This window comes from Alternaria viburni, assembly GCF_023758015.1.
Source record: "Alternaria viburni strain BMP 2772 chromosome Unknown scaffold_29, whole genome shotgun sequence".
NCBI lineage: Eukaryota > Fungi > Ascomycota > Dothideomycetes > Pleosporales > Pleosporaceae > Alternaria > Alternaria viburni.
Genome location: NW_026055798.1, coordinates 1 through 498,374, shown reverse-complemented (window position 1 = coordinate 498,374; position 498,374 = coordinate 1). Strand labels below are relative to the sequence as shown.

The 498,374-nt window shown below is 52.8% G+C and overlaps 164 protein-coding genes across 164 annotated transcripts; 85 read left to right on the top strand and 79 right to left on the bottom strand.

Annotated features, from left to right (window-relative positions):
* Positions 1-7,755: 7,755 nt before the first annotated feature.
* Positions 7,756-9,376, top strand: J4E79_010325 (uncharacterized protein; the record flags this gene model as incomplete). The annotated part of the gene is made up of 2 exons (XM_049359164.1): positions 7,756-8,039; positions 8,092-9,376. 2 exons carry the CDS (start codon positions 7,756-7,758, stop codon positions 9,374-9,376), a joined length of 1,569 nt encoding a protein of 522 aa, XP_049206542.1.
* Positions 9,377-10,013: 637 nt separating this feature from the next.
* On the bottom strand, positions 10,014-11,873 carry J4E79_010324 (uncharacterized protein; the record flags this gene model as incomplete). Its single annotated transcript, XM_049359163.1, has 2 exons — positions 10,014-10,059; positions 10,204-11,873. The coding sequence occupies 2 exons, from the start codon at positions 11,871-11,873 to the stop codon at positions 10,014-10,016; spliced, it is 1,716 nt and encodes a 571-aa protein (XP_049206541.1).
* A 1,147-nt stretch (positions 11,874-13,020) lies between these two features.
* Positions 13,021-15,426, bottom strand: J4E79_010323 (uncharacterized protein; the record flags this gene model as incomplete). Its single annotated transcript, XM_049359162.1, has 3 exons — positions 13,021-14,449; positions 14,496-14,586; positions 14,634-15,426. The coding sequence occupies 3 exons, from the start codon at positions 15,424-15,426 to the stop codon at positions 13,021-13,023; spliced, it is 2,313 nt and encodes a 770-aa protein (XP_049206540.1).
* Positions 15,427-15,649: 223 nt separating this feature from the next.
* Positions 15,650-16,462, top strand: J4E79_010322 (uncharacterized protein; the record flags this gene model as incomplete). Its single annotated transcript, XM_049359161.1, has 3 exons — positions 15,650-15,733; positions 15,786-16,022; positions 16,076-16,462. 3 exons carry the CDS (start codon positions 15,650-15,652, stop codon positions 16,460-16,462), a joined length of 708 nt encoding a protein of 235 aa, XP_049206539.1.
* A 156-nt stretch (positions 16,463-16,618) lies between these two features.
* On the top strand, positions 16,619-17,735 carry J4E79_010321 (uncharacterized protein; the record flags this gene model as incomplete). The annotated part of the gene is made up of 2 exons (XM_049359160.1): positions 16,619-16,634; positions 16,687-17,735. The coding sequence occupies 2 exons, from the start codon at positions 16,619-16,621 to the stop codon at positions 17,733-17,735; spliced, it is 1,065 nt and encodes a 354-aa protein (XP_049206538.1).
* Positions 17,736-18,174: 439 nt separating this feature from the next.
* Positions 18,175-19,427, top strand: J4E79_010320 (uncharacterized protein; the record flags this gene model as incomplete). Its single annotated transcript, XM_049359159.1, has 3 exons — positions 18,175-18,201; positions 18,309-19,109; positions 19,176-19,427. 3 exons carry the CDS (start codon positions 18,175-18,177, stop codon positions 19,425-19,427), a joined length of 1,080 nt encoding a protein of 359 aa, XP_049206537.1.
* Positions 19,428-20,461: 1,034 nt separating this feature from the next.
* On the bottom strand, positions 20,462-21,013 carry J4E79_010319 (uncharacterized protein; the record flags this gene model as incomplete). Its single annotated transcript, XM_049359158.1, has 3 exons — positions 20,462-20,527; positions 20,579-20,895; positions 20,956-21,013. 3 exons carry the CDS (start codon positions 21,011-21,013, stop codon positions 20,462-20,464), a joined length of 441 nt encoding a protein of 146 aa, XP_049206536.1.
* A 3,189-nt stretch (positions 21,014-24,202) lies between these two features.
* J4E79_010318 (uncharacterized protein) lies at positions 24,203-25,999 on the top strand (the record flags this gene model as incomplete). Its single annotated transcript, XM_049359157.1, has 4 exons — positions 24,203-24,306; positions 24,355-24,609; positions 24,658-25,067; positions 25,119-25,999. 4 exons carry the CDS (start codon positions 24,203-24,205, stop codon positions 25,997-25,999), a joined length of 1,650 nt encoding a protein of 549 aa, XP_049206535.1.
* Positions 26,000-27,967: 1,968 nt separating this feature from the next.
* Positions 27,968-29,307, top strand: J4E79_010317 (uncharacterized protein; the record flags this gene model as incomplete). Its single annotated transcript, XM_049359156.1, has 2 exons — positions 27,968-28,306; positions 28,396-29,307. 2 exons carry the CDS (start codon positions 27,968-27,970, stop codon positions 29,305-29,307), a joined length of 1,251 nt encoding a protein of 416 aa, XP_049206534.1.
* A 1,967-nt stretch (positions 29,308-31,274) lies between these two features.
* On the top strand, positions 31,275-32,546 carry J4E79_010316 (uncharacterized protein; the record flags this gene model as incomplete). The annotated part of the gene is made up of 1 exon (XM_049359155.1): positions 31,275-32,546. The coding sequence occupies one exon, from the start codon at positions 31,275-31,277 to the stop codon at positions 32,544-32,546; it is 1,272 nt and encodes a 423-aa protein (XP_049206533.1).
* Positions 32,547-32,885: 339 nt separating this feature from the next.
* SAT3 (Short-chain dehydrogenase/reductase sat3) lies at positions 32,886-33,895 on the top strand (the record flags this gene model as incomplete). Its single annotated transcript, XM_049359154.1, has 3 exons — positions 32,886-32,949; positions 33,013-33,624; positions 33,678-33,895. The coding sequence occupies 3 exons, from the start codon at positions 32,886-32,888 to the stop codon at positions 33,893-33,895; spliced, it is 894 nt and encodes a 297-aa protein (XP_049206532.1).
* A 6,266-nt stretch (positions 33,896-40,161) lies between these two features.
* Positions 40,162-41,702, top strand: CYP6 (Peptidyl-prolyl cis-trans isomerase cyp6; the record flags this gene model as incomplete). Its single annotated transcript, XM_049359153.1, has 2 exons — positions 40,162-40,241; positions 40,358-41,702. 2 exons carry the CDS (start codon positions 40,162-40,164, stop codon positions 41,700-41,702), a joined length of 1,425 nt encoding a protein of 474 aa, XP_049206531.1.
* A 596-nt stretch (positions 41,703-42,298) lies between these two features.
* Positions 42,299-44,530, bottom strand: J4E79_010313 (uncharacterized protein; the record flags this gene model as incomplete). Its single annotated transcript, XM_049359152.1, has 2 exons — positions 42,299-44,195; positions 44,403-44,530. 2 exons carry the CDS (start codon positions 44,528-44,530, stop codon positions 42,299-42,301), a joined length of 2,025 nt encoding a protein of 674 aa, XP_049206530.1.
* Positions 44,531-45,631: 1,101 nt separating this feature from the next.
* On the top strand, positions 45,632-46,492 carry J4E79_010312 (uncharacterized protein; the record flags this gene model as incomplete). Its single annotated transcript, XM_049359151.1, has 1 exon — positions 45,632-46,492. One exon carries the CDS (start codon positions 45,632-45,634, stop codon positions 46,490-46,492), a length of 861 nt encoding a protein of 286 aa, XP_049206529.1.
* Positions 46,493-48,007: 1,515 nt separating this feature from the next.
* On the bottom strand, positions 48,008-53,300 carry J4E79_010311 (DNA-directed RNA polymerase II subunit RPB1; the record flags this gene model as incomplete). The annotated part of the gene is made up of 2 exons (XM_049359150.1): positions 48,008-52,873; positions 52,944-53,300. 2 exons carry the CDS (start codon positions 53,298-53,300, stop codon positions 48,008-48,010), a joined length of 5,223 nt encoding a protein of 1,740 aa, XP_049206528.1.
* Positions 53,301-53,886: 586 nt separating this feature from the next.
* J4E79_010310 (uncharacterized protein) lies at positions 53,887-55,490 on the top strand (the record flags this gene model as incomplete). The annotated part of the gene is made up of 4 exons (XM_049359149.1): positions 53,887-53,956; positions 54,017-54,078; positions 54,129-54,358; positions 54,407-55,490. 4 exons carry the CDS (start codon positions 53,887-53,889, stop codon positions 55,488-55,490), a joined length of 1,446 nt encoding a protein of 481 aa, XP_049206527.1.
* Positions 55,491-57,446: 1,956 nt separating this feature from the next.
* On the top strand, positions 57,447-58,181 carry J4E79_010309 (uncharacterized protein; the record flags this gene model as incomplete). Its single annotated transcript, XM_049359148.1, has 1 exon — positions 57,447-58,181. The coding sequence occupies one exon, from the start codon at positions 57,447-57,449 to the stop codon at positions 58,179-58,181; it is 735 nt and encodes a 244-aa protein (XP_049206526.1).
* A 927-nt stretch (positions 58,182-59,108) lies between these two features.
* J4E79_010308 (uncharacterized protein) lies at positions 59,109-61,307 on the top strand (the record flags this gene model as incomplete). Its single annotated transcript, XM_049359147.1, has 5 exons — positions 59,109-59,800; positions 59,849-60,072; positions 60,118-60,492; positions 60,538-61,116; positions 61,177-61,307. The coding sequence occupies 5 exons, from the start codon at positions 59,109-59,111 to the stop codon at positions 61,305-61,307; spliced, it is 2,001 nt and encodes a 666-aa protein (XP_049206525.1).
* An 811-nt stretch (positions 61,308-62,118) lies between these two features.
* J4E79_010307 (uncharacterized protein) lies at positions 62,119-65,268 on the bottom strand (the record flags this gene model as incomplete). The annotated part of the gene is made up of 2 exons (XM_049359146.1): positions 62,119-63,803; positions 64,722-65,268. 2 exons carry the CDS (start codon positions 65,266-65,268, stop codon positions 62,119-62,121), a joined length of 2,232 nt encoding a protein of 743 aa, XP_049206524.1.
* Positions 65,269-68,603: 3,335 nt separating this feature from the next.
* J4E79_010306 (uncharacterized protein) lies at positions 68,604-70,452 on the top strand (the record flags this gene model as incomplete). The annotated part of the gene is made up of 5 exons (XM_049359145.1): positions 68,604-69,027; positions 69,076-69,446; positions 69,507-69,580; positions 69,872-70,092; positions 70,148-70,452. The coding sequence occupies 5 exons, from the start codon at positions 68,604-68,606 to the stop codon at positions 70,450-70,452; spliced, it is 1,395 nt and encodes a 464-aa protein (XP_049206523.1).
* Positions 70,453-71,248: 796 nt separating this feature from the next.
* On the top strand, positions 71,249-72,403 carry J4E79_010305 (uncharacterized protein; the record flags this gene model as incomplete). Its single annotated transcript, XM_049359144.1, has 1 exon — positions 71,249-72,403. The coding sequence occupies one exon, from the start codon at positions 71,249-71,251 to the stop codon at positions 72,401-72,403; it is 1,155 nt and encodes a 384-aa protein (XP_049206522.1).
* A 2,839-nt stretch (positions 72,404-75,242) lies between these two features.
* Positions 75,243-75,823, top strand: J4E79_010304 (uncharacterized protein; the record flags this gene model as incomplete). The annotated part of the gene is made up of 2 exons (XM_049359143.1): positions 75,243-75,245; positions 75,302-75,823. The coding sequence occupies 2 exons, from the start codon at positions 75,243-75,245 to the stop codon at positions 75,821-75,823; spliced, it is 525 nt and encodes a 174-aa protein (XP_049206521.1).
* A 499-nt stretch (positions 75,824-76,322) lies between these two features.
* Positions 76,323-77,369, top strand: J4E79_010303 (uncharacterized protein; the record flags this gene model as incomplete). Its single annotated transcript, XM_049359142.1, has 1 exon — positions 76,323-77,369. The coding sequence occupies one exon, from the start codon at positions 76,323-76,325 to the stop codon at positions 77,367-77,369; it is 1,047 nt and encodes a 348-aa protein (XP_049206520.1).
* Positions 77,370-77,411: 42 nt separating this feature from the next.
* J4E79_010302 (uncharacterized protein) lies at positions 77,412-79,086 on the bottom strand (the record flags this gene model as incomplete). Its single annotated transcript, XM_049359141.1, has 3 exons — positions 77,412-78,411; positions 78,468-78,681; positions 78,738-79,086. The coding sequence occupies 3 exons, from the start codon at positions 79,084-79,086 to the stop codon at positions 77,412-77,414; spliced, it is 1,563 nt and encodes a 520-aa protein (XP_049206519.1).
* Positions 79,087-80,940: 1,854 nt separating this feature from the next.
* On the top strand, positions 80,941-83,296 carry J4E79_010301 (uncharacterized protein; the record flags this gene model as incomplete). Its single annotated transcript, XM_049359140.1, has 2 exons — positions 80,941-81,322; positions 81,450-83,296. The coding sequence occupies 2 exons, from the start codon at positions 80,941-80,943 to the stop codon at positions 83,294-83,296; spliced, it is 2,229 nt and encodes a 742-aa protein (XP_049206518.1).
* Positions 83,297-83,614: 318 nt separating this feature from the next.
* Positions 83,615-85,316, bottom strand: J4E79_010300 (uncharacterized protein; the record flags this gene model as incomplete). The annotated part of the gene is made up of 2 exons (XM_049359139.1): positions 83,615-84,811; positions 84,870-85,316. 2 exons carry the CDS (start codon positions 85,314-85,316, stop codon positions 83,615-83,617), a joined length of 1,644 nt encoding a protein of 547 aa, XP_049206517.1.
* Positions 85,317-86,633: 1,317 nt separating this feature from the next.
* On the bottom strand, positions 86,634-88,064 carry J4E79_010299 (uncharacterized protein; the record flags this gene model as incomplete). Its single annotated transcript, XM_049359138.1, has 1 exon — positions 86,634-88,064. The coding sequence occupies one exon, from the start codon at positions 88,062-88,064 to the stop codon at positions 86,634-86,636; it is 1,431 nt and encodes a 476-aa protein (XP_049206516.1).
* Positions 88,065-88,547: 483 nt separating this feature from the next.
* J4E79_010298 (uncharacterized protein) lies at positions 88,548-92,537 on the top strand (the record flags this gene model as incomplete). The annotated part of the gene is made up of 1 exon (XM_049359137.1): positions 88,548-92,537. One exon carries the CDS (start codon positions 88,548-88,550, stop codon positions 92,535-92,537), a length of 3,990 nt encoding a protein of 1,329 aa, XP_049206515.1.
* Positions 92,538-94,159: 1,622 nt separating this feature from the next.
* DHG2 (L-rhamnose-1-dehydrogenase) lies at positions 94,160-95,080 on the bottom strand (the record flags this gene model as incomplete). Its single annotated transcript, XM_049359136.1, has 2 exons — positions 94,160-94,622; positions 94,683-95,080. 2 exons carry the CDS (start codon positions 95,078-95,080, stop codon positions 94,160-94,162), a joined length of 861 nt encoding a protein of 286 aa, XP_049206514.1.
* A 334-nt stretch (positions 95,081-95,414) lies between these two features.
* On the top strand, positions 95,415-97,657 carry J4E79_010296 (uncharacterized protein; the record flags this gene model as incomplete). The annotated part of the gene is made up of 3 exons (XM_049359135.1): positions 95,415-95,527; positions 95,646-95,673; positions 95,735-97,657. The coding sequence occupies 3 exons, from the start codon at positions 95,415-95,417 to the stop codon at positions 97,655-97,657; spliced, it is 2,064 nt and encodes a 687-aa protein (XP_049206513.1).
* A 411-nt stretch (positions 97,658-98,068) lies between these two features.
* On the bottom strand, positions 98,069-99,143 carry J4E79_010295 (uncharacterized protein; the record flags this gene model as incomplete). Its single annotated transcript, XM_049359134.1, is given in 3 exon segments — positions 98,069-98,090; positions 98,102-98,303; positions 98,414-99,143. 3 exon segments carry the CDS (start codon positions 99,141-99,143, stop codon positions 98,069-98,071), a joined length of 954 nt encoding a protein of 317 aa, XP_049206512.1.
* Positions 99,144-104,284: 5,141 nt separating this feature from the next.
* J4E79_010294 (uncharacterized protein) lies at positions 104,285-105,921 on the bottom strand (the record flags this gene model as incomplete). The annotated part of the gene is made up of 4 exons (XM_049359133.1): positions 104,285-104,437; positions 104,495-104,824; positions 104,942-105,788; positions 105,857-105,921. 4 exons carry the CDS (start codon positions 105,919-105,921, stop codon positions 104,285-104,287), a joined length of 1,395 nt encoding a protein of 464 aa, XP_049206511.1.
* Positions 105,922-113,214: 7,293 nt separating this feature from the next.
* J4E79_010293 (uncharacterized protein) lies at positions 113,215-115,527 on the bottom strand (the record flags this gene model as incomplete). Its single annotated transcript, XM_049359132.1, has 1 exon — positions 113,215-115,527. One exon carries the CDS (start codon positions 115,525-115,527, stop codon positions 113,215-113,217), a length of 2,313 nt encoding a protein of 770 aa, XP_049206510.1.
* A 431-nt stretch (positions 115,528-115,958) lies between these two features.
* J4E79_010292 (uncharacterized protein) lies at positions 115,959-116,870 on the bottom strand (the record flags this gene model as incomplete). Its single annotated transcript, XM_049359131.1, has 3 exons — positions 115,959-116,226; positions 116,291-116,375; positions 116,609-116,870. The coding sequence occupies 3 exons, from the start codon at positions 116,868-116,870 to the stop codon at positions 115,959-115,961; spliced, it is 615 nt and encodes a 204-aa protein (XP_049206509.1).
* A 302-nt stretch (positions 116,871-117,172) lies between these two features.
* J4E79_010291 (uncharacterized protein) lies at positions 117,173-119,785 on the bottom strand (the record flags this gene model as incomplete). Its single annotated transcript, XM_049359130.1, has 1 exon — positions 117,173-119,785. The coding sequence occupies one exon, from the start codon at positions 119,783-119,785 to the stop codon at positions 117,173-117,175; it is 2,613 nt and encodes an 870-aa protein (XP_049206508.1).
* Positions 119,786-121,312: 1,527 nt separating this feature from the next.
* J4E79_010290 (uncharacterized protein) lies at positions 121,313-124,582 on the bottom strand (the record flags this gene model as incomplete). Its single annotated transcript, XM_049359129.1, has 2 exons — positions 121,313-122,893; positions 122,948-124,582. The coding sequence occupies 2 exons, from the start codon at positions 124,580-124,582 to the stop codon at positions 121,313-121,315; spliced, it is 3,216 nt and encodes a 1,071-aa protein (XP_049206507.1).
* A 1,887-nt stretch (positions 124,583-126,469) lies between these two features.
* On the bottom strand, positions 126,470-130,820 carry J4E79_010289 (uncharacterized protein; the record flags this gene model as incomplete). The annotated part of the gene is made up of 7 exons (XM_049359128.1): positions 126,470-126,487; positions 126,598-126,912; positions 126,964-127,095; positions 127,147-129,761; positions 129,814-130,089; positions 130,138-130,248; positions 130,298-130,820. 7 exons carry the CDS (start codon positions 130,818-130,820, stop codon positions 126,470-126,472), a joined length of 3,990 nt encoding a protein of 1,329 aa, XP_049206506.1.
* A 2,771-nt stretch (positions 130,821-133,591) lies between these two features.
* J4E79_010288 (uncharacterized protein) lies at positions 133,592-135,250 on the bottom strand (the record flags this gene model as incomplete). The annotated part of the gene is made up of 4 exons (XM_049359127.1): positions 133,592-134,290; positions 134,375-134,592; positions 134,724-135,137; positions 135,184-135,250. The coding sequence occupies 4 exons, from the start codon at positions 135,248-135,250 to the stop codon at positions 133,592-133,594; spliced, it is 1,398 nt and encodes a 465-aa protein (XP_049206505.1).
* Positions 135,251-135,705: 455 nt separating this feature from the next.
* J4E79_010287 (uncharacterized protein) lies at positions 135,706-137,883 on the top strand (the record flags this gene model as incomplete). The annotated part of the gene is made up of 3 exons (XM_049359126.1): positions 135,706-136,147; positions 136,203-137,487; positions 137,541-137,883. The coding sequence occupies 3 exons, from the start codon at positions 135,706-135,708 to the stop codon at positions 137,881-137,883; spliced, it is 2,070 nt and encodes a 689-aa protein (XP_049206504.1).
* Positions 137,884-138,050: 167 nt separating this feature from the next.
* On the bottom strand, positions 138,051-139,728 carry J4E79_010286 (uncharacterized protein; the record flags this gene model as incomplete). Its single annotated transcript, XM_049359125.1, has 5 exons — positions 138,051-138,853; positions 138,918-138,974; positions 139,032-139,308; positions 139,366-139,441; positions 139,502-139,728. The coding sequence occupies 5 exons, from the start codon at positions 139,726-139,728 to the stop codon at positions 138,051-138,053; spliced, it is 1,440 nt and encodes a 479-aa protein (XP_049206503.1).
* A 664-nt stretch (positions 139,729-140,392) lies between these two features.
* J4E79_010285 (uncharacterized protein) lies at positions 140,393-142,328 on the top strand (the record flags this gene model as incomplete). The annotated part of the gene is made up of 7 exons (XM_049359124.1): positions 140,393-140,674; positions 140,726-141,001; positions 141,049-141,183; positions 141,228-141,840; positions 141,901-142,089; positions 142,157-142,196; positions 142,253-142,328. The coding sequence occupies 7 exons, from the start codon at positions 140,393-140,395 to the stop codon at positions 142,326-142,328; spliced, it is 1,611 nt and encodes a 536-aa protein (XP_049206502.1).
* Positions 142,329-142,634: 306 nt separating this feature from the next.
* On the bottom strand, positions 142,635-144,017 carry J4E79_010284 (uncharacterized protein; the record flags this gene model as incomplete). Its single annotated transcript, XM_049359123.1, has 3 exons — positions 142,635-143,663; positions 143,716-143,843; positions 143,897-144,017. 3 exons carry the CDS (start codon positions 144,015-144,017, stop codon positions 142,635-142,637), a joined length of 1,278 nt encoding a protein of 425 aa, XP_049206501.1.
* Positions 144,018-144,516: 499 nt separating this feature from the next.
* J4E79_010283 (uncharacterized protein) lies at positions 144,517-147,231 on the top strand (the record flags this gene model as incomplete). The annotated part of the gene is made up of 2 exons (XM_049359122.1): positions 144,517-145,447; positions 145,496-147,231. 2 exons carry the CDS (start codon positions 144,517-144,519, stop codon positions 147,229-147,231), a joined length of 2,667 nt encoding a protein of 888 aa, XP_049206500.1.
* Positions 147,232-147,550: 319 nt separating this feature from the next.
* J4E79_010282 (uncharacterized protein) lies at positions 147,551-151,793 on the bottom strand (the record flags this gene model as incomplete). Its single annotated transcript, XM_049359121.1, has 5 exons — positions 147,551-149,077; positions 149,126-149,831; positions 149,878-150,645; positions 150,693-150,929; positions 150,976-151,793. 5 exons carry the CDS (start codon positions 151,791-151,793, stop codon positions 147,551-147,553), a joined length of 4,056 nt encoding a protein of 1,351 aa, XP_049206499.1.
* Positions 151,794-154,189: 2,396 nt separating this feature from the next.
* J4E79_010281 (uncharacterized protein) lies at positions 154,190-155,073 on the top strand (the record flags this gene model as incomplete). Its single annotated transcript, XM_049359120.1, has 2 exons — positions 154,190-154,465; positions 154,681-155,073. 2 exons carry the CDS (start codon positions 154,190-154,192, stop codon positions 155,071-155,073), a joined length of 669 nt encoding a protein of 222 aa, XP_049206498.1.
* A 326-nt stretch (positions 155,074-155,399) lies between these two features.
* Positions 155,400-156,410, top strand: J4E79_010280 (uncharacterized protein; the record flags this gene model as incomplete). The annotated part of the gene is given in 3 exon segments (XM_049359119.1): positions 155,400-155,438; positions 155,578-156,375; positions 156,390-156,410. 3 exon segments carry the CDS (start codon positions 155,400-155,402, stop codon positions 156,408-156,410), a joined length of 858 nt encoding a protein of 285 aa, XP_049206497.1.
* A 466-nt stretch (positions 156,411-156,876) lies between these two features.
* Positions 156,877-157,640, bottom strand: J4E79_010279 (uncharacterized protein; the record flags this gene model as incomplete). The annotated part of the gene is made up of 2 exons (XM_049359118.1): positions 156,877-156,950; positions 157,019-157,640. 2 exons carry the CDS (start codon positions 157,638-157,640, stop codon positions 156,877-156,879), a joined length of 696 nt encoding a protein of 231 aa, XP_049206496.1.
* A 390-nt stretch (positions 157,641-158,030) lies between these two features.
* Positions 158,031-159,671, bottom strand: J4E79_010278 (uncharacterized protein; the record flags this gene model as incomplete). Its single annotated transcript, XM_049359117.1, has 1 exon — positions 158,031-159,671. One exon carries the CDS (start codon positions 159,669-159,671, stop codon positions 158,031-158,033), a length of 1,641 nt encoding a protein of 546 aa, XP_049206495.1.
* Positions 159,672-160,928: 1,257 nt separating this feature from the next.
* Positions 160,929-161,591, bottom strand: J4E79_010277 (uncharacterized protein; the record flags this gene model as incomplete). The annotated part of the gene is made up of 1 exon (XM_049359116.1): positions 160,929-161,591. One exon carries the CDS (start codon positions 161,589-161,591, stop codon positions 160,929-160,931), a length of 663 nt encoding a protein of 220 aa, XP_049206494.1.
* A 561-nt stretch (positions 161,592-162,152) lies between these two features.
* On the top strand, positions 162,153-164,405 carry J4E79_010276 (uncharacterized protein; the record flags this gene model as incomplete). Its single annotated transcript, XM_049359115.1, has 1 exon — positions 162,153-164,405. The coding sequence occupies one exon, from the start codon at positions 162,153-162,155 to the stop codon at positions 164,403-164,405; it is 2,253 nt and encodes a 750-aa protein (XP_049206493.1).
* A 203-nt stretch (positions 164,406-164,608) lies between these two features.
* On the top strand, positions 164,609-165,997 carry J4E79_010275 (uncharacterized protein; the record flags this gene model as incomplete). The annotated part of the gene is made up of 1 exon (XM_049359114.1): positions 164,609-165,997. The coding sequence occupies one exon, from the start codon at positions 164,609-164,611 to the stop codon at positions 165,995-165,997; it is 1,389 nt and encodes a 462-aa protein (XP_049206492.1).
* Positions 165,998-166,072: 75 nt separating this feature from the next.
* Positions 166,073-167,211, bottom strand: J4E79_010274 (uncharacterized protein; the record flags this gene model as incomplete). Its single annotated transcript, XM_049359113.1, has 3 exons — positions 166,073-166,659; positions 166,723-167,122; positions 167,179-167,211. 3 exons carry the CDS (start codon positions 167,209-167,211, stop codon positions 166,073-166,075), a joined length of 1,020 nt encoding a protein of 339 aa, XP_049206491.1.
* Positions 167,212-167,716: 505 nt separating this feature from the next.
* J4E79_010273 (uncharacterized protein) lies at positions 167,717-169,211 on the top strand (the record flags this gene model as incomplete). Its single annotated transcript, XM_049359112.1, has 3 exons — positions 167,717-168,163; positions 168,217-168,342; positions 168,390-169,211. The coding sequence occupies 3 exons, from the start codon at positions 167,717-167,719 to the stop codon at positions 169,209-169,211; spliced, it is 1,395 nt and encodes a 464-aa protein (XP_049206490.1).
* Positions 169,212-169,953: 742 nt separating this feature from the next.
* Positions 169,954-173,810, bottom strand: RPB2 (DNA-directed RNA polymerase II subunit RPB2; the record flags this gene model as incomplete). The annotated part of the gene is made up of 2 exons (XM_049359111.1): positions 169,954-170,119; positions 170,191-173,810. 2 exons carry the CDS (start codon positions 173,808-173,810, stop codon positions 169,954-169,956), a joined length of 3,786 nt encoding a protein of 1,261 aa, XP_049206489.1.
* Positions 173,811-174,550: 740 nt separating this feature from the next.
* J4E79_010271 (uncharacterized protein) lies at positions 174,551-175,714 on the top strand (the record flags this gene model as incomplete). Its single annotated transcript, XM_049359110.1, has 1 exon — positions 174,551-175,714. One exon carries the CDS (start codon positions 174,551-174,553, stop codon positions 175,712-175,714), a length of 1,164 nt encoding a protein of 387 aa, XP_049206488.1.
* Positions 175,715-176,916: 1,202 nt separating this feature from the next.
* On the bottom strand, positions 176,917-177,472 carry J4E79_010270 (uncharacterized protein; the record flags this gene model as incomplete). The annotated part of the gene is made up of 2 exons (XM_049359109.1): positions 176,917-177,173; positions 177,376-177,472. 2 exons carry the CDS (start codon positions 177,470-177,472, stop codon positions 176,917-176,919), a joined length of 354 nt encoding a protein of 117 aa, XP_049206487.1.
* Positions 177,473-177,692: 220 nt separating this feature from the next.
* Positions 177,693-179,672, bottom strand: J4E79_010269 (uncharacterized protein; the record flags this gene model as incomplete). Its single annotated transcript, XM_049359108.1, has 1 exon — positions 177,693-179,672. One exon carries the CDS (start codon positions 179,670-179,672, stop codon positions 177,693-177,695), a length of 1,980 nt encoding a protein of 659 aa, XP_049206486.1.
* Positions 179,673-183,218: 3,546 nt separating this feature from the next.
* J4E79_010268 (uncharacterized protein) lies at positions 183,219-184,544 on the top strand (the record flags this gene model as incomplete). Its single annotated transcript, XM_049359107.1, has 1 exon — positions 183,219-184,544. The coding sequence occupies one exon, from the start codon at positions 183,219-183,221 to the stop codon at positions 184,542-184,544; it is 1,326 nt and encodes a 441-aa protein (XP_049206485.1).
* A 2,719-nt stretch (positions 184,545-187,263) lies between these two features.
* J4E79_010267 (uncharacterized protein) lies at positions 187,264-188,605 on the top strand (the record flags this gene model as incomplete). The annotated part of the gene is made up of 3 exons (XM_049359106.1): positions 187,264-187,387; positions 187,477-187,656; positions 187,725-188,605. The coding sequence occupies 3 exons, from the start codon at positions 187,264-187,266 to the stop codon at positions 188,603-188,605; spliced, it is 1,185 nt and encodes a 394-aa protein (XP_049206484.1).
* A 4,505-nt stretch (positions 188,606-193,110) lies between these two features.
* On the top strand, positions 193,111-194,354 carry LAE1 (Secondary metabolism regulator lae1; the record flags this gene model as incomplete). The annotated part of the gene is made up of 7 exons (XM_049359105.1): positions 193,111-193,124; positions 193,177-193,425; positions 193,482-193,500; positions 193,557-193,594; positions 193,648-193,791; positions 193,844-194,269; positions 194,321-194,354. 7 exons carry the CDS (start codon positions 193,111-193,113, stop codon positions 194,352-194,354), a joined length of 924 nt encoding a protein of 307 aa, XP_049206483.1.
* Positions 194,355-198,725: 4,371 nt separating this feature from the next.
* Positions 198,726-200,378, bottom strand: J4E79_010265 (uncharacterized protein; the record flags this gene model as incomplete). Its single annotated transcript, XM_049359104.1, has 1 exon — positions 198,726-200,378. One exon carries the CDS (start codon positions 200,376-200,378, stop codon positions 198,726-198,728), a length of 1,653 nt encoding a protein of 550 aa, XP_049206482.1.
* A 740-nt stretch (positions 200,379-201,118) lies between these two features.
* On the bottom strand, positions 201,119-202,864 carry J4E79_010264 (uncharacterized protein; the record flags this gene model as incomplete). Its single annotated transcript, XM_049359103.1, has 1 exon — positions 201,119-202,864. The coding sequence occupies one exon, from the start codon at positions 202,862-202,864 to the stop codon at positions 201,119-201,121; it is 1,746 nt and encodes a 581-aa protein (XP_049206481.1).
* A 535-nt stretch (positions 202,865-203,399) lies between these two features.
* Positions 203,400-205,543, bottom strand: J4E79_010263 (uncharacterized protein; the record flags this gene model as incomplete). Its single annotated transcript, XM_049359102.1, has 6 exons — positions 203,400-203,470; positions 203,525-204,229; positions 204,279-204,557; positions 204,607-204,821; positions 204,866-205,370; positions 205,423-205,543. The coding sequence occupies 6 exons, from the start codon at positions 205,541-205,543 to the stop codon at positions 203,400-203,402; spliced, it is 1,896 nt and encodes a 631-aa protein (XP_049206480.1).
* A 1,219-nt stretch (positions 205,544-206,762) lies between these two features.
* Positions 206,763-208,067, top strand: J4E79_010262 (uncharacterized protein; the record flags this gene model as incomplete). The annotated part of the gene is made up of 2 exons (XM_049359101.1): positions 206,763-207,838; positions 207,869-208,067. 2 exons carry the CDS (start codon positions 206,763-206,765, stop codon positions 208,065-208,067), a joined length of 1,275 nt encoding a protein of 424 aa, XP_049206479.1.
* A 646-nt stretch (positions 208,068-208,713) lies between these two features.
* J4E79_010261 (uncharacterized protein) lies at positions 208,714-210,704 on the top strand (the record flags this gene model as incomplete). The annotated part of the gene is made up of 2 exons (XM_049359100.1): positions 208,714-209,128; positions 209,251-210,704. 2 exons carry the CDS (start codon positions 208,714-208,716, stop codon positions 210,702-210,704), a joined length of 1,869 nt encoding a protein of 622 aa, XP_049206478.1.
* Positions 210,705-210,786: 82 nt separating this feature from the next.
* J4E79_010260 (uncharacterized protein) lies at positions 210,787-212,607 on the bottom strand (the record flags this gene model as incomplete). The annotated part of the gene is made up of 4 exons (XM_049359099.1): positions 210,787-211,618; positions 211,706-212,098; positions 212,168-212,361; positions 212,422-212,607. 4 exons carry the CDS (start codon positions 212,605-212,607, stop codon positions 210,787-210,789), a joined length of 1,605 nt encoding a protein of 534 aa, XP_049206477.1.
* Positions 212,608-214,381: 1,774 nt separating this feature from the next.
* Positions 214,382-215,186, bottom strand: J4E79_010259 (uncharacterized protein; the record flags this gene model as incomplete). The annotated part of the gene is made up of 2 exons (XM_049359098.1): positions 214,382-214,983; positions 215,069-215,186. The coding sequence occupies 2 exons, from the start codon at positions 215,184-215,186 to the stop codon at positions 214,382-214,384; spliced, it is 720 nt and encodes a 239-aa protein (XP_049206476.1).
* A 465-nt stretch (positions 215,187-215,651) lies between these two features.
* J4E79_010258 (uncharacterized protein) lies at positions 215,652-217,393 on the bottom strand (the record flags this gene model as incomplete). The annotated part of the gene is made up of 4 exons (XM_049359097.1): positions 215,652-216,043; positions 216,118-216,646; positions 216,804-217,306; positions 217,357-217,393. 4 exons carry the CDS (start codon positions 217,391-217,393, stop codon positions 215,652-215,654), a joined length of 1,461 nt encoding a protein of 486 aa, XP_049206475.1.
* A 736-nt stretch (positions 217,394-218,129) lies between these two features.
* On the top strand, positions 218,130-220,478 carry J4E79_010257 (uncharacterized protein; the record flags this gene model as incomplete). Its single annotated transcript, XM_049359096.1, has 1 exon — positions 218,130-220,478. The coding sequence occupies one exon, from the start codon at positions 218,130-218,132 to the stop codon at positions 220,476-220,478; it is 2,349 nt and encodes a 782-aa protein (XP_049206474.1).
* A 398-nt stretch (positions 220,479-220,876) lies between these two features.
* On the bottom strand, positions 220,877-222,535 carry J4E79_010256 (uncharacterized protein; the record flags this gene model as incomplete). The annotated part of the gene is made up of 5 exons (XM_049359095.1): positions 220,877-221,267; positions 221,316-222,010; positions 222,062-222,139; positions 222,192-222,317; positions 222,371-222,535. The coding sequence occupies 5 exons, from the start codon at positions 222,533-222,535 to the stop codon at positions 220,877-220,879; spliced, it is 1,455 nt and encodes a 484-aa protein (XP_049206473.1).
* Positions 222,536-222,803: 268 nt separating this feature from the next.
* On the top strand, positions 222,804-223,435 carry J4E79_010255 (uncharacterized protein; the record flags this gene model as incomplete). Its single annotated transcript, XM_049359094.1, has 2 exons — positions 222,804-223,219; positions 223,270-223,435. The coding sequence occupies 2 exons, from the start codon at positions 222,804-222,806 to the stop codon at positions 223,433-223,435; spliced, it is 582 nt and encodes a 193-aa protein (XP_049206472.1).
* Positions 223,436-224,034: 599 nt separating this feature from the next.
* Positions 224,035-225,130, bottom strand: J4E79_010254 (uncharacterized protein; the record flags this gene model as incomplete). The annotated part of the gene is made up of 3 exons (XM_049359093.1): positions 224,035-224,790; positions 224,855-225,013; positions 225,104-225,130. The coding sequence occupies 3 exons, from the start codon at positions 225,128-225,130 to the stop codon at positions 224,035-224,037; spliced, it is 942 nt and encodes a 313-aa protein (XP_049206471.1).
* Positions 225,131-226,196: 1,066 nt separating this feature from the next.
* Positions 226,197-227,197, bottom strand: J4E79_010253 (uncharacterized protein; the record flags this gene model as incomplete). The annotated part of the gene is made up of 5 exons (XM_049359092.1): positions 226,197-226,310; positions 226,360-226,430; positions 226,481-226,722; positions 226,778-227,084; positions 227,137-227,197. 5 exons carry the CDS (start codon positions 227,195-227,197, stop codon positions 226,197-226,199), a joined length of 795 nt encoding a protein of 264 aa, XP_049206470.1.
* A 1,380-nt stretch (positions 227,198-228,577) lies between these two features.
* Positions 228,578-229,109, top strand: J4E79_010252 (uncharacterized protein; the record flags this gene model as incomplete). Its single annotated transcript, XM_049359091.1, has 4 exons — positions 228,578-228,708; positions 228,764-228,829; positions 228,946-229,011; positions 229,058-229,109. 4 exons carry the CDS (start codon positions 228,578-228,580, stop codon positions 229,107-229,109), a joined length of 315 nt encoding a protein of 104 aa, XP_049206469.1.
* Positions 229,110-230,817: 1,708 nt separating this feature from the next.
* J4E79_010251 (uncharacterized protein) lies at positions 230,818-232,625 on the top strand (the record flags this gene model as incomplete). Its single annotated transcript, XM_049359090.1, has 3 exons — positions 230,818-231,532; positions 231,583-232,065; positions 232,114-232,625. 3 exons carry the CDS (start codon positions 230,818-230,820, stop codon positions 232,623-232,625), a joined length of 1,710 nt encoding a protein of 569 aa, XP_049206468.1.
* A 2,194-nt stretch (positions 232,626-234,819) lies between these two features.
* Positions 234,820-237,199, bottom strand: J4E79_010250 (uncharacterized protein; the record flags this gene model as incomplete). Its single annotated transcript, XM_049359089.1, has 6 exons — positions 234,820-234,972; positions 235,026-235,253; positions 235,307-236,301; positions 236,359-236,516; positions 236,578-236,729; positions 236,780-237,199. The coding sequence occupies 6 exons, from the start codon at positions 237,197-237,199 to the stop codon at positions 234,820-234,822; spliced, it is 2,106 nt and encodes a 701-aa protein (XP_049206467.1).
* Positions 237,200-238,422: 1,223 nt separating this feature from the next.
* Positions 238,423-239,207, bottom strand: J4E79_010249 (uncharacterized protein; the record flags this gene model as incomplete). Its single annotated transcript, XM_049359088.1, has 4 exons — positions 238,423-238,542; positions 238,597-238,788; positions 238,842-239,061; positions 239,170-239,207. The coding sequence occupies 4 exons, from the start codon at positions 239,205-239,207 to the stop codon at positions 238,423-238,425; spliced, it is 570 nt and encodes a 189-aa protein (XP_049206466.1).
* Positions 239,208-239,471: 264 nt separating this feature from the next.
* On the top strand, positions 239,472-240,952 carry J4E79_010248 (uncharacterized protein; the record flags this gene model as incomplete). The annotated part of the gene is made up of 5 exons (XM_049359087.1): positions 239,472-239,612; positions 239,683-239,809; positions 239,856-240,115; positions 240,162-240,657; positions 240,900-240,952. The coding sequence occupies 5 exons, from the start codon at positions 239,472-239,474 to the stop codon at positions 240,950-240,952; spliced, it is 1,077 nt and encodes a 358-aa protein (XP_049206465.1).
* Positions 240,953-242,312: 1,360 nt separating this feature from the next.
* On the top strand, positions 242,313-243,700 carry J4E79_010247 (uncharacterized protein; the record flags this gene model as incomplete). The annotated part of the gene is given in 3 exon segments (XM_049359086.1): positions 242,313-242,985; positions 243,053-243,630; positions 243,650-243,700. 3 exon segments carry the CDS (start codon positions 242,313-242,315, stop codon positions 243,698-243,700), a joined length of 1,302 nt encoding a protein of 433 aa, XP_049206464.1.
* Positions 243,701-244,537: 837 nt separating this feature from the next.
* On the bottom strand, positions 244,538-246,430 carry J4E79_010246 (uncharacterized protein; the record flags this gene model as incomplete). Its single annotated transcript, XM_049359085.1, has 2 exons — positions 244,538-245,681; positions 245,748-246,430. 2 exons carry the CDS (start codon positions 246,428-246,430, stop codon positions 244,538-244,540), a joined length of 1,827 nt encoding a protein of 608 aa, XP_049206463.1.
* Positions 246,431-247,049: 619 nt separating this feature from the next.
* On the bottom strand, positions 247,050-248,623 carry J4E79_010245 (uncharacterized protein; the record flags this gene model as incomplete). Its single annotated transcript, XM_049359084.1, has 2 exons — positions 247,050-248,131; positions 248,182-248,623. The coding sequence occupies 2 exons, from the start codon at positions 248,621-248,623 to the stop codon at positions 247,050-247,052; spliced, it is 1,524 nt and encodes a 507-aa protein (XP_049206462.1).
* An 890-nt stretch (positions 248,624-249,513) lies between these two features.
* Positions 249,514-251,417, top strand: J4E79_010244 (uncharacterized protein; the record flags this gene model as incomplete). Its single annotated transcript, XM_049359083.1, has 4 exons — positions 249,514-249,566; positions 249,680-250,344; positions 250,471-251,056; positions 251,279-251,417. The coding sequence occupies 4 exons, from the start codon at positions 249,514-249,516 to the stop codon at positions 251,415-251,417; spliced, it is 1,443 nt and encodes a 480-aa protein (XP_049206461.1).
* Positions 251,418-255,964: 4,547 nt separating this feature from the next.
* J4E79_010243 (uncharacterized protein) lies at positions 255,965-257,377 on the top strand (the record flags this gene model as incomplete). Its single annotated transcript, XM_049359082.1, has 2 exons — positions 255,965-256,340; positions 256,647-257,377. The coding sequence occupies 2 exons, from the start codon at positions 255,965-255,967 to the stop codon at positions 257,375-257,377; spliced, it is 1,107 nt and encodes a 368-aa protein (XP_049206460.1).
* A 1,792-nt stretch (positions 257,378-259,169) lies between these two features.
* J4E79_010242 (uncharacterized protein) lies at positions 259,170-260,844 on the bottom strand (the record flags this gene model as incomplete). Its single annotated transcript, XM_049359081.1, has 2 exons — positions 259,170-260,039; positions 260,578-260,844. The coding sequence occupies 2 exons, from the start codon at positions 260,842-260,844 to the stop codon at positions 259,170-259,172; spliced, it is 1,137 nt and encodes a 378-aa protein (XP_049206459.1).
* A 3,930-nt stretch (positions 260,845-264,774) lies between these two features.
* On the bottom strand, positions 264,775-266,385 carry J4E79_010241 (uncharacterized protein; the record flags this gene model as incomplete). Its single annotated transcript, XM_049359080.1, has 2 exons — positions 264,775-265,703; positions 265,755-266,385. The coding sequence occupies 2 exons, from the start codon at positions 266,383-266,385 to the stop codon at positions 264,775-264,777; spliced, it is 1,560 nt and encodes a 519-aa protein (XP_049206458.1).
* A 1,840-nt stretch (positions 266,386-268,225) lies between these two features.
* J4E79_010240 (uncharacterized protein) lies at positions 268,226-269,686 on the top strand (the record flags this gene model as incomplete). The annotated part of the gene is made up of 1 exon (XM_049359079.1): positions 268,226-269,686. The coding sequence occupies one exon, from the start codon at positions 268,226-268,228 to the stop codon at positions 269,684-269,686; it is 1,461 nt and encodes a 486-aa protein (XP_049206457.1).
* A 605-nt stretch (positions 269,687-270,291) lies between these two features.
* On the top strand, positions 270,292-272,412 carry J4E79_010239 (uncharacterized protein; the record flags this gene model as incomplete). The annotated part of the gene is made up of 1 exon (XM_049359078.1): positions 270,292-272,412. One exon carries the CDS (start codon positions 270,292-270,294, stop codon positions 272,410-272,412), a length of 2,121 nt encoding a protein of 706 aa, XP_049206456.1.
* A 100-nt stretch (positions 272,413-272,512) lies between these two features.
* Positions 272,513-279,571, bottom strand: J4E79_010238 (uncharacterized protein; the record flags this gene model as incomplete). The annotated part of the gene is made up of 3 exons (XM_049359077.1): positions 272,513-274,186; positions 274,239-279,304; positions 279,475-279,571. The coding sequence occupies 3 exons, from the start codon at positions 279,569-279,571 to the stop codon at positions 272,513-272,515; spliced, it is 6,837 nt and encodes a 2,278-aa protein (XP_049206455.1).
* Positions 279,572-280,016: 445 nt separating this feature from the next.
* On the top strand, positions 280,017-282,253 carry J4E79_010237 (uncharacterized protein; the record flags this gene model as incomplete). The annotated part of the gene is made up of 4 exons (XM_049359076.1): positions 280,017-280,278; positions 280,378-281,523; positions 281,596-281,672; positions 281,774-282,253. 4 exons carry the CDS (start codon positions 280,017-280,019, stop codon positions 282,251-282,253), a joined length of 1,965 nt encoding a protein of 654 aa, XP_049206454.1.
* A 1,148-nt stretch (positions 282,254-283,401) lies between these two features.
* J4E79_010236 (uncharacterized protein) lies at positions 283,402-285,174 on the top strand (the record flags this gene model as incomplete). The annotated part of the gene is made up of 1 exon (XM_049359075.1): positions 283,402-285,174. The coding sequence occupies one exon, from the start codon at positions 283,402-283,404 to the stop codon at positions 285,172-285,174; it is 1,773 nt and encodes a 590-aa protein (XP_049206453.1).
* Positions 285,175-287,640: 2,466 nt separating this feature from the next.
* J4E79_010235 (uncharacterized protein) lies at positions 287,641-288,749 on the top strand (the record flags this gene model as incomplete). The annotated part of the gene is made up of 2 exons (XM_049359074.1): positions 287,641-288,181; positions 288,235-288,749. The coding sequence occupies 2 exons, from the start codon at positions 287,641-287,643 to the stop codon at positions 288,747-288,749; spliced, it is 1,056 nt and encodes a 351-aa protein (XP_049206452.1).
* An 825-nt stretch (positions 288,750-289,574) lies between these two features.
* On the top strand, positions 289,575-290,377 carry J4E79_010234 (uncharacterized protein; the record flags this gene model as incomplete). The annotated part of the gene is made up of 2 exons (XM_049359073.1): positions 289,575-289,817; positions 289,874-290,377. 2 exons carry the CDS (start codon positions 289,575-289,577, stop codon positions 290,375-290,377), a joined length of 747 nt encoding a protein of 248 aa, XP_049206451.1.
* Positions 290,378-290,702: 325 nt separating this feature from the next.
* J4E79_010233 (uncharacterized protein) lies at positions 290,703-292,232 on the bottom strand (the record flags this gene model as incomplete). Its single annotated transcript, XM_049359072.1, has 1 exon — positions 290,703-292,232. The coding sequence occupies one exon, from the start codon at positions 292,230-292,232 to the stop codon at positions 290,703-290,705; it is 1,530 nt and encodes a 509-aa protein (XP_049206450.1).
* A 925-nt stretch (positions 292,233-293,157) lies between these two features.
* Positions 293,158-294,822, bottom strand: J4E79_010232 (uncharacterized protein; the record flags this gene model as incomplete). Its single annotated transcript, XM_049359071.1, has 1 exon — positions 293,158-294,822. The coding sequence occupies one exon, from the start codon at positions 294,820-294,822 to the stop codon at positions 293,158-293,160; it is 1,665 nt and encodes a 554-aa protein (XP_049206449.1).
* A 3,049-nt stretch (positions 294,823-297,871) lies between these two features.
* On the bottom strand, positions 297,872-299,764 carry J4E79_010231 (uncharacterized protein; the record flags this gene model as incomplete). The annotated part of the gene is made up of 1 exon (XM_049359070.1): positions 297,872-299,764. The coding sequence occupies one exon, from the start codon at positions 299,762-299,764 to the stop codon at positions 297,872-297,874; it is 1,893 nt and encodes a 630-aa protein (XP_049206448.1).
* Positions 299,765-300,550: 786 nt separating this feature from the next.
* Positions 300,551-302,526, bottom strand: J4E79_010230 (uncharacterized protein; the record flags this gene model as incomplete). Its single annotated transcript, XM_049359069.1, has 2 exons — positions 300,551-300,641; positions 300,698-302,526. The coding sequence occupies 2 exons, from the start codon at positions 302,524-302,526 to the stop codon at positions 300,551-300,553; spliced, it is 1,920 nt and encodes a 639-aa protein (XP_049206447.1).
* An 840-nt stretch (positions 302,527-303,366) lies between these two features.
* J4E79_010229 (uncharacterized protein) lies at positions 303,367-304,593 on the bottom strand (the record flags this gene model as incomplete). The annotated part of the gene is made up of 1 exon (XM_049359068.1): positions 303,367-304,593. One exon carries the CDS (start codon positions 304,591-304,593, stop codon positions 303,367-303,369), a length of 1,227 nt encoding a protein of 408 aa, XP_049206446.1.
* A 3,461-nt stretch (positions 304,594-308,054) lies between these two features.
* Positions 308,055-309,517, bottom strand: J4E79_010228 (uncharacterized protein; the record flags this gene model as incomplete). The annotated part of the gene is made up of 3 exons (XM_049359067.1): positions 308,055-309,145; positions 309,192-309,398; positions 309,445-309,517. The coding sequence occupies 3 exons, from the start codon at positions 309,515-309,517 to the stop codon at positions 308,055-308,057; spliced, it is 1,371 nt and encodes a 456-aa protein (XP_049206445.1).
* Positions 309,518-312,360: 2,843 nt separating this feature from the next.
* On the bottom strand, positions 312,361-312,778 carry J4E79_010227 (uncharacterized protein; the record flags this gene model as incomplete). Its single annotated transcript, XM_049359066.1, has 2 exons — positions 312,361-312,417; positions 312,488-312,778. 2 exons carry the CDS (start codon positions 312,776-312,778, stop codon positions 312,361-312,363), a joined length of 348 nt encoding a protein of 115 aa, XP_049206444.1.
* Positions 312,779-313,689: 911 nt separating this feature from the next.
* Positions 313,690-316,974, bottom strand: J4E79_010226 (uncharacterized protein; the record flags this gene model as incomplete). Its single annotated transcript, XM_049359065.1, has 3 exons — positions 313,690-315,480; positions 315,527-315,883; positions 315,931-316,974. 3 exons carry the CDS (start codon positions 316,972-316,974, stop codon positions 313,690-313,692), a joined length of 3,192 nt encoding a protein of 1,063 aa, XP_049206443.1.
* Positions 316,975-317,617: 643 nt separating this feature from the next.
* Positions 317,618-318,473, top strand: J4E79_010225 (uncharacterized protein; the record flags this gene model as incomplete). The annotated part of the gene is made up of 4 exons (XM_049359064.1): positions 317,618-317,773; positions 317,825-317,897; positions 317,947-318,275; positions 318,342-318,473. The coding sequence occupies 4 exons, from the start codon at positions 317,618-317,620 to the stop codon at positions 318,471-318,473; spliced, it is 690 nt and encodes a 229-aa protein (XP_049206442.1).
* A 523-nt stretch (positions 318,474-318,996) lies between these two features.
* On the top strand, positions 318,997-319,871 carry GSP1 (GTP-binding nuclear protein gsp1/Ran; the record flags this gene model as incomplete). The annotated part of the gene is made up of 4 exons (XM_049359063.1): positions 318,997-319,068; positions 319,187-319,279; positions 319,333-319,486; positions 319,534-319,871. 4 exons carry the CDS (start codon positions 318,997-318,999, stop codon positions 319,869-319,871), a joined length of 657 nt encoding a protein of 218 aa, XP_049206441.1.
* Positions 319,872-320,496: 625 nt separating this feature from the next.
* J4E79_010223 (uncharacterized protein) lies at positions 320,497-322,854 on the bottom strand (the record flags this gene model as incomplete). Its single annotated transcript, XM_049359062.1, has 5 exons — positions 320,497-320,512; positions 320,579-321,375; positions 321,630-322,345; positions 322,398-322,495; positions 322,559-322,854. The coding sequence occupies 5 exons, from the start codon at positions 322,852-322,854 to the stop codon at positions 320,497-320,499; spliced, it is 1,923 nt and encodes a 640-aa protein (XP_049206440.1).
* A 1,264-nt stretch (positions 322,855-324,118) lies between these two features.
* On the bottom strand, positions 324,119-325,615 carry J4E79_010222 (uncharacterized protein; the record flags this gene model as incomplete). The annotated part of the gene is made up of 3 exons (XM_049359061.1): positions 324,119-324,345; positions 324,408-324,660; positions 324,713-325,615. 3 exons carry the CDS (start codon positions 325,613-325,615, stop codon positions 324,119-324,121), a joined length of 1,383 nt encoding a protein of 460 aa, XP_049206439.1.
* A 493-nt stretch (positions 325,616-326,108) lies between these two features.
* J4E79_010221 (uncharacterized protein) lies at positions 326,109-327,249 on the top strand (the record flags this gene model as incomplete). The annotated part of the gene is made up of 3 exons (XM_049359060.1): positions 326,109-326,130; positions 326,410-326,730; positions 326,921-327,249. 3 exons carry the CDS (start codon positions 326,109-326,111, stop codon positions 327,247-327,249), a joined length of 672 nt encoding a protein of 223 aa, XP_049206438.1.
* A 2,764-nt stretch (positions 327,250-330,013) lies between these two features.
* J4E79_010220 (uncharacterized protein) lies at positions 330,014-331,101 on the bottom strand (the record flags this gene model as incomplete). The annotated part of the gene is made up of 2 exons (XM_049359059.1): positions 330,014-330,445; positions 330,517-331,101. The coding sequence occupies 2 exons, from the start codon at positions 331,099-331,101 to the stop codon at positions 330,014-330,016; spliced, it is 1,017 nt and encodes a 338-aa protein (XP_049206437.1).
* Positions 331,102-331,895: 794 nt separating this feature from the next.
* On the bottom strand, positions 331,896-334,160 carry J4E79_010219 (uncharacterized protein; the record flags this gene model as incomplete). Its single annotated transcript, XM_049359058.1, has 5 exons — positions 331,896-332,208; positions 332,257-332,382; positions 332,433-332,888; positions 332,936-333,610; positions 333,661-334,160. 5 exons carry the CDS (start codon positions 334,158-334,160, stop codon positions 331,896-331,898), a joined length of 2,070 nt encoding a protein of 689 aa, XP_049206436.1.
* Positions 334,161-335,678: 1,518 nt separating this feature from the next.
* Positions 335,679-345,115, top strand: J4E79_010218 (uncharacterized protein; the record flags this gene model as incomplete). The annotated part of the gene is made up of 6 exons (XM_049359057.1): positions 335,679-335,840; positions 335,889-336,797; positions 336,848-339,089; positions 339,141-343,286; positions 343,333-343,611; positions 343,665-345,115. 6 exons carry the CDS (start codon positions 335,679-335,681, stop codon positions 345,113-345,115), a joined length of 9,189 nt encoding a protein of 3,062 aa, XP_049206435.1.
* Positions 345,116-346,522: 1,407 nt separating this feature from the next.
* On the top strand, positions 346,523-346,993 carry J4E79_010217 (uncharacterized protein; the record flags this gene model as incomplete). The annotated part of the gene is made up of 2 exons (XM_049359056.1): positions 346,523-346,892; positions 346,956-346,993. 2 exons carry the CDS (start codon positions 346,523-346,525, stop codon positions 346,991-346,993), a joined length of 408 nt encoding a protein of 135 aa, XP_049206434.1.
* A 1,799-nt stretch (positions 346,994-348,792) lies between these two features.
* J4E79_010216 (uncharacterized protein) lies at positions 348,793-350,352 on the bottom strand (the record flags this gene model as incomplete). The annotated part of the gene is made up of 1 exon (XM_049359055.1): positions 348,793-350,352. The coding sequence occupies one exon, from the start codon at positions 350,350-350,352 to the stop codon at positions 348,793-348,795; it is 1,560 nt and encodes a 519-aa protein (XP_049206433.1).
* Positions 350,353-351,669: 1,317 nt separating this feature from the next.
* On the top strand, positions 351,670-352,881 carry J4E79_010215 (uncharacterized protein; the record flags this gene model as incomplete). The annotated part of the gene is made up of 2 exons (XM_049359054.1): positions 351,670-352,751; positions 352,794-352,881. The coding sequence occupies 2 exons, from the start codon at positions 351,670-351,672 to the stop codon at positions 352,879-352,881; spliced, it is 1,170 nt and encodes a 389-aa protein (XP_049206432.1).
* Positions 352,882-353,595: 714 nt separating this feature from the next.
* On the top strand, positions 353,596-354,711 carry J4E79_010214 (uncharacterized protein; the record flags this gene model as incomplete). Its single annotated transcript, XM_049359053.1, has 1 exon — positions 353,596-354,711. The coding sequence occupies one exon, from the start codon at positions 353,596-353,598 to the stop codon at positions 354,709-354,711; it is 1,116 nt and encodes a 371-aa protein (XP_049206431.1).
* Positions 354,712-356,033: 1,322 nt separating this feature from the next.
* Positions 356,034-358,340, bottom strand: J4E79_010213 (uncharacterized protein; the record flags this gene model as incomplete). The annotated part of the gene is made up of 1 exon (XM_049359052.1): positions 356,034-358,340. The coding sequence occupies one exon, from the start codon at positions 358,338-358,340 to the stop codon at positions 356,034-356,036; it is 2,307 nt and encodes a 768-aa protein (XP_049206430.1).
* An 849-nt stretch (positions 358,341-359,189) lies between these two features.
* J4E79_010212 (uncharacterized protein) lies at positions 359,190-362,726 on the top strand (the record flags this gene model as incomplete). Its single annotated transcript, XM_049359051.1, has 2 exons — positions 359,190-359,314; positions 359,369-362,726. 2 exons carry the CDS (start codon positions 359,190-359,192, stop codon positions 362,724-362,726), a joined length of 3,483 nt encoding a protein of 1,160 aa, XP_049206429.1.
* Positions 362,727-362,982: 256 nt separating this feature from the next.
* Positions 362,983-363,837, top strand: J4E79_010211 (uncharacterized protein; the record flags this gene model as incomplete). Its single annotated transcript, XM_049359050.1, has 1 exon — positions 362,983-363,837. One exon carries the CDS (start codon positions 362,983-362,985, stop codon positions 363,835-363,837), a length of 855 nt encoding a protein of 284 aa, XP_049206428.1.
* Positions 363,838-364,280: 443 nt separating this feature from the next.
* J4E79_010210 (uncharacterized protein) lies at positions 364,281-364,661 on the bottom strand (the record flags this gene model as incomplete). The annotated part of the gene is made up of 3 exons (XM_049359049.1): positions 364,281-364,290; positions 364,362-364,398; positions 364,442-364,661. 3 exons carry the CDS (start codon positions 364,659-364,661, stop codon positions 364,281-364,283), a joined length of 267 nt encoding a protein of 88 aa, XP_049206427.1.
* Positions 364,662-365,154: 493 nt separating this feature from the next.
* On the top strand, positions 365,155-365,943 carry J4E79_010209 (uncharacterized protein; the record flags this gene model as incomplete). The annotated part of the gene is made up of 1 exon (XM_049359048.1): positions 365,155-365,943. One exon carries the CDS (start codon positions 365,155-365,157, stop codon positions 365,941-365,943), a length of 789 nt encoding a protein of 262 aa, XP_049206426.1.
* A 35-nt stretch (positions 365,944-365,978) lies between these two features.
* Positions 365,979-366,812, bottom strand: J4E79_010208 (uncharacterized protein; the record flags this gene model as incomplete). The annotated part of the gene is made up of 1 exon (XM_049359047.1): positions 365,979-366,812. The coding sequence occupies one exon, from the start codon at positions 366,810-366,812 to the stop codon at positions 365,979-365,981; it is 834 nt and encodes a 277-aa protein (XP_049206425.1).
* Positions 366,813-368,427: 1,615 nt separating this feature from the next.
* Positions 368,428-369,313, top strand: J4E79_010207 (uncharacterized protein; the record flags this gene model as incomplete). The annotated part of the gene is made up of 3 exons (XM_049359046.1): positions 368,428-368,704; positions 368,766-368,895; positions 368,983-369,313. 3 exons carry the CDS (start codon positions 368,428-368,430, stop codon positions 369,311-369,313), a joined length of 738 nt encoding a protein of 245 aa, XP_049206424.1.
* Positions 369,314-370,624: 1,311 nt separating this feature from the next.
* J4E79_010206 (uncharacterized protein) lies at positions 370,625-372,184 on the top strand (the record flags this gene model as incomplete). The annotated part of the gene is made up of 3 exons (XM_049359045.1): positions 370,625-370,975; positions 371,024-371,378; positions 371,430-372,184. 3 exons carry the CDS (start codon positions 370,625-370,627, stop codon positions 372,182-372,184), a joined length of 1,461 nt encoding a protein of 486 aa, XP_049206423.1.
* Positions 372,185-372,683: 499 nt separating this feature from the next.
* On the top strand, positions 372,684-374,075 carry J4E79_010205 (uncharacterized protein; the record flags this gene model as incomplete). Its single annotated transcript, XM_049359044.1, has 1 exon — positions 372,684-374,075. One exon carries the CDS (start codon positions 372,684-372,686, stop codon positions 374,073-374,075), a length of 1,392 nt encoding a protein of 463 aa, XP_049206422.1.
* A 951-nt stretch (positions 374,076-375,026) lies between these two features.
* Positions 375,027-376,372, top strand: J4E79_010204 (uncharacterized protein; the record flags this gene model as incomplete). The annotated part of the gene is made up of 2 exons (XM_049359043.1): positions 375,027-375,212; positions 375,278-376,372. 2 exons carry the CDS (start codon positions 375,027-375,029, stop codon positions 376,370-376,372), a joined length of 1,281 nt encoding a protein of 426 aa, XP_049206421.1.
* Positions 376,373-377,093: 721 nt separating this feature from the next.
* J4E79_010203 (uncharacterized protein) lies at positions 377,094-378,989 on the top strand (the record flags this gene model as incomplete). The annotated part of the gene is made up of 1 exon (XM_049359042.1): positions 377,094-378,989. One exon carries the CDS (start codon positions 377,094-377,096, stop codon positions 378,987-378,989), a length of 1,896 nt encoding a protein of 631 aa, XP_049206420.1.
* Positions 378,990-381,309: 2,320 nt separating this feature from the next.
* Positions 381,310-382,457, bottom strand: J4E79_010202 (uncharacterized protein; the record flags this gene model as incomplete). The annotated part of the gene is made up of 2 exons (XM_049359041.1): positions 381,310-382,275; positions 382,329-382,457. 2 exons carry the CDS (start codon positions 382,455-382,457, stop codon positions 381,310-381,312), a joined length of 1,095 nt encoding a protein of 364 aa, XP_049206419.1.
* Positions 382,458-383,235: 778 nt separating this feature from the next.
* J4E79_010201 (uncharacterized protein) lies at positions 383,236-384,105 on the top strand (the record flags this gene model as incomplete). The annotated part of the gene is made up of 1 exon (XM_049359040.1): positions 383,236-384,105. The coding sequence occupies one exon, from the start codon at positions 383,236-383,238 to the stop codon at positions 384,103-384,105; it is 870 nt and encodes a 289-aa protein (XP_049206418.1).
* A 238-nt stretch (positions 384,106-384,343) lies between these two features.
* Positions 384,344-385,264, bottom strand: J4E79_010200 (uncharacterized protein; the record flags this gene model as incomplete). The annotated part of the gene is made up of 3 exons (XM_049359039.1): positions 384,344-384,975; positions 385,026-385,065; positions 385,127-385,264. The coding sequence occupies 3 exons, from the start codon at positions 385,262-385,264 to the stop codon at positions 384,344-384,346; spliced, it is 810 nt and encodes a 269-aa protein (XP_049206417.1).
* Positions 385,265-385,892: 628 nt separating this feature from the next.
* J4E79_010199 (uncharacterized protein) lies at positions 385,893-387,839 on the top strand (the record flags this gene model as incomplete). Its single annotated transcript, XM_049359038.1, has 1 exon — positions 385,893-387,839. The coding sequence occupies one exon, from the start codon at positions 385,893-385,895 to the stop codon at positions 387,837-387,839; it is 1,947 nt and encodes a 648-aa protein (XP_049206416.1).
* A 266-nt stretch (positions 387,840-388,105) lies between these two features.
* J4E79_010198 (uncharacterized protein) lies at positions 388,106-388,858 on the top strand (the record flags this gene model as incomplete). Its single annotated transcript, XM_049359037.1, has 2 exons — positions 388,106-388,139; positions 388,188-388,858. The coding sequence occupies 2 exons, from the start codon at positions 388,106-388,108 to the stop codon at positions 388,856-388,858; spliced, it is 705 nt and encodes a 234-aa protein (XP_049206415.1).
* Positions 388,859-389,790: 932 nt separating this feature from the next.
* On the top strand, positions 389,791-391,518 carry J4E79_010197 (uncharacterized protein; the record flags this gene model as incomplete). Its single annotated transcript, XM_049359036.1, has 2 exons — positions 389,791-389,890; positions 389,936-391,518. The coding sequence occupies 2 exons, from the start codon at positions 389,791-389,793 to the stop codon at positions 391,516-391,518; spliced, it is 1,683 nt and encodes a 560-aa protein (XP_049206414.1).
* A 231-nt stretch (positions 391,519-391,749) lies between these two features.
* On the bottom strand, positions 391,750-392,538 carry J4E79_010196 (uncharacterized protein; the record flags this gene model as incomplete). Its single annotated transcript, XM_049359035.1, has 1 exon — positions 391,750-392,538. The coding sequence occupies one exon, from the start codon at positions 392,536-392,538 to the stop codon at positions 391,750-391,752; it is 789 nt and encodes a 262-aa protein (XP_049206413.1).
* Positions 392,539-392,927: 389 nt separating this feature from the next.
* J4E79_010195 (uncharacterized protein) lies at positions 392,928-394,374 on the bottom strand (the record flags this gene model as incomplete). Its single annotated transcript, XM_049359034.1, has 3 exons — positions 392,928-393,522; positions 393,580-394,103; positions 394,183-394,374. 3 exons carry the CDS (start codon positions 394,372-394,374, stop codon positions 392,928-392,930), a joined length of 1,311 nt encoding a protein of 436 aa, XP_049206412.1.
* Positions 394,375-398,439: 4,065 nt separating this feature from the next.
* J4E79_010194 (uncharacterized protein) lies at positions 398,440-399,791 on the top strand (the record flags this gene model as incomplete). The annotated part of the gene is made up of 3 exons (XM_049359033.1): positions 398,440-398,942; positions 398,995-399,590; positions 399,643-399,791. 3 exons carry the CDS (start codon positions 398,440-398,442, stop codon positions 399,789-399,791), a joined length of 1,248 nt encoding a protein of 415 aa, XP_049206411.1.
* Positions 399,792-400,353: 562 nt separating this feature from the next.
* Positions 400,354-400,874, top strand: J4E79_010193 (uncharacterized protein; the record flags this gene model as incomplete). The annotated part of the gene is made up of 2 exons (XM_049359032.1): positions 400,354-400,673; positions 400,784-400,874. 2 exons carry the CDS (start codon positions 400,354-400,356, stop codon positions 400,872-400,874), a joined length of 411 nt encoding a protein of 136 aa, XP_049206410.1.
* Positions 400,875-401,172: 298 nt separating this feature from the next.
* On the top strand, positions 401,173-402,742 carry J4E79_010192 (uncharacterized protein; the record flags this gene model as incomplete). Its single annotated transcript, XM_049359031.1, has 3 exons — positions 401,173-401,640; positions 401,705-401,789; positions 401,844-402,742. The coding sequence occupies 3 exons, from the start codon at positions 401,173-401,175 to the stop codon at positions 402,740-402,742; spliced, it is 1,452 nt and encodes a 483-aa protein (XP_049206409.1).
* A 5,943-nt stretch (positions 402,743-408,685) lies between these two features.
* Positions 408,686-411,499, top strand: J4E79_010191 (uncharacterized protein; the record flags this gene model as incomplete). The annotated part of the gene is made up of 3 exons (XM_049359030.1): positions 408,686-408,728; positions 409,355-410,033; positions 410,086-411,499. The coding sequence occupies 3 exons, from the start codon at positions 408,686-408,688 to the stop codon at positions 411,497-411,499; spliced, it is 2,136 nt and encodes a 711-aa protein (XP_049206408.1).
* A 3,013-nt stretch (positions 411,500-414,512) lies between these two features.
* On the top strand, positions 414,513-415,645 carry J4E79_010190 (uncharacterized protein; the record flags this gene model as incomplete). The annotated part of the gene is made up of 2 exons (XM_049359029.1): positions 414,513-414,660; positions 414,942-415,645. 2 exons carry the CDS (start codon positions 414,513-414,515, stop codon positions 415,643-415,645), a joined length of 852 nt encoding a protein of 283 aa, XP_049206407.1.
* Positions 415,646-416,235: 590 nt separating this feature from the next.
* Positions 416,236-419,044, top strand: J4E79_010189 (uncharacterized protein; the record flags this gene model as incomplete). The annotated part of the gene is made up of 2 exons (XM_049359028.1): positions 416,236-417,067; positions 417,498-419,044. The coding sequence occupies 2 exons, from the start codon at positions 416,236-416,238 to the stop codon at positions 419,042-419,044; spliced, it is 2,379 nt and encodes a 792-aa protein (XP_049206406.1).
* A 1,370-nt stretch (positions 419,045-420,414) lies between these two features.
* J4E79_010188 (uncharacterized protein) lies at positions 420,415-424,008 on the top strand (the record flags this gene model as incomplete). Its single annotated transcript, XM_049359027.1, has 1 exon — positions 420,415-424,008. One exon carries the CDS (start codon positions 420,415-420,417, stop codon positions 424,006-424,008), a length of 3,594 nt encoding a protein of 1,197 aa, XP_049206405.1.
* A 339-nt stretch (positions 424,009-424,347) lies between these two features.
* On the bottom strand, positions 424,348-426,215 carry J4E79_010187 (uncharacterized protein; the record flags this gene model as incomplete). The annotated part of the gene is made up of 2 exons (XM_049359026.1): positions 424,348-425,811; positions 426,018-426,215. 2 exons carry the CDS (start codon positions 426,213-426,215, stop codon positions 424,348-424,350), a joined length of 1,662 nt encoding a protein of 553 aa, XP_049206404.1.
* A 402-nt stretch (positions 426,216-426,617) lies between these two features.
* Positions 426,618-427,925, bottom strand: J4E79_010186 (uncharacterized protein; the record flags this gene model as incomplete). Its single annotated transcript, XM_049359025.1, has 1 exon — positions 426,618-427,925. One exon carries the CDS (start codon positions 427,923-427,925, stop codon positions 426,618-426,620), a length of 1,308 nt encoding a protein of 435 aa, XP_049206403.1.
* Positions 427,926-428,279: 354 nt separating this feature from the next.
* J4E79_010185 (uncharacterized protein) lies at positions 428,280-429,060 on the bottom strand (the record flags this gene model as incomplete). Its single annotated transcript, XM_049359024.1, has 2 exons — positions 428,280-428,784; positions 428,831-429,060. The coding sequence occupies 2 exons, from the start codon at positions 429,058-429,060 to the stop codon at positions 428,280-428,282; spliced, it is 735 nt and encodes a 244-aa protein (XP_049206402.1).
* Positions 429,061-430,747: 1,687 nt separating this feature from the next.
* On the bottom strand, positions 430,748-432,166 carry J4E79_010184 (uncharacterized protein; the record flags this gene model as incomplete). The annotated part of the gene is made up of 1 exon (XM_049359023.1): positions 430,748-432,166. The coding sequence occupies one exon, from the start codon at positions 432,164-432,166 to the stop codon at positions 430,748-430,750; it is 1,419 nt and encodes a 472-aa protein (XP_049206401.1).
* Positions 432,167-432,403: 237 nt separating this feature from the next.
* On the bottom strand, positions 432,404-433,550 carry J4E79_010183 (uncharacterized protein; the record flags this gene model as incomplete). Its single annotated transcript, XM_049359022.1, has 3 exons — positions 432,404-432,456; positions 432,506-432,707; positions 432,762-433,550. The coding sequence occupies 3 exons, from the start codon at positions 433,548-433,550 to the stop codon at positions 432,404-432,406; spliced, it is 1,044 nt and encodes a 347-aa protein (XP_049206400.1).
* A 689-nt stretch (positions 433,551-434,239) lies between these two features.
* Positions 434,240-435,039, top strand: J4E79_010182 (uncharacterized protein; the record flags this gene model as incomplete). The annotated part of the gene is made up of 3 exons (XM_049359021.1): positions 434,240-434,374; positions 434,474-434,718; positions 434,841-435,039. The coding sequence occupies 3 exons, from the start codon at positions 434,240-434,242 to the stop codon at positions 435,037-435,039; spliced, it is 579 nt and encodes a 192-aa protein (XP_049206399.1).
* A 1,172-nt stretch (positions 435,040-436,211) lies between these two features.
* On the top strand, positions 436,212-437,491 carry J4E79_010181 (uncharacterized protein; the record flags this gene model as incomplete). The annotated part of the gene is made up of 2 exons (XM_049359020.1): positions 436,212-436,299; positions 436,482-437,491. The coding sequence occupies 2 exons, from the start codon at positions 436,212-436,214 to the stop codon at positions 437,489-437,491; spliced, it is 1,098 nt and encodes a 365-aa protein (XP_049206398.1).
* A 5,208-nt stretch (positions 437,492-442,699) lies between these two features.
* On the bottom strand, positions 442,700-445,222 carry J4E79_010180 (uncharacterized protein; the record flags this gene model as incomplete). Its single annotated transcript, XM_049359019.1, has 2 exons — positions 442,700-442,874; positions 443,358-445,222. The coding sequence occupies 2 exons, from the start codon at positions 445,220-445,222 to the stop codon at positions 442,700-442,702; spliced, it is 2,040 nt and encodes a 679-aa protein (XP_049206397.1).
* A 653-nt stretch (positions 445,223-445,875) lies between these two features.
* J4E79_010179 (uncharacterized protein) lies at positions 445,876-446,208 on the top strand (the record flags this gene model as incomplete). The annotated part of the gene is made up of 2 exons (XM_049359018.1): positions 445,876-445,955; positions 446,007-446,208. 2 exons carry the CDS (start codon positions 445,876-445,878, stop codon positions 446,206-446,208), a joined length of 282 nt encoding a protein of 93 aa, XP_049206396.1.
* A 36-nt stretch (positions 446,209-446,244) lies between these two features.
* J4E79_010178 (uncharacterized protein) lies at positions 446,245-447,873 on the bottom strand (the record flags this gene model as incomplete). Its single annotated transcript, XM_049359017.1, has 1 exon — positions 446,245-447,873. One exon carries the CDS (start codon positions 447,871-447,873, stop codon positions 446,245-446,247), a length of 1,629 nt encoding a protein of 542 aa, XP_049206395.1.
* A 299-nt stretch (positions 447,874-448,172) lies between these two features.
* J4E79_010177 (uncharacterized protein) lies at positions 448,173-449,090 on the top strand (the record flags this gene model as incomplete). The annotated part of the gene is made up of 4 exons (XM_049359016.1): positions 448,173-448,184; positions 448,356-448,551; positions 448,601-448,932; positions 448,983-449,090. The coding sequence occupies 4 exons, from the start codon at positions 448,173-448,175 to the stop codon at positions 449,088-449,090; spliced, it is 648 nt and encodes a 215-aa protein (XP_049206394.1).
* A 341-nt stretch (positions 449,091-449,431) lies between these two features.
* Positions 449,432-451,391, top strand: J4E79_010176 (uncharacterized protein; the record flags this gene model as incomplete). The annotated part of the gene is made up of 3 exons (XM_049359015.1): positions 449,432-450,554; positions 450,610-450,809; positions 450,855-451,391. 3 exons carry the CDS (start codon positions 449,432-449,434, stop codon positions 451,389-451,391), a joined length of 1,860 nt encoding a protein of 619 aa, XP_049206393.1.
* Positions 451,392-453,953: 2,562 nt separating this feature from the next.
* J4E79_010175 (uncharacterized protein) lies at positions 453,954-454,900 on the bottom strand (the record flags this gene model as incomplete). Its single annotated transcript, XM_049359014.1, has 2 exons — positions 453,954-454,318; positions 454,375-454,900. The coding sequence occupies 2 exons, from the start codon at positions 454,898-454,900 to the stop codon at positions 453,954-453,956; spliced, it is 891 nt and encodes a 296-aa protein (XP_049206392.1).
* Positions 454,901-455,947: 1,047 nt separating this feature from the next.
* On the top strand, positions 455,948-458,574 carry J4E79_010174 (uncharacterized protein; the record flags this gene model as incomplete). The annotated part of the gene is made up of 12 exons (XM_049359013.1): positions 455,948-456,005; positions 456,058-456,152; positions 456,201-456,406; positions 456,457-456,721; positions 456,777-456,821; positions 456,873-456,945; positions 456,993-457,140; positions 457,191-457,322; positions 457,377-457,479; positions 457,531-457,881; positions 457,933-458,089; positions 458,138-458,574. The coding sequence occupies 12 exons, from the start codon at positions 455,948-455,950 to the stop codon at positions 458,572-458,574; spliced, it is 2,070 nt and encodes a 689-aa protein (XP_049206391.1).
* A 1,230-nt stretch (positions 458,575-459,804) lies between these two features.
* Positions 459,805-460,442, bottom strand: J4E79_010173 (uncharacterized protein; the record flags this gene model as incomplete). Its single annotated transcript, XM_049359012.1, has 3 exons — positions 459,805-459,822; positions 459,965-460,290; positions 460,340-460,442. 3 exons carry the CDS (start codon positions 460,440-460,442, stop codon positions 459,805-459,807), a joined length of 447 nt encoding a protein of 148 aa, XP_049206390.1.
* Positions 460,443-461,582: 1,140 nt separating this feature from the next.
* J4E79_010172 (uncharacterized protein) lies at positions 461,583-462,487 on the bottom strand (the record flags this gene model as incomplete). The annotated part of the gene is made up of 2 exons (XM_049359011.1): positions 461,583-461,890; positions 461,938-462,487. 2 exons carry the CDS (start codon positions 462,485-462,487, stop codon positions 461,583-461,585), a joined length of 858 nt encoding a protein of 285 aa, XP_049206389.1.
* A 1,086-nt stretch (positions 462,488-463,573) lies between these two features.
* Positions 463,574-464,771, top strand: J4E79_010171 (uncharacterized protein; the record flags this gene model as incomplete). Its single annotated transcript, XM_049359010.1, has 3 exons — positions 463,574-463,740; positions 463,790-464,483; positions 464,535-464,771. The coding sequence occupies 3 exons, from the start codon at positions 463,574-463,576 to the stop codon at positions 464,769-464,771; spliced, it is 1,098 nt and encodes a 365-aa protein (XP_049206388.1).
* A 643-nt stretch (positions 464,772-465,414) lies between these two features.
* On the top strand, positions 465,415-467,205 carry J4E79_010170 (uncharacterized protein; the record flags this gene model as incomplete). The annotated part of the gene is made up of 2 exons (XM_049359009.1): positions 465,415-466,723; positions 466,775-467,205. The coding sequence occupies 2 exons, from the start codon at positions 465,415-465,417 to the stop codon at positions 467,203-467,205; spliced, it is 1,740 nt and encodes a 579-aa protein (XP_049206387.1).
* A 574-nt stretch (positions 467,206-467,779) lies between these two features.
* J4E79_010169 (uncharacterized protein) lies at positions 467,780-468,713 on the top strand (the record flags this gene model as incomplete). Its single annotated transcript, XM_049359008.1, has 3 exons — positions 467,780-468,062; positions 468,114-468,181; positions 468,285-468,713. 3 exons carry the CDS (start codon positions 467,780-467,782, stop codon positions 468,711-468,713), a joined length of 780 nt encoding a protein of 259 aa, XP_049206386.1.
* A 142-nt stretch (positions 468,714-468,855) lies between these two features.
* On the bottom strand, positions 468,856-469,521 carry J4E79_010168 (uncharacterized protein; the record flags this gene model as incomplete). Its single annotated transcript, XM_049359007.1, has 2 exons — positions 468,856-469,205; positions 469,509-469,521. 2 exons carry the CDS (start codon positions 469,519-469,521, stop codon positions 468,856-468,858), a joined length of 363 nt encoding a protein of 120 aa, XP_049206385.1.
* A 1,038-nt stretch (positions 469,522-470,559) lies between these two features.
* Positions 470,560-472,867, bottom strand: J4E79_010167 (uncharacterized protein; the record flags this gene model as incomplete). The annotated part of the gene is made up of 3 exons (XM_049359006.1): positions 470,560-472,210; positions 472,344-472,576; positions 472,676-472,867. 3 exons carry the CDS (start codon positions 472,865-472,867, stop codon positions 470,560-470,562), a joined length of 2,076 nt encoding a protein of 691 aa, XP_049206384.1.
* A 3,669-nt stretch (positions 472,868-476,536) lies between these two features.
* Positions 476,537-477,118, bottom strand: UBC11 (Ubiquitin-conjugating enzyme E2 11; the record flags this gene model as incomplete). Its single annotated transcript, XM_049359005.1, has 3 exons — positions 476,537-476,645; positions 476,704-477,033; positions 477,087-477,118. 3 exons carry the CDS (start codon positions 477,116-477,118, stop codon positions 476,537-476,539), a joined length of 471 nt encoding a protein of 156 aa, XP_049206383.1.
* A 687-nt stretch (positions 477,119-477,805) lies between these two features.
* Positions 477,806-478,618, bottom strand: J4E79_010165 (uncharacterized protein; the record flags this gene model as incomplete). Its single annotated transcript, XM_049359004.1, has 2 exons — positions 477,806-478,372; positions 478,424-478,618. The coding sequence occupies 2 exons, from the start codon at positions 478,616-478,618 to the stop codon at positions 477,806-477,808; spliced, it is 762 nt and encodes a 253-aa protein (XP_049206382.1).
* A 3,237-nt stretch (positions 478,619-481,855) lies between these two features.
* On the top strand, positions 481,856-483,670 carry J4E79_010164 (uncharacterized protein; the record flags this gene model as incomplete). Its single annotated transcript, XM_049359003.1, has 7 exons — positions 481,856-482,091; positions 482,143-482,432; positions 482,485-482,616; positions 482,677-482,909; positions 482,957-483,378; positions 483,432-483,582; positions 483,635-483,670. 7 exons carry the CDS (start codon positions 481,856-481,858, stop codon positions 483,668-483,670), a joined length of 1,500 nt encoding a protein of 499 aa, XP_049206381.1.
* A 2,902-nt stretch (positions 483,671-486,572) lies between these two features.
* J4E79_010163 (uncharacterized protein) lies at positions 486,573-493,284 on the bottom strand (the record flags this gene model as incomplete). Its single annotated transcript, XM_049359002.1, has 4 exons — positions 486,573-486,590; positions 486,642-487,592; positions 487,645-493,068; positions 493,123-493,284. 4 exons carry the CDS (start codon positions 493,282-493,284, stop codon positions 486,573-486,575), a joined length of 6,555 nt encoding a protein of 2,184 aa, XP_049206380.1.
* A 787-nt stretch (positions 493,285-494,071) lies between these two features.
* On the top strand, positions 494,072-495,945 carry J4E79_010162 (uncharacterized protein; the record flags this gene model as incomplete). The annotated part of the gene is made up of 3 exons (XM_049359001.1): positions 494,072-494,207; positions 494,267-495,139; positions 495,224-495,945. 3 exons carry the CDS (start codon positions 494,072-494,074, stop codon positions 495,943-495,945), a joined length of 1,731 nt encoding a protein of 576 aa, XP_049206379.1.
* Positions 495,946-498,374: the final 2,429 nt, after the last annotated feature.

Below are 498,374 nucleotides of genomic sequence, written 5' to 3'. Positions count from 1 at the left end.
GTATTATAGTTTAAATATATTATTATATAGTTCTAGGTCTAGATTATAAATAGATAGGTAAAGTTATTAACGCTAAATAGCTTATTTCTTCTAGTCTTTCTATCTAAACTCTATTAGCTTATCTACTTAAGAAATATTAATAAGTTAAACCTTCTTATCTATAGTCTTATATAAGGTAGTAACCTTTAGTTACTAATAAGTTCTATACGCGTAATTAAGTATCTTTTTATAGTTAATTTTATATATAATAGTGTACTTAGTAAGCTTCTATTTATACTAAATAATTAGCTTAGTATTCTTATTAAACTAAGGTACCTCTACGCTATTATAGTAGAATGTTAATACAGAGTAGAGTAATAAAACGCAGTCTAGTAACTCTATATAGTAATCTTAATATAGGTATATTTTCTAAACACCTTATATTTGCTGTAATATAGTAGTAAGTATTAATAAAACTCTCTTTATAACGTTTACTATAAATATAGTACTTTAATAATAATAGTAACATGCTTATAAAAAGTAATAGTAATAGAGGCTTCTCTAAGAGACTTAGAGAACTTAAAGATAGTAATAGGTAAGCTATAAGGCTATAGAAATATTAAAATTCTAGAAATATACGTCTAGATAAGCTTTTAGAGCTAGGTAGAGGCTAATAGTAATAATAAGTAGCTCTTATTAGTAGAAGAGCTAGAATTTAGAAGGCAGTATAATATTAACTAGAAGCCTCTCTATTAGCTATAGAAGTAAGTAGATAACTATAGTTAGAATAAAGGTAAATATCTTTATAGAGGTTAATACTATAGTTTAGAGAATAGCTACCTTACACAAATTCTTATACAAAAAGCTATACACTTAAATACTTCTTTTTACTATAAATATTCTTTTCTAACTTCTTAATACTTCTATCTCTATTCTCTAACATGCTCTACTTCTTTCTTAATAGATAACACTTAGTTTAGATTAACTTCTCTTCTATACTTATAGTAGAAATCTATATTATTAAGAATACCTAAACATCTAGAGTAATAGAAGCTTCTCTACTATAAGTACTTACTACTTATAAAAGTAGCTTAATTAATCTTATAGTCTCTACTAGCTACTCTATAATAGCTACTCTAAAGACTTTAGCTACTAATATATAGCTTATATACTACTAAAGTAAGAATTTTAACTATAACAACGTTAACGTTATAGCTTAGATTAATACTCTAAGACGCGTAGTAAGTGTATACTTTCTAAGTATATTTATTCTTACCTATATAAAAAGCCTTACTTCTACTATTTACATAATTACTATTAAATAGTTTAACTAGCTTTAGGCACTAGATAATAAACTAGCTATAGGCCTAAGTAGAGCGCTAGTAACGCCTAATAAGTAGATATTTATTAATTATATAGTAGGCAATAAATTTGTAGCTTAGAAGTAGAAGATACTTTAGGTAATTTAGAAGGCGCTAAACGTATAGAAAGCGTAGTATTAGGCTGTAGAGGTTATGTAATATAGTAGCTAATATAGCTAGGCTTAGAGATAATTATATATAGAATATAAGTTACTAGTAATTATATAGATATCTTAGATTATCTTAGAGGCTTTGTGCTAGCGTTAGACTTACTAGGTTACTTTTTAGTATTAGTAGTTACGCAAGGCACGCTTTAATACTACTAGTTAATAATCTAGATAGCTATTAGTATTATATTATAAATATAAAGTAGTTAGTGTATTGTAATTACACGCGTAGTAATTATTATATTAGTAGTGTAGGTATAAGTGTTATAAGGTTATAAGTTATAAATCTAGGCTTACGTTAGAGATTTTTTAAGTTTAAATTTAGAGTCTAACGTAGTAACGCGTTATTACGTAATTACGTAATTATGTAATCTTAGAAATAGTACACTATAGACTCTATCTCTTAGGCCTAGAGAGAAATACCTCTACGCTATTATTAAAGAGAGAGTGTATCTATCTTCTTTATATTTATTAGATACTTACTAAAAATAGTATATTATATTATCTAAAACTATATATTAGATTATACTATGCTTTTTAGTGTAGATACTAAACTATAGAAGAATCTTAAGATAGCTTTAAAGTAGAGTTAGTTATAGTACTAACTTATATATATTTTATAGTATTATTATTCTTATTCTTTTACTTATAATCTATAGTAGAGAATAGATATATAGGCTTAGAGTCTAAGGTAATAAAGAAAACTAACTTAGTTCTATCTTTAGACTAAATATAATATTATACTCTACTAAATATATTATATTATATTCTAATATATAATACTATATACTATAGTTCTCTAAGTATAGCTAAGCGTATAAGATTTATAATAATATAAAAAGTAGTGTAAATAACTATAGTACTAATACGTATAGAGACGTTAAATATAGTACTAATAAATAGCTTATAGCTACTATTAGTAGAGATAACTTCTTATAGTAGATTACTAAGCTTTTATATCTAGTATTTATATAGTATCTTTAGCGCGTACGCTGCGCTAAAGTAAAAAATATTTATCTACGCGTTTATATTAATAAGGTATTTAATAGAATTACTATAAATATAAACCTAGATCTCTAGTAGATTTATCTAGATAAACGCGCGTCTAGCGCGTTACTATACTCTACGTACTACCTTAGTAAGTATATAGTTAAGAGTATTACTCTATAAGTTACTATAACTAGTAACTTTATATTAAGTTTATATATTTAAGTAGTATATATTAATAGTATTATAAAAGGTATTAGCGTTATATTAATATAACTATATAGTTAGTAAAGGTTATAATAGATATTTATAAAAGTTATAATAGTAGAGTATAAATATATAGAAGAGTGTATAGATTTTAAGTAAAAATAGAGTCTACTTAAAATCTATAGCGTAGCTAGCCTTAAAGCTATTTACTATTCTAATACTATCTATACTAATACTATTCTTTTTTAAAAGATTATATAATTAATTAGTAATATTATTTTAACTAATTAGATTAGAAACTATTACGTCTTATACTTTCTAACTTAGAAGCGCTATTATAATATAATTAGGTTATTCTTTAATAAGCTTCTTAAGTTCTAGATTAGAAAGAGTATCTAAGAACTTAACTACCTTCTTCTTATAGTCTTATAATAAATATCTAGAATTAGCTAATATACTATTATTAATATAGATATTAGCTAGTAGATAAATAACTATAAATAGTGTATTAGAAGCTTATAGAAGAAATAGCTATTCTAACTAACTATTCTCTAGTATTATAGTAGTGTTTAACGCCTATAAGTTAAAAATCTATCTAATTATATTCTTCTTAAGTAATAGCTAAAAGCTTTATAATTACTTAGAGAGTCTACTTCTTTTCTTAATATAGCTATTATAAACTTAATTAGAGTTATTAAAAATACTTTTATTTAGGTATCTAATAGTATTACCTTTAGCGCTATAGAGAAAAGTAGTATTCTTACTACTAATAATAATACTATTAGAATTAATATTATTAAGTAGCTAGGCCTTTTTAGAGTACTTAATATCTTTTTAAAACTAGATAAACTACTATTAAGTATTCTTATAACTAACGTAATAGCCTAAATAAGTAATTATATTAGCTAAGTTTAATTACTTAAGAATATACTTAGAGTAAAAGTTTCTCTTAAACTTCTTAGAAAGAATACTAGACATAGGCTATTCTATTATATTATTAGTAATATTAAAATACTTCTTAATCTTAGACTTAAGCTATTTAAGCTTATAAGTTAATAGAGAAGTACTAGAGATTTAGTTAAGGTAATTATAGAGTAGGCTAAAATAGTATATTCTTTACTTATACTTACTATTCTAATAGTAACTAATCTAACCTAGATTATAAAAGTTATTATAAAGTTTATAATTAGTAATCTTATAACTTTTTTTATTATATATATAGTAAGTATTAGTATACTTAGTCTTTCTATACTAAATAGTTCTTCTCTTAAAAGCTATATTTCTAGACACTTTAGTAATAAAAAAACTATTATTTCTTTTAATAGAGGGCTTTTTCTTAGTTATATAGTTTATAAAGTATAAAGTATTATAAAAGTTCTTAAAAATTAGAGTAACTAATAAGTAGGCTATAAAGAAATAAACTATATCTATATTAAGCTTTAGTCTATTTAGTAATATTATAAGTTATTTTACTTTAAAATTTATATTAGAAGAAAGTAAAAATTCTTACTTCTTCTATTACTTCTTAAGATTAGAAATAATACTCTTTACCTTCTCTAGGTTAAAGATAGCGCGCTTATTAGTAAGTATAATATATTTTATCTTAGTATCTATACTACTATGTTTCTAGGTATATATATTATTAATAGTATTATTCTTTCTATAGTATTTCTTAAGAAAGGTATAAATCTTATCTATATAGTACTTAGCCTAATTATTACCTTTAAAAGTATTAAGTATTATAAAAGTAACTATCTACTTATTATACTTTAGAAGTTTATAGTAGAAAAGAAAGCTAAGTTTCTTTTATAGAACTTACTTATTAGTAATATAGGCTTTTACTATTATATAGAAGTAAGTATAATACTTAGTAAGACTAGATAAATTATTAATATACTTATAGATAAAAGCTTATAAGTATAAGCGCTTACCTATTTTAATAGTAGTATTCTTATTTACCTAGTATTTTTTTATATTTATCTTAAGCTTAGCTTAGTTCTTCTTCTTATAACTAGTAAAGAGCTTAATAATATAAGTAATAAAGTAATTCTTATTACTAATATAATCTAAAAGAATAGAAACTTTTATTTTATTAGAGAGGCCTCTATTATTAGCTTATTAGTTATAGTCTTTAAGAAACTTAGTAATATTATTACTAGTAAAGACTAAAGTAGCGTATCTAGAGTAAACTATAGAAACTATACTATTAGTTACTATTATAAATAATAATATACTTTCTACTTTAGAGATAGTTTTAGAAGTTAGTATCTTTAGTATTAAAGTAGTTAAAGAAGTAGTAGATAAATACTTAGAAGAGAAAATTACTAGATCTCTTAATACTTTATACTTCTTCTATTTCTTTAGTAGTTATTATAGTTTTAAATAACTTATAAAGAAGCTAATACTTCTTTACTTAATAGCTTAAATACTAAATAAATATTATACTATAGAAATTATATAATTAAAAGATAAGTTCTAAATACTTAATAATGTTTAATACTCTCTATCTAATAGTAGAGAATACTTTCTAAATACTTTTATAGTTAGTATAGCTTAGTGTTTTACTTACTATAATACTTTATTAGGTTATTAGTTCTATTAAACTATAGTTCTATACTAGTGTATATTTTAAATATACTATTATAGTATTATATTAACCTAGCTAGCTTAGTATTTTATTATACTTCTAATACTACTATTCTAGGTATTAGTTAAATTACTATTTTCTAGTATTTTTAAGTAGTTACCTTATCTACATAATTATCTTATCTAATATTACTTAGTAGTAAGAACGTAGTTAGCCTAAATATAACTACTATTATAGTTCTAGCTAATCTAAAGAAAAGAGCTAAGTCTATACTTATTATATTTATAGTAGTTATTATTACTATATACGTTATATTAATATATACTAACTACTTCTTATACTATATAGTAAAATATATCTTTATAGACTTTACTATTTATATAAATATTAGAGAGTATAAAGATATATTACTATAAGAACGCAAGGTAGTTAGTATAGGTAAGAAAGTATATAAATATTAGTTTAGTAAAAAAGAGTTCTATTATAAAAAGATTCTATTATCTAAAGTATTATATAAAAGTCTAATACTAAAAAGTATAAGTAAAAGATAAAATAGTAGATAATAAAATAATTCTAAAGAGCTCTTATTAAAAGACGTTCTTTCTCTAGATAATTCTTAGGTTATTAGAGATCTAATTTATATAAGAACACTTTGTACACTAGTATAATACTTAACTAAATTATTTTATTATTAATCTACTTTAATTACTTTTCTCTAAATTATATTACTATTATAAAGCTACTATAAGCTACTCTATATCTACTAAAAGAGAAACTATTAGAGAGGCTATTTTAAAAGCTATTCTAGTAGCTATAGAATAAGATATTATCTATAATATAATACCTAACGTTTTAAGTACTATAAAAAGCGTTCTAAAATATATAAAGAGCTACTTTACTAACACTTTTATTAAAGCTTCTAAAGCTTTTATTACTACTATCTTATAGACGTATTTACCTAGCGTAAGACTATTAATTCTTCTTTCTACTAGTCTTGCTATTAAAGAACTTACTACTAATATATATAAGTTCTTCTACTACTTTAAGCTTATTATTAATATTAATTAGAGCTATTCTATTACCTTAGATACGCTAGAAGCCTACGCTATCTATATCTATATATTTATATATAGACTAGTGTTAACTATAGAACTAAGCTTTTTTAGATTTATTTCTAATACTATAAAGTTATAAATTAGAGCCTTAAATAGAATTATTAGCTATCTTAATAGTGTATTAAATAATAATAAAAAGAAGTTTATAGATAGTCTCTTAAGTATTACTATACTTAAGTAGATAGCTACTATAATAGCTATAAAGCTTTGTAGTTAAAAATAGTAGTTATTATTATTAGGTACTAGAAAGTTAATACAGCGTTATATTATAGTTAATAAAGAATAAATATAGCTAGTTCTATTAGCGTTATACCTATTACTATATATTATCTTAGTTATTTCTAGTTATTTCTAGTTATAGTATAAGAAAAGTTATATAGGTAAGTATAGAATAAGTCTATAAGCTAAAATAACTATATTACTATAGTAATATATACTAAATTAATATTAAAATTATTTAGTAGTTCTAAAGAGAACTAGCTTAAAGTCTTTTAACATTTTTTAATATCTTTTAATATTATTTTACTATAAAAATAACTAAATTAGGCTTAAGGCACTAATTACTATAATAGTAAGCTATAGTTATTTATTATAAGTTTTATAGTTATATATAAAGTATTATTATTACTTAATTACTATAAAAAAAGCTACTTTACTAAGTAATTCTTAGGTACTAAGCTATAAAGCTTAGCCTAAGCTTTCTCTACTAAGAATATATTATATACTTTTATATTATAACTTTTTTAAAACTAGTAAAAAGCTATACTAGACTTAGATACTTTTTTAATAATACCTACTAGCTTATATATTTATCTTAATATAGAATCCTGCACTCAGAAGACTTCCCACAGTATGTCCCATATCTTGCATGCTGACGCGTTGGGGAAACTTCTGGATCCGCCGTCACGCGTCCGAAACCTCGGCATCTCGAATTTACGTCGTACTTTGCCACAGTCATGGATGGCACCGGCGGACGGGCTAAGCACTCGGGGGTCGCGTGCCCTTCCGAGGATGGATGCCCAGTTTCCGGTTGGTGCCCTGGCAGTAGCGTAAGCGGCGAGCATGGGCTTTTGTGCGTCACTGGCATGTTTCTTCAGATTTCCATGATATAGGCGTGTGGGTGCGGCTCCGTTTTCTGATCTAGATCTTTCCTCTCCACAACTTACTTTCGTACACCCCCATTCTTACGGCCTGTTTGATTCTTTTATAGATTTACGATTGAAGATCCAAGATTGTCTAGATTACGGTTTTTGACAATCATACTGTCGTTCTCACGCGCTTTTAGATCTCTTACCCGCGCTCTCCCCTCACGACTTCCGGTCGGGACAGCGAACCCGCTTGCGATTGCCGATATGTCGTGGCTCCATCGATTGAATCCCACGCCGGGCTTCCCGCCGCATACGGGACCGTACAAAGTCGGTTCTGTGGATGTAGAGATACCCACGAGCGACCTGGACAGCCCGAGCGCGGATGCGCCTCCTGCGGATCTGCCAACTGTCGCTTTCCGCATCTTCTACCCGTGTAATCAAGACAGCAACGAGAAGGCTGTGAGATGGATACCGAGTCCGCAGAGGGAATACATTAGTGCTTATGCGAGGTTTCTGGGGGCGAATAGCGCGTTTGCGAGTGTTTTCTCGTAAGTACCTTGGGATGCGAATGGGATGAGCATGATGCTGATAGTTGTCTAGATTGATGCCACAACTACTGTATTACATTTCCATGCCTGTACACCAAAACGCCGAACTCCTCGCTCCCCCGCCGAAGTCCGATCGATGGCCCGTTATGATGTTTTCCCACGGACTGGGAGGCACACGGAACGCATACTCGCACATCTGCGGCTCACTCGCAAGTCACGGAATCGTAGTGGTAGCAGCAGACCATCGCGATGGCAGCTCGCCTCTCGCCATACACCACACGCCCGAGGAGAAGCAGAAGACGAAGCGCGTCGACTACCGATCCATTGCGCACAAGGCGAGCACAGAAGTATATGAGGCACGAGACGAGCAACTGAAGATACGGCTATGGGAGTTGGGCATGGTACACGATGCAGTCTTGAAAATCGACGAAGGACGTAAACTCAAGAACGTAGCGCAAGACCAACCCAAGGGAAAGAACCTACTCAGCATGTTCTCCAACATCCTCAACATCCACGAGCCCGGCTCCATCAGCTACGCCGGCCACTCCTTCGGCGCATGCACAATGGTGCAATTCGTAAAATCCGTCTACCACCGCCCCCAAACGTCCACCCCGTCTTACAAACCCCTCTACACCCCCTCCTCAGACTCCAGCCTAGTCCAACAAATCACACCCCGCAACTCCGTCACCCTCCTCGACCTCTGGACCCTCCCCATCCAAAGCCCCGCCACAAGCTGGCTCCGCTCCAAACCCATGCCCTGCTATGATTCCCCGTCTGGCGGCAAGAACCTGCTAGCCATCGCCTCCGAAGGCTTCTACAACTGGTCCTCCAACTTCCGCGAGACGAAATCCATCTTATCTCCTCCTTCTCCCCAATCTTCGAAACACACAAACCAACCAGGCCCCCACATCTTCTACCCCATCGCCTCAGCGCACCTCTCCCAATCCGATTTCGGCGTCCTGTTCCCCTGGGTCACAACCAAAGTCTTCGGCGCGAAGGAACCTGAACGCGTACTCAGGCTCAACACACGCGCGATATTGCAGATGCTGAGGGAGAATGGGGCGAGGGTTGCGAATACGAGTGCGGCGGATTTGGAATTGGAGGATGAGGCTGGGCCGCCGGCGAAGAGCTGGAATTTGGTTAATGATACTACGATTTTGAGTAGGACGAAGGATAGTGTGAGGGGTTGGGTTAATGTTAGTGTGGATGGGGAGGAGAGGAGGGGGGAGGAGAAGGTTATGAGCCCGTTGGAGAAGGTGGGGAGTGCTGGGAAGGGGCCTGGGGATGCGGTGGTTGAGGGGGAGGCGCTGGGGCAGGTTGTTGAGGGGAAGGCTTGAGGGGGTTATGGATGTGATGTGTTCATGATTGGGATTGTGAATGAAGGGATGGCGTTTGGCATAGCGTTTTGTTTCTGCTTGTTTTGGAGTAGACATACCCGGGTATATGGAGATGAGTTTGTGAATGATGATATGTTTTTTTCAGAAAAAGAGGTTGTTCGTACGGGAAAGAGGCATATCCTACAGCCCGAGACAGTCTTGATCTCTCGATTTTGATCGTTGCGTAGCGTAGCTACATATGCGCGATTACAGACTAGACTTTGTTACAAAACCACTTCCTATTTTTATATACACCCCAAGGAAACTACATATGCTGTTGTTGTGCAAACAGACGTCTCTGTCGTCAACTGACCAGTTTGCTCTCCTGCACTTTTGATGAGCGAACAACGGGTATCCTGAGAAACGCCTGGAGTGAAGACAGAGGAAAGAAAGGGAACGGTATATCCGCCATCACCACCACCGTCGCCATACCTGCCATCAACCCGAACAAGTTTTGCATCTGCCACAAGTACGGGAGCACCGTGAAACACACTCCAGAACAACCCATCTCCCGCCATGAAGCTGTGACAACACGACACGCCATGGCGCCACAACCTCCCATTCCCCTTCCCATCTCCAACCCCACCTCCGTCTCCGCCTACCAACCAACACCAACACCCTTATCCTTCAACCGCCTAAACTCCCTACACTCATACTCCGTGGGCCTCTTCGCCTTCCCCTGCCAGCGAATCCCCTCCTGCCCCTCACACCTCTCGAGCCGAAACCGATACATCGCCTTCTCCCTATCCGTGCACGTATACCCCCTAACCACATAAAGCCCGTCGTACCTCAGCCCCAGTTCCGGGCGGTACGGGTTCTTTTTATTAAGCTGCGCAGACCGGATGACGCGGATGGGGTTGAGTAACTCGGCCGATTTGATCAGATGAGCGGTATTCTCCGTAGGCGTGCCGTTGCGTCCTTCGGTGCCGGAGTATTCAATGGTATCCCCGTTGTCGACGTCGTGGTATGGGTTTCCGCCGGAGAGCACGATGGAGTAGGCGCCTTTATCGCGCTCACCGTAGATACCGCCTTGGGCTGATCCATGGGCTCCGTCGCGCACTGTGCAAAGCTGCGTAGGCCACCATTGCCCCAGCACCAACTCGCCCTCGCCATAGTACTTCGCGGTCGTAGGAAACAGAGCACGGTACGTCTCATCCAGGCGATCACTCGTCCTGTTATCCCCTTTGTGCGGCGCAATACCGCGCAGTATATCTTGATTCAAATCGCCCTTGTACCAGCGCTTGTAAAGTTGATACGCATCCGCCTTGAGATCCCACGGGAACTTCGTGCCTGGTTTGAAGATGCGGGGTAGACCGTAGTCGGGGCTTAGGGTCATGGCTTTGCGGAGGAGAACGGTGTTGACCTGAAGGTCGATTTCGGCTTTGTGAATGAAATCGCGGATCTTGTCGTAGAGGGCTTCGAGTTCGATCTGGGATTTTCCTGGCTTCTCACAATCTGTCAAGGCCGCTTTGAGGGCTTGGAGGGTTACGAGGGCGAGGGGCCGCTTTTTGGTCATGGCTTCCATGCGCGGGTCTTTGATGGTGATGGAGGTGTACCATGCTGGGAGGGATTTTGCAATGGGATACTTGTCGTCTGGATCGTCTGAGACGAAGAGGTCGTTTGATGGCACGATCTCTGATTCTGATGCGTTTGTTGGCGTTGCCGGTGTTGCTGGCGTTGCGGCCCTTGAAGATGTAGCAGCTGACCGCTCCCGTGAAGCGCCTGCAGTCGATGATTCTGCAAACGTCGCACTCTTTGGCGAGTCCTTAAGAGGCTCCCTCTGCTTCCTCATCTTCCACAAGCTCTGAACATCGATCTGCTCGTTCGTCTCCTTCTCCTGTGGCTTCTTCTGGGTCGGAGTTGGGGTCGAAGACTTAGTCGGCGCCTTGCCCAGCTCCTTCGTATTTACTTTTAGCTTTTTGTGCGTGTCGGCGTTCGGCTGCGGCTTCTTTTGAATCTGAACTTGGACCTTCGACTTGCTCGGCTCTGTAGCATTCTCTTTTGCTTTGTTAGAGGTGTCGTCTTTTGGCTTCTGGGAGACGGCCTCCTTCGCCTTGGACTTGTCTTGAACTCGAGGCTGGAGATTCTCTTGGACCTTCGCTTTCTTAGCCGGCGGATCGACAGGCTTCGCACCGGGAGATGTTGGAAGCTTACGCTTTAAACCCTGCTGCGCTGGCTTGATGACCTTGGGCGTGACGGCGATGGTGTCCGCCGCGACAGGTTGCTCCGCATTCTTGAACGGGTTCATTTGATGCTTTGCTCCCAGCTCCGTCATCTTCTTGCTCAGAAGGCTCATCCTCTTCTGATGCTCCTCGTTGTTCGCTTGCTTCTGCTCGTTCGTCTTTTGTAGGATCCTCGCGACGGCTTCTGGTCCAGTACCAGACGCCTTCGCAGCATTCTGAGCTTTCTCCAGCAGCCATGCTGAGGATTTGGGGACTTCGTTCTTGGTCGCTGCCATGGTGTTGCAGTTGATATTCTGCGAGGTGGGGTGGTCGTGTGTTTGTTTACAATGTCAGGCGCCAGCTGGCGTTTGCCATATACGTGCCGCGCTACCTCTAGGCTGCAACAACAGAGGTGCGGGGTAAAAGAGAGGAGCAGTGAATATGGATACTAAGGTATTGTGGATGACGTGGAGTGTAATGGACCTCCGGTGCTAATCCGCTGCGGCCTTGGGGAAGCACGCGTGCAGGTAATTCTGAGTCTTCTACTAGACCCTACTAGAAGCTGCGAGATGTCTGTGAGACAGCTGCAACCGTGATAATCAAAACTATGTAATTGGCATCGAAAGTTGAATTGATGCTGAAGATGAATGGGAGGAAATGGGTGAGGTTTATATACTATTCGATGGTTGACCGCAAGTGCTCGATGTCGCGGATGCCGCGCTAGTCTCTCATTATCGACGCGTCTTGATTGGCTCACGCGTTTTCTCGTTCGACATGGGTGTAGGTATTCCTCTGAATTTACATTTAACAAAAGTCACAAGAAAATGCGTGTTGGAGTCACCAATGCCTATAGCATGCATATACGAGGGATGAAAGCGATAATCTTACCCCGAACAATTATATCTTATAGAAGAACGGTCATTTTTGCATGCAACTAATGCATGTTAGAGCCAGAGTATTTCGTGTCCAGAGGCTATGCAATGCACATATGAGCTGATATAAGGGGTGAGTCACAGTAGTCTAGATAAACTTGCATATTGGCCTCTACATGGGGTAAGTTTCAAGTGGAACAGGACAAAGTATTTAACGCACGCCTGAACATGGCAGTTAACCCGACACATTGTAATGCTGAATTGTGCTCTGGTTATACAACTGTCTGAACTATACACCGCATACTAAGGCAATGTAGATACAAAACTTCATATATCGTATACCTTCAGCATACTGTATCAGCTCACCGAGGAACGAATTCATCCATGTATTGAACTCGCCATCACTCGCATGAACAAAACAAGGAAGATCATCCAGGGAAACATGCCGCATTACATTGCACAGCCATATCCCATCACATACGTTGCGTCCATCTCTACTACAGACATGCACACATACATATCCGTGTAACCCAACACCAAAACATCCGATACAGTACAAAACCCAACCACTCTACTCATCATCACTCTCCTCCTCATCATCATCCATCTCCAAATCCTCATCACTCAACCCCTCGAGGTCAACCTCCTCTTCCTCATCCTCCTCATCCGCCGCAAACTCCTCTCCACCCTTCTTATCATACTTCTCCCCCTCCCTCCTCTTCCTATCCTCCGTCTTCCTTGCCTCCTCGAGCAACTTCGCCTTCTGCTCCCTGCTCTTACGCTGACCCGCCACATACGCGCCGAGCGGGCTCTTATCCCACTCTACATCCTTCAAGAACCCTTCGACACCCGCACGGTTATTCGGCGCAAACTCAACCTTATTCCTCTTCTCCTCGACCCAACGGGAATTAGCCTCTAGTTTCTGGACGAGCAGCGCGATGAGCGAGGAGACTTTAGTGTTTTTGTTTCCGGAGCTCTTCTTCGTCATGGCTTTGACCCAGCGCTTTAGCATGACGATGACGGGGAGGGCGAGTTCAGGGAAGGCGATGTTTTTTGTCCAGAGGATGAAGAATTCGGAGAGGAGTTCGGCGACTTGCTCGCCGATGCCGTCTTGGTAGATGCGTGTGCGCAGGAAGGCTTTTGTTGCGCGGATGCTGATGCTGAAGTCGAGGGCTTTGAGGGTGCTGGGCTTGGGGGGCTTCTTCATCTCGGCCGAGTTGAGGACTTCGACGAGGGCGGGCGCGAGCGGGATGTAGGTGGAGGTTGCTTGGGCGATGCGGAGCAGCGAGCGGATGAGTTGGAAGCGTAGGGGGAAGTATTGCGATGTGGGGATTAGACGCATGGCTCCGAGGGTGACTTGGACGACGGGGTAGATGAGGGGGCGGAGGGGTGAGGGTTTGCCGGACTCTGCTTCGCGGAGGGTCTCGCAGTGCATGGAGATGACTCTTGACCAGAAGTCGAGCGAGTGGACGTACTGCCAGTTGTAGACGGTCTTGTAGGAGTCTTTTGTCTTATTGGTGATGCTTGTGCGTAGATGTATCGCGAGCTGGCGGATGAAGCCGAAGCCTGTGGTGTAGCCAACAGTGGGATCGATGCCCCAGAGCTCGGCTGCGGTGTTCTTCATCAGGTTGATACCCTGGATGGTGTGGATTGTGGTATTCCTCGCGCTCTTGACCAGGCCCTGGTATACCTGCTTCAAGACAGCCTCGCGGATGCTTGGGTCGGCAATGACTACTAGTCGTCGCAGAACCAAGAAAGCCGACACTCTTGTTCCGTCGTTGTTGGCACTATCCGACCAGACTGATGCGACAGAGCGCACAACCTCGCGCACGACCTTCTTGAAGGACAGAATGTATGGGAGCATGTGGGAGAGCGAGTCTAGCGTCATCTGGAGGGTCTTCGCATCGGACAGGTTCTCAAGGAGGTGATGTATCGAGACGGTATGCGACTTGAGGAGGGGAGTAAGTGTGCGGAACTTCTTCGAGTCGGTAGCAACGCGACTGAGATTGTTAGTGAATATCCTGAAGAAGTAGGGTGATTACTTACATCCTGCCTCCAGCGCTCTCCTTGACGGGCAAGTGATGTTGGAGAACCTTGGGTACTAGGTGAAGAGTGGTTACTTGAACTTGATGATACACTACATACTGTTAGTCTGGATCTTATGGCGGGAGTTTATGGACGTACCGTCTGGATCGGTTATAGAGTACTTGTATGATTTAGTAGCCTCCGAGTCGTTCATGTGTGATGCAGCGCGGAAGGCCAGAACGACCTCCTTCATGGCGCGCAGGGAATGTTTCGACTCCATGGCAGCCTTCCATTTTTGGATTGTCTTCAAACCAAGCTCATTGCCCGAGTCTTCCTCGTCGTCGAATGCGCTTTCTTGCGCTTTCTGGGCTTTCTGCTTCTTTCTTGGTGTGGCCTCGTCTTCACTGGCAGACAGAGCGTCAATTTCTGCAAGGTCGGCGTCTTCGGCAAAGTCTAATAGCTCCGCGTCGTTCTCCTTGAGGTACTTGTAGAACTCGGGGTCCTTCTCCGCCAGTCCTTCGAGCTGCGCCTTGTGTGTGTCTGCGTCGTCGCCAGAGTCGCTTTCGGAGCCGGACTCGTCGGTGCCGTCGGGCGCATCTTCCATGTCCTCATCAGAGCCTTCCGACGCATCCTCCTCGACGGGTGTACGTTTGCGCTTGCCGGTCTTGGGCTTGGTCTTCTTCTTGCTCATCTCAGGAATCTGGAAACCGCCTTGGAAGAACTGATCCATGGACATTTCGCCCAGGTTGTCGTCCTTTGCGCCGTTCGTCTTGGGCTTCTTGGCGGCTTCCTCCTCTAGGTCGTCGGCTTTGGCATTGTCGCGGGCCTTGCGCTCCTTCTTCTTGGTGTCCATCTGCTTCCTCTGCTTGACTTTGGCGACATCCTTGCGGCGCTTGATGACGTCGCCGAGCTTGTCCTTCTGGAACTTCTTGGTCGCCTTGGAGACGGGCATGACGGCGGTATTTGGCGGTTCCTCGTAGGCGCGAGGGTGTTGTTGGCCGGGCGTGCAGCTGGCGGTTGAAAAACTTGGGCCTCGAAAAAGTTCCAGCGCTAAGGACCCTGCACTGGATCCCTAGCGCCTTCCCCACGCGATGAGCTGCGGCGCATCGATAACACAACTGTGCACCACTCAACTAAGCCCGCGACCCTATACGACAGATTAATTCATCGCTACAATGTCCTACGGCAGGCAGCTGGCCTACGCGCCGACGCCGTACATTCCGCGCTCTAATCTTTCCGCGACCATCAACCTTGATGAGGTACGACGCGCATCAGTCCCACTCCGCATGCGCATACTCACCTTCTACCCAGGAAGTCAAGCTCTCAACGACCAATGCCGAGCGCGACCTGAACGACTCGCTGGCCGAGATCTACAGCATCATCATCACGCTCGACGCCATAGAAAAGGCCTACCTCAAAGACTCCATCGCCGAAGCCGACTACACCGAGACATGCAACCGCTTGATGAAGCAGTACAAGTCCAATCTGGCCAATGAGACTGTCGCGCGGGCATTCGGTGACCTGGATCAGTTTGCAAAGGAATGGCACGTATGTCATAGCAAGTCTCGAGCTTCTCCAGTACTAGGCTGACACGACTCCAGATGGAATGTCCACGAGCTATCGAACGACTGCGCGTCGGCATACCCGCTACCATCGAACAGGGCCCATCACGGCCAGCTCAGTCAGGCGACTTTGCTGACGCCACGCTGGTCGTCAACGCGACCGAGACCTTCATCACCCTGCTCGACGCTATCAAGATCGGGCTGGTGGAGAAAGACACCCTACACCCTCTCCTTGTCGAGATCATCCAGGCTGTCAACAAGGTCACAGATGTCGAATTCGAGAATAAGGGCAAGATTGTGCAGTGGCTGATTACTCTGAACCAAATGCGGGCCGCCGAGAAACTGAGCGACGAGCAGTCGCGCGAGTTCCAATTCGACATGGACCAAGCATACTACGGCTTTAAGACGACCCTAAAGAAGGCTTGAGACGGGCGAATAGGCAGCGTTGGACTATCAGAATATCTGCTTGTGGTACCTGCATCTTAGCCCCGCGGTGGCTAGCTTGGGCCCGCGCTGGACCTGGTGAGTACTGCACCCCACCGACCAACAATTTTCCCGCGCATTCGCCATAGTCGCTTCAAAATGTCCATGTTAGATGGTATACATCTGCGCCTTGCATCTGCATGTCTTGGTGCTAAATCCATGTCTAGTCCTTGACCTACCGCAACTCTACACCAAGCCCTCCGCTGAGGCCCTCCTCGAAACCCTCGCGCTCCTCACCACCGCTCCGCCTTCGTGGGAATATACAACTACAAGGCACACAGACCGCGATGGGAAGGCAGTGATAGAGGCGCGCGAGCCTGCAGTTCAGGTCAATCCAGAGGGCGTCACACGATACCTCACGACCATTATCAGTAGCGGGCTGCAATGGATAGAAGACGATGAAGTCAAGGAGCGCATATGGGATCAAGCCAGCGCGCGCCTCAGTGAGCGATCCGGTCGATCTGCCATGAGCACCATGTCGCGCACTTTCCAGATTCCCACCTCGTCCGACGCATTCGAGCTTAAGATCCACGAGCCTGCCATGACAGGCGACGATCTGGGCCTGAAGACCTGGGCTGCTTCCTATATGCTTGCGAAGCGCCTCAGAACCTTCCATCTCGTCTCCTCGGACACACAAAATCGGCTACAAGTCCTTGAGCTTGGATCGGGTACGGGCTTGGTTGGACTGGCAATGGCAGGCTTGGGCGCAGACGTTGTTTTGACAGATCTGCCCAGCATCTGTCCAAACCTGGCCTACAATGCGCAACAGAATCGGGAGGCCGTCAGTCTCAATGGTGGGACAGTCCGCACAGCTATGCTTGACTGGACAAATCCAACCTCCTGTGAGCCACTGCCAGACGATAACAGTACTGGCGATGACGCGCCCATTCCTGCCAAATTCCCCTTGATTCTTGCTGCAGATTCGCTCTACTCCCCAGACCATCCGCGCATGTTGGTCGATACTATCGGCGTTTGGCTGGCCCGGGACGACAACGCTACAGTGATCATCGAGTTCCCATACAGGGACGCTTACTTGCCTGAAATCAAGGACTTTCGCCGCCGGATGTTAGAGCTTGGGCTACAGGTAGTGGAAGAAGGAGAAGAGAAAGGACGCGATGACTGGGGCCCGTCCGAGGCGAGCGAAGATCAAGACGATGATGCACTCGTGACCTGCTGGTGGTCATGTTGGAAAAGGCAAAATTCAAAGGCCAGCTGAGATATTCCAACCAAGATTGCCGCACATTACCCTCTCAAAAGACCCGGCGAGCTTACACTAAGGCGAAGTGGCAAGGTGTCCCACGAACCGGAACATGCGCAATTTGGTTTCGTCAGTCGCATAGCCGCGGCGCTGCATAGCGACCTCGGAACAACGCCGAGATACCCACTCCAGCTTTCCAAGAACAGTGATGCAAGCGCCGGATAATTAATACGGATAATTTGGACAGCTTCCAGACTCCCGCCTGCAATGGAGGGGCATTTGCTAACCCAGGCGGGATAGCTTGCCGCGAGGGCTACTAGGATCCACCGTTTGTATCGTCATTAGCATTTCACCTGCGCGTGAGTTTGGAGTGGACGTGTTCTTACTTATTTCTTTTCCCAAACAATTGATTCTTTAACGATTGCGACAGAACTTGAAAATCTCACAATATATCACGATGGCGACACAAACAGCAACCCAGAAGGTATAGCTTGACTGCCCCACCATGCCCCTCCAAACATGCGATACCTTTCCAACACCATGGATCTTCGCGCTTCAGCCATGTTTACAGCCAACTAACACACCCCCCAGAACCCCTCCTTCATCCTCAAAGCCAAAAACGAAGTCATATACGAAGACCGGCCCATCCCCTCTCTCCCCTCCCCCTACGACGTCCTCGTCCGCCCGCGATGGACCGGCATCTGCGGTTCAGACGTGCACTACTGGGTCGAAGGCCGAATCGGGCATTTCGTCGTCGAGAAGCCAATGGTGCTCGGCCATGAATCCGCGGGCATCGTGCACGCCGTCGGCGACAAAGTCAAGAGCCTCAAAGTGGGCGATGAAGTCGCCATGGAACCCGGTGTGCCCTGCCGCCGCTGCGTCCGCTGCAAAGACGGGAAATACAATTTGTGTCCTGACATGGCGTTTGCGGCGACGCCGCCGTATGATGGTACGCTCGCGAGGTATTATACGCTGCCGGAGGATTACTGCTATAAGTTACCGGGCAATATGAGTATGGAGGAGGGTGCGCTTATTGAACCTACGGCTGTTGCTGTGCACATTACGCGACAAGCGGCTATTAAGCCCGGCGACTCCGTTGTTGTATTCGGTGCCGGGCCTGTTGGTCTGCTGTGCTGCGCTGTTGCGAAGGCGTACGGCGCGAAGAAGATTGTGACCGTCGATATCAACGACGAGCGGCTCAACTTTGCGCTCAAGTACGCGGCGAACGCGAGTTTCAAGTCTGCGCGAGTGAGCGCGCAGGAGAATGCTGAGAATCTGGTTAAGGAGTGTGGGCTGGGTATGGGCGCGGATGTTATTATTGATGCGAGTGGCGCGGAGCCGTGTATTCAGACTGCTATTCATGCGTTGAGGATGGGGGGGACTTATGTTCAGGTATGTTGTCACACACCCTCACTTACCTCCTCCCCATTGTCTTCACTATACTAATACTTGGAACAGGGCGGCATGGGCAAACCCGACATCAACTTCCCCATCATGGCCATGTGCACCAAGGAACTCAACGTCAAGGGTTCCTTCCGCTACGGCTCCGGCGACTACCAAACCGCCATCGATCTCGTTGCGGGCGGCAGGATCAGCGTCAAAGAGCTTATTACGGGCAAGGTCAAGTTTGATGAGGCGGAGAAGGCGTTTGCGGATGTCAAGGAAGGGAAGGGGATTAAGATTTTGATTGAGGGGCCGGAGGGGGAGTAGATTAGCATGATTTAGGGGATGACATCTGGAGTGTGGTAGTAGTTGGCTTTTCGTTTTTAGTCTGAGCTCGGTTGGGTTGTCTCGGGGTTTGTAGTGTAGAAGGCGGCGGCTACGGCTGTTTTGTGGTGTTCATGTAGAGGGGTGGCGCGTTGATGAAGCTACGACAATATCATGTCATGATCTTACCTCTTTGTCTATCTCTCGTTGAAAAACTAATGCTAACGTCTGTTTTCCTGAGGTCACAATCACACTTCTTCTGCTATATTCTACTCCGTGTTAAGCTAGCGTACATCGAAATTCGTCAAACCCTCTGATTAGTATGCGCACGCCACGCATGTCATTCCCTTTCACTCAAATCAAGACACCGCCTCCTCAGCCAATTTCCTTGACTGAGGCACAAGCTGTAAGAAGCTCGTTAGGCCAAGGCATACACTGCATACAACGGGAAAGCAAAACGGGAAGGGAATTGTGGGGTGTGGATGGGGCTGAAACGAGGAGTTGCCTCAGGTTTTGTCATGTCAGAGATGTCACAGCAGTCAGAGCAAAAGGCAAGAAGGTAAATCCTTGCAGAATGGCAACGTTGGATGAGAGTGATGTATGGAAGGACTGAGAAGTGCAGTGAGCAAATGCACAATGATGTGTTTTTGGGTTATTGATTCATTTTTGTTCGTTTGTTAAGTTGTTAAGTAGTGCAAACACCTAGCGCCCGTATATTCGCTGCATGACGCCGTGGAATAGTGAATAAGATCGTTCGGTGCGTTCTGGTAGGGATAGGATGCTCGACTGCTCGTTTGTTGGGGTTTTTGGTATCGTGAGATGAATGCTGCTGCTCGTCTTAGATGCTGAGTATGAACGCCTCCGCTCGTGGGGCGGTTCCGGAAAATCGCTAAATCATTGGTGGGTGGTCTGCCAGAGAGTTGGGAGTGGTACGTCGTCTACGTGGACATTGTACATGGAAAGGCGTGTGTGCGGGTATAATTTGTTGAGAAGCGAAGTTGAGGTGCATTGTTGTTGCTGTCTATGGAAGGGCCAGACTATGCGGTCATCTTGCGGGCTGTGGAACCACGCTTGGGGAGAGTCCATGGCTCGGGGCAGACAACCTTGGATAACGTTAGTACGTCGATGTCTAATAGAGATAGAATGGCACATACCTCGCCCTCGCTAAACGCCCAGAAGTACGCTCCCATGCCGATGATGTAGTAGAGTCCCGAGTTGGTGCCTTGGTAGATCAAGAGCGCACACAGCGCACTGAGCGGGTAGATGATCAGGCGCGCTTCAATCGAGCGGTGCAGTCCTGTGCCGGCGAGCAGTGGCAATGGCCATTCCCATGCTAGACCAATGAAGCCGAGAATCATGTTGATGACTTGGAGTACGGGGATGGGCTTTACGGCGCCATCGAGGTTCTTGGTAGCAAAGTCCCAGAAGATCTTGGGCCAGAAGAAGCATTCGAGTGCAGCTCCTATTTGATCTGGAGTTGTGATTAGTATGGTGTTGGTGGTGGTGTCGATGGTTGTGGGGTAAGACTTACACGCAGCAGCCGTGAGGATGACGAGGCGCGCCCAGTGGTTCTTGATTAACTTGCCCATTGTCGAAATACGGGTATTATAAAGAAAGGATACGAGCAATAAACCGAGCCCGCGGTCGTATAGGTGAGAAAATAAAGGCAAATAGAAAAAATGAAGAAAAGAAAGTGGAAATGTCCCTTCGACTACCAGTAGTCCCTCAGCGACAGATGAGCATCGATGGGCTTGGGTGTGGCAGGGCGAGGTTTTGTGTTATAGACACTGGCTTGGTCGCGGATGGGCGGTTCGTAGGCGTGGCGAAAGCGGTAAGGCTTCTGGGGAGATCAGGCACGGAGCAACTCGAGTGGAGTGTATAGTGGGTAGGTGTTATGGTGGGCTGAGGCGTAGGCGAGTATCAGGCGTGTTAGGTGTTCAGGCAGCGTGGTGTTGCCGTTGAGCTTCGCGACGGCAGGCGTGTCAGTATATCGGGAGCGACAGCGGGTGTCGACCGCAATTGTAGAGACAGTTTATGCGCCAGGGCCTTGCATCGCGCACCCTGGTCGCACTCTTCTTCTGGCTCGGCGCGCGCTGGGGGGAGAGATGGTCGCTCGTAGCCGCTTGACCCGCTTCGTGGACGATTGGGCGTGTGGGCGGCGCGATTGGCTGGGCTGCTGTGATGCTGCATGCGACACCAGCCTCTCTGCAGCCACGGTGCCAGTATCCTGGATCGCGCCGCCAATTTAGTCTATCCTATCAATCCTATGAACGGCTGATGCTCGCTAGCTTGGCAAAGGTAGTGTAGCGAGGGCGGAGCTAGGCGTGAATCTTCGCGTTCACGTGGTTTGTAGCATCTGCCTAAGACTTGGTGACTGTTTCTCGGCGGAGACATTATTCAGATCATTATCCAAATTCTATACCGCTACTTCCTTGATGGTGGCGGACGAAGAGTTTGCAAAACGCCTTTACGCAAGCCGATTCGCGTTACCGCTGGCTCTGACGTACACGATAGCCATGAAACCAGCGCAGTGCGAACAATCGGCCACTCTGATCGAATAGGTAATTCTCCGCAGATATCGCCATCGCACGTGCGGCACGGCAGCACTCAGATAATCCGTCCCGACGGATGCCTGAGTCCCGGTTTCTGTTCTGTGCCTCAGGTTCTCCAACCGCAAACCTGGTGCATGATGATCAGTCATCTGCATGGAAGATCATATCGAAGCTCGCTCCTGGTTCCTCAGGCTTGCTCATCAAACAACATCATACGACAAAGTTTACTTCAGATGCCCTCGTGGCTGTCAATGCCGTCACAGTGGGGGCTGGCAGCCATGGCAGACGTTGACGCAAAACAAAGTGGTACGATACTCGTTCGGTATCAGTTCGCACTCATGGTGAAGCTTTTGGCAGGGCTCCTGTCGGAGAATTGAACGTGGTTCACAAGCTGTCGATCAGAGGGCATGTGTGGTTGTGTGCAGAACAATGGCCTGATGTTGTTTTCTGCGGGTGTGCTTTGGTCAACGGCGAGCAAAAGGAAGGCGCGACCGTGGCATCTGTTTACGCTGCTTCCCAATTGGGAAATCTATGATAGTGTAATCCAGATGTCGGAGTTGAAGACAGCCCAGAATCTAGCCCTCCACCATCACTCAGCATCCATCACATCGCCTAGAACCACTTCTCTCGGCTTTCTTCGCACTGCACACCGCTTCCCGCATCACGGTCTAAGGCGGGACTAACAAGACTTTCTTCATATCGTCGGCCATCCACGAGGCCGGCAATTCGCATGCTGCCGTCCGTCGAGCCGTGTACGATGGAGACGGTCCCAAAATAGAGGCGAGATCTTGTACACATGCAGCCAGCACAGCGCAGTAGCGGGCTCAAACTTTGTGGGGGTTCCTCGAGCGCTTCGAGACAGCCCCTGATTGGCCGTGTGCGCCACGCCAATGCTCGCCCGTTAGATTTGGTGCTACCAACCACGAGCACAGAGAGCCTTCAACAGCGATGAATTCAAGCCTCGGCGGTTCTAACGCAAAAGCCACAACAGGCTCCTACCATGTGTCTTTCGCGTCTTCGATGCAGTCTTCTGCGCAAGGGGCGGTAGTTTAGAACCAGATCCGCCACCCCAATGCGTGCCTTCCGTACTCCGGAGTACCTGCCAACGCTATCCCCTCCGCGACTGCAGTCATCAATCCCAAAGCTCCAGCCTCTGCATCTAACCTAACGACATAACGTAGCGAATACCACTTTCAGCGATTCATTCAGATACCCGTCCTGATTTTCCTATCCCTTTACGACCCGCCTTCCAACGTGCATCGTTTCAGCGCGCCTCGCCTATCCGTCGTGAACCCCATCAAAAGAATCGGAGCCCATCTGCCAACGGTCAATCGCACCCTTCAGGAAATACCGTCCGAAACCCTACCACGCGGCTCAGGCCCATCTGTCAGATCGTGCTCACGTCTGAAGTTTGACAGTTGTAGATCGTGAAGATTCGCAAGCCTCGCAGCCTCACCAACACCAGCCCCAACAAATCCACTAGCGAAACGGCAATCGCCTCGCCACTCGCCGGCATACACTGCACTCCTACTGCGCATTATCCAAGAGCAACTGAAGATCTTGAGCTCCGAACATACGACCGCATTTGCAAGGAAAACATGGTTCTGTGCCTGGCGCTTCAAGTCTGAGACGCTCTTCACACACTAGCCGCTCGCGCATAGCAGCAAACCCCTCCCCCAACTTCGATACCTCAAAATCCGACCTTGCGCCCATTCAGGTTTGGCGCCACCGGATTTCCTCTGCATCACGTCCCTCCCTGGTCATAACCTCTGTCATCCATCTTAACGGCTCCTGGTATACGGCACCTTCGTGGGGCATCGGTTTGAGCCACATCCGTACCGAACAGGCCCTGTCGGTTTCAGCACAGCGTGCCGCTCTACCCAGGTTTTACGGCTTTGCCTATCTGCACCTGATCTGCGCACGTTGACTCGGCTTGTTCCCAAGGCTTGACACTCTAATACCCTTGGTTCCCGGCAGCCTTGGATCCTCCTCCCCATCCGCGCGCTCTCTCTCTACATCACTCCGCTCGTCCCGGGACACCCACATTCTTTTCTTCACTTCGTATCTGGCTGGCCGGGTCGAACTTCGACTGGATCGTTTATTTCCTGGTTGGGTTCGCTTATACCACGCGTATACTCTTTAATCTTTTCTATAATCACCGTTGAACGGCACGCCTGAGGTGGACTTGTTGACGACACAACCGATTACCGCGGAAGAACATTCATCATGGGCGGCGGCGGCACATCGTTTTCCAGGCTCTTTACGCCACAAAAACTCTTCTTTCACATCTTCTTCTGGGGTTTCCATTGGGCCCTGTTCGGTATAGGATGGTAGGAAGCCCTTACTCATATCATCGATCAACCACTAATTTTAGTCAGGTGGAAACAAGCTGGTGATGCACGTTTAGCACCGCTTAACGCTCTGCAGTACTCAGTATGGGTATCTCGTGGTGCAGGTCTTGTCCTGTCAGTCGACACCATGGTCATCGTCATGCCAATGTGCAGAAACATCCTCCGATGGCTCCGTCCCAAGGTGCGCGTACTGCCGCTTGATGAGTCTCAATGGTTCCATCGACAAGTCGCCTACGCCATGTTGTTCTTCACTATCCTCCACGTAGCGGCGCATTACGTCAAGTGAGTTGATATACCTCCTACCAAGCTTGACTTCACTAACAAAGATAGCTTCTTCAACGTCGAACGTGTGCAGGTCCGACCCCAGATCGCGCTGCAAATCCATTACGCCGAGGCTGGTGGAATCACAGGCCACATCATGTTGCTGTGCATGCTTCTAATCTACACCACGGCGCACCACAGGATTCGCCAACAATCATTCGAGACGTTTTGGTACACACATCACCTGTTTATCCCGTTCCTGCTCGGCATGTACACACACGCAACCAGCTGCTTCGTCCGTGATACCGCTCCAGCTTTCTCTCCATTCGACCACGACAACTTTTGGACCCACTGCATTGGTTACGAAGGATGGCGATGGGAGCTTGTGGGAGGTGGTCTTTACCTCTTCGATCGCCTCTACCGTGAGATTCGTTGCAGACGCCAGACCCAGATCGTCAAGGTTGTTCGCCACCCATACGGTAAGCAGATCATCAACGTTGTTTTTGAAGGACTGCACTAATGCCGAATAGATGCCGTTGAGATTCAGTTCACCAAGCCCAGCATGAAGTACAAGCCCGGACAATGGCTTTTCCTGAACTGCCCGGATGTCAGCTACCACCAGTGGCATCCATTTACCATCACTTCCTGCCCCAACGACCCCTACATCTCGGTTCACGTGCGCCAGGTTGGTGACTTCACTCGCGCACTTGCTGATGCTCTCGGTGCTGGTCAATCGCAATCCAAGCTCTACGACGAGCTCGACCCCATGGGCATGTACGAAATAGCACTTCAGCATGGCCAAAAGATGCCCGCTCTCCGCATCGACGGACCCTACGGAGCCCCCGCAGAGGATGTTTTCGAGAACGAAGTCGCAGTCCTCATCGGAACCGGTATTGGTGTCACACCCTGGGCCTCAATTCTCAAGTCCATCTACCACCTCCGTCTCAGCCCCAACCCACCCAAGCGTCTCCGCCGTGTCGAATTCATCTGGGTCTGCAAAGACACCTCATCCTTCGAATGGTTCCAGACCCTCCTCTCATCGCTTGAAGCGCAGTCGCTCGGCGGCGCAGATGGCGACCAATTCTTGCGCATCCACACTTACCTCACCCAGAAGATGGACGTCAACACTGCGCAAAACATTGTTCTCAACTCTGTAGGCACCGACAAGGATCCCCTCACAGAACTCAAGTCGCGCACCAACTTCGGTCGTCCCGACTTCCAGCGCCTGTTCTGCGGCATGCGCGATGGTATCCTGGACCGGACTTATATGAATGGTCTGGAAAGCACGCTACGCACAGAGGTCGGTGTCTACTTCTGCGGTCCTAACGTTGCGGCGCGCGACATCAAGAAGGCGTGTAAGCAGGCGGCATGCCAGGAGGTCAACTTCAAGTTCTGGAAGGAGCATTTCTAGACGCTGTTGTTCAAGAATGTGTATTTTGTATGCGAGGTTAAATGTCAAAGGCGTATATTAGGTTGATATGTATTTGTTACGATTAGCCTTCAGAGTAGTAACCCAAGGGTACACTCCATTTTCATGTGTTCTTACTACAATATGCGGATTATGGAAAGGAAAGAAATAAAGAAAGAAACTAGACTTTTTGGAAACCTCTATCATGCCTCGAGTTCTTTTTACGCATGCGTTCGATATCTGATGTGTTGGTGATACTTACTCGTACCTCCTAGAGAGACTCGACCACACGAACCAACACACCAAGCAAGACAAGCCTTCACCAAGCACGTCCAACCTCCAACACAACCCACCATCGAACCACCCTCACTCCACCCAAGTACCCATCTCAATCTCACCTCTAACAATCATGCACCACGCCTCTATTCGCCTCATCTCTGTCCCTTGCAGCCTCGCTTCGGTACAACGAGCTTCCGAACCATGCGCATGATGAAACAAGACCTCTTAGCACCACCATAGTAATCCCACCGTTCCACTCTGAATACCTTGGCAGCTATAACAAAGGATCAAAGCTGTGATGTTAGAGAATGAAGGTGGTGCGATGATGGGTCGATACATTCGCCGATGGGATTGGGAAGGAGAGTGTAGGTGTGTGGGTGTAAGGCCACCTGCCTGTCTTACCCCGAATCCCTACGCGCGCGCGATAACTCTTCCGTCTTCCTTCAAGAACGGTTCCATACCACTGCTTCTCTTTCTTTATGCATGTATTATCGTTGTGCGTGTACTTGGATATACATAGCAACTGCCAGCGCGATGCGCGTCGTCAAGCCGCCAGTCCAGTCGCCACATATTGCGGCGCAGTCGTGCAGCAAAGACGGACCGGAGACCGCGGGGATGGAAATAGACGGGAAGTCTGATGTGCATGCGGCGTGGGCGGTTCTATAGGCTGATATGGTTCTGTGGATTGCGATGGTGTACGTCTTCGGGATTGAAGAAGACGAGGGTGCTTGCAGGTGGTGTTCGCGACTTCCATGCGATGACGAGGTACGCGCCCCGGTTTCCTCAACATGTGTTTTCCTTCCATAAATGACATGACACCTAGCAAAGCGAATGAACAGCAATAGTCTAACTACCATTGTCTGTCTGCGCCAACGTGACATATCAATCCTTCCGTCGTACACCGTACCTGCGTGACAACCCAACCGCCGCATCTAGAACCCATCAATCGGTGAATGCGCCGAGCCAACACACCAACAAACACTTCCATCCCCATCCCGAATCGGTCACGAGCCGAGGCTACACAAACGCTATTCATGGTTTACGCATGTTTTTTCTCCACTCAACACCACGTCTCCAACTATCGTGAAATCCGACTTCTCTCTACTAGTCTCGGAGGTTCGGTGTAGGTTACACTACCAGAAGCAGTATAGCTGCAGCCACCTACCTCCAACCCCACCACGTAGCTTCGCGGCGGAAACGTACAAGGGGTCCAACTGCATCGCGGAACTGCCAGACTGGGAAGCCGATACTTGCGCGTACCTGCCCCTTCTTGCGGACTTGTCTGCCCTCCCATTCGTGGAAAGACTGGTGATGCGCGACTATGTGGGGTTCTTCCTCCAACTTGCCATGGCGGGGCGGCGTGACGTTCTCATGAATGGAAGTATTATTCACGGGCGCGGTTTGCGTGGTTGCCCCGCACCAATTGCGAAGGAGCGGAAGGGTAAAGTCTGGGTTATAGTAATGGATTAGGTACATGCTGGCAAGCACCAAGCGGTAAAGGCGTACGCTTGCAGACAGGCAGAAAAGAAGGGCCGCGGGAGTAGTAAAAGGTGGCCAGGTGATCTTTATTGACGCGGTTGTCCCCCCCAGTTTTTTGTTTACCTACCCTTTCTACTATCGGACCTTTCCTGCATCATCCCCATCCTTGCGATTGCATACCTTTAAACGTTCCTTTTTCGTGCGTTTGGTTCCATGGCTTCTCTTCCCCTCTTCACTAGCTGGGCGTCGGAGATTAAGCAACAACTCAGCATCAAGGAAGAGACGACCAAGATGAACGGCACACACACTGAGGCTGCTGCTGCGCCGGCGACGAACGGTGTTAGCAAGGCTAATGGCAACGGCACGGATGTTCAGTTCTCGTCAAAGGCTAATATCGGTGTTTACACCAACCCCGCGCATGATCTCTGGGTCGCGGAGGCGGAACCCAGTCTGGAGGTTGTGCAAAGAGGAGGAGATTTGAAGCCAGGCGAGGTTCTTATCAATGTCAAGAGCACGGGAATTTGCGGGAGTGATATTCACTTCTGGCACGCTGTACGTTTTCCATGCCCCTGGGGTTTTGACGGCAGCAGAAAGCTTCCAAAGCTACACAGAGGACGAACAAGTGCTAACTCCAATTCTAGGGCTGCATCGGACCCATGATCGTAGAAGATACCCACGTCCTCGGCCACGAATCCGCCGGCACAGTAATGGCCTGCCACGAATCCGTCACGCACCTCAAGCCCGGCGACCGCGTAGCCATCGAACCCAACATCATCTGCGGCGAATGCGAGCCCTGCCTCACAGGCCGCTACAACGGCTGCGAGCGCGTCCAATTCCTGTCCACACCACCCGTCACCGGCCTGCTCCGCCGCTACCTCAAGCACCCAGCCATGTGGTGCCACAAGCTGCCCGACAGCATGACCTTCGAAGACGGCGCCATGTTGGAGCCTCTTTCCGTTGCTCTTGCTGGCATGGACCGCGCGAACATCCGCCTGGGTGACCCCACCATCGTCTGCGGCGCCGGCCCCATCGGCCTCGTCACACTTCTCTGCTGTCAAGCGGCTGGCGCGACCCCCCTCGTAATCACCGACATCGACCAAGGCCGTCTCGACTTCGCCAAAACCCTCGTCCCCGGCGTCCTAACCCACAAAGTCGAATTCAGCCACTCAGCCACGGATTTCCAATCCGCCATCCTCAAACTGACCGACGGCGTCGAGCCCAGCCACGCCATGGAATGCACCGGCGTCGAATCCTCCATCTGCGCCGCCATCCAAACCGTCAAATTCGGCGGCAAAGTCTTCGTCATCGGCGTCGGCAAGAACGAGATGAAGATTCCTTTCATGAGACTGAGTACCCGCGAGGTGGATCTGCAGTTCCAGTACCGCTACTGCAATACTTGGCCCAAGGCTATCCGGTTATACAAGTCTGGTGTGATTGATTTGAGCAAGCTGGTTACGCATAGGTATAAGCTTGAGGATGCGGTTGAGGCGTTTAAGACGGCGGCGGATCCCAAGACGGGGTGTATTAAGGTGCAGATTCAGAGTTTGGATTAGGCGTGGGTAGGGGAGTTGAGTGGCGAGAGGTTTCTTTATGATGTATATGACGATGACGATGATGAGCATGAAGTGCGGTGGCTGGTGTGAGGGTGCATTCAGCATTTACATCTTGGCGTTTTTCGGGGAGAGTTCGTCTGGTTGACGATATCTAGCAGAAATGAGATTATGACTCTATGCATCTCCTGTGCCTATATGTGCTGCTTAGCTCAGCTCCCATGCGGTCTGATTGTACGTCCACATACTGCTTTCACCATACGCATCGCTCCATCCAAGAAAACTCGCAACGACCCCTCACTCGGGCCCCTCTTCACCTGACAGCAGCTGCTTATCCGGCTCGACCACTTTAGATTGATATGGGCCGATCGATATGTCCGCGGATAGTTCTACATTCGTTACAAGAGACGGTTATGCCGGCATACTCCATGGGTGTTTTGGGAACCACAGAGTTGCATTCATCATTCGGCACCGAAGCAACAGAGGAGCATAGAGCCGTAGACATGGATCTATAGACAGAGAAGTCAGTATTGTGATGACCCAGAAGGAGAGATATGAGGCAAGAGAGTGCTTACATGCTGCTACCATGGAAAGCCGTATTCCTCCGCTAGGGAGACTACATTCGGCGCGTGTACCTTGTCCCAATGTCTATAAAGTTGCTCGCGCTTTACATTACGGATGCGCCGTGGTCATGACTGCATCAAGAGAACGAAGTCGCTGAAGCGACAGTTCGACGTGTGTTCCGACGAGGCTGGCGCGTCATCATGGGCAGATTGGTACGTTGAGTTGAGGGTTGGGGATGATGACGACGGGACCTCGACGCGTTGTCGCACAGACCAATATCGTCCAACCTACGCGTTCCTCCAACCCCCCAATCGCTTCTTGCATCTCCTCCTCGCATCCATAACACATGTATGAGTTTCCGCGCACGAATTTCTTCCCGTTCAGTCTACAATCTGCAAGGCCCTGCAAGGCCCTGCAAGTCAGATACAAGCTTTATCGTATTAGCAGTGGCCAATGAACCACAGCAAGCCATTTACCCTACTCGTTCCAGCTTCTCCTGCGTAGAAAGGCCCTGCAGGTCGCGCGCAGGTCTCTCGTGGCTCTGCATATGCTTACTGTCAGCACCCTATGCTCATGTTGCTCTATGATAAGTTTCCTTCGCCTGTCGCGCTTCTTCGAAATGATCCTTCCACCTTTCCTTCTCGACCCTCAACATGCTGCTCCAAAGCGTTTTCTTGCTATGCTTCGCTATACTTACAGAGGCTCGTACGCATCTCGGACGTACTGCGCAAGTGATTGAAGCAAGACAGCTCAGCAATGAGACGGCATACGATTTCATTGTTGCTGGTGGTGGCATTGCGGGGCTTACTGTTGCAGATCGATTAACGGAGAACCCAAATGGTACATCACTCGCGTGCTCGAAAGGCTTCAAATTAATCGTACGCGATAGTCACAGTACTAGTAGTCGAATACGGCCCTTTCGACCAGAGAGAAGATGGTATCATGATCCCTGGGGCCTATTTTCCGGTGCCTTACCTCTGGCTGCCCTTGATGAGTACGCCACAAACCGCGCTTGGTGGTACATCGTATGGTGTGCCATGTGGCAGGGTGGTGGGCGGCGGGTCTGTTGTGAACGCCATGTTCTTCCATCGATCAGACGCAGAGCTCTATAACGCTTGGGAAGAACTGGGTGCGACTGGCTGGGGTTGGGCTGACCTGTTTCCGTATTTCAAGAAGGTATGGTTTACTCTCGCTTTGTGAACAGTATGCTGATGATGAGAAGAGTGAGAAGTTTACAGCACCGGACGCGATTTATGCAGCTCGTCACAACATTACTTGGGATGTTTCCGTACATGGCTTTGATGGTCCAGTGCAGGCTAGCCATGCTCCTTATGACTACCCGGGTAGCGGTGAGTCTCTAGCGACCCGGCTGAAGTATCTATAAGCTCACGATCAGGGTAGCCAACATGTACAACGGAGCCCTAAAGCTAGGTATCCAGCCAGCCCTGGATCCCAACAATGGCCGCGCTCAAGGAATCTTTCGCCTCCTTCGCTCCGTTGACCCCAAAACCCAGACGCGTTCTTCAGCTCGAATCAATCGCTATCATAGGAATGATGCGAGGCCAAACTATCATATCCTCTCGGATACGGCGGTATCGCGCATTCTGTTCGAGACTGTCACCGCTGTAGGCGTGGAGTATATTGACACGTCTGGTGGCGAGAAGCACATTGTCCGAGCGAGCAAAGAAGTCATCATAGCTGCTGGAAGCGTTCATACCCCGCAGATCCTGCAACTTTCTGGGATTGGCGACACTGCTCATCTGGAGAGCTTGGGTATTGAGACTGTTTCAGGTCTCCCTGGTGTCGGTCGAAATCTGCAGGATCATCTGGTTCTGAAAGTGAATTACAACTGTACGCGACTGAATTCCATACTGTCATTTATGGATTGGCTGATTGATACAGATACATCTAATCACTTTCCAAACGGCGGTTCATTGCAGTCCAACGCCACGTACGCCACAGAACAACGCGCTCTCTACGACGCTGGAAAAGCAAGCGCATTCGACCTCACTGGTACAACTGGTAATCTCATGATTCAGCTGCCGCTTTTAAACTGGACGAACGACTCCGCATCCATCATATCTCGAGCGTCCTCTCTCTCACCGAGCGATGTACTTGGTAGCGATGTCGACCCATCAGTTCTCGCCGGGTATGAAAGACAGCGTGCCATCATCCTCAAGGACATCAACGTAGAGGCCGTGGGCGGTCTATCATGGAACACCGGCCCAGAAACAAGCATCTACATGACCCGCCCTCTCAGCCGTGGTTCAATCACCATAAACTCAACTAGCATCCTTGACGCTCCACTCATCGATTACGGCGCGCTGACAGACCCAAACGACCTCGACATGTTATACGCGATCTACATGAAGAACCGCGAACTAATGGCAACATCTGATACCGCCATTCTCGGTCCCATAGAGACAGCACCCGCACCGGGCATCAGCAATGAGCAAGATATCAAGGAGAAGATCAAAGCGGCATTGCAGCCAAGTAACGCGCATCAGTGCTGCACTGCTGCTATGATGCCAAGAGAATATGGCGGGGTCGTCGACCCGCAGAATAGAGTCTATGGCACGTTCGGACTGAGTGTGGTGGATGCGAGTACGTGGCCGCTTGTTGCTGGTGGTGGGCCGCAGGCTAGTGTTTATGCTGGAGCTGAGAAGGTGAGGTTATGATCGAGAAAAGCTGGTGATCATATATACTAATGATGCGTAGGCCGCGGATATGATCAAGAAGCGTCACGGATTGCTTTGAGATCCGTCTCGTGATGTGCTTGGCGTTCGTAAGCCGCGGCGTGGACATGGAGAAGTTGTCGGGGTTTGCGGAGTTATCGCTCTTGACTCTCTGTCGGGCGTTGATCTCATCTCACGTGTAGTCTACATCCAATGCATAGTACTCTGAGGCAGCACCGAGGTGTTTGAGCGTGGTTACTAAATGGACTCTCGCATCAAGAGCTATATATACTTGAGCCTACGAGGAGCAGTCCTTCACTTCATCAACTAGTCGCACTCGAGATGGATACTTCACAGCTTTTCAGTGTCGAAGGCATGATTGCTGTGGTTACAGGCGGAGGCACAGGTACCTTCTCTTCTTACCATCATCTCATATCGATACCTCCTTCACTCCTAACACCACTGCCAGGGATCGGCCTCATGATAGCCCGCGCCCTCGCCTGCGCCGGCGCATCCAAAATATACATCCTCGGGCGCCGCGAAGACAAACTTTCCACCGCAGCCTCTCAACACGAAAATATCATCCCACTCCAATGCGACATCACATCCAAAGCATCCCTGCAAGCCGCCGTGGACTTCATCACCCAAGATATGGGCTACATCAACCTCCTTGTCGCAAACTCCGGTATCTACGGTCCACCGTCAAGTTTCATGCCCTGCTCAAGCGTCAAAGAACTGAGGGAGCATATGTTCGAGAAAACATCTATGGAAGACTTCACGCAGACCTTTCATGTCAACACTACCGCGACGTATTTTACCATGCTGGCTTTTCTCGAACTACTGGATGCAGGAAACAAGAATGCCATAGCCGGTGGATTTGGTAAGCCACTGAAAGAAGGTAGCAAAATACCGAGTATACAGTCACAAGTCATCATTACATCCAGCGTAGGCGCCTTCCTGCGTGAATGGCAATGCGCGCCAGCATACGCGGGGAGTAAAGCAGCGATCATGCATTTGGTCAAACACACCAGTACAGGGCTTGCGCCGCATGGTATCAGAGTCAATGCTCTGGCGCCTGGATGTTCGTCTCCCCCTCCCCACAAACCTACCGCTCCGTGGCTAACAGCATGTCAGTCTTCCCATCTGAGATGGCCAACGCAGTTATCGAAGGCAGGAACCCCAGTACAGAGAGCGTCGACGATCCAAACTTCATTCCTGCACGAAGATTTGGCGGAGAGGAGGAGATGGGTGGAACGGTGTTGTATCTTGCGAGTCGGGCGGGGAGCTTTTGCAATGGGTTGGTGCTTGTGAATGAAGGGGGGAGGTTGGGTGTTACGACGAGCAGTTATTAAAGATGGTAAGGGTACGGGCCATGTATGAGCAGCTGCCATGTCAATATGAAGGCAAGCTGTATATTCTCTTATTTCCAGCCCTGGACGAGAGTAATCGCGACGCCGTTGCATGCGCGCTGTGACTATGACATCACAGACGCTAAAACATCCACCGCCTGATGCACGTCGTTTGCGATACTTCCGCTGATCATGCCGAGCAGCGTAAGCTGCTTTTCCCGACCAAAAAGATGTTTAATGTCCGACCGGCTAGCAGCAGCTGTAGGACGAGGGAAGACAAGGCTGAGCGAGAGAGCCTTCACCCCAGCGTTCCTCAGCGGCAAGCGCTATGACAGGTGGACCACGACCCACCATCTACTGCCCACCGCCATCCCTAACCCCCAAACCAGCCTTTCACAAAATCCTTCGATACCACAAACCCTCCTTCTAGCTCCCAACCCATCACCTCTGTGTCCCCCCACCCCCTCCCGGCACCACTTCCCCCATCCACACGGCATCACACCGCCCCTCGGCCCCTTTTCCCATCCACCACGCACCCTCCTACAACACACATGCAACGCTCTTGGGATGATCCCCGTATACGCGCTGTACAGAAGTGGAGCCTCATACTACGCATCCAGTCCTTGCATGGTCTGCTGTGCGACACCTGCTGACCGGCTTTGTGCGTGTGTGACGGGCTGTCGTGTGTAACGCGAGCAGGGAGGATATGCCTGCACCTGCCCTGCGGCAGGGTCCAGATGCAGCCCGGACCCGTGTTCTGAAACGAGCGTTTGTTTACTGCGTTTGGTTGTGTGGGTTCGGGGCGGTGTGTAGCCTGCGATGTATGTATGTGGGGAGACGGATGGTGGAAAGCGGTATGTGGAAGAGAGATTGCTGGTTGGGGTGTGTCGTTACGAGGTGGTGTGGGTCTGTTTTCGGGGTTTTGCAGCGAGTGTTTTGGGGGGAAGTGACATGCGATCAGGCGTGAGCTGAGGTATCTGCAAGTCAGGCAGGGGTATACTGTTGGAGTGTGGTTGCGCAGCTCAAGGTAAACTCTTTGGAGAAGCGAGAACGTGCATGTCATTTTGGGAACAACGTGAGAGTGGTGAGCAACGCGCGTCAGGTGGTGATAGTACCTTGCTTTACTCTGCAGGTGGAACCGTGGGGTTGAAGCTCGTTACGATTATCATTATTCGCTCATGACACCTTTTATGCTAATCAGTACAAAGTATCCGGTACATGACCTCCTATATTTCCGTGGTATCGCATGCGCAGCAACCTTATACACACTAAGCTTGCGACATGTGCTTTTCCCAATTTGAGCGAGTGTGAACGTGATAAGAATGCGGGGTGTGTTTAAGGAGCGGCCCTGGCGTTTTGTCTTGATGAGAAGACATGGTAGTGATACTGATGTACAGGAATAGACATTAGCCGCCCAAGCAGAAAACAATCGTAACGTTTCGTAGCGTAGCAATGATGCTGAAAGCAATGCAGTGTAGAACATCGAGACGAATACATAGCGTTACAACACAGTGTTGAATAAGCAGAAAGGAAACATGGTTTGATGAACGCCAACCGGGAATGGCTCACCGGTTGCTGAGGACAATGCGAAAGCGTAACGTGAACCGGGCCGAGAGCCATGCTCATAATGATGACGGAGTGCTCGACGAGTCGATTGCCCGGACTAAGATGCAGAGAGGGAACAGCGTGCTGGCTGGAGCTCCCTATCCAAGGATGCAGCGATGTGAGATGTTGTACATTGGCATAAATTCAGACCATTAAGTACCCCATGGTGGTGAAAAAAGGATTGGGCTACGCAATAGTGACGAAGTAAGAAGAGTGATGCAGGCAGGCTGATTCGCTGTGATGCTGAAGAGGGTATCTCAGTAAGTGCTGTTGAGGTTTCCCATTGAGGTGCGGTGGAGCTGCACAGGCTGCATGTTCCGATTCTGGCACGACTCGCGATGCAAGCTGCGATTTCCTGGGGAGCTCCGTGTCTGGCTGTGGCTGAGAGGTGTGTAGCGATGACCACTGACGAGTGTGCAATCGCTCGATGACTCGCCACTTAGCGAGCTCCGCTTTGACGAGTCAGGGCTGTAGCTGTATAGATTCGTCTGTGAGGCTGGGCGTGTCATTGGGCGTGTCTCACGGACATAGGAGTAGTTTGTCGCTGGAGCTGGCGCACTCATGCCTTCGAGAAGACCAGATGTACTGAAGTTCAGCTCTAGCTGAGATGCAGTGGTGGTGGCAGTCGCATCGTCCGCGGTCGACGTTGTATTTGGCATGTAGCCCATCCTGCTCTCCGCGTTGTCTGGCATGACCGGGGATATTAGTTGGGTAAAGGCATCTGCAGATGACGCCCCGGATGCGTTGGCGTGACTCTCGCTGTCGGTAGTCCACGGTAGTAACGATTTCGCGAAAGAGCCTCTACCGTCCATACCCGAAGTGCCAATAGCCTGGGCCGAGCGGAGACGAGCATCTTGCATCTGGTCTACAACATGGCTGCTCTGAGCTGGGCTCGGTTGTGGCATTGGCAGTTGTCTCCTAGGCACACTGGAATCCAGAGGGAGAGGTTGTCGTGGATGGGGCCTCTCAGGGATAGTCAATTGCAGAGAAGACATTCCGGTATTGAGAGGGGATACGTCCGAAGGTGTGGCTAGTCGACCATTTGTATGAGCGAATTGCAAGTCGTGATCAAAGTATGTGCTTCCTTGCTGTAAAGACTTCGCAGTTGGCTGAGTCCAGCGATAAGCGGGCGTGTACATGTTTGTGTTTGCGATTGCTGTAGACTGTGGTAGATATGCGGGTGGCTGGTCGAGAGGGTAGGCGTCAACCGGCGATGTGTCTTCTGAATAGGGAAGAGTCCATGCTGAAGAATAGGCCGGCTTCGAATCGAGTTGTGAATATTGCTGATTTGGCATGGGGCGTGCATAAAGACCGCTATTGCCTCCCGTAGAGTACATGGACATCATGTTGTTATGCGCGGTAGCCATACCACTGAGGCTGTAAGCCATGCTTCTGTCGTCTAGCACTTTGTGGACGGAATCGGATCCCACCTGACTGAATGAGTGAATGTACAAAACGCAAGCAACTAACGTACTCTGTGGAATTGACAGCCTGCCGGTTCTACTCCAGCCGTTCGACAGTTGACGCACCCAATACCATTTCCAGGATCGCCGCTGCATCGAATCTTCCTCTTACGGCAACGCGCGCACTGGAGACAATGTTAGTAAAAGTAGGAACAGCATTTATAGAGAATGTAGTTAGGAGGGCAGCGAGAAATTGTGTTCTTTGTGAATGGTTCCGAAATTGTTGAACCACATGTTGACATACCGCTACTGCAATGCGACGTCTCGCTGGCCCATTTCCCATCATGGGTTCTTCCATGCTGGCTCGGTTATGCATACCGCCCACTGGGCCGCCCATGGGATAACCTCGTGGATTTTCTCGCGCATTGTGGGCTAAGGACAGCGGAGCATTGCGATCGCTGTACATGTAGTTCGGATAGGACAGGTTGTGAGGCAAACAGCGTCGCGGACTGCCGTACTCCATGACTGACATACTGGCGAATCAACTGAACGTCAGCTATTTCAGTCTCCATGACCTGAAGTTGACTTACATCTCACAAGGATACCGACAAGATCGACTGTTGGCGAATTACCCACAGGTATGATTCGGATAGCGTTCGCGGGATGCAACGCCCGAGTCAAGAGAGGGCAGTAGTTGATGACTGGACCGTGGGCGCTCCTCCAGGGAGAAAGTGTAATGAACCGGTGAGCAGGTCATACGATGATCGGCTGGCAGGATTATGTTTATAACCCAAACGAGTTCCTTGCGTCGGCAAAGACTGTTATACTGGATAAGAGAATGATGCAGGGCGAACGTGGCTCCAAAGAATGGCTTCGAGAGTGAGTGTTGATCAGGAATTTGTTTGTGACCTCTGTCCCCCATGAGAGCTATCTCGTTAGTGCCTCCGGACACCTGCATGCATGGACGCGGTACGGTGACTGTACAAGAACCTGGGCCTGCGCTTCCAAGAGAGCACTGGCCAAGCCCCGCGGAGAGAAAGACAGGTGAAACATTGTACGGCCTAGGTCCTGTGAATACTTCTTCATGACAAGCGCCAGAGCCGAATCAAGACCCATGAAGTATGTGATGTGGCCCCCACCCCTTCCTCGATGGGGCTATCTTGTAGTCGTGAGGCTTTAGCAGATACCCGATCGGACAAACACTGATGACTTTTCCCGTTACAAAGAAGCCACGTTATCAGCTAGGCTTGATCTTTCGCAAACAGTCGATGGATGTTTGTAACTGACATAGTGTTACCGCGGATCCGGGATGCGAGGCACGGATTTGACAGTTTCAATCGACTTGCCCTAATCCAGGACGAGTGCGCCAGGCTCGCAGGGGTGTCAAAAGAGTTAGTGCGCTACACTTGCGAGGAACGGGCTTTCTATGAGGAATAACACGCTGTCGACCAGCGAAACAACCTACTAAGGACTCTCAAGTCTCGTAGTACTGCTTGTAGCATATATTGGCACATTTGATCCTAGGAAGGGTCTGTTGTCAGATCAACTAATCGCTTCGAGCATACATGGCTTGCGCTGAAACGTACCTGCAGATGATAGCCAGCCTCCTTGAAGACCCTCTGATTGGCTAATTGACGAGCCAATACCGCTGGTAGTACCTCCGATCACGTCATTTGCTAACAATCTGTTCAACCTTACAAGTTTGGCCGCTGAGGATGGTCCAGAGAATTGGCAGAGGATTGTACGATTGGCGATCCAACAGCCCTGCACTGAACATGTATGCTACCGCTGGCATCTATCCCACAGCCCCACGGCAAACGGATATACGGGGGGAAAGCTGGGGTAAGGTTCCGGTGGGTCCTATGCCTATTATGGATCGCGGTGAACGAAAAGAACTGGATCCGATGATGGGCCGGCTTCCAGATGGTACCACGTAGAGCCGATACGAAGATGATGCTACGTAGCGTATCTCAAAGTAATGCTCCGTGTTCACTATGAGTGACTTATCCCAGCGCGCTCGAAGCTTGAGTATGCCAGGGGGTGAAACAAACCTGCTCTGCACCTCGAGGGCCCTAGGAGTAGTAGCGCTATGACATATGGTGAGGACCGGAATTGCTCGATCTGTCGATGTAACAAGCCAATGTGCGCAGCACAGGCCAGCGCCAAGCTGCAAGCAAACTTCGATGCGCATCCCATGTAAATGACCCATCATCGTAAGGCGATCTTTCTGGGCTCAAAGCTTCATACCCCGGTTCAATGCATCGATGTGCATTAGCTTGTGCATCAAGTCGCACAGTCATGTTGGGTCAGGCTATACCCGCATCCGGTCTGAAGCCCGTGGGGTTGGGATGACAGGCAGATTACAAGGCTCGTGGATCCATCGTTGCTGTGCGTCTCTGGGAAGTTAGGTTGCGAGTACGCATGAGCGAATTGCTGAAGCTCCGTCTTCGCAGTGACAGTGTCACCACACCTGTAATTGTCAGGCATGCTGTGTCGCCGCCCTGGAGCAGAAGAGCTCCTGCAATCTCGAAGACAGCAGTGATAACAGAGATTCCTCCACTTCCAGCGAGGTAATCCCGCAGTCCTCGAAAAAAGATGAATTGATGGCTCTGGCCTGGGCTGGCTATCAGGCTTCGGCTGGTGGCAAGTCGAAGCGAGAAGCAGAGGCCCGCTCCAGGATTTTGACAGCCGGTGGTGGGGATATATGCCCAATATACAAAACGATGCCCTTTGGTCCAGTGCTCCTGACAGACGGGGCCGGGGATTTCGGATCGATATGCAGCAGGCAATGCAGTGGCTGCCCGAATCTGTGTGCAGGGATTGCCGTCAGACGCCGGGTAGCACTCAACGGTCCGCCTCTCAAAATTGCTCAGAGCTCTTTCTTGGTACTCGCACTATTTCCGGACAATGGCTTGACAAGCGTGGAAGCCTGCATCTCTCAGGTGCATCATAAGTTCGATCTGTCAACGCCGGTAGTGTATGCACCAGGACGCTGCTCTTGCATGTGGACAAGCGATACCAAACGACGATTTGAAGCGCGGGCTGATGTGAAGGCTGCTGGGGCACGTTGCCCAGGGAGTATTGGCTCAGCAGCTTGCGAGACGTGAAGGTGGAGAAACGCGACATGTACCTGGAGCTAGACCAGATTGGGCGTTACGTCATGATGACTAAGCGTCAGGGCTACGCGATCTCGGATACTGTCGCGCGCGCTGGCGAACCTTTGCGACAAACACTCGTTCTCGGCACAACATAGCCCAAACCATGTCTGTGCTGCTGGAAACGTCACTCGGAGATATCACCATCGACCTGTTGGTCGACGATGCGCCCAGATGCTGTGAAAAGTAAGTCATCCAATCCCCATCGCGCGCCTTGGGTTTTCGCACCTGCATGCTGCATGCTCCATCCCGCTGTCGCCCCAAGCTGAGCATAAACAGACACTGACAATTTGTCGCCTTAGCTTTCTCAAGCTGTGCAAAGTCAAGTACTACAACTTCGCCCCCGTTCATAGCGTCCAACCAAACTTCTCCTTCCAAACTGGCGACCCCATCGGCCCTGGTTCCAAAGACAGCGACGGCGGCCGCTCAATATGGGGCTTGCTCGACCCCGCACAGCCCGCGAAGAAGACGTTCGTACCCGAGTTCAAGCCTAAGCTTAAGCATGCCGAGATGGGAACCGTCAGCATGGCGACCGCGCCGAACCCCGAAGATCCAGACGAGCGGTTCGCCGGCAGCCAGTTCATCATAACGCTGGGACAGAACATCGACTACCTGGACGGCAAGGCGGCCATATTCGGAACAGTGGTAGAGGGTTTTGACACGCTGGAGAAGATAAACACGGCATATATCGATGACCAGGGCCAGCCACTCAAAGACATCCGCATACTACACACAGTCGTCCTCGACGACCCATACGACGACCCCGCCGGCCTCGTGGAGCCACCCGAGAGCCCTGTACCCTCCGCCGCGCAGCTCGCCACCGTCCGCGTCGCGTACGATGAGAACCTCGAGGAGGACAACGACCCGGAAGCCTTGGAAAAGGTCCGCAGAGAACGTGAGGCGCGCGCACAAGCCCTCACGCTCGAGATGGTAGGTGATCTGCCATTCGCCGAAGTCGCACCGCCTGAGAACGTGCTGTTCGTGTGCAAGCTCAACCCAGTGACGCAAGACGAGGATCTGGAGCTCATCTTTTCGCGATTCGGCAAGATTCTCAGCTGCGAGGTCATCAGGGACAAGCGCACAGGTGACAGCCTGCAGTACGCCTTTATCGAGTACACCAATCAGAAGGACTGCGAGCAGGCTTATTTCAAGATGGATGGTGTTCTGATCGACGATCACCGCATACACGTCGACTTCTCCCAGTCCGTCTCCAAGATTGCCGACGATTGGCGGGACGTTACCAACAAGAAGCGGAGACGGGCTGCCGGTGGTTTCGGTGGTATCGACAACCTCGAGAAGAAGAAGCAGTATCGTGACGGCTCCGGACGCCAGATCATGTCGGATTCTGTTGTCAACAACCTGGTGGTCGATCGCGACGTTTCAAAAGATACCGCGCCACGGCCGAGGGATTCCGGTAGAGATGAACGACGAGACGACACGCGGAGGCGTGAACGGAGGACGGAATACCACGACGACCGCTTCAAGCGAAATCGTAGTCGGAGCCCCAAGCGCGAACGTCGCGATGGTGATGATGGAAGGTACAATCAGAGGAGAGAGCGCAGTCGTAGCCCAAATCGCCATCGTGACAGCCGTCGGGAGAGGAGTCGGGATCGCTATCGCCGGGATGATCGGGACCGCCGGCGATGAGGCCACCATTCTGTAGATCGAGGCAACTTTGGTGTTTGGGATTAGGGCCAAGATTGTACCGTCAGTAATGCGTCGTCTGGCTGGTCCTTCTAAGTAGTTAATGCATATCCTCATAAATTGCCAACGCGAAACACGAATCTGGTCACATCTTATCGCGCGGTCCGGTATCATGCATTGTTTATTTGCTTTTCGATATGTTCTATACGTATCTTCATGACTTTAGGAAATGACTGACTTTAATGTATATTTATTAATGACCAATAACAGAATCGAAAATGAACTTTACGCGTTAACTACCGTGAACTTTCCAAGCGTGTGTAACATCATAGTTGAGCATGCAACTATTGAGAGTCTGTTACGTTACGCCGGTGGTTCACTTCAAGGTGCTGCCCGTGGAGAAACAGCACGTGTGAGTGAGCCAGGCGTTGTATCATACGGCGACGCGATGGTAGGACAGCCTTCTTTCCTGAACATTTGCGATATGCACAAGCCGATGAGGTCTCAAGTAGTTGGATGCTCAATCGAAAAAGTTGGCTATCGTCGGTTTCCGGTAGTGGGGCGCGGTATGTTGTTTGAGGTTTGGACTCTCTGTCCCTTCAACCTGAGACGGCAGCGGTATCATGCTCTGCTTCCTCAGCACTATCCTCCTCCTCATCCTCATCCACCCCCTTCTCAGCCTCATAAAAGTCGATCAGCTCATCACAGCACGACCACCAAGTAGTCTGCATCTCCAGCTCCTGATCCAGTGCCTCAAGAAGACCCTCAGGCGGCATCACGGGCTCGAAGATGCGCGCAAAATGCGTTTTGAGCAAGTTCTCCGCAGATACCCAGCCACCCCGACCCAGCGCCCTAATGAACGTCCAATAATTCAAACGACAATGAGGTATCTCGCGGAGTAACTTGTCTATGAGGCCCTCTGCGTACCCACCTTGGGTTACTGCAGCCACAGCGGCTTGGTAGAGACCCGACTTGAGCGTGAACTCTGCGTTTTCGGCATCGCTGGCTTCTGCTATGGCGGCAGCGTAGATCTCGCGGTAGTGTTCGTGGTTCCATGCCATGTACGGCGATTTATCGAGGCCAAACGTGTATTCTGGGAACCAATCGCTTCGGAGAAACATGGGGACGGCTGTGGCGCCGATGCAGCGTGGTGCTGCCATCGCGTTGTCCCAGTCGATGATACCTGTTACGTTGCCCTCGTCGTCGCAAAGAATGTTTTGCAGATCTAGATCATCGTGATGGAGGGTGAAAGTCTCGCCAGGCTGCCCGCGGAACACCGACTGGTGATAGAAAATAAAGTAGAGGATGTCTCGGACGCCACGTTCTTCACGCCCATCGTCTTCTTCCCATGTTTCGTTGCATAGGCGTTCGATGTTGTCAGCACTCATCTGTCTTATCTTGGCTCCAAAGCGGGCTCGAATGTACTCCTCAGTTGTAGCAGCCGGTGGACGCTTGAAAACCTCATCGCCATCTTCGTATGTACAGTGGCACGTGGGTCCAATACCGGTGAGTTTGCCGTCGTCGTCGAAGTTAGGTGCTCCAATGGCCTCGAATTTAAGGGTCTGAATCTCAATCATTACCCGTGCCAAAGAGCGTAGGAATTTGAGACGCTTCTTTTCGATATGGGGAGGCGGGACATCCGCATGTTGGAAAAGATCATTATCGACGGAGGGATAATCTTCTGGAAACCAGATGTTGTTAGCAGGCGTGCCGGGTAACATTGTCATCAAGATGTACGGAAAACCAAGCGCGTTGTCGTGCCCAGTAGAGTAGTCAATGACCTGTGCAACAGGTGCGTTTGTATTCTTTCGAATGTACTCAATTAGCTGAGCCTCGTTCTTCAACACGTAGGAGTCTTCCTCCTGCCAGTGTGCGCGCGTACCGTGGCCAGGCACGCGGACAACGTACTTGCGAGTCTGCTCGCCTTCACAAACAGTGACGAAAGTCGCTGCATTGAAAGTGCCTTTCGCACGGCGCACTACGTCAACAGTAGTGGTGGGCGAAGACGAAAGATCGCAGGCCTTGATCAGTTCGCGGTACTTTGCATCGGGAATTGCCTCAATCGTCTTGAAGTCGCAACGCGGGCCGTCACCTTCATCTGAAACGTCTTTATTGGTGTTCGCGCTTTGACAATGCTTGTCCTTGTTAGCATCAGGATATGTACCCGAGTCAATAGCGGCGTCATTGTGTTTTGGCTTGTTTGAATCGGAGTTGGAGGGTCGGGAGGCCCTATGTTGTGTGAAAGCGATCTTCTTCCAGAAAGCCTTCAGACAGCCGGGCAAACGAAGTGTCTTTTCTTTCTTCACGGGAAGCTGCTTTGGCTTCGCAGAGATCTGGCCTTCGGTTTGGATCACGGTATTTATTGGGACCTCGCGGGCGATAAGTACCGGCGAGTGCACAGACAGGCTGTCTTGCTTCTGGATTGGTGATCGCTCTGGATCCGAACGTAGTTCGGGAGAAAGAGAGATGCCTGGCACGAAGAAGTTCTCGCCGCAGCTAAGACGTGGGAGAGAATGTTCGGTTGCAGCCGTTGACTTTGAAGACGATGGCGAGTTTGGATCAGTATTACAGGCTTCTGAAGTGTGAGAAGAACCCGTCGTGGCTGTCGGCGTGTCGCTTGGTAGACGAATCGGAGAGTTCGACTCTTTCGTCAAGGACGGCTCTTCAGAAGTTTTGCGACCCAGGGTAGTAGATAATGAGTACTTTATGGCTTTGCCGATTTTAAACACCCGTTCTAGTGGGCTACGCAGAGTAGCATCATACGTGTTGGTGGTGGAAGGCAAGGTCGTAGTCGCCGCGCGCCCACCCTTCTTGTTCTTAAAATCGAACATTGTTGTAAAGGTATACTGATTCCGTTCGAGATGCTCTGCGCGCACAGAAAGGAGTTCGTTGGTCAAGTATTGGTATCTCAAGGAGTGAGTGTCGCTGTTTTGGAGGTTGAGTCGCCAACTCTAGACAAAGGGCCAGTAGCGACAAAGGCGCGAAGGGGAGAATGTATATTGAGAAAGGGTCGCAACTACAGTGAATGTACGTTAGTACGGCTGGGCCTTTTGTGGGACCAGTGCGTGAATCACGCTGGAAATGACAGACGCTCGTGCACAGGAAGCATCGGCGTACTGAACCAAGACCACTACCTGAGCCTTGGTGTTTGTCAGCAAACTTCTACCATGTGAGTGAAATGAACAGTAAGCGCTTCTTCGATCACTGAAGCGGTCAACTCTAGGTTCTGGACCATGTAAGACATCTCGCGGTTCTGTGTCGGCCACATACCACATACCGTGTAGTTTCACAATGAAGGAAACAAGGTACGGGACCAAGACCTAGCTGTATTACATTGCAGATGATGTCTTTGATCTTCTAAAATGCCGATAACGTAGAAGGGGATGTCTTCGTGTCTGATGTTGACCCGAAGCTGTCCGAATCTGTGGATGTAATAGTCTCTCAGCTGTATGATGTGTGAAAGTCAACCGTGAACTCTAGAATCGGTACGAGGTCTTCTATGTTTCATTAGCTTGGTGAAAGGTGTACCACCAGAGCGTAGGCAAGCGTGACAAGGCTGACTGTGGCAACCCAGTTGCAACTGTTGCGTTCACCCTTGGTGCCTCGCAGTATATCAAAAGGTCCTTTCTCTGCTATTAGTATACGCGCACAGTTTACTCCACAACCAGCTCTCCTTCGCAGCACTTTCAACCTTTCGACCAAAAGCTGTAGCCCCTCTGACAAGAACATACGCACACACAGAGCACCTAAACCTGTGATACATACCCACTCTTACCGAATCTTTCCGTCCCTTATTCTTTGAGCACCCAGTCTTGAGGACCGCCATCCCATCCGTATCCTCGGCCTCAACACACAGCCGTTTTAAAGCCCTTGTACTTTCCAGTCCTTTGAATAACAAATATTGCCGGTCTAAAACTAGGAGGTAATTCAAAATGCCCACATTCAAGGGTTGGAACAGTAAGCACAGCGCTTCGGAGTCGAAAAATGAAACGAAGGTCAAGCCACTCCCTCCTCGACTCACTTTCACGGAGCAGACACAACCGGATGACTTCATCATCAAAAGTCTTGACGACCTCTATTCTAAGACGGTCAGAGTTTGGAGAGGTAGAGATTGGAACAATGATGTGAAGAACGGTGCCACAGGCGCATGCTTCGACTCATCCCACCACGTGCCCGGCGAGGGCACTAAGAACCGTGCGGCTTTCAAGGCTGGCAAGTTTGGCTTTTGCCTAGAATGGATCGAATTTCCGTACGAGGGTGAAGTCTATCGTGTCAGGTGCATGAATGCGTTCTGCGTAAGATCGCCGCAATGTACAGACCACCCCAAAGCAGTATACAAGGACGGCCCAAACCGTATCTATGATCTCATGAATTGGGGTGAGAACGTCACATATGGTATGATCAAAGATACCGGAGCTCCAGCAACCCCTTTGACGGATTCCCAGCGGAAGGAGCAGGTCCTGGAGGAAATTGCGGAGGTCAAGGCTAAGTTTGTCGAGGCGTACGAAAGAGGCGAGCTTGCGACTGCCAAAGAATTGGAACGTCGAGTCTCCAACCTTGAGAGAGCGCTGAAAAACAAAAGTTACTTGCGCGAGGACAGATCAAACGCCGCGCCCCAACCCTCTGCGTCTGCCACTATTCTCAACGCCAGGAAGGCCGTGAGCAATTCAGCCCCAGGTAATCCAGACCTTGACGCCAAGGCCAAGCGTAATCCAAACAATCTCAAGACGAATAAGGGCAAGACGGACTATACAAAAGTCCTAAGTTCGATCAAGGAGCGTCCGGGTTCTTGAAGTCATGTTCGCTCATGTTTCCAAAACACCCAAAGACTCGTTTGTAGGGACGCTTTGTACACGCGGTTGGTGTTGTCTTTGATTCTCACGAACCCGGTGCCCAGCATAATATAGCGAGCCTGATGGTTGTGTTTTCGTGTAGCGCAAATGCAAAGTATAATCAGATTCATCCCAAAACCATCTCTTTCTAGTCGGTGACGTATAACAGCTTTCCAAGTGGATTGAGAGAAGACGTGCGTAGACTGCTGCCTGCGACGTTGGTGAAACGCAGCGAGGCATGCTGAAAGAAATGCACCTGTAGTTGTAAATAGGCGGTCGATGGTCCTATGCCACGGCTCGATCGTCCAAGCGTGGGCAATGACGCGCATCGTATCATGGCGAGTGAAGTTGTTGTGAGGCACCTGCTAACATGGCAACCTGGAGGTAAGTACATTCGCCGCGCGCTCGCGAACGGCAACCACGGGCAGCTGTCCAGCAAGCGCGGCGCCTTTACCTTTGCGTCATTCCGCGAACGAGCTCGATTCGCGACGCTCGTAGGAACAAGGCGCCAGGATGTATAGCAATTTGCAACCGGAAGGGCGAGAATGGAGTAAGGTGGAAGCGTGAGGAAGCGACCCCCAACGGGAAAGCAGGGCCAGCCCACTACCAAGACACGTGATCGCGCGGCTGCCGAGACCAAAACCACAACACGCAACAAAAACCAATTGACAATAACATCGTCATATTTCTTCTTAATTATCTACTCAGCACCCAGACTCAGCCAACGCGCAGCAACGCAACAACGTTACTCTATATTCCCATCTCATGCGTCTCATTTTCCCTCCAGCAAGTAAAAAAAAGCCCCATCGAAACGCAATTTGTATCGGGCTAGCAAGTCCGTCTGATCTTTCTAAACATGCAAACATGTAAAAGCCCCCGATTATGTTGTGAGGGCGCGCAAAGCAGTAGGTAACTCGATTAAACAACGCTCCGCTTCCCAGACGCCCGTGCGCAATTTTCTTCCGAAAAGGTAAAAAGCAAGCAATGATTGAACGCCAATTTCAAACGACCCTTGACGTAAGATGGAAGGACGAAGGGTGTTTGATATGCAATCTTGAGCCGCGTGACAAGTAGCAAAAGAAACGCGTAAAACAAGCAGGTTTTTGGTGCCACAACCGTGCAGCTTCGGATAATAGTGGTACAAAAGCATGAAAAGCCTCATCACTCGTTGCGCGGATGTCATGTTCATGTTGTATGGTAGTAGTAGTAAGGAGGAATGCCGTGAGCCTAGTTAAAGGAACAGCGTACCACCCACACATGCACAAACATGTCATCAATCCACGGCAAAGAGAGAGAGAGAGAGGAGGAAAAGAACATTTTCATACACAAAAACTAGAAGAAGAGATCGAGAGAGAAAAAAGAAGGCTCCGATACCTACATCGCCATCAAGCCAACTATTGCTTTGGAGATCTGGAATAACCGTTAGCACGTGCAAGATAAACGGAGGGTTGTCTACAACTATGACCAAAGGGGTACTTACGTAGGAGAGTACGCTCCGCCCGGAGAGGTAGGGCTATAGCGCGGGGAGGTAGGTGAGAAGGAGCCTGCTGGACTCGTGGGCGAGTAGCGAGGAGACGTCGGGCTGTATTGCGGCGACGTGGGTGAAGTCGGAGACTGCCTGTTGCTGCTCGCTTGGTACTGAGGGCTTGTGGGACTGTACTGCGGCGATGTGGGGCTGTATTGTGGCGAAGTCGGGCTGTACGCGGGGGACGTGGCGCCACCCATGAACGTTGGGGACGTGGGGCTGTAGTTGGGCGATGTGGGAGAGTATTGAGGCGACGTCGGGGAGTAGCCAGCAGGAGATGTGGGCGAGTACGACGGTGATGTGGGTGAGCCGTATCGAGGCGATGTAGGCGAGTAGTGCGGGGATGTCGGCGAAGCCATGTATCCTGGTGATGTTGCGGCGAAACGAGGGCTGGCAGTACCAGGCGAGGTAGGCGAGTAACCAGGCGAGGTTGGTGAGAAGCCTGGAGACACTGGGCTGGTAAAGCCAGGGGACATGCCAGTGAAGCCTGAACCACCCGGGCTTCTGCCTCCGTCGTACCCGCCGGGGCTGAAACCACCACCTCCGTACATACGACCATAGTCAGTGAGACCACCGGAATCATCACCTCCACCAGCGGCAGCCATAGGAGAGAACGAAACCTGATCGTAAGAACCGACACCCATGCCACCCTCGTACGTAGGAGAGCCCAAGTCATAGGGTGTGTTGGCTCCGTCACTCAGGTAGTTGCCAGCGCCAGCAGCGCCACCCATCATCTTGGAGTTGTCCTCCACCATGGTGAGAAGCATGGCGTTGTCCATGACGACGTCAAACTCTCCAGTACCCATAGGCGCCAACTGACCGAGCATGATGTTCTCAGATACACCACGGCAGTCGTCCAGCTCACCAAACCCGGCAGCTTCCAGGAGAATCTCGACTGTTTCTTCGAAAGAACAACGCATAAGAGCACCAGTGTCGTTACGGTTGATACCGTGACGGGTGATGGCCATGAGAAGACCACGCTGGCACATGATGTCGACGAGCAAGGCCATGTGACGATGGTTGACGTAAGAACCGTCGAAGGACAAGACCATACCAAGCTCTTTGAGAAGACCCGCACGAGCCGCTTCGATTCCAAGAACAGCGAGGATCTCGATGAAAGAGTTGGAGTAGGTCTTGGTGGCATCAACGCCCTCAATGGCAAGCACCTCGGCCAGTGCAGTACCCGTGGTATCGAGCACCCACTCCTTACACTCGTCCTTGTTCTTTGAGTGTACAAGAGACTTGTCTGCCAACTCAACGGTAGTGATGTGGTCTCGGATGAAAGCACGCTCGATACCACGAACACCACGTAGCGTAACGTCATCGAGAAGATGCTTCTCAAGCTTGCGCATCCATCGCTCGTCACGCTCGTCCTCATCCTCGTCATCCTTTTGAAGGTTCTGGTCCCAGATGAAACGAACACGCATGACCTGCTCGTCGGCGTTCTCGTCACTGAAGATGACTGCCAGATTAGGCTTGAACTCTTCCTTGATCTTGCCGGCAACTTCGCCAATGGTGATACTCTTGTCCAACAACTTCTTGCGGTCGAGGATGATTCGAAGCAACCACTTGGACTGGGACTCAATGACTTCGTCCTCTTCGGGAAGAATGAAGTAGGACTCAACCATGTCCTGGTCCTCCTCAACTAACGTGGACTGGATGTCGGGGTCGTAGTAAAGTTCAACAGCTTGTGTCAATGAGCGGAGGGTTGTGAGCTCGATGGTGCTTCGCAGGCGCTTGGCATCCTGTTGGCTGGCCTTGGAGTCTGTTTGGCGGACCAACATAGACGGAGTCTTGATGTTGGCAGCGACGTTCAGAATTTCCTTGAGACGGGGCACACCGAGAGTGACGTTTTTAGAAGACACACCGGCAAAATGGAAAGTGTTAAGCGTCATTTGTGTAGCGGGTTCACCGATGGACTGCGCGGCCAGAACACCTACCATCTCACCAGGAGCGACAGCGGCCTTGAGGAAGCGGTCTTCGAGTTCACCAAGAACGTAGTTCAGGGCCTCCTTGTTTAGGCGATGCTGAACGACAAGCTTCTTGTATGCGAGACGAGCGCGAAGATGAGCCTTGAACAGATACGTTGCACTGCTCTGGGCCTCTCTTGACAGTTCGTCGGTGCCACGAATGACAACCAATCGCTCCAGAGTCTCCTGCACCTGTCTGATAGTCTCGATGGGGTGTAGGTTGCTGACGGCCTTCTCGGGGTTGATATTGAACCGCGCCTGAGCGGACCGGATCATACGCTGAATGTTGAGCGGCAACTGGAAGGACTCTAGGTTCTCGTCGGTCACATTCTTGCGGAGAGTCTGACGATCAAGTTTGATCATCTCGAACTCTTCGTCCAGGGCTCGTTGAACGTCGACGTCACCCTGGAACATAGTAGCACCCTCCAGCTTCGACACTGGAATTTCCGGGTAGTCCGTCGTGAGAACGTCAAGCTTGTATCCATCCTCAAAGTCGGCCTCGGAAGCCATGAGGATATCCATGGACTGGTTCTCAATGTGTGCGCCATCCAAACCATCTTCACCGTAGATGAACTCAACGATATCTCCCATAGAGTTACGCACAGTTCCATCGTACTTGACCATGACATCTTCGAGCGCCTTGACGAGACGACGTTGAATGTAACCAGTCTCAGCTGTCTTGACTGCTGTATCGATCAAACCCTCACGACCAGCCATGGCGTGGAAGAAGAACTCCGATGGCGTAAGACCGCGCAGATACGAGTTTTCGACGAATCCACGAGACTCTGGCGAGTAGTCATCCTTGGAGAAATGCGGCAGTGTCCGGTACTTGAAACCATAGGGAATACGCTGTCCTTCCACAGCTTGTTGACCGACGAGGGCAACCATCTGAGAGATGTTGACAGTGGAACCCTTGGAACCGGAGACGACAGTTTGGACAACGTTGTTGAAGTCCTTCAAACTGGTCTGAGCCGCGGTACCTCCACCCTCACGACCTTCGTTGAGGAACTTCTGGACCTTGGATTCGAATGTACCACGAATCGTCATACCAGGCATGGGCTCAAGCGCGTCCTTAGTAGCCGTCGCAATGATCTCTTCAACCTTGGCCTTGGACTTGCCAATTTCGGAGGCAATCTTGTCGGAGGTGGCAGGGTCTGGGATGGTGTCACCCACACCGAAACTGAAACCGTACGTAAGAAGCCACCAGTTACAGATGCGCTGGCAGGCATTGAAGAACTTGACTGCTGCATCCGGTCCGAGCTCGTTGAAGATGATGTGAATAACACCACCTGCAGAGGCTCCGACAATCTTCTTTGTGACCTGACCGTAAAGCAGCTGACCACCCTTGATAGCAAACGACTTGTCGACGATGTCGTTGTATGCATTTGGCTTGGAGTCCGCCTCCTTCTTCTCAATGTTGACCTCGCGTGGGAAAGCCATGCTGATAATCTGCTTACCAGTCCAGAGAGGCCGGGGCTTCAGAATGGCCGGCTCTGGAACAATACCATCCCAATCAGGCACCCACATGAGGATGGGCATGACCTGCTCGATGGGGATGAAGTTGTCACGACGACTCATCTTGTAAACACCGAGAAGCGTGTCCTGCACGATACCCATCAAGGGCTGGTTCTTCTGTGGTGATACAATCTGCTTGGGAACCATGCACAGGTTCTGCACCTCAGCGCGGGTCTCGTCGCTCTGGGGGACGTGGAGATTCATCTCGTCACCGTCGAAATCGGCGTTGTAGGGTGATGTGACGGACAAGTTGAGACGGAATGTTGAGTAGGGCATGACCTTGACGCGATGTCCCATCATGGATTCCTTGTGCAGCGAGGGCTGACGGTTGAAGATGATGACATCGTCGTCGTCAATGTGGCGCTCGACCTTCCAACCGTACTGTAACCGCAGGTCGTCGAGGTTCTTGTTGTGCTTGAGGTCGAGACGGACACCGTCGGCCTTGATGACGTAGTTGGCACCAGGGTGTTGGTTAGGACCGTTGCGCACCAGGTTCGTCAACTTGCTGATGTTGAACTTGGTGACAACCTCGGGATATGTCAGAGTACGTGCGATAGATCGGGGCACACCGACTTGGTCCAGTGACAGGTTAGGGTCACCGGTGATGACAGTACGTGCGGAAAAGTCGACACGCTTTCCCATCAAGTTACCACGAAGACGACCCTCCTTGCCCTTCAAGCGACCACGAATAGTCTTGAGCGGTCTGCCAGACTTCTGCATAGCCTGTGGAACACCGTTGGCGTCGTTGTCCATATAAGTGGCGACGTGGTACTGGACAAGAGCCTCAAACTCGGCAGTTACGTGAGCAGGCGAACCCTCCTGCTGACACTCTGCGACACGACCGTTGGCGCGGATGATGTCTCCAAGCTTGTAGGTCAAATCGTCCTCTCCACGCATACCCTGGCCGGTACCGTCGACGGAGATACTGGGGCGAACCGGAGGTGGAGGTACTGGCAGGACATCGAGAATCATCCACTCGGGGCGAGCGTAGTCGGCGTTCAGACCGAGCAGTTGGAGTGTGTTGTCAGACATGAGCTTGAAGATAGTCTGCGCCTGCTTCGGTGTGATGACTTCCTTGCGGTCGCCTTGGCCGTCGTCGTCGTCCTTCTTGCTCTGTTTCCAGGTGCCGGTCAGCTTGAGACCCTCCTTGCGGATAGAGTCTGGCTGTTTGCTGCCGCAGCCGCCGTGGGCGATCTTGGGGAGCTTGTTCTTGTCGCTGCCGTCGTCCACATCCTGCATGCACACGGTCTTGCCCTTGGACATGCGCCAGATCTTGTCGAAACGCTTCTTCGCATCCTTGGTCTTGGCGGCGGCGGCCCAGTCAGGATGGTTCTGATATTGCAGTTAGCATGAGCACGAAAATCTAGGATCTGGAGTCTCTGTCTTCCGCGGGAAGCCTTACGAAGTCAGCCTTGATCAGACCACACGTGTGGCAGACAGTCTCGAGCAGCTTCTTGATCTTCACGACGAAACCGACGTGAAAGACGGGGGTGTGCAGTTCGATGTGACCAAAGTGACCGGGGCAGGTCTGGATGTCCTCCTTGCAGGTCGCGCACGAGTACATGCGGTCAATGGTGCCGAGCTTGGGGTCGTTGAGACCCTGCTCGCGCGGCTTCTGCTTCTGCTCGTCCATGGTCTCCGGGTAGATGATGTGGACCACGCTCATGGCTTTGATCTCCTCGGGAGAGAGCAGCCCGAACTGGATCTCCTTGATCGTCCGGAGCGGACATTTCGACACCTGTGGGGCGCCGGGAGGCATCTTGGCGGCGGTTGAAGTAGAAAGGGACTGCGGGTGAGAGAACTATCGGTCGGCGGTCGCGGTGGCCACGCCGGGCGGTTCCTCCGCGTATTAAGTAGTAGGTGCGACTGCCGTTGTAGCTGCGTCGAGAGCTGTGGCGCCTGGTGAAAGACTGAGTGCGCGCCGCGCGCGGAAAGAGATGCGGTCGGAGAGTCGTACCCGTGAAAAGGGCGGACGGGGGTCGGGGGCTCGCCGGGTCGCGCCTCGGGGTCGGAGGCGTGCGCGCGTATTAAAAGCGCTCGGGGGAGCACTGTCGGGGTCGGCGAGGTGGAAGACGCGCTCTAAGTAGGTAAGAGCGGCCGTTGGTGATGGCGGGTGGGGTGGTGGTGAGGGCGTCGTGCTGTTAGAGACGGAAGGCGACAAAGAGTTGCGGCCGCGCTTTGACGCACTAGCCGAGTCTCACGTGCAGTGACCACCGCGGACGGGACCACGCCGATTCCATGCTGCTCACTTTGCGCCTATGGACTTCATTCACCAGTCGCGTCTGTAAAGATGCTGCCAATTGAGTTCCTTGCCCTGCACTCCCCGCCCTCTGCAGTGCACCACCATGAATCTCTCGCTGGTTGATCCCTTTGTCCTCGCGCAGGACTGCCCCGATGTCATCACCGGCCGCCTACGTGAGTTCGACATTGTTCCCAGGTTACTTTTCCCACCAGGCAGCAGCTGACAACGCGCAGGCAGCGGCCACTCGACGTCAATTCGCTTCAGCCACCGGGGCGACCTGCTTGCATCCGGACGGGTACGCGAATGTTACGCCGTGCCATGTGATTTCTGCTGATTGGATTCCAGCACGATGGCATCGTCGTCATCTTCGACATTGAGACAAACGGCGTTGCGCGCAAGCTGCGCGGCCACACGCGCCAGGTCCAGTCTCTCAGCTGGTCGACGAATGATCGCTATCTTCTCAGCGCCGGACAGGATTGGAAGTGCGTGCTCTGGGACTTGAAGGATGGCTCGCGGGTGCGCACCGTCCGCTTTGAAGCGGCCATCTTCATAGCGGAGCTGCACCCAAAGAACCAGTGAGCATACGAGTCACGTTTGCAATGCTCTGACTAATTGCTTTCCAGCATGCTCTTCGTAGCCGCCCTCTTCGAAGACCAGCCCGTCATCGTCGACATGTCCGAGGAAGTCCCCGTCAAACACTCCCTCTCGTCCGCGCCCCATCGAACCGACATAGAACGCGAGAATGCCTCCGAGAAGCAGACGGCACAAGACGCCAAGCAGACGACCACCATGACGCTCTTTACACCGACGGGCCAGCACATCATAGCAGGCACCAACAAGGGGTGGCTGAACATCATAGACACCGAGACACACGCCGTCCGCTACTCGTTCCGCGTCACCAACAACATCATCGTATACATCCGCATGACGCCATCAGGGAGGGACGTCGTGCTCAATTCGAGCGATCGTATCGTCAGGACACTCCACCTACCCGACCTGAGTGACCCAAAGTTGGACTTTGACACACTGCAGCTGGAAGTCGAGCACAAGTTCCAGGATCTTGTGCAGAGGCTCTCTTGGAATCACGTCTCATTCAGTCCCACAGGCGAATACGTCACAGCATCTACATGGATGAACCACCACATCTACGTCTGGGAGCGTGGCCAGGGCAGTTTAGTCAAGATCCTAGAAGGCACCAAGGAAGAGCTCTCCGTAGTCGAGTGGCACCCATTCCGACCCTTCGTCGCCGCCGTCGGAGTAGACTCAGGCCGCGTCTGGCTCTGGTCCATCCTGCAGCCCCAACGCTGGTCTGCCCTCGCCCCCGACTTCGTCGAAGTAGAAGAAAACGTGGAATACATCGAGCGCGAAGACGAGTTCGACATACAGCCTCTCGAAGAACTGCACAAGCGGCGTCTAAACGCCGAAGACGAAGAAGTCGACGTCCTCACCGTAGACCCTGTTAAGACCTCGGCCACGGAATTCGGACCGGCGATTGGCGACGCAGAGTTCAGGATGCCCGTTATTTTGGATATCGAGGCGAGCGATAGTGAGGATGAAGTGGTGGCTGTGGGTGCTGGTCAGTTCAGACGGCGCAGTCCTGGCGCTAATAAGGAGTGGATGAACGACGATGAGGTGGCGGTTAGTGGTGATGAGGCAAGGAGAGCTAACGGTACTGCAGTGAACGGGACGAAGAGACGGCGAGGCTGATGAACGAAGTATAGACGGCTGCTAATCTCGTTACTACCAGCTATATGGGAGGAAGTGCTGAGACGCATCGCGTGACAACAGCGCGCTGATATGACAACACTGTATGGAGTGTGCTTGAACTCAAGACATCGTCAATTGCATAAGCGGTTGATTGACGCCACAGTAAAGAGGACTGAGGATAACGTCTTATCAATACATTACTACCACCTGATACAAGAAAAAACGTGGACAGGTCTGCAGACTACGTCAAACCAAAAACTTGCAAAGTATGTGATCCAACGTTAACGTATACTCCAGGGTGTTCAGTGTTTTCCTAGGTTGGCGTGCTACCTTCTTCATCACCGCGACTCGAATGCTATATTAGCGAATGAGCTTCCATATTCCTCTAACATGCCGTGCTTTTCCTACTCAAATACTTCGCTCCCACGATTGGAGTAAATGTTCGTCTAAATCACGGGTGACTGTAAACTCCATGATGTTTGATGATGCGTTACGGAGTGGGCTCAAAGAGTTCACAATCATGTTTCTCATTTCGCAGACGAGTGTCTCAATGGCGTTGTCCCGATCATGACCACTACATTCACAACATATTGCGCATCCATTATATCGCTCAAATTCCCTACATGTTGATTTCCTTGCCATTGCTAGGTGACCACTCTTCTCTTTTATGAAAAATGACCTCCTGCTGCCAACTAGCAAGATGGATCCAATTGAGCTCCAGAAATGTCTTGTTGTTGCGACTACCTATTTTCACATACTACACATGTCGTACCCACCTCGCATTGTGTTGAGAAAAATGTAGCACCGTGTTCCTCCATATGGTAGGCGGTAGCACATGTCTGAGTCCACAATTATTGGCACGGATTGACTTCGGATGGCGTGGCGCGGCGTCGCTTCATCACACAAACGACGATGAAACCTGTTCTGGCGTTGATCTGAAAGTGATGACCTTGAACATGTGCTGGGCAAGGCTAAGGCAACACCAATGCTGCAGCTTGTCTAGATTTAATCGTGGATGACTGGGGCTACGATGGATGCGGCGGCAGGTCTAGCAAACGTCACTCGGCCTCGGTTGGTAGGCGTTGTCCCTGGTTGTGGATTGTGATCAGGCCCAGGGGCGATGCATGAGAGTCAGCGGTACTGTGCAAGCTGATGCGCCTCGATAGAACCATGGATGAGGATGCAAGGCGCGTCGCAGTGCGGTGAGCCCCGGAGAAGTAAGGGTATTCCAAGTATAGAACCATGTCCGATGGACTGCAGACTTTGAGCGTCTCGGATGAAGAAAAGGTTGGGTTGGTGTCAGACTCCGGGTGGGCGATGCGCGATGCTTCTACCGCACCGCCCGCCGCTCCATGGAACGCGCAATTTAGCTCGATGCCACACGGACCTCGCCAGTCGAACGCCAACATCCTGCCGAGCACACCATGGCAGGCAGAACAGACAGGAGAATGCAATGGAAATCGCGATGCACCTGCGATAATTGCCTGCCAGCAGCGACAGCGAGATATCCAGAGCACAAATGCGGCTAGCGTGACTGGGGGCCGTGCGCCCTCCTCCTCTTGGGAGTGTCGGAATACAATGAGAAAACGTTAGCGACGATTCCCGCCCAATATGATCTGGGAAACCGACCACCCCAGCTGGGCCGGCGAAGCCCTTTCTTTGCCCTCGCGGCAACCTTCGTCACCACCCACTCTCCCTGCCACTCCCCCTCTGCATCTCTCCACGCTCTGCTTGCATCGACGCGCTTCATCAGCTCGACGATACCTCGACTTCCTGTGAAGCACGGCTCACCCAGCTTGCTGCTCACCCTAGCCACCGACACGCCAACGCGCTGACCGGCAGAGCCACTGTCTTCTCTCCTCACCGCTGCAGGCCAAACCATCACCACCCCCATCTCTGCTGCCCTCCACATCAGCCATCTCCGTCCATCATCGCCGCGTTCCTCTGCACGCGAACATGACCACGAAATCACCAAAGACCCTCGTCGTCGCACTCAAGCTGTCACCGGATTCTCTGCGAGACTTTCCACACGAGCCTGCAACGCCGCCCAAGGAAGAGGCCAAGCCCTCTCCACCAACACCCGCGCCGCAGATTAACGAGCCCTCACCTGCTGCCACGCCCGCCGACTCAACCCCCAACATGAACGGAAGCACACCGTCGTCGCTGGCCCCTCCCTCGTCGAAGAGGAAGGGCCCCAAGCCCGGCAGCAAGCGGAGTGCTGCGCAGATGGAAGCTGGCGCGAATGGCGCTGGCGCAACCCCCAAACCATCCAAGGCCAAGCCAGGGCCAAAGAGGAAGAAGATGGGCGACATGATCAACGACCCCAACTCCAAGGGGCCCTTCCCAGCACCCGCCGCCATCAACAAGGCAGGCCCCAAGGCAAACCTGGGAGCCATCAACGAGCGTCTGCGCGCCCTCGACAGGTCAGGGGCCAAGTGCCGTCGCTGGGAGAAGAAGGGATTTCAGGTCCGCAGCTTCACCGGCGTCATGTGGCAAGTGCCTACATACCAGCCAGGTCGCAAGGGCGCCTTCGCCGACGACGTCAAGAGCGACAGCACCGGCACCAGCGAGTCCAAACTGAAGGACGAGAGCAGCGCGATCAGCGACAAGAGCGGACTGAACGGCGACAGCACACCCGTACCAACGCCCATGAACGGCATAGCAAGCTCTCCTGCTCCTATTCCCGCTTGAGGCATGAACGCTCTTGGCCTCATTTCCCTTGATGTACTCCTGCTACAGCCTGCATCTCTTGTGGCTCGGCCTTACTTTATTTCTTGCTACCTGTTTACTATATCGACTTGCTTCCTTTGTCTTGTTTGGCGTTGAGGGAGCGCATTGCATTACTACGTAAAAGGCGCCAACTGGGGCGTCACTGGCTTGCCACGGGCAGCATGGTGTACGGCGCACAAGTATGTTGTGAATGGACATTCCAAATACTGGGTACGGATATGGAATCCGGATAGAGTCGGAAAGGGGCTTTGCATAGCATTATGGAGAGAATTGAATATCCATGTCAAACTACAAGTACTTGTCCATGCATGCATCTTGAGAACCTCGGTAGCGGGTATTGCCAATATGCCGTGCCGAAGCATATCAACGTGACAGTGTATATCTTCTCGCGCCTTGAGATTGTAGAGTGCCCACTTTTGAAGCTGCATAGTATGATGAATGTCAAGGATGAGCGTGACCTGGATGGCGTTATCGTACCCGTGGATCGCGGGGATCTCCACCGATAGCTCGGCGCATCCAAACCTCCGCCCATGGACCTCATTGACGTACAACCTACCCAGCACACCTTCGCTAGCTTTCCTGCAGCAAATCCTCCGCTGATGATACCATGAATGCATTTGTGACGATCGCTTCACAGGAGCCCGGGTGCCGTTGATTCTTGCCTTCGCCGTTGGCACCTTCCAGCACAGAGTACCGCATTCACTCGGCGCCAGAGACAGCTAGCCCACGCGTCACTGCGCTGTTGGACGTCTCCAAACACCGTCAGCGACTACGACCGCCCGCTCGACCATTACTACTCGCGTAGTCTGCGTGTCCGCCCTTTGCGATCGCTTCCAAACGTCCGCCCGAACACGCTGGTAGTTGGCCGCAGCGCCACTATCGATCACTATGAATCCTCGGAGGGACAGCTACGCCAGAGTAGCTGCTGCGTCGGCAGGCAGCAATAGCTCATTCCAACAACCCACCCGATCCGGCGCCTTTGCACATCTCGCCAACAGCGGCTCAACATCGCACCCGAACCGCCTCTCTCGCTCCATCGACGCCGACGGCCACATGTCTACGAGTTTCGGAAGGGCCGGTGGGCCACTGCCCTCATACTCCAGCCAGTCTGGCTACTGGCATGGCTTGGGAGGGTCGACACAGGATATACCGCCGTTCTTCGTGCCTTCCTACCTGCGCGGGTCCAAGCACGCCGAGAAGTTACAAGAGGCGCACAAGGCGAAGCTGGCAGCCCAGCGGGAATACAAGTCAACGCACTCGTCTAATGCAGGCTCGCTGTCTACTAGTTCTAGCAGCGTCAACCTGCATAAGATGGCGCCGTCACATCGCGGTCTCACGCATGAGATAGTAGAGCGTGCGCCGGTCTTTGTGGACGAGCCGGTAGCGCCATGGCCGACACGGTGGAATGACGCAGACAGGTTTCCTCAGCTTGAGCTGGAGGATGGTCAGAGGCTGGCCAAGTTCTCGGGCTCACAGAAGACACACGATGAAGCTGCGTCGGTTCGCGCGGACTTTCCCATGCCGCGGCAGTGTGGGATCTACTACTACGAGGTTACTGTTGTTTCTAAGGGGAAAGACGGGTATGTTTGTTTGACACCTTTTAATGCACACGCTAATTCACTGGGCAGTAGAATGATCGGAGTAGGCTTCTCAGGACCCAAAGTCGCTCTCAGCAGGATACCGGGTTGGGAGCCCGACTCGTATGCGTACCATGGCGACGATGGCCAGGTCTTTAGTAATACCACTTCCGGAAAGTCATACGGGCCTAAGTTTGGCACACTGGATGTTATCGGCTGTGGCATCAACTTCCGGACAAATACTGCTTTCTTCACAAAGAATGGTCATATGCAAGGTGAGTATGCGAAGTGAGGGATATAGATAGTACTAACAGGTTCAGGGACGGCTTTCCGAGATCTGAAACCCAACATGCCATACTATCCTACTGTAGGCATGAAGAAGCCCGGCGAGATGGTCCGCGTCAACTTCGGCCAAGAACCCTTCGCTTTCGATATCGACAAGATGGTACAAGACGAGAAGGCCGCCATACAAGCTGAGATTGCCCGGACCAAAACAGAGGCGGGTGCGTTGGGAGGCGAGGATGCGTTGATACATCAGCTGGTGGGACAATATCTGGCGCACGACGGCTACGTAGAGACTACACGAGCTTTCTCGGATGAGATTGTCGAGGAAGCAAGAGCGCTTGCGAATAACGACGAGACAGACGTTTCATACCGATCAGCAGTAGAAGATCTGGATGCGCTGAACCGACAAAGTAAGTTCGTCCCTCAGGGTACAAACGCAGGCTAACAGGAAGCAGAAATACGGACAGCTATCCTCGAGGGCGACATTGACAAGGCGCTTAAGCACACCACCGCATACTACCCCTCAGTGCTTCGCGACAACGAAAACATCTACTTCAAACTCCGCTGCCGAAAGTTCATCGAGATGATCCGACGATGCGGAGAGTTGAATGCACAATGCCAATCCGCACCAGCACCATCATCCAAACGATCCACCGCTCCGAATCCCAACAAGCGCAACTCAACCGCAACAGAAGAATACGATTTCGAAATGGAGCTCGACGAGCAACTAGGCGTACACAACCCACCACCCAGCTGGGACAACAAAGACCAAGACGACTACTTGGAAGTCGGAGACGAGGACGACATGGAAGATAAAGTAGCAAAGAGCGAACGAGCGACAAGCGAAACTATAACATATGGCATGGAGCTGAAATCCGAGTTCGCCAACGACCCAAGACGGGAGGTCAAGCGCGCTCTTGAGGATACGTTTGCGCTTATAGCATATGCGGATGCGCGGGAGAGTGCGCTGGCGCCTTTACTGGAGATTTCGGGGAGGGCGCCTGTTGCTGAGGAACTCAATAGCGCTATATTAGGTACGTACAAGATGGAAGATGCAGAAGAAAGAGCTCAAACTAACAACAACACCCACACAGTCTCCCTCGGTAAATCCTCCTCCGCAGCCCTCGAACGCCTAATCCAACAAACCGAAGCCCTCGTCACCGAACTCGCCGACGACGGCGGGCCCGGCGCGTTCATCAACGTTCAACGCGATTTCCTACAGTAGTATTCCTAGGAGGTGGGCCAGCCATGTATTCTTGCTCTCAACATGGCTCGGGAAGATATTCGTCTGTGTAGGGAGAGGTATGGCGTTGTTTATGCGAGTGGGCAGTGGGCGCGCAGATGTATGTATTGGGGTATGGGCAGGGGGGCTTGGAAAGGGTTGGGGTTATGCTTCAAGCGGGGGTGGGTAGGTGGTATGAGTGGCAGGAAGAGGCCTAGGAGTAGGGATGGGACAGATGAGGAGATGAGGAAAGTCAGACGGAGGGCGGGACTGTTGCGTTTTTCGGATGGGGGGTTGTGATATCATCATCTCTTTTTGGTTGAGAGGATCAGTAGCATTTGCATGGCTTGGTTTGAGGCGTTGTTTTGGCTGGCTTGGACTGGATGATATCAACATCACTACTCTCTTGCTTTGTTTTTCTGTAGTCTACCAATAGGCATCTCAGGTCTGAAATGGAATTAGGAAGCCATCCATATCTCATCATATGAACCCTTGTCGTTCGAGCGGCCGCATCCTTCCTCACAACGGCCACCACCACCTCTTCTTCTTTTCTCCCTCCACCGGCTTCTGACCACCTTTTTTAGCCACAGCACTATTCTCCCCCAATTTATCAAAAAACACAACCATAATAGTAGTATCATCCACCGCATTCCTACTCAATAGCTCCGGCCCCGCCAACACAGGGTGGGTGGGGGAGGCGGAGGGGAGGCGGAGGGGTGGTGGTGGATTCTTGTCATTCATGAGTACATCGATCTTGTTAATGTCTGAATTTCCTTCTTTTCTCTCCTCTCCTACATAGCCATCTCATCTCACCTCACAGCGGCCACCACCACCTCTTCTTCTTCTCACCCTCCACTAGCTTCTGACCACCGTTCTTTGCCCCAGCACCACCCTCCTCCAATTTATCAAAAAACACAACCATAATAGTAGTATCATCCACCGCATTCCTACTCAACGGCTCCGGCCCCGCCAAAACCCCAAGGAACAACCCCCTCCTACTCCCACCCATCGCATTCCGCGCCAAACAAACCGCCGCATTTTCATCTTCAATCGCAAAATACTGCGGCTCCGCTTTCCAGTCTACATCCTCCCCTTTCTCGGGGTCGCACGTCACACCTGGGTCCAAGCTAGAGAAGTTTTGAGGGAAAACGGGAGGATTGCGCAGGAGTTCCGGGTCTTGCTTCACAGAGCCTCCGCCACGGGCGCGCGCGGAGAGATAGCGGGACACGCACTCGACGGCATGCTCAGAAGAAATCCGATCCCAAAGGCCGTCGGAAGCGAGGATGAGGAAATCGCTTTTCCCTCCTTCTGCTTTCCCATCATCACCACATAGCATCCCATCCCGCGGTTCCCTCCTCACAACTGCCGTTTCCGTTATCTCGGGCTCCGCCGTCATATACGGGGGACTCAGATTCCCCGGTCTGGGCGCCGTACCCCAGAATTTGTGCTGGCACGCCTTGACCGTTTCGTTATCCCATTTCCAGCGGTGGTCGCCGAAGCCGCGGGTTACGGCTATGCCTAGCATGCGGCCTGTTTTGGGGTCTATGACGGAGGGTTCGTCGGGGTGTTGCTTGCTTAGTCTTTCGACTTCTTTGGCGTTGAAGCCGGTTTGGTCTTCCGAGAGGGGGATGGCGGTGTAGGTGTTTGTGGAGGGGTCCCAGCGGCCTAGGACGGCGCGCGAGTCTCCTGTGCATGCGACGCGGAGTTTGTTGGACTGGGGATCGAATGCAGCGAGTAGCGCGCAGGAACCGGAGAAAGCGGGTGTGAGCGCGGCGATGGCGGCGGCGTTGGCGGCGGGGAACCAGGCTGCGGCTGTTTTGGCGCGGGACATGATACTTTTGTCCGTGGCGAGGAAGGCGGTTTTTATACTGCTCTCAATCTGATGACTACTTGCGTGGGGAGTGAGGGTGCTGAGTGCGGAGGATACCATGGGGATTAGTGTCCATTGGAGGTAGAATGCCGTGTGTCGTCCTGCATGGCCATCTAGCACAGTCCAGTAATTCCACAGGGTTTGCCCGGGGCCAGGCGACGTCCCCAGGGCGAAGAAATCCTCACACGGCTCGTTGCTGCGGAACCGACATCCGTGTGTTATGGGCATTTGCACGTCCGGCATGCCTTCGACACCCTTCTTCGAATCATCGGGCGTCATCATCCACCCGTAACATAGCTTGTCGAATTGCTCTGAGAAGAACTTCGCTACGGCGGGGTCTTTCATCGGGGCGCTGGGGTCTGGGATGTGGAAGTCGAGGATGTGCTGCACTTCTTCTTTTGAGGAGTAGAAGTGGAGGGGTTGGGCGAGTTGGGAGGCATCGTCGCCGGTTTCAAAGGCGCCGTAGACGCTGTCTGTCCAGTCGGTTTCTACTATGTCGACGAAGTAGTATGCTAGGCCGCCTAGGGTGAGGAGTACAAGGACGGTTTTGGTTGGGAAGCGTGATTGTAGGAGTGTGGTTGTGGGGTCCTTGGCTGGTTGGTTCCATCGCGTGTTGAAGAGGGTATTGCCTCTTCCATTGGTTCTTGAACTCTCGGGATGGGTTTGTAGGAGCCTTGTCTGTGAGAAGGCACGTGATAACGGACTTGATAGAACGCGTCCTGTGTGTGGCCGTAAAGCACGGGTAGTCACCGCGAGTGGCCTCTGTAATCGCGTTTGAGGCTGTGCTTTACCGGCGCATTTGAGCCGTACGGCGCTTCCCAACCTTCTTGGAATCATTTTACCTACAGTGTTCCCTGTATCGCAAGATGGGTGAGATGTGTTCTGCTTCTTTCGCGTTGTGGAGCTTAGATTCGATGGTCTGTGCACGCGCTAGTTTGATCGCCCTTTCACGTGGAGCAATCGGGCAGGTGCTTGGCACGAAAACGATGAGTTCTGAAAGAAACGCGCTGGCTTATAGTTGCAAGGCCTTTGTGTGATACAAGCTGTTTGATGGTCTCGATCATTACATGAGATTCTAGTTAGAACTCATCGCTGCAAGGTCATCGGCAGTGGTGTTTACGAGTTTAGTGATGAAAAGATAGTTGCTAATAATAGGCTATGGTAAGGATTGGGTATCGTCGTTACTTGCTTGTGCAACTCATGAAAGCCATAAGGATCCAAAACGCCTCCCAAAACCAAAGGGAAACATCAAGTACGCCACGTATACGCCGACAAGAGTGATGTTGGTGGCCAGCAGCTCATTAATCTGACCGGACGAGTATAAGCAACAGTCTTGATGTGTAGTTCTGATACAGTTCCATCTTCCTTCGGACACCGATGCCTTGTATTAATTCCCGGATGCTTTCGTACGATACACCGACCAGGAATCGCAGCGTCCCGCCTCCTCCCCATCTCCATGTGTAGCAAAAGACGTCGGACTTTGAGATGTTCGAAACATTTGGTGTGAGGTGGAAGTCACATCTCTGTCCAGTGTACATCCTCTATACGGTCGACCTCTTCGTACTCTCGCTTCTTCTTCTCCTTTTTCTTTGCGTTCGTGTTCTTACGCCGGAGCATCAACTTCATCTTGTTTGCCAGTTTCCCGAAGGCGGCCGCCGTGGGTGTGCTGGCTGTCGGCTGAGGTGATGTAACATCACCCTGTGGAATGTCTTCGCTCTTCGGGGGGAAATCTTGTTGTGATAGGCTTGCTAGCTTGATCGCGTGCGGGCGATTGACGTAGCTCGCCTGCTTAGTAGGGTGCGATGAAAGCGATGTCTGTGATGAAATCTCCTTGGCAGAGGAGACCGGTTCTTTGGACTGAGCTCTGACGGTGCTGGCTTTGGGCTTTGGTGGGGCCTTCACAGGCAGTGGTTGTAGCATGCGCCATACTGGCTCAGTAGGGCTGGAAGGTTCAGAAGACGAGGACATGGGACGGACTAGGACCACCGATGAGTCGTCCCACTGGTGGTCCATCCTTGGTGAGTAGGCTGGCGTCGACGGCTCCGAGTCGATGAAGGTGCCGAAAGACTTTGCTGACATAGGTGGGGGAGACATTGGTCCCAGGGAATGTGGTGTCATAGGAGTGTGTACAAGAGCTGGAGGAGGATAGCTCTTTGTGGACTTTGCGGAGAAACGATGTGGTCGTTCGGGTGACATTGTACGCGGCTGCTTTGGCAGGCCGTGAGTGGAGAGCGGTCTGTGGATGCTGGCACCCAATGAACCCGAGCCCAGGCTAGGCGACGGCACCGACAGTGTAGCCATGTCTATGGGTGTGACAGTGCCAAGTTAGGGACAAGCTTTTCAATGAAGGTAGTAATCTTAAATCGCGGAGGCGTTGTGTGATAGTGCGAACGAGACGCACGATACGAAAAGAAGCGCGGGAAAGGCGGCGGCGAAGGATGTAAAAGAAGGCGGCACCCGTAGACACGTAAGTACCGAAAGGAGAGTATTGCGGCGTAGCAACGAGACCGGTCAACTGGGTAAATCAGACGGCAGAGGAGACCAAAGCTGCGCCCCCAAACGAAACAGAACGATAACAGAGGGCTGAAAGCGGTACAACCTATGATCTGCAGGCTACACTTTTGTTATATGAATGCACCACACACGCGTCATCCGCGCCGCGACGGTGCGTACCACACCGTTTACAGCTGACAGATCTATCTGCGCATTCCTGCTACTGAGGTGGCAATGTGGGACTACGCCCGTTGGTCTTAACGCGTGTCAAGACTCGAGAGCCGCCTGTCCTGACCCCGCCGTCGCGACATGGCACGGAAAGCTCCTAAAGGATGAAGGACGTTGGATATGCGGCTAAGTAGGGAATGATTGGCGACCCAACTCGCGGGGGCGCTAAAGTTAGCGCTTCATTGGCTGACGGCGGACAACTTGCATCAACCACGCCGCAATTCATATAGAGCAGCGCCTGCAGGATAGGAAGTGCCAACAACGGGGACCCGGGGGGTGGACCAACATCGGGTGCTGTCCTGAACGGCTGGGATCTGCTGTCGTGGTTCGGTCTCGACGCAAGGCGGCTCACAGCCCCCATTCGCTCAACTTTGTTGCATGGTCTAGCGAATCAGCGCGACGAAGCACCTTTTCAGCCTGCGAGCCCCTTCCCCTAAGCATGACCGCTGCCCGTTTCGAGGTGTAGGTAAGTTCCTCGGACCTGATGTCAGACCACAAGAAGAAGGCGTTCTTGTGTATGGTTCGCTGCCCTGAAGCTCCTCCAGTTCTCGTTCCCGAGGCGCTCAGCCTAGAGCTAGGATCATGAGTTCGCTGATCAGAGTTGGCCCCCAAGGCCTGAGTGGTCAAAGGTCACGCCAAACCTGTCCTTCATGACGACCTAGCTCTTAGGGCAGTGTCCGGCGCGTCTGGTGAAGGACGACTGCGCCGCAATATCGAGGATGTTGAAAAGTGGGTATAGCCCATCTTGCTCGCGGCAGAAACCGTTGTGCAGTGTTGTGTAACACCCATAAGCGCCGTGCGAGGTTGATCCATGCAGGCTACTGGTGGGAGTGTACGAATGCCATACCAGTTGTAGACACAGTCGTGCGTCAAAGAGCCTTTTTAGATTAACCCGATGCGCGTCCGTGAGGGGTCATGGTAAGCGATAAGATTGTTGCAGATTGCTCTTGAGCCGTTCGGGTAGTTGATAGGAAATGTTGCGTGTCGCAGTCATTGCAGCCGCGGGACAGAAGCTCGGGCCGTCCGCAGGGTCAGGATCGCCGAGACGAGGTCCAAGAAGAAACCGCATGCAGGTGAAGCTTGACTGTCAACGGCTATTGACCGAGATAAGTCGATCCTACGTGTTGTTGCATCGGCCCTTTGAGCGGGGAGCAGGAACTTGGAAGACGCCCGCGGGCGGGTCGCCAAGGAACTTTCTGCGTCGGGACCACCCTCAACAGCCGCCATCAGACCCTCCCTCCCTTCCAGCTTGCACATATGTCTCCATTGACCTTCACCTGACCATGCAACACTACTTGTTTGTCTGCGCATGACTTGCCCTTTGGATGCAGCCAACATCCGGTGTGGGACGTCCACAGTGTTGGATTTGCACCTGATCACCCTACATACTGCCGTGAATTGGACCGTCTATCGCCGTTGATTCTCTCACTAGTGAGAATCACATGGAGACTCGGAGCTTGCATCAGATGAGATGCGCTTGTTCTTCGTTTTCTGGGCTGAGACTGCGTGGACAGAGGTAAGATGAGCAAGAGGAAGTCTAAGAGTCTCATGAGCGAGGTTCCGTTTCGCACGCCGCCTCCTTCCATCGTTGTGTCAACTATACTTCTTCACAAGTTGAGTGACTTTTCAGTCGAATTTACCCTAGTCTTGTTGTCTCATGGGTGCCACCCCCCCCCCATGCCAGCACCAATCCATTGACAATCATCATTCCCTGAAGCCGATGTGAAAACCAATCTCACGCTCCGTGACAAGTCATACAACTGGGCTACAACACAGTCGGTTGCCTTTCACACGATGGTGGTGTCACGTCCTGAGATCCAACACTAGGTATCTTGGAATTACTGGTGTTTGGTATTGTATGAGCTCATTGCGAGTTCGGATCACTGACAGCGAGTCCGCCTCCGAAATCGCAGGTCCTTACACGCCCACTGAGCATGCTTTACGTCTGTACTTGGTGTCCATTCAGCAAGTCGCCAGATTCCACGCTTTCCGTTATGTACGGAGATGAAAGCATCCCGCTCGAAGCAGTAAGTCCCTCCAGGAGATTGCAGAGTTTGTCGAAAGATGCTCAGCTGACATTGAATGTACAGGCCGGCAAGAAGCCTCTCGAACAGCATTCTACATGACGAAAATGCTGCAGCACGCTCCGGTCAGACGGTTCAAACAGACTTTACAAGATATACAATATCGCAGCTGGTCTCGTTGGAAGAGATGGATACGAAATCACGGAAGAAGAGTTGAAGGCATCCTTAGAAGCCTACACTCCACCGGCGTCTCGATCACTGAGGTGGTGCTACAAACCCAGAAGAGGACAGGACCAACACTTCCACCTTATCGTGGAATATTCATCTTGCATCCACTCACGTTCATCTCAAGTAAATCTTGTACTCCTTGAGCCTTCGGGAAGTTGAACGCGTGGTAGACCCGAATATCTTCTCCCCCTCTTTCAAACTCCCTCCACTGTCCGCTAATGGCCGCGCAATCGCTCAATTGGGACGTCACCCAGCAATATCGACTCCTCTTCACGCTCACATTCACCTTCACTTTTGACGTCAGTGCGCAAGCTACCTTTTGGTCACTATCGCAGTTTGACAAACGCCGTCACGTCGTCTACGTACCAACACGTCTATATCCGCATCTCTTTCTCAGCGTCATCTCCATTCCCTTCCCCTTGAACGCACACGTATCCGCTGCGCCGAACTCAAAACATGGATTTCCCGCACGCGCAGATGCAAGCGACGCTGGCAGCGACCAACTTCTCACCAAAATCAGTACCGTCACTCTACCCTCAACTCGCCAAGTCACAGAAGAATTTGCATCGCAAAGACAGCTTCGTTCCGAAACCTCCCAAAGTGCAGGAGAACACTAGCGATAATGGGTGCGACGACCAAGGACAGCGCCAGGCTCATCGCAAGAGTAGTATCAAGAACTTTGGCAGTCTCTTCGCGCGCAACCGCAGCAGTATCGCTAGTACTAGCCCATTGACGCAGGTCATGAGCTCCGAGTCCGAGGGCAGAGACACAAGCGTTGAGACCGAGCGCGCAAGTCAGCAGACCACACTCGTCAGCTCGGACATTCCTTCTCCTAGTAATCTCATGACTGTTGCCGAGAGAGAGAAAATCCGCGAGCGTCGTACGTACCCTCGCCTTCCACTCCAACCCCAAACTAACAAGTCCATAGACCGAAAGTTTGTCCAGCTCCAAGGCCTCGGACACGACCACCCTACCGTCTTCACCGCCGACCCAGGTGACTACTCGCAATATGACTACGACGATAGCGTCGATAATCGGCGCTTCAGAGACGAATGTGGAGAATGCGAAGGCACACACGTCGCCCACGACCTTGCGAGTCCTACACCGAGCAGCCGTCACCGCCGCAACGAGTCCCTGCACGTCAACCTCAGTGCAGAAGAAGTGAAGAAGTACGCCAACGAAGTCCGCAACATGACAATCGCAGACGTCCACCTCTCTCTCTTCGGCTACTGGATCAAAGAGAGCGACGAGCACTTTCAAGAGGCTAAGAAATATCTGAGAGAGTTGGGTCTTGATCGCGTGAGACCCAAACACCTATCATGCATCTGAATATGAGGAGCTAATGTGATTACTGAATAGGGCTACAACCTCTCCCGCCTCAACAACTTCTGCCTCGAAGAACTCTGCCGCGACGTCCACGACATCCGCCCCTCGTACGCTAAGCCCACTTCACAAATCCTCCTCCATAGATGCGCACGCATTGGGAACTTGCGCTGTCCGGGCACTGCTTGGTGTCACGCAATGTTCTAGATGCCTCTGCCATGTCTCTCCCTCCCTCGTCTCACTACCACCTACCTTCTCGCCCATGTCTACTACTACTACTACTACTACTACTACTACTAGCAGCGTTTCATAACCATCCAGAATACCACCCATATTCTAGATACACATGTCATAGCTGCATTCACACATTACACAAACTAACATCTGCTTCTTACGTCTAGTGAATCCCGTACCACGATCCTCAAGCGACAAGCTGCCGCCGACTCCCCCTCGCATGGGGGCATTACGACGCCTACACGTTCTTTCTCGTCGCCCGTCAGTCCGCGGATCGACAAGTTGCCGCCTTCACTTCACCTTCAGCGAGAAAAAGTGATAGAATCACAAGCGTTGAGGTCGACATCCCTTGGTTCACCTGGGGGACGAGGCGATTACCCACCTAACAGTACGCTACATCCCCGTCAAACCCCCGTAAACTTCATATTGACTAACAACGTCAGCGCCCGATCGCCCTATGCCACTCGCGTTCCGCTCCCCAAGTTCACCCGTAGGCTTCTTGCCGTCGCCCTCGCACTCGTCTGTCTTCTCCTCGCCTGGTCCGCCGCCTGGAGGGGTTTCAGATGAGTTGTCCCTGCGACCGTCCTCGATGGCTTCGTATGATTCGTTCTACGATGAGACGACGGACTGGAATATCAGCGTTGCGGGCATCTATCAGCAGGTGGTTGAATTGGAGGATGTTGGCCAGATCGATAGGATTATTTCTGATCTGCAGAACATGAAGGCTTTGTACTCTGAGGAGACCTGAAAGCGGGTATGGGGTCAAGGCATGAGGGAGTGTATCGTATTTCGGTGCTGTATTGTCAGGATAGGTTTGGATTGTGGAAATGATCTAAATACCACCTGTCTACTACATTATCAGGAAAGCAGTCGCTTCAACAGTTTCCCGTACAACTCATTCTCGTGAGTATAAGGGAATTTTCCAAGCTCTACAGACTTCCGATGTGTATGTTGGTAGTAGTATGTATATGCAACGAAACGGTAGGTAGGGGTAAAAAAGCGAACACCTGCATGTCTGCCGACGCACCGACCACGCTCATCACCCATTATCGAGCGCATACAACAACGCAGTCAGACGTCTACTCCGGACTACCAGCAATGACGAAAAAACCTCAATAAGCATATCAGCGTACAAAATTTCCCTATTTGTACACACGCAGGGTAGCTAGAGGCGCAAAAATTCACAACCTCATATGTAATGAGACACCAGAAACAGCGAAGCAACGTCAAAGAAAGCTTCCACGTTTACGACTTCCGGAGCGGGATAGATGCCGAGGGTACCGAGTAGTTCGGTACCTACATGGGCAGTACAATACACTGCACTTTCTCAGTGGCTTGAAATGCCTGCTGTCAATCGTCCAACAAGGTACTTGGCATGCAGACGATAAAATGCCCGACGTCAGAGCCGCAACTACACTGAGAACTTGAGGACATCAATTGCAGTTCCGAATTAGAACAGCTAGACACAACGTTGTCCGAGTCTCTGAAGTCCATAATACCTCTCATTCCTTCCAACCCACCTCCCCTCTCTCTCCCCGCCCATCATGGCGACACAAGCATTCGACCCCTCGCACGTCGACCTCACGACAGTCGATAAAGCCGAAGTAATCTGCTACTTCGCCGTGGGCGAAAACGAATACAACGGCATGCTCGGCGCGCGTATCTCGTCCATCTTCGTCATCGGCTTCGTCTCCACACTCGTAACCTACTTCCCTGTCATAGCGCGCAAGAAACCATCTTGGAAGATTCCGCTCGGGCTCTACACCTTTGCGCGCTTCTTCGGTTCGGGTGTCATAGTCGCAACAGCGTTTATCCACCTGCTAGATCCGGCGTACGAAGCAATAGGCCCGGGGAGTTGTGTGGGAGAAAGCGGAGCATGGGCGGAGTATCCATGGTGTGCAGCCATAGTGCTGACGTCCATCATGGCAGTTTTCTGCGTAGATCTAGGAGCAGAAGTATATGTCGAACGGCATTTTGGAGTGAAGAAAGAAGAGAGCGAGGTTTCCAACAACGCGTTTCTTCGCTCTGACAACGGGACCACCACCATCGGAGTCGCACCAGTAGCCATGGTGGACCCAGAATCCGGTAATAACCCAATTCAAGACCGCCAAAACGGGGATCAAGACCACCACCGGAAACACACAGCAAGCCTTCGCAGCTACCACTCCGAAGCCTCGCTCTGCACCACCTCAACAGCAGCCCGCCTCTCCTTCGCCCAACAAATCGGCGCGTTCCTCGTCCTCGAATTCGGAATCATATTCCACTCCGTCATCATCGGCCTGAACCTCGGCGTCGTCGGCGACGAGTTCAAAACTCTCTACCCGGTTCTAGTGTTCCATCAGTCCTTCGAAGGGTTGGGCATCGGGGCCCGCTTATCTAGTATCTCATTTCCGCGCGGCAAGACCTGGATGCCGTGGGCGCTTTGCGCTTTATATGGGCTCACGACGCCGCTGGCTATTGCCGTGGGGCTGGGGGTTAGGACGACGTATCTGCCGGAGAGCAAGGTCAGTTTGATGGTGCAGGGCGTGTTGAATGCGGTTAGTGCGGGGTTTCTGATATACAGTGGGTTGGTGGAGTTGTTGGCTAAGGACTTTTTGTTTGATAGAGAGAGGACGAAGGATTTGGGCAGGCTGGGGTCGATGGTTGGGTATGTGTTTTTTGGGGCGGCGATTATGGCGCTGATTGGGTGGTGGGCTTGATGGAGGGGTGGTGGTGTAAAATGTAGATTCATGGAACGGATGCATGAAGGTACATCGGCTAATGCATTATTCATCGTAGCTACTTGTCGCAACCGCCCAGCAGAATACATTATAACTGTTTTGGACGAACAGAGATACATGTGCTCTATCGGATCAATAAGCCCCTTGAATTCAGGTCCATTCCCTTCTCTCTCTCTTGACAAACCGTAAGTTTCGTCACCACTGGTGCCTGCTGTGTAGTAGGACTTCGAGTGAACATACTTAGATCCGGTCTTTGCTCCTCACTTGGTGGAGGTGGCCGAGGAGGTCTCCTAGCAGACCGCGCGGGTATCGGTGTATCTGGCAGTAGTATATCTTCATTCAGCGAGTGCCTGGAACCTGCCGGCGAATTTGGTGTTGACATGCTCGCTTGTATAGCCAGCAAGGGTTCTCGTATGATCGGTTGTGGAAACGACTTGTATGATTCGTAGGGCGTGCCACCAATGGTGATGCTACCAGACCAATTTTTCGAGTGTCTTGATTTGGGTTTGGGGGCCGGCGATTGGGATGCTTGGAAGTGAGAGTACGGCTTGAGGCAGAGACTGCAAACGATGAGGACGGCTAGTGTCGTCTGGCCTTGTGTGACCACGGCGTACGGTAAAGAGTCGAAAGCTGGGTCTCCATCGCGATCGTATGCTTGTCGAAGATAAACCAGACGGATGATAGATGCTGCAACTAAGCTACACGGGACGTCAGCAAGGTCTCAGCTGAGTGTCAGGTCCTTTGCTTACATGAAGCGCATGGACAACAGTAGTGTCGCCAAGGCCTTTTGGCGGTAGGATTCCCGCAGTGTCCATATGTGATGTACCGAGAGAGTGATCACTGCTGTTTCTAGAACAGTGTCCGTGATGGTGGCGATCATCCAGAAAGGTATCTGTACTATACTTAGAACGAGTTCAGTTACGATATGACAACCGGACTTACCAAGGGGATACACTTCCCCGTCCACACCAGCCACGGCGTCGGTAGCTCACACTGAAAGACCATGCCTGCCAAGACTGCAATGGTCCATATCAATACCAGTGTACTAACTAGTAGAACGCTTGCCCTGCGTAGTGTGCTATCTGCTAGATGATAGAGGAACAGTAGGACCGAGCTTTTGGCGATGCTTATTGTCAAAACGAAGAGTATCGTGGTAACATAAAGCTTGAGTTGGATTTGCTCCAAGTCATCATCGCTGAGGAGACAGTCCCTCTTCCCCAGGCCCGATTCAACAGCCGTGGATATTATCACGGTGCTTCCAAGGGCAAAGACCGATGCAGTAACGATAATGACGTCATCTGTCGACGAGAGATGGCGAAGGTGTTCAGATCTGTATCGAGCAACGACTCTTGCTACAGTGCATATAGCCTAAGACAATGATCAGTATTGAAAAGGATACCCAGATGGAATTCATACCAATAGGCAAGCAAGAAACCAAGCTACCATTACCAGAATAGTACCATGATTCTGAGCTGAAATGAGCGCATTCTCATGCTGGGCTTGTTCGCACATCGTGTCTTGCGCGGTTCGGAGATTGCATTGAAATGAGCCTTGATGAATCTTTATCGAAATAGCATGTTGGCGGCTACAAGGAGATGAATAGGGCCAGATGTTCTCGAACTTCGGACAAGCTGCATACGCTGTTCGTAATGCTCCCTTAAAGTCCGAGTCACCAGGACTACGCGTCTTGCATTTCATGCGAATGATTGCCTTTTGTCGCGGCAGAGACGACGAGGGGTTCGTATAGTTTCGTCTAGAGAACCACAAATAGAAGCGGAAGGGATATGAGTCGCGATCCGCAGCGAATCGTAGAACAACATGACGGCAGTGGGCGGGATTCGATGCTGATCGGTCGCACGCGTGCCTGCATCTAGGCTAGACGGCCGTCGTGGAGCTGAGCCCAGGTCCGTAGTGTTGGGATGAAGGATGGCGCCACAGTGATACGGGGATGTTGTACATACCGGAGCGCTGCCAACCCGCAGATGGTGGCAGCTGAGGTTAGATGATAGCGTTTCAGGACAGGTTTGGGATTGTGAAAAAGCAATACTCTATTGTATACCTTGACATGCCTGTGGCAATCGCTTCTATGACATGTTCTACTGGTGCGAACCCTGCAAGAAACAAAACGAGAGGAAATTATGCCATCGTAGTGCATCATAGGTGATCACAACGAGGATCGTCATGCGACAGACAGCCAATAGTCGGTAGTCGGGAACGGGCCGCACCTAGCCAAGTCCGATGTGCTGCAGTCTTATCGGAGTGTTCAGTAAAGCAGTCCTGCCCCAGGTTGAAGCATGACCAGATGACTCGGCTGCGAGAAGAAGTGCTGTTTGCTGTTTGGTGCGGAGTCCGACTCGCCGTTGGTGGCGTCGAGTGAGGCAGCTCTTTCGGACTTCATCCTGGCGGGAATGAACGCGTTTCCTCAAGCACCACGAGCGTGTACATGATGACAGGAAGTCTGTGAAGAGTGAAACACATGACTTAGTCCAGTAGATGCGACAAGGATGAGCAAAGGGGCACGATGAGGAGGCAGAGGAGCCGTGGTAGCTCACTGAGGCGATGTGCCCGTTGAACCACGTCGGAGAAGGTCATACAGTTGCAGCTGCGTATGAAGTCGTGAATCTCGTGTAGCCGCGAAGTTACATCCGGATGGAGGGTCGTGAGACGGAAGCCGAGTTGTACGTCTAGTGTCTGTGAAGGTCGCACGGGCCGGGTGGTTGACGTCGGCACTTGTCGTTATCGATAAGAACTTTTGCGCAACAGCGATCGAGCCCTATGCGACAGGAACTATCCAACTTTGCCTACACACAACACAGCCATGGTATGTTTCTCTGCTGACTTCTATACAATACAGTAAATACTTACTTAAGCGAACAGGCACCCATAAAGAAGCGCACAACAGCGCGCGCAAAGTCCGCTCGCGCCGCCCGTCCCACCACCACCACTGCAACTCTCCCAAAGCCCGACGGCATCCCCTCGTACCCATCCTCCAAGCGCGACAAGCTGAAGGTCAAACACTCTTCCTTCGTATCCAAAATCGAAAAGTCCTCTGCCAAGACCCAAAAACGGCGACGCCCCAATAACAAGCTCATCGCAAACCTTGAGTCGCTCGCCGACGCACTGCCAGAGTCTGGAGAAGATGGGCTCGAAACAAGTCAAGCGCGGATAGTGCAACCTCAGAAAATGCCCGATAGCATGAAGAAAACAAAGGGTGCGAAGAAGCGGAAGGAGAAGCTGGAGAAGTTGGAGATGGAGAGGTTTAATGCGAATCTGGCGCAGCTTGTGGGCGGGAGTGGGAAAGGGGCACAAGGCGCTGATGCAGTACAAGATCGCTGGGCGGCGCTCAAGAGCCATGTGCAGAGTAATATGCAGACGAAGCCTGAGTTCGCACGGCAGTGAAGGCCAGGCGTCTGGGACACAAGAATAGAGACCTCACCAATGGCTGAGTGGAGCGAATTGGCAGGCGAAAAACAGTGAAGAGATACCCGCAGGACCATGGACACGTTGGTAGGAAGTAGGCCAGGCATTCTGACCTTGAACGAGTTTCCCATCCGTGTCTGCATCGTCCAGATTAGGCGCCCTACTGTCCCGCATTTCAAAGCCTAATAGCACCGACGGTGCGAGCCGATGTCAGCATGATAATAATTAACCCTGTCAATCGATGCAACATGGGCAATATTGTGGCGAAAAACACGGCACCCAGCATCGCGCTGTGTAATGCGTAGCGGAATTTTTCCGTAGCATCATGATCGATTAATCATCGACTCCTCTGCACAGCAGCCACCTCCCTTGAGCTCTACACAACATGTAGTAGTAAACAGCGATGCAAATGTACAATAAACCATCAAATCCGTCCTCTGGCACAAATCATACTGCATTCTCTTAACAGTCACCCATAATGAACGAAGCCGCAATCCTCACATCCCCAAACTCCCCTCTCACAACACAGGCCCTTCCCATCCCCAAGCCTTCCGCCTACGAACTCCTAATCAAAGTCTCCCTCATCGGCATCAACGCCATTGAAGCCAAGATAGCCAAACGCGGCGCCCCACCACCGCCTTCCTACCCCTTCATCCCAGGCTCTTCTTACACGGGTACGATCGCTGCCGTCGGTCCCTCAGTCACGGAATACCAAGTAGGAAAACGCGTTCTCGTTAGCAAGAGATTTGGTACACAGGAAAACGCACATGGCGCGTATCAACGCTACGTCCTCGTTACTGCGGAGGAGAAGATGGTAGTCAGACTACCGCAACGCATAAACAAAGATGACGAAGCAGCGTTGGTAGCGTTGATAATGAACGCAAGTTGTGTAGCCGGTCTCTTCTCCGGGCGGCTGGGACTGCGCAAGCCAGGTGACTCGGTCCAGGAAGGCGAAGAAAGAGAAAAGATCTTCATATACGGCGGAAGTTCCAGTTTTGGTCGTTTAGCAGTGCAGTACCTTCAGTGTTCCGGATACGATGTTATCACAACGTCTTCACCACAGCACATGGCCACCGTGCGTACGCTCAGCGGGAGTAGAAGTCACGTCGTCGACCATACACTTCCGTCCGACCAAATTATCGCAGAACTCAGAGTGCGTGGACCATACGATGTCGTCGTGGACATGATATCCACTCCCCAAACCATCCCTCTCGCAAGCCGCATTCTAGCCTCCCAAGGCGGAGGCAGACTCTTCGCCACACAACCTGCGTTCAGTCCTGAGAGCTTATCAGAGGGTGTAGAGAGAGTGTTTGAACCGTGGTCAGACTCGTTGTACGAGGAGGGGAATGAAGGACTGATGGAGTGGGTTGTGGGGACGTATTTACCGTCTGGCATGGAGAAGGGGTGGATGAGTGCGCAGGAGATTGAGATGGTGAAGGGCTTAGAGAGCGTTGATGGGGTTTTGGGGAGGATGGTAGAGGGATACGGGGGTGGTAAGAGGTTTGTTGTTGAAATTGGTGGGTAAGCTACCATGCCTTACCTACATTACGTGTTTGGAAGCACAACCTCAGTAATCCGGAAACTCAGTATCGACAGTACTTCTCCACGCCTGCAGACCCCCTTTGATATCACCAATGTACCTCTTCCCACCCGCATCGAGTCCAAGCTCTTTCATCTTCTTAACCGTAACCTGTGAGTCATTACCCAATCTACACACAACGAAGATGGGTTTCTCGGATTGCCGCAGCATCTTGGTCCAGTCCTCTTCTTCGACGGCAGAGGCAGGTCCGCGGGTAGCTGAGACCGTAGAGAACGGCACGTTGATGCTACCGTCGATGTTACACAACTCAAACTGTACCTTCTCACGGACGTCAACTAGCAAGTGGCTTTCTTTCCTCGATACTGTGCCCGTGAAAGGATTGACACCGGACCGTAATTGAGCGTAGTTCTTCGCTGATATACGTTCTTCAGGGGCCAGTGGATTGTTATCTGGAAGTAAACTGCCGCAGAACTGAACGTAGTCCAAACTCCCCGACTCCAGCGCCTCTGCACTAATCGTTGCGTGCGTCGAACAAGCAGCGCACTTCGCTTTCCGACTCCTGAGCCGTATAGACCGGAACATGGGATTCGAGTAAGCCGAGAAGAGAAGAAGACTCGGCGGATCCGCGGGTGTGGTGGTGGGTTTGTGGGTGAGGACTTTGATGGCTTCGAGTGCTTGCAAGACGCCCATTACGCCAACGACCGGTCCTAGGATGCCGCCGTCGCCACATGAGACGACGGATTCGGGGGGTGGTGGTTTGGGGAAGACGCAGCGGTAACAGGGGCCTCCGTTGGGATCGCCGGCTGGTAAGGGTGGGTTGTTCAGGACCATCATTTGGCCGTCTATGCGGAGGGCTGATGCCGAGACGAGCGTCTTGCCTAGCAGGACACATGTATCGGATATTAGGTAGCGCGACGCGGGAGTGTCTGTGCAATCTAGAACCAAGTCGTACTGTTTGAATGTCGAAATCGCAGTCTCTGGGCTGAGTCGGGATGTGTGAGGGACAAGTGTAACATTAGGGTTGAGCCTAGTCTAGTAGGTTAGCTGGGGTTTCCCGTAGCACAGACTGATGGGTAGACGCACGACTTCAAAGACACCATCGCGCTCTCGACTTTGGTCATTCCAACTCTGGCTGTGGAATGTAAGATTTGTCGGTGTAGATTCGACTCTTCTACCACGTCGCCATCGACTAGTCCAACGGTACCAACTCCTGCTCCGACGAGGTATGCAGCAGCTGGGCAACCGAGACCGCCCACACCTACGATGAGTACACGGGCATCTCTCAAGCGAAGCTGACCTAAGGAATCCGAGCTCAGCACCATTCCAAATACTCTTATTAAATACCAAACTCACCTTTCAGACCAATCTCAGGCATAATCAGCTGCCTTCCATATCTCTTGTACTCGTTCTTCTCCAATGGCCATTTTGGCGCTTCTTCAGCTACAGTGCCCGCGGCTTCCGGCGCCGTTTGCTCTTGCTGGAGTATAGAAAATATCTCGTCTCGGAACTGATCAGGGACTCCAAAATTCATGTCATGATCCATGGGGTTTACAGGATCAGTTGCTAGTCGCCTTTTTTGCGGCACAATCTTGCCCTGCTCGCGTTGATTGTGCTCCGCTTCCGCCAGCTGTTGGCGCAGATCTTTGAGTGTGGCTTCGCATGTTGCAATTTGCTTGCGCAATGCGCTGATAACCGAAGTCATGTTGGTGTAGCCAGGCGAATTGCCTACATCGTGACTCTGGCACGTCTGGGATGCTTGTGGCAGCCCGATGTGGGGCCGGGTCGTCGCTACCACATGCAGTCCCGCAACGCTAGTCTCGAATTTGATGGTAAAGGCACGTGCGCTGTGCCCTTCACCCAGACACGACGCGTAGTCTCGTAGTAATGTTGAGTAAGACGGGACTTACGAAAGTCACGTTTAGTGAACAAGATTATGAATATCGAGTTCCACCGATCGATGAACGCCGTATGTCCTGGAACAGAACTTTATGAGCCTACGTGACGATGATACGCGTAATGGAGTATGTAGTCGGCACGCTATAGGCCACTACAAGATCGCACTGCGCGAACGGTGCGCAACTTCATCATTCAAGCCTCCACGACTTTAGGCAGCATCTTCTCGTGATGTTGGCTTCGCCTTTAGCATGCTTGGGCGTACAGCCTCTAGCAACCATTTGAACACAGGGAGCTCTTAAGGCAGCGGTTGACGCCCATTTCATATCGTTGGCCCGGGCTATCAGACCGCAGACCGAATGGCGAAGCAGAGTCGTGAAGGCTTGCATACAAGGCGGTTGAAGTGGCTCATGGATGTAGATGGACTCGATTTGGCGGGCCCTAGCCTGACCACCCTTTCGAAGCTCAAGTGATGACACGCAGCGGAAGATTGCAGGTCGACCTCTTCATTGGACTTTACATCGTTGATGCATGAAGCCTTGCGCGAATGCGACTCTGCCTCCAGTCTTTTGAGCAGCTGCAAGGTCGCCATCCTTTCGTGACCGATCGGTGGTCGACGCAGCCGAAAGGCGATTGACGAATCTGACATGCTGATGGTCGACCGGTGGATAGATTGTACATGGAAGAATGACGCGCCGGATTTGGAAGTAGGATGCAAGTCAGAAAAGTTCCGTAGGAACGATTGGCTGTTTGAGACGGCTTTCGAGGCGGAAAGCAGGGCGTTTTCCATGGCTACCATCACCCTGCGCTGGTGTCTGAAAGCAGGCTGAACAACGTCGGTGTGGCAATACGGCTCTGCTGATGCCGGATGGCTTGGATATGAAGACATTCTCATGGCTGCTGTCAGGTGAGGATCTAGATGTCACTTCTGTTGAATGCAGCACTTGGCCGAACAATGGCTCAGCTCGTGTTTCATCATCAATTCTCTTGGTAGGCTAGCAGCTCGAAAAAAAGCATTGCGTTGACGAATGATTGAACAAACGGGCTGAAGCACGTTGACCCGGATCTGCGGGCGCGAGGGTCGTGTTCACGGGAGAAGCACCGAATGAGCGGCACCTAGGCATTCGTCGCGATCCATTCGTTACCAAGGTTCGGCGGGCGCAGGATAGATGTCAGCATGCACCAGCTTGGATGATATCGCCATGCGCAGTGCCCGATGATCTGTGCTGCAGGTCTTCGAACGAGGGGCGAGACAAGGCAGCGATAGGTCGCCGAATACTTATCTTTCTGCAAATGATAATCGTAGTGCGACGAGAGATCCTTGTGCTTTAGAAGCTGGGCGTCCCCACAAGAGCGGGAGAGGTTCACTGCCCGTAGGATTAGTAGTGGCGCCTCCACTTTTTGGTTTGGTTCAGAGCTGACCTTCCACCTTAGGCCGTCGAATGGTCTGGAAGCCGCATGCAAATGTCAGCTGCTGCTACTGGCTTCGTGGTCCAGCATTTTCACTAGTAGCGACTGCTTAAGGGGTTTCAATTGACGTATACCTGGTCAGTGTGCCATCTCCCTAACACTGTCCTGCCGCCCCGCGGAACAACGGGAACGAACCTCAGCACCCCGCACCGTCGTCATATCCATCACCCATTTTCAACCACTCCACGACGCCATGGTATCTGTTTGCGCGACATGTAAAGGTCTCCAGAAGCACCTCCATGGATCGGACAGCGTGCAAGAGAATGGGCCGGATTCGCTCGTTTGGGTCGACACGACGCTGCCAAATCTGAGGTCGAGATCAAGTTCCTGCCGCGCGTGCGCGCTCCTCCTCAATGGCATCCTTCTACACCACGACCGGTTCCCAAACATCAACGAAGACAATGTGAGAGTGAAGGCAGAAACATTCAGGCCAAAGAATGGAAAAGTTCCCCAAGAACATCTTGCCGTCGAGCTCCGATGGAAAGACAACGACGACCATGACGATTGCCACGAGGATGAACATGAACATGCGGCAGGCCATGCAGATCTGAAACTCGAGTTCTTCACCGATGGAGGTATGCCAAATTTCCTTCCGACGTGCTTCAGTTGATGTAATGATGGTCGCGGTCGTGGAACGGTCACCTCCAGGGCTACTGCTAGCTCATTCGCTCTGCAGGAACGCGTGGACTGACAACACCGCAGACGGCCAGTCTCCTTTCTCCGCCATTGGGCGCGGAAAACATGTGACAGAAAATCCACTACAGAGTACTGGCTTAGCAACAGCGCGAGGCTTGATTAAGAATTGCCTAGAGAACCATGTTACATGCAGTCGCCGAGGCAAACCGACCACACTACCGAAGCGCGTTCTAGATTTACTGTCGCGCGACGACTCCAAGAGCATGCGCTTGCACGAAAGTGAATACATCCAAGACGAGCGGAGATACGAACATGGCGAATACATCGCCCTGAGCCACGTCTGGGGACTGGCCAAAGGGATCCCGAAGACGACTTTGGCAAATCTGCAATCACACAAGAAGAGCATTCCATGGTCAACATTGCCAAGAGCATACCAAGAGGCCGTCTTCCTCACCCGAGCGCTTGGCTTCCGCTGGCTGTTTATCGATAGTCTGTGCCTGATACAAGATGACGTCCAGGAGAAGCTTGAAGACTCGCTCAAGATGGATGAGATCTTCGGCAACGCCTTCTTGACAATTGCGGCGACCTCCGCATCCGACAGCAGTACACAACCCCTCTTTCCTCCCAAAACACAGCCATTCAAGATCCAAGCAACGGACAACAAAGGCTCGCTACATAAGATCAACGTGCGGGAGCAGCCGACTCATTACAGTTTCAAGGCGCCTTTTGACGGAAATGCTCACATGAACGAGTGGGAGCTACCCTTCAACATGACCGAAGAAGCAAATCTACACACGCCCCTCTTGATTCGCGCATGGCCGTACGCCGAACGCCTACTTTCGCCGAGAGTGCTGCACTTCACCAAGAGCGAGATGATTCTAGAATGCCGAGAAGGCTACCAATGCGAATGCGGGCGTATCGACGACAATACATATGACACGCGGCCATGCGACCAGGTCAAGCAAGAGTTTGGCAGAGTCCTCTACGAAACAGCAAACAGACCACAACAAGCCAACACCAACGGAAATATGGGCCACACTCGGATGGACAGCATGACAAACCAACTGGCCTCTACGAACCTCACGAACGGCGCCCAACAAGAGCTGTTACGCAGACGCGAAGAGACACTCCAACTCTGGTCCTACATCATAACCGAATACACCGCACGCCACCTCACCTACGACAGCGACCGCCTAATAGCAATAGCAAGCATCGCCAAAGCCCTCTCTCCAACCCTCCAATCAGGCTACATAGCCGGCCAATGGACCTTCAGCACCCTCGGCCTCCTCTGGTATCCCAACGACAGCTCACGCTGCCGGCGCCCCAAACTAGCCCAAGGACAAAACGTGCCAAGTTGGTCGTGGGCCTCCGTCGAAGGCTCCCCCATCTTCTTCGACAACACAAGCGCCATGGATCTCGCTTGCCGCGCTTCCTTCGGTCCAAAAGGCAAGCGTGCGAGTGCCTGGTCACCCATCATGGGCGAGCCCCTCGAACTCTCAGGTGCCATGGCCGCAGAAGTCGTGTTTCATTCGTCTCCGCCTTCTTCGTCTGCGTCGCCAGACGCCCCTCCTTCATATACCCTAGCTAAAAACGGCATGACCGTAGACTTCACTCCCGACGTCGTCCCTCCCCGCGGCGAAGACGCGCTGCAAGACGGCGAAACCCTCGTTTGCGTCCTCGTCAGCATGACATTCCGTTCTTCCATAGTAGGTATTGTGCTCAAGTCTTCGTCTTCAGCGGGGAATAACACGTATCATCGTGTCGGCAGACTGGAATGCTATGAGTGTACGCCTGAGGGGACGGAACAGGAGATGAGTGAGGATGCGGAGGCGCTGTTTGAACACTGGTTCCCTGAGATTCAGGATATGACGCAGTTGGATAATTATCCGCAGAGGACTTTTACTGTTGTTTGAAGTACCTCGGTGTTGTTGGGCGAGGATGGAACTGGGCTTGTTGAGTGAGCGGAGGTGGCTGGGCTTTCGTTCGTGCTTTGTATATTCGATACCCCCTTTGCTACTAGCATCTTGCGGTAGTACTTTCGTTGTTGGTGTTTAGTCGTGGTCGGGACGCGGGAGAAGACTGGTAGCTAGTGTTTCTACAGTTGCATATATTAGGTATCGAAGAAACACATTTCAATTCATTTCGAATGAACATGAATGTGTACAGACATCTCGAATCATATCGAAACCTCAGTTCACGGGCTACAATCCAAAACTCTGTAGCCAAGCACCTCAATCCACCTTCACCAAATTCACCCTCCAACCAAGCAACTCCACACTCCCAACCTTCCCACTCTCGCCATCCACATGAAACACAAACGTATCAAGCGGATCCCCCACATACCTCGCCCAATCCCCATTATTCCAACTCATGCACTCCAGCCCCGCCCACAGCTTCTTCGCCGGGCTGATTTGATCAGGCAGCATCCTCCAATTCTCGTTCTGCGAACCCAGAGAATCTGGATCAGTGGGGTACAGCCTCGCGCTAAAGTTGTCCAGCGGGACGTTCTGCTTCATAGCCAACGCAGCGATAACATCAACGCCATTGACGCTCAGCGCCTCGATAGCCAAACCCGGACCCGCCGTCGAAGACAAAACGAGCGTGTCGTTCGAAGACGCCGTCTCAAGCACATACATTCCTGCGTACTTCGCCTTCGCCTGCTGACGTGCTAGTTTATCCGCCCACGGGACCAAAGCCGTAACAACTGTATCCAGCAGCTCCACACTCGAATAACTCGTCTCGCCCCCTGCCGCATTAATCGTGATACTGATATCGTATTCCGGGATCAACACAAGATAGCTTCCATACCCCGGTACACCACCCGATTTTGTATACACATCGATCGCGCGCGGAAACTCGAGCGGAAGGTCGTCGATACGGAAGATTTCCCATGCTACACCGACGTATTGGTGGAGAGACCGGAGGAAGGTGGTGGGCTGCATCCACTTCCTCAATGCTACTTTGCTGAGCAGCTCCCCGTTCTTGAGCGCGTGAAGCAGGGTGAGCAGGTCGTTGGGTGTGGACCACAAACCGCCTGTTGGGTTCAGGTTGCCGAAGGGGGCTACGAACCATGAGGCATCTTCAGGGCGGCGGGGTAGGATGGCGGTTCCGTCGTCTGAGGGAACGGAGAAGGAGGAGTTTGTCATGCCGACGGGGTCGAGGAGGAGCTTTTGGATCACGTCTTCGTAGGTGGTGTTGTGGGCTGCTGAGAGGGCTTTGCCGAGGAGGATGTACCCGATGTTGCTGTACATTGCGCGGGAGGAGGGGGAATGTGGGGCGTAGAATGGGTTGTTGAACTCGTCGAGGAGTTCTTGGGGCGTGCACGTTCGGCCGCCGGGGATGGGGTCGCAGCCTGGGAGGGTGTTGTTGAGTAGTGGGAGGCCGAGTGCGGTTGCGTTTTGGCCGAATGCTATATCTGTTGTGTAGCCCTGGGGTAGTGTGTCAGTTCAGTGTGTGGGTGGGGAACTGGAGTAGTGGAGGACGTACGAAGCGACCGAGACCGGAAGTGTGATCGGTTAGGGACTTGATCGTTACATCTCCGTAGTATTCTTCGTTCAGACCAGGAATGAACTTTGTAATCGGGTCATCCAAGCTGATCTTGTCTTTACTCAACTCCAGAGCAAGTGCCGTGATCAGCTTGGTTGCGCTAGCTATGCGGAACTTGGTGTCGAAGAGCGACTGATTGACTTCACGGACAGGGGCTGTATGCTCATATTGGAAGACCGTCGCGTTGCCGATAGAAGCCTGGATCGCGAACGAAGTGTTTTGTATGAAACTGAAGTTTTGGAAAACAGCATCCGGTATGCTGAAGTTGGAGACATGGGGGGCGAGTGATGGTGGTGGGAGAATTGCACCTGGTGGTGGGCATAGGGAGAGCGCGGTGGGGGCTAGCAGGGAGAATACTGCGGCTACCGGAAGTAGCATCTTTGACATGGCCGGTATATGATAGAATTAGTGAAGAGATGATAGTCTTGTTGTAAAGGAGAACTCTTCGTGAGTATAGAGGTGGAGTGGTGCATCTTGGAAGGTTGGTACTGCCCTTTCTTATACGGAATGATGAGGCCTCCCAAAAAGACGGTAGCACTAGTACATGCACCGCCTACTTCATAGCTTTGATGCTTCTTTTATCTGGACTGACGACTCCAGCATGGATCTGCGCAACATTCGCCGAGTCGTTACGCCCTGCGGAGATTGTGTTGTTCCTACGGGTCGCCTCATGGGAGTTGCTACCCATTAGACAGCCTAGCTGAATGACGTTGAAGTGATCTCGATCATAGTCATAGACATTTAACCCGTGCCAGCACCGCAAGACAGATGTTGTACACAGCAGCTCGCCTATCTTGAAAGACGTACCTGGATGTCGAAAGATGGGGTAGGGCTGTTCACGGGGCTGCGCCTCACACCAACTTTGCTGCTTCTAGCGCCCCCGCTTTGTGGTGTGATTGGCTGACTCGTACATTCTGAGGCATGTATAAACGAACAGTCTGTACGAACGAATCAGAGAAATGACGACCGCTGAGCCGCAGCACATCGTAGTAGATCCTTCGGAAAGTTCCATCGGTCCTGAATGCCTGACATATGGGTAACTTAGTGCGGAAGTAGATGATCCACAGTCCTCGTAGAATATGCTGGTCGCCCATCTTCTGTGGTGTAACTTTCAGATCATCGTATTTGAATCTGACGTTAGCGGTGAATTTTCAGAGGCTTTCTCTTCAGGGCTCTTCGTGGAAATTGATGAGTCGACTGTCGAGAAGGCAACATCGCTCGTTGTACCCGCCAAATTGATCGACAAGTTGGTGGCGCAAACGGTGATCCCAGATGTTACACGACAACTCTGTCATGTGTGGATCGTGCATGATGAGTGCGGTTAAGGCGAAAAGCCTTGAAAATGGGAGCTTTGTGCTGAAGATGATGAGGAGCATGTGCTCGGGAAATTCTGGTACCATTATCAATCCAGCCTCGTGATGCAAATCGATCGTGGAGCGATCAGATATGCATCTCTGGTAGTTGCAATTTGCAATCCCCGCTACAGAGAAGTGGTATCGTTGCTCAGCCCGAATCTATCTATGGCCCTGGGAATCATATGCCGATCGTAAGGAAAACCAACCAAAGGCCCATGATCAGCCACAAATGCAACGCCGTTGATATGCCTGACACCTTGAAACCCAGAAAGAATAGAGAAGAGAGACTTATAAGAAACGCCGTGTAAAAGTCGCAAGGATGGCAACCGACAACAGCAACATGCTGGTTTTAGCTAGAGCCCGTACTGCTGTGCATTGGCATGGATGGTGTATGCATCATGCCACTTCCACTTGGCATACTGGTAGGACCTTGTTGTTTTTTCTTTTCTTTCTTTGCCCAGCGCACTGTCGCAGTTAGCATGTTATACCTCCTTGCTTCTGGAGCTGACGACTTACATCCGCATGCATTGCACAGCGTCTTCGGCCCATTTGGACCCTTCCGCCATTCGGGCGAATCCAATGTGCCGCAGTCTGTGCAAACGTATTCGTCGGCGATTTTGAGCTTCTTCTTCTTGTCAGAAGAATTTCGGCCATCGCGGTCTAGCGATATTTGTATGCCTGCATCGCCACGGATGAGGTTCGGGCTGGCGTCACCGGTACTTATACCCTGTGAGCGCTCGCCGTCCCTGTACCGGAGGCCGGTCAACATCTCGATTGTTTCTAGATGATTTGCGCCCTCATACCGCATCATCTTGTCGTTGATACTATCGGGCTTGCTTGCGGCGAGGGCCTCGTCGAGGTTCTGGCGGGTGAGGGCGGTGTTGGAGATGACTGGCTTGGCTGGCGGCGGCATTTGCGCATAGGACGCGGCATCGGCCTGGCTCATGTTCTGCGTGACATGCGATTCGGAAGGAGTCACCGAGGTGGTGGCGCCTTCCGTCTTCTTTGCCCAGTCGTCCTGCTCGTCCTGCTCCTCCCGCTTGAGCTCGGCTATGCGCTTCATGAGGCGCTCGTTCTCTATCTTGTGTTCGAGGAAGGAGTCGAGGAGGGCGGCGTTCTTGGTCGGGTAGGGGCGCGCCATCATGAAGAAGCCGCGGCAGTTGATGGTGTTCGGCGGCGCAAACGAGTTCTGGTCGCTGCTGAGATGCGGATGGCCGTGCGACTCGAAGATGATCCATGTGTCGTCGGTTTTGCGGAAGCGGTAGAAGAAGCGGAGCGGGTTGCCGGACGCGATCGACTCATTGAACTCTTTCACGAAGATGCCAATGTCGTCGGGGTGGATGAACTCGTTGATGAAGCGGCCCATGACATGCGTAGGGTCCCAGCCCGTGAGCGCCTTGCATGAGGGGGAGACATAGAGGACCCTGCCGTCGGGAGTCAGTATGTGCAGCAGGTCGCGCAGCTCTTCCAGCACGCGCTGCGACCAGTTCCGCCGCTTGGTGAACTCGGTCAGGGTGCTGCCAGAGGGGTTCATGTTGGGGGCGCCGAAGCCCGTCGGTAGAGGCCCAGCGCCTGCGCCTGTCATCTGCATGTCGCCCATGGTGCTGCTGGCTGGTAGACTCGCGGCCTGCATCTGTGGATCCGCAAAGGAGAATCCGCCGTTCTGGCCGCCCTCGGCTCCGTCCAGCGACCCCATATCCAGATCCATCGACTGCATGCCATCGTCCATGGGCAGCCCGTTAAACTCCTGCGTCTGGGGGTGCATAGGCATTCCGGCCATCATCTACAATCATGAGACAGGTGTTCAGATTTACTAAGGATGCAGGGCCAGTCAGCGTACCTCAGCACCGCCATTTTGATATTGCGCCATGGCGTCTCAAATGCACGATGCTGCATATGATGTCGTGCAATAAAGCCGCGGGTGATAGGCGCGGGCAGCTTCCCCGAGGACGTGATGGGATTTCTATGTTTTGTGCATGCCCATCCGCACTTTAGCATGACGACAACAGTGTTGCGCTTGTGAGCCCAACCCGCACGGCCCTCTTCTGCACGTGATACCGCGCCGCTAGTCAACGCGTCCAGGCTACCGCGCCTGTTTGACAGGCAGCAAACAACACGCTACTATATCAACCCAGCTGCGGGGTGCAATTCCAACATCCGCCTGCTCAATTGTGCGACAACGAATAGCTGATCCCCCATCACCAGAAGCGCAGCCTCACAGACACCAGGAAAAGAGGCAGCGCCGGCAGCGCGAACCGCCATCATGTCGAAAGTCGATCGCCTAATGATCCAGGGCGTTCGCTCTTTCGGTCCAGAAAAAGGAGAGGTCATTCAGTTCACTGCACCCCTCACACTCATCGTTGGCTGGAACGGCTCTGGAAAGACAACCATTATCGAATCTCTCAAGTATGCGACTACCGGCGAGCTTCCGTCAAGCAGCAAGACTGGAGGCGCTTTCATCCACGACCCATCGCTCCGAAATGAGAAGGATGGTGTGGCGCAGGTCAAGCTGTCTTTCCGCTCTACTTCTGGTGTCCGCATGGTCGCCACCCGTAGCATGCAAATCACCGTCAAGAAGACTACGAGGAGCCAGAAGACCCTAGAAGGCTCATTGCTCATGATCAAAGACGGCGAAAAGCATTCCATCTCAACCCGTGTCGCCGAGCTTGATCAGATCATCCCTCAGTATCTCGGTGTATCCAAAGCCATCCTGGAAAACGTCATCTTCTGCCATCAAGAGGACAGTCTGTGGCCCTTGAGCGATGCGACTACCCTCAAGAAGAAGTTTGATGAGATTTTCGAAGCTTTGAAATACACCAAAGCCATCGACAACATCAAGAAGATCCGGAAGGACCGAAACGTCGAACTGGGCCAGCTCAAGATCATCGAGGCCAACGCCAAAGAGGACAAGACGCGCGCAGCGGACAGCGAGAGGCGGCAAGCTAAACTGTTTGACGAGATCGAGACGCTGCGAGAGGACTACAACGACGTCGATAAGAAATGGACTGAGGCGAAGCAGGAGTATGAAGACGCCTACAACCACCAGGCGCGCTTCGTACAGATCGTGGAACAGCTGAAGTCCAAGCGCCAGACGCTAGACATCAACAGGGAAAATGTTGCAGAGCTTCAAGACAGCATCAAGGAGCTGGCTGAATCGGACGAGGAACTCCAAGACATGCTAGATCAGTACGAAGAGCGCGTCGCGACATACTCAACTCAGGCCAAAGAATTCCGGAATCAATATCTTGAGCTCAAGAACAACCTCGAAGACAACAGAGACGCTCTTGGAATGAAGCAAAGCGAGATCGGCAAGTACGAGGCGCAAAAGGAGCAGTATGAGCGTCAGGTCCAACATCGCGAGAACTCTATCAAGGAAGCCGCTAAGCGACATGCTGTGCGTGGGTTTGATTACGACATCACCGAGAAGCAGGTGGAGGAGTTCCAGCAGATCCTAAACAAGATGTCTCGCGATCAGAACAAGGTTCTGGGTCGAACTCGGGAGGAGACACAACGCGACCTACGTGAAGCCCAGGATAATCTCAATCAGCTAAAAACACGCAAATCGGGACTTAGTCAGAGCAAGGACTCCGCCCGGAGTCAGATCACGAACAACGACAAACGCATCTCCGATCTCCAGAGGACCATGAACAACATCAAGGCAGATGAGGGCAGCGAAGCCATACTTCAAGACAAGAAGCGAGATGTCGAAAAGCAGCTCCAAAACGCAATCACCGCGGTGAACTCGGAACGCTACGACGAACGCATATCCGAAGCGTCCAACAACGTACGAACACTCGAAGACCAGAAGGAGCGCTTGACGAATGAGTTTGGTGATGCTTCAAAGCAGGCTCGGGAGTCTGCAGCTATCGACGTCAAGCGAGAGGAGCTACAAACCCAGCAGCACAGCTTAGCGACCATGAAGAAGGTTCACAATGAGCGCCTTTCACAGCTGGTGGACTCTGACTGGGACCCCGCCACTTTAGAGACGACTTTCCAGCAGGTGCTGGCAGAGAGGGCAGGCAAGGTCAAGGAGGCTGGGTCTCGCCGCGAGATTGCGCTGACCAAGTTGGGCAAAGTCAACTACGAGATGTCAAGCTTGGAGTCGCAATTGAAGCAGAATCGTGCCGACCTCCAAAAGTACGAAAAGACTGTGAAAGAATCCATACAGAAGGACGACATCTCCGATTTTGACGAGACTCTGCAAGACCTGGAGTATGATTACGAGCTAAAATCTACAGACAAAGCCAAGTTCGAAGCACAGATGGAGTACATGAGCAAATGCCTGCAATACGCCGAAAAACACAATATGTGCCGTCTATGCAAGAGGACTCTTCACGATGACCACGATGAGGACTTTACAACTGCGGGCTTTGTCAGCGGACTCAAGAAAATTATTGCAAAGGCGAAGGAGGATGTGGAGGAAGACAATGTTGATGAAATCATGGCCAAGCTTGAGACTGCTCGCAAGGCCAAACATAGCTATGAACTAGCGACCCGCCTGCGCGACACCGAACTTCCCGCACTCCAGGCCAACCTCACCAAGCTGACTGCTGAGCGCGACACTCTCAACAAACAGCTCGAAGACCAGGATGCTGTCATCTACGATCTGGAGGCTGCGAAGCAAGAAGTTGAGTCGTTGTCAAAGGAGGTACAGACCATTGTTGCCTACTACAGCAGAGCGCAGGAGCTTGAGGCAGAAATTAAAGATTTAGCACGGAAACAAAAGTCTGCAGGGCTCTCTCGGGGCATCGACGCAATTCAGACCGATCTGCAACGTGTGTCTGATGATAGCCGCAACGCTAGGACAATGCTCGAGCAGCTTACGGCTGCCAGGGACAAGTCACGTAACCAGATCACGACCCTTGAGCTGAGCGTACGTGACATCAACGCGGACCTGAGCAGCGCACAGTCAAAGCTGAAGGAGAAGCGGGATCTCGCCGATCGAGTAGAAGACCTCAAGCAGGAGAATAACAAGCAACGTGAAGCCCTACGCAGCTTCGACCAGGACATCAGTAACATCGACCCCGAAATCGAGCAAGCGCAGTACAAGTACGACGACATCAACCGCCGTGGCAACGATCGCGTTCAACGCGCTCACGATGAAGCTGCTAGGCTATCCGACACTGTGCGCCAGCTCAACCAGGCGAACGAGGAAATCGATGCTTATATTAGTCGTGGTGGACCACAGCAGCTCGCACGCACCCATCGAGAGATTGAGAATCTCCAAGGCGAGGTCGCACGTATCGAAACTGACATGTCCGATTTGACTCGTAAGATCAAAAAGCTTGAAGACACGGTGCGCGACACGGAAACGAACAAGCGCTCCATCAGTGAAAACTTGCGCTATCGGAAAGCCAAGCGCTCCCTCGACAGCCTAGAAGTCGAGATCCGAAAGCTAGAAGAGCTCGGCGCTGAGCGCGACAAGGCACACTACGAGCAGCAAGCTGAACACTGGGATCTTCGAGTACGAGATCTCAATCTCAGGAAGGCAACTCTGGAGCGCGACATGAAGAACAAGGATGACCAGCTTACGGATCTCATGACGGAGTATGAGAAAATCTACAAAAAGGCCGCGGAGCAATACCGGGAGGCGCATATCAAGGTTGAAACTACCAAAGCCGCCATCGACGACCTGGGGCGCTATGCTGGCGCTCTTGATAAAGCAATTATGAAGTATCACACGCTCAAGATGGAGGAGATCAACACCATTCTCGCTGAGCTGTGGCGCAACGCGTACCAAGGTACGGACGTGGACGCGATCCGCATCGTATCCGACGGCGATGGCAAAGGTAATCGGACATACAACTACCGCGTCGTGATGGTAAAGCAAGACACCGAGATGGACATGCGAGGCCGCTGTTCCGCAGGACAAAAAGTCCTCGCTTCAATCGTCATCCGTCTCGCGCTCGCAGAATGTTTCGGCACAAATTGCGGTCTCATCGCGCTCGACGAACCCACCACCAATCTGGATCAGCAGAACATCAAGGGTCTCGCCGAGTCCTTGTCTCAGATCATCCAGAGCCGCAGGAAGCAAGCCAACTTCCAGCTGCTGGTCATCACCCACGACGAGCAGTTCCTCCGCGAGATGAACTGCGCTGACTACACGGACTCTTACTGGCGCGTCGGTAGAGATGTGAAGCAGGAGAGCTATATCGAGCGCCAGAACATTGCTGAGGTAACTGCACTCCAACCCCCCTTGATGCTCGCGCAGAGCAGGCACTCCCTCTTGAATAGGATTCGTTTTGAAGAATGAACCGGACAGGTTCTAACATTTGACAGGTTTCTTGATCGAGGTATCCGTTCTTGATGCGATCTTTGATGGCGTTTGAGGATACGGTATATATTCGCATACTAGGGTGTTCACGGTTTTCGTACATTCGCATCTATGGCTTGTAGGTGTGGGATGGGTATCATAGCGATGGAGTTGGCGTGATGAGTGTTGTTTTAGGAGGAAAACAGGTGGACTTATCAGGTATCACGTATCGGGGGCCATCATACGTATGGTGGCCTTAATGTATTCACCTTAACTGATCTGCATCATAACAAGATGATACCTCTCAAGGATACTAACTCGGTCACAGTGCAATTTCAAAGGCCCAGGAGTTCGTACCCAACATTGAATATCACTTCACAGCGTAACATACACATTGTCGCCACAGCTTCATCTACCCAACTTCTCCTTCCCCTCCAGATCCCGCGAACCCAATCGACCAAAACTTCACACCCTCCTTCTAATGGCCGATTTCGTAGTCCCTCCTCCAACCCCAATCCCAAAGCCCAGACCCCTTAACATCGAAAAGATGTCCTCCGTCGAAACCATCCTCTTCGACCTTCGCCACCACAAATCGTTCATCACGCCCCTAACCCCGCTCTCAGACCCATACATCCACTCCATGCAGACATTCCAAACATTCACTATCTCCCTCATCCAGTCCTTAGACGCCAAAACCTCCGCAGTTGTTGAGCTGGCACAGAACAACACACTGCAAGAACTATACTCAAACTTTCCTTCTTTCTACGAGCAAGAGACGTTCAGAGAATGGGTGAAAGACGGGACGCTAAAACATCCTCAGCGCCAGACAGAGGCACAGTGTCGGTATTTACGCATTGTGCAACTCCAGGCACGGGAGGAACCAGCCATGAGCGTCGTCGACATCGTAGCGAACGCTGTTGCTGCGGGAGAGGAATGGCGCGAAACCGCATACACGCCAGCGAATCTGCTGCAAGACCCAGACGCCTTACACTTCTTCACATGCGCCTCTCACGATCTCGAAACAGTCTCTATTCCCTCCTCCCCCACCTCCTCCTCCTGTCCAATCTGCACATCCCCTTTCGACCCTACCACACACATCCCCAAGCGCTTACTTTGCGGCCACATCTTCTGCACCCTCTGCCTCACCTCGTGGCTCCAAAAATGCCACCAGACATACACCTGTCCCCTCTGCCGGGCCTGCCTCCCCTGCGGGCGCAATCCCTGCACCTACCACCCTATCCCCCAGGAATCCGGCTTGGCGATGCCGTTACCGGAGATCATGGATGTTGTGTTAGTTGACACGATAGGTGGGATGGATGTACGGGGCGCGGCGTTACATGGGATGGCGCCGGAGAGGTATTGGGTGTTGAGGGAGGAGACGAGGAGGGATAGGGTGGGGTTGAAGGCGGCGAGGGATGTGCTTGGCTCGGGTGTGTTAGTGGGGGAAGGGAATGAGGGGGTTAGGCGGTTTATGGAGGGGGTGGAGAGGGAGGCTGCGGAGAGGGTCAGGGGGGATGTACTACATACGGTGGCGGGGGTGAGGCGGATAGAGGTTCAGTTGACAAGTTGAAAGTCGGATAATATGATGTCCTTTGTTTACATTTGGATTGCAAGAGACTGGTTTATTGGAGGTTCACGAATAAGCCCCCGTCAACTAGCAACTGCGCGCCATTCACATAGCTACTCAAATCACTGCCGAGGAAGATGGCTGGACCAGCAAGGTCACTCGGCACACCCGTTCTTCCCAGCGGTATCCTGCCTTCCATGTACTTCCTCTTCTCCTCGTCTTCGAGATCCTTCTCGTTGAGCTGCGTCTTGATTGTACCTGGTAACAGCGCATTGCACCGTATACCATGTGTTCCGAGTGCGCACGCGGAGGACTGGATGAGCGACAGTACACCGGCTTTGGTGGGCGTGTAGTGGCCCTGGTACGCGCCGCCGACGAGGGCGCTGATGGAGGATATGCCGATTATGGAGCCGCCTGGAGGGGACTGGGTGGACATTTGCTTTGCGCCGGCTTGGATGGTGTGGAATGCGCCGGTGAGGTTGGTGGTGAGGGTGTTATTCCAGAGGTCGGGTGTTATTCTTGCAGACGGGTGTTAGTTTTGCACTGTTCGAGTGTTGTTGCTGAGGAGAAGGACGTACTCTAGAAACTCCTTGAACTCGCAGATACCAGCGTTGCTTATCACAACGTCCAATCGTCCCCATCGTTGTACTACGGCATCTACCAACTTCTTGCCTGTCTCGGGGTTTCCTACGTCGCCGGGTACTTCTACTAGTCTCTTTTCTGTTTCTTCTTTGCTGGTTTGTAGGTTCGAGGCTGCTTCCTCGACGAGAGTTTGGTACTGGGAGGTGGACTTGTCGTCGCCGAAGTGGTTCACGGCGACGTTTGCGCCGTGTTGGAGATATCCTAGGACGATGGCGCGGCCGATGCCAGTGACGCCGCCGGTGATCATCATGGACTTGCCAGACAGCAGCTGAGGGGTTTGCGCCGCTGTCGGCGTGGTGGGCGTCCACAGACTGTTCTTGCGTGCGTGAGACATCGTGTTCGTAAGTATAGAGTGTGGGGTATGATAGATGGGCTATCGCGGTATACGAGGGGCTCAGGGTGGTCTGTCTGGAGGTATTGAGTCTCTTGGAAGACGGTGAGGAATAATTTGTCCGATAGCACCGTCTACCCAGGAAGCCATAATATACATGCCGCTATGCGCAATCTGGTTCGGTAGGTGCGATGTATGAGTGAGCCGTGTTCGGTCCACGTGTTCGGGGCATCATCAGCCGAGGCCGAAAGTCTTGGCGATTGTGTCGCGTTCGCCAGTCAAACCAGTTGCGCAGTTCTCGCAAGCCTCCACCAGATACTGCGATACGAGATCAAGGATGGTGTATTCTTGGGACGACAAAGAGGCGCTATGCTATCAACTCTATGTCGAGGAGCGGAGGAGTCTGGAAGAGGTCATGTCGTACTTTGAGATACGAGGGTTCACCCCAAGGTATGCAAGCGCTGCGCGGGAGAGTACATATGGGTCGCCGTACTCGCTCACCGTCATTTCGCAATCTAGTGTTTGGCGAAGATATCCAGAACACTCAACGCTGACCCTGTTACTCCAGCAAGCGTGCCTTCCAGACGCAATTCAAGGTGCGTCGCTATCGCACAACTTCCAGCCTCCACTCCGAGTCCTTGACTGATCACGTCATAGCGATGGGAGTTCCCCTCGAAGCAGAATCCAGCGCACAAGAACACGGCCCTCGTCGCGCGACTCCAGCAACTATGGGAACAGAACTATACGCAGAAGGACATGGTGGACACGCTACAGGCTGAGGGCTTCCAGATCAACGACCGCGAACTGCTGCGTTTGCGCCTGAGGCTCAAGCTCTTGCTTCGAGAAAGCGTTTCCAGGTCGAAGAAGACAAAGGCTGATGGAGGGAGGATACAAAAGAAGCCGAAAAAGAAGCCTACCAAAGTTGTGCCTGGGAGAGGTTTGATCAACCAGCTTGGTAACGCCATATTAGCAGAGGAATCCACAAGCGACGATGGAAGCGAAGAAGAGCCCGCGACTGCTCAGGAAGAAGGAGACGAGGGTGGGGCATCTGTGGAAGAGGCGCGACCTATACTCCCCGAACCCGACATCACAGGCTTGAGCGAGGAGGATGTGCTACGCAAGCAACTGCGCCAACAGCAGCTTCAGACCGAGAGCGACGAGAAATGGCGGACACGAAAGCGAAGACGTCGAACACGCGGCTGGGCCGGATTGCCAGCAGACGCACCCGGCGAACCGCCACGATTCCCTTCAGAAACCACCATCGACGAAGCCAAAGCATACCTCGGGTTGGATAACGATATGTACCGGCAGGTTCGAGAGAGCTTTCTCCAGATCTGCAAGGCGCAGGAAGTTACAAAGAAGACTATTGCCGGTCCGGAGAAGTGGGCGCAGATTGTACAACAACTCATTCGAGACGATGTACACTTGGCCCAAGTCTTCCAACAAGAGCCAGAGGTGCTACAGAATGTCGACGCGCTCTTCCGTCCGAAAGGTCAGAGAGCGCTGTCACTTGATGTCATCTGTCTGGACGTTACAAAGCGCTTACGAACGATGGATTCACGCATGACCCTCGCCGACGCAAAGAACCTCCTTGGTCTCAACCCCGAACAGACGCGACACGTCCGTAGCGCCTTTGCCGACAAGCTAAAAGCAGCTCATTTTTCGAACAAGCATGAAGCTGGTGAGGAACGCTGGACAGGTCTGAAGCAAGCGTGGGTCAACGAGTCCGAGTTCCTGGTGAAGGCGCTCGCACAAGGGGAAGACGATCCACAATACGCAAGGAAGTTACGGGCTCTCGAAGTGTTGGCCCGAGATGTGATGAAGAGGCAACAGCAGGAAAAGACCTCCAAAGACCCCAGCAAGAAAAAACAAGTTCATCAAGGACCGGGCCCGGGACCTGCACCGCCTGTCGTCGCTGCACACCCGACGAGTATGGGAAACAAGGGGAGACAACACAGTAGTGGTGGCCGGAAGACAACGACACAGACTACATATACGGCCGCACCATCTCTATCCACAGCTTCAGATCTCCAAATCGACCCATCTCTCCTCCTAGCCGCCAGCGATGCCGCAGTCCTACCCATCCCCTCCTATTCCCCTCAACACCACTACCAGTCCTCCCACTACCAACCAGCATCCCAGCACAACCACAACCACAACCACAACCACCCCAACCCACACCCCCCCTACCAACAACCCTACTACCCCGCCACCCCTCCCATCCCCATCCCCACGCCCCTCCCCGTCTACTTCCGCCTCCACGCCCACTCCTCAACCCCGTACCCCACGCGCTCCGTCTGGCTCTCCATCATGCAAACCCCCTCCGTCAACGCACTCCGCGACTTGGCGATGCGCGAACACCCTGGTACTGTTGTGCATAAACTGCAGGGGTTGGTTGTACATAGAGGGGGGAGGGCGGAGAGTGAGGTGGTGGTTGAGGTTACGGATGATGAGGAGTTGAGTGCGTATTTGGGGCTTGTTAGGAGGGCGGGGCGGGAGGATGGGGGGCAGGGGCAGGGGAAGGCGACGTTTGTTGTGTTGTTGGGGATGGGTGGGGAGGGGGGAGGGGGGTTTGTGTAGGTTGGTGGGTATGATGGATAGACGCGATGGGTTATGCTGGTTATTACAATCTCGTCATGCCATCTCTAGATCGACACAGACAAGCTGAGCCCTCATCTCGAACCATTCATGAAGCATACTAGCCTTAATAGTCCCAAATCTACATATTGTCATTCAATGTCAAGTATAAATCCAACTGGAATGCCCGTCAAGTGACAAAGACAAACAAAACACTCCCCTCACATACACCATCACATCAGCTCCCCCATCTACAACACCACCCCATAAGCCTCCTCCCCCGCCCCCCTCCAAACCCTCTCCTTCTCCCCCTCCCCCAGCCCCTTCCCCTCTATCCAACTTTCCACAACTTCCCTCCAAAGTTTCCAGCTCCCTTCCTCCCCCGCAGGCCCACCCACATTACACACCGGCCAGTCACTCCCGAACATGACTCTGCCTGGAAAACACTTGAACACGTGGTCCAGGAAAGGGGATAAGACAGTTAGGATACTGGCGATGTCGGCGGGAGTGGGCTCGACGGTGAATTCGTTGAAGGCGCCTGAGAACTTCATGTAGACGTTTGTGTCAGATGAGAGGGATGACATGGCTTGCAGCCAGATGGGGGATGGGCTGGGGGATATGGGTGAGAGGGGGGGTTTGGCGAGGTGGTCTGGGAGTTTTGTTAGTTTGGTGTTATCTTGTCATGTTTGTGAAAGAAGTCACAGCGCATTGCGGTTTTATGGCTTGGGTGTGTAGGAAAAGGGGGAGACATATACGTACTCAGGACGAACTTCACCTTCTTTCCATCTCCATCTCCCTCCTTCTCCTCCCTCGTCCTAACAGCCTTGATCAACCCCCCAACTGCCTCCATAGGCCCCGTCCCATCCCTATGATTATCAACACCTACATCAAAACACCACGCCTGGCATCCATCTCCCAACCCCTTCAACCCAACTAGATTACTAACCCAGCTCTCCTCGTCTTCCTTTAGCATCTTAGCAACAACACCCTCCCCCTTCCTTTGCAACAGATACCTCCATCCTTTGATACATTTCCAGAGCTGCGGCCCAGCCACCTCCCTCACAATCTCTAGATAAACATCAAACACCCTAGGCTTCAGATGAAAAGGCGCATACACAACAGCCCCCTTCATCTTCCCACTTTCCTCCCCCGTAAACCCATCACCCCCCTCCGGCGTCCCCTCCACAATCCTCCTCAGAAACCTAACCTCCTCCAATGGCTCCTTCGCCCACTCCCTCAACTTGCCCTTAACATCCTCATCGCTATCAGAGCCTGAGATACTTGGCTCCGCGGAGGAAAGATACCGATCAGTTTCTACGTAGATGAATCCCGCGGGCTGGGGTGATGTGATGGAAAGATAGTCTGAGATGCCGTGCCGTTTGGAGAGGTGGTGGCCGGGGGTCATCCAGCCGTGGTTTGAAGAGGATGTCGCGGTTGAGGGCCAGAGGTGGATGTGTGTGTCTAGGATGGGTGTGTCTTGAGATGGCATTGTTGGATTGGTCGGGTTGGTCGGGCCGTGGGGCGTAGTGTTGGAGGATGTGAGGCTGATGTCGCCTGCGTAGGATTTTGGACGGGTGAGTCTGAAAGGGTCTTTTTTCTTCTTTTGGTGGTAGTTCTAGACTGGTTGTTGGGCGTTCCTGTTGGTTGATATGCTATACTGAATACTGTGGTGTTGTGATGCGGGGAGATGCTTTCGGTTGGCGGGGTAAGTGGCTCCGAGGAATGTCCATCGATAGATTGTTGTACACGAATTCTACTTCTTCACGTAGATCACGGTTGATTCTGATTCATGTTGTTCTGATTTGGACGTTCTCGTCTCTTCCAGGGTTTGCTTTTCCAATCGGGGAACTTAGCGTCTATGACAATCCAATAGCAATACTAGTGATGAACTTGCAGTATTGATGTGCAACATACTTCTGAACTACACCAACTAAGATTTATCGAAGACAACATGAACTCGGAGTTTGATAAACATAGAGCAAAGTCAAATGGACAGGAAAGACCGTCCGGCTTGGCCGCCCTCCATCACGATATGGCCGGTGATAATCAAGGCAACGCACAACGTATCGACGATTCCCAGCCTCTGGCCTCGGCAACTTGATCCCGAAACACATGCTTCGTATCCTGCAGACGCGATATACCGGAGTGCACGACCGTTGGTTCTAGACACATGCAAGGTGTGTATCTTGGCATCACAACCAGCGCAGTACATACCACATACAAAGCAGAACCCACATACTTCGTACATCTCACCAAACGCGCTCCACGGAGGAAACGTACAGCCATTAGGCGTCCCCTGCACGCACGATGCCGACTTTGACGTGGTCTCAAAAGGCAGCTCGTCTCGATCGTGCAGTGATAGGCGCTTAGTCGTCCCGCGCTTCCCAGCCACAAGGACAAGTGTCAAACTCAATGCCTATGAAGCCGACGGCAATTGTGGGGTAGCCATAGGCAAGAGGGTAAGAATATACTTTCGCTTGGAAAGCGAGAGCGGGTGCCCATCGATCCTGGTGCTATTGCCCTTGATTGCCTCTCACGGTGCAGTAATTCCCGTGGGAGTGTTCGGAAGCGAGGGAGGGGTAAGCGGAGCAAAGAGGGCCGGAGAAGCACCGACGCTGCCAGGCGCGCAGCTCAACAAACAATTTTCAGAAGTCGTGCATACGTGAGGCTCTGCGAAGGTCCCTTTGTTTCCGTGGAGCGTGACATGTGACTGGGGATCCTGCTTACTGCATCTGCCGAAATTCTTGTATCGGCAGCGCGCAGCATGCGCGAATTAGATGTATGGCCGAAGCTGTCAAAATCTGTGGTGGCTGAGCGTCTCCGATCCTATTGATCTCAGCGTTTAGTCAACTCCACCACTGTCAGCAGGACCCTCTCTGTATTGCAAAACAGAGGGTCCGCAAATGGACCTTCGCCTGTTGGTCTCCAGTATCACCTCAGCGCTTACCAATATAGTGCACTATGGCACACTTTGCTGAGCACTAGTTGTTATTGTACCCACACCCGTTTGCCCATCATCCGCCAGAATCTATCAGCGAGTGGACCTAAGACCGAAGTAGCTCTTTGCAGATACTATGGGAATGTCTGGCGGCCTCATCCCGCGATGTATGACGTGAGGTGTTGAAAGCTGACTCGTGCGGCGCCGAACGCCTAAATCACAATCAAGGATCGAGAGGCCGTCCGGCTGTTCTGATGGTGAAAGCAAGAAGAGGGTGGGGTGAAAAGTCTGGATGCAGCGAAAGTAGCCGTGATTGTGGAGAAGACAGGCAAGACCCTTGATGTCTTTTGACGCCGAGTCAGCCACGGCTCAGTCAGGATGCACGTCATTTTAGCGCGTTTACAGCCGTGGAGTAGAGGTATGGGTTGCGGCTCGCTCGGTTCAAGAGACCGATGGTTAGTGAGCGGACTATAGATCGTGTGTTCTTGTGGCTGATGATATGGGAATGCGGCTGTGAGACGATGCTAATCTTGGTTGCGCGATGTTTGACGTGCAGCTGCAGGGTCTTGCTTCGTAGATGGAGTACCAAGGTTGCTATGCGGAATGACAGTTCAGTCATGTGAGTATGTCGTGCGACGTCGTCATCTAAGATCGACGAACCATGGAAAAAGAAAAGCGCCGGGCCCCGTAGCGGACAACGGACGAGGCTTGATCGGATTCACTATACCAAAGTCGCACCGAGCCTAAGAATGGCTAGTAAGGGTTCCCAAAAGGCCACCTATATCTGCGGTATTAAACGACGCGCAAGCTGGTGGAGTTGGAAGCAGTAGGTTGAGACGATGACGATGTCATATATGGTATCTTCCCCACATTACGACGTTGCAGCGTTCCTGGATATAAGCCGTTTCGGGGCAGACTGGCCAGATCGACCTTGAGCACGTGACCTGTACTCCGAAGATGAAAGCTTTTCCACCATACATATCCGAAGATATGCCGCGACGAGCAGAATCCGGCGATAACTGTACCGCAAACGTTAGAGGTACCTGACTCGAAATGATTTGCAGCTCGTGCTTGCTTGCCGCTGGATCTCGGTTCACGACCGGCACGGCGCGACGCTACCTCGGGCGCGCCAGTTCAAGGCCCATACAGACGGAGAGAAGAAGTTTCCAAAGTTTCGCAACTGGAGTTTCCGAACAAGCACGGCTATGCTTCGGTATTGTTGGAGATTGCTGATGATGTAAAGATTATGTACTGGTTTGGTTGAACAGGTTCGCGTACCCGTGTCGAACTTGGAATATTGCTGCCGGTATGGAGCCGTGATCGATTCAAACGCACGCTCGGAGGAGGCTCCAGCATTGTGTCAGACAATCATGACACGATCATGACCAGATCCAAAACTTGCATGATAAGTAGCCTCAAACAACTTATGGAGTAGATCTGGGCCTTTTGGAACTTAGGCTAGACGTCTGATGTCGTCAGAGGGCCAGCATCTATAGAAGCTAACGATGCCGACAAGGACTCCGCAAATACACAGTCTTTGCTGTCGCGGTAATAGCCAGCATGGCCTTAGCGCAGCGTATCCTGGTGAGGATGAAGTGGGTATTTGTACGCATTGCATGACAGCCCTTGGCCCCTTGCTTCAAGATGTACGAGTAATTTGGACCTTCGCGCATAAGTTCCCTCAAGTGAGATAACTGGACGGAAGAGAGGTGATGTAAAGATTTTTGTGTGATAACGTGCGTCCCGACAGCGTGTCTCGCGCGTGAAGCGAGATGTGCAGAGTTTTCGCCTTCGACCCAGCTGTTTGGACAACGTTTCGGCTGCTGACAAGCAGGATCAAGCGAATGTCAATTGTCCGGAAGTGCAGACTGATTGCGCTGCCATCATCAGGCATCCCGGCCCATGTCGTGTTACGTGGGTAGCAGATAGGTTGTGCCATCTTGCAAGCGTGTATATTGAGCAGTCATTGTCATCTCGATTGGAGATGTTCATTGCCATTTTGGCTAGTGCGTGGCGCTCGCCCAGTCTGCACCTGTGCAGTTGTAGTACTTTTGACAAGCCAGGCACCAATGACAATGTTCCGTCCGGTATTGGTAAATGCTCTGGGACACGGCACGCGAGGGTCGAACTGCAAGTCCGTGCCTAAAGCTGTCTGCAGCGTGTTGCATCGGGGATGCGGCACAGATGCTTGCGACAGCTTGGCTACAGAGTATCAATGTACATGTGTGCTGTTCGATGCCTGGTGGCCCATCTGCTGCGAATGCTACGTACGCAGTGACAGGCAGCTATGACGAGAGGTGGAGAAATGGGTCAGGCGTCGCGCCGCAGACAGCGCCAGTCTAGCGCGTGGGAGCTTGGCTCTGGACACACAGGCCTGCGGGAGCGGGATGACCAGCATAAGGTTTGGACAAAGGGTCTCTTCCGTGCGATTTGCTGGCTCGCTAGAAGACCAGGGCTCATGCATCTGTCATCCGTCATCGTCCCTGTTGACAAGACGCAGAATTTGTGTCGTGGGTAGGGAAGAAAATTGCCGCAACGCACGATGATGTTTGATGAGGGCCAGCGATGCAAGTGTGCATGAGAAGTTCGGCGCCGGCATGGCTTCCTTGAAGCTTCAGCTAGGACGTGCAGCATGCAGGCCCGCTTGAGTGGGCAGCTTCGTTGGTGGGAAGACCTGTGGACGCCATCGACTTTTCAGCGCCATCGGATCGCGATAGGGGAGTCGAAAGTGCCAGAAAAACGCTGACCCCCAGGGCCTGCTGCAGCCGATGCTGGACGGAATACTCTGCAGCAGTGGACGAAGGGCGGATTTGGCGTGGGAGAAGGGCAGCTGCGAGAGTGACATTGCGCAAAGCCACAGATTAAACGATGCTGCGGGCCATGGCCGAAAGCGGAGATACGAGGTAGTTCCGAGACTTGGGGAGTGGGTTCTTCAATTCCCTTATCCCGTAAACCGAGGGGTACCTAGGTACCTGCCCTTCGCACCTGCCGCCTTTGAGTGGTTCGTTCGGAAGTATTGCCTACCTATCCTCTGCGTAGTGCGCCCGTCTCAGATAACGTGCCGCTATTTGTCTCGAGGCGGCCCAGACTCCCACATCTTTGCCGTAAACGATGAAGCAGGCGATGTCCTCGATGCGGGTGATGGTTCGCGCTACTTGTAGGCCGTGCAGCGCGGGTAGGACGCCTAAGACGGCTGACCAGGGGGTCGTGTGTTGCTCGGGAAACAGCTGTGATGTTGGGATAGAGTTTTTGTGCCGCGGTTGCACAATTGTGAGACGTGGAGCCAGAGCAGTCGCGGCTGACTACGCGCCTCGGGGGACGGCAGGAGCGAGCTGCGACGTTGGAAGTGGAGGAAGGCACCAAACAGAGCGACTGTAATAACGGTCATCATCATTGTCATTTGTTGTGACTTTTGCGTAGACTACATGGTTGGGTATTCACCAACACGGCGCGTGGAAAGACGCTGCAAATTCGACCATGGCCGTAAACTCCTTGAACACCTTGCATCCAACCGGGCCCATTTTGGTATCCGAGAGCTGCCACGCTCAATAGTAGGAAACAACACAGCGCGGCTCTACCATGCGTGTACTGGTAGATGCTATGCTTCAAACTGACATGCGTCTAACATTAATGCATCCAAAAAACGCGCGGCCGGGGCCTGGAATGCCGGCCAGAAAGGGAAAAATCGTCGTCTAATTCATCATCGGAAAACCGGCGCCTCGCTCGCGAAGCACGCGTCCGCCTGGTGGAGGCGTTAGGGGAGGGGTAATTGTCGCCATCGGCGGGATAGGCAACATCCTGATGTTGTCGTCGGCATCTGCACCCTCGCGAGTACCCCATGTGGTCTGATAGCAAGCCGTCAGCAAGGTTGAAACGAGCGCGATGAATGATTCATGACATACCTCTGTCACGGTGATGCAGCCGTAGAGCTTGATCAGGTTGTGGAAATAGCCGAAAAGAATCGAGACCGGGACGAAGCGGACGTCGCCCGGGTTTCTTAACAAATGGGGAATTAGCTTGATCGTCTTCGCGAAGACCCAATGCGCGAGGAACAGCGCCCAGAAAAGGTTGCGCTGCCAGTCTTGCTCATGGGCTTGCTTGTCGTCCTCTGCTGCGTAGTATCCTGCCTCCGCCAGCGCGAGGTAGACCGAGACGAAGAGGGCGCAATCGAGGAGGAAGGCCCATTGCGTAAGCGTGGTTTGGAAGACGGCGTAGAGGGACCATGGGTAGTTCTATTGCGCAAGGATTAGCAAAGGTAGCGCGAATCGGCGAAGTCAAAAGAGGGGCTGGCTTGGCGGGCGTCCAACAACGCGAAATCTGTGCAAATATTGGAAACTAGCGGCACTCACCATCCACATGTAACCCTCCGTCAGGCTAGTCAGATTGCTCCTCCAGTTGGAGCGGACCCATCGCAGACATTGACGAAGGTATTTCGAATCGTCCTCAAGAGTCGTCTCGACTTCGCATTCGCGGTGGTTTTGCATTTGGATCTTCCAGTTGTGTGAGAACAACCATCGCGTGATGAAGTTATCGTCGTCGGCGTTGAGGAAGTGATCGCTGCCCCATGTCTCGTGCGTGAAGCCGTAGGTAAAATTGGGGTCTTGTAGGATCTCGGATCGATAGGCAACGGCGCGTCCAGATAAGCATGGTAGGCCACCGTCGATCCAGTTGCAGGCAGTGCAGTCAAAGTTCCTCCTCACCAGATAGATGGCACCCAGGAACTCCCAGATGCTGGAGCGGTTGAAGCGGCGGATTTGCTGGTTAGTTCCAACACCTCCGACAGATGGGTCTTCGAAAGGAGCAAGAATCCATTTGGTAAACTTCTCCGGTAACCATACATCGTCGTCAAGTAGAAGCGTGATCTTGGTCTCAACCTCGGGAATGGCTCGGCATAGCTGTCGACGCTTGTTGGCCTGGCTGACGGATAGAACTTGAATGATCTTGGGGCTACCCAGCTCTTCTACCATCTGGTACACGCGCTTTACTCGCGAGTCGGGTGTGACGAGGAGGAGGCTTAATGGCTCGAGACGGTATGCGCTTTGAACCGTCTCTTTTAGTTGTTGCAGGTTTTCAGCAACTGTTGGGATGATGACAGTCATGTCCTTTGATGTGATGGTAGGGTCGTCGACAGGCTTCATGGGTGTGTACGTCCAGTTGCTCGCCAGGTTCACCCATAATCTGACATATCGAAACAAACTGTGGTACCGAGTCAGTGTCGTCCAAAGTGCGGGGAAGGCTGGCAGTGGCAGCTATGGTAGACTTACAAGAGAGCCAAAAAGATACAAAACCAACTCCAATTGGGGAACAAGGCTAATGGGAAAGAGAACATGGTGACGGCCAACGAGTGTGGTAGTGCGGAACGTGAACTACGACGGTGGACGGTAAACGAAGATCACATCGAATGGTGGGAGTGAAAAGCCGCTTGCATCGGGGAAGCAGCGGAAGTGACAGGTATTTAAACAGATGCTTGCGAGCGGGCTAGGGCGGCGAGGACATGTTTCGCTCCCGGCGCTGTTTAAGCTGCATGAGATTCCCTTAGCAGACTTTGGGGTAGTGTGAACATGGCTGGAGCATGAGGTAGTTGCGAAATTCCAGTAGTGACCAGGGTGTGTACGAGTCGGGAATAGCGAATGCGCCCACTGAGCTCGAGCGTCATGCTTGGATCCCGCCAGCCGTTGAATCGCTCGCATATTCCTAGCCACCCTAGCTGCAGCGCTTTCAGGGATCGACTGCATCGTGGTGCATTGCTGACAAGGGCCCTCATTGTAACCGCCCCGCGGTCGCTCCGGTGCTGGTGCCGTTGGGGCACGAGACAACACGCCTCCCCACTACTCTCACCTCATCGCGCCATCCACTACGGCGAATCTTGACATGCCTTTGCCATCGCCCACTGGTCCTCCTGACGCCGCCAGCTCGTTGATACGGAGCCGACGCGCGGGCTATGAACGATGCGGCTGATGATCGATGGGTCCTGGTCAATATGTGACCCCGCTTGGCGCCAGACCATCTGAGATCAATGGCTCTAGGCCTGAATTGCCCACTCTCTCGTCTTAGAGTCCCATGCACTAGCCGCTGCAAGCGGACCTTACCAAGCGTGGCGCAATAGCGACGATAGGCGCTTCGTTACCCTTTGGCGGCAGGGCTGGCGTCTCCATCTTCCGTTCGTACATGCTTCCGGCACGGCTAATTACTTATTACCACTCATCCACACTCATGCTACGACAGCCCTCGTTGTTGTGTCGCTGCCGCTGACCAACGGGAAAAATTCCGGGGCTGTTCACTTAATTTACTCGATTGCCCATTCTCTGTAGCCGAGCACCTGCAACAGCGACGGGTCGCCACGGTCTTTCGCTACTAGAGCAACAATGCCATGTGCCTCGCCGGTCCATATTGTTGGCGTGCTCCGTCCCTCTAGACACTAGTAGCCTGTATTGGTCGTACGTCGACCGATGGCTTTTTCGTCGGAGACATTGCCGTATACAGTAGCGAATTGCCTGGACTTCCTGCTACCTTGCTTCAGGTTGACTGTAATTATTGTCTTTGTCCCGCTGGACCAGAATGTTGGAAAGGTACCTGCACCGGATGAAGACGTACAAGGTCCGGGTACGCATGCCTCCAAACTCAAACGTCGTGTAGAACGCTGCAGAGACGGGGTTTATACCATGCTTATGCAGATCCAGTCGTCGGGCCGCGGGAAGCCATACGCGCATCCAATTACCTGACTGTCAACCATGTAAACGGCTTGCTGCTGCATACTGCATGTAATTTACGAAGGTGGGTGGGCGTCCAGCATGCGAGCGATCGAACGAAAGATGGGTCATGGCTGCTGGCGCTTCCCTGCATGAAGCCCTCCCTTTCGGTCCCGTTAACGTCTACATCCGGCTTTCAGATGAGCAGATGTAGACTGCGTATCTTATATCCTTGACCTTGTATGTGAGTTTAGCATGATGATGCCCAATGTCAGTAATGGTTGTACTACAGGCGGAAAAGAGCATTGATCTTGGTGGATCATCATGCCACATCGCAAGACGAAAATCACACCCCACGGATGCCAGGTGACAGCTGTCAGAATGGTCTCGGTTATTGCGTCATTAACCAGAGACACGGGCAGAGAGGATCCTCCACATATTGCGGATCGCTTGCCGGTTCCTCGCGAAAGCCAGAGCCATACACAAATGTACCTCATGTTAAGCGCTCCTGCGCCACAGACGAAACAGGGTCCAGCGCCATTGAGCCTCAACTACTATCAAGACCTACCAGGTGGACTTTCGCTGTCGAGATCTCATGCATCCGAGAAACACATTCCAGTGTTACTGGAGCGATGACAGATCCGTAATGTTCGACGAGGGGCGCTATCAGCACGACGTACAAGGCGTCATGGTAGCTCCATGTTAGACAAACCTGTCATGGGTCTAATCAGTGAAAGTCGTGGTAAGGTGCTCGACTGCCTGATGGAGCGGCCAAAATCCGAAATACATTCCGCTAGTGTTCAGGCGAAGACCTGTGAAAGCTGACTAGCACCCTATAGCCGTCGCACAGCTTTTCTCTAGTCAACTTGAAGGTAGTACAAAGGTGTCAATCGAAGGGTCGACGTTCAGTGTTGATAACGTAAGGTGAATTGAGGAACTCTTTGGCAAAAGTAGACATGAGATCGTGATTTGAGCGTGGGCTTACACCAGCCTCAAGGCAAAGCTATCCTCAGTTATGGTTGACCCATTTGACCCAAGATTGGGTGTGTTTCTTACGTGGTACACTGTCGAGGGTTCATCAAGTGCTGGACAAGGCTGGTGATGGCCCTGATGCGCTCCACTCACCCGGAGCTTGGGTCCGGGGACAAAGCGTAGGATGTCTTCGCCAGAAGATGTCGCAGCTGACTACACAAGTAAAGTTTGAAGTTCTGAATCGCCTGAGGCTTTTCTTGCTGGGGTTGCACCCTCTCAACAAAAGACGTCCAGATGACGTTCCTAAAGACCGGGTTTGCTCTTGCCTAGCTCACGATGTGCACCGTAAACGAGGGTGACCCGAAGTGAGATCTTGGTGTTTCCTTGGATAATGTAATCATTGTTTCAACTCGGCCATCGGTTTTCACGGGCACCGTCGTTGTCTCGGTGTCTCTTGAACGGTATGTTCAGCCAAGCCGTTCCTATGGTCTTAGTGTACAATTCTCATCGGCGATACCTGCCGCACTCAGCTGAATGATGATAGCGTTGTGGAATTGCCATGCAAGGAGTGTTTTGGGGAACCGCCATTGCCTCTGGGTCGGAGAGGGGCGCAACCGACCCAGGAAACCGACCTGAAAAGGCACACGCAAGTGCGAGCGTCTTGCGTGCTTTGGGACTCACTCCATTGAAAGACGTAAGCGTGCTACCAAAGCAGTATGGTAAGACAGCAAAGGCGAAAGAAGTGGGCTGGTAACGGATCGCGGCGGGTCAAGTGGTGGTGGTGGTTGCTTGCCTGAAGCTACAACAGCTTGAGATCGACCGAGAGACTAGCGCCGATCAGTCACCTGTGCACATGAATGCCCTATCGTACTCGCCAACACATGATCCACAGCCCTCCTGCACTCAACGACGCGTTCAGTCAAGCGTACGGGTGTATGCTAAACTTAACAGTGTATCAAGTGTGGCTACAGTCTCGTACGATGCTTGACCTTCCGCGCGGGGGCCAGGGTCATGCGAGTCCCTGGAGGACGCTAAGGACGCGCTAATCAATCGTGCTGATCGCCAGTCCCGAAGCGCTCTCGACCAGGTGTTCCCCACACACTCACACCACCTCTAGCCGAGCCACCTCTGCAGACCCTCACACGTCACTACGTATCTCGTACTTTGAACAGTAATACTGCTCGGACGGCGACACAGTCAAAGGGGTCGTGCGACACAGTTGTGCGGCGCAAAAATCCGCCCATGGGTATGTCGCTGAACATTCTTCGCAGGCTTCCAGCTGCGGCATTGTTGGACGCGTCATATTACGTGGAACATATCCCGCACTGCCGGAGATTGGAGGCCACTATAATCCGACTAGGATTGGGGGCTATAACGATGTCCTTATCCATATTCTGCACTGTATGCGGCTGCAGACACCTGGTCCCAAACCCGCCCAGATAGCTTATGTCCTTGTGCATAGCCATGGCCCTTCGCGAACGGTGTGAAAATTATTTAGCTGCATAAGCTGATCCTCCGGAAGGAAGGTAGAACAAAGACATCGAGTTCCTAGTCTTTGGCATCTACCGTCATCTTTGCTGACATTCCAACAAGGCATACCCCTCCAAGCGCATGTGTTGACAACCAAGCCACTCGCTGCCACGGGACGAGTACCAATAACTTCCACGAACATTTCCATCACGTCAAAATATACAAGACTGCCAAGTGAAGCGAGCGGTCGTCTAACAGGACCTCGGTCGATCTCTGATGTCGTGCATAAGCCACGGTACACCAGAGTGGACGCTCACCACAGCACGTGCAAGGAACGTCTGTCGGATTACACCCTCTCTCATTCGCGTCAACTGATCCACCGCAAATTTCACGCAGACAGAAAAGTCGACCGCAGGGCTGTGTAGGCGTTACCCGCTCGTGGCGCCGACTATCTTGTGACGATAAGCATACCTGATAGGACAATCCTGCTTTCGGCCATGAGACAAGGACTGGCAAACATGTATGCTATCCCAGCATTAAAATCGCACTGATCAAGATTAGGCATCTCGATACTGTCTTGCGGATCATCAATCAGAGTGCAACATCTCATATCTACACTAAACAGCCATGCAATAGACTTCGTTCTATCTCTGGGGAGGGTGCGGCACAATTGCGTAAAGTCCTTGACGATAGGTCTGCACGCGTAACATCCTACAAACCCTAGGGGTATCGCTTGACTGTATCTCCGATACTGCATTGTCCTGCAACACCATGTAACGCGATATGGACTGTCCGAAAATAACCAATTTCGAGATCTGCCGATCGTATGAACACGGAATCCTTCTATCGGAATGCACCAGGAAACACTTGCGCAGTCCATGGTTCCAGGTACATCCGCGCATCGCACACGTACGGGGATGTTCGAGCCATCCATATATCCATATGGCCCACACAATTCTGTTGAGATGTGTAGCATGCACGAACTTCAGATGCTGTGCGTACCCTAGACCTGCGCCTTGCCGCATGCACGCCATTATAATCCCTTGCTTGACCTGCATTGCAGGCCGAGGACTGCGTTTCGGCTACCCTGGTTCGCATACAGAATTTTGCCTGCTGAAATACCTAAACGGCAAGTCGATACAACGCAAGAGAAAGATTGGTAAGTACGTCGGTGTCGAGCTAAATAGGAATGTGGCACGAGACACAATTTTATCATGTCAGCCCTGGGATGCCGTTCAGATTGGCGTATTATTGCGCTCTATCGAAAGAACCGCACTGAATAGGACGACCAGTCAAAATAATCGAATTGAGTCCGCGTAATCACAGACGGGTGTGGTCCACTGCGACATGGTTACACGACTTCACCGGCAATAGCCCACGTTTCTTGGCTTCCTGGTGTGGACACGACAGCGGCAGCCAAACGATCCTGCTGCTACCCGTATCCGTACGCCTCAAAACGCCTCGAACCGCCCTACCCAGCTGACAGGATAGACGCGGTAGGCGATCTTACCAGTCATCGGTCTGGAACAATTCTACGGACAGACACCGAGGCTTTCGAACTCGAGACTTTTACTCATCAGACCACAGAGGGACACATGCACGGAAATTTGCAACATGCGGAAATTCACGCCTGTAATCGCCTTTGAACAGCTGAGTGATTAGGCTATGAGATGCGGGGTGGTGCAAGCGCCACCCACCAGGCCCATGTTATCTGTGAGGCAGTGTGAGCCGAGTAAGATGCGATTGGATCTCCCCCACGGTTCGAAGCTGATTGCACCGTCAAGAGCGTCTTGATCTATGAACCAGCCCGCAGATGGATAAGTCAACACAGCGTTTGCCCGCTTCAACCATGGTCCTCAGCACCCATCTTTTCTCGTTCCACCGCGGCGTTCCACCACAGCAGTACTCTGCCTATTTCCTCCGACGCATGAGCTCGCTGGCCACTCAGCCAGGGAATCGTCGCAACCTGCGTCAGCTCGTGGTCACATTGCTTGTTAATGAGATCTTTAGGGATTGGAGTCCGGAGCAAGAGGCCGACCAGGAATGAGATTCATAGCGCGGTTCCGCACAACGACACCGATCGGGACGAGGGATTTGACGGACATAAGTGGACATGGAGTTCAGGACCGCCGTCGCACAAGGCTCGCATGCCTTCACACCCTCAAAACAACAGCGTGAGTGCGATGAAAGGACTAAGACCGGGCCGCATCAACAACAGTCGGCCGTGTTCGACGTCCCTAGACCAGCTATCGGGATGTACGAACCGGTGACTTGCATCAAAAGACCAGATCGTCTCTCGATCGACCTGGGCAGCCAAGCGGACTGGGCCGAGGCTGGCTCTCGAGCAGATCTCAGGGTGCCGGCTAAGCGAAGGATGGATACCAGCAGTCGAGAATGGAACGGACAAAGGAATTTCTTGTGCGTCTGCAAGCCACAAGAGACAGCGCCGGAAATGCTTTTTCCCGTCAGCTGCACTGCTGCACGGGATTATGTTTGCTTTTTCGGAGCTATCCGAGGGCGAGGAATCCCATGGACCCTGGCAAGTGAGGACGACAGGACTCCAACGACATCAGCTCTGGGTACCATACCCGTGCTGATATCGCGGTCAACTTCTCCGTGCCACTCGTCGTCGTCGTCGTCGATATGTCTAGTTTGATGAGTGGAGCAAAGACGAGCATGGGCTTACTAGCAACCGACGACCGAAAAAGCAAGTTACGATGCAGCTTTGGAAAGAGCATCAAGTTGTATGGCCCCATTCGTTGCATAATCTGCCAAACAAGTAGGAGAAGATTGAAAGCTGCATTAGAAGCACTAACTACACAATCATCTAGAAGCAAGCCTCTACCCTGCGGAGGATACCAAAGCCAACGCCCTGCTTTTCTCAGTCCCCAACGCCCCACCTCAGCTTTGCATGTACAATCGTGAAGGTCCCGTATCTAGGCCCAAGAGGGGGCAACGCGCTTCACCGACGGTGATTGGATGGACAAGATAAAGACGAGATGTCTGGTAAGGAGATCGTGGAGTCAATAGGCAGATTAGTCCTGTAACGCAGTGATGGTATAGTATCGCATTGTGATGGAGTGTACAGATGTCAACTCCTTAGACTACAACTTCGACTTGGTAAAAACGATCAGAAGAGTAGAGAATATAGATAACGCGTCGTGTCTCAATCTGTGCTGTTACGGAATAACACTTTCTATTATGGTGTATGAAGGTGTAATTGTAGGTTATGCAGCGGGCATCGACAGTTTATACGCAGATATTCAGCCACAGGAACAGGACATGTAAACATTGAAACTCGGGTCAAGGTAGAACTTAAACACACATCCATGAAAGCTCCTGTATGGATTACTTCTAAATTGAGTAGAAAGCTCACACAATGCCGTTGTCCACTTATATGGACATGTAATGTTTTCATTGTTTTAAAGCTGAAAGCCTCGCATGCTGTTGTCTCATACATTCAACCAACTACTCTTAATCGTCCATAGCATCTAATCAAACCCCTCAAACCCACTCTCATCCGCACTCCCTCCATCCCCCTTCTCCTCCCCAATCACCCTCCTCTTCGCCGCCTCCCTAGCCCCCTTCCTCTTATTCTCAATCTTGCGATCATACCCACTCTTACTACTAATCCTGTCCGCCTTCACCCCCTTCCCATCCCTCTCATCCTTACCCCCAGCCTTCACACTCCTCCTCGCCTCAACACCCCTCCTCTTAAGCACCTGCCTCTCCCTCTTACTAGGCGTCGGCAACGCATCCAACAACCACTGTTTGACACTCCCCTCGCCCTCACCAACCCCCCTCATCTTCTCGCTCGCTCGGATAACATTCGCAATAAGCTTCACAAACGGAATATCGTCTTGAGTGTAGAACGTCACAGCAACGCCCCCTTCGCGGCCAGCCCGCCCGGTACGTCCTACGCGGTGCACGTAGCCGGCTGCGGAGGAAGGGACGTCGTAGTTCACCACGCCGTTTAGACCGCGGAAATCTACACCGCGGGATAATAAGTCCGTTGTAATGAGGACCCAGATCTCGCCCTTTCGAAATCTCGTCATTATGCCATCTCTAGCCGACGAACTCAGATCAGCGTGGAGTACTGCGATCCGCGAACTACCGCCTGCTTCAGGCGGGATGTCGTAGAGGAGTTCGGAGTGGAGGGCGATGGCGCGGGGGATGGTTTGTGTGAAGACGAGGAAAGGGGGTCGCAGGATAGGGGTCGAAGTCGATGTGAAAACAGAGGTTGGATGCAGGAGTTGGCGCAGACCGAGGAGCTTGCCTTGTTCGGTTGCGGCGTAGGTGAGTTGGTGGGATATGTTTGGTATGGCGGAGTCTTTGAGGCCGACGACGAGGCGGATGAGGGGAGGTCGTGCGGGGAGGGTGGTGGTGGGTTGTTTGGGGGTTTGGGAGGTCGGTGAACTGGAGAGGGCGGTCCAGCGGTCGTTCAAGGTCGACGTTGTCAAACTGTCGATATTCGATCCCATTGTTGCGGACCAGAGACCGATTTTTAGCTTCGGATTCGTGCAGGCGTTCCATATCGCGAGGGTTTGTTCGCGGAAGAGAGGGTCGAGGAGGACGTCTGCTTCGTCGAGGACGAGTTGGGATACACTGGGGATACCCGCGACGGTACCATCCTTGCGCTTCAAGGCGTTCAGCAGAGCAAGTGGTGTAGCGACCAAGATGGCAGCTTTCACAAGCTCTGCCCGTCGACCAGCTTGCTTCTTCTTTGGCGCTGTCGCCTCCTCGTCTTCCGACTCAGACTCGTCGTCGTCGTTGTCCGATACCTCAGCTTTCTCTGCGTCGTCCTGGGTCTCTTCTTCTGGCTCGTCTACGACTCGCATACCCTTCCTCATAAGCGTAGCCTTGACCGCCGTCCCCTTCGCCAATTTCCTCGCCTCATTGACAATCTGCGCAGCGAGTTCTCTCGTAGGAGCAAGAATAACGGCGCGAGGACCCTCTTTCGTGTCCTGGATTTTGCCCTCAGCAAGCAACGAATCGATAATCGGTATCAAGAACGCTATCGTCTTTCCACTCCCCGTCGGCGCCACGGTCAAAAGATCGATATCCCCATTATACTGAGCCCCAGACAAGCCCTCGGCGTCTTGCGAGGCACCACTCGACCCCTCACGCCCCTTCTTGCTCAGCAGCAACGGCAAAGCTCCCAGTTGCACCTCGGTAGGTAGCTTGTACCCCTGCTCCGCTATATTCTCCGCCAGTCGTCTCGAGATACCGTATCGCGTCCGTAACTGCGCAAACGAGGTGAGGGGTTGTGGGTAGAGCGACTTCTTCGCATCCTTCTTCTTCTCCTTGACCTCCTTCTCCTTCTTCCGCTTCTTCGACTTCTTTTCTTTGACTGGCTCTTCTACTTGCGGCGCGAAGTCTTCCAGGACCGAGACCTTGAGTTTGTGCGAGCGCAGTATCCGCTTGCACTCGTCCACATCGTATGGGTCCTCTTCTACTTCCTCTGTATCGTTTTGAAGTCTGGCCTCTTCCTCCTTCTTCTCTTGCTGCCTCTGCTTCTTCCTCTGCTTCTTGGACAGCGTGCTTCCGTTTACGCCTGGTTCTTTGCTTGCACCGCCGCCGAAGAAGTCGAGATCGGCGGGCAGGTCGTTTGCGCTAGGAGATGCATCCCGGCCATTCTGCCCTCTCTTCCTCTTGCGACTGGTATTCGACGTGTCGGACGGTTGTGCTGGGTCGTCGTGGCCAAACAGCTGCGGGTTTGCGACAGCGCCGGAGGAGGGAAGCTTTTGCGCGGACGAGCTTGGCGCCGCTTTGGAGGATCGCGAGAGGAGTTTGAACACGTTCATAATGGCGGGGGATCAGGGCAGAGTCAAAAAGAGCGAGTTAAATTCTGTCCGGCATGGCGACTTGGGTTTTGTTCACAATGCAAAAGTTGGATGGATGCGCTCAGAAAAATAACTGGGCCGCGGCGATTCGGCGCAACTAGCGCCGATCATTCGAGCATTCACGCAGCTATCATTATCGTTGCTTGGACTGAAGTAGATGCATTGCCAATAATTGCACATGTGTAGAAAATGGAATCTAAATCAGAGGTATGTGCAGTATACAGTATCGGATCCCTTGCATCCCGAGTGCACCGCAAACACACTTGCTCAGCTTCCCTGCCCGCCAAATCGTACAGTGTTTCCTCGCCGCCCCCTCGTCGTCTTGCTCGCTACCGTTGGAACCTTTGTGCATGCTGTAATAGTCGTGTCGTAGCTTCCTCAGCTCATCGCACTCAGTGGTGCTCGTCCTTCTTGGTCCTGTAGCCAACAAGCTTGAAACGGCCGATGATCTCGCCAACCGAGAAGAAGCCAATCACCTCGGCGACAACTACACCCATCGAGTACCATTGTTCGCGGGGGATGTTCCGGACTTGTGCAAGGACGTTGGCGGGTTGCTGCGAGGCGCTGTTGGCTTCGCTGGCTACGCGGTTGAAGAGCGAGGTTGGGTTGCGGAGAGCGTTCAATGCGGGCTGGATGTAGTTCTGCATCGTCTGGACGGATCTGGGTGCCGTTAGTAATTATTCCGGTACTCCAGTGTGTCGAGTGGTGCTGCTGGGAGGCTTACGGTGGTTGCATGCTTCGTTGGTGGGCAATAAGCTTGCCGAGCTCGAGTCCGACCCTTCCATAGTAGGTAGCCTTGGGAACCAGTCCTGTAGTACTGTCAGTCGATAGTTCAGTTTGGAGTTTTCAGCTGTTCTGCGACTCGCGGCCACCCGTCTATCACAGGTGAGCCATGCAAATATGGCTGCGCCTGATAAGCCATGTAGAGCTGTTCGGACAAGCCAATGCACTCCACAATTTGCTCTCTCAGCTCAGACTGCTGCACGCAATTCGCACATGGCCAATTGATACCCTCCCCCGCCGCAGAGATGGTGTGACTGACCGTTGACGAAGTTGACCATCCTTCCTACCCGTCCAGTGGCCTGCTGTGTCGCATTGTTGGCGGCTTGGCCGGCACTCTGTGCGGCTGAGCTCGCCGAGCTTGTGACCTTGGTGAGACCCTCTGAGGCCTTTGACTGTGCCTTTGACGCGGTTTCCTTTACAGTGTTGGTGGCTTCGGCGGTCGTCGAGGCATTGCGGATGCCAGCGCGGCGGACGGCGAACGTCGATTGCCGTATGGCGGCACGTGATGCAGCGAGAGACATGTTGATGCGAATTGACTGAGGGGAGATGGGGTGTCGCCGGTCGTCTGCTCGTCTCGTGAGGGTGGATGGAGCTCGGCAGTGACGCTTGGTTTTTCAGCGGAGTCCGTGCGTCGTCGCCGCTTGCCGGCTCAGGGGATCAACCATGTTGCCATTACAACCTCAACAATCCCATGCTAGTCACAATGAGGTCACTTTCACGAGAGATTTGTAGTTGTATCATGAAAAATACGTGATTTACTGTCATACTCATCTCCAGGTTATTCAACACTTCTCCAGTAGTAAACAATGTCCTCACAACACCATCACCAACTACCATCGAAACTACTCTTCTTCTCTTTGGGCTGTCCCAACATCTCACCTTTGATCAGAAAGTTTAACTTCCTAATCTCAGTCCAGCGACTCAATGCGCCCAGCTCAAGCACACTCATCCTTCTCATCTTACCACTGGGGTTTCCAATCACAACAGCTTTCCAGTCACTGCCCCGGCCGACCTTTTCTAGGTCCTTGAACTCCTGCCAGGCTGCCGTGTCGCGACGGGTTCCGAAGGTATGGTTGGGTATAACTTGTACGGACTTGAAGCGACAGAGGACCAGGATCAGAAGGACAGTGATGCCAAAGAGAATGCCCGCCGTAGCACCCGTGGACTTTTGTGCGCCAAGACTTCGCGTCATGTTGCCGCCCACCATGGTTGCGACAGCGGCGAGGACGAAAGCAATGATCTGGCTAGCAAAGATACCAGCAGTCACACGGGGAAAGGAGGTGTAGTTCGTCCTTCGTCTGCGATCTTGGACAGCCATGCTTTGCAAGCGATGTCGCGTGTTGACTCCAGGTTGCAAGTCACATGTATCGAACGTCTCCATCATCAGGCCATGGCATTCGGCTATGGCGAGGATACTGAGGAATCCTACAGCGCCAGCGAAGATTATCGGTACAAGCCATGGCTGAGGGCACCTAGCCGACGAGACAGTGTACGCCATGCCCATCAGCGGAAGCGTGAGCGTGAAGATGGCGCGGCGGACAAGATGGCTCGACCAGGTAACTTGCTTCTGGAAAGTCATTGAGTCGGTGCGGAACGCACTTTTCCGCTCACGAGAGAAGATGCCGGCTTTCGTCAGAGGGATGGCGAGGAAAGCGCCAATAGCTATCGATATAACGCCTGCGCCCACCTTTGTTGGTTTCCATCGGTAGTCTCGCGACAAGAGAGCACCGAGAAGGACGATCACAAGTACTACTTGGGCGTAGATCCATCCGAGGTAGAGTGCCAGGACGAGGAAGCCAGGTTGGCAGAGCATCATTGTCATGAGCTTGATACCCGCCCACACTTCTTCAAACCAATACTTCGGTCCTTCAGTCTCGATATGTAACTTTACCTCACCCCGACTCACGCGCCTCGTAATATAGTTCTCGTCTCTGTCGTACACCTCAGTTACAGACTTCCGAAAAGGTGCGCGTCGCGTTTCCGAAGTCGTGATGTTGAGGACCAAGGCGAAAGCCAGAATCACGACGATGATGTAGAATCCCCATTGCGGCGATAGACGGTCGATGATCGCAGCGCCAATCTGAAAGCCGACGGCGATGGAAGCAATCCAGCACCATGACCAGATACCCAGCCACATGCCCATACCTCCACCATGGCGGCGAACATCATTCGCGACAACGAACTCTTGGTGAGGATTCTTGGACTGTAGCGAAGCCCCAAAGAGGTCAAGTAGTACAGTGATGTAATTGACGTTCGCGAAACCGAGGACGAGGCCCGATACTCCACGCGATAGCAAGAGCCCAACACGGTACTTTGCCTCCTTGTTGTGGTAGCCGCTTACAACAATAGCTTGAGGGAACTGAAGTGGCAAGGCGATTGCTAGTGAAGCAAGAATGTAGGGCTTTCGTCCGTGTAAGAGAGGTAGTGTCCAAGCAAAGAAGGTTGAGATAGCAAGTCCAGCGTAGAGTACTGCATTGCCTATGATCACGATATGGCGTTCGTCCGCGAGAGAATACTGGATGCGAGGTACCTCGCCGGCGTAGATACCGACGATGATTCCAAGCAGAGCTGTGTTGATACACGCAATACTGGCGGTCAGACGCTTCTTTCCCGTAGACCAGTTTCGCGCAATTGGCTGTCTACGGTGGTGTCGATGAAGACTAAACGTATGATGGTGTGCCTGTTCCCGCACAGTGAGTTCGCCGCCATATGGTTTCGATGGTACATCATCCTCGTCGGATGAACACTCGGTTTCACCGAAGCCTGAATCTCTTGGTTCGGGCCGGGGCTTAGGTCGACACACAAGCTCTGGGCTGTGATGACGTCGATGTCGATGCCTTGTAGAATCGCCGTGGTGGCGTCGGCGAGAGCGACCACGAGACTCATCTCTACCCACAGGACGGAGGACAAAATCCACATGTTCTCTCGGAGCTGGCTGAACGAGCTTGGGTAGAAGCAGATCGGCATGGAGGTGGTCTCGTTCGCTTTTGCGGTCACTGGACGAACATGACGACGCAGAAGAACTGCTTTCTTTTCGCGCATTCTGATTCGAGTAGGCCCAGTCGTAAGACACCGAAGCTCTTGGCAGGTCAGCGTGCAGACGGACGTCGGGGGCGATATCATCCAGATTAGTCCGATCAACGACAACCGGGAGTATGTTGTGAGTGCGAGAAGGCAAGCTTGAAGACTCAGACACCTTCAGAGGAAGAGCAGTTGTCATGAGATATTCGGGCTCGGCGGTAGCGTCGTGTACGGCGTCTCTCGCCCCCTCGATAATCGTGTACAGTTCTTCCATTTGGCCCCGATCATCGGAAACCTCTGCAACCGCGGCAGCTTCCTGTACCATGTCTTCCAAGTCTTCTACTGCGTTGCTAATCTTTCGTTTTGCCGCCCGCTCGAAGGTAACGCGGGCTGGTGCCGGTTGCGTGGGAGACATTGTGACTCTAGAGATGACTGCCGGGGGTGTGCTGGTGCAATCTGACGTGCTGGACTGTTGAAGATGATTCGGGACCGGCGCGAGGCTGTCAGCGCGAGGGCGAGCATCGTGCACATGGTTGACCCCTGACTCGTCGACGTCTTGTTTGATATTTACGACAGAAAGCCTCTTTTGTGGTTCATGTGACTGCGATATGGATGTTCGATGCGCCGACCTTAACGGCGTTACTGTATTAGTCGCCAATGAGAAACGACGCGTTTGGGCTTGTCGATGTCTCGTCACTGGGGATGGGCTACTGGTAGCTGTTGATGGAACCCGACGTTCACCTGCGGGTACTGATGACTTCCTTCGTGGCATCGGTCTGGTCGTGATAATGGGCTGAATCCCAGTCGCGACAGTCACCTTGCCGCTAGGTCGCGTGCTTGGTGATGGAGACGGCTTAGGGCTTTCGTGACCATCTACAGGCGAGCTACATGGGCTTTCCACAGTCGTGCTGTTCTGACCATCCGTGAACGTTGCAGCCACGGCCTGTGAAGTTTTGTTGCTGAGCCAGGGAAGTCTGTCCGATGTCGTTCGTGTTCCAAGCTTCTTGCGTTCCGGCGCCTTTGTCGTCTTTGAGGGAGCGCTCGACGCCTTCGAGGCATTGTTCTCAGACTCAGTCATGTTGTTAAAAGAACGATTGATTGGATTGGTCTGTCTGAGACGGCGAATACGTGTGAACACCTAAGAGGGCAGTTTACGCGCTCATGTGAAGTTTGCCGACCGAGTTGCTAGAGGGCTGAAGTGAGAAGTCGGCCTAGAAGGTGAGATGCAAAATGAATATGAGACGACCAGCTTCGACTGCTTGCAGGTAAGCGCAAGCAGGGCGGCGGAGGCGGAGGACGTAGAGGGTGTAGAAGAAGCTGGTCGTTGTAGCGATGAGACAAAGGATGGACGGCTGGAAGGTGTGGAAGCGGTGTCGTGTGAGTGCGACAACATGGAGGTTGAGCTAGCTCTGTTTACTTGCCTGACGCATCTGACCTTGGACTCGCTCTTCCCGTCGCTGTATACAAAAGGCGCCGGTGACTTTGAGAGCAAGTACGACACTCACCCACGTTATCTGAGATCGAACCAACGGCAGTCACGACATTGCAATGCTTCTTGCATCTTACTTGAACTCATTGCTGAAAACACTGTATTACGATATATCTTGCTATCTCCCCTTCCTTCCGCTCGCGACGGAGAAGAACATTTCATATACGCCATGAAATACATACATGGGTGAAATCAAACGCCAGATACCCCATATCGTACGCCGATGTACATTTCCCCGAGAAGAGAAGGTAAAGCCTTGATCATTCGAGATCGGGTATCAAAAAATGCGAAAACACGTGTTTGCGCGTCTAAATATGCGGGTAGGAAACAGATGTTGTTAGAAAAGAACATGTGTGATGAAAAGACGATAGATCGAACACAGAAAGAGCGAAAGGAAACCGTAGCGCGAACGCTGTGTAAACATAGAGGAGACCCGCAGCTTTCTCGCGCACACTAGCCACCACCCATACCAAACAAGAACTTCAGCTCTGATACGCTGAGCTTGGTAAGGCTCTTCGACGCATTCTCATCCAGCGCCGCATCAATCTGCTCACGCTTCCTATCCTGGATAGCAATGATACGATCTTCCACGGTCTCCGGTACAATGATGCGGTGCACATATACTTCACGCTCCTGGGGCATACGATGGGCGCGGTCGATGGCCTGTTCTTCGATGAAGGGGTTCCAGAAAGGGTCGAGGATAATGACCTGAGATGCTTTCCAGAGGTTGAGACCCGCGTTACCGGCTTTGAGAGAGACGAGCATAATGTTTTCGTTTGGGTCGTCCATGAAGGCGTTTACGGCGTCGGCGCGCTCGTCCATCTTCATGCTGCCGTCGTAGCGCTGGTAGGCCAGTCTTTCTCGGTGTAGAGGTACTTCGACGAGATCGAGCAAGGAAGTGAACTGGGAGAAAACGAGCGTCTTCTCAGTCGGGTCATTCTCCTTGATCTCTTTGAGCAGTTCAACAGTCCTGCTGATCTTCGCAGACGGAATGAAGGTCTTGTCCAGGCGACGCAGGTAGCGCTTCTTGGCGCTCTTGTTGCGGAGAGACTCTTTCTTGAGCTGAGCAAGAGTAAGCTTGGGTTTGGCGCGTTCCTTACCCTTGCCCTTGTTGCCCTTGCCAGACTTCTTTGCCTTTGTCTTTGACTTTGACTTCTTCTTAGACTTGGACACAGATGCGGAGCCTAGGTCGTCGTCGTCATCTTCCGCCTCATCGGCGACGTATTCGTCTTCCTCATCATCGTCAACGACGAAGCCAGCAAGGTTGCCCTTCCTGTCGACATCCACTGCATCCTCCTCGTCTTCGGAGATGTCAGAATCAGAGTCATCTTCTTCAGCATCGCCCTCCTCTTGTTCTGACAAGTCAGCTGACCCAAGCCGCTCTGGGCAGTGGACCTTGCAGAAGTGCTTGTAATCTGTGATCAGTTTGGCGCTGATATCACCACGGCAGTGTGGGCACAAGGCCGGGGCAGCTTCATCATTGCCATCTTGAGCGGTTCGCATGGCCGGATCCATGATCTTCTGGACACATTCACCGCACACCGTATGTCCACACGGGATGAGGATCGTCGGATTCGGATCGAGATCAAGGCAAATCGGGCAATCGAAAGACTCATTAGCCTTCAGTCGCGCGACGACCTCATCACTCAGTTCCCTGGCGCGGCTCAAGAGATCGTGTTCATCGATAGCCTCGGTTGCTGGTTGACTGAGGTCTTTGATAAGATGCGGATGACAGCATGCTTGGCGGAGGCGAAGCAGGAGAACCAAGACGTTGGCGTAGTTGCTTGTGACAGTACCCTTATCAAGGAACTTATTCATCTGAAGCTGCGACTTGGTTTCTAGAGCCTTGTAGAGCTCATGTTCTTCGTCTTCGAACTCAACACTATCGATGGCAGAGTGCTTGGGAGGGATCTTGGAAACAGGCTGCCCATCAACGACAGCGTCTTTCCGACGCCGGAGCATGATACCCTTGATTACGATGTGAAGACGGTTCTGTGCACCGGTCCGCGCGCGTGGCTGAGTGCTCTTGTAACCCTAGATTTCGTTAGTAAAAGATCGTACCCAATGGTCAGAGCAATCTGCACTTACCTTTGCAATGTCCATGCTATACTTGGTCCATGTAGTATACGGCGACATCTTCAAGAATCGGAGAAGAGGGAAAAGCTCGTCAACGCTGTTCATCATGGGCGTACCAGTCATACACAAGCGGTGTTTAGCCATGAGATCAGCGCACGCCTTGGACGCCTTGGAGTTCCGGTTCTTGATATTGTGGGCCTCGTCGATAATAATACGATACCACATGCACTCTTGTCCTAACAGTGCGAGCCTATCCTTGGCCTTGCGGCGCATGCTAGGGTTGCGGAGCTCTGCGTCGTTGGCCATCGCCTCTTTGGAAGACTCCTTTTGCTTGTATTCTGAAGTCAGGGAACCAAAGGTGGTGAGGACGACGTCACACTGGCGAAGACGAGCGAAATCAACGTTCTTACCACTGCCATGATAGAGATGAACCTTGAGCTTGTGGCGAGGATGGATATGACGCTCGATCTCCTTCTCCCATTGTCGCATAAGGGCGACAGGCGCGATAATGAGCGTTGTCTTGCATGCCGGATCCGTCGGCGGATTCGCGCAAATGAGAGCGAGAGCCTGGATGGTCTTGCCCAGACCCATATCGTCTGCAAGAATACTGCCCTTGGTCGCGCCGCGCTCCTTGTCGAGCAGCCACGTGAGACCTATACGCTGATATTCTTTCAAAGTACAAGTCATGGTCTTGGGAGTGGGCGCTCGCTTTTCTTTGTCCTCTTCGTCAACACCAGCACTGATGCTCTGCAAGAGCTTCTCAATGTCTTCCGCCTCATTGACATTGAGCGGGAAACGGCCATACTCTTCTCCGTCGCTGCTCCATCCTCGCATGTGATCAGGATAATCTGCTTCAGCACGAGGCTGATAAGGGAAAGTCTGCGGCACAGCAAAATGACTACCTGGTGCACTGGGTGCGATCAGAAACTCAGCAAGCTCTTCCGGAGCCATGAACTCTTGGTTGAACGCATCTGCTGGTAGTATGGTGCCATTGTCACTTCCTCCCTGATAGTTGTTGAGCTCCGGGAATGGGTCCATATAGTGTGGGGCGGGATCTGGTTGCGCATGTACATGAATAGGAAGCTCGTAATTGCCAGGCGAAGGTGGATTCGATTCAGTCAGGTCGACAAAGTCCATAGGGTCAGAGTGACGAACCCGAGCGGCCTCGCGACTAGGAAGCGATTGTGACCATGGACCAACGGGCGAAGTTGGAGTTACCGGACTAGGCTGCCCGCTGACACGCTTGGCTTCGGGGTAGTCGGTTATCCCAAGGCTGCGCTTGCGGCTATGTTGTGGTTCAGGCAGAGGCGGCGAGGGCGGTACTTGCATACCATACGACGACCCGTTGGTGTATGACGGGCCGCTATGGTAGCTTGTGTGGTTGTTTCCGTTGGCATGTGTCCAGTCACCATTCTCGTTTGAAAAGACCTGGCGGTATGCGGTCATGGCGTTGTTGGGCTGGAAGCCATTTTCTGTGATGGCAGTGGCCAGGGCATCGGTCTCGCTTTGGTGCTGCTCAGCCGATTGCTGCTGGTATAGCGTCTGGAGCATGTTCTCGTACACCGGCCGATCAGCGGGATCAATGGCTGGAAGGACCTCTTCGAGCATCTGAATATTGTCTTGAAGGCTCATCGCGTCCGACGCCATCTTGGGCTAGGCGATACCGTGTTTAGGTATGCGAAGGAAGCGGGTCGGCGGTTGTACCAGGGGACGTGGTGGTGGGGTGGGAAGCGCCAGCAGTGCGGCGCAGGGCGAGTTAAGTAGGAAAGGCGCTGTCGGTGCTGCGGCGAGGACGCGGTGAATATGAAAGTGAATGGGAAGACGGTGCTGGTGAAATCAGGCAGCCGTGCTTGCCTCAGCTGGGAGGGAAGGCGCCGTCGAGGCAGTTGCGATGTGCGGGCGCGACGCGTCTGGTTGCGCGGGCCTTGTGGGCGTACGACGAAGCAGGAAGCGACGAAGAAGGTTGTGAAATGCAAACAACGAGGTTGCGACAAAGAAGCGAACACGAGTTGAAGAAGAAGCAGACTAGGAAAGCGAGCAAGGCGCTCCCGTCTACCGTATTGGGGCCATGATAGCCTTGTCGCAGTGGGGTGTGGGTTGAGCGACGACTTGACGACAGGGAAAGATGATGCGAAAGGCACTGCGCGCAGTCCGACATGTCGCGTCCCCCTCCGCCGTTGCCGAGAAAGGGCAGCCTTTGCTAAGCCGAAGCGTGATGTCATCCGATACCAATCAAATCAATGAAAGCACATCTCCAGGCGAAAATGCAGCAAACCAACGCTACACAGGGCGTGTGAAAAAAGCCCAGTCCTACCCAGCTGCTGAGTTGGCCACGAGGCTGAAAGCTGAAGGACTTTGTTTTCTGCCCTGTTCTGATGCTCCGGTCAGCAAACACGCCTGTAGTGAGCTTGGCGTGCATCCATGTACAACGACGTCAAGCGAGGCGCGCGAGAGACGCGAAATTAGATAGTGAACTAGCTGCATGTAGTGGCTTTGACGTCCATCATAAATAGATGCCATGGGCGAGCATATCCGTCGCAATTAGCAATTGCCCATTCCGGGCCCCCAAACTCGCGTGGGTGACAGAGCCCTCGAGTCTGCGGGTCTCGCACCCCGCGTCTGGCAAAAAGCAAGTATGCGAATTATCTAGTTCGCTGCAGTAGGTGGGATTTAGACATATCACTTGAGGCATATACCCCGTACAACCCGGACTCACTGGTCACTCCATAGTTACAAAGTCACAAAGGCACAGAAGCAGGCAGCAAGTCCCGAAAATACAAGACGCTGTATGGCTAAACCCCGCTTGGCCCGCTGCCGCCCTCACCGATGAGCAAAACTAGCAGTTTTCCGAACCGAGTGACATACTCAAATGTTGGTCAGAACATGCTAGAATAGACTCAGTAGTAGTAGTAGACATGTTCATGAGATTGTGGCAAGAGCGACTCTCAGCCCCACTACAACCCTCACCACGAGTAAAAACAGTGTTCCTCAACCAAAATGACACATGCATGCAGCAGTAGCAAGAGCAACTCTCAAGCCCACCAGAACACAAGTGCAATCCTTTGAATAAAGCGAAGGTATCCTATACACAACCACGACAACAACAACAGCGACGAGAGCAACAGCAGCACGCCAATCAAGCCACCGAGGCAAACCCATATGAACTAAACGCCCAAATATGCAAAAAAGTGGTTCGCACAAGAAGAAGATTCGTGGGTAGCAGCAACCAACAAAACAAGGGACAAGGACAGGTTCAAAAAAAAAACGCCAATACTCAGTAACCCAATTCAAAAACCGAATCCAAACCAACCCAACCCCCCATCCACAATCCCTATCCATGTTACCTTTAACCTTCGCCGCTCCCTCCCACCAGCCTAGAAATGTTGTGTTGTATGTGCGGGGTATCCGATGATTTCGATAATACGTCTGTCCGCGAAGGAGACAATCGTCCGATAGCGGTAGTAGTCGTCGAAGCATTTTCCGAGTGTAGTTTGGTGTTTGTGTAGGCCAAGGGGGGCTTTCAAGTGAGCTTAATCAAGCCTTCTCCTCTTCCTTTAAACGTCACAAAAAAATTCTCAGCTACTGTGACTCCGCAGCAAAAGCTACAACACACACACATATTAGGGTCAATTTACTCACAAACTAGCGGACAAGGAACGTACTCTCTCGACACTGCCATTATCCGTCTGATCCACCGCCAGCAGATTTGGGCTTTGCGCTCCGCCTCCGCGTTCTGTGAAGCCGCGGGTTTCGAGCTGTGGGCGCTTCTTGCCGGGGCTGGGGAGGCCGCCTTGTGATGAGGAGGCGCCGCCGCTGTTGTCCCGGCCGGGGACGCTGATGCTGGGGAGGTGCGAGGATGCTGTGTAGCGAGACTCGCTTGTGTGGTCGTACATTGTGCTGCTACTGCTGCCGACGGTGGCGCAGCGCAGGATTGTTTGGATGAGTTGGTTCTGGCGGAGGGGTTTGGATAGGTAGTCCTGAGATAGGCGTTAGTAGCAGGAAATGGTCTTGATATTATGGTAACGTACATCCATCTGCGCTGCGAGACACTTCTCGCGATCGCCAACCATGGCGTGCGCTGTGAGGGCGATGACGGGTGTTGACGGGATACCGTTCTCACGCTCCCATTCACGGATCTTTGCTGTGGCTTCGAAACCGCCCTGAGATGATGTTAGTGGTGTACTTGCATTTAAAAGTGTGGCTCAACTCACCATGACGGGCATTTGGACGTCCATAAGCACGCAGTCGTAGCGCTTCTTCTGGATGTGCTCAAAGGCTTCAAGACCGTTGTTAGCCACAGTGACTCTGTGGTGGTACTTCTCCAGAATCCTGACGGCAAGCTTCTGGTTGACAGCGTTGTCTTCGGCCAACAGGATCTGGAAGGACTTGGAGTGATCCGAGACGAGTGGCGCGGCGCGACCATCAAGTGCGGGGATGAGCGCGTTACCCAAATCGATCGGCAGACAGGGTGTTGTCATGTAGCTCGAAATACCATTCTCAAGCGCGGACCTGAGGCTGATGCATACATGTGGCGTAAGCATGACGAGAGGAATGTACTTGAAGCGTTCTGCAATCCTAAGCTCCCGCGCTGTGTTGTCGTTGTCAACAATAACGCAGTCATAGGGCATGTCGGTCCTCTTCGTCGTCTCAGGAACCTCCTCAATCGACTTGACCACCATGGGTACGAGGTCAAGTGTCTTGAGGTGCTCAATGATCTGGTCCGAGAAGCCAGTGTTGCCTTGGTCGACAAAGAGGACGGCGTGCTGCTTGTACGCCACGAGCTGAGGCCGGATGGCGGTAACTTCCGGCGTGCCGAGACGTACTCTGCATGTGAAGTAGAATACACTGCCCTTGCCAAAGTCTGACTCGACCCACATACGACCGCCCATGAGGGTGACGAGACGTTTGGAGATGGAAAGACCCAAGCCGGTACCACCGAACTTCCTGGTAGTGGAACCGTCCGCTTGCTGGAAGGTGTCGAAGATGAGGTTGAGCTTGTCGCCACGGATGCCTATTCCAGTGTCGGAAACAGCAAACTGGAACACGTAATGATCTGGGCCGCATTCTTGCTCTTGCGCCATGGATATGGCCACCTTGACTTCTCCTAGCTCCGTGAACTTGATAGCGTTACCGACCAAGTTGAGAATAATCTGCCTCAACCTGAAGGAATCACCCACAACGTAGTCGGGCACCTTGTAGGATACGTCGTAGGCGAGGTTCAGCTTCCGCTCGTTGGCTCTTGATGCTAGAGATTTGAGGGCGTTGAAGATTGTGCCTCGCATTGAGAACGGAATCTCTTCCATAACCATGCGGTTGGCCTCAATCTTGGAAATATCGAGAATGTCGTCGATGATGGTCAATAATTGACCAGCCAGGTTATGAACAATAGTCAACATCTCTCGTTGTGCGTGCGTAAGGTCGGTGTCGAGCGTAAGCTGGGTCATTCCAATGATACCGTTCATGGGTGTTCGGATCTCGTGCGACATGTTGGCGAGGAACTCGGACTTGGTCTTGTTGGCCAGCTCGGCGGCTTCCCTGGCTGCTGTGTTCCTTTGGATACTCTCTCGCAAACTGGACACCATCTGGTTGATCTTGCGCTTCAGCTCGTCCATCTCGCCGGAAGCCTCGACGGTGATTTGGGTGAACTTGCCCTCCATGGCAGCGTTAGTGATGTCGCCGAAAGCGCGCACTTGGGACGTAAGATTCTGGGCCATGGTGTTGACGTCTGTGGTGATCTCTTTCCATCTGCCGTCGATGTCTCTTACATCTGCTTGGCCGCCCATCTTTCCGTCTACGCCCACATCGCGAGCTACGCGCTTCACAGCAAGAGACCATTCGTCTAGTCTCATAACCATGTCGTTGATAGTGTCTTTGAGTAGTCGAATCTCTCCTTCGGCGTCCACGTGCACTCTGCGGCTCATATCTCCCTTGGCGATGGCCTGTGTGACCTCGGAGATACTTCGCACTTGCAGCGTCAAGTTCTGGGCCATGGTGTTGACATTGTTGGTGAGGTCCTTCCACTTGCCTTCCACGTTGTCGACCTGCGCTTGGCCGCCGAGGATACCGTCTGTGCCGACCTCACGGGCCACCTTGCTGACCTCTTGTGCGAATGTGTTGAGACGGTCCACCATGGTGTTGATGGTAATCTTGAGAGACAGAATTTCACCCTGGACTTCTGCCTTGACCTTCCTGCTCAAATCTCCTCTTGCGACGGCTGTGGTGACTTCGGCGATCTCTCGCACTTGCGTTGTGAGGTTCATGGCCATACCGTTCACATTCTCAGTGAGATCTTTCCAGGTTCCCTCAACACCATGCACTGTAGCTTGGCCACCAAGGCGACCCTCGGATCCGACCTCTCTCGCAATCTTGGTGACTTCATGGGCGAATTGCTGCAGCTGGTCCACCATGCGATTGATCGTGTTCTTGAGTTCCAAAATCTCACCCTTGCATTCGGCTTCGACTTTCCGGGTGAGGTTACCCTGCGCGACAGCCGTTGTCACTTGGGCAATGTCTCGCACTTGTGTAGTAAGATTTTGAGCCATGGCGTTCACGTTCACTGTGAGTTCGTTCCACATGCCCTTGACACCAGCGATTTCAGCCTGACCACCGAGCTTTCCTTCGGTACCGACATCTCTGGCCACCTTGGATACTTCAGTCGCAAACGACTGCAGTTGGTCCACCATGCTGTTGATCGTCTGTTGCAGCTGCAGAATTTCTCCGCGGGCCGGGCGTTCAATCTTGCGACTGAGGTCACCCATGGCGACTGCGGTGGTGACTACGGCGATCTCTCGCACCTGGTCGGTAAGATTCTTGGCCATCCCATTAACTGCAGGACACGTTAGCATCGGGCCGATAGTGGAACCCTAATCACAACGTACCACTGTCAGTCAGCTCAGCCCAAATACCAGCAACTCCTGGTAGGTTGGCTTGACCGCCCAATCTGCCTTCGGTGCCGACCTCTCGGGCGAGGAATGTAACCTGACTAGCAAACTCCTGGAGTTGATCAACCATGGTGTTGATCGTGCGCTTAAACAGAGTGATTTCAGGGTCCATCTCCTTAGCATGGATCAAGACCTTCTTGCTCAAGTCACCCATGGCCACGGCCGTGACGATGGCGCCGATTTCCCGCAGTGCCTTTTGGAAAGCCAAGTTGGCTAAACATGTCAGCCGTGTCAACGCCTATGTGAGGCTGCAGAGCCTACCCTGTTGATGTTTGCCGAGTTCTCTCTTGAGTGCGCCGATGTCTTCAATGCCGTGTTCGAATACCATGCTCTGTGTCGTCAACTGCTTGTTCACTTCCTGGCTCAGGTTGTCTGTATCATGTCAGAATAAGCGCATGCGACTCCATTTGCACGCCCTTACCAATGTGCTCGCGCTGGTTCCTTATCTGGTCGGCTTGCTGGTTCAGGTGTACGCGCAGATAGTTGAGCTGCTCCTCAGTGAGGGCTGCGGCGGGCTGCTCGGGGTCGCCATTCGACTCTTTGGCTGCGAGCCAGTTGGACACCCAGATGGCGCGCTCCTTGTTGGATCCCCGCCGGCCCTGGACGGGTGGACCGTTGTTGCCGCGCACGACGCCGGCCTGTGTATATAATACGCCCTCCTCCGGTGGCTCTTGTGCGGGTGTCAGAGGGAACTGGCCTTGCTTGGTCGCGGCGTGGCTGCTCTTGTGCTCGAGGAAATCTATTCTTGAGCAGAGCGCCGACAGCTCCTGCTCGAGTTGTGTCTTCTCTTCGCTCTCCGGGCCCGGCAGAGCGATGGCGTTGGCGGCCGTCTTGGCTCCATTGGCCGAAACCTGTGCGCTGAAGCTGGGGTCTCGCGTGGGGTCATGTTGGCGGGCGAGGTTGCGGATGATGGCTGAGACGCTCGAGTACGTCTCTGCGGCCATTGTGGCGGCGGGTGGAAGGGTGCGAGGCTCAAAAGGCTGCTATGTGCGCATCTGGAACGGGGGAGAGGACGGAAGTGCGGCTGGTCAAGTTTCGTTGCGAGGGCAGGCGGAAACGGACAAAGGAGGGACTGAAGAGTCTGCCGGTGCAGACGGCTGCGAGGATGCTGATGGATCGCGAGATGAACTCGAGAGGTATCGAGGAAGCGCAAGCAGGGGCCCCGCTGGAATGGATATCCAGTATGGCTCAAACAGGGCTAGCGCAGAAGAATAGCCGCACGCCACACGATGGAGGAGCAGAGGGGAGCGCGGCGGAAGAGAGACGGAACACGCCAGCCCAACGCAGCGTCACGGGCGTGCTACACTATGCTGCCTCACTGCCAAAAGGATTGCCCGACATGCTGCCGGGTTGGGAAAGCAGACTGGACGCGAAGATGACAGTTGAGCGCTACGTCGTGCACGGGTGGGTCCACACGTGCACGGCCGAGCTCAGAAACGGACAGGGCGGACTATGGCTGCCAACGGCCACTTGGTGAACAAACCACCGCAAATTCAGCCCTCCAGCACAACACCACTGCACACCGCCGACGTCATGGCCCGCGAAATGAAGTGTGACCATGCATTTCCCGTCCGCGTGCCAGCTCTTAGCACGTACGAGTTTACGAACAGAGCGACGAATGGCAGTGCGACCGAAGCCACCTGCACCCACCAGTGTGGCAAATTACCCCTATTCGCTGCTAACGGCGCGCGGAACAGGCATCGCCTAGCATCGCACCACACCGCGGACACCAAGGACTTCAACGCCCACGGCCAACTGTGAAGGCGCCTCTAAATTAGCCACGGCAGCTCTGCGCTGCTCTCCTGTTTGATCTGCATGCCACTGCACCTGCCGTACTCGTGCCGTGGTTTCAGCGCCATCGATCGCAATACTCTCATATCTTATCGTGCGCTGACTGACAGCTGACAGAGGGGCTCTGTGATGGTGCGTACGGTGGGGTACGCTTGTTCACAAAGCACGTCGCTTCGCTCAGGGTCTCTCCCGGCCGTCCGGCCGACTGCAGTAAGCGTGTCTGAGCGGATGCCGGCACATGCTGGCTAACATGCGAGGACGTGTTCTTGCGCTGTCCAAAATCGACTCGCCGTTGCACCAAAGCAAGGAAACATTGGGGAACCCGGTCGGCGCATCCGAACACTCCCCGGGTCCTCGCCCCGGGAGCAAGTCCCACGCAGCGGACAACCCTACAGAAATTAGATTTGCTTTTGCAACATCAAGGTATTTCACGACAACTCAACACGATATACATGTCCAAGATCAGTCATGTGGATCGTGACGAATTAGTACGGTTTGCCTACTATGTATCCACCTAGGGACCCCTCCACTATACACAAGGAAGCCATCTAAATTTGGAAATCTTTTACTCCATAACGCGTTTGCAGAATACATACACCCAACAAGTTGTGCTGAATCCTCTCTTGCGACTACGTAGTCTCTACGCTTACTTTCCAGGAGCAAGCCTATCGACCGACATTTCTCGATTTCATGACGTGTTTGCAGAATACAGATCCCTCACTCATGGTGCTAGATCCTCTGTTGCCACAACGTAGTCTCTTGGAGGATCTCAACTTCAAAACATGTCCGCAGAATACACTCACATCAAAACCAATCAAACATCACCCATTCCAACAATGTAGCCTCTCGGAATCTCTCGACTTCAAAACACATTTGCAGAATACATGACACCTCAAAAGTCATACACCCTCCATCCCATCAATAATCCAGCGGCGTCTCCCCCTGCTCCCTCCCCTCCCTCCCCTCCTCAGAAGCCGCCATTCTCCACGTCGCCAAAGCATCCAGCGCATCCGGCCCATCCCTTTCCTCCCTCCCCACCATCATCGACAACTCCGTATCCGTTCTTGCATGCGGTAGCGCAGGAACGCCCCCAACCCCACCCCTCCTCTCAAACAAATTCCTCCTCGGATTCGTACGTTCGCTTGTAGTATCAATCCGGAGGTCCCGCATTGAAGGCAATGGGTGATAGGACCAATATGGTGACAGTGCGGGAGCGAAGAGTTTTGCTCGGCACATGGGACATGTTGATGATGACTCCAACCATGTCATTAAACAGGATCTGTGGAAGATGTGGCGGCATATGTTAATCTTTGTACCGGGGTCGATGTCTGTATACGCTTCGAGGCAGATTGAACAACTGTCTTCGTGTGCGGTGGGGCATGCTGTGCGGATTTGTTTCAGGCCAAAGTTTGTGAATGAGGCGCGTGATGGATAGGGTGCTGTGCGCGCTCGGGCAGAGTCGTTGTTTATCTCGATGTACGGCATGGTTGCGGTTGTGGTTGTGGTGGTGTTCGTGGTTGCGGGGCTTGTATGACTTGTGAAAACAGTGATGTTTGTAGCAGCCGCGGTGTTTGTGTAGACAGTTCTAGTGGTTCTGGTATAGGTGGTGGTAAAGGTAGTGGTAGTGGTTGTGGTAGTAGTATATGACATGGTAATCTCTCTTGCGGCAGTTGGAAATTTTCAGAAGACAGGTCCTGCAGTGTATTCCTACAAAAGATAAATCAAGAGAAGAAAGAAACCTCCACCCTTTTATTACACCTATTTTGGCACTAGAATGTGCGAGCTCTGTTACAACTGTGGTTCGCTTGACCCAAGGAATGAATATGCTGGCGAATCACAAGGGGTCAGATACAAACGACATCTCCAAAACATGGCTGCCTCAATGGGAATTTGATTAAACTGTATTTCAGAAACATGAGACTGGCTACCTGAGCTTCTTCGCATGCGCAACCAGACTCTCGATGACTTGCTCAAAGGCATCCTTGTCGCCTAGTGCGCTTTCTAACCTCTTCTGCCAGTACTCAAACACCTCCTTTGCTCTTTCTTGCAGGCCCTTTAGGTGGTCGATGTGCATCTTCAACTCCTCGTCAGTCAAGCCTTGCAGTGCTGCATCTGTTGTCGCGCAAAGCTGCATGGTACTGCTGATGTCCAGTTCGGGTGGTGGTGGCGGTCCTTTGCGTTTTCGCTCTGGTTTTGAACTTGATGAGTCAACTGAAGTGGATGATTCGTTCTCGCGCTTGATGCGTCCCAAGGGACCACCGTTATTTCGACCGTCTGAAGAGGGGCGCGGCGAGCCGCCGGGTATGTGTATTGAAGGAAGGATGAGCTTCTTTTGTTTGGACGCGGGGAGTATCTCGTCAAGGTCGACGGGTACACCTAGGGATACCAAGAACAGCCGCCGTATGCGCGAGCGGACCCAGTCGGGAGGTTGTAGTGGCGGGGGTGCGACTAATTGCGTCCATAATGAATGGCTCCGTTCCGAGAGGAAGATGGACCGTGTTTCCTCGGGATTGGTGGATATTGTGGGTATGCCGTCCTGTGCAGGGTACATGTCATCAAGGTATGGCTGTGTTGCTGAGACGATATCTTCAAGTGATGTGAGTTGGTCAAAGTCTAAGACGGGCTGTAGAAGGAGAGGTTAGTCAGATGTCACCAAGGCAAGCGGACAAGGCAGTAATGTATGTGGACTAGAATTGCTGCGACTTACAGGACCTGGCGAGGGGACAGGTACAGGAGGCTGTTCTGGGGGCTTATCAAATGATGTCTCTGCATCGTCCTGGCCTTGCTGAAACCCATCGTCAAAGTCCCCAAAATCATCGTCACCCTCTTCGCCTTCTTCAAAGTCGTCGAAATCGCCAAAACCATCGTCGTCACCGTCGGCGTTGCCAAAGTCGTCGTCTTGCTCGATCGAGGCGTCGGCGTCGGCTTCGGCAAGTGTTTCAGGTGCGGCGTCAGTTGCGCCGTCACTCGGGCTTATTGGGGACCTGTCATGCGAGGTTGGTGACCCTTCTTCCGTCAATGGTACGCAGGAGGCACCAAGGAAATGCCCTACGTACCTGGATTGCTGCTCTGGGAAGGCTCCTCCGGTGCTCTGACAACCACGTCAGGCGTAGCATCGGCCAGACGTTGCTGGTGGGCAAGTGTACCGGGGACATCGCCGTAGCTGGGCTGATCGGGGTCGATCTTCTCGACAATTGTCTTTGGCACTGGCGTTCCTCCTGGTGTCAGAGGCCTGTCGCTGACGCTGACGCGCGAGGCACTGCGACTTCGTGCGCCTTCTGGGACAATTTCAACCTCGTCGGGGACAGCGTCTTGGGTGCGCATGTTGTATGCGTCTGTTCCGGGAACCTCGCCGTGGGCTGGCTCGTCGTCGACTCGCTCGACTCGTGTGATGGGAATGGGCGAGGTCATGTCCGACCGCGCAGGCTGGCCTTCGGTAGCATCGGAGAAGTGCTCGTCGCTTGAGTCGGCTATGTGATGTTAGAACTGATACACGATATGAGCAAGACGACATACCCAGCTCTTTCGCGCCGGGGTCTTCCAGCTCTACGCTCTTGCGGGGTGGTGCTAGCTCGTCCGGCATGTCAGGCAATTGATGTTACTATACTTGACGGGGTGTGTATTGTGGGAGAAGTCGTGGAGACTCGGTTCACGGTTATAGAGGCGAACGAGGAGTGATTTGCGAAGGCGACAGGAGACTGCGCCTCGTTGCTTGAGCGTGTCGTCGTTCAGGCACGCTCGATTAGCGGGGACGAGCGGTCTGGACGCTCCAGCAGCGGGAAGGTGGGAACAACAATTCACCGGAGCTAAGCCCTGACCCTTGCATCTGTTTGTCTAACTTTTGGGCGCGACGTCGATGCGCGTGAGGAGAATACACGACTACGCGCAATTCTTTGACCTCGTCCATTAGCGGCCCGACCATTGCATCCCCGGGCGCGACACGACTAGACTTTCGCGCGTTCTCGATATCTCGCCGACCACAACAGCTCCATCGCCCATCAACAACAAACACCAGAGCTACCCTCCACACCCGCCATCATGAGCGGCTTCACATTCGGCGGCGCTGCCAACAACAGCGGCGGCAGCAACACTCCTCAGAAGTCGCTGTTTGGCGCTGCACCCTCCACTGGCAGCGCGACGCCATCTCTCTTCGGCACCGCAAACAACACCTCGAGCACACCAGCTAGCAGCGGCGGCGGCGGCCTCTTTGGCGGTGGCGCAGCTAATCCAGGCGGCTCAGGCGGTCTTTTCGGCGGCGCATCCAACACACCTGCATCCAAGCCTGGTGGTGGTCTGTTTGGCGGAGGCTCAGCTACACCGGCCCCATCCTCAACACCAGGTTTCGGCGGCGGTTTTGGCTTCGGACAGAAGAAGGAGGGAGATGCGCCAAAACCAGTTGGTGGACTCTTCGGCGGAGCTTCAACTGGCGCGGCGCCAGCATCTTCCGGCTCTCCATTTGGTGGATTCGGCGGAGCAGGTAGTGAGTAGCTGGGCATATCTGTGACATCCAACGCGACTGCTGACATGTCGTCTAGGCTCGACACCAACAGCTACGCCAGCAGCAAACAAGACGTCTTTCCTCCCCTCCACCACTCCAGCCGGCGCACCTCCAGGTGGAAGTCTATTCGGCCAGAACAACCAGTCTAGCGGAGGCACATCCTCGCTGTTCGGCCAAAAGCCAGCAGCAACCTCTGCGTCTTCCACACCTGGTCTATTCGGCGCTGCATCCGGACAATCTGCCGCAAAGCCTTCAGGCGGCTTCAGCCTAGGAGGAAACACAGGCGCCTCGGGCGATGCGAACAAGCCCGCTGCACCTGCGTCTACTCCCTCGGGCGGCCTATTCGGAGGTGGTCCGTCAGCGCCTGCTTCACAAGACGCGCAGGCTTCCAAACCTGCAGGTGGGCTATTCGGTGGGCTGGGCAGCAGTACCCCATCTTCGACTCCCGCGAAGCCATTGGGAGGATTCAGCCTGGGCACAACATCCGCTGCTCCAGCTTCTACGCAGCCCACTGCAACCTCGGGCCTCAGTCTCGGTGGAAACAACGCTGCGTCATCTGGCTCTGCAGCACCGAGCCTATTCTCGCCTGCGGGAGCTTCCACACCAGCATCTACGGGCGGTGGCTTCAGCTTTCCCAAGCCTGCTGCTCCTGCTAGCACCGCCGCAACAACCGGAGCTACAACCACTGCAACAAGCGGTGCGCCTACGACAACCGCATCGTCAAACACATCCTTGTTCCCCAGCCTTGGAAGTGGTTTGGGAGGCGGCAACACCACATCCGCTGCTTCTGGAGCTGCTACCACCACCACATCTGGAGCCACACCCAGCCTGTTCAGCAAGCCCGCAGGAAGCGAAGCACCAGCAGCATCGTCCAACACTACTTCACAGCCAACTCCGGCCCCTGGAGCGACAAGCGGAAACAATGCAGGCCAAAGTGGACTTGCTGCATCAACCGCCGGCCCCGCACCATCAGCGCAATCACGCCTGAAGAACAAGTCCATGGACGAGATCATCACCCGCTGGGCCGCCGACCTATCCAAGTACCAGAAGGAATTCCAATCGCAAGCCGAGACAGTCGCATCATGGGACAGGGCGCTCGTCGAGAACTCCGACAAAGTCCGCCAACTATACTCCAAGACCTTCCAAGCCGAGCGTGACGCCGCCGAAGTCGAGAGGCAGCTAACGATGATGGAGGAGAACCAGCAAGAGCTCGACTCTTACCTCGATCGCTACGAGAAGGAGATTGACAACCTCATGAAGATGCACGGTGTCAGCGGCAAGAACGAGGCGCTACGCGGCCCAGACCAAGAGCGCGAGAGGACGTAAGTTATATCTACACCCCTAAAATCCTGCACAATGACTAACAACCACCTAGCTACAAGCTCGCCGAAAAACTGCAAGACCGCCTCAACGAACTCAACAAAGACCTCACGGAGATGATTGAAGAAATCAACAACACATCGCAGACGCTCAGCAAGACCGGCAAGCCAGACGATCCCCTCACAAAAGTCGTCCGCGTCCTCAACACACAGCTCGCTCAACTCCAGCTCATTGATTCGGGGGCCTCGCAGCTCCAGGAGAAGATTAACAAGGCGCAGAGGGAGGGCCAGCGTGTTGGTGCTAATGGCTGGAATGGACTGGGCAGTGATCCCTCGGCTGATTTCATGAATAGTATGCGTGGCGGGAGGGCGAGCCAGAGGTTCGGTGGTGTGTCATAGGGGTTGATATAAGGGATGTAGGATAGGATGAGGAGGCTAGGTCTTGTGCTCTTGATGGATGGATGGTAGTATGATTGCATAACAATTCGGCGTTTTCAAGGCGTTTGTATTAGCTCCTCGAGCCGCGAAGTAGAAGTACAACAACAACGTCATATCTCCAAGCCCCCCTATACCTTCTCTGCCTCGCCTCCAACCCCCGCAAACCTCCCCCCCTCCTCCCCCTTCCCCCTAACCTCAGCATGCACAACACTCCCCTCCCTCCTCCCCTCACTCCTCTTCTGCCACCAAACCCCGCCCGCACACCACACCCCCATACCAATACTAACCGCAATCATAGCCCACATGCCCCTCGTAAAATACGGCGCCATATCCGCCCCGTAGAACAAAATACTCCACCAAGCATTAATCGCATTACTCCCCATATTCATACTCGCTATCACCACCGCGCGCAAACTATCTTCTTCGTACCGCAGGACATCGTTCGCCCACGCAAAGAACGTGGCTTGGCAGGCGTACACGCTGCCCGCCCAGTAGTACATGCCGAAGTGGATGGGTGTGGAGTGTGGAAAGGCGAGTATGAGCGCGGAGGTAATTATGCCGGTGGCTGCGATCCAGTAACCCACTAGATACCTTTTCCCGCCCATGTAATCTGTGAGGGTCGCCCAGAAGAGGGTGGATGCGATACCGACGGCTGGGACGCCGGTTGGGTAGTTGTTGTTCTGGGCTACGGTGTATGTTTCCGTTGGATGAGACCGCATGTAGAGCTGGAGCAAGGCGTTTGTGCTGAAGGACTCGGTTTCTCCGGCGAGGATCCACAGGATGACGAAGAAATACCAGTACCATGTGCTGAAGCAGTGTTTTAGGAAGGAGAAGGAGATGGGGGTTCGTTCGCTGACTTCGGGGACGCGGGATATGGCGAGGGCCTTTTCGGTGGCGGAGAGGTAGGGGGCGCGGGTGTTGCGGGGGGTGTCTGCAGAGGTAGAGGTACGAAGTCAGTACATGTCTCACATGCATTTCGTACAGCCAGGACTTACCGGGGAAGAGGAGGAAACCGTAGAGGGCTACGGGGAGGGTGATGATGCCGTCGATTACTGAGAATGATGTTAATACATGTGTATGTAGATGTGTGCATATAATTGAAAACTTACTGAACAGCCACCTCCACCCACTCATCCCCCTCAACCCATCCATACTACTATGAATCCCCGTCTGGATAAACCCGCCTATCATCGTGCCAGCCAGACCCGAAGCAGTGAAGATGCCGGATCTTTTCCCTAGCTCTTTTTCTGTGTACCAGGACCCGAGGATGTAGTGGGTTCCTACAAAGGTGGAGGATTCGAAGAGCGCTTGGAAGAAGCGGATGGCCATTATGTCTTGCGGCTTTTGCGCGGCGGCTGTTACCATTGTTAGGCCCGCCCATGCTACCTGGTGGGGTTGTTAGAATATGAAGGGTGGTTGGGGGAGGGATGGGGGGAGATGTACCATGCATGCTGGGAAGAAGTAGCGGGGTTTGATGTAGTAGAGGGCTATGTTGCATGGGACTTGGCCTATGGTGTATCTAAGGATTGTGACATTAGTAGAAGTTTCTCGTGTCTTTTTCCTTTCATGCTCAACTCACCCAACAGTGAAAACGGTGTTGATTTGATTGAGCTGGTTCCCCTTGAAACTCAACTCTTCCCTCATGCCAGAAACATACGCATTGTTAAGGTTTGTGCGATCGAGATAGTTCAGGAAGTACATGAGACAGCAGAAAGTAAGGATGAAGAAATCGAGCTTCTGCACCAGCTTGCGCTCGCCTGGCGCATTCTGGTCGCCTCGAAGATAGGCGATGAAGCTGTTGGCCATTTTGGAGATTGTTATCTCGAAGTTGAGATGTTGAAGTGTTGACCTCAGCTGAGCAGAGGCAATGCGCCTCGTCGCTAGAAATGTGAGGTTGCGCGACAAAAGACGATTCTATCGCGTCTCCAAACAATCGCCGTTATCAGTTCTGTATGTAGTTGAATCTCTTCGGGTGACATTGTCCGTCCATGCATGAAAGGACCGATAGACGCTGGGAACGAGATATGGGATGATAGTACGCCACTTATGCCTGACTCGGAGCGTTCACAATCAGTAACCCTCACCGACAATCATGACGCCCGTGGTTGGATAGCTGATTGCCGGTATCGGGTGCTTGGGTAGGCGTATCTGAATCTCAACACGGCAGGTATATCCTCTTGAGCAACGGCAGTCTATCTCGGCCGACTGAGCGGCATGTCTGCTAGGAGTTAGTCTGGCTTGGGCGCGTGTAAATGCGGGGAATGGTACTGTCAACGCCTTCGATGGCTTCGGTTCAGGGCCGCCATCACGTATGGACCGCGGCGCAGATGCACCCGAGAGTGGGGAGGATAGGAATACGGAATGGCGAAGGATACTCACGGAGATGTTCACGAATCCCTCTTCTAATTTAATAGACTTGGATGTTACAGTCCCCCATACGGTAACTTGGCGGTGCAAAAGGTCCTGAAGTATGACATCTGAAGCGAACTGGGAGAAAGTTGCCGCGGGGAAGCGCGCCGCTCTCGCGGAATCCATTCCGACTCAATACCGCATACCCCAGGACAAGTTTCCACCGGAATCACAACTCGATGTCACGACGTGGCCTAGGGAATCTGGATGGCTTACGGAGTCAGAACTCGCGATCACTGAGAGCACCGCGTCAAATATCCTCGAGAAGATTGCGTCGAAAGCATGGAGCGCCGAAGACGTTACGCTCGCATTCTGCAAATGCGCCGCAGCGGCGCATCAACTGGTATGGCAGAGTTTTGTAGAGTAGAGTTGAGGCGATCTAATGGGTGTATAGACGAATTGTCTCAGCGACGCCTTCTTCGATGAAGCGGTACAGCAAGCCAAAGCCCTCGATGAGCATCTCGAACGAACCGGCAAGACCGTAGGACCGCTCCATGGCCTGCCTATATCGCTCAAAGACAACTTCAACGTAAAAGGGAAAGATAGTACCGTAGGCTTCACCTCCTTAGTGAACCAACCCGCCGAATACGATGCGACGCTGGTGGAAATACTGCGTCGACTGGGCGCTGTCCAATATTGCAAGACAAATGTGCCAACAGCCATGATGATCGTACGTACACACGCATATCCAACAAGCTGGAAACTGACAAGACACAGGCAGAGTCCGTGAACAACACATTCGGCCGCACCGTCAACCCACTCAATCGCAAAGTCACGTCCGGCGGCTCCTCAGGCGGAGAATCAGCCCTCATCGCATTTGGAGGAAGCCCTCTGGGCGTCGGAACAGACATCGTAAGCACCAATTCCCACTAGATCTTCAGATCTAACAATATCAGGGCGGCAGCTTGCGTATCCCAGCAGCATGTACCGGTATCTTCACTCTGCGCCCCTCCTTCGGTCGCTTCACCACACAACGATGCAGATCCGGTCTCGCTGGCCAGGAAGCAGTGCAATCCGTAAACGGACCCATGGGCAAAACACTCCGCGACATCACCCTCTACTCCAAAGCCATCGTCGACGCAGAGTGCTGGAAACTAGACCCAAAGATGCTGCCAATCCCATGGCGGCACGTCGATCCCCCACAGAAGCTCAAGATCGCGGTGCTGTACAACGACGGTATCTGCCTACCCACGCCGCCTGTGACGCGAGCGCTGCAGGAAACGGCGGTCAAGCTGAAGAAAGCGGGGCATGAGGTTTTGGTCTGGAATCCGAAGTTGCATGCTAAAGCGATTGAACTTCTAGGCCGCATGTTCGTTGCAGACGGAGGAAAGAGCGTGGAGGCTTTACTCGGTGTAACGGGCGAGCCGTACCGACCTGAAATGATACAGTACAAACACGCGAAGGAACTGGGTGTTTATGATATGTGGAAACTGCATACGGAGCGATCGGAGCTGCAGCGACAGTATCTGGAACAGTGGATGGGGGTTGAGGGACTTGATGGTATTTTAGGTAAGGCAGCTGAGAACCGTTGTTTTGTTGAATCATTCTTTGTCTAACAATTGTGAATAGCACCGACAACACCCTACGCAAGCGTAGCGCACGGCGACTTCAAATACGTCGGATACACCGGCGTGTACAACGTAGTCGACTACTCTGCCACGTCCTTCCCCTGTGGCGTCTCGGTCGATAAAGCCGTGGATCAGTATGCGAGCGATTACAAGGCGCAGAGCGAGTCCTGTCAGGCTGCTTGTGATAGCTGTAAGTGCCACTTACCTTGGCCCAATTCCCATGTTTTCAACACTAGTGCATGACTAATTAGTATCAGATCACCCTGAGCTACTTCACGGCCTACCAGTTAGTCTACAGTGAGTTTTACTATGTGGAGTTTTACTAGGGTGGTTGATGCTAATTTCTGTGACAGACTTGTTGCGCAACGGTTGGAGGAGGAGAAGGTACTTGCTATGACTGAGACGGTGCTTCAGGCGATACGGTCGTGAGTGGGTTGGGGCATGTAGTATGGAATTACTTTTCAAGATGTGTTGAAGTTATTTGTTCATTTGTAGCGGGAAAAAGACCCGCCTATGCTAGAGATACCGTGATGCTATGAAGCAGTCGACCATGAAGATGTACACGATACTGTAACGCCCGAACGCTAAAACACCACATACCACTCCTCCGCCACCAAGTCATCCCCGTCGTTTGTCGGAATGGATACTTTTCCAAACATCATCGCCCATCCCATACGGTTCCAAATCCTGCAACCCAAGTTTATACCCGTGAACGCTCTCAATCCAGGCCACGTCCTATAGTATAACCTGAATCGCATCCTTGGGAAGACTCTCACTCGGACAATACGGACACTTGAACTTATGCCCACCCCTACTCAGCGTATCCAAACTCACCTGCGCGATAACATGGCCACACGGCATCATCATCGGCGGATTCTTATCGGTACTCTGCTCTTTGGACACGGGACACACGAAAATGCTGTGGAAATGGTACTGACTCGGCAGTGGAATCTCGACGGGCAATTCATCCTGCGTCGTCCACTCCGTCCGCTTCTCCTTCATGATGGACTGCATTTTGAGCAGGTAGGGCAGGGCGATTGCGCCGGCTGTGGCGGCGATGAACAAGGGAGAGTCGGCAGAGAGGCCGAGGAGGCTGCAGAACTCGCGATTGAAAGACTGGGCGACTTCGTCCCAGGCGGTGGTGTTGTAGAAGAGGCGGTGGTAAGGGGACGTGGGTATGTTCTGGTAGAAGGCCATGGCGCCGAGGAGCTGTTGGATTTCGCGGGCGTAGCGCTTTTGGAAGGGCGGGAATTCGCGGCGCGCGTAGGCCCAGGCGGAGAGGGGGCCGGTGGGGGGTGCTTCGTCGGAGGAGTCGGACATGAAGGAGTCGTCGTTGGGGGCGGGGGATACACTGTCGAAGAGGCACACGAATTGCAGCCGGCAGAGCTCGAATTCTAGGTTGCTGCCGCGTTCTTCGAGGAGGGCGCTGCGTTCGCGCGCCCATTGGATGGCGGGGGCGAGGTTCTGCTCGTGCCGGAGTTGGTGCAGGATGTGGTACATGTCGGCGAATTGCTGTTGCAGTTGCTCCGAGTTGAAGGTTCCTTCTGCTAGATCTTTCTCCCAGGCTTCGCGTATGTATGGATTCGGCGTGTTGGGCGTGGGTTCGGGGTGGGGTGGCTGTCGGCGCGCTTCTTCGATGAAGGTGGATGCTACTTCGAATTGGCCTTCGCGGAGGAGGTGCATGGCGATGGCACGGTTGATGAGCGAGGGGTGCGAGGAGAGGGCATCGTTGTCGGCGGAGGGGAGGGGCTTGTCTTTGAATTTCTGGAGATAACTGTTAGGTTGGTGGTGTTGATGCATGTAGAGGGAAGCGCACCTTGTCCAGCGTCTTGCCATACTTGTTCAGGCCGGCGTAGATCGGCTTGAGGTCTTTGTTTACCGCGTCCAGAGTCTTCTTGAACGGGTCCTGGAGTTTGGCGAGGGTCACGGGCGCCGTCTTCGCATCTGGTCGCGCAAGTTAGCAGGGTCTACGGCGAGATTGTTGACAGAGTCCGCACCAGCTGCGATCTTAGCGCGAGCTGCCGTCAGCATTTCTATGGCCTTTTGCACATCGTCGATGCTGGTGGACAGGTTGGCGCTGCTCTCCAGCAGCTCCACCTGCTCGCGGAGGTCGTCCATGGTGTTGATAGCGATGGATGCCCTGGGGCAGTGGCTATGATGGTTTGGGGAGATTGGGGGTGGCAGAGCGAGGGTCAGCTGGCAGTGAATAGCTGTTGTCTGGCCAGCAGAGCTCTCTTCCGCTGTCCATGGCCGTCGTGTTGGCGGACTGGAGTTGGCGTCGAGCTCGCGATCGCCGCATGGTCGCTGCAGCCGCGGGCATGACGTGTGGGGGACCAGGCCGACGACGTCCGCGCGCATGATGCATCAGCTCCACCGCATGCACAACCTCCCCTATACCGACGCCCTCTCGCCATCCAGATGCAGCGCCGAGCTCGAGACTGCTGGAACCATGCATAAAGGGCCATTCCACTCGCTCCCCGTCACACTGCCGCCCTCGAACCGGTGGCTCGCGCTCGGGCATCGGCGAGACTCTGCGCCTACCTCTCTACGATGAAGAGCACGCCTTTGCAGCGCCCTGTAGTGTATCCGAAACATACCTCACCGCCTCTAGCCTAACATGGCGCACCCGCTGCCCATGTCGCCGCCGCGGACGCACACGGAGAAGGAGCTGCGGGACCAGATGCCGCCCCTGCAGACGACGTCAACCACGCGCAAGACTACAGCCCAGTCCCGCCCACAGCCGCTCTCCAAAGCTCCTACCACCGAAATGATACCCGAAGAGGCCAGGATCAAGTCTCCCACGTCGCCTGCCGGCCACCAGCGCTTCGTCTTGACCGACGTAGTAGCCGCGCGATACATCGAAGAAGACCCGACCACCTCATGCCACGTCCTCGCCCGTCGCCAGAAGATCGAGGGCTACGAGATCTACCTCGTCGAGCAATGGGCCTGTTCGCGCACCCATCCTACCTTCCTCATCACAACCTATACCGGCAATCCCGAGGACACTGTGCTGGCCACAATCATAAGCGTACCCAAGAATGAGGATGAATGGTCGCCGCAGATGCGTCTGTACTTCAGGTCGCTGACTGAGTACCATGCGCGGAGGAAGGACACCCCCTATGGCGCCTTGATGGTTACAAACCTCAGTGGCTTTCCCTCGTCCCTGACTGTCATCCCCATCCCCGGAGGCGATCTGAAGAAATATCGCGAGGCCTTCTTCGTCAACGAGAACCTGAAGAGACTGGGATGTTCAGGTCGGCTGGGCATAAAGCTCACACCGCCAAGCAGTGCCACGCAAGCCAAGTTCCAGCAACTGTACCGTACCAGCGAAAAGATCCCGTTCAACGCATCCGTCATTGAGCTTGTGAAGCTCTGTCAAGTGGCACTTGTCTTGTTTGGGAAGCTGGAACCAGAGTATGCAGACGGGCTGCTGTGCGATGTCACGGAGAAAGCTATCAACGACTGGTGGATAGACTTTGGATCTGAGTACTACACAGTGGAACCTCACGATGGCATTCTTGGTCCTACCACAGTCGCTGCTCTATTGGGTATGCTGATGGGTGCCCGAAACCGACTAAGTGCTTGTAGCGCTGCAGTTGCCAAGGATGTCTTCGACATTGAGGCCACTAAACGTGGTATCGGACATTTCCAGAAGTCGCAACATCTTCCCAGAACTCGACGCCTCGATCGACACACGCTTGATAAGCTACGAAGAGCCTCAGCAAAGGCAGCGAGTAAAGAAGGCTGGGCCGTTCCCCGGGCTTTCAAATCCACCGTGGCCGAGTTAGGAGGCAAGGGCGGAGAGATGGTCATGGGCATTGTTGGGGCTGGACAGAAGGACGGTATCGCTGAAGTCGAGACTGTCGACATTGACCAGTTTGTGGAGCTTGTGAGAGGTGAACACGCCAAGTGGTTGTGGCACGGAAAGCCCAGGAAGACCGTATCCGGAGACAGCATGTTCGATCGACTTCCTGGCGGGGAAGCACGCTCAGCCTCCCCAGACAAACATGACCCTGCGCCGAAGCTGGTTCGCCGAGAATCAACGCTTGATCAACAAGGCATTGCGAAGCGCGATACAGGGTCTTCGGAGATGAAGAAGGCAGAAACCTTTTCGCCAGATGGCCAGGAGAAAGACAGCAAAGATCCGTACTCAAAGCGGGCCACCATCAAAGCCAAACTAGAGTCTGGCAGCGGCTTCCATCATATCAAAAACGCCGTGGGTCTGCGCACCCATGCAAGCAAAGTATCGCGAGAAGAACATGGACGACATGTGTTGCATCGAACCAAGAGTGGCACACCACAGTACGCAGACTCAAGAACGTCGATGGACTACTACGAAAGCCAGTCGGACGATCCCTATTCTCTCATGTCGCCTCAGAGTACAATGGGCGAGGAGCCAGCCTACACCAAACAGCTTACTGAGACCCCAGGCGACTCAGTAGTGTCATTAAACGACAACAAGCTAGTCGGTGGCCGCCACGCGTCCAACCTACGCAGTTCCATCATCGAAAGCGACGTCTCAGATCAGCCCGATCAACCACCCACCATATCCAGCTCCGTCGCCGGATCCATCTACCACGGCGTAGACCTCGACCAAAACCTCCCCGTCGACCAAACCGCCCAAGTCCCACCCCTCCTCCGCCGCACCCAATCCGGCACCCAATTCCTCCCTTCCCAACCCGCCCGCAACGAAAACTGGTGGCCCCGCCACCTCTCCTTCAGCACAGCCGAAGAAAGCGTCCTCCGCTGGCCCACAATCAACGCTTCGGATCCCATCATCGACGAAGAAGCAGTTGCCGACGCCGACGCCGACGACAACAACCTCACTAAAACCACCACAACCACAACCACAACCGCCGCCCTAACCACCCGCGCCACAACCCAAAACCTACACTCCACGCAACTAAAGCGTCTCCACACCCACCTCCACACCCTCTCCACCAAAGACGCCCTCTGGGTCTCCACCGCCCTCTCCTCCATAACATCCCTCTCCGCCTCCGCAGACACCGACATCCAAACCTTAGAATCGATATACTACCCCCGTCTCGACACGTACCACTCCCTCCGCGAAGACACGCACGCTACCGTGACCAATAACCGCGGGCAGCTGACGGCTAGTCTAAGGGAATTGGGCAATGTGGGCGATAAGCTTGAGTATGAGATTAGTGCGCTACGGGGCAAGGTCGAGGATATCGAGGATGTGGTCGGTGAGTTTGAAAGGCAGGTTGAGTTTGTGGAGGGGAGGGTGGGGGAGCTGGAGAGGGTGCTTGGGGAGAGGGAGGGGTGGTGGGGGTGGGGGGTTAGGGTTTTGACGGGGGCGGCGCCGGGGTGAGGACGTGGAGAGTAGGAGTTTCTTTTTATCTCTTTATTTTGTTCGCAGGTGTTGTGGAAGACTGGGCGTTGGGGGTATACCCGCTTGTTGTAATCTTTTGAGTATCTTTTAGGGATGGTGAGATGGATGTATATAGGAGATTAATTGTTTATCATGTAGATCTAGAATATCCAATCACATTTTCTATCGCAACACTTGCTTCATACGTCGTAATTCATGTACTGTCACTCGTCAGGGTATCAAATACTGCTATCTTTCCCACATCCACAAAACCATCACTCACCTCCCTCCCACTGTCCACCACCTCCAGCAATCATCCTTACTTCCCCCCAGCAGCCCTCTGCCTATGTTCCTCCTCAAGCAAACTCTGTTTCCGCACATACTCCATAACAATATCCTCCTCCGTCCTCTGCTTCTCCAAATTGCTAATCCGTTCACTCTCCGCTTTCTCGCTTTCTGCCAACACTTTCTTTAGTTCTGCATCTTCATCGTCGTTATCGTTGTCTTGCATCGTAATGCGATGAGGCAGCGGAGGAGGAGCGGCCCGCGCGTCCATGTCGTGATCACGCGTCTGGTCTTCTCCCAGGGCGGTAGAAGCACGGGCGGAAGAATGAGCGTAAGGTGGCGGAGAAGCATCAGGCGGACCCGAAGCAGCACCACCAATAGCCTGACTCATCGCATCCATAACACCACTCTCCTGCTGCGCACCTTGCGTCGTCGTCGCATATTCATCCGGATGCTCAGCATGAATCATCGCAAGCTGTTTACTTTCAGCGATAATCCTTTTATAATCCTCATCATCCTCGGTATCGTTATCAGAACCCCATTCCCGGTGATCGCTGTCCCGTCTCGTCCGCTTACTCGTTTCAGACAAGCTCTTTCTGAGCGTCTCTTCAAGCGCCTTCTTCTCCTCTTCCGTCATGTCGGTTTTGCCGGCTTCAGACATGCTGGCTGTCATGGCGCGGTGGAGCGCTGCTTCCTCGTCTTGCTGTGTTGGCGCGCCACTGCTGGAAGGCGGTGCGTTTTCGAGTTCGGCGATGGAAGCGCGGATTGCGGAGGCGATGAGGCGGTCTTCTTCGGGGTCGCCGCGCGAGGACTCGGCGACGGAGGCGGCGATGGCGCGTTCGAGTTCGCGTTGGTCTTCTTCTTCTTCGGCGAGGAGTTGGGCTTCGAGATCGGCTTGGGATTGTTGGGATGGGGCGATTGACGATGCGGTTGATGGGGAGCCTGATGTGGGGGTTTCTTGTCGTCTTAATGCGCGTGTTCGTTCGGCTTCTTGTTGCCGCCAGCTGGGAATCGTTGACCGGATTTCAGGCTCGACACCGCGTCTACGTGGGGGGTCAGGGTATTGGCCTGCTGCGCTGCCCTGAGAAACGGAGTTCGTGTGGGCTGACGGCTGGGCTACTGCACCGACATGCGAGTCGAGTATAGCAGAACGCTTATCTTTCCTATCCTTCTTCTGTTGCACAAGTGAATGGAGCGAGTCCATTTGCTCGGCTCCGACGTTGCGCTTCTTTTTGATGCCCCATTTCATGTGGCTCCATTTCTTGACGATCTCGTCGCGTTCTTCCTGCGTTACCTCGGATGCTTCATCGTAGCCCTGCGCGATACGTGCGGCGATGATGTAGTTTTGCACGCTCTTTCCCTTGCTCTTGACCATTTCTTGGTAGAGTCCTTTCATGGCATAGCCAGGAACCGACCAAGCACCACCCATGACGCGGAATGGTACGCTCATGATACCGCGTCCAACTCCCTTGACGAAGCCGATACCACCTTCTTTCTTTGCGCCTTTGTAAGGATCCGTCACAATACCAGTGATGCCATCATAAAGACCAAAGCCGAATTGCTGTATTGGCATCAGTAAACATCCTTTGTAGTGTTATAGTCAACATACCTTGGCAGCGGTTCGCATGCCACTCTGGAAGTCGGTAACCTTATCGACCTGTCGCACTTCTGCTCCGTAGAGCTTCGGTACGTTGTGAAATCCCTTAGCCACATTGAGTGAGAAGTCCATGGGTGACTTGAAGCCAGCGCCAACTATCCTAGCTAGACCCTTGCCAGTGTCTACTGCAGATTCACAATTCTCGGCCATGCTTGGCTTTGGCCCAGTGTTGGATGGCGCTGCAGATCCAGCCACCGATCTGGAGCGACTGCGAGACCGCGATCGCGAGCCTTGGGTAGATTCAGCAAATGCTTGAGACATGAATGATGACCTGTGTGAAGGCGTACCAGGAGAGCCAGGGCTCTTGACTGCTGGGTTGTCCGCCTGTATCCGGGCCAGATCAGCAGCAGCATCAGCTGCTGTTGGTGTTGCGGCCCTACTTCTACCTGAGCGATCGGTAGCATCAGTCGCCGTCCTCGATGTTGTCGGACGTCCACTACTACTTCCTTCTCCGGTCGACGAAGCTTCGGTACCTGTGGCCTTTTCTTTGCCTTTCTTAGATCTGGCATCAGGATGTATGTTGAGTAGTTTGAGAGTCTGAATCGGCATATCAGCAACACCCATCATCACTGAGGTTGCTGTTCCCATAATAGCGCCAGCTGCGCCAGAAACTGGATCCCAAGGGCCTTCATCAGGAACATATTCGCGAGGGCGGTATCTACAAGTTTTAGCGCATTTCATAAATCGAGCATACGATTGCTTACAGTTTCATGTCAGAGAAGTTCACTTCGCCTTGCTGGGCCAGTACAGTAGCCGCCTTAGCACTCAACTTCACGTCAGTGCGCTTCAGTCTCCACACAGCCGGTTTGTCTGGCATGAGAGCACATCGCAGGTCGTCGTAATTAAGCATCTGATGGAATGATTGAGCTCCCTTCTGTGTGCCGTTTTCCTGTTTGATCTTGTCGCAGAGCTCCTGCGCCCGATCGAGTGTTTCCGGTTTGAGGGCTTCGTTGATAGCTCCGGCGAGTTTCTCTGCGGTGAGTTCCTTGTATGGGATAGGATCAGGCCCAGCGCCGGCTCTTGAGACCATGGCTCCCCAGAAGGCTTGATCTCCAAAGAATGGCACAACAACGGTCGGCTTTCCAGTTGCGATACCAGCTGCCGTAGTTCCTGCACCACCATGATGCACGACGGCAGACACACGTTTGAACAGCCAGTCGTGAGGACAATTACCAAGCATGAAGACGCCATCTGGCTTTCCAAGATCATCGGCTCCTAGCCCGCCCCAGCCTTTGGACACCAACGCACGTTTTCCGGTGATCTTCACGGCGTCGAAGATCATCTTAGTCATGGCATTTGGATCGTCTACCACAATGGAACCAAAGCCGATGTATACTGGTGGCTCACCTCCATCGAGAAAGGCTGCGAGATCCGGGGCTGGTGTGTAGTTCGAGGCGAGGTTCAGGAAGTAGAAACCCGCGACGGAGATGTGGTGGTTCCAATCCCTGGGTTTAGGGATAAGTGCAGGAGACCTGTGAGATGTGAGTCAAATTGTGCGCAGCATTCTGAGTATGCTCACCAGCAATATGTGAAAGGCACTTTCAGACGCGCGAGCATGGCTGGCGCCCAGACAGCGCTGATGGGATCCAGCCGTAGGCTATCCTTGCGGAACCTGTTGATGACGTCGCCCAGACCCTGCCACGTCAGTACATCGACCATGATATATGACAAGTAGTTGGTGATGGTGGGGTCTGCATTGCTAGACTGGATGTTGGCGAGTGGATGCGGGAACTGCTGTGTAGGCGACCACGGCATACTATCCGAATTAGCAGGTATACGTATCTGAAGGAGATCAAACATACGTGAACATCATGTGTAAAGGTATGCCCAACTTTTCAGCGCAATGTATATGTCCGAAAGCGGGAGGATTTGCGATTATGGCATCGGCGACGAATGGTTTGCGCAGTTGCTCTGGTAGCTGGTCCTCGATACCCATCCACTCTTCGACTGTCTGCTGGAGCGGATCTACACCAAGACCATTACCCGTCTCTATGCAAGATCTCCATGTACCGCTCAGAATCTCGGCGATGCCCTTCCTCCTCTTGCCAATGTCACCACTGCGCAATGTATCGAAGCCAGGCATCAGCCCCGGATTCTTCACCATGAAAGCCATGAGTTCAGCTGGGTCGCCTCCGATACTGAAGAATTCCAGTCCATTCTCGATAACGAAGTCCTTGAACGTCGGGTGTGTCGCTAACCGCACTCTATGGCCGTATGTATCCTTGAGCACCTTGCCCAATGCGACGAATGGCTGGACATCACCGCGAGAGCCCACCACTTGTATGACGACGTTTAACGGAGGTGGAGGTTGCTGACCGGGCGCACCACCGAGGAACTCTGGGACGTATGGTGGAGGCGGCTCAGGATCTTCTTGCGCGTTTGTGAGCTGACGCTGTATTTGTGGGAGGATGAGTTGTGATAGCGCGCGGCTCTTTTGGTCGATTCGGATATTAACACGTCCATCGTCGGCGACTATTGCGTTTGTGCCCAGTTCCTCGTTCTCGACCTGGCCTGGCAACTCGGTGTATGCGGGTGGTAGGTCCCCAAGGGTCGGTGCTTCGTAGGCGGGACCATCGTTGGCGCTAGGGGTGTGATGTGAACTAGAGGGCGCGCTACGCATGAAATCAGTATAGAACTGTCGTCAACCACCAGGTAAGACCAACGCGGGTTGTGTTTGTGTGTATGGCTGTGTTGGCGGGGCATTGTCGCGGGGCGCGTCATTGCCCTGCGCGGGGTTACTTGAACTCGCCATGGTGGTTACAAAAGAAGGTTCAGAAAGAGGGCATTGTAGGTAATGAAGAAGCTGCAAGAGAGAGCGTCAGAAAGAGCCGCTACAACTACGAACGAGGCGTAGGAGCTGCAAGCCTGTATTCCACGCGCGGGAGAGCGTATGCGCTATGATGCGGACCTCTTCGGACTTCTTGGCGTGTGATTGGCCATGAATAGATCAAAGCCACAGGCGGGGCTTCGTCATCGCTCAGCCCCCGATGCCTTGTTACCTACTCCTGGGGTCTAGTTTGCATGTCACAAATTGCATCTGAAACGATCGACACTGGAATTGCTAATCTCGGTGCTGCTTGACAGTGTTAGGCGTCCACCGACCTTCCGCTAATTCAGTTGGCTTGGGTTGTTAGGAACCGAATTCACCGAATACACACCAGTAGTCTGGAGGCCTAGTCGAGATATGACTGAATATATCGTAACGCTACCTGATACCGATGACCCAAAGCCACCTGAAGTCTGCCTCGCCCACTTGCCGAGTATATCGCAGTCCTACTGGTGCAGTCTCAAGCGTATCGAAGCGTATACATGCGTATTCTCGTGTTGTTGTAGCAGCCCACATGGGGTACTCGGTCCACATAGCAACTCAGAAGGCCCGGAGCAACTGACAATGATACGTAACCATGAGCTTCCATGCGCCGGGCTCGATACCTACAGTCCTGAAGACTACGCACTGACAGAGAAGCGCCCATTATCGAAAAGAGGTGCTTGAACCGGAAATCTACCTATTTGCACACATAAGTCAGCCTCTTTATCGGGTCATGACGATACACATACCTACCACATATGCGGCCATGCGGAAACGCCCTCCCAAGAACGTTTGCCGTCCGCCTCAGATGCGGCTGACTTCTGCTCATTTTCTTGCTTCTCTGGGGGTTTCTGGCATACCGAAGCCTTGCTGCTATCAGTATCGCGTTTAGGTGCTGCCGATGTGTCGAGAGCATGTTTCGCAAGCCAGATCAGCTGCTCTGTACGCGTCGTTGCTCTATCGTTGGCGAGGCGCGTGCATATCTTGTTGACAATGCGACCGGTAGTCGTGATGCCCTGCGCAGCCTGGAGCTCGTTGACGGCTCGGTCAACGCACCCAGCGCGGTCGGACGCTGAGCTGGAGCTTGGTCGTAGCTGGCGCTTGAAAGAGACTGTTGCAGATCTGGAGACACCACGAGCGGCTTGGAGAGGTAATTTGAACATTGTGACGACGGTGCCGGGTAACGGGGAATGTTTGTCGATAATGAGATCTGCGAAGGGGAGTTGAGACGCGTCTAGGTACGTGACAACTGCCGGCTAGATAGAAAGAACAAAGAGAGCAGACAAGGTGAAGAGGTGGTGAAAAGGATACTAGCTGTGAGCTGGCGAAGAGGAAGGTGAAGGCCGTTTCCATCTCGCCTCAATACGGGAAGGAGCTCTCGGTTATCGAGGCGCAAACTTCACCTATGTGAAATGGGAGGAAGCTGCAACTGTGCCTGGTTTCACAAGTTGACCAATGCTCCTCTTCAACCATCTACGATGCATTCTCAGTCTTTCTCTTCCTCGACTGTCTTCCGTTCCATGCGTTCTCGTCATATTAGCCGCGCGACTGGTGAAGAAAATCGCGTCAGGTTTGTACCCAAGTTATCTAAGGATCTGGAACTTATGCCATCTCCAAGACCGCAGATGTGACAGACGCAGGTGGAAGCGCAGGTGAAAGCGCAGTGATGGCAATTCACATCTGGGCACGTGTGGGGAAGGCGCGATGCGCGTTGCCGTTTCGGCTCTAGTGCGCTTGCCCTGCAGCAAGCTCCCCGGCCACCCCACGTGGACGGCGCGTCACCATGGTGCATCACGCGTCCCGAGGTCAACAACACCTGGGCAGAGACGACAGACACTGATCATCTCGTCTCTACCTTCTCGAGATACTGCTGCTCGTTCGAAATCTCTCTTTTATCTATTTCGACCTTTCCATATAGCAGGAATGGGATTCTAAGCGACCAGCCATATCTTTCAGCTCGCATCCACCCAGCCACGAGCTTTAGAGTGTATATAAGCGCCGCGCACTTTCACCTCTAGACACAGACATATCTTGTTCTTTGTTCGAACTAACAGCTCTACTGATCCCCGGTGTCATGCTGCATAGAAGCATCCTCATAGGAGCTACACTTGTAGCTTCGGCGACAGCATGGAACACAGACGGTACGTCCTTTCACTTTCGCGAGTAGCTAGCGCTAAGTCCACACAGTCCATAATCAAGTCGGCTTCATGGCAGAAACCTTCTTCACACCCGAAACCACGTCCGTCCTTGCAGAGATCCTCGAACCCCAATATAACGGCTCAGTCGGGCGCTCCGCAGCATGGGCAGACGCGTATGCGCACACCAGCGAAGGCCACTTCTCGTACCAGTGGCACTGGATAGACACACACGATCGCCAACCTGAGAACTGCAGTCTAGACTATGCGCGGGACTGCGCAAAGGGCGGATGCGTTGTTAGTGCTATTGCGAACCAGACGAGGATATTGCGGGAGTGCATAGACCAGGTGTATGCTGGTGATTTGACAGGAGGTGCAAACCTGACTTGTTCTTATGCGTTGAAGTGGGTTGCTCATTTCCTGGGCGACATTCATCAGCCTCTACATGCAAGTGGCCGACAAGTAGGAGGCAATACGTACAAAGTGGTATTTGGTGGCGCTCACACGCAGTTACATTCTGTGAGTATCTTACACGGACAGCAAAAGATGTGCTAACAAACAAGGTCTGGGACGGCTACATACCCTACTTTGCGGCAAACGTCGACCATCCCTTCTCACACGAGTCGATCGATCCATTCTTCTCTGGGCTCGTCACTCGTATTCGCAAAGACCAGTTCTACTCCGCGCCATACATGTGGCTATCCTGTACCGATCCTTCCACACCTGAGGAGTGCGCAACAAGTTGGGCGAAAGAGAGCAACAAATGGGATTGCGACTACGTGTGGAGTCGCGTAACGAACGACACAGATCTTGGGACTAATGGGTATGCTGCAGGCGCTGTGCCCATAGTAGAGCTTCAGATAAGCAAGGCTGCGCTCAGACTGGGTACATGGTTGAATAATTTGGTCGAAGGGGCCAAACCTACCGTGGAAGAAGAGGAAACGATGGAGCTTTGAAGTAACAATCGAACAAACAGCGTCATTCGCGGACTGCGGCTGGTTGTACATGTGCCACGCTGATCTCACATCATCTTGACTCTCCACATACGGGCTTAGCCAGTACCTGCTGCATATGCAAACCAGTGGCGTTGGTGCAGGGTGTCTTGCCTTCAGCCCTACAAAGATGCCGGGACCCCACATCGGCATAGGTGCCATCTCCTTCCCCACATCCGGTTATATACTCTCCCGTCGCTGGCTGCATTGGCAACCAAACATCAAATTACTTTGCTTGCTTTCTATACAGCGATTCTATTTGGCGAAAGAAACTTGGGAATTCTTTCAACATGGCTTTCGACGAGTTTAATGACAAAATCACACCTGCCGTATGTACCTCCAACGGCCCCACATCTACATTCTCGATACTCTTTGGCATCTTCGAACAGATGAAGCCGCCTTTGGAGCTCATTCTTTCTTGATGAACGAAAACCCTTATCTTCAAAGCCTTGCTGACCACACTCCCAGAACCCAAGCCGGGAAACATCACCAAACCGCGGCTCCTCCGTCCATCAATCTATCGCCATACCCAAGCCCTGCAAACCACTCCGACAATGGCAGCAAGAACAAAACATCGACCGCGATGCCCAAATCAAACTCACAAAACTGGTGCACATGCGGTACCAACACCCTAATTTAGACGAAATCACCACATTCCTCCGTGACTTCGGCATGAGTGTAGCTCAAAAAGCCCCAGGCAAGAAGTGGTTCAAAGGCTACGGCTCAGACCAATACGTCTACTATGCACAAGAAGGAGAGAAAAAGTTCCTCGGCGGCTGTTTCGAAGTAGAAAGCTACGCCGAGCTAGAAAAAGCGTCGAAAGTCGCGGGTGCTGGTCCTATCGAGGAGTTGACCGACGCACCAGGCGGCGGCCACATGATCACATTGCACGACCCAGAAGGCTTCCCCATAAACCTAATCCACGGCCAGACCAAGAAAGAGCCAGGTCCTTTCCCCGAGGTTCTAACCACGAACTACGAAAACGAAAAGCCTCGCATCGCGCGCTTCCAACGCTTCAAACCCGGTCCCGCCGCCGTCCACAAACTAGGCCATTACGGCCTCTGCGTCCAAAACTTCCAAGACGAAATGCAATGGTACACCCGCACATTCAACATCGTCCCCACAGATTTCCTCTACATCAACCCCAACCCCTCCGACCCCTCCCTCCCCCAACAAAAAGACGTAGCCATCTTCGCGCACCTCGACCTCGGTCCATCCTACACAGACCACCACACCGTCTTCCTCTCCAGCAACCCCACTTCCCATGTCCATCATTGCAGTTTCGAAGTCCACGACTTTGATACACAGAATTTGGGGCATGAGTGGTTGGCGAGTAAGGGGTATAAGAGTGTTTGGGGCGTTGGACGGCATATATTGGGGAGTCAGCTTTTTGATTATTGGTGGGATACGACGGGCAATATGATTGAGCATTATGCGGATGGGGATTGCGTTAATGAGGAGACGCCCGTGGGGTGGGGGGAGGCGGGGGATGAGAGTTTGGCGGTTTGGGGACCGGAGGTGCCGAGTTGGTTTTTGGATTGATTGAGGTGGGCTTTTGGGAAGCGTGGGGATGGGGTTCTGTGTACTCGGTCCTTTCGCTCCAAGATACAAAGAACTAATTTCTGTACTCCCATACCATCTACAATAACCTTGATCTACCACTCCCTCGCCCTCCCCCATCCCCGGTCTGTAACTCCGTCGTTGCCATAGTATCTACCACTTATCGGCTCAGTTTCCTGTGTTAAACTGCCGTCTCCATCCCCTCCCTTACCAAGCTGCCCAACCCCCAACCTCACCGGTATCCTCGCCCCCTCCTCCAACGTCTTCGGCGGCCTCCCAATCTGATTCCCCATATCACTATCCACCCAACCGGGACAACAGCAATTCACCAACACGCCCTCGTTCTCACGTGCCAGAACGACCGTCAAAGCGTTCATCAGCGCTTTGCTGACTTGATACGATTTCGGCGGCGCGCCGAACCCGGCGGCTTCTTGGGATGAGGATTTCACGGAGTTGATGTATTCCTGGGCGAGGGTGTCTACGTCGGCGATGGACGTTGCGGAGCGGAAACGGGATGCAGTTGTACTGGGGTAGTTTGACAAGGAAGAGGCGGTGCTGGATACGTTTACTATGCGCGCGTTTGGTGTGGATGACATTTTTCCTTGGGCGAGGAAGAGTTGGCACATTTGTTTTGTGCCGTGGTAGTTCACGTTGATGACTTGTTCGGCGGCATCGGGGGTTTCGTTGTTGTTGTTGTTTATGCCGGCGTTGTTGATCAAGACGTCGATTTTGCCGCTGTCGTTGAGCGCGGTCTTGAGGAAAGATGTGATTGAGGATTTGTCTGAGACGTCAAGTTTTGCGTAGCGGATCTCGTTGGGTGGTTTGGCTTGGATGTTGAGGTCTACGCCGCCGCGGGATGTGGCGTAGATGTGGAGGGGTTGTGGGTGTTGAGTGGTGGCTAGGAGGTTGATGATGCCTTGGCCGATTCCGCGGTTGGCGCCGGTGACGACTATTGTTAATGGGGATGCCATATTTTCTGAGAATTGTTCAGATTGATGGTTTTGAGTTGTATATCCTTCAGAAACTACTGCAGGTATGTTTATGTACCCAGATGTGTACTTGTGAGAGTGGTGATGTCAGGCGATCCATGACGTATCGATCTTCACTTGACCACATGTAGCGAGAGAAGAAAGGAACACATCAAAGGCACTTTAGTCAATGAGCAACGGTGTAATATAAACAGAACTTCTATCTTGATATGGCCATACAGCGCACGATATTCGAAAAAAACTCTGGCGACAGGACCTGATACCAGCTGACCTGTCCATCTACTAAGCTTTCCTTGATTAGTCTCCGTACTCATGATGCTGTCCGTGATGAACGCACGTATTCAGCACATCTCACTCCCTCCATAGGCCCCTTCAACGTGATAAGGGCTTGCTGTCCAGAAGCTCTCCAATCTTCCCCGCCAACCACTCTTCAGCCTCGGGCCAGTCGTCTCGCCCCAGGAGCATGTTGAACTCATTGAGGTCTGTGCGACGCAGTTCTGGTATCTCAAGCATAATCTTCTTGATAAGCTCGGGGGCAGACATTGAACTGGTCAGTACTTCTACGATCGCGTGGTACATGCCTGACTTAGCGGTGAAGCGTGCTTCGGCACATCCGGTCTCCTCCATAGCCTTGGTATAGATTTGACGATAGTGGTCCAGTTGATATCCCATGCATGGGTAGTCGTGCAGAGTGAAGCAAGTGTGCCAATCACGGCGGAGAAAGATGGGAAGTGAGGCGTAACCCACGAAACGTGGACTTGCGAAGACACTCCAGTCTAGAATGCCTGTAACATTGCCATCATCGTCGACGAGAATATTATGGAGGTAGAGATCATTCCCCAGGACAAAGGTCTCTTCCTCGCTAGCCTCGGCGTTAGACGCTTTGGAGTTCCTGATGACGGGCTGCGAAAAGATGATCTCGAGCACTTTCCGGTAGCCTAGCGCTCTAAGGCGGTCGCAGGTGCCTGGATACAAGGTATCCAGTACCTCCGAATCTAGAGGCGGCCAAATCGTCCTGAAATTAGGAGTCAAGTACTCGATACTTGACGCGAATGGTCCGTACTGGTAGACCTGAGTGTCAGACTCTAGGTCTTCATGCGTGAGGTCGGATTCATCCTTCCACTGAGATAAATAGGAAACGCGGGGCGTCTCACTGCTCCCCCCATCGGTAAACGCAGGAATGCCAATGCCCTTGAACTCAACCTTTTGTAGCCCTGCCATAGCATTGGCAAGTGAACGCAATAGGTTCACACGTTTTACCTCAGTTTCCTTTGAGATACGGACTGCGGTAATGTGGCTCATGTCCGAGGCATCTTCGAACCAAATCTCATGCGCACGACGGCCAGGTAAACGCTTCATGAGTATGTAAGGCGCACCTAGATTGGACCCCTCTACAGACTCTGCTGATGCGATGACCTCTGGGGCCGGAACATCCGTGTGCTGAAAGAGGTACTTCATAAGACCAACTTCATTTCTCAGATTGTGGGCGTCTCCCGCTCGCCAGCGAGGTTGCGTGCCCACGGATGGCACCGATACGACGTAGTCTTGATCACCCTGGTCTTTGTGGCGGACTTGAAGCGTCACAACGAGGTTCATTTCGCCCTCGTAGCGCGAGAGAATTTCGACATCTGCACGCTCAAGCTGGCCGCTGGGATCCACGGATAGCAGGACAATATCCTTGAACTTGTCGTCTGGAATTTGTCGAAGAGGCTCCCAGTCGTGGCGTTTTAGGTTAAGAGCAAGGTGAACGCTTTCATCGTCATCAACAATGTAGCGCTCGTGGTCGTCATCATCATCAGACACTGGTTCGTCCAGGCCAATGCCAGAATTCATGCCGCCATCCTCAGTCTCTTCGTTCCCCTTAGGTCTGGAGGGCTGGTTTCGATAAGTCTTGTTTTGGTTGGCATGTTCGTCGGCTGGAATACTGTTCCGGTCAACTGTCGACTCCTGCGCGGTCATGCAAATGTCTAGATTGACCAACGAGGATGTTATCTTGTCCTCTTCCGATGACATGATGGTCTGAAGCAATGGTTTAGAGCTTCGAATGTGAGTAGTATGTTGAAGAGAGTAAGTGGCGAAGTTTTGGTTGACCTGTAAAGGATGTGTAGGGTTTCGGAAGGTGAGTAATGATGTGGGGAGAATAGGGGACGAACTTATACTCAAGAGAGCTGGTAGCTCATGGGGTGAAATGAAGCGGCAGACTCATCTCAGAACGATGGCGAATACTGGCTTGCCAAAGGTTCAGAGTGAATGCGGTCGCGTTGTTCGACAGTCGGAAGGCCCAGACTTGTCACGCCAAATCGTACTGACACTTGACAACATTGTGAATTCTGCCACACATTCCTCGAACATCCATGTAGGCTATTCTAGTTCTTTCTGCAAGATTGAGTGCGGGCCAGGAGTGACAGGCACCTTGTTGTGCCGTTGCCTTCACCCTATAGCCATGGCAACTAATGGTTCCGGTTTCGCAGTTTTCATTTCGCTTTTGTGTCCACGAAGTTACAGTTCCCACAGATACGCGGAAGGCTATATTGGGTTCTTCAAATATGCTCGTAGCATAAAGCTCGCGCATGCTCAGGCTGGACTTCAGGGCCAGGTTTTGTTTCGCCATCGGTGGCAAAGGTGAACGGTAGGTATGAAGCTTGACACGATGATGGCCAGCCCGGCATCAAGTGGTCGTGTTGATAGACACAAGAGATGAGCAAGCGCACCGACAGTCGAAAATGACAGAAGTCAGCAAAACGCGGAGGGTAAGACGCATCTCCAATGCGGATGCGCGTAACAATGAGCTCGGCGATCGGTAATTAGTCAGCGCCACGCTTTGGTGGTCAATGCTCCATAGTTCCTTCCCACGCTTCCAACTCGAACCTCATCCTCATCTCATCACCGAACACCATGCCTCATCAAAAGCACCGAGACATATGAGGGGTCATTTCATTCACCACAAACTGATTCTGTACGCTTAAGGCGTTCTGAAAAGAGTAGATTTTCATGCCTCGCGCATATCTCATGAACGCCAGGTTCTCTCGCCAAGCTTATGCTGATCCTACAGTGCATCGCAGCGCAGCCAGTGGTTACCACTATGTCTGCTCATCCTGCAATATTCATATCGCATCTCAGCGCCTGCGATTTCTTATCAACGCAAAACGATGTTCGGGTGCTGACTGATTACGGAACTACATTCGTCAGCGATAGCAAAGGATTGCGCCGATTCTACGCGGAAACAAATCGATATCTAATCGAAGTACTTACAGAACCGGGATACGCTGATCAGTCTTTCTTCTTCCGCTTTGCTGCAGCTATTTTCTCTTTCATACTCTCCGGCTTCTGCAACTTGGCCCTGGACTTGGAAGAAGCGGCTTTTGCTGCTTTCTCAGCTGCTCTGGCTTTCTGGGAGTCTTTTAATCCCCGTTCTCGCTCTCGATTGGCCTCTCTGATAGCATGGTTATAGGTCATATAAGAGGCGGCATCATTATATGCTTCTTCGTTTGTCTCTTCCTCCTCGATTATACTAAGGAGAACTGCTGGCTTTCGAGGAATTGCATTTGCCTCTGCAGAGTCGTCCGAGGAACGGTCGTTGCTGGTCTCGGGTTTGGTGAGCTGCAAATCCCTATCTGCTACCTTAACGATCTCACAGATCTCAGCAGGCGAACCGTCTGGCGAGACCTTTAGAACTCGAACAAAGCTCGGTTGACCACTGATCAGACCCATGCACATAGTGAACGGAAAGCGGATATCTCCGAGCTTGGGTATGTCCATCTGCCATCCGATCTGCTCGTGGGGGAACTTGCTCGGGAGCTCATAGTCCAAATTCTTCTTCGCCATCTGGAAAAAGCGGTTATCTTCATACTCGCCGTAATGGTGTAATGAGCAACCATGAGGAGATTCTACTCCGAATCGGTTGCCGCAGAACCGCCACTGGCCATTAGCCATCTGAATGGGTACGCAACAGTATGCAAGATGTAGCCGCTCGAAGCAACTGCGCTTGATTGTGCCGCATCCAGGCTCTATACAGTGGTGCCCTTCCATGTCGCACGTCATTCGCCAAATGTTGCAACAACGGCCACTCCAGGAGACAGCCCAACCGGGCCCATAGAGTCGTACGAAGGGCAAACTGAATACTGCCATGGTAGATATTCTCAAAGGTAACGGACCAGAACTTTGAGCTTCGAGATCTTGTAATTGGGTCGTTAAGGGGGCAAGGAATGTCTTTGGCTGGGTATTTGATCAACAGTGGAGTTGAATGTGCGCGTACTGATATTGGACAGTAAAGCCAGGGCATTCTGCGAACTTTTGGACCAGCAAGAACTGGGCCGTGTGAAAGGCATAAGTGCAATCTATCGCTTCCTGATCGCATTTACCGGCAGCAGTGAATCACAAAGAATACGGTCAAAGCTTTCGACTCTTGCAATACATAAACACATTCTCACTTGGACCTTTCAACCACCTGCTACCCTCTCACGATCACGAGTGGCCAACTCAACTCTACTAGCTATGGGTATTCTAAACAAGATCACAAGCCTATGGCCGAATCGTCAAGCAAAGGTGACGACACTCAATGCATCTTCCGTCATCCCGCCTGCACTCAACGCCATGGAAGCTCCCAAATCAGGAAGAGCATCGCGCATGCTGGCTTCTTTGCGGAGACTGTTCCACTATAAACACGGTCGAACCGTCTCGCCCAAGACCCACGAAGAACGCACATCCGAGACCAGCGACGACGTGTACCAGCTCGAACCGCTCACACTCAGCCTCGAGCAGGAGTCCAGTGGTGGGTGGGAAGTTGATGACATCTTTCGAGGGTCCGATATCGCTGAGCCCGGTGTTCAGCAGATCACGAATGAAGGCTTTGCGCAGTCGTCCGATGACCATGTCGACATTGCGAAAAACAATCACGTTCTTAGCAAAGTAGACAAAGGATCAACCGCTTGCGAGAGCACCGCAACTGACGACAAACGTACAATTCGTGAAGCTGGGAGCCGATCCACCGTCACCTCGACTCTGACTTATAAGCTTGCTGGGTCCATCTTCGATAACGTACATCACCACGATAGCTGCACGACTACGAACGGCTCGACTACGATTATTCGTTCTCTGAAAGAGGTTACGGGCGACGCGTCGACGGCAGTAAACCTTCACAACGACATGTTGGAGAGCTTTGACGTGCCTTCGGATCCTTCAAGCCGTAGCCAGCAAAGGGATAGCGCATCCTTGCGAAACATACAAGCATGTCAAGAAGATGATAGTCTTCTGATTCCGAGTAACACGACGCAGTCGCAAGACGGCAATACATGCACAACTGCAAAGAGTGAAGCGGATACTGGCACTGGGGACGATCGCGACACCACCGTCAGGACAGATGCATCTGAAGCCGGGATGTCTCGCTTTGATTGGGAAAAGATTCACGCAATTCCTGATTCGGCATTCAGACAGCTGCTGCATTCGGTCATCGAGAGCTACAGCTCCGTCGATATTGCTTTAGAGGAGTGCCATGTTACGCAACGCAGGGATGGTGGATTTCATCACGTTGTGTTCATGGCAGCGGTAAAAGACGAGCCTCCCAACCGTCTTGTCGAACGATATGTTTTCAGAGTCCCTGCTATTGGAACTGCAGCCCGGTGGCAGCCAGGCGATCAGCACAACCTACGCTGCGAAGTGACCTTGATGCAGTGGCTGCGAAACAAAACTTCCATCCCGATACCAGAAGTCGTTGACTTCGCTCTAGATATCGAGACCTCTTTCATCGGCGCACCATACATCTTGATGAAGCGCATGCCTGGAAAAGCCGCCCAAAACGTCTGGTATGACAAGCCTAGTGATCGCAATCATGTCACCACCAACTGCGTTTCTCCACAAACGGAGAAGAAGCGTCGTAATATTCTGCGCTCACTTGCGCAGTGTATGTCGCAGCTAAGAGACGTGAGCTTCAATGAGGTTGGTCTTGTAGATTGCAAGGACGCACTTTCTTTGGGCGCGACGCCAACAACTACAGTCTCATATCGCTGGAAGCCGCCGTACGAACTCACTGCGGAGGATCTAGGAGGACCAACCCAAGTGTACCCATATGGACCATTCAAAAAGAATCTGGACTACTGGAAGCTGGACTTGGAGGAGAGCTGGCCTGCGATCCCTGAATACGATCCCGATGTTGATCAAGATATACTGAACATGGTATCTGGAATGCGCAAGATCATCGACATGCTTCACGACCACCCCACGATCGCCGTCTCGAAAAAGAATCCCGCAGACGCCGACGAGGACGAGACGTTCGTCATCCGTCACCCTGATCTCGATCTACAGAACATCCTCGTAGATGACGACGGAAACGTCACCGGCATCATCGACTGGGACAACTGTCTCGCCGTCCCTCGCTGTATTGGCTATGCTTCACTACCCGACTTCCTCCGTCGCGATTGGAATAGGGACTTTTCTCTTGCTGACTCACCCCACATGCCCACATGGGAGATTCAGAAGTACGCGGATATCTATGCCGATGCCATGGCAGAGACTGGTTGCTCCGACGCGAAATACACGCGTAAGTCTGGCATGTATCGTGCCATTGCTGGTGCAATTACGCAGGGCAGTGTTACGGATGTGATTGAGAAGCTGTTCGCTCATATTCCGGGATTGAGGATGAGTAATGCTGAGGAGCTTCAGCGACTAATAGGGGGAGGATGGGTTGAAGGCGAGGAGTATATTAGGAAGGCGATTGGGGAGTTGTTAGAGCCCAGTAGCCGCTTTGTTTGATTCGCTCGTGTTCAAGTGGCGGATACCCGCCCCAACTGGGATGCCTAAACTGCAAGGACGGAATCGGCCTACATGTAGGCAACCATACACACCTACATTTGAGTCATTCTCTTCAATACAAGAAGTTCCCCCTGCTCCCATCGTTTTTGTGCAACTCTCCTCAGTCCCGTTTATCAATCTGCAAAGATATTCAAACTACCACAATGGCTGACAATCGATGCGGGAATTGCTACGAATGCATACGCTACCAAGATCAACTAGACGCCACCCAAGAAGCCGCACACGAACCAACACCCACCGACACAGAGTCCACTGGTAGTCCCCCAGCCAAAAAGGTCGATCTACAATGCGCTCGCACGAAAATAACCCGTGAACCACAAGCATGGTCTCTAGATCCATCAAACGTCCAACCCCAAAACAACTGCCGCCTCTTCACATCACTTCCTCTGGAAGTCAGAGAGATAATCTATACCTACACTCTCAAAGACACAGCCTCCTATCCCATCGACTACCTTCTTCCCAAAGACCAAATACCAGTCGTCCAGGTCAAATACCTTGGTCATGGTCCAAATGCCAGAAGTTTGGCTGGCGGGAGACCCTTGCATCCTTGCGATATAACGGTATCACTCCTCCATACTTGTAAGGCGGTGTATCTGGAGACGTGGAACATGCCATTGAAGGTAAATGCATACCGCATGGGTGCATCTCGAAATCTTCAAAGCGCCAGAATGTCAGCATGGCAACTAGCACAGATACGCGGACTGGACATCACAATCAAGCAGCGTGAGCTGGAAAACGAGAAGCTGGGGGATGTGTTGAAAGCGATGGGAGGTAACGCTAGACACCAGGGCGCATATGTGGTGCCTATGCGCTGTTTCCGTGATGGAGAATGGGCGAAGGTAGAGGGGTGCTCACGCACTCTCGACGAGAATGTTCTTGTACCGGCCACAGTCGACTTACCGAATACACAACCTCAACGACTAGACGATATTCTAAACCGTCTTCCCACTCCCGCGGAATCCATGCTACCATCATGTCGCAGCCTCCGCGTCACCCTCGCTCAACCCCTAACTCATCTCACTCTGCGTCTTACACGCACAGACTGGTCAACATGGAACGTAGCCGTAAACCTCCATCTCGACCCGTCGTTCGGGCGCTACGACCTCAACGAGGGCCGCCCCTCGGGCAAAGCCATGCGTCTGCGCGCTGAGCAGCGCAAGGCTGGTCGGCATCCGCGGCTCAACCCGCAATCTTGGGGCGCACATGTCGTTTCTGCGTTGCCTGATCTGAAGACGCTGGAGTTGGTGCTGGAGACGTTCGAGGCGAGGAAGGAGGAGTTGGAACGCGTTGTACAGTATGCGAAGATGTGGAGGTTTGGGTTTGGTGGTGATGGGGAAGAAGAGGGGAAGGGGAAAGAGTGGGCATTAGTTTGGGATGGGGATGTAGTGGAAAGGCGGTGGAAGAGGGATTTGGGAGAGACTGTGGTATCGAGGCGTGATCGTAGGCTTTTGCGGCCTGGACCTTCGTGCAATGATTGTAATGATTTTGAGGTGAGGACGCTGCGGTATGTTAGGACGAGAGTGGAGGTCTAGTTTACGCTGTAATTCAGGCTTCTCGTTTTATGCTGGACTTTGCGCATAGTTTAACAAATGATGTTGCCAGACACTCTACATCTTGCTGCCACCCTCTTGCGGTACCTTGACAACAACCTTACCCCAGCTATTGCGACCACCCAATGCTTTCAGCGCCGCGGGTACACTGTCAAGTCCGACGTACTCGACATCGGTAAACGCGGTGCCCTTGTATTTCCCCTCCTTGACAAGCTGGAAAATGCCGTCCCAGACCTTATCCTGCATCTCCGGCTCGTTTATTGCGTACGCACCCCAATGCAACCCAACAACACTAACATTCTTGAGCAAAATGCGGTTCGTAGCCATCTTCTCGATATCGCCTGCCGCAAATCCGATGACCAGAAGTCTGCCGTTCCAGGCCGTGCATTTCATGGACTGAGCGATTAATCCGACAGGGTCGTATACGATATCCACGCCACGACCCTTGGGAGTGAGCTTCTTCACTTGCTCGGGCCAATCTTTGTCGCGGTAGGAGACGGCGTAGTCTGCGCCGAAGGCACGCGCGACGTCGAGTTTGTGTGATGTGCCAGCTGTGGCTACGACGGTCGCGCCGAAGGCTTTGGCGATTTGCACGGCGGCTAGACCGACGCCGCCGGCTGCTGCGTGGACGAGTACCCAGTCGCCTACATAGCATTGTTAGTCTCTACAAGGGAAGATAAATAGGGTTCGGAGTTCCGATGGCTTACCCTTCTTGATGCCTGCTCTAGTTACCAGACCGGCATAGCTCGTCGGCGCTGTAACAAATACACCAGCGGCATCTTCGAAACTCCATCCCTCGGGCACGGGCTTGAGTCTCTCTTCTGTGCAGACGATGTGTGTTGCGTAACCGCCCTGGGAAGCACCAAAGACCTTGTCGCCCTCCTTGAACTTTGGTGTCTTGCCTCCTGCGAGCGAGGTCGGTGCTTTGAGGACAACGCCGGAGAACTCTGAGCCGGCTATCCAGGGGAAGGCAGGTTGATGTTGGTATTTGCCGCGGATCTGGAGGAGATCGAAGAAGTTGGTTGCTGAGGCGTGGATGGCGATTAGGTACTCGTTCGATTTTGGGGTCGGGGTTGGGAGGTCGAGGACCTTGAGATCCTCTGGGCCCTGATAGAATTAGTGGTGAAGCTTGAGGCTGGTACATTGCTAGGTAGGATGCTTACCGAGACATATTCCTTGATCTGTATGCCTTTCATGTTGAGGTTTGACTGAGGTTACGCGAAGTATGTATGATAGCAAACAGCTTCAATTGTTGAATGAGAGAAAGGTTCAGTCGGGAGCTCGAAGATGACTTCGGGTAGATAGAACAGACGCGGACGCCATTGTAGCTTGCATGACGGCCGACAGCTACTCAACGCTCCAAGATACCTCGGCTGGCTTCCCCGGCCAACCTCCGCTCCTGCCCCCACCCGAAGGCTTGGCGCGCGTGTCTTAGTCAGCGCAAGCCGCGCGATATGCACGGGCACGCGCTAAGGAACGGCAGGGTACCAGGTGCGGGTCCAGTGACGTTCTACTGCCTTCCAATCCTATCCAAAGCTAAGGACGGCCTCTCGCACAGTCAAACATCTCTGCTGCTATACACCACTCACACTCGCCAAGGACACGCATCAGTTCGCAGTCAACAGTCATACCCAGACTGCTCTATTCCTCCAGTGCCTGTAGAGCTTCCTATCACTACCCCACGCTCGTAAATCAGCGACCATGGCCGACGACGCCGCCACAACCACCGAGGACACGCAGATCACCTTCAATGTCAAGGCTGCAAACGACCAGAAGCACGTTCTCACACTAGTCCAAACCACCACAGTTGCCGACCTCAAGGCCAAGCTCTCGACGTCGGAGTACGCAGATGTTCCCGCCGAACGCCAACGCCTGATATACTCCGGTCGCGTGCTGAAGGACCACGACACACTCGCTAGCGTCAAGATCAAGGATGGCCACACAGTCCATCTCGTCAAGGGTGCCGCCAGCAACGTACGAAACCAAGGCACGGCAGGCTCAGCAAGCGGGGTCAACACCCAGACACCACAGGTGCCGACCAACATTGCTGCAGGAACAGGCAACAACCCTCTCGCTGGGCTCACAGGCGCGCGCTATGCCGGCTTTCACGGTCTACCAGGAATGGACACTTTCGGACCAGATGGTGGCGTAAGTCTAGATCAACCCGAGATTCAACATGGACATTTACTGACACAAAATAGATGGGCGGTCCTCCTACAAACCCAGAAGCGTTACTAGAGCAGATGGAGAACCCCATGTTTCTGTCGCAGATGAACGAGGCTATGAACAACCCAGCAGTAGTAGAAATGATGCTGCAGAGCCCCATGGTAAGCTTGTTCCTTCTTTATACTATGCATTGTCTAATCTAAGATAGATCCGCGACAACCCGATGCTTCAGCAAGTCCTCCGAAATCCCGAAATGCGCCGTATGATGTTCAGCCCAGAGATGATGCGCATGCAACTGCAGATGCAGCGGAATATGGGCCCCACAGGCCCGAGTTTCCCAGCCCCAGGAGCTACCGACAACACCACACAGCCAGGTCCGACTGCCACAGGAGAAGGCACAACCGCGACACCGAACCAGCCTAATACGACCGGACCGACAGATCCATTCTCCGCGTTCGGTACAGCCGGTGGTGCCGCAGGCGCTGGAGCAAACCCGTTCGCCAATCTGTTTGCTGGAGGCCAGAATCCTTTGGCTCCTCAGCAACAGGGTGGTGCGGCACAAAACACACAAGACGCCTCGGGCACCTTCCCCAACTTGTTTGGTGGAGCTGGCGCACAAGGCGGACAAGCGAACCCGTTCGCGGCGGCCGCCCAGAGGATGATGCAGGACCCAGAAGCCATGCGCAACATGATGCAGATGATGGGCGGTGCAGGAGGCGCAGGAGCAAACCCATTCGCAGCCTTTGGTGGACAAGACGCAGCAGGAGCTCCAGGAGGTGAAGCAGGCCAACAAGCCGGCGGCAACCCCTTCGCCGCACTCTTCGGCCCCGGCGGATTCGGCGGCGCAGGCGGCTTCGGAGCACCACCAGCCCCAGCAGACAACCGGCCACCTGAGGAAATCTACGAGGTACAACTCAGGCAGCTCAACGAAATGGGCTTCTACGAGTTCGACCGCAACGTCGCCGCCCTACGGCGCAGCGGCGGCAACGTCCAAGGCGCAATCGAGCACCTTCTCGGCGGCGGAGCGTAGCGAGCTTTCCCCCGCATCTTCTTGCTCCCCGTGCCCCCAGAACGACCGTTCTTGTCGCAGGACGAATTATAGGAAATCGAACGTTATGAAGAAAGAGAAAGAGAGCGGCAATTAGCTGCCGACGACGCTGGTGACGATATCGAGGGTGTCGAGGAGGCTTATGACAGTGACGAGGATTGGTCTTTTGCGTTTGAAGATGATGAAACGCTCGTTGCGTTTGATGGACTCAAGAAGTGAGTGATATTGATGATGACGAGGGCGGTGGTAATCATTTGGTAAGGCGTACACAGGAGCGTGTGGATAGATAGTACAGATACCAAGCAGTAGGCAACACAATAATGCCGATTCGTACAACATATCTTGCATGATGGCTTTGTGGTGAGAACTATGTTGAGGGCAGCATCCTTGATTTCAGTCTAAGTCGGTGTACAAAACAAATTAATGCTACTTCGTCTGTAATCACATGCAGTTTTTGTCTTATTCGATTCGCCTCTGATTAAACCCCCCGCATAGATGAGAAAAAGCGCTCGCAACTTAAAAACGCCAGGCTAAAACCTTCCAACGGCAGCCTTATATTTCCTCTCAATCATTCTGTCCAAACGCACACAAACATCAAGAAACGCCATGACCATGCAGGAAAAAAAAAGACTCAAGACTACGAGAAAACCCGAAAGTATGAATACCCCCGGCCAGATTTCCGCTCAGAAGACAAGCTAAGCCTATCCATAGCGTCCGACAACGACTAGTCACGGACGCTCAATCCAGAGCGATCGGTAAACATGCGCGTGGCAATGTTCATGGCGAGGAGTTCCTGGAAGAGCAGCTTGGCGGCGTAGGGGATGTGGATTTGGGAGATGCGGGTTTTATTGTGGCAGGGGCGGCACTCGTAGAGGCCCTTTTTGAGTTGGCTGGATTGAAGAGTTAGCAAGAGTGTTTGGGTGAGAGAGATGGGGAGATGTGGGAGAGGGGAGGAACTTACGCAATAGGGCTCATCAGACCGCAGATGTCGCAAACGTGTACGGTGTACGCGTCTGAGACGGTAAAGAGACGTTCTTTCAAGAAGGCGGCGGCGCCGTGCGCAATCATGCAATCACGTTCCATCTCTCCGAAACGAAGGCCACCGTCCCTAGCACGACCCTCGACAGGCTGGCGAGTAAGAATCTGAAGGGGACCGCGCGCACGAGCGTGGATCTTGTCGTCGACCATATGTCTGAGACGCTGGTAGTATGTTGGACCCAAGAAGATCTGTGTGCGCATCTTCTTGCCGGTGTGGCCGTTGTACATGATTTCGAAACCACGCTTTTGGTAGCCGGCGTCCTCGAGCAGGCCGGAGACTTGGTCGACGGTGATGTCGGTGAAGGGTGTGGCGTCTCCTTCTTGTCCGGTGATGGCGCCGACTTTGGAGAGTAGACACTCGATCAAATGGGCAATTGTCATACGGGAGGGAATGGCGTGGGGGTTGATGATCAGGTCGGGAGTAAGACCTTCCTTGGAGAAGGGCATGTCTTCTTGGCGGTAGGTGATACCAATGGTTCCCTTTTGTCCGTGACGAGAAGCGAACTTGTCACCGATTTGCGGTACCTTGGTCGTTCGTGTACGGACCTTGACGAAGCGGAGTCCCTCAGTATTGGTGGTGAAGAGTACTTGGTCGACGATACCGTTCTCGGTGCTACGCAATGGTGTTGAGACATCGCGCTTGGTGTGGAGAGTAGTCTTCTGACCAAGCTCTTGTGCGTCGGTTGCGATAGGAGCTGTCTTTCCGATGATGATATCGTCACCAGAAACACGCACACCAGGCGCAACGACACCGTCATCGTCGAGCTTGTCGTATGTTCCACCCTTCAGACGGAGTGTATCGGCACGCGTAGGCTTCTCGAACTGCTCCAGAACGTTGACACCAATACGCTTCTCCTGCTCAGTGTATGCACGGTAGAACAAACTCCTGAAAAGTCCACGATCGATACTGCTCTGGTTCATAATGACGGAATCTTCCTGATTGTAACCACCGTATGTGGCAATGGCGACAATGGCGTTTTGACCAGCGGGAAGCTCACGGAACTTGAGGTACTCCATTGATCGAGTAGTAGCCAATGGCTTCTGGGGATAGTATAGGACGTTCATCATGGTTTCCATGCGCAGCGCGAAGTTGGTGAGGGCGACACCCATGGCTTGCTTACCCATGGCAGATTGGTAGGTGTTACGGGGCGACTGGTTGTGATCGGGGAAAGGAATGATACTGGCACAGATACCCAGAATCATGGCCGGGTGGATCTCGCAATGGGTGTAGGCGTGGATGCGTGGGTCTGGTAGTGGCTTGAGACGGCGAAGACGGTGCTCGCCTTCGGTAGATCGCTCAGCCGCAGGCAAGCCCATCTTCATCTCTCGCCACTCTTCCAGATCCTCAGGAGAAAACGTTATCATGGCAGTCTCCTCCTCCTCGGCGTCGAGGTATTCCACAACACCATCCTGGATAAGACCTCTCCAGCCGTAAGTGGCTTGCTCAACCTCATCCTGACTCCACCCCTGTCGCGTGCTTGTCTCCATCTGTTCCTGCTTCAGCTTATTACTGATTTCTTTGGTAAAGATGAGGTGGTTGCGGTTCGGTTTCCGGATATCGTTCTCAACAACAAACAGCGGTCTCATGACACGGCCAGCATCTGTAAAGATCTTGAACTCTCGGTCACGAATGTCACGAATCAAACTCATCTCGTAGGATAGAGTTCCGTTTCGTCGCAGCTCCTGCACGACTGTGACAAGCTGTTGGGCGTTGGAGTGGACACCAACCCAGACACCGTTGACGAAGACCTTGGTCGCATCTGGGTTCTGGTTTTGGTCGTACTCTTCCAAAAGCTGCATGTTTCGCTGTGTCATGAAGTCGATGATAGGCGACGCGTCGCTACCGACACTGACGTAGCACATCAAAGACAAGTTCTTGACCAGACCACAAGCTTGTCCTTCAGGAGTCTCGGCAGGGCAAACAAGACCCCAATGGGAGTTGTGAAGTTGTCGCGGCTTGGCTAGCTTGCCGTCGCGACCGACTGGGGTGTTCGTTCGACGCAAATGCGACAATGTGGAGGCGTATGTGTATCGGTTCAACACCTGGGAAACACCGGCCTTTGCGGAAGCGGCCTTCTTCTGGTCACCCCAGTTACCTGTTGCCAAGGAGTACTTCAAACCGTTTGTGATGATGCTGGCCTTGACAGCCATTTGAACGTTGAAGTCCTGGTTGTTCTCAACGCATCGCTGAAGGTACTTGTACACGTCCTTGGTGAGCTTCAGGAAGAGAATACGGAACAAGTTGGCAACCAGAGGTCCAGCGAGATCCAGACGCTTTTTACCGAAGTGGTCACGATCGTCCTCGTCGCGGCGACCCAGCACACACTGCAAAAGGCGGTGGATCATGTAACCAAAGAAGTAGGCCTTGCGCGTGTCCTGACCCTCCTTTTGGGAAATGTGCGGCAAGAATTCTCGCTGCATAATGTCCCTCGCGAACTTGAGACGCCTGTCCTTCGTGCCTGAATTGGCGCCACGCTTGGCAATGAAGTCCAGAGCAGTCTCTCGGTCCTGAACAACGGATCCCTCCTCGATACTGGGCTTCAACAGCTCCAGCATTTGTGTGTCGGTGCGGTCGTAAACGATGTGACTGAGAATCTCCTCGTCGGAGACAATACCGAGGGCGCGGAAGACGATGGCCATGGGCACATCCGCCTTGATGTATGGGAGGGTAGCGTATGCGAAGGGGCCGGGGATACGCTTTCCGGGACCTGCGAGTGAGTTCTCCGCCCATTTGATGTTGAATGATGAGATCAACCGGGTGCCCTTTTCGACTGCACTTCGGATCTCAGCAATCCATGGAATAGGACCCTGCTTCTTTCGGAAGACCTGTACGATGTTCGCGGCACTGCGCTCCTGAGCGATGAGCACTTTTTCACTTCCGTTGATAACGAAGTATCCACCCTGATCGTATGGGCACTCATTCAGAGCGAACAGGTCCGCGTCAGACTGCGCTCGCAAATGGCAGAGCTCTGACCGCAACATGACAGGAAGCTTTCCGATGAAGACTCGCGCCGCAGCGCCATCGTCCATTGGCATGTCTTCACGCTCCCACCGGATCTGCGATGGCCCGCCTGTGTAACCGCCCTCCATCTCCTCGTCATCTCCTTCCTCGGGTTCGCGTCCCTCGCGGGCAACCATGATTCGGTTCTCGATATCAGCCAACATGGCACCAGAGTAGGTAAGGTTCCGTAAACGCGCTTCGTGAGGGTAAAGTTGCACCGTGGTGCCGTCGCCTTCTGTGTGTGTTGGCCGCGCCAGGTAGACGCGCCCGAATTTAATTTCATAGCGGCGCTTGATGATGGGGTTCTCCTCCTCATCGGGGTTGTAGGGCGTATTTTGCTCGAGAATGACGCTGCCGTTTTCTTTTACGATATCCTGAATTGTGTTGCGCGTGAATTCGTCGTAGGAGTCGAGCTGCTGCGAGACCAGACCCTTGGTGTCGAAGAAGGAGCTGATGACCGCCCAGCAGTCCTCGGGCAAGACGCGGTTCTCCTCATCCTCGTACTCGTCCTCCATACCGTCGTAGTCGTACGGCTCGGCCATGATCGCGACTGGGTTGATTAGGCGCGGGGAGGTGAAGGGGGGTGGGTGAGTGCGGACGTGTAGTGTCCTGTCTGTTCGGTATGCGACGGCGGCGACCGCCTCTCAAAGGACGTTCGGTGCTAACTTAACCCGTCTTAGCGCCACCACGCATCACGTGACTCCACTAGCGTTCCAGACTCCATACAGTCCACCCGTGTCTTCCAGTTCTTGCATCCTTCCTATTTCGCGGCAGCTTGCATTTTACTTTCAGATCCCGCATTTCGGGCCCAGACTTCCACTCAGCCCAGTCTCCACATTTGCACTATACTGAACTCTCGATGTTGGAGGCCTTAAACACCAGCACTAGATCCTCGTGTCTCCAATCACTGGTGACCGGACGCTTTCCAATGTCGAGAACTGGTAAATAGGTCTACATACCGCCGACAAGCCACACTTGCGATCTAGCCCTGTAGTCGCGACAGCATTCATTCTTCAAACCTATTCGGGATGCATTATTTTATGCACTAACGCGAAATGTGCTCCATATGTCGATCAGTACATTCTGGGCAGTGCGTGATGGCTCAAGAAGGCTGAAATGGCTGGCTGAACAAAGTATGGGTGTCGCTTTGTCCGGTCGCCAGGTCAAGTTGGGGAAGAACCTAGGGCGACGAGCCTGAAAAACGAAGACAAATATAAAAGCTGTTAATGTGACGATAGGAGCATCAGACACTTTGGAAAGTTCATATCTACACGGTGGTAATATGCATTTGTCACCTACTTTCTTCGCCGGCGCTCTCTTGCTTGTATTTGAAGCTAGTGCAACTGCTACGACAAAGTCCTACGTTACTTGTATCACCAAGCAAGGTCCCAAGCCGGTTGCTACCGTCAAGACAACGTCTCGCATCTTGACGGTACCTTTCTATGGCTTCAAGTTCATAACGAAGACGCCTACATATGTCGTCACGCCTCCACCGGTTACCGCCACGGTCACTGTCACAGCAACGAGCGTAATGACTGAGACTCAGACTCAAGAGACCGACACTTTCTCTGAAACTGTCACGCAAACCGACACAGTCCTAAGAACATCCACGGACATCACCCGAGTAACAGACACCGCCACGCTCACTGTCACGCTTACTGCTGCAACAACGACTGTAGTACCCCCTGCAAATTTCCAGCCCATCCAGTCAACCTTCCCCAACAGGAAGCGAAGATCCGCCAGCCTCCCTGAAGTAGCATCGAACGAATCTGCACTAGAAGAGCGAGGCCAAGCGCAACGTATCATCTTCAACAAAGGCCGGAAACCGACATGCTCACCTCCCGTCTACCCACAAGGAGTGGCTTGTGTCGGCATAGCAAAGGTGATCAGTACGTCGACCATCACCCGGACCGCGAAGAGGACCACGACTGTTACGACATCGGCACCTACCTCTTCGGTCACCACCACAATAACCGAGGTCAGCACGACCACCCTCACTCCCGTTCGCGCATCAACAACAGTCACTGATGCCTACTACACGGCCATCACACAAACCATTGTCGAGCCCTCTACCATCACAACTGTCACTACCCAAACAATTGAAGTAGCCGTACCGGCTTCCACCTTCTACGCCGCCTGCGGTGCCGATAACTTCATCCCCGGTATCAATGGCCAAGTTTTCAGCCAAATCGTGATCGACGACCTGTCGGATCAGAGTGTCGTTGCCGGGTCGGCCTATGAATGCTGCCTGGCCTGTATCTCCACACCTGCCTGTGTCGGAAGCGTATTTCAGGTAGTTAACAACCAGAAATACTGTGATTTCTTCACACGAAATAGTGGTGTTTGCGATGCTGGTTCTCAGGGGGGCCAGATTATCTTGACGGACGGAACACCGGACGGGTCTGTGTTGCTTAGTAATGGGATTTGTGGGAAATACTATGTTTAAGGAGGTTGGTGTTGGTGTTGATGTTGATGTTGCAAGTAGCTACTATGGACACTGTTAGGCGGTCAAATACTGATTGATGAACATCTTGTCATGCTATCACCGCCATCGCTGCGTTCCACTGTGAGCAGTCGAGTCTTTGAGCAACACAACTGAGTAACATAACTTTGCCACACTCCACGCCATCCCTCATACCCCCATAAGTACCCAAGGCGCATATATCCAGCCCCAGTATCAACCATCTTCATGCATCCCATGATACACAGCCACCCTATCCAACACCGTAATCTCCAGGTCCACCCCTGCCTTGCCGAAAGTCTCGCTCACTACCTCCGGCATTATGAACTTGCAACTCGGCCAGCTGGCACGCTCCTGCTTACAACCTCCTCCGTCATGAGCGCAAAGGCTCTCGGTCATGCGAACTCGGCGCAAGCTGCGCAGTTGAAGCAAAGCTAGTATCCATCCAAACCACTTCAGCCTCTCCGGTTCAGACAGCTCCTGGAATTGCCGCATCTTCGTCCCACCCGTGGCGAAGATACCAGATGGGTATCTGAACCAGATTTCTAGTTCGCGTACATTCGGTGGTAAAAGAGTCGTGAAATCGCTCCTGAGCTCAAAGCCCGCGCGGTTGGGATTTGCTGTCAGGCTACCGCATGACATTTCCTCGAAAAACGCGAAAGCCGGCACATGCAGAATCTGCAAGGCGGTAAAATTGGTGAATCTAGTTGGGCTCCAAGGTCTCTGCGGTACTTCGTAGCATATGCCAGGCAAAATAGTTAGTTCTCGTAGCGTCTGTTGAGTCGCCCATAAATTAGCGATGCTGACATCTAGGCCGAGTGAGGGCGCGCCGTCGAGGTACCATGTGAAGCGCAATTTCTCCAGTTGACTAGCAGTGCCAGCTTTCTTCACAGCAGCACGTCCATTGTGTATTGATGGATATGTACACCATTTGTAGTCGATGGAGGTGAGATTTCTGAAGTTGACTGTGTCAAACCATTGGATCGAGGGCGCGGTCCAATTCCCGAGCGCCGCGTGCGTGATATTCTCTCGTACGATTAGTGTTTTGGCGGTGGGCAGACCGAAGAGCCAAGTTGACATGGCTAAGTGATGCTCGGGACAATCAATGCTAATAGGTGTGGTAGTGTAATCTCTCAGCCTGTATTTGACGTTAGCTCCTTGTGGACAATCACATTTGGTCAGTAATCTTACATTTGAGCAATCTCGGATGATGCGTCCATTTGCTCAAACGTTGATCGCGGGTTGTCCAGGATAAAGATAGTCAAGTTTTGTAGATTCGCAAGTTTGGCGAGAATCTCGCGAACCGCGTCTCGTTCGAGGGATAGTTTTCCATATGGGTACGCGCCTTCGAGCTGGCAATCGATTCGTAGCGTTTGTACTGAGCCGGCGAGGTGCGGGGCGGCTGTGAGCGCGGTCGAGAGCATCGAGCAGCGTCCATTATGAACTGGAGTATGTTGCGCAGGTATTTGGATGTCGCGGTAGAGAAGTTGCTGGGCTGATGATTTGAAGCTGCGGTGTGTCTATTAAGCTGTTAGCACAAATAATAACATGTCTTAGTACCACGTTAGCAAAGCATAGCAAGGGGGCTACATACTAGTAATAAGTTAGCAAGATGTCTTAAGAGCTATTCGTGGCGGCTACTTTACCTTTGATCAGAGCAAGCCAGGCATCCTTATCGGCGAGATAGGCGAAGATCTTGTCCAATGTCTCGTTGGCGAAAGTTGTAATCTTCGATTGAGACATGATGTGTTGCAGGCTGTCCTAAAGTCTTCGAACTCTACTAGAGTTACGAGTGTTGAGAAAGTGACTTGAGTAGGTGTGTAAACAGGTGGGGACTTGAGTGCATGTCGGTCGAGTTAAGGCTGGTACCTATAGCGTGGATGCGGTAGCGAAATACGATGTGAAGATGACCATGTTGCAGACCGTGCGCAAATTCCAAGAGTGGCGTGAAAGACCTTGCCGTTCAAGCAATCCACATATCTTGACAGTTTCCCTTCCTCTCCTCCCAGATCTCTCCCTTCATGATCCCATGAACATAAGCATCACCGATAAACTCCCACGTGCCTTCACCCTCCCGCAGTATAAGCGGTGTCATAACGCCCCCAACTAGCACAGCATGATCTCCAAGCCGACATATACTGGGTACCAGAGCATGATAAGTGATCTCGGAGTCTGCAAGATCAACCATTCGTGCGCCCTTGCGATTCAACATATGCCCTACCATAGATCTAAACTGCGCTTCAGGATTCACCCAGCCAAAGCGGCGAAGCATACGCTCAATCAAGACGACCGCGATGTAGCAAGTCAAACAGCCGTGGATATTGAATGTGTAAATAAGCCGCAAGAATCGCTGGCGCTTCTCAAAAGCAGCATAAGCGCTTCTTTTGGCTTCTGGGGTGTTTTGTAGTTCGCCAGCCATGAAGGTCTCGTACATAGCTTCAGTCGCAGACTCGCCTGTCGCAGGGTACACTTGCTTGTCGTGCTGGGGTCGAAAGAGAACCTCCCACTCATGAACTTGATGCATGTTGAATTGTAGTATACTTGCTTGTTCAAGTAACGATTGGCGAAGTGGGGCTTTGTGCGCTAGCCAACGGCGTGGTGTGAGTTGCGTGACCTTTGCGACTGTAACTCCAGACAGCCTCAGCATCTTGGGCAAGTCCATTGGGTAGGTACCAGGGTCTGGAGGTATGTTATACGCCTCAAGACCAAAGCCGGGTTCAAATAAAGAGTTGTCCGAAGCATGGTAGTCGCGCACTGTGTAAGCATCATCGGCGAGCATTTCGGCTCTAACCAGCGACATAGGAGTTGCTTCTGTCCACCGCCAGTCCGGAACCCACGATGGGAGTGCCAGTTTGTATTTCGGATCGCTTTCTTCGAGGGGGGTAGTAACGAGACGAGGCACGTGGAGGATTGCCACTTGCCCCTTCTGAAGCGTGCGCGCAGCCAATCGAGTGTACAGTATCTCCGGCGTAAGTTCCTTGTCGTAGTCTGGCTCGATTCCCACATCTTCCAATGCCTTTTTACACCTCATACCGTAGAAAGCGTAAATCTTGTCCCTAGAATCACCGGCAAAACAAACTCGATGTCTCAGCAGCGTCCCAGGCCAATCGAGATCGACGCCATTGGCGAATTCCATCTCACTAAGCTTCATGAGGATGACGTTGCTTAGCCTAGCTCCTTCATAAAATTCCCACAGCCACAGTTGACTCGTCAACAGATACAGGTATGCAGCCAGCAGCGAATTCCAGGGTATCTTGGCGCTTCCACACATGAACCACACTGAGCTGGAAACCACGACTTCTTGCATGATCCAGGATCGCTCGAAGTAAGGCCGATCCAGCAACTTCAGCAAAGTCTCGAGTGCCGGGTCGCCTACCTTGACCTTGACGCGAATATCTTTCTCTTTCTCTTCCTCCGGTGTCAAAACTATTTGTTTCTGTTCAGCCATTTCTCGTCGGTAGGTTGTGTGCAGTCCAGAAGCGTATTTGAACGCTTCTTCTACCCCCTTCTCTTCCGGACCCAGCCAGCTCACAGTGACAGTAGCCTTCATATAGATCTGTCGCATCTTTGGTACTTGCGCGGTCTTCTCTTCATCATCTTTCTGGTTCAAGCACACGCTGTCGACCCACAGAGTGCGTGCTTTCTGCCAACGCCACCCTCGAATCTCATATAGCAACGGTATCAACGTGCGGGGTATTTCGAGAATATTGTCATTCTCCATATCACGAGGTGGGGCCGCATTGGTAATATGGATGGTAGCGTTGTATGGCTCACGACCCCAGTTGTAGGAGATGGCATAGAACTTTGGAGCTTCTGACAACAATGTTGAGTATAGTCGACCGGTGATGGGGCCACTTGGAGGGCCCCTGTGAACTTCCAGCAATCGTATGTATATATCTTCTGGGTTGTGGAGAGTTGGAAGTGGTTGGTATTGATATGGCATGTTCGTGTGCCAAAAGAGACGAATGGTTCGGACAGGTTGTCGAACACGTCTAGTATGGAAGGTACGTTCGTTCAGATATACCTAATGAGCGCGTCGAAAATCAGGCGCGATACATCCATTGCACTCCCTTGAGGACGCCATCTTCAAAATAAGACCAGCCCAGACCTGCCGAAAAACGCCATATCTTCAGCTTGCTCATTTGTGTACAGAAGAAGTGACGCGAGGCCAGATGAAGATGCACATTTGCGGCTGAAGTTTGCAAGGCCGAACGGAGGCCAATTCATTCGCTTGTTCGGATCCTCGACCCGACAATTGGGGCATGCCAGTCCCCTTTGTGTTCAGCTGGTGTGGTGTTGTGGATAGTCTGGCACCATAGGATATTCTTCAGGAGAAGGGGCGTGTTCCTCGCTTTCGAATGCAGGGCCTTTGTGTGGCTAGCTGTGCGGCTTTGCGCGGCGCGTCGGCGAAACGGTACGTAGCGGATGAGGTTTGCGTGTTGCTTGCGTGCTTGCTTACGAAGGAGCTCGTCTATCCGTTGCCACGCCCTAGGCCATATTCGGCGTAGCGCTCGTGTTCAGGAAATCTTCCCGAGGTCGTCCAAAAGGAAACTCGCGCACTCGAATGATCACGACGCCAATACCAAGAAGTTCGTAACAATATGCTTATCGCGAACAGAACTCCAGTTTACAAGATCTGCTACCCCACAAGTGATGGGCGTGGTGTGGGCCCTAGCGCCCACCCTCCGTCTCCACCTGGAGCACCGATCCTTCACACCCTCACATGGCCCGACTGCTAGCGCCATCGTCCCACCCAAGAGTTCTTGTTCTCCCGTGGATCGAGGTTTATAAGGTTACGCAGCATGTTACAACGCGGGCGCCTTGCCCTCCATAAAGTTTGTCGGCCCTTTCAGCTCTCGACCCCGCGTCACAAGAGCACACCGATGAAACCTGGTTGGCCAACTTTAACAGCTCTGCCCTTGGCTCAGGAATGGAGCACGCTGAGAGGAGCGACGCGTCAAGGGTAGATAGGCCAAGCCCGCATTGGGTGTATCGAGCTGCAGAGCCAGTCTTGGGCTTCATCTGACGATGATGTAGCTACTTTTAAGGTTGGGTCTTCTTCTGTCTCTGCGAATCCGCCCTCCTCCGAGCTGCACGCTCGAACGTGAACACTGCTTTCCTATCTACCCATCCCGTGGTCCTCAAGCCATACGTTCCGTTACTCTGGGGTCACCACATGCGCGCAGTCGGTGATTGCGACACCCTTGGTATGCACGCAGCTTAAATCGGTCGACAAAGGAACTCCAATCCGCCGTATATACGCAACACCTCGAAGTGCGCTCAAGCTTTGGCTCTCTCTCTTCTCTCTGTGTGGATATACCCTACCAGTCTTATTATTATGGCAAACAACACTGAAGAAGAGACGTCGCCGGCGAGTGTAAAGAGTGGTACGATCGTCATCGCGATCATTGTGCCCTCGGTCTTGATCATTTTACTTCTTACGCTGGTCATCATGTCAGTCTCCGCACTGGTGTCAGAGGACCTCATGCATGTCTAAGCTGACGATAGGAACCGCCGCAGGGGCTTTATTCTCCCACGATGCGTCCGCGATGAGTCTAATCACAAAGAGAAGCGCTGGAAGACGCGACAAGACGAGCTGGAGACGCACATCAAATCTCAAAACTTTTATGATTGGCTCGAAAGCCAAAAGGAGAAGACATCTGATTCAACGCAAGCATCCGATCCCCTGTGGTGAGTATGCCAAATAAGCCATGTTCGATGAGCGGACTGGACTGACTGTGTGACAGCGCCATCTGCCTTGACGATTTCGCCGAAGATGCGCAAGTTCGGGGACTTCACTGCTCTCACGCTTTCCACTCACATTGTCTCGACGAGTGGTTCACAAGGTACAATGAGTACTGTCCCTTGTGTCATCGACCGATAATACCCGGGTCTCGGGCAGCGAGAAGAAAAGTTCGCGAAGGGATGGATCCAACCATTCCGGTAGTCTTAATGGTATAACTGCTGCAATGTTCAATGAGAGACACAGTTCAAGCCTCGTGAGGCTCTTGAATCTTCGGAAGATGATGCACATCTCTACCAGATCTTGGCATAGGCTGCTTTGGGCAACCGAGAGCGACCACATCTGCGAACAGGCGGACCAGACCTTAGATCGAAGAGCCCGGAGCGATGCACAGGCAGGGCTTAGACGCAGCGGAGACGGGTTTAACAACGGGTTTTTAGGTGCTTCGCCTATGCGGGAGCATCCGCGCCACAGCCGCGTACGGCTAACGGACGGTTCTCCAGTACCTGCCTTTCCAAATTTGAGAATGCCAGGGTCGGTGGAGTGGTCGGACGGAGACTATGAAGAAGTGGGTCAATATACTCAACCCAAGACACTATGCGTCTTAGGAAGAGCAATGGCCTTCCACTCAAGCGTAATGCTAGCACCACACCGACGAGAGGAAATAATTCGATGGCAATAGTCTAGGGACATGGATAACTGAAGTCCCGGGATATAGGGGAGTAGAGCTCTGTCTACTAGATGCCCGGCATTTCCTTGTCTTGGCGAATTAATTCTCGCTACATCGATTCGAATAGATACAACAAACGAGTTTTGAACCTCTCGCGAAGACTATTTGCGTTTTTTCACTTTCCCTGCAAACAGAGAGGGCATACAGACTTGTTCTTGATTGCATAGGCGCATGTTGAGATGCGGCTGCTATTAGTGGGGCAGCTGAAGCCGCTAACGGGAGTGTCGTTGGCTCCCGCTCTAACATGGTATCGTCTTCAACACACCCGCACTCTTTTCATCCCATGTCACCCTGTTATGATCTTCAGGCACAAGAGCGACGGCATTCCGAAAATAATGCGAAAAAGATATTGCTGTGGCTAGGACCTCGTAATGAGGCGCACGGCGTGCCATCGCTAGGATGGTTCCGGGCATGGAGCGGGGCGCAGGGAAATGTCACGCCACCTTCTGGTGGTCTGATCAACCTCTACCTTGGTAATCTAGAACAGCGCAGAACAGGGCACAGGACAACATCCGCACAATTGCTGTACCGAAAGTCCCGTTGGAGCGACTGACATTTTCTAGGCTTTTGACTGCCTTCTGCACCTGCCACTCTCGATACTGCATCTTCATACCCCCTGACCAGTCGGTAGATCAAACCCGGTACGAGGAGTACCACGAAACGGTGTGGACTTCGCCTGTATTGACCTGCAACTACTGCCAAGCTGTTCCTTGGGTCTTACTCACCCGCCTTAAGCCATCCATCGCCTATTCCCGTGTAAAAACTAGAGAAACTTTTCTCAAACGCGTGGATACATCTTCACCATCGACCCATGTTGAGTACCTGCGAGCATCTCTTCGATTTGACAAAGACAAAGGAAGTGCCCGCGCTTATAACCTCGACCCCAGCTCGACCCTGATCCTGCACCTCGCCCGCTAGTCTCACGTGTGGCTTGGCCAGGGTACCTTAGCGATTGTATCTCCTGATCAACGCGTGAGCTCTTCCGTGCAACAACCCACCCGCGGACTATTATCATCATGGCTCTCAATTGGGATGCATTCCTCAATACTGAGGGTTTCAACCTACCGAACGACCAATGGTCCGATCTTTTACCACCAACGTCTGCCCCTCCCACTTCCCAGATGCCTAAGTCGACCACCACCGACACGTCAGGCTCTTCACCTGAAGACGTCACCAATTTCGATTCCCTTCTCGGAGGAACATCAGGCGACCCTTACTTTGACGACTCGTTATTCCTGCCTAACGACTACTTCCTGGGCGATCTCGACGTCCTCAAGCCCTTTGGCAACAACATCGGTGGAGGGAGATCAACCAATGAGTCGTCACCCGAGCCTGTACATGGGACTGGTGACAACTCTACATCTCAGACACCATCAGACGTAAACGGCCTAGACCAGTCAGCCAACATGCCGCCAGCTCAGAGGCAGGCACTCCAACGTGCCAACACCTTCCCCAACCCTGCCTATGAATCTTTGTTTCCCAACAACCTAGATTCTGGTTTCGTCGAAGACCTCACCTTCCCCGACGGCCCGAAAGGATCCTCAACCACCACCAAGCCAGGGCTTGAGAGGACTCAAACGTCAACAACAACAAACACTACGTCGAAACGTACCAAGAACAAGCCAGACATACTCTCTGCCTGCTGGACATCCCCACTTTGCCCCAATCACGATGTAAATGGTTCACCGCCTAATCCATCGACGTGCGGCGGAGGATGTGCTCCCTTCTTGTTCGCAGACCAGGACGCTCTCCCAAGTATCAGCAACCTACTTAATGACCCACAAGAAGTCACTGCCGAAGACGGTATAGTAGAGATCCAACCACGCCCCAAGAAGCGATCTGAGAGCGACGCATCAGCAAACGGCTTCTCAACCCAACAGAGAGAAAGCAAAGACACAACCACATCCCCATCGGACGACCGGCAACGAATGAAGAGCGAGACGACAGAAGATGCCTCCGCCAAAGAATCACCTCAAGCCAACGATGATGATAAGCAGAAACCACGCCGACGACTACCGCACAACCAAGTCGAACGAAAGTACCGAGAATCACTCAACACACAACTAGATTCCCTCAAGCGTGTCGTTCCATCCCTCCAAAACCAACGAGCGTGCGACGGCGCCGATATCGAGGACCTACCCACACCCTCGAAGCCCAGCAAAGCAGTCATTTTAGCGTCGGCTACTGCCTATATCAAGCAAATGGAAAAGGACAAGAAGAGCCTGGCAGATGAGAACCAATTGCTTCGGACGAGAGTCAAGGCTCTTCAGTCGCTTGTCAAGTGTGACGACTGCAGCTTGATGCAGTATGTCATGGATTTGAAGATCAAGCAGGCTAGTTGAGGACGTTCTGGTTCCTTTTTTCCCTTTTGCTCTTTGTTCACGCGATGCTGGCATCAATACAGCATCCACTCGGCGTTGGTAGGGTTTGGGCTGAAAGCATAAAGCGTTCTACGTCAGCGGTCACAACTTCACAGGAAGAGTGTCGTGCAATCGCACACTGATGACTCGTTCTCATTACGGCCGAACTTGTACTGAATACGCGTCGCGTATCGAACTCTTGTAATGACAGGCGTTTTGGGTATGGGAGTAAACCGGTATGCGCTGGGTAAAGGCGCTTGTATGAGCTTGGGCGATGCCATGAGATAGTCTTCACTATAGTTGAATACACGGCATCTAGACTTGACTCTTCCATCCAGCACTCTTCAGCGTGACATCTGTGTACGGCGAGCTCCCAGACTGCGTTGCGATATGTATACACATTATGTTATTGCGGTCAAGCAACGGAAGTCAAATCGATAGATTAAATACATATTCAAACAAAGCCAGCCTCTGTAACAAGTTCGCCTTCCAAGACCCGCAACACCCAAGAAATCAGCATTCCAAGTTCTTCAGCTTGCCTTCACTCCGCAGAAATCTCCGTCACATTGATTTCCACGCCTTTCCCCTTCACCTCGATTTTGCTCGGCGCAATGTATCCATCTTCTTCTGTGCGCACATAATCAGCCTTCTACGTCTCTTTTCAACACGAGCAAGTGAGAGGAAGATGACTTACGCATCCGACACTGCACATAGCCGATTGGATAGATCGGTCCGTCCCATCGATCCCAACCATCTTCGTACGATGTAATGGCAGCTTTTTCGCGCTCAAAAGCGAGGTCTGCGGCGGTTGTTGTGGGGACAGGAATGGGGAGGATGGTGATAGTGGTCATGATGGGTAAAGATTCGGCGATGATTGTAGTATTCTTCTTCGGTGATGATATTGCTGTTAAGCTTGTATGTGGAGTATCTTCACTGGACAATCACAGTTTAAGTACGTCCTGTCAAATACTCCAACTCATAACCTTAACATCGCCCAGCTCGCAGTGGTGAGACTGTCCACGACCAAATCCGGGGTTGACACGCGCGTACATAACGCGCGACTTCGTATTCCATGTCCGTAAACATCAACTCACAGACATCACCCTATCCTCTCAGCTATACGGTCATCCGAACTGGGAGGAATACATGGGGAAGGTTGAGATGCAGGGATCGGGTAGTTGCGGTGATGCTTGCCGTGTGGTGGCGAGACCGGCTGCTTCCGCGAACCGTCACGCCACCTCCACAAAGTGTCTCTCCACCAGGACCCTGCATCCCGCTCGAATGAGATTTGCGCATACTGATTACTGATATTACAATTGTAACCTGCTTTTCGGTTTCATATCTGCCTATCGAAATTGGACTTGCTTGGGAGTTAGGTGCGGGATTGCCTGGTTGTCACACCATGGTGTTCTGTCGGATTGGGTCATGGGGTTTGGCAGTGACTGCTGATGTCTGCTGGTACGCTGAGATGGCATGGTATGAGGTGAATGTATGAGATATATACTGTCATCACTGGACTACACTTGCACCATCAATAACTTATATGCTCTCAAGAGAACACAAGCTATCGTAACTACACCAATACGTCGATCGTCCAACATCCAACTTACCAGCACGAGCACAACCAAAACACCACCACATGTCACTCTACCCGAACATTCTCGACGTCTCAGCCTACAACACCATGCTCGCGCAGCACTACCAAAGCCAAACACTTTATTCACCACGCTCGTCAACCAAACCCACGCACTCACCACATCCACACCACCACATGACTTGCGATCACCTCTCCGACGCAATCCAAGACTTCTTCTCACACATGTTCGCGCCCGCATCACACCTCGCATGTACATGCTCGACATCCTGCTGGGCCCCATCACCGCCTAGCCCCGACAACCACAATGCGCATGATGGGAAAATCGCGATCGTTGTCGATAGCAACATCGTAGTGTCAGAGGACGAGCGGGAAGAAGACGGAGGACCATTGTGTAGAGAAGCCACGATCGCTTCCTGGAAGATGAACGAGAAGAAACGAGAAGAAAAAAACAGAAGGAGGAGCTTGCAGTGGCTGGCAGATGTTATACGAAGAGAACATGTATAGGAGATTGACTTGTACAAGAGAAAGTATGAAGGTAGAGGGTAGGCGTTTGTTTATAAAGGAATGGAATAGCAATTCTTTCGACTTCAGCAGATACTGCCTATCAGGGACCTTTTCCAATTCCTTTGCGCGCCAACTCGTGGTTAGCATGAACAGATACTCACCAAAGAAGCAACCAGCAGCCAACAATGTAAGGCGCAGTCAACGCCCATGCACTTAAGCCTCTCGTGACCCGAAGCCCTATTTGGAAGACAAAAGACTCTGCCATCATCGCTACAATACGATAGGCTCAATTGTTACCACCCATTACCAACGCGCTCCATGCGATTCTGTTTCATTCAACATCCGCGAAGATCGCCAACACCATCACGTTCGTCATTTCCAAACTTCGCCTCACCGCCCGCCCTTAGCGGCTTGGCGGCAAGAAAACGTCACTGCTGAGCCCTGATTGGTCGCACTCGCCTACTTTGCCATCATCACTTTACCTACTTTAGACGCGTGCCATTGCGCATCCGCAAACGCGTGGTATCGTGAAATCCACGCGCTGCTAAAAGAGAAGAAAAAGAGGAACAGAGAAAGGAAAGGAAAGGAAAGCGAAAGAAGATGGATACTGTTGAGCGAGGAGCGATACGCGACGAGAAAGATGCACGGTTAAGAGATGGGCAGGCAGGCGATGTTGAGAAGGGTGGTGTTAACGGTGGTGCTGGTGATGGAGAGGATATGATGGGTACGTCTTCTCCTCTTCAATTCTTTTGACACTGCGTATAGCAATTCAGTCTATCATATCGCCCATTGAGACTAATGCTACACCCGCAGGTAACAACCCATCCACACAAAAAGAACTTCCTCCCCTGAAAGGCCTCTCGTTCCTCGACCGCTTCCTAGTTGTATGGATCATCCTCGCCATGGGCATCGGTATCGCGCTGGGGAATACAGTTGATTCCGTGGGTCCAGCATTACAAAGAGGAGAGTTCGTGGGCGTCAGTATACCAATTGGTACGTCTCACTCCTATCATCATCCCCACCCTACGATCTATCATGCCAGATGCTAACACGATATATAGCAATTGGCCTCTTAGTAATGATGTACCCCATTCTCTGCAAAGTCCGCTTCGAAACGCTCCACCTCCTCCTCAAGAAACGCGACCTCTGGATCCAAATCGCTGTCTCCTTCGTTCTCAACTGGATCATTGCCCCCCTCTTCATGGTGGGACTAGCATGGGCCTTCCTACCCGACCGCCAGGACCTACGTGAAGGACTCATCTTCGTGGGCATTGCGCGCTGCATTGCCATGGTACTCATCTGGACGGATCTTGCGGGCGGCGACGGCGACTACTGCGCTGTTCTCGTGGCGTTTAACTCGATACTGCAGATTGTGCTGTTTGCGCCCTTTGCGGTGTTTTATATTCAAGTGGTCAGTCATGGCGACAAGACGGATATCTCGTATGAGAAGGTTGCGCAGAGTGTGGGCGTCTTCTTGGGGATACCACTTGGTGCTGCTGTGATTACGAGGTTGGCACTGAGGTCGATGCTGGGAGAGGACCGCTATCAACGCAGGTTCATACGCTATATCGCGCCGTTTTCGCTCATCGGCCTGATATACACGATCATCGTTCTCTTTGCTAGTCAGGGCGCGCATGTTGTTAGGCAGATTACGGATGTGCTAAGGGTTTGCGCGCCGCTCCTGGTCTACTTCATCGTCATCTTTACGAGTACGGTTTGGTTCTGCTGGAAAATGGGGTTCAGCTACAAGGTTAGCTGCACGCAGAGCTTTACTGCTGCAAGCAACAACTTTGAGCTTGCTATCGCGGTTGTCGTCGCGGTCTACGGCGCGGGTAGCGGGCAGGCTCTGGCAAGTACGGTGGGCCCCTTGATCGAGGTTCCTGTACTTGTGCTGTTGGTGTATGTCCTGAAGTGGATACGAAAGAGATGGCAATGGGTCTAGATGTCGCGGGAGTGTACAATATGGGATGGGCATCGATCATGATGCGAGCTAGCCGTTGGACCGGCACCACGCCCCGGGCGTGAGGAAGATATTTGGAATGTTCCTTGCTCAACGGACGCTTGTGCTGGTGTATAACAGCAGAACGGTTTAGCTGCACAGGAGTAGTAATAGGACGGGTTGTGTATAAGACGAATACCAAGGTCATCCCGTCGGTAATAATTAATCTCTAGCACCAGTCATGTGTCGAAAATACACCATGAGACGAGACGCCAACATAGCGGGACCAGTATGACGGGTACAGTAGACGGTGATTCCCGAGTTGGAAGGCTTGGGTTTCATGGGTTTTGACGGGTCTCTCGCGGGTGTAGGGTTCCAGAACGTGCAAAGCTTAATTCCTCGCACATCGTAATCTCATTGGAAAACAAGTGACTGCGTTGCCGTGATTTGATTTGCGATGACACGCAGAACCCTGCTTTTTAGCGCGAACGGAGGAGATACCGAAGACTTTTACGCTAGTCATACGCCAGGACAGTTGGTCCGCCAGCGTAGCCAGACCAACGTGGGTCAGGGTATACATGCGAACCCCACAGATGGAGATGCTGTTCACACGCAAGGCGTTCGGCTTCGAATACCGGTTCCAGTTCTGGACAAGATTGAAGTTTTTCGAGCGGGCGGTGAGCACGTCAATCTCATTTTCAGTCGGATAGATATCAGCCGGTGGTACGTACAGCGTAATAACGCCCGATTGTGCATGATAGTACCCACATTCTGAATCAGAGGGACACAATTCTGCAACCAAATCGTAGTTGACGCGCGGGCTGTAGGCAACAAGGCGATGTCTAGCAAGGGGTTACCGCTGGTGTCCGAAACGGCTCTGACATCGGATCTTGGGAGCGGACATGCGCGCCATGTCCGTCGGGTATCGAGATCGAAATCGATATCGTGTGTTGAACTTGCTAGTTTCGCAGTAGGAGGGTGATAGATCGTGCTGGGAGTACCGAGTATCCGGTGTTACTTGGCTCACGGTGACGCTCTGCATTTTCTCGTGCTCTGTGTAGACTCCGCAACGTGAAAATCAGGTGAGGAGGTTAGACGATGAATCATGGCCCCTGTATGAGGAGACTGCGTTGGCTTGCCTCGTGGGAGACCCTGTTGCTGGCCTAAGTCGATGTCAAGGTAGTTACCTGCAGGTGTTCTGCGTGACGTCCCATGTGATCATCAGTGCACTTTGTGCTCGTGCGTTCAAACCTTACAAATTCCAAGTTACACAAATATAGTTGGCTTGTCGTGCACGTACAGCCTGATGGTTCGGTCCGTTGTAAGGGACTGTTTCTGCTAATTCGGCACTTGGTGGTTGCAGCGGCGGCTGCCGTGTGGTTACGGTTGCAAGCAGCCGTCGGGCTGGGTGGTGCGTCTCCAACGGTCTTTGTGAGTTGTACCACCGCACCGCACATGCTGGGATGTGCCGTGACACGGTGACGGCGTGAGATGATGCAGAGGCCCGCGAGTCGAGCATTTGCGGCATACGCAATGTGTGAACACAGCCAGCGCGGCTGGGTCGACACAATCGTCGCGTATGACAATCTACGGCTGCAATCGAAGGCGTCCGCACGGCACGTATGCTGACTCGTTGCCAGCGCCCAAGATTGGACCCCGCGGCGAAGGAAAAGTGTAGCCAGAAAGATCTCACTGCCCGTGGAGGCTGTTTCTGGAAAAGAGATAGCGGCGGTGCTATGTCGAAGGAAGATATGTTGTGCATGAATAACGGGCGCCAAAAGCTCGGTGGGTATCAGGCCGTGTTGTAGACTACACCATGATAAATTTCGCTAACCGCCGCGTCCCCAGTCATCGCAATCTGGCTGCCTCGGATAACCTACACATGCCTGAGCTGGAGATGGTGATATCAGGCCCGCGCCGAAAGTCATTCCGTAGGCGGGCAAGACGGACAATGACGTAAAGAAGGACCGTAAGTCGGCGCGCCTGGGGTGGGTGGAAGCGCCTGGTCGCTGACTCTGCGTTGGCAAAGGTTTCCGATTAGAGATGTGCTGCAGAAGACGGGCCATGATGCTTGGTTGCGATGTTTCGATGATGTCTACTGTGCAGGTGCACTATAGCTGGAACCGCTTCACCAGGCCTGAAACGCCGTCTCTGGTGCGCTGAGGTGTCGGCAGGGCCCAGGCGCTCATGCTCAGTCGTCTCAGGCTGGACATGTCAGCCCCACGCGCGCTTCATTCTGCAGCCGCGGGCGAATGCCGTCGCGCGATGTGCTGTATCCCAGGCGCGACCCATGTGGGTGCCGGCAGTGACGACCAGCATCGACCTTGTCGTTGGCTGTCAAAAGAGGGGAGACGCTCGCTAGAAGCAGTTCGGCGTCACGGCGCCGTGTTTGTCGCGCGGTGGGTGGGTGATGGTGGAGGCAGCTCTGGTGTTCATGCGGCATCGACCGACCGGCGGCTCGCCAGTCGCACTTTCCTTCCCAGCCCTATGGAGAGACCCAGCACGCCGGTTCAGCCATGTCAGCGACGACCGTGTTTCACTCTGCCTTGCTCACGGCTGTCTGTCTAGGCCTCCCCGCACTCTTGTCGCCCTCGCGGCCATCAGTCAGCCTGTTTCTTCCTCTCCAACCCTGCAGCCGTCCCTCGCGAGGTTGCATCGTTTCCGATTTATGCTGGTGTTGTGCTGAGAGCTGAAACGGTCCCTCTGTGCCTGCAGGGGGGCCTCGCTACCAGGACTCCGCCGTCTGCATCGTGGAGCTGACATGCTGACATGGGCGCGGTCGGCATGTCCCTCGCGGAACTGTCAACTGCAGCCACGTCGCGTCTCAGTCCCTGGAGCAGCTTGTAACAATTACGTCGGCGTCTTTGTTCAAGTTTTTGCAAAGGCCGGCCCCGCTAGATGCAAGCGATGCAGGATGATCGCCTTCTAGCTATACGCAGAAAGCAGTTCGCGAGCTATAGCTTCCCGTGCGGCGCAGTTCTCTAGACGGCAACTAGGAGCGAATGAGGTGTGTGATCCTAGGCGGTGAACCATGCTTCTGGGAACGCTTTCGACAGGACGCATCACGTATCGACAAAGTTACCTGCCGTGTCGGCGACTGCATGGCCATGGCTTGATCGGCCCAATCGATCTACCTGCTACGTACTTGGCGAACGCTACTGTCACAAAGGGCTCACAAAAGATATCGATGCATTTATTGCTGTTATCGTCGTCGCAAGCAAAGCCTGCTACCGACAGACAGGCGGGGTTGGCCCCTTGCGCAACCCTTCCTGTACCGAACGACCAGTCGGCAGCGGAACGGCGCGCGGCGCTGCAACAAGACTTGTGTCGACAATGCAGTCGAAACGGTGGTCTGCCATAACCTGGTTGCAAGTATTGGGGCGGTGGGATCGGTCCCAGAGTGCTTTTGTGCTATGCTCGCAACGTGCTCTAAACGCTACAGGCGGGCAAACGCGCATGCAGCCTGACGGTCCGCTGGGATAAGCAATTCTTCGGTACTCGTCTCGCGTAAGCACCATGGTGATTGAGCTGCTGCTGGGGATCGCGGAGATTATCCAGCCTGAATGGTATCACCTGAGTAGTCATTTCGGTCTTGGACGCGAAAGCGTCGCCTGGGCCGACAAGCGTCGCTGAGGGCTGATGGTGTCCTAGAGCGGCAGACGACGAGCACAGAACCGGCAGGGTGTGTGTGAATGACGGGAATCCTATTCGCTCGAGTGGAGCATGGTACGGGATTCCGCGCAGGTCGGTTACCACTCTATTGGGCGTCGCGGCCAAGAGGAAGGGCTGTCAGCGTTGACGGCGGCCCTGGGGATGCATTACAATGTATGATGGTGCATGCAATCATGGTGCGGATGCTGAGGGTGAGGCGCATGACGGTGTTCCAAGGTTGGGGAGCGGTGTGTGCTGCTACCAGACGACGTGCCTGGGGCACTGGATAGGGAGAGGCTACTAGGAGATTGGTAGGCACTGGCAGGCAGTCGAGTGCACGGATGCGCTTCCGAGAGACGACTGCACCCGCCATTGTGGTAGCCGGAAGAGACTTGACTTGGTTGGGTCCAGCTCCGAGCGCGAGTGGCATGGACAGGGCCACCTAATTAATAGTAGCTCAGCTATGGCCTGCGTGCCGATGGGTCCCAGAGAGGTGCAAAAGATGAGTGGAGCACGCCTCGGACTGCCTCTTGCATTGATGCCGGCCTGCTTGTGGTCGACCCAGCGTCAGCACTCGTAGTCGCGCTTGACGGAAGCACTGCAGGGGTCGTCCGCTTTTAAATACCTCCCGCATCGCTCTGCCCTGATGACTGAGATCGCCTTGCTGGACTGTAGCAGTATACCCACGCCTGACCGCACTCGACGCCGTACACGTCCCAAACGACAGCGCGCCCTGCTTCCGCGTCCCCGTCATCGTCCCATGATCAGCGCATACGACGACTTGGCCCCTAGCACCGCCCTCGCTCGCCGTTAGCCGTCTGCCCTCGCTGTCGATACTTCTCGCTCCAATGGTCACGATGGCTTCGAATGGGTGTGTGCCCCCGCTCTCCGTACCACGCCCGCAGACTGACCCTCGCCCGCAGATTGCCCGTGCCCGCTCAGAACAGCAACTACATGGAAAATGGCCGCTGGTATCATGGCTTCCGGAGAGGCCTCTACATGTACCCGTGCGACGAGCCCGAGAAGGACCGCATGGACATCTACCACCAATTCTTCGCCGTCGCACGGAGAGGGCAGCTGCACCAGGCGCCGGTGCCGACGCAGCCAAACGTGCAGCCCCGCATCCTCGACGTAGGCTGTGGGACGGGCATCTGGGCAATTGACATGGCCGAGTAAGTTGGCCAAAGCAGCCAGAGCTACCGACTCAAGGCTAACCGCGCCCGTGCAGCAAATACCTAAACGCCGAGGTGCGCCCACTCAAGCATGACGCATTGCTGCCAGACGGCTGACATGATGTGCGCAGGTCCTAGGTTTAGATCTCGTCAATATTCAGCCTGAGAAGTATGCCGCCCGCCCGTCGCTTGTCCGGCCTGACACTGATGCAGCCCCCGCAGAATCCCCCCGAACCTGCGCTTCCGAGTACCACGCGACTACGAGAGCCCATGGACGTTGGGCGAGGACTCCTGGGACCTGATCCACCTGCGCATGGCGTGCGGCAGCGTGACGAGCTGGCCCGAACTCTACCAGAAGATTTACTCGTGCGCGCCCTCGCTAGACCCTCGCTTTTGGCGCCCCTGCTAACTGCCGCAGACATCTCAAGCCCGGCACCGGCTGGATAGAGCACATTGAAATCGACATGGAGCCGCGCTGCGACGACTACACGCTGCCCCCGGACAGCATGCTCACCAAGTGGTACGGCTGGCTGGCCGACGCCACGCAACGAGTTTCGCGCCCAATCGCCTACGAACACCGCACCCGCCAGCTGCTGCAGGCCGCCGGCTTCATCGATATCCAGGAGACGGTTATTCGCGTCCCCTACAACACATGGCCCAATGACCCGCACCAGAAGGATATTGGGAGGTGGTACAACCTGGGCCTGACCGAGGGTCTGGAGGCGCTAACCTTTGCACCTCTCACAAGGGTCTATCAGTGGGACCTCAACGCGCATGTCAGGCCAGTGCTCGAGAGTGTTCGCAGGGAAATCTGCAACCGCAAAATCCATGCGTACAACAACATGTAAGTCACGCACCAATCCGCGCCTGCCCACGCCCACTGACCGGCCCAAAGCCACATCTGGACTGCCCGCCGTCCCCAGCAGTAGCATCTCGCACCACCCTTGTACCACTCTGTTCATGGATAGTTTGCCTGCCCGCTACACAGGTAGCCCCTGCCAGGCACCCACCTAGCCCGGACTGGCTTTCCCCCGACGCTCTATCGAGCGCATCAACGCGACGGCCTCGTTACACCTGGACTCTAGAGATGCTTCCAGGATGTTGTGCATTCCGCGACACCATTTTTAGCCTCACTTTCGCCGATCCCATGGCTCACGCACCAGCGCGAACCACCTCGGAACAGGGGATTTTGCCTCTTCTGCCTTTCCTCGCGTCGACTTGCTCTTCACCTAATGGCGCATCTTGCGGTAGGGAAAATCGGGTCTTCTTTGGGCGACTACCCCAGTCTGGCGTTATGGCATGTTAAGAATATGATACCTTGATACCTCGGTTTCCTTGCGACAAAACGATTTGTTTGCCTCTATCTTCACGAGAGCATGGCGGTCTCAGCGCGTCAGCTTCGTTGTGCATGTCACGTCCTTTTGCGTCGGTGCAGCGCACACGACGCGAATCATGGTGGATTGCATGCGGCCTTTTGGCTCTTTTCTGACGAGCATGTTGTTGTTTTTTTAGCGGAGCGCTCAGGACCCTTGGTGTGTCCCCTTTCCTCGATAGCACGAGCAGTATATAATAGCTGGAATATACCCCCACTTCCTCTCATAGAGTTTATCGCAACGCCTCTCCTGAGAAAGTCTGTCGGAAGTATCGACCCTCTGGGAAGGAGCCATGACGTCGCACAGGTGGCAATGCACTTTATCACTTGTCCGTGGTTTATACGCTGCTGCCACGCGTCGCCGTTCCGACGTTGTGGGCACTCTTGGCTCTGGTCCAGGATGTCCTCTCGAAGATCTGTAACGGTGGAGACCCAGCGGCGCTTCTACACAAGACGGCGGGACGCATAAGATGGGCGCGTATTGTTTCAGTGTTGCATCGCTGCCTCTCGAGGCCCAGGGTGCCGGACCGATCCATTCTGGAGCAATAATAGCAAGCGAGCTGCAGCATGCCATGGCCAACATGGGTGTCTATCGCCCATGCAGTTGCATGCACGATATACTAGACGGCTGCAACTACGATGTCCGACGGCGCGCGCCCAGTCTAGCAGCTGGACAGTCCAGTGCATGACTCGTATGACGTTTGCAGCAGAGGCAGCAAGTTTGTCGAGGTGGTGGTATGCGGGGTGGGAATGGGGGCGAGGGCGAGGGAAAAGGCGTGCGTTCCGATGCTTTGGGCCGGCCGAGGCTTCTGAGGCTTCTCCCGTATCCCGCGTATGGTGCCTTCCGCGGACCCTCCAGGGAAGAAGGGAAGGAACGGCCGGCCGCCCACTCGTAGGAGGAAAGGGCGCATCACTGCATCTACCGTCTGGACTCGGACCTACTCACTCTCCGGTCTTCGCGTACTCCAGCGCACGCTGCATGCCACTGCAAATGCGAATGCACCCACGGAAAGCAAACCCATGTTTTCCGCGCTCCCCTTTGCCCACACCCCCATCCACGACGCATCGCAATCTTGCGCCGCGTGCAACCAAACAACGCGTCACGTTCGCGCGACCTGCTAACGACATGGAGAGGCGCCATGTCACCATGTTTGATAACCACGGTCCTTTCTCGGTGCATCCCTCAGCCTGTAATGCGCACACCATTGTCAGTGATCGCCGCACAATGTTCTGACATGTCCGGCACCGCCGTGACAGCTCGCCGGTCGACATCGGCATGAGCAGGCGTTGCCGACGCGCTCTGCCTGCATCGTGACCGCCAATTCGTCACAATCGCGTATTGCATCTGCCATCGCCTTTCGCCAGACCACCGGACTCTGCGCTTCCTCCGAGAACCACGCCTCCCCATCCCCGCAACCGAGCCGCACGTGTAGGGGACCGCTTTTCACCTCCGCCGATTCCGTCCTGCCCTGCGTCTATCTTCTCTTCCTTTCGAGCGGACGCGACAGCCATGTGCGCACCATCAAGGCATCCACCTCGTCTACCAAACTCCTCCTCTGCTCCAACCTATACACCGCCAATGTGACTGGCGAGCGCTGCAAACTCTATTCCGCCCTAGGACCCAGTCCATGATGCGATTCCCACCCTCCGCTGCCCTCGTTACCGATGGCGAGGTCCTGCCGCGCAGCATCTCACATAGTACACCGACGTGCTGCGCCGGCCCTGCGCCACTATTTCCGCCTGTCACCACGCCGCCTGTATCTTACCACTCTCCCGGATAATCTTCGCCCGCTGCGAACCGCAGTCGCCGACCTAATCGCTGTGCGATATACACACTTGTCCGGTGCTAGCAGAGAATGGTGGAAATGAAACTTTGGCCTCGCTGATCTCTCCGCGCTCCGTTCCCAGTCGCATCAGCTGTCAGGTCGAAAAAAATCTTTGCTGCAGAATACATATGCACGACGTTATGGGATTACACTAGCCCATCTGCCGGTGAGCGGCAACCGTTTGCCTGGTCCTTCGACGTGTTGGTGGCGTGGTTACAACCAACCGTTCGGATCCTCTCCCAGCTCCCAGCTCCCAGCAACAACAACGATGGATTGCTATATTCGGCCCATCTTGTTCGCTCTCGGAGGCAGCGACATTTTACATTATGCAAGGGCGCGCCTTTCGATCCTGCTCGATCCTGCTTGATCCTGCTCCACGGATCCAATGAGCTTTATCCCTCTTACACGATCAGCCAGCCAGCCAGTCAGCCTGCAGAGTGACTGGCCCCACGGACCGGATCCCTCGCAGGTCCCGAAGATGGTCCGCATTAGTTCCCACTGACTTGGTCTTCCCTCGAAGTCCGTCCGTTCGACTCAGTCAGCTCACATTCCCATCGCTTACACTGAGGAAACATTCCGCACCATGCCACCCTAGGCGACCACTTTCCTGTAAGTTTCCGACTCCAGTTTATCCTTTCGTTCATTCGGACCCCCACTATGATGACAAACGCTGGGGCCATAAGAGTTCCTCTCCGCTTCCTCATCTCGCATGGGGAAGTGGATTGCAGGAACAGTGCTTTCAAACACCAGCAATATTCTACCAAGAATCTTCTCAACTTTTCTGATATTCCAACAAACCACGCACTTCAGATAGCGCTTACGGCAACGTATCCAAAGCTAATCATTGGTCAGGGTCGAACACTCCGGTGCTAAAGCTAGTGCTCTTGTAGCAACTTTAGCACACCTACTAGCGGAAAGCTTGGTACATTTAGTTTCGACTCGGTTAAGAGGAGATCTTGAATCGAGGGTCTGGTATCGGAGAATAGGCAAGAACTGGGAAGGTGCCAGAGGTATGTGACACCGCTCGCGTCGCATCTTTGACTCTACACGGCGGTACCGCGTCTGCGGGATCTGCATAGCCGTCGATCCAGGCCGTTCACCTCCGATGACGCGATTCATGAGCCCACAGCGTGGGCATGGGATTGTTCGCGTTGCCGATGATCGTCGGGGAGGTAGGTCGTTGAGCTAGGTGTCGCATTCGTATAGCAACTCATTTAGGTAGGAGAGGTACGTACCTACGTATACACGGCCGTGAACGGGTGAGTCGTCAAGCCGCCTACGCATCTCCAACTCCAAGCGTACGAGTAAGCGCGTGGAGAAAATCAGGAAAAGTCCGTGGAGAAACTCGAGTAAGTCCGTGGGGAAATTGCACTGACACCGTGTAGCAAAACCTCAGTCATGCCACCGCCATCGACTCATGAAACCCCTATTCCGCTACCTTCACCACGGACAGCTGAATATCACCGTATCCGAAACACCAGCTCTACATCCACACGACTGACCTTTGGGTACGCAAAGCGCGTCACCTGCCTCACGTATATGTCTTGTTCCTCTCGCTACACTAACATCGCCCTACTCCAACTACTCCAACATTTGAAGCTACTAGAACCACGCCTTCTCTTAGTCCCCGTCCTTGCGGTCAGGCCAGCTCTCAGGCGTTATTTGACATTGAGCTGGTCGTGATATTTTCCGCTTTGGTACTCTAGTATCCGCGGTCGATCTTGGCTCCCGCTAGCTTGTAGAACTAGTTACTGCACTCCGTGGTTTAGCTGCTGTTAGGTTGCATTATTGCGGTTCGCTTAGGGAGGGTAGTATCTATGGCTGTGGCTTGTGGGGATGGGAGATGAGAGTCTGGTCGAGGGCTTGAACTTCTTTTGGGGGCTTCCACGTGGAATGGGTTTAGAGTAGCAGGTAGTTTAGTGTATGATATGCCCAGGCAGATATGTGCCAATCACTACTAGTCTACTACTGCGTCTGTGCCAGCTGAAAACGACCTTGGCATCTGAGTATGAGAGCTATCCTTCTTCCCTGGTTGGGTACTTTGGTGTTGAGTGCCAACTACAATATACAACCGTGTCGTGCTCTTTCTGTCCACCTTATGGTCAGGAACAAAGGTTCTTGAGACACTTGATAAGGCTGTATCGCGTCTCGCCACTCCAGCCTTCTGGCATGCCATAGCTCACGAACCCATTCATGTCCCTTTCCGGTCTCCACGTCCTCGCCCTCACCATCTCTTGTAGCCAAGCAATATCCACTGTTTCCGCCGTCTTGTCGTTATTCCGAATATCACTGAGGAACCCTCGATTTCCCCAGGAGGTGACCCGCGCGGGGAGACAGTCGTGGTTGAGCTCAACCTCTACCATAGGATCGCGAACCGCCAGTGTGACCCTCAGCGAGTGCTCCATCAGAACCAAGACATGCTTCCGGATCTCGCCCAATTTTGTAGTATGGTCCTGGGTCTCACCAAGGCCGCATACGCGAACGATGATCGTAGTATAGGCTGGGAAGACGCAGGTAGCCCGCAGCAGATCCCTTGCGTTGATACGAACTTTAGCCAGGTGTAGCGGCTTGTCTGTCTGGAATCGTAGAACGATAGTTGGCGCAATTTTATATACCTGAGATGCTGAGATTGGTGTACAGCGCTGCAGTCTGCCCATGTATGGGGGGGCGTAATAGTCTGCAGTGCGGCGCTCAAGTTTCTCAAACATGGCCTCGGAAGATGAGAGAGTGGCTGAGCCTAGGATGATAACAAAACGGCGTTGTTGATGAAAGTGATGAAAGTCCATAAGCATCATCTTACGGAGGTGGGAGTTGATGTCGAGCATACTGAAACCGAGCCCATGCGAGATACCCGTGCTGAAGTCGTATGTGACCTCATGGTTACTGTACACAGACCTAGCAATGCGTTCCAAGATTTTGGAAGGCAGATCGAGAAGTTTAGGATGGCTCGGCTTGAGTACGTATCTCTGGGTGTTCTTCGAGAACTGGAATCCCCGTCTGACACCGGCCTTACCATTACTCGATCGAAAGTCGATGAAACCTTGCTTGCCGTGCGGAGCCACTTCGATGTCGCTTATTAAACGGCGTGCTTTCATCAACCTCAGCTTGTCCATATTTCCCAGCTCATATATGACTTTGGTGAGAAGCTTGAGGTTAAACCGGGATGGGTAGGAGGAGGAAAAGGCATGATTGCGATTCCTAATACTCTCGAAACGAACGGACAGATCGCATGCAACTCCACCCCAGAAGACGTCGAGCAATGGCGTGATCTTGATGTTGTTCAGAGAGCACCGGTAAAAGTGATCCCAGAAATCAAGATCGTCATAAACATCTGGTATATCTGGCATGTCCATACGGATGGTGACAGTACGCAGGTTTGAGAGACTCGATCCGATATCTCGCGTCCATTTCCGATATGCGTCTATCGGAGTGAGGATCTTCCCGTGTTGAAGATGCAGTATCTTGTAGTCAAATTGGAACACATTTTGACCATAGAGAACGCCGATTGCTTCATGGTAAATTTGACGGCAAGTCTGAAGGATGGCTGAGTTACCCGCGAAGCTGCTGGTTTTGATTGATGAGTCGTCTGCGTTGTCCACAATCACAATAGGCCTATCGTCGACCAGTACGTATTCGTAAATCTGGTTGCGGAGTTCGGCCGGGATGGTGAGGAGTGAGGTTGCAGCCGGATTGCTGATTTGGGAATACACTTGTGCGATCTGCCCGTGGATGGGCTTCGGCAGTGGAAAGTGCATGATGGAGTGAGAGACGGCCCTTCAGCTTTCAAGTAGTCGAGCGGCGACGGCAACTGTCATTCGTTAGTAAATGCATATCCAAAATAACGCAGGTAGAGTGCTTACCAGATGGCTGTGAGCGTGTTTGTATGCGATTGCAAGACGCGCGGGTGCGGTGTATCGTGTGGCCCTACAATGCGAGGGAAGCGACGATGGGTATGTGAGTGTCGGTGTTCAGGAATTCGCAGTGAGGTTGTTGTGCTTGAGCTTGGACCTTAATTTTCCTAAGAGGGAAGAGCACCTACCTAGGTAGGCAGCGACTGTTTGCACTAGCGCGCCAGGAAGGTGTTTCGTTTACCCTACACTACGTCATCTTCTCATATCTGTACCCAGGTGATGAACAGTCCACTGGCAATAAGCCTGGACACTGACGGCGACGCACGACCGCAATTACTGGATGATGCGAGTCAATTAATCTAAGGTACATCGGTCACAACGGCTAGGTGGTGCAGATGAAAGACACGTAGTGTGCAATATCCATGTAGATGTTTCGGAAGTCATGATGGATTCTACGCTCCTATGTGCGGTGAGGTTTAGTTACAGGGTATGCCCAGGCACATGTGTGCTAAGCAATGCCAGATCAACGCAAGAAGGAAAGTGAATCCACACTGATAGAACCTGTGTTCTCACGGCCTTTGCGCTCGAGCTTAGAATCTCTTCGCGAGCAGCTTCGGTCGTGTACACTTGTGTGTATGGTAATATTACACTTCAGTGACGAGCCGATAAAGACGCCAAAGAATAGTATACATCGTCTGGTCCTTCCACTCCTCCTGATCATATGTTTCTCCAGGCCAGTTCCTTGCGCACCTCAGACGCGAGTGACCGTCCTTTGGAGGATTTAATTGCGTGCACCACCTATGATCGCGCTTATTGGACAACCAGGTGAACTCCTCTGAGTCCAAATTCTTCAAGATAACCGCTTCGGAAGACTGTGGACCTTCGTCGGTCTTCCGGATGGTCGCTTGTATGGGGACACACTGGCTGTTCAGCTCAACCTGAACGCCTAGCTTGCGGGCTTCTGCCGCCGTTTCGGGCTCTAGATGCTTCAAAAGTAGGTAGGCGCTCTTTCGGATATCGCCCAATCTTGTAGTGTGATCTCGGGTTTCGCTATGGCTACCGCATACACGAACGATGATCGTAGTGGTCGCCATAAAGACCGAAGTGACACGTAGAAGATCCCATGCATTGATGTGAACGGCAGCTAGATGCGGCGACTCCTTTGTATGAAACTGCAAGATGATCGTCGGTGCGTTTTCGTGAAGCACACTTGCTGAGACGGGATGACAGCCTAGCAGTGACTGACAGAACTGTAAACGACGCTGCTGATAAATCTCTGCGATGCGACGGTCAAGTCTCTCAAACATCGCTTTGGAAGACGAGGTCGATTCAGAAGCCAGGATTAGGGTATAGCAGATCTTGCGTAGGAACCACGGTCCAGCAAGCCTGCGAAGCTGAGTATTGACGCTAAGCATGCCGGGCTGGTGTCCATGGGTGATACCGGTGTGGAAATTGTACGTGCACTCTTGATCACCGAGTGCAAGACGAATGATAGCATCGGTGATATTCCAAGACAGGTCGAACAGAGTCAGAGGATTTTGCAAAGGAACGATCTCGTAACGCTGGGTCCCCATCGATAGCCTGAATTGGCGTTGTATGGCGCCTTCATAATGTGTCGAATGATAGACAATGTTGCCTTGGCTACCGACTGCATCCACATGAACACTTTCCAGAAAGCGGCGTGTTTTCTGCAAATCCAGTGAATCTTTACCCCCTAGCTCAGACAGAACGTTCGTTATGGACGCCACATCAAGCTCTGGCTCTTCGAACTCTGAGTCAGAATCGTCTGGTGCATCGTTCACAAAGTTCTCCAGGATCTCAAAGATGACTGATGTGCTGCGTGAGTCGCTGTTCCAGAATACGTCGAGTAATGACAGAATGTTTATGTTCTCGCGGGAAAACTCGCGAACCTTCTGTTCCAAGTCGTAGTACCCATACTCTTCAGACCATCTGGGCACGTTCATGTTGATGGTGATATTGCGCAACTTGGGAAGACATGAGCCGACATCGTCTATCCATTCTGTGCACACCATGACGGGACTAGTGATTTCAACGACGACCTCGTCGTCAAAGTGTAGGTTGTATTGAAAGTGGAAGGCGTTGCGGCTATAAAGAATACCGATTGCTTCATGGTAGACCTGACGGCAAGTACGAAGGATAGCAGAGCTTCCGCTGAAGTCACTAGTCTTCTTGGTTCTGGTCTTCTTGTTCAGCCTGTCCTCTGCGTTCTCGATTGTTATAGGGCAGAAATCCACGAGAAGATACTCATAGATCTGGTTTCGCAGTTCCGGCGCGATAGTGAGTAGTGGTGAGGATGCGCCAGGATCTCCCGATACGGAGGGCGCTTGCGCAATCCGGGTACGCTTGGGTTCAGGAACCGGAAAGTGCATGGCTACAGTTCAAGACGGGATGGCGCCGACGTCCGGGTGTTGTTTTTGGAGTAGGTGCGACTGGTGGATATTAGTAAGTGTACAAAATACAATAGCCGGGATGAGCAACGACTTACCGAATAGCCTGCAGAGCTGTTGCATGCGACGGCGGCACGAGTGAGTGTAACGTGTTGCTGGGTTTCTGTACAAGACGACAGAAACGGTACCGAGGTAGAGGTTGGGTGAGTCGCAGCGACTTTGTAGCGCATGAGCTTGGACCTCGCTTGTTGTGGAAGGAAAGAGCGACGACGGTTTGCCTCGGGGGGCAAAGGCGTCTCTCACTTACCTGGATTACGTCATGTTGAAACGATACATTCGGAAAACATGATGACAGTGAGCGACTGACAAATCTGATGCCAAAAGAGAAGCGACAATAGCTATCGCATGAGAGGACGAGATACCCTGCGGACGGTTCCACTTCCAATGCGCGCAGATACTAGCAACATGAGTTGCATCTTCATAACAACAATACAATCGCATTCGGATCAAACGACATCTAAATACGGCCCCTCTCTAAGAACTTCTTCGGCAAATCCACAGTCTTCGCCCGCATATACTCCATAGCATCTATCGACTGGTTAGCAAATGGCACTCACCCAAAGCCCCACTCAATGTACTTACTCTTCCCCAAAGTATCATACGAAGAACACGTATTATACCCACCATCCCTAAGATGATCATGCAGCAAAAAATGCACCGACCGAATCCCCGCAATCTCAAACCGGTCAATTGGCTTGCCCTGGTACTCGTCCTTACCCAAAAGCTGCTTAACGCGCTCGATCGTCATGAACGAGCGAAGCCAATCCCACTCATCGTCGTGGCGCACGAAGAAGCCGCAGTTGCAGTCTGATGCTTTGTCTCCGGAGCGGCCGGCTACGATGTAGCCTAGTGGTGCGCGCACTGTCTCGCCGAAGGAAGATAGATCGACTGGGGAGCCGGTTTCGTAGGAGGCTTGTTGGCGGGGGTATTCTTTTGTGATGGCGGGTGGGCTGAGGTTGGTGGACGTTTTGTTGCCGTACATGGTGTGAACGCGTAGGGGGAGTTGGTCTTGGGGGAGGAGCGAGACCCAGTAGTCGTAATAGGGCTTTGGTGCGATCTGGCGCAAGTCGTTCGATAGCGACAGACCGGGGGCAGATTGGAGGAATACTTCGAGACACCAGCGGTTGAAGCCGTTGGGGATGTCGGGTCGTACTAGCTCGGGGTCGGAAGTCTGGGCGAAGATGCGGAAGTCGACTGTTGCTACGTCTTGATTGCTGGCATCAATTGGCGAAGAGCCGTTTTGGTGGAATCTTAGTGTCTTGAAGCGGTTTACGTTGTCGCCCATAGCTGCTCATATTAGTCTCGCGTTGCATGTATGGAAACAACGCGTGCTTACCGTAGCGGATTTGGTCTTCAGTAATCTTGCACTTCTCCTCGATATCAAGACCGCATACAAACATATGCCACTCGCATTGCCACCCAGCTGGAGCAGTAATACCTACCTTGGTCGTCGGTGGCGGGGGAAGACCCTTGACTCCCGTGACACGCACGAGATCTTCACCCACTTGCTCCATCTTGACATCGGTGATATCAGCCGTGACGTCACAATTGTAGTATAGCGGTCCCTGAATCTCGTACAATAGTTGTGAAGTGCATGTTCCGACGGTCACGCAACCTGTTTACGTTAGCTGCGTATCATTTTGGCTCAAGGTGCCGCCACCTACCTCCGGTATCTTTCTCTTTCGCAATGTTGAAGCTACCATCATATTCGACTTCCGCGATGGGAAAGCCCATGTTGATGTGCTTGCCAGTCTTCATGAGATCTTTGAACATGGAGTAGTATCCTCCCGTAACGTAGGCTGAACACTCTACAAGATGGCCTGCTATGAGCGCTCCGGCAAGTTCGTCAAATTGATCGTTCTTCCAGTCGTGCCACCAGCTGAACAAGTTAGCAGAGGCCGAAATAGTATCGTAACGACTTACGCCGCGGCACCAATGACCGGCGCAGCATCTGCGAGCCTTCCACCAAGCACGATATCAGCGCCCTGTCGAAAAGCCTCTGCTATGCAAAGTCCTCCCAAATACGCCTGTGCGCAGATTGGCTGCATTCCCCATTCCTCTAGCTTCTTGCCATGCATTAAGCTTTCGAACTTCTCTCCCTTTTTGATAAGACTGTTGACCTGCCCAGTCACATCGTCTCCTTCTATCCATGCCACTTTGAGGTGACCAGCACCCGCTTTCTCCAACATATCGACTACAACTTCAGCGAGAAGTTCAGTATCTGAAGCACCAGCATTCACCGCGAGCTTCGTCTTGTTCTTGACTAGATTCGGTATCGCTGGCTCGAGGCATTGGATGAAGGTATCGGCGTACATGGCGTTCTTCTTTCGGTCTTCAAGGCTCGTCGTGCCATTGGTGCTCTTCATAGGCTTCTGCTTTACTTTGCCGCTACCATGTACGGTCATGGTCATTTCGGATAGCCAATCGCCTGTTCGTGTCAGCTCGAAATCCTCCATAGCCGGCTTTCAGGGGAGTCTTACCCATCACAACATCGACCTCCGGATCACCCGCCATCCTCATAATAGCAGTCGAACGATCCGTAAACCCTCCCGAGCATCCTGCGATGCGCACAGCGCGCTTGCGGTCAGTAGAAGGAGACATTTTCACTCGTTTGGGGTTCGGCGCCATGTATGTCTCGTAAGAAATCTAATAAGGGATCAATTGCTCCTAACGGAGGGTCTCAAAGCTATATACCAGGCCGTCCAGGACCGGCTTTCCGGGGTACGGCAAGCCATCGAAGCTGTAGCAGGGCCGTTCCTTTGGTATCGTCCAATGGCGGCTATGCATAAAGGTAGCGCGACACTCATGTCATGCCCTGGGAGCTACTCGCGGATAATCTTGAACGATGGAAGACGATTTCCTGAGAGCTTATGGCGGGGTTGCGGGGAAGGAGACGGACGCGAGCGCGCGGTGCTGCTGAAGGCCCAGAACTGACTTCATTATGATACCACCAACGGTGTAATTCGAATGCGATGTCTTCATAGTTGAGTCGTCGATTTGCGCATAAAGCCGACGCGTGTTTGGCTTTCGCGAGTTGGTGAAAGGAAGAGGACTGTGACGCGCGATGTTCGCGATCCGGCTAACGACTCATTTTAGTCAGCGATGAGGTTTTGCATGACTCGGCGACTTTGTCCAACTCCAGGAAGGAGTGCTCCGCATCATCTTGGGTCTGGCAGCGTCACGTCCTGGACATCACCACGAAGCACAGAACTGCCCAGGCCTATCTTCCCGTTGCAGTCGGAATCATCGCGCGATCTGCATCGATCAAACGCCTATGCAGCGCGCTTTGTCCGATACAAGCCGCTAATCCTCCTGCCCATACATCCATCACAAACTCCAATGAGTAGCGCAATAGCCTTGAAAGGGGTTCAAGACAACGGCGCTGATACTCCCTCATTTACTAATGGCTTCTACTGGCAGTACATCCTTACTCGAGAGTCAAAACCTTCGATCTTGCTTGCGATTCTTGCATTCTTCGGGACATTGTGCAAATAGGCGGATACCTTGCGAAAGCAGTCTTGGTCGCATCGAACTCGACCATCAGCCAGACAATCACTTTCACACCATGAAAACATACAAAGTACAAGCGTTTTACGAAACAGGCAGAGCCTTTGTCTAGTCTCCCAATTGTGTAGTGTACGATGTCACTTAGGCATCAATTCACACCTCCAACAGCAACGTAAGAGAACCCCTTACCGACCAGCAATCATGTAGCCCAACGCAGCGGTGAATAAGCAGAGAAACTAGGTGGTCTTCTACATAAGCGGTTCGAGCTTCGCCTTTCTTCATCTCTCCAGTTACTTACAACCCTACTTCAACCATGGACAAAACTCAAACTCAGCTGGTCGTCTTATTGGCAGCTATCACTGCCGGTTCAGTTGTGACTTTCGAGTACCTACGGTGGTCTGATTCACGGCTGAAGACTCAACCAGTGTCCTTAGTTGCGCAGACTACACCCGAGACTCCTCAAGTTACGATTCATCCTGGAAAGAAAGAGGAGAGTGCTCGGCAGTCTCAGGTCGATACCTCCACCAATCAGTCCGCTGTGAAAACCACAGTGGAGACTTACCCCGAAAAACCTGAAGAGGGTGGTCAGGAGTCACAAAACGATGTTTCCCCGAACCCGCCTGTCGCCGAGACCACAACACAGCGTCCTGGGGTCCCATGCCATTGCGATCCGTGCAAGGAGCACAGCCAACGGTCTCAGATGGATACCTCCGCAAATCGGCCTGCCATGATTTCTAGAGATAAGGAGAACCGAACCACACTCGATGTCCATCTCATTCAGTCGAGATTTAACTTCCAGTGCTCCTGTGACTTGCACGCAAAGCAGCTTTACTTCAACTGGCCTTGGACATGCAATTCAAAGCACAACGAGGACGACATCATCCTTCAACCCAATTCACGACCTACCCTAATCCAAGATCACGAAGATGGTATTTACGAACCCCTGTTACTGGCACACCGCACCATCGAGTACTTCTCTCGCCCCGAATCTGCCATGGACTCCAGCCAAACCGCGGCCCTTGCCCAATGGCGCAAAAGCCACGAGCGCACCCGCGTCCTCGACATGCTAGCCCAGCACGACATCCGCAACAAAGACACGCAGTTCTTAACAGATTGGGTCGTCTCGCAGCTCAACGAAATCTTCTTCTTCGGCGCAATCAAGAGCCTCGAAACAGTCTGGAACACCAATGAGCTGGACAGCGAACACGGCATACTAGGAGACGCAATTACAAAACTCAAAGACGGAAACAACCACTCGTTCATTCGCCTCCACCCAACACGTCGCTGCTACACACAATCAGAGTACAAGCGTACAGGCAAGACCCTCGCGGAAGAACGCATGGGATGCATTCTACACGAGATGCTACATATCTTCCTGGATCAACATATGTGTGAACTATGTGGTACGCCCGAAAATAGGTCTTCTCATGGAAGGGCGTGGCAGCGGATTGCAAGGAAGATTGAGGAGCAGAGCTTGCGTCTGTTGGGTATCGAGGCGGATGTAAATCGACTGTCTAGCTTTATGAATGATTGGCAGGACTACGATACTAGGGAGAATGTTAGTATTTGCGATTTGCAGGATTGGGGCTTTTGGGAGAGGCCTGAATATGACGTGTAGGGGCTGAGCGTAGACGATGGATACTGGGTAGTGTTTTTGTCTAATTGTTCGATGCTGAGCGGAGACCATACACCCTGGTCGAGGATGAGTCTAGATACTCAGATGTACTTTGATAGAAATATGGTTATATGTCTGAAATCACTTTGTTGCGATTGAATACAGTGCCAGCCGCTTCATGTTGAGTTGCTGGGATGTTCAGCCTTGCCCCGCCTCAGGGTTGGACGCACCTTCCCCTGCCGACAGATCCGCCATCCAGGAATCTAGGGCAGTCAGGGTTCTGACAAGGTTCTAGACTTCGTTAGAACACCAACATACCATCGCAACATTCTAGGCGGTAACCAATTTTGCGTTCGCCAGCTCGCGCACTCTGTTCAAGCCACGGGTTTATTTCCCTGGTTGCGGCTGGCGCTATGACGTCGCCGCCCTGTGCTCCGCGGTGCTTGTTCGATGAGCAAACGTAACCAGCCGTGCCAGCGTACTCGGAGAAGGGCACAATGGCAGCCTCTACAGACTCACCTGTTGTCACTGAACCTGAGAAACTGACTCAAATGCGCACTTACGATTGATACAACATTGTTACATCGTCACATACCTGCTAATGTAGCCTACGCACGCCGCGCTTGACTAACCGAGGCATAGCGCAACCATGGACATCGACAAAGAGTTCCGCCAGGTTGATGAGCTCGATATTGGACTGGATCGGTCACATATCACGTATCAAGGTCAGATCGAAGTAACCGGAAGTCGCTCCGAAAGTAGCAATGACGACACACCTCACTCACACGATCCGTCGCCTGTATCATCCACTAGTAGGATAGTCAACAAGGTTCGCCAAAAGAAACACATCGCCGGTGTCAAGATCAGAAAGACTTTGCATATTGCAAAGGCTGAAGATGAAATCGATGAGCCTGATCCTGATTCGCTGGTGCTGGTCGATACGACGGAAGGAAAGCAGTCGAAGTCACGTCTTGACCACAAGTCCACGGCCTCAGAGAAACATACTTTCAAGGACCTCCTACATAATCCGATTGATACTGTGAAATCTAAGGGATGGTGTCAAGGTAAGCGACCTTTGTTTCCGATGTAAATGCGAAAGCCAGGAGGAATACGCATGTTCCCACCGCGCCAGATCGAGCAGAATCCAACCTATCATAATACACGGTTTGCTGACTGAGACTTCCAGGAAACCAAGAAGTCGCAGCAAACATAGCTGTGAGCGAAGTTCCTCATGGCCAGGAAGTGGACTTGGTTAATGCCGCGGCTGCCATAGAACAAGCTACGACGACGGATGAGAAGGCGCAAGCCCAGCAAACTTTCGCTGAGATGCTCAACCAACGACAGAGCATCTATGTTCGATGGTCGCTAGATCGGCATGTGACAAAGATTAGGATCCTTCCTCGAGACACCGCAGTGCTCAAGCCCAGATCTGATTTCGAGAAGCAGGATGCGACAGGCCCCAGCGTCACTGACTGGAGATCATATGGTTCGCACTTATTGGACTACTACGCTCACCGATACGGAGGTCAATATATAGGCTACGGATCCGACCCGCCAACCCCTAGCAAAGAGACAATCATGCCGAATATCGAGCGCCTTATCGTTGCGACATCGCCTTTCCAGGAGTTCATCATGACCACGCGCCGCGTATACCGCTGGGAGAAGCCTCTCGAGACAACAAAGTACTTGGTGATCTACCTCGTCCTTTGGTATTTCAACCAACTACTACCAGGCATGATGTCAGCGCTACTGTACCTGGTTGTCGAGCGACGCTGGCACGGACAGTCCATCCAAGACCTCCGCGAAGACATTGAACACAGAGAAGACGTGGAGAGAACGGCATTATCACTTACCGAGTTTATCGAGAAACAGGGCGACGAGAACTGGGCACACGACCTGCTTCAAGACCTTGGTCCTTGGCTTATGGTTCAGCTAGCCGACCTGGCCAACTTCTTCGAAAGTGTCCGCAACTTCTACGAGTGGAGGAAGCCAATGCGCACGCTGGCTGTTATCGTCGTTATGACTGTCGCCATTCTCATCACGGTCTTCACGCCTCTTTGGCTGATCATCAAGATGTCTACATTCTCTGCTGGTTTTACCTTCTTCTGCCTCTTCCCGGTCTCGGTCAACTTTCCGAGTTACCGCCTGCTTGTCTCGCCATCTAAGCGGTTGCTCTGGAACATACCAACACACGCAGAGTGGGCAATTCAGTACATACAAGCCGAAGGCCTTCGTGTAATCACCGAGAAGCAGAACACCAACGCCAAAGCAACGAATCCAAAGTACACAAATGACCTCAACGGTTCTGTTCCACCAATAAGCCAAGACTTCGCCTCCTATCCCTCACAATTCGAAAAAACGCCAGGCCATCTCATCATCAATGCAACAGGAGTGCGCTTCGTCGCAAAGCGTCCGCCACATGAAGTCCGCTTCTCGCTGCCATATGTACAGATCAACCAATTGGAGAAGCAAGACCGATATGTGGAGAAGATGATCAAGGTCCTCAAGGAATGCGATAGAGATCTGCGTTTTCTGGATAGGAATGGCCATGAGTGGATCTTGCATGAAGTCGAGAAGAGAGACGAGGCGTTCAGTCAGATAGTCGGATTCAGTCGGACGACATGGCAGGTTTTGTGGTAGTACAGTCCATCTCTGGACATGAAAACAAGTCTCTCCTGAGAAATCTTTCTAAAATACAAACATCACCCCATCACCATCACAGTCAAACCTTCTCCACCCCACTGCCCCCCTCCACACCCACAATCGTAGCCTCGCCATTCCCCAACGTCTCCACCAACCGCCTCGGCCCAACATACCCCCTCTTCCTTATCCACACATACCAGCCCCCAAGTAAAATCGTAACCCCGCCCACCAACGCACTCGTATAATTCATCGTCGTAGTATCAAACGGCACCGCGAACGGGAAGCAGTAAATCGGTATCCACACAACCATGTACCCAGACGCTATACTCGCCACGGTGTAGAAAACGGGCGTGGGCATCGTGAACGGGCCCGAGATAACGTGGCGGCGCCGAGTCAGGATGTTGGGTAAGATGAACGCGAGGTACGACATCGACGACAGGACGATGAAGGACCCTACGAAGGCGGAGAAGGCTGTGGAGCTACCGATGTATATGCAACCGAGAACCGTGTTGATACCCCCACAAGCCAGCGTCGCATTAAACGGATTCTCCCACTTCCTATCCACCCTGCCCACCCACTTGCTAAACGGCGTCGCGTCATCCCTCCCCAGCGTCCACAGCATGCGGCCGGAAGTAATATAGCACCCGATATTCGTGCAGAACGTGGGCACGAAGATGACGAGTAAGAGGCCGAGGGACCCCCCATGCGTGTTTGTGGCCTGCCGGTAGAGTTCGGCGAGCGGGAAGGGCCAGGGGTTTGAGAAGAGCGTGTCGAGGTCGTTTACGGCGTAGAAGATTGTGATGAGGTAGAGGAGGGCGGTTAGAAAACCGACGGTGTATTGCGCGAGGATGGCTTTGGGTATGTTGGTGCGGGGGGAGGGGAGTTCTTCGGCGAGGTGCGATACGCAGTCGCTGTGGGTAATGGTTAGGAACTTGACTTCGACAGTAGTGGTGGGTTTGAGATCGATGGTGTATGGGATGGTATGGGATAAAACTCACGGCGTCCCCACAGCAAAAGCCCCATTCAACATGCCCGCGCAAAACACAAATCCATCGCTCTTCCACCCCGCCTGGTTCTGCCAATCTTTCCACACAAACTCGTTGCTCGCGTACCCTTTTCCGGTTCTACTAGGCATGATGGCGCAGACCATGATGGTAACAAACACACCCATGAGGATGAAGAAGAGACCGATGTTCGTTAGTTTAGGCAGCGCGCGATTGGCGAACATGACGACGAAGCAGGCGAGCCAGGTGATGATGAGGTAGGCGATGAAGACGTGCCAGCGCTCAAAGGCGTAGCCGGGGTGGAAGAGACCGTACATGGAGATGATTTGGTTGGCGAGGATGGAGGAGATGGATGCTGTGCCGAAGATCCAGCCTAGGGCGTTCCACCTGTGGTGTATTAGCCGTGCTCTTTTCTTGTATCATATCATTTGTTGGAGTGAGTTGGGTGATACATACCAGCCAGCGTAGAACCCGATTACCTTCCCGAACCTAGCTCCGCCTGTGACGGAAGCCCAGTGGTATACACCCGCTGATGAGGGAATCGCAGATGCCATCTCTGCGATACACGCCGCGATCATAAAGTAGCAACATGCCACGGCGATGAATTCGTAGATGACACCTGCTGGGCCGCCATTGTAGAGCGCAATGACCTAGGTAAGGTTAGTATTCTGTATCCCATGAAATCGTACCAGAGAAGAAGGTAGACGTACGATAGACCCTCCCAACGCCGCCCAAACATTCCCCGTCGTAATTCCAATCGCACAGATACTCAGTAAACTGAAATTCCTCTCAAGTTCTTGTTTGTGGCCCGACGCGTTCAGGACTTCGCCAACGCCTGTCGCTTCATCGACATCCTCCGGTCTCGACTTCTCAGCAGACTTCTTTTCCAGATCCATCTTCGGAAGTGGTAGTACAGCGTGAACGATACGCCAGTAACCGTGAAAGTTTTGCTATTGCGACGTGATGCAATGCGTAAGCAGGAGGTCGTTAATGACTGGGATACACGCAAAAGCGATAGGTACCGTCGCAACGTCAACAACCCTCCTCTCTGTCTAGCCACGGCCAACCGGAGATTAATACCACCAATCGATCAAGTCTAGACGAGTGAGCAATCGAGTGGACTCGCCGTGTCGATCGCAGATCAAACGGTCCTACGCGGGAATCGTACAACTAGCAAACGTCCCGCCCAAGAGATAAGGAAGCAAAGAACGATGGCGAAAGAAAGGACGGATGAATCTGGCTGAGAAGAGTGTAACGACACAGAGAAAGAAGGAAAGGAAATGTGCAGTTCACATCTTACTCTTATGACAGCCCGCGACTTCGCACGCCTCTATCTCTGTCGTTACGTTGAGTTGTGTCAAACACAACAGTGACATCTACACGTAAGTACGTATGCTAAGCGACGCGACAACATTTCCAAGACGGGCAGATAAAGCAGCCCTACCAGCAACCATGCAATCTCGAGTTAGTAGCTGTGTACTCAGTGCTAGATGCCGTCTCTACGCCCCGGTCACGGCCGTCACGCCAAAGTCAGACCCAACAAACCATTCCAACCCAGAAAAAGACCAGGCTACATGAGTGTAGCGAAGTGCAACGTTCGCATCCGACCATCTCCGCACTCCCGCAGCTGGAATGGATACCGTGGAGACGGGTGACGGATATCAGACATCAGGGAACACTAATCACGTTGTGTCGCATGTCGAACTGATAAGAGACCTTCAGGCGAGCGAGGTGGCCAGGGGTGTAAGATAAGTAAAGATCCCGGGGTTATGGATCCAGGAACGACCCAACCAATGAGGAGTGCAGAGTGAGGTTTGGTGGAGAGGCATCCCGGGAGATACGCGCATTTGGATGCGGAGATATCTTGGGTAACGAGGTGGCGTAAGGCGAGATAAGTGATTGAATGATTACTCCGAATTGGAGTTTGGAGGTGGATCGGGAGATGTTGGTGGAATGTTTTTTCCGGGCTTGAAGAGTCATTAGGAAATTTACAACGGTTGATGCTGTTCTCTGCTCTCCCCACATGAAGTCTGGAATGTGGGTTTGATGCGTGTTGTGACAGAACGGAAGACGGGCGTCCATCGAGCCGCTTACGCCCGCGCTATCCCCCACGCGTGCTAAGCGGCTCTGGTAGCCCTGGAGTCCTTCATTGGTCGTGCGACTTGATACCGTGCGATGCAGTGACATTGGGGCGTAAACTGAGATCTATGAAGAAACAAAGGCGTGATACGCTGACAATGGCTGTGCAATCGGGAAGTACAAATGTATTCAGCGAAAAAGAAAGTAGATTGGTCCACCCACGTCCAGTGCATTGTCACCACAGCTTTTTAGGTGACATGCGCCGGATAGGAAGACTGTAGTGACATGCGCTATATGCTATATTTCTTGTTTTGTGTTTACCGCGTAATAGGGTCAACTACAAAACAACAAACATAGCATATAACGCATGTCACTACAGCCTTCCTATGTATGGCTATATTTCTTAGATACTGTACACAAAATAAACAAACGCACCTTCAACTCCGTGTTCCCATGTCATGTCGCTCTGCCAGAGGTCCAGTGATTACATACGTTTCATCCTCATTTACGCGTGAGCGATATCCGTTTCTAGTGACATATTCAATCCATCTTCAATCCAACTCATTCTGTGTGTGAAAGAAAGTAGCAGGCTCACGCGCTGCGCATCTCGGTATCCTCGGCATCGTCCACGTCGCCAATCTTCCGCTTGCTAGGCGTTGCGCTGCCCTCGTCGCCGTTGTCGTCGCCCTCAGTCCACTCGGTGACTTCCCACTCGACGTGCACGCCGCTCTCGGAGTGTCCGCCGCGCTGCTGCTTGAAGCGGCCTAGGCGGGTGTTGCGCACAATCTCTTCGAACCAGGGCGCGCCTCGCGATTGAGGTTCTGAGCGGACGACTGTGCGCGAGCGATTTGTCCGTGAGGGTCCGGCGGCGGATGTCTCGTTCTCGTCGTCGCTGCTCTCGCTGCTGCTGGGCAGGAAGCCGAGTTCGCCGAGCATGTCTTGGTCTTCGTCGAGCAGGCTGCCGACGGTCAGGGAGATGTGCTCGGCCTCGTCTCTTGTCCGCTCATTCCACGATGAGAGCTGTGTGCCGCAGTATCCGCAGAACTGACGACGGGTGTTCGAGGTATACGGGTTGACGAAGCTGCGCTTGATGCTCAGGCGCGTCTCGTCGGGGTATTGGGCAAACGTCGCCGAGGTGTACCATGGCAGAGGGACGCGGAGCCAGAGTGTGAGGGGATTCGCTGAGTGGTGTCCTAAGTGTTGTTAGCACCGTGTTGGAGAGTAGCGCGCGGCAACCCAAAGCAGACTTGGGCTGCACAACACTCGGCGTGTACTTACGCGACGCAGAGGTATTGTCGTATCGCAGCTCGGCCTGGCGGATCTGCTGTGTCGGCATCTCAATGACATAGCGGTTGCGTCCGCACGCGCAGGAGCCGTGCAGCGTCTGTGTCGCCATTCCGGGCTCGTAGAGGTTTGGATGGAAGCGATTCGCGTGGTGTGTTCGGGTGCAGACGATGCCTCTGCCCATATAACTCGCGATTGACGTGTTTCAGTGTGTGCGGCGTGGCGTGTGGAAAGAAATCGAAATTGGCTGCTGCCCGTCGCGCCTTCCCCAGCTGTTGTGCAACGGCCCGTGCTGCGATTGGTTGACCGTCAGCCTTGTGGTATGCCGACCAAGGTTTACCCTTTCACGTCACCTGGACAACTGTAATGGCCGTGTAAGAATGAGATGGTCTTTATTTCGAGTCGGCAGCTATAGAGGATGTTCGTGATATTCGTCGCGAGGCATATGTACTGCGCCATGCAAAAAGTGACAGCCATGGACCCTCGTGATACAGCCTGTCGTCATGTGTGGGGAAGCTCGTGAGAGAACATTCGAGCACGCCCTGGCCCCTTCGCGAACCAGAACCTCGAGCTGTCGTCAACCACTCTTCTTCGTTTCTTCTTCCCTCATCCTAGCAACACTCTCGTTTACTCTCTCAATCGCCTCCCTCGCCCCATCCCAGCACTTCCTCTTGCCTGTGCTGAACACGCGATGTATGTGCGGACTCCATATCCCGCCCATCAGCAGGTTACAGAACTTCCTGTTCTGAAGCCAAAACAGCCAGCCTTTCCACCCGTATCCCAGATACTCGTTGACACCCGTACCGGCAAGATCGTCCATGGCCGCAACCCAATCACCTGTCTCACATTGCCCTGGCGACAAGTTGTAAACACGCTTTGCCGTCTCTGCTAACCACACGTGGTGTTTATCCACAGCGAGCTTCATATCCGGAAGCGAGGGTAAAGATGATTTGCCCGCCCAGACCTGGGCTATAGCCATGGTTGTCAAGTCTAACCGTCGTCAGCACATGTCTCGCCTAACCATCATACCTAGAGTCGCTCACCGAAAATCTTAAACCCACTAATCGTTATGTGTACAGCAGCCATGAACGCCAGACTATCCGGCTTCTCGAGTGAAAACACGTTCTTGTAGAGACGGAAGAGCGACTTCCCATTCGAGCCCGGCGCGTCAAGCCACGCTTGAGGCCGACATTCAGGATTGAAACGCGGCTCGATCATGCTGAAGTCGGACTTGTAGCCCGTACACCAGATTATTGCGTCCACGTCAACTTTTGTCCCGTCTTGCAACTCTACCTCAGTAGCATTCACAATGCGCTTGATGCCTGCGACTGATGTGATGCTGCCGTCCTCGAGGCAGGGGACTAACGTATCAGATACCACTGGTACCTTACTTGCGGGCTCGAAGCGCCATTCAGGGCGGATGTTGAAACTCTGATCTTGCAGTTTTTTGAGGAATTTATCGAAGAGGAACTCGCCGAGGCGAGGGACGTATGTTATGACGACGCTTTGGAAGGTGGCGAGACGTAGGTTGTGCGTGTGGTCTATCGGGACACCCTTTATGCGCCGAGGGAACTACAAGAACCGTTGTCAGTCTCAAGACCTTCGAAGATCAACAAGGTACGCTTCAACTTACAACCCGAGCTCCATGCCGATGTGCCAAATACACTTTATCTGCTATTCCCACCAGCTGAGTAGATGTATCCGCCGCACTGTTGCTGAACCCTACAACCATGACTCTTTTCCCCTTGTAGTCTGCCGGCCGTTTGAAAGCTTGCGAATGTACACTAGGTCCAGCAAACCTTTCCACGCCTTCTATGACTGGCAGACTGGCCTTACCAACCATACCCCCAATCGCTACAACAACTTTATCAAAGTACTCCTTCCCGCCACCTTTCACATCTACAACCCATTTCTCCCGCTCGTCATCGAACGTGATTTGCTCGATGGCAGTATTAAGCCGCATATAAGGTTCCAATCCGAAATGCTTCGAATAGTTTGTCAGGTATTGCTGAACCTGCGTGGCTGCTGGATGCGACGGTACGTCGTCCGGGTAAGGGAAATCAGTGTAACAAGATCGCTCTTTTGAGACGTTTACGGTTGTGGTTTGCATAACCGATGTTTGCTCTTTCTCCGAGTACTGCCATAATCCGCCGACGTGGTCGTTGCGGTCGAAACCTATGGCGTGGAAGCCTTCTTCTCGCAGGTTCTTTAATGCTACGAGCCCAGCCGGTCCTGAGAGGTTCAGTTAGTTGCTTCGTCATGTCAAGGAAGAGGTGTTCTACCTAGTCCTATGACTGCTACAGTGGGAGCGTCTTCCATAATGCTAGTCGTGATGATGCGTCCTTCGCACTCTTCGCGTACGCTTTTTGCCACCTGCTTTTCAGACCAACACAGCGATCGCACTCGACTCCGCAACAATCGTGTTATTTAGTAGATCTGGTAACCGTAACGTGATCACTCTCACGCCGAAAGCGAGTTGACCCTAGAGATCGCGTGTGGACCTTACGACCGTGTTGTTAGGCCGAGCAAGTCCGCCGCAAGTGGAAGGGACGACTAAAGCTATATTTGATGTCGCGCATTCCGCCAACACGTCTAGCTCTTACATGCTTTACCATAACACACATGATGCGCTCTCTTAGCTCTGACATCTTGGTGTGCCGAAACAGGAGAGGCTTGGGTTTTGTAATTGGCTCTTTGGCTACAAAGACGCCCGAGGCTTACGCCACGGCCAGCCCCACTCTCTCACACGCCGTTTCCCATCTCAAGTTGCTGCGCTGCTGCGGCCCTCTTGCCCACGCGTCATATCTGACAAGTTGAATCGTCTTACTGGACGTCGAATAGTGGGTTTGAGTTGGAAGTTGCGATTGGGCATCTCCCCGCATCTGAAGGCAGCAGCTTTCTGTGAGGCTGTGCAAGGCAGTGGAGTAGGTACGAATAAACAAGCTTCTAGTTCGTCCTTTACGCCTCAACTTTAAGTACGCTTTCGACAAGTTCCTCGTCTTACTCTACATCTTCAAATCGAATCAATACTGGCCTTTTGTGATTTACTTCAACTATGGCCGGCCCACCATCATACCCCGCCAATACCAACCTCACATCCAACCCACCACCCCCATCGACATCATCGCCGTCCAACGTCGCATTCACACCAAGCGCAACCTCCATCGCCGACTCCTCAGACAATGAGTTCGAGCCAACACCCGTCCACAGCCCAGGCGGTCCGCAATATGAAGATTTGCCACCATCCTACGACGAGGCCCGCGACCAAGCCGTCCACGACACCCGTCATGGCATTGCCCCAGTAGACCCCAGCCAAATCGAAGCCCACCGCATCACCACCAACGAAGGACCAAACGAGCCAGAAGTATGGGAGTACCGCGTAAGAGGCGAAGAACCAGATCCTGCAAGTGAACAGGAACAAGCACCAGACTATGCGAATCACACAAACGACAAGACCACCAGTGTTCCAGTCCAGCATGTCAGTACGAGTGAGAACATCGCTGTGGGACGAGTGCATGGCGGATCTGCTTCCTCGAGCAGCAAAGAGAAACAGCATGATCTAGCTTCTGACCTGCTCACCCAAGCCTTGGAGTTCAGCCGTGGAGAACCAGATGCAAAGGCGCAGTATGCACCGCATCTAAACCGCATCATCGCGATACCCGACCATGCAGGACCAGCAAGACGTGTAGACGAACATGTATACTTCTTAGTTGCGTACGCTGAAGTGTTGGACCGGCATTCCATCAAGCCAGCCGAATTTGCAGAGTTCTTGTACGGTCTACAAGTCCTGACTACAGCGGCGCACACAACGGCTGAAGACTTGCTTCAAAAACCGTCACATCAAGGACTCTCTTCCAGCATCGTACACGACTACATCCGAGGAGCAAATGAAGCCTTCTTCGCGCCAAGAGGCCTGATTGTGTCGTTCCGCAGCGAGACTGCGCTTCTAGACATGCTACCCATACCAGCGGGCCACAAACCCAGCGTCCTCGCCAACTTGGCCGATAAGACTGCAACGGCTGAATGGCGCGCAAGGCAATTGTATCCTTGGATCGAAGCTCTCGACGCTGACGCAGTGCCGATGCCGAGTGAGAGAGTGCTCAAGCTGCATGAGATGAGTGAACGTTTCGCAGGTCCGACGACGGCTACTGGCTCGCCTGATTATGCCGGAAACAGCGGTCTTGGATCTGCTGGTGCATATGAAGAACCACCTCACTCCATCCCCGGACCTCCAGAGGAATCCTCCCACGCACACGGTCGACACGGACGAGGCGCCCATCATCCCCGCGGCAGACGAGGCGGTCACTGGTCGCCGTTTGGTATGCCAGGCCATGGCCCCTTTGGTGCACCCGGTAACGGACCTTTCGGCCAACCCGGCAATGGCCCTTTCGGGCGCGGCGGTCGAGGACCTTTCGGACCCCGCGGCAACGCCTTCTTCGGTAGAGGAGGTTGCTCCGCTCGCGGCGGACGAGGACGCGGACGCGGGCGCGGACCACCGTCGTCCGCAAACGAATGGGCGGAAGTAGGCAAAGAATTAGGCAAGATTGGGGAGCAATTCGGTAGACATATGGGGGATCTAGGTGTGGAGATTGGGAAGCGGGCGAGTGCTTTTGGGGTGGAGGTGGGGAGGATGGCTGGGGGGAATGCTGGTGGAAGTGGAGGTGGAAATGCTGGTGGAAGTGGAAGTGGGAATGCAGGTGGAAGTGGAAGCATGAGCATAAGTGGAAACAGAGGGCCTACTACCTCAGGTCCAACTTCTCACCAACAAGCCCACGACGACCTTCCACCTGCTTATGCTGCACCGCCAGGACAGGAGACGGGCGTGCTATATGGCGACCGTAAAGTCGATACTGGATACTCGGCCGACACGAAAGAAAAGGGTAAAGCTGCGGTCAAGGACGTGGATGAAGACGACGATACCTCCTCATTGTCATCAGATAGTTCAGACTCGGATTCCGACTCCTCGGATGACGACTACGACTCCGACTCCTCCATCACCCCCGCCACAACCCCCAAAGCGCAATCCCTCAGACTCGCCCGCCGTAACATCAAGCAGCGAAACCGCGAGCTCAAGAAACAACACCGCCTCAGGAAACGCGAGTTGAAAGCCAAACACGCTGATACCAACACCAAGGGCAAAGGCAAAGCGGCGAAGAAAGCGAAGAAGGATCCAGAGTACAAAGCAGCGAAGAAAGAGTATAAAGCGCAGAGGAAGGAACTGAAGAAGGAAAGACTGGCTGTGAAGAGGGAGTGGCGGGATGCGAGGGAGGAGATGAAGAGGGAGAAGAGGGGGGTGAAGGGTATGGCTGCTGGGGGGATGTCGAGAGGAGGAGGAGAAAGGGAGGGAGGAGGAAGAGGAGGGAAGGAGGGCGTTTGGTTGGTGATTGAGAATTTGGCGCCTTGAACGGTAGCGAGACTGGAATAAGTGTGTGGGATGGTGGTCTGTGAGAATGCTGTCTATTACAGCTATATAACACGAAGTCATAACGGGATAGCAGGAAAGTAAAGAGTGTGAAATGTACTGAGTCTGTGGGGTGTTGGGGTGTAAGGATGATGATAAATATATATATGTAGACTGCGTTGGGATTGCCAGACCACAATCACACTCCTCCACATCAAAAACACAGAATCAATTACATACACCAGTGTACACACCACGAGCATTTTGAAAAAGATCTTGTCAAAATACAATCCGGTCAAGTACTTCATACAAAAAACTACAATAGTAACCTATGCCGTCTAAAAACGCTTTCACAGCAATCATCTTACTATGCACATACTTCCATCCCCGTCAGGCCCTGCTTATGAAAGCATCCTGCTCATATCATTCCTAATCCTGTTGTAATCGAGCAGACCCTCAATCTGTCCCACAGCCGAGACAGCGACGTCCTTGTCCCACAGCCTGTTGCGGGCGAACTGCATAACGTCCTTCTCTGTGATGCGGCCGACGACGCGCTCCACCTCCTCGGGTGATAACCGGCGGCCGGTGGTGACGATTTGGCGGCCAATGTCCTCGGCGACGGCGGTCGTGCCGTCGAGGGCGAGGAGGATGGAGGCCTTGAGTTGGGCCTTGGCGCGCTCGACTTCGGCGGACGTGACGTTCATGGAGAGGCGGGACCACTCGCGGAGGGTGAAGTGGACGAGGTCGTCGAGCTGAGTCAGGTTGGAGCTGGTGAGGTAGATTCCCCAGAGACTAGGTTTGTTAGCGAATATTTATACTATTCATTTCGGTATGACGTACCCAGTGTCTGAGTAGCTGGTGGAGAAGCTCATGAAGCTGTTGGCGAGGGCGTTTTGCGAGACAAAGTTGCTGAGCTTGCTGCCAAGGTAGTCGGAGGTACCCATGGCACGGTCCCAGTTACCGACGATAGCCTGTGTGACGAGCGCGGTGAAGTAGTCGGGGTCGCTCCAGCTGACACCCTCAACGGCAATGGCGATGTTGGCGGTGCCCATGGTGTCGTCACGGAGGCGGACCTCGGAGCCGATGAAGTCGGGCTTTGCCTTTTGCTCAGCAGCGGCGGACTTGGCGGAGTAGTCCTGGGGCTCCGAGGGGAGGTTGGCGAAGTACTTCTCGGCGAGGTCGACCAATTGCTCGTGGGGGATGCCGCCAGCGCCAACGAGGACCATGCGGTCAGCGGTGTAGTTGGTCTTGATGTAGTTCTCGAGATCGGCGCGCTGGATGCTCTGGATGTTCTCCTTGGGTCCGAGGATGGTGCGGCCGAGGGGCTGGCCCTGGAAAGCGGTGGCGTGCAGGTGGTCGAAGACAACCTCCTCGAGCTGCTTGTCCACCTCTTCCTGTTCGCGGAGGATGACATCACGCTCGCGCTCGATGGCCTGGGCCTCGAGCTTGGAGTTCTGGAGGATATCGGAGAGAATGTCGACGGCGGCGGGGACATCGTTGTTGAAGGCCTTGGCGTAGTAGACGGTGTTCTCGCGCTGTCTTGGTCAGTATCCGGCCCTGGGAATTCTTCGTTCCGTATGACGTACCGAGGTGTAGGCGTTGAGGTGGCCGCCCATGTTTTCTATCTCGAGCTCCAACTGCTGCTGTGTGCGCTTCTGGGTTCCCTGTGCCATGCATCAGCGTGCTGTCCCGGCCATTGCCATTGAGTGTCCGTACCTTGAAGGCAAGGTGCTCGAGGAAGTGGGCAGTGCCGTTGGTCCTGTCCGTCTCGGCGCGGCTGCCAGCGTCAATCCAGACACCGACTGTCGAAGTCTGGGCCCACGGGGAGTGCTCGGTAGCGATCTGCGCAGTCGGGTCAATTGCAGTCCTGCATCCTCGTACAGTGGCGGGCATACCGTGAAGCCGTTTCCGAGGGTGGTCGACTCGGTCTTCGCGCCGTAGGCCACGGGCGTGGCCAGGCCGCGGGTCAGAGGCGAGGCCCGCGATGATTTGACGGCGTTGATGGCGGAGCGCGAGCGCAGGCTGCGCTGCAGGTTGAGGGCGAGCTGGCGGGAAGCCATTGCGTCTGCTCGCGGTGCAGGGGATGGGAGATGGGGCGGTGATGGGTTGGGGTGGATGTCGATACGTCCAGCTGCAGCGCGGCCTAGGTGAGGTGGATGAGTTTCGTCAAATCTGCGATCACGGGACTTTCCGGCTCAAACCGCTGGCCAATGAGGGCGGCAGGGACGTCAGCAATCGACATCCGAGGCATTGTCGTCAACTACGACTGCGATCCCGATATTGCTTCTTGCGACCTCCACGACCCCAAGCAGACAATCAGACTGCACAATGGCCTCCGTCATGCGTCCCGGCCTCCTCAGGCAAGCTTGCCCGCCCGCCCAGCCCTCGCAGCGCATGCTGTCCACCGCGACCTCGACCCTCAACCGCCCGCTCGCCCAGTCGCTGCGACCAGCATTCCAGCGCTCAGCCATCCCCCAGTCGACCCGCATCGCCGCCTTCCACGCCACACAGCGCAACCAGATCCTGCCGCCGCTGCCCCAGAAGATCATCGGAACCACCAACGACCCCGTCCCCGTGCCAGACCCCGACTACGCCCACGGCAGCTACCACTGGAGCTTTGAGAGGATCGTCTCGGCCGGTCTGATTCCCTTGACCATTGCGCCCTTTGCTGCTGGATCGCTGAACCCGCTGTCCGACTCCATTCTCTGCGCTCTTCTCGTAGTCCACTCGCATATTGGCTTTGAGTATGTAGATCGAAATTGTATCTTGAGTTACAGTGGCTAACATATCACAGGTCCTGCATCATCGACTACTTCCCCACCAAGCGTGTTCCCCTCGTTCGAAAGTCCGCCATGTGGGCTCTCCGCGCCGGAACTGTCGCATTGGGTCTTGCCCTCTACTCTTTCGAGACAAATGACGTTGGCATCACCGAGGCCGTCGCGAGGTTGTGGCACGCATAGATACATCTTGGGATTTGTAATACAAATGCAGAGGCAGGGCTTTTTTCTGATTGAATTGTCGTATTGTTTGGAGTGTTGTGATGGCTCTGCTTGTCGTTGTGCTTAACCTCACCAGCCTTCATCATTCTAACCCCGCCCTTCTACAGACTTATCGAGACGGGGTCTTTGCGACCTAGGAGATACAGACTCGTCTTTCTTGCATGTCCACTGAGAAGACATGATGAGCATAGAGATCGGCTTATTTAAGTGTGTACTGCTATTCGCCACTAAGGTTTTGGTCCGACTGATGATCAATTCATTGACTATGGCTTAGACAAGTCCAGCTTACATTGCGCCGTACTGTGATAGACAGGACTCTCCTCCAGACCCCACCGGACGCCCCATCTGGTGTTCATGCTAACATCATACCAGCCACGCGATTGTTAACTGTTGTTGATACTCTCAGCGTGATCATCTCCTCCCACCTTATACAATGGAAAAACTAAACACTATGGAGCCTACGTTGACCTTAGGCTACCTACTTTGTATGTTTTTACCTTGATGTAGGCTCCAGGGTGTTCGGTTTTTTCCTAGGCTGACGTGCTCCGTGCTACCGCTGCTTACTTAGTCTCAACCTTCCATTGCTCCCAGTGCGTCTTGTCTGGGTTGAAAACAATTCCAAACAGCTCTTCAATCCCCTCCATATCCACTTCGAGCTTTCCTTCGTAATCCTCGTGCAGTGCACCATAATTGCCGTGGACGGTGTCGTATACCTCAACCATGATGATGTCCGCTTCTTGCTCGTTCCGCACCCCCAGAAAACCTGTCTTCCTCGGTCCAAGAAACATCATCGGCGCCCAATTTTGCTCCGCCATACGACAGCATCCTGTCGGACAGAACGCATTCGTCAAATCAAACTCTAGGTAGTTCATACGCTTAAACTCTGGGCCCCCACCGTATTTGAAGAAACGATAAAGGTCCTCGATGTAACCATCCAAATCACCGTTCAGATAACTCAGAGCTCTCTCATGCGCAATTTGAAGACGAGCCGCGGGAGCTAGGCTGTCGAAATCGGCCTCCTTTTTCCAAGTGGAACGATCGAGAACGGGAAAGCCTTTGATAGAGCGCCAACTGAAGCCCATGCTGATACTCTTGATCAGACGGGGAGCTGAAGCTGAGAAGAGCCACCGATCTGGGAAGGGTACATGCGTGCGGGTGATATCCACGCTCTTAGTGTTGTGGCAAAGACCTGATCCTGCAAATGGTTGTCTTTTCGTGCTTTCATCCGGTAGTACAAATAAGTTGTTGGCTAGGTAGACTTCCTCAGCCTCGCCATGAACCTGCTTGCAAGTGCGGAGGATAGCCAAAGACGGAGCCTGAAGATGAGTGTACGAAGTCAGTATTTGTTTCACATACAGTTCGTACATGGGTATTACTAACTCGATAAGACTCCCAGTCCTCGAAGCGCTCCTCGTTTTCGACAGCGTACGTGTCGGGTGTATAGAAGACCTTGCCAACAATCACTAGCTCGTCATACACCATGACTCGAAGTTCAACAGGCAAATCGAGGAACCGGAATGGCGTGAAGACAGTCGTATTCTGAGACGTGGTCGTGGTCGTTGTGGTAATTGTGGTTATGGTTGTCGTTGTCTTTGTAGTTGTGAATCCGGCGTGATCGGTGGCCTGGACTGACTGCAGTGAGGTCACTAAGTCCATGGTCGTTGCTTGTACTGCTGTTGACTTGGGTAGGGGAATACGTTCCTGCTGCAATGTCCAGGCAAAGTCGATTCCGAACAGTGTGGTTGTCCGGGTAAGAAGTAGAGGAAAGAAAGGCCAGTCTTATGACAGGCGTAGTAGCCTAGCATTACTTAATGAAAGGCGATACAGATACCCAGAGTGGTCCGTGTGCGGAAGAATCAGGCAGACGATTAGGAAGGAGTTCGTCTTACTTCTTGCCCTGATTAGCTTTCCTTGTTCTGCTACAGACCCAGTATTTACCTAGGTAGCACATCCGCCTGGGCCAGGGACTTCCGTCATTCGTAGGGTTCAAGGTCGTCGTATTGAGATCAGTCCTAATTCTTCTAAAGGATTGACTTGCTCTATTCCGATAGGTGTACTCAACACCTCTGCTGTGCATTAGTGCTCGATACCTCGGAAAGACGCATGTCCCACTGCGCGATGCAGTCAGAGCGGGAGCCTTTATCCTCGCGTTGCCAGTGCCACGCGAGCCTTGAGTACAGTCGCGAGCTAATGTGTGGGCGCACGAGAGTGAAAGAGTGAGAAAGAGAGGAAGCTGCGACCACAGCCCATCCTAACCGCGTGCGTGACGTGACGTTAGCGGTACAATGAGGAAAGAGCGCCCAGTCAACAAACAACATTAACTTCACGCCTTGCACAACACCCCAGGTAGAAGCGGATATCTTTGATTATAAGTCTTGAAGAGAATGTAGGAACAGCAAAAGAGCCAGAACTTCGATAGCCACCATCCAGCCACACTCTAATCGCAAAATACGGCATACTGAACCAACGAGACTAGGCAGGAAGAACGGTATAGTGGTATAGTGGTATAAAGGCGAAGACACCAAGGTAAAGGATGTAGACAGGATTGAGAATTTGGAGTCTAAACAAAGCGCACCCGGGGCCTGAAAGTCACACCTAGGATATACCCTCTCATGCCACTACTGTAGAAAATGATGAGTCTAGCCATCATTGACCGTTTACCAAGATGCACCAATAACCACTAACCCCTGCCATTTTTGCGTCTGTTATCGGTTTTTCGGATTTATGCCTTGGCGTCGGCGGGAGCCTCGCTGCTCTCAGCCTTGGGCGCGTCGGTGGCGGGCTCGCCGGCGGGGGCGTCACCGGAGGGCTCGGCCTCGGACGATGTCCAGAGGGTCTAGATGGGTCAGTATGCTTGAGTGAAGAAAGACTTGGGGTGAGCTTACAAGGTTGTCACGGAGAAGCTGCATGATAAGGGTAGAGTCCTTGTAGCTCTCCTCAGACAGGGTGTCGAGCTCTGCAGATTCATTAGCCTTGTTCAGAACGACTACTTCGTCCTTCACATACCAGCAATAGCGTCATCGAAAGCCTGCTTGGCGAGTTGGCAAGCCTGGTCGGGCGAGTTGAGGATCTCGTAGTAGAAAACGGAGAAGTTCAATGCGAGACCGAGACGGATGGGGTGGGTAGGAGCAAGGTTGGAGGCAGCAACGTCGGTAGCAGCCTTGTAAGCCTCGAGCGACTTGTCGGCAGAGGTCTTGCGCTTGTCACCAACGGCGAACTCGGCAAGGTAACGGTGGTAGTCGCCCTTCCTGAAAAGACACGGCGATTAGCAAACTGGCTAGTCAAATGCACGTGGCGCCTTACATCTTGTGGTAGAAGACCTTGGACTCTCCGCTCTCAGCAGAGGGGATCAGGTGGCTGTCAAGGCACTCGAGGATGTCCTCGCAGATCTTGGCCAGCTCGGCCTCGATCTTCTGGCGGTACTCCTTGATCAGAGTGACCTGGGTCTCGTTGCCCTTGGACTCCTCCTTCTGCTCGATCGAGGTGACGATTCTCCAGGAGGCGCGGCGGGCACCGATGACGTTCTTATAGGCAACGGAAAGGAGATTTCGCTCCTCGACGGAGAGCTCCTGGTCTGCGGAGGCAACGGCCTTCATGTTCTCGACCATCTCTGTCACATGTCGTTAGGACACGATGCGGTGCGTTGTTTGTAGTGCGCTTACCCTCGTAACGCTCGGCCTGCTCGGCCAGCTTGGCCAGGTACACGGAGTCTTCGTAACCCATTGTGATGTGTGGTCTGTGCAAATCGCTGTTAGCTGATGTAAATCGAGTTGAAGCGCGCGACAAGTGCAACCAGTGGCTATCGCAGTTGCTCAACAGCGAGCAAGCCCCTCAATGTGCGCTATGGCCGTAATCGGAGAAAATGTCGTTTCGCTGCCGTTGTCGACTGTTCGCTGGCTGTCCTGTTTGTGTTGAGGACTCGGAGTATGCGGCAAGTGGAGATGTGCCAATTGCTTGCGTGGACTCTACACCTCACAACAGAGGCGCAAAGAGGGGCGGCTCGAGCTACCACGGGTCTCCGAAAAGAGCGCCGATACACGACACCCACGACAACAGCGGCCGAGCGACTTGAGACGAGCGATTTCGACAGCCGGCCATGCTGATGGGAAGAGCGGGCCTTGTTTACTGCGGCTGGGGGCGCAAATTGCAGCTGTCCGCGGATTCGGGGGGAGTGACGAAATGCAGTGGAGCAGCACTTACGTAGAGAAAAGTTGGTATGGAGAGGGAATGTAGGCTGCTAGAGGCGGCGATGTGGTGTTGGCAAGAAAGTGAAGTGCAGATGTTTTGGTCAAGGGCGGCTTGTGGTTGAGTTATCAGAGGAGGGGACTTGAGAGGGAGAGAACCCGACCAGTTGACTCGTCTTGGCGTCGATCACGCCTGCCTATCCTTGGTTTCACACGGCCCAGAACTGGCGCGACCTTCTATTCTGACAGGCGAACACCATCCGCCACCGCCTCAGCGGCCCCTTCCTGGCCTGAGTAGTACCTGCTGTTGTTTACAGGCTTGCAGAGTCGCCTTGGAGACGCTGTCGTCGAGTCCCTGAACAACATGCCCCGCAGTACACCCTTTCCATGACAGCTACAAGGACCGGGCTTCACTACGAGCATTGGGCATCACGTTTGGCCTTGAGCAGCGCACATTGGCTCTGCCTCGACAATGGATGCGATGACTGTGAACACGCCGAACATACGTTGAACGAAAAACATGCCATGCTGTTCGGAGAGCCTTGGGGTCAAGACCATGTTGTTGCAATCGTTGTAGTGATACAGACCCCGAAGTCTTCTTGTCACATGGTGCTTGTTGTGCTTTTTATGCTGAAGCAACTTTCACAATTCAACAACACATCGACAGACGTGTCTCCAACGTTACCCCTCCGGTCTTCCCAGATATACAGGCGTATTATGCTAAGAGGTCATGCGCGTACCAAACTGTCGAGTGGGCCAGGCAACGATGTTGAGACCCTTCGAAATCACGTGGCGATGACGCACATGTACGTCCAAGCTCCCATGTCTTCCAGATGTCGAGCCATCACTCCACCTCAGCATACCAATTGCATATAACCACCCAACACCCAGCATCTCATCTCTCTACCGATCCGCCAAAATGCTTCGCACATCCATCATCAAGAGCGCGCGCTCAATTGCCGCTCCTCGCTACTTCTCCGCCTCCGCCCTCCGCATGGCTGAGGGATCCACCGGCTCTGGAGCTTCAAGGGCTACTGGTGCCGCTGGCGGGTGAGTCTATGCTCATGAACTGTAAATCCTATATCCAGACTAACCGGTATTGTAGTGACGCCTTCACCAAGCGCGAGGCTGCCAGCGAAGAGCTCTACATCCGCCAAGAAGAGAAGGCCAAGTACGTACTCCAGCTCTCTATATCCCGATATCCCGATGATTACTTCGCACCGTTTCAGACCGAGCAACGATCCGGTACAACGTTCTGTCATAGTACAACGTTCTGACAACAAACAGGCTCCTCGCAATCAAGGACAAGCTCAAGCAGCAAAGGCAGCATATGGAGGATCTGGACAAGCACATGTCAGTAATCATAGCTTGGCGAAATACACGACTAACAACAACACAGTGACGACGTCATTGCTGAGTCTGAGCGCTCCGGCCAGGGCGAGCAAAAGTGAGCGCGTAGCGGGTGCTCCGGACGAATATCGCGGGCCGACCCATACGTCGTGTTATACTTGCTATGATAAACAATAAAGATATCGAAAGAACATAAACTTGGCAATTGGGCTGTTGGACTTCACGGCAGATGCTTGCGTTATCTCGTACTTGCTTCTTCATCTCGTCCTTGTTCGTGTCAGAGAGAGCATGGGTCTGAATACTTCAAGGTCTCCTTCCCGGCACATATGTGGGCCTGCCATCTCAACACTCGCACCTGCCACTTTGAGGCTTGATGGGTTCTTCACCGCAGGATGCTCCAAAGTTGCCCTTTTCGTTCAGTGTGCATCTGTACATCTGTACATCACGTTTCAGTATACATCAAGCGAAGTACTACCGAACGACCACGGAAACTTTCGGTATCACGCGGAAGTGCGTCATTCGCTCTGATTCGTTCGAGTAGGTCGTTTCTCGGATTATTACAACGTCAGCTCATCGAAGATCTGGAGACCGCGGGATCCACTACATGGATACAGCCCGGGATACTCCAGCCACCACCCCGCTCGAGGCTGGATCACAACTCGATATTTCCCGTTTTGTTTTTCTGCCGCGAAGGATCTGACGACAACACATCCTCGTATTCAGGCCCGCTGCTCCAGCCTCCGATATCTGGAGCAAGTGCTTACGCAGCCTCGCGCAAAGTCTGTCATCGCACAATCGGCCGGAGAGCGGAGAACGTGACTCCCTTGCGCCGACCTAGAACATAGTTCACTGCCGTGTGATACCGCTGCATCGGTATGGTCGATCGTGAAATTCGGTCATCTCTCCAGCCGCATTCGCAGTGTCGAATATAGACTTTACTCCTTTTTTGCGAACATGCCGACTGTATGAACGCCTGACTGCCTAGGCCTCCAGACCGCCGTCATTGTTAGCCCATTTCAAACGCCTTCCGTGTTCACGCAGCTAGGCGTTTTACTTTTTCTAGCGAAACAGGTACTTGGGCTCGTACTCGTGCGTGCCGCAGGGATCCCACTAGCACGTGTGGCAGATAGCCGACATCTTACCACGAACATCCCGGCTGCGATCACAACTACAAGCGACTACCCTGTGAACGTTCGAGTAACTTTCAAGATCATGCTGCGTTCTCATTTGGCCGCCGCCGTCGTCCGTTCGAATTAACCGTTGGCCCAGCCCTCTGACAACCTCCTCTTCACCCCCACCAGGTGAACCATGCTTCTTCCACAGGATGCCCCATGCCACCACCAAGTACATCCCACCCATTTCTGTATCAAGGGACAGCGAGACGACGTCATGGTAAGCATCGCTTTGACTTCGATATGGAAAACCCTGGATCTGGAATCCACCCGTTGCTCCCATCAACGAATGAAGCAAAGCTCGGAGAGTTATCGCGCCGAGAAGACTACGAAGAGACGACACTGAACCAAATTAGGTATGACGAGAGCGGGTGAGGGATCTATTCAGGGTCTTCGCTATAGCCTTGGCCACCGAGCATATATGGTCTCCTTTGTCGCTCAGCATCACCAGTTCATACATCTAGCCACTGATCTGCACTGATCTCAAACACCCAAACTTCACCGTTACTCAACTAGCTGCATAAGCTTTATTGCTCCCCAGACGCTCTAATATAACCGTCCCTCGCCAATACGAAAGTCTTCTCTCCATCAACCACCTCACCGCCAAGTCTAGCAGTTACTCACACGAACCGCCTACATGGCGCAGTCAAGTTTGAACTCAAACAACTCACTGCCTCAATACTACGGTCAGACGCTGCAAGATGGGACGATAATGGAGTCTCCCGTCATGCCAACACACCCGCGTGGATCCAGCGACTCGAGGCAGGAGCTTCTACGACTGCCTGCACAGCCTCACCAAGCACATATGGACTACAACGTCGATCCTGAGTCACATAATGCGCCCGTACAACAGGCCAACAACACCTTTGGTCTAACGCCAATGCCTTCGAACCGAAAACTGGGAGGACAAGCCGACATCCGTGACTGGGATGCAACACCTCGTCCACGACGACCATCTCAACCTGTGCCTTACAGCCCAACCACACACCGTGGTCCTTACGTAGAAGACTACTCTGAAGAGGAAGACATCGATCCCCGCGATCCTCGCGCGTACCGTCGCCCAAGCAGGAGAACGCAAGGCCCTCCCAGTGCGTACCGCAACTACCATGAGCAGAACTCCAGGTATGGGCCCATACCTAGGAACAGTGTCGACCACAACATGCAGCCTTATTACAGCGACACACCAGGCAAGCCTAACTACGAAATGTACTACCCCGATGGAGGTAACTACGGTGGACGCCGCCCTCCTATACCCTACGCAGGAGGAAGTCGAGGACCACCTAACTACCCACCTCAGGAGAGTGTGATGAGGTTGCCATGGATGATCTGGATGGGAAGTAACGCAAAAAACCGTAAGTCACCCTCCTGTCTCACTATCCCACATCGCTAACACATCTCGCAGACTTTGTCGCTTTCGTCGGCGAGTTTGTAGGAACAACCATGTTTCTCTTCTTCGCCTTCTCCGGCACCCAAGTCGCCAACATCGATTCATCCGCCACCCCCGACTCCAACACTACGACCAACGAATCCGCTGGTTTCTCTCCCATCGTCTTGCTCTACATCGCTCTCGTCTTCGCTTTCTCACTCATGGTAAACGTATGGGTCTTCTTCCGTATCAGCGGTGGTTTGTTCAATCCCGCCGTGACGTTCGCCATGCTGCTCTGCCGCGCTCTGTCTCCCATCCGCGCCTTCCTGCTGGTAGCAGCGCAGATCAGCGGAAGTATCTTTGCCAGTTTCCTCGTCAGCGTCTTGTTCCCCACGTCCTTCAATGTGCGGACGACGTTGGGTGAGGGCACGAGTTTAGCCCAGGGTGTCTTCATCGAAGCTATCCTCACCGCCGAACTGGTCTTTACCATCTTCATGTTGGCAAAGGAGAAGCATAAAGGTATTTCATCTCGTCATCCTCCCCTTAACACCAACTAACACCTTCCAGCTACATTCATCGCCCCCGTCGGCATTGGCCTCGCCCTCTTCATCGCAGAACTCGTCGGCGTCTACTACACCGGCGGCTCGCTCAACCCCGCCCGCTCCTTCGGCCCCTGCGTCGTAACCGGCGTCTTCGACAACGAACACTGGATCTACTGGGTGGGCCCCGCAGCCGGCGCCATCATCGCCGTCGTCTTCTACCAATTCATCAAGATACTCGAATACGAAGTCGCCAACCCCGGTCAAGACGACGACGATAAAGACCAAGAAGTCAAGGAAGTCATTGAAAAGGAGAGGGAGGGCAGCCAAGAACCTGATCTCGAAAGGGGGGATGCGGGTGGTATGACGGGTGGCATGGGTGGCGGACCCCCGGGTAACGGTCATGTTCCTCTGCCTACCGTGAGTAGTCAGCAGCGTTTGCGGGCTGTGCATAGTGTACAGGGTCTTGTTCATCAAGCGCGCAAGAAAAGGGCGCAGGAGGGGCAGGGGTTTGGGGGGAGGGGCGAGCATACGTACTAAGATCCACAGGCTGAGTGCGATTATGGAAAGAGACTCCGTGTCGGAGCCTTGAAGAAGAGATGTGTTAATGAGGTATGAGGATCAAGGGATGAACCGATGGGTCCATGGGTCACGGTAATGTGTTTATGTGGTTGGTTTACGACTCTCCTTAGGTTTGATCTTATGAGAGTACATGAGAGAGTGATTTGGTTATGGGATATGCATGGGCTTGGGTTTGGGTTATGGGATGGGTTACGAAATTAGAATGTACAAATAGCTACGTATATAGAGCTGGGTTTGGGTATGAATGCGACGATGATCGCAGCCTGGCTGGCATAGCAAAAAGAATGATTGCATGTCTTTACTACCAACTCTGCACAACTTCTACTATCTTCAAGTGTTGCTATTGGAGGATTTTGTAGCATATTCTGCATACTAGGGACTTGTATCGCAACCCAAGTTGGGGAGTAACCCAGAACCTGGTTCTTCGATCATTAGGAGTTCCGTACCTCATCTCTCAGAACTCAATGATACAACAGCAGTGTATAACAATCTCCGTGTCTTACATCCCACTCCTCAACGCGATCCTGCCCCCATCCTACCTACTCCCTTCCAATCCCTTCCCAACCTCCTGCGAAGTCAACGAAAGACACATCATCAAAACCCTATCCCATCCACCCCGGTACGTCACCTCACCATCGTCCATATGCAATTCTACATCCGCATCCCCGAACCTTACCCTACATCCTCCTTCTCCACAAACCCCACGCGATCCGTCACCCCATCACAGCATCGAAACCCCACGCATTCGCGATTCCGATACCGATAATACCGAACCCATCCGCATGACATCAGAACGACGTCCAGTGACGCAGAAAGAGGAGGTTGAAGTTCGCCTCGTTTCGCCAAACTCAAAACCAACCCCAAACCTTGCTGATGCCGTGTGACGGACTAGTGCGAACCCAACGCTCGGGACGTTTAGGGTCTGGTATGCGAAAGGGCTATTTTTTGCGCATTAGCAAGAACGGGAGGTAGGGGTGTGGTTCTTTCACCCGTTTGCCTTAATTTCCTTAACGGGGTATTGGGGGCGTGGCCGGGGGTTATTGGATGACGAGTTGTGACGACGGGTCTACTGTGGAGGGAAGAGGAAAGTACGATAGTGGGATCTTTTCTTTATGTTTAGAGCGAAGAAGTGTGTTTAGTAATGGTCTAAGAAGAGCAGAAATCTAATGCATCTTACCGGCGTGTATACGAAGGGTTGCTTCATCCTCATCGTATGCCTTGCCTCGCCTTTTGCAGTACGACGTACCTCGCAGAAGCAGCCCAACAGACACAATTCAGGTTCACAGTCACAGTCAAACAGTGCCGTTCCTACGACAGCTTACACTTCAGACATGCATGCATGCACCTCCGGTTCAGCTCTTGAAAAAAAAGGAACTTATTCAGGCATTAAGTCATCTCAAATGATAAGAATGTGTCGCACTGTCTTTAGCATCTTCCACTCCATCTTCTTCGGCCTCCCCTCTCTCCACTTCTGCCTTGCAGCTCGCAATTGAACAACAACAGTATGAAAGAAAAAATGGTATAGCAAAGACGGGGTCTCAAACCCAATCCACCTTCAACCCCAACTTCCACGTCTCTCTTTTCTCTCGCTCCCTCTTCCGTGTTCCCTTGCGCTCCGCTCCTCGAATCGTCGTAATCAAGCAAAGATAACAAAGTAAGCCTCCTACACACAAAGTGCAGATGAAGCGAATGCAAGAAGAATATGTATGTGTGAGAGTGTGTTTGTGTGTGAACAGACAAGGAGAATATTTGTAGGTAGGTAGGTAGGTAACGATAAGTATGGAAAGACAAAGACCAACGACATGATCAGAGTAAATAGCGTGGTTGCGTAATCAAGAAACATAGCAAGCAGCAAGCGCCCAGTAAAGCACAAACGCCCAAGATAACAACAACAGAAGCAGAGAAAGGGTTTGTAAGGACCAATCGCCGCCCTGTCTCCTAGCCCAAAGCCCAAAGGAAGCCCCGTTATGCTCCGATATGAGAGAAGAGATGATGGCCCAAAAAAGCGATCGATGTAGATAAGGGTATATGAAAACAAGAGGGGGTTTTGTTTTTTGTTGTTCCACCAAAACAGCCAGCCAACCAACTTACTAATCGACGACGGCGGCAGCAGCGGCGGCAACCGCGACCACGACGGCGACAACGAGTAATACTATACTTCCGTGGGATTGGGGAAATCAAAGTCGCTGACTAGATTGCCAAAAGCGTCATTGTCGTTGCCCGTCTGTAGAAACGAGTCAAAGTCGAAAGTTTCGAGGGCGCCAGCGTCGTCGCCAAAGTTGAGGCCGAGATCGAAGCCGTTGGGCTATTCGTCATGTTAGCAGATGCGATTTGAATCAGAGAAGGATGAAGACTTACGTCACCATCAATGTTACCAAACGGCGGACCCCCGTTGTCCATGTTCTGGTCGGAAGGCGGTTGGGGTTGCACGGGTTGCGGCTGACCGTTTTGTCCCTGGTTGAAGGATTGCTTGTGTACTGGCGTGATGGGTGCGACGGGAGTGGAGGATGTGGGTGTCGGTGGTTCTTCGCCGTTTGTCGTGGCGGGAGTAGAACCTGCGGCCCCCTTTTTGTTGTTTGCGGGCTTCTAAAATCAATATCAACGATGCTCAAGGGTATAAGAGAAGCGCGAGACGTTACCTTATTGTCTTTGGTCACCTTCTTCTTGGGGTTGGCCTTGTTTCCTTGGTTCGGTGTCGGTGGTGCCTGGTTAGACACGGATGGAGAGGGTTCTGGTCGGGGTGGTTCGTTTGTGGGCGCTGGAGGTGGTGGCATCTGTTGCCGCTGCTGAGGGTTTTGGCCCATAGGTCCTCCCATCTGCTGACCACCTGGACCCATCATACCTGGTTGGGGCCCTCGCCAACCGTTCTGTTGCATCTGGCCATTCCGCATGGCTTCCATTTGCGCAGGCGTTAATTGCTGACCATTGAAGTTGGGCGGCTGCGGATGTGAGCTTGGAGGGCGCATCATGGGGTTGCCGTTCGGGCCGGACATATTCTGGGGATAGAATTGTGGAGGCATTCCTGGGGGTGCCAGACTGGGGTCGAAGTTCATATTGGGTGCGGGAGATGCGCGTTGCTGCCCCATCATTCCCTCGGGCATAGGCGAGCCAGGTAGATTCTGCTGGCCGAGCTTTGGTGTGCCTCGCTTCATCTGGTCGGCGGGGTTGGGTGATGGGCCGCCGGCTCTGCTACCTTGAGGCGACATGGCTGCGCCAAAACCTGGGGCGCCAATAACGCCCTGCTGAGGATGTCCAGATTGATTGTCTTGCTCTTGGCGGGCCATGAGTAACCGTTTCTTGTTCTGCTGCTCGAGCAGCATGAGCTGCATCTGGTAGTCCTGCAGCGCGTGGTTGCCCTGCTGGGGAGCGCCTGGAGGGTTGTTGGGCATGTTGCCGGGCCGTGGACCGTTGCCAGCGAAGGTTAGGTCTTGCCCGTCGAGGCCGGACTGGGCCATGGGGGAGCCTTGGACGCCAGAGTTCATACCCTGGGGGGAGGAAGTGTTACTCATTGCCACTCTGTGTTGATGGGCCAGACTTTGGGCATATACCTCGATGTTCTTCTGCTGCGCACCTGGGCCTTGCGGCATGAACTCATTGAACTGGTTGCTGGGCATGTTACCGGCGTTCATACCACCTGTGGGCGGGTCTTGATTAGCTTGTACTCTCCACATGGGTGTGACAGATGACGTACCGTCGACGCGGGGGCGCTTGTTTGGGGAAGGGGCATTTTCGTTAGACCCTGGCGAGTTGGGGCGGTTGCCGTTCATGTCCATGTTGGAGCCGTCTCGTTGCATCTGAATCATGTTGGGGTTCTTCATGGGCTGCATGCCCGCCATGGGGTTGCCGGCGCTGGGGAGAGTTAGTCGGGGTTCGAGTATCGCGAGATCGCAGAGAAAGTGCGAGGGCTTACGGTCGGTTGTTCATAGCGGCTGCCCGCTTGAGGTCGGTCTGGTTGCCGTTGGTCATGGCACCGTTCCGCATCATGTACTGGGCGCCGTTCATGGGGTTGGTGGCCATCATGAGGCGCTGGTCCCGCTGCTGGTTCTGGATGTGGCCCAGATTCTGCGTCTCAGTCAGTACGCTTCCGTGTCTACAACTGCGCGGCTACCTACCCGGTTGTGGCCGAGATACTGGGCCGCATTCTTGGGCCCGCCGCCGCCGCCTCTTGCAGCGGCGAAGATGTCCCAGAACTGGACCCACCAGTCGAGCAGGAACGAGTTGTCGGCGGCCTGGCCCGGGGGCATGAGCGGCAGGGGCAGGTCGTCGGGCATGTCGATGTCGCTGGCGCCATTGGGCTTGTTGTTGGGGCTGGCCTTCTCCGTGTTGAGCTTGAGGTCGCAGTCGAGCATGGCGCGCGCGAGGGTGTGGTGGCGGTTGCGTAGGAAGTAGTCGTAGATGTACGTGTTGAGCTTTTCCTTGGGGTCCTGGTCGCCCATGCGTTTGGGATGCGCCATGTTGCCCATGATGGGGGTGCCGTTGAGCGAGCCGTTCGCATTCATCTGCGCCATCTGCGCCATTTGCTGGTTCTGCATCGCGAGGGAAGGAGTCGGGCGGCGCGGCAGGCGCGGTGGACGGGTGGGGGGTTAGCGATAGGTGCGCGGTGGTAGCAATAGACGCGCTGTGTTGTGCACCTCGGTGCTGGACGGGCCTCTACAACAGCATGGGAGGGCGTCGCCACGGTGCGTGTCGGAGCGGAGCGTCGTGCCAAGGACGGGTCGAGGACGACGATGGCGTGGAGGTCGCGCGAGATGGCAGCTCTGGGGTGCCGGGTGTGGGTAGCGACGCTGGTGTCGTCGCGATGAAAAGGCGGCGGCTGATGCACGGTACTATGGGTCGGGGGGTTAGCGTGAAGGAAGGTCTTGAACAGCGCCCTGGAGGGACCTCACGGCGCGCTACACGGGTCTGCCAAGAGATGCGATCACGACAACAACACCTGCGAAATCTTTTGCCTGCACGAGAGGGCGCGATTGAAGCAACTGCACAAAGGGACTGCAGCGGGATCGTGCAAACTCTGAGCTGCTCAGCGCGAGGGGAAGAGCGGCCGCTCGTGAGCTGCGCCAAGTGGTCCACGTGATCTCGGTATTATTAGATCCCCTATGCTCCAGCCTCCCATTGCGCAGCATCGCGCTCTCATCAGAACTGCCTCGATATTTGCTTTTCTACTCGCATAAAGCAATTCAAGACGTCAGACATGGCGGAATTCAAGTGTCGTGACCGCATCGCAGTATCGTATGCACCAGGGCCGATATCTAGGGAGGTTGGTGGGGCACATGTAACGCGAACCCGACCGTCATGCCCCGACCAGTGCTGGTAGCAGATCATTCATACACCCTGATGGGTTCACCGACTTGGTCGTAGTTGCGCGAAATCCAAGTCAACAAGTCCTACACAGTAAGATTAAGGGGCTGCAAAGACTAAATGCACAATGTAGCATGCGAGGCCGCCTTCAGCGATCAATGGTGCGTCGATGGTGTGGTATTGCAATTGCGCGATTGCAATTACCCTCTAATTGGCTTCCATGGCCGTCGTCAATAGTGCACCCTATCTAGTCGTGCATCGAGTCTGAGCACAAATCGCCTGCCCGACTCCATAACAGCACGACAGTATGCAATTCCTTCGAGACCGTGTCTTCAGAGAATGCCTACCTTGCTGTCGCATATCTCTCCGTCACGCTTCCACACTATACATGGATCGGCGAATGCCTGCTTGCTAAACCTAAATAGCAAGTGTAATTTCTCCTCAACCCTACCTCATTCTACTCGTCATCGGGAGGCATCTCGTCGTCAATGTAGCGGATCAGCGTTATCCGCATCTCCGTTGTGTCGTTGCCGCGAAGGACGTCACTGACAAAGTGCGCTTCAACCTGCATGTGTACCTGGTGGGTGTTAGTCCATTACCCACGCCCCATCTTGATGCGGTATATGCGTACCATCTCTAGTGAACCCCGCAGCACGCCCACCAGTATGTTGGAGAACCACAGCTCATCCTGCGCGCGGCCGTCGTCAGGCAGCTCTACGAAGTCGGCCAGCGGGTTCTCCTCGAAGATGAGGGAGAACTGCTTGTTGTCGCTTGACCAGTTGGTGATTGTCGGTGTGATATTCAGGAAGATCTTGAAGCCGACCTACAACCATATGTCAGCTTGCGGTCTATATCCCATTGATTCGGTGGCGCTACCTTTGAGATCATCTCCGAGACCTCGCGGAAGTTGGTGCAGGCAGGCGCGCTCGACTTGGCCAGGAAGTCTTCAATCAGCCGTATGCCGATGTTGTATCCCATGCGCTCCAGTTGCTTGTTGACGTCGGCGTAGTTGTATTCGTAGTCCTTGCATAGTTGCGCGACAATGGTGCCGTATGTGAGGGTGACGAGTTCGGCGCTGACCTTGTCTACTCGAGTCCTGGCACCGTCAGAAGCGGTCGCTTAGAGTGGCCATATGCGAGACTTACTTCCACACTCTGACATCTATTAGCACATGTGCAGCAACTACTAGACGTCTGGAGCTCACTCCTCGCCCATGCGGGCTGCTTTGGTCGATGACGCCATGATTGCGGGGGTTTAGTCGGACGATGTGTGTGGTGTCGAAGTGTGAGAGTAGACTGTTGCGTGTGTTTGGTATATTAAGTCGCTGATATCAAGTCGTGTTGTTGCGTCGGGGAGCATGCGGACTGCGGAGGAGCGTACCTGGGACGCCCGGGCCCTAGCGTAGATCTGCCTTGAGGAAAGTTTACCAGCTACAACTGACCACAACCACCGCGCACCAATCCACAGACCCCGCCCGTATACCGAATCAAGCACCCCTCCATCGCCATGTCGAGAGAAAAGCGACCCGCCAACGAGGCTTTTGGCACGAGCCAGCTGGTCAAGCGCACCAAGTCAGACGCGAATCTGGGAAGCTCTGCAGTAGCCGTCGTGAACGGCTCGGGCGCAAATGGCGCGCTGATACAAGCGGTATGTTATGCCCACGGACTTTTGATAGAGTACCAAGCTGAAGATTGCGACGTGCTGACAGGTGCTGTAGGGCTCGCGTACCAGCGCGCTGCAGTCGCCGGTTATGGAGTTGACGGGCCATTCTGGGGAGATCTTCGCCGCGCGCTTCGATCCGACAGGACAGTACATAGCTTCGGGCTCCATGGACCGCTCTATATGTCAGTCATCTGTGAACACGTGAGAGATATGCGCTAACATGAACAGTACTCTGGCGCAGCTCTGGATCATGCGAAAACTACGGCATTCTCACTGGACATAAGCAGGCAGTCCTGGATCTGCACTGGTCGCGCGACTCCAAGGTTCTCTTCTCCGCCTCGGCAGACATGCACCTAGCAAGTTGGGATGTGGAGACAGGCGAGAGGATACGAAGACACCCAGGGCACGAGGAGGTTATCAACTGCATGGACGTCAGCAAGCGCGGTGAAGAGGTGCTTGTGAGCGGGTCCGACGACGGCTACATCGGGGTGAGTGCATCAGTATATCGTTCTGGGACATTTCTAACTCTCACAGATCTGGGACACGAGAACGAAAGACGCCGTAACATTCATCCCCACCGACTTTCCCATAACCGCCATATGCCTGGCCGAAGCCGGCAACGAGCTCTTCACCGGCGGCATCGACAACGACATCAAAGTCTGGGATCTGCGGAAACAAGCCGTCACATACACACTCCTCGGGCACACCGACACCGTCACTTCGCTCCAAATGTCCCCAGACAACCAAACCCTCCTCTCCAACGCACACGACTCGACCGTCAGAACATGGGACGTGAGACCCTTTGCGCCTGCAGACAGGCGCATCCAAACATACGACGGAGCTCCCACGGGTCAAGAGCGCAACCTGCTAAAGGCCAGCTGGGATTCCAAGGGCGAGAAGATCGCAGCCGGTAGCGGAGACCAGAGCGTAGCCGTTTGGGAAACGCGAACAGGAAAGCTACTGCACAAGCTCCCCGGCCATCGAGGTGCCGTCAACGACGTGCGGTTCCACCCGCTCGGTGAACCAATTTGTAAGTACCCTAAATCTCCTTTTGCATTCGTCCCTCTACCTGTTCTCCGCTCTGGACCCCGCGCTACGCTTCAGCTTTCCGACCGGATGATGATCATGGCGGATCGGGTTTGGAGAACGAGCGAACAATTTCGATTGTTAGCGCTTGAGGCGGATAGGAGAGTAGTCCTTTGCATTGACACTCCTCACCGCTGAACACAACGCTATGATCTTTCGAACACGAAGCTAACTTGGCAATCTTAGTGGTATCCGCATCTTCAGACCGCAAGCTCATGGTAGGCGAGCTAGGCAAGTGAACGTGGAGATGAAGCAACTTGGTGCGTAGGAAGCAACTTGGCTACGCAAACATGCTTCGAGATGGATCATCAATCCCCGGGGGAAAAACGTGGAGAGAAAGGACCGAGGAACATCCGGCCCCACGGTACGTCAGAAGACGTTGTTTACATATAGAACTGGATACGCCGGTGCGACATTTGACAGGGTACGGAGTCGCATGTACTGTCTTCCACAACACAGCGAAAAGGAAGGGGGTCAAAAGACGCGTCGAGGAAACGACCCGAATAGTTACTTTTGGACAGTTATGACGCGCAACACCATCGACAATGTAAAGAGTAAACAAAATACAACCAAAGTCAATCAAGATGAATACCCGCGTCTTATGCACCGTTATGAATGCCGTTGCACGTAAATAGCACACTTGCGAAGCTACTGGTGCTCAGTCGTTCCTCATTGGGGTAGACGTTTCATGTTGTTTTTGTGCGAGCCAACCAGCGTGCTGCGGGCCTGACGCTTTTGCTACCAGCGACTTTTCCGGTCAATCACCACAGGCCCGCCAGACTCGAGAACATCTAGATCTGATGCACCGATACAGGCGAACCGCGGTCCGTGACACGTCCTGGATCGCTGCTGCTGCCGGGCTGATGGCGGAGACGCGTTTCACCTTTCCAGCGATCAAAGTCTGATACGCCACTCGTCGCGGAAACGCATGGCGCTCAATGCTTTCTCGACTTCTGACCGTCCCTCGTTACTGGGACGCTGTGACCCATGTCATCTTTTGGTGCGGAGCTCGCGACCACCACCTCCTCTCTTACTCTTTCATCTCCTTCGTGTTTGTCTTGCATCTATTTTCCTTCCAGTCATTGGTAATAGAGGTAGCGGTTGCTGTGCTCCTGCTTGTTTCGCTTCTTTTCATTCTTTTGCGCTCGTTTGGCCGAGGTGCGCTGCTGGATAGCCCTGTCTGGTCCTTTTTTCCACTCTTTTCCCTTTTACTATTCACTTTCAGAGTCTGGGAACATCTTTGTTTCGACGGCTTTTCTCCAAAGTTGAGAGGTTGTTAGCCAAACGGTTCGCTCCAACTGGATTACTTTGCATATGCTGGGTACGGTCTTGGGCAAGGGCGAGATCCATTCATTGTTCTTTCACTCCACACTTTCTGTTCCTGGAAACGGTTCGGGTACACGGCGTTCCTGCATTGGTTCTGGAGTATCCTTTCTCTTATTCGCCCTTGTCTTGTCTTGAGTGAAATCAACACAGAGACCTTCGGCTAGTACGACGCGTCTGCTATAAGGGATTCACGTACGCCCAAGATAGAACTTGGGGGCTCGTAACCGTATATTTCTGGACTTGAGGGAATCACCGCGCTATATACGGATCACCATGTTTCGGTCACCACTCTTCGCTTGGTCGCCGCGGCCAGACCAGAACCAGGACTTCGACGCAACGCCGGCAACGCAGTCGACATCTCGGTTCAGCGCGTTCCGCAGTAATGTGCGGGGCATGGTCAACGGGTCGTCGATATATTCGCAGTCGCCGGCTATGAATAACAACAACAATATCAACACACCCAAAACGCCCTTCCTGGGCTTCTGGAACCGCCAACAACCGGCCAACCAGGACGGGCTGCCCACCCATCAGCACGCGCATCGCGAATCACATGATTCGAGGGCTCCATTTCATGCGCACCACACAGCGGGCTCCTACATCGGCGCCATCAACCCGCCTCAAGATCCGCAGGAACCCACCACACTCTACGCTCGTCACCCAGCCGATGTACCACTACCCAACCAGCAGGAGGGATTCGTAGACCCCGAGATCCAGCAACTACAAGATGAAATCAACGGCCGACGACACAAGCGACGGAAGCACCGAAGAAGAAAGCACCACCGCACCGAACGATCCGCATCCAACGCATCCAGCGGTTCCAACGGATGGGTACGCAGACGCGAACAGCGCGGCACCACCGCAGTATACATCCGCGGATCAGCTGCACGCGGGAAGATGATCGCATGTGTGATATCCGGCACCTTTCTCATCACCATCCTCGCAATCTGTATGTTCCCTTCCCTCAACGCAATATCAAAACATAGATCACACACTAACAACCCCTCCCCCCACAGACCTAGCCATCGCCCTAACCAACCGGTCCCTCGGCCAAGAAATCCACATCCTCTTCATCATGGTCCTCCTCACCATAACAATCTTCTTCTGCCACTCCCTCATCCGCCTCTGCATGCTCATGCTGAACCCGCCGCGCCACGAACACCGCGCCGCCATGCCCGACATGACGGGCGGCGGCGACGGTTTCCAGCCCATCGTCCCCATTCGCGTGCACCTGCGGCGCGACGAGGAAAGCGCAGACGCGGATATGGATGACGTGTTGGAGAACGACATGGTGGGTGCGGGTGGGGATGAGGAGGGCAAGAATATGCCGCCGCCTCCGCCGCCGGCGTATGGGCTTTGGAGGAGTAGTGTGAGGGTTGATCCGAATTTGCTTCATTGGCAGAGGGTTGAGGATGCTGCAAGGGGTAGCGCTATCTCCGCTGCTATTGTCAACTCTTCCCGTGCCTCGCTCTCTGGTCCTGCGGCTCTCGCAGCAGCATCTCTCCGCGGCAGCGCAGCCTCCACATCGTCACATCAGCCTCCACAGCACCAGCAAGAAGGTCCCCGCCCCCCGTCTTACGCCTCAGAAGACGGCGTAAGTTACATCGTTGAAGCGGAACCGAGACACACGACGAATGTACGGGATAGCACTCGAGGCGCGTTGAACGACATTCATCCTGCGTGGCGCCCTGGGTATGCGATGAGTGAGATTAGGGGTGGGGAATTGCCGGCGAGTGCTATGAACGGTAGTCGCTCTTAAGAACTTGTATGGCTGTTGTGGCTATCGCATCGTGGCATAGCGCGTCGCCCAGTTTGTTTGGTTCTACTTTGTAGCGTTCTAGCATTTGCGTATGTGTGTTTTGAGTACTTGAGGAGTGTGTACAATGGCATCGTTCTACCACTTTCAAATCCTGCATTTCTTGTCCTCTATTCTCTATCCTGCATTCTCAAGCTCACTTGATGGACGCGCTCTTCATCTCACACGTTTCTCACACTCTTACCCGCGCTCACCTCTCTCGCTCTTGCTTCTTCCATTATTCGGCTCTTGTCACGCAGATGAGGTCACGCCGTTGGTTATGAAACGCGCAGAAGAACGAGGTGTACGTCACGCATGTTGTGGATATAGTAAACAGTTTCAGCCACTCTGTTTGAGGGTTTGTTCTTGTCTTTTCGTCATCGGCACTGCGTGCGTTATTGGAAGTCGCATCTCTTCGTCTTTTGGTTCTGTGGCTAGTTCGTTGTCGTGTTTCCCAGGTAAACTCGTTCTAGCGCCTATGCGTCAAGTCAAGGCAGTGTGTCCACGGTATTGCTCTGTGTTTCGTTCTATGAAGACGATATTTCTCAAGTTGTCATATTGATTGACATCAAACGCTTTGGGGGCGTCCATTGGAAGAGCATCATCTCCATTCCTTCCTTCGCTTTTCTCGTCGTTCTATTCCCCATATCCCACAAGTTCCGGCCATTCAATGCCTTCTCGCCCGTGAAGCATCGCTAGGTAGTCCTCAGATACCCCGTCTCAAACTTCCCCCTTGACCCAGCCTTCTCTCTTCATATTCATCCAAGTCGAAACCAGATTGTTCCCTAATGGCTTCATCTCTTTCCCTGACATATATGTCCAATCTATCCTCCTCCACCCTCCTCTTCCGTGCCCAATCCTGCCAATCACGCCAATACTCTTCTCGGAGCGCGGACCACATAGCGCGTCGACCCCCTTCCACGTCCCTTTTGTTATTAGACAGGTCCGTAGCAAATTGGTACCCTCTTTGCTGCACCTCGACCGATTTGAGCTTCGCATGCCGATTCTCAACGCGGCTAGCTAGTACAGTGGCAGAAGCAGAGTATGTCGCGCTGATGAGCTTTCCGTGCCCGTCCATCCAGATATCCGGTAGCTTGTCCTCCGCAACGTCCCAGCCAGCTATGACATCAGACAGGAGCAAGAAGACTCTTCGCTCCAGATCTGGCAGGGGAATCTTGCCACTCTGCAATGCTTCGCACGCATCTTCCCCCGGGCTCTTGAGCGAGATGGAGATGCTCACCTGTTCTTTTGCGGCATCTTTCAACGCCTTTATGAGGCCTACGACGTTGATACGCAGCGTGCTTAGTGATGTTGCGGTGGCGGTTTCGAAAACAAGAGCGATGTTGAATGACGCGATGGATCTATCCCATCTGGGTATGAAGAAGCAGCAAGGACGTGTACGGCAGTGTACTCGCAAAAAGTGGAAGTCCTTGAAACTGGTCCTACTCTTGGTACTCGTTTTGACCATGGTAACGTTTGTGTTGTGAGTCAACATGTTCCTGATTCTGAAATCAGAACGTGACTCCCTGCTGAGCTGCCAGATGTTCAGCTGTAGCCCGTGTATGGTATGATTATCCATGTCTAGTATTGGACCTCCAGGCGATAGTGCCGCTAGGTTGATGATCTTTGACAGGACACTTCGAGGAAGGTCCAGGAGGTGGCGTGGCTTTGAGCCTAGTTGTCTGATGACGACGTCTCCATTCTGGTCCACTGCGAACTCCCTCCAGTGACTATGTTCCTTGTCAAATGTGACTCGCATGTATGGTTCCACAAAATGTATGCTGACAGAGTGAATAAGCCGGTCGAAATTGGCGAATCTTTGTAAACTAAATTGTCCGTTTCCGATCAAACTGGACAAGATCGCATTGAAGTCGTTGACTAAGTCTCTCGGATACTGCCTTTTCCGTACCTCATACCGCTTCTTCTGTTCCTCATTCCGTGCGAAGGAATTCCCGCACTCAGGGTCCAGTCTCCTACCAGTGCAAGCGAATGTGATTGGTGACCTTTTTGCACCGTTCTTCCAAAGCAATCGTAACAAGGGCAGTGCATCGAAATCATCCAGTGCATGCTTGCAAGAGTGGTAGCACATGGCATCGACATCGATATGTACCTTTTTTAGCATCCCAAACTGACTGCCGATGTTGGATAGCCATACGGAAGCATATGCGAACTGATGATAAGCTTTCCCATCGAAATTGTCATAGCGCGGATTATTTCTTCCATCATGACGATCGAGAACTCGCGAGAAAACAAAGTTATTGTCGCTATAGAACACACTGGCTGCCTCATGGTATATCTGTCGACAGACCAGCAGCAGCGGTAATCCCAAGTAGAAGTCATGGGTGAACTCATCAGCAGCGCCGATTCTGGACTCGAGTTCCGTCTCAAACCTGGCTGTCAGGTCGTGGAATCCCTCATCTGTGTCGTAATTTCTTCGTTTGGGTTCGACGGCATTGTAAGCATGGGTGTTGTGAAGGAGGATTGGTTCGGCGCGCTTGAACAACTGTTCGTAAATCAAGTTGCGGATCTCGCCTGGCCGGTCAAGGAATGAGGGCTCGCTTGGATCGGCTGGGTGTGAGTCTTGCTTTGGAATTTGCATCCTGGCGATGGTGCTGTACTCAGTTGGATGGAATTATGCTATGGACGATACGCGACGGGAGAGCGACGAGTTGTGTGCTACCGCGAGGAGCGCCAACGAGAACAGAAGCGACTGTGTATACAGATCTGAGGTGCTTGCCTGCAACGCCGTCGCGACAGTGGAACTCGTAACAAAAGATCGGAAAGCGAACGCTGATATTGTTGCGCGCAAAACGAGCAACTCTCTGCCGTATCGTCGCCCAGAGAGACACGAGAGCAGTCGCGAGAAGCTCAAGCTTGCCGGCGGGAGCTTACGGAGCCAACGAGCGAAGAGGTGAAATGAAGCTTCAAAGATGCGTCGTGACGATCGTAAACAAGGCGAGGTTTGCCTCAGGCGCCCATCACACCTTCCCATCCTCGACGAACGCAAAGACACACGTGATAGAATCAGGTCGCATACAGCCACACATGCGAGAAGAGCGAATAATAAAGAGTAACCATACCGATAACTTTGAATCAAAAGGCGTAGAGAACGACTTCATTGCCATCTGCGTATGCTTCAATTCGAATCATCGATCACGGATACACTCTTCCTTCATCTCAGTCCGCTCAAAGAAACCAAGATCCATCGCCATCCCACCCTAATCATAAAACCCCAAAATCTTATTCGCCCGATCCAAAATAACCCTCTCACCAGGCCCCAACCCTTGCGCATCACTATCCCACTCCTGTAACCCCATAGCCCTCCTCCCCTCCTCGCCCACCAACTCTTCCATATCCCCAGCTGTAATACGCCCAACATGCTCACTCTCACCAACGCCCCCACCAAAATCCGGGCTCGGAGTTCCCGCGAGAAAGTTTTCACGTTGACGAACAAGGTAATTGGCGTTATCCTCCGTCATGGGACAAGCAGGGATATAAAGGACGCTGGAGTCAGAGGATCCGGCGTGGGTTTTGTCGACACTGTGGATGGTGTCGCAGTGCCAGGCTACGTAGTCACCCGGCCTGACCTTCGGCATATGAATCATAGACTTCTGCAAGTTAAGATGCGGGTGTAGCAAATGTGACAGTTCCTGGCCGCGACCGGGTGTTGCGCCGTGGACCCAGGCGTTTTGCGTCTTATCCATTTCCCAGTTGTCTGAGGCGAGGAAATCGGCGGAGTTTGTGGTGGAGGAGGAGGAGGGTGTTTGCGCGCCTGGCTCGACGCCGCGTTTGGGGGAGAAGAAGGGGCGGAGGAGGTAGTATGCTGTTGCTTTTGCCAACAGCGGGTTGACTAGGAGTGTACCTTCGAAGGGACCGGTGTTGGAGAGCGAGAGCCAGCCTTGGAACATGCGGAATGCGCTGCATGCTCCTACGCCTTGGTGAAGGTCTGAAATGACGGGGAGACGACAACTGGCTTCCCAGGGGTCAAATTCTTCCCATCGCCCTTTCCATACAGAGTCGTAGACTTTGCCTAGCCCGTAGCCTTCTTCGTCCCAGCGCTCTACGCTGCCGCCGTCGACGTGTGGGCCTAGGGCGAACTTGGCGTCGCCGGGGAGGCGCATGCGCAGGCGGTCGGCGTAGCTTATGGGGTGTTTTGTGGAGAGCGGGATGTGTGGGTTGAGGCTGTGCCAGTAGGACATGAGGAAGGATTGCGTCTTGAGGAGATTCGGGTTACCGCGGGCGAGGAGCTGGGTGCGCGACCAGTATAGTTCGAAGACTTGGGGGTTGTCGGCGGGGAAGGCTGCAGAATGGTTAGTTATGCGTATGTTTCCAGGATGCGCGCAGACGTACCCTTTGTCTGAGGATTCTGGCGAATGTACTCTCTCAAATCTTCCTTCCATTGCAGCGCTTCCTGCTCTGGTACCACATTCCGGATGACAGCGACACCCCTCTTCCGCAGCTCACTGCTGAAAGACTCGGGCGCATTGTCGATATCTTTGAAATCAATCTCTGGGATAACCTGACTGCCACGCTCAACAATCAGCGGAATCTCCTCGCGCAGATCTCGAAGGAGGCGTTCCCAAGATTCTCGCACTTCGGCTTCGTGCCCACGGATCAGACGGCTCTTGAGCTCGGCATATTCGGGCGTCAGAGGCGTAAACTCCTGTCCCGAGAGCGATGCGAAAGCGTCGGATATGTCGCCAGCGCGCTTCTGGGCTTGTGTCGCGGCGGTGCGCAATTGTGTGACGGCGCGTCTCGTCGGAGATCGGATGGTTCGGAGCGCGGAGAGCATCGCGGAGGTTCGTATGGAGATTATTCGACTGTTCGATACTGTATCATGGCTTTCTCATCCCCAGAAGCCACCCATTATATACTGCTGCTTGCGCCGAGGTTGCACCAGCCTTCAGTGTAGTTCCGACAGTGTAGTGAAGCTCAAGCTGTCGAGAGAAGATACTGTACATTCGGAAGCTCTGCTCGACTGGGTATAGCGCCTTCTTTGAGCTCTGCCAGTCCACCATCCCCGTAACTACCACTACATGTAGAGCATCGTTCCCGACGACTCCATCTTAGACCGTCATCAGCTCTTAGATTCGCGAATGAGGCGATGAGGAACATGTTCTTCGGCGCGACTTGGTAGACGGCAGCCCTGGAGTGGTCGCGCGGGAAACGGCCGCCAGACCCAATACCCCGCCATCCCACTCCTCCAAGCATCACCTTGCGCCCAAGATGACTTCCGCGCTGCCGCCTAGCAGGTTAATAGGCAGGCTGAATCAACGGGCCGCAGTCCCACTGACCGCCTTCATCATCGAGGACCCTCATGGGCAGAATCGACGTAAAAGTGTAGCTTCGTCATGTGGGATGAAGCTATAACACTCAAGTGATCGTGACTATGAGCGGGGTCGCTGGACCAGGGAGCCATTGAGAAGGCGGAGAATGCGACCTCCAGCCCGCTTGAGCTCGACGGAGCCGTACCAAGTTCCTCATATGTCTTACTGCGCGTCGATTAAGGTCTTGTCGACGCGTGAGGACGGTTACGGCGGGACGTTCTCCGCAGCCTTTTTGCTGTGTCCACGTATATAGAAGTATACCTGTCCCGTTGCTGCGGGTTGCTTTCTGCTTCTCTAGATTGTCAGCGTAAGCACCTCTGACAATAAGGCTGCTTGAACCGTAATCAAAGCCATCATGTCGCAGTCGTATCTGCCGAAGGATTTCCTGTGGGGATTCGCAACAGCCAGGTTCGTCTGATTCTCAGGACCGATTTCTCCACTCCCCAATTGTACCCCGCCAACGAGATATACGGTTTGGAGGCGCCACATTGTTGTCACATACTGAGTTTCTGAACCCGCAGTTACCAAATCGAAGGCGCACCGCATGAAGATGGCCGCGCCGATTCCATTTGGGACACGTTCTGCCGCATCCCGGGCAAGATTGCTGGCGGAGAATCCGGAGATGTTGCATGCGATTCCTACCACCGCACTGACGAGGACATTGCCCTCTTGAAGGATATCGGCGCAAAATCATACCGCTTTTCGCTCTCGTGGTCCCGCATCATACCGCTCGGCGGACGCAACGACCCCGTAAACGAAAAAGGTCTGCAGTACTACATCAACTTGGTCGACGATCTCCGTGCCGCAGGCATCGAGCCGATGATAACGCTGTTTCATTGGGATCTCCCAGACAACCTGCACAAGCGATATGGGGGCATGCTGAACAAGGACGAGTTCGTGAAGGATTACGAGAACTACGCCAGGGTGTGTTTCAAGGCTTTCGGTTCGAAGGTAAAATATTGGATCACCTTCAACGAGCCTTGGTGCAGCTCTATTCTCGGCTATGGCACCGGCCTTTTTGCTCCCGGTCGTTGCAGTGACCGGACCAAGAGCGCTGAAGGTGACAGCTCGCGGGAGCCGTGGATCGTCGGCCACTCGCTCCTCATTGCCCATGGTGCGGCGGTCAAGGCCTACCGTGATGACTTCAAGGCCAAGGATGGAGGCCAGATTGGGATTACGCTCAATGGTAAGTGACCAGCACGTGGCTCGCGTAGAAGGTGTGGGTACCACGCATATCGAAGGCCGTGCCAGGGTAGTAAAAATCGGCCTCACGTCTGAGCATGAATATGACAAGCTGATATGCCGTTTCTAGGCGACTGGACAGAACCATGGGATCCAGAAGACCCGAAGGATCGTGAAGCCTGCGACCGTAAGATCGAATTTGCCATTTGCTGGTTCGGCGACCCAGTGTACTTTGGCAAGTACCCAGACTCGATGCGCAAGCAACTGGGCGATCGCCTTCCCGACTTCACACCGGAAGAAGCGGCTCTCGTCAAGGGAAGCAATGACTTCTATGGCATGAACCACTACTGCGCCAATTACATTAGACACAAGGACACTGAGCCGGAGCCTGAAGATCATGTTGGCAATATGGACATTCTTTACCAGAACAAGAAGGGCGAATGGATTGGCCCAGAGACTCAATCCGTCTGGCTAAGGCCAATGCCTTTGGGTTTCAGAAAGCTAATCAAGTGGCTCAGTGATAGGTACGGCGGCCCGACCTTCTATGTGACGGAGAACGGAACCAGTCTCAAGGGGGAGAACGATCTCCCTCTTGAGAAGTTGCTCGACGACGAGTTCCGTTGCGAGTACTTCAGGGGATACATTGGAGCCTTGGCCGATGCTCATACCTTGGACGGTGTCGATGTCAGGGGCTACTCAGCTTGGAGTCTCATGGAGTGAGTAATCCCGTTTCTTGACGTCTACCCTGACCCCCACTTGTCATCAAGAAGTTTCTTTTTCTTTCCCAGTGAGTGGTGGAGTCTTTATTTGTCCGCATGGCGGTTGCGCGTTCGCTCCCGGGTAGATCATTCTTTGTCTCCTAGCCTCAAACACTGCGGGCTTGGGGTCCCGCGGACGCCGTGTAAAGCGTCATGGACACTGACTTGGTGTACCTGCAGCAACTTTGAGTGGGCCGAAGGCTACACGACACGTTTCGGCGTTACCTACGTCGACTACAAGGGTGGTCAGAAGCGCTACCCTAAGAAGAGTGCGCGAGAAATCTCGAAAATCTTTGACAAGTACATCAAAAAGGAGTAAGAAACCGAGAATCCTGGCGACCCGCGGATGTGGCGTACGACGGTGTAGGACGGATACGCATCCACCGAATCACTGTCGGGATGGGCCTGGATTGATAGGCAGTGCCCTTCTAGGATTTTTCTAGCGCCATGTATGTGGATGGGAGACGGTGAATGTGGGACGATGTGGCACAATGTGGCATGCCATGATGGGCTGTCCTTGCAAATTACCGTGTGCGGAAAGCTGTGCGACCCTCTCTTTTCTTAGATGGATCTCGGAGTCTTTGCATCTGTAGATACTATCTTAGATCCGGAGCATTGCGCCATCTTAGGCCCCGCGTGGTAACAACCACTGGGATGATGGTTGTGTATCTCCCGTGTTAGCCTCGCGATATTGATTCCGACGTTTGAACGAACTCCTCATCTGTCTGCTAAGATCGTGGTGCCGTGGTGCCCGAGGCGTAGTGTACCAAAGTTGATAAAGTTTGGTTGAGTGCCCACCATGCTGTCATGGTTGAGGGTGAAGGGTGCCTGTAGAGCTGAAGAGATCCCTGACGGCCAAATCGGCACGCGTCCCATCTCGCCTGTTTCCTACACGCATTCGTCCACCAACGTCAGCGTACCGCCACTTTCAGCCTCGAATCATACCCCACAATTGCGTCTTTTATGCAGGTAAACGCCAAAAAGAAAGGAACATGGCGCGCCCAACGACTATACAATCGCATTCGGGTTTGCCAAAACGATAGCGACAGAAAACTGTAATTGGAGGCCCCACCAATCACTCGATAGCAAGAGGTTGCGCCATCGCTATGTTGCACTTCTAGTCTAAGAGCTAGAAGCTTCGGAGACCTTTGATGGCGCAACAGGCTCGCTTGGCGCGAATCGTGAAGCGTGATCGGTGAGGGAGGGCGCGAAATTGTAGCGTTAGCGAGGCTAGGAGAGATCCAAATGGTGTGGTTAGAGCAAGTGGGGCATCCTTGTTGGGGTAGACCCGTAAACTCTAATTTTCCACAAGCATGTTTCAGGCTAGGGGTCGTCTTCACCAAAAGTTCGTGGCCGCTAGTGGGTGGCATGGTCTTGTGGAGTTGGACAATTGAGTTCGAGATTAGCAGCGGACACTCAGGATGCAGGTTCATGGAAGAATGCCGGCTGATTATCTAGTAGGCACGGAAAGATAGATCCTAAGTTTGGTAGCGAAGTCATGGAGTCATGACGAACCGTCCGTCTGTGACAGTTTGGCGGCTGGCCTTACTTTGGGACCGGCACTTGAGATTATGATAATGCTGATGTTTCGGACGCCATCTGATCCGGCCGACGCAGGTTTGCTTGCGCAATCGTTCACGGGCCCGCAAAGTGGACATGGTGTCCTGGAGTTGGGCTTGTCTGTAGGGCCCTTGGAGATGGTTGAACTAAGCTTGCGTGCAGCCGCCAGGCGCCATTACGAGTAAGACAGGTCTAGCGAGCGAACCGGCTCGCTCTGCATCCCAAGAATTCCAGTGTTTGGGTGTCGGTGGTGACACTGCAGCTGCGATCTGACAGGTAGAGATGGTTACACCGCAGCACCGATCTGCCGCTCCGGGCCACGACGCACGGGTACCACTGCCTGCATTGCACGGAAGGGGTTGACGACGATGGGGCTCCACGGAGACGGATGTTCGGATTTCGCATTCGGTTGAGCACTGGATGGAGCGCTGAGATTGGAGCACACGGAATTCACCGCTCTATCGACACTGCAGAGACGAGATGGTCATACTGGACGCGAGGTGCATTTGATACGGCGCGCCGCCCTTGGATACGGCGAAGATCAACGTTCGGGCAGCTACGTGTGGGGAACGTCGATATTAGGCTCGCCATTCGTGGTGGTAGCAGCAACGGCTGGTTTCAGCATCTCGCGACTGTCATGACGATGTTGGTTAGTAGTGTCGCTGAAGCTGCCCCAGTCGCGATTACAAACAGCAGAGTGGCCTCATGTCAGCCACTCCTGGAGGTCCCTAACTGCGTAGAGACGTGACGGCGGCGCGCTAGAAGTTTGCATGGACGGTGAGAGTATTGGGGCTAGAGTGCGCAAGGGAGAAGCGAGCGCGGGCGGTGGGCATTGACGTAGGGAAGGAGCTAACCTCGTGACTTCCCGTACGCGTACCATGGCCCTCGACTCTTCACCGAAACCTGAGGCCGGCGATGGAGTTGGCTGGAAATGAAGCACGCTTTCGGGCACAGTCGAGCTGTCGCTGTCTCAGGTATACGCACGACGTCAAATAACGTCGCTGCTAGCCGCAATCAGGCGCGCGTTGCAGGTGGTGCGGCGCAATTGATCCTTCGGGCTCCCCACCTGTGCCCCTCCAAACCACCACGACTCTGCCCGTGAACCTGCATCTCGCGACCGTGAATGAAAATTCTGCCCAGTCTCCATCGCCAGCACGCACTGGGCAGGATCGCGCGCTCCGGTCCATTCTCTCATCGCGGCACGCGGCTGGCGGCACCTTAGCCTAGTGCTGCCGACGTGCATCACTGTCATCTTCGAAACAGTTGCCGAAATTCGCTATCGTCCAATATCGGCGCCAAGTGAGGCCTGGCAGCGCTGCCGTCTACGGCCTAGTCGCTGAAGCCTCGCCGTGTGCGCCTGCGTCTATGGAGCGGTGAGGTTGCTCGGAGGATTCTTGCTTTATCGATTATTGGGGGATGTGATGCATAGCGCAGCAGATCCGCGACCCCCATGGCAAGACTGCCTGGTCCTGCACTGGCTCTGCCCATCAGCATCTCCAACTCGTCACGAGATGTGATGCATCAAGGTTTGTACGTAGTCTTCCTATACCACTGGATACGGTACGGCGCACGAGCTCTAGCCACAACCTTCTGACCTCTCCCCCATGCGGCGTGCAGGAGCGCATCACGGACTCTCTCTGGCCAATGCTCCTCAGCTCATTTCTGCAAGTCCGACTGTCGGCAATGCAGTCCCTGCGAATGACGGAGCCCTCACCATATCTTCCCACGTGCCGACCATGCGCTTAGTCTGCAGGGCGCCGAATATAGACGTACCATGTATGCATAGCCAGCACACGGCATGAAACGCATCGATAGCCATGAGGCCACGATAGAGTTTACTTACTCCGCCGAACATGTCCTCCTCGCAGCGTCGGCAAGACTGCTCAAACTCGATATGTCACCTGTGGTGTAAACATGGTCCGTGGAGTTACTTCGGAACTATCCCTCCAAAGCCCTGAGCCCTCGCTGCTCGTTCATGGCGGACCATGCCATGGCCCTGCGTCCCGACATGATCGACGTGCCTGTCAGGCTATCCCCCCTGGGACTCAATACTCGCAGAGATCCACAGCGGACCCTCGAGCGTCTCGCAATTGCCCGCCGCCTCGACGCTCAGTGCGACCCTCCGACTGAAGCAGCCATGGACAGGCCCATCGTGGCCCTTGGCACTTCGGGCTAATTTTCACCATGCAGGGCTTCCACGTGCTGACCCTTTTAGCGCTGCCGGGGCCTGCTCGTCTGCGCGCTCCTTTGCATCGCCCGTGTCATCCCTGGATCCTGGCATCGCTTCACGTACTCGCTGCATGAGCCCACGCCATACGCTCCTCAAACGTCACATTTTGTCCGTGTCTGGCTTGCCTGTCATCCAAACTTCGCTACGGTCCGCAAACACGACCAGCTTCCTGACTGGCAAGCGGCCATGGCGACATCAGCACCATGTCTGCCCATTATTATGCGCTTCCGTAGACCCTTCGCGGTGGGCCCACGGGCGCTTTTCTGCGCGCACTCTCGACGTCAGGTGGGCCGAAGCGTGTTGCGCAGGAACTCGGCCATGCCAACGCGGGTGGGGTGCAATTAACAAGCTAGAGCCTGTGGTAGTGCCTTTCCAGAACAGTCACGCCTCGCACCCAGACGCAGGGCGACGTGCTCCTAGCCCGGCCTTCCTGCCACCACCGTTGAGAGTTTATATGGCGTGAAGGGTCTTTACCACCCTAAGCTGATACGAGCCTGTGGGCTACCTACACTATGCGGCGTCCAAGCCTCGTACTAACGTACAAGCTAAAGTGAAACGATTTCCCCAGAACCCACGTTGTGTGGCTACCCACCAGGGGCCCAGGATCAGGATGCCAACACTAGCCTAGGGCCGAGCATGGGTCCCGACAGACGCTATCCATGAGACCTGATAGCAGGTTATAGGCTCATGCCAGCCATGTCTTGCTACCATCAGTCCTGTCTCTCTACCATTTTGCTTCGCTCCTTTGGTCGTGCCGTCCCTGACTTTGTTTCTAATATCTGTCTCTGACTGACATCATCCTTCCTTCGCATCTGCAACACGGCACAGAGCACCCCTCATCCCTCGTCATTATTCTCCCCCCAAAGCACGGGAGCACCCTTCGCCTGTACAGACATAACTGATATTGCCAAACGCTTGGACCGCATTCGTTTGGGCCACGCTGACATAGCAACGTCGACATCGCATATACTCTCACCGCCTCTCGCGGATCCTCGATGACTTCAATTCTCCACTACCGAGACCCTATCGCCTACAGGAGTGACTTCATGAGTACCTCCAGCTACCACTCGCCTCACATGGACCAGCAGAAGAGGTCGCCGCCTTACGAAGGCCATTCTTCTGGCTCCGAAGCCAGACAGCTCACTCCCGGTGCGAAGAAGCGACCTTCGAGAGCCGGCACCCGCAGCGTCACCACCCTCACCGCCGCTCAACTCGAGCGAAAGAGAGCGAATGACCGAGAAGCACAGCGAGCTATCCGTCAAAGAACAAAAGACCACATCGACACTCTTGAACGCCAGGTTCGCGACCTCACTGCGCAACTGGAGAACAACTCCTCCACCAAGATGATGGACCTCATCCGGAGGAACGAGGAGCTCGAGCAAGAGAACGCAGTCCTCCGCGCCCGCCTGTCACACGCCGTATCGGCACTGGGAGTCCCAGAATCAGGAGCAGGTACGTACTATTGATTTCATTCCTGCAAAAGCACTGTCCAATTGTTCGACTCACAAGCTCGTTGGGTTGTCATGGTTGCTTTTTGGTGTCTCGGGCCGCAACCGTTTTGGTGCAGCCGAACCTCTTTTCGCAACATGTCACATCTTTCTTTTGCTTCATTTCCCGCATTCCGGTCTGGCGGCTCGATTGAGCGACGTGCAGTATCTGTAACGTCGGATTCCTATTCCCGCCGAGGCGAGGCGCGAAGCGCGAGCCTCGTTCTCCACCCAATGTGATATCGATGCATGGAGGCTGACATCACTCCAGCAGGCGCACCTTCACCGAGTGATCGGGTTCAGATGCTCAGCCAACCCCGGAGAATGTCTACTGGAACGGCGAGGAGCGCACATTCAGTCCCCGAAATAGCGACGCCCGTGTCTCAACCTGGACACTGGCAGTCGCAGCACACGTACGCACACCACGTCTCCTCACCGCACGTTGATACGCCACCTGCCATGGGTGAAGTCCAAGCGCCACAGCACGAGGGAGTTCGCTGGAGTCCTCACCCCAACCACCCTCAGCAGCAGCACCACCAAGTTTCCATGCCAGTGCAGGATGCGTCGGTCCATGCGGTTGAGCAACCCAACATGTCATACCCAAGCCCATATGTCATGGAGAGCAACGCGCGAGCCATGTCTTACCCTCTTGAGAACGCCTCCATGGTCACTTCTCAGCCGATGCCAATGTCCGGTTACGGTACACCGACCTCGCATCCTTCGCCTCACGCCTCGGAGTACCAACGACACATGAGTGTTCCTATGCATCATCAGCCCGTCCAAGGCCAGGGCCCACCTCAGCACCAGCACCAGCAACATCACACATCTGCTCCCTACGGCTCCTACCCTGTTGGTCCCCAGCAAGGCTACCCTCCCCAGGTTAGCCACGGCAGCGAGATGCCCATGATGCACGCACAGCACGGTCAGCCGCAGATGATGAACGAGCAAGGACAGCACATCATCTACCAGCCGTACCAGTCCAACATGAAGGTTGAGCATTGAGTATGACCACGACTCGTCTGAACATGTTCGCAAATCCTACGTGGCTGCAGACCGTTGGCAAGGGTACCAGGGAGACGATCCTTCGATCACACAACACCCATATCGAGCAATCTACTAGACGCAACCACGCGCCATGGAACAAATTGCTCCTTCATCGCAATCTTCTCGACGCGGGACAAAATGTCCTTGACACGCGGCACCACGCGGCACAGTCACGATAGGCTGTATTCCTCGGCGATATATCATAATTGTTCCGCAAGGGCCCTTCCGAAAGCAGTAGCACGCGCCGCCGCTCGATGCTGTCGATGACGGCAAGACGCGATCCATCTCGCGGGAATTTGGCAGGGACGACCACGCCGCCTCGATCCTTTGGGTTTTCACACGCTAGAACCAGGCACACGTTCACGGTTCACCGCTATACGACGCGGCACCCGTTTCCAAGCGCGCCCCCAGCGTCGGACAATTTCGCATCACCTCAAGTTTTTTTTGGACGTCGTCGTCGCTGCCCCCCACGATCGCATGAAGCGCAATGAAACAGCAACACGGAAGGCCCCACATGCGGATTGTGGGATCGCATCAAGATTGCAGTCGCCCGTGGTGCAAAGAGGTCCCGCTTGGGACGCTACAGCCTAGTGCGTTCCTGGAGACTAGCTTAGGGCACGATGGACGGTGAAGAGGTGGATACGATGATGATGGGATGGTGGAAGCGGAAGAAGAAGGGAAATGAGCAAATGGAACATTCCGTGGATCCTCCATTTTCTGCGCGCGCGCCTGACCGGGGGCCTCGTTGCGAGATTTGTGAGCCGTCGGCCGCGTTTTGGGCTTCCAAGCTGGCTTCCTTTCGCTTCCACCTCGCCCACGCCCCTTAGTCTGGTTCGCTGGGGGCTTTCGATGGTGCGATTGCGCAGACCAGCGCGTTCCTGAAGGAGCAATGCAACCGAGATTTCCCGACATCCGAGCATCCGTTCGAACTGGCCCATGCCCTGGATCCATCCATCCCCCATCCATCACACCCACACGACATCGGCCACCCGTCATGGTATTTGTCTTTTGTAAACTTACGAAAGGGAAACATGCATGGAAGCTAGCCCCACATGCGCCAGAAAGTCTGCTAAAATTTCCTCGTGCGGATAGGGCCCACCGACGCTGAAACATGGTATGCCAAATACACTTTACGAGCCAGCTACGAGCTACACTACGCTACACACCGGACGCTGGTTACGCATGCAGCATCGGGTGGTTTGCCAGGGCAGAAAAGGTCTACAACAGCGGTTCCGCCGGCCCTTTTTGCCTCGTCCCTTTATCGGACGTTTTCTTCCGATGGACATAGTAGCGCCGTAACGCCGAAACACGGTGGCCAGCAGAATTTCTCGGGCGTGGCTTTTTCTTCGCTGGGTGCTGCAGAGCCTTTGTTGCCAAGGCCAGGGTGTGGAGGCTTTGCGTGGCGTCCCGCGGATCCGCTCACATGGGATACATGCGTTCGGGCGCGCTTCCGCCCAATCGCATTGCGCCGTTGGGTGCAGTAGCTCGCCTGCGCTCGCTTGTGTCCTGCATAGGGAAGCGTTGCCGATACACAACCATGTGAAGTGGACATGAGCTCACCGTATTGTCCCTTGATCCTGGATCACGATGGCGGCAGTGCTCTCGTGTGATTGTTTGTCACACCGCATGAACGCTGACGGAACGCTGACGGAACGGAAGCTTCACGTGAATCCGAGGCCACTGGTGCTGCGTGTGTCGGGCATGGTCTGCTACACTACGACTACAGGCTCTCTCCTGGTTGCCATCGCCTTCATGACGACGCCTGCGCTGCTGCCTGCTGCACGCGGATGTGCTTCAGCTCGTTGGGGTACCACCGCTCGCCAACGTCGGGATGGCTCTTGATCCTGTTCATCAGCGTTGCCTCGCCGAGGTGTCCCCATCTGCCCTTCACAAACGTGAACTCCACATCGTCCTTGCGCTTTTTCCTCGCCTGGTCCCTCAGCTGTAGTACATCGTCCGGCACGTCCATGGCTTCAAACTGCGCGTCGTAGCTCACGCCTTGGAAGAACGGCACCGAGTACCGCGCGCCTTCCCCCTTGCGCGGACTCAGAACGCGATGTGTAGTTGACGCGCAAACCCCATCTGTCAGCGCCTCCATGCCCTGCCCGATCGCCACAACAAGCGTATCGGGTATGGGCTTGCAGTCTATCCACTCGCCCTTTGCGTTCTGCGCCTGCAGGCCGAGCTGATCGGAAGCCTGCAGCAGGTAGCTGGTGAGCATACTATCTTTATGCGGACCCACGCCCTGGCGCTTGATCTCCCACTTCTTCCGCTCCATCTCGCTCGCCCCAGCCGGCAGGTCACCTACATCAACCTCCGGATACTTGACAATCTTGAGCTTGTGCTGCTGGTCCCGATCAAAGAACTTCTCAAACGCCTCCGCAGGCAAGCCAATCGCCTCTGCGATGAGCGACGTGAAGAGCGTGGAGATGTGCGCCATGCGCCGTATGTAGTCCTCATAGACTGGTCTGAATGACGGGAGATGGTCAGCCGACGGCCATTGGTTCGGTGCGAGCAAGTTGTGGTACAGCGGTGCGTCGGGTCCGGGTAGTGCGTGTGGAGTCGAGAGGTCGAGTTGTTCCCTGTGGTCTGGATTGAATGCCGTGGTTTCGTTGTCGAGCTACGATAAAGGAGATTCTTGTCAGCATGCATTTTACGACGAGTCGTTTGACGACCAAAAGAAAGAAAGCAAAAGTTTTGAGTTATACGAGGAAGAGATGGGATGGAGTAATGGCAGGAGAGAGAGTGTGTGTGTGCAAGTTAACGGCCGTCGAGTACATATTGTTGGCGTCGTCTATTTGGGATATACCCGGGTGATTCTGTTATCTGTCTTCTTTTTTCTGTTTTGCAGCTGGCGTTGGTATGAGAAGAGAAGGGGCATTGGAGGTTTATTGTGATACACGCGTTATGGGTTTACGGCCGGTTTCTCTCTTTCTTTCTTCGTTCTTCGGTTCTCTGTATCATAGTTTCCTTGATATATTTTTTCTCTCTCTTTCCGTACACACCATGCATAGCGTAGCATAGCGATAGCTTGTAATAGACCATCGTCTTATCTGCATAATCATTGTCTGTCTGCTCACCTTCTCTTCTCTCTTCTACTTCCTCATCCAAACGACAAAGACATGAAGTACAAACACATAAGGAAATCACACACTCACCCTACTCCACCCCAAAAAACTCTTCTCATTCTTCATCTCAATCTTCTCCTTCTGCCCCCTTGGCAACTCCTCGAAAAACCGTCCACACTCCTTGATCACATCCTGCACCAACCCCTCCGGCAACCCCGTTTCGCTCAGATACAAGAACCCCACGTTCAACAAGGCATCGCGTAGGTCGCGCAGGAACTGCGGTTTTGTAGCCGGGTCAAGCGCGGCGCTGAGTGGCAGGATGGGCAGGGACGTGAAGGTCTGTGGGGGGTCTACCATGGTGCGGTGTTCTGATGTGCGCTGTGGATGTCGTGATGTGTGAAGTGGTATCGTTGGTGTTGATGTTGATGTCGTAGCGGCTCCGTTCCGTTATCGCTCCCAAGTGCTGTGATGGTTCCCGGTGAACTACCCCGCGCCTGCCTCACACCATTCAGCGGGGCAATCGCACCACCACCCCGCTGTTCTGACTGGCTGCGACACTTCCCTTCCGTCGCCTCACTCCTTCCTGTCAATGTTGGACATTGTTAGACAGGAAGTGATGAGACAATTCTAGTACCTAGCCATCCACTTGAACGCCAGGCCCACAGCCGTGAGTTTCAAACCGCCGATGACGAGGACGCTGAGGGCTTCGAAGAGCATGATTGGCGTGTGTAGCTTGGCTTCCCGAGTAGTTCTGGAGTAGGAAGGTGTGTAGTCGTAAAGAGAAGTAGGTGAGTGTGATTGGTAGATAGGTAGTAACTTTGTTTTCTCTCTCGAACGGTATACTCGAGATGAAAACGAAAAAGAAACCACGATAGAGAGATATTTGCTTCTCTTATACGCCTCAATCTGCCTAACTACGTTGATGCTTCCCGTCCCGGACAACGGTCCCTCGTGCCTCTTTTTCTCGCCTCACATACGGTCTGGAATAAGAAACTTGAACCCGGCCGACCACCTGCACCGTTTGTTTTCGAAGCCGTCGCAGTCCGTTGGGCTGCTGCGCGCCGGGAATGACTTGCTTGCCTTGGTTGTCTGGTTTACAACCCTGCTCCACTTCCCCAGCCCGTTCGATAATCGATTCGATCTGGCCATCGCATCGCCAGCCCGTCGTGGAGATACGCGTCTCCACAGATAGTAGACTTCGGCGCAACGGCGGCGGTGTTTTATCATGGTTGTTCAGCCACGTGCTGGGCTTTTCATCGTCATTTCCAACCTCGCTGTCACGCGAGACACACTCCGCGGCAGCAAAATATGGAAAGCATCGCGTAATGCGCTTGTGGTGCTTCATTAATTCCTTTACTGCGATGCATGCTCAACCTCCCGATCGCAAAATGCAGTCGTTAGTAAGGATACCTATGCACCAGTGACGTATGTCACATGCACGATGCGGCGATGAGGACGATCAGCGGTGGAAAAAATGAGGCTGGTATGCAGGTGTAGCGAAGCGGTTAGTGGTCATGTGCTACGTAGGACGACGACGACAACGACAACGATTACGACTGCGACTACGGGTGAAGTCGCGTGAGCGGGTGCTTGTTGAGACGGCGGGCTGGGAGGGTGTAGATACTGATGCAGGTATGTGTTGTTCTTTTTTGATAGCTGTGTGTCTCGTGCATGCGTGTGTGGTGATTGTATCGTAGGCTCCGCGGCTGCAAGTCATCGGTCTGCGAGGGACGGGACGGCAGACACGATGAACGATGTGGTTACAGTAGGGTTTGGGGCGTTATGTCGAACATGAAAAGGAAGTAGAGAATGAGAAAGGAATTTTACATTTATCGGTAGGCTTGTCGTTGTGTGTTTCCTTCTTTCTGTAGTGTAGTAACTCGTCCCACAGACTACCTCGGCCTGTAGGCCGAAAAACAACACTCGGTTGGTATCCTAGTTCCTGTCCACACCTCTACGTATCCTCTTTGCAGCCACATATATGCGATATACGCAACCTTCATCACACATAAGAGAAGCAAACAAAATAAAAACAGCAAAAAAATACTCCCACCGTAACAACGACGTCAATACCACCACCCACCACAACCCTGAAATCCCACCGCCGCCAAGCCCATACACGCGCGCTCTCAACAGCCCACCCCAAACACGCCTCTTCGCGCAACCGCAGATCAGCCAACGGCATTGCATCGGAGAATTCTCATCTCATCCCTTCCATGCTCCCCCAAGCGTATACGTCAATTCAGTAAAGCAGGTAAGAGCCAAGCGCGCGCATCATCTCAGGGTAAGCGAGCGCGCCGCAAGACAGGGGGCGTATAAAGCATGAAACATATACCAATCGCGTACCAAGCCATGCTAAGCGCCCTTTAACGGTTCCAAACGGTGCCGAGCCGACGTAAGTGACGATGTCGTGATATGGGGGGAGGGGAAGTATAGTGGGAGGGTGGTATAATCTACAGGGGAAGGGGGTTGTCTGACTTGCAGACTGCAGACTGCACATCACACTGCCCGAGTCGTGAGGCGACAAAACCTCAATCAAGTATCACATGCGGAGACGGAGGCGGCGCGGAGGTGATGTGACGGATCACGGTGAATGGCGTGTGTATAGTCGTCGTGGTAAGGGTATACGCGTAGATCCCGATATACCTACCGGTCCATCAACCGAAGATATACCATACTGGTAGCTTAGCTTAACACACGCCCGTAGTAACCTACCTACCTTACCCAGGTATATCACAACAGAACGTTGTCAATAACTCCACGGCGCACCCGCGGCGATCGATCGAACGATACGCAGGATGCGTATCCTCGTTGGTTCGGAACGCCATTATGAGGTGGTGAAGGGGTATACTATAGCACAGCAAGGGGAAGCGAGTTAAGATGAGCCCGTTTTCATAGCAAAAACTGTGTTATAGAGGGACGAGTCGTGGCAGATGTGATGGGGGCATGGAGATGGAACGTTCGAATGACTCTAGAAGTAAGCGCCGTGCCGAATAAGTGACTTGAGTCGTCATGATCTACAGTACCGAGGTGTCGTGACGGTGACTGACAGGCGACGGTCGGTACCCGGAACGTTGTAATAACCGAAGGAGTAGTAATAATATAGGTGACGAGTCGTGATGGAACGTTGGACTCAGCCGCAGGTTCTGAAGCGGGAAGTCGTCCCAGTTCTTAACACGGAAGTCTGAGTCGAAGTAAGGGATGTTTAAGGTATGGACTTACTCCACTGATCCACATTGCAGTTACATAGTTACATCGGTATCTTCCGAGCCCATCATACTCGTACGAGACACCGTCACGCACTTTCCACTTTCCTCGCCATTCAATGCAACAACGGAGTAGGCGACTCGACTCGAGCTGAACTGCGCCGTAGAGACGCCATACGGGATACGCGGAAACCGAGACAGGACTGCGCCGTACGGGGAGGTCGGTACAACGGGGGACCTTGACTCCGACCGACTCCGACCTCGCCGTTACGAAGCACGCAAGTACCAAGGTACCGAGCCGCCGTAAGGAGTAGCAAGAGTCAGTCGCCGGAGGATTGAGGTGGCTCTGTAACGAACCATCACCGCCTTTTACGCGAACCATCCGCTTGGGAACGCAACGCATGAAAGGACCCCTGGGGGGTTAACACCGCTCTTTCTGCTCCTACGTGGCCACATCATAGTAGAGTCTTTGCGGTCGATATGTGCAGTACTCGCCCTGGCCCCCTTCTCCACCGTCATACTCTCCTCTCCTCCCCATCCCTCCTATCCTCCCTATAGCTATCCGCGGCGTTGTTATATACCCACAGTAACCCACTCTTTTGCGGTTCGAGGAGATCGCGATTTTGCGCCATATTATATCACAGGCTTGCTGGCAATATGAGTGTACTCGCCCCGGCCCCCTTCATGCTCCCCTTTCTACGGTAATTGCTGCGTTCTCAAGTATCCCTTCCTTCTGCACTCCGAGGAGCAGAGAGAGGTGTCGGAGCAGTTACGTTCCGCGGAGGGTTTCGAAAGGAGCATTGACTTTGTCGAGTTTGGTAGGTTGGACAGAGACGCTCGGTTTGAGATGCGGGAACAAGACGACCGGAGTGTTAGCAAGTTAGACAGAACTAGATGTTAAAAGACTTGGAATGTTTTGAACTTTTGAACTTTTGAAAACACATCTCTCATTGAAAGTGTATATCGCTAGAACAGCAGACAGCGCACAAACGAACTAGGAAAAGAAAGCTACCTCAACTCTTTACATGCGATGCCAGTCGCTCCATGTCATAACCTCATACCTCGTATCTCATAACCCGCTCTACCTCTTCTCCTGAGGATAGTACGCAGGCTGACCCTCAAGCGACTCACCAACACCCTGACGGTAACTAGGCGGCGGCCCACCAAACGAAACCTGACCACCAGGCGTAGGAGTGCTAGACTGGTTGGGAGGGGCATTATTGTTAGACACACCGACGTTTGGGTTCAAGTCGCTGGGCGTGATGGTGCCGCCATCGCCACCGCCTACCATGACGGTCTGCTCGTTGCCCTTCTTGTCCTTGACCTTGCCGACGACCATGCCCTTGGCTACGGACTTGATGATTGCTTTTCTGCTGACGCCCGTGACGTCGATGTAGACGAGGCCGACGTTCTTGACGCCGCCGGCGAGGTTGGTGGTGATTTGTCCTGCTTCGGCGCCGTACTTGTGGCCGACGGCGGCGCTGGCTGCGGCTCCGCTGCTGGTTAGGAGTTGCTTGCCCGAGTGCGAGATGCCGTCAGCGACGGTGGAGAAGGCGATCAAGCTCTTGTTCAACAGTCCTGGCTTGTAGTTGGTGTTGGGCGTGCCATCTGGGTTTACGCTCTTGGCGTGTGTCTTCTTGTGGCCTGCCATTCCTGCTGCAGCATTCTGGGCGTACTTGGTAAGCTGGCCTACAGTCTTGGCTGAGTAGCCAGCGACGCCGGTTGTGAGGGTGTTGATCTTGCGGACGCGCTCGTGGGTGGCAGGCTTGAACACCATGGGCTTCTCGTTCGGCCTCGTCTTGTTGATGAAGTTCTCGGCACCGGATACCATCATGTTACTAAGGTAGCTGGAGCCGGTAACGACAAGGCGAGATGCGGCGGCGGCGTTCTGCACGAGGCCAGAGTCTTTGTATGCGGGATGGCGGGCCATTTCGAGGTAGTCTTCTTCAAGCGGTCGGATGTCGATGCGCTTGCCGTCTGGCGAGACAACAATTTCGACGGGATCTTGACCTGTGTTAGCATGAGTGACCTGCGCGCGCGGAAAAGGTTCAGATGACATACTTTTGGATCCCTGCTGCAATGCTGGGTCGGCGTGGATCATGGCACCCTCAGCCAGCTCACCGACGACGCTGCCATTCTCCTCGTCGACCAAGACGACCTCGCCATTGTTCACAGCGCCTGCGTAGCCCTGGCCTGGCTGGTAGTCCTGGGGGTTGTATGCCTTGATGTCGCCCTTGCCCTTCTCGTGTGAGGGGGCTTGCGCACGCTCGAGGAAGGCTGTGCACTGTGCCAAGATGGTCTCAAAGGTATCCACATCTTCCTGCGTGACCGATGTCGAGCCTTTGCCAATTGGCGGGAACTCAATGCGTGTGAAGGCACCGCTCTCTGGGCCCAAGTCCCATCGCGGTATCAGGTAGCTGCGCGGTGGCTGGTGGTAGATCTGTGTCGTCGCGGGGAGGGGGAGATCTAGCTCCGGGGGGAGGTTAAGGTGTAGGTAGAAGTCTTCTTCGGGCGCTTCGTTCTGGCCGCGCGTGTTGCTGAGGTCTGCAAAGGGCGAGTTGGTAGGGACCATCAGCAGCGAGAGGGTCTGCGGCCCTGAGGGTGTGAGAGGGCTCTCCTCGCCCTGCTGGATGTGGTAGGCTTTAATGCCGCCGACTGTGTAGAGCAATCGAGGATCTCCATGGCCGCTCATGCTTGCGAGACGTGTTTCGCGGGGTATCGAGGTAGGTTCGTAGGTGAAGGAGAGATAAAGGAGCGATCAGGTGTCTTTCGCGGGATATGGGCAGGAGGGGTATCTTCTATTTCGGTGTACGAGTGCAGGAGCAACAACCTTTTTATGGAATGCAAGCGACAGGGAGTCGACTGCCCATGTGCAACCTGCTCGAGACGCCGCGCTTGCGACAGGCATTCTGACGTAACCATGCTCAGCCACGGGGAGCTTTGGACTCGGCCAATCAACGCTGTGGCTGTGCACTGCGCCACATGGAGGCAAATTCCATCTTCTGCGCGTGAAGATATGTACGGTCGTATTTCCGCCTTCACAAGATTCGCGAAGCGTCTTTGCCCCTTCACATGCGAGATGCGCCCGTCTTGTGTTGATGATCTGCTGTGCATGCGCCTCGGAACGCGTCATGCACGGACGACTCACGTCTTCACGCAGGGTAGTCGCTAACAACCCCGCGACTGCATCGTGTACTGCTTGGTGAAGCATCGTCTTTCCAACAAGAACAACGTCAGCAGCTCTCGTCATCCTACCGTTTCGGTTAGGCTCGCCTAGCTCCTGCTCTGCATCCATTTCCTCATTCGTCTCGTGGGACTTCGACTCCTGCCATCATCTCGACTGCGGCGCTTTCCTGCTTTTTCGCTTCCCTGGCATAACGCACCCTGTTGAATACAATGTGCACAGAGGCTATGCGTTGGTAAGGTGGTGAGGCGTATGCACCATGGTCGGCAGCGGCCTGCACCTTCCATAGGAAATACAACTTTGTACTTCGCGGTTTCCGAATATGGTCACTTCCATTACCAGGTCACCTGCTCCTTCTGTCTACAGCTCATTGGCGATGGCTTCTCTCGCCTTCTGTCCCCCACTCGTAAACAATGCATCGATACCAGCAGACCGACCCATCGGCCACCTCCCAGCGCCCACCCTCATCGTTAACACGGCCATCGACCGACCGACCTGCGCATCGTGAAGATCCATGAGACCTACTATGAAGGGGCTAGAGCACTTTACCGCTGGAATTTCTCAGGACGACCGTCATAAGATGTCGATACCATGTGCCCAGTCAACTACGCCCATATACTTTCGCTCGGGTTGAATAGTATCTGAGATAATCTACCCTCCTGCCAAGTCTGTTGCAACCCCTGATTACGGTCTCTTCCCAATGGTGTCACAAATATCCTCAGTCCGTGCGCTCTTTCCGTAGTCGGAGTGGTAGCCTAATTCTTCCCCAACGCGCCTGCCTATATGACTCGCGTACTATTAAGCACCACTCTACCTTACCGGTTACACTGGCAATACCACGACCAATTGATCGATATACACATTGCTTGTCAAGTACACATTGTTCTTGACCTGCCGACCGTCAACCAGCGAACCAATTTACCGACTACACTGGTAGCACTCCGACTAATCGATCGATATTCAAGTCATGCAGACTATTGCAGCTCGCACCTCGTCACCGACCGACCCATCTGCGGTGTCCTTCCTTACGAAGCTACCCCCCGAGATTCGAAATTACGTGTACGGAATACTATTCAAGCGCGGAGATCGAGTCCTACTTCATAACGCGGATGCATTCCACGAGCCATATCACCAGCCTCTGAGTTCAAATAAGTACTTAGAGGACTACTATCACTGGTACGAAGATGAGGTCGGGAGAGACACGGAGTTCCGACATGACCTTCACGAGGGGCTTGCTTTGTTATCGTCCTGCCGCCAGGTACATGATGAAGCTTCTGGGATTCTATACAGCGGCAACACCTTCGTAATCTCTAGAGTCCAAGATCGTGACGATGGGGGTGACGAACATATGGCTGGCGACGAAGAATACTTCCAGGTCAACTATGCCTGTAAATGGCTGGAGCAAATCGGATCACAATTCTCCCGCCTGAAGAAAGTCATTATCGATACAAATACGATGTGCACGCACCCCAATTGCTCGTGTGGCGAAAGGATCGAACTTTTGCCTCTATTACGCCTGATATGGAAGAACCCAGATCTCCTCAAGATCATTTCGTTCGGAGATGCTAGCAAAATACCGGATACCCCAGATGTTGTAAACGAAGCGGTTGACAGGGGTAGAGGGTGGAACGATAAAGCGCATATGCTCAACAACATGCTTACTGCTCTCGCGGTAGAAGACGTCCTCGACATACGCAAATACTCGTTCTCCAATCGCCTCATGAGTGCGGTCTCGATAATCACACGTCCGGAAGAGCAAGAGGAAGAGAACAGCTACGTGAGTATGTGGAACGGGAGCGAGGAAGATCGTGAGGAGTTCCTCACGTCAGACGAAGGCAAACCTCTTCAATGGAAGCCGTGGGAGCCGTATGAAGGGCGCTACCATTTTGGACACTTACCAACGGACATACGAGAACGAATAGCAGGGCTCTTACTACGCCAACCAGATGGAGTCACAATTGACTTGGAATCACACACGATACATGGTCTCGACTTCGATATTGCTCGGACAGGTCTAGTCCACGTGCGCAACGCAGGAATAGTTGCATCACGTGTGAACCGGATCAGTGTAAATATGACCAGCAACAAGACCATTACAGATTTCGACGGATTCCAGAAGCTTATGAGCCTCTATCACAACAGGCGCCATCATCCCGAGGTCTTAGATGAGATGTTAGGTCACTGGGAAGAGCCCACTCCACAGACCATCGTACTGGAAATCGCGCCCGCCAAGATAGACATCCTCGGCGCTATTCGTATCAACATCAAAGTCTTGATACTCGTACTCCTCAGTCGAAAACTCCATCCTGCCTCCACCATCCGCATAACACTTACCCTACCTCCTGACACAGGAGCATCGCAACAAACCACTACCATCTTAACGGAAAAGCTACAACAACAAGTATTTATCCTCCTATCCGAATTCATGGTTGAGAAATTGCAAGGCTTGCCTGAACTTCCCGATCCCACTACCGAGAAAGCTCTTCTCGAACTCAACACCCCTGATCTCTGGATCGACGGCCACGGCAACCTTCTCACCATCTCGACTCTCGATATGGGTGCTCCGATAGAAGTTAGAGTCGGAAAGCTCGGCAGGAAAGAGCTGCGCGTTTTGGGGTACAGCAGAGCTACTACTATGGACTGGATGGCTAAGCCGCTGAGCGAGGCACTCCAGGCGCATGACTACACTTCTACATGGAGAGGGGCTGAGTTGGTCTGTCTGTGGAATAATCTGAGGAAGAAACTATATGACGATTGGAACTTTAGGCAGCCGCCGCCGGGGTTAATAGAGTCGACGCGACTGCAGTAAGTGGCTGGTGGGCGACCACGTTGGCTGGAGAAGATGGCGGCGCAGTAGCGTGTGAGTCCGCGGAGGAATACGCTGGATCATTTTGAGCTGGAATTTCTGACTATCATGTACCTAAGAGTATACAACATCAGGTAGTTCGTCGGTCTAGCGACCAGAATCTCATCGAACACCTCCCGGAAACTTTATAACGTTATGTGTGCGTTCATAGTTCTACTTGTATACTGCGAAGCCAAACCACTACAAATCTCTATAAGTGCGACGTCTTTTTAATTGAGAGTATCTCGTTGTATAAGATGGTGGAAATGACGAGTTGACTCGCTGTCCGCAAGAACGGACGCATGCAGGGCCATGGCGTGAGTTCTTTGTCACGTTTCATCAGATCACACTTAGCAGAGCGACAGATGTATTAGCCGAGTCCTTACGGCCGCCTCTCCAGGCCGTGGCAGACAAAGAAAAGCAGGTACGAGTGCGTGTTCTGGCTGCTCGAAGGGTCGCGTGAATCTCCTTGCAGAAAGACGAACCTTTAACTTCAAAGTTGCGCCTTCCGTTAGCACCACACGTGTTTGCGTCTTCGCACGTATCCAATCTTTTCCGCACACCAAAAGATGGAGTCTTGCTACATATTCCGTACCTGGGCCGGAGAAACCCTCACGATAGCCTGCGCAATCGGCTTAGTAGCCTCAATCGCAGGCATCCTAGCAGTATACGACGGCAAACCCGTACCGGACTGGGGCAGCGACCTCAACCTCAACGCTCTCGTCGCGCTTTTATCAACAGTCCTTCGGGCTCTACTAGTCGTCACGGTCGCGCAGATCATATCGCAGAGGAAATGGGACTGGTTCAATGTTACGAGTGCCCGGCCATTATCAGATATCCAGCGATTCGACCACGGTAGCCGCGGAGCCTACGGAGCGTTGCTTCTCATTCCGACTGTTTTTCTCAAGGACTTTGTTACACTGGCTGCTGCCGTCGTGTTGCTACTGTCGTTCTTGGTGGGACCTTTTGCTCAGCAGGCTAATGGAGCGGCGCCGTGCTCATTTCCTAGCGCTACGCTCAATGCATCACTTCCCTTCGCGCACACGGTACCTGGGAGTGGTGGCTACATCCCTTTTACAGGTGGTTCAGACGGAGGCCCCACAACCGACCTTGTCGCCGCAATTCTGTCCAGTGTCGTATCGCCCTACGGCATTGAGAACAAGATTCGCACAAGTTGCCCCACGGGAAATTGTACGTTTAGTAACCTGGGTCCAAGACCTGAACTGGAAAAGGCCTTCTTCGACTCTAATCAGAGCATGCATTCGACAGTTGGAGTGTGCAACACGTGCACGGACGTGGCGTCTCTAGTAACGAGCAAGATCGAGAGTACAGAGTGGAGTAACAACACCGTCCACTCTCTACCCAGCGGCCTGAACCTATCAGTAGGAGCAAGCCATTTCGAAGTCTCGATCATGAAGCCAACTCCCGACCTCACCTGGATGGGCAGTCTCCTAACCGACAGCGTCAGAGAAGCATCCAGATGGGCCTATGTCAACGCAACCCTCCTCAACATCGGCAGTACCCCCCTCACCGCATCAGTATGCAGCCTATACCCATGCACCCGCACCTACAAAAGCATAATCAAGGACTCCGAGCTCCACGAATGGGAAGTCCCCTCCTCAGCCATGCGCCTCCAAATCGGCGGCGCCCACCACGAAGAACTCGACCTGCCCACTTACAGAAACAGCCTCTCCAACACGGAATACGAATACACAACAAGACGCGAGCCGTGTCGAGTAGGTCCCTGGACGCTATACAGCGGCGGTTTCATCCCCGACGGCACCGCAACAGCGGAATTACAGCTCTTCGACTTCACGCACGACAAGTACACGTTTGAGAATATGACGTGGCCGGAACAGTGTATATACCGGCAACCAGCCGAATTCGTCAAAGCGGTCGCTATGCTTATGAATGACGATATTTTCGATGGGTATTGCCAATCGTACAAGACGTTTGATTGCTTCAAGAACTGCAAGAATAGCCAGTTTTGCCAGTTGGAAAGTCAGTCTAATCTGGCGCATATAGGCGTTAATGCCGTATTGCGGCCGCTGGTAGAAACAGAAGGAAGCTCGAGCCATGCCAATGTCACGAAACTCTTCGATGCTGTAGCGAATGCCATGACCAATCGTTTTCGTTTTCAGTATGGTAGTGCTACAGCGCGGGATTTCAGCTACGGCGCGCACGACCCGCCTTTGGATGTGGTGTATGGGTTAGCCTGGGAGACGAAAGCGTGTGTGGAGATGCGGTTGAAATGGCTTTTGTTTCCTATCTGCCTTACCGTCACTACATGCATTCTCTCCGTTTGGGTTAATATCGCGAATTGGAAGAGGCGGCATAGCGTTCCTATCTGGAAAGATAGCATTCTACCGCTGGTGTTCTATGGGCAGAGTATCAAGCCGCAAGACGATACTCCGTTGTCGCCGCAGCGATTCGGATTTGGCAGAGAGTCCGATGGAGACAGGGCGGATGGCCTCATGGAAGCGAGTAAAATGGCTGCTGCTAGTCGCGATATCATGGTGACTTTCCAGTGGCCGGATAGCCCACGAACGGACAAGTTTGAGGATAAGCGTGGGCAGGGTGTGAGTTCGGCTGCGGCTTTGGCGAAGGAGTGTAATGTCGCAAGTGTTCCGTTGAGGAGAATAGATATTTGGGGTAATATTGTGGTGAATGGTCGGAGGAACAATCCATAAGAAATGGTATTTTCTTATGTTGCTTTTAGACAGCAACGAGAGAAATGAACTGTTCGATCGACTTTCCCCCCTCTGCCATCTATAACCCATCCATCCTCTCTTAGCGACAATACGCATCAATCTGGGCGTCAGACAGCGTATGACTCCCACCCGCACATCTATACCCGCTATGTTGCTTGATCCACATGTACCCCATCGGACATGGTCCCATTACTTTCAGCTTCTTCTGCCTCTCCATCTCTTTTTGTCGCGCCTTCTCAACGACTGCCAGTTCCTTGTCGCGGCGTCGCCTCTCTAGTTCCGCTGCTATACGCGCTTGCTCGCGGATACGTCGCTCCTCTTCGTCGGCAGCTGCCTTCTCGGCACGGATGAATTCCTTGATCTGCTCCTCATACTGGCGCTTGTCTTCTTGAAGCTGGCGGTATTCGTTTTCTTTGGCCACCATGGCGTGCTTATCGCGTTCGAGCTGCTCCCATACTTCGTCGGAAACGCCTGCGTCACGCTTGACTTTGTAGATAGAAGCGAACGGGTCTTCAGGCTCCATTGCGGGCTCGGTCTTCTTTTCCGTCGGCTTCTTGTCGTCTTCCGGTTTGTCCGTATCGGTGCCGGCTGTTGGTGGTGGGGCTGCGGTATTCGTTGAGGTGTTTGAGCCTTGTGCACTAGGTGGCGTCGGATTCTGAGTCTGTGGTGGGGGCATGGGGCGGTTGGGCATTCGCTTTCCTGACCGGCTCGTGCCTGCTGCGGCATGCCGCCGTGAACGTTCGTCTACCATGTCTTCCATAGTACGGATGATGATAGGTTCAGTGAGTACGAGGGTGGTGATGGGAGGCACGGCCGTTGAGATGAGTGCCTGAAACATGCTCTTCGCGAGCGATTTAACGTCGCGAGCGTTGCCCCATGATTCTAGGACTGATAGCCTACCAAAGAGTTCCAGTAGCTGCTGGCGTAGTTGCGATGACGGCGGATCGATCACGGATAGATCGAGTGGCGCTTTCTTCTTCTTCTGCAGATCTGAGAGCACTTTGACAAGGAGCTTCAGACATGTTTCTGGGTCGATATGCTTAAACATGACTGTTTCGGGAAAGCGACTGGTGAGTCCAGGGTTCATGCTCATCAGTCGGTCGATATCTTTGTCGTAGCCGGCCAGAATGACGACGAGCTTCTGCGCATACTTGGGCTTGGTGAGGCAGTCGACTAGCTCATCCATTGCTTCGGTAGCGAAGTGACCCTCTGCCAGACGGTAGGCTTCGTCGATGAAGAGTACCTTACCCAGGGCTTTCTCCATGAGCTTCTGAACCTTAGGCCCGGTGTGCCCAACGTACTGGCCGACCAAGTCGGTAGCGGAGCATTCTTCCACTTTCGCCTGGCTGAGGAAGCCCATGTCGTAGAATATCTTGCCCATCTTTGCAGCCGTAGTAGTCTTGCCGGTACCTGGCGGCCCCTTGAAGAGGAAGTTGAAAGGTATCTGCTCTCGAGGGTCCATTCCGAGAGCTTTCATATTGGCAGCTGTGGTTTGGTAACCCTGGAACTGCTTGATCAGATCCTCGCACCCTACGACATCTTGGAATAGAGCCGAAACTTCAGTAGCTGCACGAGTACCGCGGTCGAAATCAGGATCAAAGTCGACGGCTTCGAAAGTGCCAAATTGCTTGACTTTGCCCGAGGATATGTGCTTCTGATGTAACGCCTTCGCGCGATCCAGGAGGATATCGACCTCGCCTGCGTTGCCGAAGTTTGGGCGGTTGCGCGCGCGTTGAACGACCTCCATGGCGACCTAGATTGAGAAGTGTTAGTGAGAATACATCAAAGTTGATATGCGACCTTACCTTCTTAGCTTGGTCTTTCGCATCAAATCCAATTCCCTTGAGCTTGAAGTCAAAGATCTGACGAATCTCAGCATCATTGAAGTCCTCAAACACGAACGCGGATTCGAGTGGGAACCGCCTCGCAAGGCCGGGATTGACATCTCGAAACATGTCTTCCATTTGGTCCTTGTAACCCAGCAGCAACACACATCGGTCTTCGCCTGCGGTGCTCTGAACTTCGGCAACGATGGTATCGATGACTGCAGCTTTGAAAGGGTCACCGCCGTTGGGACCGCTAGCTTTAGCAAGCATGTAAGCCTCATCGATGATGAGAACTTTACCGACGGTGGAAGCCAGAATGGCTTTGGTGTTGGCTTCTGAGCCTCCTATGACGTTCCCGACGAAATCTGCTGGGTTCTTTACGATGACCTCGCCAAGCGAAAGGAGTCCAATGTCGGCTAGAACGCGACCGTAGAGTTTGGCCACGGTGGTCTTTCCAGTTCCGGGGGAGCCAACAAAGCAGCGGTTCAGCGAATACTGGATAATAGGCTTCTCCTTCAGTTCGAGCTGGTAGTTGGTCTGTATCCCGTCGAGAAGTACTCGTACCGACTCTTTGACTGAGGCCAAGCCAGTGAGCTTCTGCAGCTTTGACCATGCAGCATTGTTCTTGAGAACTGACGAAGGCTCCGGACCAATCAGATCCTCCTTGGTAAGGAGATAGTCATCCGGCATCGTGCCGGCTTTTCTTGCTTTGCGCAGTCGCTTGGCCTGGCGTTCGGTAATCTGTGCGATCTTGTTTTGGACTTCGCGGGCGTTACCGAAGCCATCACGGCCGCGACCACGACCAATGCGCCGCGCAACGATACGTACGTAAAGGCCTTTCATGCCGTCTTCAATCTTCATGCGTCCGGAGTACTTCTTGTCAATGTACTGGCAGAAGATTTGTTGTAGCTCGCGGTCTTCGTAGTCCTGGAACTCCATTCGGATTGGTATGCGGCTCGGAATGCCAGGGTTGTGGGAGAAGAAGGCTTCCATCTGCTTGTGGTAGCCTGCGAGAACAAAGACGACCTTGCCTGTCAAGTTCTCCATTTCTGCAAGCAGGTAGTCGAGCACCGCTTTGCCGCCGGGACTGTTTCCAGATACCAGTTGATACGCTTCATCGATGAAGAATACACCACCTCCTGCTTGGAGTATGTCATCAATGTGGGTCTTGCAAGCGGATACGCCGTCATTTGCAAGAGCTGATCCAGAACTCTCAATGAAGTGGCCACCAGGCAAAGCTCCTACCTCAACTAGGAACTTGGCGTAGTGCCTAGCCACAGTCGTCTTTCCTGTCCCAGGATTGCCTAGCAGGGCAGCACCGAAACGCTCCCCTTTAAGTGATACACCCTGACGTACGACCGTATCGACTTTGGCCTTGATCGCGAGGAACTGCTGCTTGACGGATTCAAGCCCTATCATAGGTACCAGAGAGTCGAGAGCTTCGTTTTCTGCACCCTCAAATTTCTTCTGCCATTCCCACTCATCTCTGGCTTCACTCTTGTCCCAATCAGGCTGGTCCTCGTCCGAATCCGACGACGTGGGTTCGTCATTGGTCGGGGTATCGTTACGGTGATCAGTCGTTGTACTTGGCGCTGGTTTATCGCCTTGTTGTTTGGTAGTATCGGATGGTGGAACCGGCGTAGTAGTAGATGTCGAAGGTGCCGGCACTGGAGCGTTTTTGGATTTCTTGACCCTCTCCTGCAGGTTGCGAAGATCTTGCTTCTTCTGCTCCAGCGCTTGCTGGCGGTCTCTTTCCTCGGCCTGCTCTTTCAGAAGGCGCTTCTGGTGCTCCATCTCTTCCTCAATCTCGACTAAACGAGCGGTATATGCACGTTGTTTGGCCTCTCGTTGTTCGTCTAGCTCGTGGTCGCGTTGCCGCTTCTTTTCCTTGGCTCGCACTTCGGCTTCACATTTCCGACAGTGCGCTGGCGCCTTGTCATGGCACTTTCGAGTGGTCTTGTGCTTACTAGGGCATGTTGAGGAGATGATGACATTGCAATCCATTCGTGAATGGTCTTGCAACTGATGACATTGACGGGGACAAGCATGCAGTCCGCAGTTGAGTAGTTTGCCACATGGTTCAGAGCAGCCGCCGTCTGGACACACCGTATCGAATTGTTCTTTCTCGGTTAGAAGCGCGGTCTTTTCGGGATGCTGCTCGCATTTGACAGGAAAGCCGTCGTAGACATGGCCGTCCCGCTTCAGCTGGTCCATAAGCTGTACCCATACTTCCTTGCCTTTGCGACTGTTCATAAAAGTGTCTGCGTTGCCGATCATGATCAAACCGTTTCGCGCTCGTGATAGCAACACGTTGACTCGCTGAGGAGACGACATGAAACCGATATCCCCAGCATCGTTACTGCGTGTGAGACATGCAATTACGATATCGCTCTCTTCACCTTGATAGTTGTCGATAGTTGAAATGCGAAGCTTGCGTTTGGAAATGTTCGCGCCAGCCGGCGTCATTAGACCCGCTTTGATGAGCTCGTAGGAATCCAGATCGTTTAAAATGGGGTCATTTTCCTTGGACAGAGTGTTCATCAACAGGTATAGTTGACCCAGGTAAGGTGTCAGCACCACAATGTCTTCCGTACCGTAGCCCTGCTGACCAAGGTACCGCACGCATTTCAGCACCATCTCAGCCTCGTACAAGTTTTCCTTGCTGGACTTAGCACCTCCATCGCGGCCGTCGGCAATCTGTACCGCGTTGAGCTCAGGGCGCGAATGTGACACGAATATAACGTTGCTTTGAAGACCACGTAAGTTCGGTCGACCTTGAGTCTTCTCTGCATCTTCCAATTCCGGATATGTGAGCGACCGAACGAGGGACGAGATCTCAGGGCGCATACGATGCTGCTTGCTGAGCGTGGTATGTGGAACTCCGCTGAGCACGAGGCGTTCGAACAGAGAGACATTGAGATCGTAGCCATCTCCTTTTTCTACAGTCAAGGCATAGTTGTTGACTTTTGGCCGCAGCTGTTTGTGATCGCCGATCAGGATGAGCTGCTTCGTGGTTGGGGTTAGAGCTGTAAGCACATGACTCTCCAGGATCTCTCCAGCTTCTTCCACCAGAACAATGCCTGGTGAGGCCTTGCGGATCTCTTCGGTGTACATAGCAGCTGCTGTGGTAGTGCATCCGATGATGCGTCTCTGACTGAGCACGTGAAAGTTCTTCTCGCGAAATAGTCGAACGACCTGGGCACAGCATTTGTTGTACTTGTTGGCAAGTGTGCTTATTTCGGTGACCCGCTCTTCAAGTATCGTCTTGTTCCACTGCGCCTGAAGTCCAAGACGGATCTGCGGCGGAACATTCCAAACGTGTGGATATGTTTGCATCGCATGACCAAGGAAGATACCAGCGTCTTCTCCATTGACCCATCTCTTGACTAGGTAGTACTTGTCGATGCGTTTATTCTTTTTCCCCATAACTGTCATACCGTCTTTATTGTCGGGCACAACAAACGCATCGAAGTATTCTGAATCATCCGAGAACTCTAAGTAGTCTAGGAGCATCTGCTCATTGAGCCGCATAGACGTAAAAGATGTCATCCTCCTGACGAGTGCGTCATGGTAAGATTCCGCTTCTGACTTTTGGTCTTGAATCATGGTCCATGTTTGTCCCGTCATCTTGTAGTTATTTGGTTGTTCTCTGATGGTCAGTGCGCGAGTGTTGGCATTCGACTTTGATCCCAGCCGCACGATCGAACTAGCAGGGATGCCGGCCTTTTGGATATCTTCCAGGAATTGATCCAGAGCATGATTCGTGTAAGTGAGAATGAGCATCGTCTCATTGGTACGATCGTGCAATATCTTTGCGATGAGTGCTCCGATGAAACTTTTGCCTGTACCTGGTGGGCCTTGGATCAGACTGACTCTCTTTACTAGACCAGTCAGCAGTGACTCTGCTTGGGCCTGGTCGAGCTTGATTGGATGAGTGCTTCCGATGATGTCTTGAAGGTCCTCTTCCCAGTGGTCGCGAATGGCGTTGACAGTCTTTGTCGGTTGGATGCCGGACGGGGTTTCCGCGGAGTCTGGCGTAAGACTGAGGAGCTGGTCTTCCAGTGGCAGTTCAGTCAGGTCCTGAAGACATTTCAGGACAGGCTCATACGCAAATACAGCAGTATCTACCTGCACAAAGCAAAGGTCAGATTGGAGCTTGCATGCCATCAGCACTTTGCCAAACGAGCTGGCGTCGGCCACTCGCAGCACTACAACAGCAGGTTGCTTCGCAAGGAGATCTTCATCACGGTCCACAGTTGCAAACGCAACAATGTTACCGTTGCTGCTGAGACAGCCCAGTGACTGATGCTTCAGGACGTTCTTGTTGTCGGCGAGGAACTTCTTGCGGTTCGCGGGTTTGACGTTGCGCAGCTGAGGAACGTCGTCTGGACAAAGAAGCTGCAGCGAGCAAGGCTTGGGTTTCGCCTCTGGTCCGCAGTCGATACCGGCATATTGCAGGTGTTCGAGAACCACTTTACGTCGACCTTTCTTCTGACCACTGGCAATCTGGAAGTCGTTACGTAGCTCCCCAAGAAGATCCTCGCGGAGTAAGCGAAATTGGTTGTCAACATGGGTAAGACCACGGCTCTCCGGGGTGACAGAGACGATGGAATCAGCGCGTCTGTAGAATGGATGCTCGGAAGATGCGAATTCGTCTGGCGTCGGTAGGAGCTTGATCTTGTGGATTTGCGCGAAGTCGTTGTCGTGTCGCCCACCTGGGCCGTCGACAGTCTGGTCGGATGTGCTGTCGAGGACATGCTTGATCTTATGCCCAATGTTGCGGATATCTAGCGAGTCTGAATCGATGAAAGATGCATTCTTAGTGACGCGTTCTGCGACATCTCGCACATCTGGAATGTCCTCAGAACGACTGTATAGCAGCTCGAGTAGCAGCCACGCGAACGCGCGAGTGCCATCGCTGGAAAGCACGTGACCATCATGCGCGTTCACAAAGGTGTTCCAGAATGTAGGAGGCTGGACAATCTGTTCGAGGACGCGCTGTAGGAATTGGCCGCCGTAGAGTTGCTTGACAGGGGGCTCCAGGGCTGGGCCAGATGATTGATGACGGCGGTTGCCCACCCGTTGAGGAACGCGCTATCCCCGGTGGTGCGGAAGGCAACGCCGACGGCCGCTAGCCCTGCCGAAGACGCGATCAGACACTCAACACACTTCGACGAGTCTTCTTGAGCACACAACGCCTCCAAGAATCGATTACTGTCGCCCGCCGTCTTGATTTCGCGACGACCATGGATGATAGCGTTGAAGAGCTTTGTCAGCCCTGCGGCACGCTTCGCGGCGTCCTGGTCCGCCATGGATGAGGTTTGTATCGTGTAAGGTATCAACTGTTGAGAAAAGGTTTATCAAGACAAGCTGATATCTGCCGCTATTCCATCGCTCTTCAGAGGGCGTTTGGTTCTTTTGAGCTTTCTGAATGGGTAGCCGGGAGGCCGCACCAGACCCCAGCGCATGCGCGATGATTCTCTGATAACGGGCTGTGCGAATGATTGGAAGAGACTCACACTTTGTTATGCGGCGAGGCATCAATCTTTGTCTGCCTGCATGTTCTGGTGAGCTCTGGACGAATTGAGGCCTACAGGCATGCGCTGTGCGACCTGCATGTTGAGCAAACAGCGCCACACGAACTCAGCCTTGTCTAGGCAGCATGCCATACTTGAAGCCGGCGTGTCGCTTTCCATCCAGCGCATAACTCAGCCTCGCAATTCACAATTTCGAAACTAGTCAGTACATTTCCACAATATGGCTTCGTTTTCAGGCAGCGGCAGAGGTGGCTGGGCTCCACGCAGAGGGCGAGGCCGCGGAGGAAGAGCGCCTCACTTCGCAAAGAACAGAGAGCAGCCAAAACCGGATCTCCAGACACATCCGCTTGGAGACCCTGTGAAAGTGTTTCGCAGCTCCGATCTGAGTCTGAAACCAATCGACTCGGCGGAGATATCGAAAAGCCAACATGTCGCGTCGTACAACTGGCTCAATGACGAGGTACCTACCATCGTCGTTCCAGGTAAGGATTCTTTTTGTGCCTACATGGACGTTAGCCCGCCCACTTTGCACGTTTTCATCTTGCTGTAGTCTGCATACCAGATGGAGCTGACAGTTTTAGGTAAACCTCCTCGCTGGACACCACTCCAAGCTCCACAGCGTTTGAAAGAAGACGACGGACAGTACTTTCGCGACCCCAATGCTGCAAAGTATCCCGACTTCCCCATGGCACCCGTCGTACATGCTATTACAGAGACCGACCCCGAATTCGACGCTACGAACACCGATGTCTTCGCATGCGGAAGCACCCTTGGCAACCTCCTGCGCTTCGCTCGTGGTGTCGACAAAGCCTTTCGGTTTAACATCGAGGTCATTGGCGAGACTGTCTTCTTTGTACGGAAAGAGAACGACCCCAAAGAAGTTATCAAGGATATCAGAGGCTTTGGTCATACGTTTCCAGAAGCATACACCACATGGGAGCATAGTGTCAAGGGTTCTGAGACACACCAGCGCATCATACGATATGAGTTTGGCGGCTTGGAGTGTCTTGTACGCTTCGAAAGCGACGGCTACATTGATGACTCCCTAGCAGTCCGTGATGTCGCGCCCGCACAGACTGCTGGGGACCAAGATGAGCTTCTGCAAGCATTCCAGCAAGCAGCCATCGGCCGTTCGCCCAGCAACGCGATGGGTAAGCCGGAAGAGCTCAAGATCGAACACCGCGGATCTACAGTACCGCATCACTCCATCTTTGACCTGAAGACACGCTCAGGCAAATACAAGAAACCCATCGACATGACCGACATCTACCCGGCGCTCTGGATGAAACAGATATCCAACTTCATCGTTGCCTACCACGACGGTCATGGTCTCTTCGAAGACATACAGGTACAAGATGTCAAGAGCGATGTGCGAGCTTGGGTCCGAGACAATAGAGACGGTATCCGCCGCTTCGCAACACTACTCAATGAGATCGTTGACATTGCCAAGAGCAGCACGAACAAGTTACTCGAAGTGTATTGCCCAGGAGCGGATCGCCTAGAGGTCCGAAGCCAGTACGGTGATGGCGTACACGCGTTGCCTGCAGACTTGGTCGAAAGGTGGGAGAAGACGGAGACTAATGTCTCCTCTACTCAGGATGATGCTTCGGATGAGGACGAATACAATGATGGCGGTGTCGTTATTGATGCGAGGCATGGGTTTGGCAATGGCTACGATGACGACTCAGGTTCTGAGCCAGACTATACAGCGTGTTCTGCTGAGGACTGTGGGTACTGCGGAAAGTGCACGTACTAAGACTGGCTAGCATATGGTTGTGCATTTATTGTTTGCTCAGCAGCAACTCAAAGTACCGAAATCTTCTGCCCTATCAAGACTTGCTTCAGTATACCTTTGGTTTTCGCATACTCTTTCTTGGTAAGGCGATGAGGCTACATCGTCGAAACAGCGTGCCGTGGAGAACTCTAACTCTGATCGTAGTCGGCAAGACCTTCTGTGACTCGCCGTTTCGTCTCTAGGTCAACAAGGAGAACAAGAAGCAGATCGGCAAAGACACTGCCGTAATTTACCGGGACCAGCTCGTGCCCAGGCTGCAGCACATTCAAGACCTCAACTCAGCTCTTCACGGCTTCCTCCAGAAAAGCTGCACGACCCCTACCAACTTCAGCAACTCAGAGCTAGAGAAATCCCAAGAGAAAGTCAAGGTTCAAGACTATTTCTACCAAACAATTGCGATGCTCTCTACCCATGTGCAATCGATCAGGATGGAGTTGCAACATCTGAGCGCGCAGGTCGGCGCGGCCCTCGTTTTGACCGACTTCGATCCGGGATACTTCCCCCAGTGGGATATTGACAATCGAACCCCACACCCGCTCACAGCCGCCGTTACTAATGCCAGGCGAGACATCGCCCATGTGCCATGCGTAAACAATGTCTACGACGAGTTAGATGTTGACTTCAACGAGAAAGATGTGAAGATTCCTGTGAAAGATACCTAAGCCCTCAAGCCACAATCTTATTCGGATGCTTCATGACATCGTCCCGATGTTGAAGACAGACGGCAGAAAGATGTCACGCCGTTCACACAGCAAGATGCCAAAGAAAGAGGTGGAAAATACAGATGAGGGTACTATGACGGATGGAGAGATGTCTGACCACGAGTCGTTGCAGCCGAAGCTCAAGTACACAACGGGGTGTCATGCAAAGAAGTACGAGATCTTGAAGGGAAAGACCAAGTTTTATTGCGTGCTCCACATGACCAAGATCGGGGAGAAACGAACGCGCGGATCCACGACTATACATGCCCACCACATGGTCCCACACTTTGCCGTCATGTTTTTCGACTCAAAATACACCTCATCCCGATGCGCTTGGCGCTGCAAGACGACACATCTCTTCGGCTTTGGAGCTGGGTTTGTCGCCTATATCGCCGGAATTTTAAAAGCTCCACCCGCAGCCAAGTTCCTTCGCTTTGAAGTTGTCGAGCAGGTGCTGACAAAGTCGGAACAACCACATTAATAACAAAAAGACATCACGCTTCTTGACTTCTACATCACAATTTTTAACTTCCACACTACATCCAGTTTTACACTTCGTCGCTTCGATACATGCGCTTACAGCATACATCCATATACTATACTCTCACTTCTACGCGCCATGGGTAACCGAGACTCCGACAACACCGCTCCGAGCAGTGCGACTCCACACACAGATTCAACGTCTTCTGCAAACGCACCTCCTATAACCGGGGCAACGCCTGTCAGCACTTCGATTGAGCGACCTCGTGGGGCATACGATCATTTGGGCTATTTCAGAATGGAGCCAGTCTGAACACAGAGACTAAGTGATGCCTATACAATTTGAAGGCGTATTCCCCAACTCTCGTAGTCGTGATTTCACTCTGGGGTTTCCCGTTCGTCTGGGTACCTAGGTAGTGAAGTCGTGAGGGCCACTATCTGCGTCGGAAGACAAAGGGCACGGTCCACTGCGTTGTAAGACTCAAGGCTGCAGTGTGGCGTGATTTTGAATAGCCCCATGTGTTCTCTCCACCCTGGATATACTTAAGGACTTGCAGATTTTGACTGACACCTTACACGCACTCCACGACTCTCAACCACATCGCTTCAGATCAAGGAACGCCATCATCATGGCCACCAAGCAATCGACTGCCCTTAACGCCCTCACTAAGGCGCATCCTAGAGTCCCCTTACCACTATCGGGCGGCAACTCGAAGCCAGCAGATCCGCGCAAACATTCCCTCGTTACTCTACCCGCTGAGCTTCGGAACAAGATCTTTGAGGATCTCGTCGAGTTCTCCGAGCCCGTCAAGGTTACCTTCCGTCGACATTTTGAATACAGCTCAGAGCGCATAAGCTTCTCGCTCCAACCAGAACATCAGCGTCAGAGGAGCTTGCTTCTGACATGTCGGACTATTTACTCGGATGTGGCTTCGGCTTTCTATGCCAACAACAAGTTCCTCATAGCTCCGGACAGCTACCAATACTCACAGCGTAGTCAGGCGACTGCGGATGAGGTTGCTGTATTATTTTTCCAGCGAGTGGGCTCGCAGGTTCATTGGATCCGTAAAGTTATCCTCGATATTACGAGTAGGCCGTGGGCCTTGAACTTCGATAGATGTGCATTCCCGTACACATACGACGTGCTTGAGGTCGGCATACTTTTGAGATTCCTCTGGCACCACCGCCTCGCTATCGACGTCGCTTACTTGCAAGACAAGGGAGCTTCCCGGGATGTATGTAATCCTCCAGCGATGACCCGGGTCATGCGGTGTATTCTCGAAGGCCAAGTGATGCTAAAGGCATCTCGCAGTCAGATGCTCGAGATTGCAATCAAATATGACGGCTCCGGTGGTATGTTCCGTTTGGGTAGAGCACCACCTTCTGGCGCACCAAGCCGATTCGCACCCGATCGCGAGCTGCAAATCTACAATTTTGCCGCTGAGGATAGTGGACGGTGCCTTACCTTGACAAAGCCGACACCCCCTACCTTGCTGACCTTACCCGTTCATCCCGTACTCTCCAAGATCTTTTCCGAGGTTCTCAGTGAACGGGAGAATATCTGCATCGATCTTGATGTGGACACAAGCTTGCCAGTCAACTTCACTCACGCCAGCAGACGGCTTCATGAGACCTGTTGGGCAAGCTTGCTACAAGCCGCATCGTACACATTGCTGCTTCATTCAAGAGAAAAGCGCAGTACGTTCACTAACTTTAGCAAACTCGCTTGCATCTTACATCGTACATTTACCACTCCCGAGGATCCCGGACAAAAATACCACGGGATATCAAGGCCTTTGCGATGGTCAGCGCCCCATTGGAAGCTCGAAAACTCACAAGAGCTTAGCGTTGTGCTGGAGTTCGACTTAGCAGATCCGACCGCCTTGGAAGACCTGCGCATCAGCGTGCTGCCCTTACTCTTGGAGACATCTTCGTATTGGGGTGATCGCACTGTCACGATCCGTTCATTAACCTCTACACAGGGTGGCCGTTCCCTTTTCGCCGAGCAAACAATCACGTTTCAAGAACTTCGACTGAACGCTTTGAATGCGCTGGAGGACACATTCGGTGAGACTGTTGAGTACGCAGCTACTACGCTGTGGATAAACGGGTTGGGAAAGGTCGTCGAGACAGAGTTCAGTCGTTTCTCTAGCCCGTATCGCATCCAGTACGATCCGGCAGAAGCATCCGGGGGAGTCGGCGGTAGGAAATCGCGTAAAGTGTCCTCTATTTACCCAAAGGATCAGTACTTCCACCGACAAAAGACCCGACACGACTGCCAATCAAAAAATTGCTGGCTGCTGTTCCCATCTCAGTACTCCGCGGTAGCGGTACTGGATTATCTCGAAGAGATCTTGATCAGATATGATGTTGAGCATAGACCTGATTCGGGCAATGTGTAAGTATACAGTATGTTCCACTGATAGAATGAACCAACTGACAGTTGCTAGCGAAGTCGAAAAGATCATGTTGACACAGCTGATACCGGCGGAAATCTGCGGTCTCCGCCGACAAGACGAATCGCTGTGGAATCCTAGGATAAATCTACGTTTTCTTAAGTTGATGAATAGTTAGTGTTGCTGCTGAGCGTATCGCTCAGGTATGAGCTACTCCATTGGAGCGAAAGGATCACGGAGATAGAGATGACATAGGCGCAAGAATAGATTTTCGTCGATCATGTACCATTGCTGGACATCGGGCGAGATACGCATGTGCCGTATATTGTATGTCTGTCATTACATTAGCGATTTCATTCATACTGTAAGCAGGTCCAGCCTTTGCGTACAACCCATGGTCATCACTGGGTGAACATACGTCAACATTCGTAAACATCTCACGCTCGAAGTCAAGCTCGTCCCCTTAATTTCAGTCCTTTTTCACGTTCTCATCCTTCGAATCGCTCTTCTTCTCTTCTTCCTTGTCACCAGACCCGCTTCCGCTGCCCTTGTAGTGGCTACCTTCTTTTCCTGGCTCAAATACCGTATTGCCTCACAACAACTCAGCACGCATGTCTACAAAATCAGGGGCGTTGACATACAGGAAGCGCAATGCGCCCAAGCACCGTCTTTCGTCAAATCAGCCCCTGCACCGCACTCTGGACATTCGACCATAGCAAAGCTTCCTAATCGGGTTTCGGAGGATGGGTAACAGATTCGGTTTAGGATGTGGTTGATGATCAATGTTCGGTTGCGATCTTGCGATAGAGTTTCAATACAGGTTGCGTGCTTGCGCTAAAGTGAGGGGCATGATGTCATAGACCAATCAGATACCGCGGAAGCATCTCATCAAGCTTACGACCATTGGAGTTCTACACCGATGTACTCCTATTCTTGGAGAGGGAATGAGGGATATAGAAGAAGGCCCGAAGTTGGGCTTACATCTTTCCATCAGTAATCTTTCATGCGGTGGCTGACCTGGCGTGTTACAGACATTCGTATAGCCTGAACGCCAGCGGCCCTGCAGCATGCAAGAAGGATGGCGCATATGGGACTCTGGTTCTGCTACCGCATAGTTCGCATCCTACCAAAGTTCTGAATGCGATGTGCGAGCCATCAGTTCCCTGGGCTATCGATACGAGTCAGTCTGCATCCAGGTTGACGTCTTCCGCCGTCTTCCGCCCGTCGTGGCGGCCAATCCTCAACTCCAAGAGTTCCCAACAACCAGAATACATTCATCCTGCAGTGCTTGCGCAATGCGATCCTTCCGAACTTATTGACTCGCATTTGGACAGATCATCCTTATGGATGCTGTGCGACTCAGACCCCTATAATGCCGCCAATGACGGCGCTCAGCTGCGAATCCTCAGATCACAAAGAGGCCGCGCCGGACACGGTACGCACGTACTGCCGCTGGACCAGGGCCAGAGTCGATGGTATCGCAGCGATGAAACCGATTAGTTTACCGGAATACATCACCGCGAAGGGAACGAATAGCCCGATGGCTAGATTCTTGAGTATGAGATGTGCATCTTGTCGCAGCTGCAACACAGTAGGCGTAGCAAGCGGCAGCGCAGGTTTTTCGTCTTCCTCTTTCTCTCATCTGATTGCTGGAGTCATTGCGACAGTAGTAATCCGGGGTCGAAACTTGCAACATTCACCGTTGACGTGCATCTACCGCATAAACCTGCTCGCGGAGCTGAACAACTCAGGGGCGATGCACCCATCAAAAACGAAGCCATTGCTTCAGCAGCTCCAGGTATGTGAATCATGCCACGCGACTACCCGCTTGCGATAGCCTCACTATACCCAGCCGAGCGAGCGCCTAGACCCAGAGTAGTCTAGCAGTCGCGTGGTAAACGGCTCATCCGCAACCAACATTTGACGATGGATGCCTGAGGGGCCCTGGCCCATCTGCCGTGTCAAAGCAACGGTTCCCTCCCCACCGCATCTGCATTGCGCAAGTTCGTCTCCGCGCTGAAGGACGGAAGGTTTGCTTCGAACTTTATTGTTCCTGCAGGTGGTAGCCTTCACAGGACATATGGCCGGACGCCTCATCAGTCCACGCTGTCGCATGTCAGAATGGCGGGAAATACGATGCTTGCAGCGGTCCGTATATAGCGTCGATGAGCCGGATCCCGAGGTGCGAAACTTTAAACTTGTTCAACATCTCTTCAGGCCCTGAGTATCTAGGCTTTTCTTTCTTCTTGTTTGCCTGTTCGTCTTCTCGTCTTGTCTTACCCGTGGCTTCCGTTCACATTTTGTCCGTCGACGGGTGTGTAGCTTTGGTAGAATCGCAGCATACGAGGATTCCTTGAGTATCTCACGAAGCCCATGACAACTAGCCGCACGTAGCGTGCAAGACAATTGCAATACCCCAGACTCCTCCGTATCCTCACTTTCTGGTCAAACCCCACGACACCACACCACTCGATGGCCGACCCTATGGCCGCGGTGCCATACTCCAACAAAGCCGCCATCTATCTCGGACCCGTCGTTTCTTTCGGGGTCGTCGCGCTTTTCCTGGTTATCGCGCGCATCTACACACGGATACAGAGGACTGGAAAACTATTGCTTGATGACTGGATCATCGTTGTCGCAGAACCACTCTCTTTGATCGGCATATGTTTGGCTATCGCATCCACGGCATACGGATGGGGCAAACCAGCGGCATCCTTCACACCCGAGACGCTCAAGCAGACATTGAGACTACAGTTCGCCCTCCAAACTGTATGGCTTCTTACGCTCTGGCTTGTACGACTCTCTGTCGCGTGCTCACTGCTGCGCTTCGGGACTGAAAGGCTTTGGCGATGGCCGTTGTACTTCATCATGGGCCTACAAACAACAATCTCATGGAGTTACTTCGTCATCCAATTTGCGCAATGCACACCCGTCAGCTCGAACTGGGATACCGGTATCTCTTCCAAATGCTGGGATCTGGGCCCCATCGTCATCTACGGATGGGTCATTGCTGGTAAGACCTCCAGAGGTGCTACTCATACACGACCCAACTAACTCGCTTGATAGGCATTTACATCGCCATGGATCTCACACTCTCACTCATGCCAATCCGGCTGATCCGCACCCTGAACCGCTCCCAATCTGAGAAGATACTCATCGGCTTCCTCATGGCCCTTGGTCTCCTTGCAACCGCGATAAACTGCGCCAAGATGACAACATTCACCACGTTCGGCCAAGGCGACGTGATGCAAGCGACCATCGTACCTTCACTGTGGGCCAAACTCGAGGAAGAGATCGGCATTATCGCTAGTTCGCTTCCTTGGCTCAAGAGCCCCGCTGAGAACTGGTTGAAGAAGATGGGCATACTGAAGGAGCATCAGCTCACCAAGCCGAGTTTCGTGGCTGATATGAGCTTGCCGACTGTGAAAGATGATGAAGAGGATATAAATAGTAATGATGCGGATAGTACGAAAGTGAAGGGAAATGTTAGGGTGGATTCGGTGGCCACCGCACTGGGTACTAAAGGTTCCAACAACAGCCTGCCCAAAGACCCGAACAGTAATACCTGGCAGGCTGTTTAATCGCGACGACCATGTTACGACTTTCCTCTGGGATGCATGCCAAATATTTCGGCTTTAGCGCGGCGCTCTGGCGTTTTTGAGAGTCCGGCCTGTGACTCTACGGATTTGAGGGACACACAAAGGCACCGATTGCCTCTTTGCATGATCAACAAAAAATACATACACCTTAATACCAACAATGCTGGCCGTACGAGCTGAGAACTGACTTTCGTAACAGTTTGAGGAGTAAGAGTTTGGTGATGCCGCACTTCGGCGACATTCGCCCGAAGCTCTGCGAAATCTCGGATTATTACTAACAGAAAACCGCTTACTCCGCATTTTCGCAAACCATCGCCAGGACTTTGCGGAAGCCTTCCTTTTGCGCGTTTGTTTGCGCAAATTTTGTCCTCCCTGTTGTTGCAGGGCCTGTTTGTAGGTGTAGCAGCAGGGCCAGAGGTTCTGTTGTCTTTGTGTCGACGCATGCCAGCCATACCTACAAACAGTGGCATCAGCAAAGATCGTGAATTCAAACAGTGTGATGCCGCGGTCATTAACAGCACTAAAACGGCACGCGCCATTAGTCCGGGGTGCATGATCCAGGCTCGATCCGCGATGGTGACGTCCCACCGGTCGTTATTCCCTTCTCTAGGTTCTGTTTACCGCGTCTATGCTTTCATCAAGCTTTCTCTCTTTCCGCATTTCCACTTCTTGACATCGCGACCACTACTACATCCCAATATTGACACTGGATAATCCTCGACACCACTGGCTTAAGTCACACGTTCTCCTCGAGTATCTGTTGTAGTCGCCGCCGCGCGCGTAAACTAGGCATCTTCCGCCTTCACGATGCCGATATGGGATCCTCTTGTGCCCGTTGAGCGCGTAATCCAGCGTGGTCTTGCACGCCTTCCACAACCTATCAGCCACTGGCTTGGATACCGAACAAAAGCGGCACCAGCTGCTCGCACATGGGTCGTCTGTGTCTGGGGCTTCATCGGCGCCTTCTGTGGGCTTAGCGTCATTCTCGCCATATTTGGGCATACAGACTACATGAGAAGTCGCGCCGTACCACCAATCATCGCTTCATTTGTGAGTTCTCCGACTCTTTGTATATCTGATATTAAAGAGAACTAACATCTCCATAGGGTGCCTCCGCAATCCTCTGCTACGGCGCCATCGACGTGCCCTTCTCGCAACCACGCTCCCTAATCTTCGGCCACTTCTTCAGCGGCCTAGTCGGAGTCATCGTAGCAACAATATTCCAGTTCGACCTCGAGAAAGATCCTTACCCACGACTGCAATGGCTCGCAGCTGCTTTGGCCACAGCTATCGCTCTCGTTGTCATGCATCTGACCAAGACGACTCACCCACCTGCTGGAGCCACAGCACTCATGCCGTGTGTTGACCAGCATATCTGGGCGCTGCGATGGTACTTCTTGCCGGTCTTGCTGCTATCGTCGACCGTTGTGCTGGTTACAGCCATGATGGGAAATAATGTTCAGCGGCGATACCCGGTGTTCTGGGTTGCGCAGATTCCGCCACCACCACCGCCACCGAAGGCCGAGGAGAAAAAGGATGCGATCAAAGGGGGTTCTTCTGATGGAAGCGTGGATGGATCACACAAGGACGTGGAGAGAGGACCTCTGTAAGTTCTCTTCGTAGAAGCATTAAAACGAGCATCTCCATCGTCATTTTGGTGTTATGATATAGCCAGCGATATGTTTTGGTCAGCATATTAGTTAATAACAGTTTATGTCGTCGATAGCTCTAACATTCTTGGGATGAACCGAAAGAAATCAGTCACTCGGAGTGCTTACTAAGCGACGAGCTTCTGATGCCGAATCTTCCGCAACAGTGCCCATCCTTCACACTTTGACACATGTGTTGATTTGGTATCATGGATTGTATTAACACTACTACGAATCTACTTAGATATCTTCATCTATCGCGACTCAATCAAACGCACCATCAAACTTAAACCTTCTCCACCCACACAGTCCTAGCCACACTCGGCACACCCTCCGCACTGACAGCAAACAGATACCACGCTCCCGGCAATACGACACCAGAGTCATTCATGATGGGCAAGACGACCTCTTCACCCTCAACCCTTGGCTGGAGCGGAATTCGCCTCTGATCACTGTTGACGTTGTGTGTAACACTTCCAATCCTGATGAAAGAGAACTTCACACCGTCGGCCGAACCTTGCATCTTGACCCTCAGCTCACCGCCTGGGGCGACGATGCTGTTGGCAACGTTCTCGATGATCGGGCGAGGAGCGCCGGTTTGGAGGTATGCTGGTGTAAAGATCTGGCCGTTGGGGTGGTCGACTGTGTCTTTGCAGTGATAGGACGGTCCACCGGTTCCGTCATCCCAGCAGAGACCTCCTCCTCCACTGAAGACGGTGGCATCGGGTAGTAAGATAGAAACGGAGTGGTAGTTACGAGGAATGGCTTCAGCGGGCAGCTCGGTAAAAGTCTTGGTTGCGGGGTCAAACATCTCGGGGATGAAGACGGGGTCGATGTCTGTGAAGCCTGCAGCCCAACGCTGTCCACCAGTGATCAAGAGCTTGCCGTCGGGAAGGACGACGATGTTTGCGAAAGCGCGAGGGTGGTGCATATCGGCGATTCGTTCGGCTGTCACCGGTGCGCCGACGTAGTTGATTTCCATCAGATGCGCGACTGCGAGACCGGGCGCTTGATCATAGTACTGGGCTCCACCTGCAGTGAAAATCTTTCCAACATCGTACATGACGTGGACACCGCACATGGCGTCGTTGACATCGTCGCGGATGCCTGCTGGGCTGACGCCTCCTTCGCCATCGGTGTAGTACCAGTTCATCGCTTTGCTGGGCCCGGCCTGGAAGATAGTGCCGTTGCGCCAGGGAAAGAGCCAGGCGTGGTTGTCCTCGCGGAAGATACCCTCGTGGTCGGTCGTCAACATCGGCTCGACGGCAGCACCAGGAAGAAGTGTCCATGTGTTCTGTACGGGGTCGTAGATCTCTCCTGGCTTTCCACCTCTTGGGCCACTCCAAGATCCACCAATAGTGAAGACATTTCCGTTGGAGAGGATAGCGCTACTTTGGTAGCCACGGGGTACTTTCATATCCGGTCCGGGAGCGAATGTGTTTGTCTCCGGTTGGTATATGGTTGTCTTCTCCGCATTGCTTCCTCCTGTGATCACCAACCTTCCGTCGGCCAAGGAGCTCATACCAGGGCAGAACATGTCGTGGTTGGTTTCAGCAACCTGACGAGTAGTCATCTGTCCGGAGACCAAATTGTACTCTGCGAACTGAGTGAGACCACGTTCACCCCCGAAGGCGTTCGGTGAGAATGCCGAATACACCATCATGCGAGTCGGAGTCGGCCATTCCGGAACGATATAGGCTGCAACGGGAATGATCGGAAAGTCGATTACTGGACCCCATGATCCTTGGCCCTGAGCGAGGGTGTTTGAGTAGAGAAATGGCAGAAAGGCAGCCGCTGCCTTTGCGTGTGAAAACATTAGATATTAGGATATTAGAGCACACAATAGGTGCAAGAAGATGAATGCGAAAGCGACTGTCGGTGGGTGGTGCTCGTATCTGAAGGTGTCCACGATATGTTTGTTTTATATCAACAAACGTTGCTTTTCCCGCACACCCTTCTTCGGATCACGATGCCTGACTTGTTGTGCGCCAATGCAGTCGAGCACGTCCTAATTGGTAGTCGATCCCAATGACTATGAGCCGAGACCTGTTCGAGAACCAAGAGTTACAACACCAGCTCGGCACATGCTCTTAGGGTAGTGCTATACCCATTGTATTACACCGAGTGGTACTACATCCGGACAAGGACGCGCGATGATACGGCAGCACCTGCAGGTGTGGTAGTGCTATTTCTCGAAGGGTACATTGTTGATGTATCATCGCCTCATCATGTACCGCGTGAGATACTTAGATCGATCCTGCCTGTAAGCTTTACGAGAAGAGGCTCGCGTAAGATAGGGCTGAGAAGCTGGACAGCCGCCATCCGTCTTGGTCGCACCGTAACGCGACTTGGCCTAAGCGTGGCACAGAAATAGTTTATCGATTGTTGGCGGCTGTTGCGGGGCAATACTATTATCGCACGTTGAAGACTCTCACCGATGCGGGGTGTGTCTGGGCCGGATCTGACGATGCGTTGGCTGAAGTTTGTGCGCGAGAAAGAACGTTGGGACGTAGGGGTGAGAGCTCGGCACGTGCTCGGTACCGATGACGTTGAGCACTGATAAGCCTGCGGTCGTTGCGATAAGAGACCCCATGGCAACGACAGTTTGGACTCAGCACGTGGAATCTCGGGGCCATCTTCTATCACCATCGAGATGGCATTGACATGGTTCGAATACCATAAAGTAATAAATCCCTTGGAAGACCCTTCGACGTCATACAGGCTGCGCATACGGATCGCTTTCACTCCGGCTTCAACAACTCCGCCATCTTCATCCTCAACGCCTTTTCAGCTGCCGGCCAACCCTGCCCCAGCCTCCGACAAAACGAATTCACATCAACGCGTCTGTACTCAGGCATTTCCCTCAGCAGCAGCTTCACAACATCCCTACACCGAAAGTCTTTGTCCAAGGCCGCTAACACCAGCTGATACATCGCGGATTTGCGTGTGAGGTTTACATCCGAAGGCTGACAGAACTCCTTCATAGCCTGGGCGTATATCTCGCGGTAGCGCTCGATGGCCCAAGTCATATGTGGCAGCCGACCTAAGCCGTAGTCTGGGAGCCAGTCGCGACGAAGAAAGGTAGGCATTGATGTGTAGCCAATGCAGCGTGGCACCGCTGCGCAAGCATCCCAGTCGATGATGCCAGTCACATTACCATCATCATCTACCAGGATATTCTGGAGGTCGAGATCATCGTGTCGGATGACAAATGTTTCGCGCACCGGTACGCTATGGCTACCGCACCCGGCCTGAGAGATTCCATCGTGTAGTGGCGTTGACGGTTTGAACGGAGCAGAAGACAGAATGATCCGCATCACTATTTGAACGCCAAGTTCTGTCATCCCATCGCTATCGAGAGAGTCCTCAGGCTCGCATAGCCTGTCGAGGCCAGCAGCGAAAAAGGCTTCGCTGGACGCAAATGATCCATAAGACGTCGGCTCTTCCATGTTCATCTTGCAGTGCCACCGCCAGGCCGGTGCGATGAACTTTGGGTTCTTATCTTCCGGACATCCGTAGCTAGGCACGCCAGTATACGGAAACTCGAGTGTCGCAAGTTGGCTCATAGCTTGTGCAAGAGAGCGCAGGAAGGTAACGCGCCTTTGCTCGACCTCCGGAGAAGGGTCGTCGGCCTCAAGGTGTAGATCGTCAGATTTGAACATTCTGTAGGGTTGACCGAGCCACAGATCCGTCGCCGCTATACCTTTGATCTTCTTCATGAGTATGTACGGCGCCCCTATAGCATTCTGTAGGCCGCCGTCGTATGCGACAATCTCTGGTACTGGACAGTCTGTATGGTGGCGAATATGCTTCAGCAACTGAGCTTCACATTCCAACATCATACGGTCGTTCATACCCCACTCTTTCGGTGTGCCGTGTGCAGGTATCTTGAGAACATACTCTTGCGGAGTTTCATCATCGCGCTCAACCGTCAAAAAAATTGCATGGTGGAACGAGCCCTCCGTCCGATGTGTGACGCGACAGCTGCCAGGGGACAACTTCCTTTCAGGATCGACGAGATCGAGTACCATTTCCCCCAGGGCTGCGCGCGATATGCCTCGAATGGCTTTGAAGTTTCGGCGGTCGTATTCGCGTCCCGAGGGCTCGCCGTCGTCGCTATAAACGGTCGCGAGGGTTACTCCTTCGGAAGCTTGAGCCACTATACTACTCTTCGGTGAAGGTCGTCGGCGGTCACCAGCAAGTGGGACTCTACTGTAGTCGACGTAGTGACTCGGCGGCCGTATTCGATCCACGGTGGTGGCTGAAGTTGTTCGTTGTAGGAAGATTCTCGAGCGAGTCAATGGTACCGCTTCTTCTGATGCACCGTGGACAGTTCCCTTCCCCCATACCCAGGATGACCGAGGCCGTGGAGTCTTTACGCTCGTTCCCAAACGTGAGCTCAGCATTCGTTTGAGCCCTCCTGGTTTCGGTCGCGCGCTACCATCGTCTAACGAAAGTCTGGAATTTGTTCGTAACAGAGACCACCGCTTGTTTCGCACTCTGTCCCATACCGAAGGCCGTGTCGTCGGTATCGCAGTCTCTCTAGGCATGGTTGGGATTCTTGCGCTGATGGGGTTGCGTTGGCTTGGATGCGGGGAGAGAAATACTGTGGTTGAACGCGTCGTGAAGCAGAGTCGGGGGTCCGAACTTGGGTGAATGCTTTGGCCCACACGCCCAACCCAAGGCTATACCTTCTGTCACATGACCATTTTGGTCCGTGCAGGTTTGGGTGTGGCCTTCACGACTTCACTACCCAGACGAATGGGAACCCCCAGAATGACATCACGACGACATGCGCGCATCAAAGGACCGTTATGCTGCCGTAGAGAACAAATTCTCATTAAATCGTGTAATTACGTCAGCCCAGCTACATACTCGACTACGCACCGCGATCCACTATCCCACCAACACCCTCCCTTTTCCATGCGCCACACCCCATTCTCTCTTGTTCTTCGCTTTTCTACGAGCTCTGCCGGACAATCAAAGTCGGCCTTCGACGGACCAGAGCGAGCCGTCGCCCGCCGTCCTCAGCGGTGAACCTATGGTATTGATCGTGTGCAGGTATCATTACCCGAGGCCAGCGGTCAAAGTCATCAGCCTCTCTCCAGCCGAATGCGCCTCCGGTGCCATCGTAGTCAATTGCGACTGACGCGATATGGCGCCGAGACGCCTTGAGCATGAGTCGGCCTTCGAGAATGGACTTTGTGATAGCCGTTATCGTTGTAGGATTGAAAGTACTTCGTTGGTCGTTCGCGGACACGGTGTTGGTGAAAGTGATGTCTATTTTAAGGTTATATTCCCAAAGGAAGTGAAGTAAGTGTCCTATGTTGAAAGCCTCGGGTCTTTGTTGGTTGTATAATCTGAAGCTTATACGCCTGTCTAAGACGCCTTGGGAGAGATCGATGGAGAACTTATGGTGCCAGTACACTTGAGACCCCAGTTTCCGGAGCCATCCAGTGTAGACACCTAGAAGATATTCGATGGTACCACGGTTTTTGAGATTGGCCGGAACGATAACGAAGGTGTTGTTGGCGTAGAACAGTGAAGCTGCTTCGAGGTAGGTAGTCCGACACGCGAAAAACAGGCCCTTGTGCATTTCAAATCCTGCACCAAGATAAAATCTATAGACGTCCCTGGCTGGGGAGAGATCGAGGTCAATTATGATCGGCTCTGGGTATTCGACGAGATATCCATAAATCTTGTTTCTAATCTCAGCGGGCAGCTTGACGAGAGAGTGTCTGCTTGTGTCTATCGGCTTTGAGTCGCCTACTATGGCTATAGGCGAGGGGATAGTATATGGAGGCATTTTAAATTCTCGTCGGGATCGAGAAATTAGCTTGGTGGGTGGAGTGGACGAGGTGGTTGGTTGAAAGCTCTGCTGTGAGCGGGAGTGCTGCTGAGACTCAATCTCGCCACAGTGTATAGGGGGTAGAGACTAGAAGTTCCCACACGGTTGCTCGCAATGCTGTAGCCTTGATCTGGAGACTAAATTGAAACGCTAGATTTGCTGCTTCCGCAAAGCTAGAGAGGGGCAAATGTGGCGAGCTCCAATTCTTTGCCTCCGCTTTTTGCAGTGAACTTAGTCATCGGGCCGCAATGGCAACGAGGCAGTGTAGCCTTCTGACCTTCACTGGGAGCGTCAGACCAACAGATCAAGCCGCCAGAACCATCCTTCTTGACCGCCACGGCACGCACCGCATTGCTCTTTTTCTTAAGCCCTAACTGCCCCGCGAGCAGTGCATTAACAACACTGACAATCTTCTTAGAGCATTCTTTCTCAAAATTCCCCATCCAATACTCCGCCCTCTCTCCCTCCACACCCACATCATCCACATCGATAAGCCTAATTTCAAAGTCAATACCGCGACTCCAAGCCACCCGGAGTAACACCGTAATTTCCACAACATCCATTCTAGTATCAAAGACCCTCGCCTTTCTGTCCAGATAAGTATAGAGAAATACACTCTCTGGGAAGGTAAAAGTATCAAACACAACACTTCTCACGAGCCCGGCTCTCGAACCCAGAGTATCAAAGAATTTGACGAGCGCGCTGACGAAACACGGGCGCGTGAAAGTAGCAAATTTGCTTGTTCGGTTGAGCAAGAAAGTGTTGGTGGAGTAGAACACTGATGATGCTTCTGCGTTGATTTGTCGGGAGGTTAAGAAGAAGGCGGTGGGTATAGTGGTGTTTGATGCATATGGCACGACGGGTTTGGGCGTGTTGCTTCTGGGATCTTGGTAGAAGTACAGGCGGATTGGAGAGTGGCGGTGGCAGATGTGGTGGTAGATTTTGTTGCGGACTTCGGCGGGGAGGGTGAGGAAGGATGGGGTACCGGGTAAAACAGGTTTTGATAGCTCACTGTTGCGAGATGTTGTATCAGCGCGCATGGTATCTATCTGTACTTAAGAAGATATCTAGAGCATCGATGGAGGAAGCTTGAAAGCAGAGGGAAGTACACGCCTGTGTCTAACTCCCATTTTCCTGGCGTCGCATACACTCATAGCTATGACATGCACTGAACGCAGCGATATTTCGTTGCATGATGAATTTCATATCCATGAATCACAGCCGCACTGTCACCGACTTCGAGTCATAGCTAGCGGGGTCGAAGAGTCATGTTAACTCGATGACGCATTATCCCAGAATTACCTGGAAGTATACATTGCCTTTAGATGTAGGTAAATTTTTGTTCTAATACCAGCTTAGACCACAGGCACATACTGTACCTCATCCCTGTAGGAGGTCATCAAACGTTTTCGCAAAGCCCATTCTGCCTCCGCATTCCCCATTCAACGCGACACAAGATACTGCCAGTCAAGAACGCTCGAGTCGTCATCATCATCTTTCCTAAGCGGACAGTCATCCTCGCAGGCGCACGAAAGCGGCGGAGCCTTCAATCTGCACGCCATTAGTAAGACCATCCAGACTATCAAAGATGCATATCGTATCGCAACTTACGTCTTGAAGTAATTAGGATAGTCCTCAATACTCTTCATAAGATACACCAATATCTCTTTCTTATCAGCCCTGAAAGGGAAGAACTGCGTATCGTCATAGTATTCACACTCCAGATGCGTCTCGCACTCCCGATAGTTGCGATCAATAGGGTGGAGAGATCGAACGGAAACGGGGTGGTATATTCCCGGCGCAATCTCGGACGCAGGCTCCCATGCTCCACCCGTGTCGTCAACCGAATCGTGGACAGTCTCAACGATGTCTCCGAAGCCGTTGGTCCAGAAATTGGGTAGGTATGACTTATTCGATATCGCTGTGAATGCGCAGTCCAAAATAGCTTTGATGACGTTTAGTCGTAGTCTGGTGAGGGTCATGGTGTGGGTAGCTGTCATGGCCGAGGAGCCGTCGGGTGTAGGGGTCCATATTTGGATCGTTACTTCATGATGGGGTGGGGTAGTCGAGGTTTCCATTGCGAAGGGCAGGATGTTGATGCGGATATCGCTCAGTGTGGCTGGGCTATTCAGATCGAACCTTAGGATGTAGTGTAAGCCGGTTGGACGATAACAAAATTCGTTCGATGTCGCAATAGTCCTCATCGACTCATCAGCTCTCTTCTTACGGCTGTAATCTGATTTGAACGTTTTGCGGAGGAACCGTCTCAGCTTATCGAAGTTCTGGAATGTAGTGCGGAGGTCGCTTGTTGCCACCGTCAGGGTGAAGCGGTTGTGGAACAGGAAACGTGACCTCCAAGTCTCGAAGATTTCCTGATTGGTATGCAGCAACCCGCAGTTGAACTTGGTCTCCTCATCGAGGTTGATAGCTATGCTATCAACAGGGTTGATTATCGTGTCGAAGATGAGTCGGCGTATGCGTTTGGGGATACCGAGCAAAAAAGCTTGATTGCTCTTTACAAGCTCGAGTCGGGACCCATCGCCCTCCGCCACGAAGGTCGACATGTGCTCTGGGCCAGGAAGTATCCTAACCAGTTGCGGATGTGCGCCCCGATAATCGTAATTTGTAGTACCCCAGTTGATCATTCCTCCGGTGCCATCTCGCTTTAGACCAACGGCAGCAACTAGTCTTCCATACTGCCGTAGCTTCAGTTGGCCCTGTAAAATGGATCGCATAATGGTAGTGATTGATGAAGCGTGGCACCGGAAAACGTCCTCACCCTGATACTTAGCAGGACCAAATGGCTGGGTGAACGAGACATCCACGTCAGCGTGAAGACGCCAGATAGCCCGCAGAAGAGGCGTAATCTCAAACAGCTCCAGTTTCTCATCGAACACCCGTTCTTGCTCCTCGAAGTCATTGTCAAGTCGAGCTTCTCCTCTGAAGCAGTCCCTGGGTTTTAGATGATCTAGGTCTAAGACAATTTTACGCAGCCAATGCGCTTGTGATCCAAGACGGCTGAAGAATTCTCGTGGTACTTCGACAAACGAGCTAGGCAGGTCAAATGGATAGGGGAGATGGCGCGAAAGTCGAAATGTGTTGTTTGAGTAGAGCATGGTACCTGCTTCGCGATACAGCGTTCGGCACGACGTGAAAAGATCCATGGGAGGGTGAACCTGAGAAACAAAACGAAGTCGCATGTCCCTGTCGTTGGACGGGCGATGTTGAGTAACGAAACCCACGCTCACTAGTGTGCGAGACTCGACCAGATAGCTGAAGATATGATTGCGGATTTCGCCGGGTAGATCTAAAATTGAAGGCTTGTCTGGATCGGCGCGCTCCGAATCTCCGAGACTGAGGGGTGAGATGGGGTGGAAATTGTCCATCGCGAGTATAGATGCTGGGGGGTACCAAACGTCATGGTGGTCCTTGAACTCTCTGTTAACCTTGCCCGAAGGTGAGCCTGGATTTGAGCCCTGAGTTGAGCCCTGAGTTGACATCTTCGGTGGTTGGGCGAAAGGTGGTTGAGGCGGCGACAGCAGTCCAACGCGGTAAGGAGCTTCATCTCATGTACTACCACGGAGAACACTAGGCACCAGTACGGGGCGCGAAAAAGACCTGACTGTGCTCAGTGAAACTGAACATAGCAACTTACAGATATGGGACCGAGCGGTGTATACCCTCGGTTGATGAGTGTAAATGCGCAAAGACAATGGGTCGCGATCTGGAAGATGGCGCGGTTAGGTGCCCAGCACTCGCTCCATAGTCCATCGCAAATGCCACACAACGTACCTATTCTTCATCCCGAGCAAGATGTAACGAATCCACTACTTCAAACGAAGACGCCTTGGATCAAAATCTCTTAACCCTACTCTTATTAGTATGCGACAGCGAACCATGACGACGAGACTTGTAGTGTCGTTAAGCGCGGTGGATGAAGAGATCGTGCTGTGAATGACAAATGCGGAGTCACCGTCGTGGAGTCATAGCACCATGGTCGAAGAGTGGCACCGACGCAATGACGCATGTTACAAGGATGGCGCACCCCATGATGCGATGGCCGCGAGAATCTGCAAATATCGACATCATTGGTAGTATTTCCCTCGCTATGTATTTGTCGAACTCGTGTTTCCGAGTGCGCATACCGCGGTATACCTGGTCGCGGCCCAAACAACTAAGTATCACCTTGAGGTCGGAAGGCTAGGGAACAATCCTCTCTCGCACGCTACAAAAGTGACATCTACATACTCTCAAACATTCCTTTACTCAGCCATAAGCTTCGAAGCTTACTCTACAGCGTCCATATCGTCACTTCCGTAGTCCGTATTGAGCTCCGTGTTGATCTCCTTGTAATGAAATGGTTGCGTCATCATCGACCTGGAAACTCATCAGTAATCAAACAAGAAAACGATCGTGTGCAAATAAACACTCACCGACTGAACATGTCCCTGTACGGCCCTCCCGTCGTCTCAATACTCTTGATGAGATACGGTAGGATCTCCTTAACCTCTCTCCGGAACGGAAAGAATTGAGATTCCACAAAATGAACAACAGGCCTCGATGGTGTCTCATTACCTCGGTAATGAACGTCGATAGGATGTAACCTCGATACCTTGAACCCCTGTCCATCGAAATCTGTGAACTCCGAAGCTGGCTCCCAAGCCCCGCCCGAGACAGGCATCTTCTCATCGGCGTCCTCGACTTGCACGACTTCTCCGAATCCGTTGATCCAGAAGTCTGGTACGAGTTTGTTTCCTGTCAGGTAAAAGTTTTTCATCATGACGGCAGCAATGTTTACGCGCAGCTCATGGAGTGTCAAGGTATGTGAACTGGCTAGGCTGGATATTCCCTCGCTGTTCCTAGCCCAGACTTCGATCGTGACTGTATCGTCTCCACGAGTAGTAGATGTCTCCATGATCAGGGGAAGGATGTTGATGCGGACTTCGCTGAGTGAGATGAGATCATTTGCTTCGAACTTGAGAGTATACCGCATCTTGTTCTTGAGATATCCGCCGGCAACAAGAGTCCGCGTCTCGACATAGGTGGTACGAGTATCATACGTCTTCCTGAGAGATCTTCGCAAATGCTTGAACTGATCGAAGTCGGTACGCGCGCAGTCTGTCGTCAAGACTAACTCGAAGCGATTGTCCCGGAAGAGTACTTCATCGCGCCACCGTTTATGAAGTTTCCGATTGACGTGAATGAGACCACAGTTGATCTTGTTATCTTTGCCCAGGTTGACTCGATAGCCTTCACTAGGGTGCACGACCATATTGAGGATACGATCGAGAAGGGGGCGGGGGAAGTCTAGCAGATTCAGCGGCTTCTCTCGCTTGCCCATTTCCAATCGATGGCCACCATCCTTGGCGATAAAACTAGAAACGAAATACATGTCGGCGCAGATTTGTCCACGTGTGGGAGACGCGTCTGACGATATGGGGTTAGTGGTGCCCCAACCGACTATACCTCCAGCGCCATTCCGGTCCAGGGCTACCACACATAACAGCCGACCGTATGTTCGTAATCGTAGCTGACCTTCTAGAATAGAGCGAACCATAGCGCTCATGGCTGGGGCGTTGCATGCCAAACCCGAGGGGCCTAGGATTGGCAAACGCTTGCTGTGGGTAAAGGAGAAGTCGATATCCCGTCCTATACTCCAAATAGCGCGTAGGACAGGCGTGATTTTGAATAATGCGAGCCCATCGTCATGAGCAATATTCTCGGGAAGCGACCTGAGCGAACTACCTTTGTAAAAGCTTGCGTTCGGAAGATCCATGAGGTCAAGCACAATCTTCTTAAGCCAGCACGCTTGCGTACCAAGATGTGCGAAGAAAGCGCCAGGCAATTCGATGGGAACGCGATGTGGGGCTGCGGTACTCGGAGAGTAGTAGCTGTTGGATCCCATGGGAAAGTTGTAACCACGGCTGAATGGTATAGGGTAGAGAATGCCGCCGCCGTCGAGTCCTATGGCGAAGGTATTACCAGAGTAGAAGGCAGAAACTGCTTCGCGATACAGCGTTCGACACGATGCGAACAGGGCTACGGGAATCCGTACGCCGCAGCCGAGACGCATTTGCAGCCGACCATTTTCATCCAAACGATTTCTCTCGTGGTATATATCCAGTGGGGCGTGAAAGTTGAGCAGGTAGCTGTAGATCTGATTGCGGAGTTCGGCTGGCAGATCGAGGATCGAAAGCTTGTCCAAGTTTGCGCGCTTCGAGTCGCCCCGGGCGAGAGGAGGAAGGAGCTTCTGGTCGTCCATCGCGCTGTCGGTGGGTGAGTCTATTGAGATCTCCAGGAAACTGGAAAGAATGTGGTCGAAATGCCGATAATTCTTGTACCTAGAGAAGGGGGTCAAGTCTATATTAGCTAAACGCAGGCCAGGCACCAGGAACCTGGAGGCAGTGATGCCTTTCCTCTACCGAACCGAGAAACTATGTTTCATTACTAGAACATGTGCACGGATTCGAATACCAAAGGAGGTACCGTAGCAACTTCAGCGTGGTGTGATCGCCGGTGACGTAGATTTCTCATCGTGAGCTCGCAACCTTGGGGACGCCGCATTGTCCTGAGCTTGGATGCCGTCACGAACGGCGTCTCTTGGAACGAGCGAGTGCAGCGCACATGCATGCGCACGATGATCGACAGAAATGCGATACATCAATTACTCCAGGAAGCGACATCTGGTGATTGTGACGTGTGAGGTTTGTCGACAATAGTAGTGACGCCCACAGACCCTGATTTGCTTCCGAACGCGACGCGACAACGCTAGTTACTAAGCATACATCACGATCCCCAAACGCTCTACACAACATGCTTGTATTGAAGTCCCCTGCTCTCCTTCTGAAAGCGCATTGTGCGCATCCACCTGTAATTTATCCGCCGACCTTCGTCATACCTTGACCCATAGTCTCAAATTCACCGACGTAGCCACCAGCCCTCCTCCCCAAATCCCTTAAATCCCATACTCAAAAAACTCTCTATCCCTCTCCTCTCGCGGACAAAATCCCCACTCGGCGCACTCACACATCACAACCGTATCTCTGAGCCTATCCTCCATTAGCACATTCCTACCCACAATTCACAACCAAACAACCAGCACTTACTGTCCAAAAGTCCCGTCCTCGTCATCCGGCAACCCCGCCTCATCCAGACAACGGACAAGATACGGCAACACCTCCTTCGTCCTCTTACAAAACGGAAAAAGTTGCCAATGTATACTATCCGGATACACACATTGTGGATGGAATCCCCAGCCGTTGTTGCGGTAGACGTAGTCGATGGGATGGAGCTCTGAGATGGAATAGTTGTCTTCGTCCCAGTCGGCGTTGTATATGAGTGAGGAGGCTGGGTGCCAGGATCCGGTGGGGTCGCATGGTACACGGGTGTTAGTGGTAGTGGTAGTGGTAGTAGTAGTAGGAGGAGGAGGAGGAGGAGGAGTCGGGACGACGTCTCCGAAGCCGTTGATCCAGAAATCTGGGAGTTCGTCTCGGTTGTACAACGGAATGGAATACACGTGGCGCATGATCGCTAATACGATTTTGAGTCGCAGCTGATGGAGTGTCATGGTATGAGACGCAGTCATAGTTGCCGGTCCGTCAGTGCCAGGCGTCGTCCAAATTTGGAATGTGACTGTGTTTGATGCTTGCGTAGTTGATGTCTCCATGACGAGTGGTAACGCATTGATACGCACATCGGCCAGTGAGATTGCGCTGTCGAGTTCAAATCTCAAAACGTACGATGGACCGGGCTGTCGATGCACCTTATCCTGATTGACGATCCTCGCGGTGATGGTGTCTGGGTCTCCATTTGAGTAGTGCGATTTGGGCATGTAGGTCTTGCGGAGGAAAGTCCGGAGATTGTTGAAGTCGTCGAATGTCGTTTGTATATGCTTTGTGCTCATGGTCAACACGAACTTGTTGTCGAAGAGAAACTTGTCGCGCCAAGTGCGGTAGAAGTGTCTGTTAATGTGGACGAGCCCGCACTTAAATTTCGTGTAGTGGTCGAGATCGATGGGTGTACCCTCGATGGGATGTACGACCATGCTGAAGATGCGGCCCTGGATAGAATCAGGGAGGGTGAGCAAAGTCAATGGTGTGCTTTGTCGCGTGACAAGCCTTAGCCGGGAACCGTTGTCTTCAGCGATGAAGTCGTTCAGATAGTCAGGGTTCGCCTGGAAGTGGCCTGGGCATTGGTATGACTTAGGTGTAGCTGGGGTAGTACCCCAGTTAAGTATCCCGCCTGATCCGTCACGCTTCAAAGCAACCGCGCGCAGCTGCTGTCCATAATGACGAAGTCCAAGTTGGCCCTGGCAGATAGATTGGAACATATTAGTCACGGCCGTAGCGTCACACTCAGGGCGCCGCATAAGATTAGAAGGACTGGGATGTGGCGACCTGGTGAAAGAAACAAGCACCGGCGAGCCTCGACTCCAGATAGCGCGTAGGAGTGGAGTAACTTCGAAGAGCTGGGTCCAGTCGTTGAATACAAAGCCAAGCCCCTCGTCACATCTGTGATATCGGTAGTCTGCTAGGGAACTCACATTGAATTCCATCTTGGCGAGCCATCGGGCTTGAGTGCCTAAGCGAGTGATGAAGGTGCTAGATATCTCAGCGTAGGAGTGGTATGTTGAACGTCTGATATCCGGTTCCAAGGTAAATGTATTGTTGGCGTAGAAAGATGAAGCGGCCTCATGGTATAGCTTTCGACAGGAGAGGAAGAGACTTGTCGGAATGCGTGACTGGTCGTTGAGATATAGACCTAGATCGCAAGTCCAAGGCTCTATTCCGTGGTATCGTACTTCAAGCGGTGTCGGAGATTTGACCACGTAATCATAAATCTGATTACGGATTTCGCCTGGTAGCTCCAAGAAGGAGTGCTTGTCTGGGTTCGCGCGTTTCGAGTCGCCGGGAGCAACAGGTGAGGCGTAATAGAATTCTTCCCTTAGGGATCTGAACTTAACGAGCTCGTGATCCCATGTTCCACAGTCGAATGTGTCAAATGTGGACATGGCGTTGACTGACATTTTCGGTGGTTGAGGAGAAGGTACTGGAGGCGCCGAAGTACTTATACCTTGAAGGAAGCGAGACCCCAAGTACCACCCAGGAGTCTGCCAGGCACCCAACGCCCCTGAGAAACGCAACGCCAGGATCCACATAGTGAATGCTCTGGGTACGTGGCCAACATCGGAGAAGTCCTCCAGTCGTATGAAAAGTTTCGTGAGCGAATGGACGTAATGATAGACCCTGAACGCGATAAGATCCTATCGCTCAAACCACCACTACCACGCCCCCCATCGGCCGTGAAGCTTACAGTCCATACCCCCTCAACCACCTCAACTCCCTCGCCTGATGCTCCAACGCCCTCCTCATCTCCACCCCATACTGTCTCTCCCTCAACTTCTCTCCTCCCTCCTCCCCATCACCCTGCCTCTCCAACGCATCCTCAAAAACATCCCTCGCCATCGGCGGTTCCTTGCCAAAGCCCAGCAGACCCAGTTTCCCGTCTCCAGTCCACAGAACAAGGTTATTCAGACCGAGAGACTCCGTTCCAGAAGAAGAAGCGGGAGAGTAAGGCGTAAGCAAAGAGGAATTCGTCGTAGGCAAAATCTTCTGCACAATATCCCCCCACCCCGCTTCCTCATCCGGCGTCGCATTCACAAGACTACTATGATGACGTTCCGTTACAGCCTCCCCATCCTTGCCCCTCTGGAAATCATTAATGTTGAATTGCCGCACAGGCGTACTCCCATCCCGTTCCACCCACTTCAAATTCCCATCTCCATCCGAGAAAACGAGTCTCGTACCCTGCGGCGCGACAGTCAATAACTTGGAACTACTGGCCGTCTGACGATTCTGATAATACGCTTTCTGATTGCGCGTCGTGCGGCTGTCGCTCGAGTTGATGGAACGAGACGGTTCGTTGGATAAGCCGTATAATTCCAACGAGCCTTTGCCTTTGTATTCACCCGCTGCGATCAACGTATACCCGCGTGTCGATTTCGTTTCGCGCAACAATGCTGGACTGCTATACGGTCTGCCCAGTCTCAGATCTTGTGGTACAAAGGGATGCGGTATAGCCGTGATACAAGACAGCCTTGCGCCAGAATGCACAGTACCGCGTAGTCTGGGGAAAGACCTCCGGTCAAAGTTCAACATGCTGGTGAAGCGTCCTGCGACCCAGATATCGCCGTTTCCATCCCAGTTGCGCGTTGTAGGTAGGTGAAGTATGGACAGCGCACCGGGCTGGGAGAGCGAGACGTGGCCGTCAAAGTCGCCGGTATCGAGGCGCGAGAAGTCGCTGTCGGTTGGGCCGCCGATGAGCTCGCAGCGGACGGAGGAAGGTGGGGCGGGAGGTTTGCGCGAGTCGTGGAGGTGTAGCGTCCAGTTTGTGCCGACTGTGAGGGGAGTGCGGTGGTGGGCTTCGGAGAGGGCGGTGATGGGGAAGGGGTACGGCGTGCGTGAGACGACTTGGAGGGTGTTGAGGTCGACTTCGTTGAGGGCGTTTTTGACGGCGAAGAAGCCTTTGTGGAGTTTGCTGTCGATGCTCACGCATTCGACGGCACCGGTTTCTGTCATGATGGCTTGGCTTTGTGTGAGGCGCGTGTCGTAGTCGAGGTCTGAGCCTCTGCCTGGTAGCAGCCCGATGTCGCTCTTCGCTATCATCTTGCCCTGTCGGTCGCTGCTCGCTGAGGCGTCCCAGATGCTGATACTGCCATCGTCGAGTGGAGCGATGAGCTTGTCTGCTAAGCCATCGTCGTCGAATAGAATACCTGCACCCGTAGCCTCCCTCCTTATGACCCCCTCGTCACTCTCCTCCGTCCCAGCATCCTGGAACCAGCTGATCTTCTGCTCGGCATGGCGCTGTATAAAGTCCTGGTACCAATTCACCTTCTCGTCAGGGTAACTAGGATCCCAATTCGCAATCAGCGCCTGCCTGCGCTTCTCCTGATTGCGTTCCTGCTGTGACTCAGCGCTTGGTGCGCTCTCATCGTGTACAGAGGTATCAAAGGTGTTGGCAAGCGTGTCGGCGGCGCGTATCAGCTCGGCGAGGCGGGGGTCGATGTCGGTGGTGATTTCGAGACGGCGGCGGCGGCGCTCAGCGACCGAGTGGGTGAAGCATAGCGACTTCCAGAGGTTGTTGTCGCGTGAGAGGTTCAGGAAGCGACGCGACACGTGTTGGAGGGCGACGAGCTCCGAGGGTTCGAGGTCTAGGGAGGGTCAGGGCTGGGTGGGGGATGCGCGTGATGGGCACGGATGCTTACAGGAGATGATGTGGAGGATCAACTCGTCGGGTAGGTGTATCATGGTTATTGAATATATGAGAACGCTATGAGAGTAGATAGAAAGAGACAGACAGGTGTTGTAGTCTAGATATCGGGAACAATGGCGAATGCGACACGTTTATCTTTCGCATCTCACGGTCGAGATTCAAGGGCTCAAGGGCTGACGACATGCCGCCTCGGCCCATGACTCGTTGCCCTTTCTCCACACACCGCCTTTCCTCATCAAGCTCACCGAAAAGGGAGGTTGATATGTGAGTATAGCGTAATTTGATTGTATAATGTTCATGACTATCCGCTGCTAAGATTCTTAACAATGTAAGTAACGTGAGTCTTTCATTTCAAGATTAGAATGCTATCTGAATCCTACTCATTACACACGAAAGAATCCGTGCATGGTATCATCCCTATATTTTGCTTCAAGAACGAAAAAGAAGACCGAAATGCCCCATATCCCATGCCTTTGTGTATACTCCCAAAACGCCCCCACCCAATGTCATATCCACGCTCTACCGATGATGCATCTGCTTCTCCACATCCTCCGGCGGCGTCGTCACACTCGGCAGCTCCGCCACAGGCTGCGGTGGCCTATACGCCTGATACGGCTGCCCCTTCTCATTCAGCACCGGATTCACACTAGTATCCGCCAGCTCCATAGCCTCAGGATGCTGCGCATGCGCAAACGCAGCCTGATTACTCGCAGGTGAGTACTGCGGCGGAATAGTATCCCAAGTCGTCCTATTCGGATCGCCGTTTCCGCCTCCGATTCCAACGGCGTCGGGTCCGTAAGGCGTGCCCTGATGACCCGGTTGAAACCCGTTTCCAGACGGTAATTCAGACACGCGATTTGCGCGCCCCGCGCCAATTGGGTTCCCGTCGATTTCCGCGGTTGCAGGGCGCGAGTTGCGGTATGTTTCTTTCTTGCTCTTGTTGAGTTTTCCAGCAGCAGCACCACCAACAAGAGGACTATCGCCCTCGACTTCGGAGGCTGGGTCGTGGTAGGGATTCGCTTTTTGTTGGCGGCGCTTGCGGAGGAGCCAGAAGATTATGCCGACGAGGGCGAGGGCGAGGGGGATGCCGACTGCGCAGCCGATTATGAGACCGAGGTTGGATTTTGAGCTGCCGGAGGATGAGGAGTCGTTGTTGGCGTTGCTGGAGCCGGCGGTTGGGGTCGGGGTTACGAGGACGGTGTTTTGGATTGTTACGACGCCGCCGCCGGCGCTTGTGGAGAGGCTTTGGATTACGGAACTGAAGGGCGTGGTCGCGGCGTCGTCGGCAGTTGCGGTTGCAGAACCGGAGTTGGGGGCGTCGGTAGAGGGAGATCCTGAAGAGCCTCCTGCTGTCGTCTTCGATGCTTGGTTTCCTCCTCCTGATCCACCGCCGCTCTGCGCCAGACCGGTGATAGTCGCAAGGTTAGGAGCAGTCGAAGCTTGATTTTGGCCAATGGTCGCATACGCCTTTCCATCCTGCAGCGCGAAGAAGGGTCGTGGCGATGGTGATTCCTTGCAGCAATTTACGTTTACAGCGTCTGCGTTGCAGCACCACTGGTCATCGTGGTCCTTGCATTGTGTGATCGACTCGCCTCCAACAGCTTTCACATCTGCTGGATCTTAGCAATGATCAATTGGAGAATTTGAGGTACTTACCGCCGTTACTGATTGTGCACATGTTCGAGGCACAGCCTTCTGCTTTCCAGTCCTTGTCCGTACAGCTGTATCTGCCGTACAGGTTGCCGGCCGGTAAATGGCAGAGACCATTGTCCAAGCATTCCCAGGTATCAGGACAGCAAGCAGAACCCTCTACTGACGAGCAGGGCTTTTCTGATTTTGCCGCCTCTTCGCCATTGGGGTAGTCTGTTCGATTAGTTGTTGCTCGGCGATGAGGTCAAGTAGGTCTTACAGCATTTCTGAGCAATAGCGTGTGTCGCAAAAGCAACAACAGCAGCAGCGCGCATCCACCTGAGAGTAGGCATAATGCGCGTGTACCAGAAGGGTCCCTTGCTCGGTGAAAAGGCGATACCAGAAAAGCTCAATCAATCCTTGCAGTCGGTGTCAAGATCGCAGCGGCGACGATAGTGGAGCCCTCTCAGAAAAGGTGAAGTGAGAGCGAAGCGAGCAAAAAGTCCCGAAAGAATCGAGAGTGTAGAAAGCAAGCAGGTGCCAGCCGACAAACTCAAAGACACAAGACAAGGGAAAGACACTGCACGATGATCGCACGCCCGTTTGCACGCCCCAGTCTCGCTCATCCTGGATATACACCGAACGAAGCACCCACCCAAGCAAACTTTACCCCATTCGATCCAATTAAACTACAGTCTCCACAGTCACGCCCCCCTCGGTTGCTCGCAGTCCGTTCGTTTAGTTACCGAGAGGCTGGGCGGGTCACGGTGAGGTCATCGGGAAATACCATCACCACCATCAACCCATGCACAGCGGCGCTCACGTTCCTTGCACTAGGCCCGAGCGGCCGCCCTCGCCCTCGTATCAGCAGCGTGCGCCAGGCAGGAATTTGGAAAGGTTGCGATGCGAGGTGGTACCAAGGCGGCGATGGCGATCACCCATGCGATGCGGCGATGTTTGTGGCTGAGGCAGAGTGAAACTAACGCGTGGTCTTTGATTGTGCGTAGTTTGGTATGCAAGACGCAGTCTGAAGCTGTTGGAGCCCGCAGAGTGAACACCGACTGCGACTGTTACTGCGCAGGACTGACCTACCCTACCTGCCGCTCTGCGATGCGATGCGATACGAGCGATCGCCGCCCGCCATTTCGACCGTCGCGGACACTCACACCAGTGCTCGCATGATTCAAGCCAGAAAACCGGCTTTCCCAGCCCTTGTGCGCTACAACTGTTCGCTGTCTCCCACCAACCCTGCGGATATCCGTCTCTTATATTAGACAGGTGTCGCAGGACATATGCGCTTTTGACCCAATTGCCATGTCTCGCTTCAGAGCGTCGCATGTTGAACCACCCCATCCTTTTCACTCCGCGGCTCCTATTCCACACAGCAATAACATGATTAATATCCCGTGTCTACCTCGCTTCTATGACAGCGAAGGCGGTGGGATCGACCAATAGTCGGTAATGAGCGCTTCGTATCACGGCGGATGGTGGTGTTTGAGCTATGCGGATGCGGATGACGTGCCTGGTGGTCCTGTTGCACGGGGGAAAGGTCCCGAGGTCGATGTTGCAAGCGGAAGATTCTAAAATTCTAAATACGGTGGGTGTGCACGCCAACAATGCAGGTGGTCTCTCAGCCTTGCGACACCGTTCAGAGACGGCGTGCTTGCCCTGCGTCAGGACTGCGACTTCATGCACACCCTTTTCTCTGGTGGCTTCGCGCGGACTTCGTATTTGTGGCATCGGAATGTTCGGCGCGACATTGTTGGCTTTATTAAGGTGTATGCAGGTGTTGTCGATCTACCGGGCCTTACGCTGTCATCTTCCTGGGGAGTGCATTGCCCAGGTGTTGCAGGTAAACATTATGTGTAACCCAAGAAGTTGGTCCTGCGCACAACATTGCACGAGGCAGTGCATTCTTTTCCAAGTTGACAGGTTACACGGCATCCCATCAACCAAACATCAATTGTCAAAGGATCTTGTTCAAAAGAGCGAGGATATGGTAGGCTCAACCTCGGCACAACCTCACCTTCCATCGGTCCTTCGTGTTCTTTAGAAGACTCCTTAGTGCTGCAACATTCGGCGCGCGACTCCACCAAGACACTTTGCCTCCCGTATTCGGTCGCTTCACGGATTAGTGATAGACGGTCGTGCTGCGCTAGGCAATCAATAGCCGGTTCAGGGTCGGCATCTGTACTAGATTACCTATCAGGAACCGCATCTGTAAAAGCTTGTGACCATTGGAGAGTACCTAGGTATCATTGCATGGCAAGATACCTACATACGCATTGTGGTCTTCATCGTACTACAATATCGACAAACTTACTCCCACGTCACCCTAGGAAAGACCCGAACGCCCTGGAGGCTACATCGACGTCAAGTTACCAACTCTGCATTTTTTTTTCATTTTGATGTAGTCGGTAGATCTGCTTTCCTGCCTTACAATCACCACCCATTCATCGAAACGTTAGAGTCTGAAGAAGCGAAAACGGACCGTTGCTGGCGACATGCTCTACCTAGATCTTCAATGATGAAGATTGCCGCGCATACCTACCATCTCATCCTGCCACCACACCGCAACCACCGACACATCCTCCCTCTCACCCAACCCCTGTCTCTGACCGATACCACACTCATCTTGTCCTACGAGCGGCGTACATCCCATTGATTCGTTGTGCATATCAAAGGACATCCTTTCGATCGACCGGTCTTACCGTCCTAAAGTCAAGAATACATCCAAGACCAACAATAGCAAAGCAGAAAGGAGAGCAGAGTCACAGCTAATACCAAGCTCATCAAGCAAGATCAATAGTCTGGTTGGCGGAGGTGTAGGCATAATAGTTCTGAGGCCATCAGCTCAAGTATACCAAGGTGCAGCTGTAGGTCATAAACCACCAGCAACCACACATCTCCCTCATACACAGCCGCACTGACATCACAGATGAGGCATCATCACGTCACACAGTCGACTTCAAGCCCGACGGTATTGTAGGTTTTCATCTCATTCATGATGCCTATCAAACATGCAGGATGCAGGCAAGGCTGTTTATGCCTTGCCCTCCTTGCAAGCCAGCAGTATTACGTGCCCGGCTATCCCACCCTCCCCTCTTCCTAAATCATGATATCATATCGAAAGAAATCGTTCGTCGTTCATGTTGAAGCTGAAGCTGAAGCTGAAGCTGAAGCAGCAACAAAGCGTTTAGTGGGCTTGACGTCCGCCCTGGGTCTCGTTGGTGATGCCGATGCGCTCGGAGTTCTATTCATCACACACAAACACATTAGCAACTGTCCTTCACAAGACGGGGGGTAAGATCGAGCCAACATACCTCAGAGCTCTGCACACTACCCTCCTGCAGAATCTTCTTGAAAATATCATCCTCCTTGGCATCTTTACCAAACTCGTTCTCAAGCTGCTGCTTGCTAGCCGTGTTGAGGACACCTTGCTTGCCGTGTTCAGGAACAAGCACCTTCCAACCCGCAACAACGTCGACCATGGGAATCGTGCTATCAGCCTTCCACTTCTGAAGCTCCTCTACGCTCTCGACGAAGATGCAGAATTGGTCGCCGGAGCTGCCCTTGTAGAAGACTTGGGTTTGGGGGGAGTTGCCGCGGGCCATTATTGTGTGATTAACTCGTTGGTTTTCGGTTCGTTTGGGTATATGGAGGTTGGTTTGAGTGGTTTGAGTGTTGTAGTAAAGTAGGGAGGAGTGTGTAATGGGTATTCGAGTGATGTGCTTGTAATGTGGGAGAATGGAGGGGAAGCTTTAGAGGGGCTATTTAGAGCTACGTGATCTGGAGCTTTGACCGGGTGGGCGGCTACGTCATTGCCAAGGGTCATTGCACGCTCTCACCTGGCATGGTAATTGCGCACGCAAGCTCTCACGCCTTGTTTTGCATTTTGCATTGAGGCTCTTTGGGCTGAAACAAGATGACAAGGATGGAGGCCGGTCTTGCGTGCCGGCTGTGTTCTGCTTCATCCCGCCATGTTATGAGGTAGAACCTCAACCAAGAGTAAACGTCAAGTGCGCATCTCACTCAACTAATCCAGATCATATAACCATGATTCAATCATTACTATCCAAATACTCTGATCCCATCACAAACAAACGCCACCCCTCCATCATGCGATCGCGTGCCCAGGTACCAGTACGTACGTGTCCATGCCCCAAACTCGCTAGCCGCATGACGTCATACCGAGTTCCCGATCCCCCAGACTTTCAACCAACCCGCCATCAACGGTGGCTGCCCAGATCGTGAGAGAGAGCGGGTGTACCTTGCAGTAACGTTCTGCTGATCGCATGATTAATCATTATTCTTGTTACACTGGCCCTTGGTTATCGGAGATGTTGCCGTCGCCGTCGTCTCAGTCGTGGTATTCATGTTCTCGTACTTGCTGTTGGAGCAAGGATAGTGTGGTCGTTACGTCGTCAAGGGAAGTATGTACTTGCAATGCGTTGCCGTTTTGTGGACACCCAATGCGTGTCCAGTGTGGTATGTAATGTTGGTCCAACAGGATATGTGTGTTGGATTATCGGAAGAAATTAAAGATCCTACTCTTGCTCTTCGAAAACTTGTTCGAGGTCGAGTGGTTTGAAGATGCAGGCCGGGATTCGGGAGTGGGCTCTTCTTGCCGTCGCTGTTTCCTGTTTTCTATGTTTTTGATTACCTCGGCGCAAGGGGGTGGTGCGCGTACGGTGGTTGCTGTTGACGCGTGGGAGACGGTTCTCTCAGTGACGCGAGCGCGTGATTCTGATCGTGGGAGACTGATCAGATGCGTGGAGAGACGTCGAACTTTCTTCGGCTTGCTCTGTAGTGGCTTATCGGTTGGACGCTCTACGCCTATCGCTCGATTGGCAAGACGGCGGCGTCTACTCGAAGGTCGTGTGTCTTCGACCTCAAAGTCCTCAGGTAGGAACGCAGCGGGTGCGGAATGGAAGTCGACAAGTGCAGGGGTCGGCCTTCGATCAGTCGCCGATTGAGCTCGCAGGTTCCCGTTCGACATCTTATGAACGCGGCTTCCGAAAGAGTCTTCTGACCGCGTGTTGCTCGTGTTGGAAAGACTGGGCGAGCGACGCGAGAAATTGCTTGCTATGCTTGCTATGCTTAGCTTTCGCATCACTGAGTTTGCTGAAGCTCTGATTTGGTTCTCCATCCTCCGATTTGACATGCCCGGAAAGGGCAACATGTCTTTTGTCCATACGTCTTCCAATGTACTCTCGAGACGTACGCGCTCAGCTCGTCGCGGGGCAAGTATAGGGATGTGATTTGCGGAGAGGTGCGATTGAGATCGAGTTACTATACTTGGCGAAAACGTCGGAGGCGTATCGGGTAGCTTTTGCGCCTGGGTGTTCTTGATAATGACTTGACTCGTGTTGGTCTTCGCACCGAGAGTCGCCGCTCGATGGACTGACATGCGTCGTACTAGAGTATTTGCATGACCGAAGACAGGCCCAAGAGACTTGAGGCCTAGCGATAGGGATGTATACATGTCCTGCATGGTTGACTGGCCTTCGACGAAATCGTGTGTCTCATAAACAATACGCTCGCGCAGCTGCTTTTTCCAAACCTCCTCTTCGTGAGAAGTGCAGGCGCTGAAGATGAGTTCGTGTAAGCGATGACCGTGCTCAAAGACGAACTTCCATGTATGTGGGGCAGTATGGCACTGTATGCCGCGGCCGTTATCACATTCCTCGATGCTGGCGTTGGCAAGCCCGATCGAAGCGACGACGGTATATGGCGTATGGAACCGGCTCGCTGTCGCAAGTACAAGGCATGATTTGTACAAAACGCAAACCATGTACGCACCCTTTATACGATCGGGTGTTTGATATGTCACATGTAGAGCGCCACATAGGAGAACATGCCCGAGAAGGCGGAAGACAAGAGCTCGAGAAATCTTCTGCTCTGAGAACGCCAGTCGATCTTGTAGCTGCCATGTAATCTCAATAAGTCTCCGGGTCTGAGGGTCGTCTTTTGCCTTGTTGACTTCGCGGATTGTCTCTTGCAGCCGAAAAAGAGCTTTTTCGAGCTCGGCATGCGCTTCTGGATCGTCGTAGACGGGAGTGTGGCGGCATAGGTCGTCGAACAGTAGAGGGTACTTGCACACCCTCTGGATTGGTTTAATCAAGAGATCTGGAAAGCTGAGCGCCTTCTTGCTACCTGCCTCTCGGTTATTCTCCGATGCGACCACCTTCTGCAGCGCTTCGACACCGCGCTCGTATTCTTGCCAGCCATGCAGTCCTTTGCACATGGTGGTGAGATCTTGCGACATGGTCGTCCAATGCGCGCCGTACTCCTCGTATGTGAAGAAGCGTTTCATCTGATTTTGTTAGCGAAGAGTATTGCAAGAGTCGCGTATAGCTTACATGTTTGTTGAAGATCTTGGCAATGTTCCCGGCCGTCTGCGTGTCCGTTACTAGGCCTCGCGGTCTGCGGTCTGGCGATCGTCCAATCTCCAAAGAATGCCTCAGCCTCCTGGCAGTCTTGTGTTCGGCAAAGCGCCCCGGCACAATGTCGGCGCTATGAAAGCGGATATGTTTGGCTTTTGTCACAGGATACGTCTCCTGGTACGCGCTTCTGGTGAAGTCTGCCTGAGGTACAACTTGGTGAAGTTCGGCGAGCAAGTCTTCGTGAAGCTGTAGAATCTGGGAGATATTCTGTTGTATGGATGATCGTGTCTGGCCTGACAGAGTAGGAAGGGCAGTAAGGATCATGAAATAGTCCTGCTTAGATTAGAATGGTAGAGTCAACCCGGTGGTAGGTAACATACGTTGATCAGGACCTTGAGGTCTGCAATGTAGCTCTCTTCCGAGGAGATCAGCTCCTCAACAACCTTGCGACGCTGTAGTGATCGAAGCCACGCGCTCTCATCAAGCACGGGCCCTAGCGCACCACGATGACTCTCAAGTGATCTGCGCGCTTCGGAATAATTGCTGCTTCTGTTACCCAAGCGAACCTTCCCTGGTACTCCAGCTTCTGAGCGTGGTGCAATGCTCGCGCTGCCGATGGTCATCGAAGTCGACTTCATTGCTGTCACATAGCCCATTGACGATGTCATAGACTCGGATGTCCTGCGCACAGATTCAGACAGCCTTCCCAGCGGTCGAGAGAGGACAGACATGCCATCGGCGGTGTCGAAGGATAGCCGTGGTATTTCAGCGACGTTATCCCTCCACCTGTGCGCGTGTCGACGCCTCAAAGTGCTCATCCACCGCCGAAAGGGCTGTGAGGATACAGAGATAGTCGCAGGCGCTTCTTCGTAGTCTTCGCGCGGCTCATCTCCGTCATTATCGGTGAAGCGACCTTCTGGCAATGGCACGTGTATGGCTTCGTATAGATTGAACAGATGTGTCTCTTCGAAGTCGTGGTCGTCAATGTCCATGTCATCAGCCGAGCTGTCACTGTCAGAGGAAGGTTCCGCTATTTGCTGCGAGCTGTGATATCCTCTCGTATGCGGCCTCGGTGGGACTGTAAGTCTCGAGAAAGATGGCGGTGGTCGGTCAGGCCCACAGTTCCGCTTGCGTGGCTCTTCGATGACGTGTCTGGTACTGAATGGGAAGCCTCCTTTCTCAGGCACGAGATCGAGGAGCGACTGAGAGGTAAGTGGTGGTGTGTTCTCGTTGCTCCGAGACCAGTCGCCTGCCCTAGTCGCCCCGAGGGAATACAACGAGCACGCGGAAGCATTGCGAGCAGTAATGTCGCTCAGTGGTGGCAGTAGTGTGTCTTTCTGAGGGGAGCAGGAGTTGAGGTATGGATTGTCGCTGAAGGACCGCTTGAGGGGGCTCTGAGGCCGGAGCGACAACACATATGCCATGTCCGTGGTCGTACGGTCGACACTGGATAGGACGGGTACGAAGGCTTTCAGCGCATGAGATAAATACTACTGCATCCAACGACGATGGTTTAAGGAGAGACAAGTGAGCTGCAGAGCGATAAGGAAGCTGGCTGAGGCATTTTGGATATGACTACTGGCTAGGACGGGAGGAAAGCGCAGAGGCGCAAAGTTCTCAAGAGCGTAATGGCGGCATCTAAGGGAAAGGGTCCAGACGGCGCGCAGTAAAGCGCATTCTACACAGGCTATTCGTTAGGGGCGAGTGGTGAGCCATCGACGAGGACCGCTAACATGGCGGCCGCGTTGCTCTCACCAAATCTTGGTAGTCGCGACTCACCATGACGGCAGAACAAGAATGTCGGTAGCCGACCCGAGCCATTGCAAGACTGAGCATACTATGCAGCTGAAGCATACTCCTAGTTTAGCACGCACAGAGGTCACGCGCGTGTCCTGGGGATAGTGAAGTTTGGTAGAGAAGTGAGGGAGGAAAAAGGAAGGCGACCGTCCAGGCGGTTTTGCCCCGCACAGCTCAAGCTCCCTCAAGCTCCCACCCCACATCCAAGCTCCAGTTGTAGTAAGCATTCACGCACTCTCAACTCTGCGGCGGCGACAAACATTCCACACCATGGATGATATACACGCGCCAACCGTCTCGTCTGGGCCCACGTCTGCAGGCTACTCCAATGGCATACCGAAAGAGCAGCTGACGCTGCAGGAGCTCATGGCCGAGAAGGACCGAGTAGAGACAGAGTTGAAGGCATTAGGGCAGGTGCTGGATTCGGTACGCAAATCAAGGCTATGGGCGGGATAAGCAGTTGACGTCTTGTTGTAGCATGGCGTCCGCATGAGCACCGGCCTGACCACCCTGGACGGTTTTCCACGCAGTGATATCGATGTCCCCCAGAGTAAGGAGCGGTGATCTTCGACGTCACTCAGGGTCGCTGACCGTCGCAGTCCGAACCACGCGCGCGCGCATCATACGGCTGAAGAATGACTACAAGGACCTCATGTCGCGCATCGAGAAGGGCCTCCACGAGCACCACGCGCGGCTGGCAGCGCAGGCGGGCGACGCGACGACGGCCAACGGCGCCCAAGCAGGGCTGAGCGCACCGCCTGCCGCACTCGAAGCGCCCTTTGCAAAGGTCAACAGCGTCGTGGCAGACAGCCCAGCAGCGACGGCGGGCTTACAGGTGTACGACACCATAACCAAGTTCGGCTGGGTGGACTGGACAAACCACGAGAACCTGTCGCGCGTGGCCGAGGCCGTGTCGCAGAACGAAGGGGTACGTCGCATCAGGCTGCACAGGATGCTGTCTTCAGTCGGGCGTGCAGCAGGCTGACAAGTGCAGATTCCCATTACCGTCAAGGCGCTGCGACCCAACCCATCGGGCGGCCCGGCAGAGACAGTTGAGATGCAACTCACACCGCGGAGGAACTGGGGCGGAAGGGGGCTGTTGGGCTGTCACTTGCTGCCCATGTAGTGTATTATAAATCACGAGATACGTCGAGCTGGGAGATACGTCGAGTGGATGGGTGGCAGGCAAGGCTGGCGGCAGCGCGCGTGGCGCACTCGGTTTGGCCAACAAGCATAGCATGATACCCGGCGTTGTTTGCTTTGGGATGAAACAGAAAGGAATTGCTAGTAAATCACAATCTATGACTGTATTCAAGTGCAAGGCAAACCCGGGCGGTTGAGACAAAGAAGCCTATAGCTGCCTAACGCTGCCTCTGCCTCTGCCTCTGCCTGCCTGCCTGCCTGTGAGGTCAAAATTGCGGAAGGCGCCAAGAGATTTACACCGCCCGGGGCGCCAACACTTCAGCACAACAAAACCTCTTCTTGCCCACCTCACGCCCGCTACTTTCCCCACTCTTTATCACCCGTGAGTCTGCACCACCGTCTTTTGCTCAATAACCCTGTGCGACCCCGACTGACATCTTTTCCATAACAGACTCTGCCCACTACCCCCCTCACACACCACATCACCCCGCCACACACCCGACACCATGGCCGAGACTGCCGCAAGCTCAGTCCCTACCTTCAAGCTCGTGCTTGTCGGCGACGGTGGTACCGGAAAGGTATGACGCCCATTCCGACGCTTCTCGCGATAGCAGCCGGTCTATTGAGACGGCCGCGCGACTGCGAGACTGCGAGAATTTGAGACTGCGATGCAGGTTGCTAACAGCCCCACCACAGACGACCTTCGTCAAGCGCCATTTGACCGGAGAGTTCGAAAAGAAGTACATCGCGACGCTCGGAGTAGAGGTCCACCCCCTCGGCTTCACCACAGTACGTTATCCGACCCTCTGCCGCCCGCGACACGCCTGCTAACAAGACGACAGAACCTCGGCCAGATCCAGTTCGACGTCTGGGACACCGCCGGTCAGGAGAAGTTCGGTGGTCTCCGCGATGGATACTACATCAACGGACAGTGCGGTATCATCATGTTCGACGTCACCTCGCGTATCACATACAAGAACGTCCCCAACTGGCACCGTACGTGCGCCCACAACACCCCGAGACGCATTCGCTAACAGCCCCAGGTGACTTGGTCCGTGTCTGCGAGAACATCCCCATCGTCCTCACCGGTAACAAGGTCGACGTCAAGGAGCGCAAGGTCAAGGCAAAGTCCATCACCTTCCACCGAAAGAAGAACCTCCAGTACTACGACATCTCCGCCAAGTCCAACTACAACTTCGAGAAGCCCTTCCTCTGGCTCGCCCGGAAACTCGTCGGCAACCAGTCTCTCGACTTTGTCGCCGCCCCCGCTCTGGCGCCTCCCGAGGTCCAGGTCGACCAGGCCGTTCTCGACCAGTACCGACAGGAGATGGAGAACGCCGCCCAGATGCCTCTGCCCGATGAGGACGACGCCGATTTGTAGATACGGTCATGAGCTTGCTCTAGGCCACGGCTAGGGCTCTAATGGGTATACGACATGGACGAGATTTAGTGGAATGGGACAATGGATATGCAGCTCGAGAATTGAGGACATTCTTGGCGAAAACGGGGCATGCGGAGGAGGACTGGCGGAAGTATCCGACTGGAAGCGCTGGACTAGCCGGCGTTTCGACGAATGAACAATAGACTGTTCCTGATCAACCAGAACATTCAGAATGTGATGGAGAAAGCTTTTCGATTCTACTATTAACACGCACAAGGGCGTTGCGACTACTACTACAACAGCACATTTCGTATCTTCATTATATTCCAACTCCGCTTGCTCGGACTTTTCAATGGAATGCGCCGCCCACCGCCCAGACACGATAGAAGAAATGACGCGTGATGTCAGTATGCTCATAATACGGACAAGCAGAGTCGCATAATAGCGGATCAAAGCGACGACCGAAAAATTGACAAGTAGAAGGCTCGCTCGCTCGCTCGCTGTAGTCGGGAAACGACCGTTTTTGACGCGCGCGACGGAGACAACGGATGAAAATGATTACAACGCGCAAGTAAACAAGGACGATGCGAGACGAAAACGAAAGCGAAAAGACGAGAAGGTACGTCTACGATTTCAGCATCCTGCGATAATGTTAGCCCGAGTCCAAACACAGCAAGCAAGTGTAGAAAAGAAAGGGAAGTACTCACGGAGCGATCAACTGCGCATACTGCTGCTGCGGCACACTCCTCCCCTCCTCAATAACACCCCTAATAACATCATCCTGCTGCAAATTGCTCCACAGATGTATACTCATCGCCTTCTTGCTATTAAAGAGCGTATGCGCCACACCCCTCACCTGCCCGAGCACCACATTCGCAATCGGCCACGTATTGCTGTATTGCTGCAGCGTGCCGACATCCAGCCGGATGCTCTGTTTGATAATGTCGTCCTGGCCGTCGGGGACGAGGAAGGACCAGTAGGAGAGGTGCACGACGGACGCCATTACGACGACGCAGGTGAAGAAGGGGGTGTGGTAGAGTAAGGGGCCGGGGAGCCGGATGAGCGAGGAGATGTTTTCGGCGGAGGTGAGGCATTTCGCGGTGTGGATTTCGCGGGTTTGCGTGGGGAGGAGAACTTGCCCGGGTTGCACGCATATGTTTACGCCTTCGACGCGGCCGAAACCGAGGTTGCTGCGCGGGCGGTGCAGCATTATTGTGCTGCCGGCGTTTACCATGTGGGCCTGGAAGAGCACTTCGTCGATGTGGCCGTCGTTGGAGACGATGTCTGTTTTTGAGGCGGGGAGGTGTAAGCGCCAGTTGCACAGGTATTGGTCTACGACGTCGACGGCGTGGTATTCAAAGGTGGAGTCTAGACGCGCGCATTCGAAGACTTTTCCTAGGATGCGGATGGCGTCGATGAGGTAGGTGAAGGAGGAGAAGGTTGTGAAGTGGGGGAGGAAGGCCGAGTCGTCGTAGTCGGAGAGGGTGGAGGGGTAGGGTATTTGCTGTTTGTGGGTTGTTAGTTTAGTGATCTGTATAAGGTTTTGGGTGTGTAGTCCCAGGAGTATGGGTATGCAATCGGCAGGACCCCCACCCCACATGTATGACATGCATCGATCCCCATCATCGGATGTATGACATGCAGTCAGATGATCTCATCTCGAGTACCTAAGAGCGGCACGGGTTCGCACTAAGAAGGGAAACATGCCAAGCCGATTTGACACATGTCAGATCTGATGTCAGGGGAGTGGGTACTTACACCTGAAAAGTACTCGACGTTCTCACAGGGCAGTGGCACGTCGGTTACAACATCTTTCAGTCGGAATTGCACGCCCGGGTTGACGGCTGTCATCATGCCGTTGGCCGTGAACATGGACCACCACGTTCTCCGCCAACTTTCTTCCAGCTGCGGGTCGTTTTCGCCGTGCATCAGCGCGAATTCCATACGGTTGAGGCCGATCTCCAGCGTCAGGTTTTGGGCTATGGTGAAGATCTGGGCGGCGCGGGGGACTTCGTTGTGGGCGTGGAGGCCGATGGCGAAGAGGAGCAGGGCTTGGACCGACCACGCATCTCTTGGGTAGTTGTTGCTGTCTATCTGGCGATCTAACGCTTCCTTGTACATGGCCGTGGGTACCGAAGGTATGTAGCTGGATCCGATGAAATGCACGGCATGTTCCAAGAGTGGGGCATGTCGTTCCTTGAAGAGTTCCACTAACCTCCGTTCCGGAAGGCAGAATGGATGTGAGTTGTAGAAGAAGTGGTAGAAGGCCTGCACAGCCGTCTCGGGTCCCAAGTGGCCAAACCGGTTCAGACGCGCGGATCCATTTAGGTTGAGTTGAGCAACTGGTGGGGCTACAGGTCGGACGCCAAGACCGTGAGTTGGGCTGAGCTGGTTCATGCCAGCATCGCCGTTGTACGAGTACTCAGGTGACGAGATGTGGCCATTGCTGGCTTGGACTTCAGATGCAGATATTCCTAATTCAGGTTAGATTTTGGGTTGATATTGTCGTCGTTGCGATATACCCACCATTCGGGGTCGTGGACGCGCCCGTGTCTTCCTTGGTTTTCCGCTTGCCCTTCCAGCCTCTTCGCGACTTGATGTAGGTACATTCCACGTTGTCGGTCCTACATCGGGAACATCGCACACCACCGTCGCATTTCAAGTGTCTACTGCGACATGGAACGCACGCGACAGCGACCGAGGCTCTGGTCTGGTCGTTATTTGACTGCTTCTGGCTGTTCTTCTGGCCGGTTCCTTTGCTGCCGCCGCTGTCCGACTGGGGCGTTTGCGCCGGGGGAGTCCCGCCATTGATGCTGCTCTGGGTGGTGATACTCTGTGTCGGCGACAAATGGAGCCCTAGCGAGGGCGACAATGGCGATGTGGAGTCCGGTGAGAAGTCCTGGTGGCCGCCCCAGTAAGTGGGATCTACGCCAGCCGAGATGTTCGAAGGAGCGCCGTTCATGTGTTGCCCCGGCATCGCCATGGCAGAGGGAGGCATCGCAACAGAACGGTCTACGCGCAGGCGATTCAGAATCCACGGTATCCAGGTCGGCGTGGGCTTTGCGACTGTGCGTAGGTAGAGACGTTGAGGTTGCAACGGGTGCGGGCTGCTAGTCCTGTTGACCCGGCACGTGACGCCCGTCTACTCGGCCTAGCGCTGAAATCGCCAAAAGCTTCCGAAGCCTCCTTCCATCTTGCACCCAATCGGCCGTCTCCGCCCAACTCAAGACGCCAACCGCAGGACGCAAGGAGAGCCTCAGCCTCTTTGTTGTCGGCCCCTATGTGATCGTCGCCCCATTCAGCTCAGGACAGCATCTTCTGTGCAACACCATCGTACCGTCAACCTGGCCGGCCTGCCCCGTTGCCCTTTTGACGCACCGTTGGATCCTGCCGTCGCCTGTACTTCGCTTGTACCGCTTCAACGCAAGCCGGCCGGGACTGAAACGCACAGTGGGCGAATCGGAACTAACGAGCTGTCTCCACGGCACTGCCGTCGTCCATTACTGGGCCGTTTGCGCGCATTCCCGTCACCGCCGTATCGCTAGCCTGGATTCCGCCTTCGCTTTTGCCATTTTATCGTGGGGTTAGTGGTTCTGCGCACGTTCGGCGGAAAGGGTTGAGTGTAGCGAGCCAGCTGAAGTAGTCGCCTCGCCACATGCTCTTACACGTTCCATTGGACTATGTCTTAGTCACGGAAATGGTACCGCGCCTGCGATGTAGCAGCACAATGTGTCTCTAAGATTTCGGCTCGATGCAACCTGGCCTTGGCTCGAGATGCTGCCACAGCCTTATCTGATACCAGCGATGAACCCACACACACGACGCCAAAAAGCAATCCAGCGTTCATCTCGATTGGCCAAAATTGGGCTGTCTAGGCGCTGAACGCATATGAAAGGAGGCGTACCTGCGCGTTGCCTCTAAGCCTCGTCGACTCTCCACTAGGTTTCGCTCATTACTAGGTCTCGCTCATTTCCGTGATCTGGCTACGACGTCCTGGAAACTATCAGCCATGCAGCTACTTTACGCGACAATGAAAGAGGGCAATGATCAAGCTTGCACTGGTCGTTCAGTGAGAATTCATGGGAAATTGGGTATTAAATTTCAGTCCACGAAATGCTCGAGCACTGCGAGCTAACCATCCATGATCTATCTTGCTGCTCACAAGAGAAGAAATGCCGCTGATGCTAGGATATGCAGGGAAAGGATGATGAAGGAAACCGTGCAGGGCCACTCAGCACGCCCTTTGTCTACGACTCTACACACCTAGCTTTAGTGAAGTTCCATACGTCACCGGAACAGTCATTCAAAGACCTCTCAGCCCTCCACTGCAGCTCGGTCTCTGCTCGTCGCACCTCCGCCACGCAGAAGCCAACATCTCCAGCCCTGCGGCCGACTTCCCTGGCGGGAATCTTCCGTTGTGATGCGTCCTCTAAACTCTGGAGTACCTCACGGACAGTATGTCCTCGTCCCGTACCTGAGTCGAAGTCAGTACACAGACCTTAGTGTGAGACGTTCTCATATAAGGCCTCCACTTACCAAGGTTGTACGTGCGAAATGGTGCTAAAGTACGACCGGCCGTCGAAGCTGCCAAAGCCGCAATATGGCCCCGAGCCAGATCGACGACGTGGATGAAGTCCCGCACTGCCGTGCCGTCTGGGGTGTTCCAATCTGTGCCGAAGATGTCCAGCACTGGCTTTGTCCCTGTCAGGACTGTTGCGATAACTGGAATCAGATTGCTCGGTTTCTGTCGAGGATCTTCACCCAGAATACCAGACTCGTGGCAACCAACCTGGAGTTGTTAGACACGTCTCATACGTACCCTGATCATCGAATGTACTTACCGGGTTGAAGTACCGTAGGGCGGTTATGGACCATGTGGGGTCGGAAAGCGCAAGGTCTGCCAGAATGGACTCGCACATGAACTTGGACCGACCATACGGTGATGTGAGGCCCAGAACGCCCGGCAAAACTCGGCGTTCTGCTCCGTCGCTGTCCAAGAAAGATTCTGGGTGATGCACGCACAGTTCTTCGCGCAGAGGTAGCCCGCAATTAGCACCCTCGCCATAGACTGTTGCAGAAGAGGAGAACACGAAGTTCTTGATGCCAAAATCCTCTAGCAACCCCAGAAAGTCGACCAGCCCGCAGACGTTGTTGCTGTAGTATCTTAACGGCATCCGGATGCTCTCTTCAACCGACTTGTACGCCGCGAAATGGATAACGCCGGATATTCTGGACAGTCTTTCAACGACAGGTTCTTGCGCGTCGTCCATATCCATGTCGATACCGGAGTCTGTTCGCTGCAAAGTCGAGTATGGGAATCGTGCTGGCGTAGGCGCTGGCTTGCTGATGATCGAATACGATGAGTAGCTGGCCAGTACCGTCTTCATGTGTGCACTCCTGTAATCCAGCTGACGGAAGTGCAACGCTGGCATTCGTCGCCCATGCGCCGTGCAGAAGTCAATCGCAAGACCCCGCACCCTGTTCAGGACGGTTTCGTACGAGTTACTCAAGTCATCGATGACCAGCACGTTGTAGCCTTCTTTGAGCAACTCCAATACGGTATGCGAGCCGATGTATCCCAGCCCACCGACGACCATGATGAAGGTCGACGTGGATCCATCGATGTTCAGAGGATCCGCTACTACATCGTCGTCGAATAGCACCGATCGCTGTGTTCCCGGTGTATTGAGTACTTCCGGTGTGACGGAGGGCGATAGCGAATACGTCGAAGAGGATGACGACATCTTGCACAATTATGCTTGGCGAATGGACGAATGTATGGAAGAAGAGCGAGTGCGTTGATTGTTACGGCGCTACCTTTCTCGATACGTCCGAAATTCTTTATACGCGCCACAACTCTCAACAACAGCCTCAAATCACGAGCAATTAGGCAGAAGACATCGAAGTCAGACTTTTCCTGCGCCGTCAATATTGTTTACATTGCTTGGCACAATGCGGCCTCTTCATCCCGACTCATCAGTTTCGGAGTCTCCTCAGGTCTAGCACTCTCAAAATATACTCTCGCATCGCTAACGATCCCTGTCCAATCTGCATAGCCAAGTGCGCAATAAGTACCCGTGTGGTTGCATTGCCGCGTCCTCTAATCTCTCAAAATACCATCATCTGGGCCGTCAGAGATTCAACGTGGGCATACTGCGAGGCTTCGCTCGACTACTCGATCCCGGCATCTGTCAGCGTCTTCTTGGTGCCCAAACACACCATAAGGATATCCATTACATGTTTGCGTTCGTCAGTATCCGTAAGCTGTGTTTCTCCAGATCTTACCCTCTATCGGCTCATCTCCGTTTGGGCCAGCGTCTCGTCATCGGCTCCTAGCCTGCCGTGCTCAAAGCAGAGTCATGGACGGACTCAGCTCCGTAATTGTTCCGCTCTACGTCTACCCCTCAGCAGGCGCGTGGGATCCGTTTCACGATGTGTACGATACGGTACCTCTACTATTGTCGCTACTCATCCGTACCGGGACTAACGACATGTACTACTTCCAGAGCATCATCGTTCCCTCGTGTACACTTTACAGTCGTGGTCAATGTGCATAACGGGCCAGGAGAGGGTGCACTACCGAACGCAGAATATACCGCAGCCATCGAGGCCCTCAACTCGCTCAGTAATGTACGCACTATCGGCTATGTGGCAACCACGTGGTGTACCAGGGACTTGAGTTCTGTGCTGGATGACATTGCTGCGTTTTCATTCTGGGGCGAATATGATTCCTCACTGGCTCTGAGTGGTGTCTTCGTTGATGAGACGCCTACCCAATACTCTACAGACTATGCCGTGTATCTCGATAGCATCGCTCAAGCTGTTCAAGACAGCACCGGACTAAAGGACGACTATATTGGTAAGCTCAGCCCGTCTTCTTCTGTATTGAAAGTAAGACCGTCACCGAAGCCGGCTTTCGAGGCTCCTGTCGTGTTGCTGTACACTTTACCATGCGTCCTCAAATGGGTCTCTTTCTACTGCAGGCGAAAAGAACCATCATTGTCCAACTCCGGCAGTTACATGAGCGTAAGGCTGACACTGCACTATAGTTCACAACCCTGGCGCTCTTCCAGAGCCTCGTTACTTTGATGAGACATTGTTCACTGGGCCGGACTTGACCGTTGTTTTCGAGAACTCATTTTCCAATTGGACGACCGAAAGTGGCGAGCTCTTCAAGGCGACGGGTTCATATGATCGCGAAAAGCTTGCGCTGCTTGTGCACTCCACACCGGATCTGTCGATTCTCGAGACGGCTAGTACGCTATTGCAATTACTAGCCGTAGGCCGCGGGATCTGGTTAACAGGCAGCTCGAACTATACCGAGCTCGACGGTGTGCTACCTGCGTTTATCGAAGGCTTGGATGCGCTGTTGAGTTGAGGGTCACAGCCTTGGAACTGAATGATGTAGATATCAGGTCATCGATCGCTAAATCCACGCAAGACACCCACGTCTTCAACAGTTGTCGTTTCCGTGTCAGTCTCAACTACTTCATCGCCTACGAGCACTTATGCGGCAAGCCTTAATCACTTGACTGCACTGTCTAGAGACCTGGGGCTGAGTGATCCTGATCTTCGGATTGAAGCTGGCATGCAGAAGGAAAGGATCTTCTGGTCACGACTGCTTCGTACTACCGTGGCTTTCTCAACAGCGAGCCGGCTAATGCGCCGTGACGAGGCGTGTCAAGGGCGGTCCGCGATGTAAGAAGTCCTTCCGTGACACAAGCGGTCCGCCACTCCGTCGGTTGAATCCGAGGAAAGCTTACGAGGAATTATCCCAGCTACACAATGCCGTCTTCAAACAAGCAACGATCATCGAAAAGCCCGCCTTGAAATTTTCGACTACCAAGTATTCCATCCGGTTGGCTCTAATATTACCCCGAGAGCTCCCCTGTTTGCCGCTTTAGGCGGCAGATCTAGCTCACTCAACCCCTGTCCATTTCCCCGGATCAAACAAACAAGCCTTTCGTCCTGCACTAGAGCTGCATACACACTTTATTTCAACCTTGGCCTTCATTTCGAAATTCAATCTCTGCTGCGTACCGCGTCGGCCCATGTCTATTTGTGCATCTTCCCAAGCGATGCTCCAGGCTTCGATATTGACACTTTCCTTGATGTATGTCATCCTTGGATGAGCACCGGAGTTACTTCGCGACGGGATGGAGACCAAGTACCGGCGGCTCTGCGAAGACATACAATGAACGTGCTGCATGGATAGGTGTAGAGGGCCGAAGTCGTGCCGCCATGACTGCTACCTCGCGGCCTGTCGCGCTCCTCCGCATCATGCTTCTAACCTTCGCTTACAGCATACTGTGCAGGTTTCTCGTTCCACATGAACCTCTCCAGCTGCATTCAAAGGATGCGTCCGTTGCGCTTCCGTTCGGTTGGGTCTGGAAGCGAGATGCCAACTTTCGGATCACACCACAAGCAACACGAGGTCAACAACACGAAGCAAACCTCGGCCAAGATAGCTCTTGATACGTATGGCTATTTACAGCCATTCGTCCTGCCAGTTCGCTAGGCCTTCACAGGTAGAGAACAAAACACGATGAGACGACGCCATTGCGCGTGATCAGCCTCGCTAAATGACGACATCGATATGCGGGACTCACCTACCTATATTGACAAGAGCTCTCGTAAACCACGCATACTGGCTTGTAGGGATGTACATAATATACATCCAGTAGACTGCGTAGCGGAGTCTATTCGCCTCATGCTAATGTTTCAGTTACACAGAGTGGATCCCAATATATGCGGCAGGACCCGACTACCGAATACGGAAAGTCAATTGGCGTGATCGCAACCACACGAACGACTTTCGATACTCTCAGAGGCTCGTATCGCACGCCGATACGGTGGATGTACCGCCCATGGTGGCTTGCATCAAAGGAAGGATCCGTGTGACGTGTGTTCCGGTTCGCTGGTACGAACAGGTCTGCAACAGACCCGAAAAAACCTCAATGTCGACCCGCGTAACGCATCGAGATCCATGGTCAATCTAGGCGCTTCGTATTGTATGCGACATGTACGTTCGTCCCGGCCATACCGCGCATCTGGCCCCGAGCGACGGTCCTCTCGCCGTCTGGGGACTTACACACCTGCCACTAACGTCGTAATTCAGATCTGGAAACTAATGCAACATCTTGTATCGGGACCGGTGCACCAGATCGCGCTCTAGAACCAGATGAATACGCCACTCTGCCTCGACATCTCAGCCCCACCCGGCAACTTGCTCGAACAAGTCAGCTTACCCGCTCGACCAGAAGTCTTACTATACCGACCGCAGGCGAGATATTAGACGGCTTCAATATGCCGAGCATACCTACCGCAAACGACATACCCGCCTCAGATTTTCCACCTCACCTGCATCGGATATTGAATCGCATTCAACCGGCCGGTAGCTACACCTTGGCAAAATCGACCCGTACCGAGATTGAATACATACTATGCATACTCTCTGCTTGATGCATCAAACAAGCAAAATGCTGGTAACGCCATATTCCACCAGTGAGCTGGTCAGCCTCAAACACACGCCACCGATGTCAGATTCCCGGCCGTAGCACACCATCACTTCGGTAGGAAGAGCCGGTGTAAGCAGGGGTTCTCCAGCTTTCACGACGGCTAAAGCCAGGTTGCATAGCCCGAGGCTGTGTGTGCTGTGTGTGCTGTGTGATATACGGCTAGCAGAAGGGAAGGGTATGGGAGCTGGGGTAGCGGAGATGTGGAAGAATGGAGTTGGGCGTGAGAGTTTTGCTTGCCGGGAATACTGGGAGGCATACCGCTTAGAAGTCTGACTGACTCGTGTGCTGCTGGTACAGTGTTTCATCACGATCTGAAGATGTTGCTGCAGAGAGAACGCCTTGTCAGCAGACAGCATGAGGCAGGTCACGGGGGTTGACCTCCATCGTTGACCTCGCAGGTATAGGAACTACCACATCATGTGATCAGAGCAGGTTGTACTCAGCATAGGTGACTACGATAACCCGGTTGTGTCGCAAAGCTTGATACAGCTAAGCATGCTGGTTTAGCGACGAAACCATGCGCATTCGAGCTTAAACACAACATTAGGTGTCAGAAGTAATGGGCAGATTTCTATGAACAAAGACGTTATCATGAGCTATACCACTACATCCCTCTCCCCTTCTCTACCCATGGCCCCCCACCCCCTCATCCACATCCGTAACCTCAACTCTTCTATCACAAAACTCCACCCACCCATCCAACTCCATCTTCTTCAGCACCGTACTAAACCCCTCGCTCCCCTCCCCCTTCCCCTCTCTATCACAATACCTCCCCACAACATCTTCCTCCAACCCTTGTTCCGCCCCCGCCCCATCTGGATACTCGATATGAAACACAGGTTTCCCCGCTGCGATAAACGGGGCGAAGGTGCTGCACTCACCGTACTTTGCGCATTGCTCGTTTACGCTGAAATGGACAATGGGGAGGACGGCGGGGATGATGTCGCCGGCGTTTTTTAGGCCGAGAGTGAGGTTTAGGGGGTTGGTGAGGGAGGAGAGGTATTGGAGGTAGGAGATTGAGGAGGAGGGGGTGAGGGAGAGGGCGTTGTTGTTTTGCTGGTGGGGTTGTTAGTATATACATATATTTATACGGATGGAGATGGTATGGAGGGTGGGTATTTACTTACGTATCCATCAACGTTATCAGGATCAACACCATCACACCCTTTCTCCTTCGCCAGATCTACCCTGTTTTTCATCACCCTCCTCACATTCTCACTGTTCAGATCCAACCATTTCTCACCCGGCCACCCATCTAGATCACGCCCGAGATCTTCTTTCTTGAACTCCGACGCGTCAGGTCGCCAGTCCTCGTAGCTGCCTGCGCTGAAATAGCATATCACTTTCTTTCCCATGGAGTGTAGTTGTCGTATCGTCTCGGTGGGCGTGTCGAAGAGATCGATGTCGAAGATGCTCACGTTGGGCGTTGTGCTGGTGTCTGAGGAGGAGAGAACGGGTGGGTGGGAGAGGACGATTTGCCAGGTATCGGATACGGATGGTGTCCATGGGAGTGTGGTGTTTGGTGTGGGGAGGGGTGCTAGGGTAGAGGTCGGTGGTGAAGTGTTGTCGTTGCCGTCGTCGTTATCGCGTCCCAATGTGAGGCCTAGTCCTAGACCAAGGCCTAAGGCGAGGATTAGGATGACGATGCCGACGGCGATGAGGATCTTGCGCCGTAGAGACCATGGCTGTCGTGCTTTGGGTTTCGTGTACATTATGCCTTTGAGCGACGGGTTGCTAGGCACAGAAGATCAGATATGCCGTCTCTCTAGAACTTCCTTCCACCGACGCAGAGTTTCCGATCACACTCTGGGCACGATGCTTTCAATCATAGAAGACCTGGTTATAATAGCTCTACCAAGTTCACGACTCTTACGCGCCGATAACCCATACCCGACTCTCCGCAAACGCTTCGAAAAAAATCGATAGCCTGGGAATATCTCGAGAAGACGCGTCGCAAGCGGCGCAGTGACGTGCGCCACCCTTGCATATGTAGGCAATATACAATTGTTGTATGTAAGACATATAGTAACTGCAATTGGTGTAGCGCTCATGCAGTCATATTGCGGGTGAGGCGTGCCGAAGGAATTCGCTCCCGGTTGGAAAGGTTGGCAGCTGAACACACTGTCGATCGATGCGGGTGCGACCATTAGTTTAGTTGTTAGGAAAAGGCCACAGTATAACGGCAGGACTGGATCGCTTTCGAGAGACGATGTGACTACGTGTCGGGTGTGGTGATACTGGAAAACGCAGGTAGCGAAATGCGGCGCAGCTGTCCCGCCAGGTTGGTTCTGATGTTCACCCATATTGATGCTGTGGCTGTGCGAATGTGGGGTTAGCTCAGGGGTCAGAGATGACCGCCTAAACTCCGCAGCTGTTCACTGGTCATGCTGGATGCAGGGAAAAAAACACAGAGACAATTTTGACTGAGCTTCAGCTAAAAGATATACATTGAAGATGACAATTGCGATAATGACCGACGCCATGTTCTTCCAAAGGATGCTTGTGTTTACAGCGGAATGGCCTTTGAGAACTTGTACTGCCTGCTTGCACCGCTCATAGTCACCCATAGCGTGAGTGGATCACTTCCCAGTTGCTCTTTCGTTGCGCCCGTCGTGATTGCCACAGCACCTGGTACGGTGATGGGTATGGTAGTGCCACATTTGTTTCCACCTGCGGTGTAGACATTAACAGACTCGATGTTGGCGCCGTTGGCGGATGTAGTCCAGGTCAAGCTGGGTCGGCATAGGTCGCGAGTTTGACGGTTGATGAACTGCTGTGCGAGATCATCGTGCTTGAGGGTCTTGAAAGGCCAGGTGGTGCTGCAGTGTGTTAGTGGGATGTTTATCCAGCGAAGCAAGGGTACATACAGGCGCATCATCTCGGCGGAGATGACCTCAATCCATGTCATGAGTAGCGAGTACTGACCACTCTTGCCGTTGACGGTTGTAGACGGAACATCGTTGACGCGCATGTTGGCCTGGTGGAACATGTATCTGTATAACAAATCAATATGAATCAATGATGCGGATGGACCTGCACTCACGGGTCCCAATGTAGGCCAAAGAGGTTGCGCATTGCGGTGTCGCGAGAGTTGATCATGAGATCGTCAAACGTCCCTTTGCCTGCTGAAGTGTCGATCCACTCTTGTAGAGTACAAGCGGGAAGATCGCAATTGTAGTAGATGAGCGTTGCCCAGCGCGGCATGACGTTGAGTCCTGCGTAACCGTTGTTTTGAACGTTGGTAGTCAACGGCCAGAAGCTGTTCTGTTGATTGCGAAGAGGCGGACGGGTGTTGTCTCCTACGACATTGACGATGCCGTTATCCATCCAGCCTTTGATAGCATCTGCGTTGTGTAGACCAGTGATTGCAGGCGGAATGATGCCCTTCCCGCTCCAGCGCTTAGCAGCATCAAGCCCGACCTGTTTGAGCCAAGCTTGGTTGAACGAGATCTCTTTGGAAGCGTCTGAGTATGTTGCGTTGGTCAGGTCGGCGTGCGAACTGTTCGTGAGTCAGTAATGCAAAGCATGAAGAAGCATGAAACGTACAATGTATGCGAGATGTGCGCAAAGGCGTCGCGTTGTTCTTCGTCGGCGAACCAATTTTGTAGCTCGTCGATCTCGGCACACTCAAGACTCCAGGTATACTGAGAAGGCGTCGAAGGCCAGATGTTGGTGCCAGTACCAGGAGGCTTCTGGAATTCTGGGTCGCCATCCTTTTGATCCGCGTATTCGATTGCGTTCGTTGGGGTGCAGACTCTCTCGCCTTCACTCGTGTCCGTGGATGCTTCTATGTCACCGTTGCCGTTGTGCCCGATCTCTATGAAGAACTCGGATCCTGCAGGCATATTCGCGTTCAGGTTGGCTTGCCATGTGACATGCAACGAAAGGTCATCGGGTTTAGCGCGATAGTTTACGCCCGCCGGTCGGTACATCGGTGTCTCCAGAAACATGTCATCCACCTGCGTGCTGAAGTAGATCCTTCTGAAACCAACGAAAAGGCCTCTTGTCACCCATGTGATCCAAGCGTGTTGAAGGACGTTGCTTGACGGTGCCCAGTCTAGAGCGAATGGCAAAAACCAAACCATTTGTTGCCGAGTGCCTATTTGGTTGATGACTGCGGCGCTTCCACTGCTCGAGAACTTGGCAACCTCCCATGCCATTGATGCGTTCACAATCTTCGCAGGAGAGTGATATATGTTCGCGATGCTCACGTCTACTTTACTATTGGTATAGTCAGTATTGTACCACTTGAACTGGGTCGCGAGACTTACGACTTGAGATTAGCCGCGGAGAACCCCGTGGTATTCGTGAATGATACAGGCTCATCGTTCAAGTTTCCCCCGACGCTGGAGACTCCAAAGTCGGCTGTAGGGAAAACATCGAGACGGACCATGCGTACGCCAAAGTTCGTCTGGTAAGCATATAGATCGTTCCATTGCCGCCTAGTGAGTGCGCTGTAGTATTGGTCTCCGTAGTTGTATCCAACTTCGCTCACGGTGACAATACCACCGTAGTTGCCATGCGTTGCTGAAGAGTTGAGTAAAGGCAGGTTTGTGATCCCATCCAGGGGAACGGTGACGATCTCGTAAGGGATACCGTAACCTTGAAGGCCAAGTGTAGCGCTGTTGATGGCCGAAGTCGAATCGCGTGCAATGACCAAGATTGTGCTTGATACTGTGGCACTTCCCACATAGGCGGAAACATGTTGCAGGAAGAGACAGAAGCATGTGAGTGCGCATGCTCGCAGTAATGATGCAATGGAAGCCGCCATCGTGAGACGCGAAGTGAACAGCCTGCTACCGAAACTTTTTTTGAGGAACCTGGACGAGTTAATAAAGAAGTCTCGGCAGATATCATCTCATAGGCCACACGGAGGATATTGGTCCAGATGCAGTAAACGATCAAGAGACTATCGATTTTCTCCCTTCTTAGCCTCAGTAGTCAGAATTCACCTGGCATTCAACTTGATTCAGAACATGACGCGGCGGATAGCTCGATCAGATGCTTCGAATACTCATTGCCGTACCTCTGGAAGGCCTCGCATACGTAAGATGCCGTTAAAGCCATATGGTCTACCAGGGTCTTGGCAAATCAGTGTACTTGAGAAGCCACAGCGTTATGAGCTTTGCCACTTAAGACGAATGTATTGCGAAGATCTCAGGGCATGGCTGAACTCGTGACTTTGGCCTACCAAGCCACTGGATAGTTCTGGAGCAGCCCCGAAGGCAAAACCCGATGCATGCTGGAAGAAGTGCGGCCAAAGTCCATGGTGCAAAATGCCTTTGGGGCCGCAAGGACGCGAGTGTGTGTAAGGATATTGTGAACGAAGCACCGGGTGTCGTCTAGCCTGGCTGCACGAAAGCACGCGTATCCCCGCAGCCTGCCCATATTGCGCGAGCAATTACCGTCCCAGACTTCATCTGCGGCAGGTGCATTGCATTGCATGCGCGTCGGATACAAGACCGACAAAGGTGCCGTGATAGATGAGGTTGGATATTAAAATCGTCGTGTGGAGGATGTTAGGCTAAAGGCGGTGCCGGATGAACGTGATTGAAAGAGAGATGATGCGCGTGCACGGACGTTTATTACCGAACCGCGACATTTCAGCCTCGTCACGTCCTCCCTCGTCCACCACTCTTGTCGCGTCATCACGACACCCTCCTACGCTGACATCGCCTCGTCGTTAAGATCTAAATCATCTTTGTTCTAGTCTCAATACAGTAACAGTCCGCTGTTCGGGGTAGATGGCACTAGCCCCCAGAAATCGCCAGCGTTCCCTGGCATCGCTCTCGCCAATGCCCGGTCAGAAGGCTTCGCGCTGCAAGTCCCTCAATGATGACTGCCGCTCCAATGCCATTCGCGGCAGCCAAGAGTCGTATTGCAGGATTCTCGAAGGATGGCCCTGCTCCGTCACTGCCGCTGGTCCTGCAGCGGTGGATTATTCACACCTATCGTGTATGCTAACGCGATTCGCAGATCAACAGCTAACACATGACTGCACAAACATAGGCCATGGTGAAAATATTAGTGTCTGTCAAACTGGCTTTCGGTAGCCGATGAGCTTGCCGATGAGCAAGTGACCATTCTTCCACCCTGTTCACACTGGCTATTGCAGTAGGGCATCATATCCACCTTGCTACTACGGTTCTGCTATGGATCTTTCTACCAGTTCTTCGTGCATTGCCTACTGACTGGCCTTTATCACCATATGGTAATTACTGTACTCTCTGGAAGTGGAGCAGCACCTGGAGATATCTGAGCTACACCCAACAGATCATAGGCAGGACCAATGCCTTCGCCGGATATCTTGGGCGTTCAGGCCTTCGAGACTGGACCATTACTACGGGAGTGGTGGGAATGGACGCTTGTTGCCATCATCAGTGCCAGTGGGCTTGTAGGAGTTGTTGCTTTCCTTTGGTACTCATACCGTTCCCTACGGACATTGTTGAAGGTACGTAGCATGCATGCTATACCTTCTCAGGGCTTATAAACCTCACAGGGTGACGACAATGATCACAGCTTACCACGATCGGTACAAGAACGAATCCACCTGTTGTCGAACAGTTCGAGCGTCGTCCGCAAAACCCATACCCTCCCCACAAAGCCGTCGACGTTTGGCGTATATCTGGGCCTTCTGAGCAATCCAGTCACACACGATGAAGCGCAAACACTTTCACAATGGGACGTTGTAGTGTTGGATTACTGCGAGCCTGGGGTCTTGGAAGCTGTTGGCGACGATAGCGTCTCAATGGGGCCTCACATCATCGCACGGCTTGATTTGGCTCAGATAATCACATTCTCGACAACGGATAGTGAACTGGACATGTCGCGAGCGGTGTATGTTCTGTCGTGGACTATTCAGCGTACCTTGCGACAGCCGGACCAGAAAAGATACTTCACAGGCGTTCTTGTCTCTGGCTGGCGAGACCGCATATCGGTGCCTCTACTCAACGGCTTGTCGAAGCTTCTCATTGCCTACGGTCTGGATGTCTACTTGGAGATTGAGGCTCCAGACTTCCTAGACAGTGTCCAGAAACTCGATGTCGCATTGTTCGCTGGCTTCATCGTCCGCAATGGAACGATCAAGTCGAATGGAGAGCGCCGAGACTTCTTCGAAATGGACAAAATGAAGACTACAACCAAATCTTTTGTTTCCCAAGCCTGTCAAAGGTCGTTCGTAACGATGATGTGGGATACGATCGAGGATGATGTCGAACTCTCGCACGCTGTGGTCAGGAGAGCACATATGTGGTGTAGCTACCACGGCGCCATCCTATATTTTCCGCGTCAACGGGCTCTTTCGAACATTGACGAGATTGTTCCTTGTCATGAGCCCTTGGCTGCTTTCCAGTGGCTCAAGCAACGAAGAGTCATGGAAGTCCACGAGCGATATCGCATGGCGCGAACAGTAAGTCTGCCTGGCCCGGGCATTCGTAGGTCACTGCTAAGTCTTGTCAGCTTGCTCCCGGTTTCTCAAGTATCATCGACGATTACCTCCCTTTACAACACATCTTTCCCCGCCTTGCCGATACGCTCGCCGGCCTCGACGCAACCGATTCTGCCGACGACAGCGACGACGATGCGTCGAGCACATGTACTGATACTGTGCACTACCCCGAGATCGACGAGAACGGAGCAATGCTTGCACGAACACCTACATCACCAGTATCTTCTGGTCTGGAATGGACACTGGCAAGGGAGAAGCATAGCAGCGACCCACTGTCTTGCTCATCCAATGGGTCGCCATTCGGCTCTTTGGGATGCTTTCCGATTGGATTGGACGCGTCAATGACAGACTTTTCGCGTGTCATTGAATCACAACGACGTCTACGGGATCTGAAGCTGCTCAGCCGACTCTCCACCGCACAACTACATCCTGTCGCCAAGATTCTTCGTGACTATTGCCACAGCAGCAGCCACTTCCTAGACTTGCTTCCAACGTCAAGAGATGCCATCTCAAAGCTTGTAGACGCACTAGCTCGTACAAACGACGACGCGGAGGACAACTATCAACTACAAGTATACTCTGCGCTCGACTCTGGATTCCACACGCCTGGTGGTGCTCAGTTTTGGGCTGTCTGGGAACTAGAGCAGAGAGCCCAATTCGTCATCATGTACATCTCCAAGTCGGTTCAGGATCTCAACGCTGTTCTTCTTCATACGCACTTGAGCAGGCTAGGCTTCTCCAGATACCAGTGCTTCTTAGCAGAGTATGGCTTGACGGAGTTCATGGCTGGGTCCTTCTCGCCTGAGCGACTACCCGAGAGGCTACAGCAAGACTTAGAGCTTCTCTCGTCGACTGATCTACTCCTGTATCTGCAACACATGCAATATTCGGAGTGGGATGAGGACTGCTCGTTGCTCTCATCCATACGAAAACGTTGCGAAGAGTTACTGATCGATATACCTACGTACCATCAGTTCAAGAAGCTCAGCAACGTGGACTGCATCAGTGGTAGCATCACCGATAAACAGCTGGTCAACGCGAAGCTCAAATGGTACCGGCTCTCACATCTACCCACACTTGACGGACGTGATGCTCTAGAACTGTTCAGGGAAGTGGCCAGGGTGCTCGATGATATATTATGGTCACGAGACCATGAGAGGCTAGACATCATCACTTCCGCTCTCAACAACATTACCAGCAGAGGATCCTTAGATTCGGCGGCTGACTTCGTGCTTTTCTGCGTCTTCTGCGCTGCAAGGAAAGCAGGGTTTGAGGAAGTGTACATCGAGGTGTCGGATCGGAATCCCCTGTTCAATCAATACTCAGATCAAAGCGCAGCTTTTGCAGAGCTATTCGCGCTAGGATCAAGATGCGAGGCGTACTTTGACATCAAGCCAAGCGATATCGGTATATTGCTATCGGAGAAGCATAGGAACTACTACAACCAAGAAGAACACCAACCTCCGATGTGGATCTTCAACGCACCATCGTTTGCTTCCGCTTACGCTGCAGCCCAGACCGACATCGACCCAGAGCAAAAGCCATCCGTCATGCCTGCATATCGCCGCTTTACCTTCCTCAGTGTCTTTGCAATTCCAGCATTAGTTGACATCATCCTACTATCTACGACTGGCCATGGTCTGTATCTGAGTGTGCACATGAAAGAGGACCAACTATACTATGCTACACTGGCATTGATGTGCTCATTGCTCCTCTCTGGCGCGATTGGAACCTGGATATCCATCGGAGGCACCTACTACCTCATATCAATGGCATTCTCAGCGGCTAACATGTTCGTACTCACCCGTCTGGTTGGTGGCCTAGCATTCACTCTTGCTGGCTGTCTTCTTGGCTTTGTCATCATCTCAGCTGTCGTGGGTCCAGGCCTTGGGGCGGTGTTCGTCTTCTACCTTTTCGGCCTCACAACATACCTCACCGTGCTTGCTGTCCTCTCCACATATCAGGTTCCCGGGTCCAGTTTCCTCAATGGTCGCAAAGTCATCATCATGGTAGTCCCGACATTAGTGATATCCCCTTTGTTGACCATTTTCATTCAGGACTACGACATCTACATCTATCCAGGAGTTCTCTATATATTCATTACCTTGCTGATCCTCGGTACTCGGCACGTTGCGACGCAATGGGTGACCTGGTATCACAACATCAAGACGCTTAACGATGCTGACATCAAGGATTGGTATGTGAAACGGTCAGCCAAAGAGCAGCGTGTCACAAGCGGTATGCATCCTAAAGGTAATGCCACACCTAACGCTTCAGCCACACATGCTAATCCGACTTCTGCAGATCAATCGAGCAAAGGTCCTCATACCGCATCCAAAGTCCTCGACTTGAGCGCGCCTTCTTCAAAAGCATCGATTAGTGCCAAAGACTTGTTCTACGGCATGAGCGAGCCCGCAATCTTGGCTCTTTGCCGCACCGCGCTACACAGCGCAGTCTTGAAGGAGAACGGACGCCGATTTTGGCAGAAGCCTACGAATGATGCCTTCGTCAGACAGCTCGCAGGTTGCTGGGATTCCACGCTATTTTTACTGGACTGGTACGCACGCATTACCGACACCAAACGACCGATCCCATACAGTTCAACTTGGAATCTTGAAACGCAGGTGGCGCTTGAAAGCATGCAGCAGTCGCAAAAAGGTATTCGCCTTCACAACTCGTTCATCCATTGGAGGACCGCTGGAGACGAGATCTACTGTGGTATACTCTACTTCATCGTCGCACTCATGGATCGATGGCTCGATCTTGTACGCGGCGGTAACCAACCTGGCGGCCAACTAGTCGGATTGCTTCCCTCCATAGACAACGACACACTTCGCCTCTCAGTCGGCTTCGGTCTTGCATACTACCTCATTGGAGCTGTACTACTTGACTACAAAGCTCAACACTTACACACCATGTCTGAGCAAATGTCTCCAGTCTCGATCAAGGACGCACACCAGATCGACAAAGCCAAATCCAACGATTTGAAATTCAGGCGACACTTGTATCTGAACACCTTATGTCGATTTATCGGTGTCCATGTTTGGGCCCTGGCGATATGTGCTGCACTGATCTGGATTTTCAATGGCTCCTCAGTGGGTCTCACCATATTCCTGGCTTACGTTGGCGCATATACTGGTCTACTTCTCTACCAGTACAACAAGATTTTCTCCGGCCCGCATGCACTAATGCCACTCCTGGCAGCAGTCAGTCTCGGCTTCGTAACTGGCAACATACTCATCACGGTCTTACCAGGTTTCATGTACAACAAGATCATTGCACTTGCTGTCTCGACCTGGACGGCAGCTCTTCTCTCGTTCCGGACTGCCAAGCTAGGCATGCCTGATTTGCTCCACGTGCGTACCTGGATGTCGAACCTACTACCAAACACCGAGCAGAACAGGGAGCCCACTAAATCGACCGAGATGTCTAGCTTGAGCTGCGTCGCGTCTCGAGGTGTAGATCGTTCAGCCATCGACGAGCGATATCGCGCCTACAGCGGCACTGGTGGTGATGCGGAGTTCAGTCAAAGTGAGCTCCACGCGTACTGCAGCAAGCTACGGGCTGCACCTAAGGAGAACAGGTTCCGCGTGTATCCCAACGGTCAGCCTGGTGACCAGATCTGCGCTATCCTACTATCATGCACCCACGAAAATCTCTCTAGGCTTGCCATGCAAGCATTCCCGACTATGCCCTTTCTAATCCAGCGGATCGTTCTGGCGTGGAAAAACGAATCCATCAAAGTCTTCATCGTTCCTATGCAGGCTGTGGCTGGGGTTGATTGCGACCTACGGGCGATCTCGCATTATACAGGCGGACGTCTCACGCTTTACGTCGCTTCGGATGCAAAGGGGTCTGGCTCAAAGCAGATGAATGTGAGCAGCAATAGTGCGATCATTGCCGAGACGTTGCTGCACGCTTGTTCAGAAACCTTGTTTGGCATGCCGCACTACCAGGCTGAGATTACTGAATCAATGCTTGCTTGCCGGGAAAGCGACTGTGGTTTCTACGCCATATCAGAATGCAGCAAGCGGTCGATGCCGGAGCTTATCGTGGGACCGAAAGCCTCGAGCTTTGAAACTGCGCTTCGCAAAGAACTGTTGCGGAATCTATGCCTTGGGTTCAACTGCGAGAGTCAATGGGAAGATCTTCCCCTCGAGATTCGTCGCCTTTTCCTCCGACGATGTGTTGGCGTCCGCGCACCCTATACGAACACAGAAATGGCATGGATAAACGCGAACGTTCCGGTGGAAAGCTCGTGTACCATTCTGTCGTGCATTGCGCGATATGACCTCGGCGCGTACTTAGCGGTTGTCAAGTACAGCTTCTTCAAGAACCGAGGTGACCAGGCTCTCACCGAGAAAGAGTATCGTCAAATGACCGCGGATATACAAGAGGCGTACCATCCTGTCCTGAATCACTCGGCTGTTTCGGTTCTCAGCATCTTTACCGAATACGTCCGTCTGCCGATTGCTTATGTCTACCACTCTGCTGGGACTTGGGTGAAGTTCTTCTTCCTCGCATGTATGGCCGATCCTGAATACCAGCGCGAGCTGAACGGAGCCTTGCTACACACACCGCGTCCACTTGCCACGTCTGCCACCTTCGTTCTGACGGGCTTATGGATATACAGTCGGGTTGCAATGTCCGTTGCTTTACCGTTTTTCTTGTACCATCGCCGCAAAGACATTGCAGGTCTCGCCGGAACAGTGAAGGGTAGTTTGATCGTCCAGAAAAAGAACCGCCTGATCATTCGAAGCTATGGAGACACGGAGACAGCGTTCATTCATCCTGTCAAAGTTGGTGGTGTTAAACTGATGTTCTATCAAGGTGATCTGGAAACAGAGCCTACTTGGGGTCATCTCCGGGTTACATACTATGACGAAGAGATGCGCATCACGTTGCGGGAAGAGTACAAGAATGGCGTGGTGACCAATGAATTTGTTTACGAGTACGCGCTGAAGCAACTTCAGCGTAAGACGAAGATCTCGAAAGTCAAGAAGAGTAGGGTGCCTCTAAGCAGAACCTGCCGCGGCGGCCAAGATGAGGGTGCCAAGGTTATCTACAACCGGAAAGGCCACATCGAGTCGGGAAGCTATATCAACCATGATAATCTGGTCCGCTTCAAGTATCATTATCGCAAGAACGCCAAGTACGACGACGAGCTCCTTCGCGCCGAATTCGTGCTGCCACATATGTCAGCCAACGTCAGCTGGTGTGCACCTCCTGTTCGCCATGCCGAGAAGATGGAGCGCTGGATACCCACCCCTCGCGTTCACGAAGCGACATTTGTTCAAGGAGCCGACGTATATGAATGCTCATGGCTGTATGACCACAAGTTTCATCCAACCATTACCACAAAGCTTAACGGCGCCCCAGTCGACACCCCGGATATGATTCGTCATGATTGGCTTGGCGTACTAAAGAAGCCAACTCGATGTACTTTCGCGGACGAGAATCCCTTATTAGCCTTCAAGTCCCCGTCTTCCAGTTTCTTCAGTCGGATGCTGCGAACAAACATCAAGCAACAAGAGATTTCCACTTCCAGAGCTCGATCCCAACTCTGGAAAGCTTGGAAGAAGCGAAACGATCTGGATGGTGTTGTCATCCGGTGGGTAGATGAAGAGTTGATCCGCAAAGAAGCCCTCCTCCGACCATATTGGAGACGGAGAGATCGCGGTAGTCTCGTGAAGGCGGAAGACTATCTGGCAATGCACGCCGATGCCATCATGGCCAGCTCAGATCTCACAAGCGACATTAGCGCATGGACGCCACTTGCAATTCGAATAAGTGATTTGTTCAGCTTTGGCCAGGGTGGGGATGCCGTTATCTTCACAAGGACCAAAGCACTACAACGCGACACTGACCGTAACCTACATGTTATCGCTGTCGATACTGGTACTTGGCCAAATGAAGGCGGTGGTGTCTCGGCGTGTCGTCGAGATCTCATCAACAACTTGCGCACTATCAAATGGCACATGGTCGTCGAATCGGCCAATGACTTTGGCTTGCCGAAGCACCAAACCGAAGAGAACGTTGAGTCACTCAAGGTGATACCACTGTGGGGGCTGGACTTCATGCATCCAAATCATGGTATGTTCACCAACAAGCTGGACAGCGAGGTCGACCATCTGGTCAAAGCAGCAACAATATCCGACATCGAGACGAACTTCATTCCAACCCTGACTGCCCTCGTCCGCGGCGCTCGAGCTACCACGATGACGTCAGCAGATGTCAAGCAAGCGACGCGGGCTTTGGTCAACCTGAACACCTACTTCCAGGATTCGCGTCACTGGAAAGAGGTCTGGACAAGCGATGTGGTCAAAGATACATGGAGGAGACTGTGGCTCGATGAAGACATGCCGAACGCGCAACCGCCCTCAGAATGGTTCCGTACTGAGCTTCCAACGCTCAATCACTTCGATACGGCGCTAGAGCTGTGGTTCCGATGCAAGTAGTATCCCCCTTTTGATCGCGACGAAGCTAACTCGAGTAGATCTATTCATTTTCTCGATCCCCATCCCCGAAAAGATACCCCACGTCTTCCAAGCCTCGCACCACAGCGTGTCAGCGTCCTACGGGATCGTTTGCAAGCTGAAGCGCAACTGCACACTTCAAATCTGGGATCATGCAATCTCCTGGCGTGAGACTAACCTCTACCTCTCATCCGCGATGTGCACTCTGCCGCCCTTCATCCGAAACTCGCTACTGGGTCTAATGAAGTTGACATCTTGTCTCATCTTGCACCACGCCGATCAGATTCTTCCCTGTGCAGGTAGGTGCACCGCATCTTTTATCCCAGTCCAAGTGACTAATTTGATATGCTAGACTTCTTCAACCCCGGCTGGGAGGTGGAGATCGGTAGCGCAAAGGGTCAACTCACCCACCGCAACGTGTTTCGTCGGAAGGTCGATCCCATCGTCAACGGTATTACCGACATGACCAAGTTCTCTCCGGTGACGGAGATCAAGACGAAGACGCCGACAGTAACCATGCTGTCCCATGTCTGGTTTGCGAAAGATATCAAAACAGCCCTCCTTGCAGCAGACATCATCACCAACGAATGGGGTTTCAAGGACTACAAGCTCGATATCTACGGCGCTCTCAACAAATCGCCCGTCTACTCCTCCGAATGTCAAGAAATCTTGGCTTGCAAAGGTCTTGGACAAAACGTAGCGATGCGCGGCACTGCAGACCCAGCAATGGTCCTTGCGAACACTTGGCTTTTCCTCAACTCCTCCGTTTCGGAAGGACTACCGCTTGCGCTTGGAGAAGCGGCACTTACCGGAGCGCCAGTCGTCTGTACTGACGTCGGTGCGTCGCTGCGCGTGCTCACTGACCCTGATGACGGTAAACGATATAGCGAAGTTGTGGCACCCAATGATGCATACGGGCTCGCACGCGCGCAGATCAACTTGCTCGCTATGCTGGATGAGTGGGCTCAATATGCCGACGACGGCCCTGGGGTAGCGGCACCAATCTTACCTCACAAACCCACACCGAAAGACGTCGAGATCATCACGCGCCGGATGTACGAAAAGTCTGAACATCGACGAAAGCTGGGAATGATGGCGCGCAACATCGTCCAGAAGTCCTTCGGTGGTGAACGCTACCTTCGCGAGCATGAGCAGATGCTCTGGATTGGTAAAGCCTGCTACGAGATGCTGGATCTGGAGAAGCGGACACCACCTCCACGAAACCCAGCACGAATGTTGTCGCTCCGTCGTAGTCTGCCCCGACTTCATCAACGGGATACTGCATCGAGCCACATGTTCGATGCGCAGATGGAGAAGATGATGCACCCGCGCCCGTACGCGCCGAGACGAACATCGGCAACAACGTCGTTCTCGTCGGTATACATCGACGAACCATCAGGTTCCTCTTCGACATACTCTGACCCCATTTGGGAGCACGAAGAGTGGGACTTGCATCATGAGTCGCCCGAATCGTCGGTCAAGTACGAAAACTCCGACACTGACGACTGGCCGTTACCGGCCATAACCCGTCCTGCGAGATCGTACTCGGGTGTTGGTGTTAATGCCAACGCAATATCTCCTGCTGCTAAAGGGAAAGGACCCGCACGGTACTCGTACTACGGACATGAAAGCAATCGGGTCTTCAAACCTGCATCACCGAACGCGAAGATGGATCCGAAGAGAGCGGTGCTCATGCGTCAAAGTCTGACAACGACGGAGAGTGCGCGAAGTAGTATGAGAGCGAGGAGTCATTTGAACGAAGTGGAACTTGCTGAGTATGGGAATGTTGATGGGCAGCTATGATCTTGGGGAGATGGGAGTGTTTTTTTCTGCGTCTGCATTCATATCCACGTCCGTTGGTGGTATGTCGAAGTTCAGTATCTTGAGTGGCGTCAAAGAATTTGCAATCGCTCATCAAAGTACGAGGGCAAAGTGCTAGGCTGGCAACTTGCTCAAGTTCTCTGTCAATGAGCTCTTTCACTTGAACCAGCTATGTCTTCCAGCTAGGCACTGGGTCCGTGCTAGCGGTGACGTACGCAGTAAAGCATCGAGCAAACATTTCGTTCATAATCTGCCTGCTTGGCAAGTGCTATCTCCTCAGGTCGATACTTGACCGCCTGACCGTACCCACAACAAAACAACGCAGTTTCTTCAGCACTGGCTCTTGGATGTGCATTGTCTACGGCCAAGTCAATCTCTTTCCCTCTTCCCACACCTCACCCAAGCCGCCGGAGATCCCCAGCCATGGCCCTTTCTGCGCTACCGCCGGAGATCCTTAGCAGGATATGTCGCTTCATCATCTTGGAAGATGATATGTTCGACTGTACTCTGCCTCAAGATCTCGAGTCGCTCCGAATTTCTTGCAGGTCTGTCTACCAGAAAACGCTATTCGATGTTGGGGTTCTCTACGGAGAAATGTTAGACCACCTAGTGGTCAGACTTACCTACAAATCCCTCGGCGTCCTATATTCGATGAGCCGCGCTCCTTATTTCCGAGACCGACTTCGCGAAATCAGATTCGATACGTCATGCGACAGTGTGTATTGCGACGGAAGGTCTTTCTGTGATTGTGGTGAATACGCGGACAGCTCATCTTGGGAAGAGCAGACTGCCTTTGCGAACTCTCCCGAAGCGGTTTACATGATGACAGAAAGCTTCAAGAATCTGGCAAATTCGACCTCATTGCTGACAATCTACCTCTGCGAAGCGACAACTTATCCCACCGTCCTTGCCGCACTCAACCTCGCCTCTTTCCCCCGCCAAATAATCCACGTATTGGTGAATCCAAAGGACTACCAACTATCATCGCACAATCGCTTTGTGAACCCATTAATCGAGTCTCCGCATCTCATCTCGCATCTCGAGTTCCAAGCCACTTTACACAAAAATCCCGGGGACATAGAGCCAGACATGAGAAGAGTTGACGTCGCACACAACGAATTCGGCCGCCACTACTCTGGCTACAAGTCCGTCACCCCACAAGTAGCAAAGCTAGCCGCCAAACTCTCGAGCGTGAAGGAAGTCAGCTTTCGCGGATGCGACACCGTTCCACGTCTACGATTGTGTCACGGATGCGAAGATGTATGGGTCGGTATCTTCGCCAAGAATACTTATTCGAATCTTACTCACTTGGAGCTTTGTGGCGGCTACGTGAGTGGGAGTCGTCTTCGAGGCTTTCTCAAACGACATTCTGGAACGCTACAACACGTCATGTTCGACTTCGTATCTCTGACCGACGGTAACTGGTGCTCGATCGCGAAAGGCCTGCAGAAATGTCCGAACCTCAACTATCTGGACGTGGGCCCGGATACGACGACGGGTCGCTACATTGGCTCTCTTCGTCAAAGACACGCTTCATCACCTCTCGCGATCAGCCTACCAAAGAAATACGTCACTCCTGGCCTTGAGGCCTCAAAGCTCCAAAGCGATGACTCGCACATTGATGTTATACTGCGTAACACGAAGGATGTCGCACACTGGCTGGACGTATTTGTAAGATACTTTGCCACGGATAAGAGCATTGCCGGCGACTGTTATGAGGCGTTCAATGGCTATAAACTTCCGGTCTATCACGAGGCCCGTACGTTCCTTCTACCTTACAACAGTGTGAGTATACTCGATACTCGGTCACGGGCGAAGATAGCTTTGGAAAAGTATCTGGAGGCGGACGAAGAAGCTTGAGCAGTATGCAAGTACGCGTTGATGAGGGGGACTATGAAGAATGAGGGGGACTATGCTGGGTAATACCAACACAGGATGAGCCTGTTCGTACGCTACACTATCACGATGGAATTCCAAAGCAGAACAGGGCGATGAGACGCGACCGAGATTGTATGTAGTAACCTTGACGCAAGGCATTCTCAGAATACCTTGTGTTCCATGTATCCAGCTATAGGAATCGATAAAACTCGTCCTAATAACGTTTGCCCATGACCAGCGCCTTACTCCCCATCAACTTCCACAATGTACTTTTCCAGCGCCTTCAAAGCAGGGTCACGATCAATAGTCTCCGGGCCGTAAGCCTTCGAGAAGATCGGGAGATCCACCTTGTGATAGTGCGGCAAAGGCCACGGCAAATATCTACTACCCGTATATCTTTCGGTGCAGAAATTCTCGATAAAGAATGCCAGATAGTGGCGAACTTTGTCTACACCCGCATCGTCATCTTCGGGGTCCTCGCATTGATACACAGGTATCTGTTGGCCTTGCAGTCTTGGGACAGCACCTTTCTGCAAAAGATCATGGTCGAGAACAAGCCCACGCAAGAAAGGTAGCTTCTCTAGCCCTCTTGCGATTGTCTTCCATGAACCATCGGTCAAGACGTTGTTTGAGAATTCCAAGTGAGTGAGTGTGTGGCCTTGCTCTCGGAGCCACCTTCGAAGGCGGCCACCGCTGACGTACATGCAGAACAGATGGAAGACCGTTAGATGACTGAAGGCGACCTGGAAGATGTGGGTAAAGGTGTCGTCGCACGCATTACAAAAGCGCAAGTAAGGCTCGCATATGCAGCCTGAGATGTGCAGATGCTCGATATCGCGCAGACCGAACCAAAAGGACGCGACAGCTGGCTGGCGAAGGCGGTAGTTCTTGATGTGAATGCCTACTTCGTTCTTGTATTCGCCCAGCTCCTGGATGAGTTCCTCGTCGTAATCTAGTACTCCTGGAACACCCCCGTCTGTTGAGATACACCTGATATAGGGCACGTAAATCGCAGGCGATCGTCCGAAATCTCCATGACCCGGCGGGGATATAAGGTCATGCGGGGATGCGTACACGATATCAAGCTTGACTGGGAATTGAGCCTCCACTAGAGCCGCCAAGGAAACATGTATTGATGCAGACCTGGAATGTTGCACTTGTACAAGGCGTTTCGCCTTGGCCAACCACCGAAAGCACTCTGTTAGAAGGAGAACGGCTTCACTTGATTGGATGAACATTTCTCTCTCTTCGTCGCCTGGGTGGAGTGGCGATGATGGCTTTAGGATGTGGTCGAAATCATGGCTTGCGTATGGATCCAATTCCAGTGCCACGATTCGATCACGGAACTCCTCGATTTTAACAATTTGCAAGACTCGACAGAGGGATGGATAGGTGAACTTGATTTTTAGCACGCGAAGCATAGGTCCGTAGCGGATAATCGCATCGTAGGTTGTCCGCTTGTACAGTTCCCTGCACGTGAGGCGTAGGGAGTGGAAGTCCTCGTTTTCGTACTTTCGCATCTGGTGATCGAGACCGATAAATCGACACACTCTACTGAGCAATTCCTTTGGGAGGTCTAACAAGGACATAGCGCGATGAAATCTGCTGAAGCTGAAGCTGAAGGCGAGGAGAACGACTTGCTGTGAGGAGACGAACGCGGAGCTGACTGTATACCACTTCGATGTTTGTGCTAGCATGCACGGGATCGCGACAGTCGCAGCTGGCAGCACACGCGCGACATCCACGCGGTCTGCTACCAACAAACCCATCTCTTCACCCTCTCAAAGTTTCGCACAATACGTCTGCACCGGCACAATCCCGCCACTCCTATCCGGCGGCTCTCTCATCGCAACCTCCCTCGTCCGCGCCAAACTCTCCAACTCGTCCAACCTATTCAGCGTCGCCTTCAAATGCTCCTCGAAGCCGGGTTGTTGTACAACCTCCCTAAACGCATTCTGCATCGGTACAGAATCCGCTCTGACCATACCATGCGCATCGATATGAATCACGTTGATGTGATCGAACGGGTGGACAAAGTCGGCGCGCGTGATAATTTGGCGGGCCTCGTGTAGCGGAATCTGGGGAAGCGTGAACTGGTCATCCAAACCGGGTGTCTCGTTCTCGCGCAGGACAAGGGCACGTGCTAGGACAATGGCGGCGGCGCAGTATTTTTGCTGTTCTTCTACGTCGTCGTCCATGGAGTCGCCGAGGATCCAGCAGTTGTTCAGGAACCACATCTTTTCTCTTCGGTTGATCTGCTTGCATGTTTCTAGCATATCGTGGGATTTGGCGACTTGGTTTAGGAAGATGAGTCGGCCGCCGACTTTGGCGAAGACTTCGTCGAGGATGCTTTGGGGTACGTCTTCGTTGTGATAGCGAGCGCGGTATTGTTTGAGTGCGGTGGTTACTACGTTCTTTCGGACGTCTCTGACGCTGATGACGTGCATGTTGGTCGCGTGTGGTGTCAGGCGTTCCAAGGTCCAGAATTCGTCGGAGGTAAAGACGGTCGTGACAAGCTCATTGCCCGCCCAAATTTCGGCGCGCTGCTGCAAGATCTCCAGTAGATGTTTCCCTGCTTCATCATCCTTGAACAGATGGATGTTGTTGATGATCATGAGAAGAGGCTTGCCGCGACGCTTTCGTAGCGACAAGGCCACCTTCTCCATCTGGTTGAGTGCTCTCTCAATGTCCAGCAGCGGCGAGCTGTCCCTCGGGCCCCGAATGCTGAACAGTCCCCCAATGTAGTCTTCGTGGAATTCGTAGTCGATGGCCTTGCCAAGTCGCGTTCGAAAGACTTCCAAATCGTTGTGTGCTTCTAGCATAGCAATACCATCGCCGTTGACCTTCCGCATAGCTTCCAGAAGTAGTGCCCGCTTGCCAGTACCTCGCTCGCCGATGACCAAATAGTATCTTCCCCTGGCTCTTCCGCTGACGACGTTGTCGATATCTTCCTGCTCCGCTCGCGGAACCCAGTATTCCCTCTGTACAATCTCTTGTATCTTGTCTGGCTCCGTGCCGTATGAGATGCGACCCAACGCAACCCGCTCTTGCGAACTGTATCCCGTTGCAAAGGCATTCTCGATCTTCTTCGCAACCGTCCTCTTGTAGAACAGACTATATGCATAGCCGCCAAGGCCCAGGCCGAACAACGATATCAGAGCTACCGTGCTACCTTCAAGCACGCTCCTTGCAAACTTGCTTCGGTCTTGCTTGTCTCCATCGTTCGGACCGTTATTTTGTGGCTTTGCTGATTGAGCGTTGTTCGAGGGCTGCAAGAAGGAGGGCGTAGGTTGGAAGCGGGCGGGGTGTCTGCCGAGGGGTAGGACGAGCCATCCTGCCATTGTCAGTCGTGCAGCGGTATTGGGGTCCCGAGGTCATATGCGCTGGCTTACCTCTTCTAGCACGATGAATAGAGCGCCTCATCTGCCCTGTAGCAAAGAGATCTGGTGGACGTGTAATCAAGTAGGGCACCTAGGTACGCGTCATGTAGGTGGATGCACGAGCACGTCCTGGCCAAGCGTTCGACGCCTTGCCGGATAGCCGAACATCTTCATGGAAGATGAGGACGAGGGATGAAGCCATGCATCTCCAACAAAATCGGGTGCCATTGACAGTGTATGGCGAGCTCCATGGAAGGGAGCGTGCTGGAAGATGGAACGGCCTTCGGAAACGCGTCTTTCCAAGATCCAGGGTTCGCGCTAAGGGCACGCTCGCAGCCTTGGAACATCGACAGTCCTTGGAGGTTACCTAGGTAATGCTCCACACTATCATCGAGAAACACCAAACACCTCACCCTAATACTTACTAAGCATCGTGACCTCCTTGTGCTTCTAATGTCATGGAACAAGGCGTTTTTGCTCATTGATCGTGTGGAATTGCAACTACGTGCAATGATACTGGCACACGGCGAGACAGCAAAAACCCATCTTCCATCACACCCACCACTATCCACCAAACCAGCGAACCCATCTCATCAGCCTAACAAAAGCATCCTCACCACCACTACTCGGCCCTGCTTTCTATCAAATCCATCACATGCAACCCTCGCGACGCTAACCCAACACAGCCTAACCCCTCCACCAGATCGACAGGGTCCACAGGTGCAAACGCAATCCATGAGGCGACTCGGAAGGCCCAGACGTCCGTTTCCCACAGCATCGGGCACCCGTCTCATGACCATCACGGTATTAGGCAGCTAAACCTTGCGAACACGATATGTAGCTTCTCCTTCGCCATGGGGGCGGTTTGCCTTTTTGCTTCTTGTTACCTACATACCTTGTGACGATATGACGAGTTTGACGAGCGAGGCGAGTGATGCCAGCTCTCCTCCAGCCTCACCAGTCTACCCCGCCCGATCAACACCATCGCCCACGCGACGATCACCCCGCCATCTCCTCACCAAGCTGTACACTTCACATGTACTTTCAACGTGGAATGCGCGCACCTTTGAATTCGGCGCTGTGATCTTCCTGGCCAAAATCTTCCCTGGAACGCTCTTCTTCGCATCATGCTATGCGCTTTTCCGGTCACTCGCCGCTGCCGTCCTCGGATCATGGATTGGAGGGCTAGTTGACCGGAGAGATAGATTGTGGGTTGTGCGCCAGAGTATTGTGTGGCAAAGAGTTAGTGTCGCGGGGAGTTGTGCGATCTTGGTAGCGATGCTGGGTTTGGGTGGAGAAGAGAAGGATATTGGGATGGTAACCTACGGATTATTCTTCATCAGCGTGGTGCTGGCATGCATCGAGAAACTCGCCTTCGTCGCCAACACCGTATCCGTGGAGCGCGACTGGATCGTCGTTGTATCCGAGAGTCTAGCTCTCGACCGTCAAGAGCTGAACAGCGCGATGCGCAGGATAGATCTCATCTGCAAGCTCATCGCGCCCGTCGGCATCGGACTCGTAGACGGATACTCCTCCAAACTCGCCATCTGGGCCGTCTTCGCACAAAACGCAATAAGCGTGTTAGTGGAATACTTCGCCATCGCGAACGTTTATGCCGCGGTACCGGAATTAAGTGTTGGAAAGGGCGTCGTGACGAAACATGCGTCTGAAACGGACATTGCTACGGAACTGCAACAGCGAGCCTCGTCGCCTAACCAGGAAACCGTACCAAATCCCACTACGCGACGCTCCACCATCACCAAAACCATAACCGCACAACTCGCGCCGTATCGCGAATACATCACCAACCCCGCCTTCCTGGCCTCCTTCTCCCTCTCCCTCCTCTACCTCACCGTCCTCTCCTTCGCCTCGCAAATGACGACCTACCTCCTTACCCTCGGCTTCACCAGCACGCACGTCTCCGTCATGCGGCTCGTATCCGTTATCCTCGAACTATCCGCCACCATCGCAGCGCCGTGGCTCATGAACAAAATCGGCGCCGTTCGAGCAGGTCTCTGGTTCATCAACGAACAACTCCTCGCCATCGCCCTGGCAATTGGCCTATTCCACATTTTCCCCACGACTACAGCACCGATGCTAGCGGGTGGCGCCCTCGTAATCGGCGTCTGTCTCTCCCGCCTCGGTCTCTGGGGCTTCGATCTCAGCGTACAATATCTTGTTCAAGAAGACGCGCCTCCTGCGTCCCGTGGCTCTTTCTCCGCCATCGAAATGTCGTTACAGAACCTGTTCGAACTGCTTTCTTTTGCGACGACGATGATCTGGTATAAGCCGCAGGACTTTTTCATACCGATATATATTTCTGCGGGCGCGATTGCGTCGAGTGCGGCGTGTTTTGCGGGGTTCGTGAGGCAGAAGAGGGGGCATTTGTTGCATACGGATAGGTGCTTGAAGAGGATGGGCAAGGGGAAGAGGATGTATCAGGTTTTGCCTACGATTGAGGAGGAGGATATGGAGATGGAGGGTAGGTGATAGGACGAAGCACATTCACGGCGAGACCGAGATGAATGAAAATTACGAAGTACCGTTGCAAAGAAAAGCTGGAGCCGTCTGTGAATCCATCCACGCAACGTGGGATTAGTGTTCTCGTGACGCAACTTCAATATCGGTTGACGGAAAATTAATTATCTAACCTTGCAAATGTAGGTCGCGCAAAAACAAGCAGTCACAACATGTGCCGCGCTCTATCGTCACGCCCAGCCTTGGAATCTTCCGCCGGCATGTCAAGCACCCACGTGAAGGCCTTGGCTACTTTATCATGCCTGCACCTATCTTCCCTAATATAGCGGCACTCGTCTTCTCTTACTTACCGAGCAGTACCATCGCGGGAACAGCTACCTAGGTAGTTACCGCGCGCCAATCGCCTACCTTAGACAGTATCGTCTGGCATCGAATCCTTCGCGACTTCCAAGATTGTCACACCCTAGATCTCTTGCCCCACCAACACATACTACCAATACCAGGGTCGTAAAGTGCGACTACTCTAACTGAAATCATGTACACATCAAGACGTCACAGGTCGGGAGGAGGTAGATTAGTATATGAGGCTGCTCCAGACATTCCGTCGCTTATACACCTACCTGTTCTGGAGACCAGATAACCTAAGAGGCTCTTTACACAGTGACCCTACAAAGCTCTACTATACTATAACCCGGTATCTAGCAAACTCAACAAACCGCCTCCATAATGCATCTCCACTTCCCCCTCACCTACACCCTAGCCCTATCCACGACCACCCTCGCCCTATCACCCCACCTCTCCACCCGACAACAGCCCTTCAAAACAACACCCATAACCGATTTCTCAGAACCCTGGGCCTTCGCCTTCCTCCCCGACACCCGCATCCTCGTCACAGAGCGAAAAGGCAACCTCCTCCTCGTCGACCCAGTCACAAAGTTCAAAAGCAGCATCACCGGCGTCCCCGCCGTCGCGTATGCCGGCCAAGGTGGACTGCACGATGTAGCCTTACATCCACAGTATGCAAACAACAGCATCGTGTATATAAGCTACGCCGAAAACGGTTCCGGCGGCGCAGGCTGCGCGGTTGCGCGCACCAAGCTGAGTTTGAGTGGTAGTAGCGGCGCACTCTCTGGTCTCGAAGTCATCTGGCGGCATTCCCAACGTGCCACAGGCGGCCTTCAATTCGCATGTCGTTTGAAATTCGGTCCTGAAGACAACGCGTTATACATCTCCTCAGGCGAGATAAACCAAATGCACCCCGCCCAATCCATGACCTCCAACCTAGGAAAGATAATCCGACTCTACGACAACGGGACTGCCTACGCCGGAAACCCATTCGCCTCTCAAGGCGCCATCCAATCCCAGATCTACACGCTCGGCCACCGAAACCCCCTAGGCATTGATTTTGATGCTGCGGGCAGGTTATGGGAAGTCGAAATGGGGCCGTTTGGCGGTGACGAGTTGAATTTGATAGTGCCGGGTAAGAATTACGGATGGCCGGTTGTGTGTGAGGGACGGCATTACAATGGCACGTTGATACCGAAACATAGTACGAGGCCGGAGATGGCGGCGCCGAAGGCGAATTGGGTTCCTGTTATCTCGCCTGCTGGGCTGATTATATACAAAGGTGATTTGTTCAAGGGGTGGAAGGGGAATGCGATTATTACGGGGTTGAGTGCGCAGGGATTGGTCAGGGTGGGTATAACGGGGGATACGGCGGCGGAGGCACAGCGCATCAGCATGGGTAAACGCATGAGAGGTATTCGCGAGGATAAGGATGGTGCGATTTGGGTGATTGAGGATGGGGCTGGGGGGAGGTTGTTGAAGCTTACGCCGAATTGAAAGATGGGATTGGGGAGAGGTGGGGGGTTTAGAATGCAGATGACGTTGACGAAGAGAAGATATCGAGCTTGGAGTCTTCAAGGTTGCTTTCCTTCGAGTCGAGGCTACCCATGAGATGACAGTGCTACCGCCTCACTTCATCACTTTATCAGTGACATGACAGCCATCACCGCTTTTCCATCCTCCTTTCAATCCCCATGTCTGTAAACCCAAAGATCCACACCACGAAAACACTGCACCAACATCCACCTCACCTCACCTCACCTCCTACCTCCCCACACACCCATCTACTGGCCCCAACCACACTCCTTCTTGCAAAGCTTCCCATCCACATGGACGCCCTGGCAGATGATCTCGCACTGAGAAGTATGTTTGCAGCTCTGTCATCAATCATTAGCATAAACAACCCCTCACCCACTCCCATCATTCACTCCCACCATCCACCATATGAACAGAAAGTACTCACATTAGCGCAATCAACATAAGCCTCACTGCAGCGCTTGCAGAACGTAGTAGCCATAGTATGAACGTCCTGCTCTCCTTCGTCAGCCCCGGCCCGGGGGTAGAGCAGGGAGAGGGGGTGTGGGAAGGAGGCTGTGGGGGGACTTGCGTTGCCGGGAGAGGAACCGGCGTCGTGGGGGATAACGCTGCTGAGGACGGTGGTGGAGAGGACCACGAGGGTGAGGATGAGGGTGGGGGACTTCATGTTGAGTGGGTGTTTGGAATTGAGACTTGTTTGGTGGTTTGAGTATCAGATGAAGGTAGCCGAAGGTTGGATTTGAGGAAATTGGTTCTGTGTTGGGGATGGAGTTATACAAGACTTCGAAGGAAGGAGCCGAGTACGTTGGATAAGGTCTGGGCGGGGTGGCGGAACTCTGGATCGGAGCCCGTTTGCAAGGTGAGTGCAGGAGTGGCAGCCTGAATATTGCGTATTCGACTTACGTGGTGAGTAAGGGTATCATATTTGCGCAAACACGTGGTGGCGTCAAGAAGGAAGTGACGACAGCTGACCCGATTGAGAAGGAGCAAACAACACGAACAACACCATGTAACCGATATCAAGCATATTTGAGTGTGGGTACTGGAAGATAACGTTCACTTGAAGACGAGACGTGGAACATGTATCTTTGAGAAACTGCAGAAAAGGCATGTTGAAGCCCCCTCTTCAAAACGATCTAACGAATTACAATACGTAAACAAGAAGATTCTACAAACACCAGCGTGCCTTGCCCTTACGCACTACAAACACCCAACGCCACCCCATGCCATGCTATGCGAAACAAGAAACACTCAACCCAGCAACACAACACCAACACGTCTGACTACCTCCTCGCCGAAGCCCTCGGCGTCGGACTCCTCTCCTTCACATCCAGCGCCCTCATACGCTCAACATTCGTATCCACACCCGTATCCCCCCCACCCTCAATCGAAGGAACAACGTCTTGAACCATCGTTCTATCACCTTCGTCGTCGTCATACCCCTCCTCTTCATCATCCCCATACCTCCTCTCAACATACCCCTCGCCCTCCAAATAATCACCCCCCTCCACACTTTCGACAATCGAATCTTCCAAGCCCGTTTCATCGACATCCAAGCTCTCCCTCGACATGTAGCTCGCCTCAAGATCCTCACCAATCTCCGATCCCTCGTCTTCACTTCTTATACTAGCCGCCTCCGTCCTCTCATCATCATCATCGTCGTCGTCTTCGTCTTCACTGTCCGTAAAGTCTTGGATGTCTAATGGTTGATCGCGCCAATAATTAAAATCCGTATAAGCCTCCCCACCCGCCGGAACAAGCAGCCCCACCGGCGGGAAAAAGTGATCTACAATCTCGCGCATGCTTGCGTAACCCGTTTTATAGCTGTTGAGCGACAGGACGTCGAGACTGACTTCGGCGTTGGAGTTGATGGTGAAGATGCGGGTGGAGGGGATGTTGACACTGCGGTAGGACAGCGCGTCTGTGAAGCGGTTACCGAAACCGGCGTAAAAAGGGGTTTGGTGCGCGGGCTTATCGAAGAGCTGCATGATGTCGCGTAGACAAGCCATTTTGAAGACTTCGGGTTTGCGGAGGTAGATTTCGCGGCGGAGGGCTGCGATGGTGCGGTCCGGGCTCATGATTACGGGGCCTTTGGGGAGGCGGTAGTTGTCTTGGACGACGCCGTTGAGGTACGCGCGTGTGGTGTCTGCTTGGCCGACGGAGCGGCTGGTTAGGTAGAAGATGTTATAGCCGTTGTTGACAATGTCGGTGTAGAGTTTGGCTACTCCTTGGTGTGTCCAGTCGCGGCCGATCATGTTGAGCACGTGGCCGAGGGCGTCGGACTTGGTGATTGTGCCGTCGATGTCGGAGATGACGATGGGCACGTCGTGCTTCCAGTAGAACATGTAGGCTTCGCATTTGGAGCGGTTTACGGTGAAGCTCATGGTGTTTGCGCCGGGCTTTAGGTTGAGCGCTCGGAGTTGCTCGCTCGTGAGGCGTAGTGTCTTTGCGTATGTTTTGTGCTCGGATTTTCTGGCTTCGGGCGAGTGTGGCGCGGAGGAACCTAGAGCACTGTCTGAGTCTCTGCGTAGGGGAAATTGGGCAGTGTCGTCGCTACGTCCACTGTCGCTCTGGTAGCCGGGGTCTGACAGCGCATCAGTCGATTGGAGAGCTGACTCGTTCAAGACGTTCATCGTCGTCTTTGCCATAGCCGCTGCCTTGGCCTCCTCACTGCTGTAGATCCACAGATTGCCGTTCTCGTCAGCGCCTATGAGCGCGCCAATGTCGTAGTCTCCTGCGAGCTCATCCGACAGAATGCGCCTGGCTATGACCTCAGCGCGCAACGCATCCTCTTCGCTGCTCTTGTACCCAGTCATGTCTAGTTCGAGGTCGCCAGTCTCGGTGACTTTGTTCGGGATGTTCGAGGTAAAGAGCTTCTTGGACAGCTTGATGGCGCGGGCCAGGGCTTCTGCGGAGGACACAGGCGGCGGACTCGCTGAGCGCGTCGACCTGTTCCAGGCAGTCGCATCCTCCTTGCTGATCTGTAGCGGCCCTCTCTCGGGGCCCTTGTCTTGTGATTCCTCGCCGTCGAATGTCTTGGCAAACCCGTCCTTTACAGAAGGCACCGTCTCATCCGTGCTTGCCCTCTGCATGTGGAAGCCCGACCAGTCCCCCGACTTGGGCCGTCCAAAGTCGGCCCCGGCATAGTCCGAGGCAGGCACCGACATGGACATGCGCCCTCTCCTCCTTGTAGCGCTACCGTCGAGGTCGAAAGGCTCGGGCTCGTCGAAGGCGCGCTCTGAGGGCAGCTCTACGGGCTTCTGCTCGGGACTGGCGGCGGGCGATGCAATGGGCGACGTCTGCATCTCGGCGGGGATGGAGCGCGTCGTCTCGAAGACGAAGAAGGCCTCGCCGCCCTCGCCCAGCTTCATCGAGTAGTCCTGCAGCTCGCCATTGACGCGGAACTCGACCTTCTTGTCCGACGGGCGCAGTATCTGGTACTTGCCGAAGCGGACGTGGAAGGGCGAGCATGCCAGGCTGCCGTCCTCGTGCTCTACGACGATGGTGTCAATGGCGCCGCTGAGGGTGGCGGGGTTGATCGAGTTCCAGCCCTTGGACACGCTGCCCGTGATGGATCGCACGTAGTTCATGGTTGCTGTCTATGGCTCAGCGCCTCTTGCGCGGCCGAGGTGGTGCGAGTGGTTTGTATGTTTGTAGCGAGCGTCGGGGATGTACGTCAGAAGTGTTTTACAGAGGGAGGGCGGATGGATATGTGTCAGAGCGTGTTTGCATTCTTTCTTCACATGTCAGAGGGTTGCTTTCACCGAGGGAGGAGCGAGCGGCCGAGCGTTGAGGGTCAAAGAAGGGATGTCAGGAGTGGAAGTACTTTTGCGCTGACGTGCCTAGGCAGTGGTGAGCTATGCGGTCACCGAGCTCGCGGGCGCATCACGGGCCCGAGACGTCAGGCCGAGATCAAGTGACACCAGTGATGCGCTGAGCCGGAGTGCGCGGCTGGAATTTCCAGAATGGTACATGTTGCGAGGGATTTCGTGCATACGGCATGGGCTAAGGTGCAGAATCGAGATGCTATCTTCACATGCTGGAACGGAGCACGCACATTGGAGAAGCGTTGGTGCTGATTATATGTTGGGCCAGCCACTGGCTCAACCGCCGCGTGCGATAGATACCTAGGTAGCATGTGGGCTATTCCATGACTTTGCTACCGGAGTCAATATCCAATGGAAGGTATCGCGATGATATTCTCAACACACGCCTAACTCGACTTTTCGACAGCCACCCTGCCCCGCTAGCTGCTACTAGTAACTGTCGAAGATGAATGCGGAGGAGGTGCAGGTGTGGAGCAGCCAAGACGTCGAAATGGCCTGTAGCTTCGGCCATTTGCGGCGGTTGTGGCTGCACATGACGCCGCCAGGCACCGCGCAAACTTCACCCACCACGACAAACGGGTAACAGGTGGGAGACGCCTGACAGCTGTCCAAATGTTCTCGGAACCCTCACAGTCGCTGTACTGGCCGCCCGATGTCGCCCGCTACGACATGGAGGCCCTGCTGTTCTCGTCGTCGGGCTGGCTGCGCACGGCGTGCATCGTCTCGGCCCTCTTCTGGTAGGAATTGTATACAAGAAGAAATACACGCGCACCTACTCACCGCGCATGCAGGGTCGCCTTCCGCGCCTACCAGGTCCTCACGCAGCCCGTCGAGAAGCTGGTGCAGGTGCTCGGCCTCGAAGTCCCCGTTGCGCCCCTCGTCTCGCTCGCTGGTATCAAGGCCGATGGCGTGCTGCTGCACTGGAAGCCGCCCGACCAGCGCGCCTCGGTGCTCAAATACGTGATCCGCATCAACGGCATCGACATTGGCGACATCTCCCCGCAGGAGTCGTCCATCACCATCGAGAACCTGCAGCCCGACCGCCACTACACCATCCGCATCGTCACCCTCAACTCGTCCAGCTTCCAGGCCCCCAGCGTGCCCATCCGCCTGCGCACGCTCCCCGCCGACTCGGATGACTTCTACGGTCCCACCCCGCCCAAAGACGCGCCCCTCGCCAGCGACGACAATGACTACACCCCCACGCCCGTCATCCGCCCCAACAAGACCCTCGCCGATGTCGTCACCTCCGTCGCTGCCCCGCCCATGACCCGCGAACACAGCAACAGCACCTCCCGCATGCGCCGCCCAGACATCGGACGGAAGATCTCGCCAGCATCGCAGATGCAGGACCAAGGCAGGGCAGCGCAAGAGGCAGAAGGCCCAGACTCGATCCGGCAGTTGACCGAGAAGTTGGACGGCCTCAGACGCGAGTTGGACGACATGGAGCGCCAGATCCAGGACGAGGACCAGGAGTTTGTCACCCAGAAGGCCATCTTGGTGGACAAGCGCGACGAGAAGAAGGCGGCATTGAAAGAAAAGGAAGACGCCAGTCGCGACCTGCGGAAAGAGGTGGCTAGTCTTGAGCGTCAGAATGCCGCGGCCCAGACAAGGCGCGCTCAGCAGGAAAGGGTGCTGCGTCAAAAGGAAGCCGAGCGCAAGAAGCTGAAGGACGACGTTGCCAAGTGGACCAGGGAGGCGGGCGAACTCCGCGACACTGCTGAGAAGATCAAGAAAGAGCAGACCGAGTACCAGGCAGCCTCCGAGAAGCGCGTCCAGGACCTCAAAGACAAGTACGCCGACGAGACGCAGGCGAACAAGGTCTTGGAAGACGCCATCCGCGAGAAGGGTATCCACATCAAGGCTCTGGAAGAGGAGAGGCAGAAGCTGGAGGAAGGTCAAGAAGGCGCCGAAGCTACAGACGGCCCCGACAATGCAGAGAAGGAAGAGGACAACCGATGGAAGATGACTCTGGGTCTTTTGCAGCAGCAGTATGCCCAGGCTTGGGCGCTATACGCCGAGGCGGAGAGAGCCCATCAAGATGCCACGGGCAGATTGACCTACATGCAGCAGCGCCGCCTGAGCCAGCCGCAACTCTTCTCAGGACCGCCAGTCCCAGAAATGGGTCCCGTCAGGAGGAACAGCCAGCGTGCGCGACCGCTAAGCATGCGCGAAGGGCTTCTGGCTCAAGCAACTGGTGGCTTCGTGCATACTTCATCAGCCCCGTTCAACAGCATCCCGACGACTTCATCACCTTCGTTCGCTACCGCCACGCCTTACTTCAACCCAGTCAACGGCATGGCATTGCCTCCTCCTCGGAACTACAGCACATCCTTCTCGCAGGCCGACTTCGAGAGCTTGACCGGCGGTGCGCCAATGAGTCCGACAGCCGGTGCATTGCTTCCAGCGGGATTATTTGGGGATGATCTAGGCTTGACGGAAGACGAAGACGACGACCCAGGTCCACCCCAAGCACCGTCGCTGGATCCTTCACCCAACATGAGGAACGTCCTACCTGGTCTTGGAGCCCCTGGAACCATGAACCACACGCAAAACTCGAGCTCACCAGCTTCTCCACAGAGCGGCTCGCCCAGTGCTCTAGCAAGTCCTCGGGACAGTGCTGGTGAACTCAACTTTTATCCCAGCCATGACAACAACATGGACAACGACAGGCGCTCCATTCACTCAACATCCAGCTCCTTCCAGATCAATCCCCAAGCCAGTCGTTTTGGTGGGCTCTTTGGACTGAACCGAGCACGGGGTAAGACCTTCTCCGATGAGGGTCCAGCGCTGGGCTCCTTGAAACCGTCACAAAGTCAGTCACTACCCCGCCAGGACCATGGCATTGACGGTCTGGGTAACACTCGCCGCCGCGGTAGCCATTCCGAAGGCGCATGGTACGACACATTCATCCGCACCAAGACTCAGCCGATTGAGTCGCTTAGTAGTCCAAAGCATGTGGCTACCCGCAAACGACCGTTCAACATGTTCAGCAGCGCAAAGGGAGGTGAAGACCCATGGCTACGTAATATCCTAGGCATGCAGAGGCCGGAGTCTCCGCGTCAGGGCTCTACAAACTCCGGAGAAGGCATGGCTCTGCCACGTCCATCGACCGAGAGCCAGACGCGCTTCGGCTGGAATGTGGATGCCTTCGGTGCTCGGGCTAGTCCTCTTGGAGTCGACTGGAGCGTCAACAACACCAACACCACTTCATGGTCACGGCTAGGGTCTCGTCGACCCTCGATGCAACACACGTCGAGCGCAAACCTGATCAACGACGACATCCACGATGATGTTCTGGACTTTCCTTCAAACACACGCTCGCCCACTCAAGCGCCGATTGGCACTCGACCGCAGTCATCTGCTTCCCACATGCCAGCCCAGCCGTCGACCTCATCACTCCCACCCATCCCACCCACCCCACCAAAGCAGCTCAACCCCGCAGCAGCAAGCTTCACCATGTTCCAACTCGGCAAGAAGAACGAAGAAGAAAAAGCCAAGCGCGCCGCCGAGAAAGAAGCCCGCCGCGCCGAAAAGGCAGAGAAGAAGGAAGAAAAGGAAAAGAAGGTCAAGGCCGACAAGGCGGAAAAGGCCGCCCGCAAAGACAAGCACGCTACGCCTTCGGAAGCCGGCGACGCCAGAGACACAACTTCTCCTCATGATTCCCGCATGTCGCGGGACACGCCTTCTATTATCTCTACGGCTGACGCCTCAGAAGCCTCCCCCCGCGAATCTCTCGAACGAAGCATATCCCACACAGCCTCCGACGCTGCGGGTTCAATCGGCAAGGAATCCTTCATGCAGAAACTCACTCGCAAGGGTAGCACTAACCAGTTCCTCACGTTCGGCAAGAAGAACGCGCTGTTTTCCAAGTCTGCCAAATCCGATGTACCCAGTACACCTGATGAGCATGACGAGGAGGGTTCAACAAGTGGCTTCTTTGGTCTAGGCAAGAGCACCGAGAGTGTGGGGAATAGCCCTCAGATTGGCACGCCGAAGAGTGGGACTGCTGGCGGTGTTTGGGGCAGTATTACTAAGAAGATTGGGAGGAAGGAGAAGGATAAGACGCCGAGTTTGTATGAGAGTGTTGCTAGTGAGGCGACGGGGACGGGGGATGAGGAGGATGTGGTTGGGTTGGGGGTTGTGTAGTATTGTATTGAGCGTGTTGTAGTAATTAGCAAAATGTATCGTTGATTCATCATTTTGATCTAACATTATGTGTTCGCATGCGTGTCCATTCTATCTAATCCGCCTTCACTTGTAGTTCGCTAGTGTAACCTTTCCCCAGATTCCACTTGAGCCGCATGCGGGCGCCAAGCCTTCGCGCCCGTCCGTCGCAACTTCACCAACGCGCCTCAACCTCACTCACCTACCGACATCACGCGCACCCACCACACCACCCACCATGGCGTCACCCGCCGCAGAACCCATGCAAAATGGCATCTCAACGCCCCCCGCGACCGCCAACGCACCCACACTCAGCCCACCCACGCAGTCGCAACCACAACCCTCACAGCCAACCGCGCAACCATCGCAACAGTCCAACGGTGTCTCTACAACCGCACCAATGAACCCCGCCTTCCCACCAACATCCCTCTCCGACCCCGGCACCAGCAAACGCCCCCGCGACGCCCGCCTCATCCACCTCATCCTCGCCAACATGGGCGTGCACGCCTACACCGAGCGCGTCCCCCTCCAACTCCTCGACTTCGCCTACCGCTACACCTCGTCCATCCTCTCCGACGCCATTTCCTACGAACCACCTCTACCTACCACCTCCGGCAGCAAGAAACGCGGCGCCAACGCTGATGGCAGCGGTGAAGACGCCGTGAGTCTGAATGCGCTGCGTACGGCTGTGGGAGCAAGGGCTGCGGGCGCGTTTAACACGAGTTTGGGCAAGGAGTTTATGAGTGAGGTTGCTCAGGAGAGGAATCGTATTGCGTTGCCGAGGATTGAGCGCGAGTTTGGGATTAGGTTGCCGCCGGAGAGGTATTGCTTTACGGGTGTGGGGTGGGGGGTTAAGGGGGCGTGGGAGGAGAGTGTTGAGGATGAGGGTGGGGATGAGGATATGGAGGTTGATGGGGAGGGGGTTGGGTTTGCTGGGGGCCCTGTGGGCACGGTGAATGGGACGACGGTAGGGAATGTGGCAGGTGAGACGGAGGCTAAGGATACGGATATGGGGGGTATGGAGGAGGATGAGGAGGTTGATGACGATGAGTTTGAGGAGGCTATGGGGATTAACCAGGAGAATAACGGTTGAGCTGAAAGTTGAGCTTGACTTGAGCAGGCAGCAGCACAAAGGGTGACTGGTACGGCGTTTGGGTGGGACTTGAGCATTTGGTACGGCGTTATGGATTGGACTGGACTGCGAGGTATACCAGAGTTGGACAAAAAACTTGAGCTTTTACATTGCGCGCAAATGGGCTGCGCTGAGTTTGATAATTGCGGAAGAGAGTATTTACACGTTATAATACAATATACATCCATCCGCTCCATAATCCGTCTCCAACACCCCTCCTCATCATCTTGACCCATAAACCCCACCCCTAGTAACCCCCCTATCATCCACCCTATTCTCCTCTTTCCTTCTCAATCCCTCCTCATTAACCGTTTCCGCTTTCTTCCCCAGCGTCCGTCCACTCTCGTCTAGATTCCACCATTCTTTGTGTTTTTCCCGCGCGTCTTCCAGCTTTCTTTGGTGGTCTATTCGCGCCTGTGGGGGTGTTAGCATTTTAGTGTTCCAGTCAGTGGACAGTGCATGAACTGAGAGTCAATACAACATACCTGCCTCCTCTCCTCCGCCAATGCAAACCACTCCAACCTTGCCTTGTCCAACTCATCCTGATTCTGATACTGCAACATACAACTATTCATCGCCAGTCGTGGTTGGCGGCACGCGTATATCATTGTGAAGGTGCGTCCGAGGGCACACTGCGCAAAGGTTTCAATCTCCTTTGCGCATTTCGCGCGCACGTTTTTGTAGTACAGGTCTTTGACTTGTTGTTCTTGGGGCGCGGATAGGGGTGTGGGGTTTGTGGGTGTGCGATTGGTGCCGATTATCATGCGGTCTTCTGTGTTGGCCATCGGGATCGTGGGCTATTGCAAGATCGAGTGATACGTGGGTGCTACCCAGACGGTGGGGTTGGGTGGTGCAAGTCGAATGCGTGGCCGAATGGAGCTCGAGGTATGAGGTAGCGAGTGACGATGTAGGAAGTGTGTGGTTGGTGGACGTAGACGTGAGTGGGCGTCTTTGCGGACTCCCGGCGGTGCTGAGGTTCGAGATTGGATTGGATTGGCAAGATTGATGTTATTCGGAGTGGGGCGTGTCCATGCAGTTCGGTGGTGAGAATACGGAGCGGGCATGTCGGAGGTTCTGGGCGTGGTTTGGCCGATCTGGGTGAGCCGAGGCAAGTGAGCTTGGGGAACGGCATTTCGTGGTTTAGACTTCACATGCGCTTTTAGTTGCGGCTTTACTTTACATCACGTAGACACGAGCACAGCCAGAGACTTGACAGTCGCAACATTATATTCGTCTAACTACCGATCCATCTACATCCTCACCTCACCCTCCCCCATAATGAAGATCGCAGACCGCACCTTCCTCATAAGCGGCGGCGTCTCAGGCCTCGGTCTCGCAACCGCCCGCGCCCTGCACTCCTCTGGCGCATACGTCTCGCTGCTCGACCTCAACGCCTCCAACGGCTCCAAAATCGTGTCCGAACTCGGGTCCCGCGCAAAGTTCTTCGAAACCGATGTCACAGACACAGACGCCATCGCATCCGCAGTCGCAGGCACAGTCGCGTGGGTGAAAGAAACAGGAAAAGATATTGGAGGCGTGGTAGCAGGAGCAGGAGTGGGAATGCCAGGCCTGATCATCGACAAGAAGAACGAGCAGCTTAGCATTGAGAGTATTGATTTCGTGCTCAATATAAATTTGAGGGGGACGTTGGATTTGGTGAGGCAGGTGGTGCCGCATATGACTACGACCACGCCTTCGAGTCCTGATGGGTCGCGTGGTGTGATTATTATGATTGCGTCTTCGGCGGCGTTTGATGGACAGATGGGGCAGGTTGCGTATGCGGCGTCGAAAGGGGCGGTGGCGAGTCTGACACTGCCGCTTGCACGCGATCTGTCAAAGTATGGTATTCGGGCTGTGACGATTGCGCCGAGTATGTTCGATAGCGCGATGACGCGCATGATGAGCGAGAAGGTGAAGAGGAGTCTGGAGAACAGTATGGAGTTTCCCAAGAGGGCGGGGCTGCCGGAGGAGTTTGCGAGGTTGGTGGTGGAATGTGTGGGGAATGAGATGTTGAATGGGACGGTTTTGAGGCTGGATGGCGCGATGAGGATGCCGGCGAGGCTGTAGTTGTATTTATTTGGGTATATGAGTTTAATGGGGGTTCAGCGCTTGCGCTCCCTGATCTTGAACTTTACGCCGTTCTTGTTGACTCCGCCGACGGTGTTGTTCATCTTTGCGCGCTGGAGTTCGAGTTCTTCTTCAGCGGCCATGAGTTCGCTCTCCCGCTTCTTGAGGGCGCGTAGTCTTGTTACGTGGCGCTCTTGTGCTCGCTCTCTCTCCTTGCGGAACTTTCTCGCTTCTCTCCGTGCTTGCTCTTGTGCCTCTATCTGCTTCTTCGATAACGTGTTCGGCCGCTGGATGGGTGCCTCGTCGTCGTCTTCCGAAAGCTCGTCTTGTAGGTCTCCAAAGGTGGGCGACTCCTTGCGCGCAGGAATTTCTTCGCCGCGCCCAAACCAAGTGTCTGGTTCAAACTCCTCTTGTTCTTCCTCGTTGTCCACAAAGACTCTGTGCTTTCCCTGCTTCGTCCTCGCCGCATCCCTCACAGCACGCACCTCGCCCTGCTCCTCCATTATCAGGCGCTGCTCTACCTCCTCCCTCTCTTTGCGCGTCTGCTGCAGCATGGTGCGAATGTATCCCGCGTCCTGTGTCTTCAACAGCTTGACCACCTCCATGCTCAGCGCCTTGTTGCCTCGGTCCGCCACCCTCTTCCCCGACTTGTCCACCTTGGACGACATCATCTTGAAGGAGAACTCATCGGGATTTCGGTCCTGCGCCTTTTGCTTCAGGATCTTGAGTTTGGCCTGCTTCTGCTTGTGGTCGTGCGCGCGCAGCTTGTAGTCCTTGCGCTTTTCGAGGAGACCCCATTTTGCGCGCTCTTCGGGTTGCGCGCGCTCCTTGTGGTTGCGCCGTTGAACGGCATTTCTCATGGATGACATTTTGGGCGGTGGGTAGTGTGGCGCGTTGGTTGTGTAGAGGTGTTGAATTGCTCGAGACTTTTCGGTGGGCCTCCGCTGCCAAGACTTCGGCCCACTTTACTCATCTGCTAGTCCAAATGGACATCTGCATGCTGTTTCTCTCAAACATCGACACCTTGGTGATTATTGATCAAATTCACTTTTCGTCGTGGCACTAATCTATCTAGAACGACAAGACATTCATAACACGCCATTTACCAGCGTAGAAAGTATCGCGGCCCTCACATTGTCCAGGCGTCATGATCTCCGCGTGTTTACTGCATTCGATCTTGAAACACATTCTAGGAAACGTTCCGCACTTGCATTGCCTATCCAGGCTTATGCAATATGGATCTGTCCTTCCAATGGCGCCGGTTGGTGGAAGTACGCAGCGGAAAGTTTACAATATGGATTGTGCCCATGGAGCAGCACACTGGGCATCGTCGGCGATGATGCCCATTCTCAAATGCCGTCGGATCGGGTACTTACTGCCATCCGCCCCATCTGAGACGTTCTAGTACTCTTGGATGGGTGCTTCCGCTGATAGGAGCCGTTCACCGATGGACGACTGCCAATCATCGGTGAGCAACTTGATCGTGGTTCCTCGCGGGAGTCGCGGAAACGGGCCATCACCATAGAGATATGCAAGACCGGAAGTATGGATCCAGAGGTACCCATATGTAAGCCTAGGCCTTGCATTCTTCGACAGAATCTTGAGTCCAGCGAACGAAGATACGTGAGCGGTGAGAACGCGTTGACTTCTTTACGACGTGAAGGCACGACCAGCCAACAGCACATCTTCGCCGAGGCGATCTGTTCTCAAAGTAGAACGGAACATTTTGAAAGAGATTTAATCGCATACCACCCGCCCAAAGATCGACTCCAGAGGTGGCATTCCACAAGAACCATAGCCCATCTCCCAACTGAAACGCCAAGTCATCACCAACCCTCCGCCCAGGAATCCTTCCAAACACCGCGGAAAATTCTCTACCGACATATGGCGCTGCACTAATGTACCCCAGGTCTTTCCCCAATATACCGCAACGCCAAAACACCGTCACCTGTGTCATAGATACTGTTCTCCATCGCACAACTGCACATTCTCGACTCATGGCGTGCGGAAGAACATGTCAACGAGAAATCCCGCGAATCACGAAAGATCCAGGGCGTATTCAGTTATGCAGTGTAGATCGAAATAGTGAGGTTGTGATGGTGGGCATGACCATTCTAACCACCGGTAAGGGTACAACAACCTCAGCCCCTAGCCAAGCACAACTTACCACGGCGGAAGACAATTCTCCACCATTCTCCACAAATACTACAGTGTCTTGGCTTGCCTGACGAGATCCACAATCCAGGGTCTCATCCACCCCGTAGCAATTTCACGACGTCCGTAGAGGGCTACATCGGTGTCTAGATCTGGTTGGCGATGCAGGTATCGAGGAGAGGTGGGTATCGAGGATGTGTATAAAGGCAATGGGGGTTCCGAGTGGTAGACCAGCAGCTCACTCACTTCTTCTCTGAGTATTCAGCCCATCTGCAAACTTAGCAGCTCCTCCACTTCATTCTCCAACTTACGCACGAACTTGTTACCATCATGTTGTCTCAAGTCGCACTCCTTTCCCTCGTCGCCAGCTTGGCAGCTGCGCAGACTCTCAACATTCCCACTCGCTCAGGCAGCATCGTGTCGCTCCCCCAGCCCAGCACCATCACCGGCAGCGTCAACTTTGGTAACAAGGAGTTCGACCGCGGTCGGCCTTGCAACTCAGACGAGGACACTGGTAGCGACAGCGCCGTCTTCATCCTCCAGAACGGCGCGTCCATCTCCAACGTCATTATTGGCGCAAATGCGCTCGAGGGCGTGCACTGCTTGGGTATGTTGTACATTCTTCTCGCGACCCTGGAGGAATGGCACTAACAACCTTGGAATAACAGGCTCCTGCACCCTAACAAACGTCTGGTTCCGCGACGTCTGCGAAGACGCCATCTCCATCCTCGGCAGCGGCAACGCCCTCATCCAAGGCGGAGGCGCCGCCCAAGCCAGCGACAAAGTTATTCAACACAAGTATGTCTCCCCTATCCCTTCCCTTCCCCCTCCCCCTCCCCACACAACCCCAAACAACCCAAACACATACTAACACACCCCTTCCAGCGGCGCCGGCACAGTAACCATCAAGAACTACACCATCGTCAACGCCGGAAAGCTCTACCGCTCCTGCGGCGACTGCACCGACAACTCCAAAAAGTCGCCCCGCAAGGTCATCGTCGAGAATGTCCGCGCTTTCGGGCTTATCTCCGATCTCATCGGCATCAACTCCAACTTCGGTGACACAGCCTCCATTAGCGGATCTTGCGGAACGACGAAGAAGGTGTGCCAGGAGTACAAGGGTGTTAACAAGGGGAACGGGAGTAGCAGCAAGGTTAGCTCGACGAGCGCTTGCACTGGAGCGCAGGGGAAGTTGGAGAAGCTGCCGAGCTGTTAGTCAAGTGGTTTGGTAGGGCCTGCGATTGATGCGTTGGGGTAGAGGGCTTAGTCTGAAGGGTGGAGCGATGGGCTGGGAGATGTGGACCCGGAATTATGTATATATTGACGTTCGCTTTGAGATTTGTATATAGCTTTTTGTGCTGCGATGGGGATGTGGCCAATGATATTGGTATTTATATGTGGTTGCGTCTTCTTTGAGTGAGCTGCTGTGTGCAAGTGGAGTTGCGAGTGGGGAGTGAGTGATCACAAGCGCTTGCGCACGTTTCTGATGTTCTTTGGTTGTATATATTGATCCTTGTTCATCTGATTGTCATGCCGGCCGAAGAAAGAGATACAGTCTTGTACGAGGCAATTGTGTTGTGCGCAGACTGGCATCGTAGCATCGCATGAATACTGGTACAAATTCTATCGTTTTCGGTGAATATGTGGTGGCCACGATTCACAAGACTGTTTCCTCCTGTCGATGATGTCGTCGAATGACATGCAAAAGATACTCAGCCTAGCATGTGGAGGGATTTCGGGGCATGGTGATATATGGATGTGTACGGAGTACTGAGGGGGCATATCCAAAAAGTGTAGGGGGCAGAGGCCATGTTCAGCTGCTGTGATAAGTTGATTGAGTGATGATTCCGCGTTAAAGATCCCCAGTTCCGTCACATGGTACCGGGGTACCTAGGTAGCGATCGAGGTGTTTGAGACCACACTTTCACTGCGACCATGATGGAAGGTGGAATTGAATGGTGCCCTATTCTTATGACGATAGTCGTAACAAAGAGATCGTGGATGTCGTAGTAGTAGATTATCTGCGCGCGGCGTTGTCTTCCGGTATGGTGACGTCAGCAGCTTCCTCAAGCGAGGCACAACTCCAGCTACCCCGAAGCTGACATCCTCCTTCTTGAAATACCTCAACATCAGCTCTTGTCCCATGTTTCCGAAGGCCTGAAAGTCTCTTTACGAGCGGGTTGGAAGCTCGATCTAGTAGCGTTACCGTAAAACATGCATGCGGCGACATCCCCTCATCATTGGCAGCCAGCTCAAAGTCTTGGTTTTTCCGACATCCGAATTGACCAAACCGAATTGCGGTAGCGGGCTATCCCAAAACCTGGAGAAACACGACGATCGCTTCCGCTAATAGCTGCGGAGCCCCGCAAGATGATATCCAGGGCTTAGGTTCCTGAATGCTCGGGTGAACACAATCCGGAGCCGCTTGGCTGGTAAACATCCATGCTTCTGCAACCGGCTATATGAGGTCTACAGCCATGTACCAGAAAATGGCCGTCACCCCAGTCCGCCATCGCATCACATCGCAATGGGGTTCAACACGCTTTCGTGCCAGCTGTTGCTAGCTGCAGCGACTGCCTCTGCCAAATGGATCGTTCCGGGAGCGCGTTGGAGAGCTACCGATGACACTCTTGTGAATGCGCACGCTGGTGGTATTACTGTGGATCAAGAGACGGGCAAGTACTTCTGGTTCGGCGAGTACAAGATCGAGGGACAGGAAGAAGGTGGTGGTGTCAGCGTGTACAGCTCCGACGACCTTGCGACATGGGAGCCTCATGGTCTGGCCCTGGAGCCCATCGAGGGCCACCCCTACATCTCACCTGAGGACATCATTCAACGGCCGAAGGTTGTATACAGCGAGGGCACCGGTCAATACCATGTAAGCACTCGTCTTCAGCAACCACGGTAGCTTTGCTAACATTGATAGATGTGGTGGCACGCCGACAACTCCACCTACGGAGAGCTTCTGCAAGGTCTTGCGGTCTCGGACAACATCACCGGCCCCTACAGCTTCGTCGATGCTACAGCGCCACTTGGAAACTGGTCACAAGATTTCGGTCTATTTGTCGACCAGAAAGACGGCCGCGCGTATTCGCTATACTCCAATGGTGACCGCAGGGAAGGACGCGACGTCTACCTGACGTCCTTCAATGAGAACATCACTGCTCTAGATGAAGTCGTTCATCGTTTCGACAAGTACGATTTGGAAGCACCGACGATTGTGCAAACCGATAAGAGCTACTTTGCGTTGATGTCGCATAAGACGGGTTACCGCCCAAACAGTAAGTATCTTCACTCATCGCATGTCTACATCATATACTGACCACTTCCAGACGTGGTTGCTTTCCGCGCCGACTCCCTTTCTGGTCCCTGGTCTCAACCTTTCATCATCGCACCGCTCAACACACGTACCTTCAACTCGCAATCTGGATTGAATCTTCGGATCAATGGTACCAAGAAGACTACCTACCTATACATGGGCGACCAATGGGACTCAATCAGTCTCTGGGAAAGCAGATACATCTGGCTACCGCTTGAGATTGACGAAGAGAAGAAGTCCGTTGAGCTCAAATGGTACGATGTCTACGACCTCGACGTGAAAACCGGAGAGGTCACAGCCATCAACGGCACCACCTACTATGGCAAAGATGCAACCACCACCGGCGACGCCTATCACCAAGAAGCCACCTTCGGCAGCGATGGCGTCATCGTCACCGGCATCTACGGCAACGACAGCAAAGTCACCTTCTCCAACATCGAAGGCACCGGAAAGCCCCAATGGGTCTCATTCTACTACCAGAACACCGACGACATGGGCTTTGGCGACCAGCCTGGAGGTTCACCTGATCGTATCAATGGGACCTGGCAGCTTCGCCGCATCTCGAGTGTTATTGTGAACAACAAGACGGAAGAGGTTGAGTCACTGTATCAGAGAGATACGCACAAGGGGATCATTCTGAGCACGCCGCTGATGTTGAACTTGGAGGAGGGTAGTCATAACACTATTACTATTGGTGGGCTGGATAATGGGCAGGATGTTAAGGGCGCGGATATTGATCGTATTGTTGTGTATCCTCCGGAGGAGTAGTTTGCTAGTACGGCAACGCTTGGGCGATAGATGCATCAAAAGTACGAAAGACTATCAGTGAAATCGCGTGTATTTTGCCGTTGGGACTAGAATTTGCGCTGCGTCAAGTATTACGCGCAAAGCTGCAAGTGGACTAGCGCCATCACATACGTTTGCTGCTTTCTCTCTCACTTCCATCCTCTGCGTCTCTTGTACTTCTACCTTCCGCCTCGCCACTGCAAACTTTCGCCCACGCAGTCGTTTGGCTACACCAGCGAGCAACTCCGGATTTCGTCGCCTTTCAACACCACCGTGGGATTCTATCAGTCGCTCGCGATAGATACCCTTCAACCGATTGAACGAGGCTTCCGCCTGCGCAGCCAGGAGTCTACATCAGTCACCACACTCAAGCTTCGCGCCTCCACCACACCGCTAAACGCCTATATCAGCGACAACACTCAAGCTTCGCACCTTTTTGGACCAACGTGGGCTTCAACCGCATTCCTCTAGTCGACTCGGAATGTCTCTACTATCCCTACCCACGGAGATCATCAGCAAGATCTGTCGATGCCTTGGCCTGGAGCGCGATATAGGTGGCTCCGTATACTACAATAACGATGACCTGCAGTCGCTCCGCCTCACCTGCCGAAACCTTCACGCCAAGACTACTTTCGACGCCGTGGTCAGGTACGGACTATTGCTAGAGGAGCTCGAGATATTCGTCGACTACAAGGGACTCTGCCAGCTGTTGCACATAACTCAAATACCCGCTTTTCGCGACCGCATCAAGCGAGTGCTGTTCTATTATCCTAGGGTGACAAGTACGGTGGACGACTGCGATATTCCATGGGGATTGTCTCCGACCCGTGAAATGCGCCGCGAAGAGATTTCGACATACTTAGAATCCCCCGAAGCGGTTGAACTGCTAGCAGCATGCTTCCGGAACTTGAAGCAAGCGACTTCTTTGGAGGAGATTCCAGTACGGAGTACGAACTTGCACCGTATCATACATGCCGCTTCAGCGAGGAGCGGCTTTGCAAGGAAGAAGGCAGTCTTCACAGTACAGCCTGAAAACCTCAGTAACGCTGATCATCGTACTCTGATGATAAATCCTGCGGATTGCTCACCATACACCAAGGGTATCGAAATTAGCACCTCGACCTTACATTACATGTTTCTACGTCCCGAGATCAAGCAGACAATACAAGACGCCAAAAGGTGGAACGAACATGGATATCATTTGAAAGGCTATCAGCCTGATCACACAAATCTATCCCGACTTATCGCAAATCACAGTCAGATCGAGACCCTTCGTCTGGACGGGTGCGAGACCCATCCTCGCTTGAGATTCTGCGACGGCTGCCATGCAGTGTTTTCTAGGCACGTTGCTACTACACATTACTCCAACATCACCAGGCTGAGTCTCCACGCAATCTACATTAGCGGGGGTCAACTTCGACGTTTCATAAAGCAACACTCAGCCACGTTGAAGGAATTCGACTCCACATTCGTAACGCTAACGGACGGATCATGGCGCTCGATCGCCCAAGGCCTATACAAGCTCCCAAAGCTAGACATGCTACACTGGGCTCTTCTGTTCCAAAAGCATGCAGTACCTCGTCTTGGGAGTGATTCTCTGTCTGAGACAGAACTCAGACCATTCTGTATCGATAGTTGTACTTGGGAGGGAACCTCGAACGTCAAGTGCTACCTTCAGTCCTTTGAGGATTACTTCCGCACGCGCAAGTACTACAAGAAAACTAGGGGAATTGGAAGTGGTGTCACTGCTGCGAAGACACGACCAAACTTCCATGAAGCCATCATGTATCGGTTTGCTGACGTGGTGATGAAGCCTGCTGGAATGGATTCAGCCTACGCGATTGAACGATACGCGGAAGGAATACTGGACTAGTCATCTGGTAAGGAGGAAGCACCAGATGCCTTGAAGAAAAGGACAGAGGGGTGATGACGCAGTAGCTGTTGAATGAGGCGCACACGCCACTCTTCACGAACTTTTGGGCGAAATTGCAGCATTTCCTACACGACGATATATCATTGCCAGATCAACCACTTTACACCATTAATTCATTCGAAGAGTACATCTCTGTATTAGCGCGCGAAATTGTAGTGCTCAGATGTTCGTATCCCCATCCAAGTGCGGTAGCAACACCACGATTACGAATTTTCAAGTTTTACTCCAACCTACTGACCGCTCCAAACCTCAACAAGCAATTTCAGAAACCCTGTCGTCGTCCCCATGCGATGGCCAGCGTCTTATCGCACGGTGCGAGAATCGTGTGTTAAAGGTGCAAAAAGTATCGATCGATAAACTTCATGCAATGTGTGGAGTATATATACTTTAACATCGTGGAGCCCGCACAAGTCATTTCTCACCCTGTGGACTCGTCCGGTACTAAATCAATACATACAGAAGGGTGTCTGGTATACCGAAACCGAGAGAATCGTGTTTTTCATTGCGTAACGCGAGTTGTGCCAAGGAATAGTGAATGATACCCGCACATAACAGTACCTGGAGCCTAGCGCTCAACGGGTACTCGTGCCTACATAAGTCTAGGAACTGTTTAACAGAGTCATAAGGCGCTCACGTCTACGCCTCGACCTACTCTGCTTAGCTTCTCGATCAACCACCCTGCAGGCTCGGTAGCAGTCGCTCACGAGTCCTAGGAGTATACCCACCAGATAGCACACGATGTCGTTATCATCACTACCCGCCGAGATCATCAGCAGAATCTGTCGTCATCTTGGAATGATCCAGGATGAACGCGGCGGCTTTACTCATTACTGCAACACTGATGAGTTCCTACCACTACGTATAACTTGTCGAGAGTTGTACTCGAAGACCATGTACGACGCGTCGGTGCGATACGGGTTACTTCTTGAGCAGCTAGATATCGAAGCCAGCCACAACGGGCTCTGCGCCCTCCTTCACATCACCAAGATCCCCGACTTCTCCAAGCGGATTCGAACATTGATACTCAAGTCTCCTTATGAGAACGAAGCTCCGCCAGACTACTTGACGGCTAACTGGGTGAGGGATCTCCGCACCCCAACTACGTATGAGACACTTACTAACGCCGTCCACCCACGCCTCAGGCTAAAGCCGCGTTTCGAGGGCAGATCTTCGACGATATAACGACGTCTTTGGAGTCTAGCGAGACGGTACACCTTCTCGCGCAATGTTTTCGGAACTTGAAAGACGCCCCTGCGCTATCGGAGATTACCGTTCACGGGCGCAACCTGTACGGTCTTGTTCCCGCCGCTCTAGCAGCAAGTGAGTTTCCACGCGAGATCGCAATCTTCGAGGTGCTAGCGCAGCCTGTCGTCACATCAGACTATCGTAGTGTTACAAATTCCCCAGAGGAATGCGCGCCATATACCAAAGGTCTGATCATCAAAGCGCCCGACTCGGCTTTTAAGAGTGGGACGCCGCTCGATAGGAAGCTGGCAAAGAAGAAGGAAAGACAGGTCGGCAACCAGGGCTACCACTTCAAAGGATATCAGCCAAGCTATCGAGATTTCTCCGGATTTCTTGCAGCATATAACGAGATCACCCATCTTGAAATCGTTGGATGCGATAAGATGCCCATGCTAAGGCTCTGCGACGGATGCGACGCGGTGTTCAAGCATATTGTGACCGCGAACTTTCCTCACCTGACCTATTTCTCTATGAAAAAGGCCTACGTGAGTGGAAGCAGGCTCCGCCGCTTCGTTAAGCGGCACACCAAAACTCTGAAGGACGTCCGCTTCTCATCCGTTTCTCTGACGGATGGCTCATGGCAATCTCTAGCCCAGGGCTTGCTCAAACTATCGCAACTCGAGACGCTCTATTTTGAATATCTCTACCAAAGACACGAGGTCGTCAAGTCTAAGATTCCGTCTTTCTCCGATCAAAGCTGGTATACCGAACTCGTATATTACGGAAAGGCGAATATAAAACTCTTTCTGCAAATGTTTCTACAGCACTTCTGGACGGCGGACTTCGACCGCAAACCATACTCTCGTGGCTATACCACACAACCGTCGCGCAAGACTCGGGCAAGATACTACCAAGTGTACATGTATGACTTTCCTAACGTTGTGGCGAGTCTCGGATATATGGAAGCTGCATACGTCGAGATGCGATACGCACAGGAGGTTTTGGACGTTAGTTCTGAATGGAGTGACATGCAAACGTACAGGATGTACTAGAGGATACATGTTTGCTGGACCGGGCTTCTTACAAGGTCAAAGCTTAGCGACCATCCTGAGGGTCTTATGTAGGTTTTCGCGTGTAGTTTTATTGCGCCGTAACAGCAATTGGCCTCCTGGGGGCGCCCAAAACGATGATGGTCCAGAGCCTAGTCCTGTACATCATCGCTCAACTCAGATACTAGTCATCTTTGGGGAGTTATCACGTTCTGGTATTGCTTTGGTCCGCACGCAAATACACCCCACGATGCCTCAATATTAGCTTTCAATCCTCGCGCTTTGTCTGTGTTTCCGTGAGCAAGAGCTTCTGTGCAACTCGGCAAAGATTGATTGCCTCTTGGTCTAGTGCTGAGACAGATAGGGCATGCTCAGTTCCCCTGCATAGCGCTATTGGACTATATCACCGCAAGCTCTTGTGTTGACGCGATATGCGATCTGTTGGAATGTGGTATACCGCATGTTTCCATGAACTGCATTCGCTACACCAGCGATAAATTTTGCAATTCCGATCATGCTGGGCGAAATCAACGCACCATATTATAGATCTCGTGGATAGATTGGGGTTTTTTCCGCGGTTGGTATCCACATCTCAGTGCGGTAGCGATAATAATTACGCGACTGCTGTTTTCCAAATCTTTTCGCGAAATGCTCGGTCTTTAGGTAACCTACTCATCTCTTCATCACTCAGTAGACAGCTTCAAGCGTCTCATCGACGCGCGCGATGGCCAGTTTCACATCGCAAAATGCGACAATTACGGCACCAACGCAAGTCACTTCTCATCCTGCCGACCCGTCCAAACCCTCCTTCTTAGAACTGCCTGCCGAAATACGAAACGCCGTTTACGAGCTGCTTTTCGAGAATGATGGTCCCGTCTTCTTACACAACGCTGACGCATTCTTTCCACGAGCCCCGGACCTAGACGACTACGACGATGATGGGGGGCCACGCTGTCTGTGCGAATCCTGTCGATATGAAGGCATCTCGCATTACGAACGCGACCGTTCAGCATGGGCAGCAGCTATGGACAACGACGCGAAGGATCTGAAGTTTTTGAAAGCACATTTTGCCCACGGCCTTTCGGATGGGCTCGGCATGCTCACATCTTGTCGCCAGATTTGTTCCGAGGCAGTTGGAGTGCTCTACGGGCACAACACGTTCGCTTTCACTCGACGCACCGACAGACACGATATCAACTATCTTACAAACGAATATCGTGCATGGTTTGAACCAATCTTTTACAATAACGAAAGATACAACCAACTGAACTACTCTGCTCGATGGATGGATTCTATTGGAGATCATTACCGCTTCCTGCGCAAGGTGGTCATCGACACGGATGCCATGTGTCCATCCCATTGCCGGTGGGCGGCCGATTTCGATGTCCTCCCCCTCCTTCGCATCATGTGGGCGCATCCGGAAGCCAAATGCGAGATAGTCTTTGAGTCTACAGGAAGAGCGCTTTCTGCGCATATTCATGGTGCAAGTGACCCTACAGCGGTCCCCGAAGATCTCAACACTCTTTTACATACTCTCGGGAAAGAAGATATGCTTGGACTAAGGCATGTTTCGCGATCGTTAAAGAGTGTCGTGATTGAATTTAAACAAGTGGGAAGATCGCGATCTGAATGGCACTTCGTCAAGTACAAACGCTCGGGGCTGAGGTTCTTCACTGTTCTGAGTAAAGGAGCAGAAGTCTCCTGGAACCCAAAGAAGCCGATAAAATCCCGCGCAGACCTGCCTAGATCGATTCGACAGATCATCGCTCGATATGTAGCGCTTGGGCCCGAAGGCATCGTCGTGGATCTGACTGCGCATGTTACACACGGACTTGATCTCACCCTTCTCAGTCTGGTTCCCTGTTCGGTGAAGTCTCTCATCCGACCAGGGTATGCGTTGACCCTCTCGATGACCAGTCAGAAAGCCGAGACAAGTTTCATGAGATTTAGCGCACTCGACACCCTGCTCTGGCCGGAGGCCATCAACAATACAACAACCAGCTACATCGCCAGGGGCGAGTTTGGACTTACCAGCGGCCAGAGCATCAACCTCTACTTCATCCTGGATGAGGACAAAGGTCTCGAGGATGTTAAGATTAACATGAGAGGTCTCGTGCGCTTCCTGAGCAGCATGTCCATACCCAAAGCCAACATGTGGTCGACCATCAAGATCGTCATAAAAGACAACAAGGGACGCGAGAGAGCATGCTCTGAAGTGCCAATAAAGAAGCTAAGACAAGCCGTCTTCCTCTTCTTCACCGACCTCCTCCGAGACAGCATCTATGCTCGTGAGCGCCAACATTACACACCCAACATACGCATCAACGGCTTCGGCGCCATCCTCAAATGCATTGAGAAACCGCACGAGTTTCGTTGCACAAGAGCAACCAAATGGAAGTCCGACGTGAGCAGCAATGCTGTCCCTGGTTTTTCGGGAGGCCAGAAGTTGAAACTTGCTTCGGTGGCTGATGTCATTCGGCGGCGCGCAGAGCTGATGGACTTTGGATGTCCGATAGATAGGCGCGACGAGTGCTTGATACATGCTTGGGATGATTTGAGACGGTGTGTGGAGGTCGGTTGGGGTAGCCTTGATGATGCGCTAAAGAAGATGAGGCGTTGAAGGATTGGGAGTGGGTCCATGCTCCGGGGAGACTGCGGGTGACATCAGGGGTTCTGGACGCGCCATCGAAGAAACGCGATAACCTCGTCGTGATACTGGTGCTGAGATGGTCTACAGAAATCGGTGGAGAATGCAGCGATAGCCAGGTATGAACACAGAGTAGCATCAACGATACTAGCAGCATCATGGGCCATCGCTGGAAGTTTGCACGCGTGAGTTTCGCGTTTCCTTGCTAACCTATAACAGCCTAGCTTGAATACCGTGCCGCCCTTTCCAGTTGTCTTCAGACCGCCATCAGCTCTGTCTTGCCTCGCAACACCCATTTTTCTCGTCAATATCGTTTCGCACACATCTTTCCATACACTGCCATGGAAATTCCAAAAGGCTGTTCGGCTCCTCTAGATCCGTCCGCGCTGTCCTTCCTGACGCTACCGGCGGAGGTACGCAACACCATCAACGAATACGTGTTCGTGCTGCCACGACGACCTGGAATACGCATTCATAACTCCGACTTCTACTACGACCGACGGCCTTATGAGATTCGTGCAGACGATGAGTCTTTCGCCGATGACAGCTCAGAAGATGACAGAGTGGGCTATGGTTCTCGGAAGGGCAGGCATGTTCCCCGCAGCCTGAAGAATTGGCAGAAGAGGCAAGACTCTGAATGGAAAGAAGCGCAGGGGTTCAGGCATGAAGCATCTCTTGGGATCGGCCTGCTGAAGTCTTGTCGCCAGATGTATCACGAAACGGTTGGCATCTTGTACGCCAACAACACCTTCCTCGTTACCAGAGTTGGTCAGAGGTGTGACCGCGAAGCAATCAGGCGGTGTCAAGCCAGCGACCGGGATGACTACCACCAGATCAACTATGCGCCAATTTGGCTCACCTCACTTGGCTCTCAGATGAGGTTGATAAAAAAGGTAGTGATCGACATCTCGACTGTCTGCAGTTTTGGATGTGGTAAGGCCGAAATGAACCAAAACCTACTGCCGTTACTAAGGATAGTCTGGAACGGAGACCTACCACGCTGTAGCATTACCTTCGCCCACCCTAGACCCCTATTCAAATGTCCCGGAAGCATGCATCCCAACAGCACGAGTCCTGCGGATATCGTAGCAGGCACTGTCCGACTGAACAAGGCGTTCGCGGCTCTTGCCAAGGATGAAACGTTAGATCTTCGACGCCTTTCCAACTCAGAATTGCTTCTCTCGTCAGTCACTATGCACCGTGTCAGCAAAGACGGCCAGGTCCAGTACTACACAGGATCGCGAAGTGTTCATCGTTCTTTTTCTATCCACCCAGCGTCTGGCGTGGTCAGATGGTCCGCCGCAAGGCCAGTCAATTCACTTACGGATCTTCCTGACGATGTGCAAGGCATGATCTGTGCTTATGCAATCACCGCGGAAGATCGTCTTCGGCTTCCCATAAATTCCGCCCGGAAACTCAATTTCCATCGGAATGTTTTCAATGTTTCTGCCACACTCCGGGAATCTTTAGTTCAAGCTGTTAGTCAATACATGCCGGTGGTCATAGAGCTTACGGCTAAAGAGAGGGTCAGTGACTACAGCGACGCGGATTTGGTGAGAAGATATGACGCTGAGGTGGGGGTCCGCGAAGGCGGGCATCGGAATCATCTGGTGGAACTGATCGCCTCTCAAAGCCTGTATTCGACGTCCGCACTACCAACGATCTTAGTCCAAGTGGCACTCACCCGCGCCACTAACCCCACAGATGTTCGCATCAACATGAACGGGTTGCTCAATCTGAAGGGAACTACTCATGACGGTACTGAGGTAGACGAGATCTGTGTTGCTGTCGAGCTTCAGCACACTAGAGGCGACAATGTACACCACGATACCCACTATACTACATATGGGAGACTTAAGATGAGCATGTTCCTCTATCTCACGGACATTCTCGACCAGGTCTGTCCAAAACACTGGAAGAAGAATGCTCGACAAGCCTGCCCGGTATTCTGGATTGATGGATACGCAAACCTGGTAGACTTGGTCGCTCCACCGTTGGGGTTTCGATGGAGCCACGCGGATTCATTGAACTTTGCACATGAAGGAACGACATTGAGAAGGCTTGTTAAGAAAATCGAGCGTCGCCCAGATATCCCCAATAGCAAGGTGGGCTGTTGTTTGGACCGTGATACTGAGTGCGTGTACCACACATGGAGAAATTTGAAGATGTGGGCAAAATGTGTCTGGAGGATGGACAACGCACGCTCGACGAAGCAAGGACAGACGCTTGGTTGTTAAAGTCGTGTTGCAGATGGATTGAGAAGAAATTTCTTTCTCTTGAGCCACATTAACCATCAGCCCTCCACCCCTCGAATCAAATTCTTGATACCCTCTCCTCTTGAAGTCTGTTCCCATGCGTCGGTCGCCTTCTCAAACGGGGTCACCGAACTAATCAACGGCTTCACATCGATCAGTCCCTTCTCCAAGAAACCCACCGCAAGCTCGTAATCCCCTGCACCGTATCGGAAGCACCCCCTCACCATGAGTTCTTTCTGGCCCATGGCCACAATCGGGAACTCGATCTTCGGCTTCCCAAGCCCGGTCTGAACATACTTTCCACCTGGGCGCACAAGGTTGATGCCCATGTCGATACTCGTCGTCGCACCGGAAGCTTCGATGACCGTGTCGACAAGACCGCCAGTGGTGTCGATGCCATACTCAACAAGGTCGAACTTCTTGAGTAGCGCCTCGGCGTTGTCTTCTGGACTTGCGTCGAGTGACGAACGGAAGGTCTCGCACTTCAAGTAGCTCGCTGCAAACTCTAGCTTCTTCTCCAGAATATCGACAATGATGATGCGATGCGCACCGAACTGACGTGCGACCGCCGCGCAGAATAACCCGATTGTCCCACTCCCCATCACGACAACCGTTTCGCCGGCCTTCACATCACCCAGTTTGACAGCATGTACAGCAACCGCAAGCGGCTCAACAAGCACCGCTTCATCCAACCCCATCTTATCGGGAATCTTGTACACAAAGTCCTCTGCGCTACGGAAGTACTTCGATAGCGTACCTTGCGTATCGGGCGGCCCTGGCGCCGCAGCAAAACGAATATCGCGACACATGTTGTACACACCAGATTTACACGCTTTGCAAATGCGACATGGTATGCCCGGTTCGATAGCTACGCGATCACCCGGTTTGACGCTTTTGACGGATGGGCCGACGGAGTGGATTGTGCCGGAGGCCTCGTGGCCCATTACAATGCCGGTGGTGGGGTTTACCATTTTGCCGATGCCGCCGTGGTGCCAGAAATGGACCTGTGTTTGGTTAGTCGGTTGATGGGGTGTGGCATGATGATGGGTGATCTTACATCGCTTCCGCAAACTCCAACATAATTGATGCGAACAATCACATCGTGGGGGTCAATGACCTCTGGCACTGCGATATCTTCGATCTTTGCATTCTTCGGCCCATACAAGACTACGGATGGGTTTTGCATGATGTTGTTGCTGGAGGTGGTGTGTGTGCTTCAAGGGTAGCATGGAACTCTGCTGTCTCGCCAGATTTCTGCGGAAAAAGATGGCCATTTATATGGAATGTATGGCAATCAGGCGTTCCTTGAATGTACACACATCCAGTCGTCGCGCTCTTGTAATCGTTATCGACCGTGAACTACGTCGTAAGTGGGGAGGTAGACGCGTGTAGCTTCCCCGCATCCGGCGTTCCATCGTCTATCCCCGCACATGCTTCTATACGCAAGGATGGCATCCCGCAACCGCGATGTGTTGAGATGCTGATCGTGACATGAGAGGAGCCTTCGTCATGGATTAAGAATGTCTGAATGGATGATGAGAAGGCACATAGGATCACGCGGGCGCCGACGATGCGTGTTTCGGAGCTGCTCGTCCCGCATGCGCCACACCTCGAATATTCCATTTGCTTTTTTCGAGAGTGTCACACCGCCCATCAATCACGAACTACTCATTTTCAAGAACGAAAGATCAGAAAGATTGAGATGCTGCGAGTTTTATGCTGCTCAGAAGGAGCTGAGGCACGTGGCTGTAGAAGCACGTGTACGCCAGAGCACGTGAGTACGTGGCGGGAACGTGGAGCGGCGGGATGGAATCTTCGACCCCACTTTAATTCCTTAGCGTGTTTTAGGACGATGACGTTGATCGCGAGATTTTGCTTTCACATTGTGGGCGTCTTCCCCACGGACCGAATTCCCCCTCTTTCAATATATCAATCCAGCTCGCCAACGTGCCGTACACTTCATCATGCCTTCAACGCTTGTCTGGGTACTCATTGCAGTATTCGTCTGGCTATTCGTCCCAAATCCGTTCGGATCCAAAGAAACCAGCACCACGAGCACGAGCGAGAGCGAGATGCCGTCCAATTGCGCCCGATGCAACAAAGCCGAGGCTGATACCGAGAAAGGCACACTTCAGCGGTGCGCTAAATGCAAGACAACACCATACTGCAGCCGCGAGTGCCAGAAAGACGACTGGAAGAACCACAAGAAGATCTGCGCCCAGCAAGCGCAAGCCAATGCCAATGCCTACGATGGTTTCCCACCCAAAACCGAACACAGCTCCAATTACGCCGCACCTCGCATGAAGACTCTCGAGAAGCACGTACCGAACCCTTTCACACGACTCGACGACGGAAAGTACCTCCACGACCGCCCCGAGAAAGACGTCTACAGACTCCTCATCGACTCCTTCCGTATGCGATCCGAAGACGATAACAAGCTCGAGAATAAGCCCACACCGAACAGCATCTATACGGGCAAGTCTTCAAGCATTGAGCCATTCAGGAAGTTCCTAGACTTGGCTGAGACTCGGCGGGGCCTGCTACCTCCGTGGTGGAACGCCGAACACAGGCAAGAGTGCGAGAAGTGGGCTGAGAGCGGCGAATGGAACGATGTGCGGAAGAAGGTCACAAAGGCTGAGATGATCAGCCACTACGGCGATGATAAGGCGCCTATGCAGCTGAGGATGGTAGCGGAGTTTGTATACGGGTCGGGTTCCAAGGGGGAAAGTGGCACTGCGATGCGCAAGGTGCTGCGTGGCATGGAGGGTGGTGGTCTTGGGCTTGGCAATTTCCTGCCTATGAGCTTGACCAAGGTTATGGGTGGTGGAAGCTGAGTAGTAATGCGATATGGAGCATTGTAAGTCGCGTTGTAGTGTTCTTATGCGATGTAGATGGCTGATCGTACTGGTGCACAGCTGGTTCTGTATACATGCACATCATACGTATCATCATCTCAATTCATGTCGTCTCCTACATATCCCATGCGCGCGAATCAAACGCCGAGCAGCGTTACCGCCCGTGACCCAGGACCACAACTCAACTGTAAATGCATAACTTGAACGGAAGCATTGCCTACTTCCTCTTATGGCCAGTTCTCCCCATCCTCGTCTTCTCTTGCTCTGCTCTCTTAGCTACATCGGCGGCTCTCTTAGCTCTCTGCGCCTCTTTCACACGTTCATCCGCAGCTATCTCAGCCTGCATAGCAGCTTCCGTGTCCCGACGTATCTTTCTCCCGGTCGCCGCACGCGCATGTCTCATGCCCTTGGCGTCTTTACCTTTGAGACCGGTGGGAAGCCATTGCGACGTTCTGGAAGTCTTGTCTGCGGGGACGGGAGGAGGCGACGCGACACCTTCTTGGCCTTGGCCGTTGGGGTCAGCTTCAGGCAATGGGGTCGTTGGGGGAGAGGTAGCGTTCTCGTCGGTTTCGCCGTTCGTATTAATGTCGGCGTTCGCGACCATTCCAGCGAGCTCAGCCACATCGCCATGCTCGGGGTCTGGACTAGGGGAGGAGGCACCGTTGTCGAGTAGGTCCGCGAAGTCCTCGGCCTGAACAGTACCACTTGGCGCCAATAGTCGCTCTATCTCCGAGGCGGGCCAGTCATCACGTACAGCCTTGAAGACGATGTTGTAGCCGTGGCTGTAAGGATGTTTTCCGCATCCTCTGGACCAGACAGTGAAGCGCTCGCCGCACTCATCACAGAACGCTTGTAGACTCGTCAGTGTCTATTCGGGCGACTGGTTCTGCTTTACAGACCGAAATGTAGTTGCCAAAAGCACTTCTTCGACGGGGGTGCCTGAGGTGGCGGTCAGTTGAAGTGGACAGGGGGCGCAGACAGTAGTACAGGATGTACCGACCTTGCAATCTTTACAGTGATGTGTCAAGCCCAAGACTTTGAGGGTGTTCTTGTTGCAAATATTGGGGTTGAAGTCGCCTCTGAACATGTCTCCGTATCTCTCGTTGAGGTCTATCCATCCTCCTGCGAGCTTTACCATCTTGGTTGATCTTTCGGGTTAGCCAAGTTGGGGAACTGTCTGCAAGTGTATATCGGGCGGTAGTGAGTAGGGCCGGAGTGTATAGAGATCGAGGGCCTTGTAGCGCCGAGGCATTCTCGTACAACATGGCTGCCTTGTAGTGCATACGCTTCATTGAGCTGGGCTGATTCCATGCGCGGTTACGATCTGTGCTAATATCCGCTTCCAAGTGGGAAGACTGGCAATAAAGGCAACTGCCTCGACATTCCTGCATGTATTCACTCGATATCGAAAGGAAGACTATAGCAGAGGCCGTATATACAAGGACGAGTCACTGTTGCAGCCATTTCGAAGTAACATTCCGCTTGGATAGGATACTTGCATAGTGTTTGCTAGTTGGTGGTTCGTTTCTATCGGTCAACATACACATCATTCACTATGCCGCGCATTTCACGTGGCTAGACAAGCTCGGGCTCCACTTTGGCGCTGGACCCAGTCTGTGAGACTTGTGTGTACGTCGCTCTCTTCTCCGAGCCCTATATATTCTCTCCACCCCGAAACACTACCTTGCTACGGGTAGTTCGACTGCCACTCGACCGAACATCACGCCCACGTCGGCCAATAATTACCTCCAAGTACTTGTGCCAACATGCGCTTCAGTCTCACGTCTTTGGTCCCTGGTCTGGACTTCAGCTCCAGCTCCAAGCGCCCTCAAGACAATTCTCAAAGCAGGCTTCGCAAGACACCGCCTGCACCCATCATCGTTAACGATCTCAAGAGTCGCAAGTGTCCCAGCAAGCAGGATCCCAATCTACCCACAATACTGTCCATTGCCTACGAGGAGTTCCGAGCTCGCTTCGCCCGCCAGCGCAAGAAAAAGGTTCTGGGGTGGGCAGAGGTGTCTCACGAGGTCGTTGCGTCACAAACAGCCGCGCGTTTGCTACCAAGCCTCAACGTTATCTCTGGTATCTGCACCATCATCGAAACGCTGCCCAAGCTACCTCAGCGGTTGCTTACGCCCGAAACTACGACGGATAGTGGAGAAGGTTGGCTCAAAGTAGTTGAGCGTGCCTGCGGCAATGACAACTCCGCAATCGTCGCCCTCATCCAGCGCGAAAATGCTGTCTCGCCCAGCGGTGCCAACTCTGACGAGGAGGTTGAAGACTATAAATCATCCACGCCTAAGTCGGACGGTTCGGTAACCTCTTCTTTAACAAGCGCGGGCTCTGATAACCAAGCGCTTGATCGCGCGGACTGGGAACCACTCCGTGCGCTTGATCATTCGAACTTCCAGAAAACCCTCTGGCAACATCTCAACCCCTCCTCCGAATACTACGCAGAAGACTACATTTTCTGCGGCGAATATGAGGGTGGCTACAACTTCGTCCGCATATATCGGGTTACCAATAGCCTTAACGACGGTGAATACGTGGTTAAGATTCCTTGCGTCGGCACTGCCGCTCGCTGGCAGAAGCAGGATGCGTACATGCTTCGTTCGGAGTTTGGCACTATTAAGTTTATTGGCGAGCGCACCAAGTGTCCCGTCCCTGAGGTTGTGGCCTACAACGACAAGCTGGATAACACGCTAGGTGCGCCTTACATCTTGATGAAGGCCTGCACAGGCAGATCCGCCTCTGAAGTCTGGCACGACGCTCACCCCATTCATAAAGACTGGGATCGGGACACAGTCGACTTTCCTTCCAAGGAACTGGCGTCAAAGCGCGAGCGCATACTTCGTTCACTGGCCCAAGCCATGGCCGAGCTGCGTCATCTCGAGTTCGACAAGATTGGCGCGTTGGACTTTGACACTGTTGACGCAAACGGAACGCCTGCTATTGGTTCGCTTTGGGAGTGGAATATCGACCCAGATCTGACCGCCGAAGATATGGCCACGGAGAAGGCTCTTACTGAGAAGCCAGTGTACGACTCAAGCCTGGCGCGCTTCATGGATGAGCTGCTTGATGTCTGGCCGTTCGAGGGACATGAAGGAAGGCCCGGCGTCTATCATGGAGTCCTGGATGCACTATTCCGAAGCGAGGCTTTCGCAAAATCTGTTAAGCATAGTGATAACGAAGAGTCTTTCGTCCTTCGCCATGACGACCTCAACCTTCAGAACGTCTTCTGCGACCCCGATACCGGCGAGGTGACAGGCATCATCGACTGGGAGCGCGCTTCCACCGCCCCACGCTGCCTTGGCTATTCTTCTCTTCCAAAATTCTTGACATTAGACTGGATGCCAGAGTACGATGTTTTGGATGCGCCGCACTCTCCTTTGTCGCTACAAATGTACCGCGAGATCTACGCCGACGCGATGATTGAAGCCACGGGAGTAGGCGGTGACGGCATTTATACGTCCAAGTCTGCGATGTACCAGGCCGCGCACGCAGCGTTGTTTGGTAGTAGTGAAGGTGGCGACCTTCGTGACTTTGTTCGAAAGTTATTGCATGAGGTGCCTGGACTGCACCACACGGACCTTGACTTGTATCTGACTTGGCTCGGCGAGCACTGGGAGGCGGTCGGCAGCTCCGTCAAAGAGGCTATAGTGAAGGTTGCGAAACCGGTAGTTCGGACGATCGACGACTGCGAGACGCAGTGACTGCAACACTAACCCACTCTACCTCCACCTCCTCTGTTCGGAGCCGCGTACCAGACGGTCAGCAAAGTACAAGCTGGCTTTGTCTGTTGAAGTCACTCAGTATCTGGTATCCGTCGCTCAGCCGAGAAATCACCAAGTTAACTCACCTTCACCTTGGATATGCTAGTGTAGGTGTTTCACAAAAGCCACCCTCCTTCGACCCTCAGAGATTTCAATCTCTTCTTACTCGTACACCACATCCGTCCAGAGCACGTACTCATTGCGAAATGGCGTGTAGTAAATACGAGCGCTACAAGCACAGTACGTCGCACTTATTCGAGGCCGGAATGTCACTGACTTTGTTCCCAGCTTCGAAGAATGGCATATACACCCAAGACCAGTTGTTCAACTACCTGAAGCATGCTCATCCAGTTGGGCTCTCCATATTGCTTGCGCACGACGATTTCGAGATCAAAGAACATGTGCCGGGCCGCTTCGCTCTCAGAGTCGGCTACACCTCCACTCGATCTGGAGAGATAAAAAACGAGCTATGGCTGACCGAAGTCAACGCAAAGACGACGGGAAAGTTCAAAGGTCTGCACTACCACACTCTTGAAGACGGCAGTGTGAATCAGCAGGTGCATGGATCACAAGGATTCAAGGGCACTGGCGTTTTCAGCAAGTTCACAAAGAGTGGACGTGTGAGTGGCTTCGCCTTCATTACGAAGGCGCTCTTCCAGCTTATCATGCTCTACACCGGCCATAGATCAGTGTACAGCACAATCGGAAACGATCACATGACTCTCGGTCATCTTACTATCGCGCTGGGGGCGATTGCTAAGCATGGCGCCCCCGTAGGAGAGGTAGACGTGGCTGAGGACGGCGAGGAGGTAGCTGCTGGTATTGGAGAAGACGGTAATCTGATCGTGGCGGAAGAAGGCGGCGAACCATCACTTGAGGGCAAGGACAACAGGAGCAAGGAGGCCATGCAGGCGGAAGTTGATGAGGGTGCCTCAGCAAAGAAGATTGGCGCAGACTAGAGTGTGCGGCTGATGGCGATGGGAGACACGGGTCATGTGTAAGGGCCAGACATGAAAGAGACAAGGGCGGAAGACTTGAAGACAGCATCCCAGAAGCGAGGTGGAGACGAAGTCGATCCAGGAAAGATGATAGCTTTCTGCTACGTTTCTGGCGATTGGGGGTTTGGTTGCTGAGCCACTGCAGAGCTCGACGCGTTACAGACCATCAATGGAGTCTCTGCCTGCTGGACGTCGCGAAGGCAATCTTCGCGTGAATGAACAAATAAGAGAAGTCGTTCTCCACCGTGCCGTTGCCATGTGTGACGAGTTTGATGCATGTGAAGAGCGTGATGTCTCTTCTTGTTGCTAATGGTGCGCACGAGCCGGACTTCGCGGAGATCTGCCGAGACCACGTGATCTTAGCCTAGTCTGCTTTCGGCTGGCGCGCTTTCCCAGCTTTCGATCCCGCCGAACTCGATGTTACCTTCATCAACCACAACACGCTGATTTGCGCGTCCTCAGCTCAAACTACAGCATGGACTCTCCTCCGCAGAGACAGACGATCGCCTTCCACCCGAAGTTACGGTTCCGCTTGTGTGAGCTCAACCGAGCCAGCACCTAGGGGCTCAGGATTACAGCTATCGCGTGATATTATGCTCTGGCAGGCTCCAAATGCCTGTGTGCGGGCGGAGGGAATTTTGCCCGCCTTGAGCGCTGGGCCCATGTTAATGGTTTCTCCCGAGGTCTCACGGTGCCGACTTGGGTACCCACGACTAATCACATGCGATCGCCGCTGACGCGTTAGTGTTACGGACGTAGCCATTGAAGTACCAAACCCTAATGTTTGAACGCGCTACTTCAATGACGATCACGTCGATGGGAAATATAACATCTATTTCGAGCTGAACGCTGCACCATAACCAGTCATTCCTGTTATACTTATACTGCTAACAATGCCGATTGAGTCGTCATACCCGCCCATTACCATACCCGCCGTCGATGCATGGACGTATTTTCTCGAGCGACCGGATCGCGAGTACCCGGATGATCATGGTATGTGTTCAAACACGTCTGTCAAGCGATAGCTAACAGGTGCAGTGCTCTTCGTAGACATTGCCAGCGGCCGAAAGCTCACATATGCTGATTTACGGTCCACCGCGGAACGGTTCGGGCAGGGCCTCCAGAAACAATGGCAATGGCGCAAAGGCGATGTTTTGGCAATCATGACGCCGAATGATATCGATGTCGCGCCTGCTACATTCGGCGTCTTACTTGCTGGAGGTGTCGTGTGTCCTCTAAACTTCATGTACACCGTCGATGAGCTGGTGTCTCAGTTGACATCTTCGAAAGCCAAGGGACTGTTGACAAATGCGGCATGTCTTGAGGTCGCTTGCGAGGCAGCATCGAAAATCGGCCTTCCTCTGGATCGTATACTTCTGGTTGGGAGCAACAAGCCTACAAAATCCGTTCAGCACTTCTCTTCTCTGAAGAGCGCGTCAGTCAGCATGAACCGAGTCAAAATCGACCCCAAAGAAGATCTGGCGTACCTGGTGTACTCTTCTGGAACCACTGGCGAGCCAAAGGGTGTCATGCTGACGCATCAGAACGTCGTAGCAAACAGCATTCAGGCTACGACGGCAAATGGCTACAACACCAACTGGAAGACAGACACGGGTATTGGCTTCCTACCCATGTATCACATCTACGGTAAGCTCAACGAGTTCAGAATCAAACACGCGCTGATAAATGCAGGAATTGCTACACTACTGCTAAACACCATCTTCTACGGCGTGACCAATCACATCATGTCAGGATTTGACCTCAAGAGATTCTGCGAGACGGTCGACAAAGAGAAAGTCACCATCGCTTACATCGTTCCGCCCGTCGCACTCGCTCTGGCAAAGGCCCCGATTGTCGACCAGTACAACCTCACGTCCCTGCGCGACCTGCATTCCTCTGCCGCCCCAATACCCGTCGACGTCATCACCGCGATACACAAGCGCCTCGGCGCTCAAATACTCCAAGTCTATGGCATGTCTGAAGCCGCACCCGCCGTGAGCGTGCAACGCATTGAAACCTGGACCACGGCGTTGGGCACATCCGGATGCTTGTTGCCCAGCATGTCAGCCAAGGTCGTGAGCGACGGAAAGGAGATGGCGATAGGCGAAGAGGGTGAGCTGTGTCTGAAAGGACCGAACATTTTCAAAGGGTACTACAACAATCACCAAGCTACGGCCGCTGCTTTCGATGCTGACGGGTGGTATCACACCGGCGATGTCGCAAAGTTCGATGAGCATAGGAACCTGTACATTACCGACCGCGTCAAAGAACTCATCAAGTATAACGGTTTTCAGGTCGCGCCGGCGCAACTCGAAGCTCTCTTGATAGGCCACCCGGCGGTCGCTGATGTCGCCGTGATTGGCGTGTACGATGAGTCGAAGGTAACGGAGTTACCGAGAGCGTATGTTGTTGTGGCAGCGGGGTACAAGGGCGATGAGAAGCTGAAGGGAGAGCTACGTTCATGGTTCGACGAGCGTGTGTCGCCGCACAAGAAGTTGAGGGGCGGTATCCGCTTTGTGGAAGCGATACCGAAGAGCAATGCGGGCAAGATACTACGGAGGGTACTTGCTGAGCAAGCGAAGGCGGAAGAAGCCGAGAAGACTGTGAAAGCTCACTTGTAGGCCTTGAAGATGTCACAACATTCTTTTGGGGAGAGACTGGAGTCGATGCCTAAGCAGAGCCCACAACGCGGTCTAGTCAACGCAGTATTGTAAAACAGTAAAAGGGCTATACCGAGCCCGTTATTCGCAGTAGATAAGCAGTGAAGATGTCGCATTACAATGAAATCTCATACCCTGTCAGATGTTTGTGACAGAACACATCGATAAATGCTGATACAATTTGCCATTCAACTATAGCTTCGTAAACAACGTCTCCTTCATAGCCCTAACATCCAACTCCTGCGTCCACGTACTCCTCGGCTGCGTATGCAAGAACCAATACGTATGCGCCAAATCCCTCGGTTGAACAAGATGGCTATCCACATCCGCCGCTTTCTCCGTCTGCCCAGTCCTTTCCCACTGCCTCTTCATCACACCCCCAATCAACTTTCCATCAACCGGCCCATCGACAATGATATTAACAGCATGTATCCCCTTCGCCTGATACTCGCGCGTAATGACTTGACACAACGAGCGCAGTCCAAACTTTCCCGGTGAAAACGACGCCAGACCTGGCATACCTCGCAACGCGCCTGTCGCACTGGTGAAAAGGATGGTACCTTTGCCCGCGGCAAGCATATCCGGAATGACCAGCTTGCTCGCCCAGAACGCGCCGAAGAGGTTGATCTTGGTGAAGTTCTCGAATTCCTCAGACGTGGTATCGATGAGCGAACGCCCGTTTACGCGGCGCGCGCCAGCGTTGTAAACAAGCACATTGACGGGGCCTAGCTCTTCGCGGATGCGCTTGAAGGACGATGTTACTGTGTCTTCGACGCGTAGGTCTGTGATGTAGTAATGCGCCGTCCCGGTACCCACGTCGCTGTTGATGTTCGCGGCCATGGTTTGTAACGCTTCTTCTGTTCGCGCGAGGAGCGCGACGACGAAGCCTTCGGAGGCGAAGCGGTGGGCTACTGCTTCGCCGATGCCTGGGCCTGCGCCTACGACGGCGATGACGGGTTTGTTGGTGGTGTTCTTGGACATGTTGACGACGTTGGAGTAGGAGGCGGCCTGTTGAGTGTAAACTTGGAATGTTGGGTCACTATTCCTCACATTTTGTCGTGAAGATGGGTAGCAAGATATCTACTACCGAAAGCTTGTCGTGCATAGCTCGTAGGGTTGGTGCTGGTTGCATGATTAGCTTCGATGCGGGGAAGACGCGTCCCTCGGAACCTCGGAACAGTTCAGTAATCGCGCTAGCGTACGTGCGTACGCATCGGCCTAATTTGTCTGTCTGTCGTAATCATCTTCTCTTTTGACCATCGCACCGGCTAATCAAGCGGCTCATCCTCGCTCAATGTTCAGGTATAGTAGATTGAAGGCTGTCTAAGAAGTATACCTAGGTACTGTTGAGGATGAAACTTAGTACCCCGCTACATCAATGCCGCTTCCCGATCATCATCATCACTAGATCCTTCCCTCTGCGCAGCCTTCGCCTTTCGATCACCCCCGTCGACATCTACCTCGTTCTCTTCGAACCATTTTAGCGATAAGAAAGCCAGGTTTTTGAGATGACGGCCGATATGCTCCCAGAGTTTTACTCGAACAAGCTCTTCGGACTCAGGTGCTTCAATAGCAGCGTCACCGACGTTCGCATTCTGGCTTGTTTCAAGCTCATCTCCTGGAACTGCTTTGGCAACGGCATCGAAATTACAGAACAGACATGTTCCCGGCGATCTGTATCGAGAAAGGGCGCGTCGAAGATCAATTTCCGTCAGACCATGTTCGTCAGTCAAATGGTCGCGGAGTGCTTCGAGGTCTTGGAACTCTTTGCGTTCTCTATGGCCTTCTTTGTCTACGTGTCGGCTACAGTGCTGGACCTTCCTGTGGATCTGTTCCGTCCAGCCAGTGGTGTGCTCCTCCACCATATGCTTCTGCCATTGGTCTACGCTTGTGAAGTATATCGGCGGCCAATCACACCGACTGTCGATACACGTGTACGGCTGAAGGTCTTCGTTCCAGGGCAATCTGTATCTTGTAAGCTTACTTACCAACGACGATTGACAGCTTCATAGGCAGACATACGCCCACCGTCTTGTGTACCGCAGGTCCTCAGTCCTGAGCTTGTTGACACACCATTTACGCTGACAGTATTCGGAGCCTTGTGATGGCTTGGATGCTTTTGGGTACGAATATGCTCGAGCGGCCGATGATGCTGTGGCCTCAGACCCGACACTCTCTTGATACGAAGCAGGATCTCGTGGTAGTGCTGGATCCAATATCGGAGCGTCGGTGAGGGTCACATCGTCCAACGCGGCCACCATCTGATCTTCTGGCTGCGCAAGCCGTGCCTGACGATATTGATATCTTTCGAGGGGAAATCCCTGTTGGTACTTCTTTTGACGGATTAAGCGAAGACGCCTGCATTCGATGGTTATGCCGAGCTGTTCGGCCAAAGTCTCCGGTATATCAGGGTGTAGCTTCTTCACCCACCCGACCGCAGCCACTTCAAAGCAGCCTTTGTCTCTTGACTTGATCATCATGATGCGCTCTAATTCATCGAGAGCTCCATGTATAGCTGTTACTGATGGGAAGCCTGTGTATGTCAGCTTCAAGTCGAGTAAGGATGTGAAATGGTGTCTTGCCTCCCGCCAGGCTCCTGATGATGAGTTTAAGCAACCGGGCTACCTCGTTCTGCAAGTCCGGGCTGAACTCCAGTCGCTGGTCTAAATTCGACTCGTCATCTGCCCCAGCGCCTGTGTAATTGGCCCAGATCCAGAATCGTTGATAGCAGCCCTCTAGAGAGTTGTGTAGTGGCTTATGCTTCTTAAAGCCGCCGTCGCATAGAGAAACGAGCCTGTAGATCCGACCGTCGTGCATGTTGTGTAATGAAGATACTGGAGCGCGTTACCATCGATTTTTGAAGTACGCATGACTCACTTTCGTGAATCACAGTCATGAGTCTTTCGAAGATGAGTGCGGGGATCACAGGGTGGTCAACTTCACCTGTACCACCTGTTGGTTACCACGCCTCAAACCTGCCCGCTGCCTTCATTCGCGCCGAAACTCAACGAATGACAACAAGTGCCTTTGACTGGACCGGGCTCAAATCTCGTAGCATCAAAGCTTTAGCTATGGTTGCTCACTTGACTAACGCAAGCTCGAATTTGGGGCAGATAAAGAGGGCAACACGAATGTGGAAGGTGATGTTGAGCTTGATGAGGTTGATACCGGGGAGTTTGAGAGGGTATAGTGGGTGCGGGAGTTGCATGGGTTAAGTATGCGCTTTGGGTTGCTGCGTAAGTGCATCACCAAAGCAGAAGACACGAGAGGATATTCATCATATGTTGGTATTGTGGCTGCTAATCAGCCAGTGTTGGCATCTGCCGTAATATCGTGGGAATCTGGTACAGTACAGAACATGCCGTTGCTCGAGCATATCGCAGTAAATGGGTATCAACAGTGATCCTCCATGCCCGCCGTCGTAAAAAGAAAGTCCGGCTATCATCTCCGCCATCATATCCGTGTCCGCTGTATCGTAACATCTCTCGCCATAAAGGGGCATATGCCATGTACCAACTTCGTACCCTATCGCTCATACTGGACCATGTCTATTGGTTCATGTGCGCCCAGTCGCTCTTCAATCGATGACAACCATCACCTTCGCTTTCTTCTTCATCGGACCTTGGCGGTCATCTTGCACAACCTTAGTGTGCTCTCTGATCTCTTCGTCGATGTCATCCTCCTCAGTGTCATCCTCGTCATCTAAGTCGACGATGTGCGTGCGCTTTCGGGACGCGTGGCTTTCGCTTGCCATCGAGCTTCCGCTTTCGCTTGGTGCCTTCGCGCCGCTGGTGCGGAGTGGCAAAGCCGGCGCCATAAAGGTACGCAATCCCCTGCCGTCGAGTATGTCTTGACCTGTAGGCTTCGCATCTCCTTTGGCGATACCATCGAGTTGGCGGTACTTGCGGCGGAGATCTTTGACATCGCGGTCGAGGTCGTATCTGGAGACGTCGAGACCGTTGATGGTGCGGAGATTGAGAGCATCAGCTCGGTCGTCTCCCCAGTACCAAGTCGCATCGGACTCTTGTGCAATACGGTTATCGTGCTTTCGTGCAAAGGCGCGCGCCTCTACCACAGCTTGTCGGCCGACATCGAGTCCTGGAGTGTTGTCGTCATTGGATTTGAGGAAGTACGCAACAGCGTCCCGCTCGTGTAGCCGGCTAAGAACGCGTGAATAAGGTATTGCGAGCTCTTTGTCGGCCGGGTGCAGTGGGTACCAATCTGCGTAATCATTTGCAACCCGCGGAGCCTCGACGTTCTGATCAGTAACCCAAAGCTTGTTCGAGCGTGACCCGTCACTTGTATACGCTGACCCGTAGATCCATATTTCGGAGTTGTAAGGTCGTCCCTCGTCATAGTCGTTGTCGGAGGCCTTGTCCAGATTGGTCCACTTCAACCGAATCGATTTGATGCTCATGACATCCGTGCAGCCAGACTGCCCAGACTGCTTGTTAGGAAGGAGACGGACTGTGTCGCCCACGGCGAGCATCTCAGCGCCAACGTAAATGCTATGGCAGTATATGCTCGCGTTGGGCCAGGATCCTCGGAACCGATACTTGCCCATGAGAGACAGTGTCGACATCAGGGCGAGTGCATTTTTGACAGTGTCATGCCATTCTTCTTGGGGGATACGGCGTAATAGGTCTCTCCACATCATGAACGGGCTTGTCTGTCGCAACAAGACATACTTGTGTCTCTTAGAAAGCGACTTGTCCGACTCGTTTGGATTCGGGACCGGTTCGACGCGTACGCCTATGCTGGATACATTGCGCTCCTGGGTAGAGGCGACGAGCTCGGCGACCGTAGTACCAGTAGCGGGCTCAGTGACCAGGCCTGCCGCCCATTGTGGAGCACCAAGATGCTGCTTGCGCCGCTCGTCGTACAGCTGCAGCTCTCCAGTGGCGTTGTCTCGAACCAATTCGACGGTGTCAGGCATGTTGCGTATGTACAGCACAATATCTCCAATTCGGGGAACCCATTGGTCTTGTGTCTTGATATCGTTGAGAAACTTGGGAAGTTGGTCTCGCTCAGCTCGCCAGTCTGGGCTCAGCGGCTCTAGTATGGCTTCATCCAGATCTTGGTGTCGGCGAAGCTTGTCGATCAAGTTCCTGTATACGTCCGGTGTACCTTCGTTATCGACATTGCTCGTGTCTAGCCCTGGAGTGATCTTCTTGGGTCGACCTTTGTGCTGTGGTGCCAGACTAGGCGGCGGTGCGACTGGAAGCGATTGGACGCTGTGGGCACTGGAACGGCGGCTTTGTATAGGAGCAGATGAATTGGATGACTTCCGTGAAGACGCCGCGCTGGAGCTGCGTACTTGAGAGCTGTTCGCTGAAGTTTTGGGGAGTATACCCGCGGTGCCACTGCAAACAGTGCATGGGCAGCCTATGCTGCTACCGTTGTTGTTCATCAGATGCAGGAAATGTGGAAAGAATCGATTCGGTGAGTCGAATGCCTTCTTTCCAGGATGGCCATATAGGTACTTGTCAAAATGACTTGGTTTCGAGGGCCGCGGGCGATGCCAGAGAGTATAACCAAAGGGAAGGGCTTCGAGCGAGTACTGTACACCGGGCTTAGCCTCACCTCGACTCTCCATCCATTGTTGACTGATCTTTTCCAGGTACAGAGTCGGTGGATCGAGTTGAGTATGAGCTCCTGGAGGCGGGACATGGAGAGGATCACCGTCAGAGCAACCGGGGACAAGGCGGACCGTTACGCGGGGTGACATGCTGACTGACTGAGGCTTGCGAGATGTGAGACAGCTTAAGCAATTTGCTTTGAGATCCCGGTTTGGGCGCCAGGAAGCTGTCGCACGGCAAAGCTGAGGTTAAGACGTTCGTGAAGGGGTTTTCGATTGAAGTGCGCGCAGGTGTGCAAACGTCACTATAGGCGAGAGCATGATTGAGGCAGTCGCGTTTGTGACGCGTCGGTGAAGCGCGCGGTGAGAGCGAGAGCGCGTGAGGAAAGCGCGGTCGACGACTAGCGTCGTTTCTCATCAGACATCACAGTTTTGTGATACCGCCTACCCAGGTATCTTCAGCGTGGTATCTTCCGCGCGGTGAGTGTCGCCACTTGTGACTGCCACGGTGTGTACACGCAAGCACGTGAAAGAAAGTCGAGCAGCTCGAGGCTTGGCAGCAAAATCCCTCGGACCCGGATCCCTGGGCCGAATGCAGGAACAGGCTCCGGATTTAGCGACACGACCCCTAATCACTCAGCAAAACAAACACCGCCGAAACGACACTACCAACGACAATACCAACAAACTTCACTCGTGCGACATCGCCTTGCAATGATGACAGAGCATTGAGACTGCCTCAGGTCCATGGAATACCTGCTCAACCCCAGATGTCAAGCACGCCATCATCCTGTCTGCATAAGAGCTCCCGCGAAGCTCTCATGATCTGCCCATGCATGGCGCACCCGTTCCCGACGCAGCACCGTGCGGCTCCACCGAGAACCAGCTCCATGAGTGATGGTCAGGAGAATGGGGTGACCCCCTAGCCCGTTGGAGTTTACTTCGATACTATAACGGTCGCTAGCGCGTGATATCGCGCAGGCCCCATACGCTCGAGGCCTGAGGAGGATCATGTCAACAAGATTCCGTCTCGTACAAGCTTTCGAGAGCTGTCATGGCTCAGGCGGGTGCGTCGCGCCTGACAGCCGTGGAGGGAGGCTCCTGTTATCTTCCTCTCACCTCCCTACCCCCATCGTCTTCGTCATCAGCATCCCTACGCTCCCAGGCTATAGCGCGCGATATAGCGGCAAGCCACCCGCAGAGCGATAGCCATTGCAGTCAGGAGAACTTGGACGCTTTCTTTTGACACACAGAACACCATACACCGCGAGTCACAAGCAATATAGCCCACAGCCTCCGATCCAATGAACTTCTATCGCTCCAAGCGCGCAAAGGCACACTACGAGATTGGTGACGACCGACCGGCAAAGCGCATCTCGACGCCGGCTGGCCAGCGTCTCTCCGTAATCCTCGACGCCAAACGAGGCAAGTCGGCTTCGTCCAAGGCCGCCGAAATCAGCGTCACCACCGAAAGCACATTCTGCAACGACCCATCGCATCAGCATGTTGGGCCAGTACAACACCACAGGGTCGAGAAGAAGCCCGGCTTCATCCAATCGGTCTTGACGGGTGGCAGGTTGCTCACGCCAAGGGAAAGCAGCGAGGACATGCACAATGGGAGCAATCTCAGTGTCAGCGTGTGGAGTGACCGGGATGAGGAGAAGTTTGGACACGTGCGGCAACGGAGACAGAGAGGATGTGCTGCCTGGGGATGGAAGAAGCTTGCCGTGGTCGCCGCCCTGATCATTGCGCTGATCGTGGCATTGGGCGTTGGACTGGCGATGGGACTGAAGAAGGACTCGAAGAGGTAGGCCAACCTCATGCTAACATCGAGGGCATATGGGCTGACAATTACACAGTAGCACACCCGCAGCGAACACAGGCGGCTCAACGACACCAGCAGGCACAGATAGCAAGCCCGCCTCCAACTCCAACTCTCCCTCCACGACCGACGACGATCCCCCATCTCCAGTCACCTCCTCTACACCCTCCGCTGTCCCCTCGAACTTCCCCGTCGGAAGCTGGTCATTCGTGCTCTTCCTCGACACCGTCACAACAGACTGCACCTCAGACGCAGACACGTGGACATGCCCGCCGAACACAAACTACTACGACGACCAACAGAAAGCCCTCACCATTCTGAACTGGGACATCAGCGGATCTGCAGGTTCTTGGAAGATTTCCTCAGGCAAACAGGACGACACATTCGACACGACGTTCCAGAACGAAGACCTCGAGCTGTTGGACGCAGGGAAAGACACGGAGCGATACCGGTTCCAGATCACGCGGTCCAAGACTGTGAACATGACTGGAAGCCTTGGAGGAAAGAGAGGCGACTTTGAGTGCGACTACGGTGCGACCAATATGCAGGGCATCTTGTACACCAAGATGCAGCAGACATACCCCGACGACACAATCGCAGTGGGAAAGGTCGCTAACAAGGCGTGGCCATATGGTAAGCAAGCCTGGCAGCTCTCATCTCACGTACACCAACTAACTTGAAATAGCCGTCAAGATTGAACAAAGCGTAGCAGGTGGACAAGGAGTACCAGCTTGCACGAGCTCGTCAGGCGACGACGTTAGGCTCAAGCCTCAGATTGAGAGCACGTTATGTTCTTGTTTCTACAAGAACTTCACACCACCGCCCAAGTCATAAACTCAATTCAAGTTTCTTTGTCTATTGTTGTCATCTAGCGTTTCCTTGCATCATCGCTCTACATTTACTTATCGAGCCAGGCGTATCTAGCATAGCGGGTTTTACTCTACAGAGGTAATGATAGTGGTTCTTCCTCCAACAAGGTTCACGCTTCTTTCGTGCGTTTCTTCTGCTAACCTGATTGCTGGATGAGTAAGCCAGAAGGATGCGATGCATGCATCTACCCTCACCAGATCTGACTCTGATTGCGCAACACAATAGGCAACTACAACATCAAAGACACCATTGTTGCTTTGCATTGCAAAGATACCGCAATGATAGCTCTTGGTGTCTTTGTCCCGCCCGTGCAAAATACTCGCAAACCTCCATCCGGCTGCACGCTCCCACCAACACTGCCGGATGCGGTCGCGGCTTGACAAAGACAAAGCAACCACCATGGGCATACAAGAGCCGGTGACGCAAGACATCGCATTCATGCGACTGACCCTTCAGTAAAGCCATTTCACCATACCTGGCGACAGCGCACATCCTCACCGCACCAACGCAACCACCATCGCGCGCGATGTCCTTCCTCCACAACCTCTTCAGTTCGCCCGCTAAACATCCACCCACCAAGAAGCGCGATATAACAGACACGTCTACTTCGCGCTTGGGTGGGAAGGGTGAGAAGAGGAAGAGAGACGCGTATGATCCGGAGGAATATCAGAATGCTGTTTATGCTGGTGCTGGGGCGGTGGCGGTGAATGGAGATGATGGATATGAGATGGATGAGGATGAGCTGGATGGGGAGGTAGCGGCAGCGTGCCAACTTCAAGACGAAGCTGAACTTGAAGCTGGAGTTGAGATTGGAGAGGGTGATGATGGAGATGACGATGCTCGGCCGTATGCGACTCCCAAATCCGTGCGCAAACTTTCGCGCGATTTGTACAACGCGGTTGAAGCGCGTGGGACAGGTAGTAGGACTGGTAGGACAGAGACACACAACGAAGCAGGGAAGACGCTGGCGAGTACAAGCACTCAGGTAGCGATATCGCCATCGCCGTCGATGTGCACAGGCAGCGAAACCGAGACCGAAGAAGATGAAGCGATCGATGAAATTGATTGGTCTAGCAGCGACGACGACCTGCAACTATCGTTTTCTCCCACCACTACGTCAGCCGGACCAGACATGACTAGTACTGGCGAGATCGAAGTAGATAGACTCAAACATATGCCTGTTGGCAAACAACCACGACCGCGAACTGGGGCTGTCAGATCAACGACTACTACCACCAAACCTACAGTGACGAGACCTTCACCTTCACCTTCACCCACCAAACCAAGCATCACACCATTACAACCATCACCACAATCAAAATCACAACCACCATCCCAACGCACCATGACCTCACCCCTCACCACCCCCACCCATCCCCCAGCCTTTAAATACCCTTTGGACTGGCACGAAAAGACGCCAGAGGAGAGGTGGAATACACAACCCAACCTCCGCGCGAGGGAGCTCTCTTCACCCCGCCTCATCCGCGCAGAACTACCCTCAGAGCCAGACTACGCCTTCCGCGACGCGGAGATAAGGGATGGATTGTGGGGGCTCATGAGCGCTGTGGAGGAGTTTGCTGAGAGATATTTCGCTTCTGGCGCTGACCCCGCACACACGATGACGGATGAGAACGAGGATGTCAAGGTGAAGAAATCGTGGTTCAAAACCCTAACACCAGCGACAACGAAACTAATCAACTGTGTGGCGAGTGGAGGGCCGAGTGGACTATGGGGGTGGCACGATCTTTTTGTCAACAAAGAGACACTGCGTGCGTTGGTTTGTGCGATGATTGGGAATGTGTTGAGTGAGCAGGTACGTTCTGGCTTTACGAAGTGCATGTGAGAAATGTACTGACCTCGTACCTCTACCTCTGCAGGTGTTGCAGCATGCGTTCTTTGGTGGGACGGAGGAGGGTGTTAGAGCTGTGAGCAAGGTGCAGAGGGAGATGAAGGATCAGGATGGTGAGTTTGGATGAAGTGGAGGGGATGAAAGATTTTGAACTGACGTGAACGTAGGATTTGACAGGAATGCACGGTATGCAGCGACTATCCGCGCCCACCTCCCGACCCCGACATCCCTCCCGCACAACTTCAACGCCCACGTCAACACCATCATCGGAGCACTATGGACACACCTCTCGCCTCTCCTCTCACTAGTCCACCCACCTGCCCACCCCGCCTCTACACCACTACCGATCCTCGCTCCGACACTCAAAACCGTCTTCGGTGACCTCCAGCGCCTCACCGTTTCCGCCGGCATGCTCTCCCTGCACATGCACCTCGATCCGCACACAGCATACCACCACGTCCCGCTCTTCAAAGAAGATAACTACGATTCGTCGATTATGGAGTGTTGGAACGACCCTTCTATGCGCCAACGAAATATGCGGAATAAGTACGAAGACGTAGACGAGGAAGAGCAGAAGCGGCGTGATGCGTTGAGTGAATCTGAGAAGAAGCGTGCGAGAGGCGACACGGCGTTGACGCAAATTATATGTTTTAACGGTGTGACTGCGTATCGCCGTGGCGGCTGGGAGGATGCTTCGTCTACCGCTAACAATCCCGCCTACGAGAAAGGAGAGTACAAGAATATGGGTGTGAGGGTGAGGGTGCTTACGCAGGGGTTGGTGTATTGTCGCTGGGGACGGGCGCTCAGTTCGCAAAAGGCTGCTGAGATGGATAAAGAGACGGGGAAGAAGATACATGGGGATGCGTGGAGAGAGGGTGGGTTCAAGCAGTTTACGGATGTGGAGGGTGTGTTTGATTGGTTGGGGGCGGAGAGGGAGGAGAAGGCGGATGCGAGGAAGGCTGTTTTGGAGAGGATGGCTCAGAGGGCGAATGCTGCTGCTGCTGAGAAGACGGTGCTGCAGGCTGAAGGGGCCAAGAAGAAGGGGAAAGGGAAGAGGAAGCCGTGAGGAGATTGAGGACTCTGATCTGGATCGTTGAGTTGAGATCGCGATTGGTATGAGAGTTATGATCATGTTAGACGTCTCTTTTGACTATCTTCATTGCTGGTTTGCGTCGTTTGTAATGTTCGCATTATCACGATTTACTCTTGCTTTTCAGACAGCCTTGTGTCTGTTGTCGCACACCAATTCATTCAGCCTTGCCAATCCGGTTGGTGCGTTTAACCGGAGTGACCACCAATCGCAGTCAACGCGACCAGCCACAAAAGCACGATGATGTCGATTACTAACTTTGGTTGCAGGGGTAGCGCACCAGTGAGATTGCACACAAATTAAGCTGCTGCCTTGGGCTTTTGGCGTGTGAACCCCGCCCACCACGTCTTCAACATCGCAATACTTGCCAGCGATGACTAGATGGATCTTCGCCCATCATACTACAGAGCGATAGCCTGGGCCGAAGACCTCTGCTCAGCAGGAGTCGTTACATACAGGGCTGAGAGAGATGTGCCATACAAGGAAGACAGATCAAAAGGTCCCCCCTCCACTGGGGGATACGGAACCGTTTCTCGAGCTACCCGTTCTTCGGGGATACCGCTCATCGGCGAGCAGCAAGTTTACGCGAGCAAGCGAATCGAAATCAAGTCCCCGGACCACCAGAAAGAGGTCGCCCGAGAAATCAAGTTCCTGCGACAGTGTCAGCATCGGAACATTGTTCAGCTCGAAGAGGCGTACATCATCAATCATCCGAATTGGGCGCACAACGTCTATCTCGTGACGAAGCCATGGGCGCAGTTGTCATTTCAACAGTTTATCGAGAGAATTTCTACGAATGGCGGTAGATCGGACTTGTCCTGGTTCGTACCCGGGACATTGGACCCTTGGCCAAGTATCGTGCGACAGTGCTTGAGTGGCCTCGCGTACCTTCATAGCGAGCACCCCGGGTTTGGCCCTATCCGGCACGAGGATATCAAGCCTGACAACATCGTCCTTCATTCCGAGTTTGAGAGGTCTGGGGAGCTAAAGGTTCGTGCTATCATTATCGATTTCGGTATCAGCAAGGAGCATATCCACGGCGCTACAACAGCAAACAAGGGAACATACCAGTACCTTGCACCAGAGCAGATCACGAATGAAGATCCGAAAGCCAAGAGCAGAAACCCGACCCTGGCCTCTGATGTCTTTTCTCTGGGTTGTTGTTTTGCCTTGGTAGAAGGCATTCTTAGACCCTGGCCAAAGCTCCTGGATGTGTACAACGCAGCGATGGGTCTTGATAGCTGCCAATTCGCGAACAATGTCACGCTCATCAATGACATACTTCAAGTTCAAGATACGGCATCTGCTGATTCCGATAGTCCGGCCTTGGGTTTCTTCTGCACTCAGTTTAGAGAATTAGTTCGGGATATGCTTAAAAAGGAGCCTGTCTTTCGCCCTTCGGCATCGCGAGCACTCGACAGCTTCAATGAAATTGACTCCAATCTCGCCCGCTTTCTTGATAAACCTACTCTTGAACTTTGTATAACCCTACGAGGAAAGAAAACGCGGCTAGTTGAAATCGGCTTGTCAGAGGTGAAAACAGACGGACACTTGGTCGAAGAACTCGACCGTCGATATACAGATGTCGCTATCAGCCATCGTGGAAGGATCGCATCCCGGTTATACAGAGTCTCTGATGTACGATGCGTTACATTCACCCTACATGATCCAGACTATCCCACTGTCCAAATCGACGAGCTTTTACCGCCGATTTCTGGTTCCCTCAAACATCGTTGGTCCTTCACTTACTTGGCTCGTTGCATGAACAGGAAAAATCGGAAATACTCTTGCGATCCGGGTCTGTATCAAGAAACAAGCGTGCGCAACCGAGTTCCCAAAAGGTTTGGCCAGAGTTCTATGAGTCGGCTGACTGATACCCAAAAATTGGTTCACGACTGGGGTTTAGAGATTGTAGAGGACGTGGTCTGGGAGTATCCTATCTTCCTCGCTCTTTTACTCTGGGTAATGTCTGGTTGTGTCATAACTGTTATCTGTACTATGAGGAAGAATGACTCACAATGGGCGAAAGTGCTTTGCTTCACTTGGACATATGGCCCTGTTTTACTAGGCCTCGTTTTCGCTTGGTACCCATATGGAATGTGGTCAGCTACTCCTTGCAGAAGAAGCCTTGAACTGCGAAGGGCTTAGCACCTAAACAAATCATGATGGATCATATATGATATGAAACCCCCGATAGGAGACTTTGCGATCTTTGCACGGGCGTAATCTTCAGGCTGGGACCAATGGTGCTAGCACGACAAATGGCTGCAGCAGGCCGTACCCGCATTAGGCACCCGCAGCGAGTACTCAACGAGACTGTGTAGTGATGAGATGCTGAAGAGATGAGTTTTAGCAATGGTTTCGATATATGTCCATGATGAGAATGAGGCTGAAAGATGTCGGCCGTTTCGAAGCTCCGATGGGCGGAATGTAATGCATCGATGCTGAGAAGATACCCCTATATTGAAACGAAGACATGTCCATATGACACACTCTCATCGCTGTTACGACATCGTTCCCAGGCAGTACTTCGGTCGTGATGGGTCTCTTGCGCGTATAGTCGTTCCACACAGATAAGCATCTCGGTTTGTCGCTGTTGACGGATCGAAGGGCAAGAGGTAATCGGGTGTTGTAATGAGCACACGTGTCTTCTGATGTCAAGAGCAGTCCGTGACCATCAGGGTGAGCGAAAGAAGTCATGTACACAGCATTACTCACGAAGCCTGACGATATCGACGATCATCCAATACAAATGATTCACTTCCAACGTGCATCCCACCGGGTAAAGCAAGCCGGACCTGCCACATTACGCCTGAACGATCGTCGAGTACAAATTCCCATAGTATACCTTTTCGGAAGGTCAGTCCCTCTGGAATGTGATTGCGGTTCCGAGGAGCATCGACTGATGAGTGCTGCATCTTTCGTCACAAAAGCCAGGGTTTGGCGGGATGACATATGCCACGCCGCACACATGCGCGACAGTGACGCGCGGGCTCGCATATCAACACACTGGATGTAGTTATCCCGAAGTGCGGGAGGAAGCTATTACTAGCATATTGCCGATCAGGTAGATAAGGTCGGCCATGCTCGATCCCATCGCCTCTAACAACATCGTTCGCGGAGCAGTTCGCCAGCGTTAGGTTCAGCTGCCTAGAGGAACGATTCATCCTGTCGAGGTTGACGTCACAAGGCTGATCGTGCGCTCGTGTTGCCCATGGATGTAGGGCCGAAGATGATGTATTTGACCGAACACAACATCACAACGTCTCAGCTGTCCAGGGCCGGAATCCTTCGATTGCATAGTCGGAGAATCTAGAATCGGTATTCCGATGTCAATCCATGCTGCACATCTGTTCACGTCAACATTTGATCTCTGGCAGTTGCCGAATGTGCTCTGCGTGTATGGTAGCGGCCCGATAACGTGACCCAAGAAAGGACCGAGCCCGCGCTAGAGATTCTAGCGTTGAAGCTTGAAATCATGCATGGCGCTGCAGGTGGAGGTGTGGAGATGGCGGATACAACGTATTAGACAGTGCAGTGTGGGTTCGAGACATCGTGTGAGGCGCCACAAGCGATCATGTTTCGGACAATTTCATGAAAATTGCGACTACCGAGTGGGATAAGTCATTATCCGTGTTGCTTGGTGTTGCATTGTCGACAACGTGACAGCGAGAGCTGAGCCTTTAAGCGAGGTGAATTAGACTACTGACGTTAGACGGTAGTAGCACGGGTTGCTATGGTCTGCGATTCGTCCCCTGGGGTAGGCGTGCCTGACGCCAAAAGCAATGACGCGCATATTGTGAACATGATGAAGGGCCGTTTCTAACCACGTAGTGTCGCAACGTTGGACACTGATGGATTCGATTCCGGGAGCGTTTGGGGCGTTTGCGTGTGCCATGCGCTGGCTTCATGCCTGCGTGCTGGAGTCGTCACAAATGTTGGTACAGAACGTTCGCTTGATGTTCGGGTCAGTCTACGTCGGCGTACTTGGATACCAGAGTTACTTTTTACCCCGCAATTGGCATGACAGTGATCTTGTCTGGAGTTGTAGCCGTTGTAGCCGTTACCCCAGAGTGTCTTCCCATGGTACTGTGAACCGGCGGAAAAGAGCCATGGTGCAGTTTGAACATTGATAAGATCGGAAGATGCAATACATCTGGAAGCAGCCTAGGAGATGATGCACTGTCGTGCGCTACCGGATAGCAGACGTTGTTATACCGGGTACGTCACGGCGGCAGTTGGCGGTGAAGGCTGCTAGCCAGGATTGGGGCTGGAGTCCTGATGCGATCTTGGGGCATCGTGAATCTGACGATGCGTCGCTCGCCACACTTACTGCAAGAGTTGTACCAAGATGCGCTCGTCTCGGGTCGGGAGCGACGATTCAGCTGACGGTACCGTGCGTGGCGGAAGAACGCTGGATTGGTGGCTGGCAACGAGAGCTGAGACGAGGTGCATCTCAGGGCTGGGGCCGTATGGCGATGGATGGGCAGAGTGAGTGACGTCGCCACCCAGCCGCTCGCAAGTCGGAAGTTGCACCGGTTGTGCCTTCCGCCAATGGCGCTTGGCGGTGGTGTTGTATACAAGCGACAGCGGGAGAGCCGCGCCCCAACGGATTCCGCCCTCGCCGAGGAGGCAAGTCAGCATAAGCATGACGAGTGCAGGCGCGTACCGTCGGTGATATTTCGAAGACGTCGTAATCCGCGGGACGACGTCTTTGGTACGTGTTTCGCTGGGGCGGTGATGAGGTGTCTGGAGTGACACAGCAAGTGGGATGAAATTGGGCCTGGTGTAGGGCGGGATCCCTCATTGAGCACGACGTGGGAGAATGAGCTGCTGCAGGGTCCAATGAAACGAGCGCGCACGACGTGAAGCGAGCCGGGCGTGACGTTTGCAAGGATGGCTGGCCTTGGGTAGGGCAGACATAGTTGCGGTATGAGAAGACTCCGGTGCTCGGTGCCCGTCACGGGACAGGCTGCATGTTTCGAATATGCAACTGACGGAAGTTAGGAATTGGAAATGAGGCTTGTGAGGCGGCCGTGGGGGTTTGGTGTGTGCTATCGTGTCGTGGTTGGTGGACGAGCACGACATTTCGGGTCGTCGGTAGCTTCAGCTATAGCAGTCAGGCAGTCAGGCAGTCCGTGATGCAGGCGGGTAAGCGACAGACTCGTTACCCCAGACAGGAAGACCATGGGGTAAAAAGCAACGCAAGACCTGCCGAGTATTGTCGCGGTGGTTAGTGATCACAGCGCTAGGTGCTAGAGGTGCAGTAACTTTGAGTTTGGAGTAGACGATACTACATGTAGAGCATCAATAGGCAAAGGCATGTAGTCGTCCCAACAGCAGAGTACGTACCGCATGTAGCGCAGGCTAATGGCAGCGGCGGCGGTTAGTTGAGTGCGTGTGTAAGAGAGCCCAAGAGAGTCAAACAGCCGAGAGCAGTCCGGCCAAGACGATGCATTCTGCCGACCTGGCCGAGCAATTGGGTGACGGTTCGAAACGACGATGTCCATCGCTGGGGATGCTCGTGAGCGGGCTGGTGTGGCTAGGCAGGCTGGTAGGGATGAAGCATGTTGGGCGCGATGCAGACCAGGACCCTTTGAGTCGCAGCGAGCAGCGAGCGGAGCAGAGCCATGTTAGTCATATTAGTGTGCGGAGCAGGTGGAATTGCAGGGCAGACTGCAAGTGATGGTGAGTGCATGGGCGTCAGCGGCGGTTCGCACGAAGAGATCATTCACGAGCTGCTAGGTAGGGTAGTGGGAGTGAAGAGCCAAGAGCTGGCCCGGAGCAGACTCGGGTATAGGATGGTTCGCGGCGAAGGCTTACGGTGGTGTTGCCTGCGCCACGGGCAGGAGCGACCGACGGTACTTTCCAGCTGGCCAGGGCGCCACGCACGATGGCTTCTAGAAGAAGTTGTTGGCGATGCTACTGCGCTGGGCCAGGGAAGCCTGCGTTGAACGGCGGCGTGAGTGCTCACTCGCAGACGCAGACGCTTGGAGTCGTCTCCATGCTCCGGCTCTAGTAGGGGCGCGTACCAGAAACCATGTGGCCGTGCGCGCCTCTCTCCCAAAGTTGCCTCGGCCGGCAGTGCCGTATTTCAATCACGAAGCCGGCGCTGGCCAGGCCGAGAGACAAACCAAATATTAAGAAGACGGGCGGCCGTTGCATCGCTGCATCTGCATCTGCATCTGCATTCCGCCCATCGCCCCGTCACTCGCATCGCATAATCCGAGATCGCCCTTCGTCAGAGTTGCATTTTTGGCAGGAGCGACGCATACAGAGCACAGTAGCGCCAGCCCGCAATTGGCCGTATCCACCCACCGTGCAGGGATCCTCGAGGTCGGCCGCTCTGCCCATACTAACCCTCGTCGTCACCGCTCCCACTTGCGCATATAATCTACCGCGCCCCGGCACGGCTATTCCACGTAAATTCACTGGCATAATACTGAGCATATCGACTATTCCAGTTACCCTCAGACACACTTGAACACCATTATTATTCGGTGTTCTCATCTTCACGACCACTGCCGACGACGCCACACACCCGCACAGTCATCTGAAACTGCGCCTAACGAGTCGCCGTTCCACTAGCATTCGTCCCCACTGCCTCTCTACCCTTCACCTCGCCCACCGTGAAGCTGGATTCCTACGAGCACCCGCCACCTCTCTCCCACTCGCCGCGCGAATCCACCGCAGCGAGCACGCCCATCTCCACGCCTGTCGAGCAGCCCGCATCGCCGCAGTTTGGGCGTGGGAACAAGGACCCGAGCGCCGGCCTCCACCACCTCTGGCACCGCAAGCCCCAGGAGCTTGTGGCCCGCCGCCAGCCCGACGAGGACGTGCTATTCGAAGACGCGGGCGACTGCAGCTTTCCTCTCTTCCCTGAGGAGCCGCAAGTCCACAGCGGCTTCGCAGACATGGCCACCGCCTCGCCCATCGACATCCAGACGCCCCCGCGCTATGGCTCCAACTCACCCCAGAACCAGACGTCCAACCTGACGTCGGCTCTACGCCAGGCCGAGGCTCAGCCCGACATGGCCACGACGCCCGGTCTGCTCAACCCGAACAACTTCGAGTTCAACAATGGCCGCCCGAGCATAGGCGAGCGCCACCCCTCCATCAGCATGCTCGGCTCTTCTTTCTACGGCAACAGCGGCGCCCGCCCCATCACCATGAAGGACCGTGGGCGTCGCGAAAGCACCAACATGGGTAGCTTCGCAGGTGGCATGAGCTGGGGCGGCCACTCGGTCGGGTCTTGGATCCGCGACGAGTAAGTATCCACTTATCCCCAGTTGTAACAGCCCAAATTAACCTCCGCCCAGCATCATGATGGGTACCTCACCCGCGCCCTTTGTGCAGAACTCGCCCTCCTTCCACTCGTCGTCCTACCTGCCCAAGATGGAAGCCGCCTTCATGAAGGACTTCACATGCTGCGGCCTCACCCTCGCCTCCCTGCACGACCTCCTGCAGCACTTCGAGGAGACGCACGCCAACGCACCGGCCGCCCGCCCACAGCAGCAGCAGCAGCAGCCACAGAACGGCTTCACAGCCACATCCGGTGCCCCGACCAGCTCCATTGCACCGAGCCAGACACAGGGCGACCCGGCCTTCAACACACAGAATGGCTTCCAGTCGCGCTCCGGCTCAATAGGCGCGCCCCGCCAGCGCATCGGCTCCGTCAGCCGTTCCAACTTGTCGACTGTGCAGGACATGGACACGCTGGACGACATGGACATGGACGACATCAACTTTGACAACCTCGGCCCCATCGAGGAGCAGCAGAACATGCAGCAATTCCCCGTCCAGAACCAGTTCAACCAGAACCAGAACCAGCAGCCCCAGCTCAACGTCAACGTCAACCTCGCCAACAACATGCAAAATCACCAGGGCATGCGCACATCGACACCCACCACCCCGTCTGCCTCGCAGCAGTTCAACCTCCAGAACAACCCCACCGTCTCGTCGGTCAACACCCCCACAATGGGCACCATGCCAATGCAAAACCACAACCTGACATCGCCCGAATCCTCACACCCGGGCACTCCCGCTGAGCTCGACATGGACTTTGGCGGTTTCAACCCAATGATGGGCATGGACATGAACATGAACATGGGCATGAACTTCGCCAACGGCAACGGCAACTTTGGCATGGGCGCGTTCGACAACAACGGCACGATCGATCAGCCCGGTAAGCGTCTTTTCAGCAAACAGGGCGGCGGCCTCAACCAGGCTCAGCTGCAAGCTGCGCTCAAGAACTACCAGCTCAGCGGAAATGACCAGAGCGAGATGGCCAGGAGATTACGAGAGCAGCAGCTCATCAACGGCGCGAGCATACCCCAATTCCCCTTCCCCGAGGAGGTCAAGCCATTCCGATGCCCGGTCATTGGCTGCGAGAAAGCATACAAGAACCAGAACGGTCTCAAGTACCACAAGCAGCATGGTCACCAGAATCAGCAACTCAAGGAGAACGACGACGGTACCTTTTCGATTGTCGACCCTCTCACATCCATTCCCTACCCGGGAACTGTCGGCATGGAGAAGGAGAAGCCATACCGCTGCGAAGTCTGCGGCAAGCGATACAAGAACCTCAACGGTCTCAAGTACCACCGCTCCCACGCCCCCCACTGCAACCCTGAGTTGGCGATGCAGAAGCTTGGTCTCACCTCAAATTTGCAAAATCTTCAGAACGCGAATGTCGCTGGTGCTGGAATGGGCATTGACCCCTCCATGTTCTAGAACTCTACTTCTTCGGATCGCTCTCAATGCGTCTCCCAACCTTCTACTCTTCTCCCAATACCCCGATCTTCGATATCCCGCGACGACGCTTGCAGCTTCGCCATAGACATTTTGTTTCTTTATCGGCTGATGTTGTTCAGCAACAACACGAAAAGTCATGACTCGTCCCGTCCCTTGTTCTTGCATCTACCTGGCGTTACATTTGGATTGGAGGATTTGTCTACCAAACCAACGCAGCCAGGCCTGATAACCTTGGATAAAGAGACTATGTTGGCTCCGCCCACGTATTTCGCTTTCTTGTACATCCTCTCGAGATTGTACATCTTCCTTTTGAACCGGCGGGCGGTATACACAGCAGCGCTTGGTAACGACGAATTCGATGTGCATTACAGAGGTGTTATGAGTTGGCTATCTTTGCTTTCAAATCGTCTTTTTTTTTCTACGCGGAATATCCCCCTGAGCTTGATAGACTTGGGTCTCTTTTCTCTCTTTTTCTTCGAAACGGCGTTCTCCTCTATCGCAGAGTACACAAAAAGTTATTCAAAATAGGACCTCGAGTTCCACAGGCGTTGTCATTTTCGGAGATAGTTGATAGACATGACGGCTATCCTGACAAGTACATCTTGAAGGGTCCCGTAATACCACACTCTACATACTTCACACACTACTATCTGGTTCCTCCTGCAACCTCATCGTTTATCTCCGGACAATTTCGTGATCACGCTCATCCAACGGACATGCGTGTCGGAGTTCAAACCTACACAATTCACCACTTGGTTCCCCCCTCAACCTCATCGTTCATCTCCGAACTATATTCTGATGACGCTCATCCATCGGACATGCACCCTTCCAAGCCGCGTCCAAACATCGCTAATCTGGCTACACATGACTACCGACCGGGCCCGTCGCCTGTTCGGTGTAGCGCGCCGTTTGGTTCTTACCACCAACCTGCGCTACCAACGTACCGAGGGATACGCCACCGCATTCGTACAATGGGTTCCCTTGCACACGAACAACCACGAGGTACCCTCATGCCAAGGTTACAACATCCCGCTACGTACCAGCCATCACATGCCGATGTATTGCCACTCGCCCGGTCCTTCAGGGTCACAGCTTACCATGCCACGTGCCATGGTAGTAGTGCTGGTGCTCTGACTCGTCCGCGCGCCTCAGCCGCCAAGAAAACGCTTTGTCCCGCCACAGGCCGCACGCTCCATCGTCGTTCTGCTGCGCGTCATGCAAGCGGACTGCTGTTTGGGGACAAGGCTGGTACGTGAGCATTGACACTGTCAGTCCGCGCCTAGTTTAGGACGAAAGGGTAGGTGCAGAGCCGCATGACCTAGCTTTGTAGGGTCTATTGGTTTTGGCCTCGACACACTCCCGCCCCGGCTTTGTTGTGTGTGTGTGGACGCGCACGCCGTAGTTAGCCGGGTTGTATTATTGGATAGCCCGACTCTCAGCCAATAGACGCGTTCGCAAGGGACTTTGCTCCAACGACTGGGGAAAGACTATTGAGTTGATGGAGCAGGGAGAAAGAACGAGAACGAACGGGATAGCAATAGGTGAATTCGTTGGGAAGGGTCTGGACATCAAGCTGACATATGATGATCGACGCAGAGCCGCGTTTGCGTTACCGGCGATTTGGTAGTAATCGACAGCAGCGAATCGTTGATCGTGCTGTGGGGTGGGGTTGTGCGCACTGTGAACCCTTTTCTTCCACCAGCGATCAGATCCTACTGAAGTTCTTCCGGAGTATAATGACGGATGCACACGAGTCTTTGCCCAATGCAGAGACATGTGCATGAGTAGGAGTGATGCCGTGTTTAATCTCCGCTCGCACTGCGAGCTATGCAGCTCTCGGCACCCGCTCGATGCCATCCCATACATATTCCAAACTAACTAATTAACAAATTCATGCCCATGTGTAGACGCGGGTGTTACTGGGGCTATCAAGATTAAAGCGGGGCAGGGTGAGTTTCTATTACCCCCAGATAATTCTACTTCTAGTTAAGTATGGGAGGAGACAGCGGGCACGGTCGCTACATATATGCGGTAGATGTATTGGAAGGTGTTCTTAGGTTCTTCTACGCAGGAGTGTTAGCCGCCGAGAAGGTTTAAAGGGAACTAAGGGAATTAGAACGGCACATCAGTAGCGGTGTGCAAGGAAGGGTGCAGATGCATGGCGTAGATGGGTGGATGTGTGGACGGATGGAAGGATGTGGAGAATTTCTTTAGTGAAGACGTGTGACGCGGTTGGTATGCAAGACATTCTTTGGTTCGCAGAAAGGTGGGCGCGATGGGCATGAGTGCATCTGCATGTGCGTAAATGTTGGTGTGGTGGTTGTCAGAATTTTGGCGAGGCGGGGCTAGCTAGGTACTGTAGTGTAGGCGGGACTTGGTGGGTATAGTTGGGTATAGTTGCGACGACGGCAGTTTGGTGAGTTGGTGTTGTTTGTGTGATGTGAGAATGGATGAGGTAAGTTGAGAGGAGTACTATTTTATCGTGGGATGCGATTATTATGTTCCATGCTACTATGACGCTGTCTTGATGTCGCGCCCCGTACGTCCAGGGATCGTGAGTGTGAGCGGAGCAACCACGCAAGCGCCCAGACCACCACGATTTTCTCATCAACTTCTTTGGGCTCCCTCTCCTCACACAACATTTGCATCACTTCTGTCTGCCGTCGCTACAATTTTACGATGTCGCTGCGCGCTTACTGATGAACACAAAGCACCTTGGCGCTTATACACAGCGATGTAAGCTGCTGTGCTGTGCCACACAGTCGACTTGGTACTTTACCGAGATAATCTTGCAAGGGATGTCTCAAGACACAGACTGCAGCCGCGGCTGAACCGGATGTCTTGCCCATCACATGCCAGATCGCAACAACGTTACCCGGTAGCTGGTGTTATTACAACAAACGGGTATCACCATCTCCCACCTAATAAGTGTTGTCTTTCTCACACCATTGTCATCCCGCTTGATCCATCTTCTCGATCGTGATACCGCGCAATGTCTGCACCCGGCCCTGAAGAACCGTCTTTTCATCCTGTTGCGCGTGCGCCGGCGCCATGGAAACTCACGGCGGAGGTATATATGCTGTTTCATGTGTTGAAGGAGTTGCCGGAGGGTGTGCATGGGGAGCTTGAGGGGAAAGAGGGTGGGTGGGATGATGAGGCGATGGGGAGGTTTGAGGGGGGGTTGGGGACGGTGTGTATTGTTAGGTATAGGGATACGCCTGTTGGTATGTGAGATGTCTTTTTTGTGCATGAGCGGAGATGAGACAGAAAGGAAGGGTAAAGGATCATGGATGGAAGGGATGGTGGGTATTGTGGATGTCAAACGCGACTTCTATTGAGGTGTAGAAAAGAGTGGGAAGAATACACTGGAAGAGAACACGAGATGACAACAATTCTAGTAATTCCTCTGACCTCATCACAGGCCCCTACGACGAACTCCTCCTCGTCCCGGGAAACTTCACCGTCCCACAACCAACAACCACCCCGTCCGGCCAGCCACACATCAAAATCCCCAAGAAAGCCCAACGCATATCACGCATCTACGTCTCCCAACGCACAACAACCTACAACGGGCGCCTAAACTGGAACATCCCCAAACAGCTCGCCCGCTTCTCTTTCTCCGCACGGCCTACTGCCCCCGGCGCCTCACCTCCATCCACCCTAACAGTGCAAGTCTTCCCGCCTGGCACCAAAGAAGGAGATGGCGGCGCACCGTTCTTTGCCTGTACTCTCAAACCATGGCAATGGATTCCGCCAATGCCGTTGAACACGAAATACCTCCCTCTCAGCATGGCCGCCGCGCAACCGCCCCTCCCATCTGCGCCGGGTCACGAGAAAGCGGTCAAAGAAGTGCAAGAAGGACTACAGGTAGACGACTACGACACAGACATTAAGAAGATGGACGCGGTGTTAGTAGGGACGCAGAAGTGGCGGGCGTTTGATATTGCGGCGGTCACGCCGAGGGCAAGGGGATGCTGGGTTGAGGTGCATGAGAAGAAGGAGAGTGAGGTTTTGGAACAAGGTGAGGAGAATTGGTGGCCGAGGGGACTGGGGGCGTGGAGTGTGGGGGCTTGGATGGAGGATGTGGATTGGAAGTTGGGGGAGGTGGTGGAGTGGATGGTGTAGGTATACGATGACGCATGTGGAAAGAGCGGACGTCATATCTACCGACCGACTCTTTTCTGTTTATCCAGGTAGGCGCTGGGATGCGGTGCATTTTACTATGTCTTCTCATCTCGTGTAGTCAGGGTTGAGGAATTGCAAGGCGCTTGGCTACGTGGATTGTTTCCTCATCTCATGCAGTGAGTGTTGTAGAGCGCGCGCTGATGGTCCCCCATCGAAGCTGGTGGAAGTGAAAGGCGCGCCTGCTATGCCTTTGTTTACACTGCCTTAGTGTAGTTGCCTTGAAAGCGCGCACGAGCGCAAACCACGTGGGATTAGATTGGACCCTTCATTGTCACTTTACTGTCACTTTGCCCTCAGTCTAGCAATATCTCGTACAGGAATCGCGCGCATACTCAACTTCAATCACACTATCTTCACTCGCGTGTATTGCTCTTTTCACATTCAGTTAGCCTCTACCTCCGTGCTCAACACCAAGCGCATGCCACTCAAACGCATGTTGATATTGGTGAGTGTGCGCCAAGTGAACCCTCAATCTGCAATCTCAACTGACATGGATACAGTCAGTCATATTGATAGCTATACTCTTCATCATGATGCGCTCTTTCTTGCCGTATGACGTCTGCTGGACAGCCAAGCTCCTCCGCCGCGATGTACGCAACTTCCGGGCGAAGTACACTACAAGATCGAAGCAACAAGGAAGACCCGTGGACCTTGCGACAAGTAGCTCAGCGCATCAACAGTCTTGTACCAAGAACGTATCGCAACTGCCGCAAGGTGTTCAGTGCAGCAAACCGTCGTCACAGCATGCCGGCCAAGACAGCGTATACTCCAAACCACCCCAAGATAGTCCCAGAGCTCTCCAAATCAGCAGAGAGAACTGTCCCAGTACACTCTACGACCTCCTAGAAAGCAGACTTAGGGCTACGTATGCTTCTCGCGACCGCGACATGTCGCACGAAGACCGTTGGAGATTCCGCGGTAGTTGGCTAGTACTCCACAGAGCTATCCAAGAATGTCGTTCGGACAAGAGCGACGATGCGTCCAGCGTCAGCACGGATCAGGCCAGCGAGAATACAATGCTTCTAGATATGCTGAACCAAAGCACTCGATCGTCTACACCCAAGGTCAGCAAGATGCGAGCTGCACCATATACCCGACATGGCAGCGACCATGATCGCTATGACTCTATGTTTGGCGATGCTCCTACATCCACACTCACACCGTCTCCCGCGCATCTATGGCTTTCCATTCTTGAAGCCACCGACGACACCCAGAAGATCGCACCAATGGCTGAACAGCTCCTGGGGTACATACCGCAAGAGAAGAAAGCTTTCGACATCATCGAGCAGGTCGGAAACCCCCACAAGAAGTTTTCCGATGCCGATGACGCTCAACTCCGATTTCAATTCCGAGAATTACTATGTCCGGAGACGATGTCGTCCAGACCATCATGCTGACTTCACCGCCAATGTCCAGCAGAGTCCTGGTTCTCGGCGTCTAGGGCGAATCATGCGCCAGGCCGGATTAGAGGTGTGCTGAAAACCCTTCGTCGGCAGCGGGCGATACCGCATTGCGAGTGGTTGCCGAAGCGGCAGAGTGGGTCTATTGGTCATGGCTCTTTACCCCTCCTGTGGCATCCAACGTACTTATACCGCTCGGGGAGCTCGACTATGCAACACCAAACCGCTCGGGGAACCACAATCTGCGATTCAAATTCGGCGCGCATCATCGATTGGGAGGTACTTCAGGGCTGCGAGGACGCTTTTCGGGGACTGTGCAGGAGCTTGCGACATCTTTCACGAATTTGACATCAACTTCCCAGCGCAATAACGCGCATCGTCATACATATTAGACGAAACCTACCCCAAAACCAACTCGGCCCTTCGTATGAGCAGCGAACCAAAAGGCAGCACGCCAGGATCACTTAGCCCACGCAACAACTTGACCAGAGTTAACACTTACCCTCACGCCGAATTTACGATCCCGCCATCGGACACACTGTCACCATGCCCAAGTGCCCAAACTCACAACGCCGATGCCCCGGCATCGGCCAACTCCAAGGAGAATCGCCCAAGCAACACTGCAACTGGAGATGAAAAAGCCCACCGACCTCTTGATGAGGAATCTCGATCAACATCCATCGCTAATGACGAAGTAACCTATCCAGAAGGTGGCCTGGGTGCCTGGTCGGTTGTCCTAGGGTCGTTCCTTGGACTCATCGCATCCTTGGGTATGATGAACACAGTCGGTATCTACCATGCCTACATTGCCGAGCACTATCTTGCAGACTACACCGAGTCGACCATCTCATGGATCTTCAGCATGTACGTCTTCCTGTCGTTCTTCTGCGGACTTCAGATTGGACCCATATTCGACGCGCACGGCCCGAAGCTATTGGTGCTGGCAGGTAGCATCCTGCTGTGCTTGTCAAACTTCCTGCTCGGGATTTGCACACTGTACTGGCACTTCTTCCTCGTCTTCGGCGTGCTTGGGGGTCTCGGTACATCGTTGATCTTCACGCCTGCGTTCGCCGCAGTCAGCCACTTCTTCCTGCAAAAGCGAGGCAACGCAACGGGTATCGCCGCAGCTGGAGGATCGCTGGGTGGTGTCATATTCCCGCTGGCGTTGGAGAAGCTGCTACCCAGGGTGGGATTTCCATGGGCGACTCGAATCATCGGCTTCATCACGCTCTTCTGCTGTATTGGTGCCTGCTTCCTGATCCGCTCCCGCCTACCACCCAAAGCTGGACAATCAGTATGGCCGGATTTTCGAATCTTCCGCCACAAGAGCTACTTCCTGCTCACGGTCGGCATCTTCATGATGGAATGGGCACTCTTCATCCCGATCACTTACCTTACCACCTTTGCGGTCAGTACCGGCGCGTTCAGCCCGTCATTCTCGTACCAACTCATCGCCATCTTCAACGCGGGAAGTTGTCTCGGTCGGTGGGTTCCAGGCTTCCTAGCCGATAAGCTCGGGCGCTTCAACAGCATGATTGCGGCACTCGCCATTTGCTCAGCTACATCGCTAGTCTTCTGGCTGCCCGCATCGCTCCTCACCCCCACCTCCGCGGCCGAAGCTACGGCTATCAAAGCACTCTCCATTGTCTACGCGGTCTTGTTTGGTTTCGCATCTGGCTCCAATATCTCATTGACACCAGTTTGCGTCGGCCAGCTTTGCGATACGAATGTCTATGGCAGGTACTACGCTACCTGTTACACGGTGGTCAGCTTCAGCACGCTCACGGGTATTCCTATTGCGGGTGCTATCATCCAGGCCACTGGTGGACACTACTGGGGAGTAGTCATCTGGACCGCAGCTTGCTACATCGTGGCGTCACTTTGCTTTGTGTGGAGTCGCGCACTTCAAGTTGGCTGGAAGTTGGGTGTGAAGTTCTGAGAGGTGGTGTTGGCGGCCACGTGGGTTGCGGGGAGGCTGAACGTGCAGCGATTTGCCAGCGTACTCGTCGCTGCCGTTGGAATGCGACTCGATCGCTGTAAGAGGAGGATGATGCAATACGAGGGGGACACAAATTGGAAAAAGAAGGCGGGAATTGCTTTTGCGCACTTGCGTACTTGACTGTGGACGGCGGTTTCGCGTCCTCTTACACTCTTTACTTGATTTTAGGACGATCTTCGCGGGCATAGTACACGAAGAATAAACACTCTTTCTTGCGCATGATCTTAGCAAACCGGCTCCCATTTTGAGTTTCAACGTGATACCAAGCTTGCGGATGATCTCCCGCTATTCGGAGCAGCCACCGCAGCTGGAATCTCTTGCCTCGAAATTCCCATGCATTACCGCGGCTAGAATTCGACTTTTCGTCCAATCTCCACTCAATAAACGCCTGCACACTCGACAACATTGTTGCGGAAACATTGTACCCGTAGCATTGGCGCCGTCTGCGTGGCCAAGGACGACGGCGCGCAATAGCGAGGCGATGGAGGCCACTTTACCCCTGAGCCAATCCAGCTACAAACACGTGGGTCGGCTAGCGAAACGCCGCAAGCAGCACCGGGCGCACCTCCCTCCGAACATCACGCGCGAAAGTATCGCGTCCTCCGTCGCCATTGACTTTGCTTATTGTTCCGCCTCGCGTCCATCGCCGTCACGACGCATTGGCTTGCAGCGTCCAACAGCAAGATCTGCACCGCGCCATTGCCCCTCTATAGTTAGTAGCGTCTCCGTCATTCGCGGACCGTCGCGAGCAAGCCAAGCGAAAAGACAACTGTACAACGCCTCTGGGATTCCTTCTGAGATGATAGACAACAGCAAGCGCTGTAGCCTGCAGGGAAGCGCTGCGGCGATCGCCCCAGGCGCACCGTTCCGCGAGAATGCGAGTCGTACATCTGCCGTCGACTGAATCCAGGCACCTAGCTACCCGTTTCGGGACTACAGAGAGGCGCGATTAGGTTTGTAGCACGACAAGGCACCCGTTATTGGTAATTGAACCATGGCTCCTAGCGGTAAGCAAGGCGAAATGGCACGACAACCGCGACGAGAATGACTTGATTCGTGGGCGCGCCACGATTTCAGCTCCTCCAATTTGGCAAAAAGAAGGGGAAAGGTGGGGAGCGTACTTGTCAAGCTCCTGTCGCTCTTGTAGCTTTCTTCTGCGGTGGGTACCCGGATGCTTTTCTTTACCCTGCATATTTTCTTTTGTCGCTATCCTGAACCCTTGATTGTCTGCTTTATCAGGCCTTGATGTAAGGTTCGCGAGCATGAAATCTAAGTCTTGCGGTTGCCTTACTAGCAGATACTCAAGCGACATGGAGCCCCCAATTCCCCGCAATATCGACCTTGATCTGGATCGGGACACAACGAGACCGACTGCGTTGAAACGAAAGGGTTCAACACTACAAACTTCGGTGGAGGTTATGAGATGCAAGTTTGGGAAGCCAGCGGGGTCGCCGGAGGGTACTGGCGAGTTCAAACCATCGAAAGATTGGACACCGATCTATTATGCTGTCTATCACCAACGGGAGGCAGCGCTTTCACATTTCCTACGCGCTGGCGCAACACCGAATGATGTCGCTGGCTTGGGACTCCCACCGTTATGCATCGCCATCGCCAACGGCTACGCCAGTCTTGCGCGAATACTGTTAGATGCTGGTGCCGATGCTGATGCTGCGATCAAGACCAGCGGCGAAACAGCCCTCCACATAGCCGTCAAGAATGGCCGCAGCGATCTCATCGAACTTTTGATCCCATACGGACCCAATCTCGAGACGAAGACGAACGACACCGGCGAGACACCCCTCCACTACGCAGCGTCAAAGTCCGGATCGTTAGCCACAGTCATGACTTTGCTCAAACACGGCGCTAGCTACGAAGCGCTCAATGGCCTTAGTCAGACGCCAGCCGAAGCTGCTCTACATGCCAACAACATCCAGGGCGCCGTAGCGATCATCAACGCCGCACATGGCAAGCGCAACAAGCTCGAGAAAGAGAGGGAGATGCTGCTGAAGCACGTGAAGAAGACACAGGGCCGTTTCTCGGTAGGAAACGATCTCATTGCGGATATCTTCGCTGCGGCTTGCGATTCGGAGTCCAACGTCCTTGTGGAGGCCATCAAGAGAGATGACGCGAGCTTGGTGGAGATGTTTCTAGAGAAAGGCTCGGATCCGGATCGCGAGACCGCCAACGGCCTTCGTCCCATCTTCGTCGCATTGGAATGTGCCGGTGCGCCGGTAATAAGTGCACTACTGAAGCGCAACCCGGATCTCACCATCCGCGACAGAAAGGGCCTTACTGTACTCCAGGCCACCTTCGAGAGCCCACTAGCCCAAGAGAAGGAGACCATGTCTATCATTCTGGGTGCTCTGCTTGAGCAGGGCGCTGACGCAACAGTGACATACCCGGACGGCAAGACACTGCTTCATCATGCCGTATCTCCTCGTTTCAGCCATCCTAAAATTGCGCTTCAGCTCATCGACGCTGGCGCTGAGGTCAATGCGAGGGACCAAGACGGCGATACGCCTCTCCATCTCGCAACGCACAGTAGAGTCTGCACAGAGCTGTTGCTAAGACAAAAAGCAAACGCAGATCTTACTAATGCTGAAGAGCTTACGCCTTTGCTCAATGCTACAACGAACAGTACAAAAGACCAGGAGCCAGATCTGGAGTCGCTCATCAAGGCATCTGACCTCCGCAAGACCAACATGAACGGACAAACAGCGCTGCATCTTGCCGCATCCAATGGATTGGAGAGGACAGTACAGTCGTTACTACGAGCTCGCGCGAATACAGCCATCGGCGACAAGGTCAAGAACACGCCGCTTCTTCTCGCCGTAAAGCATCACCAATGGTCCATCGTACCACTGCTCACGATACCACCGAGCATCAACTCCTGGGATGAAGACGGCATGAGTCCTCTCCATCTCATTGCTTGCACCGTACCCAAAGCGCCGGCGACATGGAACGACATCGCCGCCATCGTTGGCCCCTTCTGCGAACGCGGCGTCAGCCGGACTACACGCGAGCGATCAGGTGCTACACCGCTCATCCTTGCCATCAAGACACTGCCGGAGGACGGCTTACCCGTGATCGAGGCCTTGCTAGCACAGAAGGCGGACCGCAAAGCGAGTCGGAACTGCGTCAACCACGAAGATCACAAGAAGCAAGATGCGCTGTTCTACGCGGTGACGACAGGCAAGCCTATCTTCGTGGATGCGCTGCTCAAGCATGGTGCCACATTCGACTTTGAAGACTGGGTGCCTGCCAAGAGCAAGTTGCAGCTTTCGGTGGAGGCCGATAAGCGAATTCTAAAGCTTTTTGCGCAGTACGAGTGGATGAAGCGCGCAGGGTTACTGCGAAGACGGCCTAGCAATCCTGTTGCGGAAGTCTCGTCTTTCTCAACGACGTTGCCTGTCAAGGACCTTGAGCAGATGGTCGCGATGGGTTTGGATGTGAATGCTTTACCGCGATCAGCATTGGGCGTCTCTTTGATATGCGCGGTCCTTCGCCACATTACTCTTCAACCGCCAATGCCCGCGGAATACGTCTTGAGCATACTCAATGTGGTTCTTGATGGAGGTGCGAACCCGAACGCGGGCATTCCTCGAAGCTCAATGCGTTCGTCGTCGCCACAGTCTGCGCCAGAGTCAACGCAGACCTCTGTTCTGACGCAGCATCCGCTCACATTCTTGCTTGAAGAGTGCCCGGAAGTCGCATTGGATGTCCTGATGCTGCTGGTAGTGAAGGGTGCGCAGCTTACTATCGCATCTCCGTTTTCCAACGGCCGCTTACCACTTCACTCGGCGGTTGTGGCGCATCGCTTTGATGTGGTGCAAGAGTTCCTGCTGCACGGGGCGGACGTGAACAGTCTCGATAACAAGGGACGAACACCACTCTTCATGGCCGCTGAAGGTGGGGATTGGGAGATCTTGAACTTGTTGCTTCGGAGCGGCGCCCGCATGGACACGCTCGATGTAGAGAACAACACACCCTTGCACGCCGCAGCTGTCGGTGGCAATGACAAGATTGCCTCCTCCCTCCTCCTTGAAGGCGCCAAAGCAAATGTAAAGAACGTGGCAGGCCTAACACCCATGGCATGTGTAGGCGACAACTATTCCGAGGAAGGTCGGAGCCTAATCGTAGCCATGCTCAAAGAAGCCGAAGAGAAGGAGCAAAAAGACGAACAAGACCAACGGAACCGCATCGAAGCAACCGCCGCGCACGAAGCCAAGGTCCAGCAGCTAAAAGATGACGAAGCGAAAGCAAAGCTCCAACAAGAGCAAGACGCGCTCCTCCGCATCCAAAAAGCCAACGAAGAAGCCGCAGCCCAACGTCTACCCCAGCAACAACACCAACAGTCCCTGCCCGCCCCAATGCCCACATCACCACCACAACCCACAACTCGCAAACCCTCCTTCCTCTCCCGAAAGACCTCCCTCTTCTTCAACAAGTCCAAAGCTGCGACCCCACAACTCCCTTCAGATACCCTCCCCAAACCAAAACAAGCATCCCTCCTCCGCCTCCGCATTAACACACCACACACCAAGTCCCAACCTCACCCAAACTCCGACCTCACGCCACCCCCCGTCATCCCCAACCGCGCCGCCATTCCCTCCCCCCACATCCTCGCCAGCCCCGACTTCTTCAGCACAGAATTCAACAACATGATGGACCCAACACGGCCTGTTATCGCGTTGCCGGCGGCGATACAGCGGCGCACGACTGCGGCGAGAGTAGATAGTGGGTTGAGTGAGAAGCGGGGAAGTAGGAGTAGTAGTGGTGTGATGGGGATTTTAGATTTGGAGATTTTGAATGAGAAGTTAAGTAGTCCGAAGGTGGTTCAGAGGGAGAGTGGGGGGGAGTTGGCGGATTGGTTGGCGTTGACGAGGTTGATGGATGGGTTGTGAGAGGTTGAACGTCTCTTTTCTTGAGATTTCACGACTTCTCTTTTTGTTTATACCAGATCTTCTTCTTTTTTGCTTCTTCGAGATTTCATAGCTTTCACGTTGGCGATATCCTTGCGGCATATCTTGGAGTGCGCTTTCCTTTGTAGTAGTGGTACTTGCCTGGAGGTATACGATGCTAGGATGTACATGTTGATACCCGGACTTTTGATTCTGTACAATACACTTGTTGACCAACTGTCCCAGTTGGTCGCCCTGTTGCAATTCAAGTGCGTACATCAATTGCTATCGAATCCACCCCGTATCCCAAGCGTTTGAACCTCATCTACGTATGCCGTGCTCTCATCCTTCAACTTCCTCTTCCTCATCGTCATCATCATCCTCTTCCCAATCAAACGCACCCTCCTCATCGCTGTCCTCCAACAACCGATCAACTATATCATCCTGATTTTTCCACACCCGCTTCACAAGATCGAAAACCCAATCCGGTCTAACCTCCACCTTCTCCGCGGCCTTCTTAAACCGCTCCTGAACACACACCAACCCATTCTCCACGTCGTCATACGACGGTACCTTAGTCCTAACCATCCCGAGAACATCATCCTCAATCACGATATCCAACGTCTCGAGCTGAGCCTTTGCGATGTCGCGGAAGAAGTTATTCCAGTTGCCACAAAAAGCGTTGACAATAGTCAGGTGTTTGAGACTCTGGTGGAAGTGGTTCAAACAGTCTGGGTGCCGTAGAAGAGCATCCGCCGAAGCTTCAAATCGTGGGTCGTATCGAATGGTTAGGGACTCAAGTTCTGCTGCCTTCCAGCCGTGGGTGGCTGGACCCGGATTGTTCACAGATCTGACCTGGCCAAAATATAAAGTCAGGTCTCGTAGGCTGGGGAAGCTATCATTTGTTAAGAGTATCTCGGTGTCAACCGGTGGGGGGGTCTCTCGAGAATAGACATTTGTCAAGGTGAGTCTGTCGTCGTTACTACTCCCAACACGAAGGAATCTCAACGATAGGTGGTTGAGACATAGCTTGTTTGTTTGTGTGAGAACCTCGCTCAAGACGTATTTCGAAACGGAGGTCTTGAAGGATTGGAATCCAATAGAAGGTACTGGCATTGCGAAGTTGGTTGGGTGGATTTCGGCTCGCTGTAGAGCTCGAAGTGCAACGTCAAGGCCGATCATCATCCCGCTGTATGCGATGGCCTCCGAGCTTGCGTCTCGCTTTGAGCCCCTGGCATATGGGCTCCTACATCCCTGTAAGCGGCCGTGCTCTTCACCAACTTCCTTGAAAAGCGTTTCGTAACGGCTCCAGGCATCGATCTCGGGTTCGACGAAGGCGAAAGTATGTAATTGCTTGAATGGAGCCAAGCTTTTCGCGATGGTGGTTATCAGCCCCTCTTTCGCTAAGACGTATTCGGCGACGGCATCATAATGCGCCCCATATAATCTGGGGTGTACGATGGAAGAGTACCATACTTTGCCGAAGATGGACTTATTTTCCTCTTTCAACTTTTCCCAGCGCGACTCCAGATCAGGTAGAACTATTGTTCTCAACCAACCCACATTCATCTCTGAAGAGGACTCGGGAAAGAGATTTTGTGCGTAGTTCCTACTTCCAGCTACCCTGTCGTTTTCCAACTCTTCTGAAAGCGTTGAAGCGTGCGCGAACCTTTCCAACAGGGCGGTTCTGCGTTGCATCCGGAATCTGTCCTGAGCTGATACCGTACGTTCCGTGACTTCTTTGACTGCATTATTATGTCGATGGTTTGCTTCGTCTCTGAGAGCGACAGGATTCTCGTGATATTCCTCATAACAACAAGTCATACGCAGGGATTTGATCGCCTGGGCTAAGGCATCCACCTTGCTGATTTCACTCAACGAACGAAGATCATGGGGACTACGAATATCCCAAGCCTATGGTAAGGTATCAATGTCAGCTGTGCCGATCGTACTAGACGACGTCCCGCTCCCGGTGCAACTTGTCCTTGCATCGAAGCTGATGATGTACATACCTTTGCTTGAAGAGACTCGACGAGGTGTGATTGGGCACATGCTTTGAATCGCTTGTTTACCAGTCGCATCACCGCCATTGGCGTGCCACCAGCGACCACCAAGTCTGTAATGAGGTTTAGTAGCTCGTTCGGTAGACTGCCGAGTTGCGCTTTGTCATCGCCGATATCTGCCATAACCGCGTCTGTAGATGCGGCCATTGTCGGTCCTGTAATGCTCTTTATGCCCTAAGGATATTAAGTATGAGGGCGAAAAGTGAAAGTTGACATTAAAGACGGTAGCGAAGTATGTGGCACAGTACCTCCGTAGTAGTGGGGCCGTCTAGCGTGGTGCTAGCAGTCACGAGCAGACCCTAGTACCGAATCCTTAGGGCCTTCGCGTGCCATCGTTCAGTACATCAGCGAGTAACGATGCTTGATACCTTTATTAGTCGTTTGAACACATATAGTGCATCGCAGTCACGGTAAAGTATATATTCATATCAATTCGTTGTCCCATATCATGGCTGCATGATACAGAGGGGACCCCACACTTTCGTAAATGCTCAATACGCCTACAATGCCCAAATAGATACACGCCCAGTAAATAAATCTCTACATATCTCATACGCTCAAGGCAGAAGGAGCTGTCATCTCTTGTGGTGTAATGCTCACAATCGTTTCTGGCTCGACTTCAGGCACCTTAACGCGCTTGGCCTCAGGCTCGTCATCATCCCGTTCCTTGCGCTTCTCCTTCCGCTCGACAGCATCGCTTTCTGGAATAGCCGCTTCCTTAACCCGAGCGCGCTTAGAAGCGCGTGATTCGTTTTGCGGGATGCCCAGATGCTCGTCAACAACGTTGGCCTGCTGTAGCAAGTCGTCAACGTTCTCCAGGCCCAGCGCCTTGATGCAATCCGTGTAGCACTTTGACTTGTTCATCGCCTGATACGCTTTCTCCTTCCCTGGTATCATCTGACTGAGCAGATACTTTGTATTCCCCCACCGGTTCTCTACTTGTAGCGCGAAACGCATGTATTCGGTAACAACGGTCTTCCACTGCGATTTCCACTCGTGTGGCCCGCCTTCTGGGTCGGGTCGGAACACGCTGGGGTTCTTCTCGGCTGCGGTCGCGATCATTGCGCCGTCGACGTTGAACTCTTCCGCGAGCTTGAGGGCTTCGGTGCGCGATGTGACGTCGCCGTTCATCAGGCATGCGACGCCTGCTTCGTGACATATCTCTCCAATCATCTTGAGTTGGTCTCGAATCGCGCGCTCTCTGGGTCGCATGGGTGTGGTTCGACAGTGCACTGTGAGGCCCGTGATGCCGGTGCGCACCAGTCTCTTCACCAATGCCGCTGTCTCTTCTGGCGTGTCCAGGATTCTGATCTTGACGCTGATGCCGATCTCGAATGGCTTTCCCACTTCTTCCACGAGACTCGTCAAGATGTTACAAAGCAGGTCTGGGGTCTTCAGCAGCGCTGCGCCCATGCCGCCGGAAGTCGAGAATGGCTTGGGGCAGCCGGAGTTGACATCAATGCCTGCAACATCCGCTGCGACCATCTTGGCTGCCTGAACTGCCAACTCCGGATTCGCCGTACCGATCTGATATATGAGCTTTCTCTTCTCCAGCTCAGGATGTATGCGGTATAGGACGCTTTCGCGATTCTCGGGATCGAGGCTGGGGTTTTTGATCTTCGAAGTCGGCAGACGCGAGAACTCCAGTGTATTCGTGTGCGGGTTCAGTCGCTTCGTGGTGCCAATCATGGCGCGATCGATGGTTTCGGGTCCCCAGACCAAGTCGGCGCCGTACTTCAGCGCGAGGAGGCGTGAGGGCAATTCGCCGGAGCGCACCATGGGCGCAAGCACCACTTTGCCACGGTAGTCAACGCCATTCTTGGGGATGGGAACGCGGGCGGGCTCGTTGGATGCCATGGCTCGTGTTATCGATCGTGATAGGGTTCGAAGCATAACATGCCTTCACAGGAAGAGGGCGGAGGATTGGGATGTGAGTGGGGAGGGAGATCGTAGCGCCATCTGAAAGTTTAGCGCACGTGCCTTGACTGGTGGGGTTAGCGCGGGGGCGTCACTGCAGGTACCGTTCGGCAGAAGTACAATCACCTCTCCTACTACACACGCTTCACTACTGATAGCACTTCCGTAAGAGATGGTAAGTATTTATAGTCGGGTTTAGGGTATGAGAATTTCCGCTCGAGTTCTGTCCGTTTAGACATTCTTTCCAGCAATGGACTATCAAAGCTTTGATCACATGAAATGTCCTTGATCTAGCTATACGAATATGAAGTCTCTTCCTTCTACATTCCTCTCTTCTGTCCTCTTGCTTAGTTCTTCATCAGATTCTCTGAGTGTCCGCTTCATGTCTTCTCCCTCATCTTCTTCCTCGTCGGTGTCTTCATCGTCTATGTACTTTTTATACGTCAGATATTCCGATCCTGGAGGGCTCCGCGGCTCGTCTTCATGCACAGTTTCAGGCAGATATGCCTCACCCACGAATTTCCATGTCTCTGGTTCGTTCGTTCTGAGAGCAATGTTCCTTCTGATGACGTGTAGTATTGGCGCTCCATTTAGTGCGACTAGCACGTCACCTGGTCTTACACCCTGCGTCGTCAAGCTGAAATGGCCTTCTCTAGTTTTGAAGAACTGCTTTTGAGAGACCTCGCACATGGCCGCCAAGAATTTGTACGCATTCTTATGTTGGTGCTCTGTACTGGGAATCTCTTCGGAATCCTCCACGAGAGTGTGTGAAAGCGCACTTGTAATGGCTGTGTCCTTTCTGCAGAGCATGAATATATCGACTGATATTAGAGGCGATGGCCTACCTTTCAGTGTTTGTACCAGTAGGGACTCTCTTCAGCTGTCGTCCCAACGCCCGAAAGTCAAGATACCAATCTTGCGTTATCGTCTCGTTCCGGTAGCACTCTTGTCGATCGACCAGCATACGCCAGTATTCTTCGAGGGTTTCTTGGCCTCTGACTTCTACTTTTGGCCATCTTTCATCACTTATGCATGTGCGCCCCAGCGTATCATGAGCGAGCGTCTCTTCCCACATAGCGGTATCTCTCAGGTATTCTCTCTCTTCAGACCCGGGCTTATATGACAGATGCAATGTCGGGCTAGGAGAAGGCATCATCGCGAATACCTTCACGACATCATCGAGTACCTTCCCTGTCAATACTAGCTGCTCTAGTTTGGAGCCGCCTAGCGATCGGTGGTATCTGCTGACACGTGCGTACCGAGACGTTCTGCTGTGGCTGAGGTCCATATGCCGATGCAAATGCTCCGAGTCATGGAAATCTGGTACCCACGACGGTAGATGTTTGCGCCTATCAAATCTGAATGCAAAGCTGAACCATCCCCATATCAGAGTGCTTCCGTGCTTCCAAGACGTCTCCAGTATGAATTTGGTAAATCGGGTGAACAAGTCTTCTACCGAAACGTACGCGATTTCTGGATCGAGGTATGTACCTTTCAAATATTTCGGATCAACCATTCCTAACAAGCCCAGAATGCGATCCTCAGGCCTGAGATACTGTTGTCGTTGGGTGGTCAATATGGCGAGTGCTAAAACGATGGCCTGGCAGCTGTCTGCAGCAGGCCCTTCGCAGTTCCAAGCCATATGCACCACAGCTCGTAGATGGAATACCGTCCCATTATGTCGTGTTGCTCTCGTTTCAACGCATGCAAGTCCATCGGATAGATGTAACAAATGCTCATATGTGGGAAGATCATTCTTGAGGGCCCAAAAGAGCCGCCCGTCCTTGATGGACGTCCTCATAAGTTTCCAGCTCATCTTACTGTCCCCGCAAAGAAAACTAATCTTTCGCGCCAAAGTCGCTTCTTGTACAATCCACAGCCTTCCAAACCAGGCATTGGAAATGAGATGATGAAGCGCGGGTTTCAACGAAACATCTAAGCTGTCGAAGTTCTTCTGTACCAGTTCATCAATATATTTTTCTGGTGTGCTGTGCCTTTCATCAGAAAGACGTCGGAGAAATTGAATAGCTTCGGGAATGTATTCTTGATGCGCTGTAGATCCAAGCCATACCCAGACTTTCTTCGCTTGTCTATACACCCGGTTCATTTCCCGAATCTGCACCATCTTCTCCTCATGGTCTGCCTGATTGATACAGATGGCGTCGATCCAGATCGGCCGCACTGTCCCAGCATCTCCGCGGCGAGCAAGGTACGGTAAGGCAGTGGATAGATTGCGGTGCACTTGCGCAACGCAGCCATTCATAGTGATGTTGAGAATTTCTGACGCAGAGCCCCACACGTAAGAAAGCGCATCGAATTCCAAATTGGACTGGTCGAGGCTAACTGTTTGTATTCTCCACGTGTGGTCATCGGCGGTTTCGCTGGAGGCGGGAGTGAGCAGACGGATGTCGCCTGCGGACAACGCGTCGTAAACGAAAGGTGGAGGATCTACCATGCTAGATATGGGAAGAGACAGATGAAGCGTTGCGTTGGAAACTGAGCATCTGGTGCGGGGCGCGACTTCCGCATCTTGGAAAGTGTGGCACAGTCAAGAGCATATTGACTAAGCTCGATCGAGATTAGGCTATTCACAGCGGCGGTAAGTATGCGCACTGTTTGCACAGACATCTGATTCGTTCAATAGTAGTATTTACGACACCCAGATCGCTCCTAGCACGTTCACCAAGGAAAAACGAAACAGGCCTGCAGCCTACATCAACATGAAAGCATACAAGACATGTGAGCTGGTGGTAATGTAGGCTCTAGACCTGTTCATCTTTTTTCTTGCCGGTAAGTTCGTCCTCTGCCCAACTTCTGGCGAGCGCATCCATACTTTTTGGTGGATCGACGGTAACGGTCTTTGCGGCACCATAAAAGAGTGCTTTCGGAACGTCTGTGATGAGCACAACCTCATGCGGGCCGTCGCCATAACCATCAGTAATTTCCAAGCGCTCGAGATTGAGATCTCGACAAAGCTCAAATACCGACTTGTATTTGTCGATGTACATGTCCACGAACGTCATTTGGCGAAGGGTTTCTCTAAACAGCGCGATGAAATTGAGTAGCCTCGGGTGGTCGACTTTGGTGTCTCTGAATACGAGATTCGCAACAGTGGGTACGTCCATGGCTGATGGAAGCGGTCTGCCGCCGAGGGTACTCTGGTGAATGGAGCCGTCCAGAACGAGCGTATGTAATGCTGGAAAGGTGTCTCTCGTGATGGCCACGGTCGACAGTGCTTCGGTTGGATCTTGCTGAGACCCACCCTCACCAAACTCATCTCGGAGAATCAGGACCTCGACTTCGCTCGAGACCTTTTTGATGACTTGTATCGTAGCTTGTATTGTGAAGCAATGTAATCCGTTCATCTCCGTAACGAGTTCGAGTCTCTTGGGAAGAACGATAGATTGCGCTAGGGCGCTGAGGAGGAGGTCTTGACCTATCTGAATGCCTGAGTGCTCATATATATACCAAAATATGTCGACGTCCTTGATCATTGCCATTTCTCGAAAGACTTCGGTGAATCTGCCCGCGACTCTCCTGGCGCAGTAATGGATGTTGACGATATTCGGTAAAGCTTCCAGACACGATAGAACGAGTTGCCAAAGCTGACTGCTCCTGACAACATCCTGGAGTGTACGTGCAGTACTGCTGTGATAGTCATCGGAAGACAACCATAGCTCCGGGTACCAATCGAGCTCGCTCTTGATGATAGCTTGAGTCCTATTCAAAAGACCAGCTTCGAATACGTCTTCATGCTTATAAACTCCACCAGTTTCCACGTTACCAACCTCTGGCAGGAGGTGCTCGGTGTAGCGAGAAGTGACGGTCAGTTTTCGAGCCCACGGGGTCAAATCCTTGCAATTCGCTAAGGCCACGAGGTTTTCCATGCTCTGCTTCGAGCATAGGTCGAAGGTGGTCTCGTCGGTTACTTTGGCAAGAGCCCGCCACGCGTGGTTGTAAATGGTGCGGCTCACGTATCTAAGCGCGAGTTTGGAAGCGCGGGGTTGCCCGCTGCGCGTTTCTTGCATACATCGTCTGTTGAGAGATACCGTTGTTTCCGTCAGTGCGGGTTGCACTTCGCGTACCGCTTCGAGCAGGATCCTTTCGAGGAGTTCAGCTGGTAGTGACTCCAGCCGGCTCGTTGCCTCTGCGTAGCGAGGAGTCGACATGGTTGCGGCCATTGAAGCTGGTGTCAGTTGCGAGGTCATGTAGCTGTCAGGGCGGGAGGTGAGCTTATTCAGTGTGCTGAGTGTCGAGTGTAGCTCAACTGTCGAGATCGCGCGCCTGAGGGAGGCGGCTACGTCAGGTGTGACCGTGCGCCTCCGCGGTGGAAGGAGCACCTCGTCGCACAGGCTCACCAAGATCACGCATAGAGTTAACACATTCAGCAGAAAGTCGATCGATGATCAATTACACCTCTACAACCTCGCCTTGACTGCCTCAGGATCTGCGACCTGTACCATGATTTTGCCTGCAGTGGTTAGAAACTTGACTCTACAATGCTGATTGGACGGGCTTACCGGTGTTCTTTCCCTCGAACAGTCCCACTAGCGCGTCCTCGGCCTTGTTGATGCCTCCTTGGATGATTGTCTCTTTCCTCTTCAGCTTGCCTTCTGAGAGCCACTGCGCGAGCTGCTTCCTGGCTTCGGCGTACTTGTCCGCGAAGTCAAAGACGACGAAACCTTGCATACGAATGCGCATTGAGATGATCATCATGTAGTTCTATGAATGGATTAGTAGGTTGATGCATAGACTTAGTGACCGAACACAGCATACCTTTGGTCCTTGCGGCTTCTTTTTGTTGTACTCCGAGATCGCCCCGCACATGACGAAGCGCGCGAAAGGCTTCGCTCGAGAGAGCGCAAGGTCAAGGATCTCTCCGCCTACATTGTCGAAGTACACGTCGATTAGACCCTTGGTTGCAGCCCTGAACTTCTTTGCAAACTCCGGGTCCTTGTAGTTCAGCGCCTCGTCAAAGCCGAGTTCCTCCTTCAACCATGACACTTTGCTGTCCTCACCAGCGAGACCCAAAACCTTGGCGCCCTTCAGCTTCGCGATTTGACCGACCACACTTCCAGTAGCGCCAGCTGCACCGCTGACGACTACAAAGTCTCCAGCTTTGACCTGGCCAATTTCTAGGAGTCCAAAGTAGGCGGTAAGGCCGGTCATTCCCAATACGCCCAGCGCATCGGTTGGTACAGCCCCCTCCGGCAGATCCAACGACTCAACATGCTTCTCATTCAGCACCGAGTACTCGGACCATCCGCACATACCAGTCGCGTAGGTACCGACGGGGAATTTCTTGCTCTTACTCGCAACGATAAGGCCAATACCGCTACCACGCATGACGGCACCAATCTCAACCGGGGGAATGTAAGAACGCGTTGGGTTCAGCCAGCCGCGCATAGCCGGGTCAAGTGATAGGTAGAGTGTCTGGAAAAGTACCTCGCCATCTTTTAGTGACGATGCCGATGGAACTTCTTGCTGCTTTGGTGTGAAGGTTTTGCCGGCGACAACAGCGTCCACTGGCCGTTCGGCAAGGTGGATCGATGTATATGAAGGCATGATGATGGAGTTGATGAATTGATGGCACGCTTCGGAATGCTTTGGCTGACTTTCGCGGTAGTGATTTGGGGAACGAGACGAGAAAGCAAGGTTCTTTTGAATGGAGATGGATGGTATAGGAAGTCAAAAGTAAAGACAGCTCGGTCGCGTTTGTAGTTCGTGTCCGCACAGATCCTCCACAGGTGTTCTGCGGAGAAGATACCGAGGCTCGGGTGGTCGTTTCCCGATTAGGACCGCTACATAATTCAAGGGCCGAACAAAGGAATCTCAACGGCCGTAAGAGTTACTAATCTTCAGTACGCAACGACCGATTGCGTGTGTTTTCAGAGCTGACAATCTCAAACTTCCAGGTATATCTCGAGATGCTCCATAATTTGGGTAGAGCTCCATAATTTGGGTAGAACTCCACTAGAGTGTCGATGGCCTGCTTCTATGGGCGCATGTTCACGTCAACACGTGCATGAACTGGTCACCTTCTCAATATAATAATAAGTTGCGGAACAGAACTATAGACCATTCCTTACACGTGAAACGATTTCATGGAGATATGACTTGCAGATGCGATGATTGTTAAGTTCAAGAGCAAGCGACCGCAGATGCCAAGCCACTACGAGGGTCTGACTAAGCGAATCTCGAGCTCAGCATCATCGCGAAACCCAGCGGTACCAACGACCGCCAGCAACCTCACGATGCAGTCACTACGCAGAACAGCAGTGGCTGCTGCCCGGACGAGCCGCACCTCACTCCCGCGCCAGTCGCGCCGCTTCGCACACGATGAGCACGCTCACGGCCACCCGACCCCAGCCGCCGACGAGCCCATGGGTGTATGTCAACCGCCCTTTACCCCTCCCAGAGGGTCCTGGAATTCTCTCGGATTATCGCAGCACTACACGAAGAATATTGCTGACTCAATTGGCATGTAGTATGGCTTCTTCATGACCATTGGCGTCATCCCCGTCGGTATCGCCGTATACGCCTTGTCGCGACCGGACGGCGAGAACAACGAGCCCTACATTACCCGCATGATCTCCAATGCGACAGCTGGGCTACACGAGAAGTGGACTTCGCAGAACGACCACCACGTGCGCATGATCGAGCAGGCGGGTGAGGACAGGGTGCTGTTCGCGAACACACGGCCTCAGGAATACGTCGACATGAAGTTCCCAGAGTACGTATACCCACAATGCGGCACGCAGCCCTATAGGAGGAGGAACTATGACTTGGGATGAAGGCGAATTAGCGCACATGGAGGGGGGGATTGGTATGGAAGTCTCAGGCTAACGAATACAGGATCATGAACGTCGGATCGCCATACAACGTCCCCGCCGGAAGCCAAGTGCAAATGGACAAGGTTATAGAGAAGTACAAGAAGCTGGCGTACGAGGACAATGAGCGCAAGCTGGAGAAGTTGAGGAATAACGACATCTCGTCCGAGACGCCCGTGACAGGCCCAAAGACTCGCGTCAAGAAGGCGCCCGACATGTTCTAGATAGTGATGAATTTGGCTCGCTAGATGTACATACTCAGGGAATGATATCCGTTTCATTTGTAGTGTCTACTACTGTGCTTTGTCAGTCGGTCTTTGTTATTCAGTGTCGCAGCGCTACCCGATTATTGTTTCACGGCCACCCTGGTTCATTGTAAGACAGTCAACCTTCGGTCTTTACGGTGGAAAGGCACATGGTCGACCAAGAAACTGACTTGTCCATGACCACGCCAAGCCTCGATCTACGGCAACGTTTCTCAAGGGTCTATTCATAGAGACAGTACCAGGCCCATCTGCATGGAGGGTGGCGGCCGTTGTTAAGGGTGAAAATCATGTCCAGCCATGTTACACAGTGACTCTCAGCACAGTCATACTGGGGGCGGTGAGGCTCAGCCACGTTGGTAGTGCAATGTGGGGTATACTGCCTGCGATATTATTGTAACGGAGGGAGCAGGCAGACTTGCGGGTTACAGTAGGCTCAGTATTTTTGTACATGAGCATCATTGGGATGGCTGCTGGCTTTCGTGGTGATAATTCGGTGCGAAAGCATCGAATCTTGGAGTACCAAGGACTCCCCAGCATACTCGTAAGCTTCGCAATGTCCCGGCACGAACGCGTTCATGCTGACGAGCCTAGCAGTCTTACGGTGTTTCGTGCGGGAAACGCACACGTCACGTTCCGTAGGGCAGTTGCTAGGGTTCCGCCCCACTTGACAGCGGGTTCCTGAACGGGGATCATCGCTGATTGGCGAACTGCTACACCAGCATTACCAGACCACGATGAATCCAAACTGAAGTGAAGGGGAGGTTTGTAGGCGCTTCAAAGGGCTAGACTAGTTTTCACTGCAAAATGCATTGCTTTTGACTTGGCCGCTCCTGTTGCTCGTGATATAACGACCGTTTGGAACCTCATCCGCCCAACCTCGCCGCCAGCCAAATACCAACGAGTGAAGAACAATAGAGACGACTAACGTTTTGTGAAGATCCGCCGGAGCACGACAAGACCATCAGCAAGGTATGAGTCCCCCTCAACCCAGTCATCTGTTGGTGGTGCGCAATCTCCGCTAGATTGCTGCAGTTGCATTCTTTTTCGTGCCTTTTCGTGGGCAATCGCTGAGCAGCAGTACTGGATCTTGGTTGAGGGCTCTCGAAAAACCAAAACTAATCCAGAGACAGATGTCCAGTCCGGTCGCATTGCGCACTCGAAGCATGCCGCTCCTTCCCTTTCGCAGAAGGAAGGTAGTCGCGGCCGCTACGGCTCCAGGTAAGTTAGCGCTAGGGTGGACCCCTGGCGTGCCCAAACACAGCGCATCACCCATCGTCCTGATTGACGCGCCGCATAAACATCTTTCCTGTCCGCGCTGCGCTGCACAATTGCATTGTTTGGCCCCCCGATGCCGCTTCCTGAAACGCGCCTTCACAACGTTGGATGCTAACCCTCTCAAGACTCGGCCCCATTGCTCCCCGAACTCAACTTCACCGCCCGCAAGAGGAATGACATGAACGGGTCAGCTTGGACCACCGACGACACTTCTCGCACTGCGAACGCCGCACCAGCACGCACGACCTCGACCACCACCATGCCCTCGTACACATCGCCCCGCAACGTCTCAGGCCCGCTAGCTGTCGACAAAGCCGCCATGGCTGCCGCCGCCGATGAGAACAGCCCGTGGGCCCGCCCCAACCACTACAGCACCCCCAACTCAAAGACGTCACAGTATATTGATAAGATCACACAAGAGAACGACCGCCTGCGACGAGAACTCAGGGCCGAGAAGCTCGCAAGAGAAGATGAGGCCAAGCGTTGGTCGGCTGCGCAAACCAAAGCCGAAGACTCCCGCGCCGAGCACCAACATCTCCAAGTGCTTGCCGACACCAATGCGCGAGCCATAGAGCGGAAAGACCGGAAGCTCGAAGAACTCAAGGCCACACTCGACGCCGAAATACAAAGAAGGAAGTCCGCCGAACAGCGAGCCGAAGAAGCGCTGCGGATGCTGGGCGACACACGATCCGAGACGCAACGACAGCTTTCGCAAGCATACGAGATGAGGGGCATGGCAGACACGAACCTTGAAACAGCACGGGACGGCTTCAAGCGCATCACCGACGGCTACGAGAAGAAGGTCCGCCAAATCAACGACGAGCTCAACGAGCTACGGAGAAAGCGCCTCGAAGACGCCGACAAGATCAAGCGACAAGCCATCATCAGCGACCAGCTACAACACGAATCTTCGCGATCCACACGGGCCGAGGCCAAGCTGGTCAATCTGATGGAGGTATACAAGAAAGAGCACCGGAAAGAGATGGACGGTCTCATTCAGGAAGCAGAGAGGCTGCGACGCGCACTACCAGAGAAGGAGCGTGAAGCGCAGAAACTTGTCGATTCTTTGGAGCAAACCCGCGATAAGATGCGATGGGTCATGACTCAACATGAACGGCAAACTGGGGGGAAATGAACACCTCATCGCGTACTCCACAGGTCACCCAACAACCCGGTAAAGGGGGCATCGAGCGAGACGCGATATAGGACCGAGCCAGCATGCGCACCAAGCACGATCCGGCCTCTGCGGTCCCACACAATACGACTATAATGACCAAGCTTTGTTTCCTGGGCTAAATGGCAATCTGTAATATATTTGGATATGGCGTTGAGGTTTGGCATACATCACCACATATGCTGGGATGAATAGGCGTTTATTGGGGATCGTAGTCAGGCTTGACATTCTGACATTGCACGCGCCGGACACTGTTCGGCTGTTTTCCGATCCAGCTATCTCACTTAATTCATCCGTGTATTTGCATGTCACACAGTGCTAATCAGTCATACTTCCATCTCTATTGCTAACATTCAAATCGTGGACTGGTCACTTCAACAGGCTGCGATCGATTTTGCTGTGGCCGCAGTTGCGTCACCCGCTGCTGATTCATTGGCGCTCTTTCCCGGACCCTGAGGCGCCAAGCAAAGCTCCATCGGCCCCTTCCACGCTCAGCTTTGTTTACATCACATTCAAAACGTCGTCATGGCGCGAGATGGCGCCATCACGTCAATCCCACAGGAACTCAGAGTATCGTGGGTGCGCTTCAATTTTTACGGACTCTCACAATTGTCGGTGACCTGCACTTCACGAACCGCTCTTTCACTCTGCACTATCCACTGAGGGCATGACGGTAAGAGTAGCCACATCCAGAATAGGCACCCACTGATCACCAAGTTGACACACATAGATTGAGCTCGAGTCTACCGCTCACACCAGCACTAAGCCACATGGAACCGTCTGAGTTGATTACAGATCCACCAATCCAAGTACAAGTACAACGTTACTGGACAACAATTGAAAATGCAGACAAACAACCCCCAAACGCAAGATGCGGAAGTCACTCTAAGCGCGCCATGACGACCGCCGGAAAGTACGCGAAGGCTCAAGTTCGGAAGTTACGTTCGTCCTGCACGGTGATCAGTCAATGTCACAGCGTCGCCTCAGTGTATACTCACTGTGATGTAGCATCCGTCTAGTTAACGGGAGTACCGCACTGAATGCAGCATTTTCCAGGGATAACCCAGACCGTGTCTCCACGCTCGAGACAGGCAGGGCAGCGACGACCGGGTACCTATAACGATCAGTGGACGCCCAGGACGATGATGCTTTTTCACTCACCGGCATAGTGACGATGCCTTCAGCGTCATTCATACAAGGAATGGCTACTCTGTCGATGGGCGTGTTCATCCACATGACGCTTCTGGGTAGGTGTCGGTGTTGGAGTTGCATCTTGGAAGACATGGCTGAAGCGAATGACAGTGATGATCTAGAAGAGAGAGGCGAGCAAAATACGACTTGAGGTTTGAAGGAATGTGGAGCGACACTAAAGAATCAAGGTGAACAGAGCGAGTACCTCTCATCTAGGCCAGAGACGCGTCTTTATACATTCTCAGCTTCCCGAACGGCTTCGGTGCACCAGGATTTTCTATCGCTAGCGTAACCCTTGTGCTTCGCAGTGCGCTTGTAGTGCCATCGGTCTGCAGTTTTCCGAATTCAAGGAGACGACTCTCTCCTGTGCCTCTGACCTGCACGATGTGCATGGTGCGTTGTACACCTCCAACGAGAGCAGATCAGAAAATGCCTGCGCCATGTCTATCCACCTGCCTGGGAGCATATGGAAAGGTACATGTCAACCAGTATCCCGGGGACGCTAAACTTCCAGATCGTCTACCTAACCGCAAGTCGCTCTAGAGGCTGTCAACGGCTGTATACACTGGTGCCACAAAGATTTGGACTGCGGAACCAATACCGGTACGCAAGGAGCTCAGCTGCATATCGTAATGGATCAATTTGACGCTGACGACGAAAAGATACGTTCCGCACGTGTCCTTCACCAATATGCGATGAAACAGTACTGCTTCCATCACACCAAGTCGGAATCGCCAAGCCAACTTGAGGTCATTCGATCAGAACTCAATGGCACCACTATGGTTTGCTACCCTATCTTTGCTAGATAGTGTACGTGCGTGTCACGGCACCGTCAGTTTCGCTGAGCCTCGTCGCTTTTTCATTTTGTCAAGTTCGGCGCTAACGAAGCCACGATTATCTACAAGCCCTGCAACATGCAGCCGCAAGCAAACTTACGCCCTATCCCCGCCCTTCTGCACAGTCTAGGCTCGCGATGCTTTTGCAGCCTTGCATGAGCCAAACCGTTTGGCGATACATCCCGCGACCCGCCGCCCGTTTGGACTGCGATCGCCGTTTCGCTTCTTAGCTCATACCGATAGCCGTCCTTCCGTGGTATGACCATCTACAACTGTCGTACGTTCACAGCGGATGTCAATTCGAGCTGTCCAATCTCAAGCATCTGAAAGATGTAGGCAAGCTACGAGATCGCGATCTGAGATAACGGCTTGTCGTTTGTACTACACAATCCTTCGAACCCCGGTCCCTATCTTCCTCAGATTGAGGGTGCGTTCCAAGCTCTTGTGTGCGGTGCAATATAGTCACGAGTCAAACTTTCGATCGACCAATCATGACAACCCTGCTGACATCGCTAAGCTTCCTCTACTTGTGGATCATCACTTGGTCTGTTGTCGATGGGACTAACACGTCTGACTCAAGCACTACTACACCTGAGGTATACTTCTCGATGAAGCACCGGTGTTATAACCAGCGAAACGCAGCAGTTTCCTTCGCCTCTTACCCAGGCTTTTCTCATGCCAATCCTTCGGATATTGGAAGGGTGTCGGCAACAGTGCCTTTGCTAAGCTCTTTGTCCTCGCGCCCACGTTTCCGACTCAGACCCTGATGAACTGCTTTGAAAGCCGTGGCACAGCGCTCAGTCCGATCTCGGCTGCATGCTTTGCGCCGCAGCTGAAACGGAGTAGGCATTCTCTGTCTCGTTTCTTCGTGCAGGACCCATGGCTAAACGTTCTCTCCCGACAGCGACTCTTTACTCCCGAACACTACACCGCTCCTTCACGTACCGATGCTTGGCATCGCTGGTCAAACCCTTTCGGCAACAGGTAGACAGTACGAATTCGAAACCCAGTTGCTTCAACCAACGGTACAAATTACGGGCGTTGGAAATGCTACGTCATTATTGTCGACCCGACAACTCACACGAAGATGCGAGGGTATTATCCACCATTAGTCTGGCGCTAATCTGTGTACTGCATCCCCTAGACTAAGGGGCCGTTCCGTCCGCTTACCGTGTCGAATAAACCCGCGTGGTAACAATGGCACTGTCATGCTTCTTTCAGCAAGTGAGCTATCGGGCAGAATTACTCATTCATGGTCATGCGATAGCTGTATTCATCAAAGCTACCACGAATTGGGATTAACCAGGGTACACCATTGTGAAGACTTGCCCGGATCCAGACATACTGTTACCTCCGGGAAAATGAACCATATGGTGCTAAGTACCCACTAAGACTGTCGAAGCACGTTCGATAGTCCCCAGCGATTTTCCTCTCTAGTCATACACCGGGCTCGAGAGATCGCCTCCGCAGAATTAGTCTTTGGTCAAACGCTGAGAGTAAGAGTATCTCGCAGCATGCCGGGTCTGATCCGTGAGGCCCACCCGTCACTCTCATCACCGAGCGATAGCTGTCGGTCGCTTCACTTCGCGAGCTAGCTACTCACATCATACTTCGCCGCTCGGTGCTCACTTTTGATCTGGTGCACGCGCTACACCGATGAATTCAGAAAAGTTCCCAACCTAACTAAGGCTCTTGTAGCATCCGCTCGGCACGGCTTGCTCGTATCCAGCTCATCACCACAGGTTGAATCACATCTGAACTGGGCATTCCATACACCACCGATGAGCAACCGACGATGGCTACAAATGGAGCCATCTGCAAAGCCCATGACCTCCGTTCCCGTCGATCGGCAACATTGAATATGTTCCAGCACCAGTATCCACGACTGGCCAAATGCATCCGCGTCCCGCTCGAACAACCAACAAGGTACTTTTTGCATGATGCAAGACACCCAAGAGGTACAGCCTCAACGCCACGCGGAGTGAGTTTCAACATCTTCGTCACACAGCATCGGCCGAGGTACGTACCGCCAGCAAATTCTGATTACCTCCCTCATTTCTTATCACTAGCCATCCGATTACACCCGCGCAACAGGTCTGCGGCACTTGATTCGGACCTAGTTGCATCGTGGGACAACGTTGCCTTGTAACCATCGTGAGAAATGACATCGCACCAATATCACAGTATCTTCGTCAAGGACTCGACTCAACCACGCCAGGCTCGACGCCAACCTGCAAGGGGAAATTTGTAGTGCAGCGACACACCGAGCTGGTGGGTGTAGCAGCACACCCGGGAGATGGTCCCTAGCCAGACAACATGCACGGTAGCGCCACAGAGCCGCATAAGGTCGGAAAGGTGGCCGTTGGTGATCATCAGCCTTGCCCTCCGATTTCAGTCACACTGCAGGCGTCGCTTTTGTCTACCTCGAGGAAATGTGTCCAGGCAACTGCCGTGTCAACAGTGGCAGTGTCGTACAAACCGCGGCTGTCGCTCGGGTGATGCTGCCGCGTGGGACGAGGTGATGTCAACACTTTCAGCTAAGTCTTTGTGCTTGCTGGTGCGAATTGATTCTGTGTTCCTCGAGCCGGTAGTCCTTCCTGACCCATTCCGCGAAGCCGATAGGCGTTGGTTTCTCCGCGCATTTGCTGACACTTGGGCGAACACTATACCCCGAAACTGCCGACATCAACTCATCAAAGGCTGGATGCAACGAGACTGAATCTTGTTACACGCCATGCGGATGTTTTCGTAAGAGATTTAGGATACATGTTCTTCTTATGATGTATAAATGCATAGCAAATTGGATGGGTACCGCGCAGTGTATCACACACACATACACTCGAGATAACATACAGTAAACTCCAAGACGGAGCATCGGTCACCGTCATAACGACGCAAGCCTTCTCCTCAGCCCACCGCCCCGCTTATGCTTCTCACCCCACAACTTATGAACAAAATGCTGAGGCCGCGACAAACTCTCATGATCAAACTGGTTCCCACGCTGCACCCGCGCGCCTCTCGGCAACAACTAAAGCACAGCATTAGCCACAACAGCGCACCTAGTAAAGTGTGCACCAGCTCCAAGGAAACAAGAAGATAGGTCGGTAAGTAGTAGCGGTCAGGAATAACAGATATAGTTGATTCAAGCCGTACTGACCGTCTTCGTGATGCGGACCAATAGCACACCCTTGGTGATGACACCGTTTGAGTCATAGAGATGCAGCATGCGGAGGCCGGTCTGCAGGCGGTCGAGGCGGAAGCATGCCCAACCGGCTAGGTCATCCTTGCCGAAGCGCTCTTTGTCGATGACTTTGAATCTGGGAGGAAGAGGTTAGCATGGACATTGACAGTCAACAAATGGAATTCCGAGCAACGTCATGACGAGAGGAAACATCGTGCCCACGTCCAGTTGCGCATATCAAAGCTATTATCGCTGCGAAGTAAAGCCGTCACGAAACGGCCGATGGACGGAAGCCACAGCAGTATACCGCCTTGGTACTGCAGCTGCCCCATAGCTCGACGTTGAAACCCGATTCTTTGGATCAGACGCAGAGTCATGCGGTGTCATCGAAGAAACGACGAGGCGCTGGCGCTAGAACGGCGTGAACGGGAATAAAGGCGATCTGCAGGCGCAGTGATCCCGACCCTCATTCAACAGCCGTACCACGACTGCTCACTCGGAATCTCTGTTTCAATGTTCCTCGCGCGTATGTAGCGATATGATGCAGGGTTACCTAGTCGGACCTCATGACGACCTGCATGTGCCTGACACGTAGCGAAAGAAAAGAGATGAGACTCACCTGACAAATGTCAATTCTTCCGTAACACCAGGAACATTGACGAACTTGACCATTTCACCACCGAAATCGGGGTTCGTGGTCCTTGCCTTCTCGGTCTCCTTCTTCAAGTCGGGGTCGATGGTCTTGGTGCCCTTTCCATCACCGGGCACATGTTCGGAGTTGCGCTCTTCGTGCGACTCAACATGCAGCTCGACCTTGACATAAGGTTTGAGATCCTTTGGATCGTCTTCGTCGGGCGGCAGAGGAATGTCTTGTCCTGCGAAGAACTCAATGCTCAGGTTGAGGTCGTGATGAGTTATCGCGGTCTTCTGTGTCGCTGCTTGGCTCGTGCTGCGGTAGCCTTCTGGTTTGAGAACCCATCCAGCAGTGCCTGCAAACATGGCTTCGTTTTGCATCATACCGCCGTCCCAGCGTTGCCAGTTCAGCGCTACTATCTGCACACCTGCGCGCCAGAAGACAGAAGGGTTCAAGTTTGTTGATGTCAACCGCGTGCCTTTGGGGTATGCGCGCATGAAGAAATGTTTGTTGTGTTCGAAAAGTCGGACGGGGTCGTTCTCGTGAACTTCCATCAGTGTACCTTCTGACAAAGAGAACACGTGGGTAGGAACCTTCGCTTCTGGAGCATCGAGAGTTTTGTACGAGTATCCTCCTAAGTAAACACCCAATCGTGACAGCGCTTCAATAACCTTGGGTTTCGGCGCTGGAGGGTTGTTCTCGCCATCTGGTCCGGCTTCTTTAGAGTCGTCCGAAGCCGCAGACTCGGTGCTCATGGTATGTTGTAGCTGGGGCGCTGCAGCTGGCGCGGCAAGCGTTGTTGGTTGTGGTTCAGCCGCGGCTGGCTTCAGATGTCCACGCTTGACTTTCACTAAGATCTTGTTGTGCAGGTCCTTCAGTGTGGGAAGTTCAGCTTCGAGCAGACCCTGCGCTGGATCGAGAGGTAACTCAAGTAGCATGCCTTTCCAATACTCGTTCATGATCTCGACCATGATCTCCTGTTGCTCCGGACTAGCGTGTACTTCGAGACTGACGATCAAGGGCAGGTTCGACACAGCAAATGCGTAGTCCCTGATGATTACACACACCGCGCGAAACGTCATGTCTTTGGTCAAAGTGTAACCGTGGGTTACCTTAGGCTCGGCTCCCGATGTATAGGAAGCGGAATGCCAGGGCTGAACCTTGTTGGCGTCCTCTTGAGGCGGCTCTGATGTCTCTTGTTCTTCCTCCTCGGATTTGTCCTTGCTGCCAAACTTCTGGGCTAGCCTTTGACGAATGCTTAGACCGGACTTTGATTTCTTCTTGTCTTTTCTCGCATCATTTGATCCTGGGTTGCCCCTCGCAGCTTCCTCGTCAGAGCTGGAGTCGGAAAGCTCGTCTCCGTCCCAGACATCGACCTCGACGCAGCGACATCCTCGCATCAGGACGTTCTTGTAGGCATCAATGCTGGCATCGCTCGACAGCTGGTTGCCGGTAAGGTATGTGTTGTGGCTCGAGGAGATGAAGTAGTTGGAGATGGGATGGGACTCGTCGACTGGTTGCGCAGGCTTCAAGACGCTTGCTGAGCCCGACATGAAGTAATTGGCGAAGTTGGAGAATGAGCCGTCGGCCAGAAGCTCGGCGTTCTGTCCTGAGCATTCCTGCTCCTCGACCAGCCACTGCTGTTGCCCTTTCTTTGTCGTCAAGTCGTAGCGCGTTGTGATCTGGTCGTAGACTCTCTTGAGGTGTTGCGTAAGGAGTGGTGATAAGGCATCGACCTTGCGAGCTGCAACAGAGGCGGATGCTGTACCACCGCCTGCTTGAAGTTCGGGGTTATCGACCTTGGGCGTACCCAGCTTGCTGTCTTTCGTGCTATCCTTGTCGGGCAACATCTTGCGTTGATGTTACAAATATAGCGGGGTCGAAGGGAGAATAAAGTCAGGAGGGGCGGCGAAAGGGTTTATAGGCGGCAGCAAAGTGCAGAGTGGCAGCGGTGTATGATCCTGGACGCGTATGCGTGCCTGAGTAATGGCTGGATCCAGGCAGCTCAGCTGGCTCTGAGGTGTCAGTATCTCCTTCCCAATTGCGCAATTGGTTCATGGGCGGGTATAGTCAACATACATGCAATACGCACCAAAATTATGCGCAACTTGGTTTCGCGACTACAAAGCCTTTGTGGAGTGGTAGCGGGATCTAGTTGTGAAGGTATGAGGGGTGCGGGCCGCGACGTTGACGCGGGCACAATAGCCTCATGGTCAGCTCGTGCCTGCCTTGGCTTGCCGCACCGGCGTTTGATCATCCAATTGGTGGAGCACGCTCATCGCTAATACCTGCTGGAGATTGACACGCAACTTCCGACGTTTGCTGCATGTGCAAGGTGAATGAATGGGGGCTGCCCTGTTTGCGGCGCTGAGTGAAAAGGGTCTAGCTTTGACATGTGCCTCCGCAGCCTCGCCAAGCCCACCGACGTCACTCAGGGTCCAGCATGGCCAAAGATATCATCGTTCGATGAGCACTGACATTCTTGACGCAAATCACATTCACAATGGTCAAGTCACGGAAAGAAGCAGAGAGCGAAGTCCGATCTTGGGGTTTCGACCATGTGTTTACGTGGACCGATAGCCCGTGAGTGTACAATCACTCTACTACATTGAGCGTAGACTAACTTCCTCATAGCAATGCGCACTACTCGCCACACAAGCACAGCGGGAAGACGACACATCTTGTACTCAATGGCTCTATTACATACACATACCCTGATGACCCCGACGCGACGAAAGAAACCATAGGTCCCGGCGCTAGATGGGATGTCGATGCGAACAAGGTGCACGAAGTATGGGTAGGAAACCAAGGTTGTACATATGTCATTGGAGAATGAACTATCGAAGCACTGCAAGCATGTCCATTCAGCATCTTAGCCCAAGAACCCATGCTGTCCCAAGTATTTGATGGCATCGAGTGCCAATTGGTCTGCCTTGACCAGCTCTTGCTCGACCATGCGCTCGTACAATCCCTGCAGCTTTGTTTCCTTGGGAGGATGTTGGAATTTGCATTTGCGGAGATAAGGGCATCTTCCGTTGCGCTTCCAATTGCTACACACACTCGTTTCCTTCTTTTCGGCGACTGGTGCCCGCGGGGGAGGAGGAACCCGGATGACTGGTGGAGCAATCTTTGAAGATGTGGGTTCTGGCGCTTCGTCACTGTCGTCGGACTCAGGCTCGGACTCCTCTTCCTCTTCTTCGGAACTTGATACCACAGATGATTCGGATAACACTGAACTTTCGGCCTCAGACTCTGTCTCGCTCTCGTATCCTAGACCCAGATCCACCACGCTCGGCGCAGATTGCTTCTTTATCATGCTTTCGTGAAGTTTCTTCCGTAAAACCGCGAGCTCTTCTTGTCTGCGGTTCTCGGCATCCCGTTTTGCGCCGTCTTCCTTCTTGATCGTATTTTCCTGCCTCCTTTCGCGAGGCTTCGGTTGCTGAATCTGGGCGTCGACGTGGTGCTCTCTCGGGGGCTTGCCGCTCACCCTGCGCAAAAAGTCTATCTCGGCTGCTCGTTTCCTCGCGGCTTCCTCTGCCTTATCCACGATCCTCTTTTGTGTGGGGAAGTTTCTTCTCCTGTCCTTGATCCATGCAGCGACCTCAGCTCCTGTTTGAATGCTGATCATTTCTCCTCCGTGCTCGAACGCGAAGCCTCCGCCCTTGAGCTTCTCCGTATACGCGGCTTCTTCGTCAATGTCCTCTTCATCGCTACTCTCATCAGGAACTGGTTGCTTCGAGAGTCCTAGATTGACCTTGCGCTTCTTGTTGTCCGGTCGCACCACGGGAGGTGGAGGCAGGGAGAAGCCGAAGCTGGGCACCTGTGGGGGTACGGCGGCCTTGGCCCTCGGTGGTTTTGAACTTGGCTGAGGTGGGTTCCGCTGCTGTTGTGCATTGCTGTTTCGGTCGTTCAGTTTTCTCTTCTGACCGGCGTGTTGAGGCGGCGAATACTGAGGGCTCGGTTGGTTCTGATGGGACTGTGGTGACTGGGGAAAGGGGGCGTTGCCTGTGCTTGTCATATGGTTGGCGTACGCTGCCATCGATTGTACGCCGGCCGGTGTCGACATATAGGACATGACCTGGGCGAGAGCGTTGGGGTCGTATTGCTGCTGTGTCGCGCCATATGTTTGCGCGCCGCCGGCAAAGGACGAGTTGTTGTAGCCATTCGTGGAGGCATTGTTGGGCGGCGCATTCGTCTGATGTTGTCCGTTGGCGGCATTGTAACCTCCCCTGTTATTTGCGCCGCCTCTGTTGTTTTGATATCCTCCTCGTTGGCCTCCTCTGCCGCGCGCATCTCCGCGACCGCGACTCTGCCCATGACCACCTCTTGGATTGCCTCCAGAGCTGTTGAAGCCTCCTCCACGATTCTGGTTGCCGCCTCTCCCACGACCCCTATCACCACCTCCTCGAGCAGCGCCGCCCCGTTGACTCGCGTATGGTTGCTCGCTGGGGGTAGCCTTGGGCGGCGGCGGAGGCGGAGGAGGAAATCTGAAGGACGACATTGTGGTGGCAGAAAGTTGGTGTTGCGCGCGAATGAAAGTGCTAAGACATTAGGTATAATAGTTATAAGAAGCGAATGATGGTAGGGTGGAAATCGCGAAAACGCTGGGATGGCTGTTGCAGAACATGCGACGCGCCTCGGGAGTCCGCAAATCCCAAAAGTTCCTTATCGATACCACTAGCGCAGTGCTAGTGGTCACCCAAAGGACTCTCACCATTAAGTCCATTGTCTATATCCGCCATGTCCAGATAGCGACCGATTCTCTGCTCTTATATCCATGAAGCCTCCAAAGCTGCGATCATGTTCATACTCGTAAGTTGCTCCCAAATCCATTGTCGCCTTCATCGCGTACGCGCTTTCGCGCTGCGCCCCAGAAAATTTGAGCGGATGAGATAGACGGGATTTGGCTATGACTACGCGTAAAGCAGTCGCCGGGGATCGCGTCGTACACATATTTTCGATCTTGTACTGATTCTTGCATAGACCACGATTCAAGACTTGATACAAATCAAGCCGCAGGACTTCGAGAAGCCTAGCGCACAAGCTATCAAAGATGTAGTCAACGACAAGTACAGCAATAGGATCGTCCCTGGCATTGGCCTATGCCTATGCATGTGGGATCTCGTTTCAGCTACCGAGGGTCTCATCGGCCACGGTACCGGACTGGTCAATGTCAACAGTAGGTATCACCATACCATTCTTAGAGTCACAACTCACATTCAACGCAGTCGAATTTCGTATGACTGTCTTTCGCCCATTCCGTGGAGAAATCATCTACGGACGGATCAAGTCATCCAACGAGGAAGGCATCATTCTTGACCTGGAATTCACATCGGAAGTTTTCGTTCCCTACCAAAATCTACCAGAGAACTCGTCCTTCTCTAAAGCTGAGATGGTGTGGATCTGGAACTCTGAAGGCACAGAACTTTTCTTCGATAAAGGCGAGCCAGTTTTATTCAGGGTAGAGCATGAAGAGTGGTATGATCAGAGACCGACTATTATTGAAAAGGATGAGAAGGGCGAGATCATTGAAGAGAGACCGACGGCCTGGAAGATCATCGTAGGTTTTCTGAACTTCCAATATCAAAGCATTGCTGACGTGTAACTTAGGGATCAATGGCTCAACCTGGTCTTGGTCCTACTCTATGGTGGGCTGAAGGCGGAGAAGAAGAAGAGGGCGAAGAAGGCGATGTCGACATGGAGGGTGCCGAGGAATGAGTGCCTCTGGACGGCCGCTGCTTGTTATTTTATCTAGTACACTAGAATATGGCAGATTTCACGGCCAATTCTGCTTCGTTGGAATGTCAGCACGAAGCAGAACTCGCTCTCAACCCTTCAGCCACACAGAATTTGACCTTCATTGACGCGTCTAGCCGCTACAGGAATGTTCTGCGTTGGGAAAACATCATCACACAACGCTTTGTAAGCGCAATGCAAGATGTTCCTCGCCAATGCAGGTGCATTCTAAGCAAACAAAATCGCTTCAAATACCTGCATGCTACGCTGCCCTCGTGTACCCTTCTCAACCACACAACATTCATAACAATATCAACATCAACATGACCAGCAGTGATACAGTCGAGAATAAGATCACCAAGAAACACGATCCAGATTCCTGGACGGGTTTATTAACGCTCGATCCTGAATCTTATCGCCTCCACGAACTGACAATGCATCCCTACTACGACGACTCAAAAACGCCAGCCGACGATATACTTCAGTCCTGGGGACCTCCCGAAGCCTTCTCTATCCTAACACTATGTGCTGCTATCCAAAAGAAATGCTCTCTCACGGCCTTCAAAGCGTATCTACAAACATACGCGGGAAGTCCTGGGTTTCGAGAAACCTTGACCAACCACGGCTGGCCCCTGTTGTATTATGCGGCTGAACGCAACTCTGTCGAGATGATATCTGTTCTTCAGCAACATGGTGTCAACACTGAAGTCCCTAACAACACGTTTGCCATTCCCTTGCTAGCATACGTAGCTATTCATGGTCAAGCAGAAGCCATCGACACCAGCGAAGTCATAAAGCTTGTGCTTGCCAATGGGGCCAATCCTACGGTCATACCCATGGACATGTGGGTCAAGTTCTTGGAAACGCCCCAAGACGAGCCTGTTGCCGCGATCCCGGTTCCTAAATCTGCCTTGCAGAAGTCAGCATGGTGTACCCCGACGCTCCGGCCTGTTCTAGCTCGGGCCCTGCACCTGACCCATCGATATCTACTGTCCTTGGCTTACAACATAGCACCGCTGCATGCCAGAGCGCGTCAAATCGCCAAAGGAAACAAGATGCTTGAGCTTACTAAACTCCCATACTTCCTTGTTGGCCAGCGATGTGCGACGAGATTGGTCATGAAGAAGGTCTACTCACACATCGCTCATCGTACCATGAAACCACTGATCATGGCGTTCGCGGGTGCGTCTGGTCACGGGAAGACAGAACTGGCCAGATCGATGGGACAGCTTCTATCCGTGGATACTGTATCGATTGATTGCGCCAGTTGCCGTGACGTTTGGGCACTCTTCGGGTCGACCGCGGGTTGGGACCGGAATGATTACGGGTCGAAGCTCAACAACTTCCTGACTGACCAAAGTGGAAAACGATCGGTTGTATTCCTAGACGAGTTCGATAAGACTGATCAGAAGGTCCGGGACGCGCTTCTCGTCATCATGCAAAACGGTAAGTCTCCTACGTCTTTGCCGATGCGCGCGCACTACGAGCTAACCTTGAACAGGCGAGTACGCAGATCGGCGCAACGATACCGGTGTGGACTGCACGCAGACAATATGGATTGTTGCGACGAACTTCGGTGACGACGAGATCAATACGTACTATGCCAAACACATTGAGAGGCTCAGTGAGAAGCAAAAGCACAACCTCGACATCAGACCCCTCCAAGTGAGTCTGGCACAGAAGTACGGTAGCAAGTTCGGAGTAAGTACTTCTCTTTCAGCCACGCGTATCCGCTAACCAGTCTAGATGCCGTTCACTGGACGTCTCCATCTTTTCGTTCCCTTCCTCCCATTCTCGCCCTCTGAGTGCGCGGTCGTACCCCACAAGTTCATGCTTGAATACGCGACCAGCATCCGCCAACCGATCGATCACGATCCTAGCGTCATCCGATACATCGGACATTGTAGATTATCACTCGTCGACGACGGCAAGATATGCACCGCCTTGACCGAGAAGTACTACAGTAAGGATCTCGGGGCGCGAAGCTTGGACAACGCTGTTAGGGAGGTCAGGGACGAACTTGCGGACAAGTACAGCGAGACCGACGTCCTCGCCACGGAGGATCTTAACGACGGACCTCTTCAGACGTTCATCGTGCGTCGATTCCTCATCGCGGATGACGTGTATGAAGTTGGAGTGTTCACGGATGGAACGAGTGGTGAGGAGGAGGCAGATAGTGAAGAAGGCGCAAATGGTGAAGACGAGACAAAATGGGGAGACGGTGTTGCCGGATGGAATAAGTGGGATGAAGATGGTTCTCGTTCAGACCGTAGCGAGGATTAGAAGCAAAGGATTAGCAGTTTCTAGTCTTCTATTACGATGTGTTGTGCATCTACACCTTCATAAGTAGGGTTTAGACGTAGCAGGCTGATATGTTTAGGTCTTGCATATGGTGTATTGTGATCAACCTGGTTAGCCCGTAAGAACAGATTCCAGCGCAGTCACGTATGAATGATGTAAGAGAGAGAAGCAGAATTCTAGTCAAATTGTCATCTATCAATGCTATCAAGTAGATCCAACATATGTTTCTGACGTCTCATCCTCGCTGATGATGTATTGAGTGTTGACTGTGGCGTACGCAGTGGCATTGGCCGTTCATGACTATGGCTTGCTTGCGGCGCGAGTGGAGCAACGTTTGTTGCATGGTTCGAAGATACTGTGCTGCTTATCGCTGGCCGAGAGCTTGAAGAGGCAGAAGACACCGAACAGGGTCTACCAGTCTCAGCCTGATCTCGTGTGGCCAGAGAAGGATGTGTTCGGGAGGAGACAGGATCAAGCTCGAATCTCGGCGGCGCGACTGATGTCGCGTTGGCGGGAGCGGTCGGCTCGCTGACCGTATGCGAGATGACAGGTCTGTGTCTCGGGATAGTCGGCAATTCTGAAGCAAATGTTGTGCTGTATGCTTGGCTCGCAGGCAACTCATAGTTGGTCGTTTGCGAGCTGAGCCGTAGAATATGTCTCGAAGTATGAGCTGGTTCGCTACCTGGCAGCTCTACTGCCAAATTCACATCCCCCATCAACTCCGATAAAGTCTCAATCTTCGTGTCTTGGAAGACATGGGCCCGTGGGGCTACATTTGGCGCGATAGGATGGAACGCATATGGATTCACTGGTCCGTCCGAGTTTGTGCCACTCATGAAGCTGTCGCCCGCCAGTTCTGCTGGCGCTTGACGCGTCTCTGGATACGTATAGGCCCATGTGTCATTTCGGGGTGGTGGTATGATATGCGCATCGTCATGCGCCTGAATCAGCGATGACCGCGAGCTTCTAAGGCTCGGTTGATCAACACTGAGATGAGGCTTGGTATCTTCGAGCGATGTTTCCGAGCGGGGACTGCGCTGTTCAGCCGATGTATATGTAGGGGGCGGACTGCTTGGTAGGCTGGGAGGCGATTGATATCGCGAGTTGTATGGCTTGTAGTCTCGGTGGTCTGGCATTACTTGCATTTGTCCACATAACGATCGTAGGGTGGACTTCACCGCATCCATGGTCGTCGCGTCTTGTGTGTATGGTGCCTCGGTAGAAAACGACTTCTGGTTTGCTGGCCACGGAGTGTTGTTGGCAGGGTAAGATGTCGTTCGATTGCTGTCCCCCAAGAAGATCTTCGGTGAGCCATCACCCAGTTGAGCGTGGCCGGTTGATCTTCTGTGCCGCGACACGATGTCATCAAAGTAGGTGGTATCTTGATAGGTGGGAAGTGCCCCAGTACTGGGAAGGTCCTCCAAGCGATTGAGAAAGCTGAGTACATTCGACAACTGTTGATGGCATACCATGAGTTCGCTCTTGCGGTCCGCTAGTCGTTCTCGGTCTTTGAGAATGTGTCGGAGTTTCTGAGATTGGTTCAAGACATCGCGATGCTGCTCGACGCTGCTGCTGTCCACCCATCTGCCGATCTCCTCCAAGGCGGAGGTGGTGTTCTCGATACAACTTCGTATCCAAGGGAGTCTTTCGGGTGTGTTTGCGAGTTTTGTTCGTACCGAGCCAACGGCGACCAAGCGCTCGACCTCGGACAGGTCGTTACGAACGATTCGTATCGTTCGCAAGAAGACTTCGCTCTCGCTCCCTACATCTGCGCTACGTATCGCAAGATCAGCGAACTGAAACGCCTTGCTGACACTGGCGGATCTCGTGGGTATACCTGTTACGTAGTAAGCCCTGCGCTGCGCTCTGATCGTACAGCATACATACCTATCAATCCGCTCATCTTATGAGATTCTGACTAGTTCGAATGGTAACGGAGGAGCTCATCAGCGACGGCTGATTCTCATGATGAAACGGAGATGCAGGTCGTGAAGAACAAGTTCATGAGTATGACAGCTGCCGGTGGGCGGCTCATAGACCCCCAACACTCTGTAAGCAGCGAAAGCACCAACAAGGCTGAACGTGCGGGTACTGGAATACCCCTCATGCTGTGTCGCAGTGCTTCGAGAACCGATCTGCAGCTCAATGCTTCTTTCCACGGGCTGAGCTCATGCGTCTGCGCCTAAACATAGGGTCATTACTCCGCGGGCCATGATGCCGGGCTTATACCAGATATTCGAACCCATCGACCTAAGTATATCTCACGACCGAGTGGCTGCTGCGTGTGTCGCGATGGTGAGTCGCGGATTGGACGAAGCAGAAAGGGACGCTCCTTCTCCGTGCCGGTGGCACTGGCGCTAAGACACATGGAGTTTAGTGCAAAAGCAAGCATCAACTTCTCTCTTCAGCCTCGTCCCTTCCTCCTGTGCGTTTCCGCCCGCACCCATCGCCATATCCCAGACGCATCTCAGCTGATCAATTGGTGCATTGCATACTGCATAAACTATCGATGAAACGCCATTCTCGCCCCACCACACCTCGTTCTCATGCCGCAATCTCCTTTTCCAGCAACACGCGTGACGGCACCAGCACCTGCCCCTGGTCTCCGATTATCTGTAGCAATGCTGGGAACATTGTCAACCCCCCATGTTCGCTAGAAAACCCGAAACGGAAGACTCCGGGCTGTTCAAACAGCAGAAACGCGAAGTTTGCCGACCGCGCAAGAATCATGTCCAAATTTTTGCTGCGCTGAGTTTCCAAGCCACGCTGCACGAAGGGCGCCACGATGGCGTCCAGGTCTGTAGCCGCACTGGCGAATCTGCGGAGTCGGTCTTGCGTGTCCTGACCAACTCGACCATGCAGGAGAGCACCGGTTATGGTCTTCCATTTGCTGTACATGGCTGATTGGGCTGCGTGGTGGAGTTAGCTTCCTGTTTCAAAACTCGCAAAGCTGAGATGAACTTACCGGCATTCTTGCCGTCCTTTCCAGGAACGGCTGAAGCGAGAGGTGCAAGCTCTCCCGGAAGCAAGCTCTCAACGCGTTCTCCGGTGCATCTCGAGAGCACACTCCAGGCTACAATGAGGCGAAGCGTTTCGGCTCGGGTTGAGATATTCGAGAGCATACTTGCAAGTACGGAAGAGCTTGTGCCAGTTGCGATCGCCAGCTCTTTCATATTTGCCTGGTTGATACTGCCTGCCGGAACGGGAGAAACATGGTAAAACTCTCGAACGTGGTTCTTGATGCTGTCCCGTATCTTCAAGGCTGCATCTGTGATGGTATCATCTGCTACAGGCTGAGGTAGCATATCGTCGATGTTTGAAGCATAAGCGCTGGTAGCGACAGTCGGGCCTTTCTCCACTTGCCCAGCAGCGCCATAGTTGTGAGCGGAAGGTGGTAGATGATTTGGTGTGGGATTGTATCTTCTCTGCTTCTGACGGCGTAGCAGGAAAAAGAACACGGCTCCAGCGATCAGCAAACCGACGAGGAACATTCCAATGGCTACCCCGGCCACCGCACCTCCTGGGAGTCCTTCCGAAGTCGAAAGCGGTGCCGCCGACGCCGTTGCATTCCGCCCCGTGGTGTTGCTAACAACTATGCCTTTGCTCGGTGATTGTTGAGGAGTGGGCGGTGATGTCGTTGGCGGCGTGGTCGAAACACATTTCGACTCCGTAGAGTTAATCCAAGTGAGGGCGCAAGTGGGTGCCGGGACATTCGTGTCCACTACTGCTGCAGGAGCAGAAGTTGAAGAATTGGGTAGCGATGTCACCTGGGAAGACGACGATGCCGATGCTGGTGTTGATGGTGTGGATGACAACGCTCCCCCGATCGCCGGCGCGGTCGAAGAACCTGGAGTCGCTTCCGGACTGGATTCCGCTACTCCGCTCATGATCTGTCTATTCGCAGACGTTCTCTTGGGATACACACGTATGAAACTTCAGAAGACAACACAGGAGCGAAGATGTTGAGACTACCTAGGTATCGTCGACTTAAGCAAGGCAGGCGTACCGCAACCCGATAGCACAGCCCGAGCAGATATATGCAGGCTTCAGCTGTACAACAGTAGCGCGGGCTGCGAAGCTCTGACCGCATTATTGGTTCACCGGAAATGGTAAGTGTTGACGAGGCTGATACCAGTAATGTGGTGTTGAACTCTATGGTGTGGGGTCCAAATGCATTGTTGCTGAACGGTCACCAGCACGAGCCTGCGTGGCGTGTTACTACTGCATATCGGTCTGTCTCACCAAATCAACATCGTGTAACACCGCCGCAAATGAATTGGTACCGCTACAGACCCCACGTTGTACTTTCATGAGAATGGTCTCGACCTGTCGGCAAAAAAGAAGTGTGAGGCTGAGCCAAGAGTGGCTTTCCAGAGGACAGGGAAGGCCGGCATATCTCAGCCTTGTCGTTTCTTGCACCTGAATCTCATACATGACAAACATCACTACCTGTTGCTGAAACTACGCGAAGCTATAGTACTCTTGTTGTTGTTGTTGCGAAGCAGAAACTGACCATCATTTTAACCCGCGTTTTCATCATGGAACCTTCACAAACCCGACCAGACTTAGTCGTATCCATCGATTTTGGAATGACATGTAGGTAGCGACTTGTGAGTTGACAAGATCTCAGCGCTCATAGGATTTACAGGTACTGGTGTCGCATACTGCAACGTAGCGACTGGGTCTGATAATGTACGGCACATTCAACGCTGGCCCGGAAGGACGCAAGCGAATGAAAACAAAGTAAGATCTTCGATGGTATACCACAAAGCCTAAGTTAACTTCGTGCAGGTGCCGACGTTACTTGTATACCCACAGAACTCCGAAGCGCCGTCATCATGGGGATTCCTTGCTGAAACTGCACAAGAGAGCAGTGGTGCAGGTCACGAGAGCAGGGAATGGTTCAAGATCATGCTCGACGAGGACTTACTGGAACAAATGAGATCCAAGTCTAGTGAGCCATCGAAAGTACCACATATCCAAGAAGTAGAGAAATGGTAAGCTCGGTACTGGAAGTCGGTCTTGCAGTGAGCTGATGGTTTTCCAGGTACACGGATTATTTCAGCTACCTCTACCGTACGATCGAAGCGCGACTACGAGGCGAACTCGCAAGCCGATGGGAAGACGCGAACATCGAGTTCATCTTCTCGGTACCTACAACATGGAAACCTATACCCACTGTGGAACGATTCAGGAAGACGATATCCGCAGCTGGTTTTGGGTCGTGCGCCAGCCACACAGCATCAATAGGGCTGACGGAAGCTGAGGCGGCTGCGGTACATACAGCGCGGAGTATGCCTGGTATCTTCAAGGTGAGTTGCCTAGCAGATCATGATACTCCTGCGCAGACTATAACATTACCAACAGGAGAATGAGTTACTCTTCGTATGCGACGTGGGTGGAGGTACAACGGTGAGAAAGCATCGTAGTGCTGCCTCATGGCTGGTTCGCTGAGTGTTATAGGACCTATCGGTTTTCCGAGTGAAGAACACTCAAGGTGGCTCTCTTACTCTCGAACAGATTGATGTTGTATTCGGTAAGGTTCTCGCAGCATTACACCTGTGCTATACTGACCTCACGGAGGTGCCACTATCGGAGCCGCACAACTCGACAGTCTATACGAAAAAGCGGTGCTACAGCGATTGGAGCATGCCGATCGACTTCAGCCAATGGGACTTCAGGATGTACACCAGGCGGCATGGGAAATGCGAATCTCGAAGGAATACCAGAAGTTTGTTTGCATCATCGATGAGAGCGATGACAACCTGACTGACTGCTCAGTGCAAAATGCGATTACGGCTCGGAAGAATCTTTGATGGATACCGAGACGTTTGCGGTGCGGGTACCCAAACTGGACAAGGCTTACAACAACCGAGAATGCGCTATCAGCGCCGGCGACATGTACTTCCAGCGGTTAGACTTACACATGAGACCTACTCGTGGTGTTCTTGACTGACACCTCTGTAGCGACGATTTGAAAGGCTTTTTCGACACTCAGGTATCTAAGCTTTTCGAAATGATGGACAAACAGCTCGCTCGTGTGCAGCAAAAGTTTCCATCCGAACAAGTAGTACGTCAACTTACATGTCATGCTATAATGTCACCGTCTCACCCAGTTCAGTCTCATCTCGTCCTGTCCGGAGGTCTCGGCAACTCCGCATACGTTCAAAACTGTCTACGAAGCCGATACGCATTCGGCAGCACACCACACTCCAACGCACAGCATATGCAGATCCGCATCGCACCCGACCCGCAACTCGTGGTCTGCAAAGGCAACGTGACCGACCGTATTCAGAAGCTCAAGACCGGTCAATCGGTGCTCGGGTGGCGATGTAGTCGTGCATCATACGGAACGATGTGCAAGATGCTGTACGACCCGTTCAACCTTGCGCACTTTGGGTTGAGGACGGAAATTGATCCTTTGGACAAAAAGGAATACGTCATGGATTGCATCGACTGGTTTATCAAGCAGGTAAGCGCACTCTATGGGTACAATATGACAACAAGACGCTGACTGTGTCAGGGCGAGCCAGTCTCGAGCGACTTCCCCATAGTAAAGAACTTCCAACGAAAGTGCCCACCAGCCTCATCCAAGTACCCCAACCCACCGAGAATCTACCCCACGGAAGTAATATGCACAGAAGTCGACAAGTCTGAACTTCCAACAGTAAAAAACGACGGTAGGTGTACATTCCCGACATGACGAAACGCAATACTAACATCCTCAGCCTGCCGCTCAATCTGCAAGATCGAATCCGATTTCTCCTCCCTCCCACTTTCCCTCTTCAAGCTCAAGAACCGACATTGGTGGAACTCCGGCCCGAAATACCATCGCATCAACTATGTCGTCAAAGTCAATCTCGGGCCCGCTGATGTTTCTTTCGAGCTTTGGCACAACGGTGTCAAGCTTTCGAAAGACAACTCCATCAAGGTTGAGTGGCAAGCGAGTGCGCCGCCTGATCCGAATGCGACAACAATTGCGCCGGACTTTCCGATGAACAGTTTGCCGGCGGTATCGAGCTATGATGCAGCGCATCGCCGTACGGTAAGGTCGGTTGGGGATAGTGGCGGTAGGCTTGGGACGAATTGGGGGAAGTGGGAGAACAAGACTGGTGTCAGATCTCAGGTGTTGTCGGCGTCGCACAATGGGTCCAGGGTGTGGTAGGAAACAGTATTGTTCGCCTCCATGCGCATCGTGGATGGGTTCGCTGAGATCCAACTCCTCGTACGCAGGTTGCGGTTTTCGCGCGTTTGTCGTTCCCGGAGCCGTGTATTGATCATGTTTCCGTTTCTGTAGCGAAGTCGACCAGCGCCTAAAACCGCAGGAACATGGTGTTCCAAGCATACAACATGTTTATCGCGGAGTCTCCAACGTGCCTGTCAAACCCCGCCCATTTATCATAAGGTCTATCCAAATCACAGCATCGCACAACAGGAAAAGTGCCGCAACCGCCATGAACATAACCATCAGAACGGCGAAAAATACGCCACAAGCGTAAAATAGCTGGCCGACTTTTTCTTCAACAGCAAATGGCGGATCGAACAGCTGGCACCGACATATAGGACATAAATGCCCACCTGGAGATTTAACGAGCTCGGCAAGGCAGTCTCGGCCCATAACGTGGTTGCAGGGAAGAAAGAGCATCCCGGCGTGAGTAGTGTTGTCATAGGGTTCCCAACAGAGGCAGCATGTGTTGTCGTTGAATGTGTCGGTCGGTAACGCCGGGAAGGTCCGCCAATTCAAGAATTCGTCTCTGGAGACGTAAAGGCCGAGGAAATTTTCGAACATGGCTGGTGTTTAGTTGGGTGGTAGGTCTGTAGAGTCCGTTTAGTACAGCACGGAATGCAAGGGCGTGTTAAGTATAGATAAGTACTAGGTAACCAAGGATAAGAATAATGTTAGAGATGGTCAGTACCATCAAACCAGTTATCCACGCAGGACGAATGAGAAGAGGGCTATTCGCGCATATTGAACAACGGAGCGGTATAACCAAGGAACATGATTACGATACAGAATATTGATTTACCTCAGCGCGTAGAAGTACGCTTATTGCAGGTGGATGCCTATAAACGACGCTTAAACATCCTCACACCTCTGCCGCTGAAAACCGACCCACTTATGATCGGACGTGGGCTTAAAAAATCGACGGATTGTAGACGATCCCTCCGTATAGCAAGGCTATCATGATCTGAGCAAAGCATAAGCGAACCATTATAACCGAGAATACGGTGGTTGAGAAGATGACACAATCGCGCCGACTCAATAGTCGAAGGTCCATGCAACCCACGGGTGCGCTAAGTGCGATGGCCCAGAGGATCAACACTGGAAGCTTCTGCCACTGCCATGGCGTCTGAAAAAGCTCGTCTACTAGGTAGAAAACGCTGGTCTTCACCGCTAGGGCTCTGGAACGTCCTGACGAAATCATGAGATGAACATAGAGGGCTTGAACCATCGCGTAAATCCGCATCCCCAGTTCCAGCTGGGGTTGCAAGATTGGGTTCCTCGGATATATGTCGGTCAGGCGCTGTAAGACGAAGTCGATCTGGTAGCATACGTTCGACATGCGGTACCAGGAGTTGACGACCTTGACAGGAAACCTGATCCAGGCTGGAAGTCTATACCAGAACGGTTGGAGTGTGTACCAGAACGCCTGGAGTCGGCTGAAGGCGAATATTGCCCAAATTTGCAGACGCACAAAGTTGTCCAGAAGGATACGCCAGAGGAAAACTTGAGTAGGAGGCTGAAACCATACTGCTCGGCAGATGGGGCATTTGTCTCCATTCGGGGCTTCGATCATGTCTTCGAGGCAGACGTCTCCGAACACGTGATCGCAAGGCTGCACGCGAACAGCGCGATGATCTTCGTCGTATGGACCCCAACCTAGAATTATTAGCACACATTACATATCAAGTTAGGGGGGAGTACTTACAGAACGTGCACTTGTCTTCGTAGAATTTGTCGTTCTCGCCAGCGCGAACGACATTCTTCTCCAGGAAGGTCTTTTTCGTAACACCGAATAGCTTTTCGAACATGGTTGTTGTTTAGGTTGTGGGGTGAGTTTGGGAAGCTGTTGTAAGAGCCACGCGATTTTAAATAGTCGTGCAGATGTGTCAGGCCACTCCAATGTAGAGCAAAAACGCTTGAAGGGCAGGGCGCATTGTGAAATAACGCAAGTTGTTGGAGAGTGAAAGATGAGGTGAAATTGAGAGAGCATTCACTCGTAATTACTGCGGCGACCCAGAGGCGACAAGCCAAACACAAATCCCGCATTTCACACGACTCATACGTAAGTGATACTCTACGAAAGAGAGAAGTATCGCGCCTCCAGTAATTGCTGCGTATGAGTGTATTTCATAAAGCGAGAGGCGACCATTGGTGATGTATGAAGTGGCTGATGTGGGCGCCACATCATGACGTCTACATCAGTGAACCAGAACCTGTAGTATCCTTCGGCATTTCCAAACTCGGACGGCTGAGCAAAGGGGAGAGATGAGTGGAAACCACGGTCGGTAGGCACAGAGGAAAGACGCGGGCAGTCTCCACGTGGATCCGCGTCACGGGCGCAGTTTAGCCGAGCACTAGCGCGCCGGCGCGCCAGCTACAAAACCCCGCCAAAAACTATTTCCTTGCTCCTCCAACGGCCTGCCTTGCCAACGCTGCGTTTCTTTGCACACCTACAGACACTCTTTCGAGAGCACGTCCTACCCTGCAAATGAGAAATTCGGAGTAATCTTCACTTTTTATCACGCCCACTTGTGGGCTGTACTGCTCGTAAGAGCCTGGCGTGACTCACGTCTGCATCCGGCATCAGAAAACTCAGGGCGCCAGAAAGCGCGACTTCTTGCTTCGGCGGGAGGGAGCGTGGAACTGGTGTCCCTATGGGAGTCGGTGCGAAGATTGTGTGCTTTGATCCTTCGGGTGAGAGGTGACACTGTAGTACAATACGCAGCGTACTTGACCTTGAGTAGCCTTTTGGGCGAAAGAGGGCACGGTATCATTCGATTCTGATTACTCTGGCGAGGCAGGCCGTTCAACTTTTTTTTACTATGTAAGTGCGCTTTGCGCTGTCTCCTCTGGTTCGAGGATACTGCTAATAAAACCTCATGCGAATCCAATGGAACGAAGCCCTACGACTACTGCGCGATTTTCCTCTTGTCTTCTTCCTGGAGCGCCTACTCCTGCGGCTCCGATGCTACGTCCTTCTCCAGCGCATACATGATGTCTGTCCGCAACGTATACTTAGTACCCTTCACAACGTCATCGCCCGAGTGAATGAGGAAGCGATGCTGGAAGAGCAGGACACGTCCGGCCTTTGGCTCGACGTCTATACGGCTCTTCATACTGCTATTGAAGAATGTAGTGGCGCCACCCTCAAGCTGTTTCTCTCCGCTCTTTGATACCGCGTCATTGAGGTACAGATGCAGGGTGAAATAAGAGCGCTCGGTGCCGTCGGGCGTTTCGTAGGTCCCATCGCAATGCGCTGATCTAGTCAGCAGCTACAGTCGCAAGATGCAATACAATACATACGTTTGAAATACTCCCCGCCGATGTACTTGAGATAGCGTCCGCGTTCATTGAGTCTAGTCACCTTCCACGTCTCGCCCCGCCTCGCTGGGCCGTTGCCTGTGACGTCGACCCAGTTGTGCAATCGATGGATCTCAGGCACCGACGCCTCTATCCTCGCCCATAGCTTGGCCATGATGTCTTTATTGTCCCAGATGATGCGCCCACACTTTCTCGTGTCCTCATACATAGCCTGCATGCCTCCACCAACGTTGACTAGAGCCCTTTCCCACTTGCCGTTTGTGGTCGCCTCGGCTGCTTGCACTAAAGTGTTGCACTCGTCTTCGGAGAGGACACCATCGAGTATGACAGCCCATGACTTTTCGTCCTCTAACAAGCCAGCCTTCTTGAAATCAATTTTAGACCTGGTCAGATTGGGCGCTGGGCCTTCGAGGAAACCATCGGGCAGTGTATATGTGGAGGGCGGAGGGCTGGGCTGGACGGATGTCCGATCTTCGTGGGTGCGAAGCAGGTCCTCCTTCAGGTCTGCGGGTAAGGTTCTGGGAGCTGCCATTGTTGATAGGTATTGCACTGAAACTCGGAATGCGCGCAAAGGAAGTATGTCCTGAAATGAAGTTTTGAATCAATGCGGACTATAAAGGCTGCGCCGGGCTGTGAAACCGGCTGACTGCTGCCTGGAAGCCGTCGATCCATACGAGAGACATGGAGGCCACAAGGCGTCTTTCGTGCATTTCCTGCATATCGCCCACAAGGAACGCGTGAAAGCCCTCAGGAGCGACTTCCTGCTCATCTTATGCCTTGGTAGCCCTGGAAGAAACAAGCAGTAGCCCCATGACGCGGGTCCCTGGCGTGGCCACGGGACGATGATCGGCGAAAAGAAAGCACAGTAGCTGGACAAATGATTTCTAGAGATACGGCCGCCGCCTCCTGCGCTGTGTTCTCAACGTTCCACCTACCATGGGTGACAGCTGCCTTGTTAGCTGTCCAGGTGGTGCTGGGTGCTGGGGTGGCAGGGACTGTCACGTGGAAAGGCAGTAGCTATTCGCGGCCCTTCTCGACCCTCACAGCCTCGCGTTTCAGGCACACGGGCTGCATCCGGGCTGCATCATCATCGTCACCGCGCACACCTGATCCACCAGCTCATCCACAAGACGCGAGTCGGACGCAGCACAGTGAAGGCAGTTTCATGTGACCCGTTGCTTCTTATCGACACCAGCGCCGTCGTGCAGTGCGCGACCAAGGCCATCGCAAGCCACTGCCGCTGCCTCCCTGCTCCGCCAACCGTCGCGCCAAGCTAGAGGTGCCGACTTCACTCCTAATTTCCCGCTGCCACGCCAGCTTCACGACGCTCCGAGGCGCTGACGCGACGCCGCAAAGCTCAATTCCCCGCGACCTGACCACCGTCGCCCATTTCCCACCGTCTATCAACACGTCGACCCTGGCGTCGCGACCGGCCGGACCACCACGCTCGCCGCCGTTCGCTCAGCAACCACAGCACTAGTCACGCAAACACACCGCCCGCCGCCAGCCTACGCCAGACCCTGCGTCTACCGTCTATCGATACCTGCCATTCTTCACCCACCAGCGACGATCGTCGCGCGCCTCTCGTTAACACCACATCTCCCGACTCACCCCAGTCATGTCGCACCCCCAGGATGCCGGCTCTCCGGTGCCTCCAGCCCACCGCAATCGATTCCCAACGCTCTTCGAAGTCCTCAGTAGGACAACCAGGCCACCACTGGATCTCTTCTCCTTCTACATCTACATGCGCGACCAGCAGCGCTCTGTCGACTACTTGGACTTCTGGTAAGACAATCCCATGTCCAGGCTCGGGGACCACGCTGACCACCAACAGGCTTGATGTGTCGCAACATCTGCAGTTATGCAGGCTTTACGTCCGACGGTTACACAGGAGCATGATAGAAGAAACTCCTGATCTCGAGAAAAATAGTAGGCGTTCATCTTACATGTTGAACAACGCTGGAGAAGGCCCTTCTAACGAGAAAGGTGACAATCTGTCTGACCAGCGCTTGTCCGCCTTTCTTCGTTCCGACCGCGGCAGCCGCAACCACTCGCCACAAAACAGTCAGGGTAGCAACCAGAGCCGAGAGTTCCCGCGTCCAAGCCTGAACTTACTAGACACTCCGGGTGATTCGAGCTCACCCGGCGTGAACTCGTCCACTGATAACACTCAGCCCAGCAGAGAGGACCTGCGCGCGTCGGCAGAGAAAATTCTGTACACGTACTTGCTCCCCGGGTCCGAGCGGGAAATAATAATTCCCCAGAGTATCCTGACCGAGGTTCAAGAGGCCATAGAAGGGCCAGAGCAGCGTGCGGATCCCGAGCTCTTTGACAGTGCCAAAGACTACGTCTTCCAAGCCATGGAGCGCGATGCATACCCAGGTTTCTTGCAGAACAAGGGCCTCGGCAACCTTGTACCCCAGAGCATGATGCTCCGTCTCATAGTAGGACTGATCAGCTTCTTTGCGGCCATGTGGACGTCGTTCATTCTTATATTCCTTGACAAGTCAAGAAGCACGCGCTGCTGGGTATGTCACCTTTCGGTTATGCGATGGAGAATCAACTAATGTTCTGCACAGATCATCCTCCCGTTCACTATCGCCATCTACCTCATCTTCACGCACCAGTACATGCTTGACCCAATCCTCGCCCTGGCTGGATTCAGCGAGTACACCTTCTTCGACTTCAACCGGATCAGGGAGCCATTCGTCAAGAAGACGCTGAACCGGCGCTCCATCACTGTCATGGTCATGTTCCTGGCTGTCACGGTAGCTGTCTGCTGCCTCTTCATCTTCGTGCCAGGCAAGCGCCTGTAAGCCAGTGCAGCTGCATGGCTTGTTTTGATACCACATGTAATGTTTGTTTATTCTTGGCGTTGTCAGAATGCGAAGCGCGGAGGGAATCAAGACCAGCGGGGACATGGAGAAGATACCCCCTCGCTTCGTCGCCATCCGACCTCCAGCAGGCTTTCCTTTGTTTTTGAGCTGATGCTTGGATCGGCCATGTTCTGGTAATGGACGGCTGTTCTCTTTCTAGAGCATGGTGTTCAGGCGTTCTCTGTGAGACGATCAATAGCGAGTTCAACTGAGATATAACCCCCACCAATTGATATTCATCTTTAGCAGCGCTCAAATGCCATGTGAAAGTAGACAAGCGTGATATGTATGCACCCCTGATTGACGTTTGGCGAGCCGTTAGGTGTGGAGTTGGTGCATGCACGCCAAGGCGCAATGACGTGAACCGCGGCCGGCTTTCACAACCTCAAAGTGCACCTTTACGTCCACTATCGGCAGAGTACGCGCATCGCCAGTCGCGCCCTGTATAGCTCTATCGGAACCACTACCAGCACTCCATAGCCCAACGCTCTGGTCTTCCAATCGCTTGCAATCGCGACATCTGAAGTGCCAAACCTTCTTGCAGCTACAGGCACTAGCGGAGTGGATAGCAGCAACCAGCAAAATGAGCGGGCCAACAGCTAAGAGCAAGAGAGGGCCGACGGTGCTCATGACCGACAGCCGCGACGCCGCACCCCGAGCACCCCAACGACCCGGCGCAGGACAGCGACAGGCGACAGGCGCGCGCTTGATCTCGGTGGACAACATCCTGCAGTACGCCTCGGACATTCCCTCGCAGCAGCAGCGACGCGGCCCACCGGGCAACGCCAACCGCCCCATCATGCACACGCGTACCCCCAGCGGCCGCCATCCGCTCGATCCCAGACTCACTGGCCGCCTGATCCCCCAGCACATGCCCACGCGCTCCAGCAAGCTCAGCGAAAAGCTCGTCCTGCTGCCCGAGACGGAGGGCCAGGAGGAGGACGAGAAGGGCGACTTTGACGACGACGAGTACGAGGGCCCGCCCACCGACGAAGACCTTGCGCGACGGACTCCCAAGGGCGGGCCAAACGACAAGAGCTATGCCGAGCGCCTGCCCAAAGCGAAGCGGACGGATAAGCTGTCGCGCGTCACGGCCTACTGCACCGCCCAGGCCTACAAGATGAAGAGCACCGCTCAGTTCGTCAAGGACACCCACAATGCGCGCACCAAGCTGTACGACGACTGCCTCTACACCGTATACCACCTCCCGCTGCTGCCCGGAAACGATGGCTACCGCGTCCGCAGTAGCCCGGCGCTCAAGAGCCCAGGCGGAAAGACGGTGCTCGACGAAGAAATCGAGCGCAACGAGCAGCGCGATCACCACGAAGGCTACTTTGGCGACGAAGAGACATACTACGTGCGCGACGACCACGAGCTCGACCAGCCCTGGGACGGCATGCACGACCGCCGAGACTCGACCGAGAACTCCAGAATCGCCCCCAATGCGCTGACCTTTGGCGAGATGTTCGTCTTCTCCTACGGTGTCGTCGTTTTCTGGAACTTCACAGAGAAGCAGGAGAAGGACATCTTGGCCGACCTCACCTTCTCCGCCGTCGCTACCGGAATCAACATCGCAAGCCGACCCTTGGCCGAGTCCGACTTTGAGACGGAAGAGTTCCACTTCGAATACAACCCCGAGATCCAGCGACCCCGCGTCTACAACGACATGATTACCCTCAAGAGCGGAGACCACATGATCAAGCTAGCCATGAGCCACGCCATCGCGCAAAGCACCAAGCTTAGTCTGTTTGAAGAAAGCATGAGCAGGACTATGCTCGCCGCGCAATACGTACCGAAGCGCTTAGCACTTACCGGAAAGTTGGGCATGAGGAGAACGGATGTAGTCAAGATGATTGGACAACTCTTCACCAGCCGTGTCGAGGTGAACCTGTGTACGTATTGAGCCACCCGCTCACGACCTATCAATTGCTAACCTCTCCCAGCATCGAATATGCTCGACACCCCAAGCTTCTTCTGGGACTCCGAGCCTACCCTCCACCCACTCTACACCGCCGTCCGCGAATACCTCGAGATCAAACCCCGCATCCAAGTTCTCAACGAGCGATGCCAAGTCTTCTTGGATCTGGGCGAGATCCTCTCCGACTCCATCAGCGACAAGAAGATGACTAAGATTACGTGGATCATCATCGTACTCATTGTCCTGAGTATCTGCATAACGTGTCTTGAGGTGCTGCTCCGGTTTGCTATTCTACAAAAGGGCAGGACTAACGTTCCTGTGGCTGGAGATTTGGAAATCAGGGCCGTGGGTGGACTCAAGGGCATGGGTCCGCCCGCGTATGCTGGCCCGGGTCTACTCGCTGCGAGGAGTTTGGTTTGGTTTGGCAGCGGGGTGAAGGGTCTGTTGGTTGGTTGAGTGCATGACGTGTAAGGGGGAACAGAGGGGTAATACAGATCACGAGGACATGCATCGAGTGGTCGTCCAACGGGCATCTATTAGAAGCCGCAGTGCTGTTCGGTCGCTTTTTTATCATCATTCTAGGCATCAGCGATGGGCGTTTCTGGTCGGCGCCAAGGGTGTGTTCTTTGGTTTTACAAACTCTAGAGTGGGGGATACGTGTAATTCTGAAGGGTTCAATTCCAGACAAAATGCATCACCACACTCCTTTCCTGTCCTCCCCTCTTCTCCATCGTGGTCAAGCACAACGAATACATGTAGTCTTTCAAGGGTCGGTTTCCAGACAAGGCAAGTCATGCACGTCTACCTGTCGTGTTCCCCCCTCGTCCATCGTCATCAAGACTCACTTTCATCCCTGGACTGTATTTCTCCAATACGCTCCATGCCAGACTGAATACATCATGGAATCCTGTCCCCTATTTTATCGTTCCAAGTATCGTGATAAAATGCCCCCATTTATATTCCACATCTTCCTCCCAGCACCTTGATCCTCCATCTTCCCATCCACATTCTCACCAGCGACCAGCCAATCATGAAATTCCACAACCCCCTCCTCAACCTCCTCAGCCTAACCGCCATCCTCATCCCCGATGTCTCCGCCCACAAAGACAAGAAGAAAGCCGCCGCAGAACTCGAGAAAGACATGACGGCTCACACTCTGGAAGCCAAGGCCGTGAACTACATGGTCTTTGTTGAGCCCCTGTGGCACTTCATGGACATGTGGCATAACCATGAGGCCTCGTACGGTGTTACAGGTCTGGACTGGGTGACGGATGCCTGTACAGGCGTTGATGACAGGCCGTTTAAGTGGGACTGTGAGTTTACTGGTAGCGGAGAGAGGGAGTCTTGGATCTAACGTCAGGTAGTCAAACCGGCGTGTATCCGCCATGACTTTGCTTATAGAAACTTCAAGCGCCAGGGGAGGCTGGGTCATGTAAGCTACCCCTTCCTTTCTTTCCACAATTCCGCGCTGGTTTTTTTCTTCTTATTTCTTTCCCAACGCACGAGAGCCAGAAACTAATCAAACCACACAACAGCAAGCCCGCAAGAAAATCGACAAGAACTTCAAAGAGGACATGTACGATCAGTGCAGGAAGGAAAAGCACAAACATCTGTGCCGTATTGGTGCGAAGATTTATTACGCCGGTGTGAGGGTTATGGGGAGGAGAGATTTGGTTGAGCCGGAGAAGACTATGATGCATGTGACTGGAATCGCCAATGCTACCACCGAGGACACTGCTGCCATCGCTGCCATCACTGTCGACTCGAATGCTGAGATTACCGCTGAAGAGAGGGCTCAGAAGGTGTTTGAGGCTTGGATTGCAGAGCTGCGAGCGCATCCTGAGGTGCTGATGGAGATGACTGAGAGGGATTTGGAGAATGTGGAAGTGGCGCTTGATGAGGGGATCAATGATATTGAGAAGGGTGATGAGGTGCAGGAAGAGATGGCTGCTGTTGGCCTCTGATGAGATTTGCGAGCTATTGGGACGACACAAGCATATCCGGTGTGTCATGACCCAAGAGATCTCTGTATCTCCATCCATATACGATCTCTCTCATTCAGTACTACCAATAGCAATACCACCCATCTACCCCACCCTTCTACGTCTACTCCTTATCCACAGCAAAAGCCTTCAAATCATCCATCGCCACACCCTTCAACGCCTTCTCATTCGTCGCCTTGAGCACAACCTTGGGCACCTTCTTATCATCCATGCCCGTCCTCGCATCAAACGCCTCCTTCCACCTGCTCACACAAAGACACCACTTGCAGCCGTCCGTCAGCCCCACTTGGCGCAAGTCGTTGCCCCGCGCGGCAGAGAAGTCGAGGAACTCTTTCGAAACTACACCTGCGATGGCGTGGTTGCCGGCGTCCGAGGCGGGCACTTCGCAGTAGCCTGAGCGCGTGAAGCCGGTTAGGGGCTGTGTCGAGTGGAGCGCGAGGGGTTGCTTGAAGACTGTGGTGTGTTAGTGATGGTGAGTTGGTGATGGGTGTCCTTGTATATGTCTGGCATGGACATGCCGCCCGTTCATCATCGAATCGCAAACACCCGTCGCAGTGCATGAACGACGTTGAGACTGCGAAACGCGTGCCTGAAGATCCCGAGTCCGCGACGAAACTGTTTCATGCAAATGAACACAGGATCGGGATGTCGCGTAACCGTTTGGCTGGATCCCGAACGTTGAGACTTGAGACGACCCAATGCGGGACCCCGATGTCTTGTCTCCTCTTCTCCATGGAACCATGTGATCTTACGTACCGTTTAGAGACATACTGCCAGCTTCTTCCCGTTGATTTCCCCCGTGATTCTGGATTGGCGCTCTTTCCCACTTAATCTGCACGTCGTGTACGTGAGCGTATTCGCGTTTCGGAGCTGTTCGTGCTGAACGTGTAAAGTTGGAGAGGAGATTACGTAGTAAGCGCATGAGTGACGAGGTAGCAGGAGCACGCGCGGTTATCAACGTGCACACAATGGTTGACGGCTTGACTGGTGGTGTGCTCAAGATGGCGTCAAGAGAGCGTTAGAGCGGAGGTTTAGCGCGTAGGGCTGAATGGATGACGTTTGGCAGGGGGGTAGCTGCCGCAGATCTCGAGAGCTGCGCGATCGGCTGTTGCACCATCGTGGGCCGCGGCTGGGATCTGGGCGTTGGGCGTCTTTGCCGGGGAGCGGGCCTAGGAGCGGCGATCGGCGCGACGATCTAGATTGTGATGCCATCGCAGCTATAGAAGAGTGCTTTTGATCAGTCGTCCCTGATATTGTTATCCCGGGTCTTGACGTGCTGGATGTGTTATTGATGCAGGCTGCGGCATCCATAGGTTAACTCAGCATGTGGCGTTAGCGGACTTCAAGCAGTATACAGGCACCACCAAGTGATCGGCATGTCTGGACAGAGTTCACACGGAGCTTTATTCATGTTGAGAAAGGTTGCATCATCTGGGATGGTATTGATTTAAAGTGATTGAAACAGAGCTACTGCGCCATGCAATTGTTCGTAGATGATCCTTTTCTGTAACCGACAGCATTAAGATATCATCGCAGTCGTGGATGTAGAGAGCGATCGTGGGCGACACGTATTGATGAAAAAGGAAAGTAGAAAGTATACAAAAACACCGTTTCCCAAATGCATCCGTGACCGGTCTTGCCATCCAAACGCCGCCAGTAGGAAAGAGCCCAAACACCTTTTTGTGGGTATGCAATTCGCTGCCATCCTTATGAGATCGGTAGGCCGTGGGTATATATGCAGGTTGTAATGTAGTAAGTCGTATGCGCACTAAGCGCAGCGTCGTGAGTGACGGGTAGTGTGTGGTGCTCATCGGTGCACGGCACCCGCCTTGATCTCTCTCTTCATTTCCTCGAGCTTCTTGTGCATCTTCAGGAGGTCGTTCCTCTGTGCCTCAGTCGGGGGCTTCTCCGCCTCCGTCAGCTGCCAGTACAGCTCCTCGTACTTCTTATAGTACTTCTGGAACCTCTGCGAGAGCTCGACAGTCTGTCGGAAACTCAAGTTGGGCATGGAGGGTGAGGTGGTCGATGTGGAGGAGGCGCCTGGGGATGCGCGTGGGTTGTTGTGGTGGTAGCGCGAGGCGAGGCCGGTGTCAATGTTAGCAACCTTGCGGACCTTGGGCGCAGTGGTGGGAGTGTTGGAGGAGGAAGAGTCGTCCGACTTGCGCTTCAAGGAGCTAGTACTGGAAGGGGTAGAGCCGTTGGCCTTGCCGTTGGCGTGAGAGGGGGTGTGAGTCGGAGTCGCGCGTTCAGCATTCGGCTTCTTCACAGCCAGGTTGTGGTTGTGAATGTCGCTGTCGATGTCGTTCGCCTTGCGCTTGAGCGAACGGTCAGAGTTACCACCGGACTTGGCGGGCGATGGAGCTGCCGCAAGCGCCTTGTGAACGGGGTGCGAGTCCTCGAAGTCGCTGGCATTGACAGGCGGCGAAGCGGACAGCGGCGAGGGATTCTTCGGCTTGGTGTTGATAGGCATGGTGGGCTTGAAGGGCCGGTTGGCGGGGCGGTCTCGCTGCGAATCACGGCCACTCATCTTGGGTTTTGCGCGTGGGTTGGTGGTGCCTTCTGAAGCGGGTGCTTTCTTGTTGCGTACTTTCGAGGCGTCGGTAGCAGGTGTGTTGGATTTGGAAGGTGCGACGGGGCGAGGAGTTGAGCTTGAAGGCGTCGAAGAGGCTGGGGCTGTTGCTATTGTGGGCTGCTCCTCCTTCACCTCTTTCACGCTCACTTCCTTCGCGGCCGCAGCTGCCTTCTCACGGGCCAAGTACTTCTCCTTCATGGACGACTTCGGCTTGATCTCTACTTCCTTGGCGGCCTTGGGCTTCTTCTCAACTGCAGGCTTCTCCGCAGTCTTCTTCGTGACCGTCTTCTTCTTGGTGAGATCAGATATCTTGTGCATTGGGGTGCTGGCTTTGGGCTTAGCTTCCGGCGCCTTCACCGTCGAACGCGACAAGCATATGCCTTGGCCTCTCTGGTCACGGGGCAGTAGGATCTGCCAGAGCTTGTCGTCCTTTGCCAGCCGCTGGCGGTCGAACGACTTGATGGCGCCATCAATGGCTTGCTGCCGGTCCTCGGCGCTCTGGTAGGGGAACTTGAACGGATTCACCTCACGGAACGACTTGTCCGTCAGCTGCCACTTGTCGGCGTCGGCAGTGGAGCGCTTGGCTATCTTGGGCAGGACATCTCGTATGTTGGCCAGCGACGTCCTGCAGGTGGCGGCGAGAGAGGCTTCGGTGGCGGGCTCCCGCGCAAGAAGGTGTATGATGGGCACTCGGAGCGCGCTGACGATCACGTCATGGCTGTTGCTCGGCTGCGAGGTAGGAGCCCGCTTGTGCATGGGCGACGACGACGCGCTGAGCGATGGCGAGCCCAGCATGGAAGGAGCGAGGTGCGATGCCTTAAAGCCCGTCGACGGGAAGCGGCGATGGGCTGGTGTGCGCCCGGGAGCAGCATCGCCGACAATGGTCCTGCAGCAATCTTTGTCAGTCCTGGTGTACACAACTTGGTCTCATCATGGCAATCATCCGCGACAGGGGTGCTCGAGTCTCTCGACTTGATGCCAGAGATCGTGGGCAGCCATGGGATACCGGGGAGGCATACTTGTTGGCTTCCTTGAACTCTGATATCGCAGCCATGTTACTCCGTAGCTGCTCCAGCGCCGAGTCTACGCCTGCCGTCACGTCCTCCGCCTTGTGTACCATCAGACTGTGGTTGATCATGCCCGCGAACTCGAGGCTGTCCGGGCTTCCAGTCCCGCTGGACTTGTACAATTCGTATCGGTGGAGCTCGCTGCTGCTCTGCAGCATGTGCGTCTTGTCGCCATACTTGAGTTGCTGTTGTTGTGGTTAGCCCAGCTCGTGCCAGCCCCCATTCCGGGTCGAACCACCCAGGAACACCTAGGTAGCAACACAACACCAAGCGTGCACACATACTGGAGTCCGTCCGAAGATTATCTGCGGTGATTTTCCGCTCTTGACACTGGCCAGGAGCTCGTCGACAATGTCCTGGGTAATGTCCACCTGCATGGCCTGCACAGGCGGTCGTCTATCGTCCTTAAGTCCGGCGTCGCTATCCGGAGCCCCGACAAGGGCTATGCCGCCCGGGGGGAGCAGCGAGGTCGCCATGTTGGTGTTGTTGGCGTCTATGGAATCAAAGAGGCGGAACGAGGTGTGAAGCTCGCACCCGGATGTTGCTAGGAGAGGCAATGCATGGAGAGAGCACCCAGGCACTGAGCGAAGAGCAAGCAGTGCAGTCGGGCCCGAGGCAGAGACCCGTCACAGACGTCTCTGGCGTTTGGGTGAGGCGTTGGTAGGCTCGAGGAAGACGGAGGAACGAACAAAGGACGCTGCTCGGAGGACCGTCAGACAGGTCAGACTGTCACTGTCATAGCGCGCCCGGAATCCAGCGAGCAAGCGTGCACGGATATCAAGGTACGATGCTGAAACGATTGGTTGTCACGCACAGGATCAACGGCTGGGAGAACCAGACAATGTTGCTATAACGATGCAGTGTATTCACACGCAAAAGTGAAGGGTAGTGAGCTGGACGGAGGCCGAGCGAGTTGCGGTGTTGGGCCAGCACACATGCCTGAGAAGGCGGTGGTGCCGACAAGGGCGGTCGAGGCATAGCACGATTACGCTTCAGGGTGCCAAATCCAGCGGCGGCCCGCTTGCAAGGTACCTCGTGCTACCTCAATCTGTGGCCGCTGCAAGGCATTGCCATTCACGCCCACTGGTCCCATTTCGTTTTATTAAAACAGCATGCTCGTCACGGTACGATGCCATCATCACAGCATGCAAAAAGCGCAGAGCGACAGCTTTTGACTCGGGACTCGATCTCCAGTGCTGCGCCATATTCCAACACGCTGACCAGAGCTGCACGGTGTGCTGAGTCTGGCAAGCCTGGGCGGGTCCACCATCACTCGTGGCAGAACTGCGGGCAGCAAATGGCCTGCGTTTAAAAACGACGGGCGCGGAATTTGGGAGCCGGGTGCGCCAGGCAGGGTCGGGTATGTGCTGTACCTGTTTCGAATCCAAGCTGCCCTGTCCGTGTTTGAGACCACAGCAAGGCCATGCTTCACGTTGGCCTGCAGTTGCCTCTCCAGTATTGTCAATGAGGCTTTCTCCATCCCCCAGGGCGCATCGCCTGACCAGAAAGATTCCTCACGGGCTGAGGCTTTCGGTTGGGGGCATCGCGTCACCCGCGCTGTCATCCGGCGCGGCGGGTTCGGTGCTGGTTAGATCAGCTTCATCGGGAGGCGCCATGACAGGGTCATCCAAGCCCGACCTATTTTGGTGCCTGCGGAACCCTCCACCGAGAGTGGGGAGCTTGCTTCCTCGAACGACTCACTTGTTGGAGCTATGGTGGAACTCTGCAAATACCAGCAGCTCTCCAAGCTTTCATCAGTGTATCGAAACGACTAGATAATTCATCGCTGATTCCGTTGCGCTTCAAAGTTTTCATGCGAGTCATGCCACTCCGTCCAACCCCCCACCTCTAGCAGTCAGCCACACTCACGACTACGACGAACCATTTGACCAGGCGTACGTCGGCAAGCAGGGCTGCTTCTATGATTCGTAGAATATCATCGGCTGCAGCGTCAGGCGGTATGGTGGAGACTAAATCAGAGACTAGAAGCCATCCGCGTCGGAACCTCGCGTCCGGTTCGACGGCCAGCAACAATAACCGAATGCGTGAACGAACATGTTACTCAACATGTGCATGAGTAACGACGGCTGCAGGTAGACGAGCAGCGTGTGTTCGTGGTTGCTTCTGACCTTCCCGAGCACCTGCAGCGAGACCAACGCTGACCTGCATATACAGTCCGTATCGCTCGCCAGTGTTGCCCATCCAGTGTATCTAACAAACAATGCCAGCAAGCCATGCGAACAGCTGATGTCAAAGATCAACATCGATCAGCCGTCACTCCCGACCTCATCGGGTCTGCAAAGCGTCTTCCAATTTGGAGACCTTCCGTGTTCTGGAAGGCATCCGAGGTATAATATCTGCACCCCTGACCCCGTCTTTTGGCGATATTGCATTGCGAGGCCATGGCGGGGTACGTAGATGAGGTACCACAAGCTGCCGTCACAAGATCATCAAATCTCCATGGAAAGTGAGCACAACGATGTCAGGGCGATTACTTTTCGATGGGTTCGCCCCTCGTTCGTGCAACGTTGTGTCGAAAAGCAACGCTGCAAACCTGAGATCGAGACTGCATATCGCGATCCAGCCCCAAAACTTGCCTCGCCTTTGTCCAGCAACTTTCTGGGTCTGCAGATGACTGCGCCGGCAACTGGGGTAATTGAGTATTCGCCTCCCGCTTGATTCGTGCTACCCGATCAAACCGGGCGTGTTCATCATGATCGGATTTTATCCTTGACGAATGAGGCTGATACCCACTCTGCATGGAGACTTTGCTTTTCTCCGCGATTCTGCGGTACTCAAAGCCGCACATCAGCACACAACGTTGATCTAGAACTACCCCTATACTATGCAAATGTCATTAACATTGGAAAGCAAGTCCGAGCAAAAACATTCTTCACAAACACTACGTCAGCACCGTTACGGATGACCCTCCTGTCACATCACAAGAGGTCCGCATCATTTCCTGGCTACGCGCGCGACGCAATACGAGGTTTCGGGAGATTGGGCGCCGGACAGAGTGGCTCCCACATGGCTGGCCACGCATCCAATGTCCGTAATTGATTGTGGTAAACCTAGAATATTAAGTCTGCCTCAACAGCCGCTGCGGAAATAATAGCGTCGCACTCAGACCTTCCCATTGCGCATCCCCGATCCGAAGGGCTTCCCAGACTCCCAGCCACAGCACACCACCACCTCAGAAACGCCGTCATGCATAACGCCATGACCAAGACCCCATCTAATCTCTATTTAGAAGTTCATAACGCATCGCATGGCTTTGTAATCTCAGGTCGTACATTGTCAGTCCGCCGTGTACGTCGTCACTAACCTGACTTGCGCAGCTTGTCTAGTTTCAGTTGTCTAGAAAGTCTAGAAAACCTGGAAGAAGCAAAATCGTGGATTGCGTGCCCTGATCGGCGAGGCGCGCGGTGATCAACTGATGTGCAGGAGGGTCAGGCCCTGGGGGACGGCGCTGGGCGCGTGGGCGTGGGCGCAAGTGCAGACTCCGAAGGTGCGGCGTGACCCCGGTCTTCGATCCCGCGTTGAGCGGCAGTGGCGTGGGGCAAGGCGATCGCGCTGCTGAGGCCGCCTGTGTTGGGCGACACCGCCATGTTTTTGCGCACACGAGCAGTAGATGATGGTTTGTGTCTGTGCTATTCTAGTGTTGAATCTGTTGCTCTAATGAGGTTTGTACGTTTTGTCGCACACTGGGGCGACGGCTGGGCAAGTTGGTGTTGGTGGGATAAGCAGCCACCGATGGCATGGCACTGCAACATCATTCAACAGAACAAAGACATCAAGAAGGCATGTTGTGCAACAGAGATTTGTCGTAGGTATTCGTAATTCCTGAGATCGCAACGCCACAAGACATCAAAGTCGAGTTACTGTGACTATCCTTTGACACTATCCAACGCCGTCGCAATGCGAACCAATATAAAGCGCCGAATGCAACTCCATGCCGAAGCCAAAAGTCAACCCAGCATATCAATCCTGCTTGTTATCCCAGGTGATGTCAAGAAATCGACTAAGACCTAACGCCCCGCTGAAGATGCGCAACGAACTGTGCCGTCGAGGGGCATGCCGGGCCGATTGTCAGACGCACCGAGCCGCGAGACACTGTCAGATCCAAGTAGATGCGGCGAAGGCGCTCACGCGTCCAGGTCTTCGGGAGCCTTGTGGCGGGCGAGGACAAGGCGCTTGTACTCGGCGGGGTCCTTGTCCCAGAGCTCAGCGGCCTGGCCGTTGAGAGGGCTTGAGCTATTCGATGTCAGTACTTCGTTGTTTACGCTTGTTCAAAGACAAGTCTTTGACTCACTTGTTCGGCTCGCCCAACAAGCTCTGCAGACTCAGCAAGACAGTGGTGATGTTGTAGATGGCGCTCCACTTGTCCTTGAGGATATCGAGACAGATGCGGCCTGAGAAGTCGACGTTGGGGTGGTAGATAGGGGTCTTGTAGAGGACGGTCGGCGGCATGTAGGGGTAATTGTTGGAGAAGTCCATGGACAGCTTGAAGACGAGGTCGGCGTAGGGGGTGTCGGCCGGGCCGTCGATGGTGGCAGTCCAGACAGTCATGTTCTCGTCATCGGGGAACGCGGTGATGCCAGGGGTGGGCTTGGTCATGATGTCCATAAGCTCCTTTTGCAGACTGAGAGCGCGTTAGTGGCAGGTCCATGGACATTGAGTAGGAGGCATACGAACCGCGCTGCGATGTTGGCGTTTGCACCGCTCATTTTGTCTGTTTCGAAGTTGAAGACGAGGCTTTTGGTGTAGTTGCGTTGCAAGTCTGCAGAATCTGCCACGGAGTCGCGAGTTGCAGCGGGGCAAATGGTGTTCTGATCGCAGAGAGATTAGCAAAGAACCGGGACCGTCCGGTAGTGTGAAAGAGACAAGAGGCTGGCGTGAATTTGGCTTCTTTGGTGCTGGTGTGCGAGAGGATAGGAGGGTGCGTGGGACGGCGTGGCTAATGCAGGCACGGCGTGGATTTGATGTTGTGTTGATTTCCCTGCGTCTGCCCGGCAACGAGGGCCCCGACACGTGCACATCCCTGCACGCGTTTCCCCGCTCACCGTCGATCGCCCTCGTCCAATCAGAGCGCGCGAGGTTCGCGTTCTTTGACACAACGCCTGTGTTTCAGGACGACCCATCGTGAAGGGTGAAACTGTGAACAGAAGTCCTTTTGTCACTTGTGCCTAAATAATTCATTGTAAATCCTCTGAAGTGAGGATAAGTGCATACACTCGAAGTAGTGGCCAAGCCTGTCTGCATACAAGTAAAATTCCACATTGGGGGTGATGCATTGGTGGATATGTCGCATGACTTGCAAAGGGATATCACTGTATGAGATATACTGTTTACCGTTCTGGATGATGGGGAAACGAATGCTATTCGCCCTGTTTCTGAGCAGCACCTGGGTAGCATCAGTCCTCATCCAAACCTTTAACCCTCTGTTCTTCCACAAGTCTCCTTTCCAAGCTACATCTCAGCACCCTCTTGTCCTTGCCTATCCCTTGCTCCTTCAAACAATCATCTTCCCGATCCCAGTACACAGCCCAACCATACCCCCCCTTCTCCTCTTCCACGGCAACAAGGCATTCCTCTCCATCCAACGTGAGCCCCTGCTCATCCTCTGTCCAGTCCCAAGGCCCTACTGTATGCTTCTTCGCTTCCACACGCGGTCCGTAGCGCAGTTCGCGCGTCGCCTTGTTGGCATAGAGCCAGTTGAGCTTAGGCTTTGTGGGTCTCGAAGGAGCTTTGTTGGAGGGCGTGGGGGAGGGTGTGGAGGGTGCGGATGAAGCGGGCGATGGAGGTGGTGAAGGTGGCACAGTACTGACGAGGCCTAGCACTGGTGCTGCAGGCATTGGGCGATGCAGTAGTTCTGATGACGGGAAAGGTAAATAGAAACCGGTAAATGGATGTGGTGGTGGCTCATCGTTCGGACCGGGCTTTGGTAGTCCTGTTTCCTGATCTTTGGGCCAAAGGCGTATCTACACACTGGTCAGCCTGCTCAAAGAAACAAGTCGATTCGTCGCATATACCTTGCCATCTTTCAGTACTACGATCGCGCCGTCCACTTCGTCCCTCTTCCGACTCTTCGCGTCACAGAACACATCTAGGTAGAACTCTTCTTGGCGCTCATCGCTTTCTGCTTCTTCGTCTAGCAGCCGCTGTTGATGTACCGCTTCGTTGGCGCCAATGGAGATGGGGATGCCGGCCAGCGTCAGTGCGTACATTGTGCTGTTTAAGTAGGTAGACGGTTAATGAGAGTGGGTATCGCATGTGCGACGTGATCAACGCGCGTGGGAGACATGCCGTGGAATGCTGTAAACAGGATGTAGGGCAGCGCAAGCTGGGATGCTGAGGTGGAGTTCGGCACGATGTTGTCATAGTGGGACGGCTGGACTTCGGCTAAAGTTGCCATGCCTGACCTAATCCCGTCATGCGATATGGGCAGCCATCACCAATTTGCTCACGCATTGCCTATTGCGTTATGTGTCGCTTGACTTGCTTTCAGATACTCAAGTTAGCGATGTGCCGTCTGGAAAAGGCTGAACAGGATTGCATTCGATGGTTGACGCCCGTGGATTTCCTCATCCAATTTTACCAGCATTATTTGCTCTTGACAGTGCGACAACTGAATGTTGATCATACGACTATTTTCTTTCAAATTGGTAAGATTCTACGATGTCTTTATCGATAATCAAGGTTCCTACAGACTGTTGATGCCGTAACAGAGGCTGTGCAGACACATATCCTCTCTTACTGTCTGCTTATGTGACAATAGAATAACTCGAGTGGATGATGTGCCCGGTATCATTGCGATGGATTTCCCGCCAGGAATCTGCGGATTCCAGGAGAGTGAGAGTAACTACATACTAAACGTCGCTACTGTGTTGCCCCGAGGATCACCGAAAACATGATTAGCAGACCTATAATGTATCAATCGCGAGCAGCGTCTCTTCCGGGGGTAGCTACGGTCTCATCATGCCGCATACTTCATATAGTAACTTCGAGCACCTCACCTCCAGTTCGCAGTGCACAGCATCTGCCGTTATTGCCTCCCGATACCTTCAGCTGTAGAGGGCGAGATAACGGCGAAATCAAGTGTACCGTACTTGTCACATCAGGTTTTGACCTGTAATTGGAAGACCAGGATCAGAAAGGAAATTGTGCGGTCTATTTCGAGTGAACGGTTGCCGGAGAGAAATGGATGCCAAAGCCACCGAGAGGCCTGGGGGATTGTTGATTCATCGTAGTTGCAAAATTTGCGGGACCGGTACATATTGAGTCGAGAATGGTAGGAACAGCGAGGCCATGGCCGCATAGCATTACTTACTTCAAACGTCGTCACATGCGAGAGCTGTCACGCGTAATAAGAGACTGAAGAAAGCTTGCTTCAGCGATCTTGCGCCTTCATCATGCGAAGCGAAGCCGAATCTTTTTCTTGCCAATGTCCAAGCCTATCTATTTGCCTACTGCAACTTTTGTGGCTTGTGTCGATGTGTATGGCGTTCCTTGGCCGTTGGATCTGACGGCGCGTTGCCTCGGAACTTGTTTGGTTCCAAGCCAGCTCATTGGTAGAATCGCGCGCTTCCAATATCGATGGTGTAAATGCGGTCCTTGAAACTGTGTTCATGTTCAGGTGCCTCGCGGGAAGTGTTGAGATGCCACGCGGTGATATCGTAAATGCCTCGGTTCTTTTCATGCATGCGCCGCGATTGGAGACAGCATACGAGTTACCAAGGTGTGGTGGTGTTGAGGACTTAGGGGCCACACAACATTGTGGTCGCGGCATGCCTGGAGGATGCATCTGCGAAGCTGAGATCTCAGTGTCGTTGGCTTGGAAAGTCGGATCCATGATAGCCTCGGTCATTTGAGTAGGAACTCAACGTTGATTGGAGAGTTTATTGGGAAGCCAGAGTCTTGGGAAGGTTACCGATTAGGCTCCCAAGCACCGGGTTACTATGCAACGATCGCCGTGTTCCGAGCTCCTGGTTATGGGTGCATGAGATCTGGTTCCCAATGAATGGTGAACCGATATGGAAAGGAAGAAACGCATGTCGTAGATACAGGCAAACTGGACTTTGTAGGTGCGTAGCGTATCCCATCAATCCACAACCATGACTGGGGTTTATACCTTCAATAAGCATCCGGGTTGAACAAATAACAAGAACATCCCTTACTTTAACTGTAGACGCGCAAATACAACGACCTCGTGCAGAGCGTAGATACCGAGGGGTGTGAGCATGCCACGTCTGTGATGCTGCGCACCGGTAGACACATGCACAGCATCCCTTGCTGTCGGGCCTAGCGACGGATACTGAAGGAGTCATAAGCGAGCGCTTGTGACGACGGCAGATTCGGGACAAGATTGGTGGAGCCTGCTGGTCTAGACTAGAGGCACCGTCAATTAGCGAGTCGATGTGTTGAAGGTTTCGCTTTCGGTTGTAGAGCATTACATGCGGCGTCGGTTCCTCGCCAAAGCCCCACACATTCACGGCTTTGTAATACAGTACCGGATCTGATGTCCCTGCAAAAGCTGTAGCAGTTCTGCTGAGCTGATACAATGTGAGACTCCTGGGTTTGCGCCGCAGTCCAAGCCGCTGGCTGCCGGGTCCCCCGCGGAGGTAGGCGTGCCGCAAGCGTCTGCAAAGGAAATCTTCCTCAGCGTCAAGCATCGCGAGAATGATCAGAATGACGCCGACAACAGCCTGCCAAGGCGCCGGAGGCTTGGAACGGGATATCAGTGCCAATGCCCCAAGCTTCAATGCGGCTCGAACCACACACGCCGCAAAGCAGGTCGGAGCAGTCTCCCACCTGGGGCAAGCCTGAAAGGTGGAATGTGTCCATGTGGAGTTCCTCCAGCGTCAGGAACGTGCCCACTTACCCCGCGCGTGTCGTTGAAACGTGGTGACGCTGATCGCTTGATAGCTGGGTCGCACAACGTGAGGTCGAACAAAGAAAAGCACGCCAGTCGGGCCATGCCGAATCTTCAGCTCTCGTCCCTAGAAGTAGCTTTGCCATGACGGACGACAAGAACGGGCGGCCGGCTCGTGGGAAGGCTTCGCTCGCAGGTCATCTGGCGTGTCAGTGGATCCGGAAGCCACGGCGGTTTTCGCTAGCATGCGGGGTCTCCACACGCCAAGCCTCTCCCCAGCTTTCATCGCCTTCGCGTTTTCGCTCCTTCCCGCGGGTGGCCTGCTTTGCTGCTGATGGCGTCGTATCGTCCTCGATGAGTATCCACACGCTGGATGAATGAGTGGTGAATCCCCGAGCCTCGGTACTTTGCCTGCGGGATGCCTTCCCAACACGCCCACTTCACTTGGCAGCATCCAGGCGGGGAGGCAAACGGCAGGTGCTTTTTGACATATAACGCGTCTATCGTGTGCGACTTCCGTGCTCCTACCCGGACAACCCACCTTCACCACCTACTGCCCTAGAGGTCAACACCTACCCTACGCGCCCCAACAATGGCCAACCAAGTGGCTGTTATGCGTGACGACGACGCGTTCGAGAAGAGGCCCGTCTCTCTTAGGGAGAATGTCGACGGCTCCCAGGACGGTTCCGGCTACGAGTGCGAGTTCAGCGAGCGCGAGCAGAAGAAAATCATCCATCGCATCGACCGACGCCTCGTCGTAACCGTGGGAGTGCTCTACTGCATCAGTCTGATGGACCGCACCAACCTCAGTGCCGCTGCCATTGCTGGGTTCGTGAACGACACGTGAATTTGCGCGTCATCAAGACTAACGGCAAGTAGTATGACCGTTGACCTCAAACTCGGCCTTCTAGAGGGCTCGATTTCACGCTACTCCATCGTCACCATCGTATTCTTCGCGTCCTACATCGTCTTCCAACCCCCGGCAACCGTCATCTGTCGTTATCTCGGACCTCGCAATTTCCTATCGGCTATCGTTGTGCTGTGGGGCGGTGTCATGATTGGCATGGGCTTTGCCGATAGTTACGGTACCATGTCCGCGCTACGAGTCCTCCTGGGAATCCTAGAGGCTGGCTTTTTCCCGAGCTGTGTCTACTTGCTGTCCACCTGGTGTAAGCGCATGCCGGCCCTTGGATCGCCGCAATTTGCTAAGACCTCTCTCAGATACCCGGTTTGATATCGGAAAGCGATACTCATGCTTCTACATCCTTGGAAGTTTGGCATCTGCCTGCGCCGGTATCCTCGCTTACGGCTTGATGCAACTGAAGGGACAGCAGGGCCTGAATGGTTGGCGCTGTAAGTCATCGCCCGGTTACGCCTTGATGTGACTCTGCTGACGTTGCATCTTCCAATTAGGGATCTTCATCATCGAAGGCGCGCTCACATGCTTCCTTGGTATCGTCGGTTACTGGGCTCTGGTTGATTTCCCGGACAAGGCGCATAAGTCCTGGAACTTCCTGACTGAGCGTGAAGCCATGTTCATCATCGACCGCGTCAACAGGGATCGTGGTGATGCCAGGCCAGAGCCATGGTCCATGGCCAAGTTCTTCAAGGGTGGTGCTGACATCAAAATCTGGGGTTTCGCGATGGTAAGCCCCAATATTTCCAATGATCTCCCATTCGCTGACGGGTATAGATATTCTTCAACACCACCACAGTCACATACGCACTGGCATACTTCCTGCCCATCATCCTAACATTGAACATGGGTTTCAGCACCGGCGCTGCTCAGTGTCTCGTTGCTCCTCCTTACGCTTTTGCTGCCATCGTCATGTACACCACCGGCTGGCTTGGAGACAAATACCACCTTCGCGGACCCATCATTCTGTTCAATATGGTTCTTTGCCTCGTCGGCCTGCCCATCATGGGTTTCCATTCCAACCCGAACGTCAGGTACTTCGGCGTCTTCTTGACCACCGCTGGCGCAAATAGCAACATTCCCGCGACGATGTCATACCAAGCGAACAATATCAGAGGCCAGTGGAAGCGCGCGTTCTGTTCTGCCATCTTGGTCGGCATGGGTGGTGTTGGTGGTATCGCTGGAGGTCTCGTTTTCAGGTATGTATCTGCAAACTGCATTCCATCGACCGTGCCATTCTAATGTCGAGCAGGGAACAAGACAAGCCCGGATACGAGCCAGGACTATACGCCTGCATTGCGTGCTGCCTGCTCACAATCGTCATTGTCATCCTCATAACACTGAGATCCTGGAGCTTGAACAAGCGTGCGGATCGTGGTGAGCTCGAACTAGAGTACAATGATGTATGTCTTCTCAACCTTCTACTCATATGGCAAGATATTAACGTACGCACAGGATGGCGACCAGAAGGGCTTCAGGTATACTTACTAAAGCTGCACCAACCGGATCATCAAAGCATTGATGGTCCTGTACGAACTCGAGATGCCACACCAGACGAACGTCTTCTTCACACGGATTCTTCTCCGGCTTTAGAAAGCATCCCGATATCAATGAACTCATACCCCATTGTTCACTGCCTTGGTTGATTGTTCTCGAAGATAAAAACGTGCAACGTGAACGTGACAAGACCTTGGACCGGGTAGCTGTACGCGTCGTGCGTGCGCAACCAGGCTGCTGTTATATGGTGTTTTGGCCAGCCTCGGGATCAGTAATCATGTTCTTGTTGGTCTGCTTCCACTCAAGTACGCGTCACCCGCTCTTGTAAACGCGACTTTATGCGCTGCCAGAACTAACGTCATAAAGCGTTGGATGGCGAAATGTGCGCACGCGCTTCTTATCTAGCACATCTACGTGTGTTGGTGGCACAATTTTCGCGTCTTGGCACGTGCACGCCTGTCAGATTTCAATTTGAAGTCCAGGGTCTTACTGGACGCTGACAAAGCCCACAACTCGCATTTCAATAAAGCATATAGTCTAAGTGCTGTTCAGCGCGCTCCCTGTAGCCGGCTCTATCTTCTAGGGACAGCTCACAGTCTTCCAGAGTCCTCCTTCGAGCTGTGTAAAACATTCACTATTGCTGCCACCGAAATCACCGCTCACAAACACTTTGCGCGAACTTAGTAGAGGCCACAAGGTCTCGTAGAGGGAGAAACGAACCTACTAATACAGCAGCGTACGCAGCAGTGGCAGCGAAGACTTCGGCTCGTCCTGCGTTCGTGCAAAGCCTCACACTTAGGGCAAATAGCAATGTGTATACGGCTATGAGCCCCAGCTTTGCGTTTGGGTTGCTCAAAAAGTAGAGGCTGACAATCGCACCGATCAGCAAAACTGCAGCGAGCACCATGCTTATCGCAGCCACAACCTGTGCGACGAGTGTGTCATTATATCTGTTTGATCTGTCGAGTTCCTCGCGTGGTGAATGCTTGGTGAAGAGCCAGTGGTTCCTCAGCGAACGAGACAGGTAATCTTGGTTGGAGGGCTTCTGAAGAGCCACCAGGTCTTGTGTATCTTCCAGAAACTTGCTCGCGCGACCAAAAATCAGCTTCTTTGAGGAGACTGGCATGTTTTGAATCGCGGTTCCGTTGAGATAATCTGTGTAGGTGGTCAAGATTCGTTGACTGGGTTTACCGAGTTGGGCGACTTGAGCGCGCAAGGTCAGCGCTTCGTCTGGCCAATGAATCAGCATGAAGCCCAAGATGTGATGAAGAGACCAACAGTATTCTTTCAATAACCCCTGCAATTCTTTGAGCTTTACTTGAAGGTGCAATTCGAGGCTGTTAGAACCGGATATCGCCCGTTCGCACAAAACTTCCCACCGCTGAAGCGACCGGCGGGTGTCCAGATCGACTGATAGCCTGATCTCAGATTCTAGACCTTCGATCTCATCTTCGAGTGTCACCATCTGACATTGCAGCGACAATATATTGCGCGCTGCAAGTACCCCGAATTTGCGAAACACAAGCGGCTCATCGTCAGGATCTCGAGCGATCCATTTGGCTAACGATGGATAGCCATTTCTGACGTCTGCGAGATCGATACCAAGGGGCGAGGTAGATGGGGTCATGATGTTGTGGCTATGCTTGAGCCTTGACCGGTTTGGTTCGATGTCATGTGCTGTACCCAGGTGACGATGGATTTTACGCAAAGCAGTCATGTATTAAGATGGAGTAAATAGGTCAGACGAAGCGATCCTTATCTACTTAGGTACTTGAAAGTAACTCGACAGATGTGTCGGGGAGCAAGTTGAAGCTCGGATGCGCTCAGCCCATGCAGTTATGGTGCCGGTCACACAAACGTGGCGAAGTTCATGCACCTTGACTGCGGTCAAGTTTGCGGGGCGGCCTGAGCCGCCCCTCCACATAAATCCTGTGTGTCCTTATCTCTCCACGTCGAACGGCACACGAATCTTTCCACGACCAGATTTGTAATAGAACTACCTGAGCGGAGTTTCTTCACCCACCGAAACATCTAGAAGCTTTCACCATCATCCCAACCAGAATTACAATATCAAACCGGGGTGACACAAGACCAAACATTACTTTGAGCTAAATCACCTACGTTCCACTGTAACTTCTTACGTATGTGAGGCATCCCCGCGCTCGGGAGCTTCGACAGCAGCTGACCAGGTTCAGATCAAGTACCAGAAACGTCACCATGAGCCTCAACATCTCCCGTCGCAAGGTCGACTTTTTGATTAATATGGATTCACCCGAAAACGAAAAGTTCTGCGAGATGACACGTCGTAGCTGCGAAGACGACCGAATCGATACCCTGCCTCTTCGAGACCGACGTGCCGCCCGTGAGGTAGAGACGAGGCGGCGTGCGCAATGGGACGGGGAACAGGCTTTGGGACAGGCCAGTCCGGGGATGGCGCTGTTAGTTCGGTAGCAGAGATGCATAGTTAGGTACTCACCTACCAAGGGTATGATCACGCCCTTGATACCAGAAGGACGGAGTATGGGTCCGGAAGGCTCATGATTAACGGGAAAGACAACATCAGAATGGGAGCCTTGGAAAGCATGTACAGGAGCGAGCGACAGTGTTCTACACAAAGCACGTTCTGCGGCTTGGAATCTAGTATTATATACACTTTAAAGGAAATTCAGTGGTATTCAGCGAAAGATCAGAATGTCAAAATGTGTGACAACGCCTGCCCAGTGCCAACGGCATAGCAAAAGGCTGGAAATGCGACGCCTTCACCACCCAAACTCCGTCCGTCGCTATGCAAACGCTCTGAAGAAAAGTGAAGAGAAACACTAAATCGTGAACAAATAGCCTACAGCAGAGATGGCCTGCTACTTCGCTTCATACTCGTGTTAACGAGGACTGGTCGCTAGTAAGATTTGTATTTCTGCACAAATGTCAGTTCTGTTCACACCACTAGTATAGTAGCACCACTTACATCTTCAATCTTACGCCTCGATTCGGGATCAAGCGCATTGCCTGCGCCTAGTAACGCATTGCTCACCGCTTTCGTAAAACCAACTGCAGGTCGCAAGACGACAGTCGGTCCATGTCTACGGAAGGCCCTTGCGACACCCGTGCCGCTACCCTCTTCCATGACCGATGCAGGAATCGCGATTACTGCGTCACGAGCAGTGTTCCAGTCGCGTTCGAAGTGCCGGACCGCGCTGCGAAGACCAGCGCCCACACCGATCGGCTGATTGGCGTAGTTCGATACGGCGCGTGGCTCTTCTGTGTCGGAATTGGGATCTTCGCCATCCCAGTCGAGGGATTGATGGCGGCTCGATGAGGCAGTCTGTGGGTTCAAGAACTCCTCAGTGCCTTCCAGCACAGTTTGCGCGCCGATCGCCACCTTCGCACCCAGACGTGCCGTTTCTGACGTTGTGTGCATAGCGAATGCGTGTACACCCTTCCCCAGACTGCGCACAATTCGACCGTCTTTCTTGTACTCGCGCATTGGAACAACGATGAGGTCTTTGAGGCCGGAACCGACATTCACAAAAGGTCGCAGGCCTGCCAGCCCCGATAGTACGCCTGGTAACTGATTGTTCTTGACATCCGGTGACCACACGTCATTGAGAGTCTTGTGAAGTTTGTCGAACGATGTAATTCCGTACAGAATTGCGTGGCGTAAGGTAATGTCCGAGCCGTCGAGGACGAGAAAATTCATGAACTCCGTTGTGTGGCCGGACCGGAGGCCGCGATAGTCCACGCGCTTTGGCTTGTAGTCCAACTTCAGCTTAACCGCCATCACTTCCAACCGCTGAATGAAAGGCTGGTCACCAGCTGGGCTGCTAGCGGGTGCGGAATCATCTTTGAACTCAAAGAAACGCGTGATAAAGTCCAAAGCGTCCTGATCGATATGCAAGCGGAGTGGAAGGATAGACACCTGACGATCAAATTAGCAAGAGCTGGGATGTTCAACATGCATCAAGACTTACTTTAATGACGAGCTCCGAAGCCGCTAGATCAGTGATCGGCTTGACCGTATTGAGTTCAAGATTTATCATCGGACGAATGAGCTCTCTCTTCGCTGGATCGATTGCGCACGTGACAAATTTCTTCCAGGTAGAGCTGGGCATGTGATCGAAAACCTCTAGATCTCGTACGCGGACATTAACGGAATTGACCGTCTCGCCTGTATCCGGCGGAAAGACGACAAGATCAACTGCGACCCCGCTGAGGGAGAATGCAATCTTTTTGTGTTTACTACGCCCGAGCTTGAGACGACGCCTAGATTTGGTAGTACTTCGAGGCCGTAGAGTAGCTCCAGTCGAGCGTGTCGCTGTTGACGTCGCGTAACTGCCCGTCTCGCTGGCAAGATCGTCAATATCATGGTTGATACGTCGGGCTAGAGCTCCTTTCTCGTCCTTCACATCCACACCAATCCAAACCGAGTTGAAGAGGAAGTCTTGCTCAACGAAGTCATCGTCGTCATCCTCTTCTCGTCCCTTATGCCGTCGCTCCTCGGCGCGAGCCTCAACGTCATCCACAGCTTTGCTGATAACGCTGCGTGTTCGAGGCCAGTCATAGCCGTCGTATAAGTTCCAGATTACGTTGACGTCGCGGACGCGTACCTTTAGTGGAGCGCCTGTAACCTTGAACTCATTGGATGGATGATATTGGTTCTTGGCAGAATCCCATTTACGGGCTTTACCCTTTGGTTCGATATTTGACCCTCCGAAGTAGTCGCCGTCAAAATCGAACGCTTCTTCTCCTTGAGTGACTTCGTGCTTCTCCTGGAAGCTCTCAAGGAGAGCTCGATCGCCACGTTGGCGAGTTATAGGCGGTGTGGCCAAAGCGCTGAGATCGTCTTCTGCCAAAAGGCTGTCACCCATTTCCTCATCAGTCGGTAAGGGTTGTGAATTGTAGAGTCCCCCAACGAAAGTAAGACTCTTTGACAGATCATCTTCCATCAAGTCAGCATTGCTCATGAAGTCATCGGCCTCGGCTTCTTCATCTTGCAAAAGTTCATCGCCAGTGAATGACTTCATCATTTGCTGTAGCGGTACCATCGTACGATATCGCTCTGCGGTTGATGGTGGCGTCGGGGGCTGTAGACCGCTCAGAATTGTCATGAGCGTCTGTGTAGAATCTGCGCATGACTCGATAACAAACAGCTCATTTTGGAACTCCACGTCCACGAGCTGTGGGTGTTCCCGTCCATCACCTGCAATATTGACAAATATCTTTGCGGCCGAAATCGAACTCAAAGACACATAGCCCAAGCTTTTCAGCCCATTTAATTGGCCGTTGGCAGAGGGTATGGTCGAGACAGGTCCGTGGTCTTCTTCTAGGCGCGCTATGTCATCTATAGCATGCATCGAAGCCTTGCGGAGGTCGACCGTGACAGAGTAGTCGTTTCTTGCTTGCTTACCCGTAACATGCGCTTCCGTGAGGACGAAGAGACCCTTCGAGAGTGATTTCCGAGGATTGAGACCAATTGCGCAATCCCTCAGTAAAAGATCGACCTGAAGCGGCTGAGAGACTGCTGTGACTGGCGAACTCGCCTGGGAAGATTGTCGGCTGATGGTTTTAGGAGAGGATGCGCCTGTGACGGTTGCGACGCTTGAGGCCAGGCTTATAGCCAGATCGTCTACCGTGCCATCCTCAGCAATCCCCAGCGCTGCCATAATCGTGCTGACTCGGTATTCAACGCATAGGTTGAACAACTTGACTTTCACCATGGGTTCCATCTCATCGCCCACCATCCTCAGCATGATGACGGGTAGTTCGTCCGATGGGTCTAGCTCCACAACTTCATGGACCAATACTTCTTCGTTGCGCCGAACAGTCGCTTTGCTTACTTCGACAGCAAGCAAAGCAGGAACTCCGACGTGTGCTAATGCCGATTCCTGCAAGATGACTGAGACATCTCCAAGTTTCTCATTCACAGTGACGCGAGCATCCAGCCGTTTCACCGATGCGAGGCTTAGAAGGCCAGGTCGATCATCATCTGGCAAGTATTTGGTGACCTTGGATAATCGAGCCAGCTCTATCCCCAGAGCCTCAAAGGCTTTCATGTGTTCAAGATCTGAAACATGAACACCGATTTCAGCGATTTCAACTCGGAGTACGGAACCTTTCTTTCGCTGACGTAGCAGGGTTTCGATGAGGATGTCGTCGTTGTTCTCATACGGGTTCTTTGACGGCGTGATTAAGGATATTAGCCTGGTGAGATCCTGCTCGCCAGGAGCGAAGAGAAAGTTGATTTCAGTGCCTTTCAATTCTCCAAAGAAAGGTGCAGTCTTGGGGGCGACCTCGGTGTAAGGGCCAGTGAGCTGTGTCTCGGAAACTTTGAGGCGCACATTGCTTTGCCGTACAGCAATGCGCACCGTTGTCGTGTGAAGTTGCATGGAACATGACTTCCCCCTGAGGGCCAAGGATACCTCACCGAGTTTGACGTCGATCTTCGGAGACTTCGTGGGTGGTGATTCTTTGACAGGGGGAGGTAGACCATCACCAAAATGTACACCGCGAGGCCGAGAACGGGCTGGAGATATGACAGGACTTGCGACTGCGCTACTAGAGTTGATAGAGTTGCTCAACTCTAATATGCCGCTGAACCCACCAAATGAGCCCAGCGCGTCGTCCAGTTTCTGGATGTCAAACAAGATGTTGAGGGGACGGGTGACGATGGTGATACGATCGTCTTGCCCCTGCTCGTACTTCAGTTCTATATCGTGATTGGGTTGTTCTAGCGGGACATTGGCCGACCGTCTGGATTTCGGCCGTGAGCTGTGGAAGGAAATGATGCCTTGATCCAAAGATGCTAATGTGAACTTGCCAATATGAAGTTGAGTTCGCAAAATACCGGAAGGCTTGCCACTGGTGAGGTGTATAGCCGAGAAATTGGCTCTCAATATTGCATCCGGAGGTTGAAGTTCCAGTTGGTGCCCTGAAAGCGACCCTTCCTGCGTAGATTCCGCCAACACGTGCTCCAGCCACGATAGAGCAATGCTCTGCACGCAAACTTCAAGACTCATGGGAGATGATTCCAAAGTTTCCGTGGACTTCGATTTCACAGTTCCTTCGCTTGAGGACTGTTCCCCGGTGAGAGCTTGTGTTGCCCTAGCAAACATAGCGGCCATGATGCGGCCAGTGGAAATGTCCATATGACCGACTATGGAGCCGACATCGACAGTAATCGAAGCCACGCCTGTTGTCGTGGGCTGCGCTGGAGGCCGAGATGTTGGTGGGGATGCGGGGGTAGGTCGTCCGCGAGACGACGCTTCCAGGGAGGGCTTTCGACGATGTGAAGAAGAATGTGCATAATTGGAGAACGATCCTGGCATCTCCGTGAAAATAGAATCTTCACCCAAATTGGAAGGACTAAACTCCATGCTTGCCGCATCATCGACTTGCTCACTTGTTGCATCATTATGCTCTTTATCACCGAGGGCCATGGGGAACCACACAGTAATCTCATCTATGGTGAGAAACCGTTTGGCATGTTTTCGCGGACCGGGCGCGTCAGGCGTAGGGGTTTGTCTAAGTTCGGGTCTTGGCGGCAAGACCGAGCTCTGGCGGCTTCCCGGACGTGGAGTCTCGCATCCATCGTCTGCTTCTGGCAATGGCGCTAAAATGCTACCGGATATCATATCCTCTGGTATCGGTTCCGACCTATCGGAACTAGACTCTTTACTTGAGTCTGACGAAGAGTCCCAGCCTCCGGGAACATGCCCAGCATGAGCGGAACTAGCCTGCGTCGCACTCACTGCACTCATGTACATACTTTCAGCCTCATCGTGCGTGAAAAACCGTGACTGGGCCATGTCTTCATCTGGTGAAGGCGATGAATCAAGGTGCTGGTGCACGTCGTCGGAAAGCTCCTGAGTATCATCCGTTGTTCGCTCATGTGCTGCAGCCAAATTGTCAGTACTGATGTGGGGTGCCTGGATATGGCCCGATTGAGACGATGAGTCGATCACATTCGGGACTGGAAAGGAGCGACCCAGAGCAGACACAGTAGGCAAGTCTGACACGGATGCATCGCTAGCGGCTTCGGAGATGTGAGTATGTCGGCTTGAAGTTGCACCGTTTAGCCCCCACGCCGCCGCTTCCGAGGACTGTTCCATCGCCGGTTGCTCCTCAAGTTGTGAATTGAGCATGTCATTCTGCATCGCGAAGTTGAGCAAGCCCTCGTCGTCATACGATAAACTACCCTCGCCAAGATCAGGGAAATCATGATCTTGCTGAAACTGGCCGAGTGAAGGCTGCAGTTGTTGACCATACACGCCGTCATCGGAAGTAGCGTCTGCAAAACGATCATCGTCTGTTGTTTGCGGCGACAGCGCTAGCTGTGCTTGGTCCGGGGATAAAGAACGCTTGGGTGAGGCAGCTTCTCCGTGAGAGATGGCACTTTGGACTTCTGTTGGCAAAACGATCTGGCTGGATGACGCCTCTTCATCGCTCCGGAATGTTGTCGAGCTTATCACTTCCTCTTGTAGGGATTGCCTAGACTCAACAGGCTGGTCTTGAACTTGACTCGTCGCAGGTTCGCTGGTGGTTTCATGGCTGCTTGACGCCTGAGATCGCCAAGTAGGCGGAGATGACGTCGTCTGCGAGAGCTGCGATTGAGATACGAAATTTTTGACATCGGACACAAGGCGCCCGCAGATGTTTTCCACCCGCATCCTCCGCTTACCTAGCTTCGAGGTGGCGGGAGGCAACGTTGTAGACTCAGCCTCAATGCGAACATCTTTGGCAGTGGTCGAGTCAATCGCTATACGCTCGATGTGAAAGCTCAGAGAAGAAGGTGAGGTTTCGCTTGACTTTGACGAGTCCATGGCATCGTTAGGGAAGTGATCCTCCACATCTATATCGATGTTGTTGACAACTATGCTTAGACGATCTAAAGCGGTGTTCAACATATTGCGAAGATATGTTGGGATCGTCAGAGCCGCTCCAATACCAGCAGAAGCCTCTTCGCCATCGTCGCTCGATGCGACCGACTCGTGCATATACGTAGGTTGAGACTCGAGCTCATGCTGCAGCTCGCGAATTTCTTCCAGAGGCTCCGTCTTTATGAATGACTTGGCCAGCTCGTCTACGGTGGGCACGTAGTCGTCGTCATCGGTGTCATTGTCTGAACCATCGGTGTCCTGGTTGTTGGGGGCAGCGGAAGGCGAAGCGGCCGTTGAAGGTGGCGAGGATCGTTTCTGGGTGTGCTGTCGGCGAGTATTTGAAGAGGGAGCACCTTCGACATGCTCGGTCAACCGAGCTTCTACGCGTATGCCATGTACCTCTATCAATATCTGGGGGACGCCGAATTCGAGGACGAAGGTAACCTGGAGGAGTGAGGCTTGCGCTTTCAACAGCTGGATCTCGGGAGGGAGGGTGAGGTGTAATAGTGCTAGGAGTTTCTAGAACATGGTGTCAGTACTAGGCGCACAGTGATGGACATCTCCGGGACGTACCTTGACGTGCAACCCAACGTCCCGAACCTCGAGTGTAGTGCGCCACCCGACATCGACGCTCACGAAGTCGGCAGGGTCTTTGTCCAGTATGTCGATGTGGCGCAACCCGTAGAGGAGCAGCTTCCGGCCGATGGAGCTCGAGAGCGTAGAGAAGAAAGCCATGGCGGTGGAGAGGCTGGCGACCGGGTTGGGGGACGCGCTGGTGGCAGGCTGGTCGAACGCCTATCGCCGGGAGAGAAGAGGCTCCATGGATAGCGGAGCGTGCGGGTTGGTGGCGCGTATCACAACTGCGAAGTGTGAAAGTCGTGCTATCGGTACGGCGATGCACAGTGGTGCCTGCCAAGTCTTGTTGCTTCACCAGCCGCGGATGTGAAGTATGGACGGTCCCGGATCTAGAAAAAGCAGTACTGTAGGGGCATCAGCAACGTGATTAGTGAGGGTGCCGGTCGGCGTGGCAATAAAGGACGTGGGTGATCACAGGGCGAGGTTCCGCCGTCTAGCGTCGAGGTTGCGGTGCTATGGAGCGCAGATGATGTGTTATGCCATCGCAGGCGACCGTGCAGCTGCCATCACCCGCTACCGCCCCGCGCATGCACCAACGCGCGCTAGGCAATCGATAAGCAAAGCCCCAACGCGTCAAGAGCGCGTGCTGTGAATGGGACAATAGTGGCGATTGCGGTGCGGCTTAGACTTCACATTCGGAGAGTGAAAGACACCATTGCCTGTGTACCCGCCTGCCCTGCTGGTACATGTAATCTGTGCAGGCCTCCGTATCTCGCCGCTCTTGGCACGAGTTAGACCCTGTTACGTCAGCAGTCACTAGCTCCATTCAGGAAGGAACTCGCGGAAGTCACCGATAGGGCGGCGTCTGACACTGATACAACAAATTGTGAACGACATTTCCTTCACCAAACATTCCTTGTTCTGAGGCGCAGACACAGCCGCTATCATGACTACGAACGATGCTGCGAACGACGACGAGTGGGCGCAGGCCGAAGGCGTCCCGAACCTAAGCGACCCATTCATCCAACAGTACTTACAGGGCCGAGACGCTTTGGTTCAGCAAGAGAAGAGACAACGAAGCGGTTCGTGAACCAAAATGTTCGTCACTGTACAGCATGTGCAGTGGTCTAACCACCTCCAGACTATCTGTTCCGCCAGAATCTATCGCCCATGGCTCAGGAAGCATGCGCCATCGTCTCCCAGATTCGATTTGAGGAGCAACAGACCCTCTGGACAAAGGAATACGAAGACAGCTTACTAACCGAACATGTCGATGTCTTTCCAGGCATGATGTTCTCACTTGCCAAGGAGCGCATGGAGAAGAGCAAGCTGTGGCAGATAGTCAAGCGAATGCCGAAAGGCGCACTCTTGCACTGTCACTTGGAAGCCATGGTGGACCTTGACTGGGCGCTTGAAGAAGCTTTCAACACTGAGGGTGTCTGCGTTATAGCTGATAGTCCCATCACCGACGACAAGACCAGGCGCAAAACCGGCTTCTCCTTCACCTACTCCAAGGACGCGAACGGTGACGCTTCAGTATGGAACGACAGCTACACTGCGAACACACCAGTGCCTGTAAATCAAGCCGCGGATACCTTTCCAAATGGCGGCAAGAAGGCCTTCATCGAATGGATTCGCTCCCGTGTCACTATTACCCATTCAGAGCACCTCTCTCATCACGAAGGCCCCAACGAAGTATGGCGCAAGTTCATATCATGCTTTCCTATTCTCGGCTCCCTCATATACTACGAGCCCATCTTCCGCAAGTTCGTACGCAGGATGTGCAAGGCTCTAGTCGACGATGGCGTATACTACGTTGACTTGCGTGCTGCGTTCTATACGCCCTACCGCAGCAGCAAAAAAGAGATCTGGGACTCGGATCACTTCAATCTGCTTGAGCATCTGGCGGACGAGATTGAGAAGTTTAAGGCGAGTGAGGAAGGGAAAGACTTTTGGGGCGCTAGAATGATCTGGACGACCATTAGACAGTTCGGAAAGAAGCAGGTGATTGAGAGTAAGTTGCTTGCCGCTCGCGCACATCTCGTCCACTATCAACGCGTCTGGGAGCTTTTGTATTACCATACTAACAATCGGCCAGGCATGAAGCAATGCATCGAGATGAAGATCGAATTCCCCGAGATTATCGCAGGCTACGACCTCGTAGGCCAGGAAGACCTCGGCCGCCCGCTTTCAGACCTTGCGCCCGAGCTCTTCTGGTTTCGCAAGGCCTGTGCTCAAGAAGGAGTCGACATACCGTTCTTCTTCCATGCCGGGGAAACGCTTGGCGACGGCGACTCAACTGACGAGAATCTCTTTGACGCTATTATCTTGGGTACGCGGCGCATAGGACACGGGTTCAGCCTTTACAAGCATCCACTCCTTATCGACATGGTCAAGGAAAAGAGAATTCTAGTGGAGAGCTGCCCAGTATCCAATGAAGTGCTAAGACTTTGCTCGAGCATCATGTCGCATCCTCTGCCAGCGCTGCTTGCCCGTGGAGTTCCTTGCTCGCTTTGCAACGATGATCCCACCATCCTTGGTCAAGGTGTATCTGGCATGTCGCACGACTTTTGGCAAGCGCTTCAAGGATGGGAGAATCTTGGTCTTGAAGGCCTGGGCTCATTGGCGGAGAACAGCGTGCGTTGGGCTAGTCTGGATGATTACAGTGCGAAAGAGTGGACCCAGGATGTCAAGGATGGAATGTTTGGGAAGGGTGTACGGGCACAAAGATTGAAGGAGTGGGTGAGCAAGTGGGAGAAGTACTGTGCTTGGATCGTCGAAGAGTACGGTGTGGATGAGAACGTAGAGCCGGAAGAGTGAATCTCTACAAGGCATAAGAACTGCTTCGGCACGGCACGTACATGGAGGAACGAGATTCAAGATCGTGTTTGGCAAGGTACAACACTCGAAAGGCATAACCATCCTCTTTTCGAAAATCATGAGTGCGATAAGGTAGCGAGATGATCTGCCAATGAAAGACATTCAGCATAAACTTAATCGCCGCTAGGACTATCCCCTAATTAGTTAAAAAAACACCCGACTAACCGTATGCCAAGCTGTCGTACGCTATCTTCACTACCGTAAGTATTCTTATTCTTACCTTATTCCCTGCTCTAAAATAAAAGTAGGTAACATTATTTACTAAGCGATCTAAAAGTAGATCTAAAACTTATTACTAATTGCTCTGCTTATAGAGCTATATATACTTAACTAACACTAAATAAAAGCGTAGCTACTAAGTAGTAGACTAGAAGTAATTATTTAACTAGATATAAAATGTAATTATAGTAATTATTACTATAAGTATAGTATAATAGTATTTTAGTATGTTAACTTACTATACTATACTTAGTTATAAATATTAAAACTCTAGATAATTATATATACTATAAAGTATAATATTATAATATTATAATATATATATAATACTCTAAATAAAAGTAAGATCTAAAGTAATTCTAGATAGAATTAGCTACTTTATATTCTAGCTACACTAAAGAGTAGTATTTTAAATATTTAAAGTATTAAGCTATATAAGTCTTTAGACTTATACTAGCTACTTTTTATTAAGCTATTTAAGTTATACTTTATACTATATATAATTATTTTACTTTTATCTAAAGTCTTTCTATAAAGATTATAATAACTTAGTTATTATTATCTTTTTATTATTATTAAGCTTTGTTAAGATTACACTTATTATTATTTCTTAATAAATTAGAAAAATTTCTAGTAAATCTAATTGCTTACGTAATTAAGATTTTAGTAGCTAGTTTTAATCTACTACACTAGAAGATTCTAAAACACTTTTATTTATCTTAGCTTAGTTAATATTAGAGTTATTACGTAATTTAATAACTCTTATCTTCTTATCTCTCTTTCTATAATTACTAAAAGATCTAGTAATAAACTAATTATTAGTCTATGTAATATAACGTATAGACTAATATAATTAGTACTAGTCTAGATTATAAATCTAGAAGATAAGAAGAATTTAGTAGACTTAGATTATAAATCTAGAAATTAATAGAAATTAAGTAGATTTAATTATAAATCTTTATCTCTAGGTAGAAATAAGTAGATATTTACATAATTATTCTAATAGCTATTTTCTATAAAAGAAATAGCAATTCTCTATAGTTATTCTTTACCTAGCAATAATATTATTACTTTTTACCTATTATCTACTCTATAATTACTTTATTATAATCTTTATTAGTTATACTATTTATTATAGTATTTAACTACTTTATTCTAATAAAGCTATATTCTATTATTAGAGAATAGTTCTTATTATCTATTTATTCTTTATAGGTTATAAGCCTAGCTAGACGCTTATAGCTTTGTTAGAACATATTTTATTTATATTATTACTTATTCTAAGTAATTAATATATTTAAAAGAAAAAGATTTTTATTTATTCTAAAAGAGTTATTCTTTAGAATTAATAAAATATCTATTTTAGAACTGTATAGTTTAACTTATACTTTTTATCTATTATTATAATAGTACCTTTTTAGCTTTAAGCTATTTAAAGATTTATAATCTTTATTTAGTAGTTAATTAGCCTCTATTATAATTAATAATAAAAAGAAAAGTACTTATTATTATTTTATAATAATAAGAAAAAAAGCTTTTAGTTATTATTATTAATAATTAATAAGAAAGAAACTAGAGTACTTCTTATTAATATTAATAAAATAACAGTATTAGCTAAGACTTTTACTAGTATTAGTCTCTACTTACTCTACTTATAGAAATATAAGATAATAGAGTTTTATATACGTTTTCTCTATTTAGAGAGTAGTTAGTTACCTACGTATATTATTTTAAAAGCAAACTAGCTAGAGGCTTTAATAAGCTTAAAGAATCTATTTTACTAGAATTATATATATAAAAAGACGTCTTAAAAACGCGTTCTACTTTATATATACTAGTATTTGTAATCTCTCTTAGAGAAAAAGAGAGGATTCTTTAAGTTATTAATTATCTAAAAAATAAAAGTCTATAATCTTAGTTATTATTACTATAATAACTTTATCTTTATTATTAAAGATCTATAGTAATAAAGTTTTACTTTAGTTACTATTAGAAATTTAGCTTTATTGCTATTTTCTATATTCTAGATTCTAGAATTATTCTAAGTAATAAGTAATTAATATTACTCTAAGAATAATTTAGTATTTTTATAATACTAATTCTTTTATTTTATTAAAAGAATATAGAAGAAAGAGGTATAGACCTAGGCT